Source organism: Mustela putorius, unplaced genomic scaffold (assembly GCF_011764305.1).
Source record: "Mustela putorius furo isolate JIRA1106 unplaced genomic scaffold, ASM1176430v1.1 tig00000127_pilon_pilon_pilon, whole genome shotgun sequence".
In the NCBI taxonomy this organism is placed as follows: Eukaryota; Metazoa; Chordata; class Mammalia; order Carnivora; family Mustelidae; genus Mustela; species Mustela putorius.
This window is the reverse complement of record NW_025421288.1, coordinates 12,396,192-12,951,071: the sequence shown is the minus strand read 5'-3', so window position 1 is coordinate 12,951,071 and position 554,880 is coordinate 12,396,192. Positions and strand designations below refer to the sequence as shown.

The 554,880-nt window shown below is 52.0% G+C and overlaps 8 protein-coding genes, 1 long non-coding RNA gene and 1 other non-coding gene across 42 annotated transcripts; 6 read left to right on the top strand and 4 right to left on the bottom strand.

The window, feature by feature from the left end:
- Positions 1–30,842: 30,842 nt before the first annotated feature.
- Positions 30,843–80,975, top strand: CPT1A (carnitine palmitoyltransferase 1A). 3 transcript variants are annotated; one of them, XM_045066147.1, is made up of 19 exons: positions 30,843–30,977; positions 46,405–46,558; positions 49,178–49,317; positions 52,985–53,153; positions 54,680–54,781; positions 57,234–57,371; positions 57,756–57,833; positions 58,517–58,624; positions 59,363–59,450; positions 62,221–62,416; positions 63,921–64,109; positions 64,686–64,791; positions 68,220–68,336; positions 69,720–69,884; positions 75,795–75,929; positions 76,444–76,596; positions 77,209–77,322; positions 77,574–77,666; positions 78,689–80,975. In XM_045066147.1, the coding sequence occupies exons 2-19, from the start codon at positions 46,418–46,420 to the stop codon at positions 78,773–78,775; spliced, it is 2,319 nt and encodes a 772-aa protein (XP_044922082.1). In that variant the 5' UTR covers positions 30,843–30,977; positions 46,405–46,417; the 3' UTR covers positions 78,776–80,975. The 3 variants fall into 3 exon arrangements, with proteins under 3 accessions (XP_044922082.1, XP_044922076.1, XP_004759632.1); XM_045066141.1 differs by having other exon boundaries at positions 30,844–30,977; positions 52,982–53,153; XM_004759575.3 differs by lacking the exon at positions 30,843–30,977 and adding an exon at positions 33,732–33,956 and having other exon boundaries at positions 52,982–53,153.
- A 1,231-nt stretch (positions 80,976–82,206) lies between these two features.
- On the top strand, positions 82,207–120,498 carry TESMIN (testis expressed metallothionein like protein). Of its 2 annotated transcripts, XM_045066128.1 has the most exons (11): positions 82,207–82,308; positions 82,921–83,583; positions 86,534–86,689; positions 88,715–88,835; positions 91,213–91,289; positions 95,054–95,145; positions 99,567–99,638; positions 114,947–115,049; positions 115,822–115,959; positions 117,667–117,842; positions 119,250–120,498. In XM_045066128.1, exons 2-11 carry the CDS (start codon positions 82,996–82,998, stop codon positions 119,440–119,442), a joined length of 1,716 nt encoding a protein of 571 aa, XP_044922063.1. In that variant the 5' UTR covers positions 82,207–82,308; positions 82,921–82,995; the 3' UTR covers positions 119,443–120,498. The 2 variants fall into 2 exon arrangements, with proteins under 2 accessions (XP_044922063.1, XP_044922069.1); XM_045066134.1 differs by lacking the exon at positions 99,567–99,638 and having other exon boundaries at positions 119,250–120,495.
- Positions 120,499–126,228: 5,730 nt separating this feature from the next.
- Positions 126,229–132,198, bottom strand: GAL (galanin and GMAP prepropeptide). The gene is made up of 6 exons (XM_045066124.1): positions 132,026–132,198; positions 131,677–131,760; positions 130,971–131,025; positions 128,149–128,235; positions 127,719–127,796; positions 126,229–126,502 (listed from the first exon to the last, which is right to left on the bottom strand). The coding sequence occupies exons 2-6, from the start codon at positions 131,758–131,760 to the stop codon at positions 126,426–126,428; spliced, it is 381 nt and encodes a 126-aa protein (XP_044922059.1). The 5' UTR covers positions 132,026–132,198; the 3' UTR covers positions 126,229–126,425.
- A 40,099-nt stretch (positions 132,199–172,297) lies between these two features.
- On the bottom strand, positions 172,298–312,302 carry PPP6R3 (protein phosphatase 6 regulatory subunit 3). Of its 18 annotated transcripts, none has more exons than XM_045066044.1 (25): positions 312,171–312,302; positions 267,178–267,329; positions 246,120–246,352; positions 241,601–241,787; positions 238,124–238,261; positions 235,375–235,440; positions 232,335–232,447; positions 228,208–228,321; positions 217,450–217,579; positions 215,422–215,574; positions 213,300–213,449; positions 212,192–212,256; positions 209,026–209,141; positions 207,121–207,206; positions 200,927–201,013; positions 196,040–196,137; positions 194,436–194,490; positions 193,185–193,315; positions 187,986–188,107; positions 185,538–185,691; positions 184,073–184,179; positions 182,502–182,652; positions 178,192–178,209; positions 177,807–177,926; positions 172,298–174,497 (listed from the first exon to the last, which is right to left on the bottom strand). In XM_045066044.1, exons 3-25 carry the CDS (start codon positions 246,344–246,346, stop codon positions 174,446–174,448), a joined length of 2,640 nt encoding a protein of 879 aa, XP_044921979.1. In that variant the 5' UTR covers positions 246,347–246,352; positions 267,178–267,329; positions 312,171–312,302; the 3' UTR covers positions 172,298–174,445. The 18 variants fall into 18 exon arrangements, with proteins under 18 accessions (XP_044921979.1, XP_044921991.1, XP_044922003.1 ...); XM_045066056.1 differs by having other exon boundaries at positions 196,040–196,119; XM_045066068.1 differs by having other exon boundaries at positions 196,040–196,086.
- A 417-nt stretch (positions 312,303–312,719) lies between these two features.
- TRNAA-AGC lies at positions 312,720–312,792 on the top strand. The gene has a single exon. It is a non-coding gene; the product is annotated as a tRNA-Ala (tRNA).
- Positions 312,793–318,868: 6,076 nt separating this feature from the next.
- Positions 318,869–325,099, top strand: LOC123387767. The gene is made up of 2 exons (XR_006602255.1): positions 318,869–319,246; positions 324,493–325,099. It is a non-coding gene; the product is annotated as an uncharacterized LOC123387767 (long non-coding RNA).
- Positions 319,769–416,733, bottom strand: LRP5 (LDL receptor related protein 5). 2 transcript variants are annotated; one of them, XM_045066029.1, is made up of 23 exons: positions 416,502–416,733; positions 389,725–390,121; positions 384,136–384,333; positions 380,639–380,835; positions 379,474–379,605; positions 363,182–363,578; positions 361,678–361,849; positions 352,502–352,718; positions 350,167–350,456; positions 348,322–348,548; positions 346,826–347,010; positions 344,461–344,784; positions 343,264–343,463; positions 338,721–338,929; positions 337,387–337,577; positions 336,685–336,894; positions 334,390–334,515; positions 331,245–331,481; positions 328,794–328,904; positions 326,798–327,034; positions 326,440–326,579; positions 322,001–322,098; positions 319,769–320,240 (listed from the first exon to the last, which is right to left on the bottom strand). In XM_045066029.1, exons 1-23 carry the CDS (start codon positions 416,563–416,565, stop codon positions 319,979–319,981), a joined length of 4,821 nt encoding a protein of 1,606 aa, XP_044921964.1. In that variant the 5' UTR covers positions 416,566–416,733; the 3' UTR covers positions 319,769–319,978. The 2 variants fall into 2 exon arrangements, with proteins under 2 accessions (XP_044921964.1, XP_044921972.1); XM_045066037.1 differs by lacking the exons at positions 361,678–361,849; positions 363,182–363,578; positions 379,474–379,605; ... (2 more) ...; positions 389,725–390,121; positions 416,502–416,733 and adding an exon at positions 353,917–354,191.
- A 22,989-nt stretch (positions 416,734–439,722) lies between these two features.
- On the bottom strand, positions 439,723–445,832 carry LOC123388307. Its single transcript, XM_045067783.1, has 4 exons — positions 445,809–445,832; positions 445,336–445,485; positions 441,041–441,535; positions 439,723–440,942 (listed from the first exon to the last, which is right to left on the bottom strand). Exons 1-4 carry the CDS (start codon positions 445,830–445,832, stop codon positions 440,907–440,909), a joined length of 705 nt encoding a protein of 234 aa, XP_044923718.1. The 3' UTR covers positions 439,723–440,906.
- Positions 441,381–451,255, top strand: CUNH11orf24 (chromosome unknown C11orf24 homolog). Of its 2 annotated transcripts, none has more exons than XM_004759558.3 (4): positions 441,381–441,548; positions 445,226–445,425; positions 448,946–449,119; positions 449,860–451,255. In XM_004759558.3, exons 3-4 carry the CDS (start codon positions 449,044–449,046, stop codon positions 450,972–450,974), a joined length of 1,191 nt encoding a protein of 396 aa, XP_004759615.1. In that variant the 5' UTR covers positions 441,381–441,548; positions 445,226–445,425; positions 448,946–449,043; the 3' UTR covers positions 450,975–451,255. The 2 variants fall into 2 exon arrangements, with proteins under 2 accessions (XP_004759615.1, XP_004759616.1); XM_004759559.3 differs by having other exon boundaries at positions 445,226–445,438.
- Positions 451,256–491,689: 40,434 nt separating this feature from the next.
- Positions 491,690–544,399, top strand: KMT5B (lysine methyltransferase 5B). 11 transcript variants are annotated; one of them, XM_004759555.3, is made up of 11 exons: positions 491,690–491,847; positions 510,487–510,722; positions 516,807–516,954; positions 520,258–520,326; positions 524,478–524,643; positions 524,852–524,961; positions 526,630–526,796; positions 527,088–527,107; positions 527,188–527,324; positions 533,332–533,528; positions 540,071–544,399. In XM_004759555.3, exons 2-11 carry the CDS (start codon positions 510,563–510,565, stop codon positions 541,552–541,554), a joined length of 2,658 nt encoding a protein of 885 aa, XP_004759612.1. In that variant the 5' UTR covers positions 491,690–491,847; positions 510,487–510,562; the 3' UTR covers positions 541,555–544,399. The 11 variants fall into 11 exon arrangements, with proteins under 11 accessions (XP_004759612.1, XP_044921929.1, XP_044921935.1 ...); XM_045065994.1 differs by lacking the exon at positions 491,690–491,847 and adding an exon at positions 492,198–492,519; XM_045066000.1 differs by lacking the exon at positions 491,690–491,847 and adding an exon at positions 492,198–492,625.
- The last annotated feature ends 10,481 nt before the right edge of the window (positions 544,400–554,880 follow it).

The following is a 554,880-nucleotide window of genomic DNA, read 5'->3' as shown; positions in this document are numbered from 1 at the left end:
GTGGGATCCCTTCACCAGCTCGGGACGGGCCGCCCTGTACGAGTTCCGGTTCTCACGGGTGAACACTTCATCCTCCTGAGCCATCAGTCTTAGTCTCCAGAAGGACCCGTGAGCCCTTCCCTGGCCATTCAGTCCACCTGGCCAGGACCTCAGGGCCCGTGCCCGGTGGTCACCTGGGCGAGCCTCTCCTCCTGGCTGGGGGAGCTGCAGCCTTCTGCCTTGTTTCATTTTATTTTATTTTATCTTCTTTTATTTTATTCCATTTGGCATATGGTTTACATCTTTTATAACTGATTTTGTTAAATTATGCATCACACTCTCCGGTAACAAGTCATGCAGAGTGGGATTCTACGGAATAAAAACCATTCTTCGGGGGGCGCCTGGGTGGCTCCGTGGGTTAAGCCGCTGCCTTCGGCTCAGGTCATGATCTCAGGGTCCTGGGATCGAGTCCCGCATCGGGCTCTCTGCTCAGCAGGGAGCCTGCTTCCCTCTCTCTCTCTGCCTGCCTCTCCGTCTACTTGTGATTTCTCTCTGTCAAATAAATAAATAAAATCTTTAAAAAAAAAAAAAAACAACCATTCTTCGAAGCGGTCTCTTCTCCGTCTTTAGTTGTGGGGCTTGTTCTGTCCGTCTTCAGGTCAGTTTCTGGGACATTCGGGATGATTTGATAATTACCTAGTCGTGCTCAAGGGACAAGGCAGGCCTGGGGCCCTCCTACGCTGCCGCCACCTCCCTCCCTTCCGCATCCCACGGTTTCCAAAGATAGAGCTCTTTTCTCTAAGATTTACTTATTTACCTCTCTATCTATTTAAGAGTGAGCCCAAGCAGGGGGGAGGGGCAGAGTTGGAGGGAGAAGCAGACTCCCCGCTGAGCAGGGGGCCTGGTGTAGAATTCGATCCCAGGACCCTGGGATCATGACGTGAGTCAAAGGCAGACGCTTCGCCAACGGAGCCCCCCCCGGATCCGTCACCAGCGAGGTACAGCGAGGCCGTCAGACCCGGAGTCTGCTGTCCTTGAAAAGACCGTGTGCTGATCACAGATCCCGAGCGGCAGGGGCGCGCTGCCACGGGGGGGGCACACGGGAAAGCACCAGGGGCGGTCAGGAGGCAGAGGGAGACGGGAGCTGTGCGCAGGAGCCTTCCCTGTGGTTTCTGCAGGACAAACAGGCGGGGGCAGAATGAACAGGCAGAGGCTTGGCTAGTCTGGATATTTTCAGGGGATCTGGGACCCAGGGGCTGTCCCTGGCTGTCTGGACCTGCCGTGGGCGCCTCAGGACGGGAGACAGAGGCCCCGAGCGGGAGAGCCCAGTAAGACAGGTGCGGGGGGTGAGGCTCTATGTGGGCTTCTTGGCACTGGAAAGTCGCCCTCTCGGGCTCGTTATTCACTGTCTCTAGGAATCGCTAACCCTAGAGGCGCCGTCCCCCCGGAGTCAGCGAGGCCCCCAGCGCCAGAGTTTCAGAAACACAGAAGATAAAAGACGCGGTTGACACACACGCAGGCCAATAGCACGGAAAATTTGTGAGCCTCTAGGGCCTGCACACGAATCAGAGCAAACAACCCCCTTGCCCACTGGGGCCAAGTCCAATACGGCCACGTGCGTGGTGACGCCCAGAACATGGCCAAGCCCTGTCCATGCTGCCTTTCTCCCAGGACAGCCGCCTAGTGCTCACACACATGCACACACCCACACATATGCACACGCACACATGTGCACACCCACATGCACCTATGTGCACACACCCATGCATGCACACCCACGTGTGTACACACGCACATACGTATGCACACACACAAACGCACACAGTAGCCGGGAGACTCGCTCCTCTCTCGAGTCCTCACTGAGACCCGGCGTCATGCAGGAGGCCCAGGCAGGGGACACTGCAGTCAGCTGGGCCACTGGCTGACCCTTCGACCGACAAGGTAGGAGCAGCGTGGGGCCAGGAGAGGACCCCTCAGCAGGACACTGACCATGATGCCACTCAGAGGAAATAAACAGCACCGAGTTCCCAGCGCCCTGGAGGAAGGAAAGAGCTCGAAGGTTCTGGGAATTGTCCATCAGGCGGTCACTACGGGGGAGGGGACCAAGAGGCCAAGAGACACCATTACGAAAAGCTGGACTGGAGAGAATAAATCCCTTTTGTGGCCACAGTAAACACGCGGGAGCACCTGGGTGGCCCAGCTGATTAAGCCTCTGCCTTTAGCTCTGGTCATGATCCCAGGGTGCTGGGATCGAGCCCCATGTCAGGCCCCAAAGGGAGTCTGCTTCGCCCTCTGCCTCTGCTGCTCTCTCTTCTGCTAACTCTCACTCTCTCTCTCTCAAATAGATAAAATCTTTTTTTTTTTTTTTTTTAAGAGTAACTATAGGCTTTGTTGCAAGCGCATTTCGATGTGTCTCATGCTCTTTCTCTGCTTCGGGAAGCAGCTGAGCCACATTCTGTGCCCCGTGTCAAACTAACTGCCACTTGGGGCCAGTTTCCCAGAGCGGAGCCCTGCCAGGGTGTCCAGGCGGCATGCAGAAGCCTCCGGCTCCGGGCGAAGTCTGCGCTGGCGCACAGCAGACCCTTGGTAAGTACAAGTACCTGTTGGGTAACTGGGCCTTGGGCATCAACAGAGATTAAAGGAACTCTGGCCTTTCTTGGCCACTCGTGGAGCAGGAGCGGCCGTGGCATGTCAGTCTCCTGCCGGAGTCTCCCGTTCTCTGCTCACAGCAAGGAGGGAGAAAGGCCACCTCCATGTACGCGGTTCTCGGACCACACTCTCTGCTTCTGCTCCTGGGGGACTCAGGCATCCTATCGTCACCCAGAACACAAGCCCAGGGCCTCTGGCCACTCAAGGGAAGCCCAAGTCCAAGCTCAAGCAGCCTCAGGGCAGCAAGACACATCACAGCCCAGCCCTGAGCGCACACAGGTGCATACTGCTGCCAGGGCCGACACGGAGAAGGGAGGCAGCCCCATTAGACGGTCGTGCTGCGTTGAATTGTGTTCCCTCAAAATTCTTATGTTGGATCCCTTACCCCTGGCATGGCAGAATGTGGCCTTATTTAGACAGTGTCATTGCAGATGTGACCTGTTCAGATGACGTCGCACTGGGCTAGGGTGGGTCCTGATCCCTTGAGACTGGGTGTCCTTAGGAAAGGGGAAACGTGAGCACGCACACCGGGAGGACATACTGTGACATCGGGAGCGACACAGCCACGGCCGCTTCAGGGGGTGAGGCCTGGGACTGCCCCTCCTGGCACTTGCCGCGGAGCCCGGCCCTGCCCACCCAGTGATCTCAGACTCCGGGCCTCCTGCACCATGCGACCACAGACAGACGCCCGCTGCGTGAGCCCCGGGGTCTGCAGGACCTTCATCCAGCAGCCCCAGGACACGAAGACAGTGGTGAAGATGGTGGTGGGGGGGTGGTGAACACATTCTTGAGCCCGGAACTCCGATGCCCACCGTCTGATGTCCCACCTGGCTCCCTGCGTCTAGCCCTGGGCTTGAGCCACACGTGCTCTTCATTTTCCTTCAAAAGCTGAGCCAGCTCACAGAGACCGGGCTCTTCCTCGCTCTGGTGGCCGGCGTCCCTCCAGGGACTGCCCAGCGTGAGCTGCCTAGAGTCACGGAGGAGCAAACCCATCAGTCCCAAAGACACACCCGCCGGCTTGTCCGCTCTTCACCTCGACAGGGTGTGGCCCCGACCAGCCCCCGCCGCTAAGACGTAACCCAAAGCACCTCGCGTCGGACCTCCCAGGGGCCGCTAGGAGCAAAGACTGCAGTCGCAGCAACTTTTCCTTCCCTCTAACTCCTATCCCTGCTGATCCCTTAACCCCGAAGGCAGCCACGGACCCCAGGGGTGTCCCGAACGGAACCCAGGCTGTGTGTGCTTGAATCCACTCTAGGTCACCCTTGGTAATGAAAGGTCACCTTTCAAATGTAGGGACCCGAGGCCAGGGCGAGGGGATGTGTAGAGAGATCGGGAGCTCTTTCAGAAATCTCTCTAGGACTATGGACCTGGCCCCCAGCCATGTACTTTTCCAGCAACCCTGCCAGGACCCGACACACCCCTCCTCCTCCTGCTTGGACCAGCGGGTCATGTGCCCTGCCACTCACTCGACCCTTCACAGCGGTGCTTGGATGGTTCCTCCTGGACCTGTTTCCTTTGGCAGCAGAGCGGCGAGCTGATGCCTGAGCACTGTGCGAGCCTCCGGCCCAGCCTTCCTGCCTCCGTGTTTGTCCTTCTCTGCAGACGCAGCCCCAGCCCACGCACTCGGTCTCCAAGCCTTGCTCTTTGTCCCCCGGGGAGGCCGAGACACCAGCAGACGAGGACAACATAATTATAGCTTCGGCGTCCTTCGGAAAGCCCGGCCGGGCGCCCCACCCTGGTGACAAACTGTTGGCCAACCCGGGCTGGTGAAGCCCGCTGCTGTCTGTCGCCACCGGCCACGGAGCCTACCTGCGGGGTCAGCCCCCAGCTCTGCCCTCGTAAGCCGTGGAAGCTGGGACAAAGTGGCTCAGCCTGTCTCTGGCTAGATGTTTGCTGCAAAATGGGCAAAATAACTGTGGGTAAACCAAGATTTTTTTCTTCCTTTTTTTTTTTTTTTTTTTTCAGTAGGCTCCACACACAATATGGGGCTGGAACCTATGTCCCTAAGATCAGAGTCTCATACTTTTTTTTTTTTTTAGATTTTATTTACTTATTTGGCAGAGTAAGAGATTACAAGCAGGCAGAGCCGCAGACGGAGGGAGAAGCAGGCTCCCTGCCGAGCAGAGAGCCCAATGCAGGACTCCATCCCAGGACCCCAAGATGGTGACCTAAGCCGGAGGCAGAGGCTTTAACCCACGGAGCCACCCAGGTGCCCCAGAACATCCAGCTCTTAATCTCAGGGTCCCGAGTTCAAGCCCCACATCGGGGATGGAGACTACTTAAAATAAAAAGTTAAAAATATATTCCTGTGAAGTCTGTGTAAATAAATGGCAGAATGAGCGACTGAACAACAGATACATCGTGCTGGGAGAGAGTCCTGGCCAGGTGATTTCTCAGTCCAGTTACGCTCATAGAAGATATTCCCACGCGGACGGGACCAGATTCCTGGGTAGGGCCCCCGCCGTGCCACTGTGGAGATGCAGGGAGCCAGGGCGGGGACGCCCTCTGAGAACAAAGCCAGTCGTGCTGGTTGGTCACTTTGTTTCTTGTTTTAACATTTTATTCATTTATTTTAGAGAGATGGAGAGAAAGAGAGAGTGCACCTACGCACGGGCTGGGTAGGGGAAGGCGGTAGGGAGACGGGGCAGTCAGAGAGGGAGAGAGAGAACCCCAAGCAGATTCCCCACTGAGCAAGGAGCCCCACAGGGGGCTCGATCTCATAACCCTGTGATCATGACCTGAGCCGAAATCAAGAGTCAGATGCTGGACCGACGGACGGAGACCCCCAGGGGCCTTGTTCTGATTGTTTTCGTTGCCACAGACAGACATGGGATAGTTGGGACCAAAGCCAAGCTTGAGGAGAGGGCCTGTCTTGATGTCTCTCATCATCGAAGACCGTGTCTGTGATGGGTTCGAACACACACTTACCCAGTTCCTGGCAGGGGAAGCTGCCCTGTTCACACTGCATTCAGGGTTGAGGGTCTTCAAATCACAACAGGACACTTTTCCTTGAGGGTCTCGCAATCCGGTCTGGCCCATGTCTCATCTAGTTATCAGGAAATGTTTGTTCACGACGAACGAGCTGTCCTAAGATACCATTTCACTTGGGCAAAAATTGCAGAAAAGCATGTGTGTGTCCAACTTCGGACTGTCTCTGGCGGACGGGAGCGCGTCTCTTCAGAGTGGGGAGCGGGGAGACCAGAGGGCGGGGACGCAGGCTTTTCATGTTCGCCGTTGTGCACCCTTGGGGTTTGAGCCATGGGCAAGTATGGGTAAGAATTTCCAGAACTGACTAAAGCCGCATTCACCAGAATTCGTAACATGGGACTAAATGAACTAAAAGATTATAGTGTTGTGTCTCTTAATGTTTTATCTTACTTTAAACATTGCTGGTTCTCTCTAATGTTTGCTCTTCCAGACTAGGGATACTTTTTCTTAAGTTATCTGTAACTTTACAGAGATGTAAAAGTGCTCATTTGTAAAAGTGCTCAAAGCATTCACCTTTTCTCTCTATCTGAACCCTCTGAAACCAAAAGGTCTTAGTTAAGTATTCTTTCTTCCATGGCAATCAGTCATTTGCATAAGTTCAATAAGAATCTGTTCTCCTTGTAACAGGACACCATTGGAAACTGGTTATTTTACCAAGGCTTTGACTGGGATGTCATATTTGAAAAGACTCAGATATGACCAGACAGTTTAAAGGAACTAAGGTTGACTTTATGAAACCTGGAGCCATAAAGCCCCTTGGGACTGTTGGCCTGATACCTTGCTTACAGAGTTCCCAGCAGCCCCACCAGGTGAGTAAAGAATGTCACTCCTTGGTAGGTGCGGAGACTCAGAAGAAGAACTCGCCCAAATCAACAGGTATTCCAGGCATGCCTGATGGCAAGTACAGGGCTTGGCTTCTGGCCCGGAGAGGCTACTAAAAGTTCAACCTAGAGATTCCTTATAAGAAGTTCCAGCAAAGCAGATTCTAAAAGATCTATTGATCACACTCAACTGTTCTTGCTGAGCTTATGTAAATAATGGGCCAAGTTTGTTAAAACTGGACCTGTTTCACAAGTGAATTAGTCCTGATTTGGCTATCTCTGTAAATGAGGGTTATTTTAGAGAGAAAAATTGCTTTAGTAACACACCTTTATGGGTGTTAAATTCTAGATTTGATTGTCTTTAAATGTTTGTTTACCTAAGCTAAACAATTTGAGGTAAACTTCAGAGAAGTTACACAATAGCTCATTTAGATGATCTTCTTGCTTTTTTATTTTGTGGGGATATTAGCAGACCCCACAGCACATGATTAAACAACTGGAATAATGAAATTGCCTAAAAGCCAGCATACTGCACTCCATAGGATTAACTATGGACTTGTGGAGATAATGGATGACCCCACATTCTTTATGATTGGATTGAATGATCCATGGGGGACTCCCCTTATCTCTTGACAAGTTTTCTCACTTGCCAGTGATCCTCTGTAATCAGGATATTGTTAAGGCTGGACCACTCAAAGGTCGTCTTATTGGTTTCATCCCTTAGTCATATTTATCCTAGAGGCCACCTCTGTTGAGGTGCGATTGCAAACAGATGCTTTAGCTAAGCATAGAACAGCCCTCATAAAAAGAGCCTCAAAGCTCACTATGGGACAGTCCCTGACTGTAAAGATGTCACATCAGGTCCAGACTTGTCTTAGAAGCCAAAGGCCACCAATGGATGATGGAGGCCGACTTATTAAATACTGGGCTACACTAACAGATATGCCAGAAATAATACTTAAAACTTGTCAGACTTTAAACCTAGTTACCTGTATGCCTGAACCTGACCTGTACTTCTTTCTCTATAGAGCAAAAAAGGTTATTGATCTTGCTTACTCTATTTGTCCAGATTTAAGATGCCCCGGTTAAAAATATGAATGACAGTTGGTTTTCTGATGAGAGTAGTGTTCATAGAAAGAATAAGAAAAGCTAGGTATACTGTAGTGCTCACTAGCACTTTTCAATTGCCAAAGCCTAAAAACATTAACACTGACTCCAAATATGCCTTCCTGGTATTACATGCCCATGGAGCTATTTGGAAGGAAAGGGGATTGCTGTCAAGCCATAACTCCCCAATCAAATATAGGTCTAAATTACAAGACCCTCCGTATGGCTATACTAAGGATGGCATATATCAAATCTAGGATACATATTTGTGTTTCATACCCACACCCATTGGACAGCTCACTCAGAAGGCAGTTTTATGCTGGGAACAAAAGAAATCATACAAGTGATACTTGGGCAAAGAACGCACGGTATCTGGGATGGCTATCACTAGAAATGTGTTCCCAAGTAATAGTACTCCAGGCTACTGACTGGTTTGCTACCGACTGGGCAAGGCGACCTGGCATTAGATGGCCAGCTCCAAATGGAACCCACTGGATATGTGGAACCAACCTGTGGCCCTGGCTTCCTCCAGGGTGGGATAGGTCGCTGTGCTTTAGGACTTGCCTGGATTCATGGGCACATTACTAAAACTTATCACCACTCCAGCTAATCTCTCTACTTAATACCGAAGTCTCACAGATACCAAGGCACTCCAGAAAATAGGATGGCCTTAGATGTCCTGACAGCAGCCCAGGGTGGCACATGTGCAATTATCAAGACAGAATGTTGTGTGTACATCCCAGACTATCACAAAAGTATCACAGGACTAATAAAGGATATGAATGGCCAGATTAAGGCTCTACAAGGTCTCTCTCTCTTTTAGTGATTAGTTAAGTTCCTGGCTTGAAGGAGGGCTATGGCCAAATCTCCTTTTCGGGCTTCTCATTCTTATCGCCTTATTAACTTTAATATGTTGCTTTGTTCCATGTTTTTCTACTTGGTGCCGAGACTCCATTGCTGCAATGACTTCACCACGACAGATGATCCTTACCGCGCGCAAAGACACTCCTTCACTGTCAGCGCTGGATTCGGCTGCCTCCGCCTTTCGTAACTCCCCTATACATTCCTCCACTGATCAATATTGACCCCAGTAGGTAGGGACAGCTCTACGCCCCTATTCAGCAGGAAGAAGGTACAGAAGATGTGACCTTCCACCTTCAACCACCTTAAAGATTTAAGGGTCAAAATTGTTCAGGGGGGAATGATGAGGGAGCAGGAGGCTGGCTGAGGACAAAGCAGGAGCTGGCGCCTTGCACCCCCTCTTCACCCTTTCCCCTCCATAAGTGTAGCATCCCTCAGGCAGCCCTGACTGCCATGAACAATAAGCAAATAGTTAACTTGCAGAGCTCAGAATCCTGCTAGACAGGAGTCTCCCTTCAATCGTCTTTGTTAGTCCTAAATCTCACTAACAAAGACGATTGATAGCAGGATTGTGACACCCCACCAAAAATCTCCCAACTATCTTAATGTTAATGGCTGCTCTGAAGACAACACTGATCCAGCAGCAAGGGCAAGGCCTCCGGCAGGCCTGGAACACCCTGGCACCTTGTAGGCCCTCTTTAGCATATGAAAACTCCACTGAAAGCTCCCTTCCCCTCACCTTCCCCCAACAGCAGGGTACATAACCTGCCATCCCTCACAACCCGGAGCAGCAGCTCTTCCTGCCCACGGGTCCGGTCCCCATGCTTAAATAAACCACCATTTTGCACCAAAGAGGTCTCAAGAATTCTTTCTTGGTCATCGGCTCCGGACCTCAGCCCACCAAACCTCACCCAGGTTCTAGAACTTCATCAAGTATCACTACCTGGTGCGACAGAATATGTTAAACTCATTCAGAACAGCCATCGTGTGACTCCAGCTTCACGACGCGGCACTCGCAGCCTCTCCGTGCAGAGGCACCAGGAGGTTCTGTGCACGTGCGCCGAAGAATCAAGAGCAAACTCTCACCGCCTCGCATCCAGAACGACCCACAGGCCCTTCCGTGAGTTCCACTCCATCCCCAAAGGGTCGCACCGTACGAGTCCAGGACTCCAGAGGAACAGCACCAACAGGATATACAGAGGTGCACGGACGGAGATGTGTTGTCCGAGACAGGCTCACACAGTTCCTGAGGCTGCGATGTCCCACCACCGGTGACACGCAAGCTGAAGACCCAGGAAAGCGTGATTCCAGGGGCCGAGGCCAAGTCCAGGGCAGAAGATGGCAGCCCCAGCCCAAGCAAAGAGGGCAAACTCACCCTCCCTCTGCTGGTGTGCTCCACCCAGCCCCCGAGGATGGGACCGGGCCAGCCCGCATCGCTGGGGACAAGGGCCACCCTTCTCTCTCTGAGCCCCTCCCATCAGAGGCTAATCTCTCTGGAAATACCTTCAAAGATGCCCAGAAATTACACTTTTCCAGCTCTCCGCACGCCCCTCAGCCCGGTCAGGCTGATGTAAAACCAACCATCACATCCATGAATTTCCCACAATCATCCTGCAAGGCAGGCTTCAGGATCCCTGCCTCGCCAGCGACAAGCCTGAAACCCGGAGTAGTTACGCACACACCCTGCCCGGCGTGGAGGCACCTGGATCGGAGACCTACCGGGGAGGTAACAAAACGCAGCAGAGCAAACCACCTGCCTAATCGGCTTGATTCAGTGATTTGTGAACCGGGCAGCAGCCCCTGTGGCAGGTAGAGGGGACTCCGGGGACCCGTAGGAACCGAAGGATTGATTTTGTAGGTGGAAACAGGACTGACAAGGAGGTTATTAGCAAAAGAAAGGAAAGGATTGTTTAAAGCAGGGTCTCCTCCCTTTGAGGGTGGGGCAAGGGGAGGGTCTTTCTAGGATGACCTCACTAGGCCTGGGAGGGGCTGCGACTCGGGTTAGGGTAGGTGTGAAATCCTGGTCGGGAGTCATGCCAGTGAGTGGAAGGGACTCCATTTTCGCTCTGTTGTTTCTGTTCTTTCTTTTTCTTTTCTTTTCTTCTTCTTCTTTTTTTTTTTTTTTTAAATAAGATTATATTTAGGGGCGCCTGGGTGGCTCACTGGGTTAAGCCTCTGCCTTCGGCTCAGGTCATGATCTCAGGGTCCTGGGATGGAGGCCCTCATCAGGCTCTCTGCTCGGCGGGGAGCCTGCTTCCTCCTCTCTCTCTGCCTGTCTCTCTGCCTACTTGTGATCTCTGTCTGTCAAATAAAAAATAAATAATCTTATATTTTATAAAAAATAAAAAATCTTTTTTTTTTAAAGATTTTATTTATTTATTTGACAGACAGAGATCACAAGTAGGCAGAGAGGCAGGCAGAGATCGAGAGAGAGAGAGAGAGAGAGAGAGAGAAGCAGGCTTCCTGCGGAGCAGAGAGCCCGATGCAGGGCTCGATCCCAGGACCCTGAGATCATGACCCGAGCCAAAGGCAGCAGCCCAAACCACTGAGCCACCCAGGCGCCCCTAAAAAATCTTTTTTTTTTAAAGATTTTATTTATTTGAGAGAGAAAGAACATGAAAGGGGGGCGGGGAACAGAGGAAGAAGCAGACCCCCCAACGTGGGGCTTGATCCCAGGACCCTGAGATCACAACCTGAGCCAACGTCAGACTCTGAACTCACGGAGACATCCAGGTGCCCCCTTTTTTTAAAAAACAAAGAAAGAAAGAAAGAAAGAGAAAAATTCCTTTTATTCCCATTACCCAAACGCTACATCCTTCTCAAGAAGTAATAGCTGATGGCAAAATCTTCCAGACTTATTTCAACCCATTTATCTCTATTAAGTGTTATATAATATAATATGCATTTTTAAAAAATATTTTATTTATTTATACTTATTTGAGAGAGAGAGAGCTAGCATGGAGGGGGCGGGGCAGAGGGCAAGAGAGAACCTTAAGCAGGCTCCAAACCCAGCCTGACCAGGGCTGGATCTCTCCACCCTTGAGATCATGACCTGAGCCAAAATCAAGAGTCAAACCCTCAACAAACTGAGACACCCAGGTGCCCCACATTTTTTTTTTTCCACAATGCCTGTAGGGGAGGAAAAAAGTCTTTTCCTCCACCCATTGTAGGTTGTGCAACTGGGGCGCTGGGAATGAGACTGGCAAAGACAGATGAAGGCAAGAAAATCAAACAAGTTTGCTAACAGGCACATCGAGTGTGGACGTAGGGAAGGGCAGCCCGTGTAGTGGCTGGAACTTGGGTTACACACACCATCTTCTCATAACCGTCAGAACCACCCAGGTTAAAACTAAGGGGAAGGGGATTGGGGCTGCAGGGTGCGGGACTGGTGCGGGGAGAGGGGGGTGAAGAATGGTAATCGAGGTTCAAGCTCCGAGGTTTTGGAGCAGCTCAGGGTCCCAGCCTCCCGCTGATTTGCCCCAGAGCCCTCCACTTCCTGTAAGAGAGCGGGAGACGGGAGATGCCTTACAAATGGAAATTACCTTTATAAATGTAAATTTCCTGTACTAGAAACCCCCTTGTGACCTGTTTTTAGAGCTTTCCCTGGTTTTCAATGGCAATTTTGAACTAATCTGACTCAAAATAACCCAAAGGCCTAAGAGGCCTATTTGGGGGTGGCTTGTGCTGGGGCCCCAAACCTGCTGGGCTGCCCCCACCTCCAGCATCCTGAGAACGGCTCCCAGAACTGTGCTCCAAGGACCCTGGGCCTAGAGAAGTCGACCCAAGGTGTTGATCTCACGATCCTTGATGCACAGTGTCCCGAATTCTGTAGGGTGTTGCATGGCTGAGGGAGGGCTGTTGGGGCCACTGCAGCCCGCTCTGGGCTGGATCCCCACAAAGCATAGGGTGCCTTAGGAGTCCAGGAAAAAGGCAGTCCCATCAGATGTTAATGTTTGTTTCCTTCCCAGCCACAAAACCTCTCCAAAAACAGCCAGTCCTCACTGCAAGCAGAAACAGTGGAACCACACTTGGAGAAATAGCTGTGTGTGTGTGTGTGTGTGTGTGTGTGTTAAAAACATTCAATTTTGGAAAGAAAATCAAATGCAAAGTGATTGTCATACTTCCCAAGCCTTATGGAGCAGATTTGGCAAATTGCTTCGAAAGTATTAGCATTCACAAACTCTGATCTGGTTTTATCAGTTCTAGGAATTTGTCTCAAGGGGCACGCCTGGGCACCTAGGTTGGTTAAGCCTCTGCCTTCAGCTCAGGTCATGATCCCAGTGTCCTGGGATCGAGCCCCACATCAGGCTCTGCTCCACGGTACGCCTGCTTCTCCCTCTCCCACTCCCTCTGCTTGTGGTCCCTCTCTTGCTGTGTCTCTGTCAAAAATAAATAAATAAATAAATAAATAAAGGAGCACCTGGATAGCTCAGTGGGTTAAAGCCTCTGCCTTGGCTCAGGTCATGATCGCAGGGTCCTGGGATCGAGTCCCCCATCGGGCTCTCTGCTCAGCAGGGAGCCTGCTTCCCTTCCTCTCTCTGCCTGCCTCTCCGCCTACTTGTCATCTCTGTTAAATAAATAAATAAAATCTTTAAATAAAGAAATAAACAGGGCGCCTGGGTGGCTCAGTGGGTTAAGCCGCTGCCTTCGGCTCAGGTCATGATCTCAGGGTCCTGGGATCGAGTCCCGCATCGGGCTCTCTGCTCAGCAGGGAGCCTGCTTCCTCCTCTCTCTCTCTGCCTGCCTCTCTGCCTACTTGTAATCTCTCTCTGTCAAATAAATAAATAAATCTTTAAAAAAAAAAAAAAGAAATAAACACATACATACATAAATAAAACCTTTCTAAAAAATAGTAAAATATAAAAGAGCCATTAAAAAAAGAAACATGTACTCATTAAAACAGGTTTCAAAAATATTTAGTTCAACGGCACATGTGATTGAAACAGCGAGATGAATGCGGGACGTAATTCTGTACAGCCTTTTTGAAGAGCCATTTGGTGATTTGCCAGAAAATGTGGAGTGCCCTAACCTAGGTCTCCTTTCTTGGCGTTATCTTACCAAATGGCTGGAATGATCTTCCCCCTGCAGCCGTCCAGTGCTGTCACACCCAAAACAACATCTCACTTCACAGTTACCTCCAAGGTACAAGGCCCTCTACGCCTTGAACAGCCGCCACCTGCAGCTACCCTGGTCTTGCTGTTCTCAGACTGGCTGAGCCCCTTCCACCCAGACCTCTGCCTCTGCAGCTCTCTTTGTGGGCAACGCTGGCTGCTATGGAGGGGGACCCTTTCCTTACACCATCCAGGGGTCTCCGTGCAACGGTCCTCTCCTCACGCTGGGCTGCCTGCTCAAAACTCCTCCCCACCAGGGTGCCAGGACCCAGCATGCTTCTGGAGAAAAGAAAGAAGTTGATGTATGTTTTGCGTCATTTACCGGAATAAGATCCAAATGGACCCAAGTTTTATTTATTTATTTTTAACGAGTTTGTGTATTTATTTGTCAGAGAGAGAGAGAGAGCACGCATGAGCAGGAGACCGGAAGGCAGAGGGAGAAGCAGACTCCCGGCTGGGAAGGGAGCCCGTTGTAGGACTTGATCCCAGGACCCTGGGATCATGACCTGAGCCGAAGGCAGACGCCCAACCAGCTGAGCCACCCAAGTGCCCCAAGCCAAGTTTCAAATGCAAAATCTGGAAGCCTACAAGTGCCGGAAGAGAGTGTAGGAAAATCTATTCGTATAATCCTAGCATGGGGACAGTTTTCTCCATGAGTCAATATGCAGAAGCCATAAAAGAAGTAGATTTAGGGGTGCCTGGGTGTCTCCGTCGTTAAACGTCTGCCTTCTGCCCAGGTCTTGATTAAAGGCTCCTGGGATCCAGCCCCGAATCAGGCTCCCTGCTTGGTATGGAGCCTGCTTCTCCCTCTCCCACTCCCTTGGCTTCTGTTGCCTCTCTCGCTGTGCCTCTGTCAAATAAAAAAATAAAATCTTTAATAAAAAACAAGAGAAAGATGGGGTGCCTGGGTGGCTCAGTGGGTTAAAGCCTCTGCCTTCGGCTCAGGTCATGATCTCAGGGTCCTGGGATCGAGTCCCGCATCGGGCTTGCTGCTCAGCAGGGAGCCTGCTTCCCCCTCTCTCTCTGCCTGCCTCTCTGCCTATTCGTGATCTCTCTCTCTGTCAAATAAATAAATGAAATCTTAAAAAAATAATAAGAGAAAGAAAGCAAAATTCAACAGAGTAGATTTGAAGATCTAATTAGCCTTGTCAAATGATTCCTGAATTAGGCAGCATCCCACCAAGCAAATAGAAAGGAGTTCTGGGAAGCTGTACCAATGGAAGTCTTTTGCAGGCAGAAGGGGGCAGAAAAAAGAAGTTTCTAGCAAAAAGTGGATTGCCTCGGGCAAGGTTACTTTCCTTTGGGAGAAGGCAGGGGCCTATCAAGCAGATGACCTCTCTAGTATTGATCAGGAAAGTCTAGATGGGTTGGTTCAAAATTCCCCTTCTGGGAGGGGCTGAAACTGGTGTTAGGAGTTAAGTCTTAGTTGTCTGGTGTGGAACTTAGCACGGGTGACTCCATTTTGGGAACTGTCATGTCTTTTTATTTATTTATTTATTTTTTATGTATTTATTCACTTTAGAGAGAGAGAGAGTGGGAGCGGGATGGGTCAGAGGGAGAAAGAGAGGGAAACTCCTCACTGAGCTTGGAGCCCCATGCAGGGCTCGATCTCACGACCCGGAGATCATGACCTGAGCCCAAACCGCAAGTCGGACACTCAAAGGGCTGTGCTACCCAGGGGTCCCATGGGGCCTTGTCATGCCTTTTTAAACAACGGTTATAATCAAAATTATAGGTCATAACTAGTGTTTCTGAGGATGTGAAGAAAGGGGAACCCTCGTGCATCGCTGTTGGGAATGCAGAATGGGGCTTAGCCAAAAAGAGGAAAGAAACTCAGTGTTTCTCAAGAGACAAATGCATAAAGAAAATGTGGGGACATTGTCATATCAAAGGTATTAAGAACTGACATGTTACGGCAGGGCACCGATGAACTTCTAAAACATGTTAAGTGGAAGAAGGCGGACACACAAGGCCACATAGTATCAGATCCCATTCGTACGAAATGTCCTGGGCTGGCAAATCCACACAGAGCACAAGGACGTTTGTGGTTGCTTACTTCTGGGAATGTTGGAGGAAAGTGACAGGTGACATTTGGGGTAATGAAATGTTTCTGAAATTGATGGTGGTGATTGTTGCACAATTCTAAAACCCATTTTGAAATGGTTTGAAATATGCACTTTCTTATTTTTTTTTTCAATGTATACGTTAGCCGGCTGAATTCTGTCATACAGAATTTGATTGATAATGCTCATTATAAAAAGACATGCTGGTTAAAAAGTTGTTTTTTTCAGCTCAACCTATGAAAAGGTCAAAAACCTAGCAGAAAAAATAGGCAAAACATATGAGCAGAACACGGGAAAGAAATACAAATATTCCCCCAAACTTGTGAAAAGATCCTCAGCCTTACTCATAATGAGTAAATGAAAAAAATGCAAATTAAAACTGCATGAAGACATCATTTTCACTTCTCCCGCTGGGGCACATCCAACATTTTGACCTCCAACATTTGGGGAGACCTGGAGAAACACCGCTCTCATCCCGAGCCGAGGGGAAGGCAAACCAGGAGAACTCCAAGGAGGGTATGAGGGCTAATTCTATTTGTCAACTTTACTAGGCCAAGGAGGGGCCCAGGTATTTTGTCAAACATGATTCTGGGTGTGTCTGTGAGGCTGCTTCTAGATTAACATTTGAGTCAGTGGATTAAGCAAAGCAGATTGCCCTCCCTAATGAGGGTGGGCCTCACCCAATCAGTTAAAGCTTGAAAGGATGACTTCCTCCTGAATAAGAGGGAACTCCTAACTGCCTAATAGAGAACTAGCTGCCTTGGAACTGGGACATTGATTTTTTTTTTCCCTCTGTCTTCAAGCACTCTTCCTAGGTCTTGAGTCTGGGGGCCTTCCCACTCTGGAAGTACACCCCCAGCTCTCCCGGGTTTCCATCTGGGCCTTCCTGCACAGCTTCGTACTTGACAGGCTCCCTAACTGAATGAGCAGATCCCTCACAATAAATCTCTATATCACATTAAGGCATATGTATAATATCCGGTTGGTTCAGGGTCTCCAAAGAACCCTAAGTCATACAGAAGGCAATTCAATGACGTACATCAACAGTCAGCACACATGACCTTGACCCAGCTGTCACAGTTCTGAGGATCCAAGCAAAAGTTAAACTTGCCGGTGGAAGGACTGACCTTTGTGCAGCTGTTCATTGCAGCAAGGTTTATAAAGCAAATGGCAGGAAACACTAAATGCCACAGGGCACAGATAAATCATAGTAAAGTATGCGATGGAACACTGAGTACCTTCAAACAATAAATAAACTTAAAAGAAGCTCTCTATGCAATTACAGGAAAATAACCCAAGACATTTTTTAAAAGGAACGGGGTGGGGCGCCTGGGTGGCTCAGTGGGTTAAAGTCTGCCTTCTGCTCAGGTCATGATCCCAGGGTCCTGGGATTGAGCCCCGCATCGGGCTCTCTGCTCGGCAGGGAACCTGCTTCCTCCTCTCTCTCTGCCTGACTCTCTGCCTACTTGTGATCTCTGTCTGTCAAATAAATAAATAAAATCTTTTTAAAAAATAAAATAAAATAAAAGGCAGAGGGGACATCTGGGCAGCTCAGTCATTAAGTGTCTGTCTTTGGCTCAGGTCATGATCCCAGAGTACTGGGGTGGAGCCCCCGCATACTGCGATAAGCCCAGCATTGGGCTCCCTGCTCAGCGGGGTGCCTACTTCTCCCTCTCCCTCTGCCTGCAGCTCTCCCTGCTTGTGCTCGCTCTCTCTGTGTCAAATAAAATCTTTTAAGGAAAGAAGGGAAATACACACACCTCCTCATTTTTTTGTTGTTGTTCATGATTTTTAAAAGTTTTTAGTTAAATCCCAAGTAGTTCACCTACAGTGTAATCATAGTCTCCGGTGTACAATATAGTGGTTCAATACATGCATACGTCACCTGGTACTCATCACAAGGGCGCTCCTTGATCCCCATCACCTGTTTCCGCCAACTACCCCCCCCCACCTCCCCTCTGGTAACCATCCGTGTGTTCTCGAAAGCTCAGAGTCTATTTCTTGGTTTGCCTTAGTATACTCTCTAGCTCCCTCCATGCTGTTGCAAATGGCAAGATTTCATTCCTTTTGATGGCTGAGTTATATTCCAGTGTGTGTGTGTGTGTGTATGTGTGTGTGTACCACATCTTCTTTTTCCATTCATCAGCCCACGGATACTTGGGCGGTTACCATAATTTGGCTGTTGTTGATAATGCTGCTATCCACGGGGGGTACATGTAGCCCTTCGAATCTGTATTTTTGTGTCCTTTGGGTAAATACCCAGCAGCACGATTGCTAGATCATAGGGCAGCTCTATTTTTAACTTTTTGAGGAACGTCCACACTGTTCTCCAGCGTGGCTGTACCAGTTTGCGCTCCCACCAACGGTGCAAGAAGGTTCCCCTTCCTCCGCATCCTCGCCAACACCTGTTGTTTCTTTTTCTTTTTCCCCCCACACCTGTTGTTTCTTGTGTTGTTGATTTGAGCCGTTCTGACAGGTGTGAGGTGTGAGCTCTTTGCACTTTTGATTTGCGTTACCCTGGTGATAAGTAACATACGTACTCGTTTTTGCTTGTTTTTTTCTCCCCTTATATTGTTATAAGGAAATACTGGAAGGATAATACGAGAGCCATAAGAGTGGTTACCTGTGTGTTAGATGGCGCAGGGGTGTGGCTTTTCTCTAGATATTTTAAAAAATATTGCTTTGATATTCAAATCATATTAGTGATTCGCGCATATTCCTTGTTCAAAAAAAATACAATATCCCGTCTTCACCCACATGCAATGTACCTGTTCACTGCGCTTCTGGATAGTGAGGCTGGGAAGGTGCAGCACACAGCGGTGCTTACGAAGCACGTTGGGGTCAGAGTGAGACTGGAAACAAAATGAGCACAAGGAACAACAGAGAAGCCTTGAAATGAATAAAGGTGCGCGCAGACTGTGGCGTATTGTTAAGCTAGAGGTAGGTCCAGACATGCTGATTTCCAAAATATACTGTTAAGGGGGAGAGTGGGAAGCAAGTTCTGGAACTATATACACAGCCAAGTCTGATCTCCCTAAAACAAAACCATGTATTTCTAGATACATATATGAGGTGTGATGTCAGAAGTGGAAAAGGGCTGGAAGAAGATACAGCCCACTCAATTTTGGTTAGGTCCGCAGAGGGGAGTGGGATGGGGGTGGGAGGGGCGGTGACAAGGGGGCTTCCGGACAGCTGTCATTTGTCCCCAAGAGAAGCCATCTATTGGGGAGAATGCAAGACGTCAAATCAAGAAAAACAGAATAGAAGCACTTCTATGCCCTACAAGTTGCATTTTGTAGACAAGCGGGGAAGGACAGGACAAAGATTCCTAGAAAGCAAGGCAGGAGGGTGCCTGGGGGGCTCCGTGCATTAAGCAACTTGGCTCTTGGTTTTCTCTCGGTTCATGGTTCTCAGGGTCCTGGGGTCCAAGCCCTGCCTCCCCTCTGGGCTCCCTGGGAGTCAGCCTGAGTTTCTCTCTCCCTCTGCCGCTCCAACTCCTGGGCGCGCTCTGTCTCTAATAAATAATAAATCTTAAAAACAAAATACACACAGAGAGAGGAACTGCCGCCCGGTGTTATGTAGTGAGATTCCAACCAAAGTCGCCAAGCTTTTTATGTGACCGTTCAGTGTTTCCTGTGCTTCCACGACGAACGCGCAGTCACCGTGTCGCTGGAAAGCGTAATGGACACGCACCTGAGCCACCTGGCGCGCCCGGCGGCGGGACCGGTCCGCTGCGCGGCCAGCGGCTCTGCGCGCGGGGTCCCCGCGCTCCGGTCCCCGCCAGACTCCGCGGGCGCTGCAGGCCTGGGCAGCCCCATCCCTCGCCCCCGGCCCGGGCCGCCTCTCCCGCCCACTCCACCCCCAGCGGGGCGCAGAGGAGCTGCCCGGCGGGGCCCTGGGACGCCAATGGGGCTGTGGGTGGGCCCCGAGGGGAGCCTCGGATGGCGGGGACCGAGGCGAGCGGGGGCGGGCGCCCCTCCCCGGCCTCCGGGACCCTTCCCCTCCCCCACCCCGGGCCACGCCGGGCGCCAGGGACGTTGACGGCGCCCTCGGCCCCCGCCGCTCCCTCCCAGGGCACCTCCGGGGCCCACCGCGTCAGGAGGACCCCCAGCTTCCTGCGCGAAAAGCACAAATTCCGGGGAACAGCGCGACTGGGCGTTTGGAACTGAAACTCCGTCCTGCAACTGCCGGCGACCTCCGGTCCGTGCCCCCGCCCCGTCTCCTCCGCGCGGTCATGTCCGCGTCCCCACCCCAGCCCACCCCGGATTTCCTGGCTCCTGTCTCCTGCCGTGGCCGCTCATCCAAAGCGAGTGATCTCAAGGAAATAGGGTATCTGGCGGCCGGTTAGCTAGTCCAGCCAATTTCCCTCTTTTCCATTCCACAAAGGCTCCGGCGAGCTGCCGGGGGATCCGGGCTGCGTTTGGGATCTGCAGTGGGGCGGGGAGGCGCCTCCAGTCTTAGGGAAGGCGGACTGTCCTGCAGCCGGGCCCTGCCGGAAGACCCAGAAGGGGGATTATCCGGCTCTTGGGGAGAAATCTGGAGCAGGGAAATCTTGGAGCAGGTGGTTTTGGAACTGGACTTTGAAGGCCAAGTGGAAATTTTCCAGGCAGGGAAGACCACCAGTTGTATTTCAGGGTCAAGGCCAGAGTGGTAGGGGGGCACCTGCAGCCTCCAGGCATGGGGAGCTGATGTGTGGGTGCTGTGGGCAGCCACCAAAATGAAGTCTGGACACACAATGGACTGTTAATCCAGCCATAAAAAGGAGAAGAGTCCTGAGACCTGCTACAACATGGCTGAGGGGTGAAAACATGGAAGGAGTCGGACACAAAAGGCCACATAGGGCTGGGTGCCATGCACGTGGAACACGGAAACACCGGGACAAGCCAATCTGTAGAGACAGGAAGTAAAGTGGTGCTTGCCAGGGGCTGCAGGTCTGGGAAGAGCATTGCTATCCAGAAGGGGGGTTCCTTAAGGAGAAATGTGTGGGGAATGTTCTGGAACTGCGTTGTGGTGATGAGTGCACGACCTCGTGTATATATTAAAAACCACTGAACTGTACACTTCCATTTTTTAAAAGATTTATCTATTTGTTTATTTGACAGACAGAGATCATAAGTAGGCAGAGAGGCAGGCAGAGAGAGAGGGAGAAGCAGGGTCCTGCTGAGCCGAGACCCTGATGCGGGGCTCGATCCCAGGACCCTGGGATCATGACCTGAGCCGAAGGCAGAGGTTTTAGCCCACTGAGCCACCCAGGCACCCCTGAACTATACCCTTTACAGGGATGAGTGTTATAGTACAGGGGAGTCATATCTTGGGTTTTTTTTGTTTTGTTTTGTTTTGTTTGTTTGTTTTTTAAGTGGGAGAACTCACAAGGGCTGGGGGGGGGCAGAGGGAGAGGGAGAAAGAGAATCTTAAGCAGACTCTGTGCTGAGCACAGAACCCAACACGGGGCTCAATCTCACAACCTTGAGGTCATGACTGAACCCAAATCAAAAGTCAGATGCTTAGCCGTCTGAGTCACCCAGGCAGCCTATATCTTAGATTTTTTTAAAAAGGAGGAGGGCTGTGAACAGAGCCCCATTTTGTAATAAGGAACAGGAACCTACTTGGGGCCCCACAGGTGGGCAGGGCCACAGCCGAATCAGAACTCAGATGCCCTCTGAGCGTTTTCTCTGGAGAGTCTGGACTAGGTCTGATTGACCCCATCTCCTTTCCTAACATCTAGCCCATGGCTGAGCACAAAGACAAGAGGTGGGTGGGGAAGGCATCCTGGGCAGCAGGAACAGTGGGAACAGTTGCCCAGAGGCAGGGAGTGGGGTGAAGTCTTGAGGGAAGGAGCACAGAAGTCAGTGAGGCTTTTAAACCCTGGCTGGATGGCCCTTCAAGTGCGTGTTTAGGAAGACCTTCAGGGCAAGCCCGGTTTCATGGGTGTGTCACCCACGCAGTCACAAGAGCCAATAATCTCTAGAAGGACCCTGTGGTTGGTTTAATGCTCAGTTGTCACCATCTTGAAATGCTTAATAATTTTTGAACAAGAGTCTCTGCATTTTCATTTTGCCTTGGACCCGACAAATTATGCAGCTAGCTCTGCCTGAGGCCACAGGGTGCATCAAAGGTATTGTGACTCAGAAGGTGATCTTAGGCACACCGTGAAGAAGAACAGGTAGGAGTGAAGTTCAGGGCGTCCTGAAGAAGGCTTTGTGATGGGTTGAGGGTCTACAAAGGAAGGGCCCGATGGGAGGGGCAAGAGGAAGCTAATCCTCCAGGGCCACTCACCCACCCATCCATCTCTCCATCCACTCACCTGTCCATCTGTCTACCCATCTACCCAAGCATCCATCCATCCATCTACCCATCCATCCATCCATCCATCTACCCAACCATCCATCCATCCATCTACCCAACCATCCATCCATCCATCTACCCAACCATCCATCCATCCATCTACCCAACCATCCATCCATCTATCTGCCCAATCATCCACTCACCCATCAATCAATCTTCCAGCTCACATTTCTGAGACACTATGATGGGGGAGGTGAGGTTACAAGGGTTTCCACCCTTAGGAACTCATGGTCTATTGAAAATACAAGCTAGCCTCGCCTACCTCGTGTTAGGCCATGCACCCTTAGTTCTACTCCCCATTTTGTTCTTCCTCCTTTGCCCTTTCTTTTCCCATGAAAGAGTATTTGCTGCTTGCCTGCCTCTCCTACCGGAATGTGGGCTTCTGAGGACAGGGCTTGGCCTGAGGCTCTAGCACTGTTGGGTTCCAGTACCTGGAACAATCCTGGCAGTCTGGAGGTGCTCAGAACATGTTTGTCCAATTAATGAATAAATGAACAAATGAATGAAAATGGGTAGGACTAGGGCTGGATTCAGATTGTTTTTAAGGGAAAGAGAACACATGCCCAAGTGGGGGAGGGAGAGGGAGAGGCAGAGGGAGAGGGAAAGAGAGAATCTTAAGCAGACTCCATGCCCAGCACAGAGCCTGACGCGGGGCTTGATCCCAGGACCCTGAGATCATCACTGGAGCCCAAAACAAGACCTGGCCACTTAACTGACTGAGCCATCCAGCCACCCCTAGATTCAGATCTTTTGAGAGCCTTATTTGCTAAAGGAATTAGGGTGACTTCCTCATATGTAATTTAAAAAATACATACTAGACTAAAATAAGCATAAATAATCCATCAAAGTTCTAATTTTCCCCTTGGTGACTATCTGCTGCTTTCTGCGACATAGAAAATATAACACACACACACACACACACACTTTTCTCTGTGGCCCTGCCCCACTGCACTTGAAGACAGCCTTCTCCTCCTGGTGGGCCACTCAGTCCCAGGAAGCAAGTGAGTCCATCATTGTCGCTCAGGAGGGCCCCCCGATCATGAGGATTTGGGAGGATCAGAATGGGGGTGCTCATGTGGCCTCGTGGGAGCTGCCAGGGGAGCAAGGCTGGCCACCGAGGCAGGGCCAAAGCAAGAAGCTTGGAGCCACATCTGGTGTGGGAAGGGCAGATGGAAGTGAGCCAGGGAAGGCGTCTGAGAACAGGTCCCAGGGGAGAGGGAGAACCTGGGGCCAGGGTGACTCACAGGTTACAAGAGGAGAAGGTCCCGGGAGGGGAAGATGAGGCAACTGTGAAATGCAGCACAGGGTTCCAACAGGATGGGTTCTAGGGAAAGAAACAAATGTGGCTTGCCAAATGGCCTCTGCTGGCCCAGGAGGCTCGTGGGTCACTGGGGTCACTGGTGAGCTTCGGGAGGACTCGTGCTGGAGGAGGAGGAGGGGGTTCTAGAGGAGATGGAGCAGGGCGGGAGGGGCCTCAGAGGATCTCACATTCTGCGGTCACGCTCTTGTTGGCTTGTTGCCTGGCATACAGCAGGTGCTCAATAGATGCTTGAAAGTTCTCCCACCTCCTGGAGACGTCTCCACTGATGAGTCATTGGACCCTCCTTTTCTATACAAGGAGGACCTGCTAGGGACAAGAAGGGACTAGCCCGGGGCAGAAGTCAGGGCAGTACTTGGAGCCCATTTTGGTCTGTGGACCGCGGGAACGCAGAAATGCGTGCTCTGACCTGAACCCAGAACCTGGAAGTTATTTCCTGCTTGGGATGAGAACCAAAGAAAGGTGGCACCAGGCTGGGTAGAGCCCGTGCTTTTCCTCAGGTCCTGAAAGTTCCAGTCACCCTAGGGCTTTTTTAGGGAAAAAGAAAATACAGAATGCATCGGAATCGAGAGGATAAGAGCCCGCGTGGGTGGAAAGGCGCTGTAGAAAGTGTGGGTCTTGCACACACGGTTCTGCGATTTACCAGGTGGCCTCTGCTGGTCCGGGGAGGCTCATGCGTGTGGGTGCCCCCGGCTCTTCCCCAGGAAGGTCTCCCCCAGGGTTGCACCACAGCAGAAGGATGCTATGGGCAAAAAGGGTGCCCCCACCCCAGCCCCCAGCAGCTGTCTCAGTGTCTTGCCCTCAGAGAGCTCGTCAACATCTTTGTCATACCCTCTAAGACATCAGTAAAGCTAAGTAAGTGTTTCCCCTGAGCTCTGAGAGCCACTTCAGCCAATTCGTCGGGCCCGAGGAGAGGTCTTTGGAACCTCCGTAGTGGGTTGGTCAGAACACAGGTGACCTGTCCCCTGTCATTTGAAGGGGTGAGGATAGGGGTGCATCTTGTGGGACCGAACCCTTAACCAGGAGGATCTGATGCTCTCTGGGCAGTGGCGGTTTGGTGACTGGAAGTATCAGAAGCAAAGAGCTCTGCTGGGCAGTAAGGGGATGCACGGGGAAAGTACACACTGTAGGGAGAATTGCATTTCCCCTACAGAGGAAGGCGGACACAAATCCGAGTTTTTCCTAAATAGGTCCCAAACCGCTTAACATCCTTTAGGGCAATGAACTCATAATTTGGGGGAATACTTTTTTCCCCCTACCAACAGAAATTCTTTACATTTCTGTTGGACAAAAGTCCACTGATTAACATGTAACTTCTTAGAGTCCAGGGCCCGGTCGAGATACGCTACCCCAGTTACATAATGAGCCCGTGAAGGAACGGTCAAGTATCCTTTGGCTTTATTTCTGAGTTTCAGACAATTTTTCTTCACCCGTCTGAGCTGGGCGTTTGTCAGTGGGCTTGGGAAGGTCGAAGACAAATTATTTCCCGCTGCTTGTGTGCGTGCACTTTTCTGGGGAAAGATTTGCAGCTGTGGGCAGATGTTCATTAGGAACCCTCCCCAGGGAGCATAAAAGCCATTGACGCAAGATGCTGGGGAAGGGGGTTTGCTTCTTGACACCAAAGTCTTCAGCCAGCGCTCCCAACCGGATGCTCAGGCAGCTGTTAACAGGTACTGTGGGATGTTCACCGCTTCGGCACCCTTGAGGTCCCGGTGTCCAGGCTGGCCCGGCTCCAGCTGGGGACGCGTCGAGCCGCCGACTCCCCAGAGTACCCTCTGAGCTGTCACCTGCTGTGTGCCCAGCACGCTGCTCTGGTCACACCTAGAAGCTCAGACCCCAGTCCCTCTAGTGCATACTCTCCGGGCAGGCTGGGCTAGCGGGGACCTCAGAGATGACTGGGAGCTGTCACAGGGGTGGCCCTTGAACTATTCTGACCTTTATAAAATGGTTTCCGGAGGGTCCATTTACCTGAAGAGGTTTCATTTATTTGAAATGAAACCGTGTGGTTCAAAAGGCCCAATTTTTTTTTTTTTTTTTGCTCATGGTTGGCGACGCATCAGGTGTTGGCAATCTGGACTTTGGAATAAACATCTGTTGAAAGTGTGGCCGGAACTCAGGTTGATGGCGAGCTCTGGCTGGCGATCGCATCTGCATTTCTGATTAATAAACCAGGAAATGAGTTATTCATTGATCACATTTTACTGTTTATAAACAAAGGCTTTTAAAACAGAGGCTCCACGGAGGGAAACTGATACTCATGGCTAACGCGTTCATGGCACCTACCAAGTTCTGGGGACGCTTAAGCCCTTCTCCCATCAGTTACTCGCGTCATTTTCACTAAGACTCTCCAAGGAGAGTAATCAACACTCTCCTCACTTTACAGATGAGGACACAGAGAGCTTAAGATCACTCAGCCAGGCGAGCGGCAGAGTCAGTGTTTGAACCCAGGCCATGTCTGGTTCTGGACTTCACCCCCCCTAAGCCATTAGAATTCCTGCTTCTCCAAGCCGTACTGAGAAGGGTGTGTGTTAGGGCCCGAGAGCCATGTCCTCGTGTAGGTGAGGGAACGGACACCCAGACCCAGGCTGGTGGCCAGCTGTGCCCACTCCCGCACCCCCGCTCTTCTTTACTGAGATGACTCCCCAGGAAGGCAAACTTTGGCCGGCCTTCCTGGTGCCCCCGACAGGCCCATCAGGGCATTGGCTCCTTCCAGGTGCAGAGGGAACAGGGTGCAGTCCTGGCCTTGGAGGGGAGGCCCAGGCAGCTGGAGCAGGAGGAGGAGTGGGGAGGGAGGCAAGGCCTGGGGTGTGCAGGCCTCCTTTGGCACTCCTGCACACAGCGCTGTCGCCTCCCGGGCTCTGGATGCTGTCCCCGGTGCTCTCCCCACTGCTCCCCTGCACCAGCAAGAGGCTGGCAGCCAGCCTCTCCTCCACTCCCCCCGAACGCTGTCTTCTCCCCGGGTGACGCAACTTCGTCAGTCCTCTTCATTTCACGACCCCGGGATAGCTTCACCCTTGCCAGCAAGGGCTAGTGCCCCATTGACCTTGAAAGCTTTTTAAATTTTTTTATTTAAAAAAAAGATTTTATTTAGTTATTTGAGAAAGAGAGAGTGAGAGGGAGAGAGAGAGCTGGTGCAGGGGTGGGGAAGTCCAGAGGGAGAGAGAGAAGAGGCTCCTCACCGAGCAGGAAGCCCCATATGGGACTCGATCTCAGGACCCCAGGATCATGCATGACCTCAGCCAAAGGCAGACACTTAACCAACTGAGCCACCCAGGCGCCCCGAGATTTTTAATTTTTTAAAAAAAGATTTTATTTATTTATTTGACAGAGAGAGAGAGAGAGATCACAAGTAGGCAGAGAGGCAGGCAGAGAGAGAGGGGGAAGCAGGCTCCCCGCTGAACAGAGAGTACGATGAGCAGAGAGCTCGATCTCAGGACCCTGAGACCATGACCTGAGCCGAAGACAGAGGCTTAACCCACTGAGCCATCCAGGTGCCCTGAGATTTTTAATTTTTAAAATTGAGGCCTAACACACAGATAGCAGGGGGGATCACGTGCTTAGGCATATGGAGCCTTGGCATTTCCCATTACCCCGGTGAGAGCCCCCTGTGAGCTCCTTCCTGTGTCTCTCAGTCAGGACCCATCATGGCAGTTAGGAGGCACCTCTTCTTACAGAAATCATACAGCACGAAAATGTCGTGTGTGCGTTTGGCTTGCTTTCCCACAACCTGAGATCTGTAGGATCAGTCCCCTAGGGCTGTTAGTGGCTTTCTCTTTTTTCTTGCCGCTTATAATCCTGCTCTATGGAAAAACCGCAAGGTATTTATCCGTTCGATGTTGATGGCCATTTGGGTTGTTTCTGGATTTTTGTCCCTTCGAGCGAATCTTCTGTAAACATTCCTGTACCAGGGTCTTTGCACAGACATAATGCTCTCATTTCTTCCCAGGGGATACTCAGGGACAGGATTACTGGGTCATAGGGCAAGCTATTGAATTAAGAGTACCCTTTGGCTGTTGCTAGGAGTTCCTATCGCTGGTGCATGGTCGAGCTACCTTGGCCCAGTTTGCTTGCATCTGCGTGACCTCATTCTGTTCTCATCAAGCCCCAGTGACGCTGGCTGAGCAAATATTGTCACCACTGGACACGGGACGCTGCTATTTGTCCCCGTACCTACAGCAGCTCAAGGTTCAAGTTCAGAGGGGTTCAAAGCTCTGGAGAGGAGCAAGAAGCACAGAACTCTGAGATTACAAAATTGCTTCCTATGGGAAGCGAGAGCTGAGTTCCAGGAGGTCTTACATGCTTTGAAATCAGAATCTGCTGGAAGCTGCCAGCAAGTGACGGGGCTGGCAAGAGAGTGGGACTCAGCTGTGCCCTTGGCAGCCCAAGAGGGCCTTACAAGTTCTGTATTGGAATTGTTCTGCTATTTTAGGTTGGACAATAGCATTGAGGGTATATTTTGTGTGTGTGTGGGGGGGGTTATTTTTTTAAAAGAAACCTTTAACTTTTAGACATCTTTACTCAAGAATGTGAGGACAGGGGTGCCTGGGTGGCTCAGTGGGTTAGGCCTCTGCCTTTGGCTCAGGTCATGGTTTCTGGGTCCTGGGATCAAGACCAGCATCAGGCTCTCTGCTCAGCAGGGAGCCTGCTTCCCCCTCTCTCTCTGCCTGCCTCTCAGCCTACTTGTGATCTCTCTCTCTCTGTCAAATAAATAAATAAATAATCTTAAAAAAAAAAGAAAATTTAAAAAAAATTGCAAGGACAGAACAGTAGGATTTCTGGATTTGCTTTAAAGAAATCCAGAGGCAGTGGCTCGGGTAGAAACAAACAAGTTTGATCCTCACTTGGTTATTGTTGAAGCTGTTTTATTCAAGTATCCAAGACTGCATGATACTGATCTCGTTAATATTTATATGCTTGCTTTTTTCCAAAAAAGGATATTTATAGAGTTTAAAAAAAAAAAGCAGGAGATTTCTTAATGATAATGAAGACAGTAGGTGCCTTTATTTTTTTTTAGATTTTATTTATTCATTGGAGAGAGAGTGAGTGAGAGAGAGCACATAAGCAGGGAGAGGCAGAGGGAGAGGGAGAAGTGGCCTCCCTGCTGAGCAGGGTGCCCTTTGTAGGGCTCCATGCCCCATCGGGGGATCATGACCTGAGCTGAAGGCAGACATTGAACTGGCTGAGCCCCCCAGGCGCCCCAACAGTAGGTGCATTAAAAAAAAAAAAAAGTTTCCCTATCGCCAGGCTAGGCAGCTGCTACACTATGTTCCATTCAAACTGGGGAAGAATTGAAACAAACAAACAAACAAACAAACAGAAACGGAGCTTGAGAAAGATTACTCCAGTTTCTGAGGCCAACTCTGGGATATTTTTGGCCCAAAGGGAACACAGGATCCGACAGGCCTGGAGCTCCCCAGAGGCCTAGTTCCTGGGGTTTTTATTAATAGCCACTGCTAAGCCGCCCTGGAGAGCTGCATGCCATGGGGAGCCGAGCCCGGGCAGGCGAATGAAGCCTCTAGGCTCCGGCTGGAAATAACTTGCTGCTGCCAGGCGAGGATGGGCTCGCCAGGTGATCCGGAGACCCGGTGGCCCCCAGGACCACGGTCCCGCCCTTGTCCCTGCCTCACCCGGCCTGCAGGTGGCACCGAGGCGGCGCGCGGGGAGGGGTGCACAGTCAAGGCCGCAGAGCCCTGGGAAACTACAGGGCGCGGGACTAATCCCAGAGGGGAGCACGGCGAGACTCCAGTGAGGAAGAGAGTGACCTTGGGCCGGGACCTGCAGGCTGATGGCCGGGGTTCCGGGGAAAGGAGGGAAGGGCATTTGAGGTGAGGGTGAGAGTCCAAGGCACAAGCCAGGAAGGCCTCCGTGTTAGGATCGCGAAGCGGAGGACGCAGGTGCAGGCTGCCGCGCGCTCTGAGCAGGTGGGCCCAGGCCCAGCCCACCTGCTTTCTTGGGCGGTGAAATCTGGAGAGGAGGGGAGGCCTGGGACCGCTGGGGGTCGGGGGTGGGGAACGGACCCAAGGCCGCCGCGGCAGGAAATCTCCAATTTCTAACTTCAAAGAAACGCAAGTTAAAATAAGGAGCGTTATCTCCCGCCCTCTCCTAGAAGATGGGCAGAGATGTAAGGAACTGAGAGCGACGGACAGCGCGGACCAACTCCCGGAGCCGGCTGCATTCCCACGCCTGCGTGGGAGTAGATGTTAGTTAGTAAGCTTTTCTGAGGGTGGCTCAGCAAGGGACACCAGTATGTCACCCAAATGTCACAGGAGCCTGCTCTCTGACTTGGTTGCGTCGCCTCTAGGGACCTACAGAGAGAAAGCAGAGCTCAGAAGGGCTCGCGACGATCCGGTGCCGCTTTATTGATACCTGCAAGGGTGAAACGGGGGGTTTAAGCGTCCACGGGGCGGGCTAAACCCTGCGAAAGAGGAAATCATCTCTGTCTCCACAGGGAACTCTGCACGACATAAGCCAAGTGAAAACAAGAGTGTTACAAACAGCACCTATCCTGAGACTTCATTTAGAACAGCCGGGACAGTGCACCAATAGTTAACCGTGGCCGTGGCAGTGAGGGGGGCGGGAACAAGAAAGAACTTTCATTTTCTCTTCTAAACCTTTCAGTGGTAGCCACTAAATAATGCAGACCGAAAGATGGAGGCAAGCTTGGGTTTTTAATAGCCAGAAGGAGTCACTGACCTTTAGGAAAGCCGGGTCTCTGTTCCTAAAACTGGTGCATTTATGGAGCGCCTGCTGTATGCAGGACCACCAGCTAGAGCCTGGGAACATTTCAGACAAATGGGGAGAGGGTGAGGTTGGAGGGGAAGCACCGCCGGCTCTTCTCTGAGCGCCATGTGGCCGGTGCCCCCGGCCTAGACTCCTGGGATCTGCCAGTGAGCAGTGTCCACTCCTGGCCCCTCTCCTGAGTTCAGTGTCGCATACAAGGGCCTCTCTGTCATTCTGTCCCCACCTTCAGGCATGTCTTTCCTCAGCAGGTAGAATGCTCCAGGCGCCTGAATAATTAATCTACCAAATCTTATCAAAGCCCTGGAGGGAGGTATTTTTCTCCCAGTTAGATGAGGAGGAGGCCCGGAACCGTCGGAATTCGCAGTGGCGTGTTGGCTCTGCCGGCCACGCGGCCTCGGGATCGCCTCAGTGGTCACTCCGGGGATCGGGTCCGATTTGCGGCGTGGGCTCTGGAGTCAGATCTGGCCCCAACGTTGGATCCATTTTCTTAGCTGTGTGGTCGTGCGCTAGCGCGGGCTGGGATCAACTTTTTATAGGGGGTGCTTTGAGGATTACAGGTGGCAATGGCTGTGAAGGGCTAGACGGATCCAGACACGGTGCTGAGCGCTTTTATGGGCTTGGCCCACATGAGTTGGCCCATTTTTCAGATGAGAAAAGAGAGTCTCCAGGGTGAGGAATCTCGCCCGGGGCCCCGTATTGGCAGGGGGCGGAGGTGGCTTGCTCCTCCGCAGCCTCAGTTTCCTCACCTGACAGGCTCCCCTAGGAGCCGCCGAGGCCCCGCCCCGCCCGGGTCCCGCCCCCCGCCCGCCCGCCCAGCGCCGGGAGTCGCAGCCCCGCCCGCACCGCGGCCCCGCACGCTCCAGCCAATCGGCGGCGACCGGCGTCGGGTGCACTCGGCCTCGCCCGCGGCCCTCCAGCCCCCGGCTCTCGCTCGCTGCGCGCTCAGTCCGCCGCAGCCTCCGCCGCCGGCGCCGCGCCTCCGCTCGCTGACTTGGTAAGGCTGGGCCGGGGCTGGCGGCGCGCGCGGGGAGGGCGGGCGAGCGGGCGCGGGCCTGCGGGCTGCGGCGGGCTCCCGGGTGGGACGGCCGGGGACTGCCAGGGCCCGGACCCAGGCGGGAGCGGGGGCCGCGGGCCGCGGCGCGGAGAGGGAACCCCTAGCATACCCCCCTCCCCGGACGGCTGGGTTCGTCAGGAGCCCGAAATGGGAGCGCGGCAGGAACTCCCCACCTTCCGCCGTGGATTGGGTCGTGGGGGGGGGTGGGGTCCGCCCGGGAGCCGATCTGCTCGCGGGCCTCCCGTGCGGGTCTGGTGCGGCAGCGGGAGGGATGCTCAGCTCTCCGGACTTGGCAGGATGCGCCAAGTTCGGGACTCCCCCTCCCCAGGAGTGGATTGGGTCTAGGGTACGTCCAAGGGTCGGTCGGCCCGCCCGCCGGCACAGTGCAGGAGCTGGAGGGATGCTTGGGTCCCTGGATTTGGCAGGATGCCTTCGGCCTGGGGCTACTAGGGACGCCGGCTCCCTTTTCCTCTCATCCCACCCCTGTCTTCGGAATGGATTGTGGCTGGGGGTCCGTCCAAGGGTCGCTGAGGCTGCAAGGGGGATGCTCGGCCTCCCGGACTTGGCGGGGCGCCACCAACCCCCTTTCGATCCCTCCGCATCCCTTCCCCCTCTGGGGTGGCTGGGGGCTGGGGGACCGTGCTGGGGTCGCGGACTGGTCCCAGGCGGGAGCCAGAGGGACTCTCGAGCCTCGGGACTGCCAGGTGCGCCGTCCACCCACTTCCCCGGGGCTGCCCCCGCATTGCAGCCGTCGGGACACGCCCTTGATGCGGGGCTCCCGGCGCGGTCCGAGAGCCCGCCGGGAACGAGGTAGGGGCGCCCGGCCGGAGTTTCCGCTTGCGAGCGCCCTCCCCGTCCCCTGGTCCGGCGCTGGGTGCGGGGCAGGTGGGCGCGGACACTCCGCCCAAGGTCGCGCCGGGCCCCCGAGCCGCCGCGCGGGGCTGGGGGAGGGGCGTCACGTGACCAGGCCTGGGCTACCTCTCTGCTCGCGAGCCCGGACGGCGCGGTCAGGGCGCCGGAGCGACCCGGGCTCCCCGGCTCCGACGGACGCAGCCCCTAGCCTCCACTCCCTCCGCGAGCCTACGGCCGGGCCACTTCCTTTCGTTTTGCTGGGAAAGGCCGTGGGTCAGCGTCTTTGTGATGTAAATTGGTGGTTGGCGTGCGTTCCGCTGCGGGAACGCAGGTGGGGGCCGGCCTTACTCCTTCCACGCCGAGCTGCGCCCCGAGGAATCGGCCGGGTTCCGTACGGAACAGCCTCGGCACCCCGGACTCTGCACCAGGCTCTCGGTCCCTCTCGTGCTCCCTGTGCTGGAAAACTATTTTAAGGGCAGATTGTTGTGGGAAACTGGTAACTTTGTAAGTTACCGGGCAAAATGAAAATCCGTTGAACCTTTTGAGACGTGTATCGTGTTACACCACCTTCGGGCACCGGCGTCCGGTTTCTGGTCATTCCAGATATTCAGGCGCGTTTCTTCTCTTCCGAACCTCCAACCCAGTGACTAAAACATGGCCGAGCTCCCCGGTCGTTTTGTGCCAGCAAGCATCTCACCCCCTCCCCGGAGCACTGAAGGTGACTCCGGGGAAGCGCGGCGTGCGGAGGGGGACGGTAATGCAGACCGGGAGGCGAGGCAGTGCGCGGTAGGAAGTCCTGTGGGGCCATCGTGTCTCTCCCGAGCTGGATGCAGCCCTCAGACCGCGGGTTTTGGGGGGGGTGTGCCTCCGCGCGCCTCGGGGCTCCTCTTCAGCCAGAAACGACCGGTTTCCTTCCGGTGATGCACGGTTGGACCTGACCTTGCGCGCTGAACTCCGTCTGTTGGAAACCCAGAAAAGGGCCATCTTTGGGCGTGCACACACTTTGGATCAGAGTGGCAGAACTGGCCTCACGCACAGGCCGAAATAACCTTTCGAGTTTGTACTGAAAACAAGTGGCCCAAGCCCGAGGCCAAGGGAATAAACCTGGCGTCCCTGCTGCTGCCGCCCTTGGCCTGACCCTGGACCCGTGGTGAACCGGCGGTCAAGCCTGGGCCTCCAGGGAGCCCCGGGGGAGGGCCCGCGCTTATGCAACCCCGGCCCCTCGTGCTCATTCATAGAAACACTGTTAATGTTTCCTTGGGCTTCCCTGCGAGTCCCTTCCGGACACGCTTGGGGAGCGCGGGGGGCGCGGTGCCGCGGTGCCTCCGTGGGACGGCCTCGGGCGCGCTCAGCCCTTCCTTGTCCCCAGGGTTGGCCGCGCGGGGCTCGGCCTTCCCACGGAGAGGCGCTGCGTGTCGCCGGGGGAGGAGGCCGGCAGCGCCGGCGATGCGCGCCAGCTCGCTCCGGAAGGTCTCTCCGAGCCGGGCGGGTGGAACAGGATCTGAGCGCCTGGGACGCGCCAGGCCGGGGGCGGGGCTCGCGGTAACCTTTCCCCTACTTTTCGCAGCCGTCACGTGACGCCCGCGGTGGGGGCGGGGCGGGGCGCGCCCGCCGCAGCTGCCGGCGGTGCCCTCGAGGACGCGTTCCAGGCGAGCAGTTAAAGACGCAGCCCGAGCTCCGGGGGCGGCCGGGGGGCGGAAGCGCGCGCGCGCGGCGGCCCGGGGCTGCTTCTGCACTTGGATCCGCGCGGTCTTTCCTTTGTCGGCCCAAAGCGCTCGTCGTTCTGCGTGCCTGGGGCTCCGGGCCGGCGTTGGGCTGCTGGTGGAATTCTTTTCCGAATGGCCTGAGCCTCCCCTGGGCTTCTGCGGCGGAGACTTGGCTGTTTTAAAAGAGGAGTAACACAAGGCCAGGTCCGAAGTGACATCAAGGCGCAGAGGTGGCCTCCCCGCCCCGGCCCCCGCTCGCCAAACTACCCCACCGCCCTGACAGCCCTTTTGATGCCCGTAGGACGACTCTAGGCTGTACAGGGCCGGGTGTTTGTTTTTCAAAGTCTGTTAATTAACGCAGGTGAGAGTATGTTCTGTTGATTTCAGACTTTCTGTTGCCTCTTCTGAACTTCACCTTTTACCCCCTGCAAATACTGGGAGGACCTTGGGTTCTCAGCAGACCCTGGGCGGAAGCCAACTGACCTTTTCGTGTGAAAGTGATTTGGACCCTCAGTGTTCCGGAATGTCCACCTTTAATGTTGTCTGGGTTGTTTTTCTGCTGAGGAATGTTTTTGGAAGTTAATCATTGAAAGAAATGTTGCTGCTGCAGTAGGCCAGGCTCTGGTGGTGTTTGCACGTGGGGGACTGGGGCTGGGATGTAGGGTGGCCGCTGCTCTCCCTGGGAGAGATTATCCAGTAGTTGTCAGACACCAGGTTACTTAGGTAAAAAAAGGACTCCACAGTCCCAGGATGGGGGTCCACCCACCCGTCCCAGGAACCCGAGTGTCACCCTCGATTCTTTCTGACTGTCCCCAAGTCCCACCTGTTACCTTTGCTTCCCATGTGGCTCTTAAACTCACCTTTGTCCTGATTCCTGGGAGCCAAAGTGGGTATTCAGATTTTATCTAAGGGAAGAAGGTGTGAGACCCTTTCTCAGAGGCATTGCTGCAGCGGTGGGGTCCTTCGGGCTGTTCAAGGGAAGCGAGGAACAGAGGAAGGAAGCCTTTGGGTTCTTCTACTCGGGACCCTTGCTCTACGGTGTTACCATGGCTGGGGGTTTCTTGGCGGAGGCCTGAAAGCTCGCTCCTTCCCACATCAAGGGACCAGTGACACCCTCCCACCCACCAGTATACTGGCTTCCTCTGGGGTTCGGGGTTCTTGATCTCCAGCGCACACACCTCTGCTCTGTTAGGATGTCCTGGTGGGAAATCAGTCCCATGAGGACCGGGGATATCCAGTTTCTGAGGAGTCAAGCTAGGGGTTAATTCCTTTAATATAGAAGTTCCTCCCTCCTGCTCCCACTGCCCCACTAAAAAGCAACACATGCTTATATTAAAAGCAAACACAGAATTGCCTTTAAGAAATTGTCTTAGGCTAGAACCCAAACTCTACTTTTTATGAAAGCCTTCCTCATTTATGAGATAATGCATCTGTCTCTAATTTTTCTAAATGTCAGCTCCTCTACTGCCCTTAAAAAGATTTAACATGAAGAGTTTTGGTTTCTTTCTGCTCTTTCAAAAGTGCCCTGTTGCATCATGGGAGGTACAATAAGGTATCCCAGAGATGAACCAGGAGCACTGCTACAAGCTGAATGCCAAAGTTAGATGCTCCGGGAGGTATCAGATCCGGAGGGCGTGGGGGGAGCCAGGAGAGTGAGCGGGGTGCGGGGGGGTGGTGTCTGGTGGAAAGGAGGGGGCAGATCCCCACGGAAACCCACGTTCCTGGAGCATGGGACTGCCTTTGGGAAGGTACAGTGTGTTCCTGCCTTAAAGGCCTCATGTGGCGTTGGGCCCATCACTTTACGAGGGGTGGGCATTCTGCATGCTTTATGTGCCAGGAAACAGTCTTACGATAAGGTGATGACATTTGCTCAAGGTCTCTCTCTCATACACACACAGGCCTGAGTAAGTGGCAGAGCTGGAATTTGCATCCAGATCTGCGTTCTCCCAAGCTTGTGCTCCGTCCCTCCACAGGCTTCCTCCCCAGACCCTGGTGCAGGCCAAGCCCTCACCCCCCCAGCCCCACCCTGGCCCTCAAGCAAGCTGGATGTGACACTGAATCAGCCATGTGTGTTTCTCGATTTTCAGTTCCTCATCTGTCCAGTGGTGCCTCTGACCCCGTCATTCTGTCTCACAGGAGGAAAGATCCGGTCGTGGGTTCTAGCATACAAAATGGTCGTGGGTTCTAGCAAATAATACTGTGGCCCCAGGCAGGTTTTAGGGACCCGACTGAGCCCAGCAGTCCCTGGACTGGACCTGGGGCTTGACAAGTTCAGCTGCACTTCTGGGTGCAGAGGTGAAGGGCACACATGGGCCATCCACCCTGCCCCTGGTTTTAGGAACATTTGTGGGAATGTTGTCCTCGTGCGAGGTGCGGTTCAGGGGTCTCTCCTGGCCGTGGGACGACAGCCACTGGTGTGGCTGGAGGCAGGTGTTTCTCCAGTATGCAACTGGAGAAAAAGATCTGAACATGTAGTGCAGGAAATGGGCCTGCCGAGACGTCCTGTATGTTCTTTATAAAAATGTACCCTTGGCAGGGCTCCTGGGTGGCTTGGTCGGTTGAGCATCTGCCTTTGTCTCCGGTCCTGATCTCAGGGTCCTAGGATCGAGCCACGTCGGGGCTTTGCGGGGAGTCTGCTTCTCCTTTTCCTCTGCCCCCCCATCTGTGTTTTCTCTCTCTCAAATAAAAATTAAAAAACTGTGACCTCCAGTAACATTTCATGAATACTTTGTTCTGGCTCAGCTCCTGTTTCTCAGTATTTATCTGATCAGCCCTGACTTACTGAAGTGGGGCAATAGCACATGAAAATTTGAACTTGCTGGGGGCGCCTGGGTGGCTCAGAGGGTTAAGCCTCTGCTTTCGGCTCAGGTCATGATCCCAGGGTCTTGGGATGGAGTCCCGCATCGGGCTCTCTGCTCTGCGGGGAGCCTGCTTCCTCCTCTCCCTCTCTCTCTCTGCCTGTTTCTCCGCCTACTTGTGATCTCTCTGTGTCAAATAAATTAAAAAAAAAAAAAAGAAAATTTGAACTTGCTGTATTTTTATAGTAGCTCAGTGGGCAGAAGCTGCGTTTTACCTGGAGCTGTAAAACGGAGTATAATGAATCAGAATTCCCTCTATAACCTGCCTTGACTCAGCATATTTGCCCCATAAACGTGAATGGTGTGTTATGATAGAGTTCACCGCAATGCATGAACTGTATGCCCAGTTAATTAATGCAAATATTGAATGCTCTGTCACATATTCAAGAGACAGCATTTCACAGGCACCTGGTAGCTCAGTCGTTAAGTGTCTGCCTTTAGCTCAGGTCATGATCCCAGGGACCTGGGATTGAGCCCCCGCATCGGGCTCCCTGCTCAGCAGGAAGCCTGCTTCTCCCTCTCCCACTCCCCCTGCTTGTGTTCTCTCTCAAATAAATAAGCAAAATCTTAAAAAATATATATAGAGAGAGACAGCATTTCCTTAAAGACCGTTCCTGTACCTTTCTTGTCCATGAAACCTTCCCAGAGACATCAAGTGAGTTTTGAGTCTCACATTCTTGGTTCTAAGATGCCTCCGTCAGGTTAGGGAAATGATGGGTATCTGTATAGCACTTACTGAGAAAACACAAGAGCACAGTTACAGAGAATCCCGTGTGGACACAGCTTAGGGCGTGTATATGCCCACATATAGGTGGAGAGGGCCTCTTTTTTTGTATCTTTCCGTTAGTGCTAATTTGTGCCTGTACCTAACTTCTCACCCTAACTGTGAACACGATAGCAGGAATGCTGAATACCAAAGGAGCAAGAAGGAACCTGAGCAAAGTCATGAGCCCTGTTCCACATGCAGGTCTGGGGAGACCCCTGGGCTCTGCGATAAGCTTCTAGAACCTTCCAGGTATTTCCCTTGAAGTGCCGTGGGGAACAACACTGAGGTTGGCGTGGGTGCCACCTCGGTAGCCTTACTTGGCAGGAACGTTAGCCATCCTGGAGGCAGAAGCGGCTCTGTGTGGTTGGGCAGAACCGTCCCAGGCCCCGGTTGCTGGACTGCCGAAGAATAGGGTGTTGAGGACAACGTCTCTGTCCTCCAGGAAGGACCTGGCTGCAGGCTCTGCCCGCGGTGTCTCCTCCCGAGAGTTCTTCCGGGGCCCGTGGCCTCAGCATCCTCCCGTCCAGCTTCCTCCCTGGCTGAGGGATCCAGGTTCTGCTCCGGGAGACCCTGCCTGGTGTTGATGCTGTGCTAAGCCGTTGCTTCCTGTGGGGAACCTTTCCTCAGCACAGTCCCCACGCGGCAGCTGCCGCCTGCTAGAGGAGATGGGCCGCTCTTCCCCGGGTTCTGGTAGCAGGCAGGGCCCACTCCCGCGTGCGAGTAAATTGTGCAATTCTCGTGGCGAGGCGGGTGCCTGTGAATAATTTTAGCATTGGCACCCGTCGTGTTTGTAGTTACTGTAGTTTTATTGCTGACTGCAGTCACATCGTGTCGGTTACAAGAGAGTGACCTAATTTTGTATTTGTGTAGCTTTCGGACTCCTGCGTGGAATTTTTACCAGAGTCCCTACCATTGAACTCGGCGGGTTGAGCACGTGGGGTTTAGAGCTGGACGCGGGTCCGATCCCCAGCTCGGCGGTGTGCCGACTACGACCTTGAGCAGGTGTTTGACACCCTCACGCTGGTCTGCTCCTTGGCTTCTAGCGGGAGTGACGTGGGTCACGGGGGTGAGACGCCTGTCACCTTGGTCACCTCGTCCAGCCTGTGCCAAACAGTTTGGTAGGAGGAGTGTATTTTTACCTTCCTGGTTCAAAGCACAGAACACCACCTGTGTGCCGTTATCCGTCTATCTGCCTGCCTACCTTCCTCTCTCCTTATCTGTTGGTTTTAAGGCCGGTTTGAAAGACCTGGGACTGCCCATAATTACATATTTCACTTGGGTGTCACATGCGGGTTTTATTGTTTGTTTATTACGGGGGTGATTTCCACATCTGAATTTTCCCCGGGCCTGTTCTAGAAGCTGGCTAAGCACTTCGCATCATGCCAACCTTTTACCCCATTCCTTAGCCTGCTGCCTGTGGCAGGATCCGAGGGGTGGGGGTGGCGCCGGGCCAGTCGTCTCCTGGAGGGGCAGGGGACCCGGCTCAGGGAAGGCTGGTGTTCCGACTGGCAGGCCACTGACCTCGTCGGCAAAGAGTCATGGTGAAAAAGAGTTGTTTGAGGAGGAGAACGGAAGGACGAAGCAGGCTCCTCTGGAAAACAGACCGATTTATTGGCCAAAGATCCTGTGAGTGGCATTGGTCAGAGTCCTCAAAATTCATCTTACTGAAATGCAACAAGGTGGTGTAACGTCGCCCCTTCCAGATCCTTCACACAGCAGCTGGTGTTGGAGACTGACTGTCCGTGCTCCTCACTGGATTCAGGGTGGAAGAAGGCGTCGTGTCCTGGAGACGCCCCCCACTTCCGCTGGGAGATTCAATGAAGGATGGATTGCAAGTCACCTGCCAGCCAGGGCCGGGAGAATCACCCCATGAAGCTGGTGGAAATCCATTCTCCGGGCACAGGGGCTCCAGCGGGAGAGGAGTTTGGAGCTAGGTGTGAAGCCGGGGGAGGGGGATGGAAAAAGAGCAGAAGGCATCCCTGCCCTGGGCTGGAGTTAGCAGGCCCTTGGGTCATGGTCAGGGTGGGGGAGGGGTGGGGTGTGGGGCTGGCCCAAGGCGGGGAATGGGCTTGGGAAGCCGTAGGAACAGCCACAGAATAGACCAGCCATGTGAATGCATGAAGCTTGCGATAAATAGGTCGTTGCTCTGAACCAGAGCGCCTTGTGCTGGATCTTGGTGTCTGTCCGAGAGCGGATTAGGGTAAGGTGCTTAAACCTTCTGGGGCAGACCTTGGGGAACCTCTCCCCTGTAGTGGCCTTCGTGATTCCTAGAGTCGCAAGATCACAGGTCGCTGTGCTCAGCCTGGGGGTGGGTCGCCCAGGGGTGTTGCCGGCAAGGAGATCTGTGGAGGCCCCCTTCGGCCGGGACTCCAGGGGGGCACGCAGCACCTGACGCGGCCCGAGGGGATGTCTGCAGGACCCCTGAAAAGCAGCAGGTTCACGGCCTGCCAGACCATGCAGACGGGGGGGTTTTTTGTCTTCTTCCCTACGTCCCGGCTTTGCTGCCTCAACCAGCCACTTCCAGTTTACCCCTCAGCGTGACTGGCAGGTGCAGAGTAAGCGGTGGCCTTCCATCCAGAAGTCCCCCAGGGGCCTTCCCCCAGCAGCCAGCCTGCGCTCCCGGAACGTGCTTCTGCCGGCAGTCTGTTCCCTCCCACTCAGATTTCTTGTCCGAAAGCCTCTGATGCAGCGATAGTTGCTCCTCGGTGATGATTCGAGGGAAGAAATGAGTGACCGAAAGGGGACTTAAGCTCCCCTTGCAAATGTTTTCTTTGCCGCCTCTGCCTCCCCCTTGTCTTCTCTGCTTCTCTTACCCATGTTCTCTGCAGCCGTCTGAGAACTCGGGGCACAGGTGGCTCCCAGCGGGGGTGCCGTGTACACTTGGTCCCCGGAGAAGCCGCTTCAGTCCGCCTAGGTAGCTGGGTGCTCTGCAGGGGTGGGGTGGTGCGGGGACAGCGTACCTTTCCAGATGACCGGGTTCTGCTGCTGCTTATGCCCAGCACGGGGGAGAGGCGTGGAGCGAGGACATTCCAGCCTGTGTGTGTCTGGGCCTGGCAGCTGGTGGCGGTGTCCCAGCAGGAGAAGCCGCGGCGGGGAGGGGTGTGAAGCAGGCAGGATTCAGCAGTCCGTTCGCTTTGGTGTCAGTGGAGACGCGCATGCCGTGTGTGTCGGTGGAGGTGAAAGCCCCAGCAGGGGCCTCTGGCGGGGGGCTGACTCCTGGGGTGCAGAGGGGCTGGAAGAGGAGCTGGCGACCCCCTGCTCAGAATCCTGAGAATCCCGGCGTGGGGGGAGCGGCCGGAGCCGAGAAACTATGAGACTCTATGTGCCGTGCCGGGTCACCTTATCCAGGAGGAAGAGGACAGAGACTAACGGTTCAGCTCTGCCCCGCAGGTGTCAGGTGGGACGTGGCCGAGCCCCCTGACAGCCCCAGGAGGCAGGGAGGGGGTGCTGCCTGCTCGCCAGGGCCCCCCCCCAGGGCACTGCTGTGCCATGGCCTTCGCTGTGTCCTGCAAGGTTGAAGGGTTACAGAGAAGAGGCCGTCCCGTGTAAGCGGCCTGCATCCAGACGCAGGCCGGCCTGCCAGCTGGCCCAGGGCCCTTCCTCTTCGTCCTCAGGGCGTTGGGTTTCCCAGCGGCGCTGACAGAATGGCGGGACAGCCGGGCCTGGCCAGGGACTCCACCCGGGAACAGAGAGCTGGAGACCAGGCAGCGTCCAGTCCGCGTGGCCTGTCCACAGGGGCGGTTCTGTACTTAGCTGTGTGCCCGACCCTCTTAGGATTTAGAACTTGTGGGACAGAAAACAGCCCGGCTCCGTAGTTCAGTAAGGTTCCCCGGGGGCTCTTTTGAGGTCCTCCTCATTCCTGGTTGTCTGGCCTGAATGAATGGCTTCCCTCCCTCCCCCCAGGGCAGGTGGCTTCTCTCCTCCCCCAGCCTCTGCGAGGTCAACCTGAGGGCAGCGACGGTCACTGTGTCTTCATCAGTTCCTCTGGCTGGCCTTTTGGGGAGACTCGGAGGTGGGGGAGGTGGCCCAGGTGTCAGGCTGCACCCACACCCACCTGGGTGCAAGGGGAGGGCGTGCCCAGCATCCGGGGCTGAGGCCGCCCGTCCCGCCAGGGTGCGTCCCGCCAGGGTGCGGTAGGTCAGCGGTGCTGTGATCCGACAGAGAGGCTCTGCTGTTGCTTTTCTGGGTGTCGTTGGGTGGGTCGGGTAGACGCTTCCGTGTGGCGGATGCCGAGGAATGCAAGGGCAGGCTGGTGGGCAGGCAGCGGCCCTGGAAACGGACCCCTCTCCTGATTTCACTTGGTCTCCGGGCGTGGGGCCCGGGGCCTCCCCTTGCTCTGTGGGGGCTGGCTTGTGGCTTGTGGGGCTCGCCGGGGGCAGATGTGCCCAGAAAGGCGGCCACTGCCAAGCCCTGGAAGGGTCTGGAAGCTTTGGAAGTGAGTCTCCGAGTGTCGGATGGAGCACTGAGCTACAGCGGACAGCTGTTTTATTTTGTTCAACATATTTTAAGAAATGATTATGAGGGGGGTACCTGGGTGGCTCAGTGGTTTAAGCCTCTGCCTTCGGCTCAGGTCATGATCCCAGGGTCCTGGAATCAAGCCCCGTAGGGGGCTCTCTGCTCAGCAGGGAGCCTGCTCCCCCCCCCCCCTTCTCTGCCTTCTTCTCTGCCTGCAAATGAATAAAAAATGTTAGAAAGAAATGATTATGAGAGGATCACAAACCTACAGAAGAAAAGAGACCAGCCTAACAGACAACCCTCCCCCATATGGCCACTGCCCGACTTCACCAGTTCCCACGCGTGGCCAGTCCGTGCCTCTGGCCCTCCACACCCAGGGGTTTGGAAGCAGACCCTGCACGGGACGAAGGATGAAATTGTGTTGATACGTATTTCGGTGTGCATTGCTAAAAGATGGTGGCTCTTTTATTTTATTAAATATTTTATTTACTTATTTGAGAGAGACTGAGCGAGCGAGACAGAGCGAGTGAGTGAGAGAGACCACGAGCAGGGGGCGGGCAGAGGGAGAGGGAGAAGCAGACTCCCGCTGAGCAGGGAGCCCGACACGACACACGACACACGGGGCTCGATCCCAAGACCCTGGGGTCATGACCTGAGCCGAAGGCAGACGCCCAACCGACTGAGACACCCAGGCGCCCCTTTATGTGCAGGTCTTTTAGCAAATAACCACCATATCCTACACCCCCTAAAAATTTTTTTTTTAAAAAAGATTTATTTATTTATTTATTTGACAGAGAGAAATCACAAGTAGGCAGAGAGGCAGGCAGAGAGAGAGAGAGGAGGAAGCAGGCTCCCTGCTGAGCAGAGAGCCCGATGCGGGACTCGATCCCAGGACCCTGAGATCATAACCTGAGCCGAAGGCAGCGGCTTAACCACTGAGCCACCCAGGCGCCCACACCCCCTAAAAATTTTTAACGTCTTCCTCGGACGCCGCGAGCTGACGGTGGCTGGGAGCAGGGAGTCCTCACTGCCTGGGACACCGGCGGCCCCGCCCACCTGCCTTATGTATTTGCAGAGAGAAGGTTAAGGTGTGTTACTGTTCAATAGACAATACTTCAGTTTCAGGAGGCAGCTTTCTTTTTTAGTAACAGCTCTTATGGCGATGCGACTTACCGGGCCGTCCGACGCCCATCTTAAGTGCACGCATGCGAGGTCGTGAGTCTGTTCTCAGACGGGCATCCAGCACTGTGGTCAGGAAAGAAGCCATCCCTCCCCTCAGCCATCTGTCCATCACGGTGCCCACACCCCTCCCCGCCCTGTGGGCCCCAGCCCCCCTGTTCTGGACACTACGTGTACATGGACGCGTGCAGCAGGCGGCCTGGCCGTACTAGAAGGTTCTTGAGGCTCAAGTCTCCTGTGACATGCTTCGTTCCTTAGTTACAGTCAAAGAACACTCTGTTGGTCTGTCCGGTGGATTGTTACATTTTATCAGCTGCTTGTCAGGGGAAGGACGTTTTGGCTGTCTGTGTTTTGGCTATTGTGTGTCATGGCATCTCATGGACCTCTGCATGCGGGATTTTGAGCGGATACGTGTTGGGCAGCCGGGAGTGGAAGCGCGGGGCTGTGTGCTAACAGAATCATTTGAGAAACTGCCAGACCAGTCTCCAGCGTGGCCGGCCCATCGCACATCCCCACCCATGGTGCGTGGGGGTTCCGGGTTCTCCGCGGCCTCGCCAGCACCTGTTACTCTCAGTCTCATGGGTTCTGGCCGTCCTGGTGGGCTAGTGGTGGCATTTGGCCTTGGTTTTGATTTGCATTTCTCCAACGGCTACAGGAGGGCGCATCATAAGCATAGATTGTTTCTTTTTTTTTTTTAAGTAGGCTCCATGCCCAGCACGGAGCCTGGCGTGGGGCGTGAAGGTGTGACCCTGAGATCTAGACCCCCGCTGAGATCAAGTGTCAGATGCTTAACCGGCTGAGCCATCCAGGTGCCCCTATAACCGCTAATGTTTTTAAACGTGGGCTGTGGATGCTGGGAAAGGGGTGGGATTTTCCCTCTGCTAGATTTGCAGGGGGAGTTTTTCAAACCTTTGTCAGCCGGTTCACTAGTGACTGCGATGGCTCGAAGCGGAGGCCGGCACAGGGCAGTGGCTTGCCTTCTGCAGAACTAGAGGAAGATTGTCCATCTAGGACTCTTATCTTTGGTTTTTACTGTGAACCAATCCAAACGAGCAAATCCTTAGTAAAGTCAGGGTTCTGATAAGGCCACTGACTCCCGGAAGGGAGGCTACACATCCCCCGCCCGCCCACGGTCCCCAGCAGAGCGTAGATTTGTGAGCGAGTACTGGACCCGTGAGCGAGTACCGGACCCGTGCCTTCGGATCGAATCGCTGCAGACGCTCTGTTTAAGTTCTCTCTCCTGCCGCTAATAATCCCTCGTGTCCATATAAAGCTCTTGCAAGATCTTACGGACCATCAAAAGGGTGGCCAGTCCGTAACTTTGCTCGGCTTCCTCTTCGGCAGAATCATCCCTGTGATGCCCAGCTCCTGCGGCATGTGGAGAGGGGTCCAGGGTGGACCTAGAGGCCCCGGCATGATCCTTGAGCCACTTGGGTAGCTTTTCGAGAAGAGGATTCAGAGCTGTTGGGGTGCCCTCTTCCACATCCTGAACTCTCCGCAGGAGGCATTTGCTTGGAGGTCTCGCGGCTTTCAGGCTTGGGATCCATTTCCGCGACACTCTCCGGGCTACAGCGACGGGCCCCACGTCTGCGGAATCACACCTGGGTCACCGGGGACACACTGCGGGTCCCGTTCAGCTGAGGTTATTCCCAGCGGATTGCGGTTTGGCTGACTTGCTTTTTCCCTTCGTAATGATCCAAGTGGATTCCTAGGTTTTTGTGCGGACGCTGCCCAGGGCTGCCCACCCCAGCCTCTCCTTCTGCCCCCAACAACGTCAGATGTGGTGGGTCCATGCGGTGCTTCTCTCCTCCCACCCCCCACCTGTCCTCCCCACGCAGCGACTCTCCTGTGTCGGGGAGGGGCTCCCCTGAGCGGACGGTTCGAGCCAGAAGCCCCAGGGTGCTGCTAAAGCCTGTCTGGTGTGGCTTTTCCTCCTCATGTCCTCACTCATGTCACTCTGGGCCACCGTCTCCTGGAGGACCGGCGGCCTCTGCTTCTTACTGTCTTGCTTCCCTGCCCTGCCATCAGCCGTGCTGCAGCCAGAGAGCTCTTCTCTTCTTAAAGATTTATCTATTTGAGAGAGAGAGAGAGAGCACGGGCAGGAGGGGCAGAGGGAAAGCGAGAGGGAGAATCCAGGCAGACTCCCTGCTGAGCACGGAGCCCGGCGCCTGATCTCACAGCCCCGCCACCAAGAGCGGGACGCGTCACCGACGGAGCCCCCCGGGCGCCCCCAGAGTGGACATGATGAGAGCAGAAATAGTAACTTAAAGCCCTTGGACATTTCTCCTTTACCTTTGGTGTAAAACCCAGCAGCCTCCCCGGCTGCCTCTGAGCTTTCGCTTGCGGAAGGAGCAAATGAATATAGGCTGTGTGCCCGTCGGGGCTCTGATGGGGCGTTTGTTCCAACGGCCGAAGCAGGTTTGGCTTTTTTACTGGGCGTGTCTGACCGCGGCACCTGCTGGTGTGGGGGGGGTCCTCCGCCTGCGCCCAGCAGGTGTCGGCAGGTGAGAACGGGAGGCATAGCTGGAGATCAGAACACACACACACGATGGTGGACTTTTGTTAGGGTTCTTGGAAGCTTCCACCCACTCTGCTCGCTTCCTTCGAATGGTGGGTCGCTCCGGCACAGTTTAGCAAGAGACGGCTCGGTCCCACGGCTCCAGAAGGCGGCAGAGGGGCCGGCTTCGCGGGAGGGAGGCCATGAGGTGTTCGGGAGTCCCCAAGGAAGAAGACGGGAGCCCTGAGGAGGGGCACGGGGATAGACCCGGCTCTGAAGCTGTTGAAAGGAAACGCGTTTCTAGTCGTTGGGGCGGGACAGGTAGCCCAAGTGGGCCTGCTTACAGGGGGTTAATGCCCCCCTAGTTAAGGTTCCACCCTATGGGTTGTTGACCCAAGTCCGTCACAGCCTCCGAGGAGGAGGAGGAGGAAGGGGACTTGGCTCCGTCCGGAGACACCCTTAAACACCTATTCCTGAGGATTCCACGTGTCTCCTTTCCATGGAGTCTTGTGGTGCCTGAGATGGTGTCCAGAGAGCCCCACACGCACCCCAGTGCTCCTGCCTGGAGATAAGGGGCTCAGAGCCATCGTGGACTCATCTGGGGACCCTCTGGGTTTCTTCGCCAGCCTCCAGATGGCTGGTGGGTGGGGTTGAGATTGGCCACCAGTGAAATGGCCACCAGCTCCCAGCGTCGGCTGGGTGTGGCCAGGGTTGCTGTCCTGGGGGGATCGTTCGGTAGGACGGCTGGGGCTGGGGATGGGGGTTTGCGTGGGCTTGGGGCCTGGAGCCCTGTGGTGGCGGTGGGGGGGGGGGTTCCACTCCTGGACTCTGCTGGCCACCCCCGGCCTCCCAGCAGAGGCGACAGTGGGCTGTGTAGTGCTGGACAGGACGGGGAGGGGGCGGCGGGGCCCATCGTACCGGACCTGGGTCTGTGAGTGGGAAACGGCAGGGAAAGACGTCACGCGGGACGAACCCCAGGTCCCGGCGAGGGGTTTCCTAGTGTCCCGTCATGTGCCGGCCCCGTCACACTCTCCGCCCCTCCTCTTCCTCCTAGGACGTTGCCGAAGATGGCGGAAGCCCACCAAGCCGTGGCCTTCCAGTTCACGGTCACCCCGGACGGGATCGACCTGCGGCTGAGCCACGAAGCCCTCAAGCAGATCTATCTGTCCGGACTGCATTCCTGGAAGAAGAAGTTCATCAGGTTCAAGGTGGGCCAGCGCTTGTCTCAGTCTGTGCGGGGGCTCACGGGGGCAGGCGCTGGCGCGGTGGGCGTGTTTCGGAGAGCCGGTCCTGCGGGCGATACTCCCAGGGCACTTAGGACACGCTTCCGCTTACATGCCTGTGGGCCAGTTCTGGAAGAAGTGCTGTAAGGCGGGCCGGGGCGTCGGCATGCTCTGGGGGTGAGTGAGGGCACAGAAAGGGCAAGTGACCTGCTCAGAGAAGCGCAGGAAGGACTAGAACCCATGACTCTGGGTCCAGAACTCTTGATGCCTTCTAGAAAGAGAACGGTCTCCCAGCCGGGGGAAGACGGACCTTATCTAACAGGTGCCTCGCTGATAACATGGCGAAATCCCGGCGTCCATCCAAGCAGAGGCAACTTCCCCTGTTCTCAGTTCTATTTCCCTGAAAGACTGAAAAGTCTTTCCCCTGTTCTCAGTTCTGTTTCCCTGAAAGACTGTTTTCACAGTTTTTAATCAAGCACGAGTCTCGTTTTTTCCACTTGTTCGTCGTTGAATTGACTTCGAAAATCGCAGAAGGAGGAAGAGGCGGGTTTAGAAGGAATTCAGTGGGGGAGAGAGTTCAGCGTTACCTGCCCGGGGAATGAGGAAAACAGCAAACGACAATTGTTCTCCAGTTTCCTCGTGGCTACGAGGAGGAGCCAGAATAGGTGGGAACAGTGAGTCAGAGAAGGGGGACAGGCCCTGGGCAACCGGCCCGGCTGGACAGGCGCTGCCCGTGCAGCTGGTGGCCCCCACAGCGGCCCCCGCGGTGGAGGAGTCGCCACCTACAGGAGGAAGCCCGCATTGCCACCTGACCTTGCCCAGAGCAAATCCTTTTTACCCTCCGATCCCGGAAAAGGGAGACTTGGGTACAGAGCTGTGGCGTCAATCCCTGTAAGCCACTGGAAATGCTCATTTAAAGATGTTGTCGTTGTGGGGCGCCTGGGTGGCTCAGTGGGTTAAGCCTCTGCCTTAGGCTCAGGTCATGATCCTTGGGTCCTGGGATCGAGCCCCACATCGGGCTCTCTGCTCAGCAGGGAACCTGCTTCCCCTTCCCTCTCTGCCTGCCTCTCTGCCTGCTTGTGATCTCTCTATCAAATACATAAATAAAATTAAAAAAAAATTTTTTTTTTAAATCTATACTCTTAGCAACTTTACTTTAAAAAGAAAAAAATCCGTTGGTAGGCTGAGGGGGCAAGACCAGTAGGCTGGAAGAGAAAAGATAAACCGTTCACAGCCACGCCTGACCGAGTGGTTACAGAGCACTGCGTGGCTCATAGCTCAGAGCGGCTGCAGGGGGAGGCTGGGGGGAGCGGGAGACCTTTTATCTGGGCCCTTCCTGCCTCCACTTTAACGTAACGTCACAGAGTAGGTGTATGTGTCTATCAGAGAAACCAGGAGAACTCCGACTTTTTAGAAGATGTCTTTCTTACACTTCTAGGCAATAGGAAATCCAGGGAAATGACACGTGAGGGTCCCCGTAGCTCCTAAAAGAATTCAAATAAACTTTGAGAGTTTTAAAATCCATTGTCTTGGTCAAATTGATTGCTTGTTAAGACGGCTTTAGTAAGATATATTTTGGGGGGGTGCCTGGGTGGCTCAGTCGATTAAGCGACTGCCTTTGGCTCAGATCATGGTCCTGGAGTCCTAGGATCGAGTCCCTCATTGGGTTCCCTGCTCAGCATCCCTGCTTCTGCCTCGGACCCTCCCCCTTCTCATGCTCTCTCTCTCTCAAATAAATAAAAATCTTTTTTAAAAAAAAGAACTTTTTTAAATGAGAGGTTTTAAAACACAGAAATGAAGAGAATAAGGAGCCCCAAGGCTCACCTGGGTTCCAGAATTTTGTTTCATGTCTGCCTTCTGTTCCTGCCACTTCTTCGTGGTTTTTAGGGTTGGGAAATAGGGGGGTTTGGCTGAGGGATCGTACAGCAAATTCTTTTTTCTTTTTCTTTTTTTAAAGATTTTATTTATTTACTTGACAGAGAGAGATCAAAAGTAGGCAGAGCAGGAGGTAGAGAGAGGGGGAAGCAGGCTTTCCGCTGAGCAGAGAGCCCGATGTGGGGCTCGATCCCAGAACCCTGAGATCATGACCTGAGCCGAAGGCAGAAGCTTAACCCACTGAGGCATCCAAGCACCCCCAAACAGCAAATTCTTAATGTGGAGAGCGGTCTCCTGAAAATACTTGGGTGTTGAGAAGCCTCTTGATTCAGGAGTGGCAGGAGGGGTATTTGGAGGCTGGGGGTCTTGGGGCTTCCCAAGTGTAGCTGACTGGGGAGAGGACTTCATGGTTGGTTTAGTGACATCCTTAACTCAAAGGTGTCATGAATTAGTCTGGGTGGAGCTCAGGAATCTATGTTAAACTCATACATCAGATGATTCAAATGTCCTGGGGTCACTCTCAGGGTATCTGCTTCAGGGAGGGATTTGGCTCAGAAGTAGAGGAAGAGAAGGGGCTGGAGGCTGTGGGGAAGACCTTCTACAGTGGTCACTTAGTCATGGTGAGCTACAAAGGCCTCCCAGCCACTGCCATCATGCCACTGCCCCCATCACCAGGGCCCGAGGACTTCATGGGTGGGACAGTACTCACAGTCCGTGTTCTGTTTCTAGAATGGCATCATCACTGGTGTGTACCCGGCGAGCCCCTCCAGCTGGCTTATCGTGGTGGTGGGGGTGATGTCAACCATGTATGTCAAGATCGACCCCTCGCTGGGGATAATTGCAAAAATCAATCGGACCCTGGACACGACGTAAGTACTCTTTTCAAATCTCCAATTGTCTAGGAAGTTAGCGATTTTTGTTGCTGGTAATTTTATGTCTTTTCAAATATAAGGACCGTTACTGTGCTGATTCCATTTGAAGCTTGCTTGGCTGTTCTCCTGTAGGCTTTCTTCTGTGTATAAGGCCCTCAGGGAGTTTGGGGTCCCTCCTGGCCCTTTCTCCGAAGATGGCCTTGGTCCTGGCTGCTCTGGGACGTCGTGTCAGGACCCACGGTTGTGGTCATTGCACTTTGCCTGGCTGGGGAATCCTCAAAAGGAATTTCTGCTCTAGGAGCTGGTCCTGGACATGATCAGCTCTTTGCACTGGCGTCTGTGACCCTGAGAACTGACTGCTCTGGGGGGACCTCAGCCCCTTAGTTCCCTGTCAGAGTGGCTGAGGACCCCAGTGGGAACCCCTGCGCTCCTGAGAATTTCCAGTCCGGCTGAGTCGCTCGTGGCCTCCATGCTGCCTTGAGAGCACTGGCTTGTGCCTTTATGAGCGTCTGCAAGGCCTCGAATAAAAATTCCATCATTGCAGGGGAAGCGTGTCTGGGCTGGACCCCTGCCAGATTCCCTGCTCTGCCTGGAGGCCAGGGAGGCCGAGGCAGGGACCCTGACACTCCGGGGAAACCCTGCTCCTCCTGTCCTTGTGACCCCCGCAGACAGCTGGGTGGCCGTGCGTTCGGTCGTGGTGTTTCTGCGTGCTTTCAGACTCTGGTGCATCTAACACAGTTTTAATTTACTGTCTACCTTGGGCTCTTAGCCCTGGATTATGCTTAGAAGTATTGGCTATTTAAAGCCCTTTATAATCTGGGTCTTTATACGATTTGTTTCTTTGTCCCTCTAAACCAACTGAGGTGAACTGGGCCATGCCTGGCCCAAATTTAGAAAGACCAGGTTAGGGGTCAGCGTCTTCCCAGGCTCAAGGGTCATTCTGGAACCGTCTCTCTGGAGAGCACCTGCCGACTACCCCAGGTGGCTGTTTTCATGAATGCAGATGTACTTGGCTGGGTTTGCTCTGCGTCCGTCCAGGCTCTGCAGCCTCAGAAGGAACGTGTTCTTTAAAAGAAAGCTTTTTCTTTTTCTTTTTCTTTTTTCTTTTTTGTGCTAATACTGTTCATTGATGCGCCCATGTGTCTATTACCAAAAAAAGTCACAACACGGGATTTGACAAGTAAGTTCTGGAGCAAAAGTATTTTACTTTGAAGACCATTTGTTTCAGTGTTACTTAACTATCGGAAGGTATTAACTTGGTGGTTTTTAAATATGGGAGGTATCTCTAGGCTACGTCTGTTGGTCGTTTTCATAATTTGAAGCACGCCAAAATAATTTTTAAAAACGAGCTGTAATTGACATACCACATTATATTAGTTTTAGGCATATAACATAATGATCTGGTAGATGTACGGAGCTCACACTGATTACCACAAGTAATTAAGTGATGTCACCACATGTACATACAGATTTATTTTTCTTGTGATGAGAACTTTTAGGATCTCCTCTCCTAGCAGTTTTATTTTTTTATTTTTATTTTTTAAGATTTTATTTATTTATTTGACAGACAGAGATCACAAGCAGGCAGAGGCAGGCAGAGAGAGAGAGGGAAGCAGGCTCCCTGCTGAGCAGAGAGCCTGATGTGGGGCTCGATCCCAGGACCCTGAGACCATGACCTGAGCCGAAGGCAGCGGCTTAACCCACTGAGCCACCCAGGCGCCCCTCTCCTAGCAGTTTTAAATATGCATTATGTTATTGCTAACTATAGTTAGCATGATCCCTAAATCTTTTTTTTTTTTTTGGTCTTATAATGGGAAGTTTATACCCTTTTATTTTTCTCAAGATTTTATGTTTTCAGTAATCACCCTGGGGCATGAACTCACAGCCCTGAGATCAAGTGTCGCGCACAGTCCTAACGGAGCCAGCCGGCCGGGCCTGGAAGTTTGTGCCTTTGGACCACCTGCCTTGTTTTGCCCATCCCCCACTCTCTGGATCTAGGAATTTAGATTTTTGTTTCAGATTTGACATATAAGTGAGATCCTACAGGATCCGTCTGTCTCCGTCGGACTTACTTCGCTTGGTGTAATGCCCTTTAGTCCGTGCGCCCATCAGTGGGCACGTAGGTGGTTTTCGTGTCTCAGCTGTTGTGGACGTTGCCAGATGGACTTGGGGATGCGGGTGTGTTTTCAAGGGACTGATTTCCTGGGGCACCTGGGTGGCTCAGTGTGGGGTAAAGCCTTTGCCTTCGGCTCAGGTCATGATCTCAGGGTCCTGGGATCGAGTCCCGCATTGGGCTCTCTACTCAGCAGGGAACCTGCTTCCCCCGAATCCTGCCTGCCTCTCTGCCTACTTGTGATCTCTCTCTGTCAAATAAATTAAACAAATCAATTTTCAAAAAAAAAAAGAAGAGAGAGACTGATTTCCGATAAATACTCAGAAGTAGAGTTGCTGGATCATAGGGCAGTTCTGTTTTTAGTTTTTTTGAGGAAGCTCTATCTTGTTCTCCACGGCGGCTGCCCCAGCGGTGCCTGAAGGTTCCCTATTTTGCCAACATTTGGTGTTTAAATCCCTTTTATTTTATAACTAGCTTGTGGTTTCTAAAATAACTGGAACGAAAAACAAGACCACAGAGCTTTGTACGGTCCCGTCTTTCCCATACGGCGTGTCTCTTTCCTTAGCAAGTGAAGGATTGTCTCTCTTGAAGTTTATTACTCACATGACCATTTTGCGGTTGGTGTCCGACTCTCGATTTCAGCTCAGGTTGTGATCTCAGGGTCCTGGGATCGAGCCCCAAATGGGGCTCTGCGTTGAGCAGGGGCCTGCTTGAGATTCTCTCTCTCTCTCTCCCTCTCCCCCAACCCCTGCTCACGCTCTCTCTCTCAATAAATCAATAAAATCTTTTTTTTAAAAAGATTTTATTTATTATTTATTTGACAGGCAGAGATCACAAGTAGGCATAGAGGCAGGCAGAGAGAGAGGGGGAAGCAGGTTCCCTGCTGAGCAGAGAGCCCGATGTGGGGCTCGATCCCAGGACCCTGGGATCATGACCTGAGCCGAAGGCAGAGGCTTTAACCCACTGAGCCACCCAGGCACCCCAAATCAATAAAATCTTGATTTTATTGATTTTTATTATAAAATAAATGGTCATTTTGTAGCATCAGTTTCTTTCCCACCTGGATCCAAATCAGGCTCTTTTGGTAGAAGCAGCCGCACTGGTTTTCCCGAGTGACCGGAGCATCTGTGAGTCCTGGCCATATCCGAAGTGATGTTGGAGGAAGGAGAGGCAGGAAGGGAACGGCCCAGAGGTGCGGTGGACACCCAGCTAAGGCAGTGTGCTGGTGGACCCGGGCCGTGCCGGTGGACCCGGGCTGTGGGATTCACCGTGGACAGCCCACCACCTCACACGTCCCCTGTCCCCGTCCCCGTCCCCAGACGCTGGAGGAAGTTGCGCGTTTCCCCCCGAGGATGCAGGATGCTTGGTTTGCCCCAAGGACGGGAGAGCAGTGCCTGAGCCTTTGAGAGCCGGGTTGGCACTCAGGGGTTGTGGCGTGCTGTCTTGGACTCGGAGCCCTCGGTCCCCCTCGTGTGGAGGGAAGGCTGCTCCGGTTGGCGGCGTGGGGTGGCCCCACTAACGTGGGCTCGGCTCGTGTTGTCTCCCCAGCAGCTGCATGTCCAGCCAGACGAAGAACGTGGTCAGTGGCCTCCTCTTCGGCACGGGCCTGTGGGTGGCCCTCATCGTCACCATGCGCTACTCCCTCAAGGTGCTGCTGTCCTACCACGGCTGGATGTTCGCCCAGCACGGCAAGATGAGCCGGGCCACCAAGATCTGGATGGTAAGGGATCCCCGCTGTGCTCGTGGCACCCAGCTGCTGTGGATGGTTTCTGAGTGCTTTTTTGGGGGTACGCCTGGTGCGCGCCAGGCCGCCCAGCTGGTAGCGGCGTGCATGGCGGGTTGGGCCTGGGGGTCAGTACGCACATGGGGAGCCACGGCCATTATCAGCGCTGCACACTTAGCTCCCCGCCCTCCCCCAGAGCTTCCTCGTGTCCCACCCCGCCTTTCCTTTGTGGTGAGAGCGCGTAAGTCAGATGTGCCATCTTAGCGGAGGCTTAAGTGCGCCAGAGCAGCCCCGTGCCCCCGACAGCCGCCAACCCCCTCGCCACCATATTCGCCCTTCCCGGTCTGGCTCGTCTCGCTCAGCACCGGCTCTTATGTGGGTGGCTTTTACTTTGAAAGGGGGATCCTCGGGGACTTTTCTCCCCTTCCACACGGGGTTGGTTGACCTGAGAGCTGGGGGGGGGGGGTGGGGTGTTGAGTCACCGTGACTGCAGGCCGAGGAGTGTTTTCCTTCCACGGCACTGGGGCGTTTTGAACGCGGCATATGGGAGCCTGCTGGGCTTGCTGTCCAGGTTCTCCATCGAAGGAAGGTGGCGCCACTCGTGCCGCAGCTTTTCTGACTGGCCCCAAGGCGGGGCTTCCGTGGTGTCCCTCGCTGTTCTGCGGGCTCGGCTCCACTGCAGCCTCAGGGTCCCTTGGTTGCCGTGTGCGTGGAGGCTTGTCCCACTGTCCCCCAGTGACCACTCCTCCTCCGGGCTGACCACCATTCCTGGGGGCTGCTTGTGAGAGGCACCCGCACGCCTGGGGCCCACACGCACCCGTGGGCTTCACTCACCCCCAGGCAGACTCTCCGCGCTCCTCTGGGTGTCAGACGGCTGGTTTCCAGAGAAGCAGAATCAGTCCCCAGGGGGGTCTGCGGGGGCGCCCAGACCCCTTCTATAGAATGTGCTAACACGTTCCCCTGGAGGGCATATTCCTGGCTGAGTCCCCCGCTGCCCCCTGCGAGCCCGGGGAATTTCCCGGAGGTCTGGTCAGCAAGAGATGACCCGTGGTTAGCACCAAGTCTCCATCCTTTGGGGTGAAAGCAAAGGCCGAGAGTAGACACATGTGCGCTGTCCCCTAGGCGGGATGGGCCCCACGGCTGCTGCTCCTGGGGTTGGCTTGAGGTGCAGCTTCCCAGCTCGGCCCCTGCGCTGCCCCCTGGCCAGGGCTTGGAGCCGGTCCTCAAACCCGGAGCCTGGCAGAGGCGCGGGGGGGATCTTGGCCCGAGTGCGGGCGCACAGTCAGCCAGCAACCTCTGGGGGCCCACCCTGGCCGGGGCATCTCAAAGCCTCCGCCAGCCTTGGGGTGGTTTTGGGTGGGGTCACCTGGTTGTTGGCAAAGGCCTGTGAGGTACGGGGTGGAGAGCGGACCGGAGAGGGAGACGCGAAGCACAGATAATCGGGAAAGAGTCAGCAGGTCGGGAACGGGCTCTACGTCTTTAACATGGTCTCTCCTTTTCAAATGTGCTTTTTTTTTTTTAAGAGTATGGTCAAGATCTTTTCGGGCCGAAAACCCATGTTGTACAGCTTCCAGACGTCGCTGCCACGCCTGCCGGTCCCAGCCGTCAAGGACACCGTGAGCAGGGTAGGTGTGGCCTCGAGCTCCCTGGGACGCCCCCTCCAAGCCACCAGGTGTCCGGGGTTTAGGGTTGCTGACCCGATGGCGGCCGGTTGTCCGTTGGCTGTGTTAGGTCTCAGCAGTGGACTCGTCTGGCCGTTGTTAGAGATCTCTTCCTTTCGGACATATCAGCACCCCTGAGCTGTTTTTTCTCTTTAAAAGCATCACATTTGATAGTTCTGCACAATTTTTTTACACAGCTTCATTGTAATATAATTCACGTATCATACAGTTCCTGGAAGCATCCGATTCAACAGTCTTTGGTATGTCACGTGACTAGTTTAAAATTGCGGTGTATACCTATGTAACACGAATATGACCGTTTTAACCACTTTAAATGGTGCCATTGTGTGGCACTGAATTCAGTCTCATAGTGCCATCTCCACCACCGTCTAGTTCTAGAACTTTCCATCACCCGAACCCCACCCCCGTCAGCATCACGCCCCACTTCACCCCCCCTCAGCCTCGGCACCCACAGCCTGCTCTCTGTCTCTGGGGGTTTGCCTCTCCTGGATGTTTCCAGTACCTGGAATCCCGCGACATGTGGCTCTTAGACTGTTTTGAGGCTGTGTCTCTGCCGTAGTGTCTGTCCGTGTATCTTGCCTTTTAACGACCGAGTGATACCCGACTGGGCGGTCGGACCCCACCGCATTCATGCAGTCACCTGTTGCTGGACACTGCAGTTGTTTCCACTCTCGGGCTGTTGCGAATGCTTTTGTTCAAGACCTGCTTGCCGTTGTGCTGGGTGTGAGCCTGGAACGCGCAGCCCTGGTGTCTGACGGGACCTGTGCTTCATGCGTGGGAGGACCCGCCAGGCTGAGCCCCACAGCACACACGTTCCACTGCAGCCGGCGAGGGCGGCCGTTTCTGCCTGTCCTGTGGCCCCATTTTAAAACCTAAGTGGGACATGTCTTGGCTTTTGAATCCCAGCCTTGTTATTTCCTCCCTCTTGACCTTTTCAAGTTCCCTCTCATGTCTGCTCTCCTGTGCCCTCCTCACCTGTGGCCCCACGGCCACGAGCCCCATCCCGCGGGAGGGCGGCCAAGCCACCTGCCGCTCTGCCTGCCGGAGCCCAGCGCCCGGCTTGACGTGCTTCGGAATGTGATGTCCAGTCCTACTCCTGTGCGTCTCACTTTGAGTCAACTTGAAAACCTGAGCAGTTGCTCTGTTTCAGGAATGGCGGCTACTTTTAAACATTCAGGGAGGGGTCCTGGAGAGCTCCCTGCCACCCCAAAGCTGTGTTCATAGCAGACAGACTTGGCTGTGTATGCATTTCCTGATAAGCCGGTGGCCTTACTTTCTAGATTGCTTGTGTGCGTGGCAGCAGTTGTTGACGATGGTCTCAAAAGCCCACCTCTCTATCTGTGACCTGCCACCTAGGCTCTCTGACTTCAGGGCAGGGCTGGTCAAAGTCAGGGGCCCCCCCAGCCCTGTCCCTGAAGACCTGGCCTTGACCCGGGGCTTGGCCTTCCCGGTCTCTGGCTCCTCATTCCTGCCCTGGTATCCCGGCCTCGCCCCACACACCTTCCCAGCCCTGTCTTGAGTCACTGTTGAGTAGGTGGGAACAGGGCTTTCATTAAGGGCCAAATGATGGGTAAAGCCGAGGGAGACATCCTTGCTGGACGAGCCGTGATCTTGTCACTCCGGGGATCCTGGGGATGCTTGTCTGGAGAGCTGGAAGGTCAGTGAGGGACAAAGGAGTGTGTTTGTGTCTTTGCTGCTGATGTAAAGCCGTCTGGTTAACTTAGTTTAAGGACCTGCAAAACCAGCTTGGTGGAGTTGTTCCTTTTTTTTTTTTTTTTTTTTTAAGACTTTATTTTTAAGGGGAGCCTGGGTGGCTCCGTCTGCTAAATGACTGACTCTCAGTTTTGGCTCAGAATCGTGAGATCAAGCCCCGTATCATGCTCCCCCCAAGCGTGGAGCCTGCTTGGCATTCTCTCTCTCCCTCTATGCAACCCTCCAATTACTCATCCTCTCTCTCTAAAATAAATAAATCAACCTTTAAAAAAAATTATTTTTAGGGGCGCCTGGGTGGCTCAGTCATTAAGCGGTTGCCTTTGGCTCAGATCAGGATTCCAGGTCCTGGGATCTAGCCCCTGCATCAGGCTCCCTGCTCAGGGGGAAGCCTGCTTCTCCCTCTCCCACTTCCCCTGCTGTGTTCCCTTTCTTGCTGTCTCTCTCTGTGTAAAATAAATCAAAAAAAATTTTTTTAAATTATTTTTGATTAATCTCCTTTCCCAATGTGGGACTTGAACTCACGACCCTGAGATCGAGAGTTGTGTGTTCCTCCGACTGAGCCGGCCAGGCATCCCTACTTGGGGAAGATCTTTAAATCTTGTAAAGATGTTTACATTCTTCCTAAGACACAGATAAGGGGCCTGTGTTTGAACTTGGCGGGGGTGCTCTGTGTCAACCCTAGTATCTGGAGTCCGTGAAGCCTCTGATGAAGGATTCCGACTTCAAACGGATGACGGTTCTGGCAGAAGAATTTGCGGTCACCCTTGGGCCCAAACTGCAGTGGTACCTGAAGTTAAAATCCTGGTGGGCCACTAACTACGTAAGTGCACCTGCTCGCCGTCCGTTGATGTGTTCGCATGCCAGTTTGTGCCACGAACCCGCCGGGCCTCTCCGCGTGGGGCGGGCGAGAGGAGCCCCTTGGTGGGCCGTAGGAGGTGGGGTGCAGGAGGAGGTGTTCAGTGTGACTAGAGGGAGCCAGAAGCCGGCGCTGGAGGTGGGCTGGTGCGCGTGCCGTTTAAATCCGGCGCCGGCTGCAGGGGTGTGCTGAGCTCGCACAGTTGACGGCTTCGGCTCCCACGTGGGCTGTGGCGCGTGTCGCACATACACACTCACACTTGCGAGCTGTCCTGCACCCCAGGGGCCCCGCCAGCCCGTGGGGCTCCCGCTGAGCTCGCCGGTGCTCTGTCCCCTGGGCCCCCTGCAGGTGAGCGACTGGTGGGAGGAGTACATCTACCTGCGAGGACGGGGGCCGCTGATGGTGAACAGCAACTACTATGCCATGGTGAGTGCCCCGGGCGGGCGTAGCGGGCGTCCCCACGGGCCCGCGGGCCACCCCGGAAGCTCCTGCCCTGGCTCCCGCTGACTCAGGCTTTCTGCCCGGGCCCAGCCCCTGCCTGCCGTGCCTGAAAGCCTGCCTGTGGCTGTCCCTTTGTGTTGGCCCCGAGCCACTGCCGAGAGATTAGGGCCACAGAAATACTCCCGAGGCCATCAGGGGTCTCTCCGCCTGTCATCACAGCTGGCCGCTGCGTTGTGATGCCGCGGTGACGTGTGGGCTGTGTCTGCGCCACTCCACAGAGCGTGGCGACAGGTGGCCGTGGCTCCCCCAGCCCTGGGACGCCAGGAGGTTCTTGTCTTCCGCGGCACTGATGGCCTGGGAGGGCTCTTCCTGTTGTCTCGTTGGAAGCCTCATGGCTGGGGTTCTGGTCACCGGCATTTACTAGCTTTAATAACGGGGCAGCCTCATTCTTTGTCCTGTTTCTTCTTGTTTGTCACTTTTATTTGCTTGTAAAGGACAAAACTGTCCAAGTGTAGGAAGTGCAGTTCCAATTTCTTTTCTGTCAGGGCGGGGGTGATCTCACACCGACGGAAACATTTTAGCAGTGCGGAAACGCCCTCCGGTGTATGTAAGTGACCGTGGCTTTGCCCACGGACGTCCTCTGTGCCGACACGGGTTTACCTTCTCAGGACTTGCTGTACATCCTGCCGACCCAGATCCAGGCCGCGAGAGCGGGCAACGCCATCCATGCCATCCTGCTCTACAGACGACGCCTGGACCGGGAGGAGATCAAGCCGGTACGCCAGCTCCCTGCTCTAGAAACTTCTTTTTTGATGGCTTTGTTGACGTCATGCACGTGCCCGAGGCCTCCTTCGATAGGTCCTGTCATATCTATATAACATACCCCCGACATTGTCTCCACGGTCCAGGGCATGAACACATCCGTCACCCCCAAAAGTTCGCGTGTGCCTTCTGTCTCTGGGTCACTTGTACTGTTCAAAGCTTTATGCAAATGAAACCGTGCAGTATGCGCGCGCGCTTTCTCTCTCGCTCTCTCTGGTCTCGCTTCTTTCACTCTCCGTAATGACCGTGAGATTTAATGCTCCTGGTGTGTTCTAAATTCCTGCTGTACGTCACCCCGTGATCTCAGCCGGAAGAAGCTCTCGTTTACCTTTGGAAGAAAACAATTGAGCTGGTGAATTAGTGAAGGAGAACAAGACATTTCTTTCTTTAGATAGCCCTTTGGTTGAAGCGTGGGTTTGGAAGAGGTCTGTGGTGTAAGCGTCAGGTGACAAATGATCCATTAGCAGGTGTGACCTCTGGGCAGGAGGGGGGGTTCAGAGCCCCGCCTGCGCCCCAAGCCCCAGCCGCGCCCGGCGGGTCTTAGCGGCCAAGGTCGGCGGCCCAGCAAGTTCAGTTCGGAGGAGACGCGTCAGGCACTGTGTGCTCCGAAGACAGATCAGTGTTTCTTTTGCTCCTCCCTCACCGCCCCCCTCAAGGAATATTTGTTTGTTTGAAATGCATTTTTGTTGTAGATCCTTCTGTTGGGATCCACGGTTCCGCTCTGCTCCGCTCAGTGGGAGCGAATGTTTAACACATCGCGGATCCCAGGCGAGGAGACGGGTGAGTGGGGACCCTTGGGGAAGCCCGTTCGCTCCGTACTCGCCGCCCACGGGGTCATGGACAGGCAGCACTCGGCTTCGTGCTGACCCCTCCTGAGAGTGAAGTTTGAGGCTCAGGAACGTTCCTTCTGTTGAATTTCCCTGGTGTTTCTTAGGCCCGGGCATGTGACCTATCTTCAGAATCAGTTTCTCTTTGGCCGAAGGCTGTCTCCTGGGGTGTTCCTCCCAGGTCTGGCCAGGAATATTCTTTTCTTCATCTGGCTCCCTTGGGAGTGTCGCTCTGGCCCACAGTCAGGGTTCTGGTGTAACACATGCTGGCCTGTGCTCAGGAGGCCGGGCCTGGCCTGGGGCAGCTGATTCCCACCCCCGGCGGTCGCTCGCCAGGAGGCCACGTAATCTGAGCCAGGACGCCCTGGAGAATGAGAGGGAGAGACATGTCACCGCCTGGGACTGTGCCGGGCCAGCCAGGGCTCAGGCTGAGCCACCTGTGAGCCTCCGGGTGGCCTTGCAGGTGGCAAACACCGGTCACTCGCCAAGAGACCAAACAGACGCCGTCTGAGCCCTTACGGTGGGCGTTAAAATGAACTCACAGCTGCTTTTTATTTTTTTATTTGTTTTAACCCACTGCCACTTTCAAAGCTGATTGTATAGAGTCCCAAGCTCATCTGGCTTTTGGGGGTTTCATTACAGTGGGTACCTCTGGACTATGAGCCCCAGGTGGGAACTTGTCCTGTGGTGGTAGGCGTGGGGGTCCTCAGACACCGGAACCGGCCTCTGGCTGAGCTTCTGGAAGCGAATTCAGCTTTCCTCGGATCTGGGACCCAGAGGCTTTCTGAAAACTCACTCCAGCCTGAGTGTTTCTGGCTCGAAAGTCAACCTTTGTCTCTCTCAGTCTGGGGTCTAGTGATCCGTGGCCAGATTTTTTGTGAAAAGCAAATGAGTTGGCAAAAAACAGCTCGGGGACAGTTGGGACCATAATAGCATGCTTAAAACTTTTTTTTTTTAAGTTTTTAAAAGTAGTTCAGAGAGAAGTACTTAGAGAGAGCAGGGGATGAGCAGAAGGGGTGAGAATCTCAAGCAGACATTTTTTTTTTTAAATTTAACTTTATTTGTTTGTCAGAGAGAGAGAGAGAAGGGAACCCAATGTGGGGCTCGATCCCAGGACCCTGATCATGACCTGAGCTGAAGGTTTCGTGTTCCGTGGTCTCAGTTACCCACCACCAGCCACGGCATGGGAGCCTGGTGATTCCCCATGACCTCAGCCTAACCCTGCATCATACCCGTGCGACTTGTCTCCCGTCATCACGAGAAGAAGGGCCAGGACAGGTGTTTTGAGAGAGAGACCACGTCCACATAAGCTCTGTCAGCACAGGATGTAATCGCTCTGGGTTTGCTGTTGTTAACATTGTACTGCACCTTGTTTGTAAGTCAGACGTGATCACAGGTCCGTAGACTGGAGAAAACAGGCGTGCGGCTGCGGGTCCATGTGCTCCCCGGCTTCCGGCATCTGCGGGGTCTCTGAACACCTCCCCTCGGATCACGGGGTGCTTCTGTACTTTTCTCTGTCCAGGTCTTGTGCCTCATCCGTTAGTTACTCCTAACTCCTTTTCTGTTTTTCTTGTTTCAAGTGTATTTTTGAGTTGTTGGCTCCTGAATATATTAGTTTTGGGGGCCGTTGTAACAAAACCTCGCAGCCTGCAGGGCTGAAAGACATTCGCTGTCCCCACATCCTGGAGGCCGAAGCCCGAGACGCAGATGCAGACAGGGAGTCCCCCGGGGCCTCTCACCTCGGGTGTGGACGGCCGTCCTCTCCCTGTGTCCTCACGGGGTCATCCCTCCGTGCCTCTCTGGGTCCTGATCATTTCCTACAAGTGCCCCAGTCATGTGGGATTAAGGTCCATCTTAATCACAATGTGTTAATAGAATTACCTCTTTAAAGGCCCTGTTTCCAAATACAGTTGCATCCAAGGCGGCGGGCTGGGGTTCCAAGCATGTGAGTGGGAGGGACTCAGCCAGGCCCAGAACTCTAGGGGAGAGGAAGGCAAATGAGGACCCCCAGTGGCTACCCAGCTGTGCTCTCAGTAATTTCAACAGCCGGTTGGGTTTTCTGGGGTTCATCGCGGCTGCAAGAGGCCTGTGTTCCCATCCCTGTATCTTTCCCTGATCAGAGGATCCCTGATTCTCCTTTCTTAGTTGACTGTGCGCTGGCCAGGACCTGGTGTAGCGTCTGAGTGGAAGTGATCCTAGTGTGCAGCTTCTTTTTTTTTTTTTTTTTTTTTTAAAGTTTTATTTATTTATTTGACAGAGAGAGATCACAAGTAGGCAGAGAGGCAGGCAGAGAGAGAGGAGGAAGCAGGCTCCCCGCCGAGCAGAGAGCCCGATGTGGGACTCGATCCCAGGACCCTGAGATCATGACCTGAGCCGAAGGCAGCGGCTTAACCCACTGAGCCACCCAGGCGCCCCGTGTGCAGCTTCTTATATCTGACTTTGAATGAAGGCTCTAAGGGCGTGTTTGCCGTAGTTTTCTGTAGAAAGCCTTGAGCAGACCGAAGTCATTGGCCCGAGATCATACGGGCAGTGAGTGGCTGAGCGGAGCTGAGACGGGGTCAAATCTCTCAGCTTTGATCTGTACCGAACCGTCTATAGACTCTTGAGGAATTGGATGGTCGAGGGACGCGGGGGGCGGGGTTGGGGCCGCAGGACGGTCGGGGGGCCAGGGCCATGCTCAGCTCTCCCTAACCCCCGCCTCTGGGTTCCGCGTCCCGCCGCAGACACCATCCAGCACGTCCGGGACAGCAAGCACATCGTGGTGTTCCACAAAGGGCGCTACTTCAAGGTCTGGCTGTACCACGACGGCAGGCTGCTGAAGCCCCGGGAGATCGAGCAGCAGATGCAGCGCATTTTGGACGACCCCTCTGAGCCTCAGCCGGGGGAGGCCAAGCTGGCGGCCCTCACGGCTGGAGAAAGGTGTGTGGCTCCTCCGTGACATGGGTCTGGCCAGAGGGGTGCGTGGGGGCGGGGCAGCGGTGCTGGGGGGTGGGGCTGGAGCGTGGAGTCCGAGTCCTGCCCCTGCTGGCCGGCTGCCCATCCAGGTGCCCGGGGTGCCAGGGCTCAAGACAGACAGGAGTGAGGCTCTGCGGCAGGGCTGCAGGCCTGTTGAGTTCAGGACACAGGCTCTGCCGCAGGGGTGTGGACCGCATGTTCCATGCTGGGAACGGCAGAGAGGGTCCCATGGGCCTGCCTACACTGGGGCTTGACTACCCGTTTAAAAGGCCCACCTGAGAGCCCCGAGCAGGTGTATGAGAATCTTCTGGTCCAGGGGCTCCTGGAGCAGTGCAGGCTGGAACAGGTAGCGTGAGCTGGAGGGGAGGCCCCGTCCCAGAAGTCCGGGGCTGTTAGGCCATCGCCGCGCCCTCACCAGGGCTGGAAGGAACCGCGGAGGGTAGTGTGTCTGGGGGACGAGCTCCCTCCCCGTGTGCTCACGAGTGTCAGGGGCCCAGGGGGCAGGTGGGCACAAATTGCAGCTGAGGAGTGGGCTTGCCTGGGATCCCCTGCCCCGAGGGGCTCCTTGGGCGGCCGGCCCTGAGGTTCCTCTTCCCATAGACGCTGAGCGTATGTGCTGGCCCCGTCACCTTCTTGTCCCTTCACACAGCACTAGTGACCGTCCTTGCTGTCACTGTGGCCCTGGCAGACAGTGGTCCCGGCTGGGTGGGTGTGGGGACCTGGTGTTTGTTGGGGATGTTGGTACCATAGGCTACCTTGGCGAGCACTCGGAGAGAGAAGAGGGCAGGAGACAGGCCAGATGACCCTGATCTGGAACGGTGGGTGGGTAAAGGACCAGAGGAGGGCCTGCGTGACGGTCCTAGCAGCCATCGAAGGAGCCGTGGCTGCGGTGACTCTCAGGAAGTGGGTGTCGTGTCAGCTCCTTGTATCCCACGAAAAGTGGGATGAAAAGAATCCCATTCCTGGGATTCCCAGGGGTGCCGCTTCTTCCCGAGGTGTCCTCTGGCTGTAGTAGCCTGGACTTGAGTAGGACAGCTTGGGTTGGAAGTTCTTCTTTGTACGAAGTAGCTGTGATCACGTCGGTGTGCCTCAGGTCCCCCCTCTGAAAGATGGGAATGTAGTGCTGGTCAGTGAGCTCATCCGTGGACAAGGGCTGGAGGGGAGCCGGGCAGGAGGGACGTGCTCACAGCACCTGCCACAACGTCGTCAGGACGGTCGCGGGCGTGGGGAGCCCTGGCTCGGTCGCTGAGCTCAGAGCCTGCATTCTCGTGGCCCATCCAGCGTCCAGTGAGTGGAGGTGCGCGCCAGGCTGGAGGCCTGCCGGCCGATGGTGCTGTCCGCTGCAGACAGAGTCATACACGTGCGGTTTCCCTTAAATTTCTACAAAACTGAAAACCGCCGTTTTGAACACCGCACGTAAGGAGATGTCCTCACGTTCCTGTAGGTTTGACTCTAAGCCTTGTTTCAGAGTACCCTGGGCCAAGTGTCGCCAGGCCTATTTTGGACGTGGGAAAAACAAACAGTCCCTCGATGCCGTGGAAAAGGCAGCGTTCTTCGTGACGCTCGACGAAAGCGAGCAGGGGTACAGGAAGGAAGACCCGGACGCGTCCATGGACAGCTACGCCAAGTCTCTCCTCCATGGCAAGTGCTCCGACAGGTAACGTGGCTGCCCCCAGCCTCAGGTGTCTCTGCCCTGAAGGAATGAGGCTCGCATAAGAGCACAGCTTTGGTTCTCTTTTTGCATGGCACACATGTGCACACATGCGCACACACACACAGGGGAAGACTTTCTTTCCTCTCTGTTCCCGCCGACCTCTGACTGGAGGTGCTGGCGAGGGGTGTCTGCGGATGCCTGGAACCCGGCAGGAGAAGGCGGTGGGCGGGGCTGGGCTGGGTGTGGGGTCGGCCTGCTCCCCGAGCTCAGGACTCCTGTGGCCTCCTTTTCCTCATCTGCGGATCTGTCCTGCCTGCCTTGCAGGTGGGGGTGAGGCTAGTCCCGGGGGGGGGGGGGGTGCTCACAAGGGCTTATCTTTGTCTCTGATAACAGAGAAGCCACTGACCTAAGTTCTCTGTGTGCCCCTCCCAGCACTCTGCCGAGATTTAAGAGTGTGGGCCAGCCTTTTGGGGGCTGGGGGCAGAGGAGCCCAACCCGAATAAAAGGAGTACGTGATTTACGGTTGCTTTCGGTCTTTTTGAAATAGTTAAGTCCCGGGAACCTTCCTTTCTCACGTAGGTGGTTCGATAAGTCTTTCACGTTCATTGTCTACAAGAACGGGAAGATGGGCATGAACGCCGAGCACTCCTGGGCCGATGCGCCCATTGTCGCGCACCTGTGGGAGGTGAGTGAGCAGAGCTGTCGCGCACCTGTGGGGGGTGAGTGCAGCTGTGACGCAGCTGTGGGAGGCGAGCGAGTGCAGCGTGACATGAGCATGGCACTCACTGTTGCCAGTCCCGACCCCAGACGACGTTTCATCGTGCGGTACCCGTCTGCTTACAGAAGACTTCGTAACACACATTGGCACTTCGTGTAACATGATTTAGCTAAACCAAAGGCCTTCGTGTCTTCATTTCCGACAACTAACTTTCCTTAAATAGAAGCACATTTAATGCCGTCTCTGGTGGAACCAAAGTGACGGGATGGTGGCTGGCTCTCGTGCAGGGACTCCAGGGCAGAGCTGAAGCAAAACCATCCCTTCTTTGCTGTGTTCTCGAGACTCTTTCCATGTGCCAGGTATTAGGCCGACTAGAAGCAAGTGCATTAAATCCTGGTTGATAAAAACGCAGCCGCATCATTTAATTCTTAAAATTACCAAGTTATTTAAAAACTGCCAAACCCCTGCCACCTGGTCCCTCTGCCCAGCTTGTTAAAATGTGGTGTTGGATTGGCCCTGCCACTGCTTTAAACTTAAAAAAAAATTCATTTCTCCCTGAAGCGCTGGAACCTTCTTTGCGTTTGGCACGAACCATTGAAGAAGGTTTTGCTTTCTTAACTTACCCTCCTCGGTTCTTGTTTGGAGAAATTTCTGAACTCCAGGATTGTCAACAGTGGACCTGATCCAGAAATTTCTGTATGATCCTGGTTTGATGAAGCTCAAGGTAGTTTTTTGTTAAGCAACAAGGCCCTTTGAAGTCACCCTGAAAGCCCAGCCTGTGCTCTGCAGTCTGCTGCGCTGGCAGGTGGAGCTGGACGACGGGACAGCGGGCCGAGGACCCCACCGTCCTTCATGGGCCGTGGCGCTCACTCGAGGACCGGACATGATGAAATCGTCATGAACTTGTGAAGATATCTTAATGCATGACCGCATTCTTTTCTTTTTTTAATTCCTCTGAAGGCTTTGAATCTCAATCTTTATTTTTAAAATATTTTATCTGTCCATATTTTCCCCAGAGTCACAAATCCTAGGCCATGTCGTGCTGTCTCTTGCAAGGCCTATGCACGTGCTCCCTCCTGTGCCCCGAGCACTCTTTCCCTGGCCCCTGGCTCCATCAGGCCTCAGCTTCACTGCACTCCCCCAAGGCCCCTCTGCCTTCTCCGGGGCCTGGGTTAGGAGCCCCGGATGCCCCCTCCAAAACTTCTCCTGACCGTCTTACCCCTGGCTGGGGTCTGGGCAAAACCTAACCCGCTCTTCCTTCAGCCAAGTGAGGTTCTCTGTGTGGGAAAGAAACAGTGTTACTGAACAGTCTCTCAGATAGTGGTCTGGCCCCAAGACTCGAACATACGATAAAAGCAGTCAAGTCTCAGAAGGGTCTTTGCCGCCGCCCGTCTACTGATGCCAACAAAAGCTTAGCGATCCTTTCAATTGAAACTGCACGAAGACTCAGCCATCTTCGGCCCCTGGACGGAGCAGCCGGACTCCAGAGGGGTCCGTCGACACAGCGGACTGTCCAGACCTGTGACCCCTGTTCCAGGGACGCCCCGAGTAGGGAGCGCGTGACAGCTGGTCTCCGTGAAGGAGACCGCGCTCGAGCCGCGGGCAGTCTGGATGGCACAGGGTGACTTAGCCAGGTGGAGAAACCTGCGTGTTGACAAGGCCATCTTCTATTTTAAGTGCTTTTGGAGGAGAGAAAGGTAAAGAGATTGCGTGGACAGCCCAAGGCAGTCATTCGGGTTCCTGCCAGCAGACGGAATGGCCTGGGCCTCCAGGGGCCAGATGTGGACCCCAGAAGCTCCCCGCAGGGGTGGGAACCGACGCACTCTCTTGTCCCGGAGGCCCGGGAACCGGTCTGCCCATGGTGAGGCGGTCAGGAGCAGATCTGGTCAGAGCTGGACCCTGCTTCCCAACCATATATTTCTAAAGCTAGTTGGGCTCTCTGGGGTCTCAGATGTGGAGCGGCTCAGGCACAAGTAGGCTGGCCCCTTCACTTGCTCAGATCTGCGTGGACGCTGACTACACGCACACACGTGGCCGCCTCCACACACCACCCCCCTGCTAGAGCCCCGACCCCTCACACCCAGCAGTGCCCCCAGCCAGACCTGGGTTGGGGGTTTTGGGGTATGTGTGTGTGTGTGTGTGTGTGTTTGTCTCCCCCACTAGGATGTAAGCTCCCCAAGTGCAGGGATTCCTTTTTTTACAAAATCTTTTTATTACTGTTTATGGAGACAAAATTGACCATAAAATTCATCTTCTTAAAGTACACAATTCTGCTGGGTTTCGGGTATTTACACGGTGGTCACACCACCAACCCCAGCATCTACTTTTTTTTTTTTTTTTTTTTAATTTATTTAACAGACAGAGATCACAAGTAGGCAGAGAGGCAGGCAGAGAGGAAGGGGGAAGCAGGCTCCCTGCTGAGCAGAGAGCCCGATGTGGGGCTCGATCCCAGGACCCTGGGATCATGACCTGAGCTGAAGGCAGAGTCTTAACCCCCTGAGCCACCAGGCGCCCCCCGGCATCTACTTTAAGATGTTTCCCCACAAAGGGAACTCCTGCTTCTCTCCGCGCCCCCGCCAGGCAGCCACAGATCTACTTTCTATCTCTTGGGCTGTCTTTTCTGGCCATTGCATGGGCTGTTTCCATGCTCCAACGACTGTAAGCACCGGCCCTGGGAAACGTTCACGCATACGTGTTAGGCGAATGCGTGTTTTCATTTGTCGTGCGTGCACCCTGGAGGAGACTGGGGAGGTCAGATGGCCAGGTTTAACGTCTTGAGGAAAAGCAGAAATTCTGGTCTGTTTTGTTCCCCATCCTCTCACTGGTGCTCAGAGGGTTGCTGGCTCATAGTAGCTGCTCAGTAAATACAACTGAACTCATCAATGTGCGTGTCCTCGCCAGGGGCAAGAGAAGGCCCCAGCTGGGCCCGGAGCCTAGCTCGTGGGGAGTGTGGACTGGGGTGCACGGCTTCCTCCCTGGGTGGCTCGGCCTCCTCATTTTTACGCCGTTGGGAATAATGGGGCCTGCCTTCCGGGCTTTCTGTAAAGATTCGGGGGATGGGGGGTGGCCCCCAGCGGGCACCTGGGACCTGGAAGCGAGCTCTGCATGTGCGGAGTCCTGGCTGAGCTGCTTGGCAGCCCACAAGCCGGGGAGCCTCCTCACGTCCATTTCTCTCCCCTCTGGAATGGAAATAGCTTTCCCGATGGGTGGCTGCGCGGAGGGGGTCGGGTGCATCCGCCGGCACACCCCGGGAGGCGCCCCTGCTGTCTTCATCACATCTCCGTGAAGGACGAGGGTCTGTCTCCCCTGGGGGTCGCCTCCAAGATGCTCTATGTAACAAGGTTCACCGGACTCCTCTCCCCTGACCGACGTGTCTGTCTTTTCGTTTGCGACAGTATGTCCTGGCCACGGACTGCTTTCAGCTGGGCTACGCAGAGGACGGGCACTGCAAGGGCGACACCAACCCGAACATTCCGTACCCCACCCGGCTGCAGTGGGACATCCCGGAGGAGGTGAGTCCCAGCGACCTGGGATGGGGATGAACGGAAGCGGCCACAGCCCGGGCCACCACCCCCCCCCGGCGTCCTTGCTGAGTGGGCACCGGCTCAGCTGGAGGCCACACACACAGACTTGTGTCCACACTCGGGCCGGAGGGCTGCTCGCCACAGCTCCTACTGCCTCCGGCCCCGGGAAGTGGTTCTGTTTCCCATTCTGGCAAAGATTGTCGGCGAGATTTCCAGCTCCCATTTGGCTGGACAGCGCAGTGAACAAGGAAAAAGCAAAGTCACTTCCTTTGGGGTAGAAATACTCTGAGATCACTAACTTAACTATTTCTGTTTCTCAAAGATTTTCATACAGAGGCCACTCGATAAAAGGAAGCGTTTTGGGGAAGGAAGTTTGGGGCAGTTCTGCCCATCCGATCCACGCAGGCATTCCTGGGGCCCGAGAAACACTTCTTGAAGTAGAAAATGCCACGCGTGAGGCTGCCGTCTCACCAGGCCTTCCGTCCTGCGTCCCCAGGGGCCGGCGTGAGCTCCTCAGAGCAGTGTCACCGCTGCCGAGGTGCAGGGGCTCGGGGTCCTTGTACCTGACCAAGTCGGTCCCCGTGTATTTAAAATGTTTCTGTAGGTTTAACTTTCTCGAGCAGTTTTAGTTTTCCCAGCACAGTGGATCAGGAAGTCCAGAGACATCCCTCCTGCCCACCTCCCCCGACCCAGCACACACACGCCCATCCCTGACACGGGGTCAGTGTCGGCCTAGTGCATTCTTGGCCTTTGCACGAATGTACGACGACCAGTGTCCGCGCACAGCCTCACGCTGAGCGGTTTCACGGCCCAGATGTGGGCACTGCCGTTCCTCCCTGTCCCCCGCCCCCCTGGCACCCAGAGGTCTTGTCACGGTCGCCACAGTTGGTCTCATCCACAGTGTCCCGTTTGTGGAATCCTGTTGAACTTGGCCTCTGCAGACGGCTTCTTTGCCTCGGTCTCGTGCATTTAGGGCTCCTCCTGCGTCCTTCCGTGGCCTGGGAGCTCATCTCCATGGCATGGTCGTACATGGCCCATTCGTTTTTTATAATTGGGAGCTGGGGCGCCACAGTGGATTTCACAAAACTAAACTCTGGACTGTGCGGAATGCCCTGTGGGGGCGTGTGCAGACCAGGAAGCCGCAGTCCCCCACGGGCCTTCCTCCTGCTCGGGTCCCCCCGGCACTCCTGGGCGAGCGGGGGGCCTGTCACTCCCGGACTGCAGCTCCAGGATGACGCTTCCGGGGAGGACCGGGAAGAGGATGGGACGTGTGTCTGTTCAAGCAACAGCTCTGTTGGCTGCGCAGACATCTCGTCTCTGCGAGGTACGCCAGCAGCCCGGGCTCACATCTCTTTCTCCTTTTTCCTCTAGTGTCAAGAGGTGATCGAGACTTCCCTGAACAGCGCCAGCATTCTGGCAAACGACGTGGATTTCCACTCGTTCCCGTTCCACACCTTTGGTAAAGGGTTGATCAAGAAATGCAAGACCAGCCCGGACGCCTTCGTCCAGCTCGCGCTGCAGCTGGCTCATTACAAGGTACGGGCTGGGGCTCCGTGGCGAGCACGCGGTCTGCGCACCTGCGGGGAGCCGCGGGCCCCGGGGGTGGGGAAGGCCGGACGCCTTGCAGGCGTGGTGGCATGCGGTGAGCAGGACCCCTCTCGGTGGGTGTGGGGGCAGGTCAAGAAGAGACGCAGATGCAGGACAGCAGAAGAGGTAACATTGAAATCAGAGAAACCGGGAGAAGGTAGGCCAGAGTCAGAGATCCAGCTGACTCTACGGTAGTTGTTCACAAAGACGATCAAGTCACGAAGCTTCCTTTCCCCGAGGGACACACTCACTTAAGTGTGTGCTCGCAGAGCCATCGGGCAGAAAGGGCCGTCGTGGAAGGGGCGCGTTGTCTGAAGGAGCGAGGGACTTACAGACCCAGTAGCCAGATAGAGGAGCTGAATCTTGGAATTAGCAAGCTTGACCTTAAAGACTGCTGAGCACAGAGAGGTACTGCGTTTGGGCAATAAAAGGAGGCGCTGCCTCAAACACAGAGTTTCGTAAGGGGACGCCAGGCTCCACGGTAATACGTGTGCAGATCTCGAAACGATTTTCTGCAGCGACAGAAGTTAGTGAAGCTGACCCGAGACAAGGTAAAAAGCCAGAAGGAGGTCAGTCCCCATGATGAAAGTCAGAAGTCGGAGACCTGCCCAGCAGCGGGACCCTGCTCCGAAGTGGCTTCGTTGCTTGGACGAGCGTAGGGTTCCGGAGGCTCCTGAAAGTGAGGGGCAGGCCGCTCGCAACCAGCTTCACCCTGGGCGTGATCCGGAGCTGGATAGAGCCGCCCAGTGGGTGCGGAGTGCCTCGGCGGGGGAGGGGGGGACTCGTTAATCCTCAGAGCCCCTGGGGAAGGCCTTGCTGATCTCTGCCTCTCTCAGGAGCAGGAGAACTCCCATGGCTGAGCTTGTATCCAGGCAGGCTGGTTCTGGAGCTCATGTCTTAATTGGAGGGATGGCGAGAAAGAGCTGTAGACCAGTTTTGCTCATGAACAAACGCGCAGAAAACCTAAGTAAGATACTAGCAACGAGAATCCAGCAGTGCAGTGCGGGAAACGTGTAAAAGCAGCAGCTTATGGAGCCAGCGGCCAGGGGAACGGTTTGGTATTAATAAACCTGGAGACAGATTAAACTATTATTTAGATCAGAGAAGAAAAAGGACAGTCCTCTCGACAAATGCTAGAAAGACATTAAAATCTTGGCGTGCATTCCCGATAACGGCTCTAAGTAAGCGGAGCTGTTACCCTAACATGATAAGTAGCGTCACAGATCAGTAGCCGACATGTGGCTTGAAGGGTGAATGGGTGAGTAGCCCCATTAAGGAGAGGATGAGGCTGCCTCCACTCCAGCAGGTCCAGCATCCTCAAAGGCTTTCCCATAAGTACAGTGAGCACAGCTCATTGGATGACTGGGCGGGAGAGGGATCAGTACATCTGGTGGGAATGGAGGCAGCAGAGAAGCTTTCGAGATGAAGGAGTGTGCTCAGGAAGGAGCCCGGTGCAGAATTCTACGAAGGCCAGTATCTTCCTTGTCCAGCGCTTGGCCAAGTAGAAAGTACAACAGGCCAGGGGAATGAGAACCAGGGACAGGAGTCTGGGGTCCAGGCTCACGTTGGTAAAACAGCTGGGACTTTGGGAAGGCAGAGACAGTCTCCAAAAGGAACAAGGCTGTGGTTTTGGCTGGAAAATCTCGACCCCGCAGAGGCGAGTGTGCCCAGTTCACACGTCCAGTGTCGACACAGTCTGAGGTCTGGAGGTGATTTTCCGAAGGGAGCTCGAGCGATTGATTTTCAAGTTCATTTAGGAGGTGTGACATCTGAGAATAACCAGTAACATTCTGAAAAATAAAAGTAACTAGGTGGACATTGTTTCTTTTAACATGTAGAAATCGGAAGAGTTTAGGAATGAGTAAGGTGTCTTCCTGGGCACTTCTCTGGGATAGGTGCAGGATTTAACACCGCTGGGAGGGCATGGGTTGGTGAGTGAATGGGCTTCGAAAAATGGGCCAAGTGGCTCCTTTTGGGAAGCAAATAAACAGCCCAGTAGGCAAACCGAGTCAGCAGAGGGTAGTGGTTCACGAGAGCAGAAAACTACAAGTTGTCGGGGAATGTACGTGGAAAATTTAGTCTTGCTAGGAAGCCCATAAATGCAGCGTAAGTAAGACTGCATGTTTGTGATTTTCAAAGGCCTTTCAAGTCCGTGCTTGTACTGGGGCAGTTTAGAGAGGGAAGCGTGCGTGCGGCAGGCTCTTCCAGCGTGAGGCTCTTCCAGAGGGAAACGTGTGTGACCCTGACCTGGCAAACTCTTCCTGGAGAACCGTACTCTCTAAGGCCCGGTTCGCAGAGATGAGCTGAAACAGGCCCCTCAGTAAAAAAGTTTGAATCCGTCAAAAAGGTTATCAGTGTGAAATGTTAGATTATCGTATTTTTGTACAACGGACGATTGTGTGTCCGTTAAATGTGTCTGTGGTGTGTTTTGTGAACACACTTGGCCATCGGCATCATGTGAAAGTTTTATTTCTTTACCATGGTGATCTGCAGACTGTGGCCCACGGCCCACTTCCCGGCCTCCACCTGTTTTCACGTGGCCCTTGAGCTAAGAATGGTGTTGTATTGTTAATAATTGAAAAAAAAACCCCAAAAAACAAAAAACAGAAGAATGCTGTCTCGTACATCTGTATATCACATGTCATTTCAGTGTTCACAGAGGCCGTTTGCTTAGTGTTCAGTCAGACGAATGGTCCACGGGTGTTTCGAGTGGACTGAGCAGATGCCACGTACAATGAATGAAAAATATAAGGCAGATCTTTCCATGCAGAGGTTCTTATGTGCAGGCCCTGTAGAGGACCAGCTGTGTTAGGGACACGACTCTGTGGAGCTGTGGTTCTGACCCTTCCTGGCTCAGCTCAGAGCTGCAGAGCCTTCCCTTGGCTCTGTGTAAATGCAGATGTCCTGTGTGTCCTGGGGGGTCTCCGTTCCAGGCTTCTGACCCTTCGCTGTGCCCTGGACCCTGCAGGAAGTTTGGGAAAGCCTTGGGGATCCCATCTCAGCATAATGTGTATAAAGCATGAAAGGAACTACGTGGGGTTACGGAGATAATCAGTTAATAAAAATGCACACCAGAATATTAAATGTAAATTTGTAGCACAGTGAGTGTAATTATGCACTAAACTTGGGGTGGCAGAGCTAATGACTACTGTAATTTTGAAGTCGTGATAAGCATAGATGGTATTTTGGGACATCTGCAGCAACCATAATTTGTTGTGCAAATAGCTATGATTTTCTCTTCAAAGTCACTGCACTGTTGGTAATTACTGTGGTTTGTTGGCTGTGCTTCTACATGCTGTATTTCAGTTTGAGGTTAGTAGAAATTAAAATGTATCTATTTTTCCCTTCCGAGTTAACATGTTCCAAAGGTTAGTGACCGTTGGTCTGATCCCTGTCTGCCCTTCCAAACTCCTCTCATAACACACCTGGTCTCATTCAGTCAGCTTTGGCCACACTGGCCTTTTCGCTGTGCTCAGATACGTCCAGCTCTTTTCTACCTCAGGATCTTTGCACTTGCTCTCCGTCAGTAGTTGCTGTGTCCCAGATTGAGGTGTGGTTGGTTAGGTCTCTGCTCAAGGCCCCCATCTCCTATTTAAAAGGGCTCCTGCCCCCTTGCTCTTCTGTCACCCTGCCTTGTTCCTGTTTGATGCCCCTGTCACTGTGTAATATCCTGTATCCCCACTTCTTCTGTTAGAACCTTTGCCCCTTGAGGGCAGAAACATGATCGGTCCCCAGTGCCAGGAATGTGCTAGCCACAGAGGGGTCGATAGGCATTGGTAAATAAGCCACGACCAATTGAATGAAGACACTTGGTAGAGGTCTTAATTTTAGTCCACAGCCATTCGCTTCCTGCTTTTGGGTCATGTTTGTTTTTCATTTAGAAGCTAGAGGTGAAAAACTCCCCAGGTACCATCAGCCTGAACCCCGAGCCCCGGGGCAGCCATCCCCGGGTGTGACAGGTTTGTGTTCTCACACCGTGCATGTCCGTATCCCCACCGACCGTGTCTTTTGATCCAGCTCGTTAGACACTGGAGGTGATCTCCGGATGGCGGCTGGTTGCAGCAGGTGGAGTGGGGCTGCTTGGCTCTCGGGGGGCCGAGCACCCTAACATGCAGTGCATTTGCCGAGAGGTTTCCAGACGATCGTTTACAAACCGTGGGTATCCTGCATGACCGTGCTGACCGCTGACACAAAGTTTGGTGTTGGAGAGTGGACCTCGCATAAACCAGTGCATCCGAGATCCCAAGCTAACGTTTACGGAATGCCTAAATGCCAGACTCCTCCTTCTTCCTGTAGCTCCTCCTCTCCCCTCCCTCCCGCCTTGTCACGAGCCCCTGTGACTCCTCCCAGGCATATTTGATGACCGACCTGGGCCCTTGCTTACCTGCTCTGTTCTTACTCTTACTCTGCTTAGAGCAGAATGGGGAGGTAGAGCCCCTCTTGGAGCCCACTCCAGGCAAAAGGAATGACTGGTGTGTGGAAGAAGTGCAGTGAGTCAGCGGCTCCTGCGCCTGGTGTCGGGGCAGCGTGGAGGCTCCCTCGGGGGCACCGCAGGTGGACGGCAGGGAGCGGCGGCTGGTCGCAGACCTCCTGGCCTGTGTTCCTCACCCCGTGGCCTGCTCGCCTCGTCACTTTACAGGCAGGACTGGGGGAGGGACAGAGCCCCGAAGGCCACTCACAGGCATGGCCCGCTCGCCAGGGACTTCAGCCTTGACTCTGGCGCTGGGTTTTGCTTCACGGTGTCCGCTGGTGGCAGGGTGTCCTCTGTCTCCTTGGGGTCAGTGGGGCCCGGACACCGAGAGGCACTGTCCACAGGAACGACTGGGGTCCACAGACTGCCGTGGCCACTTTCCCGTCCAGACGGGGAACCTGGCGTCTCGGGGTCGGCCTGGCGGCCAGGGGCGTCTGCAGGTGTTGCCTCTCACAGCGCATGCACGGGACGCCGTGTGCTTCTCGGACCCTGTCCTGCTCCTCCTGCTGCTTCTCCCTGGAGCCCCCGCTGACCTGTCACCTGCAGGGTCTCAGCTTCAGGTGCTGCCTCTTCTGTCCTCCTGTCCCCCTTCTAGTCAGTCCTAGACCCTACGGGGCCGCTGCGTGTCTGGTTCCCCACCCCTCACTGGGCATGGACTGCTCTGCCCCGTACCCGAGAGGCTGGAGTGGCTGGATTCAGACTGATTTCTCCACTTCAAAATACCGAGCTCTGGCTCGGGCAGCCCCCTCTGTGCCCCTCCATGCCGGTTCCCCACGCCTTCTCTCTGGCTTCTCTCCAGCTCCCGGCCCCTCCCCGCTTCTCCAGCCTCAGCAGGCCAAGCCGCCTTCTTGGTTCAGCGGGAATACGAGAGCATTCCAAAGAGACCTCCTGACCGCTCCCCCCATGGCTACCCCTTCTGTTTCATTTCCCTTCCTGTCCAGTGGGGCAGCTGGCCACCGGCCCTCCTGCCGGGGGACACTGCTCCTGACCTGTCTCTCCTCTCCCAGGCCATCCTCATTGTCATCCAAATACCGTGGAACATTTCCTGCCAACACCTTGTGTCTTTTAATAATTTCCAACTGTTGCATGGCCATCTCCTTGTCATGTCTTCCTTCCATAAGTGTGTCTGCACTCAGATAGGTGTGTGAAGCTCAGGAAATTGTGCCGTGGCATCTGTTGCATCTGGAAATGGACCCTGGGCTACCCAGAAACTGACCCCCCACCCCCGGGCCTTTCCAAAGCTAATGACGTCTCCATCTGCCTGCTGCACAACCCCGTGTGAAGACTGATAATGACTAAAAGCTAAAGCTGACCATAACCCATCCCATCTTGTGCGTTAGAGTCCATCAGCGGGCCGTGCCTTGTATTAAAGTATTTTTCCTCTACAGGACATGGGCAAATTCTGCCTCACATACGAGGCCTCCATGACCCGGCTCTTCCGAGAGGGGAGGACGGAGACTGTGCGTTCCTGTACCATGGAGTCATGCAACTTCGTGCTCGCCATGGTGGACCCCACCCAGACGGTAAGGAGGCGCCAGGCCGCGGAGACCTCGCGCATGCCTTCTCCGGGGGCGTCGTATTCAGCTTCTCTCCCTGCTGCCTTTCAGGGGAGCTGAACGTGGTCAGGACACGTGCAGAGAGGTTAGCGTTAATCCGCATGGACTCCCTAGGAGTCTAGAACCTCACAGAGCACAGGGAGGCATGGGAGTTGGTGCAGTGGGACAATCCAAGGAGCTGGGGTCTGGGTGAGAAGCCTGGAACCGTGCCATAGAACCTTCTACTTGGGGTCAGCGGAGCCCGCTGCCCATACCCACGATCCCCGCACAGGCTGGGGGCTCTGGGTTTCCCTCGGGTGGCCCCATCAGCAGCATGAATCTGGGGAGGGGGCAGCCCCTCAGGGGGGCTTCCGCTCTGGCACGTCCCTCCCGCTTGCTTTAATGGTGTCATTGGACCTCTGTGGAGAAGGGCCCCTCACGTGCGTGTCAGAGCCTGTGGGGTCCGTCCTGCATGGCATGACTGTCCCGCCCCTTTACTCAGGTTGAGCAGAGGCTCAAGTTGTTCAAGATCGCCTCCGAGAAGCACCAGCATCTGTACCGCCTGGCGATGACTGGCTCCGGGATCGACCGCCACCTCTTCTGTCTTTACGTGGTGTCCAAATACCTGGCCGTGGAGTCCCCTTTCCTGAAGGAGGTCAGTTGCCACGGCCGGCGGCAGCTCTCCCGGCTCGCTGGCTAAGCCGGGACGAAGTCGGGGCCACCGCTTCGCCAAATGGGTCCTGGGGCTCCGCGGTCATCACCGTGTCCCATCCGAGCTGTGGCCTTAGTGCCGCGTTCCTTCAGCCCCTGGGGAACGCCGTGCGTCACACATACCCTCCCGACCTCCAGCTCGGGCCATAGTAAGGTGCACGCTGGTGACTAGGACATGAGGAGCCGAGTATTGATCAGTCTTGTTTTTAATACAGTTTATTTACTTTTAAAGGTGTGAAATTTAACTTATAATAATGCTGTGTTGATCAAGCAGCTTGAAAAAATTCCTGAAAATTAGCTTCAGCCCAGCACGGTCCCCTTCCTGAGTCTTAGTTCGTATGTCTGCCCCCTTTGGGGGGTGTCAGCCCCCCTGGTCCAGATGCCCTCTCTGCACACGGACTGGCCTGAGTCAGCAAGAGGCCTTCCGGGACGCGTCTGAGACCACCCGAGTCCCGGCGAGACTTTCCCTGTTGCCCCCCGGGGCTGCTGTGCAGGGACAGAAGAGGTTGGTGCGGGGAAGGGTGTCATTAGAGAATGTCCGTGTTTGACGCCGCAGGTCTTATCTGAGCCGTGGAGGTTATCGACCAGCCAGACTCCGCAGCAGCAGGTGGAGCTGTTTGATTTGGAGAAGAACCCGGAGTATGTGTCCAGCGGAGGGGGCTTCGGGCCGGTAAGTGTCCGAGGGTAGGTGGGCACGGAGCTGCGTGCCCGGGGACCGGCCGTGCCCGCCCGCCTCCGCTTGGGGTCTTCCTGGACCCTGAGCCCTCCCTGGTACCTTGTGGGTCCCTCCCTGCCCCACCAGGAATTCTGCAGATGATTAGTGCAGGGGCTTTTGCTGTCTTGTATGTGGAATGTGAGACAGTCCTGTTTCCTCATCGGCTCCTTCCCCGAGGTTAAACATCGGCTTACCTGGTCCTGTAGGTCGCTGACGATGGTTATGGCGTGTCCTACATCCTCGTGGGAGAGAACCTCATCAATTTCCACATATCTTCCAAGTTCTCCAGCCCCGAGACCGTAAGTACAGAACCAAGTTGCCTTTCCTAAAGGTATATTTTTGCCATTTTCTTTTTAACTTGACAGACATGTTCTTCCTGAATTTGACAGGAAGTAGCAGATTAACAACATGCTTTTTTACTCGGTTTGGACATTTTGAGATCAAAGAATTTTTAAACTCTTTCACCTAATTTTATTTTATTATTATTATTTTTTTAAGATTTTATTTGAGAGAGAATGAGTGAGGCCGTGTGCATGCATGAATGGAGAGACAGCGGGAGAGGGGGGGAAGCAGGCTCCCCACTGAGCGGAGAGCCGGACATGGGGCTCGATCCCAGGACCCTGAGATCATGACCTGAGCTGAAGGCTGACACTTAACCACCGAGACACCCAGGCGCCCCTTTTTAATTTTAAAGAAATGATCTTCTTTGGTTGCAAATATTTCTTTGCCTATAGCGCTGGCTTTAAATCCTACTGTGGGAGTGCTCGCGTGACTCTGACCCTAATATCAGAGGGTAGATGGAGGTCAGCGTGCATGTATGAAGGAAGACAAGTACAAGATGATGGGGGGGGGCCTGGGGGGCTCAGTTGGTGAAGCGGCTGCCTTCCGCTCGGGTCATGACCCTGGGCTCCCGGGATCGGGTCCCACACCGGGCTCCCTGCTCGGTGCGGAACTTGCTTCTTCCTGCGTCCGTCCCCCTGCTTGAGCTCGCTCTCACTTGCTGTCTCTCTCTCTCAAGTAAATTAATGAAATCTTTAAAAAATAATAATAATAAGATGAAGCAGGGTCTGCGGTGTTCTGTGGGAGTGGAACGTGTGACCTCCTTCCCAGCGTGGCACACTGAATCCTGGTTTCTTTTCTGCCTTTCCGCATGGCGGATCCCCTGAGAGCACGGCCAAGTTTGCCGCTCGCAGAGAGGATTGGAATTCATTTATTTGTCGCACTTTGTGTAACGCGTTGTCCCCCGAGTCAGGTTCAAGGCCCCAGTGTAGGGATTTCAACATTGTAACGTGCGTTTTTGTTTTTTGTCTTTGCGCGGAAGGACTCGCATCGCTTTGGGAAGCACCTGAGACGGGCGATGACGGACATCATCGGTTTGTTTGGGTTGGGCACCAACTCCAAAAAGTAACTCCATTAGAGCCGCCGCGAAGCAGAACGAGCTCAGCCGCCAAAACCAAATGAAGAGTAGCTGTCCGATCCCGAGTGTAGCTCCGGATGCAGAATTGCCCCACGAAACTCAGTTTTCCTTCCGCCAAGGGTTTGGTGTTTTCCTTCTTATAGAACAGCAGGTCTCCACCACGTGAAGTCTGACTCCACTACTTCCTGGCAGGTCCCGACTTTGGGGATCTTTTCATCAAGTGTCCCTCTGCCCCCCGCCCCCAAAAAGCGTTTGCATCTGCCTGTGGTGACTGAGGGATGAGATTGTGGTTGAGCTATTGAAGGGACTGGTGGGCTTGTGACTTCATGCATTGGGAGCGCAAATGGCACGTTTCCTTGGTGGGGAGGGGGGCGACCGGGCACCTGGTACTCATGGGCGTTTACTCCTACCGGAGCTCGTTTTGTTCAGAGAGGAACGCGTTCGAGTTTTGGAGATGTTAACCGTTTGTAGCTGATGCGCGTGTAATGCACTAACGGAAACACTGTGCTTCTGGAAATAGCTCTTGTCACTGTGGGTTGCTCCGTCACCGTCCGTCATCTGGTAGCCCGTATTGGCCTCTCCGTGTTGGAAGCATGCCCTCCACCTCATCTCTACTTTTACTGACCGCGCGAGTCTTCAAAACCCAGTGCCTTAAAAGTGGAAGGCCCAGAGCGAGAGGGAGACCGCGGGAAAGATATCCTGGGTCGGGTCGGTCTTCAGGTGGGAATTGTGTCTTACTATTCTCAACTGAAACCCTAAGTGTTTCCTGTGGTTTCCCTGCCCCTAGAAAGACCAGTTCCCTCCTGTGGGCCGCTGGGCTGGATGCCCCCGCATCAGACGGCCTTCCTTGCATCATTAAGCAATGAAAGAAAGGATGTGTGTGTGTGTGTGTGTGTGTGTGTGTGAGAAAGAGAGAGAGAGAGAGAAATGGGGAGCAAGAGATGTCACGATCAAATGTGATGTGTCTGGAGAAGAAAGCGTGAGCTGGGCCTCTGGGTAGCTGCTCACCCAAGCTGACAACAAAGGCAGGGCGTGACATTTACCACTGACAAAGGAACAAAGCTTGAGAGACAGGAAGAATAACCTCGAAATGGTCAGGAGAGTGTAGGGCCAGTAGGCCCCAGGAGTGCTTTCCAGTCCCAGCTGGCAAGAGACAGAACCACTGTCCTTTCCAGGGGAGATGGAGGGCGATAGAGACCCGTAGGCCGCGTCATCTCCGTGACAGACGGAAGTGTCGCGGGTGCTGGGTCTGACACAGCCTGCACTTCCGGTGGGCGTGCCTTCATCTGGAAGCGTCCGATCCACCAAAAAGCAATTATGCACTGAGTCGTCTCCAGGATTTAATGTAAAAAATAAAGGATCATGGAATGGGAAAGCCCCACGGCCTCCACGGCCATAACGACCAGCTTAGCTGTCCATTTTTAAAACTGTATTTATTTTTCTGACCACTTTGTTCTGGTGGGGCTTGCCTCTGTAAGAGCCGTGCCCTGCCAGGATACGATGACCAGGCTGGACTGTCGGAGGAGACGGGCGCTCGCTACAGGGCGAATGCGTGTTTTGTTTATGTAGATGTGATGTCAAAATTCCACCTAAATGGGCCAAAGATTTTTTTTTCCTCTTAAAAGCAAAAATGAAAACACACACAAAAAAGCTAAAATGAAGACCAACATCTACAGTAACAAGCCCTACCCCCTCCTTCCTTCATGGTTCATAGTGAAGGAGGTGTGGGGGGCAATCACCCACTCTGCCTCCCCCCGGGGTAGGCAGGCGTGGCTTCCAGTCAAAGCTGGCATCCGTCGCCATCAGAGCCACCCCAACCCTGCAATACTGACCACTGACCTTAGCATTCCCATGTGAATTCCAGTGTCGCCGTGTAGCACTCAAACACATTTGGGCTCGTCTCTCAGGTTTAAATATTTCAAATGTAATTAATTATTGTTAACCAGTGCAGTTATCAATGCAATTTTATATTTCGTAAAGGAAGGAAGAGTGGATTTTATTGTACATGTTGAAAGGAGGAGGGAAGAGTATTATGTATTTAATTTAATGTGGAATAAGCCATAGTCTTAAAGGAGCTGTGGTGTGAATTTGTTATCTTGGACTGTCCATTACATGTAAATACAGATGCTCTTTTGGATGTAAATCTGAGAACTGCGGTATGAATGTTATCGTTAATAAAACATTAATCCCAGCCTTTGGTCCTGGCTCTTTTGTAATATGAATAAGGAGGTTAAAAGTCAGGGCTGGAAGTCCAGGAGCTGGAGACCTTTGGAGAGAGACCACAGGAGGCCCAGCCTGGGCAGGGTGGACCTCACAAGACTCACTGACCTGGCTGAGAAGGGCAGCTGCCGAGATGGGCTGTGGGTTTCCACTCTGTGTTTATGCATTCTCTCCCTGCTCCCACGCCCGGAACAGTGTCCGACACGTAGTAGGTTCTCAAGTATCTGCTAAGTGGGTGCGTGAATTCCGTTTTCTCGGTAGTCTTTGGAGCACTTACTGTGTGCTAAGCTCTGCTAGGTACAGCGGGGACCCCACGAGGTTCTGGCTGTGGTGGAGCTCAAATCCGGTGGGAGGAGGAGGACAGAACCAAGACAGCCGTTCTGAGGATCTCCAGTGTCCCAAGGCAGATGAGAGGATCACGTGTGGGCCGAGGTAGCTGGCCTCGAGGGGCGGCTGATTTGAGGGGAGGCCTCAGTCACGACACAGCTGGCGTCAGCTGATCCTGGCTGGAAGAGCATTTTGGAGTGTCCCAGAGGTCCTGAGCCACCGAGTCTGGCTAGGTTGTGACTCGCCCAGGTGAGGTGGCTGCGCGTCCGGGGGCATGGGAGCTGCCGCTTGAAAATGCGGGAATGCTGAGAGTCTTCCCGGGTGATGTTCTTGCTCCGGCTGCTCAAGCTGGTCAGACGTTTTTCCTGAGGGCCCTTCAGTGTGTGTGGGCTGCCTGCTCCATCCCTACAGTTCGGGGAGCCCAAACTGCTCGCTCAGCCCTGCCCTGAACTCAAGGGACTTCAACCCTGATGAGACTGTTTCAGCCATAAGCTTAAAGGCCGTCTGCGCGCGCATCTGTAGGTGAGGCCCTGCGAGGGCTGGGGTGATCACAGCTGACTGCAGTGTCCCCCTTGGCCGGCAGCACGACGGGGGACGGCCTGTTTCTTAAGGGAACTTTGGCTCTATCTGTAATGTTTAAATATTCCGCTATAGAGTTTATGAGCCAATGAAAGAAAAACATTATTCTAATTTTCATCGGAAGAAGCCAGGCTGGTCTGGGGGCCTCAGTTGCCCCATGTGACGCTGGAGCAGAAGACCCTGGGAGCGTCCTTCCTGGACCTTCTCCCCGCCGCAGCCCGCCCCCGCCCGGGTCACCTGGCTCTCCTCGAGCCCCGCCCCCGCCCCGCCCCAGACCGGCCCCGCCCACCGCCGCCCCGCCCCTAACCGCCAACGGCCGCGGGCACGTGAGGGGCCGCCTCGCTCCGCCCCCTGCTCCGCCTCCTGGCTCTGCGCTCCGGCAGCCGCGGCGGCCGCAGGTGTGTGCCCCTGAGGAGGCCTGACCCCGCGTCCGTCCGGCCGCCGTCGGGTCTCCCCGCGGTCTCCGGGCGCGGCCGAGGGATCTGCAGGCGGGGAGGGGGACAGTGGGTCCCCCGGTCGGACCCTCGGGAGTGGAGGGACCCCCGCCCCGGCACGCCCTCAGGAATGGAGGGACCCCGCCCTGGTCAGCCCCTCGAGGGCAGCGGGACCCCCCCTCCCTCCCTCCCCGGGTCAGCCTCTCGGGAATGGAGGGACCCCGGCCCCGGGAGACCCTCGGGAGTAGAGGGACCCCCGCCCCGGCACGCCCTCAGGAATGGAGGGACCCCCGCCCCGGTCAGGCCCTCAGGAATGGAGGGACCCCCGCCCCGGCACGCCCTCAGGAATGGAGGGACCCCGCCCCGGTCAGCCCCTCGAGGGCAGCGGGACCCCCCCTCCCTCCCCGGGTCAGCCTCTTGGGAAGGGAGGGACCCCGGCCCCGGGAGACCCTCGGGAGTGGAGGGACACGCCCCCCGCCCCCACCCCGGCTCGGGGGACCCCCCGTGGAGCGCGGGGGGGGGCGGGGCGGGGCCGGGGCGGGGCCGTGCCCGCCTCACCTGGCCGCGTCCTTGCAGGTGCTCGGCTCTGGGCCGGAATCCGCGTGGCGAGGGGTGCGTGGCGATGCCCGGCCCGAGGTCCCCTCAGCGGACATGGAAGAGGCGCCCCTGCTCGGAGGGATGTCCGGTCCCGAGGAGGAGATGGTGACCGACCTTTTCAGTGCAGAGAGTCCGTTCGTTTCGGAGAACCTTGCCCTGAAGACCCCGGTGGTGGTGAAGCACGAGGAGGACGAGTTCCACGTGTTTAAAGACGCGTATCTGAGCTCCGCGGACCCCAAGGAGCCCCTCCTGCACGCGTTCAACCCCCCGCTTCACGTGGACTGTGACAGCCAAGTGAAAGTGGAGCTCGCGGTGGACGGCAGCGACGCCGAGGAGATGCTCCCGGAGTACCCCAGTCTCCCCGAGCTCAGCCCCCTGGAGGACGCCGCGCTGCCGGTGGTGGCCCCGCAGCCGCAGGCCTACAACGTGCACTTCCTGTCCTCGCTGCTGGCCCCGCACCGGAGTCCTGCTGTCGTGCCCCTGGGCGCCTGGGCCAGGGAAGGAGGTGCCCACCCGGGGGTCCGGGTGATTCCAGTAAGATCCATGTGGGAGACAGGCGCCGGACCTCGGTCACCCGGTGCGGAGCAGAGAAGTGAGACCGCTGGCCCGGGCCAAGATTTCCCTCACAAGCCTTTTCCCGGGGTCAGTAGCATCCTGGGTTGGAGTCACTCATTCCAACTGCGCACCTCCCTTTGGAAGCCCCCTGCGCCCACCCAGCCAGGCCATTCTCCCTGCAGGAGAATTAGGTCCTGGGGGGCTGACAGCAGAAGAGGGAAAGAGCGAGGAAGTGTGTGGCCCTCGCCTGTTGCTATCACTGGCTTTAGGAGAGTCCCCCGCCCCCTTTATGTTAGAGTCGCTAATGTAATGGGGGGGGGGGAATGCAGTGTGATTGTTTTCACATAGTCCTGAAATCAAGACGCGGGAGCTTCTCGCTGGTAGTTAGGGCGTGTTCCTCCAGCATAAGCAACATAACTCAGTCTCCATAAATTCCTGCTGATTCTGGACTAACGGCCCTCTTCTGCTGTCGCCACTGGTGATTTTTCTGCTTTGTTCTTGCCGGAATGAAACAAATCAATTTTTAAAGGAAACGGGATCCCAAGGAAATGGGTACTGGCCCAAGAGGATCGAGTTTGAAAAGCTAGAGCACTCAGCCCTTAAATCACTGTAGTAAGTTGTTAAGCGTCTGAGGAGCACTTTGGAGCTGGTATTGGGATGAGGGTGGCCTGACTTCGTGTGTCAGGAGTCATAGCTCCAGAGCTTGGATTTCCGCCTTTCTGGTTTCCCTTCGGCGCAGCTGCTGCTCCTTAGTGTAAAGGAAAGATGGGGAGGAGAGGCTGAGCCTCCACCGCCCTCTCGCTTACACGCAGGAGCCCTAGAGCTCACCCGGTCCTACCAGCCATCACCCGCAGTAGAGGTCTTCCTTGACTCTTCTTCGGATGGCTTGCAGTGTCAGCCACTCCATTTGGCTTCCAGGCCAGACTGGGGTTCCTGGCACCTTTTGCCTGTTGGGCGTCTTAGGACGACTGCTTTACAAAGTGGACTCAGTGAGAATTCACCAGAACAGGAACAGAACTGGCTCGTCTCAAAATCATAACATTCTCTCTCTCAATCTCTTTTAAGATTTTATTTATTTATTTGAGAGATCAGGTAAAAACATGAGAAGGTAGGAGGTCAGAGGGAGGAGCAGACTCCCTGTGGAGCTGGGAGCCTGATGCGGGGCTCGATTCCAGGACTCCGGGATCGTGACCTAGCTGAAGGCAGCAGTTTAACCGACTGAGTCACCCAGGCGCCCAACATTCTTTTCCAATGTAATCCAATTTTAACAAAATGTAGGTTGGACAAAATAAAGGAGAGGCTATTTGGATGATATTTTTTTGCTTTTAGAAAATGTTATTGCCTATTTCCTAGTTAACTAGTAAAATGAAAAAGATCCAGCATGGACATGTTTATCGTTTAAACAGAATGGGATTATTTTAAAGTAAATATTGAGGATGAATTGCTACTTTCCTTTTTCTAGAAATTCATTCCCACATTGACCTCTGTTCATATCTCTTCTGTAAAAATGGGAATTCACTGAGTATAAGTAGTTCAGATCATAGTCGCTTGCAGCACTTGCTGTGCAAGTACGTGTTAATCATAGGGTGGGAAATTCAATCTAAACTCTGACGGCACCTGCCTGGCAAGTTCCTCAAAGCAGAAAGCAGAAGAAAATTTTAAATTTTCTCTTTCTTTAAAATGTGAATTATTGAAATAAAGCCAAACTTGAAACACAGCTAAACCTTCTTCTTTTTAAAGATTGATACCTTCATGACAGTCTGCTGTGCTAATAAGGAAACTGCCAGTAATTATTATCTGTGCAGGTCGCTGATTTCACTATTTGTTGGACATCTCCAAGTTTGCGTCCACAGCCACACCTAGAAAGATCATGATCTGTGCTGTGATTTTATTGTTTTTATTATTTTTTGAAGATTTTATTTATTTATTTGATAGAGGTCACAAGTAGGCAGAGAGGCAGGCAGAGAGAGGAGGAAGCAGGCTCCCTGCTGAGCAGAGAGCCGATGTGGGGCTCGATCCCAGGACCCTGAGATCATGACCAGAGCTGAAGGCAGAAGCTTAACCCACTGAGCCAGCCAGGCGCCCCCATGCTGTGATTTTAAATGAGGTCTTCAGGTTGTTACCCTAGAATCACCGTCTTCTTGGAAGGACCTGCCTCCTGGCCTCTGGCAAGCGCCCCTGCACTCTGCAGTGGGCATTCTAGGGCCGATGGAGGCTCAGGAGGGGTCGGCCGATGCCATCCCAATCCTCCTTGCATTCTTAGCAAATGTAGAAAGAATCCTCACAATTTTGGAACCCTCAAGTCTGATGGTATTTTTTTAACCATCGAGTCTTTAGTTTTTAAATTTCACCAGTTTTCAGCAGCATCACTGGCATTTTGCCCTCTTGCTGGTGACCTTGCCGTGTGTCGGTGAGTTGGCAGCTGTTGCAGAAGATGGCTCAGAGACAAAGCTGGCTGTTCCCCATGCCCTTAGCACTTGTTACAGTCCTGCCGTCCAGTCAGGACACCGCTGTTCTGTAATGGTGAGCTCTGCTGTAAATACACGATCAATATTAAATCTGATATGTCGGCAAGGATCGGAGGCTTCTTGAAAGAAAACAAATCAACATTAAGTTTCATACAACTTAATGAGCACACTAAGAACGGTGAGAAAGGGCCAGCTTGGAGGCCAGGTTAAGGAAGATCCCTCCAGTCTGCCGGGTCCTAGAGAAGGGAGGGCTGTTGGGCCCCTTGAGGGGCACGCGGCCAGCTGGGGCATCTCCTCAGGTCCTTATGCCGTGTGCTGGAAGCAGCATGAGCACCGCGTGGAAGGTTCACCTGCATATTTCGTGGGCAGAGGGGTTTGGTCCTCAGGGTCCTTCCTTCCCTGTGAGGCTGGTCAGATAACTGCTCACTCCTCGTTGCTCCCACATAGGGAGAACGAGAGGGAGAGAAGTAAAGCTAAGGGGGCTCTTCCCTTTGCAAACAGTATGCATCCGTGAAAACCGGTGTCCACAATGTGGTTTCTAAAATAACAATTCCTTTTTTGTTTTTAAGGTGGAAATAAAGGAAGCAGGTGGTAATATAAGTAACAATCCTGAGGAAGCAACTTTTCAGAACCCTCTTGGTCCAGAATCCTGTTGCAAGTTCCCCTCGTCGCAAGAAGCCGAGGACGCCTCTGGCTGCTCTCAAAAGAAGGACTCTAACCCAATGGTAATGATGCCAAAGAAAATGTGTCTTGACTGACATTATCTTAAATGTTTGATTCTGATCATTGCTAATTCAATAGGACTCGTCGATTTCGGTCACTGGTTTTCCGTTCTGTTTCCTTGTTGAGTCTGCAGTGCTGAGTGCCTCATCTATCAAAAGAGGAACATAATTAAAACCGTAATGCTCCACTCACCTCTGGAATTCCCAGTTCCTGGGTCTTAGCAAACCAAACAAAGATTAGGACATTGCGGTCCTTGCTAAGGAGGGTAGCCCCAAGTCCCCTTGGGCTGAGGCAGCCTTTAGAACGATGTGGTTTGGCAGGTGGGCAGGTAGAGGGAGCTGGGGTTCTGTGGCTGTTTCCCTGCCTGCCTGCCTCCAAATTCCTAATAATACCAAGTGACACTCGCGTGACATAGTCTGTAACCTGTGTGGTTCATTTAATCCTCCTGTCAACGCTGTAGGCTAGCCATTATTTTTATCTACATTTCATGGATAAGAAAAGAGAGATGTTACATGGTCTGCTTGTAGGTGGTGCATCTGGGACCCCAGGTCTGAGTGTGGTGAGTGAGGACTAGGGAGGAGGCGAGCCGGAGAAGCAGCCCTGACTCTTCCTCTAGCGAACAGTCCAAAGAACCAGAGGCCGCCTTTTCCCTGGCAGCTCTTTATCCCAAGAAGGGTGACCTAAGCTCTAAGGCACATCCTTTAACTAGGAGTTAACTTAAAAATGAGCTCATCACAAACTTCAGCTTAGCTGTGGCGTGTACCAGTACTGCCTGTCTGTCTGTGCTTCTGCTTGGGTGTGTGGGTTGGGAGAGCAGAGCTTGTCCGTGACGCCTGGAGCAGGTGAGCAGGATAATTCCTGTAGTTACACCAGGCTACTGAGTAGCGTGCACACGCTCCTGCCGGAGAGGGCATGGCAGAGCCCAGGAGAACCCATTCTTTCTCCCAGTTTTGTGTACCTCTGTGTGTGTGTGTGTGACTATAACTTTATCCTCGGACTTCAAATAAAATGCCAACCAAACATGAATACTAGCCTCTTATCCAACATCAGGGTGATGTGAAGGTTTGAGCCAGTGACTTTGTTAATACAGGTTCTACAGGTGTCATTCTGCTAACATCGATCCTGGGTGCTTACTTGGGGTTTCCTGTCTGGGAAACCCAAAGGCAACCTAGAGTTGGAAACCGCAGTTTCTCTGGGTATCCGTGGTTTGACCATCAGAATTAGAAGCTGTCTGGGCAGAAACTCTGATTTCTCTTGCCTTCACATGCATGCTGCGTGGCCTGGGACAGGACTGCACCCCGGGAAGGTTCCATCTGTGCTTTGCTTGACTTGTGTCTTTGACTCACAGACCCACCTGGCTCACTGAGGAATCGTTTATGGTCAGAATCCAATGAGGTGATCTGAGAGTGCCAGTCAGGCCCAGGATGACAGACATGGCTTCCTAGAACCTTCCAGTTCTTGGATTAACCTTTCTAAACTGTACTTGTAGGAAATATAATAAATGGACGTTTAATAAGAACCCCACGTGTAAAATAATAATGTGTGGGAGCAGGAAAAATACCTCATAAAATATAAGACTATTCTAAGAATGTGACCAGCTCCAGAGGTGGAGTCGGGGACGGAGCCTTTTCCTCCAGTTGACCGGATCTAGTGGGGCTGGGGGCCAGGTCCCCGCACTCTTCATTGAGGCAGACAGTGGAGCGTAAGGATGGTGAAGACAGCCCAGTGCAAGGTTGCCGAGGCCTAAACCTCCACGGGCTGACACCGGTAGAGGAAGGCACGAGCAGGAACTTGCATCCACACACAGAACACCTCTCACAAAACAATTCCTGGGGGGGGTTTGCCCTGTGGTTCCTCCAGAGAACATATTACTGTGGAGTAAGAAATGGAGGACAGATTTTAGCTTGCCGTTTTGCGTTAAAACTGAAATTCTAGATTAAAGTTACTTTCTCAGATTTAAGTTCATCTAGATTCGTATTACTGGATATCTTTTAAAAATGAAACCTGATCATTATTTTTCATTTTAGGTGATATGTCAGTTGAAAGGGGGTACACAAATGCTGTGTATAGACAATTCTGGCACAAGAGAACTAAAAGCACTTCATTTGGTTCCTCAGTATCAAGACCAAAATAATTATCTACAGTCAGGTACAGAGTACATTAATAAAAACTTATGTCATATATCATATGTAAGCTGATAAGTGATTATGTTTGGCTTTGTATAAAGAGTAAAAGTAAAGTAGGTGGTTAGGTTGTTAACTAGGCAACTTGCTAAATCTGTTTGCCCTTATAAGTGAACTAAGAATAGAAATAAAAATCTTTATAGACTAATTTACGTACATTGTGTTGTTGGATAGTTGTCCTCTACTTGGCTAGCTGCAGAGAGCGTGTGACCGCAACAGGTGACTGCTGTTACGACATGTGCATGTGTCGAAAGGAGACTGGGTTGGGCCGTCAGCCTTTCCTAGGCTGGGCAGGGGGTTGGCGGTTCAGGTGTGGTCACACTGTATACAGTTTAATATACAGTCTTAATTATTAATTAATATATTATTAATTAACTATTAATTTATATATTAATTATATTAATATACAATATATACGAGATTTTCATGTAATCAGCGAGAACTGTGAGTACACTTTAATCATCACTGAGTTTTAAAATGTATCAAGTGCTGGTTTTTCTCTGCCATTCTCTCAGAAACATCTTTAAACTGACATAATAATAATATATGGCCTAGAAGTCCTTAGTTATTTTCAACTTACTTTTATTTTTTTATTTTTTTATTTTTTTAAAGATTTATTTATTTATTTGACAGAGAGAGAGATCACAAGTTAGGCAGAGAGGCAGGCAGAGAGAGAGGAGGAAGCAGGCTCCCTGCTGAGCAGAGAGCCCGATGTGGGACTCGATCCCAGGACTCTGAGATCATGACCTGAGCCGAAGGCAGCGGCTTAACCCACTGAGCCACCCAGGCGCCCCTTCAACTTACTTTTAAATGACTAAAGAAAGAATAAGTAACAGAGCCTTAGGATTGTATTTACAAAAGTTAGACCCTAATTCTTGAAAACTAGGTATCTCTGTGTGTTAATCTCTTTAGATTAACATAATCATGTTAATCTAAATCTCGAGTTAATCAGAATATTTAAATTATCAGATGTTTTATTGATCTTATCAATGGTTTATTTATTTTTGTTTTTGTTGTTGTTGAAGTGTAATCTACCTACCACATTGTATTAGTTTCGTTTGTACAACAGTGATTTGAAGTTTGTGTACACGGGAACCGATCAGCACAGTAAGTCTAGTTACCATCTGCTGCTACATGAAGTTGATGTGATATTACTGACTGGGTTCCCCATGCTGTACTTGCCAGTAATTTAAATCAATATTAAATACAGATGTCATTTCAGTGGCACTACAGAGTTCAGGGCTAGAGGAAATACTGTAACTCCTGTTCCAAACTGATAGTCTCTTTATTTAGGGACAGATAAAATGCCTTCAAGACATTTGCTTTTCTGTGGTACGGAATCAGGGTTGGAGTTTAGTCTTCCAGAAGCCCTCTGTCCATGCCCACCACGGTCTTCTGGCTCCATCTCCTGTAAGTCAGAGCGACCTCTGATCCTCTGCACAAGCAGGGAAGGCTTCTTTCCTATTTCCCCTCCTTCTGGAACATGACCCGATCCTAATGCCTTTAGATCCACAGAAGGAAAGGCTTTATATGGTGTTCTTCAAACATACTTCCTTGTCATAGAATCATAACCCTGTCACCATGGATGTATGAAATACCAGTATGAGATGAACACATCCTGGTTACCGAAGTGTCAAGGTATCATCGCTCAAAGGATGCGTGAGCCGGGAGCAGGGAATGTGTTCAGCTGATCAGTGACTAAAGACGCTAAGACACGTTTCTCCCTCTGCCTCTGCTCACCGGCACTGAGGTTTGCAGAGCCTTCCCTGTGTCAGGAATGTTTTCCACGGCACACTTACACCAAAGATATACAAATCCCTTCCATTAGTTAAATAGTTTGGTCCAAAGAGCCCAATAAGTATTTACATCCTAGCAAGTTAGTAACCATTTGAAAAAAAGAACACACATAAATTGAAAGTAGTTCACCCGATGTCCGACAGATGTCGCTGTGCCTTCCTTGAAAGTGGGACGGATCTAGGGCCTCCCTGGCGAGTTGGCTGGGGCTCCCAGGGGCCCCTGCACGGAGCCACAGCGTGGGAACTTGGCCACTAGCCACAGTTTTGTTTCGCTTCGTTTTGTTTTTAGCATAGTAGACTAACCCTGGAAGCTTAAATTAAGCAGCTTTAAGACCAAGAAAAAGATGTAATATGTAATAATAATAATAATAATAATAATATTGACTCAAAAGTTTTTACAGAATAAAAAAAATAGGATCAAGGTAAGTTTAAATGATTTTGCACATGATAAATCATGACACATGATCATTTTTGTACTTTCTTCCATGTGCAGGTAGAAAAGGAACAATATATGGTATCGATTAATTTTAATTGTCTTCCTTACAGATGTCGCTAAACCAATGACTACTTTAGTAGGAAGATTTTTGCCAGTACCAGCAAAATTAAATCTCATTACACAACAAGTGAGTCATTGTTTTAATAAAAAATTACAGTTGGGCACTATTTTCTCTTAAAATTTCAATTGTTGAAGTTGGAATTACTCAGGAAATATAATTTATCCTCTTTTAAAATCTACAGTGAAACCTTTACCATGTGTTCCATACCTTCACTACTGGGTCAGACACTGGGGGTTGGGAGGCAGTGGCACAGGTTCAAGGCAATTCTGGGCCAACCCTTTGGGCTTTCTTGCACTTTCCTACAGCCGTCAGACCAACCAACCTTCCGAAACCCCATTTGTTGAGCTCGTTTTTTGCAGTCCTGCTGTCCATCTAGCAGGACACACCACCCGTTTGGTGTAGAACATTCCTTACCTTCCTCGGTAGAATGGAAATGCTTTTTTAGAGTTTAAAATGCTTTTATGATTGTACCACAATATGCACATACTAAATATAAGACAAATGTGTTATTTTCCCTAAGTCTTGATATGAAGGGTCACTACCCCAGAAGAGACTTCCGTGACTCCCCAGTGTGGACAGCCAGTCGCTGTCACTGCACCTGTCTGCTTCTCTGCCCAGCACTGTCACGGTCTTGCGTTTTCCTGGTTTGTCTATTTGTCTGCATCTCTCCACGGGTGTGCCGGGTCCGCAGGAGTAGAGATCTTGTGAGCCTAGTTTGTCGCTGTAAACTGAGACCTGGAACGAAGCCTGGCACGTACAGGGCGCTCACACAGAGTGACTTTCTGTAGGGCCGGTGCCGGTCTGAGCACTCGGACCACATCAGGGAGCCAATGCTAAGTGATGTCCCCAAACAAAACTAAAGAAAACATGTGATTCTGCCCCCTGCAGCCACATTTTAGTGTGGGAGACACACAACTTGGGCAAATGTAGTAATTACATTGTGTGCCAGGAGAGCAGAGGACAGGCATCGGGCACAGAGCTTCCACGGGGGCAAGGCAGGAAGCCAGCCACGGGTCGCGCCACTGAGAAGGTGACGGTTGAGCAAAATCTTGAGAGGAGAGGGTGAGCTGCGTGACCATCACAGGGGAGAACATTCCAGGCAAGCAGAAGAGCACAATACAGGGTCAACCTGCTGTAGAGACAGTGAGGAGGCGGCCAGGGGGCGGGGATGGAGGGAGCAAGAGGAAGGTAGCAGAAGGGGGTGGCAGAGGAGCAGGCATGGGGCTGGGGAAGGGTGGGGCCGAGTGGGTGTGGGGGCCCTGCCACCGGGAGAGTCCCGTAATGCGGGGGGCGGGGGGGCAGGGCCGAGATGACAGCAGCTCCGACCAAGCGGGGCCAGCGGAGCAGAAACAGCTTGTCCAGATCCCCTACAGGCTGGCAGGGCTTGTGACGGACTGGGTGTGGGGAGAGAGAGAGATTGGGAGGAAGCATGGATGCCCCCACAGTTTCAGCCAGAACGAACAGAAAGATGGTGCTTCCATCCAGAGAGCTGAGGGTAGTACACGTCTTATGAGGGAGACTAGGAGTTCACTGGCCTTGACGTGTTACGTTTGAGACATCTGAGTGACAGTGGCCCGCAGGAGTGGGACATGTGGGCCCGGAGATCAGTGTGAGGAAGGTCCGGGCTGGAGGGAAGAAGTCACCAGGGCGTAGATGGCATTTAAGGCCTTGAGACCAGAGGAGACCCGTGAGGCAGCAGGTGTAAGCAGAGTCGGATGTTTGTCGAGTGCGTCAGTAACTGTTTCTCAATATTGCATCGGTCAGTGCGGGAGATCCCGAGCTGTGACCCTGCGGGTGCCCGAGGCAGACTCTTGCGGGTCCTGCACACAAGCCTCCGGCCTCCTGGCCGCCTCCACTCCTCCCCGCTTCCTTCCCCACCGTGTCAGCCCCAACCAGGCAGGCGCACACTGGACTCGCTCTTCCGCTAAGGCCGTGCCCTCGAAGTGCTGTTTCGGACCGCAGCTTCCTTGCTTTCCACCTGCTCCCCGTCTTGTCTTGGCTGTGTTGTTCTTGTCCCGGTGTTGGCTGCCCCGACCTCTACCCGGTGTGACCTTGAGGCAATCCCTTTAGCCATATGTTTGCTGCTTCCTTGCCAAACTCCCAATTCTGTATATTTTTAAAGATTTTATTTTTAAGTAATCTCTACGCCCAATATGGGGCTTGAACTCACAGCTGTGAGATCAAGAGTCGCACTTTGCAACTCACAGTGTGGCGCACGGACTAGGAGCCTGGGCGTTATCTGGGACCATGGCAGGAAGGCAGGATCTCAGGTCCTGCCCCAGACTCACCGACCCAGAATCTTCGTTTTAGCAAGAGCCCCGGTGATGTGACTGAGAGTCTCCGCCCCTGCTCCTAAGAGGCCAGGCTTGCTGAAGAAGGTCATGGGTTCCAGCATAAAGTCACTCTAGATTAACTACCTATGCCGTCCTGAGGTCCTCCCTTTTTCTCGGCTTTACTTTGGGACTAAATAAGCAAAGGGGAAAGGAGAAATTGTACCCTGGTTTATGTGAAGGATTGCCTCAATCCTGAGAGCTGTAAAATCCTTTCTCAAAAGGAATCCCAAACTCCGGACCGCCTCTGGGAACATGGGCCCCACTGATGTCTGGGTGATGGGGAAGAGACGGTTTCGAGTAACTTGTGGACACTGGCCTCCTTACATTGAGTGAGGAGGACAGAGCCCCCAGCAGAAGAGAGGGGCTCCTGGGTGAGGCTCCCCAGAGGGATGGGGATCCCTGGAGGGATGGGGCCTAGTGCTCAAGGACGTGGACCCAGGGTGGCTTCTCAGGGTCTTCAAGTCCCACAGGCAGTGATGACACACAGTAAGAGGCAGAAGAGAGAGAATAAATAGAATGAATAAAATGTTTGTTTTTCTAAAACTGTAGTTTTTTTTTTTTTAAGTTTTTCTTATTTAAGTAATCTCTACGCCCAACGTGGGGCTCAAACTCATGACTCTGAGAGAGTCACGTGCCCTTCCGGCTCAGCAGGCCAGACGTCCCCCAAGACCATACTTTCTATATAAAACGGACTGAAATTTCAAGTGTTCGGGGGAGGGAGGGCCAAGGATAGGGAACTGAAGTGTGGTATCGGCAAATCATCTCCCAGCCTGAAGCTATGCGACTCTTGACATGTCTCCAGGCTTCCCCTCAGAAGAGCAGTAGGTCGTTGCTGACTGTGCTGCACTTTCCTTTTCTTGGGACGATCATCTGTGAGCCAAGCTAACGAGTAATAGAAAGATAAATGAGAGCCCGGAAAGCAAAGGACACGGAGGGGACAGAGGTCGTGACATGGCTTTTGGACTTGTTGAAACTGGCGACAAATTTTTTTCTTTTTTTTGACTAGATGAGACACCAATGGTTGACAAGACTTGAGATGTCCAGGGCTCTTACGTTATACCAGGAATGTCATCATAATCAAAGAACAGTTTCAGTGTACAGAAGTTTGTGATTTAATTTAACTCACAATTTGTAGTCATAAAATGGAAAAAACTGTCCATTCCAGTGTCCACGGCCAGTGCCCAACAGCTGTGTGTGGCCAGCTGGGCCCCGAGTCCTTACCCCTCTACCCCTGGTCCACACAGGCAGGACTCTCCCCTCCCCGGGCCGGAGTGGCCAGGTGATTCTGGGACACACTGGGCTGGGCTCGCCCACTGCTGCAGAGAAGCCTGGGCCAGAGCCCACTCCAGGACAAGGGGAACCGTCGTGGTGACAAGGCCATTGTGATATAAACCTCCAGAAGAAAACCAGTCATTTCTGTCTGGACCTAGATGTTGAGTGGACAGAACTTACGAAACACGTTCTAATGACAAATATGTTTGCTTTGACTTTCCACAGCTTGAAAACGGAGCCTTACCATCCCTAGTCAACGGGTCTGCTTTCCCTTCGGGATCTGCTCTTCCAGGACCCCCGAAGCTAACCTTGGCTGGGTAAGGATTAACAGCAATCAGTTGTCACTTACTTTAGTAGAAGAGTTTAAGAGGCTTTTGGGTACTATGGTGGTTTTTTTCTAAGTTCTAAAATCAGCTTTACCAGTAAACCTTCGTGACCTCTAAAAACTGCATTTTATATGAAGCAGTGGTACCAGCCGTGTCGCTGTGTGTGTCTGGTTTGTGGCTGGAAGGGCTTCCACACTGTCCGCTGTCCGCGCCGGTGGAAGGCTCACTGCCATCCAGAGCTCTGTCTTGGTCTCACATCAGTTTAAACAGAAACGCTCTGATTCTTTCTCACGATCATCAACATGAGTAATGATGTGGCAGCCACTTAACCTTGACCGTGGTCTGAGTGTGCCTTTACGGGCCGCCGCGCCCTGCTGGGTCAGCCCGCATTCGGAGGCTCGCGGTCTCCACGAGGATGTGGGCTGCCCTTAGCTGGGGCCTTGTCTTAACATTTGAAAGTCGTATCTATAATTGTAACTAATTAAACTAACCAAGCTGGTTGGAACTCCTTGTTGAGTTGACTTTCACGTGCGAACGGTGGACGGGGCAGCCCTTTCCGCTCGTGGGTCCTTGAGGTGGTTATGGAGATCGGTCCACTCCCGCCTCCGTGAGTTTGCGGCACGCAGTGGTCGGACGTCCCCCTCGGCTCCAGCCGTCTGTGAAACGTCCACTGTGGGCTCTGGGCGCGCCAGGCCCCCGTGGTGCTGGTTGTGGCGTCGGTGAGGGGGAGGAGGGCTGTCCGGGGGCCGCGCGAAAGGCCCCGAGGACCACTTGGCAGGCATTGATGCCTCCCCGCTGCATGGCCGCGGGGTGCGCCGTGGGGCTCGCGTGGGTTGCGGCTGCTGCGGTTTTATCAGTCCGTCTTTCGGCGGTTGTCGCCCGGAGGCTCAGCAGGCGACTTTCGGTTCGTTTAACGGGATCCTGCCCACTCTCTTGGGCACGGATCAGGGAGGGCAGGTCGTTGCTGGTACTGGACTCGGTCCTGCCGTCGTGGCTCTTCCCACTTCTGGACCAAACAGACGCCACATAAGTCGCTGCTAGATCCTGCTGGCAGGTCCTCCCCCGACCCCGTCTTTGGTTACACTGTGCGACCGAAGATGTCACCATCCAGAAGACACCCCTTTTTCTTCCGTGGGATCTGGGAGCATCGGGCCAGCAGTGCGGGATCGCTGTGTGCGTGAGCGTCCGGAGCAGCCGCGGGAATCTGGCGCTTCTCACGCTTCATTCCGAGTGTGCGCTCTCTCGGAGCCCCGGCGCGACCTGCGGCTTCTCCGTGGCACGGCTGACCCGGGTCCTCCTGGGCGAGCAGTAGGAAGGATTGCCGTGTCGTGTCACTCCGCCTTGAACCCAGGCCCGCCTCGGTTTTCTCGGTCACATAGTTTTCTTTATTTTGGTGTAATTACGCGGGTCTTAAAAAACATTTTTCTCTTCTAAATGAAGCGCCAGGAACAACATGAGCCTTGTGTTTGTGGGGTTTTGCTGCAAAGAATCACTTGAGTTGATGTCACTGCCTTGAGTCAGCCGCGTGAGTTTGATCTCGGCACCGCAGCACTGACGGTGAACGGACTCTGGCAGCGTGTGCCTCGTGGCAAGGGCGCATGCAGAAGCCCGTTCGCTCTTGTGTCGTCCTGTGTGACCTCCCACTGCGACTGATTGGCCGCCCCCGTCACCTCCCTCGGTGCTCCATTAGCTGTCTTGTTGACTGCCACGAGATAACAAGGTCAGATTAGGTCTGTAGACCTCAGAAAGGAAGCTCTGTCGGCTCAGTATGGCTCAAAGGTTTCTAACCGCGCGGGTGACACAGAAGCGGAGTGACGGGGCGCCTGGGTGGCTCAGTGGGTTAAGCTGTTGCCTTCGGCTCAGGTCATGATCTCAGGGTCCTGGGATTGAGTCCCACATCGGGATCTCTGCTCAGCAGGGAGCCTGCTTCCTCCTCTCTCTCTCTCTGCCTGCCTCTCTGCCTGCTTGTGATCTCTGTCTGTCAAATAAATAAATACAATCTTTAAAAAAAAAAGAAGCGCAGTGACGGTCAGCGGAGCCTCGGGGCCCGTAGTCCTCAGGTGCCACTCACCGTGTCCTCGCTCTCCAGAGCTGGGTGGGGAACCGGCTAACTTATTAACTAGCTTATCATACTCCTGAAAATGCCCTTTCAGTAAAAATTTGTGTCCTGTCACTCCGTCCATATGGCTTTCGTCATCCTGTCCTCAGTCAGGTGTTAATGTGAGTTCTGACACAGCGCTGACGCTATGACTTTTGTAGCGCAATGAACGTCGTAATAAAGGACACTCACGAGCCTGCTTCTCTGAACATTTTTTTTCGTAAAGATGAGGTCATACCTCGTGCGGTGGAGTTTATTTCTCGTGCTTTCCTGAGGCGGAATTGTGAGGATCTCTCCCGAGCCCTTAGTTTTCGGACTGGCATAGGAGGGTGGACAGTGTCCGCAGAGCCGTGGGACTGTCCCCGGTTCAGTTCCCGTCTCTTCCCGCCCTGGTGCCCTGTGCTCGCCCCTATGGCGCCTTAGCTCATGCGGCTACCTCAGCTGAAACCGCCTTGGGGTGGACAGCGAGTCTCACAGCCCTAACCGGTGGTGGCGAGTTCTAGCTCCTTCGAAAGTAGTCTAGCTTCTTCCATCCAGATGAAACTACCATTTCTGGATTTTATATCATTACCAATCAGTATCAAATAACCTGACAGCTGATTTTACCGTATCTTCTGTCCTCCAATTTTTCAATCTCATTCATATTTATATATTTATATATCTCATTCCCAAGTTCTTTGCGGGATTCCTCCTGGACTGACTATAAATTTTTATATGTGTATTTTTTGATTTTCCCCTGAAGCTCTTATCACTGTCCTGACCACTTGAGGATCTCTCAGGAAATGCCGATTGGTATCTTCCTGACACAGGACATTCATTAAACTGTCCTCTGCCCTCCCACAGTCGCGGCAGGTCACGCCTGGAATGTCTCCACGCACCCCACCCCCATTTTTTAGAGGAAAGAATTTTGGTTCCTCTGGATAGTCAGTGCCAGGCCACCCTGTGTCCCACTGTAGGGGGAGGTCTGAGAGGCCAAGGACAAGAGCAGAGAAGTAGGTGAGACGCGCCCTCCTCTGAAAGCCCACGTCTGCTCCAAGGCGCACCTCTGGGCACCTGAGGGGACATAAAGCTGTCACTCTGCTAGGTACAAAGGGGAAAAGTAGACTAGACGAATAATAAATTAATACAGCATTCAGTGACATAGTTTGGGGACATTATCTTAAAATGAGAGAATCTCCAAAAGTAAGAGTCAGCAGCTCGTGCATGAGTCAGGTGCCAAGTGTGTTTGGGGGCGGGGGTGGAGATGTCGCTAAACAGAAGCGCAGACAGTGGGGCTGGGCTGGAGGCTGCTAAGGCAAGCACGCCCACGCAAGAGGAACCCACCGTCCACGTACAGAGGACGACGGGCCGAGCTGGGACTTAGGGTTCCCCCAGTCTGGACTCCAGGGAGCTGAATGTGTGAGTGTGCAGTGCACAGGCAAAGGGGCCCGCCTGGCACACTGTCTTCGGGGCATTTGTATCAGAACCACAGGACAGGTGGCACGCAGTGCTTCCGCGCTCTGTGCGGCGACAGGAGACTGTTGGCAAACGTTACCTGTGTGCCAAGGTCCCCTGCAGTTTCTGTAGGGACCCCCCAGACCAAGCGGCATCCCTGGGGCCCAGCAGAGCCCTGTCACCGTCCCGTCATTGTCTTTGGGCACTTGTCCCCTCCTTTCACCGTAGCGTCGTAAACGTCTCACAAAACTCCGCAAGCAGTACTGGAAAGCGGCGCTTGGGAGCCTTCCCCGACTTTAATCCCCAGCTGCCCCTCATGTCCAGCCTCTATGACTTGCTCATCTGTCCCCCTCTGATGCCCCCATGATGGCTCCTGGGCTAATCCCAAGAGCAATTAGGCCTCCACTGGAAACTTGCTTTGACGTTGCTGGTAGCTCTGCAGCGTGGACAGCTCTGACACTGCCCGAACGATATAAGACGACGATTGGTCGATTTAAGTTCCATTATCCGTTAGTGTTCAGATTGGGGAAAATGCAAAAAGGTTGAACTAAAGGAGCTATTTGGCATGAGGGTCCCCACATAATAGGGGTTTAAACAGATCAAGGGAAGAACGTCCAGAAGGCTTCCTGGGGAGGGGACAGCAGTCGGGTCCTGTTGCGCACCCTGTGGGGACTGTGGGCGTGCTAGCTGGGCTCGGCCGGGCGCCTCCCACCGGGTGGTAATACACACAGCAAGTTCGTTTCATGATTGGGCGCCGATAAGTAGTACCTATGAGCGCCTGGTGCTGAGATTTTCAGTATTTGTTCAAAACACCAGATGCTTAGCTAATTCCCCTTTTAAAGAGTAACGATCTGAATATTTTCTTTTTTAATCTTTATAGAGTAACTCTTAGTTCATGGGACACAAAGTCTAAAAAGCCATGTAACTGTACCAAATCCCAGTGTCTGAAATTGTAAGTAATCACAAATCCTTCATTATTAAATAGAAATAAGGTTGTTTAGAAGTCAGTAAGTGGTACACAGTTGAGATGAGCATCAGCGGCTAGCAGCGCGGGGCCACAGCTGAGACCCGCCGGCCAGAGCAGCGAGACGCTGCGCCCTCTGCCCAAGCCTGGTTCGGGTCTCCTGGGATTCTCTTGACCGACTAATTTAGCAAAGGACCCTGCCTGCCCCTCGCGTGGTGTGACTTTCTTGGGTTTGGGTTTGCATCTCCGCCCCTGGGATGGGTGCTAACCGCGGCACCCTTCCAGGGCGTTCACTGGGACATTGCCGCATCCTAGTTTGTACCAGTTCGGTGGACTGGTAATATTCACTCAGCAGTGAATTTTCTCAGAAAAGTTCTCCCCCAGGGATGCCAGCTCGCAGGAGGCTCGGTGGGGGGACGGTGGGGCTGGCCTTGTGGCAGAGCTGTGGGCGGGGGTGTGGGCGGTGTGGCAGACGCAGGAGGTGGCCCCCGTACCCCTCCGGACCTGCCACATGGGGGCGCTGTTTGTGTCGTCTGCCCGGCTCTCCGCTTTGCCAGGTGTCTGCCCTGAGGGCCTGCCTAGCTTTAGAGGGACAGTTGGAGGGGGCACACATCCCCGTCCTGATGGCTAACACTGTCTCCACGTGGTTTTTCCCTTGCAGAGTCCTGCTGAAGTCACTGAGGGCTCCACTGATGGGACAGGGACTTGGGGGTACACAAGTGGGTCCAAATCCAGAAACCTGAGAAACTCGGTTCACTGTAAAGACACATTCATTTTTTAAAAAGCAATGCTGGAAACTAGGCTTGGCTGTGTGAAAGCATTTGAGCGGTCGCTGGCTTAGTGTGTGAGTGCGAGCTGCACGCCTCTCTGAACGCCGGGCGCGCCTGCTCCGCTAACACGCGGCTCCGGTGAGGAGGAAGGAAGACAGAGGGCGAAGCCTGGACCGCGTGACCTTGCCGAGGCCGAGTGGCCCGCCCAGCTGGGGACGACCGATGCGGCGGAGGACAAGGTGGTTGCGTGTCGGGAGGACGGAGCCAGGAGGGGACCAGGTCCTGTCCAACGGGGCTGCCGAGGTGCAGCTGTGTTTTGGGACTGGGGAGACCAGAAGACCGGTGAGGCCTAGAGCAGGGTATAGACAGTCACTGGGGGGTGGAGAGAGGTCCCCAAGGACTCAGAAGTAAGGTGGGGCTCCAAGAAGGGTCTCACTTATTGATGACCCCACAATGGAAGGCCACGGAGATCGCTACTGGCCTAGGAGCCGCTTTCCAGGTGAGCAGGTGCCTGACGCACTCTTCAGTCATCCCAGGCGGGCGTGGTCAGCGTTGGAACAAAGGAAAAGGAGGTGCGGAGTGTGGCCCGCGCTGTCCGGAGGAAGGAGGCGCCGTCTCTGTGGGCCACGGGCTCCGCCTCAAGAGAAGCGCCCGGGCCGCAGTAGAGGCTTAGTGCCCTTGCGGCAGACCTGGGGACCCGCACCTCCGACTGCACGCTCAGCGCCGCACCATCGGGCCAGAGTTCTAGCTTCCTCGGTAGCTCTGTGCTGGGAAGCCAGGGGCCTGGAGCGCTGTGGGCACTGGAAGGATGTGAGTGTCCCCAGAAAGTCCCCCGGGGCGTCCCGATCAGCCTGTCGGGGTTTGTTGGCATCAGCCAACCACTGAGGACCCAGTGATCTCCGGAAAGTTGTTTGCGGAAAAGCTGAGGAGGGGGTGATGTCACCCCACCCCACCCCCGCCCAAGCAGAGCCTGCCGCGAGGTCTCTAGGTGGCAGTGTGCTGGCGACAACACGGCCGTCTGTGTGCGAGTGCCTGGGAGCTTTGGCGGGGAGCAGGTGTCGGGAGTGGACTGTCCATCGCTTGCTCCGTGAGCACGTGCGTGATGACCAGGAGGAGCCTTCGGATTTCTTTACTCTTCATCTCCCCAGAACTAAATTGTGTTCTTAAAGTGATGGAATATAGTTTTCTTAGGGTTAATTGTCCTGCTTTATTGGGAGAATCTATAGGATAAAGGTGAAGAGGGGTGACTATTAATTGACCATCGACGGAGAGAGAAACTCATTATTGTGACACGTGCACACGGGTAACACCAATGATGCAGCCACATTGAGTGGGACGTCCGAGCGCTGGCCCCTGCCTCCCATTCTCTGGACTCCTCCCTCGAAGCGACAGTTTTAATGACGTCTGTCTTCAGGCTTTCGGGGGGTCATCTCCCAGCTTGTCACTGCCGTAGAGAGAGTGTTCGCTCTGACCCGTGTCCCTCCCTCCCTCTCCAGGCAGAGCTGGAGCCGCCCCCCCACCCCCGTCCCACTAAAGCATTAGATAACGGACTGCAGCTTTTCTGGTGGTGTCTTGAGTCAGCAGAAGCTGGGAATTATTTTGAAGCAATGAAATTAGTCTGTGTAATGAAAATGGTATTGATGTAAACTTAATAAAAAAGTAGATAAGCATTTGTTATCTTTTATTGAAAACTTAGTATTTAAAAAGTTTTTTTTTTTTAAAGATTTTATTTATTTATTTGAGATTAGGCAGAGAGGCAGGCAGAGAGAGAGAGAGAGGAGGAAGCAGGCTCCTGCTGAGCAGAGAGCCCGATGCGGGACTCGGTCCCAGGACCCCGAGATCATGACCTGAGCTGAAGGCAGCGGCTTAACCCACTGAGCCACCCAGGCGCCCAGTATTTAAAAAATTTTTAAAGATTTTTCAAGCAGTTCTCTTCTGTCTTTCCGCTGCCACTACATAGGACTTTCTTAACATTTATTTTTTAAGATTTTGTTTATTTATTTGACAGAGATCACAAGTAGGCAGAGAGGCAGGCAGAGAGAGAGAGTCTTAACATTTTTTATACACTTTAAACATGGATTTGCTTCGTAATTAGTTTATGAAAGCACTGATTGTGACAGCCACTTTCGTAACAGGATTTTCTTGTACAGGCCGTGACAGGTATGGTTCGCCAGACCTCTGGGCATAACTTCGCAGCGTGCGGAGGAGTGCTCTAGGGCCGGAGGGAGGTCTCTTCCCGTGCCATGGGCACACGCTGGGAGACTCTGGGAGGAGGCACCGGCTCTACGAGTGCGATGTTTCCCAGGACAGTTTCAATTGATTCTGAAATATGTTAGCAAATCCAAGCAAAGTTCTTTAAGTATTCGTTCCAATTCCGTTTTTGCTGAGATACTGGGCGGGACTTGTCAGGAGGCTTATATTACCCACAGTGTCTTCACTCTGATCAAGTCTAAATCAAGATTTTAATCATAGACCGGGCAGTCTCTAATACTGGTTTTTCAAATGGCCTTTTGTCTCTGATTAAACAGGTTAATTAACCAGAATCCTGGGGCTAGAAGGTCAAAGCTGGGTGATCATTTTGTCTAGTCTCTTGATTCTTACTTCTGCTTTCGATTCCTTCTTTGATGTTTAAAAATATTAAATACTTAATTCATACCCAGTAGCGTGTAATTCTAATATTTAAAGTCTTTGCTTGTCTGATTCTGGTGTTTTCTTCTCTTGATTTTTCACTCATTATGTTTGTTTGTTACCTCATGTATTTTGTGAATTTTTAAAAATTGTAAGTTATAGTCACTGGGGCTTGCTATGCGGGAATTCCCAGGCTGACCCGAGGGTGCGTTCCTGCAGAGAAACTGTGTTTGCCACTGCTTGGCCTTGATGGCACTTCCAATCTGGACAACTCAAAAGTTTCCCTAAGGTATTTTTTTAGGACCCACAGCATGAATTCAGATCTCTCAAACCCAAATGGGCCCCCTCCTCCCAGCCAGTGCCCAGATGGATGCATTTGCTTGCCTAGGACAGGTTTTCCTAGAGCACTTACCATCGGGTAAGGACCTTCCACTGTTCTTCCTGACGGGCAGCTCTTGGAGCCGAGCCCCTGCCTGGGCGGGCTCCAGGCTTCGGGTGGGTACACGGAAAGCACTTAGAGCAATGGCTGGCACAGTCTACTTGTTAGAAGGGTTTGCCATCCCTGTGGGTGTCGCTCCCTCCACCGCCCCCGTGCAGCCGCTAAAAGCAAAGCCGACGGTCGCTGGGGTCAGCAGATGCCGAAGACGGCTGTCGGCCTCAGCTTCGATGTGGCTCACTCCTCTGATCTTCTGTTTCTCTTTTATTTCTTGGCCTTGAAGGGGTTTCCTTAAATATTTTACAGGCTCAAATATGCATCTCGAAAGGTCTTAAATATTTAATACCCATGTTTTAAAGCGTTTTAAAGAAGTTGTCATGATGGCCAATGAGTTAAGACTAAGATTAGAACACACGTCGTCGTAGGTCTTTTCAAACACAGTAAGACTTAATTGTAGGACACAGCGTGCCTGGGCCCACGGCATACGCGTGGACAGTGGACAGTACATTCACCTTCCTGCTGAGCCCCGGAGTGCGATTACCCAGAGGTTGGAATGCTGCCAGCTTGCCAGCCCTGAAATGTGCTCTACCTCGAGGACAGCACCTTTAGCAGAGTCATGCTGCTTCAGTGTGTTTCCAGACAAAAGAGGGGCCACCAGACCTCATGTGGTGGCAGTGGCAGTGGTCTCCTAGGCAATGGCAGGAGTGGACTGCGGAAGGGGACAGTGCACGTCCCTTGAGCAAGAACACGTAGACTGCGTACAGTGGATCTAACAAAGCGTGGACTGTGGAGTGTTCCCAGACGTCACCATCCACGCTGATCCCTCAGCTCGTTGGTAGTCAGACTTTCTGCCACCAGAGACCTGGAACCCTGAGGTCTGTGTCCACCGAGTCCGTGGAGTATGGGAGCCCGAGACCACAGAGGACGGTGCTCCGCGAGCTCTCTTGCTGCTGCCAACATGAACAGAGCAGTTTGGGCCTTTTCGGAGAGGAAGGCCATTTTACAGAGCGGGGCAAGTCCACAGTAGTGGTAAGAAAGGGAGTGGGAGTTCGCTCAGGGACCACGCTGTATGTCCTGCCCCAGCACAGGGGTTTTCGACTTAGACAGCGCTCTGCCCCCCAGGAAAGGGCACAGACAGCTGGAATTGTCACGGAGATGAGGACCGCGCCCAAGATCTGATGTCTGCTGGGCACCCAGTACACACGGCTGACGGGGAGCGTGACTCTCGGTGGACAGAAGTTTCAAATTTAATGCAGCCAGAATGGTCACTTGTCTTCACTATTGCTGCTTCTCGCTCAGGAAATCCAGCCACTTCCCGGGTCCGAACGGTCGTGCTGTTCGAGTTTGTTCCGAAGTCTTAGAGTTTGCTTTTCTCCTTTGCGGCCTCTGTGCACCTGGGGTTGATTTCTATGAATGGCGTCAGGGAGGCATCGAATTTCATTTTCTCCCCCATATACACAACTAATTTCCCGGCACGGTTGATCGCAGAACACCAGTATCGTCGCAGCGATGTGCAGCGCGTTCCCTGTCGGCTCTCAGGGTCTGATGTCTGGGTGGGTCTGGTTCTGGGGTCCTGACGCTGTTCCACGATGGACCCCACTTCTCAGTGGTTCGTGTGTGGACGTCCTGCACCATCGTATTTGACAACCTGACTGCGAAGGGGGCCAGGACTTCTTTCCGCATCTCTGTCCTCTTTTCCTGGTCGTGAGAGTGACGGCCCCTCCCGCAGCCTCTGCCATGCTGGGCGCTCGCCAGGCTGCTCCTGGTTTTCCTGGTAATACTTCTAACCTTCCCTTGCCCTGCCCGAAGTGAGAAATTTGCAGTAGGTTTTTGAGAGACCCTCTGTGCTTAATGCTTTTAGAGGCTGTTGGACAAAGACTGTGACCGACAGTCATCTCCTTCGTGTGTCGGTCCCGTCGGCTGCTCTGCCGTCCCCCACCGCCCCCGGGGGGACGATGCTTCCCCAGCCCCCGCCCTCGCCTCCGTTCCAGCCACGGAGGAAGAGAAAAGAGGGTGCAGGCCTGCGTCTCCCCTTCCAGGGCATAACCAGAACCTGCCCGAATCACTTCCACTCACACTGCCCGGGCCAGAACCTCATGCTGTGCTCAGACCAGGCTGGGTGGGAGGCTGGGGAATGTCCCCGAGTGGAGCCTCCCACGTGCTCGGCTGGAGTCCGGGGAGAGTAGCTCCTGCCGAAGGGCTGCTTCTCCGCCACACACCTGCCTCCCGCTGAGGAGGCTTCCGTCCACGTCCTTCTGTTCCTAATCAGGCATTCTGCTTTATCCTTATGTAAGTGAGTGGTCAGTTTTATCAAAGTCTTTTTCCTGCGTTTATGGAAATGATCGCTGTTATTTTCCTTTTAATCCTATAATATGTTCTATTACAATAAATATACCAATGCTAATCCACCCTGTAGCCTAGGGATTGAACCCAAATTGATCACGATGTACCAATTTTACCTGTAAACACTGCAAGATCTGGTTCCAGATTTCTAATATTCTGCCTAGGACTTTGCAACTTTTCTGGAGTCGGGTAGAGCTACGATTTCCCTTTCTCACATGTCGAGAATGTGGTTGTGGTATCGATACCAGCGTTTTGTGTTGCCCAATCCAGTGCGCTGTCAGGCTTCCCTCCTCCCACCCCAGCCTCTTCTGTGGCGCTTCCGAGAAAGTCTGGGCAGGGGAGCCCGTGTTTGTTCTTTGAAGGGTGATCGCCCACTGCCTGTAAAACCACCAGGGCCGGGTGTCTTTGTGGGCTGGAGAAGACGGGGATGAGCTACCCAGTCACTTTCTCTCTTTGCTGTTGCTTTTTCTAAGTTTTTATTTATTCTGGAGTCCATGTTGGTATATTTTTTTAAGATTCTCCTTATTTATTTGAGAGAGAGCGAGCACAAGCAGGGTTAGGAGCAGAGGGAGAAGCAGACTCGAGCAGGGCAAGAGGCAAAGGGAGAGGGAGAAACAAACAGCTGAGCCGGGAGCCCAACGCGGGGCTCGATCCGGGGACCCTGAGATCATGACAAGAGCCGAAGGCACACGCTTAACTGGCTAAGCCACCCAGGTGCACCCCATGTTGATATTTTGCATTTCTCTTGAAGATTGTTGAATTCTCTTAAGTTTTTAAATCTACTTGTATATTCCTGTTATATATTCGTATGTTGCTTTAAAAAATCGTCTCTCTCAGCGATTACAGCCGTGCACGCTTTCCAAGCTTCTGTTGTCATTGCTTCTCTCTTTCCTCTCTCTTGATCTTCTCCATGGGATTTCTGTCTGTTCTGTCAGTCTGTTCAGGGCATCTGCTTTTGGTTTTCTGGATTTCTTGCTTAAGATTTCTGGTTCCCATTTCAGAGGTATATTAAGGTTTGCCCTTCACTGTTTCCCCAGCACACCTGTTTTATTTTACTCTATTGTCTTGCTCGCTTTTTGTGCTAATGCTTATTTATTCTCTTTTTTATTTTTTAGGAAATTCCTGTAAAGCTTTAGATTAGCCCCATGCACTGCTTTAATGCATCTACAAGTGTTGGTATGAGACACTTTTGCTGTCACTCAGTCTTCACCCACGGGTTGCTCAGGTCACACTTCCCAGTATCAGATATGTATGTAGATATATGTTTGAAATGACATTTTAATTGTTAATTTTTTACTTTGATTACATCGTGATTAGACAATATGGTCTATAGGATATGGATGCTTCGAAATTAATGAAGTCTTCTTTTTTATGACTTAATGTTCAATAGATTTTTAAGATATATTAACTTAAACATGTATATTCTCTATGTCTTGGATGTATTTACTGTGCATTAGGTCAGATTTGTTCATTTTGTTTCTTAAATCTCATAAATGCTCTTTAGATGTTGTGTGATTTATCTGTTTTTGACAAAAGTGTGTTCAGACCACTGACTCATTGGGATTTGCCTGTGTCTCCCTATACTTCTGTTTTGGTTCACATGTATCGGGTCTGTGGTGCAGGGCACGCAGACCCATGCTTGTTGTGTCTTGGTGGTGAACGCTTCCATCAGCCGTGACACACCTGTGTCTCCTGTTGCTTTTGGCCTCGAGTTCTTCCCTGGCTGATACTCGCGCTGCCGCCGTGTTTTCTCGGGCTGGGGTTAGCAGGCGCGCTCCCTCTCGCCTCTTTCTGCACACACGTTCTGTGTGCTGCTTTTAGTTCCCGTATGTCCTCCGTAAGCTGACTGTGGGGGGCTTTTTAAAAAGCAAAGCTAATAATCCAGGTCTTTTAATAGACTTCTTTCATCCATTTTGCATACCTTTTGTCATTATTGATATATGTGGACTTGTTTGTACCACCTTATCTTTTTGAGGTTTTAAAATTTATTTAAGTTAATAAATAACTTAATAACTTTTTTTTCAGTCAGATGGTGGCATTCTGTACATACTTTGTACACCTCATGTTTGGTTTGTTTTTGGTTTTTTTGTAACATGTACATAACAAAAAATTTACCGTTGTAACAGTTTTTAAATGTACAATTCAGGGCATTAATTACACCCACCAGGCTGCGCAGCCATCACCACCGTTCCCAGGACTTCCTCACCATCCCAGTTAGAAACTCTGTACCCAGGAAGTAGCGATTGTCCTCTCTCCGATCCCTGGCAACCTCTGTCCTACTTTCTGTCTCTGAATTTGCCTACTCTAGGGACGTGATATGAGAAAACCTGTACAACATGTGTCCTTTCTTGTCTGGCATCTTTCACCCAGCATCCTGGTTGCTCCTTGCTGTAGCAAAATGTGTCAAAATATCATTCCTTTTCAAGCCTGAATATACGCCATGGTACATACAGGCCACATTTTATTTAGCCCTTTCTCTGGTAATGGACTTGTGGGTTGCTTCCACCTTTTGGTTCCTGTGACTAATGCTGCTATGAGCACTGGTGGACAAGCATCTCTTCGAGTCCCTGCTTTCAATCCTTTTGGTTAGAGATGCCCAGAAATGGAATCCCTGGATCATATAGTGAGTTCGTGTTTTTTTGTTTTGTTTTGTTTTGTTTTTTTTATAAAATTTTTAAAAGATTTTATTTATTTTATTTGACAGACAGAGAGATCACACGCAGATAGAAAGTCAGGCAGAGAGAGAAGGGGAAGCAGGCTCCCTGCCGAGCAGAGAGCCCGATGTGGGGCTTGATCCCAGGACCCTGAGATCCTGACCTGAGCCGAAGGCAGAGCCCAACACACCGAGCCACCCAGGCGCCCCTCGTGTTTTAACTTTTAGGGGAACTTCCACTCTGTTTTCTATGGCAGCTATACCATTTTTCATTCTCACCAGGAATGCACAGTCTTATTTTGTGTTTTCCTTTTTTTTTTTTTCAAATTTTTTTAAAAAAGATTATTTATTTACTTACTTGACAGAGAAAGGGATCACAAGTAGACAGAGAGGCAGGTGGGGGTCGGGGGTGGGAAGCAGGCTCCCTACTGAGCAGAGAGCCCAATGCAGGGCTCAATCCCAGGACCCTGTGACCATGACCTGAGCCAAAGGCAGACACTTAACTCACTGAGCCACCCAGGAATCACTATTTTGTGTTTTCTGTTTCTAGTTTTTTCTTTGCTTCTTTTTGCTAATATATGTTTTAGCAATGATGGCAAGGTAGAGGAAGTTGAAAGTGAGGTGAATTAGGAGGCTATCACAAGAGTATAGAAGAGGCGAGAAAGACCTGAACTGAGGCAGGGATGGTAGACCAAAACAGAGACTTAAGATTATTTCAGATATACATTTACTCATTCATTCCACAAATATTTCTTAATTTCTGTGATTTCAGGAATGAGAAAGACTGAGATGAACAAGATAGTCATGGTCTCTGCCTTCTTGGCACTCACAGTCTAAGTGGGACATGGACATGAATAAAACAATCATATAGGTAAAGGTCAGAGTGGAGATATGGAAAATGTGGTAAAGGAGTGATAGTGGGTGTCGGGGAGGGGGAGGGGTAGAGGACCAAGTCTGAAAGCCAGGGAAGACCTTCCTAAGGAGGAGTGTTTGGATGCAGAGAGTTAATCAGGTGGAGGTAGATTGAAAGTGGGTGGCTAATGATGTTCTAGACAGGGGAAACGGCCCATGCAAAGGCCCTGTGGCAAGAGAGGGAAGGTACAGGCTTCTGGGAACAGAAAGGAGGCCCATGTCACTGGCGTAATATTGTTTACATTCCAAAATATATAAAATAATCTAAATGTTCAGTGTGAAGAGAATTATTAACTGAATTATGCTGCTTCTGTAAAAGGGGACACTGTGCAGTCACTGAAACAGTGTCTGCATCTATGTACATGGGAAACACTCATAATAGTGATAAGTAATAAAAATCAGTTGTTAGAGTGATTACTAATACTGACAAGTAATAAAAACACGTTGAAACAATGTTTAGAATATGATCTTGTTTTTGTTTGTATATAATATATAATCAAACAACATATGTTTATTTCAGTATGTATAGTTTTAGAGAAAAAATCTGAAGTACGTTCACCAAATGATCATTTCTAGGGAGTGGAATTCTGAGTGATTGTAATTTTTTTTTCTTTTTGCTAATTTATATCTAAAACTTTTATTCAACAAATGTGATTTACTTATATAAAGCTAAAATTGAAAAAAAAAAAAAAAGACATTTCTGAGCCAGAATTGGTAAACTTGATAGCTCCTCAGGTATGGGGGAAGAGAGAATGGTGGTAACAGTCAGAAGGGACTTGGGATTCTGTTAGTGGTGGACGGCACCACGGACGCAGAGAGGGAGCCCGGCTTGAGCAGAGTGGAGTGGGAGATCACAAGTTAAGGCCAGACATGCTGAGTTGGGGGTAGAAATGTCTGACGGGAAGCTGGGACTGTGGTTCTGGAACAGGAGAGAGTCACAGCTGCTGAGACAGACGTGCAGTGAGGAGGTCCTTGCATCTCCAGCAAGGAGGTCATTGGTCGCCTCTGAGAGCCGGTGGGGCAGAGAAGAAGGTCGGGGTGCAGTAGGAGGAAGGGTGATGGGTGACGAGGAAGGATAAGCAGCCGATGTAGATCATCTTTCCCGGCGTTGGTGGAAGAAGAAAATGTGCATTTTAGGGTAGAAGACAGACTAGGTTTGGCAAATGCAATTTAAAAATTTTCAACATAAAATTTAAAAAAGTAGAGGGGCAAGTGTGAATCAATCAAGCCAATCACCAAAGTATGTAGAACAAGAGAAGAAATGTGTCTGGAGTGAACCTCGGTAAATAAGCATAGTTTGGGTATAAAATTCTAGATTGTTGGTTTTCCTCTCAGAGCTTTGAAGATACTGTTTTTACTATATCCCTTTCTTTCTTTCTCTTTTTCTTTCTTTCTTTCCTTTCTTCCTTTATTTCTCTTTCTTTCTTTTTAAAAAGATCTTATTTATTTATTTGTCAGAGAGAGAGGGAGAGAAAGAGCACAAGCAGGAAGAGAGGCAGGCAGAGTTAGAAGCAGGCTCCCCACTGAGCTAGGAGTCCAATGCAGGGCTCGATCCCAGGACTCTGGGATCATGACAAAGCCAAAGGCAGACACTTAACAACTGAGCCACCCAGGCATCCCTCCCATTATTTCTAGCAGGAAGTAAGCTGTCAGTCTAGATAAGCTATCTTTCCTCTCTGGGGCTTTTAAGATTTTCCTTCTGTCTTTTTTCCTTGTATTTATCTTTTTGGGGCTCATTATGCTTCTGAAGTCAGAGGGCCCACAACTTTCAACACTCACAGGTATCTTCATTCCACAGCCTCTTCCCTTTTCTCTCTTCTGTCCTGTAATGCTGATCTGCCGTGTGCTAGCCCCTCCAGCTGTGCACCGCTCCTCTTAACCTCTTTTCTGTGTTTTTAATCTCTTCATCTTTTTATGATGTGCCTTGATCTGATTTCTCTGTCTTTCAGTTTATCCTTTCTCACTTTTAATTTAGTTATTCTTATCCAGATAATACACACAAAGAGTTTTTTTAATTTTTATCTTTTTAAAAGAATTTAGTATTAAATAATCTCTACGCCCAACGTGGGACTCAAATTTCAATCCCAAGGTCAAGAGTCACATGCATCACCAGCTGAGCCAGCCACACGCCTCCTCACACAGTTTTAAAAGCCAAGGAATTATATAAGACTTGTCACAAAGAATGGTAGCTCCCTGACAACTGCCCCTTATTTTCTGATCTCCAGGAATTTTCAACTCTTTAAACAGACTCTTTTAATATTTGTCTCCACATATGTAAATAACAAGCCTGCTTTGCTACCTTCTTGACTTTTCAGTGGGGGCATCTTCTCTTGGTTTCGTACCGTGGGAGACGCGGGCTTTGCTGTCCCTTCCCCACGCATCTCCCACCCCAGACATCAGACACATGTGGTTAGATCAGTAGTAAGTGTTTCTGTTTCACAACTGGGAAAATCACAACTGGGAAAACGCTACTTCCTGCTGGACCGTTCCTGCTGGACCGTGATTCATTTCCTTTCCTGCACTTCTTCATCGTTTCCCTGGAGGTCATAGTTGATACTGGGTTTCCTTTGTGCACGACGCTAATTTAACCCTAAACTGCCCTCTGGGTAGACAGCTGTTTTTCTATCACGCTCAGACCTGCTACATACTCAGTTGTATTGATGGAGGAAGTGTTTCTCAGAGCTGCGCGCCTGTCCCCGTCTAGACGCTGTCACACCAGCCCCGACCATGGACTCTCCCTCTGCCACCACACCAAGGGCTTCCTTTGCTTCCTTCCCAAGTTCGATTGCCTGGTGCCTGGATCCCATTTGTTTTGGATTGCATAGTTGGATTTCCAATTTCAGTTCAGCTTTGAATGCTGAATTTTTCTTCAGAAATTTGAAGAGTTTGCTAGTTTCCAGTGCTGCTATTGAATTTTTTTTAAAAAGATTTTATTTATTTATTTATTTGAGGGGAGGAGGAAGCAGGCTCCCCGCTGAGCAGAGAGCCCGATGTGGGGCTCGATCCCAGGACCCCGGGATCATGACCTGAGCCGAAGGCAGAGGCTTTAACCCACTGAGCCACCCAGTCGCCCCTGCTATTGAAATTTTGACATAATTCTTGTTCTTGCTCCTTGTGTGAAGCAGGTTTTATTCTATCTGGAACCTATAGGAGGAGCCTGTCTTGGTTCCCCGTGCTCTGAAACTGGACAGTAGTATCTTGCTTTGGGACTCTCTCGCCGCTTGGCAGTCCTTTTTCTCTGCAAACTCATGCCCTTTAGTTCTGAGAAATGTTCCTCAATCATCTTCTGCCCTTACTTCTCAAAATTGTATCTTTCTGGACCTCCTTCTTTCCTCCAGTTTTCACATCCTCTGTTAAGATAATCCTTTCTGTGATTACTTTTTTATTTTCCAGAACATCGTTTTTATACTCTGTTTTGTAAAGTACCATTTTCTTGTTTCTTAATCTGTCCAGCAGTTTCCTTTCTCTGGACAGTCTGTTTCTTTAGGCCTCTGTCTTTTATGTCAGGTTTCCCGAAATGTCTGTGGATCTCTGGCTGTCACTCCGCTCACATTTAAGAACGAGACTTAAGCTTCCCACGGACTCTTGGTGGTAAGACTAAGCCATCTGTTGGGAAACCTCACTGTGGGACTCCTCTCTCTATTCGCTCTTGGGCTGGTCGGCATCCCCAGAGAAGGCTTTTGCAATGCAGCCTTAGGATTCCAGGGGCCAAGTAGAAGAAAGCTGTGGGTCTCAACAGTCACCTTTCCTCCTGGGGCTCCTTGTGATAGCGCCGCCCTCAGTCCTCTTGCCCCAGAGAGTCATTTCAGTCTCTTGCCGCAGGGGCTGGTGGAGAGGAGTGTGCTGGCAAGGGGAGGACCTGGGGGCTTGCTCCCTCCTCATTAGAATTTCAACCAGTTCTCTTCTCCCACCCTCCCCCACTCCACTCCAGAGCAGCCTGGAACCACCGAGTCCAGAGTCTTCCGAGCTGCTTCCTTGCTCTCTCCCACTAGCCCAGGATTCGGGGCACTTCAGTCTGCTGTCCATAACTCTCCCCTCTGCTTTCCAGCCTCTGAACCTCTGTCGTCTCTTCCCGCTTCTGCCCATCCCACTGTCCATCCTACTGCTCCGGAAGCCCTCTGAGCTGCTCTCCTGTTTCCCCCTGTGCCTGGGAGGGGCATGTATCCCCAGTGCTTCTACAAAGGGGATTTGTGGGGAAGTTGTCTTTTGAGGATCCTTGCTTTATGTGGTGCAGCTCTCACCTTCGGTAGCCCAGACTTGGTCTTCTGCTCCCGCAGGAGCGGGCTCTGGTCACCGGGAACGGCGGGCGCCCCAGGATGACACTGGCAGCTACAGAACTCTCCCCTTTGGATTCACGGTTTCTTCTTTATTTCATCTCTGACAATCTCCTTTGCTTTCCTCTTGGCTTGACATGTATTTTACTCTATTATTTAAAAGAATTCAGACAATAAATATTGAAAGAAAAATGTTTAGGAATTCTGTAACAGTGAGGTTTCTACAAACGTGCAGTCTACCGTGTTGCCAGCCATGGGCCCTCCTGGCGTCACACGACACTTGTACCGGAGACACATCCGTGTGATGTCCCGAGCTCCCCTGGGCGACCCTTGAGACGGGCAGGTTAGATGCCACGACTTCCATGTTCCAGCTCAGGACGCTGACACATCGCCTCTGTCAGGTAACATGGGGGCCTGGTTTGAAGCTCCCTTCAGGGACTCATGCCCTCCCGAGAGAGCGGCGCAGGTCTTGTCCTGTCACAAGCGGGAGTGCGGAGTGGCCGATGAACTCCGGAAGCCTCTCTGGGGTGCAGGTTATAGGGAAAGTACTGGGAGTCCTTGTCTCAACGTTGAAGTTACACGTGAGTTGAGGAAAGTGTCTTATCCTCGCCCATGCTGAACCCGCGTAAGCCACAGGTCTCCACGCACCCCTCCTGGACAGTCCAAGGGCAGGTGTCGTAGCCACAGACTCTGACAGGTCTTCCGGGAAAACCCATTCTGTGCCTTTAGGACCTCCGGAATCCCAGGGCACAGTGGACATGTCTGGGGAGAGATTGGGCTAAAAGCTGTTCTGTAGACTCCGAATTCACAAACAACCCTTTCACGATGAGAGAGTCGGAGAGCAGTGGCCTCGCACGCGGTTTCTCCCCATTCGTCTCCTCCTCCGCAGGCCGACAGGGAGTGGAAGGAAGATCGAACCCAAGCCAGGTTCGGCCTCCAGGCCCCATTCGTTTCCATGGACAGTCACGGTCTGGCCAAGAAGAGGGCTCGGCTGGGCGTGTGTGGGTGGCCAGGGCCGGCGGGGCGCTCTGGGGAGAGTGTCCGTGGGCACGAGGCGCAGGGGACAGTGGACGGCCGCGGCTGGGGCTTGAACTGGTTTCTCATTCTCCCCGCCAGTCCCAGGACAGCATCTACCCAGGTGCTCTAGCTTTCACACGAAAGGAGTCAGAGTCTCTAAATAAGAGTTGCGGCGGCCTCCAGCGCACTGGCCGGCTGAGTCCCCACGCGTGCTGCTGTCCCCACGCGCCGCGCCTCTGACACGCTGTGCTGTCGTTTCCCAGGTACTGTGACTGCTTCGCCAGCGGGGACTTCTGCAACAACTGCAACTGTAACAATTGTTGCAACAACCTACGTCATGAAATCCAGCGGTTCAAGGCCATTAAGGTAATATTTTTTCCACTAAATACATGCATTCTAAAAGTGTCTAAATGTGCTTGAGATACAGGGTGCCTGGGAGCTCGGTTGGCTAAGTGTCCAAGTCTTGGTTTCGGCTCAGGTCACAGTCTGAGGGTCGAGAGATCGAGCCCCACCTCAGGCTCTGTGCTCAGTGGGGAGTCTGCTACAGTTTCTCCCCCCTCATGCTTTCTCTCTCTCTTTTTGCTTTCCCTCTGTTTCTTTAATCAACAAATAATATATTACTAGTTTCAGAGGTGGAGGTCAGGGATTTGCCAGTTGCGTATAGTAGCCAGTGCTCATCTGGGTGCTCTGTGACATCTCGTGTCCTCCCTCGTGCCTGTCACCCAGTGACCCCAGCCCCCACCCGCCTCCCCTCCAGCAGCGCTCAGTCGCTCTCCTAGGGCTCAGAGTCTCTTAGGGTTTGCCTCCTCCTCTGATTTTATTTTATTTTATTTTATTTTTCCCTCTCTTCCCCTATGCACCTCTGTTCTATTTCTTAAATTCCACATAGGAGTGAGATCATATGATCATTGCATTTGACTTATTTCGCTTGCATAACACCCTCTCTTTCCATCCAAATGGTTGCAGAAGGTGAGATGTCGTCCTTTTCGATGGCTGAGTATTAGTCCTTTGTGTCCTGTGACGAATCCTAAAGCTACAGATGGATTAACGTAGCAGACAACGGAGATACCTTTCACTGAGCAAGATTTTTACATAATAAAGTACATTTTGATGGAGTTTTGTGTTTTCTGTCTCATAGGCATGTCTTGATAGGAATCCAGAAGCTTTCCAACCAAAAATCGGGAAAGGGAGGTTGGGAGACGTGAAGCCTCGGCACAACAAGGGCTGTAACTGCCGGCGTTCCGGCTGCCTGAAGAACTACTGTGAGTGCTACGAGGTGAGATGCCCCGGCCCGGGCGCAGGGGCACCTGCTGATAACTCCGGGGCCCCTTCAGGAGCCCGTTGCTTGCCTCAAGCCCACCATGAGCGCCCAGCAGAGGCTCCTGCCCCGTGGCCCGGCCCGCTCCGTGGCAGCAGGTCGGGGGCTCCCAGAGGTGGGCCTTGCCTCCTCCGTGTGGAGCCTCATCCCCAGGCTGGTGCTCCGAGACCACAGTGGACCGCAGGGCCTCCAGGCTGAGCACACAGCAGGGCAGGGCAGTTCCCAGGCCGGAGTTTCCCGGACACTCACTGGCCATGCAGGGGCTCACTCTCTCCCTTCAGCTTCCCTCTCCATTCCTGGTGTTGGAGGAGAGGGACGGACAGAGAAAAGAGCCCGCAGGCCCCAGCAGTGAGGGGCCGGGAGGGCCCTTCCTTGAAAGGCTCTCCCTTGGTGTGCTTGCGGTCTTCGAGGGCGATCTGTGAATTTTATTTGGACAAGGTTGTCCCAGACGGTCAGGCTTGAGAAGAGTCCTCGTGGTTCTGGGGACATGTGCTGGAAGCTCTGAGTGAGCAGGCCCAGCCTCCCCCCAGCTAGGGTTTTGGAAATGCGGCCCAAGTCATGCCAAGATACAGGATTCAAGCTGTGAGTGCCACCCCCCCCCCCACCACGGAGCAGGCTTCGGATGGTCTTGCAGCGTCTCTGCCTGATCTTCACCCACTTTCCGGAGGCTGAGCCTCTGCCAGGCAGCAGCCCACATGAGGGGTGGGTGTCCTGTGCTCTTGAGAGTCCACTGGAAATCCTGAAGGGCCTCTTGCTCAAAAAATCCAGGGGGCAGAGTAAAACACAAGAGATACCCTTTGATGTGCATCCCTGAGGGACCCCTCCCCCAGCAGCTGAGCCAGGGGGAGGCCCTAGCTTCCAGACACGCTGCCTTGTGCCAAGAAGCCGAGTTCCCCCCACAAGCAAGTGGCCAGGGCCTCCCTTAGGACAGCCACGCAAGGCAGGCCCTCGGTGGGTCTCAGACTCTCCCCAGCCACACATCCCCTGCAACAGCAGAGCCAGCAGGACACAGGCCCCCCTTGGGACATGACATGGGCTCGGGTCCAGGGCACCGCAAGAAAGCAAACACTGCATTCAAGCCGGTCCAGTGCAGGTGTGTGGACGCTGGACTCCGCTGGGCGTGCAGTGGCACAAAGTCTAAGAGACAAGACACGTTCCCTCATCAGAAATACTGAGCGTCCTCTGATGACCTTAGTTGCCGTCGCTGGGCACAGATCTTAGAACAAACATAAGAGTGACGAAAAGTTTGAAATATTGAGAGCGATACCAAAATGAGACACAGAGCCACGAAGTGAGCAAAGACCATTGGAAAACCTGTGCCAACGGGCTTATTGGATGCGGCAGGGGGGGCACAAGCCCCCCATGTGTGGAAACACAGTATCTGCGAAACGCGGTAAAGGGGGTGAGCTGAGAGCTGTCTGCTGGGATCCTAGGACCCGTGTTCCAGTCCAGGCAGCGCGCTGACCCCCCTCTGCTCGGGACTCACGCCCACACTCGCACGCCAGCCTTCCAAACCCCCTCCCCACATCTGTATGAAAACTGCAGATTAAACACACACACACACGCACACACACACACAGAGTTTTTTAAGGTCCAAATAGAATGTGTTGTTTTTTAGTGACTTATAGGGCAGTCTAATTTTATTGAAGCATTTTATGTTACCAGGCCAAAATTATGTGTTCTTCTATTTGCAAATGCATTGGTTGCAAAAATTATGAAGAAAGCCCAGAACGGAAAACCCTAATGAACATGCCCAACTCTATGGAGGTTGGAGGGTCTGAAGGCAGCCATCAGTTGTCACCAGCTGAATTCTCAGGACCAGCAAAATTCAGACAAGATAGGTAGGTACTGTGAACCCACCCTCCGAAGAGGGGAAACAGAGGTTAATTTGAGAAAGTCAGTCTATATACTGGAAAGAGCGTGTGTGTGTGTGTGTGTGTCTGTCTGTCTGTCTGTCTGCCTGTCTGTGAGGGGAGGAGCGGTGGGGACGAGGTGACAACTCCCCTGCTGGACCAGCCTGAGATTCTATTCGCTGTTTCCACGGGGGCCCCCACCACGGAGACCGCTCTGTGCTGTCTGTCCTCACGGACAGATCTACCCACGTTGTGGACAAGCAGAGGGGCCCTGTGGGGATCGCCGATGGGCCAGCGCTCCCGGGCAGCGAGGGCATGATCTCTGGACCGCAGGCACCTGACCGGCTGCCGGCCGTGTGGGGAGACAGCCTGCCCGCCGCGCTCCTTCCCACGGGGGCGGTGAAGTGCCTCACACTGGGTGGGTAGCGCCCCACTGAGTTGGGCTGAGGCCACGTTATAAGCCCAGCGGATCTCAAAGCTTGGGCGATAATTTTACTATGTATTAGATTTGGTTTATCCACTTGAAAAAGTTCCTTTCAATTCAATGCCTTGAGTGCTCTCATGATAAAGTACCAGATGTCTCGAATTCATATCATTTTGCCAAGCCGAGTTCGTGCTTATTTGGTCAGAGACACCAGAGGTACTCGTCCCTGGGCGTGCAGGGGTCTTCACCAGTAAAAGTCCACCGGACACGGCCTCACTGTCTGTGAACGGGCGAGCGGACATGTTCTCTCGTGTCTGCACAGAGAGGTTCTAACCCATCCCGACCCCCGTGTCTGTTCTCGTCCTCCAACACTTGCCAGCACTTGGGGAAGTTTTCCTGAATTCCTGCAGTCTGAGCGCGATGTGGGCAGCCGTGGAGCGAAGCCACGTTGCCCCTCGAGCTCAGAGGGGCCTCGGCCAGTCCTGCACGACAGAGTCCTGCTGTTCAGGGCTCCCGGGGGGGCCTTCGGGGGGGGCGGGACTGTGCCGACAGCACCCCTCCACGGGGACGAGTCCTCAGGGCGGTTGGCCTCTGAGGGCTCAGGTGCCCCCGGGGCCGGAGCTGGGAGCAGGCTGCCCGGCGCTTCTCTAGGACCTTGTCTTACCCAAGAGACCTGCCTCTACCCCTGCCCGGACCCCGAGCTGGATACTGTCACCCCGGAGCCCCTGCAGGTTGCAAGTGATCTCCTCCGGACCGTCCTCAGACCCTGCGGTGACGGGGGAGTCGAGAGATGGACGGGTCACTCCTAAAGGCAAAATGCTGCGTATGGTCAAGGTTTCCGGTACGAGGAAGCTGGCATTAGACTTCACCGGTGACCCGCTGTAAATCCCGTGACCAGGACGTCCCCTTACCCATCAGGTACTTAAGGCGTGGCACGGGGGCCCGGCCTGTAACTGCTCTGTTCCCGCCAGGCGCTCGTCCTCGTGCATCTCCTGGGAGGTGGTGGAGGCCGCGTGCGCCTGCCTGCTGGCCCAGGGCGAAGAGGCGGAGAAGGCGCGCTGCCCCGATGGCCTGGCGGAGCAGATGATCCTGGAGGAGTTCGGGAGGTGCCTGTCGCAGATTCTCCGCATCGAGTTCAAGTCCAAAGGCCTGAAGCTTGAGTAGAGTTAGTGTGGGGACGGTGGAATGCGCGCAGGTCTTGTTTCAATGTTCTGAGAGAAAGGGATGCGTAGTTTAGAAAGGTTGTTGGAGGGACACGAGGCCGGGCCAGGTCAGCAGCTGTGTCACTAAGGTCAGGCTTTCCCTCTGCATCCGGGGGCCGGGGGGATCTACTCAGAGGTCTCGGTGAGGGTCTCGGTGAGGGTCTCAGCGATCACAGACCCACTTTTGGAGGAAGTGCGGGACGCAGCTTACGGTGGCCGTCTGGCCCTGGGGACAGAGCGGCTCCCGGCGACTCTGGGAGCACTGTCCACACTGCCCGTGCCGGCAGGCTCTGGGGAAGAAGCGGCCCGTTCCCTCGCCTTCACCATGTCTTGGAAATTTTCCTCTGGAGGCTTCTCCTCCTAAAAAGCATAATGATTTTTCACTAAAAGAATTTTGAAATAAATTCTCCAGATGGGCTGCTAAGATACAACTTAAAATCTCCAGAAAAGTACAGAAAACCTTGAGGAATTCCCAAGTGCGGACGTTTTCCCAGAGTCACACAAATTCTCCGCTCCCCTCAGGCCACCCTGAAACACGGGCAGCGGGCTCATGCTTGTGCCTGCCAGTGACCTCGGTTCTTATGTGTTTTCATTTGAGTGTGGGAAAGCTCTACTGTCCAATTAATTTCTCCCTAATTACTGTTCTAATATTATTATTGTTTGTTAAAATATGGTTAAAATAACGAGTTTGCAGAAACCAGCAGGTAAGATTAGTTATTAAGTTGGCTCTCTTTTGGTTCTATTGGAAAAGCAAAGAGGATTAAAAGCTTCAAATGTCTTCCATTGTTGTAATTAACTTAGTAGCTGAAACGTATCGGTCATGTTTCCGTGTTTATGAATCGCCCCCGCCCCTTAGAGCCCATTTAGAACGCTCACTCAGGAGCATAGCGGGGTCAGCACGGAGCCCCGCGGCCACTGGCATTTCCTAGAGCTGTGTTTGGAACAGCAAATTCTGACGGGGAACCACGGAGGGGAAGAAAAACACTTAATTCTCCACCATTTCAATCCCCCTTTGGCTCCTTTGGATAGAGATTCGTGGCGGCAAGCCGGAGGCAGAGCCCTGCACTGGATGGGGAGGGGGGGTCTGCCAGGCTGTGCTTTGGGACCCACGTGCACCTGCCAGAGGAGCCGCGTCCACATCACCCCTGGGGTGGGGGGTGGGGGTCCTGAAACAGGGCTTCGTGACCCTTTCCTGGGAGGCGGCTTTCCCTCTGCGTCTGTCCTGAGAGCTGCCAGCGGCAATGTCTGCAGACCATGCCGGAAATTTAACATTTTCTGGGAGCCACATTTTAAAAAGTGAGAAGGAGTTGGCAAAATTTATTTTGATTATCCTTTAGCTACTGTCATTTCAACATGCAATCAAATAAGCACGATGGATCGTCTGCGTTCTTTGGTATGCACCAAATTTTTGGAAACCAGCACGCGTTTTACACCCACATCCCAGCACACACCGGGAGCTGCAGGGCGCAGGTGTGGAGGGAGCAAAGGAAATGCTGTTCTCCGGAACTATTAGGATCCACGCGCAGAATGTCCCGGCCAGGATTCTCCGGAACTATTCGGATCCACGGGCAGAATGTCCCGGCCAGGAGGAAGGTGAGCATCTGCTTGGGGTCGGGACCGGCATGACCCCGGAGCTGCCTGGAGCCCAGGCTCACGTGGGGCGAGGGACCTGCACGGCTGGGCCAGGAGACTCTGGCTGCAGCCAGGGATACTGAGCCGAAGCCTGAAAATTAGGGAAAGGGCACGACCCCTGGAGAGTCTCTCGCCAGCCCATACAGCTTGGAGGAAATTCAGTATGAGAAGGGAAGGCCAAGTAGGGCTGTGTATCAAGCCAGTGTGTATTGCCCAGAGGTGACAGCTACATAGACGACTAAAAAGAGAGAAAACAGCTCTTCTGTTGCTGGTGAAGAGCCAATGCCATTTGAAAACTACATAAAACTAAACACAGCGTGTCCCCACCTCGGGCTGTAGCTGTGCAAAGTGACTCTCTCTCTCTCTGTGCTCGACCACCTCTGTGATCGGGGCGAGACGGTTGGGTTTTTGGGGCTGGGGTTTGGTTTGGTTTTTCCCCAAACACAGCTTAGCCTAAACCTTGCCCTTTTAAGAATCTGAGAGAAAGTCCTAACACATGACGTGCTGAAAGAAAACTGCTTGTTCCCTCCGGACACTTTGACATCACATGTGGCAGTTCCCTTCCGCCCAGCATTCTCCGTTTCTCAGACACCGGCAGGATGTCCTGTTACTCCTTCCGTCAGTCCCGACACCGAATGTCTGGAGTCAGTGTCGGAGTCCCCAGGGGAGGGCTCAGTCCCCCCAGACCACCCCCAACCTCGCACACCAGTTGCCAGTACTGGGCCCCCGGGGGAACCCACACACTTCCGTCTGACTTGGCTGCCACTGGAGGTCCCCAGGACCCGCCTTCGAGTCTGCCGCTTTGCTCTAACCGCTCACAGAGCTCAGGGGGACACTTGGCCTACTATTACCGACGGATCGTAAAGGCTGTTAGGGGATGAGAGGAAGAGCGGGGTGCAGAAGGCTACAGGGCAAGGATCGGGAGCGCGCTCTGTCCCTGGGAAGCTGGGGTGCCACCGTCCTGGCAGGTGGTCGTCGCCAGCCCGGAGACTCGGAGCCCTGTGTTGTCGGGCTGTGCACGGTCGTCGCTTCACGCCAGAGGCACAAACAAGTACCAGCTCGATCTCCAGCCCCTTTCCCCTCCCCAGAGCAGGTGCCTCGGTCTTTCTGGTGACCAGCCCCCAGCCAGGAGCCCACCCAGAGTCCCCTCATTAGAACAAAAGACACTCTGGCCACCCAAGAAATTACAAGTGTTTTAGGGGCCCCATCAGGAACCAGTGCGGAGACCAAATCCGTATTTCTATGTTACACAAGCTGCAAGTGTTCTCCTCGGTTAACCACGAGCTTGGAAACAATGCAGAAAACTGGGAACCTGTGAATCATCCTGAAGACAGAACCTTCTGCCGCCCGGCAAACATCAGCAGGAGCCTGTCTGTGGTCCTCCTCTTGGCGCCGAAGCTCTTCCTCCCTCACACAGCCCTGCGCTAGTCACCTCAAGTCCTGCCCAGCCCCAGTGGGGATACGGCTGAAGATCGCAACAGACAAGCATGGTTTAGGGAACGGAAGATGGAAGTTTCTTCGAAGATGAAGATGGTGCGGGGGCTTCAGTTTGGGGAAAAGAAGAACCCCTGGAGGAAGGGGCGGCGCCTTCTGCAGACACTCTCCCTACAAAGGCCCGTGGGCGGAGTTGAGTGGGACACCAGCGTGACGCTGTCCGCTGTCCGTGGGCTGAAGCTTGGCCCTTCCCTGACGGCGTACGACGTCATTTTCAGGTGGTGGCTCGCCTTCTGTGCACCCTTCCTAGTGAGGGTCTGTCCAGGCCTTCGCCCATCTTTAACTGGGTTGTTCACTTTCCCGTGGCTGAGCTTTAGGAGTCCTTTGTGTCTTTTGGATAACTGTCCTTTATCAGATCTGTATTTTGCAAATATTTTCTCTTAGGACCTTTTCTTCTCATCCTCTCCATAGTGGTTTCGCGGAGCAGAAGTCTCACATTTTAATGACGTCATCCGTCATCCTCTTACGGATCGTGACTTTGGTATATCTAAAAAGTCACTGCCGTGCTCAGTTGTCTAGATTTTCTATGTTATAGGAGTTTTATAGTGTTGGATTTTACATTTGTGTAGATGGTCTATTTTGAGTTAATTTTTGTGAAGTGTGTAAGGTCTGTGTCGGGATTCCTTTTTTTTTTTTTTTTTTTTTTTTTGGTCATATGTGGATGTCCAGCTGTTCTAGTAGCTTTTCTTGGAAAAAACTATTTTTGCTCCATTGTGGTGCCTTTGTTCCTTTGTCATATGTAGGTCTGTTTCTGGGCTCTGTGTTTCATTCCATTGATCTGTTCATCTTTTCTTTTGCCAAGACCACGCTGCCCTGATTAGAGCTTTACGGTAAGTCTTAAACTCAGGTAGCTGTCGGTCCCTCAGCTTTGTTCTTTTTTTTGCAATATTGTGTTGGATATTCTAAGTCTTTTGCCTCTCCATATAAGCCTTGGAAACTGTTTCACCCACAAAATAACTCTTAGAGGCTTTAATTGGGGTTGCATTGATTCTATAGATCAAGCTGGGAAGAATGGACATTTTGAAAATACTGAGTTTTCATATCCATGAACATGGGATATTTCTATTTTTAGCTCTTCTTTGATTTCTTTCATCAGAGTTTGTGGTTTTCCCATGTGGATCTTATATAGATTTTGTATGTATTTCACTTTTTGGGGTGCTAACATAAATGATATATTTTTAATTTCAAATGTCACTTGTCCTTGGTGTTGTATAGGAACTCAATCAACTTTTGGGTTTTTCTTAAAATATTGACTTATTATTTGAGAGAGAGAGAGCAGGGGGGGAAGGGCTGCGATGGGCGTGGGGAGAGACTCTCAAGCAGGCTCCCCACTGAGCAGGGAGCCCATCCCAGGGCTTCATCCCAGGACACTTGAGATCATGACCTGAGCTGAAACCAAGAGTCGGTCACCCAGGGCGTCTGGGTAGCTCAGTGGGTTAAAGCCTCTGCCTTTGGCTCAGGTCATGGTCTCAGGGTCCTGGGATCGAGCCCTGCAGCATCTAGCATCTAGCATCTGGCTCAGTGGGGAGCCTGCTTCCCTCTCTCTCTCTCTCTCTCTGCCTGACTCTCTGCCTACTTGTGATCTCTCTCTGTCAAATAAATAAATAAGATCTTAAAAAAAAAAAGTGGGGGGTCGGTCACCCAACCAACTGAGCCACCCAGGCTCCATAAAGCAATTAGCTTTTGTATATGGACCTTCCATCCTGCAGCCTCACTATGATTGCTTTTTGGTTCCAGGAGTTTTTATTGTTGTTGTTATTAGGGTTTTTTTTGTTTTTTGTTTTTTTAAAGATTTTATTTATCTATTTGACAGTCAGAGATCACAAGTAGGCAAAGAGGCAGGCAGAGGGGGCAGGAAAGCAGGCTCCCTGCCTGGCAGAGACCCCCCCAATGCAGGACTCGATCCCAGGACCCTTAGATCATGACCCGAGCCGAGCCAAAGGCAGAGGCTTTAACCCACTGAGCCTCCCAGGCGCACTGTTGTTATTGTTGATTTTCTGTTTCCTTACAGACAGTCATGTCATCTGCAAACAAAAACAGTTTTATTTCTTCCTTCCCAATTCATACACCTTTTTTTCCCTTGTCTTCTGGCATTAGCTAGGACTTCAACTACAAGGTCCCCAAGGACGAGAGAAGACATCCTTGCTTTGTTCCTGATCTTAGCAGGAAAGCTTTTGTTTTTGTATTATTAAGTATGATGTTAGCTGTAGGGTTTGTTGGTAGATGTTCCATTTCAAGCTGAGGAAGCTGCCCTCTACCCCTGGTTTGCTGAAAATTACCATCAATGTTCGATTTTGCCAGATGCTTTTTCTGGATACAGAAAGAGCTCAGTTAGATACACTGACTCATATGATTATGTGATTTTTCCTCTTTAGCCTGTTGATGTGATGATTACATTAAATGATTTTTGAATGTTGAACCAGACTTGCATACCTGGGTTAAATTCCACTTGGTCATGGTGTGTAATTCTTTTTATATGCTATTGGATTTGATTTGCTAATATTTTATGTCTATGTTTATGAGAGATATTGGTCTGTGATTTTCTTATAATGTCTCTGGTTTTGGTATTAGGATAATGCTAGCCTCCTAGAATGAGTTAGTATGTCCCCCCTGCTTCTATCTTTGGGAAGGGATTGTAGAGTTGGAATAATGTTTTCCTTAAATATTTGGTAGAATTCACTTGTGTACATATCAAAGCCCTAAAATATATTTTAATAGCTTAAATAACTAAACTTTTCATTTTGAGATAATTGTAGATTCACGAGTACTTGTAATCAATGATACAGAGGGACGCTGCGTACCCTTCATCCGGTTCCCCCGAACGGTAACATCTTGCAAAACTTTAGCACAGTATCGCGACCAGGATCCTGACATTGATATGGTCAAGAGGCAGAGCAGTTCTATCCCTTCGAGGAACCCCGAGCCGCACGCATTGTCCTCCTCGCCCTATTCCTTTCTAGCCTTGGGAGCCACTGTCCTCGTCTCCATTTCTGTACTCCGTCATTCCCGGAATGCTGTGTAAATGGATTCATAGTATGCAACCTTCTAGGATTTTGTACACTCAGAAGAATTCTCCAGCCATTCACCTGGGTTGGTGCACGTCTCAGGAGTCCGGCACTCTTTCTTGCTGGGTGGTGGGTGCGTGGTGTGGATGTGTGGCCGCTTAGCCATTCCCCCACTGAAGGGCATCTGGCTGTTTCCAGTGTTTTGCTTTTATAAAGCTTCTGTGAACATTCATGCGCAGGATGTTGTGTGAAGGTGAGTTTTCATTCACCTGGGTTAGATGCCCAGGAGTGTAATTGCTGGGTTGAATGGTAGCTACATGTTTCATTTTTAAAGAAACCGCCGGTCAAACACCGCCACGACAGGGGGAGTCCGTCACCAACACAAGCAAAACAGAGATCACACCCAAAGACCCAGAGAGGAAACAGGCCCGTGGCTGCGTCCGACTCCCTGAGGACTGAGTTACGCCCACAGACAGTGGCTGGGACCTGCTCTGGAGGATGGCATGCGGGTTGAAGACTTCCGGCTGCTGCACAGGATTTTAATCAAGCTGCACCTGCTAACTCGCACTGAGGACAGTGGGGACAGACAGACACATGGAAGGAAAGGACAACCGAAAGCCATTGCTATTTTTTATTCTGCTGCTCAAAAGAATGACCAAAGGGGGAGAAAGTCTTAACAACAAAACCCTAACAACACAGCATCAGAGCAGAAGGGACAGGACTGGTCACTCTACGTAAGTTGGCACAAGATTTTCCATCAGGTCCAAGTTTGACCGTAGGCGCCGGGGAACAGAGGAGCCAGCCGAGAGCGTCGTCAGGGCTGCTCGTCCTCTGCAGAAGCCGTGGGCAGCAGCTCGGGCAGGTCGGGCAGGTACTCCAGGGCTCCGGCCTCTGCAACGGAGGAATGCTCTTAGCAGAGCCCTGACGTTTGCACCAGCAACGGTGACAGCCCCCGGCACACACGCCGGAGCCCCTGAGCTCGCCCCCCTGAGGGTCTCCCCGAGGATCAGCCCCGAAATCGAGAGCAGCCCTTCCTGTGTCTCACTCCTGATGACTCAAGTCTCCCACTTACGACGCGTTTGAAACTACCAGAAGTGTAATTCCTGCTGGAGTGATAGAAATCAGAATCTCCGAGTGAAAGAAGCTCCGTGTTACAAAGTAGAACACCGAGCTAACCAAAGAGCAGGAACCGGGGGAGTCGGTCTGCCCGTCGCGGGAAGCGTCCGCAGTGGATCTCCCCAGCAGGGAGCTCGCCGCAGGCTGGGCAGGGCTCGGGCCCAGGGAACCTGCGTATGGGTTCGGAGATCTCTCCGGCCTCCCCCCTCCCAACCACCCGCAGCTCCTTTCCCCAAGGCGGCAGGTCCAGCCAGCAGAGCGCGGGGATCAAAACCGAACCCGGGAATTAGTCTCGGCTCTGCCAAAGTCACACAAAAATTGTAAAGTGCAAAACTTGTCGAACAGAGGTCTCTCCTGGAGAATCCCAGCGCCCCTCCCCCGCCGTCCCCGGTCCCCGTCTCCCCGTGCTCCGTTCCCAGGGTTCCCAGGCACTGCGGCCTCCGTCCGACCTCTCTCCCTCCGTGGCCCAGACGACAAGCACCGCGCAGAGGTGCTGGGTGGCAACGGGCCGCGGGTGGCCTCGCCCGTCTGCGTGTCCACGGAAGACACCAGGTCTAGGACAGAGGCTGTGGAACAGGCGTGCGGCCCGCTCTCCAGGAGGGCTCCAGCGACCCGTCTGTAGTACGGGCTAGCGGACGTGCTTTCGAGTCACGGCGTACGAGGACCTACGGGGAGCGGTGGCCCGAAAACCCCCGCACATGTTACCCTGCCAGGAGGAAGGGCTCCAGCGGACGGAGTGGGACGGAGGCCCTCTCTCTCCCCGGTTCCCCTGCGGCTCTGAAGACCCTTTCCAGGGCCAGTGCTGGGGCCCGCTACGACCGCCGCCCCTCGGCCGCTCCCCACCCAGCAGTGGTGACTGGAGGAATTGGAGTGGAAGGCTGGTTACTTCCCAGGAGAATCCGGAGAATTCTACGGAATCCTTCTTCGACAGGCTTTTTACGTGGGCAGGGTTCTCAGAAGTGGAATTGAAAATTGGTAACATGTCACGTACCTTTGAGATGCAGGAAAGTCAGAAACTCTATGATGGTGCGCATGGCAGCGCTCTCCGCCGGCGACCCGGCCAAGCCTCCTAGGAAACAGAATCGGTGTCTGTCGCCTGCCGCACCGCGCTCTGGGTCTCAGCCTCATCCGCGGCCGGGGCATCCGGAAGCCAGGGGACTGGCCAGGACCCCTCCCCAGGGCCCTGCTTAGCACAGCGGGGGCTGGGGGGTACCTGGTCAGACCAGACTCTTCTGAGGCCTTGAGCCTAGTGACTCTACCTCTGTGGCCGCCCTGGGCCCCGACGCTGGGCCCTCCAGCAGACGGCGGACGTGGCCGGGCCCGGCTCAGGCCGGGAGGTGGGAGGTGTGCAGGGGCCTGATACTCCACCACCGTGTGTGCCCTGAAGGTGACGGGCAGGGAGGTGACCCAGGCACGCTCACCTGGCCTTGTCTCGTCTTCAGGAGGGAGTTCCCGCTTGCCGGCGAGGCCGGGCTTCTCGTGCAGCGATCTGTGGTTGTCAATGGCATCTGTTTGCAGAAGGAATGAGAGGGAAGCACCTGAGTGTCCTCCTCCTCCTACTGGGACACCCTCCCTCTCCCAAAGAGAGACACCCTGGCTGGTGATAAACAGAGCGCACGCACGATTGGACTGTAAGAATAATAATTACTATTATTATATTATTAATATAATAAGGATAAGAATAAGAGTTTCACCACAGGGAAACCAGAGAAGCAGATCGTTCTTCGTGGAACCACGAACTGGTGTCAGGGCCAGAGGCGTGGATCCCCACAGCTGCTGGGCCTCCGCCAGAGGAAGGAGGCGAGCGAGAGGGAGCGCGGCGCTCAGCAGAGCAGCCCGGGCCCCGGGGACTGAGGTCCCAGAGGTGCTGGCGTCTGAGCGGGGCCTCTCCCGGAGACCACAGGGGTTAGGGTTAATCAGACGTCCTCTTCCAAGACCCCTCTGGCAGCCGTGTGGGAGATGGCCTGGAGCCAGCCGGAGACAGACCAAGACAGCGGGACGGCGGGGGACAGGGAGGAAGGCAAGCAGGGGGCTAAGTGCGTGTGCACCTACCTGCGCGTGCGTGTGCTCGTGCGCGTGTCAGCTGGCGCGAAAGCAGGGAATCGTGACTGCTAGCCGAGCGGTCCCTTGAGAAACCCAGCCTGAAGGCATGAGGCCCTAACCCAGGGGCCCGGCAGGGAGAGAAGCAGCCAATCTGGGGTGTTTCGGGGATGAAGCAGATGAGGCCACAGGACGGGGTCAGGGTGACTCGGGGCTCGTGGCCGCTCGCCTGGGGAACTGGCATCTGCAAGGCTAAGCCAAAGAACACTGATCCCTCTCCCCAGAGCCGGAGTTCGGGGGGACGCACGGCCCCCGGGGAGAACCGCGGTCCTTGCCATGGCTCGAGTGCAGTCACACTCCCGCAGCCGCCGTCGGACCGCATCCCGCACCGACGGACCCCGGCACCTCGCAAAGTGCACCATGAGCTCGTCTACACGTACAGCCTCTGCTGACCCAGCCTGACGGACGGAAGGCTGAGACTAAACGAGAGCCTGTTTTCTAACTCGGGTCCCTGTCTTCCCGAGGACTGTGTGTGCCTTCAGTATTCCGAAGTCACAGAAGTGTCTCTGCTAAAGGTTCCTTCTTTCTTTGGGGTCAGAAGCAGAGAGGAGACGCCTTCCGAGGGACAGAGCTCAGGGTTCCAAGGCTTCGGGAAAACGTGTGCCTTTGGAGCACATCTGTCCCTCCTGCAGGCGAGGCCACTCCACTCACAGTGACAGCCTGCGTGGGGCCCGCCTTGCCTTTGACCTGAGACCAGAGCCCCCGACGCCCTGCTAGTGGGAAGGGAACATGCCTCCTTTCCTGGTGCAGGAGGCAGTAAATACACAGGGGAGGGTTTGTTGTGTTTCCTTTTAGGGTGGATGACTGTCCCCAAACCTGCCATGCCTGCAAGCTTGAAAGCTGCGAGTGTGAAAGCAATTGGAAGGGAAAGTAAATGGTCCCCCTCCCCCCCCCAGTGGTCTCCTTTAGGACAATTAAACACAATTAAACTCTACAGGTGCCAGGACAGAGCGAACAGGAAGCCGAGTGCCGGCAAGGAGCGTGGAGGGGGAGGCGCCCACACACAGCCCATGGGGCCCCCGACTGTCCCCTTCAGGGCCTGGGCCACCTGGAGGCGTAACCTGTCTGCACACACCGTCTCCCTAATTCCTGCTGCCTCCTGCCCTTACTAAGAATTGCAGCTGGTCTCCAGGCCGCCGCCAGCCTGGGGATCGCTCGGCCCACGGGGTTCTCCGCGCCGTGAAAGCCCTAAAGTCACACTGTGTCCGGACAGTGTCACATCAAGGACAGGGCGCCAAGTCCCAGTCCACCCACAGGCTGGCAAGGTCTGGGAACTGACGGCAGCGGTGAAACCCCACACTCCGGTTCTGCACGCTGGCACACACGCACGTGCACACGCACCCCCCCCCCACCAGCTATACTTCCCAGCTGGTAGATTCATGGCACAGAGGTAAGGCCCAGGGGGGTCTGGGACCCCGTGGGACTATGACAAGTCAGCGACAGTGTCCTCCCATTCCACACCGCCCACATCTGAACTTCTGAAGCAGAGAAAGTGCTAATGAGGCTGACAGTGGCACACAGGTCCCTTCTGGAAACATCCCAGGACTCAGGCCATCTGACCCGTGTCCGCATAAGGCCCTGGTGAGGGGTGTGGGCTCCTCCTGATGCTCCGCGGGGTCAGATGCGAGTCCCTGCCCCTAGCCCCGGACCCAGGCTCAGTCCTGCCCAGTGGGACTGTCCCATGTTCGTCACCTGACCCCACTGATCCACGTCCCGCAGACCTTTCCCTCTCGCTGCTCTCCTCCTGCCCTGGGCATTTGGGTCCTGCTCTCTGCCACACAGATCCCTGAGCAAGAAGGAGCAAGTCTGGGAGGGACAGATGGCGGGGGGGGGGGGGGACCCAGGAATCTGCCCATTTGCTGCGAGTGAGGGGTAAGGGCTCAGGGGAGGCTGGGGGCAGGGCACGGGAAAGGGCGCCACCAACCGATGTGGCAAGGCTTTGAATTCACTGATCCCCAACTTCCATGGAAATCCATCCTGCCTGAGTCTCATGCCCCCCACCCCATCGCCCTTGACCTAACTGAACCCGGACTATCAGCGTGTCCGCGTGGGGACTGGCGGCGCAGATGTCGTAAGAGCAGGATTCACACACACGCTCAGCGCAACGAGCAGGGGCGGCTCTGAGGGCCCGTGTGTCACTCACGTGGACCGAGAAGGTAGCCGGCACTGTTCAGGGTCCAGCCTCTCTTCTCCTTCACCTTAAAGGGGAGAAAAGGGTCATTTCCCGGGGCTCCAAGAAGCCTCGAAGACTGCCTCTGCATAGCCCACCCCGGTGGTCTGGGAAGCTGCTGCCCAGCTCAGATCCTCACAGAATTTACATCACAGAGTTTTAATACTCTTGTCACATAATGGGCAAGTGACGTAAACCCCGAGAGCAAGACGGACAGGACTGGCTGCTCACCAGGCTTCCCAGGCATGACACGGGCATTCCATGCCCCGGCCCACTTGAATTTCAGCTTTGCCCCCAGATAAGCTATATTCCACAGGAAAACAGGACCGCTTGCTTTCCCAAAGAATTCACACTAGACTCAACCCCCAAACACGTGGGGCGCCCACTTGCTTCTGAGCCCTGGTGAGGACGCTGGGGCGTTCAGGGCACCGGCGGGTACCGGGGCTCCCTCCCGGGGTCACGGACCCGCTGCGGATGCGTCTGGTTTTCCTGGTTTAGATCCGGAGCCGGTCACGGGCCGGCAGAGGGGCCAGGCCAGGAGGATCCGGGAGCGTCTAAGGGCGACCCACCCCCGGGGCTGCAGGACCCCGGCCCCCCGCGTCCCCCCCCCCCCCGTCCCCGCACCCGGGCCCCCGCGTTCGCGCCCCCCCCCCAGCGGGGACACGCGCCGCGCACTCACCGGTGACCCGAGCCCGGGGGAGGCCGAAAGGGCCGCGGCGAGGAGCAGCAGCCCGGCGAGCAGGAGGGCGCCGCCGCCGGACATCTGCGGGGGAAGGCGGGGCGCGGCCGTGGGGCGGCGGCGGCGTCCCCGGGGCGCGCTCGGGCGGGGGCTCGGACGCCGGCGCTGCCCGGGGCTGGAGCGGCGGCAGGGGCCGGGGCGACGCCGACCGAGCGCCGTGCGACGCCCCCGCGACCGAGCCGGGACGGGGGTGAGGGACCCCCGGGAACGTCCCGGGGCGGGCGAGGCGCGGAGCGGCGGGAGGAAGGGGTCCGCCGCCCGCCGGGGGCCCCCCCGGGGCGCGCCGTACCTTGAGCGGCGGCGGGGGTCGCGGGGCGGCGGGGGGTCCCGAGGTGGCGGCGGGTCCGGGCGTCCGGTCGGGTCCGTCGGGTCTGGCGGGGCCGGGGCGCTCACCGCATGGCGCGGCCGCAGGACCACGGGGAGGAAGCGGGGCGGCGGGGCTCCCTCGACGTGTCCGCGGCCCGGAGCTGCCGCCGCTATTTATGCGGCTCGCGGGGAGCGCGCGCCGCGTCACCGTCCCCGGGCTCAGCGCCCGCCCCCCGCGCCCCCGCCGAGCAGAGCCCCGAGAGGGACCGTAGCGCGGCTCCGGCGGGGGCGGCTGCGCGGTGGTCGTGAGCACCGGGGGAGGGGCGGGGGCGGCGGAGAGACCCCAAACCCCGCGGGGGAGCCCCCCGGCACCCCTGCAGAGAGTTCTCATCACCCCTGCAGATAGCCCCCCACCACCCCACAGAGAGCGCCTGTCACCCCACAGAACCCCCATCACCGCTGCAGAGTGCTCGTCACCCCTGTGGAGAATTCTCATCACGCCTGCAGGTAGGGCCCCGCCCCCATCACCCCGCAGATGGCCTCCATCACCCCTACACTGAATAGGGAGCCCCCATCGGCCCACACAGGGAAATGCCAAAAGCTGGGGGGGGGGTTCAATGGCCCAAGTCATTACTAAGTCAGTGAACCCCAGGCCCATCACCCCCAACCCAGGTCCTGGCCAGGGAGAGGCCCCCACCCACACTGCATTCTCTTGCTGCAAAAGCTGAGAGCAGGGTCCTCCCCTGCCACACCGCCCTGGAGCATGAGCCCCCTGGGGTGGTCCTGGGGGGAGGGGTATGGAGCAGGCGCCCCCTGCCCTCACAGGTGCGCCCTGGCTGGAGCGTGGGTTCAGCCTCGGAAGCCATTCAGGCCTCGCTTCCCTGCCTCCGGGGCCCAGTGGCCTGCCCTGTTTTGCCAAGAAGCGGCAAACCAGCCAGGGCCGATGGGCTGTCTCCTGGGGGGGCTGACTGACTTCCAGCCTGGGAATGGAGGGTGTCCCCCTCCCCGACATGCCATCTCAGAAACAGTCCCTGGCGATGTTCCCCGTGTCTCCCTGGTCCTGGACACAGAGCTGTTTTGAGCAGGGTCGGGTAGTGGTGGAGCCCTTGTTTGGGGGGCGGGGTGTTGGTCTGGGGAACAAGCCCCAGCCCCTAGAGGCAGCGGAGGGGCGGGCGGGTGGCAGAGCAGCCGGAGGAGACTGTCCTGTGGCAGGGGGCACAGAAAGCACGCAGGAGCCAGGACCTTCGAGGCGTAGTCCGTGAATCTTTCCTTAGCTTGCGCCAGGCCCAGACTGTCCTTTCCCTGCTCACAGACATCAAGGGGCGCACACACGAGAGAGGAACCTCCAGGCTCCCAAGGAAGGATGACGCCACCTGCTGAAAACCAGCCGGAGCTCCTCCTGCCACCCGGCAGGACCTCACTGGCCACTGAAATCCTGGGCAGTGGCCGACCCGGGGGGGCCCCCTGCCTGTAGGTGCCTGGAGGCCCCCGTTACTTACCAGGGAGCCGCAACCCTCTCCCCACGCACCAAGCAGGACATTAGGTTGGTTGACGTCACTGGGGACCCTGGAGTGAACAACACACAGGACAGATGACCGTGAGGATCCCACCCGGCGGGTGTCCTACTTTTAGTCTTAGAACCTTCCTACACACAGCGGGAGGGCCATTTGCCTCTGCCTGGACGGGGAAGGACGCAGGGGCGTTGGAGGACGGGGGTCAAGGCCAGCTGGCTGGGAAGGAAGGACCAGGGCCCTAACCTGGGGTGCTCAGTGCCCGCCCTGGTTGACCGGAGGGCGAGGAGGGGCGCTGTCTCGGAGACCTGACTTGGCGAGGGGTCCCCTGTCAGACCCCTGGCTGTGATGGGGGTCTTAGGGGGGTCTCAAGGGCACACCTGACTTCCTGTCAGTCCTATTTCAGCAGACTGGGGTGAGAAGAAGATTAAGGGGCAGGAGGCCTGACCCGGGGAGGGGCGAGGGGGTGCCGGCTGCCGCCCTGGCTGCTTGGGTCAGTGGTCGTCAGACACCCTCATGCACCCTGTGCGCTCGGAAGTTGAGGGCTTGGGGAGTGGGCACATGCCAGGCCACGGGTGTGCCTGGGTACCTGAGAGGTGCCACCACCTTCGGACGACTGCTGGAGAGACCCCTTTCCTTCTGGAACGCTCCCTCTGCTTCGGAGGAGCGCGTCCCGGCGCATGGTACATCTTGGCTGATTCCCGCCTTCCCGCATCTTCCTTTGGTGACGAGAGCTCGAGGGCCCTTCTGTTCTCAACTTGCTTTGTCTGTCTGAAGAAGCAGAAATTATAAACCAAAGTCCTGGGCCCTAATTAAAAAACAGACCCCAAGCCCATCCCCCCACGGGCTGGCAGGTGAGGCCTGTTTGGTTCAGCTTCCCACTGCTTTCCTTTGGGCTGGTGTGCTCTTTTTGTCCCTTTTTTACTTAATTTTTAAAAAGATTTTATCTATTTGACAGAGAGAGAGAGAGAGAAATCACAAGCAGCGGGAGCAGCAGGCAGAGGGAGAGGAAGGAGCAGGCGTCCGCTGAGCAGGAAGCCTGACGGGGGACTTGATCCCAGGACCCTGGGGTCCTGACCTGAGCTAAAGGCAGACGATTCACCCACTGAGCCACCCAGGCCCCCCACTGCTTTTACTTTGAAAGCAACTTTCCAGTAGTTTTCCCGACAAGAAAGCCTTCATTAATAAGACATTTCGTCTCTAAGTCATCATTCTCGCAACTCCCCGGCACGCGACTCGTACGTCTGCCCAGACCCTAAAGGAAACGTGGCCACCGGCGAATTGGGGACCAAAACACCCCGGCCAGGGAGCCAGCACTCAGGTCGCAAAGCGGGGAGAAGGCGGCCCTGCAGGCACATGGGACACCCGTGTCACCCTTGTGAAGCCATGTGCCCGGGGGGCCGTCAGAATGTGCATCCACGTAACAGCCCCCGGACCTTCCTGGAGGCGGAAGCCCGGGGCTGCAGCGGGGATGCCGGGCCCCCACCCAAGGGGGTGCTGACCGGATCATTGATTGAGAACACGAACATTCAAAAAAAAAAAAAAAATCTGTCCTTTGGCCACTTTTCCTGGATCTCTTGGAAAACTCAGCAGGGAACGTAAGCAGGCTTCACCAACGGCTCATTTGGAGACGTGAGCTCAGAGCAAATGAGCTTCCTCGAAGCCGGTCAGGACTTTGACCAGAGGGCCCATGGGAGGACACCCCCCTGTCGCTGCTCCTCCCTTACCCCTCCTGGGGGAGGGGATTCTGCCCCCATCCTGGCAGGGGGCCGGGGACCCTGGCCCGGGAGACCTCGGTGCGCCCAGGGAGGCTGCGGGCAGAGCAGGGCCGTGGCGTGAAGATGCTGTGGCTTCCCGAGGCCGAGGCCGGCGGATGCGTTCAGACGGAGACACAGCACCCCTGAGAGGACAGGTGCCTGCTCGCCGGCACAGGCTGTGCTGGAACCCACAGCCAGCGATGTAATGGGCTCCGTGTGCTCAGCAGTGACCCAGTGGGAGTCGTTGTCAACCTGTCATCTTGAGGACGGCCCAGTGTGTGGCAGACAAAATGGATCACCATTAGGGTAATGGAAATCCAGCCGAAAGCATAATTTTACCCCCGCCTTGTGAGCGGGCCCATCCTCCCCCAGAAGCCCTGCTCACCACCACCACCAAAAACCGGCCCAAGTCTGACAAGCAAAAAGAGCAAGGGTCCAGAAAAACCTCGGCCGTGGCCTGCACCGGAGCCCCGCTTGCACCCCCAGGAAGGGAAGCTGCCTACCCGGGGGCCCGGCCTGCCCGCCTGGAGATCACAGTCCAGTGGAGACCCGCGCGCAAAACAGTCCTATATGTGACCACCCCATTATCGTGAGAAGGAAGAGGTCTGTGGGCTCAGGGAGCCTGACCTGACGGGCTGGCAGGATTGTCCAGGGAGGGCGCAGCCCATTCCAGGTGGAGGGGTCCCGGGGTCAGCCCACATTCAGGTCCTTTTCCCTTGGTCCTTCTGTTGCCTGGAATGTGGACGCAAGGGCTAACGTCAAGCAGCCGTTCTGTACCATGAGGTGATGACCTTGGACAGCAGCGAGGCTGGAGGAGCACAGGTCCTCAGGCCACTGTCCTTCATGCCCACTGCACAACAAGGAGAAATGAACATCTCTCCTATTTAAGCCAACGTTATTTGGGGGTTTTCTCTTATAGGCAGCTGGAATGACTCCTCACTAACCCAGTGTCTTACACGAAGCAGTCAACAGATGTTTGATGAATAAATTAATGAGCGCAAAACAATGAAGGGCTGTGCCCCCTCCAGTGCTGGTAGGGAGCAAACACTGGCAAGAGGGACTCCTGAAAAGGACGGGCTTGGAAGACAAGATGGCAAAAGGACACAGGGTGTCACCACCTACAGACACCACCACGACCTTGCCGCTGGGGGTTGGTCTGGATGGTCCCGCATCTCTCAAGTCCTGGGCTCTTTGGCCGGAGCCACCCTTGGCTCCCCACGCAGAGACTTCCTCTCCCCTAATCCCCCCCGGCATCTCCCGGCCTCCACCTCCCCTCCTGTGGCCGGTTCCACCACTGCCCTGGACGCGCAGGCCCTTGCTCCCCTGGCCGGTCCCCCCTCTCCAGGCTTGGGGGCCCCCGCCTGGCCTCGGCCACCTGGTGGCTCGTCCACGGCCAGCCCATCTGGGGAGATTCTGGTACCCAGGATGTAGCTGCTGGTCAGAGGCTCGGCTCCGAGAATCCATCTGGGCCCCGGAGTGACTCACTCCCTCGGGTGCTCACCCTGGAGGAAGGGGAGAGCTGGTTTTCTGCCCTCGGGGGGCTGGAGCCTGGTGACTCAGCCCCAGGCAGCTGCACCTGTTTCCTGGTCCTTCGGCCCCCGGGCAGCACCCCTAGGGCCATGTGGGAGCCCATCTGGCTCACAGGACGGGGATGCCGAGGGAGACGGCAGGCAGCTGGGGGCCAAAGGGAGGCCGGCCTCGGAAGCGAGGAGGCATCTCCCCCCGGGGGCCTGAGCTACGCAGATAAGCAGCCTCGGGACCCCAAATACTGTAAGAGACTTCGAAGCGGTAACTATTTTTAAAACCTTAGTTGTAAACCACCTACAAAAAGAGACGCAAATGAGTATCCAGCTGGCTGAGGGTCAGCCCAAACCCGCAGCGTCACAGCCCCCAGCTGAGGGGGAACAAGCCCAGGTCCCCGGCCGCCCAGCCCCTGCTGCCGCCGCCCGCCGCCCGCCACCCTCCTCCCCGGGGTCCCCCGCCAGACTCCCAGCGGCAGGGACTCCCTGGATGACCGTGGACTCCGCGGGCTCTACCTCCTCCCCCCGCCTGTCTGTGGGCTCTTGCCCTGTGCTGCTTCGTGTCCCGGAAAACCCCAAATCAGGGGCGTGAGGCAGCCGCTGCCCTGAGCCGGTCAGGGGGTGACAGAGTCCAGTTGGTGGCCAGCTCATAGGTGGATAGGAGTCCACTCGGTCGCTTGAAAGGCACTGGGCCCTGAGAGTCACTATCGAAGTATGTCCCTGGGAGAGCGGGCTGTCGGCAGCATCGCCTCGTCACCGCCTTCATTCAGTCACTCAGGGCTGGACGGCGCCCTCCCCGAGGGCGGGTCCCTGTCGCGGGCGGCGTCAGCTGCCCCCACCCTGGGGAGGCTCACTGGCCCAAGTGGTTTGAGGCTGGGGTGCTGGGAACACTTCCAGTCACCCGGTGGCAGCCGGGTTCAAATCCTTCCTCAACATTCGCGAGTGCTGGTGGCTCTGACTCTGTCACCAGCCATCCCGGTGCCCCCGGTCCCTCACCTGTAACCATTTTGATTTCTTTTTTTTTTTTTTAAAGAGAAAGCAAAATGGAATTTCCCGATGTTAATTTTTTTCAGAGCGCTGGCCAGCCCGGCAAGAGGGAGCCGTTTGCTGCCGCTGCTGGGAAAAGCTGGCGGCCCGAGGGCGAGGTGCTGGGGGGGCTGCTTCCTTCTGAGAGCCGAGAGGGGAGACCGTCCCGTGTGCCTGGTCTGCACGTATCACGCTGCCGTGATGCACGGCCTTGTCGGTCTGTCCGTCTGTCTTCTTTCACTGACAGAATGTAAGTTTCCTCCACGGGGCAGCAGGTGTCAGCGTCCCGGGCCCTTCACGGCCAGGTGTTCTCTCATCCCACGGCGAGCCCACATTTTCAGCCACTCGTCCGTGGATGGACGCTGGGTCGTTCCCACCTTTTTGGCAATTGCCAGTAACGCGGCCGTGAACACTGGCGGGTCATACGGTAATTCATTATTGAAGTTTTTTGAGGAACTTTATTTGAATGTTTGATATTTTGTTCATCGTGGGTGTTTTGACACTTACTTTGTGTTTAAGTTTTGCGTGGAAATATGTATTCCAGGGCGCCTGGGGGACTCAGTGTTAGGCCTCTGCCTTCGGCTCAGGTCATGATCTCAGGGTCCTGGGATCGAGCCCCGCATTGGGCTCTCTGCTCAGCGGGGAGCCTGCTTCCCCCTCTCTCTCTACCTGCCTCTCTGCCTACTTGTGATCTCTGTCAAGTAAATAAATAAAATCTTAAAAAAGAAATAAATATCTTGGCCGTTGTGTTAGTGGTGTCCCTGCCATTTTGTCCCCACGGCTCGCCTTGTCCCCGTGCTGGCCCTGCAGGGTGGGGGCAGACGGGGGAAGAGGGTGGACAGAAGCCATTGACGGGAGGCAAACCCACCTCCATGATTTTGCAAGTCCTGCTTCCTTGGTCTAGGACGTGCGTCCTGCTGAGAGCGAACAACCGTCCCACTTTGCATGACCCTGAAGGGCTTCTGGGGAGTCCTGGGCCAAGGGGGACCACTGGCCGCCCGATCCCCACATTTCTCGGCTTCCTCTCCCTCCTTGAAAATCGGGCTTGGCTGGCCGGGATTCCGCGCGTCTTCCGTCACGCCTCCCCTCCCCCGTCCCGGCTCCCGCCAGCCACACTGAGCCCCCGGCCTCTGTACTGGGGCCCCTCACTGACTCACGTGTGACCAACAGATACAAACCCAGGACCCACAGCTGAGCTTGAATTTTAGATGAGCAACGAATATATTTTGTGTGTTAGCCCGACCTATGTGCTATGTGGAACACGTTAGGCTAAAAAGTTACTTGCTGTTGTCTGAAATTCAAATTTTACCAGGCTTCCCTAGCGGCTGGGGTTAGTCCTTCAGAACGGAGACCCTCGGTCACCGGGACGAGCTGTTCAAGACTGACAGCTCCCTCATTTCCACGGACAAGTAGTTTGGGGTCACGTTTGGCTCTGAGGAAAACAAAAAGGCCTCTGCGAATTCTGTATTTTTTTAAAAAGACATAGATCGGATAGGATAGCAGGCATGAACAGTAATTAAGAGGAAATCAGGTTGACAGGTCCTTCGTGGGAAGAGCTTTCCTCCCCTGCCATGCCCTGAAAATGGAACAGATCATGAGCACGGGGAAAAAATTGAATTCTGAAACCCTGTTATTATATTTCAAGAGTCAGGCTGACTTACCAAAGGAAGGACATTGCCAATTACCGTCACCAGGGCCATCGTTTTCCGGGGAGCACAGCTGTCCTGCCAGGTGCCCAGAGAGCAGCCCCCCTGCCTGACAGCTGACCCCCCAGCCTGCTGGCGGCATTGCCAGGAAGACCACGGACTGCTGGCTCTGGGGTGAGGCCGGGGAGGGGGTGGCTGTGATCTTCCCGGGAAACGACTCTCGGGAGCAGTTGTAGAACCTGCCCCAGGCTTTTGCTGCCTACTGCACTGGTCCCAGCCAAGTCCCACCAAGCGTCCATCCATGGAGTCCAGCCAAGCCCTTCATCCCAGCCTCCCAGTGGCCCGTGTTTCAGCTATTCCTGACCGTGTACCAAACTGCCTCCAAAGCTTGGGGTCTAAAACACTCATCCGGTCGCTGCCTTGCGGTCGGGGCAGGATCTGGCGGGAACAGTTCATTTCTGGTGCGAACAGCGAACAGCACCACCTAGTGGCTTCCCTGGGGCTGCGCACCCACGGTTGGAGCCCGGAGCCCGGCCACGTGGCTACTTGGGCTCCCCGACACTGTGGCAGCTGAGCTCCCACAGGCAGGAGAGGCCTGGACCTTCTGCCGCGTCCCAGGGGTCAGAGAAGTCACAGCATCGGCCCAGATGCAAGAGTGGGGCGGGACGCAGACCGCCGTTCCGTGGGCCAAGGGTCCGGGTGTCTACGGCTGGTCCCAGTGCACTGCCCACCGCCACGTGTGCCCTTCCCTGTCCCGGCCGCTCTGTGGCCGCCCCTGGGAGCTTCGATCCGACCACAGCTCTCTCCTTCAGGGGCACCTGATGGCCCTTTCCTGACGGAGGAGTCAGGTTCCAACATTCTGTTCTGCACCTGGGGCTCTCCCACGTCTGACCTGCACCGTCTCTGCATCCCTCCCCAAACATCCGGTGCACACGCCCAAGTCCGATGTTTTCCAGGATTACGTTGTCCTTTGTTCTGGGAACCTGACATTTTAGACACTCAGGATGCGTTCTTGCTGGGCTCAGCTCCTTAAGGCTAGCAGTGCTGGGTCGTAAGAACCACGTTCTGTTTTCAGGTTTTGGTCAAAAATAACCTCCTGGCCTCTCCCCCCGGCCCCAGCCAGCTCTCCGGTGTACGTCCGGGAAATGACATGCCGGTGTTTGTGGGCTCCCCCACTCTAGTTTTGTTTGTCTGTTTTTAGTTCTCGGCCTACGCACAGTCTGAACGCACACACGGAAAGAGGACTGTGTATTTGTGAGCAAAAACGAAAGGAAACCCTGTCTACGTTGGTCTGTGCGCTGCCGTCTGTCCCCATCCGGAGGACCGGGGCATTCGCGGTGAGCGGAGGGCGGCTCGTCCATCCCTCGCTCTGGCCGTGTCGGGAGGACCCGGCCCGCCCCCAGCGGACGGCATCCGTCTCGGGTCTGGCCCGTGGTCGCCACACACCCCTGCGGAATTTGTAGAAGATTCTCAGGAATGGAGTGGCAGGGTCCACGGGTGAGGACCCTTGGCATTTTGATAGATTTTGCTAAAATACCCTCCTCCGGGCCGCACCATCTGCTCCCGCCCAGTTTCCCCGGGGGAGTGCGGTCAAGCCAGTGCCCAGCGAGAGGCCGAACTCAGGACAGGCTTGGGGTGCGCTTGCTTTCTGGCTGGCTTGCTTTCCTTCCTTCCTTCTGAAAGATTTTATTTTATTTAAGATTTATTTACTTATTGGAGAGGGAGAGAGCAGGAGGAGGGGCAGACGGAGAGGAAGAGAAACTCACGCAGCCGCCCGCTGAGTGCAGAGCCCTCACGGGGCTCGATCCCGCGACCCTGAGATCACGACCTGAGCCGAAACCAAGAGTCGGGCGCTTAACCGACTGTGCCACCCAAGCGCCCCTTTAAACATTTTGAAATAATCTCTGCCCTCAATGTGGGGCTTGATCCCGGGACCCCAGATCGAGAGTCTCCCGCTCCAGCCGAGCCAGCCGGGCGCCCCGAGCGTTCCTTCACTGTGAGCGAGGAAGGGCGTCTGCACGCGCTCGGGCCGCTCCCACTCTGCTCTGTCCTTCGCCCGCCTGTTTCCCTCTTGCTTTAATGCTGGTATTTTTCTCCCTCGGGAAATTCTTTCTGTAGGAGGAAGGGGAGTCTGGCCCGTGCTGTGAGTGACGATGGTTTCTGTTTTCCGGCTGTCTTCGGACTCTGCTGATGGAAGCTTCCTCTTGTCTGTTTTGCATGCAGAGACTTGGTTTTCTTCCATGTGGTAGAATTTATCAATCTTTCATGACTTTCAGATTCCGAATCCATTAGAAAGTCCTTTCTCGCCCCAGGGCTGTTAAGGAGACTTTCCGTGTTTTCCTCTAAAAACGTTTTGTGCTTTCTTTTTTTTTTTTTTTTTATAGTTGACTGTATCTAATAGTGGTCTCCCTCTTTCTGACAAGGTCAGATTATCCCGACCATCTGAGATGCACCTGCCGCATCCACTAGCTCTCTGTGTGTACCTGGGCTTTTTTCTAGACGCTCAGTCCTGTGCTACAGGCTGGCCGGCTGCTCGTGGACCAGTAACCGCGCTCTTATTATTGAGGCTAATAATGTGTTTTTCAAAGTTTTGTATTATGGAAAATTTCCAAATATTGCAAAAAGCAGTGCGTGAGTTTCCCATGGCTGCCGTCCACTTCCTGAGACTGAGCCGTTTACCGCGGAGGGACAGTCCCACGGCTCCAGAGGCCGGGGCTCTGGAGGCCAGTGGTCGGCAGGCCTGGGTCCTTCTGGAGGCCCTAGGGGAGGATCGGTTGCTCGCCTTTTCCAGCCCCTACAGGCGTGCCTTCTGCACGTCACTCGCACCTTTGCCTCCGCGGCCACACTCCCTGCCTCCGTCTTGCAGGACCCTTGTGCTGTCCAGGCCCACCTGGACACGCCAGGACCATCTCTTCCTTCAGGGTCCGTGACTTTATCATATCAGCAAAGTCCGACTGCTCAGGCAACACAGCGTATTCCTGGGTTGGGGCATTAGGCCCTTGGGCATCTTTGGAGGCCACTCTACCCGGCCACGGCGGAGAAAACTGTCCAATGAGCCCTGAAGTCCCCAACACCCAACTTCCATCACTGTCCACGCCCAGCCCCTCTGCCCCTCCCCCTCCCCACCAAGACATTCTGAAGAACATTTTGAAGAGAATTCCAGACATCGTGTCATTTCCCGCTCACTTCTGTAGACGCGGTACAAGCCTCGGTAAGGCCCGGACTCTGGTTCCGAGCCTGGCCGCGAGGCTGCCGCACGCCGTCACGTCTTCTGCGAACTGCCCCGAGTTCTGCTCATTTCTCCCGCTCCCTTTAGAGTTTTCACAGTTTATTTGTTCGTATAAACTTTTAACTTAGCTTTTCCAGGAGAAAACCTTTTGGTATTTTACCGGGATTTCACACACACGTAAATTAACCCAGGCACGTGGCCGACGTCTTCTTGACACGGATCCCGCCACTCTGGGTCGTGGCGGGAACTTCCCTGTGGACGTGCACGCTCTCCCCACGCGGCTTTTACCCATTTCTTGCTGCGTGTAATCCCGATTGTTCCGCCTCCTCTGCTCCATCAGTGACGGGGTCTTCTCCTGTAAACTTTTCCACCTGGTTGTTGTTTAAAGGCGTGAAGTCTTACGGTTTTACACGTTAATAAATACCGCATCCCCTGCTGAAGAGTCTTGCTGTGCGGCATTTGGTTTTGTCCTGGTTTATGTTGTTGACTGTGTTTGTTTCCATCTGTTGGTTCAGGGAAGGAACCATGCTTTGCCTTGAGGCCCCGGCGGGGGGGGGGGGAGATGCCCTTATCTGTAAGTGCAGAAACGCCCAGGGCTTTCCCCGGGTCTCTTCCCGTGGTCCGTCGTGTGCCATCTGTTTAGGAATCACCACACAAGCTCCCGAATTTGCGAGTGTATCTGGACTGTCGCTGAAGGTGCACCTTCAGCGAAATCCCCCGTCATCCCCAACCCCCCAACACACACGTACAGGGCTGATCCCATGGAGCCATGTGGACAGGGCAGGGGTGACATGTCACGCTCTCAGCCCTGAGCAGGTCAGAAGGCTGGTGTGGGTCAAGGCATGGCAAGGGGACCAGGCTTGCTCCTAACTCCCTTTGACCCCACTCCCATGGGGCTGGTGCTGCTGGACCCCTCCGGATGCCTGGCAAGGTGACGCCACCCCCAGTGCAGCGAGTGACCTCTTGAGGCTCAGCACCTGCTGTGGGAGAAAGCCAACAGTGCCAGCAGTCACACAGATCAGGGCCACTGAGGGTGGAACAGGAGGGACCGCGCAGCCAGGCCTGGCCATGGCGGGCCCCGGGCGTGGCGGGGCCCCCGGAAGCCCCCAGCCCCAGCCGGCTCCGGAGCGCCCATCTGGTCCAAACGTGGCGAGGTTCACGGGACGGGGGGTCGTTACGCTCACCTCGCTGTTACAGTGTTGATCAGTGGAAGGACATGTCTTAAGGATGGTGATTGATTTGGTTAACGAAGACAGTCACCAAGTCTCCTACTGTGACAAGGGAGAAAGCAGCTTTATTCTTTCCTTTCGAAACTCGTTCCTCCGGGAAAATGACTGTTTGTGTTACAGGCAGTTCGCTGAGAAGGTATTTGGAAACTGTTTTAAAATGTTCCCTTCCCAAGGAACAGTATAGAGAAATAAAGACGTACTTTCACCAAGAATAAAATGTCCAGAAAGGAAAGTTCTTAAAAGCAGAACGAATGACAATGAAACTTGCCTCCCAGGGCAGCCAGCAGCCTCCGAGGGGTGGGAGCAGGGGTGGGGGTGGCGGTGGGGACAGGAGGGGAGGGGGGCCTGCAGGGGCCCATTAGGAGAGCAGCAGTCCCCAGGCGAACAGTTGAGCCTGGGGACAGATGAAAGCCACTGTCCCGCTTGAAGTGGGAAGGGCTGACCCACTTCCCGCTCGGGGGCTGTTCCCCGGTCGCATTAGAGGCCGCTTCTCGCCTGTGTCTGTGTCTGTGTCTGAAATACAGTAATTTGCTTCCTTTGGTCACTTTCCCCGCCTCCGTGGAGCATGACAGGGTCCATTACAGGGACTTTCATCTGGGGCTCGCTTGCTGGTTCTGAGCCCCCCTCCATGGCCCCGCTGGCTGGCCCTGCCCCGTGGAGTGGGGCTGGGGGGCCGGGTGCCCCGCGGAGGACACGGAGGCTGGGAGCCTGCAGGCCGGGAGGGAGCTTTTGTGGGCTGGGGCTGCCTCCCCCTTCCCGGTCCCAGGGGACGTGAGCATGCGGATCTTCAAGAAATGCGGGAAGTGTTTCTTCCTGGCACAGAGAGGGGTTCCCATTTGTAGTGCTTTGGAGAAATGTTTCTTCTCAGTTGACAGAGTGCCTCCAGGTCGGGAGAGAGGGTGGGCAGGCCTCTTCCGGGATGCGGGGGGCTCCAGGTCAGAGAGGGGTGCTGGGAGTTGGGGGTCCATGAAGACGAGCCCCTAGGGAGGAGTTCAGAGCAGATGGCTGGGCTATGACCCCCCGCTGCGGGGCACAGCCGTGGGGGGAGGGGAAGATGGGGGGGGGGGGGGGAGCCGGGAGGGGCGCAAGCACAGGGTGGGGCTCCCCGAATCTGACTGTTGCCGCCCCATATGGCTTTCACCCTCCCCTCTTCTCCCTCAGGCTTATCGGTTTTAGCTGATGCTTTTCTCTTACTCGATTTACAGAGGTCAGATTAGGAAAGATCTAAATCATATCATTACAGACACAGTGGGGAGGAAACTGAATCCACCCTCCAGCTTGGTTTGCAGAGAAGAAATTCTTTTTGTCTCTTAACTAATGTCCCTAGCACCTCTGCTGGCGATAAGCTCCGAGCCGCCTCTCGGAGTCTCTCCTGATTCTCCCGGCACAAATTCCCAACAGAATTACCATCAAACAGTCTGAGTATTGTTAAGACTCTCGAAAGCTGTGACTCGTGTCCTCACTCCTGTGGGGCTTCATCTCATGGTGCAAAGCTCCGCGAAGCCTCTGCCTCTTCCTGGGGCTCCGCCTGGAGACACAGGCTGAGCCATTGTAGGGGCAAGCCCCCCCGCCGACTTCATTCTAGTACGTTCTATTGCCAAAATGAGCGGGTGTGTGCACTTGTGTCCACAGCAGGAGTACTCACAAGAGGCAATGTACGTGTCCACCAGTGGATGAGAGGGTGAGCAGCTGCAGCCTGTCCGTGCCGCGGGATACCCTCCAGCCTTAGAAAGAGAGAACGTTCCAACACCTGCAGCCACGTGTGTGGCCTTGAGGACACGAGGCCGAGGGAAAGGCGCCCGTCGCAAAAGCACAAATACTGCGCAATTCCACGCAGGTGGGTCGGATCCACTGATGCAGAAAGCGGGTCTGAGGCCACCGGGGGCCGGGGGAAGGGCAGGGAGTTGGTGTTTAACAGCGGATGGAGCTTCTGTTTGGGAAGAGGAAAAACTTCTAGAAATGCGCCGTGGCGATGGTTGCCCAGCACATAGGGAATGCCGATGACTTGCACCCCGAACGTAGAAAACGGCAAATGTTATGTCACGTACGTTTTACCACTGTCTTGAAAATGTGAAAAAAATAATGGCCAGAGACCATGATTATCCTCAAAGTAATGTAATTCCTTACAAACTCCCCCGAGAAGGAATAATCTGGGAGACGCGTTTTCAGCCGCTAGCTTCCCGACTGGGCTGTGTTCCCGGGGAGGCTGGAGGCCTCGTTGACAAGGTGACAGGCTGGCGGGCGTGACTAATGGTACGGTCGGCCGAGACGTCTGCGGCTGGGCTGCTGGGCCCCTTAATGTCGAAAACGCTTTCTGATTATTATATAAATTTGTGTCTGTCAAGAGAACCATGAGGGCGGCGTGACCCCTTGGATGGCATTATCCCCACTTCTGGGGGACGCATTTCTGGGTCATCGTGACAGAATGGAAGGGCTCGTGAATGCGGACCACAGTTGAGATCAGAACGCGTGCCTCTCGCGCGTCGGAAATCCGGCGGGATACGGACGGCGCATGGCGTGGGGTGTGGGTCGTGGTTTTCTGGGGGTGGTTTGCCCTTGTGGGCTCGGTTACGAGCCATTCCCCCGGGATGGCTCTCCCTAGGGATTTGGGGAGCAGGTGGAATTGGGGGGCAGGCAGACATGAGTGCGGGGGACCCCTCCCCTCTTCTCGCCTTCCTGCTCCGGCACCGACCCATCCATCTGTGGTCCCTGACCACACTCGGGCCCTTGCCCATCAGCCACTGTCTGCGGCACCCAGATCGGGGAGCAGAGCGAGCGTAGTGGCTATCCTTGTGCTGTGCCCAGAGCCCCCTGGGCATCCCAAGCCCTTCCAAGTGCTCAGGGTTCCCCACTGCCCCCATCCTGCCGGATTGCCCTCTGCCCTGGGACCTGCCCAGCTCAGGCCAGAAGTGCCCCGGGGCTCCCACAGGACCAGGCTGGCACTCTCCTCGCTCCCTCTCTGGCCTTGCCCTGCTTCCCTCCCTTCCTTAAAGGCCTCTCCTGGGGTCGCTCCCTCAATAATCCACTTACAGAACAACCCCGTCTCAGGCTCTGCTGACGGGAACCCAACCTAGGGCAGGAGTTTAAAACCAAGGGCTTAGAGTTACTGAGACCTGGGCTCAAGTCCTGAATCTTACCATTTGTGTGAGCCACCCACCAGCTCACAGCAACCATATCCTCCCTCCTTATCTGTCTGGGCCGGTTCCTGGCAGCCTTTTTGTACCAGGAGGTCCCCCCGCAAGAACTATGGGAACAGTCTGGGTATCTCGGGCACCTGACTCAGATTGGGTCAGTCAGACCTCCTCCCTCAGAATGTGGGACAAAGCAAGAGTCCTCTCAAGGGCTGAAGAATGAAAGCTTCCTACTAGGAATGTCCCTTCCTGCCCTTCAGGAGGCCAGGAGGAGAGACAGAAACGGAGCCACAAGGCGGGGGAAAGCAAGAGGCCAGGGGCAGCGCGAGGGCAGCTAGTCCTCGGGCCCACGCAGCAGGGCTGCCTGACGCCCAGCGGCTCTCTTGCCCCTGAATGGATTCTCCTTTGTCGTTCATCTCAAGCTGATTTCCGTTACATTCACCAAAAACTCCTGAGTAACTCAGAGCTGAAATCGTTAACCTCCTTCAGCTGGGGGGAAAGAGAGCCTCAGAGAAGGGTAAGTCCTCCAGCCAGGAAGGGAAGAGCCTGGACCGAAGCCGGGTCCACCGGACTCCAGAGCTGGGCCCTCAAGTGCGAGGACAGCTGGGCCCCCGTGAACAGACCAGGGTGACCGCCCCATAGCATTCTCTCCCGGCTCTCACCGTCAGGGGTCGGCCTCCCGCCGGAGCCCTGCTCTTCCCCTCCTCTTGGCCCAGGGACGAGGCTGACCCCCCACCTGTCCGGAGCCACTGCTTTAGCCCCGGCCGCCTGCCTCCCCCACCCCGCGCCCGCCCCAGAAGCCAGAGCCACAGGGGAAGTGACAGTCCCTGCAGACTCTGTTCCGCCTGGGAACAGCCACTGATTTGGACCAGACACTCCCAGAACCGATGTCAGACAATTCACCGACATGGGGCACCGTAGCCCCCAGTGTGGGAGGAACATCTGCTCCAACTTCTAGACTGTTCCAGGCTGTAGGGCCCTGGGAGCCTGCTAGAGGCCGCGTGACAGGTGGGGAAGCTGAGGCCGGCCCCACCCCTGGCCCGGAGACACAGAGGTCTGAAGCAGCCCCGACTGGGGGTCACCGGACTCCGCGCGCACCTGCCTCTCCCTCAGACCAATCCCCCACCCCTACCTCCTCACCGGGAGCTCCCAGGAGTCCTCCCCCCGCCGAGTCCCAGGCCGCCTCCAGGCCGACCTCGGGGAGGAGCAGTTCCTGTTGTTTCTGGGAACGTGTGTGTGTTTGAAGCCCCAGCAGCTCCCCGCCCAGTAAAACCCGGCGACAGGGGCAAGGCGTCTGCTCAGCGAGCAGGTCATTTCAGACGAACCAGCACGTGCCTGCTCTGTGTGCAAGTGTGCACACACACACACACTGTTGCACCGACGGCTACGGACGCGTGTGTGAGCGTCCACACCCGTGAGTGTGCACACACGCGTGCACCAGTGTCCAAGTGTGCAGGCATGTCTGTGAGAGTGTGCACACGTCTCTGAGCATGACCTGAGCTCTGGGTCACGGTTGCCTCCCCCTGGCTGTCGGACGTCCCTCTGCTGCCTCTGGGTGACAGACCCTGGTTGTCCTCACGGCAAAGGAAGCAGGTGCCGCCGGCCGCGCTGTCCGCCTCCTGAGCTCCAGCCCCGGAGCAGGGACCTGCCGAGGGAGGGACGAGGCTGCCGTCTTGAGTGGCTCTTGTCCTCAGCCCAGCTGGTGACACAGGGCCCACCTCTCCTGTTCCTGCCCGGCCTAGGGGCATCTGCCCACCCTGCCGGGAGTCCTGTTCCCGCCTCAGCCTCATGCCCCTGCTCCAGGCCCTCGGGGACGCCCCGCCCCGCCTTTCTGTCCCTGCTCCTGCTGTCAGCCGCGCCGGCGTCCACTCTGGCAATCATACAGTCCCGTTCGCCGATCCAGTTTGACTTGATTGGGTTATTTTTGGTGTTTCTAAAAAACCTCAACGAGCCTGGCAGTTTCCTAATTGAATAATGTATAGTAAATGAACTTTTCTTTGAAAGCCAACCAACCCCATGCAAGTGTTCTGAGGTGGAGAGCCTCCTGCTGCCTTCTCCTCTGGCTGGTCAAGCCCCTTCCTTAGCGGGGAAGACCGCCCCGGCACTCAGGGCCCGGCTGCTCCCTGGTCACGGTCTTGGTCACTCAGAGCAGCAGGACCGTCTGTGGCTAGAGGCACATTGGCTGCGAAGGGCCAGCTCTCCTGACAGAAGGGGCCCCGCTCACCCCCGACGCAAGGCCGGACGCATCTGGGGCGTTTCTGGGCCGCAGTGGCCGGCGGGGCTGCTGGTCGGGGACAGCCCCTGCAGCGAGCGAGGGGAGAAGCTGATGAGAACCTCTCCCCGTCAGCTCAGATCCCAGCTCCTTCCCAGCCGCCCGCCCTGAACCCCAGCTTGGGAAACAGGGGAAGGGGATCGGAGGCGGAACCACAGGGCAGCCACGCGGCCGGACGCCTCCTCCCGGCAGCCCACAGCCAGCGCCTCTGCAGGCACACACAGACACACATGCACACGCGCGCACACACACGCACATCCACGCACGCATACGCGGGAGGGCTGGGCATGGTCTGGCCACCTGGGAACCCTCGATGGGCCAGGTGGGCTCTCGGGACAGTCCCCGGTTGGCAGCTGTCCCCGACTCGGTCTCCGGGAGCTCTAGCCTCTGTCTCCTGGTGGCCAAAGTGGGCCTCGGACTCTGGGCTCTTCCCCGGGGCGGCCAGCGGATGCCCTCACCCCATTCGCCCAACACGGCTGTCTAAGCGGGTGAGCAGGGTCCCCAGCTCCCCGGGCTGTCGTGGAGAGGGTGAGCCGATCTCCATCAAGCGGGGACCAGAAGCGGCCCCCACGTTCGCCGGGCTGTGGTTGGGCAGCCTGCCCAGCGAGCGGGGGTGCTCAGGGGGTGTACCTGCCGCTGACATGCCAGACGCGGGTGGGAAACTGTGGGGAGAGGCAGGCGGCGAGAACGGATCCACGCGGCGCTGGAATCCGTTGCTACAGCACCGCCAGCCCCTGCATGTTTCCTCCAAAAATGGCTCGGTGCTGGCCACCACCCAGAAACTAAAAGCTGAGCCCCTTAGCCTGGGCTTCAGGTCCCCGCGACCCCCACCCCCCCACCGGGGCCGCCTCCACACCCGGGCTTCCCACGTCCTGCCGCGCGTTCCTTCCCGGCGATGCCCTTCCCGTGGTTGGCCTGAGGCTCGGTGCCCAGGTCAGCCGGGGCAGCCGCAATGACAGTTATGTCCCTGTGTCCCCGAGGCTGGAAGTCCCCGAGAAAGGGGGCGGCAGGACACGTCCAGCCAGAGCCCTCTTCTCCCGCTATGTGTTCGCCCGAGGCCAGCCCGCAGAGAGCGCCGGCAAGCTACGGGGGGTCCCTTCCCCCAAGGACACGGATCTCAGCCCAGCCCCAACCCCACGACCCCGACTGACCCTAACCACCTCCCAGAGACCCGCCTCCGAACACTGTCACGTGGTTGTGGGGGGGGTTAGGGCTTTGACACATGTTTTGGGGGACACTCAGATTCGGCCTGTGGCACCCTCGCCCTTCCTGCCCCTGTGTTGTGCCCCCAGAAGCCCAGGCAGCCCGAGCGGATGCCTCATCTGTGTGTTGGGGCCGGCACTCCAGAGGCCCCTACAGGACAGGGGCCCCGCCACGGGCTCCACCCGTCCTGTCGGGGCTCAGGGCCTCTCTCCAGTTGCTCTGTCGTCCCTCGAAGGCGTCTTGGAACTGGCCCCTGGGGCCCACGGGGGGTGTCGGCCCAGGGTCTCACCAGGGCAAGAAGGAGCCGGGGGGCCCCGGCCAGGGACACCCCCTCCCCAGCCCACGCCCCTCATGCCTGGAAAGGAGAGTAAGACTCAGCCCTCACTTTTCATCAGCAGGGAAGAGAACAGTTGGGGCAGCACGTAATGGCCTAATTTATGCTGAAATTATCAGCAATTTGGGCCATCGAAGCTCATGGGCAGATGACTTCTTTTCCTGAACACTGACTAAAGATGAGCTCTTCCGAGGAGCTGCTTCCGTGGTGATATTTTGGATTTTTCCTCCTTTAATGTGTTCGCAGACGAGATGCGAGCTCCTTCGGGCAGAGCCGGGACGCTTCCCCTCGGACCCGGTGAACCGGCTGCCGCGGGGGCCAGACTCCGGGGAAGGGCCCCCCCCCCCGCCACCGCCTGGGAGCGAGTCTCTCGCGTTCGTTTGCATTTTTATTCCTTTACTTGCCACTCTGTTGGTGACTTTAATATCTGAAAACATTTAAGGCAAATGGAGATTTATATTTGAATTTGCTTTGACGTCACCTAACAAGATCTGAGCTTCATCTGAAGCTATCAGAAACACATTTCAAGACCATTTGCCAGAATTAAGAACTTGAGCTGAGAATGTTCTAGAGAACTGATCCTTCGGAGCGAGGGCTAGCTCGCGGGAGGCCCTGACGCAGTTCTGTGCACAGAGGGGCTCAGGGCACTGAGGGGTCACAGGCTCCAATCCCGGGGAGACCGGCCGGGGGCGCACCGCAAGCCAAGCCCAGCACCCGCCAGCTCTTCCGTCGGGGTCAGGGAGGGTCTGTTTCCGGGGTCGTGGGGCGCCCGGGGTCAGCCGCAATCGCGCAAGCCTGACGCCAGTGTGCCCGGAGAGGTGCCGCCGTGTGCCAGTAAAACTTTATGGAACTCTGGCCCGAGGGCCACGATCAAAATGCAGGCTCAGCCCCGACGGGCAGCGGCCGCACATTCACTCAGGCCGCGGGCAGGACTCAGCTCTGTGAGGCTGTGGGCTTGAACCTCTCCATGGGGGGACATGGTCATGCAAACGCACCGTGGCTGTCCCTGTGCCCACCGCCGTCACCATGCAGGAGCGACTCGGCAGCCGCAGCCCAGCCGAGATGGGGTGATGGGGTCCCTGGCCCCAGAGCCGTGGGGGGCACACGGGAGCAGGGCAGAAGCGTGGAGCCCGAAGCCAGTGCGCAGGACCAGCGCTCACACGGCAGGCTCGCTGGTCCCTTGCGGGGACGTGAGGCGGTCACGGCACCTGCTGCCAGGCCTGGAGACGGGAGGGGCTGCCACACGGCTCTGCACCCTCGGCAGAGACCACATGCCCTGGAGGGTGGATGGACCAGCTACCCTCGGGGCCCAGCGTGGGGACTTCCTCCCAGGAGAGGGATCAATGTCGCCTGCTCCTGCCTTGGGGGACACACACTTCAGACCAGGTCAGAGGTCGGTGGGCAGAGGCCCCTCAGTGACCAGGGCTGCCAAGGTCCTGGGTAGCTCTGGTTTGGGGTCCGCAGGCACAGGGTGCAGACCTGCTGAGTCCGCCCCAGCAGCAGGGGCAGGGACTGTCCCCCAAAATCCCTCCCAGTGCCTCCCCACTAAGCCTTGTTTCCAGAGCAGCCTCTCCAGAGGTCGGGCCGCGACATGAGGCAGCAGAAGGAACAGAGCAAGTTGTTCTGGGACTCGGTGTCCCCAGCAGGCACAAGGCAGGAGACCACAAAACTCCTGTATAGCACGACGACATTTACTTGATAAAAATTGTGTCTGGGCCTTCACATGTCACCTCGCAGGATAAGTGCTACTGGGGAAGACAGTCAGTGTGCCCAGGGGGCCGTGTCTCCCGCGTCCCCGCTTGCAGGGCACCCCCCACCCGACCAAGCAGCCGGCCTGGGACATGGGACCCTAGCAGGGAGCCGGAGGGAGGCGTGGAGATCTGCTGAGCAGGGGGGAGGGAGAGCTCTGTGGGCTGTGACTCTGGCTGGGGCTCTCAAATCAAGGGGGTCTTCCTTGGGGACCCTTACATCAGACCGCAGCATCCTGAAGCAGGCTAAATACGTGGTATGAAAGCGGCAATTTTTTTGTTTCTGTGACACAAATAACCATCAAACGCCACATACATTGTGGTCCTGCATTCACGGAATACTGCAGGGGCACGGAAACCCGCGAATGAGAACCACACGCAGCCGCGGGGGTGGCGGATGAGCCCGAGGGGAGTGAGCAGGCCGCACCCCTTCCCATCTTCCCTGCCTCAGTTTACCCTCCGGAGGGCTGTGGGCTGGAAGGGAACCTGAGGCGCTCTGGGTGTGGCCCTGTGGGGGCGCGGGAGTGTGGAGGGTGTTCTTACAAAATACAGCCTCGTTGTTTCTAGGTTATGCTGCAAATATCCGGGTCTGTGCTTCCAAGCCGATGACAAGCCCACCGCGTTTCATGCTGACTTCCGTGTGTTCCAACCCATCACCCCGTGCACGGTCATCTGTGCAGGGACTCAAGGGGTCCCCGGGGCCTGCTGCGAGAGCCCTGCCGGACCACAGCTGGGGTGTGAGGCCAAAGGTCGCCAGGCACTGCCAACCCCATGTTTATCCACGAGGCCACTCCCAAGAGAAGTGCCAGGAGGAAATGCAGGATCCAGCTGTGGGGCTCCTGCCTCGGTGGGCAGGCACGTGGCGACGGAGCCGGGTCCACGCCTGGGGCCCAGAAATGGCCCCTAATGCGCCCTGGTGGGAGATGGGAAATGGGCCCGAGTGAGCAAGGGGGGTTCAGGGTCGAGCTTCGCTGCGCAGGGGCGGGGGGGGGGGGCAGGAGCCTGCTCCCTGCGCGGCAGGCCGTCTGAGTCAACCCTGTTCAGCAGGGCACTCTGGGCCCCCAGCAGCTCCCTGGGGAGGACCCGGCTCTCTCCCCTCTGGGCTCCAGGGGAGGGTCAGGGGGTGTGTGAGCCCCTGCCGTTCCCCTCCAGCTCTCCGGCAGGGACCCCCATCCACACCGGGGAGGCCTGGGGACCGGTCCCTGGAGCCTCGGAGCTCTCAGGCAGGGAGCCCCACGGGGAAGCGCTGGCCCAGGGCCCCAGGGGCAGGTCGGGCGGGCTGGCCCCTCTCCTGATCTCCGGAGACGAGCCGCACTGGCTCCCTAATGGACTTAATGTCTTGGCTGAATTCTAATGTGAGTAATCTTGCCTCCCACTCACAGATTTCAGGGGGAAAAAATCATACAATGGTCCTCTTCGGACTGAGTGGAGAAAACAAAACAGAAAAATAACCGTGAAAATCACAGTGCAACATTCATCGCCCTTATGTTTTTCTCTGCTTGCTTATGGGTTTTTTTGCCCCGTTTTCCTAAATTTCTCACAATGTATAGGTTAGGATTCAGTTCCGGATAGTGTAACATTTTGGAAACTCCACCCCCTTTGCAAATGTACAGCTGCTGGCAGGCCTGACGGCAAGGCCATCCTGTGCCACCACCACCCCCCGCCACCACCACCCCCCGCCACCCCCCATCCGGCTAATCAGGCTAATTGACAACAGCCAGCACCAGCCGTGATTAGTCACAGGCATCTAATAGCATCACTGGTGCCTGTCATTTTCTCCATGAAAGGGGTTTTTACATCTCTTTTCAGTCTGTCTGCTTTCAGGATTTGGACTCCAGGCTGTCCATTTCTCTCCAAAGGATCCCCTATTTGCCTGATATTCAATAACCACGTTCTCTTTTCAAAGGTGGAGAACAGAGGGTTGGGCTCGAATAGTCCATTTGGCTAGTTTTTTAAAATAAAGAGTGTCAGCGCCAAAGTCACCAGCACATTCTAAGATTTGGAGATTATGAACACGGACATTCTCTAATGTCGGGGTGAGTCAGCTGCTCTAAACTTGGAGGCAAGATTTACCCAAGAAATATGATAGAAAAATATCCTAAAATCTAATTTTTAAAAAAGATTTTATTTATTTATTTGACAGAAAGAGATCACAAGTAGGCAGAGAGGCAGATGTAGGGCTCAATCCCAGGACCCTGGGATCATGACCTGAGCCGAAGGCAGAGGCTTTAACCCACTGAGCCACCCAGATGCCCCCTAAAATCTAATTTTTTAAAAAAAGATTTTATTTATTTGAGAGAGAGAGAGCGAGCGCACAAGCAGGGGGAGGGGCAGAGGGAGAGGGAGAAGCAGACTCCCCACTGAGCAGGGAGCCCGACACGGGACTCGATCCCAGGACCCCGAGATCATGACCTGAGCCAAAGGCAGACACTTAAGGGACTGAGCCACCCAGGCGCCCCTCTAGTATGTGTTTTAAAGAAAGCAAAACAATCAATATATATTTTTATACCATCAGAAATTCTATGAAAGCCAAATCTTTAAAATCCCCTTCAAGGAAGCCTTGCCCGGGGCTATTCCCCCGCACCCCCACCCTGCAGGGAGGAGACCTGGGGACAGTGCGAGGCTCTGGCTGGCTCCTGCGGAACAAGAGCTTGGCACTTGGTTTCCTTCCTGAGAAAGGACGTAGGTAGACACTGGGGACAGATGAGGCTGGCAGGTCAGAGCCTCCGTAATAAATCTTCCCATGGCGGTCCTTGCCGCTCGGGCGCCTGAAATCCCAGGAGCATTTGCAGAGAGAAATCATGGGCTCGCTCCGGGGTTAAGAAGAATTTGTTGAGAGAGAAGCAGAAAGGAAGGCGATGGGGCGTGCAGAGCAGGGCTTCTTTGGAGCAATCGAATCCCTGGAAGACCGGCCCCAACCCATCTCCCAGGCAGAGGGAGAACGCAGCCTCTCTCGTGGGTGCTGGCCCGACGTGCCCAGCGCGCATGCCCTCTCCTAGGCTGGTGGCCCCAGCGGCTGGTGGCTCACCTCTTGCCGAGGCCCCTTTCCTGGAGAAGTGCCCTCAGCTGGTGGAAACAGACTGGTACGGGCATAAAAGCCCGACCCCGGACTTGGGACTCCCCCCAGCCCCACAGCTACAGTGCTGGAAAGCCTCCATCTGCCCACCTCAGGGCAGGCAGAGTCCAGAGCCCAGCGTCAGCAGAGGACCGGGAAGTGTGGGGAGAGAAATTCTGGAAACAAGATCGCTGCAGGAGGAGTGCAGAGTCTGGATGGAAGCTTGGCCCGAATTCCCGGGTGGTCAACCAAACGGCACGCATCGGCAGGAGCCCAGGGGCAGGCGGGTAGGAGAGAGGAGCCTGCCCTTCAAGGACACAGCGGTGCTCGGCGCTGTGTGTGGGTTTTCTACTCTTTGGGGTCTACGCATTCTCCCAACACGTGCACAGTCTGGGTGGCAGAGGACCAAAGCCTTGAGGCTTGGGGTGTTGGGGGGACGGAGTACGGGACAGGCAGAGCAGCTGGGAAATGAGGCATCGACCTTCCCAACAAGGGAGCTGCAGGGGGTGAGCCTCTGCTCAGATCTTTGGAGAAGGGTTAGAGGAACAGCATCACCAACCAAAAACAGGGGAGACAAAAGGAATAACGTTAGTAAATCTAATCCTACCGGTAATGACGTTCAACATAAATGGACGAAACCAAAGGTCCCCCAGCTGTGGCCAGGAGGCCACATACTGCCTGCTGCCCATCTTTATAAATAAAGCATTATGGGAGCGCGGCCACACACATTTATTCGCTTACTGTCTGTGGCTGATTTCATGTCCCAGAGGCAACGTTAAGTGGTTATGATAGAAACTGGCCCAACGATCCCGAAATGTTAACCAATACAGGAAATTAGCCAGCTCCTGGACTAAATGCTCTAATCAAAAGGCAGACATTGCCGGATGAGATTTTTTTAAAAAACAACAATAGGGTGCCTGGGTGGTCCAGTTGGTTAAGCGTCTGCCTTCGGTTCAGGTCATGATCCCAGGGTTCTGGGATTGAGTCCCACATGGGACTCTCAGCTCAGTGTGGGGGGGTCTCCTTCTCCCTCTGCCCCTCTCCCTCTGTGTGCACTCTCTCTCTCTCCCAAAAGCAAAATCCTTAAAAAAATAATTAAAGAATAAGAAGCGACAATACTCTACATACAAAAGATGTATTTCAAATATAAAGACACAAATAGATTGAAAACAATGGTGGAAATTCATGCATATCCAGTCAACAAATATTTGACAAGGCAACCAAGAACACTCATGAACTATGTTGGGAAACCTGGATATTCACATGTAAAACAACAGAGTTGGGTCCCTACCTCACGCTGCTCACAGACATTAACTTGACATGCACATGACAACTTAGATGCAAGTTACATGGTCTTACCTTTCACCAAAGGGCTAGAAATGCTGGGCGTGGGGGGAACACATGAACATTCAGAGAGTCTTAAGTGTTTCTGCCACACCTAGAAATAAAGATTTAAATGTTAGACTCTAGTGTTAAAGAGAACAGAAAAAAAGTGTTAAGAGAACAGAAAAAAAAGCTCCTTGACATTGGTTTCAGCAAGGATTTTTTGATAGGACACCAGAAGCATCAATGACCAAAGCAAATACAAAAAATGGGCTACATACAACTAAAAAGCTTCTGTCCAGCCAAGGAAACAACCAACAAAATGAAAAGACAACTGACAAATGGGAGAAAATATTTGAAAACCCATATATCTGAGAAGGGGTTCTCCCCAGCACATTTAAGGATCTCCTATAACTCAGTAGCAAAAATAAAATAAAATAATTAAATCCCACTTAGACAGTGGGCAAAGGACTTGAACAGATGTTTCTCCAAAGACATACAAATGGCCAAGAAGGATGCAAAAATGTGTTCTGCATGACTCATCATCAGGGAAATGCAAACCAAATCCACAGTGAGAGGTCACCTTGCACCTGTTCTGATGGCTGTCGCCAAGCAGACAAGAGATCGTCAAGTGTTGGTGAGCAGGCAGAGGAAGGGGAGCCCTCTTGCACCATTGGTGGGAATGCACACTGGTGCACCACTCTGGAGAACAGTATGGAGGATTCTCAAAAATTAAAAACAAAACTACCCTATGATCTAGTAATCCCACTTCTGGGTGAATTAATCCAAAGGAAATGAAAACCCTATCTTGTCATAGATGGCCATTATTATGTTAGGGTACATTCCTCCTATGACCAATTTATTGAGAGTTTTGAGGTTTGGGTTTTTGGTGGTTTTTTTTTTTTTTTTTTTTTTTAGAGAGACAGAGACAGAGATGGGGGAATGGGAGATTCAGAGGGAGAGGGAGATCAAGAATCTCAAGCAGGCTCCACATCCAGCACAGATCCCAATGCAGGGCTTGATCCCACAATCCTGAAATCATGACCTGAGCTGAAATCAAGAATTGGACACTTCACTGACTGAGCCACCCAGACGCCCCTATTGAGAGGCATGAAAAATGTTGAGTTTTATCAAATGTTTTTTCTGCATCTATGATCATATGATTTTTACCCTTTGTTCTCTTAATGTGGTAAATCATATCTGGTGTGGCTCCCCCATGCTCACACAGCCATATAATCATTGCATATATGCTTTTCTTTGGTCATTCATATTTTCTTTCATGAGGCCATATTTTGTATACTTTCTAGAAAATACCATTTTGTCTCAAAGAGATCCTGTAGGCATCCCTTCGAGTCAACCGAGCAAGGGCAGTGGGATGTCCTTTATACTGTGTAGCCTCCAAAACACAATCAATCAGAGGAATCGTGTCTTTTCTAACCCTGGGAAATTGCCAGTGGGTGTTTGCTAATATTTCTTCAGGTACCACTTCTCCGCAGCCTTCTAGAACTCTCCGTAGACTGCGCTACAGCCTGATGGGGCATCCTCCGAGCCTCAAAGCTCTCAAAGTGCTTTTCTCTTCATGCAAGGCGCTGGCTGAGTTTCTTGGTACCATCTTTCAATTCATCAGCGCTCTCCCTCCCTAGAGTCTGCTGTTTATCCTATCGAGGGTTTTTAAAATGTCAAAGAACATGGTTTTCATTTCCACCATTTCTAATGAGCTCCTTATCTGCCTCCTCTTCTGCTGATTTTGTTTGTAAATCAGTTTCTTTGGGGGGGAGGAGTATGTTTGTTTCTGTCCTTGAGTCTCCTAAGCATACTTACCTCAGTCTTTCCAGGCAGCTCTACAAAATCAGTTTCATCTGAAATGGATTCTAAACATTGAGTTGGATAACTCTGTGTTAACATGAGAATTCTGCATGTCTTTTGAAATTTGGTTTGTAAGTGGCATGGTTTTTTCTTCCTCCTGACTGTGTTCCCTGTCCGACAGTTTTGTGGTTGTCTCTCCTAGCTCCCACCAACTCCTATGATGGTGTTAGTGCCTGCCCTGTCTAGGGGACCCTAGAAGATTCTGGATGTCACCCCCAGGGGTGGATCAGGTTGGTCTCCAGCATATGCCTTCTGGTCTCTGATGGCAGCTGCTCTGTGAAAGCCAGAGCCCTAATCAGAGGCTGGCGTCCCTCTCCCGCTTGGTTCATGAGTGAGTGAGTCTGCTCCAGCTCTGGCGTCAGCCTCCCCCTGCACGGAGCGCTGCCAGTAGCAGCTCTGGACATCCTGGGGCCACTGCCCCTCTGTCCAATTCCCATTTGCTTTGTTTCTGGTCTTGGGAGACATTTGCCTTCCTTTTGGGCCCAGCAATGCCTTTTCAGTGTCTCAACTCTGTCTGGGGTACTGAGTTTATCTTGTGTCAAATGTACTCTTTAACTTGACTAGATGTTCCAATAATTTTTTAAAGCTACCTAAAACACCGTAGCATCCAGTGCTCTCCAGGTGTCCTTGTAAGTAGCATTGCAATTGAATTTAGTATTTTTTATCCAACCAAACAATATTTGTTTTTTCACTGGGGGCACTGGGTCCATTAAATTAAATTAAGCATGTTTGGATTTAAATCCGCCAACCACTGTGCCTCCTTTGTTCTTTACTTGTTCTCTGTTTTTTGTTCTTGTTTTCACTCTCCAGTGCATCAGTTCTCTTTGATAAGAAGCAGAGGGCTGCAGTGAAGTTACAGTGACAGAGGTTTGTCGGACTAACTCTGTGAGAGGAACAGGGCCAGTGGACCGTGATTCAGATCTGATAAAATCCCCCCACCCAGCCCAACTAGGCATTTCAGAGCAAAGATTGCCCAATATTACAAATATTGAATTACTCCTCTGCATACCTGAAACTAAATATAACATATCAATCATACCTCAATAAAAAAAAGTTAACATTGCCCCATAGAACGGTTTCACATTGGACTGAAGTGGCTGAGCTCACACACCACTGTCTCATCATCACTGAGGGTAAAGGAGCACACAAAAACATGACCCTTGCTCAGTCATTGGCCCCATTGTAAGCTGAGGGCTGCCACCCACTCCACCCCATTTCCCACCGCTGGTCAGCAGATCATACTTTCTTAAAGAGGGAGATGACTCAGCTCTGTTTCTGGTCTTGGGAGATGTTTGCCTTCCAAGGTCAGGAGCCTGACCACTCCTTGTGCTGCATGGATCCACTTTTTCATACATGGGTAGGAAGCAACCCCTTGAGGGCCTCTTTGTGGGGGGAAACTTACAAGAGGGAAGTTAGTAGGTTGAATTATAGACCAATCATTGCAGTGGTCTTGGAGCCACCTGGTTCCTAGCCTCTCCCTCCTCCACTCTCCATTCTAAATTCCCTACACTCAGCTACCACCTGTTGGCCTCAAGCTTCTTTGGTGGCCTGATCTAAACCCTGTTTCCTGAGGACTGTGAGTCCCTGATAGCCAAGCCCTTCTTGGGCTAGGGTTGCTGTGAACACCATTCACAGCCCGAATAGGAAGAGGAAGCCCTGAGAAGAGCTCTCATGGTGTACTGGAATCCCACACATATTTCTCCCACTCACCTTGACAACAGTGGCCCCATCTCCTCCTGTTAGTCAGAGTGATTTATCCATCTCGGTGGTGACTGCCTTTATAGCCCGCTGGCCCTGGGTCAGAAGCACAGAAACAGTAGCTTGTCATTTAGAGGGACACATAGTCTATCCCCTGGCAAGCAAACACCACCCTTTGGGGCCTAGAACCTTTAAAGCTATAGAGCCAAGAGTTGTGAAGATGAAAAGCACAAAGTCGCCTGTGGGTCACTGGGAATGATGCGGATGAGCCACTCCTGCTTCCACCATCTTGGTTCCCAGACAAACCTGTATCCTAATATTAAGATCTTTGATTCAATGTGTATGCCATGTCCTGGGTGGTAGTATCGCATCCTGATGGGCTTCTGCCTCCAAGTTTGTGCTTTGGTTGTCCATTCAGAAGGCTAGTCCAATATTCTACCCATTTGATAGCTCCTGGATGGAAGATACAACTGGTGGGTCTCATGGACAAGGGTCCATTAACACATCTCCTTCATTATAAAACAGGTTCCCTGGTCAGAAGCTATGTTGTGAGAATTTATGTCTCTAGGTCAGACACGCCACAAGCCTTTGGAGAGGGGCTCTGGCTGAGGCTCTGATGCCAAGAAAGTCAAACCCAGAAGAGGTATCTATTTTTGTGCACACCACTGGCCCAATGTTGTCAACTTGTCACGCAGTGGCTGGTTGGTCTCCTTGAGGAACAGTGTCACACTGTTGGTTCAGTGGCAGTCTCTAGTTATTGGAAGGTTGGACATGCAAATGGAGTAGTAGCTAGGTCAGCCTTGGAACATAGGAGTCCACGCTGTTGGGTCCATGCATGTCCCCATCCCTGCTGCTGTGGCCTCTTCATTCCTGTGTTTGGTGTTGTTGGGACTGCTGACGGCTAACATCTACTGGTTGAGTTATTGTGTCCATTTGGTTGTTCAGTACATCTCCTGAAGATGCTGGGCAGTACCAAGCCGTCCGGAGATCTTCACTCTTTGTGTGAAGAAAAGCCTATATCCCAAAAGCCTATATCACATGCCTCTACTCCACACCTTCTTCTCTCTGATCATTCAATTTTCCTCCTTCTAGGTCCTGAACCAGACAGCCAGGCCATTTGGCATTGACCGTGAGTGCATGCATCTTCTAACCCCAGGCCATGTCTTCCACACAAAGTAAATGAGCAGCACCACCCCGCTGGGAAGATTTCCCTTGCTGTTGTCTTCCGAGGCCATCCCTTGACCTTCCCAGTTGCTGTTGTAATTGCAATCCCCTGGCTTCCGGTGGTTCAGTGCTGCCACTGGCCTCCATCCCTTTGGGGCCATCACAACTCACAGCCATTGTGGAGCCAAGTTACCATCATCAGCCACTACCTTCCTGGCCGTGCTGAATGGTGGGATCTCTGGGCCTTCCTGGAACCACGTAGGTGCCAGCATGCCCTTGTCTGCAAGCCTCTCTCTGCCATGTGTGGCAACTCAGGCATTCCAATTCAAGCCCGTTTCTGAGCATGGGTCCTTGCTTCCGACAGACTTCTAAAAAGCTTACACCCTCTGCAGGGGTTTGAAATTCACACCCCTTGACAGGTTGTGAAATTTTGGATCCCAAAGGAATGCCCTTAGGTCAAGAAATGCTCCCTTCTCTAGCATCCTGTCCTGATTCCCTCACATGACCCCCAGCATCCAGTCTCAGGGACAGTCCCTGTCTCTGTTGGGCTCCTGGACCATCAGGCCCAGCGCAGCCCTGAGTGGGTTATGCTGCACCCTAACCCAAGCTGGAGCCTTGGCAACCAGGAGAGGAAATGTGGCCAGGTCACTTCTACAGACTTAGAAAAGTTTGCGGGGTCAGATTCTCCATAGGGATCCACCAAGGTGTCCCATTCATGCATCAGGATTTCAGATTTTCCCAACCAGGGCCCTGATGTTGGCCCGAAAGATCTGCCTCCACCAACATTCAACCATCTCAAGTGTAGCTGTTCTGAACATGGCTTTGGCTGACCTCCCGCTGAGTAAGCCACTAAAAAGACCTTCTGGCTCTCAAGCTTACCTAGTTCAGGGTCCCCACTTCTCATGACCTAGCCGAGGGGTTACAGTGCAGCTTCATAACATCCGCCTTTTTCTGCGGTCCTTAGAGCTGCCATTCCCACCGCCCTGCTCATTTCCAGCGCCGACATCACTCTGCGAGCGCATTCCCCGCACCCGCTCATTTCTTCAAGGCCCCACTGGTCCATGCTCTGCCCCAGTCAGGCCAGGGGTGAGCCAGTCCCTAAACTCCATCTCACCACCTGCGCTCCTGGACCACGTGTGCTGCTGACTGTCGGGTTCTCCAGGAAGCGGACACCGAGGCGGAGGTAGGAACACCAAGGGCCTACTGACCAGGAAAGGAAGAAGGGCAGAGTGAGGTCAGATGGGCTCTCTTCCTGCCCAGTGGGAGCCGGAGCCCTGGGACAAGGACTGTTGTTCAGAGAGGTCCCACCTTCGGCAGAGAAGGCTAGGATCTGGTGCCACCACGGGGCTGAGGGCCAGTAGAGCAGGGCTGAGGAGAGGAGGTGAGGCCGGCCGTGAGGGATCTGTTTGCCGCAGGCTGTCATCCAGTCCTGTTCCCTAAAGATGAACATCAAGTCCTTTCAGAGGGGAGCCAAGTAGAGTGTCTCTACGCCTGCCATAGTCCAGTGTAATTCTGTTTTACTCTAGTAACTTTTAAAAACAAGATTTTAGTCATTTTTTTGAGCGAGAATGCACAAGCAGGGGGAGAGGGAGGAGAAGTAGACTCCCCACCGAGCAGGGGGCCTGACTCGGGGCTCGATCCCGGGACCTAGAGATCATGACCTGAGTCAAAGGCTGATGCTTAACCGACTGAGCCACCCAGGAGCCCCTCCTCTAGTAACTTCTAGTTATAGACACCTGTTGGTTTTTAAGATTTTATTTATTTATTTGAGAGAGAGAGAGAGAGAGAAAGAGGGGAGAGGGTCAGAGGGAGAAGCAGACCCCATGGAGCTGGGAGCCCGATGCAGGACTGGATCCCGGGACTCTAGGATCATGACCCGAGCCGAAGGCAGTCGCCCAACCAACTGAACTGCCCAGGCACCCTAGACATTTGTTTTTGTCTTGGTTTGGCTTTGGGGGTTTTTTGTTTGGTTTTGTTTGGTGGTGACCCTAGAGAGTACAGCCTGCATCTTTATCAGAGGATAATGAGTATTTTCAACACTCAACAGAGAATGCCAGGACGTTGAAAGCGAACTGTGTACCTTCTTCTGCCTTCGGGGTCGTAGTCATCCATCTCTTTTTTTAAAAAATGTGACGTTCTTTACTAGTGAAATTAGACACTGACTTGCTTGAAATCAGTTTTAGACGTGCAGCAAGAACACTTACTCTCCTGACACACCTTCATGAGCAGAGCACTCCTGTGGCCCGAAGGCACAGTGCTGCACAGACCTCTAGAGCTTGTCTGTCTTGCTCAACAGAAACACACCCATTGGCAAGTACCTCCTGCAGCCCCCGGCAACCATCCCACGCTTTGCTCCCATAAATCCGACAATTTTCAACACTTTCTCTGAGAGCATCAGCCGATAGGTAACTTCATGGGACCTCATTTAGTGTGATGTCCTCGAGGTTCCTCCACGCTGTCCTAGATGGCAGAATCTCCTTGGTTTAAGAGGTTGGATTGTAGCCATGGTATGCATATGCCATAGCTTCTTTATCCAATCACCTGTCAAGGGACTTTTTTTTTTTTTTAAATTTTCTTTTTTTAAATTTATTTGACAGACCGAGATCACAAGTAGACAGAGAAGCAGGCAGAGAGAGAGGAGGAAGCAGGCTCCCTGCTGAGCAGAGAGCCCAATGCGGGGCTCGATCCCAGGACCCTGGGATCATGACCTGAGCCGAAAGCAGAGGCTTTAACCCACTGAGCCACCCAGGCGCCCCCAAGGGACATTTTTTACTTCCACATACTGGCCACTGTGAGTAATGCTGCCATGAACAGAACAGCGCTAGTATCACTGTGAGGTCCTGATTTCAATTTTTTTTTTTTTTTTAAATAAATACCCTGACGTGGCTTTGCTGGATGATGTGATAGCTCTAGTTTTTTGTTTTTTGAACAAGCTCCATCTGGTTTTCTATAGGGGCTGCACCATTTTGCAGTCCCACAGCAGTGTGGGAGGAGGGTTCCAATTTCTCCACAACTTCTCCAACAGTCGTCCTTTGATTAAGTTGTTTTTTTTTTTTTTTTAAAGAGTCATCTTGACAGTATGAGGTGGTATCTCATTGTGGTTTTGATTGGCATTTCCCTGAAAATGAGTGATGGTCAGTTTTTTTTTCTTTTTAATCATAAACCGATTGGCACGTCATCCTTGGGGAAATGTTTAAAGTTCCTTGCCTATGTCTTAATCAGGTTATTAGCTCTCTTTATTGAGTTGTAGGAGTTCCTTATACATTTTGGAGAGTAACACCTTGTCAGACACATGGTTTGCAACCGCTTCCTTCCATTCATAGATGCCTTTTCATTTGTTTCTTTGCAGAAGCTTTTCAGTCTGATGTAATCCCCTTGTGATCATGTCCTCACTGCCTGTACTTCTGATGTCCTATCCATAAAAATCATTGCCAAAACCAGTGTCACCAACTCTACCCTGTGTTTTCTTCTAGGACTTAAGTGTTTGCAGTCTTACATTTAAATCTTCCATCTATTTTCGAGTTCATTTTTGTGCATGATGTAAAGCGATGGTCCAATTTCGTTCTTGCCGGTGGATATCCGCTTGTCCCAACACCGTATTAACCCGAGAGTATTTTCAACTGCAGAGACGCAGGCACATTCATTTCTTTTTACCACTTACGTCCCTTCCTGATGTTCTCACTTCCCCCTGGGAGGGAACCCTCCTTTGAATGCAGCTCTGCTGTTGCTGAAGTGTCTTAATTTTGTTTTTCTAAAAATGTTTTTACTTTGCTTTCATTTTGGGGGGTAATTTGCAAAGCACAGAGTTCCAGGTCGGCGCCCCTCTCAACGTACAATGTCACTCCACGCCTTCTTGCTTTGCTTCTATTAAAAATCAATGTTTCCACTGAAGGCGATGTCTCATTCTGGGGTTTTGTAGTGTCGCCATGGCGTTGCTGGTTGTGGTTCTCTCTGCATTTATCTTTCTTGACATCCGGGGAGTTTATTGAATGTAAAGCTTTACGTTAATTTTGGAAAATTCTTGTTGGTGTTTCTTCCATCCTACTCTCTTCTCCTCTGCTTTCTGGGACTCCAAAAACACGTGTTACATTTTTGCTCTGTTCTGTTTCTCTTAGGTGCTTTTCTGTGTTTCTTACCCTTTTCCTCTCCACACTTGTCTCCATGTTTTCTACAGACCTACCGTAAATCCCTAAATCTTATCTTCTGCTTTGTCCGATCTGCGTTTAAATTCATTTATGCGGTTCTAATTCCAATTACTATACCTAGAATTTCCATTTGATTTTTTTTTTTTTGGTAATAATTTCTTTGGTAAAATTCTCCAACTGGACCCCTATTATCTTGAATATATTAATAGTTTAAAATCTAAAATCTCCAAGATCTGGCTCACCTTTCTCCAATTTTCAGTCCTTTGACACATGCTGCCATGCAGCACATACAAGTTTTCGTTCGATGCCGACGCTGTATGGAAAATGGTCGCGGCTCTTTGGATGGTTCGGTCGTCCTTGGGAGGAGATCGCCTCCTCCCAGTAGATGAGACTGCTCTGTCTCTGCTGTCCCTTTCCTCTTCGAGGGTTGTTCTCCAGTGGTTTCAACACGCGTGTGGGTCCCCCTTCCCTTGAAGTCCCTATACTCTGGTTCCTGCCTCCCCAACACCGAGCTGCCTAGACTCTTCTTAGCCACCTCGTTTCTCAGCTGCTGTTTTCTAATTGGCTTTTTAGCATCTCTCCCTGCACAGCTTAGGAATCACCGAAGGCCTTGAGAGGTAAATAATGAATGTCAGGCTCCCTTAGGTTTCTTTTCTCCAATCTTGTGCCTTCAGTCGTGGCCTCCTCTGGAGCTCTTCCCAGCTCTCCAAGGGCTGACGGCTCCGAGCCTCTGCTCTCTGCTGTGCCTCGTGCTGCTTCATCAGCAAACTCGGAAGGAGGAAAGTGGCCCGAATGTCGGGTTTACTTAGACGTGGTTCTCTCTTCTCTAGGACCCTGGCCCTCGAGGCACATGCAGCCTATCTGCTCTCCACTCACTGCCTTCAAACAGCGAGATTTGTAGAGGTTTTGTTGTGTCTACAGGACATTTAAACTGATAAAAGTCACTCCTAAAGCTGAAAACCGAAGTCCCTTTCCTTGTATTTCTAATGATTGTTTAGCTGCTGTATTTATGGTTGGATGCTCCGTTCCTCAGCCCTACCCGACAGTTTTAACTTTAAATTCCACTTTCCTTGATACGGTCTTTTGTTTGCATTTCCCTCTCCTTTGTTTTCAGCGTTTGCCACTTTGATGACTTTCATATAAACAACATATTGCTGGTTTTATTTTCAACCCGAGTCCAACCATCTGTCTTTTAAAAAGAGAATCTAGATTTGATGTAGCAACTTATACCCTTTTCTTAATTTTGTTCGGGAGGACGACTAGGGGAAGCGATCCCTCTCTGCCTGCAAGTTCAGAAATCGGGGAGAATTAACCTGGAAGAACACCTGGTTAGAAAGTTCAGTTTGAGGGGCGCCTGGTGGCTGTCCGTTAAACAGCTGCCTCGGACTCAGGTCCTGATCCCAGGGTCCTGGGATCGAGCCCCGCATCGGGCTCTCTGCTCAGCAGGGAGTCTTCTTCCTCCTCACTTTCAGCCTGCCTCTCTGCCTACTTGTGATCTGTCAAAAATAAATTAAATCTTAAAAAAAGAAAAAAGAAAAAGTCCAGCTTAAGACTTGCGGCCATGTGGGTGTAAATACTTCAGTCCTGACGTAGAAACGCTTTGCTGACGGTTTGCAGAGCAGGACAACCCCAGGTCTGGTCCAGAGGGACAGCTGACGCACGGCCACACAGACTAGAATGGACTCCTCGGTGGCCCGGCAACTGTGAGAAACTGCACTGAGCCAAAAATGCGTCTCTTTCCCGAATGAAATGAATCAGTCCCTCCTCCCCTGAGAGTGAGATTAGTTAGAGAGAGGCCAGGAGTGTCAGTGTGGCCGGAAGATCCCACAAAGAAATACAAGGTCAGGAGAAACAGTAACTACCCCGAATATTGCCTGCTTGTTGGTCCTTTTAACCCCGTAAACTGGGCCACGGAGCTCGGGTCCGCCACAGGTGTGGCTGTCCCCCAGGGAGGGGAAGCCGAGAAGGCAAGTCTGGCCCCACCTCCAAGCCCACCCTCCCTGCAAACTGCTGCTCCCCGGTTCTTCCTGTGCCTGGAACTGGGCCGTGCAGTTTTAGTGAAGGTAATCAATCCTGCCCGGCCCCTCGAACCTCGAGGTTACCAGTACCCAGTACCCCTCTGGAGAGAAGACACAGCAAACACGGAGATTCAAAACATTCGTTTTATTAATGAACCTGTTTTGAGGGACACGGTTTCCCAACACTTGACCCTTGGGCTAGACACATTTAGCCGCCTGGCACCAGGCAGGCCAGGAACAAAGGCAAACCTCTCCCTGCGCAAGGACAGAGGCCAAGCGCATGGAGGGGAGCAGTCTAGAACATTCCATGGCAGGCTTCCGGAGAACGATAACCCAAGCCAGCCCTCAGGTCCCTTCCCAAATCCCCCGAGATCTGGCCTCTCCTCCTCGGCTGGGGAGGAAAGGCAATTCTCTGGTCACCTTGTGACACGGGCCACGAGTCCTCCTGGACAACCTTGTGTTTGCTTTACCTTCTGTTCCTCTTCCGTATCTTGGAAGTCGTTCAAGGTATAAATGACAGGGACTAAAGTGCACAGGCTTTAGGTGCTGAGTTCAGGGAGTTTGGACAAATGCCTGCACTCCTGCAATCTCCCTGGCACGAGGTGCTGATTTCCATCATCCGGAAAGTCTCCCCGGGCCGCTTTACAGCCAACCCCTTCCTCCCCCTTCAGGAGCAAATGGAGCTCTGACTTTGGGCGCTGTCCGTCAGTCGGACCGGCTCTGGAGCTCCGAGAAGGAACTACCCTGGCTTAGATGGCTCACTCCTTTCCCGCGGCATATTCCAGATTGATAACGAGATGTTGCATTTATCGGAGTTCATTCTCATTACTGCCGAGTGATCTTCTGTTCTATTGATACGCCGTAACCTGCTTATTCATTTTCCTGGTTTTTCTAATCTTCGGTCATTATGAATAAAGGAACAACAAACACGTTTGCGTATCTTCTGTGGACATAGACTTCTCCTGCGTGAATGTCTAGAATTGCAGTGCCCTAAGGCAGAGTATCCCCAGTTTAAAAAATTGGACACTTGCCCAACACATTGCCACACTGGGTGCGTTATTTTAGACAGCAGTGAGGCCTAGTGCCTCCACATTCTTATCACACTTGCTATTATCAGGTTTGTTGTGTTTGGGTTTTTTCTTTTAAATCTTGGCCATTCTCTCAGAGGGGACATGGTGGCTTTTTGTGGTTTTCACTTGCATTCCTGGATGAGCAGTGACCCTGAACAACCTTCCATGTTCTTTTTGGCCACTTGTGTACGGTCTTTGTGATGATCTGTTCGGGTCTCTTGACCATTTGTTAAACTGGGTTTTCCATCTTATTTTGGGTTTGCATTTCTCTGTCTTCAGGGCAGGAGTCCCCTGTCAGGGCACACTCTCCTCACGGCCGTCCAGGGCCGACCTGTTCACTCTGAGGAGCGGGAAAACTGCACTGTGGTGAAGCCCACTGAGTTTCCTTCCGTGACTTGTGCTTCTGTGTCCCAAGAAAACCTTGTCCGTTCCGAAGTGGTTTAGCTCTTAGTTTTTAGAAGCTGAAGGGCTCCTGTTTAGGTCTGTAACCTATTTTAGATTAGTGTTTGTGTAAGGTGGGCAGGAGCCAACATTTGTTCCTTCCACACAAATACCGTCTTTAGTTCCGGGCTGACCAGACTGTCCTCCCGTCGCTGCTGTGGCAGAGCTGCTGAGAGCCAACGGACTGTGCATTTGCAGATTCTGTTCCATCTCCTTGATCTGTTCCAGGGCCCGGAAACCTTTCTCCGTGAAGGGCCAACAGTCAGTGTCCCGGGCTTTGCAGGCCGCATGGTCTCTGTTGCAACAACTCCACTCTGCCAGTGGATCCCAGCCGGAAGCGAGTGGGTACAGTCCTAGCAGTCGCCCACAAGTCTCTACTCCTGTGGGCGGAGTCCAAGTTAGTGGTCTCCGCAGGCCCAGCTGCATCGGAACTGTTCTGAGCGCTACTCCTCAGCTTCTGTCAACGGACGTTCCTACGTTCAACTGGCTACCGAACGTTCCATGCAGCCCGTTTCCACTCGCGCTACTCTGACGTTCAACTGTCAAGTTCTAAAGGGAAAAAAGCACACTGGAGTGTACTGTGGTGACAGCTACCATCAGGCACGCGTGCGCGGTCAGGCTGTATTCTACGCTGAAACACATCACACTTAGTCTTTATGATGGTCACTTGCCGGCTAGGCGACCTTGGAAGAAATCAGTCCCCCACAAGCCCACCTTGTGCGTGAATACGGCAACGGCCGCCATCTAGCTCATAAAACCGGCATGAAGTGAAGCGAACACGTATAAAGCGCTTAGAACAGAGCCCGGCAGAGTAAGAACCATTTCTGTGAACAAGTAGAGAACCGTACAGGGGAACCCAAACCACAGCACACCAGGCGCCTCACCTAAGGCGGCGAGCGCGTGGCCCTGCTGGGCACGGCAGTCCTCACCTTCCACGCGCGCGAACACACGGTGCGGGAGGGGCAAGCGCCAAGCGGCACCTGCCGCCTGCCGGGGGGTTAAGCACCGAGAACCGGTGGAGACGGCGAGGACCAACGCGGCGAGCACCCGCTGAATCCTGCAAACGAGTGACTGAAAGGGGATGAACACGGGTGGGAGAAGGATCCGGAGAAGAAAGCGCATCAAAGGGAAGAAGCACCTCGGGGCGGGCAAGGAGTCAAGCAGTGGGACTTGCCAGCTCTGCCTGTTGCATGGAAGCGGCCATGCACAGTGCGCGCACACACGCACGTGCACACACACACACAGCACAGCTCGTGAACATGGTGGGGGGGGAACCCGGCGGGCACGAGGCATGGAGCAGACCTTAGAGCCGTCTGTTGGACAGCAGCTGCTGGAGTTTTCAGGAGGCGGCGGTTCTAGATCAAACAGGCTCGAAGCCAGAATTCGGAATGTTCACCCATGATGTTATGGAGCCGAGAAGTGAGTTCTATCATTTATAAAGCACTGAGCACAGGCGAGAACTGTCCTATCTACTTTTAGGCCTAAAAATCTGTTCTTATCAAGTCCCCTCGGGCAGGAAAAGCAGCTGAGACAGAGAGAAGTTAGCCCTGACGAGAGGGCGAGGTGGGATGTGAACTCGGCCCTGGCCCCGGAGCCCTGCCCTCCAACACCCAGTGCGAGGCGTGCGGCGCCGGGGTGCGGAGGCAGGTGCCCACAGCTGCACAGGTGGCCCTGTTGACGGGGGGAGCAATGGGGAGCGGGCACCACACTCACGTATGTGAACGAGGGAAGGAGCGGGAAAACTCAGCAGCTGTGAAGTAGCACCTCCCGTGAAACACCATTCTGGAACACCTGAGAAATCGTACCACCAAAGAGTCACTGGGAGGCCGAGAAACGTGGCCTGGAGAAGAGCAACCAAGGAGCAGGTGAGCAGCCAGAGGACAGACCGACCGTCGGGAGACACGCGCGAGCGACAGCTGCCAGTCAGAAGCGAACTCACGGAGCACCTGGGTGTCTGACCCGGACCAGTTCTGGGTGATTGGATAACAGCAGCTGTGGGCAAGAGGAGTCCTTGCCCCTAAGGAGGGCATCCCCCTGGGCGCCTGCGTGGCTCAGTGGGTTAAGCCGCTGCCTTCGGCTCAGGTCATGATCTCAGGGTCCTGGGATCGAGTCCTGCATCGGGCTCTCTGCTCAGCAGGGAGCCTGCTTCCCTCTCTCTCTCTCTGCCTGCCTCTCCATCTACTTGTGATTTCTCTGTCAAATAAATAAATAAAATCTTTAAAAAAAAAAAAAAAAAAAACGGAGGGCATCCCCTGAAAGCATCTGGTAGACAGCCCAACAGCTTCTGTCAGGAAGCCTTGACCCCTAAGGACAGCGCACGGCAGCACCAACGCCCACCACAGGCAACCACAGAAACAAGCCAGCAGGTCCACCAACAGAGGACTGTGAAGATGTGGCACGTGTGTCCCACGGATACTGCTTGGTCATCACCGTGCAGGGAACCAGAGGGTGTTATGCTACATGCAGTAAGTCCAGTAGGTCAGAGAAAGACAAAGGATTGTATGGTCTCATTCGTATGTGGAATTTAAGAAACAAAACAGGGGAGAAGAGAGGGGAAAAATAAAGCAAGACAAAATCAGAGACAAACCACAAGAGACTCAACTCTAGGAAACAAACTGAGGGCCACTGGAGGGGAGTCGGGTGGGGCTGGCTTGACTGGGTGACGGGCAGGAAGGCGGGCACGTGAGGTCATGAGCCTGGATGTTGTATGCTAGCGATGAGTCACTGAGCTCTATTTCCAGAATTAGTAATATACTGAAGGTTTATTATATTGAATTTAAATGTAAAAAAAAAAAAAAAGAAAGAAAATCAGTGGTGCCCCCACATACCTTGTCTGGTCATGAAAGCCCACGCAAGGTACAAGAGGAGATTTCTAGAAACAAAGAATTAGGCTTTATTTTCGCTGTAGTTACTTTTAATACAGGTGCTGCACTGTAGACACGGGTCAGTCTCGCGGTTCTGTATGGCCAACACACGGAAACAGAAGTCGAGACTAAATGAGCGCGTACTTGCTCCTGGCCCCTGGCTGGACACCCACCGCCGACTTTCTTCTTTGCACCCTTGAGTCCTTTCCCCGCCCCAGAAGACGAGCTAAATGAAACACGACTCCAAAGACAGACTTCAGGTGCCCGGCACCAGCAGTGGGTGGTTTCACACAGGACGCGGTGTTACCTTGGAGGGGGATGGAGAAGCCCAAGAAATCCGACCAGCGCCGAGCTAGTGGGTGCCATCCCCGGCGGGGGCCAGCAAGGCTCTCCAGCAGGCGAGACAAGAGCGTATCTGCCGCTGGCGGTCCCCGAGGTCCCGTGTCACAGAGTCAGCATCCTTGAGGCCAGCGAAAGGAGCCCTGTCCCCAGTGTGGCACTAGGTTCCAGAGGACGCATGAGGACAGTCTCTTCTGGGAGGAGCTCCCAACAGAAAGGGTTCCTGAGGAGGCGCGCAAAGGCCAAGTGAGGCGCCCGTGCCGTCCGTCCCAGGGCGCACCGCTGACTCCACTGTCCTGGAGGGCTAGGTCAGCCTCGGGAGGCCTCACACAACTTCTACACCATTTACAATGGAAAAGTAAATGAGAAATAAGGCATTAAACATTTGATTCTTTTTTTATTTCCATATGCAATGTAATGTTTAGGCACGCTGCTTGGGATGCTAGTTCTAAAAAAATCGTTGGCCATTATTCAGAATATCCTTTTGGTTTTAAATACTGGTCAGGACAAACAAATGATGTAAAAATACGTGAATAGTCTTCTATTACAGAAATGAAAACCTGATCTGCATCTAAAAGTGCAAGAGGTGAAGAAATTGAACCCTTTCCCAGGACAATATGGCAATATACGATATATTGCTTCGGCTGTTTGGGAAGGCGGTGATGTATTTTTATATTGACATAGAAAATTATAAATTACATTGAATTAGTATCCATAATCACTATATATATACACAAACCAGTTCTAAAAAAATACACTGGTTTAGGGTTTACGCATGGAAACCTCACAAGGTACAGGAGAACAATCCCATGCTTGGGTGCCAGGTTCGGATTTCGAGGTGGAAACGTGCGTCCGCAGCATGAGCGTCCCTCCACTGGCCTGCCTGATGGGTCTAGGGTGTTAAATATGCAAACTGCTCAGAAATGTTCATTGGTGATGCTTGTTAACAAGGTAAATTTTGGTGAATGGGTTAAAAGGCAGAGGAACTACCCAAACAAAACAAAAAACAAAAACGAAAAACGAAAAACAAAATAACTCAAACCACCAGCCATGTACACTCCAATAGTCTAGTGTTTCACCTGCAGGAATAACCATTTCAAGCAAACAAGACTTTAACAGAACATATGGCTTCACAAGAACATCACTTTATCAACTAAGTTGTAGCAATAAATACTTAATCTCTACCAACAGACTTACATTTTTTTGATCCGTTTAAAACAATACAGAAAACAGTTACCAATCAAAAACTGGTTATAAAAAGAACACCAAATATTTCTTATTCAAAATCACGTTTGTAAGTTAGAACAACCAAAATAACACTTAGAGGGCATTTCAACCCTATAACTCCTTGCCGGCCTGGAAGAGAAATGAATTCAGAATTTTGTACAAGGTGAAAAATGTATGAAAACTGCCTAATACTTTGGTCACACTAATAATTGTCAAATAGTTATGTTTCAAATACAATAGATCTGTGTATTCACTTTTATAAAACTATTCTTACAGCCATTTTAACTCTAGTATCACTACTATTATTACATGGGCGGCACGTTCTTATTTCACAGGCTACCCATTATTTAGAACAATACAATATAAACATACGCAAAAATTCTTGGTATTTGTCAATGTGCAATATTTTTACACTTCTGGATTTCTCTGTACAATGTCCTAGAATCTAGAATATAAAGGTTGCTGGTCCTGATCCCTTGCAGAGTGAGTGCAGCAGTGTCGGCCTGGCGGACTCCAGGGGAGGTCTCCAGAGGCCCCGAGCGGTGGTGGCCTGCGGTCCTCAGTCAGCAGCAAGCAGGGGTCACTCATCATACAGGGCCGTTGACGGACGTGTCACCTGGCACGCTTGGCTGGTCAGTCCTGCGGAGGAAGAGACACACATCTGACGTGCTTAAAGGAAAAAAGAACGTGATTTAGCTCCCTGAGGGCAGGAACATTCATTTTAATATTGTTCTCCAAAGTCAAGCCCAAAGCCTGGCACTCAGGAGCCACTTCCTGGGAGGCCTCACAAATGCAAGGACCGGAAACTCCAGGAGCTCTACCGGCTTCCGAGCTTCAGCCGGCTGGGGCGCGCAGGCGCTCAGCGAGCTAGCGAAGCTGCGGCAGGGCGGGACTCTGGGAAACTACCCCTCTGGCGCCTTAGAAGCACGGACGCAGGCAGGTCAGCAGTTTTTAGACGGCTGCTCCCAGACCTGCCACACGCCACGTGCTCAATCCTTCCTTCAAAGAGCTTTTTATTTGTTCCATGTATTGGAATCCACATAAAAATTCACTTGAATAAGCAGGATTCTTCGACTGTAGAGGACAAAAGGCTTATGAACAGGGCCAGCTCCTGAAACCAGGTGTTAACTTAAACAGCGTGCTCCCACCAGGCAAGTGTTATTAGGGCTGACACTGGGAGCACAGAGGAGGGCACAGTAGGGGTGCCTGGGGGGCTCCGCTGGTTAAGCCTTCGACTCCCAATTTTGACTCAGGTCATGATGTCAGGGTCCTGAGATCGAGCCCCATGTCAGGAGCCAGCTTAAGATTCTCTCTCCCCCTCTCCCTCTGCCCCCACCCCAGGTATGCTCTCCCTCCCTCCCTCCCCCTCGAAAGAAAAAGGGAACGTTAGGTGAACAGTATGGTGGGAGATAAACAAATTCGACCTTCAAGCCTAAGCACGGAAGTCAGTCTTGGCAGCTTTTCCATAGTTCCACAGTCAAAGCAGGCTCGGGAAAGGGCATTTAGAGATGCTTCTGGACCAGCTCGCAACTCACAAGCCCGAGGCTTCAGACACCTGCCAGGAAGCTGGCTCCACGGGCAACACACTCTGCTTCCAATCACGGTGTCCGAGAGCCAGGGGGACCGGGGCTCTGCCAGCATACATACTGGGTACAGATCCCACCATCACTGCCCACAAGCTGCCGGTCCCAAGAGCTCTTTCTCCCCTCCCCCAGCGCAGCTCTTCCCCCTGTGCAGGGGGGACAACAAGCCCCACTGAAAGTGGCTGAGTGCGTGACAGGTGCCGAGGGCCCAGCACACTGGCCAGCACAGGTATCGCACGTGCTCGGTGCATGGTAGTAAAATATTAAATTCCGTGGCCGTGAGAGTCACTCAGTACAGCACTGAGCATCTGTCACAACTCAGTGACAAGGGCTCACGACAGCCTGGCTGTGACGGGAACCATGTGGGGAAGAGTGCATCTGTTAAGTCCCAATGGCTCTCTCTGCTCCCGAACATCGGTCTTAGGACGGACGGGACGTGGCAGACCACACATCGGTCTTAGGACACGTCTTAGGACACGGCAGACCACTTACCTTCTCCCTGCCATCCCAGCAGCTCAGGGCCACCGTCCGAGCGGCCCTCCACCGCCGCCCCAGGCGGGATTCCTGATCGCCCGTGAGGCTCTCCAGACTCCTCAGCAGGACCTTTCCACGTGCCCTCCAATGTCTGAGGGTGTTAGCAACTGCTCCCCACCCCCAGGCCTCCACCACCGGCCGCCACACTCCCGTGCGTCGGGCGGAGGAAGGACAGACGGAGCAATGCGTGGACACAAGCGATGCCCTCGTCCTCGTCCCCAGCCGTCCCGGGTCCTCCCCCAAACCCCTCAGTCCGGCAGACCGAGAGGCAGGGCTCTTCGCGCCAGCGTCTCCAGACGGGCAGAAAAGCAAGCAGGCTGCCCTAAACTGCGGAATTCTGCCCTCCAGAGAGCCAAGGAAATGGCCCCAGAGCCTCCTGGATGACTCACGCCCGAGAAACAGACTCCTGCAGCAACTCCAACTTGGAACAGACCTGACGGTCCTACCTTCAAAGCAGTTCCCAATATAAAGGGAATTTGTAGGCAGAAATTAGGGAGAGGACATAGCTGGAAATAAGATCCTACAGGATACCTTTGAAAAAACATCCACTGACAACCCTGGGCAAAAAGGTGACTTGCCCAAAACACTTCGAAGCACAGCCGGGGCTGGAGCCCTCAAGGCTGGGGTGTCCCCATGCCTCCTCCTCCCGGAGCCCTCACCAGAGCCAACATGATCAAACAGCTCTTATCATTAATTTGCTTTACACACCAAGAAGGCTTTTTTTATTTTTAAATCACAGAAGCAAACCCTTTATTCTGGCTGTAATTGCCACAAGAGAAACAAAAGCGGGGTTTGCATCACCAAAGAGGTCTGCCGACCAGTGAACAGAGGGCGCCCCCTGCTGGTTCCCTCTGGTTACGTCGTCGCCCCCCAAAGGGAAAGATTTGGGGGTGGGGGTCTGGTGAGAGGGAAAGTGTAACTTCTCTGAAATGGCTTTAAAGTTTACTTTATTCCTTATGGAAGGAATGCACAAACTTAGATATATACAGAACAAAAAAGGGAACTCTGGGAAGTGCTGAGCACAGTTCCTTGCCGTCAAGGGCATCCTCATCTTCAGGCACGAGCTCCAGAGCGATGAAGGCCGCCCTTGCTCTACCTGCGAGTCCGTGCGCACAGGTCGGGGCGCCAGCCCTCAGCGGCAGTGGAGGCTCTGGCTTGGCCTATCCCTTCGGACCACTGGCTCAGTCTAAGCAATAGACTTGGGCGACCAGAGAGGAAACACACGTTCCCAATCACTCGGCTCTGGCAGTGCAATTTTCACACTTAACCAAGACAAACTCTGCAAGCACGAAACCACAGGGGAACCGTCTGCGAGTTGAGACCACTCAGCTCCATCTATAAAAGGGTCTCGAGGAAGGCTCTCCCCGTGTGTCACACGCGCATGATTATGGGAAAAGGGGTACCAAGCGCTGCTTGTGGCTGGCGGCTGGTGACCTCGGGGGCCCCGTGAGACGGTGGCTGCTGCAGGCTGGGGGCCCCCATCCTGGGCGGCTCAATACCAGCCTCAACTTAGCCCCTCTTCAGAGCCCCTGTGTGTGGGCAGGTGTGCCAGCGCCACAGGGCCTTCCCCCCAATTCTGAGTAGCTTCTTAAAGAGCCAGCAATGTTGTCAAATCTCCAAAGCCCAGTTTTTGGCTTTGGGGTAAGGAGGTGTGAGCTCTTGGCTCAGGCACCTTGCCCAGCGTGGCCTGTGCTGAGGAAGTGCCTGAACGCCGAGGACACGGGGGATGACCCAGCTCCCCTGCTCCCCCGCCCGGTGCAGACTTCCCTCCCAGCTCCCCGGAGACAACAGCCATAGGTGGAGTAGGGCCTGGGCAGATCTGGGGAGTTACCTCTGCTCTGGGGTACTGCTGGGGGGCCGGGGGCCCACAGACTTCGCCTCTGCTGTCTCAGGGCTCTCCTCGACATCTTTACAAGCAGCATCTTGAGAGGTAGACAGTTTTCCTTCCTCACTGCAGTAAAGAGGGGGACAGGGAGCATTAGACATCTTGGGGGGCGGCACCCGTGGAGGATGAAGGCGCATGCAAATGACCCTGGAAGTCATGACGGCCATGGAGTAAAGCCCTGGGGCTGAGCATGCGCAGGGGAGGGGCCACAGGGACCACAGACAGTGACTGGGAAATCACGAAAGGCAAGGGTCACACACGAGAGGGAACCAGAGGGACGATGTAATGCAGCTGGTGTCTGATGAAGAACGGCCCGCATTACTGTACATACCGATAAGATTTCAACACTCTGAAGCCAAGTGTGCAAAACAGAAAAAGAAATGTACAAGAGTTTCAGAATACTCCTACAAATGAGGGATGTGGGGGCTACTATGCCCGCGACTGCGCATAAGCAGAACTGCAGACTCGGAGGAGGTGGCAAAGGAACCTGTTTGAAGGAACGAGTCTTTAGTCACGGCTTCTTGCCCTCGGGCCCAGCCCAGCATCCAAAGTCTGCAGGAGTGACCCCATCAGGCTTGCTGCTCCTGCCACAGGGGCAAGGAACCAGGGGCCTGCACCAAGACCGGGCTCCTCCCCGAGCTGCCCTCTGACAGCAGTGGGAAGTACAGCACGAGCAGGAAGAGCCGAGAACGGTGGCCGGAACAGGTGCAGGCAGGATCCCAGGGCGGGCAAGCAAGGTGTAGGAAGGGTTATCTGCCCTCTGATGGCCCCCGGCAGAGAAAGACAAGCAGCAAACATTTCGGATTGTTGGCTGTGGGCTGTAAGGGCAGACTGCCATCTATCCTGTCTGCATTTCTCATTCTGACACTATCAAGGCAGCACAAGAACCAGCTCAAGGGCAGCTGGAGGTTCCCTCTGGGAAGGGCCATCCTTTTGAGAGCGGAGCCCTGTCCTGGATTTGCTTATGAAAAACCTAACTTCGGGATGATTTCTGGGTGGCTTTCGGACGGGTCTAGGCAATTTATAAGGAGAAAAAGATCTGCTGACAACCCAAGTCATCGGCTTCCTGACTCTTTATCCCCTCTCCACGCCCTCCCCACGAAAGCAACTACGTGCTTCCTACGTGTTACTTTCATTCTTAGAAAATGAACATGGATAGTCATGATGTATGTGTATTCTGAGGGACAGAAACGGCTCTGAATTGCATATATCGCAGGATTTATCTCTGGAAGTCAGATCCATGCTCCTGGTGTCGATGGCACAGTGCCCCATGTTGTGAGCCTCCCAACTCCACCTTACGACGGCCCTCTGCACAGAGCTGCCACGCCTGCCACTATGGCCTCCATGGGACTTCTCTTAAAAATTTTTTTATTTATTTGACAGAGAAGAGAGAGCACGAACAGGGAGCGGCAGGCAGAGGGAGAGGGACAAGCAACAGGGAGCCCGACACAGGACTCGATCCCAGGACCTCTGGGATCATGACCCAAGCCATAGGCAGACGCCTCACTGAGCTGCCCAGGCGCCCGTGACTACTCTTCCTCTGGGACTGCTTTGATTAGCACTTTCAAGTTTTCTCTCTAGATACGTGGGTTTAATTATTTAGGAATTATCTTAAGTTTGATGTCCTTCACGACTGGTACTTTGCCTTTCGTTATACATCCTAGTTGCTTATGACCAACGAAGAGAAAGGCTACTGATGTTTAAAATGGATCTGTCACCCAGCAGCAATGCTGAACTCTTATTAACAGAAGTTTGCAACTGACTTGGTGGTAGGTATCATTATTACCCCTTCCTCTCGGATCTTTACCTGTCCTGTTCTTCCCTCCTCAGACACTGTCCAGGACTACACAGGAAGAGCGACAATGGACCATCTTATTTGCTCCTTACCTGAACATGCCAGCGCCTGCAACTTCCTCATTAAGTAGAAGTTCTGTTTTAGTATTTTCGTATTTAACTTTCGCCAAGTTAAGGAAATTCATTTCTGTTCCTGTTTCACTCAGCTTTGTGTGTGCGTGTGTGTTTAAGATTTTAATTATCTGAGAGAGATCATGACCTGAGCCGAAACCAAGAAATGGACCCTTAACTCACTGAGCCACCCAGGCGCCCCTGTTTTGCTCTGTTTCAATCATATATGGGTACGGAACATTATCAAAAGCGTCTTCAAAAACCTCGTAGGATTTCTCCTCAGTCTGTTAACACATCATAAATGACGTTTTTCCTGACAGTCCAGGGAAAACCCTAACTTGTTGTGGATTATTTTTAATATGCTACTTGCACTTGGTGAGCAAATATTTTCTACAGGATTTCTTCATTTAGTTTGTTTGTACATGATACGAGCTGACCGTTTTCCGTAATCATCCTTATCTGGTTTTGGAATCGAGACTGCATGCCATCATAAAAAGATCCAGCAGGTTTTGCACTTTTTCTACCTTTTCCAACAGCAGAGATAGGAATGAGCAGACTGAGCACAGACTCATTACCGCGACCAGCACACCCCGTTCACTTACAGGGCCGGCCCGCTCTGGAGCAGGTCTGCTCCTTGTTTTCTGCAACATATAACGGCTTGTGTCCTTTGTCCATTTAAAACTTATTATTAGCTTGTCTTTTTCTTCTTGATACTGGGTTTTTCCTATATTCTGTTCCTGAATCTTCCTTTGAAGGCAATGGTGGGTCTTTCCATTTTTTCATTTGGAAGACCAGGAATTAAAGAAAATTCATCAAACATTCCCTTTACGGTTTGGCTTTTTCATGGTTAAAAAATCCCTCCAGCCCCTAAGTTATACAGATACGCTCTCATGTTTTCTTCTCAAAGTAGTAGTTTTGCCTTTCCCATTTACGCTGAGACAGATGTCGTTTTGTTTTGCTCTGATGCGGTACTACGACTTCTCAGTCTGCCCTTCCCTTACTGTAACCCCATTCTGGCACCAAGTTCCTGTAAATGCAGGGTCTGCCGCACAGCAGGCCCATGAGATCGCACCTGGTGATGCCTCCCTCCCTGCCTTCTTCAGAAGGACCCTGGCTATGTCTGGCTCTGTGGTCTTCTTTATGAATATCGCCATCAGCCTCTTCATTATGAAAAGCCCCCCTGGGATTCTAATTGCAAATGCGCTCATGTTATCATTAGTTTGTTTAAAAAATGGCAAAGTGGGACGCCTGGGGGGGCTCAGTGGGTTAAGCCTCTGCCTCGGCTCAGGTCATGATCCCAGGGTCCTGGGATTGAGCCCGAATCAGGCTCTCTGCTCAGTGGGGGGCCTGCTTCCCCACCACCCCCGTTCTGCCCCTCTGCCTACTTGCGATCTCTATTAAGTAAATAAATAAAACCTTATCTTAAAAAAAAAAAATGCCACAGGTATCTTCTCATTAACAAAGATGGCATATTTCTCTACTTATTTAGGTCTTTATTATGCTTTTCAATTTTACAGATGAGGCTTAACATTTTAGTTTGGGGCGGGGTGCCGCATCTAGCACATGTCGTATCGGTTTATACTCCTAAACCTCCCTAGTAATTTGGATACTTGTTCATGAATCTGTTTGAATTCTTTGTGCAGAAAATCCTAATCTACACACAAGCAAGAACCATTTTAGCCTTTTTAATCGTTATGCCTCTGGTTCAGTTTCACTGAGGCAGCGTGGGCTAGAACCGCCGCCAGGGCCTGTAGGCCCGCCTCACTGTCCGGGCCGCGTCTCGGAGGGGCGTAATTCTCGTGCTTCACCGAGAAGAAATCAAGTCAACTACAGGTTTTCAGAACACACCCTGAGCAGTTTCAAAGAGCTCCTTTCTATTCCTCGACTGCCAAAAAATTGCACATGGCTTTCATTTTCATCAAATATTCCTCTACCAAAATATTCCATCAACCCAAGGTCCAAATGTTATTTTTCCTGCCAGGTCTGTGACTCACCCTCGGCACGTTTCCCCAGGTCACCTAACCCTCACCTGCACCGCGCTCATCCTCCGCGCGGCTCGAGAGTACCCTGCTGGACTCGGTTTGCTAGCTTTTAACTCTGGAGTCTCGTGCCTCTGCGCCCCCCATGGGGAATCCGTGCTCCCCTTCTGTGCTGGCTGTGTTTCTCCGGGGACTCCCCTCAGGCCGGGCCACGGACTCTCCTGCCCCGCAGGGCTCTGCCGACCTCGCCGTAGCCCCAGCTCCGCCAGAAGTGCTGTCGCTGCTCCTTCGGGGCCATGCTCCTAGTTGCCAGCGGTAATCCTTCTTCGATCCATGAATTTATAAGTGAGGTTAACTTCCCAACGGACTGTTCAGGCTCTCTTTCTGCTGCTGAGCTCTACTGACTGTATCACGTCTAGGGAAGACGGTGTGCGGGGCAGTGACCCTGGTTTCAACGGGCCAGTTTTCACTCAGCTGCAGACGTGTCCATTTTTAATTCTCCTGCACTTTGAACTCACTAGACTTAATCTACAGTGTGAGTACTAACTAGAAAGAGGGGAAAGGCACTCGGGAACCCCAAACTCTCCCTTTCTACATTCAGATTCATGGGGCTGAACAGAGACGCTAAATGATGTCAGGCTAATGCCTGAACCCACATCTGAGTCCAATGAAAGACGTTAACACTCGAGGCTCCCTTCCCCCCATGCCCGCCCCCAGCAAACACCTGAAACCGCCCGCAGGCTCTGGCCCTGGTTACCTTTTGAAGACTGCGGTTTCTGTCTTGGCATCGACAGTGAGGCTGAGAGTTTCCTTCATGCCGCCATTCATCACTGTCTCAGTTACCTTGTCTGTGCTCTCGGCATCCTCCTCGCCGTCAGAGCTGGCTTCCATGGCCACACTGGCTGGCGCTGCAACAGGACACAGGGCGGACGGTCACGTGGACCAGAACCGACAAGACGCGCGCCTCCCCTTCCGCGCGGACCTATCCACCCCGCATTCCACCTCCTGCTGCCTCGGCCACTTCTTAACGGGCACGGGCTTCTTAAAAATGCCCACTTGCCATAGGTTTTCTTCCGCAGAGGACCAGGGGCCCCTCCTGCCTTCCCAGCTCAGAGTCTACCCACACGCCGACTGCTCCCAGCCGGTCTTCCCATTCTGGGGGTTCCAGGCCCCAGCCTGGGGCGCAGCGGGCAGGCGGGTATGTTCTAGCCCCCCCACTTCACCCCGCAAGTACTGAGCTTACAGTTTATTCGGGGTCCTATTCTCATTTGTCCTTTTTCCTTTCAGTTGGGTCCCACTTGGGTCCTTTTTTTAAAAATTATTTTCTTATGGGTCCTTGTGGATTATTTCTTTGTTCTGTAATAGGGAGCCATATGCTGTACTGGTTAGATGCCTGGGCTCTGAAGTCACACACCCAGAATGCAGACCCCAGCCTACCACTCAATGGCTGTTCCACTCTAGGGCAAGTTTTCTTATCCATAAAATGAAGCTATTTAAACCCACCTAAAGAACTGAGAGATCAAATGGGCTCATCTCCATAAAATGCTTAGAAGAACAACAAATAAACCAATGTTAGTTACTGGTTTTATTACCTTTCCTGCCCCTTGGTTCTTGTCCTGGCCCCCGTACCCCAGCCCTTGCCCCATTTCTTCTTCTACGGATTTCCTTCTTTCCCCCTCCACATACTGACTCCTCACCCCCTTCACCAGCATCCCTCTCCTTCCCTGCCCCCACCTCCCAAGCCCCATTCATCAGGCTAAAAAGAGCTCAGGGCCTCTGCAAGGAACAGCGTGTGCAGTTTAACATGACGACCCTCGTCACGGATACCCTCAACCATCTCAACTGTTCACAGAGGTGAGAAGAAAATAAACAGTCTTCCATCCTAAAACAAGCCGAGACATACATGTGTGTTCCAGCAAAGCAAACTCCAAGTGACAGAAGAACTGGGCACCAGACGGGCTTCAAAACACACACATCTAATTCTGATTTCAGTCACACTGGGCACACAGGCCAAGACAAGTCTTCTTTTCTGCACTGACAGGACTGGACGAGTAACAGATCCCTTATGCCTTCTAGAATCACCACGTCTGGTTCTGGAACCAATACACAATTTCTTTTCAACAGCCGCCCTGCGGACATAGGTCTACCATCTCAACTCCCTAATCCTTCGAGCCCTTGGACCTGCGAGTCGAGACTGGCTGAGTGAACTGTTATGTGGAGACAACAAATCTTTAGATCTAGAAAACCACGCAGACAGTCCCAGCATGAGCAGCCTCAGCAGAGCAGCCAGCAGGCCGGGTCAGCCGGTGCCCCACACGCCACACCCACCTTCCGGCTGCGCGGCCAGCGTGGCGACACTGGGAGTCAGAGGGCCCATCGGCTCAGTGCTGGTTTCCATTTCCACCGGAGAATTACTCCTTAAAGAATCTTTTGTACTTTTAAGAAAGAGAAAATTCAGATGTTAGCAATGGCAAACAGCCCTCAGTTACCATGATTCACAAAAACCATTTGAGAAGCAGCTCTGGTCCCCCTGGGGCGGCACAGGCAGTCGGCCAGAGAGGCACAGACAGATCGAGGTGCCCGTGAGCGCGGGTAAATCTCCTGCTAACTCAGTAGGACAGGAGCACGGGGATCTCACAGAGGTTTGCAGAAGGTTCCAAAGGCAGCAGTCTCGCATCCTCCCCCTTGTCACCAGGCTCCCGGGACTGGGACAACAGGAGCTGACAACCTGTGCCATCAACCGTATTTGCAGTGACGACTTTAGGAAAATCCCTACTTATGTGGAGCCAAACTGCCCAAGGGCCTGAATGATACTTAACGAGGAAACGTGACCCGTGCACAAAGGAAAAGGGACGTGAGCTGCTTCAACAACATTCCTAGGAACCAAGGGCTCGCACCCCCCGGTTAAAAAAAGACAGCAGAGAGCGAGAGGTGGAAACTCGACCGTCTGGTGCCACAGCCAAGTCCGTGAGATAATCTTTGATTGTTGGGAGGCATTTCCCACGAAGCTCACTTCTGCCCCTGACCCGTCGCTCCGCGCTCTCCGTAGAGCTGCCGCAGAGCCAGCTCTCTGGTCTGCTGGAGACGGCAACCACAGGCCCGTCACAGTCTGTGCCCCTGGCTGGCCTACTACCGGTGAGGAGTTAAAAGCACTGCTTTGTCAGAGCAGGGAAAGCAACACACTCTCCCAAATGGGGTGGTGGAGACAAACAAACAATGTTTAGCAAGTCGAACTGAACCTAGTAAGACCTCAAATCCACGGTTACTACTCAAATGGTGGCAATATTATTCGGGAAAATTATGAAATGCCAGGTTGTTGTTATCAAGAATACTACAAGTAACAGCACTCACAGCCACCCCCGTCAGGCCCCTTAACTTATGGCACCAGACTAGTTCCCAGTGAAATACAAGTTCACGTTATCTGATAAGTTCACGAAACGCTCCGCATTTTCAACGCCCCACAGAGAGGTGCCTGGCCGGAGTTCGTGGCTCCACCTCATTCCTATCCCCCTCAGTCCTGTTTCCTGAGAGCTCGGTGGGGCTGGAGAAGCCCCAGGAGTCAGCACGGGCTCCCCCGGCCATCTGTGCAGAGCCCAGTGCCTACCCCAGCTCATCTCGGATGCAAGGAAGGACAGAAACCGGTTTCCTTGTAATCCGTAGCTGGGTTGCGAGCTCCCCCGTGCCGACATGGGATCTTGTGTGGCGCCACCTTCGCGTCGGGAGTAAATCAAGGCGACACCCCAGCCCCGGTTCTCCGGGGGAAGGCCGAGGGAGCTGGCACACGTGTACTCACCTCAGGGAAGACGTGAACTCTGAGAAAGCGGCCCAGCCTGTCTCCTTAGCCGGCATGGGCTCCTCCGTGCTCCAGACATCAGACCCCACAGAGTCTAAGGGAGCACCGTGGGTTGTCTCCATGGGGACATCAAAGTTGGCTGACCAGTTGGGTGCTAAAACGAGGGGAGAAATCTCCTTTTGAGAATACTTCAGAAGTTCAGGGCACTCCAAGATATTTTTCAGAAACAGACTCGAAATGACAAAGGTCAGAGTGGGGGTGCGGGGGAGGACAGGGCACCCTAACACACCGCTGGCAGAAACAAACAGCACAAGCGCGTGCGAGGATAGCGTGGTGAGGTAACTTCTATCGCCTTCTAAAACTGTACGTTTCCTTTAATTCCTTAATTTCCATTTCTAAGATTTTTTCCCCCAGTAGATACATCACACAAGGATGCAAAGCTACATATAAAAGAACACGCGGATGGCAAATGTACCAAGATTCTACTAACATGGGGAGGAAGAGCCACTCCCTAGACAATCAACGTCCGCAACTTTTCTGTAAATCCAAAGTTATTTCTAAATAAAAAGTTAAAAAGAAAAAGCAGAATGTTGGATATCCAACTGCAATCAACTAGAAACTTTAATGCTTCCCGATCCAGTCACGGCCCCATTTCATACTTAGTGGCCTCCCAGCAGCCCAGGGTAGTTAATTAGCACAACATGAAGGCTTCTGGTGATGTGAGAAGAAATAACACATTCGAGGCCCGAGCACCACCACACCCAAACCCCCGGAGCCTCCGAGGTATGAGTAGTGCGCCGAAGAGATGACTGGTGGCCTCAGGACGGGGTGCAGGATGGAGCTGGTGGCCAGGGGAACCAGCCTGTGGTCAGAGGGCTGGAACCTTCAGCCCAACCGCACAGCCCACCCTCCTAGGAGGAAGAGGCAGGAAGTGAAGGGAATCACAGACGGCCCCCGACTTAATCAAACATGCCTACCAACAAAGACTCCGTAAGCAACTCCAACCTCAGACGCCTAGAGCTTCTGGGCTGGTGAACGGCGGGGACATCCCAAGCTCCGTGGGCACGAGAGATCCTGGGCTTGGGACCCTTCCCGCCCATGTCTCTACCTCTCCCTTCATCTGGCTGCTCACTTCTAGCCTTAAAGCCTCACTGCCCTGGCCGCCAGCTGAGGCTGGATCTAACCCGCGGGTCTGTTTAAGCGTCACCTCCTCAGAGATGTGTCCCTCCAGGTGAACTCAGGTGTCTGCTCATGTGCTCTCACCACACACCATGCTGGGCTGCACAGAGATGAGCTTCCCACAGGAGCACCCCAGAGGCTACTGCAATCTCTCCGTTTCCTTAAGGAAACTCTAGAGCCCCAGACACAGGGTCTGTGCGCCACACCCGTACACAGCCCGTGCGTGACAAAGGCATGTAGACGTGAACTGAATTACAGCGAGAAGAGCCCATTTCCTCCTCCTGAAGACAGAGGGCTGGGGAAGCAATGAGAGAAGAGAGGCCAAACCTCTTTCCCCCATGGCTCTCACTTTCCCGTCTGCCCCGTGGGGCTGTGTGGGTTACTGCTGCGGTCCCGGCCAGCTCTGGGGTGGTGAGGCCCACCTGGCGCCCAGAGCTGGATTTTAGCCTCCAGGACGGAGTCCAATAAAGGCCTTCCTGGGGAGCAGGAAGCACCGTCAGCCCTAAGAAAGCCCCAATATCAACCCACAGGAAAATGTATTTGAATTTTCAGGAGTTAACAGGTATTTTTTAAAGGCCAGCAAATGCAAGTCTTCTTAGGGAGTAGCAGGACACAAGCAAGCACTGAAGCCAGACACGTTTCAGGGTTAGGGGCTTTATAACCCACTCTAAGGACCTGCTTCACATGGTTTCAGCTGGAAGCGGTTTCCTCTGGTTCAGTGCATTCCCGATTCCACAAGCACAGCCCTTCCTTGTCTTCCGTATCTCCGGTCTCTACCCTGCTGCCAGGCACCCAGGCCCTGCAGCCAGAGGCTAGACAGTCCCCACGCCCGTCCCCCACGCCCATCCCCCCCAGCCCCGTGTGCAGTGCATCTAGCCAGACCCACACTGGGGGGTGTCCACACTGCCAGAGACTCCCCATCCTCAGAGGGACAACTTGCTCCTTCCCTCAGGCTCCGTGCTAACACTTACACCTCCAGGGGGTCTCAGAAGACCGTGTTTCAACCTAACTCCCATCCTGCAGACCCGAGTGCCTCGTTTAAAAACACATTCTTCATTGGGGAGGGTATGTGCTTTGGTGAGTGCTGTGAAGTGTGTAAACCTGGTGATTCACAGACCTGTACCCCTGGGGATAAAAATATATGCTTATAAAAAATTAAAAAAATAAAAAAATAAATAAATAAAAATAAAAAATATATATAAAAAATAAAAACAATAAAAACACATTCCTAACGCGGCCACTGCTACAGACGAAGAGAAGATGACTTACGTTCATTCAAGTCTACCTCCATTTTATCCTCCGCACTGGTACTACTGGGTTCAAACAAGTCTTGTTTCGCTCCATCTTCTTCTTCAGAGTCTGTACTTTCTTCACTGTCTGTGCTCCCTGAGCTGGGGGCGGGAGAGGAAATCAAAATAGTTAATGCTGCCTATCTGTCACCAGCTAAATCCATGACACTCGAAGGTGATCCAATAAGAGAAACTCATATGCAGGTCAAGTGGCTCATTCCCGCCTTTTGTGCCGCCTAACTCTGCCCTCGGCTCTCGCCACCAGCCCCTGGCTTTGCGCGAACACGTGGGATGCGTCCACAAACGTCCCAGGCCTTCGAACAAAGTCTGGAGGTGTCTCACTGTGGTGCTCAGTGGCAATCCCCTCACGGCCAAGATGCTGAGCTGCTTCTCAGTTCTGACCGACCACCCACACGTCTCTCCTGAAGGCTCTCTTCTCATCTCTAGCACTGGTCAAATAACAGGTTCCTGGTTTAATTCTTTCAGAGCCCTGAGAGGCCTTCATGCACCTTCCAGAGGAGCCCTGTGTCAGGCACGGGATCTGCAAATGTCCTCCGTGAGTCTGTGCGCTGTCCCTCCCTTCTGACTAGCGTCACTAGCTGAGTAGAAGTGCTTCATTTTGACAAAGCTGAGCTTATGAAAAGTTCCTTTCATACACAGCACTTCTGGCGTCCCAGCTCAGAAATCTCTCCCTAACCCAAGGTCACAAGGATTTTCTAGTGAAGCTTTATAGTCTGACACTTGAAGATCCATTTGAAATCCATGTGTATACATGGTAAGAAGTAGGGACTGAGCTCACTGATTTTCATACTGATGTTCACCTGTTCTAGAAGGGTCTGTTCAAAAGCCTATCCTTTCTTCATAGAACTGCCTTTGCACCTCCATCACAAGTCAGCTGTCTCTACATCTACTAGTTTATACTCTTTCCCGTGCCCGGAACTACTGTGTCTTACTCATCACACGGTCTCAATTACTGTATTTTGAAATCAGGGACTGTTGTCTTCTGACTCCATTCTCCACGAAAGCTGTTTTGGCTCTTCTAGCTCCTCTGCATTTTCATCTCCATTTAAGTGCCAGCTTGTCGACAGTTACTAAAAAAACCTATTATCATTTTACTTGTGATCCCACCAATTCTGGATCAATCTGGGGAGAACTGGCATGTTAACAATATTGAGTTCCAAATCATAAACATTTATCAATTCTTGATTTTTCTCAGCTGCCTTATAATTTTCAGCATCCAAGTCTTACACATCTTGCCAGATCTATCCTTACATATTTAATATTTTGATGCTCCTATGAACAGGGTTACTTGGTAACTTCAATTCCAACAGTTTGCTGGAACTGGAGAGAACTACATGTCTACAGACCTAGTCCCATGCAGTCATGCCAAACCTACTTAATTGTTCTAATGATCTTTTCGTAGATTTCAACAAATTTTCTACATTGACAATAACTACTGTCTGTGAATAAAGATAATTTTTACCCTTTCCTTTCCAATCTAGATGGCTTCTCTTTTTCTTGGCTTACTGCACTGGTGAGAAGCCCTAGCAGCAATCCTGAAAAGCCGTGGTAAGAGCACACATCTCTGTCTCGTTCCAGATCTTGGGGGACATCATCCTGTTTCTCCCGCGCTGCCAGCTGTAGGCTTACTGCAGCAGCTGTAATCAGATTAAAGAAGTTCTCTTCCGTCTCCATTTTGTTAAAAACTCTTAACAGGGTTAGATGTTGGATTCAGCCACATGCTTACTGCTTCATCTCCCCAAAGGTCAAACCAACTCAGTATTTCTGTCATGATGTATTATTATTACATTTATTTGCTAAAACCACATTATGAGAGTTTCTGCGTCCATATTATGAGAATAACTGAGTCACTTTTCTTGTCATGTCAGCGTTGGTTATCAGGTCACAGCGATGTGGCCTTGTAGAATGACATGCGCACTATTCCCTCCTTTTCCATTTTCTAGAGGCTTTTATAACGCTGGTCTAATTCCTGAAACATTTGGTAGAATTCACCCGAGAAGCCATCTGACCTTGAAGTTTTTGTGTGTATGTGGGGCGTTTTAAGCTAAAAGTTCAACTTACTTAGCGGATACAGGACTATCTGGGTTAGCTTTTGGGGGGAGGGGCACCTGAGCTTTGGTAGCCTGTGTGCCTTTCAAAGATTGTCTTAAGTTGTCAGCGTTACTGGCACAGAGTTGTTCACAATATTCCCTTTTTATTCCGTTAGTACCAGCAGCGATGCTGCCTGGCTCATTGCCGGTCCGAGCCATTCCCTCTGCTCCTGACCATTCCGCCCAGGAGTGCACCAACTTCCTCAATCTTCTCAAAGAACAGCTTCTGACTGCCAACCATTTCCTTCCCCTGCTTTTCCGTTTGCCCTACATTCTGGTTTCTCGAGGTGGAAGCTAAGGTCATTGGTTGGAGAGATTTCTACTTTTTAAATATAAGCAGTTAAAAAAAATTATCTTCTGAATATCCTCTCTGATTTCTTTTGTAACTCACAGGCTATTTAGTTTCCGCGTACTTGGAGGTTTTCTAGAGGTCTGTTACTGATTTCTAATTTAATTCCATCGGGGTCAGAGAACATGATGGACTTGAACTTTTGGAGTTTACTGAGATTGGCTTTATGGCCCAAACACGATCTCTCCTGGCATGAGGAGCTCGCGTGCGTTTGGAAACAGGGCCTGCCTTGCTGCTGTTGGGTGCAGTGTTTTGCAAACGTCCAGCAGCACCACGACAGCTGACAGTGTTACGTGTTCTATGTGTCTGCTGATTCCTGCCCACTGTCTGTCACCGGAGAAGCAGCGTGGGATCACGGGCCCAGAACTGTGATTTGTCTGCTGCTTCTGCAGTTTCCTCAGCTTCTGCTCCGTGAATTTATTTTGAAGCTCTGTTATTAGGTACGTAGACATTCTGAAGCGTTACGTCTTCCTGAAGACCTGACCCTGTTTATGACCCTTCCTTCACCCCTTTCCTCAGAAATCCGCCTTATTATTAAGTATGTAGACGCTTTCTTTACCTTTTCTTCTAACCAATTTTTGTCTTTATATTTCGGTTCTTGTAGGCAGCTATGTTAGACCTGGTTTCTTATCCAATCTGACAATCTTTTCATTTTAACTGGGGTTTGGGGATCACTTACTTAGCAGTATCAATGAGTCCTGATGGGGCTTCCTAGGTTTAATGCTCTCACACTGCTGGTCGTGTCCCAGCCGCCTTTTAATTTTTTGCCCTCTTTTAGATACTTTTTATAATTTTATTTCCTCTGCTGGCTTATTCACTATAATTTCTTGTTTTGTTGCTGAGTGGTCCGTTGCTTTAAGGTGCACAACATACATCCCTAACTTACCACAGTCTATTCTCAAGTGAATCACACCCCAAAACTAGAAACCCAAATGTCCATCGGCAGGCAAACGAATAAACAAATTCACCCATTCGGTGGGTAGTACATCCACTCAACAGAACACTGCTCAACCATAAAAAAGATACATGACCCAACACGAATGACTCTCAAAATAATGTTGAGTGGAAGAGGCAACATTAGGTAGGTAATGTGCAATTTATATATGACTTTAGAAAACACTAATCATTCTAAGGAACAAAAAGCAGATGGGGGAAAGGCAATATAAAAGGGCAGGAGGAAACTTCTGCGTGTGATGGGCAAGTTCATGATCTTGACTGAGAGGATGGTTTCATGGATGTATTCGTGGGTGTACTAATAGGTCCAAACTTAACGCACTATGTAAATGAAATTCATTATAGTCAATTATCCCTCAGCAGAGCTGTTAAAAAATAATAAAAAGTTGCCTTTTCTCATCATCCTGTGTTCCTTCCGCACGTCCTCCAGATACGGTCTTCACCGCCACACTTCACACTCCACCACAGTGCCGCACCACCAGAACAGAACAACGTGTGCGGACGGTCTGCCCCCAGAGCCTGGATGGCAGTAGGCAATGGCCGTTTATTGAATTCACTCACATGAGGACCAGTATTTCACAGCAAATGGGGACAAACAAGTTTGACAAGGGCTCTGTCTTTAAAAAAAAAAAAAGTTCACCACGAAGATTTGTCTCTTGCTTCCTGGTCCGGAGCTGCAGCGCCTTGTGATTACAAAGTAAGGAGCCAACGTGGAGAAGACAGGAAAGTGGGCGTGAGGAAAGCAGCTAGCGCTCATGACCTCCAACAGCTGTGGATCACGAGACAAAGTTTCTCTGGTGTGAACCACAGCTGGGGCTCCTGTAACCCACAGCGGCAGCCTTCCTGACACACGATGTAAGTGCTGGTCACACGGAGAACAGGCGGGGGTGGCGCCGTGCTCTGTTCAGCAAGGAGAATAAACGGCCAGGGGACAGGGGCTGGGAGGCGGTTTGACTTCTCCCTGTATATCCTGTTTTTTCCGAACTGTATGCCATGTGGAAACATTATTTATTAAAGATAAATGAAATAAAAATGAAGGTGCAGCTGCTATTCGCCCGAGCATGAAGAACGTGGGGACGGACACTGACAGAACAAGAACTCGTGTGCACCGCAGCACATGTCCGTAGGCTCCGGCCGGAGTCGCTTCAACAAATCAGAGAGGAAAAACACCCAACCGGACTAACCCCAAAGGATCCCATGGGTAGGACGCTGTCTCCCCAAGTTAGAGTAACTTTTCTCTTTCCCGGGGAAGCTTTTAGTCAGGAAACCACACATGACGCAGCTGCTGCCGCTGCTCCCGGAAAGGGACTATCTACTCAGAGCACTGTACGCAACCCCGCTCAGCAGTGCCTCCCACTCGGAAGAGGCTGTGTCATGTCGCTTTAGGACTATGTCTTAACACCTCCAGGATTCTCAAGTTCATCACCTTGACTCATCCACACTGTCACACTGCAGACAGGAGTACTGGTACCACCTCTCATCAGCTAACAAGAGCATTTCTTTCTCTCTTTTTAAGTCGGCTCCACACCCAGTGCAGAGCCCAATGCGGGGCTTGAACTCACAACCGTGGGATCAAGACCTGAGCTGAGATCAAGAGCGCACAACTGACTGAGCCACCCAGGTGACCCAACAAGGCCATGTTTGACCATGACAAAAGCACTGGTCCCTAGATCATGTAGGTACACTTGCACAAGTACGGTGTTATGTCTCCTCGCCGTCACCTACTGTAAGTGCTGGCTATTACTGCTACTGTCAGTAGACTCACCTGGACCGTCTCTGGGATTCTGGCGTAAAGGCGATGTGCTTTTCCTCCCAGATGTCCTCCTCATCAGAGCCACCATCATCAAACTGCTGTATTCTCTCCTTACAACATGCTTCAAACAAGGCAATATTTCCCTAAATAAAAACGAGAGAAAAAGAACAAAACACACTTAAAAATCAGGTTATTTTTTCCAAAAGTTACCAATATAAATTGCATTTTTCATTTCTTTTTAAAGATTTATTTGAGAGAAAGAGAGAGCGCGCACGTGCTCATGCATGAGTGGGGAAGAAGGAGAGGCAGAGACTCTCCAGCCGGCTCGCCACTGAGCACGGGGCCCAGTGCAGGGCTGGATCTCGTAACTACCTCAGATCAGGACCTGAGCTGAAATCATCAAGTCAGATGCTTAACTGACCAAGTCCCCCAAGTGCCCCCTTCATTTCCTTCCAAAGACAGCGCCTACCACATACACCAAAATAAAAACGTAAAAGCATCTAACGTCAGCTTCTGTGGAACAACAGACAGCTCTCCCAAAAAGAACGGATTCAAAACTTTGGTGAAGTTCCCCCGAAAGATTGGATTCAAGAGGCCCATAGGAGCCTACACTGTCCTCACAGACTCCTTCTCAACCAGCGAAGCACCAGGCGGCTTCCAAGAGCTCCCCTGCCCCACCACCAGAGATGCGGTCCTGCACCAGCGCTAACAGGAGAGCAACCCTGGCTTCCTCTGCTTTCACCAGTCCAGCTCAGCAGTGAGGAGCGCCACGAGTCCGAGCAGGACTCCCACCTTTGCACCTAGGCCGATAAACCGGGGTCTCTCACGCTAATCGGCATAAACATCAAGACTGTGCCCACTCAAACGACACTAATCCCACGTCACCTGCTCATAGGGCTGACCTGCTATCCGAGCCCTGCCTGGGCACGCCAAGCCGGGCCTGATCCGGCCCAAGTTTCTCTCTAGCTCACATACAGCTGAAGGAAAAGGCGGCTGGCTAGACCCAAACAGGGATCTTTAGAAGCTACACTGCAATCACAAGGGACCCCGGCATTCTCAGCCCCGCCACATCTTAAACCACGGCTGCACAGGAAGTAGACAGGCGATGTGAGTGGGTGAAGTAACTTCAGCCTCCCTGGAGCGGAGAGGGGCCCGGCACGTGCAGCATCCATGCACACCCTGCCATGCACACCCTGCCAGATCCCAACTTCCCCCGGGCCACCCCTTAGACACCTCGGCTCAAGATGAAACATAAATACTTACACTTTCATTTGTATTCAGAGTAAAGTTGATGTCTGATACCCGATCGAAAGAAACACTGTAAACAAAACAGAAGTAAATGAATAATTAATTACTTGTAAACTGACAGCAACTATTCAGGAAACTTTTCAAATTTGAAATGTTTGCACTATCATTAAAATTACCACAGGCAAAACAAAAACCAAAACCTGCTTGCATTAAATGATGCCTTTTCCTTTGGTATTAAGGAACTCATACAGGGTGGAAAAGCAGGCGGGGAGGCCTTGTAAGAGAATAAACACACCCCCAAAGCCTACCCATAAAAGATTTTCAACATCCACAGCAACAACCAAGGTTCTCTGGGCCTTACTTACTTGACCATGAAATAGGCTATTTGTAAAGAAGAAACAAGTCAAAACATTGAAAAGTACCCAAGAGCTGTCAGTCAAAGCTTTCTCCAGGGATGCCCATATTCAAACACAGAACAGACATGCCCCCAATCCTGTAAGATGGCATAATCAGGGAGAAAGGAGGGGTAAAAACTCCTAGCCCAGGAAACGTAACTTTCTGAGTAAGAATTCTTACAAGATCTGTTCCAGTCAATCATTATTACAAGCACCCAATATAAATTTTAAAGAGATGGATTCTTAACTAGTAACATTTACTGAGAATGGAGACAGGGGAGGCCTGGGGGCTCTGGGGTGAGCGCCACTGGGTACAGACACAAACGGCACGTGGACAGCTCTTGCTCTTTTTGGATCGAAACAAGCGGATTCTTAGGGCAGCTGACAGCCTTTAACCCAGTGAAGCCTCCATCCACGGCAGTCACACAGCATGTCGCACAGTACCATCAGAGCTTCTCACATGCTAGAAACTGCCACTGGTGACAGCAGACAGCACCGCCAGCCGGCATCAACCCACGAGGACCCAACCGTGAGCAAGGAGCCACGCAGACGCCGGGAGCAGACGTGCGCCACCAGGCAGTGCCCCGGGAGGGAAGCGGTCTGACAGTCGGCTCTGTTCTCAATGCGCTAGAATACCCCCTCGCGGAAATACTTCATTTATAAATACCTCTCCTCTCCTGGGGCCAGCTGCTAGGCCACTTGTTTTCATTTGTGTGGGTTTCCCACACATTTCTTACTCACTGGGTCCAGCAGCGCTCAGTCCCGTCTCCCTGCTCCTCATCCCCTGCCCCAGAACAAGCGCTCTGCCTGCCTTCCCAGCACCCAAGCACCCCTTACGGTGAGTCAACCAGGGCAAGCACACACAGTGAGCTGCTCCCGCCACAACAGGATGCCTGCTGCAGACGTGTAGGGACTGTGCCCGCTCCAACCCGCCGAATACGGCAGGGACTCGCTCTCCCAGCGCGACAGCGGAAAGGGGATGAACCGCAACTCTGACTGTGACCAAGCTTCTGTGAGAGAGGCCGGCCCCGTGGCAGCCCCTCTCGGCGGGAGGGACACTCTCATCTCTGCTTGTCCTTGGGTGCTTCAGTGCCTGCCAGGCCGAACAACAGGGACGCTCGGGAGGACAGGCTCCTCTAACACAAGGATGTGGAAGAGTCCCCAGGGCCCAGGAGAATGACAATGAGGAGTGCACGAGACAGGGAAACAGGAAAATATACTCACTTGCCAATGTCATCTTGATCTGCAAACTTCTCATCGTTGAAGCCAAACTGGTCAATAAAATTGGACGTCATTTGTTGCATCTGATAATCAGAAAAGGCCTGGCAACCCCAGGACCAGTGACAGTGATATAATGATTCTAATGACATTCTACATACTATTTGCCCATTTGTGTTCCAGAAACCATCTTACTTATTACAGCCTTAGGGCTTAAAAAGTTGGTGTGTTTTTCTAAGGGAAAAAAAAAATCAAATAATTTCAGACACACAATTTTCCCAAAAAAGGCAATGTTTGGAATTTGGCCCACAAGTCATTCTAATGCACACGTCACTATAAGAAATGTTAAGTGACCACTCTGTCCTCTACTGCGAATTATCTTCAGAGAGAGGTCTGGGTTAAGTCTTGTTGGAAGAGGTGATCCAGTGACATGCTACAGTCTGAAATTATAAGATGATCATCACCTCTGGACACAACCAACCTTAAGCTAAGATGCAGTAAGTGGTGACCACCCAACCTCCCTCCGCACCTCCCACCCCTGATCCGCTAGACGAACATCGCGCCAGCGGCCGAACAGCTAGTAATCACAATCAGCACCCTACAACACAACGCTCAGAGACACTTCATTTTCTTAAAAGAAGACTTCCGTCTCAGAGGCTGGGAAAGTATGAACGTAGCTTCTACCCTACCTACCTTAGAGAGAGAGGACAAAGTTTTAACACCGATCGGACATCACTGAAAAGCCTACCACTGTTAAGATCCACAGAGGAACCCGTTCTGTCTCCTACACCATTTCTAGAGAGCGCCAGGCGCACTTGGCTTTTCTTGGGTGAGAAATGGGGGAATGTTAGAATGGACTTCGCAAAAATGTTGAGCTTCTGATTTAAAACAAGCAGGCCCAACAGAGCAAGAGAAATCTCCGAGTGTGTTGTACAGTGTCGCACAGTCAGGAGCGAAGGACAGTGAAGACAAACAGGTGCCACTCCTCATTCGACCTCAAGCACTAAATACGGAGGCAAATAAATACCAGTGTGCGTGCTGTCTTGTGGAGAAAGCTCTGGACAGACGGGAAAGCTCTCTCCTGCATGCGAGCCCCACACAAGGGGTAAGAGCAGTAGCTGCAGCTGAACTAAAGACATCACACCCGAGGCCACTTGCTGGGACAGAGGCAGCTACAACTGAGTGAAACCGAAGCCCCCCTGGTTCTCCTTTGGAGCAGAGCCCACAGACCCCACCCCGCACACGTCTGCTGTAAATATGCCTCTACCATTCGTTCCTGATGACTCACTCTGGTGGCAGGGAATTATGGCATGGATAATCCAAACTGAAGATGATTAAAAAATAAACCTTATATTTGGCTTTGGAAGGCATCTCTCCTCCTCAGGTCTGAAAAAAGCAGCATCTAGTTTACCAAGAACCGAGAACCTCACAGTTTTCTAACGCAAGAGCCCCACCGCCCTACCTGCTCACTCGCACACTTCCATGCCATCCCCTTTCCTGCCCACAGAGGTGATACTGTCTGCACATGGGGGCCGGGGGCCACCCTCACAGGAGGGAACTCGGTAAGGCGCATGTGCACCAAGGCTGCGCCACGGGAGTATGGCTGAATGGAGAAGGGCAGGGACAAGTTCTGCCAGGCAGGGCTGGCAGGGCTAAGTCTTGGACGTATGAATGAAAAATCGGACATGTAGCACTCATATTCATAAAAACCAACAAGAAAGAAGCCAATTCAATAAAATAAAATTAAATTAAATAAAGGGAAGCCAATACCCCTGAATTGCATTTTTTTCTCTTATAAGGTAAAGTGGGATGTGTGCTGCCTTCGAAGACATGGTCAAGAACGAGAAAATCCTTCTTCTGAGCAAGCGGCGTAAGCCGGACTCTGAGTTTATTTACAGATTAGAAACGGTCACACAAGGGAACAGGTCCCTCCCCAAGTGTTCTGTCTGATTCTCTTTTTTTCCCTTTTAATTTTTTTGTCACACTGGTGTTTGTATTATGAATCTTTGGGTACAAGAGGAAAGAAATGTTCCCAAAAGTGTTTCTTTAAATGCTCCATAAAGAGCATGCAAATACTAAATACATTACAAATGTCTATGTGAGCACACATACGTACGTACAAATATCCATACATATGTACACACATACTTACACTGTCTGTCTGTCTCCCTATCTACTCAGTCATCCACCCGGGGAGATATACAGCCACTGGCAGACCCAAGTAACTTCCATGCAGTAACACAGGCAAAAGAAAACCAACAAACTGTATTCCTCATAAGTCTATTATGGCTTCTAGGAAGATACAAGCCAGCAAAGAACTGAATTCAGGTTTCAAAACACAATTTTTACTAATAAAGCAATCAGACCTTCCAAGAGCCACATTCATGAAGACTGTTACTGTATTGTACTTAAAGCTATAGAAAAACTACTCTGGACATGGAGAAATCTAAGTCTGGAAAGTACTATATGGCTGTGTAATTATTAAAAACTTATTAAGAAAAAAAAACCCCAAGCCCACACTTCCTAGAGCCACTGTCCTGGCCAAAGCCAAGGACTGTTCAAGTCACTGACAAGTGACCCTACCGCTTTATTAAGCAAATCTTTTTGGAAGTGCCACTCAAGCAACAGCAAGTCCTGGTGTGCCCCATCTCTGTGACCGCCTGTGAACAAGCCTGCTTGGATTGGGGGGAGGGGGAGGGGAGGAGAGCAAGGAGGAGGGAGGCAGGGGAGTCGGGCCTCTAGAGCCCACCTGCAGCAGTCAGCCCTAACTCTCCAGACCCAGGAAGAGGAACACTCTTCACCCACCACAACTCTTTCAAAGTGAATCAGAGGGAAGGAAGAGTCAAACACTCGAGGTGAGGACACCAGAAGGGACAGAAGACAGAACCAAATGGGCTGGGGCGGGGGGCACAAGAGCCATGAGGCACTCCCAGAGCCAAGTACAGCCCCACAGGTGACACGGTCAGGTGTCCTTGTTAAATGTCCTGCCCTAAGTCTCCACACTCAGGTTTTTACCCACATGAGACCTAACCAAATGTTAATGAGAAACTGTAATGGATATATATAAACTAATATTCTAATTATAATGGAGAGCATAAAATTCTTAAGTTAACTTAAAATTTGTCCTCTCAAATTAAAAACAGAAGTGGTTTGGAAACACATTTCTTATTTGCAGAATGATCCATGACGGATTTACTCTAGCTTTACTAGAGGCCTGTCCAACAGAAAGGACTGACTTTTCCTACTTCGGAGTGTCCCACAAAGAGATGACCGCCACGAGACGGCAGGTTGCCGAGGGGACTTCTGGGACGGGGACAGCCACAAGTACATGTCAGCAGCAGCCAACCCCTCAAAAAGCCAGAAAAGTGTCTCTCCGCAACAGCCATGGAATCAGATTTCATGAGAAGGGAACCCACTCTCCAGGTAACTAAAAGTAACTATTCCCAGATGAAATCAGCCGCCCAGGGTTCCAAGGTTTTGGCTTATTTACAAAGGGGTGCCAGGGCATTCTTTTTCTTAAAGCTGTGTCCTCAGGTTCAGGATCACCTTGATAACTGACAGCTCAAACCCCCGAGCTTCAGCCCAGAGACGGGGCAGCGGCAGCGCTGGAGTTCCTGCCAGGCCAGGCCAGGGGCTTCAGTGGGGGAGAAAGGTTAGGGTCCAAGGGCTTTCCAGGCTAAACCCCAAGAACTCTGGGGTCAAGAAAGAGGTGCGGGTGGGTACAATGACCCACAATGAGCCCGTGGGCACCCCAGTGGCCAGGGCTGGCTGACGGCAAGCCAAGGCAAGAGGGCGGCAGCGAGGGGCTGCAGTGCTCCACGGCTCCCTCTCCGGGCTCAGTGCCCCCTGCCCCGAGCCACTGGCTTCCAACGGGCAGCAGCGTCAAGAATCAATGGAGAAGCCAGCGGCGTGCTGAGACACCACTTCAGACCCGGCCTGAATACGTGAGTGGGAAAACTAAGCAGCCGCTTAGCACAAGCTTTACCAGACCCCACAGCCTACTTGGATGCCACGAGATAGGGTCGGCAGAGTGGGCCGCAGCTTCACCCCGGCCCTGGTTAGAGACGGGCCTTAGAGACTGAGAAAAAAAGAGGTCAAGCAAACGCTCGGAGCCTGGTGGGCAGGAGACTCTATCGGGGACACTGCCACACCCGAGCACGTGACATGCCGAGGCCTGGTCCTGACTTAGGACGACTTCTCCACATGACAAGCAGGTAACCTGAACGAGGGGCTTTTCTACCATAGAAGTCCAAAGCCGATCTGCAGCCAGGACAGCGAAATCACTGGTCGCCTCCCCAAGAACCACCAGTGAGTGACGGATCAATCAGTGCATGTATTTTTGTATCTTGTTTTCTCCTCCACGAAGAGTGTAAATGTCTGATAGATGAATGTGAGCAGGAGGGTAAGGTGGCAATGAACTACTTCAAGGAAAACTCAATTTGGGAGTCCCCTAAAAAGACCTCAAAGATACTCGAAACAAGTAAGCCACTTCGTTTTAGAGATTTTTTTGGCAGTTACTTCTACTGACGTTAAGAGCGTGACTCCCACTGCTCTCCCCCACTGGCCTCTACTCCTGGGGCGACAACACGACCCCGCACAGGTCTGCAACAGGAGCGTGTCCGAGACACTCGCGAAGCCGCTCAGTTCATTCAAATCTGAGAATTTACCCGACTTGGCATTGTTGTTATCAGGCACAAAACATTTCCTGGAAATATAATCAGTGCAAACCCTCTTCTCACACACCCAACACCTGCTATTTTAAACGCTTTTGCCTAATTAGTAAGGAACCCCAAATCACATCCTAGCACATAATCTGCCTCTGGAGCCCAGAGACGGCAACTAGACCAAGCATTTACAATAAAAACAAAAAGCAAAGCTTTAGGCATGACTCACTTGCTGCAAAGAAGAGTCCTGTGAGAAACCCGTTTCTTTAAAGTCAATTTCATCATCACTGGATGAATGAATATGGCAGGTTGTAACCTATATGCATAAAAATGTAAAAAACTATTTAATAGAGAAAAGTTTTGGACATTTGTATCAGCATTTAAAAGGAAAAATCACATTTAGTTTGTCTCTCAGTGCGTAACAACAGCAAGAACAAGAGGAACAGTTAAGTTGTAAAACCCACCCCAACAATTTAAAGGCCCACCTCACTCCGTCAGGTGGTCAGGTCACCTGTCCTTTCGCTGCCCATCTGTATTTTAATTTGTCTCATTACTGGTATCACCAGAAAACAGGCAAGAGGTTAGTTACTCCATTTAAATGATTTTAACAATTATCTCCAATTATTAATGTTTATAAAGGTAAGGTAGAAGGAATGGCTCCGATAAAACATAATTTGTTAAGCGCCCAGCTTGAAGAGTAAAACTGCAGTCCGGGGGTGTTAAATAAGCCACCAGGAAAGTCAGGTTAAATACAGCATTTCACTTTACCTTCTCACGATGCCTGTCCACTCTTAAGAAAAACACTGTCCATAAGCACTAAATGTGACTCTGAACCAGTATTAACCTGCTCATAAGACCCCAAATCTTCCGGCCCTTAAAATGTAGCCCTGCCCTCAAGATTACAACCAATGCACAGTAATTAAACACGGATGCAAACGTGAGCTGCTCAACAATTCACGGGGGTGATTTTTTATTAATTCATAGATGACACCCAGTGTTGGGGAAATGTATTACCGATTAGAAAGGAAGGAGAAAACAAGTAATAGCCATTGCTGTATCGCCAACGACAAAGAGGAACAGTCGGTAAAATTCTAAAACAAGCAACTGCGTGCCTGAGGGTAACTTATACTGTTTATTTCCTGAGTGATTCACCCTTCGCTTTTCACAGAAGTGTCAACTGGCAGAGAGCACAGTCATGGGGGTAGATGTGAGTGGCCGGGACCTGCCAACTCTTGGAGCTGTGCCTAAGAGCCTGCAGCTACAGAACTTTGGCCTGGTTTGCTCTGTGATGTTCCAGCATTGGTTCAAGAAACCCAGAGGCAAATCCAAATAGGCCTGTATGTGGTATGGCTGATGAAATTCTGAATACATCACCGCCTGAATAAAATCAACCTCTTTTTCCTTTGACCATCCTTGGTAAAGATACTATGCCAAAGGATTAACCCTCTGTTTCCAGTTAATTCCTTCTCCTTCCGCCCTGAGGCAGAGAGAGCTTCGACTCTGATTCTGAAACTGGCCAACGAAGTCAAAGGCAGAATCTGTGATCAACGAAGGGAGACTTCTCGGCTCAGCCATAGCTTTAGCGAGTTGGCGGGGAAAGCTGTGCGCACGGGGTGGGGGCGGGACGTTCCAGGAGAGCCCGGCCAGAGCGCGCAGGGGAGGAGGACGAGCGCTGCTTGGTCATGGCAGCTGGCACCGCACAGGAGGATGCAGTCAAGAGCAGGTCAAATCCACTTCTACTACAGTGGATTCAGAGGAACTCCGGGCTCCTCAGGGGGCAAGTTAGTGCAGGAATCGTATTACCCAGTGTATGTTTTAGGAGTGCAAACTTCATGGTAGGGTGCAGAATTACAGAACAACTCAAAGAGCAAGCTAGATCAACTGAACAAGAGGGAACAACGGAGACTTGGCTACTCCCAGCATGTCCTGTTGTCCAAGTTCAAACAGGCTGCATGTTTCCTCATTGATCGTTTTACTCTTTTGCTACAGAATGAGGAAGTTCATTAAAGAAAGGTGAGAAAGAAACTAGTTTTTGTTGAGCAAGTACTATGTGCCAGACATTTTGACCTCTTTTTACATATTCTCCGTAACTTGTATCCTCAAAGCAATTCTGAGAGATATTTAAAATAATTCTTTCTCCAAAAAGAAAGTTTTAGAAAGTTATTAATACCACAATGCATGCACTTTTGCATTCATGTACTGAAAGCTGCAGCGATTCTGCTTCTACCCACACCACACCTGGTCTGAAACTGTTATTAATAAAACAGGCCACAAAGTTGACTGAATCCACCACACCCTCTGGGGGGGGGGGTGGGCCTTGCTAACTGGAACCCCAATTAGTCCATCACACACATGCAGCCACCAGAGTCCCCGGCCACAACTTTCAGACACACCCCTTCCGAGGCATCTTCATCTCGGCAGATGCCCTCTGTTCTCTCTTCTTCCTCACCTAAAATCTGGGCCTTCTGTCCCACGGGCATCTAGTCACCCCACTGTCGAAACAGCACCTAAAAGCCCATGACTTCTCACCACTCTTCTCACCTCCCTCCCGTGCAAGCCGCCACCGTCTCTGGTCTGGATTATCACGGTCACTGGCAGCCACCCGGTCTCCCTGCTGCGACCTCCTGCCCCACCACCGTCTATTTTCAACCCAGCAGCCATAACAACCTTCTAAAATGTCCATCAAATTATGTCCCTTCTTAATTCCGTACCTAATGGCTTTTCATCTCCCTAAGGTCACAACCCAGGGGCCCGTGTGGATTAAAAGCAGGAGGAGATCTGGCCTGCAGGAGAGCCCCTGGGACCTCACATCCCGTTCTCCCCCTCTGGACACCCCCCCAAGCTTCTGCCCTAGCTCTTCCCCACTCCCTTCCCTCAAGCTTCTACACAAACGTGAACTTCTCAATGAGGTTTTCCTGGACTACCTAATCCTAAATTGCACTTCTACCCAAAACCAACCCCAGCTCCCGCCCCTGGAGTCTATCCAGCCATCTGTTCGGCCATTTCCCTGAGGCAGGGTTTTCATCCATCAAGTGTACTACAACCGCTTCAGTGCATGGCACACAGCAGCCACTCAAATATTTAGGGAATTAATGAATACCAAGGCACCACTGAATGAGAACAGAGTCATAACTTTCAAAAAAGTAACAAGTACAGTAGGAACACTCTGACCAAGTCAGATGTGTTCTAAGTATACTCTTGATGCTTCAGTGAGTAGAAGTTTTTGAGATGTTCCCTTCTTTCATAATAAAATTTCAGTTTTATTAACTGTTGTTACAGGAAAAGCAAGTGTTTTCTTCATCTCGGTTGATCAGCTTTACTAAGAAGACCAGAAGCATGACTGGAACGTGCAGCTCAGTGAAATGTGGATGTTGGACTCTTCCTCCTGGCTCCGGTGGGTCCTGCTGTGGACCCCTGGCACCCCCACGACCAGAGCTGGCTAGAAACACAATCTCTGGGCCATTCCATCCCAACCTGCTTGATCTGTAGGCAATTCACAACTGCACACGTGTATCATTCTCCACAACCTCCCTAGAGGAGCTCATCAGTGATGAGAAAGAAGCACCCACACTTTAAAAGAAAACACATTCTCTCCCTCAGAGAGGAAGGCGGAGAACAGAGCAAACTGAGCCTTCCAACGTCAGTACCAACACATCTCCTATGGTTACCTAGACTTACTGTCTAAATCTTCACCAACTTTTACCAACGGACCCACAGAGAGGTCTCTGGATGGAAGTAACACACACCGAATTCCATTCATAATAAAACTCCCAACATAAAAATGCAACAATCTAGGAGCTACTGCTGACACGAAGAGCTCAACGGACTAAAGGGCTTCGAAGACCTCCGAGAGGGGGGGTCACTAAAATGCTGTCCCAGAAGTGGTAAGAGCGTGGGACTGGCACAGCTTTTCCTCCCTCGGTGAGCAGACCTCAGGCCCACAGCCCGCAGCACAGGTGAGCATCCGGGGCATTAATGAACGCATCCTTGCTGCGGCCAGAACATAAGACCAGGACAAGCCCATGTGACAAGGCAAAACCCAAGCATTTGGTGCTAACTGCAGGCCGACTCAAGTCCTACAAGTATACTGGAAGAGCGGTATCGCAGCCATGATAAAACCAACTGGTAAATCAAGGCATCAAGACAGGGATCTATCTGATCTGTTTGGGGAGGGGGTGGGGACCAAGCAGTCTATTACTCAACTGCCAGTTTTAGAAACGAATGTGTCTGAAACGCTTTTATTTAGACTTTCTGCTCTGTTACGTGGACAAGGACCCTTTCTACAGCACATTTTTGCAACGGCAAGACCCACTGCATTTACCAACCTGGGTTTATGATAACATTCCCTGGAACACGGCACCCAGCCCAGGATATAACCTGAAACGATCTGGGCACCACAACGGACAATCTCCCTCGTGGCCTAGGATGTGTAAGCACCCACAAAAACCTGGAACCTGTGTACCCCTGAAAATACGGACCAGAGCAAATTCCCTCCTAGCAGGCCTTTAAACTAAAGGGAAGTGGTATTTAAGTACTTGGCACCAGGACTGAGGAACTGAACAGGTCTTGAGACATCAACCTGGTCCTGACAGACAGTAAAATTAGAGTGGGGCTACTCAACATGCGACATGAGCGGTGTCAACAGGGCTCAAGAAGTCGGACAACTTTTCGCAAAAGAGAACTAAGCTGCTACTAGTGACAGGCGGGCCCAGGATAACCTTCCCTTCAACACACGCACAGCAGTCCCGAAGGCAGACGTGTCTGCTGCATGCTAACTCTGTACCGCGCGCTCCCGTTCCGTGACGCAGGCGCGCATCACGTTCACAGTCACAGCCAGATCACCGACAGCATCATGCAAACTAGCTGAGTGTTAGCTGAATTGCAATGAGGTCTCGCTTTACACAGAAGTGCTCACAAGAGAAATGAGTTGGAATTACCCAAGATAAATTTTTGAAAACTTCTGATACCAAGTTTAACTGTACATTTTTGAAGTCTACCTCTGAAGTCAGTCCTTTGAAGGACAATTTTTAAAGGAGTTTCCAAAACAAAATCAGAATTAATATTCCTAAATAGTCCTTTACAAATAAGAAATAAGACAAAAATCCCTTAAAGGAGACCACGCTGCCTGCATCCTTAACAGGATCAATATGTGGCTTCTAAATTAAATGGTTCAATTTAACAGTATAAGAGAACAATTTCACCTTACAATAAGACCGTGATTATCCAGATTTTTAACCAATTTGATTGGGGAAAAAAGCAATCCACTGTGGATAACACGTTCATCAAAAATTACTTAACTCTTCCTTGATGACTCAGGGCTGTGAAAGCGGATGCCAGCCGCTCTGCTGGGCTACAGTACGCGGAGACACAGAGGGCCATCAGACGTATTTTAATTAAATGGCCTCGAGCAGCTCCCCTTATAGTCACCTCTTAACTTTGTAATTCGTCCAATTCCCCCGGAGTCTATCTTTACCCCCATCCTTACCAAGCCATTGCCAAACCAATCTGTGAAGAGTCTGGAAAAAGATAACCAAATTTGTTAATCTATCGAGTAGGAGGCAACAGCCCTCTGGGGGTGTGACACAGGCAGACCTGGTGACCCCTGTAGCCCTCAGAGCCTTTCTGTTTCTAAACTCTGCACTGAACTGATAAGGCTGCCAAACACCTAAGTGTCTACCCAGCAGGCATCCATGGGTATTAGCAACTCAGATCTTGGCTGCTGCGTTTTAAATCACAGAAGTAAATGCCTGACACACCTACTTCCACAGAGAGTTACTGTCACTAATCAGCTAAATCAGCTGGTATGCGCTGATGAAAGGAAATGCTTTTCCCTATCTTTAAAAGCAAAGGCAAAAGCAATACTTACCTTAAATCTTAGTGTGTTTAAAAAAAACAAAGAATACATTCCAAAGTCCAATATAATTTTAAAAATATTATCAATGCCATTATTCCCTGGCTAAAAGTACTAATCTGTTAAAGATGGGGTTTCAAAGTCACCTACAAAATCCCACCCCACGCCCCCACCCTGGGAACAATCTAAAATGCGGGTAAACTTAACTGACTAACGTTAGAAAACATCCAAAGGAATCCTGCGGTTTCTAACGGCCCAGGCTTAGCTGAGGCATAGGCAAGAAACACAAGAACAGAGGTGCTAAGGGAAGGGGCGCTGAGGGAAAGAGTGGGGCGGGGAGTGTAGAATTCAGTGGCTTCTCTGTACCCTCCGATCATCCCAGGCAGAAATTAGGAGCTGACTAGACAAGTTATCGACAACAGGGAGAACACTGACCTCTATTCCTGGTAAAGAAACATAAACTTATTCTTGGCCCCAAATTACCAAGACAAACGAAAGACCCCGTATCTCTGAATAAACAGGCAAAGGCTGAGAGCACTGGGCTCACAGAAATGTGACCTGGTAAAACCTACTAGATCTACCGTGTTCCTCTTGTTAGTTTCTCCCAAGGAGCTTGTGCAGAACGCCTCCCATCGCTCCCTGACCGCGTCTGGAAGGTCTGCAGAAGGAGAAAGAGAAAAAGGCATCATCACTCCAGTGACCTCCAGTAAGAAACAGACATGTAAGAAATAATAACAGACACGTAAGAAAAATGGGACATCCAGGACAGTGCCGCCCACTCGGTCCATCAAAGGCAAATGTGTCCCATCATCTGAGCACCCTTGGAGAAATAGAGTTTATAATGCTCTATAGCCTAAGCCCCAGGAATTTCAGAAACCAGAACCACCCCCAAAATGGCCCATGCTTGATGCCAAGGGCGTTAAGCAGGTCTGCAAATTTAATAAGCTTTTAAAAATCTTTTGATAAAAACTAACCCTGGAAAATGTGTTTCCAGCAAACTTCTGAGGAACCAACAGGTGTTTAGGGTGGGAGGGAAAGCTGTCTTTTCCATGAACATTCAAGTTCAGGAAATGCTGCCAGTGCAAGGTCCTGCACACTCGTCAGATGCTGTGACTGGCATCTGGCCAGTGAATGCTCCAGGGAACCCAGTCTGGCTGTTTCCTAAATGTCTGTGCCCACAGGCCAACATGTAGATACATATGCAATAGTGAAATTCTATCCACTATGAAAACTTTATTTATTTTTAAAGATTTTATTTATTGACAGAGAGACAGAGAGAGAAGCAGACTCCCTGCCCAGCAGGGAGCCTGACGTGGGCATGACAACTGAGACTCAGAGATGGCCATTTGAGCCAAAGGCAGACGCTTCAACGACTGGGCTACCAGGCACCCCTCCAGAGAAGTTAAAAAGAAAAAAGAAAAAAAAAAAAAAGATACACAAATCCTTTTTCTGAGAAAAAGGAACGGCTATAATCTTGAAGGCCTTGGGAGAGTGGCCTTCTGACGAGTGTGGTTTCCACGTGCACGCCTGTGTCCCTCCCGCGCCATCTGCAGAGCAACTTTGGGAAAACAAAGGCCAATCTAACGCATGGGACCATTTCTCCATGGAAAGAACATCCGTTGTGATGGTCTGGCTTGTCCCGCTCTCAAGAAGCCAAATTACAGTGGGGCAAGCCCCAGCTTCCCCCTCCTGGGAGCAACTCTTTCAGCTCATGCTCCACAGGCAAAAGCCTCTCAAACACACACACATACTTTAAAGACAAAGAGAAGGCCAGACCGGGGAAACAACGTCCAGTTTTAGCAGGTCGAGTCGGACGAGTGCGGCAGCACATGGGTTAAAGGCCTTCACAGGCCTGGCCTGTGAAGTCACAGGACTGGCCCACGTCCTGGAGTCCACGGAGCTCTCAGGGCTCTCGGTTTAGAAAGACTCACAGCCTGGGCACACACGTGAGAGGCACCTGCAATTTCTTCCCAGGAACCTCGGGCTGATGACATGTCAACGCTGGGACAGAAGCCATCCTTCAGTGCCCACCATCCCTCGCCTCAATGGGAGAGAGCCGGCAGACATGCGGATCTGTGTGTTCACATCCCAGCTAAAGGCACTCAATGCACAGGCTACGTAGGGCCTTTCAGAAGAAAATAAAAAGTGTGCATGATCACAGCTCAAGTGAGTCAACGGCCAGGCCGCAGGGACCCTGTGCACACCCGAGCAGCGCACAGAGCAGGCTCCTCGAGCGCGAGAGGGTAGCGCGGCCAAGCCTGCCGATACCCGCTAAAAGGACTGCAGGCATGAGACAGCAAAGACCTACACTGTTCAAACACACTCTCAAGAACTTCATTCAGACCTTCAGATAATTTGCAAAGTATAAAGAAACTCCACAGACTGCTATTAAAAACATCATAAATACTTCCACTTTACCCTTAAATTCTTAACCCAATCCAACAGAAATACAACAAACTTTCATGACGCACACACACCTTTGAGCAGCTGCTGGACTAACGCACTGTTGGGGCCCTTCTCAGTGCTGTGCACGATGCAGTTGGCTATCCTCGTCAGGTGGCCCATGTAGCCGTGCCGGCGACCTCCCTCGGCCCTGGTGTGGGAGAGGACAGAGTTAGACTCCTGATCACACGGGTCATGAAGCAGCTTAGTAAATACAGTGGGCGGCAGCAATCATTCTAAAAACGGAGGCCCTAAAGATGAGAATGGAGGGAAAAGGAGGAGCCGGAGTCACCTGGTCGGGCAGGGCTGGGAGCGGCAGAAATGCTCTGCTCCAGCATGACATGGTGGCCACGCTGGGCGAGGTTTATTCCACATACAAACCCATCATTAATCTTCAATTTTATCTTACCTTTAAAAAACAGCCCAAGCATTCACTGATGCCTAATGTTTTTGTGACTTTCCTTTGTATCTTTTTTTTTTTTAATAAGATTTTATTTATTTGACAGACAGAGATCACAAGTAGGCAGGACGGGGGGAAAGCCAGCTTTCTGCTGAGCAAAGAGCCTGATTCGGGGCTCGATCCCAGGACCCTGAGATCATGACCTGAGCCAAAGGCAGAGGCTTAACCCACTGAGCCACCCAGGCGCCCCGATTTCCTTTGTATCTTTTTATGAAACTATTTTTCAGAATTTAAAAAGACTGCAGGAATGTAAGGTGAGAATTTTGCTAAAAAATATCAAATCTTCATAATCTCAGCTCAATTAATAGACATAATTGCCTACCAGTGGCATTTCTCAAGTTAAAACAATGGCTGGTTTTGAGATTTGGCCAAGGTGAGGCAAGGGGTACTTAGCTGGTGTTGGGCCTGCACCGCACCTGGAACATCTGTACATCAATTACTCCCACCCCTTTCCCCTGATTTAGGGTTTACGCTTCCTGACCAGGACCCATCTTTACTAAATCCACCCACCAATGTCTCTCCCTCTCTTTCTCTTTATTAGGGGGGAGGGAACAGCGGGAGAGAAAGAATCTCAAACAGGCTCCACACCTAGCACGGAGACCTGATTTCCCAGCCCCAAGATCATGACCTGAACTGGAACCAAGAGCAGTACATTTAACTGACTGAGCCACTCAAGTGCCCCAAGTCTACCCATTCATTTTATTTTCTTAAGATTTATTTATTGGGGGGGGGGGCATGGAGGAGAGATGGGAGGAGAAGGAGAGCCCAATGCAGACTCTGCACTGACTGTGGAGTCTGACCGAGGGTTCGATCCCATGATGCCGAGATCATGACCTGAGCGGAAACGGAGTCAGATGCTCAATGAGCTGCGCCCCAGGCACCCTCCAAACCCACCTATTTAGACAACCGTTCACATTGCTGTGAATTCTCTACTTGACCCAAAAAGACTTTGCTTAGCAGACAGAAGGGAACAAACTGAAGAGATTTCTGTTTAAAGGGACAATCTTTCAGGAGCCGCTAAAAAAGCTGTACTATGCTTGAAGGCTTGCCTTCATGCCTACTCCGTTTTTCTGAAAAATAGAATATCTACTAATAATCTTACAAGGTCTGGGGACAGCTAAGGATCAGAGACACAGAACTGATCTCAACAGAGCTGCTAAGAACCTCCTCTGGTTTCACAAGAAGGTCTCAGGCCCCTGCATTACTGGCAGGCAATTTCTCGGTCAGATGCTGCACCCATGCTCCCACAAGTGAAAACGAAGGCCCACCTGCCAGGGTTTTGCCCCAAGGCTCTTGTCGTCCTTTAGGTTTCTGGGATAAGGAAACCTTAGAAAAACTCTTTCAGGACCCTCCCCCTCCCAACCCGCGGGTCTGTTAATAGTCAAGCCTCCGGAGGACGGAGCTGAGGGGAAACAGAGCACACGGAGAGCAAGGGAGGTCAGGCCATGCACGAGGGGGCGAACATGGGGTCAAACACAAAACCAGAGACGTTGATCTGGCCACACACAGCACCCCCAAGGGAGCTTCATTTGGAAGAATGTATCCGAAGTCCTCTGAGACGAGCCCCCGGCCACACTCGAACTAAACGCAGGTGTCCCAGAGTCAGGGGAGAATCTCGTCGGTGCCAGCAGGCACTCTTTAAAGACCAAACCTAACACAGGCTAATAAAGCTGACACCTCCCTTTAGCTCCTAGACCTTCCAGCCGCCACAAGAGAAGTCTGAACAAGAAAACTCCTGGCACAGGTTCAATTATGAAGGCACACGAGATGAGCTTTTGGGCCGAAGAGATGCTCTGAGCCGCACCACAGTGCTTACACTAAGTGCACGCATTCACCCGAGCGCCTAGAAACGTGTACAGAAGGGTGAGCTTCCACCTCGAGAACTGCACCTCAGTAAACCCGACTTACAAAACAAACGCAAGAAGCATGTCCTCAGGGTAGTCCCCAAACACACACTGTGCCCGCCTCAGAGTCTACGGGCTGCTATAAAGGCCCCCAGGGCACAGGAGAGGAAAAGATCCATGTGGAAAACTAATTACCCGTATCAATGCTCAAGTAATCTTGCCAATCAGCTAATGGCAATTTTCTCCCCACCGCCTTTTTTTAAAAAGATTTTATTTATTTATTTGAGACAGAGCCGGAGAGAGAGAGAAAGCACAAGCAGGGGAACAACAGAGGCAGAGGGAGAAGCAGGCTTCCTGCTGAGCAGGAATCCTGATGTGGGGCTTGATCCCAGGACCCCGGCAACATGACCTGAGCTGAGGGCAGACGCTTCACCGACTGAGCCACCCAGGTGTCCTAGCGAACGGAAATTTTCTAAACAAAAATTACTAGGCCAACTTCCCACCCCCTCCTCCCATGCATGAAGTGACTCTGTCTACAGTGAGTCCATGGGGTAAGCAGGACGAACCTGCTAAGTTAAAGCATCCACACAGAGGACTTGGCTTTATGACTCTTGCCTTTAGCCTCTGTAGTATTCCTGCCAGAAAAACAGCTATTCAAAAAGGGCCAGAAGTTTCAAAGGCAGCCAGCCCCTGGATTCCCCTGTAGAGAGGCAGAAAGACAGGGCACTCTCAAAATAATCAGAAAAAGATCTGCTATGATAAATAATCTGGAAGTCCCAAGACAACCATTTGTAACTATAAAGTGGGCTGGTACCACGTTAATTATTTTCTCTGGCAGATCTTTTCTTCAAATTAAAAAATCACACTGGATTTTCTATGGAAGAACAATTTACTTACTGTTTCTTCTCATTCATTTCCCAGGCATCCAGTATCCGTTCTATTAGCTGACATTTTTGAAAAAGCTGAATAAAAAGGAATATTCCAGTTAACTCATATACAAGTGTCAAAGTGGCAAAATTGTAAAGTACGACAGAACGCTATTCGAATAGAACAGTGGCGTGCATTACCCAGCAAGCTAAATCTAGCTGCAAATTGCTGGTTTTAGCATACGCAGTGCACTAATAAATATACTCAAGGCCGCCGGGACACTACAGGGACCCGAGACCAGACCCGCACCTCCCGCAGCATGGCCTGGGAAGCAATACTGCAAACACCGCCCCAGGTGAGCAGCGGACCTAAAGCGAAGCCAGGTTTTATTAGCCGTGAAAAGCGAGCTCAGAAATACAGAGCCTGAACAAAATGCAAAAGGAATCAAGAGGATGAGGCCCTGGCCAGTCTGGCCGGTCTCTGTCTAGGAATCTGAGCAACCCTCGTCCTTCGGGACTGGCGGCGCCTGCTCCGGCAAACCCCAGCGCCGCGCAATGCCCTGGGGATGTGCACAGCGTCAGTGCTCTTTCCCTTCCGCCTGCTACTCCAGGGACTAGCCTCTCCCGGCTCCCAGGTTTGGCAGGAAGCCAGCGTGAGCTAGGGAAGCGCACACAATCACACAACTTGGGAGCAAGGAGAAATGAGAAGGCTGACTCAGTGAAAACCTCTCGTGTTTAACAAAAGGAAACAGACCCACAGAAGAGGCTCAGCGCGGCACGAAGCCCGCCTCTGCCACGCTCCTGTCCTGTGCTCAGCCCACAAACTAAAACTGGCACGCCGAACAACTCTTTAAACGCTTTCTGTAGTCGCTCAATTTCTACGGTTCTTTCAATCTCCAGAAGATTTCTAAATCTTCAAGTTGACTGTTTTTAGCAAATAAGTAGACCACTTAGACGTTTTTCCTGAAAGTTCATCTAATGGCTGTTTGTCCAGGAGATGACTCACAGAATCAGGGGCCAACAGTGAGACGAATACAGGAGTTAAATGCCCTGACCTTGAACTCTGATTCATTCCACACCACTCGAGTGGGAAAACGCTATAACCAGGAGCAGCAGCAAAGAGACCCCGGGAAGCTTACGTGTTTCAGTAACAAATTGTCACCAGTGGAGTCCTGGTCAGTAATTGTGCTATTTTCTGTATTTTCAAAAGGGCTTGCAAGGATCAGTGCGATACAGATTTCCACTTGTGTGTGTAAGAAGTTATTCCACGTGTACTTGAAGAACATGTCCTACAAAAAAGAAAAACGCTTTCTTTTATTCAGTTACTTCAATGTTTAAAGCCATTATTCTAATACCTTTCCCAAACAGTGGTTTAATAAAATAAACATGGTATGTTGTTAGTCCAATAGGACTCATTAAAAGGAACACAAGTTTACTTTAAAGGGGGTCTGGAAAGCTACTACACAGACTAAATAGCACATCTGCTCTTTCCACATGCCAGCATTTGCACAGAATCCAGGAGAAAACAACAATGAACAAGGGAAGACAACAGTTAGTTCCTCAAAGAGATAGTATTTTTCTACATTTTCCATAATAAAAGGTATTAAGTTTAGTTAACTTCCAAAACTTTTTGAAGAAATTTCCGAGTTTTGTTTGGACTCAACAAACGTGTGCAAGACATGGGGTTAGGTGCAATGTGGGAGACAGACAGACAGAAAGTCTCCAATTTCAAGGAACGCACAGCCTGAGTGTGAATAAGCACTTGGTTCTAACCACTCAGGCCTTTGGAACTCCTGGAACTATCAGTGAACGGAGCAAGAGAAGACAGGTCTGAGAAGGGTGACATGTGGACCTCCTCCAAGTACATGGGTTTCCAGATTGCTCGAAAAGCTGACAGTACCACAAAAAGGAAAGACAATTTCGAACAGCACAAACTGCATCAAGTATATATTCAGGACATTCTTTGAGTCTGCTTATCTAAACTCAAAAGAAAAAGGAAATGATTAATGACCCATTTAGCAGTTTTGTCAAATTTGCTGTCACTCAAAAGTAGTTCTAAAGATTAACAACAGAATGAGTTAACAATAGTTGCACACTTACTATCAGCAAGATTAGAGGCTACTAACTGACGACTTCAGGGACAGGGGAAGAAAGTTATGTGCCTCGAGTTTTATACACCAGTCAGAGGGCAGGGCAAAAACTATGTCCCCAGGGGTAGCAGTTAAGTTCACCAAAGAGACTGTGTCCTTAAATGTTTTGTCTCGCTCCAACACATTCCTGTTCTCTATCCCTATACTGCCATCACTTAACCCAAAGCTGAAATATAACTAAAAGCATCTAATGATAGCCAGTGGCACACGGTCTGGTTGATAAAACAAGCACTCGTTGGAAACTGACTGTGAATTCAAATCTTGGCTCCACCACTTACCGGCCACAGAGTATGTCCCCTCTGTGGCCATGATCTGCAAAAAACAGATCATCTCTCTCACAAAGGCATCTACAGCCCGCATCAGCCAAGAGAGGTGTATAAATGCACATTACCATGTCTTCTGTGTAGGGTGCAAACAGCCCAAACTCCCCCCAATGTACGCTGTGGCCAGCTGTCTCACGACACCTGCTAAGCGTTAGCCCTTGTGCCTTCTGCGCTGGCAGGTGGCAGGACAGACAAAGCAAGCGCAGCTACCAGGGCTAAGTCTGTGGATTCTAAGCACACACCTGGGAACTGGGAAACTCAAGGGTGAGGGAAATCCAGGTAATTCCTGAGCTCTCCGTTTCTGCCTCCACTAACAAGCAGTCTAATAGCTGTGTGTGTTAAGGAAGAATCTGAACTCCAATCGAAAGACCACATACTGATACGTTATACAGATCTGTGTCAGTACAAAGACGATAAACACTTGTCCCTTTGCTAATTAGGACAAGAGAACGATGCTGTCACCAGCAGCCATTTATCGCTGACACAATCCCCTGGGGAAGGGGACTACACTCAATCACCAGAGCCAGGCGGCGCTGCTTGGGAGAGAAGTCTACATCTGAGTCATCTCTGAAATTTTCTGTTGCACTTCTTTACACAAAGCGCTTACAAATACTGAAAACTCAAGAGCATTAGAAACTGACCATGTACTCCAGACAAGAACCGTATAAAAGAGCATTCATGCTCAGAACAAGAAGAGTCTCGGACAAACAGTGCCAATTTGTGAGGTTTTAACGCGCTGTATATCCATAAACCATCATGGGCAAATTATCTCTCGGGGGCAATCTTACCAATATGACCCCAATGCTGTTCAGCTCCATGAGGTCCTCGTTGATGCTGCTGGTGTTTGTCTGAAGGAGGCTGGAGATCAACCTGATCACATTCAACCGGGTGTTCCCCACCGGAGGGTCCAGCACACCCCACGTGGTCTTCATCACGCTTTTCTGAGGAAGAAGCAGCTTTCTGATTAAATCCAGTTCGGTAAACAAACAAGAGGGGGAGGAGGGTGTGCTAATTCGAAACACTAGGCACACGGACCCTGCAGACCGCGTGGCCTGAGGTTCACATCTGAAGGAAAAGCCAAAGCTGATTTTGAGATCTTCAAAACATGACGCAATAACCAAGAGGGGAATCAAGTAATTCCCCTGGACGAGGAATTCCACAGGAAATCCGGTGTCCCCGCTTCAACATTCCAAACGCCACAGGAAAAAAGCAAAAAGCTGCAGAAGTTTGTGGGGATGAAAGTGCAATCAATACTCCAAACCCGACCAGAAACTGCATCTGACAAGTTAAAGTGGTTCGGGAACGCGGTCTGCAATCTTCGCACAATCTGTGAGAAAAATGCAAACTCAGAAGTTGCTTCTGGATCACAGCGCTGACGCTTGATCAACTTCCAACCTGTTACTGGCCATAAAAGGGAATCTCTATACTTTGGTCGCAGAAGACAGACCCAGGACACTTGAGAATCTCACAGGTGTGAGAGGAAAGGGTGGGGAATTCTAACCCAGCATCGAGGCTGCCTTTTTCCCGATTCCTCTGCCCGCTCCTCTCAAGGCCGAATGGAGTCGGAAGGTTCTCACTTGGACTCCTGCAAGGCAGCTCCGACCAAGAGACGCGTGAGAAAGCTTCAGGAATCTACTCGTACATGCCACGTAGCAAAACCACACACAGAACTGAACTCACGGACTCCGCTTCTCCTAAATAAATCCTTTTCTTTCCTCACTCTCCCACGCTGCTTCTCACGTCTGCCAGGAAGGACACCACTGACCACAACCATTACCCACCGGCAGAGGCACCGTCCCGGAGCGTGAACGCCAAGCGCTCTGGCCCGCACCCAGCACCGGCTGAACACAGACAAGACAACAGGACACTGGTGGCATCAGCCGTCTGAAGAGATCAACTGAAGCTGAACTCGACTCTCTGCATCAAGGACACAAATGATTCTGTGTTCCCCCTCCACAAACGCTAAACTCCATCGAAAGCACCTCACGTAGAAGGGAAAAACTACGATCTTCAATTCCCAACACCCTGCAGAGGAGATGCCTCAGAGACACGTACTACAGCAGTTAGGCCACTGCTGGCGATGACCGAGGGCAGGAGGAAAAAGGGAAATGTCAGAACTGGTGCCAGCAGGGGACCCCTCACAGACCTGCGTCTTCCACAGAGTCTAACAGGAAGAGCTCCTGACCCTGACCTTAATCTCCGCACCGCGCCCGAGGGCTGGGAAGCAGCAGCGGTTAGCACTTGGGGTCTGTGGACAGCGCTGCCTCATGGGGCCTGCCACCCGTGCTCTCGGCAGGCTCCCTGAGTAAAGTCGCTGCGGATTAGCAAGCTGGTGCTCCCCAAGGAAACACTAGCACTCCGAGTCACGCTCCGCCGACTAGTCCTTCAACAAGGTATCTGTCCATCAGACTGACCCACCCTCCAACTCTGAATAAGGCAACTCAGTCTCAAGGATCAGTTCCTAAAAGATTAACTTAAACTCAAAAGTGAAAACAACACAGTGTGAGGACTGTTTATTTTACCGGCGTAAAAGTACCCAGAATTTATAGAAAGAAAGAAAAGCTTTGTTTCCGAAATAGATAAATATTTTGCTTATTTTTAATTCTACTCCATTCATCAATACGGACACTACATCAGATAAAAGCCAATTAAAAACCAGCTCGAAAGCAGTAACAGCTGGAAGGGCTGGTCTGTACATGCTGGAGGTCATCACCAGTTCCATTCCCCACAAGGTCATCTACTTTCTAACAAGTGTGTGAACCAAATTACTGACCTGGCCAGCCATGACCCGGCCATGCTTAAGGTAGCTGCCCTACCTTGGGTGGCTCAAGCAGGAGTTCGTGAAAAGATCCAAGTCTTCCTCGGATAGCTTCCAGAACACTCTTGTTGACTGAACAAGCCGAATGACTCATGCCTGGTGGACAGATCTCTATATGGCCTTCAAATCTTAAAACAAAGCAAGTTAATTTTAATATAATTTCATAACAAATTAAGGTGTTCCCTATCAGCATGTAGGTAGATCCATACAAGCTACATAAATATGATTAGATCAACATTTCTGGAGCGATAGGAAGAGGGTCTAACACAAGCTTGCTGGGGAGCAGCCACAGGGCCTGCGACCCACAGGCCTACAGAGTCGAGAAGTTACATGTGATTCCTTCCCATCCTCCCAAACCTTCTACGCCCTTTATACCTGATACCAACAGCAGGTCTCTACCAGGAGGCGTGGAAAGAGAAAGGGATCAGATCCCTGAACTGGAGGGCACACCGCACTGTGTGCTATTTGGGATGCTGATAGTCAACAAGCCTGTATCTGTTCCATACAGTTTTCCTTGGGTAACCAACACTGTTTCCTATTTAAAAAGCATAAGTCACTCTGCCCCATAAAGCTCACTCTGCACTCATTTTAATCTACTGCTGACAGGAGAACCCATTACGAGTAAAATGAGGCGTGCAATCCCAATGGGCCTTAATGACCACATGCGCCACAGGGTCTCGAAGTGGGAGGAGGAAGGACCTAAGGGGGGGGGGGGGTCCTAAGAATGTAGGTGTGGCTTGTCAGCTGGGAATCAGGGCAAACCAGTAGTCCAGGACGCAGCGGCAGAGCCCCGGCCCTGGATCCCTACGCACTAGCTGTGTGTTCCCCTACGGACACCGGGTGCGTCTACACGGTCTCTCCGGGGCCCACCGCGGAGGGGTGCACTCACGCAAAGCTGGAGAGCGGCTATTAGGACACTTTCTGAAAGCACTCCACACGTGTAGACCGTTTCTAATTCAGAGCCGCACATAACGGCATTGGGAAATTCGATGGAGGGAAAGGGGAATGGGAAGAACTTTTGCTCTGGTGCTTTTCATGTTTAGGGGTTTAGAAAATAACTGATATGGCCCAATACAGCTTTTATCACAGTTTCTATCCATGGAGCCATGCTCAGAAGTTCCTTACAAGCCCATAATTCTAAGAGTATGTATACACTTCTCCTCTAGTATTTTAATTCATCTGGAACTTATTTTTCACACAAAACAGGTACAGATACGGTACTTCTCAAATGGTGAGACACCTTCTAAACCGCATTCATAAAAAATCCACATTTCCCGCCTTACGTGAAAAAGCATACAAAACCATATACTAGAATTCCTTAAGCACTCATATAAACCTTATTTGTTCATTTAATAAATACTTCGTGAGCATCATTTTCTACACCAGCTCTGACTCAGGCGCTAGCCCGTATCCGCAGTGTGGAACGAACTGCTGCCTCACCGCCACGGTCATTCAACCAGTGATGCGCGTGTGACGCACAGGAGGCCGCTTCATCACTGGTACGCTCGGCATCTCCCGGCTGCTCTCACACTTTCACTCCTCCAGATGTGTGTAAGAATTCACCAACTCCAAAACAAAAACCACGCTGATGTTTCCAAGCAGAACTATGTTCAATCCAGACTGCGTTACATGTGGAAAGGCACGAGAAGTGCTGAATGTTTTCCGTATGAGAGTGCGTTCCTTCTCGCGGCTGAAGGTGCCACAGCCTCTTCATCCGGTTACCAGTTTAAGGACACTCTGGACTGTTTACAGTTTTGTGTGATTATGGAAAAGGCAACATAAACATTCACTCACAGTCTTGAGGGATACGTTTTCCTTGTGACAATACCTAAGAGACCGCTGGGTAATACAATGAACAGCTACGGAACTCGGTACGAACCGTGGACCGCTTTGAGAAAGCGGTCCTAGGACTCTCCGTCCCCAACAGGAACGTGCGGGACCTCCAGCCGTTCTCCGCGGTCGCTAGCACTGAGGACTCCCTGTCTGGCTTGTTTGGCTTGGTTGTGCAGTGGGCAGAACAGTGCCCCCGCCCCGCCAAAGAGGTCTACACTAATCCCTACAGCTTGTGAATGTTACCTTGACTAAAGAAGTAATTAATTAAGGATCTTGCGATGAGATTATCCCGGATTATCCAGATGGCCCCTAAATGACATCCCAAATGTCCTCCAAAGAGAGGAGACACAGACACATAGACAGAAGGTGATGTAAAGAAGGAGAGAGGTGGCCACAAGTCAAAAAAGGCCAACAGCCACTGAAGCTGGAAGAGGCAGAGGATGAACGCCCACTAGTGTCCCCGGACGCAGGTGGCACTGCTCACAGCCTGATCCTGGACCCTCAGCATTCAGAGAGAGAGAGGAACTTCTGCTGCTTTAAGCCACGGTCTGTGGTAATTTGTTACAGCAGCCACAGGAAAGAAATACAAGTTCAAAAGGTGCAGCACAGCATTTCAATGGGGTTTTAACTTGAACTTCAGTGATGACAAATGACAGCCATTTGTCATGTGTGTATCTGCTACACAAATACATTTTACTTATTAAGTGCTCAAATCTTTTGACCTTAAAAACTGGGCTGTCTTCCTTGTTATTAAAGTTTTGAGTGTTCTTAAGTCCTTTCCCAGACACATGATTTGGAAATATTCTGACAGTCTGTGGCTCTTTTTCCTTTCACAAGTTTTTTGTTTTTTGTTTTTTTTTTAAAGATTTATTTATTTTAGAAAGTGTATGTGTGAGAGTGAACAAGAGAGTTCCAGCAGGAGGAGGGGCAGAGGGAGAGAAATCTTCAAGCAGACTCCGCACTGAGCACAGAGCTGGAGGACATAGGGCTTAATCCCTGGATCCTGAGACCACAGCCAAAGCCGAAATCAAGAGCCGGATGTTCAACCGAGCCGCCCAGGCGCCCCACAACAGAGTCTCTCAAAGAGCATTTGATGGGGATGCCTGGGTGGCTCAGTCAGTTAAGCCGCTGCCTTCAGCTCAGGTCATGATCCTAAGGTCCTGGGATGGAGTCCCGCGTCGGGCTCCTTGCTCAGTCGGGAGCCTGCTTCTCTCTCTGCCTCTGCCTGCAGCTCTGTGTGCACACGCTTGCTCGAGCACTTTCTCTCTCTCTCATTCTGAGATAAATAAATAATTTTTTTTTTAAAGAGCATTTTATGAAATCCGCGTTATCAGCTTTTGTTTTATGGGTCGGGCTTTGGTGATAAACATCTACAAAATCTCTGCCTAACATAGCCCATGGACCTCCTTCTACCTTCTCCTAGAACATCATAGTTCTGGGATTTACATTTAGCCCTAGGATTCATTTTGAGGTAGCTTCTGCGTAATGGGCAAGGCACACACTGAGGCCCCTCACCCTTTTTCTGCAGATGGATGTACTAGCACCATGTGTGGAAAAGGCAGCTCTACACTGAACTGCCTCCACATCTCTGTCGAAAACCAGCTGACCACATACCGCGAGGGCCTGCTCCTGGACTGTTTTGTTCAGTGATCTGTGTGTCTATCCTTTCGTTTGGTCCCGACTACCGCAGCCTTAGATCAGAGAGTGCCAGCACTCCAATTCTGCTTTTCTCTTTCAAAACTATTCTGGCTACTGTATTTCCTTTGAATTTCCATGTAAGTTTTAGAATGAGCTTGCTAATTTCTATAGAAATTAGCAGACTCCTGCTCTGATTTGGACTGGAATTATACAGACACTCCAGATCAGCCTGGGGAGAAGTGGCCTCCCACCAACACTGAACTTTCTAAACCATGAACGCAGCAGCTCTCTCCATTTACCAGGCACTCTTCCAGCCCGTCAATACTGAGCAGTGTATCTGTAAACAGATGTATATCCAGCTGTTTTGTTTTCCCTGTGCTACAGTAAACAGTATTTCATAAAAATTCCAAATTCCAGTTGTTTGTTGCTATTATAAAGAAATACAACTCATTTTGGAATACTGACCTTATTACATCTTATAATTTTGCTATATTTACTTGTTAGTTCTACGAAGTTATTTTGTGTATTTTTTTAGGATTTTCTATGAAGACAATCCTGACCTCTGCAAACAGATTCAGTTTTCTGTCTTCCTCTCCTGCCTTACTATGCGGGCTGGGACTGGCAATGGTGAAGATCCTTGCAATGTTTCTTGATTTTATCATTTCAGTCTCCGATCATTAAGAACGCTATCAACTATGGACTTGTTTTTAACGGAAGCCTTATCAATTTCTAAGATCCCATCCATTACTAATTTACTAAGAGGTTTTCATTATAAAGGAATTTACTGAAATGACTGGTCTTTCCTCTTTAATCTGTTAGTATGAGTTACATAGACTGATTTTTTTCACTGAGACTTTATTTTTACAGAGCAGTTTTAAGTTCACAGTAAAGTGGAGGGGAAGGTACAGAGATTGTCCCCACATGCGCACAGCCGCCCCCATTACCAACACCCCCTACCTCACCCCCACAGCGGTCTGTTTCAATCACTGAACCCACCAACGACGCAACATAATCACCCAAAGTCTACAGTCAACCATCACAGTTCATTCTCGGTGTTGAACATTCCAGGGATTTACACAAACGTATGCCAACACGTACCCATCACTGTGGCATCATGCTATTTTCACGGTCCTAAAAGTCCTCTATGCTCTGCCTTTTCATCTCCCCACTGCGAACCCCTCATCTTTTCATGGTCCCCCCAGTTCTCCGTTATCCTGAAAGTCATGTATTTGGAATCATATAGTTTGTAGTCTTTGCACTGGCTTCTTTCCCTTAGTAATCTACATTCAAGGTTCTTTGGTGTCTTTTGAAGGCCTGACAGCTCATTCTTTTTGGCACTGAGTAATATTTGTTTGGATATACCATGATTTATTTACCTACTCACCTACTGAAGGACACCTTGGTTGTTTCCAAGTTTTGACAAGTGTGAATAAAACTGCCATAAATACCCATGTGCAGGTTTTTGTGTGAAATCAGTTTTCAACTCCTTTCGGTGAATACCAAGGAGCTGGATTATATTTAGTTTTGTGAAAAGCTGTCAAACTGTCTTCTATAGTGGCTGTACCATTCTGCGTCCCCACGAGCCACAAATAAGAGTTCCTGTTAATCCACAATCTCACCTGCCCCTGGTGGTGTCCATCTTCTGGATTTTGGCCATTCTCACTAACTGATCTGGGAAGGGTGAACGAGCCTCGCATTCCCAAGATAAACCACAGCTGGTCATGATATATTGTCTTTTTAATACACTGCCGCGTCTAATTTGCTAATACTTTCTTGAGGAATTCTGCATCTAGGCTCCTGCGTAATTGTGGTGGTTTTCTTCCCTGTAATATTTTGGTCTAGTTTCCAAGTAATGATGGCCTCCTAAGAGGAGCTGGAAAACGTCCTCTTTTCCATGTTCTTGAAGTTCCTTAGATCTTCGGAGGAATTCACCAATGAAGCCAATCTGGGCCAAGAGTTTCCTTTGTTGGAAGCTTGTAAATGGGAATTCAATTTTGCTACGGCTGTTTACCTATTACTTTCTGCAGTGAGCTTTGGCAGTACTCCTCCTTTAAGGAAGCTACCCATCCCCTCTAACTCACTGAAACTGTCACCTGAGTTATTTAGAGTATCCTCTTACTATTAATGTCTGTGTGAATGCAGTTATGCCCTCTCCTCCACTCCTGCAATTTGTAATGAGGATCTTTTCTACATTTTCTTCATTAATCTGGCTAGAGATTAACTGATTTTATTGATCCTTTCAAAGAAAGAACATTTAGGTCTCACTGATTTTCTGCATTATTTTTCCCTTCTCAATCTCTCTGATTGTTTTCTGCTCTTATCTTTATTAATTCCTCCCTTCTGCTCGCTATGGGTTCTTCTGCTCTTTCTTCACCAGTTTCTTAAGGTGGGAACTTAGATCCCAGACACAAAACTTTGTCTTCCTTAAACTCTGTCTTCCTTTCTTAACATTTAATGGGGTGCCTGGATGGCTCAGTGGGGTAAGCCTCTGGCTTTGGCTCGGGTCGTGATCACGGGGTCCTGGGATGGAGGCCCGCATCGGCCTCTCTGCTCAGCGGGGAGCCTGTTTCCCCCTCTCTCTGTCTGCCTCTCTGCCTACTTGTGATTTCTCTCTCTTAAATAAATAAAAATATTTAAACTATATATATACAAACATTTAATGCTAGAACTTTCCTCCTTCTACTCTCACTTCATTCCACAAATCCTAATGTGCCCCATTTCCATTATCAGTTAGTTCAAAATGTTTTCTCATTTCTCTTAATTTCCTCTTCGACCCTGGGGTTATTTATTAAAGTGTGTTGCTTCATTCCAGCAATCTTTTTCTATTGATTTCTAGTTTAAACCCATTATGGTCTGAATTAATACTGTGTATATTATTTTAACTCATTATGGTTTGTTTCATGGCTGAGACTCTGGTCTACCCTGATAAAAGTCCCATGTGCATTTGAAAAGACTGTGCACTGTGATGTGGCCACGGCAAGGCTCTGCAAGGGTCACTCGGGCAGCCCAGTTGCCACTGCTGCTCCAGCTTCTGCATTCCCACCGGCCTTCTCTCCAGATGCTCTCTTCATTTCTATCAGAACCGTTCCCGACTGACAGAAAACTTGCAAAGGTGGTACACAGTATTCCCACATAACCCACACCCGGTTTCCCGTTATTATTATTGTACACTAGTATGACACAAGTCCCAATAAACCATGGGTGATACATAGAATCCACACTTTATTCAGATTTCCTCAGTTTCCACCTGCAGGCCTTTCTTCATTTTGGAGCCCACCTAAGACATTGCATTATATTTAGTTGTCATGTCTCCTTCACTCCTCTTGGCTGTGACAGTTACTCAGGCTTCACTGGTTAGGTATTTTGCAGAATGTCCCTTCACTGGAATCCGTCTTATGTTTTCCTCATGATCACAGGGTCTCTGAGACAGAGACCACAGGTAAGATGTCATTGTTACTACCCCGTGAAAAAAAGTGCAAACTGTCAACAGCACTTAGCGCTGGCTCATCACTTTGATTATCCAGCTGAGGAAGTGTCTGCCAGAGTCACTGACAAGTTGCTCTTTTTGTTACCTTTCCACAAAGAACTCTTTGGAAGGAGTCACAGCGCATGGTCTACACTGAGAAGAGGGCAGTTTAGTTCTTCCCCTTTGAGGAGGAAGCATTTACATGAACCATTTGAAATTCTTCTCCAGGGGACATCTGTCCCATCTCCTCCATTTATTTCTAACAGTACGAACCAGTGCAGATTCTGTACTTCGGGTACTAAGACAACACAGCTTTACTTTATTGTACCAATTATTATGCTGTTGTCACTGATTGTGTGAATCAGCTTTGGCCAATGAAAGCTCTTTCAGCCGGCTCCTGCGTTCCTCTGACATAACCCCTGCCACTTACACTGCAAAGTTTTGTAGTTTTAATACTTCCTTATTTCTGTACTACGCGATGCTCTAGGCTCCTCTTGCCCCCATCACAGGAATGGCCATTTCTCCAAGGAGCTCTGGTTCCTCTCTCTGGAGAATGGTGTGAGAAACCAAGATCTGGGCACTCACCCTCTTTTCCAGTGGCGTATCGCTACTTATAGACCCTTGTAGCTCACAAACCAAGTGTTTTTGGTTTAACTCTTCATGGTCCAATGTAGATAATTTCTAATGTCCCATTACTGATTCCTTCCTCAAGTCAGTCCAAGTTCACCAATAAGCTCACAGGCACTGTCCATTTCTGCTGTGGTTTCTAGTTCTGGCATTTCCTATGCTCTTCCCTCACTCTGCTGAAAGCCCCCACCTGTTTACATACTGTTCCTTTTCCCCCATAATCTTTTAACATATTTATCGGTTATTTTAAATTCCACTGTCAGACAGTTCCAGCATTTTAAAATCTTTTTCTACTGACTACTCGTACTCATAGTTTTTTGAGATTCCTTTTATCTTGTTTATCTTTTTGGTTGTTTTTGATTGAAAGGTGGGCAAGTTGTGTAGGGCAGTATAAGCCAATGTAAACATTATTTCTGGAACCAACACATCTCTTTCTCTCTAGACCTTCAGCATAGGGTTTAAATCAATCTGAGGTCAACAGCTGAGCTAGGTTTGCTAGGACTGATTCCCCTCAGCGTATTACAGACTTCAAATGCGTCTCAAGTTACTCTGTATTTATAGTTAAGGCTGGTTTGCCAAGTTTCTCTCCACATCACACTTTAGCTTACTCTTAGCTGAAGCTAAGCCCTTTAGGCTTGTTCCTGAGCCTGACAAAGACACCCCCCCCCAGCCTTACCTCCATCAGCTGACTGTTGCTGTTACTGGAGGCCTGATGGAATGGGGGCAGCAGGGAAAGGTGTCGTTTTGGGTTAGCCTGTCTTAGGCAGCTAAAGGGTCCCTAACTCTCACTGACCCTCCTTCAGTGGGGATCTCTAATCATTAGAGCCCAGAATGTATCCCTGCCTCTCTCATGGCCTAGAAGATTTTTTCCTGATCCCTTCTTCCCACTGCAAATGGTCTTCACCAGTGTCTTCACCTGTGTCTTTATGACCACAGGATTTTTGCTTTGTGGCCCAAGAGCTTCGTACCATACGAGACAGGGGAAGGATTATAGTGGGGACATGTGCATTTCCCCTGAAGACTGCTGCTGTTTCCTGAGGCCCATTTTGCAAGGACACTTTCTCTGGTATTCTCAGCCTGCCCCCCCACCACCGCTTCCCCGAGAACAGCTTACAGGTTTGTGCAAACTCCCCTGGCATCTAGAACTCTCAGGTGTCTCTGACCTCCTTGTCCCCTAGGGAGCTCCAGGAGTGGCCTAGCCTACTACTGTTCTGCATTTATAGAAAACGTACCTGAACCCTTAATTTCACTAAGATGAAAAATGAAACTATGAAAGTACCCCAGCTCCTTGGTGTAAGGCCAAGAGCTAATACCATCTCCTTATTTCTTGAGTTTTATTAAAATAATCTAAAATGTATTGTTTTATTCCAACACGTAACTTATTCAATTATTCATTCTGAATATTTAATCTTCACATTCATACGAGTAATTTTCAAACCCTATTCACTTCATTTATCACCACTTTTGTAAGTATTATTCCCTTAAGTTCTTTAATATTTTGTTTGGTTTTGGTCGAGTCCAGCTTCAGGTACTTCTTGCCAGGACAGAAGCCAGATGGAATGCTGAGGTCGCTGAGGTCACAGAGGTCGGGGCAGGCCTGCTCTGCCCGCACGTGTCCCACAGTCAGCAGCAGTACGCCGGGGCACAGTCCTGCCCTCTGCTTTCCGTCTTTATTTAGCTTCACATACGAGAGGCCTGGTAATCTGATTTGCTTTGTGGTTAACCCATTTTTTCTTATCCAGATACTTCAAAGATCTGTCCTTTCTTCTTGGGACTCATAAATCTCATCGGGAAAAACCTAAAATCTGAGTGCCTCCCCCCCCATTCCGTTTAAATTTAATCTTGCTTGTAGCATTTTGTCACTTTCTGATCTGAAGACAAGTTCCTTCTGGTCAGAAATGTCCTTCTACTGTTTTTCTTACTGTTTTATCTTCTCTGCTCTAGATTGTACAACTGATTCTGTGTTTCCTTTCTTCCATTTGCGAAGATGTACCTTTTTTCTCAGATTTATTCCCTTCTCAAGTCAGGGGAGTTGACAGAAGCCTCACAGCACCATTTCAGGTGCATTCAAACCATCCAAGGAGACGGCACAACGGCCGTGAAGCACGAGGAGCAGGATGACAGGCCCGCACCACCTGATGAAGACCTTAAAAGTCACCGGTAACATTCTTTACAACAGAGTGTGCAGGAGAAGATGTAGACATGGTCATAACCGCAGAAACAATCCCCAAAGTACAAGATCTTCGAAGCACTGCTCCCAAACTGCCTTCCATTGCCGCTGACCAAACACTAACCAAACCGGGAACAGAGGTCAGGAATTTGGGAAACGGAATGACTATGTTCACTACTTTGCCTGAACCCGATACGACACCATGAAAAGTACATCCAGAAACCTTGGATGGCCGGGATTTTCCTATGCTGACAGCAGCCTCCTCTGTCCTCTTCACGCCCTCTGGTTCGCTGGACAAATCTAACAGTGAGTGAGAAAATACAAACTCTAATCTCTAAACCACATATTCTCGGAGCGCTCACATATACCCACCTCTTCAAACCCTCATGCTCCAGGGAACAAATAAGAAAATTCTGACAATCTGTAAGTGAATTAGCACCGAACATAAATTGCCAAGAGTAACATGACCAACATCATCTGGCTGGTCCAGGGCACATACATGGGAAGAGCAGACTGTATTTCTGATTCTGAAACACTTGGCCCCAATTTTTCCTTCAAGGTCGCAAGCCCTCTGCCCACCCATTTGAAAGCAGCCTCACGAACCGCAGGGCCCTTACATGTGAAATCCCTGAAGAGCCCATCGGAAGACTCAAGTCAGCATGTGCAGAAAAGAATCACAAGACAGGAAGCATTCCTGAACTGCCATCTGAACGGGACAGCACAATTCTCTTGTGTTACACATTTTGTTCACGACACCTCTTATTGTAGCTACTTCTCGTAACAACTGCAAATACCCAAACACTGCCAGTGCCCAGTGCTCACCAAACACTATCTTCAACCACATCCCTACAGCCCACCTCGGCTGAAACTAAGTCAGAGTTCTTACGGTGGAGACATGCTCAGCACCTGCAGTTTAAGGGCAAGAGACCAAAGCTTATCAACCAACAACTTTTATCAGTTTCTAGGAAATCTAAAAGCAAAACAAAATGGCTCAGCGTTTGTAAGACAAAAGGAAAGCTTACGTGGGCCGTCGCGTCTCCAGCAAAGTCAGCAGTATCTGGATTGCACTGACTATGGCTGATTCATTTTTCTCCTTGTGGAAAATATTTGATAGAAGCTGCTCTATAATTTCTTGCCTAGGGAAACAAATCAACAGTCAGGTGCTAATTGTAACATTAACAGTAATGTCAGATTAATTAACAGTAATGTCAGAGAAAAAGAGCATGGTAGCAGTAAGGCAAGTACTCTCTAAAAGGTTCAACCCCACTTGGGCATATCTGTTTCCTGTAACAACATTTTACTTTTAATACATTTATGAAACCAGACAAGTGATCCTGCTTATTCCAAAACCGAACTCTCCCACAGGTACTCTCCTACTCCCTCCCCTCAGCAGAGTCACCTGGGCCCTGCTTGCCTCCGATCTTGTCGAGAGCCAACAAGTATTTCCAGACTGGAAGTCACCTCCCACTCCAATCAGGGTGCTGGTGGTGGCGGCTGTGGGTGGTAAGAAAATCTGGAGCTCCTCACCCCACAAAATGAGGGGACTTTTTCAAAAAGGCTAATTATAACCCATAAATGTCTTCCCACAAAAGCATTAATGTATAATTAACTAAGATCTAAAACATGTAAAAGATCAATTGTTGCATTTCACCCTACAATTAAAATTGGTCAATCAAAATAACATGGAGGCAAGAAGCAGATCTGCCTGAACTAGAGCCAAAACGTTCTCTACAGGCTCTTCCCATTACACACTCAAGGCCACGATGAATGTAAAACACAAGGGTAACTTGTCAGGTAATTTATATGGACGTTCTCAAGGAAGGTCTCAGTGTCTTAGGATCTTGGTAATTTTCAGAATCCGAGTGGTTGGAAACCTGGGACCACCCTCACCCTCACAACGGGACACACAGCTGGGCTGCCCCTGCCGCTCACCCAGCAGAGACACCAGCCACCCCGCAGTACAGTTCAGTTCACTGCGACCCAACACCAGTCCCCTTGCCAGGCTAAGGCAGCAAGTAGGACAGAATCTCCTTTGTATTTGGGGGAAGCAAATAAAACTGGTATCTAAGCTAACTTCAGAGGATCCCTCCCCCCGCCCCCTGCCTTGCTGGAAGAAGCTTTCAACTACCAGACCGGCACTAAAATGGTGAGACCTTCACCCAAAACAGCACTATAAAAATCACTCAACACACAGTAAGTCTACAGAACGAATACTAGGCCTGAGACTGGCCTCTAGAAAACAGGCAGCTTTTTCACGGGAAATACATCTGTTTTTCAAAGAGCAGCCTCACGCCACAGGAGAGTATGGACCCAGCGTCCAAGCGCAGCCTCACGCCACAGGAGAGTATGGACCCAGCGTCCAGGCGCAGATGTCCACCTTCTCGTTCCAGAGGAATGTTCTTCCTTATCACAAGTGCGTCACAGGCTCACAGACACTGACGCCTGAGGGAGTGGCTCCCAGAGAGGCCCTCCCTAGCTCATGGCTTCATCAGTCGCCTACAACCATGAAAGCGTCCCACTAATGGACAAAATGATATGATAACCAGCAAAACTCGGATGGTCAAGATGTTAACATACAGCTGAACTGTATTATGAGTCTTATCTAAACACAAGAATATCAGCCGCTACAGAAGGAATCACGAACCAAAGGACCGAGCTGCTCAGACAGGGTAAAACGAGCGCTTTCGTATTCCTTCAACAGTAAAAGCATTTATTTACACGTCAGAGAAATGGATTTTTTTTTTCACATTTAAAAAAACCCAAGTTCTCGGATCAGCATTAGTAAACTCCCCACAGGAGCTGCTCTACACACGAAGCCCTGCAAGGACTTTACCAGGTCTTGAGACTCCGGCGCACTTTTGTTTTGACTGCTTTGTACACGGGTAGTCAGAGGAACGCAACCTGGCCCGACTGAGATCAAACTCCAACTCATTCTAAGCTCCTTTGTATCAAGAATCAATGCGGCACAGTCCAACCTTCTCTAACACAACTGGTTTTAAAGGAATTTTAGACTTTTGAAGAATTCCAGAGCCACTAAACTGCATATACTCAATTTAAGCCCTGACTGCTACCCAAGCTAATCGCTGCCTAACACTCGCATCCATTTTCCCAGGGACCTGTTGGTACGTCTGCCCATCTTGACCATCCTCTCTAACCTGAGCTCGTTTCGAACTTTTGTTTACGTGCTACAGCACACATACACTTAAGTGTTTATACATACTGTGGCACCCCAACTGTGGGCTGTTAGGCCATATAAAGAGCTGGGTCATCTGAATACTATGTACGGCCAGCAGATTGGCCTAATAATACAATATTGCTCTATTTCTCAGTTTATCAAATATTGTACATTATCACCTAGTAATACATCAGCCATACACAAATGCTATTATGATTAATAAGTTTACCAAACCCGTAGAAGCCTTTGGTCACTGTGTATTTTCTTTATCAATAGCTACTGAAAGAATCACCGTAACACGGAAGCATGTCTGATTATACTACAGGGGGATGGTTCTCATTCTCAAGAAGGATGCAGGAGGCACTGCTGTACAGTAAGTTTCCCCACTGCCAACTCCGGTGATATCCTCAGACCCCTAACTCATCGTGACCATGATTCTGAAGACATTTACTCCAACGAATATTCAATAATCCCAATTCTTGCCATGTATGGTTCCGTTTAGAGCTGCCTGATCACTGGGACTAAAGACACAGTCTGAACTGTACAACTGGGCCCTACCCAGGCTCCAGGGCCACACTCCCCAGGAAAGAGGCTCCGGGAGTGCTGAAACTCAGCACGAACTGCTGCCCGGTCCTGCATCTGGGGGAAACCTGCGGTCCCAGATGGCCGCTGCACTTGAACTGTAACGAGTGTGAACTGACCTGTCCTAAGTGTAAAATACACGTTGGCTTTCCAAAACTCTGGCAAAGAAAAGAATGTATAATACCTCAGTGATTTTTTTTTTTTAAATAAGCATCTGTTCAAATATTTTTAACAATTTAATATATTATTAAAATTAATTTCACCTATTTTTTACTTGAATGTGGCCACTACATCATTTAAAATGACATCTGAGGGGCGCCGGGGTGGCTCAGTGGGTTAAAATGACATCTGACTTTTCTTTCTATTAGACAATGCTGTCATGAACCATGAGACTGATGGTGTTCAACCTTTTTTTTTAACCTACTCAAAGGGCAATTTTATATGGTTGAACCTTACACTACTATAATTACTAGTATTTGAATGTGGAATGTCTTATATTTACAAAAAGAGTATATATGCCCTAGTGCCAAGAATAACAGAAGTGGAGAAGGAAACTGACGTTTTACCTAGAAGCTGATAATTTAAGTTTCGCTTACTTCAGAGAATCAGTCAAATCCTTTCCTGGGAAAATACAACTCTACTTCTCAGATGACAGACTTTAAAAATGATACCACGTCTCTAATTTGCTCCTCGCTCTTCTCACTGGGGGCACGCAGACCCAATGTGTGCCCGTGTGCAACGGCAGGTATTCCTTCCGAAAATGCGCGAATCTAGAGAAGCTAGTATCCATGGGCTGGCCATGCACAAATTTCAAAACAGCACACCATCCTCCTCCTATTTTCCACCCAAACATGAGATGGCTGCTCACAAGGAATCGTCTCAAAATAAGAACAGAGCAGTACACAGACAAAAAACACACAAGGCTTGTAACCCTTCGAATCAGGTCTGGTCAGGTCGCCCCCAGTCAGCTGCAAAGGCACAGTAAATCCTAAGAAGAACTTCTGGTAAAATCCTTGACCATGATGGGTCAAATCAGTTTGCGTATGAAATTATTCTTCACCAAAGACCTGCGGAGCAGTAACCCACACTCAGCACGCACTACCCCATCTTACGACAGCTTAACGGAATTCTAGTTTATAGCTATTTCAAAAGCTCCAAGTCTACGCATAAATGTCATTTCTTTACATTCTTACCCTGCGGGTGTCCACTGGGCATCACAAATGGCTGAGATCGGATAAGCCGGTCCTCCCCCCACCCAAGGGTATCTTGCAGGGTCATGATTCCCACAGATGGAGGACTTACCAACCACTCACACTGGTAACACAACAAATAGCATCAATTAAAAAAAAAAAAAAAGATAAGAAAAAAGAACAAGAACAATTTTAAACATACTTTTCTAGAGTGGCAAGCAGGGGATCTGGTTCTGTACTGTTCTGAATTTGTAACATCTGGTCTCTGCTCAGGCGAACAATTTCACAAAGTGACTGTGAAGCATTTGAATGCCGCTAAGGGAAAAAAGTACAATTTTAACTATAAAACACGTCAAATGTCAAGTTTATAACAAAACGTTATCGAGTAAATTGCTTAAGAAATAACACAAATTAACACTGGCCATTAAGAAGCTGCGGTGAGTAAAACGTCAAGCTCAGAAGAAGGAATGTAGGTTAAAAAAAGAAGAAGAAGAAGGAACACAGGTAGACACAAGACTACCTGATCCTGCCAGGCCAACGAGCTTCACTAACAATACTGCACAGAAGAGATCACTATGTGTAGGGACATGGCATCAAAGTTCTGGCAAGGAGGGGCGCCTGGGTGGCTCAGTGGCTTAAAGCCTCTGCCTTCAGCTTGGGTCATGATCCCAGGGTCCTGGGATTGAGCCCCAGATGGAGCTCTCTGCTCAGCAGGGAGCCTGCTTCCTCCTCTCTCTCTGCCTGCCTCTCTGCCTGCTTGTGATCTCCAATAAATAAATAAAATCTTTAAAAAAAAAACAAAAAACAAAGTTCTGGCAAGGAAAAATTTCTACAACTGAGAACTTGAAAACAATACATCCCCCCAAAACACAGCTGACCTTTGAACAACATGGGTTTGAACCACACAAGTTCACTTCCACAAAGATTTTCTTAATACGTACAGTACTTATTTAAACGTATTTTCTCTTGGGATTTTCTTAGTAACATTTTTTCTCTAACTTGCTTTACTGTAAGAACATGGGATGTAATACATACACAAAATATGTGTTAACTGATGGGCTGCCTTATTGGTAAGGCTTATGGCCAACAGCAGTCTATTATCAGTTAAGTTTTATGGAGTCGAAAGCTTTACATGGATTTTCGATTTCATGGGGGGTTGGCACCCCAACCCCTATGTTGTTCAAAGGTCAACTCTTTCTATTTTTATCAGCATGGAAGCTGATAAATCACCTTTTAAATCAGCACTGATTTAAATTTAAAAAAAAAAAAAAAAAGCAAATATAGCTTTCTGGAATATACCAAAGGGCAAGAAATACTGTATCGTCTCCCAGTGTACAGTGTGTTTACCTCACAGGAAAATCTAAGATCTTAGCACCCAAATGCATTCTGCTCTGTGGCACGTGGCACTGGGCACCGCCCACAGACAGAGCAGTTGGAGCCCAAGACAGGCAGGGAGTGATGTCCAGCAGAGATGACAACACACACCAGGGTAGCAAGTCCACTGACTAGAATTAGAGGAGTCAAATCGTTCCTTAGTAAGTATCAACTGGTCCGTATGACTTCAGCATGTGACTTATCACTTAATAAAAAACAGAAGTTATCAACGGGACTGTCCAGAGGCAAAATTAACTTTCTTACAAGTCAGGCAAAGAAGCTGTTAATGCTCCAAATGCTTTGTCCTTTAGAAAAGAAAAAGAAGAAGAGCTGCACACGGGCTTCCCCTGAGCCCTGCAGACTGGCATGATTTCCTATTGAGCAATCAGCTCTTCTGTCTGAGAATGTGCAAACCTAGCAACAGGCAAGCCTTGCCCATGGACGTGTATGCCCTGTGAAGGGGACAGGCCACGCTCCCATCATCACTCTCCACAGCCTGCACCGGCCACACCTGAATCACACGGGAGCAGCACTCTGGAAGCATCCAACGCCCGCCCTGGGCACAGGAGGCGCTACCAGCCCCACCAGCTCGCAGGCCCCTGCTGCGCAGGGCTGCTCCCACCGCAGCAGCCGACGCAGGCGCACACCGGGCTGTGTTCTGAATGTTAACAGAACAAACCACAGATGCACTATCCCAAAGGGAACCAACAGCACCTTTAGTGGTTAACTTTTTATGAATTTTAAATATAAATTCCAGGTATCAAAGTATCTGAATACACCCAAGGAGGAGGGGCTAAATCAAGCTTTATACGCAGGAATATCCTCTGAGTACCTTTGCCCCTTTGTCGTCCTCCTCCACCGTCTTACTCTTCAATCTAACTGGCAACTTAAGGCACACGGGAAGGTCCCCTGACCTCCCCACAACACAGCCCGCACATCTACTACAATCACTTCCTTCCCAGAGAGGAGGCTGAGCCGCAGAGCTGTCATGTCTGTAGGCAGAAAGGGCTAAACACGGGCAATCGCACGGGGCTCGGGCTGCGACAGAAGGTGGCAGCAGGAGCAGTGGCAGGGGGTGCCTGAGTGGCTCAGTGGGTTAAGCGACTGCCTTTGGCTCAGGTCATGATCCCAGGAGTCCCAGCTCCATGGGGAGTGTGCTTCTCCCTCTGACTTTCTCTCTCATGCTCTCTCTCTCTCTCTCTTCCTCAAATAAATAAAATCTTTTTTTTTTTTTTTTTTTTTTTTAAGGAGCAGCAGAGCTGGGGCCCTCCTCCACTGGGGCCAATGGCTAGTCCAGGAGACCCCGGGCATCCCCTCAGCACAGAGATCAGTCTGCAAACTGCAGAGCAGCCTCAATCCTATTGCCAAGTCAACCCTCAGCTCCTGGGACAAAGACAAACCTGTCAGTGCCTATGGCCAAGAATGGCCAAGAAGTACGAGTGCCAGGGGCTCAACACTCCACAGCTACAACAGTGGCAAAGATTCTTATGTGCTGCTGCACGGCGCAGCCAGAACAGAAAACAAAGTGCAGATGCGGCCACACCATTTGGGCTAACGATGTGTAGAGAAGGAAAAAGAAGTAGGACAGAGGAGGTCTGTAACAAAAGCAAGCAGATTCAGCTCCAAGCTCCAGAAGATGGTGCTAGAACCAGGGCCTGCTGCTGTCCATGTTTCTGAAAAATATTCTGGCATCAGCAAAATCTAATATTTTTTAAAGCCTTTAGTGATTAGAAAATTGTCAACTTAAAGAATGCCAGATTTTACCTGTCCTCTACCTTCATGCCTCCTACAATTATGCTCTATGCCCAAATAAACACAGTTCCACTTTTTCAAAAAAATCAAGTTTACAGTCACACAAGAGAACTTACATCTTCTTCTTGCGATGGATGAACTATTTCCACAAGTCTCTGGATAATTTGCTCCTCATTTAACCACTGTAAAACACATTGTAGAGGTAATCATAGCAATGCGTGGCTCTTGTTCAAACCCCAATGAAGATTAACATACTTGGAAATATCCATCACATTTTAAGTAGAATGTTACAGGTTTCTCTGGACTTTGAACACTACAGGAAATTAAAAGTCCCCCAAGGAAAATGCCAGTGAATATATTATTTAAACTACAGCCAACACTACCAACTATGCCCCAAATTACAATTCCCACATAAAAAATTCTAACATCAACTTCTTAGACACAGAGTAGTTCTCAAATACTAAGCACTAAAAAGGTCTGTATTTTGTTTGGGGTGTGTGTGTGTGTGTGTGTGTGTAATTCATACATTTTCTGTAAGACAGTATTCACCCTCAGCGTCAGAGGGGCACCTGGGTGGCTCAGTCAGTTAGGAGCCTAGATCAGAGCGCTGGTTGGGATCTCAGGGTCAGTCTCTGTCCTCAGAAGAGTCTGCCTGAGATCCTCTCTCCCCCTCTGCCCCTCCCCACTCCCATGCCTGTGCACGCTCTCAAGTAAACAAATCAATCTAAAAAAAGGAGGGGGGCAGCTTCAGAAAGACTAAGAAAAGCAGTATTTAGTATCAAGCCTCTGGGTTAAAACATATGATGAACTTTCAGACTCCAAAACCAAAACAGCCACAGGAAGCATGGGGGCAGGGCACCACAGCAGTCGAGTTCATGCGCCCCATCAGGAGTTAGTAAAGAGCCAGTATCCTGCTCAGGACAATCTCTTTCTCATCTACAAGTGAAGTACCGCCGTGAATGAAAATAAGAAGAGAAGAAGAACAGGGAGAATAAATTAAATATCAGCTAGCAGAATGTTAGGCAGGAAGAGAAGCAACGTAACAAGGCACTTACAGTCAAGAAAGGACCCCCCCCCAAAAAAAAAAAAAAAACAACTCAGAAACCACCTCAAAACAAAACCCAAAGGTTAAAGGGAAACTAGGGGAAACGGAGGCACGGGGCTGGGTGGCAAGAAATCAAACACAATTTGCTAAGGGCACAGCTGCCTGCTCCTTAAAGAGAACGGTGCCCAAGGAAGATGAAAACAAAGCTACGAGAGGGTACAAAGCTAGAGGTCCAACTTTGTATTTTTAGATCGGTTTCAAAATGGGCATATCAGTCACCCTCCTGGGGATCTTGCCAAAACGCACACTCTGATTCAGTAGGGCAGAGGTGAGACCTGAGTCCCCACGTGACACCTGGGGCCACACTTTAGCCACAGTGTGGTGGAGGGTGGAGAGGGGCCTGACCACCAGGGGAGAAGGAAGGAAACTTTGTGCACTATGAAAGGATCAGCCCCACACTCCTATTGCCTCCACAGCCATTAGTAAGAACCTACGTCGCCATGGCGGGCACCCAAATCTAAGTTTCTAACCACCCTTCCCCTAACCTAACTAAGTCTTTATTAACTGCCTATCACCATATCGCTCCAGAAGAAATGGCGCTAAAATTCAACTCAGAAGTGACAAAAGAATTCTAAAAAACTATACTTAATCACTACTCCCTAGAGCAATCCAAAGGTGACCCCTCCCCTTGCCCTCAACAATCTTTCCTGGAATCTTCAACATCTTCTGAGAAAAGATAGCCACAAAACACACCTAAAAAGAACCAACAACCTTCCTACAGGCAACTCCAGGACATTCACTAGATACCCTCAGCTGGTGTCTTCATGATGACCACGGTTCTCAGGACATCTCTGCCTGGTTCTACAGAGCTAGCCCTGACCGCATTCCCCTCACACAAACACGTGCCTAAGCATGCCTGCTCACCTCAGCAGAACATGCCTTTCCTGGAATACCACCTGATAGGCCCTCCTGCCTCTCCTTCTGGTTCTTCCAGTCTTTAATTAAAATCACCATTTCCAATAAAACTAATTTCAAAGAAATGAGTAGGTGCTAGGGTTGGGGATGGAACGGGATGGGGAAGGTTCTGGAAAAAGGGAGTGAAGAGAATCAGAGAGGAGAAGACAGAAGACAAGAAGAAGAGGCAAAGATGAGAGCCTGTGAGGAATCTCATGTTCAGTTACTCACACTCTCCCTCTTCCCACCCAAATTCCACTTAAGACAGCTCTTCAAGAGGCACACGTATCCTAAAATAACCATCCACCAAAATTTTAAAATCCGTGTGCTTTTGGAAGTAAGCCCCATTCTGCTCTTCTCCTATGATCCTAAGTACCACAAGAGGAACGCTACCCTGACGGCTCCCTTCCTGGAACACGCGTCCTCGCGGCCCTGACCCTGCGGTGCGGTCTCGATCTCAAGAGTGGTGCCTCATGGAATCCCCAGACCAGACTTGCAGCTCCGCATCTCCTGCTCTTTCCACGAGACAAGCTTTAAATGCATTTTCAACCCGTTCCACTGCCCCACTCCCACTGAAAACCAAACGAGCAGGGAGTAAAGGACCGCTCACAAAGAAACACCGCAGGCCCCTCCAGATGCGCACATCTGGGACATGAACCCTGCAAAACCCTGCAAAATCGTAATCTCTTCGTACCTTGGAACCTCCTTCCTTCCCCACCCTGCCCGCCCCACTGAAAGTCCCACCCCCGCCCCGTTTCCCAGACAACCTTCCTCTCCAAGCCCCTGGAATCCCTCCCAGCACCCAGCAGCCCTGCGGGCTCCGGGGCCGCACCCCGCGCCAGTGCAGGGGTCCTGATTCTACTCACGTTCAGCACATCTTGCCTGGGCTGAGGAGGCTCAATGCACGTCAGGAGCCTGAGCAACAAGTCCATGATGGCCGAAGTTCCTATGTGCTTTATGATAAGGTCTACGAAATCACGTTTCTTCTTCAAGAATTCCACAATCTAGAGGAGAACAAACCAAAACTGAAAGACACATAACCGGGGAACCACCACCTTTCCGGCGTAGTCCATCCTGACCCCTCGAACTGCCCCTCTCGAAACCCACCGCTGCCCTGCGTGGAGGACTGGCAGACGCTGAGCTGGAACCAGACGGGAGACCGGGCAGCCGTCTAACTGTGAGCGTACGCAAAACCCCTTGGGAAAAAACCTCAAATTATCACACGTTTCCTCACACAAATACACCATAACAAAGTCTTTTATTTCTGTTCACTTTCATTATTAACTGTCAGAGAGTAAGGATAAATAATTTAATGCCCTAGAGAGAGCCCAAGAACATACCATTCAGCAGCTTATGGACATAAAGCAAGTCCCTCAGACTACACTAAAATGCAGAGTAAATACTCAAAATCCTCATCAGCCCCTAGCAAGTAGGAAAAAACAATTCAAAAACAAGTGTTTTTAAGTCCGTCCTGGCGGCAAGCTCAGCTGCTACACAACATCACGTGTGGCCCGACGTCAACTGCTCGCTAACGAGATGGACACCAGGAGGGTGAGCGTGGAGGAGACGGGAAGCTACACAGGGACCCGAGATGTTACCACTGCCACCTGGGTCTCTCTTCTCTGCAAGAAGAGGCAGAGAGTTCTGTCCTGCACACCCCTGTGGGCCTTCTGCCCATCTGCACCCAGTATCTCTTCAAATATCACGGAAGCAATGTGGCCAGTGTGGCAGCAGCTAAGTCTCAGAGAACCCTCTCGATGCCCTCGAGGAGGGGCTGCCCCACTCGGAGTGCCAGATAGGAAAACCAAGGCACAGGCCAGTGAAGTGTCTTGCCAGAGCCCAACGGTGGCTGGGCTGAAGTTTCAACTTAGATCGGCGTGCCACAAAAGCCACAAACCCTGCCGCCATCCCAGGGATGAAGTCTATGAGCCAGAGATGACAAAAATCGCTTCACGCCCGCCGGCGCAAACAGAGCAGCACCTGTGACCTGCCGCTCCTCTGAACAGGGAGGTAAAATGTGGCAACAAGAGCCTTCGAGAAGTGAGACACAATTAATCCATCACAACTGAGTCACACAGTAGTTGTTACAAGCACAGCGGAGGAGAAAAGAGGAAAAAGCCAGAGATACAGCGTGGTTCTGTGGCGAAAGCACCAGCTCAGGAGGCCAAAGGCACGAACTGTGGCCAGGGCTGCGGACAGTACCACAAGGACAGAGAGGGGTCCCGGAGGGAAGATGACACCGCAGAGATGCTACCGCTTCTGACACCGAAGGAACCCCGCGGCCGGCCGTCCTGGCCTGTGAGCTGAACGACTGCATCAGGGGAGCCAGGCCGGGCCCCCGGTGTCCTCGGTCCCCGCAGCCATACACGGCCTCGCTCACATCTCACGGGACAGAAACCATTTCCGCCCTTAGTCCTCCAACCGAGAAAGGCGCTAGAAGAGCGACGGTGACCGAATCCTCTCATTCTCCTTCCGAGAGCCCTAAGCCAAGAAGCACGCGGAGCCGCCGAGTGACAGGCCCCCCTCTGAGCCCTCCATCGGCAAACGCCAGCGCCCGGGCGCGACACATGGGACCCACAAGGGCAGCGCCAACCCTCAGAGTCCCAGGAGGCTTCGCGTGTTCTCGCTTGTATCAAAGGTACAGTGAAAAGCAGAGCCCCTGAATTTGGGCTCCCCTAGCACAGAGCAAAGAGAAAAACCATGATGCCAGCGGAAGGCCTGTGTCCGTCACAGCTGCAGCCACCTGAAAGGACCAGGACTCGGGCTGGGGACGGTGTGCAAAATCCGCCAGGACGCTCAGCAGCCCCGTCCGTTCTCGCCAGAAGGCAGAAGAGGAAAAGACAGCCTGTACAACAGGAATCGGGATTCGGGGGTTACCCTCTAAGAAAAACGAACCTCGATTCCAATACATCTCGGGGCATAATCCCGCCTAATTAAGAACATAAGTCCAATCTTGTCTAAAATAAAACACGCATCCACTCTGCGTTGGCAAAGGATGGACATGATGGGCCTAAAATAGTTCCATCCCTCCATGTCGGCTGACAGCAAAGGACGGGTCACGGAGCCTGTTTCCCATCGGGGAGGAGCCAGGCCCGGCCGGTTCAACCAACCGCAGCCCTGGCATCGCACTCCGGCGCGTCTATGCGTGCCTGAGCGTTGGAGGCTCTTGCTGTTCCTCGGGTGCCTGTTTCCAAGAGTGGAGCAGAATCTCCCCGTAAGCACACCCTTCTTCACACCAGTGTGCACTAGAGCTGTGACTCTCAAGTCTCAGTGTGCATCAGAGCCATCTAGAAGACTTACTGGAACTCCCAGATGGCCTGGGCGCCCCCCTCAGACAGTCTGACTCATGAGGTGTGAGGTGAGGCTTGCATTTCTGTCAGATTCTCAGGTGGTTCTCACGCTGCTGGTCACGAAACCGTGCTCTGAGAACCACTACACATACGGCAGATCTTTGGAAAATCAATTTCCCAAGTGTGTCTGAGCTGTTCAGGAACAAAACACATGTGAGGGGTCGCGGGGGAGACGGGGAGGAGAGAGTGGGACAGTTCCCTCTACAGTGAAGTAGGGTTTTCTGCCCAGCACTACTGGATGGGAAAGGCAGTCTAAACAGAGACATCTCGAGGCGCCGGGGTGGCTCAGCCAGTGGAGCGTCTGACTCTGGCTCTGGTCATGATCTCAGGGTCGTTGGGATCGAGCCCTACTTGGGCTCTGTGCTCAGCAGGGTGTCTGCCTCTCCCTCTGCCCCTCCCCCGGCTCATGTGCTCGCGCTCTCTCTCTCTCTCTCCCTCGCTCCCTAAAATAAATAAATAAAACCTTAAAATAATAATAATAAAATAAACAGAGACATCTCAAGCTAAACACTTAAGATTTTGAGTGGAATCAAAACAAAATTGTCATCATTTGTATAAACTAATCAATTACATTTACGGAAAAGCTTTTTGATTTACAGCCTCATTTGTGTTGTGCTCATCATTACTGGAAAGAAAAAAAAAACACAAAACAACTGTCGCTTCCCCAGTCACTACAATGCCACTCGCATCTTCGGCCACTCAGTATGAGGCACAGCGCTGCCTTCGCCAGCGGACAGCCCACGCGCTCGTGCTTGCAGCTACTGGTCAAGAGAGGAGACCAAAGTACACTGCTGTGCTGGGCCGTGAGGCGATCCAAAGAGAACACATCAAGCTAGAACATGGTCGTGGATGTGGAGGGCAGTGTTAAGTCTGTGTATTTAAGTACACTCCGCTGCAGAACCTGGACTGAAGGACACTCAGAACACAATTACAGGGGATCGTCTCAGGAGGACAATCAGCCCTAATACTTACCTTCTGGAAAATGGTATTTACCTGTTCTGGTTTTCTGCTGATAAGAATACTGAGCACCTTGCTGAAGAAGCTGGCAAGTAGCGGGTTCAAGGGGGAGTCGTTTAGGAGGAAGCTATATAACCTCACGAGCAGGGACTCGTCTTCCCCCAGCCTATCGTTCATCTGGGAGACATCGGAAGTGAGCAACTCACAAGATATATTTGGGTACCTAGAAGAACAGGACACTCGTGTCATCATCCACGTTAACAGTTCCATTACATAAAGTAGAACACAAATCAGAAATGTTTCCTAAAATTTTGTGAAAAATAACAAAATCACCTCTGGGAATTAGAAAATCATTTCAATCCATTCTGTCCAACCTCTAGATTATAGTGAATTTTCTACGGTATCTAAAAACTTACTTCTAAAGCAAGCTTCTACAGGATACACTTTCCCTAACAAAACTAGAGCACACCTAGGGCTCAGGAGCACGGGGAGGCCGCACCTCTGGCCACAGCCGTCAGCAGCAGAGCTTGCAACACAACCAGCGCCTACAGGACAACGGTGGGGGATGCTGGTTTCCAGGAAACTGCACTACGTACGGCACCCTGTAAGTTCTCCAGACACATTCTGGTTCCAAGACCCGCCACCTCTGTCTTCACAAGGCTGCGAGTCTGGGAGGGCCTGTACTACTGCACCTAAGAGAATCACTGCTGTGACGTAGGAAGCAGAGAACAAGACATCAGCCTGAGTCACCAAGGAGGAGAGCGGCGCGCCAAACACCAGCTCGGCACGCCTGCCTTCCTGGGTCTCCCAGGGATCCGCCCGGCGTCAGGTCTCACTGCTGTGGACACGGAGCTCTTCCGCAGACCGCACAGCCCTGGGAACAGCTGCAGCCCTGAAGGCCTGCTTGCCGCTGACCACCAGAGCACTCTTCTCTGACATCAGACAGCGAATCCGCCTCCTCCGCTCACTCCTCTTGTCACATTTTCTCTTCTGTTTTCAACAGCAACAAGTGCAGACTCCAAGGCCGGTCCAACGATGCTCTCCGCCACCCCCAAGTTCACGTCTCTGCTCTTAATTCCTCCCCGTCAAGCAGCCAGGATCCAGGACCAACTAGTCCTCTGCAGTGGCAAGTCAAGGCTGGCCGGACAGGGACGTGACAAAACAGCGACAAGTTGCTATCGGACAGGCGAGGGCTGTTGCCTGGAACCCAGACAACAGCCCTCGAGGCATCCAAGACAAACAAGGCGGCCTGCCGTGAGGCCCCTGGCTCAAGAGGCCACCAGCCACAAACCAGAAGGCCGCAGCCGCCGAGGGGGTCTGCCATGAGGTCGGAAGATAGAGCAGTACGTACGTCCCCACGTGAACCTCGGCAGGGAGGAAGAGGACGGAAAAGAACAAACCGATGTGGCAGGTCTATGTGCACGAAGAACGTATTATCTAAGAGCTTTCTTCTGAGGCTCAAATTAAAGTCCGTCTTTCTTTCTTTATGGCACACGTGGGCTCGAGGAGGCTGTAACACAGAGGCACCACGATGCCAGCGGCGGGCTAACGCAGCAGCTGCAGGTGTGGCTTCTGGGCGGTCACCACCTAGGTCCAGACCGTCTCTTCCACTTACAAGCCACATCACCTTGAACAAGTTACTTAACCTCCCTGGCCTCCGTTTCCAAGTCTGTAAAATTAACACAGTAGCCTTTACCTCGTGGGGAAGGATAATACAAAATACTGAGAAGGAGGCCCGAGAAGAAGGAAAGCTCGCTGTTTTTATTCCTCTTTATTTTCCACTTCATAAAACTTCCAAGATGCTGGTTTGGGGGCTGGGGGTGCACTGTCTCAACTGCCCCATCGGAAACTGCTGGCAAATAAAGCGCCGGTAAACCACGTTGCGTACGGTATCGTCTCCAAATCCTGACACACAAGGTCCGGAACAGGACATGGGCATTTAGAACATCTTTTTCACGGGTTTTTCAGGTATTTTTCCAGTGACTGAGACACATGATCTAGATAATGCAGCATGCATATGGGGCCTGGGTACTATACGTAGGGCTCAAAGTCCCGGTTCCGAACAGGCTGGCATTCCTCTCTCCTTAAACTTAGAGAAGCTTCTAACACACCCAGAGACCCCCTCCCCATTTCACTCTGCCTCTCCCGCTGCATGCTCTGACCTCGCCTCCTTTGTGGTGACAACCTGGAAGCAATCAGAAGAGACTACCCCACAACGTGCATCTAGGCGCCTCCCTCCTCCCTCCCCACAGAGCCCACTGCTCCCAAAGCCGCCCTCCACCGTCCTTTGGATCGCCGGCTTCCCACCTGCTCTGGCGCACCACATCCCCGGAGGGCCCTCCCTCTGGCCAGCAGCTCCCGCCACACTGCATGGCTCTCGGCAGCACACAAACGTGCCGCCAGTTGCCCCACCAGGGATAAAAACGCCACTGTACCTCTCCCGACTCGATCTGCCTACAGCACACTTTCTCTCTCTGCTGCTTTCCCGGGAGACTCTAGAAAGAACGGTCTCTGCTCGGTGGCCAGTACTTCCTCAGAGGCATTCCGGCCAGGCTCTTGCCTCCAGCACTCCAGAGAACTACAGTGATGGGCCACATGCTCTGTCAAGAGCGCCCCCGACCTGCCTGTCCCGGCTCTCCTTCCCGAGGCCTGGCTCCCTTCGGCTTTCGGGGCGGCAGTCCCCTGCAGTCCCTCTATAGGAACCTCAACCCAACCAACAGCATCTTAGCTTTAGGACTGATTATACTACAAGGACCTATTCTCAAAGTTCCGTTAGTTCAATTTAGAACTGAGATATCTGTCATTAAGATTAAAAAGGTGGGTGCAAAATGACAAATGTTTAATACCTTGTATATGATCACTTAGGACAGTGATGAATTCAGCCCACGTGTAATTAATATAAAGTTATGAGACACAAAACACAGCAATCACTCTATCCCCAGACTAGAAGCACTAGTCTACATTTCCTGAGGTGATCACAGATCAATCTCAGCCCCGGAAAGCTTTCAGATCCCACCTGCTGGCACCCTCCATGGATCCAGCCGGGGGTCTCTAACCTGGCCAGAAGTGCAGCAGAGCTCATCTGCCCAGTGCAAGTCACGGACCCTCAAAATGGGGCCACCCACAAGGCTGTGTGTCCAGGGAGGCCCGCCTGCTCTCGCAGCCTCAAAGGGAGCACAAAAATAGCACGGGCCAAGGCAATACTACAAAAGACATGACCACTTTTTGGTGAAATAAGCACCATCCCTAAGGTGTGATGTGCCTATTCTTCTTAAAGAGGTATTAGCTTCACTCAGCTGCTGAGGAAACCAACCGTGGAAGGGTAACCCCTTTGGCTCAAATTCTCTAAGAGGGGACCGTGACCCCCCTTCAGGTGGGCTGGACACAGAGCCCACAGCATCCCGACTCCCACCAGGATAAACCCCGCGACAAGCCGCACCCACACGTCCTGGGTCACTGGGAAGGGACTCCTAGAGCAGCCCGGTGTGGGTCTTCCGGGGCATGGGAGGATGCTGGTCTCCCCGCTGCCGCATTCCTTTCCTCCTCTGGTTTAGGGCACTTTTGAGTGGAGGCTGTCGCTAATGCTCGCTGTCCATCTTAATGGCCAGCAGAGGACACAACCTCGCCTATCTGAAAGCCCAAGCTACCAGTAGCCTGAAAGCATTAGTAAGTTTTACTTCCCGGACAGCAAAATTCTCCCATAAAGAAAGAAAAAGATACCTGAAAAAGGGAAGAGGCTAGGGGAGAAAGGGCAAAGAAAAATCCACCAAAAGCTTTAATTCTTCCGATTCCATTAAGTTTTTATTTAACGCTTGATATTAATGACTTTCTGTTCCTGCATCTCTCCCATTTTCTGGGGAGGAGGAAAAGAGCCCAGCGCAGAGGGAGACGGTCCACTGCACCCGCAGTACCTGACACGCGCGTCGAGTGCTCACAACGGGTTTCCAACCATGGCCGGTCCGAGGGTCGTAAGAGACGGTGATGAAGCCCCTAACCACCTGCCTCCCCCACCCCCGCACGACTGCTCAGCGGTGAGCAGGAGAGACCAGTGAGGAGGACATAAACGCTCTGTGGTGACCCCAGGTGCTAGCCACTTAAATTTACCTCCACTGACGTTCACCAAGACCCACTCCCTTATCTTAACAAAAGCCCGAATTTCTTGTAGCAGTGACGGTCTTCATAACCCTGGCTCTGGCTTAGATTTGCCAGGTGATCTGGGGCAGGAACATCATCTCTATCTTCCTACTTGCAAAGAAGAGAAAATACTTACTTGAATCGTCTTACTATTTTCAGAAACTTCATCACTGTTTATAAAGCACTTTGCCCTTCCACAAAGCCTTCTAACTGCAATTTAGAATGCTCATTTTAAAAACCCTATGATTTCACTGGACTCGGTTCTAGAAGGGATTAAATGCTGCACTGAGTCTGTCACTCAGGACCATCTTAACACTCTACACAGTCTACAACAGCCCTGGGGAATTGCCAAAAGACAAGCGTAATATTCTACCCCCACTTCACTTCACCCCACCCTAAAGAGAAGATTGAATTTTCTTACTTGTATCTGATCTTTTCATCCATGTCTTGAGGTGGTTCTTCTATAATGAATGAGACTAAATCTTCGAGACATTCTGCTTTTAACAGAAACTCTATAAGTTTGCGGTTCTGAGCTTTACATTCCTGTAAAACATCTTCCTCATCCATTAATTCCTTCAGTGTTACATCTTCTCTTTCTAGAAGTGTGTCTATGTGGGATGATGAATGAAGATCAAATTTCCAAAACATGCTGGTCTAAACAAAATGCAGAGAGTATTTCAAATAAAATTTCACATATTAATTTTTCAAATTTCAGTTGAGTTTTACAATCTAAAATGCCAACTTGAGTCATATAAGTAAAATAAGTGTCATATTGAACCTATAAAATACTTTCTAAATAAGTAAAATCAGCAGGATTTTTCTTTCTCAGAAAATAGTTTTATTGATTAAAAAAAAATTCTGACTTAAATGCTTAAACTTGGGATGATTTTAACCTAAAAAATTAACCCATCCACACTCTGTTGAGAATTCATCACTGGCAGGGGCGCCTGGGTGGCTCAGTCGGAGAAGTGTCTGACTCTTGATCTCCGCTCAGGTCTTGATCTCATGACTTCATGAGTTTGAGCCCCATACTTTAAAAAAAAAAAAAAAAAGAATTTAATGCTGGAAAAGCAAGAAAGTAAACCCTTTCCTACAGTTGAAGAACACATTCTTACACATAAGTAATATCTTCAAGCAACAAATGACAAGCACTGTGACCTAAGTACCTAGTATTCGTCAGAATACTTAAGAATTAAATAAATCACCACCACAAACTAGCACTTTCAGCCACTAAGAGCACTTTCACAGGTCAAAGTCTGAAAACCATAAAATGATAAAATCTGTGCCATTCTTAAAAAAGAAACTAAACTAAAACCCCACTGTCGACGACTGAGGGAAACCAGCACCCTCAGTTGTCAGGAGGACCGCTGGACGTACACTGGACGGTAAGGGGCCACAGACACACTCTTCTTCCTCTCCCTCCCACCTTCCTCAGCAGCGAAAACAGGAAGTTTGCTTTCTTCAAGTTACAGAGTTAGGAGGGTCCTGACCGGTCACAACAAGAAACAGGAAGCACAGGAGTCACGACGTCATCTGCAGCTGCCATGACGAGACACGCTCAAACGCCACTTCTGAGCAGCACAGGGCAAGGCGACAGCATCAAACAGAAGTCCTGATGAGGGACAGGACTACTCACAAGTCACTCCTATCTGCCAAAGATGCGCACCGCAGAACACCAACTCAGGGTCTGGAAACACACATTCTCACTTCATGTAACGCCCAAACCCACGGGTCAACGGCAGCCCTACTGTCCACGCAGCAGACCGGCTCCTGGTACCATCACCACCAAAACACGTGTGACAAGCTACACACGTCCAGGTGAAATGCTGTGTTGGGAGAGCCTAGGTGGAAGGAAGGAAGCTGCACAGGTCATAACCTATGGAGAGCACACATACATTTTGAGAAATACTCATTTTTGCTAAATCAACCATACTAGGAGATCAGGTATGAATATACCCTGATTTAGTATTTTCATGAACATCTGTTCAAAAATTTTTTTTAAAAAATTGGAGATTGTGGAGGGCAAACTTTATGTATAGAGCCAGTCATACTGACCGATCCAGGAACAGAAGACAGACGCGCGCCACGGCAGGTGACTCAAGGGCGTGCAGAAGTGTATGCACTTCGCGTGACTTCACTACTGCATACACAATCGCAGAGTTTAAAATATAAGCCAAGTTTTAAGGGATCTTAAAAAAAAAAAGAGGACCCCTTAAGGGAAAAAGTTTCAGGTAAGATTATGAAATGTGGTGTTATAAAAGTTGTCCCTGCTCCAAAAAAAGAAAAAAGAAAAAAAAAAAAAACTTCAAATGTTTCAAAAGACACACAAAGCAACATGCTCACATCAAGTCTGCAGCGACAGGAAGACACAGTAAGCAGTGAGCAGCTGCTTCGACAGCTCACCTAGCCCAGAGCGGCAGTGCCGCACTCCAGGGGAACCTGCGCACAGACAGGCTTGCCACAAAGCTCAGCAAATGACACGAGTACACAGCACAGCCACCTCTCTCCTCTTAATGATCAGGCCATTAATTATGTACCAAAGACATCACAGAACACGCTAAAAAAGCAGGGTCACAGGTTCTCACACGGTGAGCAACCGCCCACATGCGAGGTCTCTCACCTTCAAGACCAGGAGCAGGCGGAGAGCTCCCTGGGAGCATAACACTTTGGTTAGTGAAGGACAAACACAAGTTCAAACACAAGAGCAACCTACTCCTACTTCTGAGGCAATTACCAAGGCCAGAAGAGCAGGGGTGGTGTATTCCTGACAAGAATGCAACTTTAGGGAAGAAGATGGTGGAAAAACCATAAATGCTATTTTGGTTTTCAGATTGCGGAAAATGGCCAACACACGAAAGAGACGTTATTATGCCATTTTAACCTCATCAAACAGGGAGGGAAAAAAGGCACAAAGCTAGCAAAGGTAACTCCAAAGGAGGAAAGAAAGCAGCTTTCCAGAGTGACACTGTCAGCACAGCCTCCAATGCTTCCGCTGGAGCAACGTGGCTCATTTATCTGGGAGTTTGAAACTGCAAACCCTAAAAGCAGCACGGTCTACCCCTCTGCCTCCTCCTCGCTACCGAAGCGTATGAGGACGCAGACAGCTGTGTTCACGCAAAAACACAGGCCACATTTGGACTCCACACGCATACTAATCTGCACTATTTATAAGGGGAGATGTGGGCACCTGGGCAGGGAGTGGAGCTCCAGTGCAGCTCGAGGAGCAAAAGTTCCTTAGAGAACCCCAAAAACCTCATCGTCCATGTCTGCACACCTTGTCTTCAAGGTCAATCATGGAAATTTTGACCTTGGGATGTCTACAAATTGACAGAAGAGTTCCTTTTACTTATTTTTTTTTAAATTTTTAAAAAGATTTTATTTATCCACCAGAGAAAGAGATACAGCAGAAGCAGTGGGAGCGGCAGAGGGAGATGCAGGCTCCTCACTGAGCAAGGAGCCTGGTGTGGCACTGGATCCCAGGACCCTGGGATCATGACCTGAGCCGAAGGCACACACTTAAACGACTGAGCCACACAAGATGTCCCGATCGCACTTACTTTCCCATGCTCCACTGACATCAGGTCAGACTGTGCTTATTCCGGCCTGTAAATCAAATTTCTAATCATCTAACGGAAGTCTCTCCACCTGAATTCAGAAAACTGGACACAGTTAATAATTCAGCCTGAAGTATTTTTTTAAAAATAGTCACCAAAAAAGCAGTACGCTTTTTTTAAGGGCACCTGGGTGGCGCAGTTGGTTACATGTCTCTTAGTTTCGGATCAGGTCATGATCTCAGGAATCTGAGATCCAGCTGGGCGTCCTGGTTCTGCTCAGCGCCAGTTGGCTTGTCCCTCTCCTCATCCCCCACCCCCGCTGCACCCTCCCCCTGCACCCACATGTACGCTCTCTAAAATAAATAAATCTTTAATAAATAAATAACGTGGTATGCCTTTTTGGGGCACCTGAGTGGCTCAGTTGTTGAGTGGCTGTCTCTTGATTTAGTCTCAGGTCATGACCTTGGGGTCCTAGGATTGAGCCCCCCTTTCAGCATCAGGCTCCGTGCTCAGCTGGGAGTCTGCTTCTCTCTTTCTCCCTATGCTCCCCCTACTCATGTGCACACACTCTCTCTAAAATCAATAAATACATCCTAAAACATAAAGTAGTATGCCTTTTTTATTTTTGTAATCCCATACAGAAAGGCAAAGTATAATGAAAAACACTAAGAAATCAATTACACAAAAGCCAAGTTGATTATCAAGCCCTTAACAATAAACAAGATAAACACTCACATCCATCAAGTGGAAACTATAACTGCCCACAAACTAGATAAATCCTCAATTACAGATCAGAATATAATCACATCAATGTAGTACAAGTAAAAACTGACTCCCCGAATTTCAACCTTATAAAAGTAACTCATTAAATACCGGATTTATAAGAAGACTGATAATTAGCCATGATGACTTAAGAGCAGGAGTCGGCAAACTGCAGCCCACAGACCAGATCCCGCCCGCAGCCTGCACACTAAGAATGGTTTAGATATTTTTAAAGGGTTGTTTTAGGAAAAGAGAAGAGAAGAATGTGTGACAGAGACCGAATGTGGCCCGCAGAGCCTGAAATATTTACTACCTGGTCCTTTACAGAAGTTGAGTGTCCCTGGCTCAGAGGGCAATCAGGTTTCCACTGACTCTAACTTTCTTCCCTCCCGGCTATCTCTGAGACGACATGGGTGTCCACCCAGCGCCTTCGCAGCCCACCCGGTAGGGTGCGGTCACAGGTTGCTGGCCCAGATATCTACAGACCCATTTTCCTTTCCCTAGGAGCTTACAAAGACCACGCTCCCAACTTCTTGGGCAAGTAGGTACTGCCACATGACGATGTCTTCCCACTGTGCCATAAACCATAAAAACCTCCATGCACTCTCCTCTGCATCTGGCTGGATGTCCAAGACAAAAAAGGCTCTAAGTGATGGCAGAGCCAAAAAATGGAAGGTGCTTCCACATCTCCAAATCACCACCAGGAAGCAAGCTGCCAGCCAGCCTCAGGGCCTACTGTGTTACCATGAGCCGCCATGTAGCTGGTCTGTGCGCTCCGGCAGTTTGCAGCATGTCCTACCTGACCAGCCAGCTCCTCTGAACCCCAAGCCTGTGACTTCCTGTTTTATTATACTTATTTAAGCATGAGAGCAGGAATTTTTCAGCAACTATTTAAAAATGCCTAAGTCCTTTCATTTTTCACCATCCTGAATTAGAATAGCATTTTTAAAAATCAGAACACTTTGAAATACGCATTTCCACTGCATTTTCTTTAAACTGGGTACGTTACAAACTTAAAAATAAAATAAAACCACAGTAGACTCCTTAAGCAAACATGTATTTTATCTTTTGGCCAAAAAGCAAACTGACCGGAAATGAATAGCACCAGAATATTAAGTTACTCTAGCTTCTACTCATGTCCTTTGAAGTAAACAAGCTAGGTATGAACTAACAGTTACAAAGTTCAACCAGGGCCCTGTGGTAAAATGGAGTCCTTTAAAATATACAACTAAGATACTCAGAAAAACTGAAAAGGGCCAGCACTTCAACCACTAGTTTTTACTTAATATAAATACACTGTGAAGTTCATACCCTAGCTATACCTCAATAGGATTTAGGGATAAAAAGGCATAGAATTTTTTACAGTAAACCAAATCACCAGCTTTTCTATTAACAAGACCAAGAGGGAAATGGTAAATAAAACCAAACCATCTTTCTTCAAAATCCCTGAGTTGTTTTGTTTCTTTGGGTTTGGGGTTTTGTTTGTTGCTGTTGTTTTTAGATTTTTACTTATCTATTTGAATCTTTTTCTTTTTAAGATTTTATTTACTTGACACAGAGAGCACAAGCAGCGGGAGCGGGAGAAAGAGACTCCCCAGTGAGCAGAGAGGCCGACATAGACTCGATCCCAGGACCCCGGAATCATGACCCCAGCCAAAGGCAGAAACTCAACCAACTGAGCCACCCAGGTGTTCCTACTTATTTCTTTAAGACAGAAAGAGTGAGCGAGCAAGCTGGCGCTCACATGCACAGTGGGGTGGGAGAGAGAGTCTTAAGTAGACTCCGCACTGAGTGTGGGCTTGATCTCACGACCCTGAAATCCAGACCTGAGCCAAAACCGAGAGTCAGATGCGCAACCAACTGAGGCACCCAGGCGCCCCCTCAGAGTTGTTTTGTAAATTGGATTAAGTGGCTTGCAAGCAGGGTTTTCTCTAAAAGAGCTGAAGGTCAGGCAGGTGGGTCACTGGGGAGTGACCTGTCAGCTTGCCACAGAAGGCCTCCACTGTGCTCTGCACGCCCCAGAACTCAAGACACAGGTGAAAACGACCATCCAACATGCACAAAACAGGACCAAAGGATCCATAAACCTATTTAGTTCAGACCTGCCATTTAATTAACGGTCTTCTAAGATTACTGAAATACTTTCCCTCTTGGAAGCAAAATCTGGGCCATGGTACCTTTAATTCAAAGCAGTGAGGCAGTAACACTGTTTCTGGGGGAAACGGTGCCATCCTATCTGTGACACAGGAACTAGTACAGTCAGGCGGTTAAATTCTCTGTAAAGGTATGAGAACATCAGACCCTCCGATTAATTTTCCAGGGTGCCGCCTACACAGAATATTCAAAAAGGTCCCAAATGTGGTACATATGTACACCACCTACAACCACTTGTTTTCATCAAATAAACATCACTTCCTCCCCAGCCCTGTGAGGACTGTTAAGCATCTACACGGACCCAGATTCCCATGCTGGCTCCACTACTGGCTGGCCCTGAAGTCTTGCGAAAGGTAATCTCAGTATCCTCACCAAGCAAACTGGTCGTGAGTCGTCGCTGAGAAAGGCCTGGCACGGGAACTGAAAGGCAGAGGTACCACGACAACAGGAAGTGCCCATTTGTGCAACAAGCATGCCCCCCCCCACAAGCGTGCAACGTTTAAACCAGTGCCCCCACCAAACGTTCACAGGCACAGGGAGCACATAGGGTCTCGTGATAAAAAAGTCACAGCTTCAGACATAGTAAACTCGGGATCAGGCCCAAGATTCTTGTCTCTAGCAAATCCCCAGACACTGCTGTTCCTGCTGCCCTGGGTTTAAACTATTGCTGATCATCTGCAACAAATTGCAATAAGCACATTCAAACTAATTACACAGCCGTGAGACACAGAGAAAAGCATATGATGCAAATATGTGACTATGTTATTTATTTCAGAAACTCCCTGTGGACAAGCTGATACCACAGGGCTTTCTTTGGACATGACAGATGTAGAATGCAACATACTGTATCACTTTCTAACAGGAGCCCAGAAAGAATGATAGGACAAATGCAGTGGAAGATAAACCAGCAGCTCTCTGAGGGGAGATGCTGCTGATCGCCTGCCTACAAATGACAGAAGCAAGCTGAGGGAACGACAAGGAAGAGCGTTAATGAATTTAAAACTCAAACTCTTCTATTCCTAAGAACTGTGCTTGAAGTTAGCAAAGTTCTCTCCCACAAGAAGCTGTACTCCCTGAAACCTCCACCGCACACTACTGTTCACCGTGGAACATCTGGATGCAGGGCTGGTTGGGCCCAAGGCAAAACATTCAAAGATTCAAAAGAAGATTCCAAGATTATTAAGAATTTCTGAGCTTATGAGGAACAGCTGAGCATGAAAGCAAACACTTCTGATCCTGGGGCCCTGAGACCACATGGGCGGCACATGCATGAAGACGGCCTGTCCACGCCATGTCACCACCGACCCCGCTGGAACAGCCAAGATCCCATGTCCTAAGTGAGTATCCGCGAGTGTCAACTCCTCCTGTTTCACAGCTGCAGTCCCTCCAACACGCGGAGTACAAGCCACAATGGGAGAAGGAGCAGCTGCTTATGTCCAAAACAACACAAAAGGGAAGACTTAATCTCTAAGATTAATCTCTATAGATTAATATTTTTTCTACTTATGTATGCGATGAAGGGAGTATCTGTAATAGATTTCTCATGATCTCAAACAAAGGTGTACAAGCATGTACTGTCAGAGTTCAGAACCCTGTGCCCTGGGGTACACTCCTCCCCAGGCCCCTGGCTCCCGGCTGCTGGAACAGAGCGGGCGCCACCTACCGGCTTGCCTGGCCCTGCCCGACAGAAACAGCACCACACGCACCGCATGCGCCCGTGATGAGAGCTATGTGTAGGTTTCAAGCCACATCAAAAAAGTAAAGGAAATGCTACATTAATGTTAATAGTATACTTTATTTAACCTCACACATCCAAACATTATTATTTCATTTCAACATGTAATTCTTCTGGTAAGTCTTCAAAATCTGGGTGTATCTTCCACTTACAGCTCATCTCCACTTGGACCAGCCACACTCTATGCACAAGAGTCATACGGGGCCAGCAGCTGCTGTCCTGAGCAAGAGAGTTCTACTTACAGATTACTACAATTATGATTCAGAGTTTCTCTCCTGGTACTAAAATAACCACCCTCCCCCCAATCTCCTTCCACAGCCAAAGTCAACAGTTAACCACCTTTTCCACACAGGGCTAATGTGGGGTTGGTGAGGAGAGATTATGGGCCAAGTTTTTCCTTTCTTCTAATGTAAACATACATGAGAAATCGTGTTTATTCTTACACATATAAAGCAATTTATATAGTCTTCAACTTAAAAAAGTAGGTCACAAGAAAACTAGAACTGCTTTTGGCCTCTAATATCCAGAAATATTTGTAGGAATTAAAAGGGCTCGAATCAGGAGGGCCATAGGCAGCTCACTACTGGTTTCAATACACACCACCAAACTGTAAAATAGGGGCAGGTCTCTGGGAATTTCATTTTCTTTTTTTTTTTTTTTTAAAGATTTTATTTATTTTGACAGAGAGAGAGAGAGAAATCACAAGTAGGGAGAGAGGCAGGCAGAGAGAGAGAGAGAGAGAGAGAGAGGAGGAAGCAGGCTCTCCTCGGAGCAGAGAGCCTGACGTGGGGCTCGATCCCAGGATCCTGGGATCATGACCTGAGCCGAAGGCACAGGCTTTAACCCACTGAGCCACCCAGGTGCCCCACGGGAATTTCATTTTCTAAACTAACTCAAAAATACTATAGGGGCACCTGGGTAGCTCAGTCGGATGGGGGTCTAACTTGCTTTTAAGCTCTCATAGGCCATGGGACTGAACCTCACACTGGGCTCTGCGCTCAGCCAGGAGTCTACTTGAAGATTCCCTCTCCCCCCACTTTGCCCATCCCCCTCTCTAAAATAAATAAAAATGAATTTTAAAAAATGCCTAGAACACTCAAATACATTGGGAAACAATGTTTCATCAATGTAAAAAAAAAAAAAAAAGACACTAGACTCCCCATCATCTTGGAGTAAACTGAACCTTCACGGTCCCCATTTAGATTGAAAACAACTTACTTATTCCAGAAGCAGCAGGCATAGTTACTCCAGCCTCTGGTCAAGTTTACAAGCAAGCCGGGAACAGGACGTACTGGACAAATCGAGCTGCTGAAAGGCGGCGCACACTGGCTCCCGTCCTCCCGCCAGCATCCAGATACCTGTTATATCAGGACACCCTGGGCCTGGATGCAGGTATTGGGGAACTCAGCTGGGCAGCATCTGACAAGACCCAAAGGGGGAAGTGCCGGGCTCGGAGGGTGGGGGGCTGCTCGCTGGGCACACCGGAAGCCGCCTGCCACAAGAAGGGGGCGGGGGCAAAGCACCGCTACCGGGAGCGCGCAGTGCCACTGTGAAGGGAGGTCACTTCCGCACTGTTCACGAACATAAACCTCCTCCTCTCAGCAAAGCTGAACGCCGACGCAGAGGTTCTAACTCTCCCACGAAGAGGCAGAGACATGGAACACAAAGAGTAACAGAGGGACTCTGAGGGCAGCTCTGGCTCAGCACCACGGGAGAAGATGACAGAGGACGGGCAAGGGCAAGTCCACCCGTGGCTGCTTCTGCATTTCCTACTGGTGCCCTCCTCCAGCCCCTCCCAAAGGCTGGACTCATTAAATCCAAGATCACAGTGCCTATTAGAGATACATATTTCTCTAGAGGAAAGGCAACTCTGAGCCACTTTCATTGTATTTGCTTTGTAACTTTGTAAAGAAGCACTGTAACTGCTTCTTCCAAAGAATATGTCAAAGGCAATGACATTTCTACCACCCAGATATTCCAGAATCATTTTTACTTTGTAATTCTTTGATATGTCAGACTTTCTTTGAGAGTAATAAACAAAGGAGTCAATTCCATTTATTATGTGTTATATTAACCAGCAGGTACTCTGAATGCAGGAATACTACGATAAACGATCCCTACCCCTTGAAAATGACAATAAAACGGAGAAAAGAAAACAACGAAGAGAAAAGAACAAGAAGAAGAACAGGAGAATGAAAGGTATCAACTCCAAGCCTATTCCGTAGGAAGGGAGCTCCAGAGAGGGGAGCCTGACAAGAAAGACTTCCTTATACACAAGGCCCTGAAGACAGGCAGGGTTCAGTAGGTGATGCTACAGCAAAAAGTGATCCGGGTCAGCAGATACAGGTCTGCAAGCACAGAGAACAGGAGAGAGGTTTCCAGGAGCTTCAGGAAATTCATGGCAGGGGGAAGGCCCTGGTAACAGGAAGAGCTGTTCAGAAGGTGCAAGGATAAGCTTAGGCATCAAGCCCTGGTCTCGAAGGGCCCTGCAGGGATACAGTGCAGAGCAGCACGGGCTCACTGCAGAAGCAGAGACAGAACCAGTGGGTCTTAACAGAGATAAACATACTTTAAAATATCTACAGTAATGGTGAGGCAACATATTTTAATAACATATGGAAAGAAACAATTCTGGGCAGAAGCAGAGGAAAACGACAGAGGAGATGACATGTAAGCGTGGCAGGTCATCTTCAACAGAGGCTGGCCTCCTACAAAGGCCAAGGGAGGGAGAGGTCTGACCTGCTCCGGGTATAACCAAGTGTTTGGGTGTAACTGAAATATGGGGCCAGGGAGGGGGTGCTGAAGACAAAGAAAGGGCTAATAAGCAGAAGGTCAGTGCGTACCGCGCATACAGAACTGCCTGCAATGCAACAGACCAGAGAGAGAAGTCTAAAAAGGGAGCAACCCATCCAGAAGCCTGTGTGAGAACGCACAGAAAGTGGGGAGCCCTGCACAGCCTCCACTCTGAAAATCCCGGTACCCCGAGAGCTTTCCCACTAAACTACCACTCCTCCCACAGCACCAACCACAGTTCTGTCTCTTCAAAGCCCAACTTTCATTTTTCTTCAGTCTTGGCTATACTATGTGGTATCAGATGACAAAAATTTATGGCTTGCCACTGCCTAGGAAATACACAAGCTTCAGAAAGCAAGCATCACCACCACACTGGAGTGTCTCCGAACCCGGCACTCAGATGCTAAGGGCTGGGAGCAAGCTGCAATCTGACCACCCAGGTCCCCTTTGCATAAAAAAAGCCAACTGCCCGGGCGCCTGGGTGGCTCAGTGGGTTAAAGCCTCTGCCTTCAGCTCAGGTCATGATCCCAGGGTCCTGGGATCGAGCCCTGCATCAGGCTCTCTGCTTGGCAGGGACCCTGCTTCCTTCTCTCTCTGCCTGCCTCTCTGCCTACTTGTGATCTCTGTCAAATAAAATAAAATCTCAAAATAAAACCCAAAACCTGCCAACCTGGGAAAACCCAGTCTTACTTCTGTCTCCTGGTCCACATTAAAGCAAGTACTGTGCATATCTATACACACGGTCATCACGAAAACACAAATGTGTAGGAATTTCTATACATAATTTCCGCAATTTCAAAAACTTCAGTCCAGTATATGTAAAGCATAATATTTTACTAAGAACAAGTTTTGTGGGTCTTTTCAAAGTGAGACTGAGGGGTTGGGGAGAAAAAAGACAAGTAATGAGGGGGACACAATGGTAACCAAGTTCTTCCCAGAAGCCTTGTTAGAGATCAAAGAATAAAGGCAAGGAAAACCCAGCTGCATCCAGGTGGGGTGTGTGGTGTGTGTGTGTGTGTGTGTGTGTGTGCGCGCGCGCGCGCGTAAGAAAGAGAGGAATAGGGATGGGGGAGAGAGTGCACACACAAACAAGCCAAAGGTAAGAGATACAATCAAAGTCACATCAGAGAATTCTTATGGGATCTAACAGTGGATTTTCCATCTGAAGCCCCAGGATTCTCTGAAACTCTGAAGCCAGACAGAAGAGTCAGCAAATCCGAGTCAAACATTAGAGAGCAGCAAGGGCGTGGATGCTCTCTTCCCCGATGCTGACCTCCAACTTCTGGGGAAGCCTAAGAACATTAAAAGGAAGACCAGTAAGTTCACTCAGCACCAGTCAGACTGCTGTCTCAAAATTAAGTGTAACTGGCAGAAAACCAGAGGCACTGACAGGGTGCACGGAGAGTCACAGCTTTTCATGCCCAACACTGGAGCAACAAGAAGACGAAGCACATGCAGCCCAGCAGCTTCCAGAAGTTCCTAGTCCACAACGTCAGCGAGTTGGAAGCACTGCTGACACGCACCCAGCCTCACCTCGCAGAGACTGCTCACGACGTCCCCTCTGAAACCACAGAGCCACTGTACGAGCAGCAGCTCGGCTGGCCCTCAAAGTCACTTGTCCCAGTGCCAGGCTGCGCAGTGAAGAAAAGGAACGGGCAGCTCCTGTTCAAGCTGCATTTGTGTTCATAAAACCAGAAAACTACAGAAAACAAACAAAGGGATAAAGAGGGGCAGCAGTGAGCTCGCTGGGCACAGAACAGCGGTGGCCATGTGACCATGTGACCGCGTGACCATGTGATGGGGTGACCGTGTGACCATGCTGAGGAGAGCCATGGCCGACTGCGGCCTGAGCCCAAACGAGCTGCTACAGCATAGAGAGAAGCAGGTCCAGAGATGCAGGAGACTGTAGTAAGCGCCACATGAAGTCACGTTACTGTGGGACCAATAAGCAAAGCCACCTCAGAATAAAGTCCGAGATGAATCCGGTCTAGGACCTCGGGAGAGCTAATCCTGCTGCAGTCGTCTGGGGCAGATACCCCTTTGCCAAGTACTGCCACACCTTGCCCTGGGGACGAAGAGACTGCCAGCCACACGGCTCCTAAAGAGATGACCAGGTAAAAGTCCTCGTCACTTGGGGGATAAAATAACCAGCTTTGCTGGTTTTAAAGCTCTTCTGTAATATCACCAAACATAAAATGAGAGCCAGTGAGTGAAAAACACAGATGATGTGCGAGCAGGAGAAGCACGAACTCATTAAAGATCGAGCTAAAGGTTACGGCCATGAATACACTCGAAGCCCTGAGGCAAGAGGAACTCTGGCCAAAGTCCGGATGACCCTGCCCGAGAGGACCCACCCAGGAAAGGAAGGCGATACTAAGTGGCGGCTGTGCTGCTCCATACATCTCAAGTCCGTCCGATAGAAAACGCGTGGCTTCATCTGGGCTGACATGGAGCCTCAACAGGAAAACGGAAGGATTACACAACCTTCCAGATGTTTACTGGATAAACAGAATTCTCCACTCCTCTGGCAACTCCAGCAAGACGCAATAAAGGACAAAGAAAAAGAAGAATGCCAACAAATGTACGAAAAGAGAGAAAACAGAGAAATAATTCAGTAAGTCCAGCATCCAAGTTACATAAGTTTTAGAACATATCACAATCCACAACCACCGGCCTCATCAAAAATACCCTTTTTCCCTCCGAGTGTACAGAACAGGACTCTCACCTGCTAGGACCTCCACATCCTATCACAGTGAATGGTGGAGCTGACCTTCACGGCGCACTGTGGTATTCCACAGTATCAGGGATAAAAGCATTATATTTTATCTCAACTTTTCTTGTGAGAAAAAATACTCAAATAAGGACTGAAAATCAGAATGGTATCAGCTTCCTCAACAGCAATTCTAGAAAAGAGCACTTTCAGACATGGAAGGTTGGAAAGATTTATTCACACTTTCTCAAAAAGCTACCAGAAGACGGGCCGCACTGAGGCACGGCAGTAAGCGGGCAGGGGCGCCTGGGTGGCTCAGTCAGTTGAGCGTGTGACTCTCGATGTCGGGGTTGTGGGGTCAAGCCCATGTCGGTAGTAGAAAGTACTCAAAAATGAAATCTTTAAAAAAAAAAAAAAAAGCATGGGACTAGGCCATGAGAGGAAGACATGGAACACATGGAACCGGGGATCCTACACATCGAGAAGCAGAGCCAACTGTCAGAAGAAAAGCTGGGGGGCGGGGGAGTGGAGGGCAGGGGACACCGGCCACTACAGAGGAATCCGCCCGGAGGGAGGCATGCCTGACGCAGAGGGCTCTGAAAAGGATGTGTCCACACAGGCGATCTATGCACCAGACACATGTGACCACGCTGAGAAGAATTTTACTAATTAAGTCAGAGACCTAGGGAATAATTCACCAAACTACCCATACTTCCACACTGATTTTATCCAAAGTTGAGCTTTAACTATGTTGGAAGAGGGAGGAAGGAAAGAAGCTAATCCGTCACCTTCACTGTTAGGTCAGCCAGGTTAGGAACAGCTACCTGCAGAATGCAAGCCAAACATCAAGGGTTTGCAGGAAACAAACAAACATGAGAAAACACTAGGAGATAAAGGTCCTGGCCCCTAGTAAGTAACTAAGGGATGAGGACGAGAAAGGGTCAGAAAGATGCAGATGACAGTTATTTTTTGCTGGAAACCTTGTGGTGCTGTTGGGCTTTTGCCACCACGCACCTGTATACACTGTGCACCCAAGCACGGGAAGACACTGCGGGGAAGGAGAGCCGACAAGAGCGCTGAGCACGATCCCTGGCACACTTGATAAGGCTCAGTCTGAAATCAAGATACCACGAAAAATGAGCTAACCTGACCGTCATGTGGAAAGACGGGCAACAGCTACGTATACATAAGAGTCTGTGTGCAAAAAAGCAGCAAAGAAAAAAAGAAGCCAACCAACCAGCCGGCAGCAAATCCCACAATGGTACCTCTTCACCCGTAGGTTCCTTTTCTCACCCTGTTCTTTCTACCACCAGCATGTGAGCCAACTCCAGAGCCCGGGGACACCCAGGGAACAGGAATGAAGTTGCCAAATCTGGCCTGCCACCCATTTTTATCCAGCCCCTGAATAAAGACTGATCTTCCTATTTTTAACTGAGGGGGGTCAGAAGAACAGTATTCCATGACTTGTGAAAATTCTTTGAATTTCACAAAGTTTTCCTGAAACCTAGCCACACCATGCATTTACATCCAGTCCCTGGCGGCTGTCACACGACGAAGGCAGAGTTGAGGGTGACAAGAGACCACATGCGACACACCCATCACTCCGCACCGCAGCTCCACCAGACGCCTTCCGGATCACAGTGACACCCTCAGAACTCCATGGTGCCTTGAGGGCCACTTGCTGCAGTGCGACATTTTGTTATCATCCTCGCATCCCCAACATGTCAAAACAAGAAAAGAACCACTGGACTTGGACTGCTGTGCCTGTCAGAAACGTGGGGTGGGGATTCCCGGGTCACGGAATCAGACGACGCATCTGCCGCGCAGGAGCACCGAGCAGGGCCAGGGCGGGGAGCCCCCTTGCACACGCCGCCACCCGCAGCATGTCCCCACATAAACACCCAAACATCTCCACTGGAGTAGCTCTTAACAGGACAACTTCACAGAAACAGAAGAAGATGATGAAACTTCAAGCGAAGCTGGTCTCCCAGTGGCCTGAAAGCCAAGCGCGGGGCAGCCAGGGACAGTTTTCCTTCGAGTTTGTGCGCCCGATGCAGCCCCACTGAGGAGTCTGAAATGGTGACAGACGAGGCTTCATGCACAGCCCGCATGACAGAGCCACAGGCTGAGCGTTGAAAGAGAAGCGGAGGGAAGACAACGTTGCTACAGCGTGCAGAGGAGTCTGCTGTGACGGGCGACAGCGGACAGGGGGAAAATTATGCGTAGAGCAAAAAAACGGCTTAATCGGACAAATTTACAAAACTTGTGAAAATGTACTGTTTAAAGCTCATAGTTCTTTGTATTTTCATCAACAGCTCCTTCGAGAGGTTTTTTAAATTTCCTCACCTGTTACTGAACCGGTAACGTCAACAGTGAACTTCATTTACTCTGGCAGACTCTAGCACCTGCAAGCTGTGTAATGGCTTCTCAAGGGATCATGTTTTTTGCAACTTTTTGAGCCCAGGGCCAAGACTGAAATTTTGCTGAATAAGCAGAACAACGCTCAACCGCTATCACTAAATGCTGAGTGGCTCTGGAAATTGGCCTTGCCTGACATCTTGATGTTTCTTGGTGAATTCAACCTAAAACTGCACGGCTGACCAGCACCCATCTGCCAAAACCTTCTGCTGTGGTGAGGTCATTTCAGTACTGACTTTGTTAGGATCATAAATTCAAGCTGCTTCATACACTTCCCACGCTGTCAGAACTTCAAATTGAATGACATCTCTGTCCCCATACAGATTTGCGATGGTGACATTTTCTGAGCTCAAACTACAGTTAAAAAGCATTTTTCAGAACTTAATGCAAATGTAAAGGAAAGTTTCCTATTCCAAAGTTCATACAGCTATACAAATGAGGATTTTCCTAACCGTTCTCTGGAAGTAATTAACCTACGATGTGACAACCTGCTAAAAGGCAAACAGCAAGAGGAGAATCTAAAAGAATTCTATAAATGCCTTCCAAGTGATGAATATACATGCTTGGAGACTGATACCAGAATGTGGGAGCACCTATTTGTGTAAAAAGACATTTTCAAAGATGAAATATGTAAAATCGCATTATAGGTCACCATTAGTAGATTAGATGAACATCTGTAGTAGAATTTGAGAGGGGGAGCTCTGGCTACGAACACCATTTAGGTGAAATGTTATCCCCCTAGAAAAAGAATTCCATTCTTCTCCTTAGTTGATCTGTATTACAAAATATTGAACTCTAGTATTTTTTATATTTTTAATTTCATCAATAAAATCTGTAAAAATTTGCTCTCATTTTATATATTTTTTTAAAGATCTTATTTATTTATTTATTTAAAGATTTATTTATTTATTTGACAGAGAGAGAGAGAGAGAGAGAGGAGGAAGCAGGCTCTCTGCCAAGCAGAGAACCCGATGTGGGACTCGATCCCAGGACCCTGAGATCATGACCTGAGCCAAAGGCAGAGGCTTAACCCACTGAGCCACCCAGGCGCCCCTAAGATCTTATTTATTTATTTAAGAGAGAAACAGTGAGAGAGAGCATGAGAGTGGAGAAGGTTAGGGGGAGAAGCAGACTCCCCGTGGAGCTGGGAGCCCACTGTGGGACTCGATCCCAGGACTCCAGGATCATGACCTGAGCCAAAGGCAGCTGCTTAACCAACTGAGCCACCCAGGTACCTTGCTCTCTTATTTTATAAATACCTATATAATATCCTCTCTTTTGCCTCTTGCTCTCAAAACCTAAAATATTTCCTATCTGGGCTATGACAACCTCTGGTCTAAAGGACCCTATATTTAAAATGCTGCTCCTCTCTGGGAATCCTTCTCTACTGGTTTTAGGACTCCTCGAGACTATTGGGTAACTTCTTTTTTTTTTTTTTTTTTTAAGATTTTGTTTATTTATTTGACAGATCTCACAAGTAGGCAGAGAGGCAGGCAGAGAGAGAGGAGGAAGCAGGCTCCCCGAGGCAGGGAGCCTGATGTGGGGCTTGATCCCAGGCCCCTGGGATCATGACCCAAGCCGAAGGCAGAGGCTTAACCCACTTAGCCACCCAGCCTCCCCAACAGGTAACTTCTTAACAAAAGAGTTCACTTGGCATCAGACAGCATCTGACGAGCAGAGGAAAAGGGGGGGGACAGGAAAAATATAGCTAATTGTAAGGAACTGTTCCACAGTTTGCCACGGCTAAGAGTCTTTGTCAGCAAAGAAAAACAAAATAAAATTTAAAAAGAGAGAGAAAGAAAGGGAGAAAGTCCTAACTATAACTGTTATCCTGAGAAATGTTTCTGAAATTTTAGCCCTACCACTAAGCAATTAATGATACCTATTATGTAAAAAATAATAAAGATATAAAGTAGGGGGCGCCTGGGTGGCTCAGTCAGTAAAGCATCTGCCTTTAGCTCAGGTCATGACCCCAGGGTCCTGAGATCAAGTCCCGGGTTGGCTCAACAGGGAGCCAGCTTCTCCCTCCTCCCTCTGCCTGCCATTCCCCTTGTTTGTGCTCGCGCACGCTCTCTCTCTCTGTCAAATAAAGAAATAAAATCTTGGGCAGGGGGAGATAGAAAGTAGAAGTCAAAACTCCTTGTTCCTGGAATACTTAAATCTACTCAAAGAGAAAAAATAATCCTAAAATAATTTAATGAGATATGCTAAGAGTTCACAAAAGAGTGGCCACAGAGGAACTGGAACAATACAGAAAGATTTGACAAAATAAGTAGAAAGAGAGCAGAGGCCTAGTAAAAGAGGAATCAAATGCACATAACAATAATAAAATCCTGCGGCGCCTGGGTGGCTCAGTGGGTTAAAGCCTCTGCCTTCAGCTCGGGTCACGAGACCCTGGGATCGAGCCCCGCATCCCCCGCATCCGGCTCTCTGCTCAGCAGGGAGCCTGCTTCCTTCCCCCTCTCTCTCTGCCTGCCTCTCTGCCCAACTTGTGATCTCTGGCTGTCAAATAAATAAATAAAATCTTAACAAAACAAACAAACAAACAAATAATAATAATAAAATCCTAAGATGGGGGAGCAAACAAAATGGGTGAAGGGGTAAAAAGGTAGACTTCAAGTCATAAAATAAGGCATGAAATGTAATGTCTGGGGGCACCTGGGTGGCTCAGTCGCTTAAGTGTCTGCCTTTAGCTCAGGTCAGATCCCGGGGTCCTGGGACTGAGCTCCACGCCAGGCTCCCTGCTCCGCATGGAGCCACTTCTGCTTCAGCTATTGCAGAAAACTAGACTCCTTTCCTTGAGCCACTATCTCAAATAAATAAACCCCTCTATCTCAAATAAATAAATAAATAAAATCTTTTAAAAAGAGAAAAAGAAAGAATGCAATGTACAGCACTGTGACTGTGGTTAATAATATTGAATTATATATTTGAAAGCTGCTACAAGAGATCTTAAAAGTTCCCATTACAGGGGTGCCTGGGTGGCTCAGTCAGGTAAGCACCTGACTCTTGATTTTGTTTTTTGTTTTATTTTTTAAGATTTTATTTATTTATTTGAGAGCAAGCGTATGTGCTGACATGCGCATGAGCAGGGTGGTAGGGGCGGGACAGAGGGAGAAGGAGAATCCCAAGCAGACCTCCCGCTGAGCACAGAGCCCCATACAGGGTTTGACCCCGCAACCCCCCAAGATCATGACCCAAGCTGAAACCAAGAGTTGGATGCCAAACTAACTGACCCACCTGGGTGCCCCTGCTTCTTGATTTTGGCTCAGGTCATGATCTCAGGTTTATGACATCAAGCCCTCCTGTTAGGCTCCACAATGGGCATGGAGCCTGCTTAAGATTCTCTCTCTCCCTCTTTGCCTCTTCCCAGAGCCCTCTTAAAAAAAAAGTTCTCTTTACAAGAAAAAAAAAGTAACTATGTGATGCTGAATATCGACTTGACCTACTGTGGTGATCATTTCAAAATATATACAAATATCGAATCACTATGCTGTCTGCCTAAAACTCACATGTAATATGTTAACTATATCTCAATTTTTACAAGCTATGTGTTGTATTATAGAAAGAGCTTTCAAAATCATTCTTTGAGGGTCAGCTGGGTGGCTGGTGGGTCAGCCACGCAGCATCTGCCTTTGGCTCAGGTCATGATCCCAGTGTCCTGAGATCAAGCCCCACACTGGGTTCCTTGTTCAGCGGGAAGCCTGCTGCTCCCTCTGCTGCTCCCTCTGCTTGTGCTCTCGCACTCTTTCTCTCTCTCTCTGACAAATAAATAAATAAAAATCTTTAAAAATAAAAATAGGGGCGCTTGGGTGGCTCAATTAACTCAGAGGTTAAAACCTCTGCCTTCGGCTCGGGCTATGGTCCCAGGGTCCTGGGATCGAGCCCCGTATCAGGCTCTCTGCTCGGCGGGGGGCCTGCTTCCCCCTCTCTCTCTGCCTGCCTCTCTGCCTACTTGTGATCTATCAAATAAATACATAAAATCTTTAAAAAATAAAAAACAATTCTTTGAACTCTAAGGTCACAATAGAAAAGTGGGTAACTTACAATTTACAGAGAACAGTTTAAAAAAACGTAAAAAAGATGTCCAACCTGTAACATAACCAGCTGAATTCAAGCTCGAGGTCTCTGTGGGCCCTGAAACTAGTGCCTCCTCCTCCCATCACCGCCGGCTCTGAAGCCGCTGATGAAAAAGGCAAAGCGCATCACAAACCGCCTTGTTTGTGGTTAGTGGTCCTGATGGTCTGACCACAGTTCTAAGTACATGGTCCTGACCTTCTCCAACCTAAACCCTCAGCTTGGGCTGAATTCTCCACACAGCCAGGCAGGTGGGAAACAGAAGAGGCTTTACCCACAGGGCTGGAAGGGAGCCCTGAGAGAGAAAGAGAAGGAACAACAGCAGGACCAAAACCAAAACAACAACAGAGTCTCACCAGACACGGTGCCAAGAGATGAATGAATACTTGGGGAAGAATCTTCTCCCTCTTTTTACAGAATAATACAGAGAAAAGGCTGGAGAAGTCAGATGTGTCAAAGAATCTTGACTCCCTGGCCCAGGAGGTGCAGCTTGGCCGGAAGCCCAAAGGGAGGCGGGGAGGGGAGGCGAGGAGGGGGAGGCGGGGAGGGGGAGGCCGTGGGGGGAGAAGCAGGGCCTGCCGCAGCGCGGAACGAGTGTCTCCCGAGAGAAGGAAGCCTGAAGCGCAGGCCAGTACGCGGTTTATGCCCACGGTCTCCTCAAGACACATGGAGCAAATGAAGACGGACGAACGTGTCCCGTTCGCCTACTGAGACGCCGTACTGAGCACTTCACTGAGAGCCCCGGCACCATGGCCGCTTTCTGCGGGGCCAACTGTCAAGTACACAAAGTCAACCTCTGGTCTCTAACAGGAAGTTTCAGTGACGAGGTCTCAGATGAGAGCGGTGAGGACCTGAGAGGAGTCAGAAGGCTGGCCAAATGCCGGAGATGGCCCGCGGCCCGGGAACCACCGAAACAAGCCACCCGGGCTCGAGCCCGCCCACGCGCTCTTGCAGGCGCCTAGAAGCAGCAGCGGAGTCTCCACCAGCAGTCTCTGTCCGCGGGCTCCCTCCGCTTGCCAGGCCAGGCTTATCCTTAGCACCCAGATCAAGCCCTCCAAGGAAAAGAGGAATCCCACGGATCGGGTGCTGCAGATTCCAAAACGAGCCAGAGCAAACTGCGGAGGCTGCTACTGAACTTCCTAAAAATACCATAGGGCCTCGGAACCACACGCTGCCTGGTCTAGCCCTGGTCGACCTCGACTCCAGGGTCTCCAACAGAACGCTGCTTTCCTTGAGCAACTATGAAGGAAACTCCTGATCATCTTAATGGTCTCACCTTTCAACCAAGTTTAAAAATTAAAAGAAATGTTTTCTTCTCTGTGGCTCCTTGCCCATTACAGGTTATCCTGGTACCCGGTGTCTTCCAGTTCACTGCATTAGCAGATTAGCCGGAGTGAAGCGCGATGTGGAAGCGGAACAGAAGCTCTCCTGTAAGGAAAAAAGAGCATATGTTCACAGCGTGTTCTGTTTTGGTCTGATGACAGCTGCCGTTAAAGAGGACCCTGGTTGAGGGTCCTGATTTCACATAGAACTGCACCTCAGAAAATTGGAAAGTTCTAGTTAGCTGAAATTTTTTCTATGTGAAAACAGGAAAGAAAAGCACTGTCATCCCTCTACCTCAGCTTTCATTCTACACGAAACAATAGCCCAGAAATAGAGACATTATAATAGCATTATCACTGAACAAGTAAGGAAAACATATATATTCTTATCTTTATCTTATAAAAACATGAATGATATTTTTTTAGAAGATTTTATTTATTTATTTGACAGAGAGAGGTCACAAGTAGGCAGAGAGGCAGGCAGAGAGAGAAGGGAAAGCAGGCTCCCCGCTGAGCAGAGAGCGATGCGGGGCTCAATCCCAGGACCCCAGGATCATGGCCTGAGCGGAAGGCAGTGGCTTCACGCACTGAGCCACCCAGGCGCCCCGTCAATGATATTCTTAATCAACATAGGGCTGACTGTAACGGCACCACACTTTAAAATGCTAAACCAAATTTTAAAAGTAGCTGAGTTAGTCCCCATATAATACCTCTAAACACCATAAATTTCACCAGGAAATGTAAGCAGAATATTGAGGTCACTGAAGTACTAACGACAGCCAAACTCTGTCTTTAGGGACACCTGTGTGGCTCACTGGGTTAAGCGGCTGCCTTCGGCTGTTCGGCTGGGGTCATGATCCCAGGGTCCTGGGACTGAGCCTCCTCTAGAGCTTCCTGCTCAGTGGGCAGTCTGCTTCTCCCTCTCCTTCTGCCCCTCCCCCTGCTATGGGCTTTCGCTTGCTCTCTATAAAATAAAATAAATAAAATAAATTGTCTCTACTGTTAATTAATCAAACGCTGCACATGAAAGGATTATAAGCCATCTTCAAGGCACTTCACTGATAACACTGCACTGAAAACAACAAAATCCTAAACTACAGACAATATGCTAATTAAAAATCCTAGAAGAATGCAGTCTACATGACATCTCAAAACATATGCTGTATATTGCTGCGTTTCTTCCATAAACTCACTACACTCAAGTCAATGTTTTCCAACAAATAAGGTAATAAACAGAAACAATGCTGACTGCTGACTACTTGTTAAAACAATAAAATGAACCAACCAAAACAGTAACAAACCCAGGTCAAGAAAAGATTATTTAATTCTAAACACTTTGCCAGTCAAATGCTTTCTGAACATACACTTGAAAAAATGTAATTGATCATCTGAATTTTTGCTTTAAATTATGAGAGACCATGTGCCACCACCGTGATACTACAATCCTCATACAAGACCAGGTTAACATGTCATTGTAAAAAGTATATCACTAAATGTTGGAGGTATCTTGAGCCCCATCCCAACTGTTCTGAGTGCTCAGGGTTCCAGATCCTTTTAAGAATCTGATGACTTTACATGCTCCACAAAAAACACATTTACGGCGCGCACAACACACAAAGTTTAGCATTTAAATTTGAGTGGTTGTAGGATCATCAAAGACAATCTGCAATTGTTTCTTCTAATAGCCAAGACCACCCACTGCCCCCACTTGTAGGTGGGACTCAGGCTCCCAGCAGAGTTGCAGCGACCTGCTGGCCTCACCAAGTGGCACGCTCCCATCTGGGGAAGCCAAAAGACAAAAGTTATCAAATGTGCTCACAGTTTATGAATATGGGCGCTCATTACATAGTAATAAGTGTGCCGAGACTTAATCTACTTTTCTGGAGTAGGGACTCTGTGTAATTGCTCATACTTTATCCATTTAGACTACTTAAGGAAAAGTGAGGCCTATAATACTGATTGTAAAAAATATGGTAATTCTAAAGTGTGAGAATATAAGAAACAAGACCAAACAAAGGAAAATAGATTGCAATGGTGTCCGAGTGCAGTAGTGGGACTCCGGAGTCGCGAGTGTATACTGAATACCCCCTGAAAACCTCCAGGTCTACAGTGAAAAGACTACTCGGGGTGCTTTGACTTGTTTTTTAAAGACACAATACACAAGGACCAGGAGAAGGCAACAAAACTGGACGTGCTACAATGGAGCAAAAGGAGTACTGGCTGAAAAAGTTACTCAAGTTACTCACCGAACACGCAGCTCCCTGATATCCCCACCCTCTTGCCCCGAGCCGGCCCAGCCCATGCCAGGCCCCTCGCGGTGAAGCACACTGGGAGGGCCCAGGTCAGCACAGCTGGGGACAGCCTGCCACCTCAACGGACGGGCTGTGCGAACTGCAGGGTAAGCGCTGAGACAGGCACACCCCACTGCTGGCTCAGCTCCAGCCGGACTCTCCTCCCAGGCTGACGATCCCAGCCAGGCCTAAGACAGGAATGTCTCCTGTCTTCAGAGTGAGCTAAATAACCTTTTGAAAAAAGAACCTGAAAATACTGATATCGGGGACTTCCCAACCAAAGAAGCACTGCTAGTCACTGTGCTGGAAAATTCAGAGCCAATGAGCCCCTCCCATGATGGGAGCCTCCAATCTACCACTCTGAAAAACTAGTATTTAAAAAAAAAAAAAACAACTTTTCATCACAACTTTGCTCAACAGCTACAAGAGCAATACAAGAAGCTCGCACTAAGCCTGCCCCTCAGCTCACAACAGATCGCTGTGTCACTTTTGCTCGGGTAACCCCCCTCTCCACCAACACCCCCTTCACAAAGACCCCAAACGTGAGAGCTACTGCAGATGACTGACCTTTCTGCCAAATGGTTCAGCACGTATTTCCTAAAAACAAGGACACTAATTCACACAGCCACAGTACACCTATCAAAGGAATTTAACACAGTACTTGTTGGATTAAATACTTCATATTCCAATTCTGCCAAATGTTCTGTAATGTCCTTCGTGGCAAACCTCCCTCACCGTCATTCAGGATCCTGTGCCCCATCTCCTTTATTTCCTTCTATCCAAAAAAGTTCTGCATCATTTCTTTGTCTTTCCTTGCACTGACATTTTTGAGGAATACTGGGTATGCATTTCTGGTAGGAATAAATGAGGTTTCGCTGTTCCTAGACTGTAACATTAAGAGGACAGCATGTGTCCTATTACTGGTAAGCGTTCTGACCACTGGGTTAAGATGGTATGTGCTGTATTTCTCCACCATAAAATAACCATTTTTCCCTGAGTAATCAATGAGTAAATAACCTGTGGCAAGATATTTTGAGATTATGTTTCTTAAAACATTCACTCAGTAGTTTTACTACCCACTGACAATCTCTGTCTGAATCAACTGTTCTCTGATGGTTATTAAGTGATTTTTTGTGTGTGTAAGTCTACAGTTCCTTCCTCCATTAGATGACATTCTAATTTTAGTAAGGTATGCCCCTTTCTTCCCACTCATCCTTTAATTCCTTAACATATGGACTCACAGATTCTTATTAATACCATTATCGACTGATGCTCAAGCGGTCCCACATTCGGCCAGCGACAGTCCCTTCAAGCAGACTCCCATGTGCTTTTCATACTTTTTGAGCACTTCCCTATTTCCTGGCATAAAAACATGTTCCAGATTCATCCTGAACATTCTCTGCCCCAGCTCTGAAATCATCCATTTCTCCAAGGAGCCTCACTTCTTTCAGTGGAGAATGTGATGTAGAAATGAAGATCTAAGAGCCAAGGAGGTCCACGGACAGCAGAGAAAGCTGGGAGAGATGATAATTTCATACAAATCAACTGTATGTACTGTGGGTACATATCCCTGACTTTTATATATGAAGGAAAACCCAAGATCACCCGATATCTTAGGAAAGCCACTATCATCAAAAGTCAAGGGCAAAACAAACAGAAAAGTACAAGCTGGAGGAAAGATTTACCTCCTACACAACTGATTCAGAGAAGACGCAGAGGAGAGGCTGTGCTGCACTGCCACAGAGGCAGAACTGCAAAGAACACAAAAGAGAACAAGGGACCAGGAGAGAGGCAAGAAGAACCCCTGGGATCCAAGGAGACAACCGTGTCCCACCAGGGAAGGAGAACCAGCCAGACTGGAGCAGGAAAGAACTCTTCAGAAAGATAAGGCTGAGAGAATACCAGAATACCTAAACATCGAACTGGCTAAAAGTCTGAGGCTAAAGTGGTTAATGTTTTTTTTTAAAGCCATGGGGCAGGCACATAGCTGGCTCAGTCAGGGGAGCATGTGACGCTTGATCTCAGGGTCAGAGTTCGAGCCCCACGCTGGGTCTAGAGAGGACTCCAACAAATACATAAAATTTTTGTGAAAAGTAATATACTTCCAGGGAAAACCAAGTTATTTAGGAAAAGTATCTGTAATTCACCACTTAACATATAAATAGCATACAGCGTCATAATGATTAAACTAAATACTGATTTAACCCCAACTGCGGTGAAATTATCTTGGAAAGATGGGGAAGTGAGAACGGGAGAGGGGAGAACAGAGAGCTAATCCCGACCTTCTACAGCTTTTCACAACAGGAAATCAGTAGGTACGCTTGAAACTTCAAATAAATAAACAAACAGATAAATAAATAATGAGCATACAAGCACGCAAGCATGAACTTTCAAACATGCTCTTCAGGGACGCCTGGGTGGCTCAGTTGGTGAGGCAGCTCAGGTCATGATCCTGGAGTCCTGGGATCCAGTCCCGCATTGGGCTCCCTGCTCGACGGAGAATCTGCTTCTCCCTCTGACCCTCCCACTTCTCATGCTCGCTCTCTCTCTCTCAAATAAATAAATAAAATCTTTAAAAAAAAAAAAATGCCCGGGGCACCTGGGTGGCTCACTGGGTTAAGCCTCTGCCGTCGGCTCAGGTCATGATCTCGGGATTCTGGGATCGAGTCCCACATCGGGCTCTCTGCTCAGCAGGGAGCCTGCTTCCTCCTCTCTCTATGCCTGCCTCTCTGCCTACTTCTGATCTCTATCTGTCAAATAAATAAATAAAATCTTTTTAAAAAATTAAAAAATAAAAAATAAAAATAATAAAAAAAAATTAAAAATGCTCTTCAGATACAGGGAGGTAAATATATGTATTTTTTAGTGGGCTAAAAATGGAGTTCAAAGAATTACAGGAGCCTTTGGGAAAAGAGGACAGGGAGGCTACAGGAGGCTGCTTCTCCCAGCCTACGGCTCGAACTCGCTGACTCTTAAGTATAGACGTGAAACACTCCGACAAAATGATTTCTTTAAGAATGCTAAACTGGGAAAAGGAATGACGCGTTGAGACCAGGCAGCCGTAACAGCAAGGCGCCAGCTCGGGCCGGACTCTTCTAGCCTGCGCGTCCAGCCATCTCCTCATCTATGAAATCGAGAGTTGGGCTACTTCATTCACTCTAGAGTCTTCCTGTCTCAGTAATTTATGACTCTAACATAAAAACAAAGTAATCTAGGCCTTAAATACGGTGCCAGTGGCTACGGGCATGAGTTGATTAAATTCCAGAAAGCAGGACTGGGTGAAAAAATAAATGGGGAGACGAGTAAAATGGGGGGGGGGCTTAAAGCCCCGGGGTACGGAGCGGCTGCTGACGGTGAGGGAGGCGTGAGACCTGCCCGCACTGTTTAGGGAATGAAGACAAAAGAGTTCCTGATCCCAGCCTGGAAAGAATATCAACAGCATCCAAACAAGCGACGACACGAGACCATGGCGGGGAAAGCTAAGTACGCCAAAGAGAGGTGTTTCCTTTGCAAGTTAAAACGTACAGATGATGGCGGAACCCATGAGGATGAGGAAAGGTGGTTTCCTCAAAAGAGAGGAGCCTCCCCAGGTAGTTAACTTGTAGGAAACCCTGAGTTTCACATAATAAGAAAAGGGCCTGGCCAGAGACATGAGTGGGAGCACCACCACAGTGTGTGGAGCTAAAGGAGGAAAAGCAGGGATTTGCTAGTAAATAATGTAACGGGAACTCGAGCAGGTGATGTCCCAGTCCATTCAGGCCACTGTCACAGAATACCGTGCTGGCGGCTTATAAACAAGAGAAATTTCTCACAGTTCTAGAGACCGGGAAAGTCCAAGATCACAGCATTTGCAGATTCAGTGTGTGGCAAGGACCTGCTTCCTAGTTCACTGACAACTGTCTTTTTGTTGTGTACTCATGTGAAAGGAAGGGGACAGCAAATCTCTAGGGTCTCTTGTATATCGCATTCACAAAGGTGCCAGCCTCATGGTCTAATAATCACCTCCCAAAGGTCGTCCCCCACCAACACCGTCACACTGATGAAGTGTGAAGATTCGTTTTCAACATGCAAATCTTGAGGGACACACACACTCAGTAAGAGCTGGCGTCATTACATTCATTATTCCCTCCGAGGAGATGGATCCTCTGGGACCCCTTCTAAAAGGGAAATCAAGATTTTAAAAAGAGCTTTTTTTTAAAATTTTTTTTAAGATTTTATTTTTATTTATTTGACAGAGAGAGATCACAAGCAGGCAGAGAGGCAGGCAGAGAGAGAGAGGAGGAAGCAGGCTCCCTGCTGAGCAGAGAGCCCGATGCGGGGCTCGATCCCAGGACCCTGAGATCATGACCTGAGCCGAAGGCAGCGGCTTAACCCACTGAGCCACCCAGGCACCTATTTGATTTTTTATACATTTTTATGTTTTATATTTTTACACACTTTTATATTTATTTTTGCCAACAGTTCCTTAGAGGAGTTGCATTTTCTTCAATAGCCATACAATCCAATCCTACCACCAAACATCTCCACTTTCAATACTCTGACCAAGGCCAATAAGGAAAAAGCAAGAACAATGTAACTATAAAAATATCAGTCAGAAATGAGGACTGGTTTAGTCTAAAACAGTGAAAAAACAGATTCTCAACTCAACAGTATCTAAATATGTACTTGCTTAGTCACAGAATTTGAGAACAGCACGAGTGAACATCTACCCTTACAAATCCTGTGCTGTTATACAAGAGCTTTCGATCCTCGCAGGTATTAATTCCTATTTTATAGTTGAGGATAATAAGAAAGAACTTACTCCACATAAACCTTATGTAAACCTTATGTGGTGGTAGTGTTGTTTTTAACTCATCTTGGGAAAAAAGGCAAAGAAAATCTCTCTGTGCTGTCATGTTGATTCCAAGATATTTATTCCTCACTGAGGCAAATTCACAAGAGGAAGCCATAGCTCTTACAGAACATGCAAGAAAGCATGTTCTCCTGTATCACACACCAAGCACGAACAATAAACATCCTCTCAATTACAAACAGGTGATACACCCTAAAGCCTGAACACATAAAAGCAAGGAACTCTACTTCTGCCTAACGTCAGGAAGCCCGCAGGTAGAGCCCTCAATGAGAGCAGCATTTAACACGGATCCTGACCCCGTTTCTGCAAGTGCGCTCGTTCATGTTCTCCCAAACATCCACGTCCAAAGAGATTGACTATAAAGAGATGGGAAATCAATCCACCTCTCTGAGGTCTTATTCACCATTTTATCCTCATCGCCCAGCACACTATGAATAATTTATAAAGTCCACAAAAATTTGAATATAAAAATCATCCAAAATGAGCACATAACTCATAATTGGGAGGAAAAAAAACCTAAATAAATACTTTGGATGACTTCAAGGCATCTTTCAACAAAAATTTAAACATATATTTGCATGTAAATATTTATATTTAAATACATATATCCACACACATAACTCAGCTGATTTCAGAAACACTAATGATTTTAATACAAGCCATGGCAAGAACGCCAAGACTTCTAAAACATTAATCAAAAATCACTATCGTGGGGGAAAAAAAATCACTATACCGGACACCTGGTTCAGTTGGTGAAGCATCTGCCTCAGCTCAGGTCCTGATCCCAGGGTCCTGGGATCAAGTATATCAGGGTCCTTGAGCAGCAGGGAGACTGCTACTCCCTTCCCCTACTTGTGTGTGCGCTCTTGGGCCTGCGCACGCACACTCGCGCTCGCTCTCTCTCGCTCTCTCTCTCTCTCAGACAAATAATCTTTAAAAAGAAAACTATACCAAGAATGCAAAAAAAAAAAAAAAGACTTTATTAAAGTATAAAGCATCCAAGGTAAATCCATAGTACCACTTTTTAAAAACAAAAATCACATGTGAAAAGTACTTTAGGTAAAAATTCTGGCCCCTGACTGGATCACACCACAGTCTGGCTACGCACCCTCATGGGCACCCACATCTCTGCAGTCATGCATGAAGCCAACCCAATCTAACTTGCTATTAAAATGATGCCAAGTCAATAAAATTAGCACCCAAAGTACAGCCCAGAGAACCAACTTGGCCTGTTACAACAGTGCGGAGATGCAGAGCCATGGTATAGAAGAGCACACAATCCCAACTGGCCAGCTGTATTTAACTGGCTCAGCCATGATAAACGATCAAGTTATATTTGATGCAAAAGTTGAAATTTCGGGGCACCTGGGTGGCTCAGAGGGTTAAGCCTCTGCTTTCAGCTCGGATCATAATCCCAGGCTCCTGGGATAGAGCCCCACATCAGGCCCTATGCTCCACAGGGACCCTGCTTCCCTTCCTCTCTCTCTGCTGCCTCTCTGCCTACTTGTGATCTCTGTCTGCCAAATAAATAAATAAAATCTTAAAAAAAAAAAAAAAGGCGGAAATTTCCATAATCCAGATTATAACTGCAAGAAATACATCAAAACTTTTTATAGGGAACCCTGGTAACCAAGTGATTAGTAAGTGAAAGAAAAGTTCAGAGACTGAAAAGTGGGCTAAACACCCTGAAAGTGAAAGAATTTGTCCACTGAAAACTCAACCCAAGAATGGGATTTTCACTGGCAAAACAAGAAACAGAAAAAGAAATAATAAAGAAAAGATCTTCAAAAAGATTCTTGATTACTTTCCTAAAGAACAGACTTAGTATGAACCAAGAAAAGGCCACAACCAGCTATAACCAGCTATAACCCCATCAAAAGCTCCAAGAGAACATTTCTCCTCCTAGCTTTGAACAAAAGCCTAATTTCTAGTTGGCCATTCTAATCCTACTCATAAGCCTTGGTTTCTACCACAATGCTTCTGCAGTTCTCGAAACAATTGTTTTTAAAAAGGTTACGAGCAAGGCGCCTGGGTGGCTCAGTCCAGTTAAGCATCTGACGCTTAATCTCAGCTCAGTCTTGATCTCAGGGTCCTGAGTTCAAGTTCCATTCTGGGCTCCAGGCTGGGTATGGAGCCTACTGTAAAAAAAAGGTAAGTGCCCCAGAACTGTGCTGTCCAATACAGTAACTACCAGTCACACATAGCTATTAAGTACCTGGAATGTGGCTTGTAAGACTAAGAAACCAAATCTTCAATTTTGTTTTAATTTAAATAGCCACACTGAGGATGGATAACGAATATTATTATACAAAGCTCTACCGGACATCACTGCTCTGACTCACCTTAGAATCAAAGTACAGAATAACTCTTTATGGTCTATAATCTTGCATGAGTAAGTTCTCATCTCCAGGCAACTTTCTCAACAACAAAATAAATGTTAAGGGGGAAAAAAAAAAAGAAGTTCAGCTAGATTATCTCTGTGACTGTAAATAATTTAGGGCTGCATGTGAACTATCTTCATTAGAAATGTGGCAACGTAATGACAACCACACCTCCCTCAAAATCACAGCAGGTTACTCCCACTGGAAGAGGCACACTGCCACACCGCCCCCTACACACCACCAAACTTGAGGGCGAAGACTTCAAGAGAAGACAGATTCAGTTCAGTGAACTTCTGAGCAAGTAATTCATCCCTCTAAACTTATTCTCTTATCTGTAAAAGGAGAGGATTAGACTAAATTATCACTTAACATGCTTTAAATCCTAAATTTCTTGAAATACAAAATACAAGTGAAACCAGGAGATGAAGAAAAAGAAATCGATGAATAACCACAGTCTCAAACGCTTAAGAAATTAAGTAAATTTAACCAAGGTCTTAAAGTATAGAGTCCTGTGTATCCATGTATTCTGCTAGGAAACTGATTTGTCTCTTCAGGTGTGCCTGGTTTTCCATTTTGCTTTTTTTTTTTTTTTTTAAAGATTTTATTTATTTATTTGACAGAGAGAGAGAGACAGTGATAGAAGGAACACAAGCAGGGGAAGCCGGAAAAGCAGGCTTCCCGCTGCAGGGAGCCCGATGTGGGGGGCAATCCCAAGACCCCAGGATCATGATAAGCCAAAGGCAGATGCTTAACAACTGAGCCTCCCAGGCGCCCTCTGTTTTGCTTTAAGTCTGCACGTGAACACAATCTGCGAAGAATGCCAGAGTGCAGAGAGGTCAATGGAACACAGAGCTCGCAAAGGTTTGTACTATCTCTTTCCCCCATAAAAAGTGGACCAAGAAAGCCTTCTTCCTACATCGGACTGTGTAATCCCCATGGCTACATTCAGGGCTTTCCAACATTACCATATGCTTGCTTTGTCAGTGACCCACACCAAGTACAAGTACAATGTAATGCCCTTTGACAGCAGCTGTGGTTATTTTCAGGTGCTGTAAACTGGAGTGTGAATTCATCCCCAAAGCTTGTGACAGACACCACACCCACCTTTCCTGGGGGTACATACATAAAACAGGACAGGGTCCTTGGAAAAGAATCCTAACAGGTATCCAGAGAACAGAATTTAGATTAACAACTTATGTGAAATGTGTTAAGAGGCAGAAGATCAAGGGAGAATGAAAAGCTTAACATAGTTATTCAAAGACACATTTACAAATACCTTCTGTGGCCCATACCAGACCTAACATTTTTGTCTGTCTTTCAACACAGAGAAAATCACTTTCAGAGAGTTTGATTTATTTACAGCATGGAAGGAAAAAAACAAAAATAAATTCAGCTTTCTTGCAGAAAAAAATGTTTTACCCGACACAGACTTTCCTTTGCATTACAGCTGATTTAACTAGGCCACCACTGATGACCAGTTCGTTTTCATTTTTTACTATTACAAACAAATGCCAGATTTCTTTAGAGTGGAACTGTCGGGTCAAGTGTGCATTTCTAATTAGAACATACTGGCAGGGGGCACCTGGAGGGCTCAGTGGTTTAAGCCTCTGCCTTTGGCTCAGGTCATGATCCCAGGGTCCTGGGATGGAGCCCAGCAGCAGGCTCTCTGCTCAGTGGGGAGCCTGCTTCCCTTCCTCTCTCTGCCTACCTACTTGTGATCTCTGTCAAATAAATAAAATCTTAAAAAAAAAAAAAAAAAAAGAAGAAGAAGAAGAAGACCATACTGGCAGGCAAATGGCTCTCCAAGGAGGTCATACCTACCCAGACTCCCACAAGCAACGAGGGAACGCCGTTACTCCACACCCGTGTCCTTAATGGTTTTCTCTTCTGAGCACTGTTCAGGTGTTTGAGAGCCATTTAACACTTCACTTTTCTGCCAACTAGCTGTTTATATCCTTTGTCCATTTTTCTATTGGGCTGGTCTTCTCAATGATTTGTAGTGGTTATTTCAAAGTAAGAAAATGAGCCCTTTGTCTGAAAGCGTTCCCCCGTCAACTCACTCCAGTCTGGTGTCTATCTGCACCACTCAACCGAAACTGCTCTTTCGAGTTACCAGTGACCTCCAGTTGGGGCCAAAGCCAGATGGAACTCCTTCTGTCCTCATCTTACCCTCACACGCAGCAGCTCTCGATACAGCTGACCAGCAGACCCTCCTGATTAGAACATTCTTTTCACTTGGCTTCTTTGGTATCATAGGCCCCTGTTTCCTCACTGGCTCTTTTGTCTCCTCCACTGGAGGTTTCCTCCTCTCCTTTCTCCCCTACTGCACCCCTACTAAGGTAGAGGCTGATGCAGGGCTCAGACAGTGGGCACTACCTAGTACAATCTCCAGAGCTGACCACATTAGCTGGGGTGTCAACTCACACTTGTTCCATTCACGCTGTTGCCCAAGCAACAGAAACAAAACCCAGGAGACTTAAATAAAAGAAACTTCTGTTGAATAAATGGAGCCATTTTAGTGGGTTTTAAAAATAGCTCAAGGGGCAACTGGGTGGCTCAGTGGGTTAGAGCCTCTGCCTTTGGCTCAGGTCATGATCCCGGGGTCCTGGGATCGAGCCAGGCTCTCTGCTCAGCAGGGAGCCGGTCCGCCCCCCACCCCGCCGCTTGCCTCTCTGCCTACTTGTGATCTCTGTCTGTTAAATAAATAAGTAAAATCTTTAAAAAAAAAAAAAAAAAAAAAAAAAAAAAAAAAGCTCTATAGGGGCGCTCAGGTGGCTCAGTGGGTTAAGCCTCTGCCTTCAGCTTGGGTCATGATCTCAGGGTCCTGGGATCAAGCCCCAAATCGGGCTCTCTGCTCAGTGGGGAGCCTGCTTCTCTCTCTCTCTCTCTCTCTCTCTGCCTGCTGCTCTGCCTACTTATGATCTCTCTGTGTCAAATAAATAAATAAAATCTTTTTTAAAAATTTCTCTATAAATACAGTTGAGATACAAATTTATAAAACCAAAAGACCATCTCTGCCCTTCAAAGATAGGCACCCAACTGCTAGCAGACCTTTCCCCTTGAATGTGCCACAAGCGCTTCAAATGGAGAATCTCCAAAACAAAGCTTTTCTTCGTCCATCATACAGCAACACTGACCACCAAGCGACTGCTCCGGGTCTCGGAAAAGGCACACCCCAGTTGTGGCAGATGGAGCTTAGAAACTGCCCTGGCTCCTCCTTTCCCTCCCAATGCAATTCGTCCAGTTCCACCTTCTGAGTGTCCCCCTTCTCCGTTTTCTGCCACCACCCAGAGAGCAGAAACACCTTCTGAGCCCATCTCTGTGTGTCTCCTCTTGCCCTCTATGTCACTGTTTACTTGGGTTCCTAGTCAGTGTCCCCTGCTACTCTATGTGAGCTATGACCATAATAATTCTGATTGATCTGGTCCACTGCAGCAGCCACATAAGGTTTCTGAGCACTTGAAACGTAGAGTGTGCTGTAAGTGGAAAATACACACTTGATTTCAAAAGTTTAGTACAAAAAAACAGAAGCGAAAATAACATAAGTGAAAAACTCACTAAAATTTGTATACAGCACCTGAGTGGCTCACCAGCTGGGCGTCTGACTCTTGACTTTGGATCAGGTCATGATCTCAGGTTGACAGGATCAAACCCCACATCGGGATCTACGCTTGGCAGGAATGCAGCTTGATTCTCTCCCTAGGCCTGCCACCCCCACAAACCCACTTGCACGTATCCGCTCTCTATTAAATGGTCTTTTCAAAAAGTAATAATTTTTATATTGATTACCTGTAGAAAAATTTAAGATTACATATGTAGCTTGATTATATCCCTTATTGAGACATTGTCCTGGGCGTTTCACCAAAAGCACCAGCACCATGGCCTTTTTTTTTTTTTTTTTTTTTTTAAGTAGTCTCCACACCCAACATGGGCTTGAGATCTCATTCAGGATGTCCTGAGCTGAGATCAAGAGTCAGAGGCTTAACCAACTGAACCACCCAGGTGCCCCTTTGGCCATCTTTTTAAACCAAATATGACTAAAGCATGAAAAGTGCTGGGCCTGGCCTGGGGCTGGCACCGACATATTTACTGAATGAATTATGGTCAAGAATCAGTATCATCAGGGACGCCTGGGTGGCTCAGTGGGTTAAGCCGCTGCCTTCGGCTCAGGTCATGATCCTGGCGTCCTGGGATCGAGTCCCACATTGGGCTCCTTGCTCGGCAGGGAGCCTGCTTCTCCCTCTGCCTCTGCCTGCCATTCTGTCTGCCTGTGCTCGCTCTCTCTCCTGCTCTCTCTGATAAATAAATAAAATCTTTAAAAAAAAAAAAAAAAGAATCAGTATCATCAGTGTGTGCTCACTTAAAAACAAAACACTAAAAATGTAATTACATTTTTCTCGAAGTTGGATGACAATTTTAAAATACATCTGGTATGAAGAAAATTTTCTACATTTAAACTGTAGACACACATGCATCTTAAATAACCTACTTCTTTAATGTTCATTCTAATCACATTGTCGTTAATTTCTTTAATTTCTCATGGCTAAAATTTCTGTCAGAAGAGAAAGACAGAGACTGGGGAAGACTGGAAATTCAAATTTGCCTAAAAATAACTTAAGATTCTGACTCATCAACTCTTAAAACACTGGTCATTACAACTCAAAAAAATTAGTCACAAGAGAAGGAAAGTTAGTGGACAGTACAAAGAGAAAAAAGCAAGTAGAGGATAAACACGGAAAGTCTAAGTAATGAGAGTTGGACCTCGTTTTGGTACGCCCCGCAACATTATTAAATAACCAGAGAGGGTGTGATATACACTCAAGATGACAAGGCGTACAGTCAACATGTTGTCATTCCACAGCAAACCCAGAAAATGCACTCTCACATGACCTCACGAACACAGAAACTGAAGGAACACAATGCACAGTCCAAAATAATCCTTACATTTTAAGTATAAAACAGCTCTAACCTGAATGAATTTCAATATGATTTAGGCTGGAAGCCCTTTAAGAATTTCAATACACGTCTTCATTCAGCCTCCAGACACCCATCCTAACCAAAGCAGCACGAGCAGTGAGAGTCCGACACAGTTTACCCCTCCCACAGAGAAATTTACAGCTACCTGCTAACAGCACAGAGAAAACAGTGGGACACCACGGAACAACCCAGCTCTTCCACACACAGAATGCAGGAAGGAAAAAGAGTGGTGAGTGGGGAATCGATCGATTCTTTGAACGTGGTAGACTGGATCTGCCTTCAGCTCGGGTCACGATCCCAGAGTCCGGGCAGGAAGCCACTGCTTCTCCCTCTCGCTCTGCCCCTCCTCCCCTGCTCTTTCGCTGTCTCTCTCTCTCTCAAATAAATAAATAGACAAAATCTTTAAGAAAAATAAACTGGCAGACCCTTTTTGGATCCTGATTTGCCAAAATTAGAAAACTGTACAAAAAAATTGTAATATTTCAGAGAGTTGGAATTTTCACTCTAATTGGGTACTGGATAATACTAAGCAATTGCTGTGTGGGTTTTGTTGTTTTTAAGATACAAGAGTTTTGTGGTTACCTCATGCTTAAACAAAAAAAGTTAATCTCTGAAAAAACTGTGTGTGTGTGTATACTGACATTCGTACAGAAAAAAATTATTATTTTGGGGATTTCCTTGGAAGTAATATGGGAAGAGCTAACCAGAAAGGGAAAAGTAATACAGTAGATGCATTCCTAACGACTTCTCTTCAAACACCACAATGCAGGTGGAGACATTCAGCAAACTTAGAGCTCCTGAAAACCTCATATCCAAAATGAAAGAAATCTTACCAAGCATCATGTATGAAAATACGTCCTGAGAAGAGGACGTGGAGGATCCCCAACAAAGGCCCACAGGAAAAGGAACTGTGGCCTGCCACCAACAGCCAGGACGAAGCTGCCATGTGTGTGAGTGAGCCTCCTTGGGAAGGGTCCCCCCACTGCAGTCAAGCCTTCAGAGAAGGCCTCCCACAGAAGCTGCGATAGAAAAGGGTTTTTGCTGTTATGAGCCACTACAAGTTTAGGGATAATTTATTATGCAACAACACAGAGCTAACAGGATAAGAAAAACAAATAACGCTACAGAAAAAAGAACAGAAGACTTTAAAATATATTCTTCTTAATAAAGGGGGAAAAGGGCACCCAAATGACAAATAAAAAAGAAAAGGGGGCATCTGGGTGACTCAGTTAAGCGTCGCCTTTGGCTCTGGTCATGATCCCGGCATCCTGGGATCGAGCCCCACATCGGGCTCCCTGCTCAGCGGGAAGCCTGCTTCCCCCTCCCACTCCCCCTGCTTGTGTTCTCTCACTGCAGCTCTGTCAAATAAATAAACAAAATCTTTAAAAAAATAAAAATAAAAATAAAAAAGCCTGAAATGGTGCTTGACTTCACTAGCGCAAATTAAAACCGCCATAAGGTACCGCGGCGCAGCTGGGACTGTGGCTACAACGAGAAGCACGGGAAACGCAAGCTACTGCAGACGACCAGGAGGGAGCGAAGTCCGACACACTCGGCTGGTGGAACTCCTTGAGGGCATACCAAAGCCAAATGAGTGCCTGCCTCTAGGAGCTAGCGATTTTACTCCCAGATATATTCCCAACAGCAATACATATGTATGTCCACCAAAAACCCACATTTCAAATGTTCGGAGCAGCCCTATTGGTGACAGCCCTTTTCCACCCCCAACAGAGGAATCTCATACAACGAAATTTCATACGGCAACAGGAACAGACAACTGCACTCGAGGACAGATAATCCCACGCATGATGCGGAGAGAAAGAACTCACACAAGCTAACATCCTCTAAGAGCCCACCTATTTAAGGAACAAAACTGGGCGAACTCAGCAGTTCACGGAGATGTTCAGGATACTGGGAGGGTATGAAACGGAAGCAGATGAAGGGGGGTATCCGGGTGGATTTCAGCTCGGGAAACTTTTTACAGTCTGAGTCTACTCTGTACTTCTGTTACAACTCAACAGAGCCAAGACAAACAGGCTGGTCACAAAAGACGATATATTCTATGATTCCATTTATGTGAAATGTCCAGAGTAGACCAACCCGTAGAGACCAAAGTACATCAGTGGTCGCAGAGACTAGGGGATGGGAGATTATGGGAGTGAGTGCTGACAAGCACGGGGTCTCTTTGCCGATCAACATGGTCATCTCAAGCTCCCCCTAAGCCACGTCAGATGAGGGATTAATATTTATTTTTATAAATAAATAATACTTACTTTTCAAAATGGTATCATCATTTATTTACTTGACAGAGAGCAATCACAAGCAGGCAGAGAGACAGGTGAAGGTGGGAAGCAGGCTCTCTGCTGAGCAGAGCCTGATGCAGGGCTTGACCCCAGGACCCTGAGACCATGACCCGAGTTGAAGGCAGAGGTTTAACCCACTGAACCACCCTGGGATTAATATTTCTTAAATAAAAAGTATGGGGTTTCTTCTTCCAGTAATGAAAATAATCGGGACAGGACTGTAGTGATGATATAGCTATACACACTGTGATATACTTAAAAAAAAAAAAAAAAAAAAATCAACAGTATCCTTAAGCGTGTGAACTGTGTATGTGTGTTATGTCTCAATAAAGTGGTTGTTAAGATACAATATGTATCTGCAAAGAAAGGTGAAAGGAAAGTTTGTTTTTAAAAAAACACAGCACAATCTCCACTTTACCAAATGTATTCCCGTGCGTTCTCATCTGAACCTAACAACCTTCCATGAGAAGCTGCATCACTGTCTACAAGCAGGTGATGTGAGGTGTGAGCCAGTGAGTGGCTGACTGAGGCTACAGACTGAGGAAGCGGCTAGGCCAGGGACTTGGAAACACCCGCGGTTCCCCCATCGTGCCGCCTCCCGGACTGCTGCTGGTGAAGCTTAGACCACACGGGAACTACCGCCCTTGCGGACGGTCTAACGGGATCCAAGTGGTTCTTAAACTCGAGCAGGGCACTTCGCAGGCACACCAAAACTTTGGTGAATAAATCATATTCGTTTCTCGAAACTCCATTTATAATGGAAAGTACTAACACGAAGAAATTAAGTAACCCAACCATGATTACACTATAGTAAACTCACCGGATATGAATGTGTTTGGGGCCTATGATAAGCGTATTTCTCAACGACAGAGGTGGGACACCCACAGCACAGAGCCTAGAGAGCAACAATGACGGAAAGCACAGGAATTAAAAAGAAACAGGAAGTCCTTCCAAAATGTGGATGGGAGTAAACTGAAAACGTCAGAAGATAATTTTTAAGCTTATACAATGCCTAGCAGGGAACCAAGAAATCCAAACCTAATGGTCAAAAGATATGAACAGAGGACTCGTTCACCCAAAAATAAATAAATAAATAAAATGAAATAAAAACATAAACCAACATGTGAAAAACATTTAGCATGGCTAATTTTTGAAAGAAAAAATTCCATGAGGTATTCTTTTATATCCCATGGATCACCAAACAAAAAATAATCAGAACTAATTAAAATTGGTGGGAGAATATGGGGAAACAGGGATATTCGTCTATCACTAATATACTGTAAATAGGTACAAGCTTTTTAAAGAATTAGTATGATGACATACAAGATGAATAAGAATGACAGTACTAGGGGAGCCTGGGTGGCTCAGTGGAGGGTCTGCTTCTCCCTCTGTCCCTTCCTCCCCACCCCAACCCCGACCACTTATGCTCACTTGAGCTCTCTCTCAAATAAATAAATAAAATCTTGGGTGCCTGGGTGGCTCAGTGGGTTAAGCCGCTGCCTTTGGCTCAGGTCATGATCTCAGGGTCCTGGGATCGAGTCCCGCATCGGGCTCTCTGCTCGGCAGGGAGCCTGCTTCCTCCTCTCTCTCTCTGTCTGCCTCTCTGCCTACTTGTGATCTCTCTCTGTCAAGTAAATAAATTTTAAAAAAACTTTAAAAAAGATAATAATAAATAAATAAGTAAATAAATAAAATCTTTTAAAAATAAAAACGGCAGTACCTTTTAATTAGGTAATGTCATGAGAATTTAAAAAGTTTATCAAAAAGGGGAGAGAATTATTTGTACAAAGGATAACAGTAACTACGGTTATACTTACTATCTACAACTCATGTGTGCTGTAATGTGGATATTACATGAACTACCATTTAATCTTCATAAACGTATCACTGCTATCGTATAATCAGAATTGTACTGGTTACGTGTGAGCTCAGAGCTCACACAACAAGGATGTGGCAGTAACGGGACTCAAGTTCCTACGACTTAATCCCTAGCCTACGAGGTTTACAACTGAGTTCGAGACAGAAAGATTAGGAATGAGAATGCTCTATAGGCAGCTGGAACCCACCAGAAAATCAGGGCTGGAGACAGATCTGAGCACCATTAGCACATACATGATCAATTTAGCCGTGAAAGCGGAGACTGGCAAGGTAGAGTATGGAAAATACAGGCTGAAGAACAAAATGTGAAACTAGCATGGAAGAAAATTGAAAAGGGGGCCAAGCATGGTTAAGAAGAAAACCAAGAAATACAGTGTCAGAGAACTTGTAAATTCTACAGAGAAAACTCTTCCCTGGCTTTTGCTGCCAGTAAGATTTAAACAGCAAATAGTGTTTTAAATACCTTTCTATAGCTCATAGATAAGCACTTAAAAAGATGTGCTTACAGGGAAAAAACTGGACCTCTTGTGCACTGTTGCTGGGAATGTAAAGATTTCATGGAAAACCATAGGGAAGTTTTGCAAAATAAAACAAAAAAAACAGTAAAAAGAATTAGCTTATGTTCCAGCAGTTCCACTTCCGGGTACATACCCCAGAACTGAAAGCGCCCAGACCAGAGTGGTATTTGAGACCCACATCTGTAGTATGTAACTCTCAACAGTGAAAAGGTGGAGGCAAGTGTCCACTGACACACCATGCACAACCGTACGCAGACACAACGCAACCGAACTCAGCCTCAGAAGCGCAGGAAATTCTCATACATGTTACCACACAGCCAGACCCTGAAGACTTTATGCTTGAGGTCACTCAACAAAAGGACAAATCCCATCTGGCTGCACGTCTATGAAGTACTCAAGGACAGTCAAATTCGCAGAGATACAAAGTAGAACGCTGGCTGCCAGAGGCTGCGGGAGGAAGGAACGGAGAGTCTTTTAGCTAATGGGTCCGGAGTTTCCGTCTGAAGATGGAGAGAGGTGAAGGTTACACAACACTGGGAACGTGCTCGATGCCAACAAGCTGGACACGTACATGGACTTCCAGTTTCTTGTCCAGCATGTAAGGAGCTTCGAAGCTGCCACTCTGTCCCAGCAAACCCTAAAAGTTGAACTAAAGAATCAAGAGGTCTTTTTAGATTCATCAGCGAAATGAGGTCATAAAGCAAACTGCTGCCCCCAAAATTGTGGAGAAAGAAAAGCAAATACAGAGAATCACAACTGACCACAGCAGAAACCTTTGAACTACTGCCAGGGCAGGAAAACTTGAACTGAAACTAACGGACTGCTACCCAGGAGGATTTGTTTTACCCTCAGGAGTTCAACCAGGCCCTAAGAGTGAATATAGGAGAAAAATCTCCTGCTTCTTGGGGGTGGTGGGCAGAGAACAATTCTAAAACATGCCAGAGCTTTCTGTACTTAACAAGGCCTGCCCTCACCAGACACCATTTTACCAGCGCCTAACCTCACAGGTTTTACGAGAGCCTACCCCATCTGGAGGAAGGGAAATGCGCAAGTCCAGGCCCCTCTAACCATCCTGTCCCATCTAGGGAGAGATGCACTCCAGCTCAGTCGAGGGGTATGGGCTCACCAAAAGACTGAGACGTAACCTCGGGACTGCACCATGGCCTCCCCTTCCAGACGCTTCCCCACTTTCAACACAGTTCCTTCTACCCAGTGCATCACGTCCCCCTTTCAAAAGATTACAAAGCATACTGAAAGGCCAAAAACAGTCTGAAGAGACCAAACGAGCATCAGAACCAGAGTCAGAAATGACACGGACCTCGGAATTATCAGACAGGAATTTTAAAAAGCTAGGACTGACATGCTGAGAGCTTTAATGGAAAGGCAGACATCATGCAATAATAGGTGGATGATGTAAGCAGAGACAGAAACTTTGACAAAGAATCAAAATGAAATGCAAGAGATCAAAAATATTGTAATAAAGGTGCCTTTGAGGGGCTCATTAGCAGCCCAGACATGGATGGGGGAAAAAAATCTCTGAGCTTGAAGATATGACACAAAAAACCCAAAATAGAAAAGCACAGAAAAAAGATTGGGGGCAAAAATAGAACAGAATCTCTAAGAACTGTGGGACAATAACAAAAGATGTAACACACATGTAATAGGGACACCGGAAGGAAAAGAGGAAAGGAACATAGGTGATACGTGAAGCAATGATGACTGAGAATTTCCCCCAATTAACATCAGACACCCAACCACAGATAAGGCATCTCACAGCACACCAAGCAGGATAAATGTGAAATACAAACAAAGAAAACAAAAGCCCCAAAACATGACACCAATATATTATCATAGGTCGCCTACCATTTTTTTAAGATTTTATTTGAGAGAGAGAGAGAGCATGAAAGGGGCGAGGGGCAGAGGGAGAAGCCGGCTCCCTGATGAGCAGAGGGCCTGATGTGGGACTTGATCCTGGGACTCCAGGATCATGACCTGAGCTGAAGGCAGTTGCTTAACCAACTGAGCCACCCAGGTGCCCGGTCGCCTACCATTTTAAATACAAAGACACATACGAACGAAAATGGAGAGATATATAAGCTAGCTACCTGAAACAAAGTGAGAGTAGCTATTTTAATTACAGACAGAGCAGACTTCAGAAAAGGAAAGTTATCAGGGATAAAGAGGGGCATGAAAAAGTGGTCAATACTCTAAGGAAAAAAAAAACCTCTAAGAAGACATAACAATCCTTAACATTACACACCTAAAAATAGAGCATCAAGATACATGAACCAAAAACAGAGCTGCAAAGTGAAAGAGATGAATCCCCCGCTGTAGCAGGGGACGTCAACACCACTCCGTTAGAAACTGACAAATCCAGCGGGCAGAAAATAGGGAAGGTATAACTGAACTCAACACAGCACCACCAACCAACTGTGTACAGTTGACACGTAGTGACTACATCCAACAACAGCAATTACTTTTTTTTTTTAAACTCAAATGGAACACTCACAAGACAGACCACACATAAAACATACCTTAACAAATTTAAAAGAAGAGGAATCATATGATGTCTATTCTCCAACCACAACGCAATTAAACTAGAAATCAGTAACAGAGATCTGAAAAATCCCCCAAAGTACTTGAAAATTAAACAACACACCTGTAAAGAACACATGAATCAAAAAAAAAACAAAAATCTCAAGAGAATTTTAAAAAATTTTTGAATATGAAAATGAAGATATACAATTTCTCAAAACCTGGGGGATGCAGCAGAAGCTGTACTTAGAGGGAAATTTATAGCACTGAAAACATGTATTAAAAAAGAAAGATTTTAAAAGTCAATAACCTAAACTTTCACCTTAAGAATGTAGGTAAAGAGCAAATTAATTCCAAAGCAAGCAGAAAAAGGAAATAATGAAAATTAGAGAATCTGGTGAACTGAAAACAAGAAATCAATAGAGAAAATTAACAAATCCAAAGCTGGTTCTTTCAAAGGGGAAAAAAATATATCAATAAAAAGTATAACCCTTCCTCAAAGATAAAGAAAAAGACCTGTGGTACCTGCATCTGCCTTCAGATCAAGTCATGACCTCAGGGTCCTGAGATATTAGGCTCCCTCCTCGGCGAGGAGACTGCTTCTCCCTCTCCCTCTGCCTCTCCCCCAACCTGTGCTCACTGTCTCTAACAGATAAAATCTTAAAAAAAAAAGAAAAAAGACCCAAATTGCTAGTATCAGAAATGAGAGGGGATATCCCTCCAGACTTCATGGAGAATAAAAGGATAACAGAAGCACCTGAATGGCTGAATCAGAGGAGTATGCAACTCCCGATTTTGGGATTTGGAATTCAAGCCACAAATTGAGTGTAGAGATTGCTTAAAAATAAAATTTATCTTTAAAAAAAAAAAAAAAAAGAAGAAGGATGAACAACTCTATGGCCACTAATTTGATAACCAAGATGAAATGAACCAATTCCTTGAAAGATACCATCTGTCAAAAAAAAAAAGATACCATCCATTACAACTCACACAAGAAGAAACAGATAATCTGACTAGGTCTGAATCTATTAAAGATGTATCGGTGATTAATAACCTGCCAAAAACAAAACATACAATGCCCGGATGGGTTTACTCATAAATTCTACCAAACATTTAAGGAAGAAATGATACCAATTCTCTACAATCCCTTCCAGAAAACAGAAGCAGAAGAATACTTCCTAATTCATTCTCTGAGACAAGCATTATGCTAGTAACCAAACCAGACAAAGGCCTTACAAGAAAACTACAGCTCAGTATCTCTCTTAAGAGAGATGCAAAAATCCTCCAACAGAAATGCAAATCAAATCCAATAACATATAGAAAGAATTATAAACCAAATAGGATTTATCCCAGGTATGCAAGACTGGTTTAACATTCAAAAATCGATTAAAATTCAAGTCAACTGGCTAAAGGGGGAAAAAAAAAAGATCATATGCAGAAAAAGCATTTCACAAAATCCAACACTCATTTGTTACTAAAAACTCCCAGCAAACTAGGAATATTGGGGAGCTTCTCAAACTTATAAAGAACATCCACAAAAAACCTACACCACACATCATACTTAAAGGTGAGAAATTCAAAGCTTTCCAACTGAGATCAGGAACAATTCCAATTAAATACAATCAAAATCCCAGCAAGTTATTTTGTGGATACTGACAAACTGATTTCAGTTTACATGGAGTGTCAGAAGACCCAAAAACAGTGAAATCCATGAAAAGAACAAAGCTGGAGAACTAGCACTACTCAACTTCAAGACTTCTACAAAGCTGCAGTAATCAAGACAGTGCGGTGCTGACAAAGGGCAGACAAACAGATCAATGGAACAGGACAAACTGCCCAGGAACAGATGCACATACATCAGTCAACTGATCTATGACAATGGAGCAAAGACAGTCTTTCCAATGGAGCAAAAGTGCTCGAATATCACATGCAAAAAATTAATCTAGACACAGACCTTGTACTCTTCACAAAAATTAACCCCAAACAGATCATAGCCCTAAGCGTAAAATGCAATACCTCCCAGAAGTTAACATAGTATAAAACCTAGATGACCTTGGGTAATAAACTCGGTATTTTTGTCCCCTCAATATCCATATGTAGAAATCCTAACCCACAAGGTGACAATATTAGGAGGTGAGGCCTTTGGAAGATCAGCAGATCATGAGGGTGCAGCCCTCACAAACAGGATTAGTACCATTATAAAAGGGACCCCAGAGAGGTCCCTTGCCCTCGTTTGGCCATATAAAGATACAATGAGAAAAAGCCTATCTGCAACTATAAATTAGAGTCCTCACTAGAATCTGATTGTACTTGTGCCCTGATCTCAGCCATCTAGCCTCCAGAACTGTGCCAAATAAATTTCGGTTGCTGATGAGCCACCCAGTCTTGGAATTCTGTTATACCAGTCCAAACTAAGAAACCTTGGGCTATGGAGATACGACACCAAAACCCTAAACAGAGACCTCACTAAAGAAGATACACATGGACTCCTGAGTGGCTCAGTTGACTGTCTATCTGCCTCTTAATCTAAGCTTAGGTCTAAGCTTAGTTCTTATCTCAGGGTCATGTGTTTAGGCCCCACACTGGGCTCCACCCTGGGCAAGGAGTCTACTTAAAAAAAAAAAAAAAAAAAAAAAAAAAAACACAGATGGCAAATAAGTGTATGAGTAGATGCTTAATATCCTATGTCATTAGGGAACTGCAATTTAAAACAATGAGATACAGGGGCGCCTGGGTAGCTTAAGCATCTTGCCTTCAGCTGAGGTCATAATCCCACGGTCCGGCGATCAAGCCCTCACATCGGGCTCCCTGCTTGGCAGTAAGCCTGCTTCTCCCTCTCCCACTCCCCATTTGTGTTCCCTATCTCATTGTGTCTCTCTACCTCAAATAAATAAATAAAATCATAAAATAAAACGGTAAGATACAAAAAGGGGGGGGCACGCCAGGGTGGCTCAACTGCCTAGGTCATGATCCCAGGGATGTGAGACTGAGCCCTGCGTCAGGCTCCACATTGAGCAGGGCGTGTGCTGAAATTCTCTCTCCCTCTCCTCCCCCTACATGTGTGTGTCTCTCTCATGCACTGAAATGAAATTAAATGACTAAATAAACAAATAAACCACTACATACCCATCAGAATGCCCCAAATCCAAAACACTGACACCACCAAATGCCGGCAAGATCATGGAGCAAAAGGAACTCTCATTCACTGCTGCTGGGAATGCAAGATGACACGGCCACTTTGTAAGATAGCTGGCTGTTTCTTACAAAGGAAAACATACCCTCACCATGCAATCCAGTAACTGCTTTCTTTGTTATCTCCTCAAATGACGTGAAAACATGTTCACACAAAAACCTGTACACAGATGTTTACAGCCAACTTTTTTTTCTAACTGCCAAAATTCAGAGGCAACAAAGATGTCATTGAGTAAGTGAATGTATAAGCAAACTGTGGTACATGCCGAATACAGAGTATTTATTCAGCACTAAAAGGAAAGGAGTTCTCCAGCCACGAGAAAATATGAAGGCACCTTAAATGTGTATTACTAAGTGAAGGAAACCAGTCCAAAAATGGTATATGCCATCACATGCAAAAAAATTAATCTAGATACAGACCTATAGTGCTTCCAACTATATGACATTTTAGAGAAGGCAAAACCATGAAGACAATAAAAAGATTAGTGTTGCTGGGGGTTAAGGTGGGAGGCAGGACCGAATAGGCAGAGCACAGAGAACTTCAAAGGCAGTGAAACTATTCTGTAGGCTCGTATAATGGTGACATATGTTATTACACATTTGTGAAAATCCACAGGACAGACATTAAGAGTGAACCCTAAAGTCAACTGTGGATCTGGAGAGGATAATGACACGCCAGTGAAGGTTCACGGACTGTAACGGATGTACCACTCTGGTGCTGATGTGCACGGGGCGGATAATGGGGAAGGGAGTATACGGGAACTTCTTCCCTTTGGCCTCAATTTTGCTGTGAACCTAAAACTGCTCCATGAAATAAGATTTGTTTTTTTAAAAATTAAAAAAAATTAACAACCTTTATTTGTATTTGACAATTAAAAAGATTTGATAATTGTTCATTTTTAATGGAGCTTAAAAACGTCGTATGTTATACACCGTTTGAAATGGAGATAAAAGTTTTCTGAAAGAAGGTATTTTTCACTGCTTAGTAATTGTACTTTACATACAAAAAGAACAAAGAACAGAAGAATTCAGCTTATAATAGAGCATTTACCTATTTCTGCAGCAAACACTATAAAACCTTCTAAGAACAAAGTACGTTATTACACCAAACTAAGCAAGCTGAATTACTAGCGATTAAAACTGGTGATTAAAACAAAAAACAAAACAAAAAAACATCTCAAAAGCCCACCAATGTGGGTAACGGCTGCAGAGGACACTCTCCACGTAGCAACCGAAGAGAAGAGAGCTCTCCGTGCCAGCGGGACACACGAGAAGTGATGAATGGTGAAAATGTGTACATTCTCAACACTGCAGAGCTTCCGTAAGCATGTATGTAAGTACACAAATACACAGGAAAAAATGGAGGTGGCAGATGCAAAACTATTAACAGCAGAACGTAGAAAGGATCGGGAGGTGATCAGAAGAGAGTTGGTATTATCTGTGACTTCACTTTTTTTCAAAACAAATATGGTATTATCTGTGACTTCACTTTTTTTCAAAACAAATATAATCACCTGAGTAATTAAAAAAACTTAGGAGTTTTCATTCCAAACAGAAAACTGACAACAGAATAAAAAGGAAAAATTCACAATATCCCACCCCTCTAGACAAAATTTCAAAACCAAAGCAAGTAAAAGTTCATCAAATAAGCTATTAATCATTAAGAAAGTCAGTTTGGCCTGAACCACTTGTGCTGTGAAAGTCTAGGACTTCTACATGAGACTACTTGCAAAAAATAAACAATAAACACCCATAAATTCAAATTGCCTAAAGTTATTTTCTATGGAAAAGGGAAGAGAGCATTAACATCTTCATTTCACATGTGAAGAAACAGGCTCAGAAATGTGAAACAACGTGCCCGGCAGACAACTATCTGGTCCGACCAAGGATTCAACCCAGTTCTTGTGAACTTAAATCCCCCTTCCTCTAAACCGCTCTGGCCAGACCGCCTCCCTCCCTCCCAAGAGCCTCCTTCTTGATATGAAAGATGAACATCCCGCACTCACCTTGAGGGAAAAAAGTTAAAAATCATGCATGTAATGAATCAAATACAAGTGCTAACTATAGTAACAGGCACAGGGAAACCAACCAGGAAGAGACACAATTTACGCCCACCAGGGTAGGGTGCGTAGGCGCACAGACCTGTAATTTCCCAGGTCTTCTGAATACTGACTGACACTTACGTGAAACATCTATCCAGTACCCGGTTATTCAGAGGTAACAAGACACAAAGAGTAATCCCAAACAGCAGATAATGCCACCAGGCTGCTGAAGGTTTACACTCATCAGGAGGCAGTGCAGTAGTAACTGATGCCAAGAACTGAAAACCCGCTGGGCAATACGGACAATGGCAGGAATGGATGTCCTCTACATTTTCTGGAGAAAACATACAAACATGCCCAGTAATGTTTATTTTTAATCCTCACAATTCTGCTAAACCAGCTCTCTCTTCACCCCACAACCCCTACAATTCTTTCTCATTCTTTCCTCAGTGCCCCCAGGATTATCCAGCTTTATTTTTTGAAGTTTGATGGAAACAAGTTACACATTGTCTATGCATTACAAACTCTTTGTCCTCATTGAAAAACCACTGGGGGTGGGGGGACTAGAAGCAACTATTAAGTCTTTGCTCCCCACATAAACAGTGCTGGCACCACACCCAACCCTCTCCAAGGAGGCTGTGGCAGAAGCAGGACGACAAGGCCACAAAGTGAAGTTCCAGCCCTACCCCCGCCCACATACCCTTAGGTCTCCTGGATGCCTCTTTTGTTTCTAATTGTCCCTCCTTCATTTTTTAGTCAATGTAAGGAAAGATTTAATATCAAGAAGTTAAGTAGAGAACAGCCCCTCCTCTCCTCGGAACAGGCCACGTGTTCTAAATGCTCAACTGCGCTCCCTCCCTTTCCTCTTGGCTCAAAATCTGTTTTGATCCACATCCCCTTTCCTGACTGTCTTTGGTCTTCTGTACTTGGCTACTCACATGTGAGGTCCACATAAACATTTTCTAGCAATCAAATGATCACATTTTTAAAAGGTAACTAACTATCTTTGAGCTCCTTCCTATTTCTGGATATAAAAATGAGCTAACTAATGTAAAGAAGTAGGAAATCTCTAAGAAATTCCTTACTGACACAGGACCACTCCACAACAACAGAGAAAAAAAATTCATAGTTGCCAGTTCTTAACAAAATGCTCACCCTCTATCACTTGTAACTTCTCTCGTCCTTTGAGTACAGATTGACACTTACGCAAAACAGATCTGGTAGGTGATCTGGTAAGTATGTGGTTATTCAGAGGTAACAAGACACAAAGCATAATCCAAAATAACAGATAATGCCACCAACCTAAAAATAAAAGAGACTAAACATATCTGCTGGACTGACCAATGTAACAAGTGCTTTCCATACAGAACACCTCCCATTTCTGGGTAAGGAACAGCTGACAGCTAACTTCTAACTAATCACAATAGCAACAATTGGGGAAAAAAACAGGAAATACTGTCAAAGTGCTAAGGGAAAATAATCATCAACCTAGAATTGGGTACTAGACAAAAAACTGTCTTTCAAGATTTACAATATAGAGGGGCGCCTGAGTGGCTTAGTCATTAAACATCTGCCTTCAGCTCAGGTCATGATCCCAGGGTCCTGAGATCAAACCCCACATTGGGTTCCCTGCTCAGCACAAAGCCTTTTGCTCCCTCTCCCACTCCCCCTGGTTGTATTCCCTCTCTCGCTGTCTCTGTCAAATAAATAAATTAAATTTTTAAAAAAGAGTAACAATAGATAGAAAATGTAATGTCCCATCTGTAGGATTTTAATAGCAGCAAAATGAAAACCAGGTAAAGGCAACATATAAATTGGGAAGGGGTGAAGATTAGAACTTTGGGAGGCTCTCATGAGGGTAAAGAGATTAACTACAGGCTGGAAGTTAAATATGAAATGTCTTAAGAGTACCAAGGAGAACAGCGTCTAATCTTTGTATTACTGGGTATGGGCACAAGGGGGGAACACGAGGGAAAGAAAAAAAACCCCACAACATGTAAGGCAAGAAAAGCAAACAACAAAAAGCTAAGTTAAAAAGCAGAAAATAAGATAGCAGAAATAAACCAAAGATTTTTTTTTTTTTTTAAGATTTTATTTATTTGCCAGAGAGAGAAAGTACACACAAGCAGGCAGAGAGGCAGGCAGAGGCAGGGAGAGAAGCAGGCTCCCCGCCGAGCAAGGAGCCCGATGCGGAACTCAATCCCAGGACCCCAGGATCATGACCTGAGCCGGAGGCAGTGGCTTAACCAACTGAGCCACCCAGGCGTCCCTAAACCAAAGATTTTAATCACAATTAACATAAATGGACTTACTCATCAGTTTAAAGTCAAACTGTAAGGAAGGCACATACTGGATGAGCAGTGGGTGTTATACACAACTAATGAATCGTTAAACTCTACATCAAAACTAATAATGTATTATATGCTGGCTAACTGAACATAATAAAATAAATAAATAAAAATTAAAAATAACATCAAGAGCATCTGGGTGGCTCAGTTGGTTAAGCAACTGATTTTGGCTTGGGTCATGATGCTAGAGTCCCAGAATCGAGTCCCACATCAGGCTCCCCGCTCAGTGGGAAGTCTGCTTCTCCCTCTGACCTTCTCCACTCTCATGCTCTCTCTCACTCTTTCGAATAAAATCTTAAAAAAATAATAATAAAGTCAAATTATAAAAATGCAATCTAGGGGCAGTTGGTGGCTCAGTCAGGCATTCAACTCTTGATCTCAGCTCAGGTCTTCATCTTGGGATCGTGAATTCAAGCCCCAACCTTGACTCCACACTAGGTATGGAGCCTACTTTAAAAAAAAAAAAAAAAAAGGAAAATTTAGGGGCACCTGAGTGGCACAGTGGGTTTACCCTCTGACTTTCACTCAGGCCATGATCTCAGGGTCCTGGGATAGAGCCCCACATTGGGCTCTCTGTTCAGCGGGGAGCCTGCTTCTTTCTCTCACTATCTGCCTCTCTGCCTGCTTGTGATCTCTCTCTGTGTGTCAAATAAATAAATGAATTTTTTTTAAATCTTTTTTAAAAATTGCAATCTCACTAGTGCTGCTTTCAAAAGGCACATGTACAACATTAAAGCCACAAAAAACTTGTTAGTGAAAGGGCAGAAAATAGTATCAGGCAAACATTAACCAAAAGTCACTTGGTACAGCTTCACAAATTTCTGACAAAATATACTTTAATGGAAAAGTATTCCCAGAGAGACAGAACTACTCTAAACTTACAGGCACAAAGCAAAACCTGAGAGCACCAGAGAGATGCGACAGGTTTCCCAACATGAGGTCAACAACACCCCCACGTAACGTAACAGCAGACAAACTAATAAGGATACTAGTTTGAGTGTGAATTCAATTAATGCATTTCATCTAATACACATGGAAAAACCTCACCTTAAAACCAGAAACACACTGGCTTTTTTAAGCACAGACACTCTGAATACGGATAAAAATTTGCCACAAAGCAGACATCATTAAAACGGCCTCAACAAAATTTTTAAAAAAATCAAAATCACACTGGACCACATTTTATTAACAAAATATATGTTAGCAATCAAATGTTCTATTAGATTACAATAACCTTGATGATAAAATTAATCAAGGTAAATACATAAAAAGGAAAATCATAGACCAATCTTACCAATTAACACAGATCCGTAAATCCTAAGATAGTAAATCCTAAGCAAGTCAAAAACATTTAAAAAAAAATTTTTAATACAGTATTCTTTTAAAAATATGTCATGGGGCGCCTCGGTGGCTCAGTGGGTTAAAGCCTCTGCCTTTGGCTCGGGTCATGATCCCAGGGTCCTGGGATCGAGCCCCATATCGGGCTCTCTGCTCGGCAGAGATTCTGCCTCCTCCTCTCTCTCTGCCTGCCTCTCTGCCTACTTGTGATCTCTGTCAAATAAATAAATAAAATATTTTAAAAATAATAATAAAAAAATAAAAATATATCATGATCAAGATGGATTTATCCCAGAAATGTAAGGTTAATGTATTACCTTAATTTCAAAACTACCTTAATTTTTTCACATCACCAGATTAATGTTGAAAAATCGTATTATCATTATCTCAGTAGATGCAAAAAAAAGCATTCAACTGAGTTTAATACCTACTTGTGATTTTTTTTTCTAAATCTCCATCAACTAATACTGAAGGAATCTTCCTCAACCTGTTAAAGGGGGAAAAAGTACCATACATTTAATGGTGAAAGATAAAAGCATTTCCTTTAAAACCAGGAATACAACAAGAAAGTCTGCCATTACCAGTTACAGTCCCCAATGCAATGGTTGTCCTGAAGCAGTGCAGTAAGACTAAAGTAGGATATAAAAAGTAAAAGTACTGGAAAGAAATGAACTGCCATTATTCAAAGATGAGGTGATTATCTATATAAAAACCTCAGGAGTCCGCAGGCAAATTATTAAGTTAGAGAAGTTCCCACAAAGAAGAGTTGCATACAGGGGCGCTCAGGCAGCTCAGTTAGTTAAGCATCTACCTTTGGCTCTGGTCATGATCCTGGGGTCCTGGGATCAAGACCCATATTGGACTCCCTGCTCACCAAGAAGCCTGCCTCTCCTTCTCCCTGTGCCCATACCCCCACTCATGTGTTCTCTCTCTCTCTGTCTCAATAAAGAAATAAGATCTTTTAAAAATTTTATTTAAAAAAAAAAAAAAAGGAAGAGGTCCATATAAAGGTACCTGCACTGCCATTTAGCAGCCAATAGAAACCTAAAAAAAAAAAAACAATCATTACCAACAGCACCCAAAACTAATAAGTACCCAAAGAATAAATCTAACAAAAGACGTGTAAGACTTGTAAAGAGAAAAACCATCAAACGCCTGGGTGGCTCAGTTGGTTAAGCAGCTGCCTTAGGCTCAGGTCATGATCCCAGCGTCCTGGGATCGAGTCCCACATCGGGCTCCTTGCTCGGCAGGGAGCCTGCTTCTCCCTCTGACTCTGCCTGCCACTCTGTCTGCCTGTGCTTGCTCTCCCTCTCTCTCTCTCTCTGTCAAATAAATAAATAAAATCTTTTAAATAAATAAATAAATAAATGACAACTTCCTATAAACCAAGAGTCGCTTTCCTCTTCTACCTGGCCAGTTTGGCCAGATGATCAGGTCAGGGGACACGAAGACCCACTTATGCCCTTTTATTCCACGCTTTCAATAAACACTTTTTTAAAAGTCCCATAAACGCAGTAAAAATAGACAAGTCATGTATTAGGAAAAAGTATTTTTTGCACAAATAATTAATAAAAGATTACTAATCAGAATATACAAGAATTCCTACAAGGATACCTGGCTGGCTCAGTGCATGAAACATGCGACTCTTGATTTCAAGGTCATGAGTTCAACCCCCAAATTGGGAATAAAGTTTAAAGAAAAAAAAATTGGGAAAATAACTCCGAATTCCTTTGTACAAATAAGAAAAACCAAACAACTCCATGGGGGCAGGAGAGGAGGTGCTACAAGGCAGCATTTCAGAGAAGCTGAAATCTAAGTAGCCAGAAAGATGCTTAACTTCATTAGTAATTAGAGAAAAGAACTTTATAACTATGCAAAAATAAATAAATTAATAAAAATGGGCAAAGAATTTGAACAGGCTTCCTCTAAAGACATACAAACAGCCAATGAGCACATGAAAAGATGTCCAACAGCACTAGCCATTAAGAAAATGCAAAGAAAGCCACAATGAGACACCACACTTCACACCCACTAGATGGCAATTAATTTTTTCAAATAATAAATAATAAATGTTGCTAAGGCCATGGAGAAACTGGAACCCTGATACAGTGCTGATAAGAATGTGATATGGTGCAGACACTTTGGAAACCAGTTTGATAATTCCTCAAAATATTAAACATGGAGCTACCACAATACCCAACAATTCCATTCCTGAGCATACACCAAGAAAATAAAAACGTATGTCCACCCAAGACTTGTATACAAATGCTCATAGCAGTATTACTCATAAAAGTCAAAAGTAGAAGCAATTCACATGTCCATCACCTGACAAAGCAGGAACATGTGGCATGTCCGTTCAACGGAACGTTCGTCATTCAACAATAAGACGCCATGAGGTACGATCCCGACACCTGCTGCAACGTGGAGCAGCGCTGAAAGCCTGATGCTAAGTGAAAGAAGCCAGACATGTGTATGATTCGGTCATACGAAATGGGCAAATCGACAGAAGCAGACAGTCTGTACGGGGCTGCCTAAAGGTTAGGTAGAAATGGGGAATGACTGCTAAAGGGGACAAGGTTTCTTCTGCGGGTGATGAAAATGTTACAAAATTAGACTGTGGTGTTCATTACACAGTTCTGTGAATATACTAAAGCCCATTAAATGCTACACTTTATTTTTTGTGGGGTTTTTTTGTTAAGATTTTTTATTTATTTGAGAGAGAGAGAGCAAGCGTGGAGGGGCAGAGGGAGACAGAGAAAGAATCTGAAGCAGACTTCACACTGAGCGAGGAGGAGGATGCAGGGTCCAATCCCATGGCCGTGAGCCAAAACCAAGAGTCAGATGTTTAACCCAAGCCAAAACCAAGAGTCAGATGTTTAACCAACTGAGCCACCAAAGCAGCCCTAAACTCTTTATTATTTAAAAAAATAATAATAAAAAATAAAGTATATTTATATATGTTTTTAAAAATATGATTATATATATATAATAAAATATAAAATATGAAAAAATTAAAAACTATTGGCAAATTGGCAAATACAAAAAAAAAAAATCTAACAACATCATTATTGGCAAGGATGTGGAACAACAGTGCTGGCAGGAAGGTAAGCAGGTACAACCAGCCTAGAATACAATTTGCATCATTTACAAAAGTTGAAAATGTACTGGTCCCACTACCCTGCAATTCTCTCCAAGGTCTATACCTCGGAGAAGTGTTTCTGCCTTTGCTTTTGCTGTTGTTGCTTGAAATACTTTACTTATTTGACTGGCAAAGACCAGAAGTAAGCAGAGCAGAGAGGCTGGAACCCAGGACCCTGAGATCATGACCTGAGCCAAAGGCAGAGGTTTAACTCACTGAGCCACCCAGGCGCCCCGTCTGCATCTGCTCAGAGCAGCACTGTTTCCTCACTGGACAAGCGTATCCCCCAATGACTGAACAAGATCGAGGAAGACCCACGCAGTCTGAAACAGACAGGGCGGTGCAGAGGAGCAAGCACAGCTCCGTGCACCCGCCCGGTCACACCTCCCCCATCTACAAGCCGTCACTTCCCTCCCTCCCCAGCGGCAATTCCATGCCCGCTCCCCATTACAATCTCTCCTGACTTTGCCTGGCTTTGCCCCTTGGGCGGCAGGAAAGCCACAAGCCCAACACCGCGGCAGCACTGCCTGCTCTGCTCCCGGTAAAACGAAGGCGGGCGAGCGCCGTTAGTTGGACTCCGAACTCGGGAGCGCTCCCGCAGGTCGGCCTCTCCGCGGGGCCGACCCATTCAGGGCTACTTTCCCCCAGACTTCCGGGCCTGCCCTCTCCTCTTCACTCCCGACTCGCGGCGACTGCTGAGAACGTCTCCCTGTTTCCCCCGGGGAAAAAGAGTTAAGAGAGGACACGGCGCACACGGACTCGCGCTGCTCCAGCGGCCCGACCCCCTCTCCCGCCGCTCAGAGCCCACCAGCCGTCCCCTGCGGCCTCCCCACACCCCTCTGGTGAGTGTCCGCCTCCCGCCTCCCTGGGTGGCTCACTCTGGAAAGAACCAACTCCCAGCACAGTTGCCAAAACGCACCTCCACAAACCCTGCCCGGGTCCCGCACCTCCCCGCACAGGCGGGCGACGGAACTTCACCTGCCACCTCTTCTCGCGTCCTCCATGAACCTCCCTCCCAGGCTTGCCCCGGCGGCCGGCGGGAAGGGCTCTGGTCAAGGCTGCCAGCAGCTTCTCCGCTGCCAAAGCCGCCGGGGGAGCGCTGGCCCTCTTTCTACTTGAACTGTCGGCAGCGGGCCCAGGTCCTCCCTCCCTCCTCGGTGACACTCTCCTTGGCTTCACACACGTGAGCCCGGTCGTCCTCCACCTCAGAGGAGGCCCTTCCCAGTCGCCCCTGCTCAGTCCTCACTCCTCAGTGCCCCCATCCCACCTCAGGGCGCTCTGAAGCCACTCTTCTGGCTTCAGCCCAGACCTCTCCCCTCAACTCCAGACCCCTCACCCTGCAAGTGTCTCGACTGGTCTCCAAAAGCTCCACGAACTTCCCATGTCCAAGCTTGACCCAACTCGGGACGCGACGTCCACGACCCGCCCCCGCCCCGCAGTCACCCCTCTCTTCACAGTTAACGACTCCCAGTGCGAGCGAAGCCCCCAGCACCACCCTCCACTCGGCTCCCACGCCCACATTCCATCTGTCCCCGGGCCCTGTCCGCTCCACCTTCGAGATGCATCCAGAACCCAACCACGGCTCAGGGCCACCCGGTGCCCCCTCAGCCTGAGCCGCCATCGCTGCTCGCTGGCTCGGGGGCAGCACGGGGACAGCTACCCTGACAGCTTCAGGGGGTCCTTCTGAAAACGCAAGTCAGGTCTCATGTCACACTTCTGATCAACAGTGACTTCCCATCTCACAGGGAGAGGACGAGAACATCCTAACACTGGCCTGTGTGACTGGCCCCCCAGGACCACTGCTCCCCGCCGCCCCCCCCACCCTGCACATGACCTCCTGCCACTCTCCCTCGGGCTCTCCCCCTCCAGCCAGCGGCCCCTCCAGGTCCCTTCAACACGGCGGCGGGCACAGTCCCTGGCATCTCCCGCAGGGCTGGGCCAGCCCGGCTCCTCCCACACTTCCCACCCCACCCCCACCCGCAGCCACAGGCTCCCTCCTCCTCCTCCTTCTGTCCAAAGGCCCCTTCTCGGGAGGCCCACCCTGACCACCTTCCCTCCACACAGCCTCCGTCCGCCCACATCCCCGCTACACTTTTCTCCCCGCTCGTCACCCACGCTGTGACGGCTTCACCTTCCACCGACCTGTTAGCGGCCTTCCCCCACCGCAATGTCAGCCCCAGGAGGGCTCCTGCTGACATACCCAGCACCAATAAGTATCTTAGTGCCTAAGACCTACTAAGGACCCAAACATTTGAATAAAGAATTTCAAAAACAATGTGAGGGAGGGTGTAAGTCATGGAGTAAAATGATTCTACCTGCAGTTTAAAGACTTGCAGGGAATTAAGTTACATCATAAAAGGACACAATCACATATGGCAAAACCAGAAAGCAAGAAAACAGGTGCAGGGCAGTGCTTGCCTTCGGGAGATGGAGGCGGAAGAAGAGGCAGTCAGGGCAAGACCTGCAGCCAGAGGCAGGGGCAGCATTCGCGTGCTAGTTCTCAGGCTGGTTTGGGGCGCAGAGCTGCTGGTTTTAACATTACTACTTACGCATGCAGCTATACACTCTCTGAATACAGGATCTCATTAAAAATTAAAATAGAAAACTAGATTAGAGAAAAACGGACCAAATCCAGCGCACTACCTGCGTGTGGGGGGGGGGGGGTCTTGTTTTTCAGAAGTTTTAGTATTTTTCCACTGACTTAGAATTGACAATTTCATATTCATTTGAAATGTACAATTTGGTTATTTGATATTTGTATGCTCCGCCCTGTTTTTGTAAATAAAATTTTACTAGAAGGCAACCACCTTCTTCTTCTTCTTTTTTTTTTTTTAATTTCTGTATTGTGGGTTGCTTATTTCTTCTGGAAAGGGGGAGAGAGAAAGGTGTGGTGTGGGGGGAGAGAGGGAGAGAGGGAGAGAATCTTAAGTAGACTCCAGGCAGTGCGGAGCCTGAGGCGGAGCTTGATCTCACAACCCTGAGATCATGACCTGAATCGAAGGCAAGAGTCAGTCGCTTAACCCACTGAGATACCCAGAGCCCCAACAGCCACCTTCATCTGTTCATATGTCGTCTATAACTGCTTTCATATCCAGATTACAGGGATGAGTAGTTATAGAGATCACACAGCCTGCAAAGCCTAACGTATTTACTAACTGGCCCTCTACAGAAAAGCGTGGTCCAGGGGCACACCTGGGTGGCTCAGTCGGTTGAGTGTCTGTCTTTGGCTCAGATCATAATTTCGGGAACCTGGGATCAAGCCCCGTGTCAGGCTCCCTGCTTCTCCCTCTCCCACCTGCCAGCTCATACTTACTCTCTCTTAAATAAATAAATAAATATCTTTTAAAGAAAAAAGTGCTGTCTGGGTATATGTGGAATCTATAAAGAAATTAAATGCAAAATAAAAAAAGACCCAATCATTTGTTAAAATGCTTTGATTCCTTCAAGGCATACGTAATTTTCTTCAAGAACACAGCACACTGAAAACTATGGTTCTATGTAACATAGGATACTCTAGAGCAAATGGAGTTACTTTTAAAACATCATAAGTGCCAGAGAGAGAGATTTTAAAGACTGTTTTAGAAAGCAAAATGCAAAATCTCCAATTTATTATCTCTACTCTCATCAAAGTAAGAAACTATAATCACATTTCCCTCAGTAAAGCAAGTATAATATGATCCACATAGGGAACGAAACCACCTGCATACAAACACTAATTCCATAACCTCTCTTAACCTGCATCACCATCACCCAGGACCCCTCAGAGCAACTAGTCAGACCTCAACGTTCTCCAGGTGCCCTCAACTTGCCACTTCACTTCTTTAGGACTGTCACTGTGTCTTACATTGGAGTCATTTCTGAACCTACTTCTATAGTTATTAGGAAGAAGACTGGTAACAGCAATAATAGTAATAAAAACACCGCCCTATGCTAGGCACTGTGCTCATCAGGTTACATTTAATACTGATGTCATAGGAACAAAGATGTCATCCAGTATTAGGATTACACAGCTGGAAGAGTGTGAGAACCAAAACTCAAGGCCAGTTATTTTAGATCCTTATGTACTCTTGACCTCTACAATATACTCTGAACTGGGGAAAGAAAACAGTATTAATCTGTGAAAACTCCCTTAGTTTAAAATACTATGTCTTGGGGCTCCTGGGGGGCTCAGTGGGTTAGGCCTCTGCCTTTGACTCAGGTCATGATCTCAGGGTCCTGGGATCAAGCCCCGCAACGGGCTCTATGCTCAGCGGGGAGCCTGCTTCTCTCTCTCTCTCTCTCTCTCTCTCTGCCTCTCTGCCTACTTGTGATCTCTGTCAAATAAATAAATAAAATTTTTTTAAAAATAATAAAATACAATACTATGTCTACGATAGGTGCCAAATGCACAGTTGCTGAACCCACGTAAGGGTGTAATAAATTGAGGTTGAGAGGTCCACAGCAGAAAGAGCACTCTGTGATCAGAAGGGGCAGGGTCTTGCTTGCAGGCAACAAAGGCGGATGTGTCGAGCCCACCGTCCAGAGGCAACAGAAACCTTGTGTTTCTTCAGGTCAACAAAAGAAAACTGGAGACCCTATCCCCTTGTCTACTACAATGACAGAAAACTCAGAAATACTACCACCAAAAAGAAACAATTCAGAAGTTAAGCATTTAATCTCAACTCTCGTGAGATCCAGGTGTGATGTCACTCTTGAAATAAATGGTACTGGAAATTGATCAAGGTCTAGTAGGGCCACCAAGACCCTACGGAATCAGCCAGGAAACCGAGATTGTTAGCTTCTCCAGCATGGCCTATATTTTTCTCTAAGAATCAATGACCTCTGGGGCGCCTGGGTGGCTCTGTCATTAGTCATCTGCCTTGGGCTCAGGTCAGGATCCCAGGGTTCTGGGATCGAGTCCCGCATCCGGCTCCCTGCTCAGTGGGGAGTCTGCTTCTCCCTCTCCCACTCCCCCAGCGTGTCAAATAAATAAATAAATAAATAAATAAATAAATAAATAAAAGAATCAATGACCTCTCAGGTCCATTCCAGCCCCAAAACCATGACTCTCAAAAAGGAAGCCCCGAGGGGCACCTGGGTGGCTCAGTGGGTTAAGCCTCTGCCTTCGGCTCAGGTCATGATCTCAGGGTCCTGGGATGGAGCCCCGCATCGGGCTCTATGCTCCGCGGGGAGCCTGCTTCCCCCTCTCTACCTACTTGTGATCTCTGTCAATTAAATAAATAAAACCTTAAAAAAAAAAAAAAAAAGAGGAAGCCCCGAACAGCCAAACAACTCAGTACTTTTCAGTGTTCTTCCTGCCACTGCCCCCACCTATGGACCACGAGCCCAGACCTCACCAAGGCCCAGCCAACCTCTATGAACCATACCTGGCCACCACGGAGCATGGCTTAGTGGACAGGTCACATACCTGCTTTCCTTGCCCAGATTAGGGTTTCAGGGAGCCTCGCCTTCTCACATAATCTTTCCCTTCTCTTCTTGCCAAAGTGGGTCTCTGACACCAGCACTGCTGTTCAGATTTATATTCCAGTATAGGAACTCAAGACTCCAACCAGCAATCCAAACAGCCTTCTCCAAATCTAACACTCAGTCAGACTCCTATTTCTGCAGCCTTTTTGTTCTTCTCTTTAATGTCCCAAAATAACAATCTTTAATCCATCCTTCCTTTAGGTCATCAGATTTCATGGCAATCAACCTCTGGGGCACACAACCCATTCCAAGTCAATATACAGTCAAACTGTAAGAAATTTTGGAAGAAGTACAACCCTAGTTTTCTCCAGAGTCACCAAGAAGTACAAAATCAGAGCTTCTTCCCATCAGTAAAAAGATGTTCAGAACGTATCAAACTTTGTTTGCATAAATTCACAGTCGACTATGCAGTCTTCACTAATACTTACAAAACAGGTCAACACTAACCAGCTGTTAAGTGACAAGTAGTAAAACACCTCTGCTAAGAGTAAACTCAGATCTCTGCCAAGTCCATGACATGAAAATGTCCCTGTTAAGGTGAGAAGCCTTTGAACTACTGCCAAGGTTCCCTTTCCTTATACTTGCTTCTTCACTAGCTGATCTACCTGGTATCCAGAAGTCAGTGCACCATCATTCAAACTCTGAAACAAACTGGGTATTGATCCAACTAGTAACTATCTCCCTTCTCCAAGTAAAAAAATAAATACGGAGGGAGAGAGGAAGAAAAGGGGCTTCTGTGGCAACTAAATCTAAGCAAAGTCATGGCCAACAAAACCCAAATCTCCAGTCCATCCCCACCAGTGGCACAATCAATTTCAAGGATGTCAAGACATCCGACACAAACTTCTATCGAGCCTCTGATAGTATAGAACCCGTCAGTGTTCCCAGTCTGACTGACTGACAACCAACATCTACAGAGCAAGGAACACTACAGGCCCATCCCATTTGTCATTGACAACACAGCTTCACCAGCATAGGAGCAATGACACTGCTTTCTAAAACACACCAAACCAAGGGGGCAAGTCAAAGCAACCGCTTAATACACACAAGAAACAAACTCGTGTGTATTAAGAAACTACTTAATTAAGTAACTACTTTATTGTTTGGCAAGAGACTTCTGGCAAATTCAACCAGCAAAGGAGCAAACCTAAACTCTTTCCTCCCAGGCCTGGAGAGCCTCCCTAAGGAGCCTACTTACACCATATACAATTCTAACAAGCTTTGGTACCTGGCCTCCCAGCCAAAACTGCACCCCTTTTATAACTGCTACCTCTCCCTCTAGACTGCAAGTCCTTAAGTGCTGTTCATGGGTGAGTCCCTAATACAGCTCCTGGCAGAGTAAGGATTCAATTACTATATTTGAGGATCAAATAAATGAAGATTAGAAGAAGCTGGGGCGGGGGGGGGGGTCACTTGTCATTCTCAACAACAGCCATAAGCTGATTTTCAGGATGAAAGATTAGAAAGTGCCTCCACAATCTTCTCCTTCTATATATCCAGAGCCTAACATTCAGTTGCTGGAAATGTGTATCATTTTTAAACTAATATTCCTTCATTCAGTAAACTAGATGATCTAAATTGTAGGTATGTGTGAGAAAAGGACCTCTGCCCTTCTGTTACTGGACCTCATCCTCCCTCCCCCAGGGAAGAAAAAACACTCACCCATTTGGGCCAGAGTCCAGGGCCCAGAGGAACCCCCTTTTACTAGCAGGCAAGGGTCACTGTGTGACATGTGAAGCATGGAGTACGCCTGTCTCGCCTTCAAAAGGCAGAACTTGCAAACGGATCCAAGGCTAACTCTCTGGAAATAGGTCTTCATTACAAAGGGAAAAAAAGATGATGACGCTGGCATTGAAAACGATAACTGACCGCTGACTCACTCACGGGATGACAGCAAAGGATATAAAACTCAAAAATAACAGTATAAAGTTATTAAACGTAGGAGCTACCAACCCTAAACACCCAAGAGTGCGAAGTTTCAGCACACTATGGTAATGTGTTTTACGAGGTAAAGGCAAAAAAAGTTTCTAAATTATATTATAAAATCAATTCATTTAAAACTTCTTTTAAAGTTCAGTCTTCAGGAACCTTAGAATAATGTATGTACAAGTCTCTCCCCACTACACAGAGACAGAGCTCACAACACCTAAAGGATTCCTCGACCCACAGGAAGTCACTAATAACCATGGTCTTGAAGAGGGGTTCCAAAACCTGGCTGCACTTCAGTATCACCTGGGTAGCTTTCTAAAAATATATTCTCAATACTACCACAGATTTCCAGAGGTGAGGGTCTATCATCCATGGTCTTAAAAGATGTCCTGAACGTTTCTAATGCATGCCAGTGTAGCATCCATCTAGAACGGGGTTTCTCAATTTCTGCCCTATTAGTATTTGGGACTGGATAATTTTACGACGCTGTCCTGTGCATTCCAGGATGCTCAGCAGCATCCCTGGTCTCCACTCTCTCTAGAAGCCAGGGTACGCATTCCCACCCTTACACAGCTATGACAAGCAAAAATGTCTCCACACATTGCCAAATGTTTCTTCGAAGGCAAATCACCCCCCAACTGAGAAACATTTACCTAGAGTAAATTAAAAAAAATTTTTTTTAAATTACTTGAGGTTCTCTTGAGGGAAAAAAAAAAGTAAGAAAGCTGCTTAAAGCCAAGAGCCCAGGGACTCCTGGGTGGTTCAGTCGATTAATCAGCTGCCTTGGACTCTGGTCATGATCCCAGCGACCTGGAATAGAGCCCCATGTCAGGCTCCCTGCTCAGCAGAGAGCCTGCTTCTCCCTCTCCCTCTGCTGCTCCCCCTGCTTTTGCGCTCTTTCTCTCCCTCTGTCAAATAAATAAATAAAATCTTAAAAAAAAAAAAAAAAAAGAGGGCGCCTGGGTGGCTCAGTGGGTTAAAGCCTCTGCCTTCAGCTCAGGTCATGATCCCAGGGTCCTGGGATCCAGCCCTGCATTGGGCTCTCTGCCCCCCGCCCCCCCCCTGCCTGCCTCTCTGCCTACTTGTGATTTCTGTCTGTCAAATAAATGAACAAAAGCTTTAAAAAGAAAAAGAAAAGAAAAAAAAGCCAAGAGCCCAGGCCTATTTTTTTTTCAGTCCAACTCACCTAAGAAAAATAGCTAATAAGCTACTCAGCCCACACAGGGGCTCAGATCTTGACTTATGAGGACCAAACCATAGCTTCTTGTGCTTTTTATGAAACAGACTCAATGCTGAGTTTCAGGTGAGCAGATGATTAGAAGAACTTCACTACCATGCACTCACAGGGGTATTAAAACACTGTAGAACTTTAGACCAATATACACTCATGCTGCCTCTCAAATACACAAAATATAAAACTGCAAGACACAAGTTCATGATAGAAATAAACTAATCACCCATCCTGACAAATGCTGTGTTAAGGAAGAGATTCTTACATGGTAACTGACTGGAATTTAAATGCAAACTGGGGGCGGGGTGGTTTTTGCCTGTGATAAGCACATTACCTTTGTACCAAATCCATACTAAAATTATCCTGAAGTGCACCGCACCCTGTCAAATCTTCATTTTACTACCATTGATTTTCCATCCAGCTATGGTCTGATTCTCAAGCAGTTAATTCAAACTAGCAAGTTTTCGTTTTGTCCTGCTATATACAAAAGCTCAAGTTTTCTTATCCCAATCTTCTTCCTCTCCCTAAGTTACACCGCAAGACGCTCCCCTCTACTTAAAACTGTGTAAAAACATTTCCCCAGTGCGATTAAAGCCAGGCAGGTCCCAAGCAGTAATACCAAGGGGCAGGCAAGCACGGTTTCCAGTACCAGGGAAAAGAGCACAGGGCAGGAATCAAGACTGTGTGTGACGGAGCGGACGGCATTTTGCATTTTGTTAGACACTCTAGACTCCCCAGTCAGACCCGCGGAAAGGCAACAGCTTCCGAAGCGTCCCAGCAGGGCAACAGCTGTCTCCCAAGCTGCGTTCACCGAAGTGCGTCTCAATACCACAACCTTTCAGACCTCAGGAACCCTGACCCGGGAGTAGCGGAGAAACCTCAGAGCTGCTCCCAGCACCAATCACCCCAGCAGCCCAAGGGAGTAGGAACAGGATCCGACCCCAGCTCTTCAGGAGCTTTTCTTCATTCAACCGCCTCTTAGAGGAACATTCTGAGGTACCACCACTAAGGCCCTGCTCCCCGAAATGTGTGAAATTCAACGAATCTTCAACCACCCCTCTCCTGAAAAACTTAAAATAACTTCCAGTGCATTTTCTCAGCAGAACTGTTAAGCACACGGAGCCTTCTAAAGACGGCCACCAAGTCACCTCAACGCTCCTTTGACTTCCAAACAGTAATCTAGACGTTTAGAACTCAATTTTTGAAATTAGTAATAAGAGCCACCAATTGCACTGAGCGGACCCTACGTGCCAGACACGGCTCCCAGCCCATTCCCTCCCGACACACTTCCGAGGCAGTCCCGGCTCTCAGCGTCCCACTACAGGGAAGGCAGGGAAGTGTAGTAACTTGCGCAAGGTCACGGAGCTGGAGTGCTGAAGCCGAGACCTGAACCCAGGCAGGCGGACTGCGCAGAGAGCGGAAACTGCACCGCCGCGTAGGAGCCGTCCACGCCGGTGGCTGGACACCCGGAGTCCCTTCCCCACTCGCTGCCCCCTGCCCCATGACCTTGAGGGCGCGATCCAAGTAAACTTCACATTGCCACACGGTGGGACAGTACCCACAGTAACAAGTGCGGCGGCTCGGAAGGGGAACGGTCGCCAAGCGCCCCTCCCACAAAGGCAGAACATAAACAAAGCTCCGGCGGACCCGCGGAGGAAGCGCGAAGCACCGGGCGCACCGCACGGAGCCCGAGGCGGAAACGTCGGGACACACGGACACGGCCGGGGACTCGGTCCGCGCCTCCCCAACCGCACGCCCCGGCTGCGACGAGGGCGCGCAGGACCGAGCAGGAGACCCCTCCAGCTTGGCCGCCAACGGGCTTCTTTCCGGGGGAGGCCCTCCCCGCCGCGGCAGGGACCGCCCCCCTGCTCAGGGTCGCCGGGGCGGCGTTCGCGGCCCAGCCCCGCAGCTCAGGCGCCGCTCGCACGGCCATTTAAACCCCCCGAGCCGGGCTCCGCGCTCGCCGACGACTCCGCGGCCGCGAGCACAAACCCACAGAACTTGTTTCCGCAGCCGGGGTCCCAACAATGGCCTTCGCCAGTCCACGGCGAGCGGCCGCCCCAACTTGACACGCTCCCCGGCCCGCGCCCGGGGGAAGTTCTCCCCGGCGGGCGGGCGGGCGGGCGGGCGGCGCGGCCGCGGCGGAGCGGGGCCGGTCCGGGATCGGGGCGCGCCCCGCCCGCCCGCCGCCGCCGCCGCCGCGCAAGGCCGCGGACGTCCACCCGGGCGCAAAGTTCGCCGCCGGCCCGCGGCCCGCTCCGGCGCCCGGCCCGGCGAAGCCCCCCGCGACCCGCGGCGCGCGGGCAGGCGGCTGACAGGCGCGGGCGGGGACGGCCCGGGGAGCCCCGGCGCCGCGCCTCCCCGGCCGCCGAGCGGCGAATTCCGGGGGGGAGGGGAGGGGGCCGGGACGCTCCCTCCCCGCGCCGCCGCGGCCGGGCGGAGGGGCCTGGCCGCCGCCGCCCGCGCGCCGCGCGCCCCGCGCGCCCCGCGCCGCGGCCCGCTCGGCCGCCCCCCCCACCCCCATTACCTGGAGGCGCCCGCGACCCGCCGCTAGTTGCGCTCAGGCGGGAAACGCGCTCACCGACACCATCAGCGAAGCGCCCAAAATGGCGGACGTATCAAGCAAGCCTTGAGTTCCCCCCGCCCTCCCTCCGGACGCCTCGCTGCCAATCGCGGCTCTATCTCCGCCCCCAGGCCCGAGCTCATTGGCCTTCCTCTCCCGCCCCCTGCAACCTATTGGATCGCCCAGCGGTCAGATTGCGCCCACTCCGATTGGCTCACAGGCCCCGTCAGTCAAGCGCGAGGAGAGCGTTCTTTTCCCATGGACTAGACGGATCCGGAACCTCTAGGACCCCGGAGTCTGGAGAAACAAATCAGAAACCCGGAGAAACCTGGCTGGCTCCCCCTACGCCGTAGCAACAGCAGGGCCTCCGTTTGACGGACGCTTGGGACCACCAATCCGAAAGCCAATGCTCTTAAAACCAAAGGGAGCCAAGCCAATCCTGGCGGGGGAGCGGAGGAGACCCGCGATGACGTGAGCCACAGTACATTCCGGCTGCCGAGGGCGGCCGCAGCTGGGGAATTAGCTCAAGTGGTAGAGCGCTCGCTTAGCATGTGAGAGGTAGCGGGATCGATGCCCGCATTCTCCACAGCCGCATTTTGTAGGGGGGCCGGGGTCGCCTGAGCCGGTTCCTTCACCCGCAGGTGGTAGCTGTGCCAGAAGTTGGGGGTCGAGGTGGGGACCCGTGTGTGTGCGGAGTGGGTGCCGGGGCCGGGGGCGGCGCCGCGGGCTGCGCGTCCGTCCCCGCGGGGGCGGGGTGGGGGGGCAGAGTGCGCGGCCCTCGGCGTCCCTTTTGTGTTCCAGAAGCACTTACGCCCGAGCCTCTTCCGGAATGCGCGCCCAGGGCCCCCCATGCCCTGCCGGCCTCCCCGGGAGGGCCGGGCCGGGACCCGGAGGAGGAGCCCCCCGTGGCCCATCCCGGGCACTTACTCTCCAGGAACCCGTCTGGCCTCTGAGTTGAAGCGAAGCGCCGTCGCGAGTCCCGAGGGCGGAAGTTGGCCGCGAGGCCGAGGCGCGGGCGGGTGCGGGTCGCGTGGCACCAGCCCGAGCCCGGCGGGACGCGGCCCGCGAGTGCGTGTGCGCTCGGGGAGGCTGGGCGCTGCGGGTGCCCCGGGGTGCCGGCCGCTCGTGGGCCGCGCTGCGCTCAGCGCTTGGTCTGTGCGCGCCCGCGCGGGTGCGTGGGGAGCAGAGTCCGGGCTCGGACGGTCTGCGGGGTGTCTGCGGGGGCGGTCAGACACCCCTGGAGGTAACGCAGGCCGCAGAGTTGGGGGGGGGGGCCCTCCTGGGCAGGCGGCATTTCGACCACGAACAGGGAGGACAGAGCCGTGGCTGCTGGGTCCGGGTGGCGGGGAGAGAGACCAGAGACGCCAAGACCGAGCTTTGGAGCACTGGGGAGGTAGGGGTGGCTGGGTTGTGGCGAGAGACGGACAGGTCAGGGAGTGGCGATGGCTGCCTGGTGCGGGGCTTTGGGGACGGTGCCGCCATGCCCAGGAGAAACCAACACCCTCAAGGCCCAGAGGATTGCCCTTGGCCTCCAGGCCTGGAGTCCTCGTGGGGGCTCCGTGCAGGGAGGTTGGTGGTGTCTTGACCTCTCTAGGGCAGCTCCCTCCAGGGGCTGGCGTGGTCAGAGATGGCCACTCCAGCTCCAGGAAGGCAGGGCATGGTTGCCTTGCAGCTTCCCCAAGCTGCTTCCTGAGAAAAGTGACCGAGCTTGGGTCCTGGGGGTAGGCAGAGCAGGACCCGGGGAGCTGGCCACCTGCTTGCCTCCCCGGTGCTCAGCATCTTTCTGTACCCGCACCTCCGTTCTCTGTACGAGCCCCAGCGGGCCTGAGCTCCCTCCATCTCACCGGCTCAGCCTCTCTGAGTCCCCAGGCCAAACAGCAGGGAGACTGAGACCTCATGGAGCTGGGTCTACCCCAGGGCGTTGGAAGCTGGGCCTCTGGAGCGGACGTGCCCCTCCCCCAGCTCACCGCTGCAGCAAAGCCTGAGGCACTCTCTAGAAAGACTGTGGCTGGTATTCCAGACAGTAAAGTATTATCATCCCCATTTCACAGATTAGTTCACACAGACCCAGGCACCGTTCAGACACCAGGTGTGGCCCATATTCGCTGAGTAAGCTTGGCTGGGTGATCTAACCAGCCAGACTCACCGGGTCTTATCTGCAAAGTGCTGATAATACCTCCTGACCTGTGTCTGAGCCCCGAAGGGTGCTGGACCTCTCAGGAGGTAGCACCCAAGAACAGATGCTATTTGCATCCATCCTGCGGCTCAGAGCAGCTAGGGGCCTTGCCCAAGGCCGCCCAGCAAGTGAGGGACACAGTCAAGACTGAAACCAGGTCCGGAGGTGTGCTGATGCGGAGGGTTAAGGGAAGGACAAATACACAGACGTCCCCGGGTAGGGAGAAAGTGGGCCTGGCAGAAAGAAATGAGGAAGGCTGGTGCAGAATGCACATTTGTCAGAGGATCAGGTCGGGGTGATCAGCGTATAGGGGAGGAGAGTGGGAGGGGCCCATGGAGGCACTGGAGCAGGAGGGCCAGGAAGAACCTCTGAGTAAGACAGGGGCGTGTTCAGGGCTGGCCAGGGTTTGGAAAAGAGAGATTAGAGCAAGGGCCACGAGGCACAGGGCAGAGGGGCAGAACCCAAGAGCTAGACCAAGGAGCAGGGGAGAGGCTGCAGAAAACCCTTGGGGTGGGGGCGTGCCTGACAGGGAGGCTGGGTGAGGCCTGGGAGCTGCCCTCCTGGGAGCTTGGGGAGAGCCCAGCCACACACAGTGATCCCTTTACTCCTTCATCATCAGAGAACTTGCCAGTACACGCTTCAGGCTCTTCCATCCCAGACTCTGAGGACGGTCACAGGGACGTGTGCACTATAATTAAATGAAATAATGCAGTACCTCGCCCAATATAAGTGGGCCCCCAAAGTCTCCAATTATGATGAGCTAACCTAACTGGAAGGGTTGAAGTCAGGGAGGACTTCCTGGGGGAAGAGGAGGTATCGGAGCTCAGCCTATCTCCCCGGGAGCTGTAGAGAATCATTGACAGGCTTTAAGCAGGAGAGTGCCTTTGGACCTTGGCATTGGCCTCAGCATCCTGAAACTTCCAGAGTTCATGCAACTCTGCCTTCCCCTTTTCCCCCTGATCCTTTTATGGGTTAATTTTTTGTTTTAATTAAAGACTTTTATTTATTTTTTGACAGAGAGAGAGAGAGATCACAAGTAGGCAGAGAGGGAAGGAGAAGCAGGCTCCCCACCGAGCAGAAAGCCTGATATGGGGCTCGATCCCAGGACTCTGGGATCATGACCGGAGCCGAATGCAGAGGCTTAAGCCACTGAGCCACCCAGGCGCCCCTATGGGTTAATTTTTAATGTTTAATATTTCAGGGGCGCCTGGGTGGTTCAGTTAAGTGTCTGCCTTTGGCTTAGCTCATGATCCCAGAGTCCTGGGATCGAGTCCTGCGGCAGGTTCCCTGCTCAGCGGGGACCCTGCTTCTCCCTCTCCTTTTGCTTCTCCTCCTGCTTGTGTGCTCTCTCTTGCTCTCTGTCAAATAAATAAAATCTCTTTAAAAAGCAAAATAAGGGTGCCTGGGTGGCTCAGTGGGTTAAAGCCTCTGCCTTCAGCTCAGGTCATGATCCCAGAGTCCTGGGATCGAGTCCCACAACCGGCTCTCTGCTCAGCAGGGAGCCTGCTTCCTCTTCTCTCTCTGCCTGCCTCTCTGCCTGCTTGTCATCTCTGTCTGTTAAATAAATAAAATCTTTTTTAAACAAATAAATAAAAAGCAAAATAAACTAAATTTTCAATCCATCTAGACTTAAGAAAATCATATGAATACTTTCACATCTAATCAACAGTAGAGGGAAAAGTTTAATGAATGCCCGCGTACCCCTCACCCACCTCTCACCCCTTAACTTTTGGGAACAGACACAGAGCTGCCAAATTTTAATTCTATCAAGTAATGACTTTTTAAAAAAAATGTTAAGGCATGCTTTTTTTTCCAAAAAAAACACCTTGTGCTATTACCATCATTTCATAAAAGAAAGGACATTTTAACACATCCATACACCCAGATAGAAAAAGGCTTTAAATCGAATAAGCTCAGCTTGGAGAAATCAGCCACCCATTATCATTCCTGCTGTCCTGTTCTGGGACTCAGACCCAGTCTGAGGGCTAGAGTGAGGCCACCCTGGCGGAGGTGGGCAGGTCCTGGGCCAAGTCGCCTGTGAGCTGAGGGTCAGGTCCCATGAGGGGGGGCCCAGTGAGGTGAAGAGTCAGTCAGGTGATTGTCAAGAAAGAACACTGCAGGAGCCACATCCCACCCAACGCCCCCAGCCCCCAGGTTTCTCAGGGACAGAACTTTCCACACCTGCCACATCCCTGTTCCCCAGCATCCTGCCTGGCAGCGGACATGACCAAGACCTGGCCATGTGGGTTTTGTTCAACCGTGCAGGGCAGCGGAAGACCCAAGGGTGCTGCTGGGCCCGGGACAAGGAGGAGCTCCACACACATTCTGGAAGACGGCTGGAGGGCTGAGCCGAGCAACTGATCGGGCCCGTGGGGAGTGAGACCTCGCAGGACTCCAGAGACCTGCGACAGAGACTTGGGGAGTAGTGGGTGTCACTGCAGAGGGGAGGCGGTTCGGAGGGAAGGGGGAAAGGTTTGAGCAGTGCCCAGATGTCGGCACTATTCCTTGTGTAGAGGAGTGGTTGAACACATGAGTGAAAAAATTTCTGGTTTAATTATTTTCCCCCAGACCATGATCTCCTCAACTACGAACTGGGGACACAATCCACTTAGCTGGGCTGTTGTGAAGTTTAAATGAAATAAGCCAAGTTAACTTCACCCCCTCATTTAAGACACAGCTTAGGGGCGCCTGGGTAGCTCAGTCGGTTAAGCATGTGCCTTCAGCTCAGGTCAGATCCCAGGGTCCTGGGATGGAGTCCTGCATCTGGCTCCCTGCTCAGCAGAAAGTCTGCTTCTCCCTCTCCCACTCCCTCTGCTTGTGTTCCCTCTCTTGCTGTGTCTCTCTCTGTGTCAAATAAAAATCTTAAAAAAAAAGAAGAAGAAGAAGACACGGCTCAGATAGCGCCTCCTCCAGGAAGCCCTCCCTGCCCTCCCATCTGAGGAGGATATTCTCTCTGGGTCCCCATATATCTCAACACGGTGCTCCGGCCCTCAGCTTTGGAAACTGTCTGCAGCACCCTCAAGAGAGGAGCCCCCATCTGACTCATCTCTGGGTCCCCCAGCATGGGATTTACGTGCAGGGATCCGCACAGAGTGGGCGCCGACAGATTCACTTGGAAGAGAGCAGGCAGAGCAGGTCGGCGCCCATTCCTCACAGCTGACCTCATGGCAGGAAAGGGTCCAGCAGCGTTGCTTCTGGAGATAGGCCTGGGATGCTGGGGGCAGGGAGAGGAAGGCTGCAGAGCGTGTCTCCACCGGCCCCTCAGCCCATGCTGGCTGTCGCCAGGGGTCAGCAGCACAGCCCACTCCTTCTTCACCCCTGGCCTGATCCCTGGCGGGCCCTAGGGGAACAGAGGGAACCCCCGCCACGCATGAGGGAGAGAGGAAGGGCAGGAGAGTGGACCCCCATGACACAGTTCCTGCTTTGGCATCAGCCACGTCCCCCAGCCCTTCTGCCCCCGGTGGCACGAGTGCTGTCATTCCCACCTCAGGGCTCGTGGCCCGACCTGGAAGAACAGGGAACCCCCCCAGCCCCTACAAGCAGCTCCTGGCCCCGAGGGCCCCACCACGGGCCTGAGCGCTCAGGATGCTTCCTTGAGGTCTGTGGGTCCTTAGCTGTGTGACCTTGGGCAAGCCTGTCACCTCTCTGGGCTTTAATAAGTCATAGCTTTCATTTACCAAGGGGGTACTACCTGCCCAGCGCTCACTGGGCAAGGCTTCTCTCCCGATAGGCTTATCTCATGGAAGTCCTAGGGCACGGGTGACGCTGCTCTTCCGTAACGGGTGGATGAGGCCAGCAGGGTAAGACGATAAGAGGCGAAGCTGGCCTGCCTTCCAGGCAAACCCAGGCCCTCCTGTCTGCCAAGGGTCCTTCAGTGTAGGTCCCCACCAGGTGGCACAGCAGCCCTGGGGCAGCACTCAGGCCTGGCCCTCCTGTGCTAGCTCTTGGCTTGCCGTAACGGCGGGGGCGGGTCACCTCACCCTCTTGTCTCCAGTGTCTGGTCTTGGTCCCAGGGGTTTCACCAGCCATGCTAACTGTGACCTCAGGAAACTCCTGGGCAATCGGAGTGGGGGAGGGGCAGCTCCCCAGAAGTCTAAGGAAACCAGACTTGCGTGCCCCTGCTCTGTCCCCTGTTCCGGCAGTCTTGGGAGCACCAAGGGACACCACCTTTCCCAGGCTGCCTCCGCAGCACTGGGGCCCCAGCATCTCACTGTCCTGGGATTTCCCCATCCCAGAGGCTGTCACCTTCACATTCCAGGCCCTGGGGGTTGGCCCAGGGTTTGATCCCCAGTCCTGCTGGGAAGCCCTTCTTCTAGATCTTTGTGTTGATTCGTAAGTGCAACGTGTGCCCAGGACTCCCAGTGGTGATTCTTCTCTGACCTCCCTGTGACATTCCGATCGTGGGTAGGCGTGGGTAGGCCCTTCCTGCCTGGCACGGCCCTGGCGGGGGGAGGGGGGGAGGGGGGGAGGGTAGGGCAGCCAGGCCTCCTCATGACTCATGACTTTGTGACTTCTCAATCTCCTGCAGCCTGGAGACCACCCCCCCAGCCCCAGGCCCCGTCTCTCGGTCTCCTCCCCAGTGGGTAGCAGGACAGGCCTGGGGCTGTGTTTATTGACTGTCTCTGTGACGACCAGGCTCTCTGGGGCCTGTCTGCTGGGAAGGACAGGGCGGCAACCAGGGAAGGCAGGAGAGCTGCGAGGTTCCCACCCGACCCTGGGCCAGAGCGGCTGGGCAGCCCCAACCACTGGGGTCCACATGGAAGGGTGGGGCCGGGAGGGATCCCCCAGCCGGCAGAAGCCAGGGCGGCCACACACAGAGATCAGATGGACGCAGAGACTGGCCAAGAAGTAGCCCAAAACCCAGGTACGTAATCTGCAGAGCCCAGTGCAAAATGAAAATGCAGGACCTCTTAAAAACTATTCCAAGGGGCGCCTGGGTGGCTCAGTGGGGTAAAGCCTCTGCCTTCAGCTCAGGTCATGGTCTCAGGGTCCTGGGATCGAGCCCCGCATCGGGCTCTCTGCTCAGCAGGGAGCCTGCTTCCTCCTCTCTCTCTGCCTGCCTCTCTGCCGACTTGTGATCTCTCTGTCACACAAATAAATAAATAAAATCTTAAAAAAAAAATTTTTCAAAAACGATTCCAAATTTCAGCATGGGCAACAGCGGAGCACATAAGAAACAGAGGCCCTTCATGATGCCACAAATCAGGTCTCCTGCCTGCACGCCTCCACCCCGGGGTTCTGCCTACCTTGTGGGGGCCTGATAGAGACACGGTGCTCAGGAGGATGAGTGCACAACTCTGACAGCTGTCCAGGGGAGGGCAGAGGCTGAGATCGCCTCTGTGAGGACACTCGATTCAAAAACACACAAGGCACAAAAGAATGGCAGTGACGTTTTAAAAAAATTAAGTTTATAAATATTTTCTCCACTGTACAAAGTCCCCAGCCCTACCACCCCCATCACTGTTCACATTCCTCGTGTTTTTAAAATCCCCACTATATTTATTTTTTTAAATCATAAAATATATTTTTTTCTTTGTTCATATTTAAAACTATTTACAAGGGGGCAGAGAGGCCGGGGGGGGGGGGCTCGCGGAGGTCAGGAGGAGTCCGTGCAGGGGGACGGAGGGGGCGGGAAGAGGTGGAAGTAGCTCCTCTCGGTGGCGGGCGAAGGGGGGCAGCTGTCCTCCGCCGACAGGTACTGGCTGTGGGGCGTGGGCGGCGGCGGGTAGGGGTCTGAGTCCGAGTTCAAGTCCAGGTAGTACTTGCTGGCCTTCCAGCGGCTGGCGCTGTAGTCGCTGTCACAGACGTCCGTGCTGCAGGGCGTCGTCGGGGGGGCCATGCCTCGGATAATGTAGGGCCTAAAGGGGACACAGCGGAGTGGGCTCAGGGAAGAGACACAGGGGCCCCTCCTTTGGGTGTGGTCTCTCTGAGCCAGAGTCCCCACCTCTGAAGTGGGCGGGCCTGCACCGAGTGTTGTGGGGGAGGCCCTGGTAAGGACTGTCCCCCTGGGCCAAGGTTGCCTTTATGGAGAAGGGCTTCCAGAGCCTGCCTGGTGGGCCTTGGTTGAGTTAACTCCTCTGGGCTTCAGTTTCACCTTCGTGAAATACGAGTGAAACAGTACCTGGTTCCAAAGGGGCTTGTGAAGGGTCAATGAGATTCTGCATGCAAAGTGCATGGAAAGTGCTAGAAACAGTGCTGGACACCAGGGAGTGCTTGACAACCGTTGCCCATTGTAGCATTCCTATAAATATCAGAGACCACCGGGCCTGCAAGGGGCCCGCGTTGAGTTAAGGCACCCTGCCCCAGGAGGCGGCTCCCAGACATCTCCTGCACCCTCAGGTTCTAGCTGGGGCAGCTGCAGGGCCCGAGCTGGGGATGGGGACTGGGGTGTGTTTCAGAGCCCCAGGGGGCTCATGGGGGCAAGAAGGTGCAGCCAGCACCTCGGGGCCTGCGCAGGACATGTGGTTCCGAGAAGGTGCAGCGGGAGGACCCTGGAGGGGCCGGAAGGGACCCGGACAGGCAGGGGCGGGGAAGAAGCGGCACAAAAATCAATGTAAGGAATAAAGCCGGGGGTGGGCCAGGGACTGAGGGGTCTGGCGAGTGTGTATGTGGCGGCCTGGGGACACACGAGGGCATTGAGGCACTGGGGGGGGGGATGGAACCACTGCAGGTCCCCAACTCGGGCAATGACCCAGTAACAAGGGGCCCCACTCCTCTTCGGGCCCCCGAGTTCCTGAAACGGCCACCAGATGGCAGGCAAAGCCGCGCTCTGGGTCTCCGCACCAGCCTCTCCAGCGGGGAGGAGGAGGGGGAGAGGGGGGAGAGGGGAGGGGGGGAGGGGTCTCCACTCCCAAGCCTCTGCCTCCACCTGCCCCTTCAGGTAGCTCCCGTGGGGTGAGGGGTCCAGGACACCCGTGTAGAAGGCCACCTCAGGCACGCAGGCCAGCAGCACAACCCAGATCCCTCTTCTCAGCATTCTCAAGTGTCCCCCCAACCCAGGGAGGTGGGGAATGCAACCCCAGCTGGACAACCTGGGGGGCGAGCCGACCTGCGGGGTTCCGGGCAGTGGGTCGCAAGAGAGGATCGTCCCGCTGAGGGCCCGCAGTGGTGGGGGCCACGACAGTAGTTACGTGACTTGGATCTGATCCTTCGGGGACAGTGGCAGCAGGTGGTGGCCCTGCAGCTGGCTTCGGACACAGGCAAACCTTCGCCCCTGGGTACTGGCCTCCACGGGTAGTGGGGGCCCGGCCAGGCCACAGTGGGAAGTCCCTGGTGGCATCATTCAAGGCCTCACCTATCTGGGCGTGTCCCCACTGAACAGAATACCCCCAGAGCTACTTCTGGATTCCAGAGCCTGGTCCAAACATGGGATTTGGTTGGTTTCTGGAACTCCACAGGCAAGCCCAGTTCACTCCAGATGGCAGGCAAAGCCGCGCTCTGGGTCTCCGCACCAGAGACCGGGGATGGTCTGAGGGCCCAGGAGAGCCCACCAGCACCCTGGACCTCTCTGCCAGGTTTTTTCACCCAGGAAATGGGGACAAGGGCCCTCCTGTGTCCTTGGCTTGTCGGGAGGCCCAGCCGGCCAGTGGGGTGCAGGGTGGCGGCAGGGACCTCGTACCTGTAGGGTCTCGCGGTGGTGGGAATGTTTGAAGAGTAGAACATGTCCACGTTGTACAAAGAGGGGTCCGTGGCGGGGGACGGCGGCGGGTTCAGGATCTGAGAAGAGCCAGGCAAGGGTTACGGGCTTCTGGTGGTGGCCCCCTCCCCCCAGCGGGTCTGCACGGGGCCTACTTGGCATGAGCCTCACGCTATGGGGAATCAGCAGCTGTCCCCTCAGCCCTGAAGGCCGTCACAGCAGTGCCTGTGGCCCAAATGCCGCCTGAAGACCCCATGACCCCAGGCCCACGCCCAGCCACAGATGTCCCCGCAGGCCCTGGGGTGTCCCCCGGTGCCAGCAGGTGCCTCGCGAGGCTCCTCTGGGACTTCTCCCCCTCCCCTTTTGGACTCTGACTTCCCCTCCTCTCTCCACATGGTGCGAAGACGAATTCCTACGAGGACTTCCTTATTCCTATTGCCGAGGTGGCTCCGATTTCCGGCTGAAACCCTGACCCGGTACAGGGGTCGCCCTGCTGAGGGACGGGCCCTGGCCCCACATGGCCCCACCACGCAAATCAGGGAAAGGTGCCCCTTTCTTGGGATGTATTGCCCCAAACTGTGATGATGAACACGATGTACCCTCCAGAGCCGGGCAGCCCATGACTGGCCCCACAGAGGGACAGAGGGACCTGAGGCCCCCGGTGACACACACCATCTGTGTCTTCCCCAGCAGCCGCCACCGGTAACACCCCACCCATCACACGGCCCTTCTGAGCACACAGGCTTTTATGGGGTCACAGCCAGACCCGGCTTCTGGGGCTCCCACAGCTGAATGGGAACATGGCTGTCATCACGTGTCCTGAAGGACTGGAGGGCAGCAGAAAGGCCTTTCCCGACAGGCAGATGGGTATGGGCCCTGATCAACCACTTCCCAGCTGCGGCGTGGCCCCTGGTGACATGTGGTAACCCGTAAGAAGTGCCCTTTGTGGGATGCCTGCCTGGATGGCTCAGTTAGTTAAGCATCTGCCTTTGCCTCGGATCATGATCCCAGGGTTCTGGGATCGAGTCCCACGTCAGGTTCCTTGCTCGGCAGGGAGCCTAATTCTCCATCTGCCTGACGCTCCCCCCGCGTGTGCTCTATCTCACTCTTTGACTAAAAAAAAAAAAAAAAAAGTGCCCTTTGGGGAGTAGCAAGAGCCCCCCCACTCCTTATTCTGGGGGAAGGTCCTCCCTGGGCCAAAGAGCCAGCCTGGGGATTCCTCAGGATTTGTCCCCAGAGTTGGGAGCACACGATACTGAGGGGATGTCATTCAGAGCAGGGAGCAGGCACCCGGCAGGGAAGCCCAGCAGAAAGGGTCTCCTAGATCCGCCCCTGCCCCCTGCGCCCTTGGGGTTCTGCTTCCTCTTCTGCCCATGAATCTGACTGGATCTGGTTTCCCCTCCCCTCCCGGGCCGAGGTGAGCTTTGGGATTCTGCCCACCTCCCTTCCTCTGCGGGGGGTGGGGTGGGGTGGGGGGTGGTGCTGCCTCCCTCAGCACTGTCCTGGGGGCTCTTCCCAAGTTCCAGGGGTGGCCCCTCTGCCACGCGGGCTCAGGAGAGCGCCCCCTTCAGGTCGGGCCGACGGAGCGCACAGAGCGCGGTGGTTCTGGGGAGCGGCAGACCAGCGGCTGAAGCCAGCTCTGAGCAGCTATCCTTGGCTTCAGATGCTGTCGTGTGGGTTCCAGAGGACACGTGTGAACCTACTCTGTGATCCTGGAACGGCACACCCATGTCCCCGCACGCCAGTCCGAGCCCACAGAACACACCCCACCAAGAGTGAGCTGTCCTGCTGGCGGCGGCCTTGGTGTGATTCTGATGTGTCCATGCGGGTTTGCCCGTTAGTATGTCACTCTGGCGCAGGACGGTGACAACGAGGGAAGCCGTCCCCGTGGGGGGCAGGAGGCATGTGGGGAATTTCTGCACCTTCCTATGCATTTGGCTATGAACCTAAACTGCCCTTAAGAAACAGCATTTTTTTTTTTTTTAATCAGAGAGAGAGAGCACACAAGCAGGGGGAGCAGCGGGCCCAGGGAGAAGCAGGCCCCCCGCAGAGCCGGAAGCCCAACGTGGGACGGGATCCCAGGACCTTAGGATCATGATCTGAACCGAAGGCAGCCGCCCAACCGGCTGAGCCACCTGGGCGTCCCAAGGAAGAGTCTTAAAAACAAAAAAAGCGCATTTGTAAAACTGGCAAAATCTGAACAGAGCCAAAAATATCCTATCAGGAGCGCTTGGGTGGCTCAGTGGGTTAAAGCCTCTGCTTTCGGATTGGGTCATGACCCCAGGGTCCTGGGATCGAGCCCCGCATCAGGCACTCTGCTCAGTGGGGAGCCTGCTTCCTCTTCTCTCTCTGCCTACTTGTGATCTCTGTCAAATAAATAAATAAATAAAATCTTTAAAAAATATATATCCTATCAGTGCCCTACCACTTATGTTGTGCTACTGCCCTAGACTGAATACTTGTGTCCCCCCCAGAGTCCTGTGCTGAATCCTAACCCCCAATGCGAGGGCATCAGGAGGCGGGCCCGGATAACAGACCCCGTGTGTCCCGTCAGGAGGATGAGGCCGCCTTCTGTGAACCAGGAACGGGGCCCCCATAAGACCCCAAATCTGTCAGCGCCTTGATCTTGGACTTCGCAACCTCCCAAACTGTGAAAACCAGCTGTAAAGCAACCCCCGCCCCCCACCGTCCGTGATAACTTCGTCAGAGCGACCCAGGAGGACCAAGACGCTGGTGATGTGGCAGGTTGCTTTTGAGGGGATCTGGGCGAAGCGTACGTGAGCTCTCTCTATGTTCGTGACAACCTGTGTGAGTTGACAATGATCTCAAAATACAAAGTAAAAATAGTTACTCTCTCGGCTGGGAAAAGAAAGACCGGCCGCCAGCGTACTTGCTGTGTACAGATGCCCTGGAAGGACATTTGAGACACTCGCCATAGGATGTGGCTCTGGGGGGCAGGGTTCTTGCTCGGGGTGAGGGGGTGATCGACCCTCTTTCTGCTGTGCATTCTGTTGTACCTTTTGAATTTTGTACCACGAGCCTCTATTACTGATATGAAAGAATGCAGTTAATTTGAAAACAGCTGGCTTCACAGGGGTTTCTTTCTGGCAAGACGGAAATGTTCTAGAATGGCGGCGACGGTCGCACACACCTGTGACTGTACTAACCACCGCTGAATTCCACCCCTTAAGTGGGTGAACTGTACGGAACGCTAAGCTGCTTATTACCAGCTGGGCTGGTAATAGTATCATCTCTTGCTGCTAATAAGAATCCCCCTGCCCCGCCTCAGCTCCCAGCGGAGCCAGGGGACAGGGAAGCCAGGACACCAAACCTCCTGGGGTCTGCATGGGCAGGCACAGGGGGTGGTCCCGGGGTGAGCTCGTATTTCTAGCGGGTCCCTTGGCGCACTGAGAGTCATGGGATGGGGGCGGCAGAGAGGATCAGAAGGGTGGTGGGGAGTGTTCTAAACTCCAGGCTTGCGGCAAAGAGCCAGAGGCTGCCCCTAGACACAGCCCCGGCCGACGCCAGGAAGGTAGAAACACCTAGCCCGGGCGGGTGGGGCTCCCTGGAGCCTCCTCCAGAGAAAGCTCAGAGACAGTGTGCAGCTCAGAAGAGCATTCTGTTGCAGGAAGTTGGGTTTTTAAGGATTAAAAAGTGTAGAACAGGGTAACGCCAGATTGTCTGTGATTGTCTACACAGACTGAGCTCGTGCGTCGAGCTCACCCAGGTCCCTGGGGCGGTGCTCTTGGAAGAGTCCCCCCCGGCCCCCTTCCCAGCCAGCCTCGGGAGAGGTCCCCTGGTAGGAATCTTCAGTGTTCTGCCCTCTGTACGGTCATTTCTCTGTAGTGTGTGGCTTGGTGAGGACCCGGCCCTCAGCCCATGCGGCCTCCACAGACCGTTTCTGCCACAAAAGTCGCCTGTGAGTGCCAGGCCTTTGGAAAACAATCCAGCTGTTTTCTGGGACCCAGCAGGGCCTTGGGAGGGAACATAGGGTGCTCTCAGCAGGGGCGCTAAGGAGAGGGTCGCACAGGCACCGTTGGGAGCACCCCGTCCAGACTGGCCCTACAGGAGGCGGTCATAGACGGGCGGGCCTATGAGGAGCAAAGCTGGTCACAAGGACACTGAAATGTCCAGCAGCAACGCTAGGAGGTGGGGTGATGGGGAGACTCTGCCCTGGCTCTCCGGGGAGGGGAGGGTTTCCAGGTGAGCCACAGTGAATGAGGGTACCCCTCCTAAGCAGAAAACGCCCCGAGAAAACGGCGAGATGCGCGCAGGGAAGAAGGCAAACCGTCCGCTCTTCTCCGTGCCGGCAGGACAGCTAATAGTTCAGGGAATCCTGAGGTCACACCAAGTATCCCCCGGCCAGCCACAGATGGTGGAGGGTCCCCGGACGGGCAGGCCTGCCCCCACCCCCCACTCACCGGCGGGTACAGAGTGGCCTTGGTGCTAGACGAGCTGCTGGACGAGGCCCCGGTGACGTGGTTCCGGTCATAGAGGGGCACTCCACCCCGGCCCCCCATCAGGCTCACGGAGCTCATCATGGACTTGCCACATGAGATGCCTGCCACGGGGAGGGGGACGAGGTGAGTCAGGGGCCAGCCCCCCGCCAAGACATAGCACATGCTCCTCGGCTCCTGCTGCCCCCTACATGCAGGTTTGGGTGGGTGAGCCCTGTCCTGTCCCTGCCCCCGATGGCCCCTCTGCTCACACCCCCGGTGTAAGTCTCAGTCACTCGCCCCACCTCTGCCCAGGGCCTTGCACACAGCGCCAACATCTTACCTGTGAAGGGACCATGCTGGGAGCTGCCGGGGGCTATGAAATTGAGGGGAACGTGGGGGGTCCCACTGACGTACTCATGCGGGAAGGGCCCACTGGCCCCGGCGTAGCGCTGGCACAGCACACGCTGGCACACGAAGTAGACCCCGCCCATGACAAACAGGGACAGGATGATGCCGATGACAGGCCCGATGGCGCTGCTATGGGCCGGGCTGTCGTCGGACGGTGGCTTGGTGATCTCTGCGGGAGAATGGACAGGGAGAGATGGCGGTGTTGTGCGAAGGCACAGGCTCCCCTGTGGGGGTGGACCCTGCGGGGCCCAGAGGGGCTGGTTCAGGCCCAGCACCCGTGGGTGGTGGTGGGGGGGGAGAGGGAGATGCCAGGCTGCTGGGGTGCCGCTGACACACTGCCCCCCGCCAACCCGGTCTGCCCGGAACACCCTCCTCCCTCCTCCTCACCCGCCCCCTTACCCCCTCATCCCCCGTCCCCTCCTGGCTGGCTGAGCTTTACCTACTTCCCAACAACCCCTCAAAAGCGACTCCCCGACGGCAGCCTTGGATTCAGCCCCGGATCTCGGGGCTCCCTGAGTCACGGCCCCCAGAGAGCTGGGCCTGGAGGCACCTGGAGCCGGGCACTGGAGCCCGATTCAGGTGGGGGGCAGGTAGGCAGCTCCCGGGGCTGCAAGCAGGTCTAGCAGGGGACGTCACCCACGGGCAGGGGCCGGCTGGACTGACGGCGCACCCAGGCCAGGAGGCCTGCCCTATGCCCCACGCACCTGCCCGCACAGAGGCCCAACGTGAGGGCAGCATGAAGGGCACCATGAGACAGAGCCTGGGCCTGGGGGTTCCGCCAAACCTGCAAAGCCGGAGCCCACTCAGGGCTGCGAGGAGCCCAGGAGTCCTTCTGGGGGCCCCACCAGTGCGAGGGCCAGGTGCGGGGACTCCCTCGGGCTGGCTCCCCGGTCAAAGCCTCGGGGGATGGGGAGGGAGCCCCAAGGCTCGAAACTCAACTTTCACAAAAGGACAGTGGGTTTCGCATCAGGCTGGCCCGAGGAGCTCAAGGGCTTTCCACTATGTCTCCTCCTGTCTACCAAAACCCAGGGGGAAGGAGGAACATGCTGGCTCGGGGTGACAGCACCAGACTACAGATAAATGTCACCCCTGACACCGGAAACACCGTCAGACTGGCACCGGCCCAGCAAAGGGGCGGAGGCTCAGACCCCGGGGGGCAGCCATCTCTGTCCTCTGGCCCCAGGTTACTACTCACTTGCTTGAGATGGTAACTGAGGTGCCTCACCTGGCTTCGCATGAAGGTACAAAACTGTTTGGGCCCCCCCCTTCCCCACTCACAAGACCTCTCTCAGCCCAGGTACCTCGACAGTAAACGGAGAGCCCACGGTCCCCAAACACATGTGTACATTCCCACTTCCTATCTGGGGCTCTAGCTCCCTTCCTGTCTGAAATGAAGACAGACTTTTGAGAGCCACCACCTCCAGGAAGCCTTCCCTGACTGCCCTGGCCTCATGTCCTGTGGCCCCCATCTCTGACTATACAGGCCGCGTCACTCAAGAGGTACAGAGCACGTGTGTGCATGTGGACGTGCACGTCCTCATCCGGAGAACAGGCTGACAGGGAAAGGACCACCCCGACCCCATCAGAGCAGTCTCACTGCCCAACAGATGCCCCGGTGTGAGGTCCTAGAGGGCAGAAGCATGTCCCCTCAGGCACAGTCAGCTGCAGCCCCCCCCCATCTACCCCACAGGGGGCCTGTCACTGTCACAGCCAGAAACACCCCAGGGCCAAACCCCCCCGCCCTAGCTCAGCCTCACCACTGCCTCTCCTTCCCGGAAGGCTTCCGTGCCAGCCTCCCTCCCCTACCCCCGGCCTCCAAGGCCGAGTACTCCCAACCTTCTAGCCTCTTGGTTCAGCCCCCAGCCTATTTCCTCCCTCTCGGACCCCGCACTCGTGCGGGGCGACCCCTCCGTGGGAAGCTGGCTCACCGCACATGAGCTCATCGGAGCCGTCGATGCAGTCGGGGAAGGAGTCGCACTGCTGCTTGATCAGGACGCACTGGCCGCTGGCGCAGCGGAACTGGTTGGGCAGGCAGATGGCTGCAAGGGGGAGTCGCGCGTTCAGAGGGGACATGGGCCGTGATGCGGCCAGGTGCGCTACGTGGAGAGCCAAAAGCCAGTGCTCCCCGCCACAAAGACCCAGCAAGAAGGTCAGGTTCCAGATGCAGAGCAGACCAACGGGACCCTTTCTAGGATGGGGTCAGGGAGCGGTCACAGCAAACCTGGTCTCTACCCTCCCCACAATGTCCCCCGGTTCCAAGGCCTGTGTGATGCTGGGGTAGGGCTGAGAGACCTCAGTGACCCCTGGGAGGTATTTATCAGGCTCCTACCACAGGTCAGGCCCAGACAGGGCCAGGACTAACACCCTCCGCCCCAGGGCTCGCCTGCGTGATGGGGAGGCAAGAGCCAACAGGAGGAATGACCTAGAATGGGTGGGGCAGGGGACAGGTGCTTTCCCAGCGGAGTTCCCAGGGCAGAGGAGCAGGAAGGTGGAGCAGATCTCAGCCAGGAAGGCCAAGGCAGCTCACAGCCTCCTGGACCAGGAGGAAGAATTCTGCCTGTGTACTGCCTGCTGTCTCTCTCCCTCCGTGCCCCAGAAAGCAGACCGGGGAGGAGCCACCACTCTCCAAGGAAGACACTGCGGGGGAGAGTGGTGAGCTCATTGGAGCCGTGGATGCCATCGGGGAAGGAGTGGGGGGGGGGCTGCTCAGCCATCGCCCTCCCCAGAGTCTGCTATTTAATCTCCCCACTGGCCCTGCCCCGAGGGCCCCTCCTTGGGAACCAGAGATGAGGGGACCCTGTCCTTGCAGCGGGTGGGACAATCTGCTGGCAACAAAGCTGGGAGGGGGCTTCCGAAAGACAAGGGAAAGCCCAGAGCCCGAACAGGGCTCACTGTCAGGGCTGAACTTTGCACCAGGATCAACATTCACGGGGAAAGAAGCAGGGCATGGCTCCTGCCATCCTCGGAGACTGTCACCAAAACACTTGTGCTAGGGCAAGGGTGTACAGTGGCACTCCGCAAACTCTCCCGTAAGGCGCCAGGTAATAGGTGTTCAAGCTTTGAGGGCTGCAGGTCTCTGTCCTAAGGACGGAACTCTGCTGTTTCATGGCAAGATCAGTATGTAAATGTACATGCATATGTATGTGAGCGTATGTAAATGTACATGCATATGTATGATGAACATATGTAAATAGACAACGTGTACACAAAGGAACCTGGCAGGTCAGGATGTGGGGCATCTGGGGATCTGGCACTCGCTCAGGTGGCAGTCGGGGTCTGGCGCTGGGGCTGAGTCTGCCAATCCCTAGTCTGCCACCGCCCTCAAATTCTCAAAGGGTCCCTAAGCAGGCAAGACTCCCCGCCTGCAGCTTTCTATAGAAGCAGCTGAGGAAGCAGCACCCCACCCTCAGGCCCTCATCTCCCACAGGATGGCTGCTCATCATGCCGGGGACAGTGGACGGTGACCAATGAGCACGTGAGTTATCTAAGAACACACCTGGGCGCCTGGGTGGCTCAGTGGGTTAAGCCGCTGCCTTCGGCTCAGGTCATGATCTCAGGGTTCTGGGATCGAGGCCCGCATTGGGCTCTCGGCTCAGCAGGGAGCCTGCTTCCCTCTCTCTCTGCTTTCCTCTCTAAGAACACACCTGCCAGCTGTGAGGGAGACAGTGCAGCACCCCCCCAAGCTCAGTCGTGGGGCCATGGTGCTGACGGTGTGCAGCAGTAAACTACAGGAAACTCAGAGGAGGCACACAGATGGGATCCTGCTGGTCAGAGTGGACTGGGGGTGACTAAAGAAACCTTTGTCCCTTGGGCTCAGTGGGGTGCTAGAACCAGCCAGGCGCCAGCGTTACCCCGTACACCCCTCCGTGGAAGACAGCAATGCCTGCGGGCCCGGGATTGATCAGAGCGTGCACCACGGAAGTCCCCCTGACTCCAGGATCTGCCTTGGGCTCTGGCGAAACTCGACCCAGTGAGGGAAGGCTCTTTCAGTGTGTCTTCAAGCCAAATCGCCTGACCGGACGGGGCGGGGTGGATGACATGGTTTTCCTCAGTGGGCCTAAAAGTAACCTTTTCCTCTCCTAAACCGAGGAGCGCCTGGCAATTTGACCCTGGCAAAGGTTCTATGGCAAACCTGCTCTTACGTGGCCAGACTGAGCCCGAGCTCTAGGAGGCATCTGGGGAGGGGCAGGGGTCCGGGGAGGTGGGGAAGGGCCAGGGCCGCCATGGGAGGGGGTGGGCAGAGGTGGGCACAGGTTCTGGGAGGATCTAGCGGGGGGGGGGGGGTGAGGGCGGGGCCGGGAGGGGGCGGAGCCGGGAGGGGTAGGACCAGAGGCGGGGCCGGGAGGGGGCGGGGCCAGCAGGGAGCCCTCCGGCCTCACCATCGCAGTCAGCCTCGTCAGAGCGGTCCTGGCAGTCGGCTTCACCGTCGCATCGCAGGCGCAGGTCCACGCACTGGCCCCGCGCACAGGGGAACTGGGCGGCTGAGCACACAGGGCAGCCCTCCTCGTCGCTCTGGTCGTCACACTCGGGGAAGCCGTCGCAGCGCCAGGCCCCAGGGATGCAGTCAATCTCCCCAGTGGCACAGGCGAACTGGTCGGGGGAGCAGGTGGGAGGCTCTGCGGGGGAACACGGCGAACACCATCACCCACCGCACCCCCCCCCCACCCAGGCCAGGCGCTGCTGGGCTTCCAAGCGGGAGATAGTTCAGCTCCATCAGGGTGCTGTACGGCCCTGTCTCCAGGGCAGTGTGACCGGTCACAGTCCTGCCTCTAGCCCCAGTGTAAGATGAAGGTGGGGGTCATAAACGTTTGCTGAAGGGAGACACGAATCCCCTTTGTTGCTTTTTGTAACTGTAGGGAAAGGGTGCTGAATGGAAACCTGAGCTTTAAGCAGCAGGTGAACACCAAGGTGAGCAGAAAATGCTCTTAGCTAGAAACTCCACTCTGACCACTGAGAAGCCAGGGCAGACCCACCTTCCTGTGGCTCTCCTCGTCACACGCACCTCAGGCACTGGGCCAGGTCTCTGGGGATGCCCACCGGAGCCCCAACTGGGGCCCTGCCTTTGCCTGCCTGGGGTCCCCAGCTGGGCTGTCCGTCTAGTGTAGAGTCTGTACGCATGTCCGCCTGGCCACATACACACACACACAACGCACACAGCCCCCAGGAGATGGGGGGTCACAAAGCAGGTGCTCGGGGCCTGCACCTGTCACAGGTCTGGAGCAGCTGGAGCCGTGGGCTGGGGCTCTGCGGGTGGTCAGCACACCCCCGATACAGCTCGGGGTGCGGAGCAGGCTAAGGAGAGGCAGGAGAGCGAGGAGGCCATGGGAGGAGGGTGCACGGGGGAGGAGTTAGGCTCCCAGTGGAGGGAGTCCCTCAAAAGTGGGGGACTGGGTGGGCAGGAGACAGGAGCCCTGGGGCCGGGCCACCTCCTCCCGGGTGACCATTCCTCACATCCACCTTCCTCAGCACAGGCCAGGTACCGGCCAGGACGCAGCTGGGGAGCAGGACGGGACAGGCGGGGAGTAGGACAGGGCTGGGGGTGAACCTCGGTGCCCTTCGGCAAATCTGTACAACCAGACGAGCGCCCCAACCTCGCAGAGCCTCCGTTTCCTCATCCCAAAACAGAAGCAGCCACGCTGCGTCCCACGTCCCTCACAGGATGGCAAGGCGAGCATGGCTGTGTGTGGCTGCCTCTGGCTCAGGAAGGGCGCAACCGGCTTTAGTGGCAGCGCCCGAGAAAGCTGAAGCACGTGGCTGGCTGCCCCTTCTGCCGTCCGGCTCCTGCCACCTCGGGAGGCACAAGGGCCCTTGTCACCCCCGAGAACCCCTCCAAGCTCTTATGCTTCTGTGCTCCCCCCAGAGAAGCAGCCAGGCATCCACAAGTCTGAAGGACCAAACCGAGGGCTGGGAGAGGGGCCGAGGGGGCACCTCGTTCAAGTAGAAGCCCAGGGTTGGGCTCCAAGGGACAGCTGAGCACTCTGGGCAGTCCCCTCTTTCCCAGAGCAGCCCGGACATCTGCGGGGGTCAGAGCCACTCAGACCACAAAACCATGTGAGCCCTGAGGCTGGAACTTGGAAAAAAGCCGTAAAGAAGCTCAGGAGGGTCAAGGTGGCCCCCATCAGGGACAGACACAAAGTGTCCCCTCTGCTCTAGGCAAAGATCTCTGAGGTTCACAGTGTAAGGCAAGGCAGGAGAAAGTTCCAGAAGGACAGGCCCTGGGGTCCTACCCCCTGAGCTCCAGGGGCAAGGCGAGCTGAGAACGGGCATCTTCTGTGTGTAGGACACAGTGTGGGAGCCCTCAGGGGTGAGGATAAGCAGAAAAGGGACGGAATTAAAACCAGCCTGAGTTCTGGGGGCAGGAGAGAGGAAGCCCTGGGATGTGGGCTTCATCGCAGGAAGGGTAACAACGGTCACTTATCACTGGGACCGCCCAGCGCCCACCACCAAGAGCAAGCTGGCACTCGTGTGGGCCACGTGCTGGGGACCATGCTAAGTGCTCGTGACCGAACACCACACAGCTCCGAGGCAGGTGCTCTCGACCTCTCTTTTCCAGGGAAGAGAAAGCGAGGGCTCAGAGAGGGCAGGTGATCAGGCCAGGACGGCTCAGCTGGGAAGTGGCAGAGCCGGGGTCTGCGCCAGGTGCGCCTGACCCTAAGCTTCCTTACATTCTTGACCACTCCCCGCTCAGCTTTAGGGGAAAAAGAGGGTCCGGGGTGGGAGGAGGGAGAACAGACAAAATTACAAAGAGAAACAGGCAAGGAGAGCTCGCAGGCGGCCTGAACACCACTACCCATCCACTGCTCTAACGGACTTCGACAGAATACTTCCCCCGACACGAGCAGATGACCTGTCCTCCTCAAGCGGACATGGAACACTCACCAAGAAAGACCACATGCTGGGTCATCATATACACCTGAACAAAGCTCGACAGTAGTCAGACAAAGTATGTTCTCTGACCACAGTGGAATTGAAGGAGAAATCTGGGGCTCCTGGGTGGCTCAGCTGGTTAAGCATCCAACTCATGCTTTTGGCTCAGGTCATGATCTCAGAGTCCTGGGATCCAGCTCTGCATCAGGCTCTGCACTCAGGAGGGAGTCTGCTTGAGATTCTTTCTCTCCCTCTCTGTCTCCCCCGACTCGCACTCTCTCTCTCTCTCAAATAAAACTAAACAGATCTTTAAACTAGAAACAAGTCACAGACAGAGAGCTAGGAAATCCCCAGTTATTTCGATATTAAAACAACACACTTCTAAATAACTCAGGAGCCAAAGAGAAGATCTTAGGAGAACTTCTAAAACAACTGAAACTAAAGGAAGAAAATAGAACTTATCAAAATTTGTAGGATGCAGCAAAAGCAGTACTGTGAGGGAAATTCGCAGCCCCAAATGCATACATTGGAAGAGGAGGAACAGTTGGCTCTGGAGGCTGGATGCCACAGTGACTGTGATTTTAAAAGGCTGTGAAGCGGGGACCTGGCAGGCGGGGAACCCAGGGTCCCAGTAGTAACCGTTGAAGTCACACCTACCGCCACAGGTCAGCAGGTTCTGCAGGAGCACAAGGTGGACTGGGCAGGAGCACCGTGGGGTCCCGTCGCCCTTGGCAATGCAGATGTGGGAGCAGCCGCCGTTGTCCCGGGCGCACGGGTGGGCCGCTGTGGAGACACAAAGAGGGAGCGGGTCGGGCTCTGGCTCTCACCTCAGGACTGCAGCCTGGAGGGTGCTGGTAACCAAGGCGAGGCCAGAACTCACAAGAATGGGTGTTCCTGTGGGCTACACATCGCCCCACTTAGTTCCCAGGGCAGCTTACACTGCCAGTCTCTCACAGTGTAGCGGATTGGGCAGAGGCCCCCACACACCCACGTCCTAATGCCTAGAATCTGTGAATGGGACTTTATTGGGGAAAAGGGTCTTCACAGATGTAATCAAGTTAAGGATCCGGGGAGATCATTCTGGATTTGGGGGGGGCCATAAATCCAACGACACGTGTCCCTGTAAGAGACTCCAGGGGAGGCAGAGATGCAGACACAGGGGCAAAGTCTGTGCAATGAGAGAGGCGGAGACTGGAGCCCGGGAGACGCGAGGAACACCGGCCACCACCACAGACCAGAAGGGGCAAAGAGCCGTCCCCACCCACAGCCCCCAGAAGGGACGCAGGCCCCACTGCCCCCTTGACCTCAAACATCTGGCCTCCAGCCTGTAGGAGAACACGCTGCCATTGCATTGGGTCACTTGGGGGCGGTTTGGTACGGCAGCCCCAGGAAGCTGACCCACGCGGGGATAAAGGGCAGGACAGTGAATGCCCAGGGAACTCACAGGTTTCAGCTGTCACACAAAGGGGGCTGTGTGTGGCACAGAAAACGGGCGTGGCCGTGTGCCAATAAAACTTTATTTACAAAATCCCAGATGGGGCCCAGGGGCCGGAGAGCGCCACCTGTGGTTTAGAGCCGAGCTGCAGAATTTCCCGAGTAAGGAGGTTGGGTGCCCCACATCCCAAATCAACACGGGAGAGCTCACTCAAGGAGCTCCCACTCTCCCCCAAACGAGGAGCCCCTCCGTGTCACCCCAGACATTGCACGTTTGCACTCACAGGGACGCCCCCGTTTCCAGCCTCAGCCCGGTTTGTTAAACCCTCAGGTCCAAGGATCTGCCCTTTGGCGTGCTGGGCTTCGTGCCAACACCCGCAGGACTGGACACTCGTGGGCTCAAAGTTCACCATGCTGACCACAGGCCAGCAGTTCTCTAGGCTGTGATGCCCAGGAATCTGTGGTTTGGCTGAGAATGGAAACTCGGGCCCTCGGACCCCCGTCCAAAAGGCACCCAAGTGACTTGGAAGCCGCTTACCCGGCAACTTCACTATCCCGGACCCGGACAAGAACCCACCAGGCCAGAAACCAGCCACCCAGCAGTCAACACAGAAGCCACCGTTCAGTTCATCGGGGTGACGTCCCCAGTTCAAGAGAGAAGCTTATCCACTAAGAGCAGGACACCTGAGTCAAGAGGGAGCCAAGGAATTAGCAGGAGTCCCTCCGAGCAGGACAGGAAAGGCAATCCGAGACGGGGACTCTAGGGAGACGTGAGCCAGCGGGAGGGTGAGGGGCCGTGGGGGAGGCGGGGCGGCCCCCAGGGCCCGGAAGATGGGCAGCTTAAAGGTAGCTGGACAGGACAGGGACAGTGACGGCCCTGCTCACCGCTCTGTCCCAGCAGCAAGCATCCAGCCGGCAGCCGTGGTCTAGTTACTGAATACAGACTGGGCAGACAGACAGACAGACAGACACACACACACACACACACACAAGCTCCTATACCCATCTCTAGCCATATACGGAGGGGGTGGAGGAACAAGAGGTCCCCAGGGGAGGGGTCCCTCCCTCCCAGCCTTTGGGCACAGCCCGGACTGTTGCAGGTAGAATCCTAAATTCTGCCTCCCAGCCTGCTCGCCTGCACGGTGGCGGTGACGAGCCGTCATGCTTGTGGTCTGGTCACCGAACACGACAAAGGGGCTTCGCAGATGGCAGTAAGGCTACTGATCAGTTAAGTGGGAATTCTTCAAAGGGGGCACTAGTTCAAAGGTGGGTGACTCTCACCACAGGACCCCCGAAAAGCAGAGCAGGTTGTCCAGCTGGTAGTAGAGGGGGTCGGCGTCGGACGGAGGGGCGGCGGATGGAGGGCCCAAGAGCGACCCTGGCCAACGGCGCGTCCCGCAGCCCCTCACCCCGGCCAGTCTCCTACTCGCTCCGAGGGGTCGGTTCAGAGCTCGGCACCGATGCCCACCCTCCCGGCAGGCTCCTGCCCACAACACCCCCCCACCCCCCAACACGTACAGAACTCCTCCAGGCTGATCTCCTCCACGGCGTGGATGCCAGTCAGGTGGGCGACGCGGCCCTGGACCCGCGTCCGCTTGTCGCCGGTGGTCTTCTCCACACGCTCAATCATCTGCTGCTGCCGGTCGATCCAGTAGAGGTGTCTGCCCAGCACGGTCAGGCCTGCCGGCTGCACGATGTTGGCGTCCTCCAGGGTCAGGCGGTTGGCCCCTGCGAGTGGGACAAGGACCGACCCCCAGAGCTCAGTCCAGGCATGGCTCCGAACAGACGGCTGCCAGAAACCCCGGGGGGAGTCGCTGCTCTGGCCCGGGGCAGGGAGCTCATGCAGCTTCCCTGGAAGCAGCCTCGCTTGGAAGATAAGCGCCTCGGGGGTGGCTGTAAGTGCGGTGCAGAGGCGGAGGGGTCCGACTCCAGGTCCTGCCTGCACTGGGGGACCCTGAGCAGGCCACCCACCCTCTCTGAGACTCCTCTTCTGCCTTAGCAGGTGGGGATCGTTCAGGACCTACGTCTGGAACACTCGGCCAGGACCGTCTGTGGTAGACACCAAGCCCCAGCACGAGGCCCACCCGAAACGGAGCCCTGACGAGCGCGGCGGCTGGTACCCCATGACGGATGATGAGGGGGGCGGGCGGGCTGTCCCGGGAAGGTCAGACCTAGGGGTTGCTGAGGGACCCAAGCCCCGGGTGGCCCCCGGGCACATACCTGACAGGTCACAGCTCTCGATGCGCTTCAGGTCCGCGTCCACCCAGAAGAGCTTGCCGAGCCTGTTGTCCACCACGAGGGCCACGGGCCGGATGAGGCCCGTGGTGAACAGGACCTCACGCTCGGTGCCATCCAAGGCCGCTCGCTCGATCTTGGCCGCGCGGTCCTGCATGTTGGTGAAGTACAGGTACCTGTGGGGGGTGCGGGGTGCGGGTGAAGGACGGGGGTTGCGACCCGCCACCTCCGCAGCCAGGATCGAGCACGCCAAGCACCACACAGGCCAGCCCTGGACCTGGCAGGGCTGGCCCCCAAGGCTGTGCAGGACTGAATGGTGTCCCCCAAGAAGTCCTATCTACCCAGAGCTCAGAACGGGACCTTAATTAGAAAATGAGTCTTTGTAGATGCCATTAAGAATCAAGGTGAGGCCACCTGGTCGACACCTGGAGCCCCCCCAACCCCGAAGCTGGAAGAGAGACAAGGAAGGGTCCCCGCAGAGCCTCCTGCGAGGGAAAGCCCAGCTGACTTCAGACTTCTGGCCCCTGGCACGGTGAAAGACCAGCATCTGTTCCTGTAACCCCCTGCTGAAAGTCACTTGCTGTGACGGCCTTGAGGACTAGCACGCGCTCTGGCTGAGAAGTCCCTGCCTCTACGGAGGCCAGCCTCAAGGGAGACCCATTAGGTTGCTAGAGAGCCCCCCGAAATAACTAGGCGTGGGTCCCCTGCGCCCTCGTGTGCTGCAGGGGCTGACATCACCACCACCCTCGGATTCCCGGATGGAGACACCGAGGCCCTGAGCTGACGTCCCCTGCCTGGGGTCCCACCGACAGCAAGTGATGGGGTCAGGTTTCGACTATGGGTCTGCCCGGCCCACCGGGCAGGGTTCACACGGGTCATCCCCAGGCCTGAGCCCCATCAAGCGGTCCCTCCACAAGTCTGAGCACCACCTGGTGGCAGCCCTGTAGGTACCTGAAGTACCTACCTGCCGCCCACCCGCAGACTTTCACGTGCCTAGCTTTACTCCTGAGCTTTAAGTCACGCAGCTTTCAGTGCCCCCCCACCGCGGTTATTCCCGTTCGGACCCTTCCGAGTCTGCCTGCCCCTTCATGGAAGGAAGAAGCTCCGTGGAGTTGAGAGAGTGAGCTCCCCGTGATGGAACATATGCAAGTGAATGAACAGCCCTCAGCTGGGATGCTCTGGAAGGGATTTTTGTTTTGGGTTCAGATTTGAGGGGGACGGTGTAAAATCTAGGAACCAAAACTTCTACCCTCCCCATGTCTCCCCGCTGGGATGCAGAACCCCACATTGCGGTGCCCGCCCGCCCCTCGGCCTCGCACCCCCGCTCGGCGTTGACGACGATGGCCCGTGGCTTGTCGCGGTCCCCACGGAGCACCACACCCATGGCGTCTCCATTCAGCCGGTGGACGTTGATGGTGTTGGTGGCCTCACACGTCCAGAAGAGCATCCGGCTGTAGACGTCGATGCTGAGGTCGTGGGGCTGCCTATCCGGGTTCTGGCTCGGGCTCGGCGAGGTCAAAACGAAGGGCTGTAACAAGGGAGAGACGAGCCTTGGCTACGGACATCGCCGGAGGGCGGAAGCCTCGGTGCCTGCATGCAGACTGCAAAGTGGGACTCCAACCCAATCTGGGGTCCCCTCTTGTCGGGTCAGCGCGCACCGCACGCCGACTTGAGCGGGAAACTGAGCAAGCAGCAGCTCGCGGCCGGGCTCTCGGCCAGTAGCTCGGGTCTCCAGCCCATCCACCCACAAATTCGCAGTGGGCCGTCAGCTCCCAGGCCCTCTGCGTCCTGTTCCTGCCCCACAGAAGGGCCGCCTGGTGGCTCCACAATGAGCCCAGGCTCACAGCTGCCTTCTCGAAACATCTGCTCTCTCTTTGCTTTAGTGTCTTGGACTCGTGCTTTAGGAAGGAGACTTTCCAACCTTGTTATTTTTTTCAAATTTAGGGCACCAGGACGACAGGTGCATAGAACAGAAGTCTAGCCCTCGCAGCCCTCTTCCCTAAGGGGAGCCCGGCAGTGTGGCCACCCTGCGCCTCTGCCCCGGGAGGCCCTCTGCGGAGCTCTGCCTGACTCTGCCCATGGCATCTCAGGGTCGAGCTCTGGCTTACGGAGCTACCGGCAGAGAACGCTGTTTCACGAAATGCTGCGGGAGGAGGGGAGAGCCCAACGTCACCCTTACCTCCCTTACGGCCCGAAGCCTGACTCCTGGGGGGTCTGGGCCCCCTGGGTTACCCAGAAAGACCACGTTCGGGTTCTCAGGTGATATGACCTGGGGCCAAGTGGGCTTCCCAGAGCTACCACCAACGGTTTGGATGAAAAGTCACTTCCTCTGAGAGGGCATCATTAGCACGATGCTCGGCTAAGAGGTCATTGTAAACTTTGCCATCTCCTGCTAGCAGTCAGCACGAAGTCTCCGGGTGCAAGATGGGGCCTGCGGCAGAAAGGAAGCCCCTTCGCCACACCCAGCCTCTGGAACCCAGCTAGAAAGGAACACCACCCTCCCCCCACCACAGCAGCCCCTGGTCCAGAAACACTGGGCAGCTAGAAGTGTGTGACACATCTGAATGCAAAGCACCACTTTAAAGGACTGTGTCTCCACAGGTACCAACATCTACATCCCCAAGAGCTGGGGGCTCCGGGAGCCAAGCCTCAGCTCCAACTGGTCACATTCCTTTCCTCAAACCCATAGACTCTGGCCAAAGACCAGAGCCCAGAGCACCTGCCAGGCTGGGAGTGCAGCACGATTCCAGTCGGCCCCAGTAGGAATCAGGTTCCCCAGGGAGGGTGGATCTTCGAGGCCGGGTGTAAAACCAGCTGTTGGGGCACAAGTTCTGGGAACAACCAGCTGCGAAATGCGTGGGGCAGCCACACCTCTCCTCTGGCCAATGGGCGGTTACGACCAGCCCGTTAGAAAACCCGAACTCCAGCTTCAGTGTCCGTAACGATACTGACACAAATGCAAAATTCCTTAATAGAATCCTATGGGACACCACAATCAACACCCCTCCCTCTCGCCAGCCCTGGACAGCAGGGCATGTCCAGGACTATGTCCTAGCCATGTGGCAATGTCCACGGCAGGGCAGTCACGACAGCCCGAAGACCCAGCGTCAGTCGTCTGCACCGTGGGGTATCCTCCGCCTTAAGAGGAAGGACATTCTGACACCTGCTATGATGCAGATGAACCCTGAGGCCATCATGGTGAGTGGAAGAGGCCAGACACAAAGAGACGAGTACTGCGGGATCCCGCCTGCATGACGTACTTGGAGAAATCAAAGTCACAGAGACAGGAAGTAGAAGGGAGGTTGCCAAGGGCTGGCAGAGGGGGTGGGGGAGCAAGTGTTTAGTGGAGACAGACTTTTAGTTTGGGAAGGTGACAGAGTTCTGGAGACGGTCAGTGGTGACAGTGGCATGACAATGGGAGTGTCCTTCGAAAGGCTGAGCTGCATACTTGAAAATGGTTAAAATGGTAAGTTTGGGGCATCTGGGTGGCTCTCAGTGTGCTGAGCCTCTGCTTTCAGCTCAGGTCATGATCCCAGGGTCCTGGGATCGAGCCCCACATCGGCCTCTCTGCTCAGCAGGCAGCCTGCTTCCTCCTCTCTCTCTGTCTGCCTCTCTGCCTACTTGTGATCTCTCTGTCAAATAAATAAATGAAATCTTTAAAAAATAAAATAAAATGGTAAATTTGATGTTATGTATACTTATTAAAGATTTTTTTAAAATTTTACTTGTTTGCCAGAGAAAGAAGAGAGAGCTCGCATACAAGCAGGGGCAGCAGCAGGCAGAGGGGGAAGCAGGCTCCCTGCCGAGCAGAGAGCCTGATGCAGGACTCGATCCCAGGACCCTGGGGTCATGACCTGAGCCGAAGGCAGAGGCTCAACCTACTGCACCACCAGATATATGTTACATATATCTAGGAAAACAGTTCAGTCAAGTAGATGATTTAAAACATCACCCTTGGGGGATGGGAGGCGCACCTGGGTAACTCGGTCCGTTAAGTGTCTGCCTTCAGCTTGCTCAGGTCATGCTCTCAGGGTCCCGGGATCGAGCCCCGAGCCCCCATGTCCTGTTGGGCTCACCGCCCAGTGGGTAGCCTGCTTCTCTCTCTCCCTCTGCGCCTCCCCCTGCTTGTGCTCTCACACACCCTCTCTCTCAAATAAATAAAAATCTTTGAAAATAAATACGTAAATAAAATAAAACATCATCCTTGGGGGCAAAGGGCGCCCCCGACAAAGAATCAGAGCCACCAAAGGGTGAAGCCAGGCAAGACTCCAGGGAGGGAAACAGATGTTACCCAAATCAAGCAGAAACCCAGAAGGTGTCCCTGAAGGACTTTTCCTCCAAAGTCCCTCACTGCTTTTGTCAGACACCAGGCGAGAACACCTCCTGATGCGACGTTAAGGCAATCTGTGCCCAGTACCTTCCTCTGCAGGGAAGCCACGGGCCATCAATTCACACTTCCCATCCTGCAAAGGACTGCTTGTGGCTGTCACCTGCACGGGACGGATGAAAGGGACACATTCCCACCATTCTGCCAGGCTCCACCAACCGCAGAGGTGACACCACGGCTGCCCGGGCTCAGCTGCAACTTTTATCACCAACCAGGGACACAGAACGCGGGGGACAGTTCATCAGCACCGTGCTGTCCACGGGGCACTCTGTCCAGAGTGAGGCCCAGCCCGGACGCACAGCGCTGGGACCCAGGTCAGGGCGGAGAACAGCCAAGGGACCTTCACAGAGACAGATATCGTCTGGAAGTTTCCACCAGCAGCATTTCTCTGCGTTACCTTGTAACAGCACCCAGACTTCACTGTGAGGACAGGAAGTCCAGCCCTGACTGCGCCGCAGAGACAGGGAGCGCTGGGACCGGCAGCTCCTGGATGCCGGCAGGATGAGCCGGGCATGTCGGTGAGCGCCACCCCAGCAGAAGGTCAGCGCCGCCGGGCACAGGGAGACCCTGTGAGGGCCCCAAAGCCGCTGGGGGACTGTCCTTCATGGAACAGGCCCCCGATAGCTAACACGAGAGCCACCAGTTCCGCTACGAGAAGTACTTTGAAAATGCGTGCGGGCTCTGATCTAGCGATTCACCGGGGCCTGTCTGAGCCTCGCACAGAGTTCACATTTGCCAAAGCACAATTTCAGCTGTAAGAAAACGCTGGGTGACCTCGAGGATGGCCGCGGTCCCGAGCGAGCCACATGCACAAGCACAAGCACACGCCAGCAGAGCCCTCCACCCCCCATGGGCTGTGAGCCACGCCTGGGCACGCTGGTGGTTCAACTTCCTGCCCCATCTCGGAGGGGCCACCTCCCGTGGGTCCATGCAAACCCTCCGGCCCCAAGTCCCTAGCCAACTTCAGGTGTCTTCAAGGTCATTAGGAGGTGTGCCTTGAATCATTTAACGTAGGCAAAAAGGTGCACCTGTACTTATGAGGTCCCTATCCTCTTGTCCCTGGCAAGAGCTTCGAGGGCCGTGCACCTCGCCCTTCTCCCACAGCCCTGTGGCTTTGCTGTGTGATTCTGCACAGCGTCGTGAGGTTTGGGAACGCACGCGTTGCATTACAGCGAAACGGACTCTACGGGTCCTATGAACTAAGAATAAATCCAGAATAACCAATACCAACCACCCTGGCACAAAATCCCTGCGGAAAGAAAAAAAATCCCATTTCTACATATAATCATAATTGGAGGGTTTCTCGCTGCTCAGGATATACCCCGGATGACATAATTAGAGCGCAGATGGTTGTTGGCACAAGCTGTGCTCTCTTGGCACCCCTCTGTTAACCAAAATGGTGTGGCAGCCTGGAAACGGTCCTGGGGAGCTCCTTGCAGAAGTGACCCCCGTGTCCCCCCAACAGGTACACTTGCCTGGGTCCCGTCGTCCTTGGCTCGCTTGATGTTCTGGCGTCCGTCCACCCAATAGATGAACTTGTCCAGGGGGTCATAGTCGATGGCCTTGACGTTCCTCAGCCCGTGCAGGGGCAGGATGAGGTCTGGGCTGTGCTGGTCGTCGGGGATCATGCGGCTGATGGCACATTTCTGGCTGAACAGCAAGAAGGTGGTGGGCGCTAGAACGGGGCGAACAGACCAGGGGCTGCACGTCAGCGTCCGGAGCCGAAGACGGGACAGGGAGGGACGGCGCTCCGCTCCCCCGTGAGAGGCGCGTTTGCACATGCACCTACTAGAAGCCGCAGGGAGAGCACTGGAAGGACATAAAGTGGCTTCCGGGGGACGGACTATGGCAATTCTCCTTTCCATGTTATGTGTGTCTCTGCTGTTGCAGTATTTTCTAAATGCATGAGCTATTTTGAAATGGAGAGCATTTTTAAATGATCAAGACTCGAGAGAGAAGAAAGATAACGATAGTAAATATCAAACGCCCCCCCCATAAATGTACTTAATGCTTGGATAGCTCTATCATTTGCCTCGTGCCTACATGTGCTCATGGGAACCGCTGAAACTGTACGCAGGGACCTTGACACGGGAAGGGACTCTTTAGGGGCGTGCCAGTGAGTCAAACAGACTATGTGCAGGAATGGCACAGCCGAGCATGTGTAAGAGGCTGACAGTTCAAGCCACTGTCTGAGAATTACAGTTGGGTGATTTGAAACTAAATCATGGCCCCAGGTCTGCCAGCCCCAAGGGCAGAGACTCAAGTCATAGGCATCCCCACCAGTGGGTTACCTGCAGCTTTCTTGGACTCTTCAAGGTGATGGCCCCCAGGGGACAGGGACTGTAGGACCAAAGAGAGCACAAAAGTAGGGAGGCCCCAGCTGAGCAGAGGACCTGTTGCCTCATCAAGACACGAGTGCACGGGCCAAGCCCTCAGCTGCGACAGCCCACAGAGGGATCTCTGGATATAAAATCCAGTCAATGGGGAGAGCACTCCCTCACAGAACCGGGCCTAGGCCTCCAGATACCACGCGGCTTATGCAGTGCACAGCCCACTCAACCATCCATGGACGCCAAGGTACCTCCAGAGAAGAGGCTCCTTTGCGCCTCCACCCCCAGAGCCAGCCTGACCTACCACAGGGTGGGGGTGCGGGGGCCCAGCGAGGCACTCACGGCTGCAGTTGCGGCTGCTGGGGTCCAGGGTGTAGTGTGAGGCACAGCCACAGCGGTGGCCGCCGGGGACGGCGAGGCACAGCTGCCCGCACTGCCCGTTGTTGTGCATGCAGTCGTTGAGGCCATCCTGGCGGGAGGAGTGGAACACCAGGATGTCCATCACGAAGTCCAGGTGGCCCTGGATGAGGGTGCGGTTCCGGCCGCTGGTCTTGTCGGCCCTCTCGATGCTGTGCAGGTTCCAGTCGGTCCAGTAGATGTAATCGCTGTACTGCGTCAGGCCGAAGGGGTGCGGAAGGTCGTCCGCGATCACAACGCGCTCCTGACCTGCGTGGACACACGCCTGCGGCATCAGCGACACACGGCCGGGCCTCCACGCAGGGTCGACCGGTTCAAGGCTGCCCGGGAACCTGCATTCCCCTACTTTGGAAAGATGCAGGGGTGACGGCAGCTGGAGGCCACCTACCCTGGGCCCAGGCACATCCCCCCTCACCGCAGCGGAAACGCACGTGCTGTCACTCCAGTGACACAGACTACAACGTGTGCAGAGCCACAACTGGGAGACAACCCGGGCGCCCATCACTAGTAGAGCGGACAGGGCACCTGGGGGCTCAGTCGGTGGAGTGTCTGCCTTCAGCTCAGGTCATAATCCTGGAGTCCTGGGATCAAGCCCTGTGTCGGGCTCCCTGCTCAGCAGGAGGTCTGCTTGAGAATCTCCCGGTCCCTCTGCCCCTTCCCAGGCTCGAGCACATGCATTCTCTCGCTCTCAAATAAATCAATAAATCTTTTAAAAAACTTTTTCAAAAAATTAATTAAATGGGGGGGCCCTGCAAATAGCTTTGTCCTTGGAGCATGCAACTCTTGAAGGTCATGAGTTTGAGTCCCCTACTGGGGGTAGAGATTTAAAACCTTAAAAAAAAAAAAAAAAAGAAAGAAATGAAAATTTTTGAGATTAGGGGAAAAAATGCTGATACAGCAATATTGATTATCATGGGGTGGTGAAAATTATAAATAATTACTTTCTCTCCCTGTATTTCTGTGTTTTCAGAAATGCCCTATGTCAATTATTTTGCCATCAAAAACAAGCCCGTTATTACATATAGACGCTCCCGAGTGCTTCCATGAAACACAGGCTCGCGCACGCGCCCCTGGGCCCCGCACTCCCGCCGGCCACCCTCGGTGAGACATGCTTTCACCCAGGTCTCCCCATGGCAGCTGCGTGAGGCGGTGCTATCCATGTTGGGGAACCGAGTGCCCAGGAGGGTTAAGGACCGTGGCTGAGGCCACACCGTCAGAGGGAGGCCCCCGGTGTGTAAATGTCTGCGGCATAAAACGGAGAGCGTGCTAGGGCAGAGTGACAGCCAGGCCCACGGCATGTGGCCACCTGCACGCAGCAGGGCCGTGGAAGTTTCTGGCACTGATTTCCCCGCAGTGCATCTTCCCTCTGGGGCCGTCAGTGAGCATCATTACTTCCCACAACCACCGCCGTTCAGGGATGGCTTCCTCCTGAGGCATCGGCCTCTCGTAAATCACTACTAGGGGCTGGTGTGGCTCACTCAAAGACACATTCCAACCTCGCCAGCGGACTCAGAAACCCAGACAGGCAGCGTGCAGGGCGGGTACGGCCTGTCCCGAGCAGAAGCCAGGACACTGGAGTTCCAGCCTGGCTCTGCTCACACAGTACCTGGGACAAGCCATCCAGCCGGCCCATCACAGGGGCAGCGGCGATCAGAAAATCAAATTCTCCCCATCGCATGGGGCCACCTTATCACTTGGGTATGTAAGAGAGCTAAGCTAACATAGCCGCTCCCTCCGGTGGTACAGCCTAGATTTGCATGTCCTGCCCCCAATGGTGGGGTACCTGGAATGAGGTGTTTTTTTTTTCACCTGATCCCAGGATGTGGAGTCCATGAGTGGCCTCTCGTATGTGACCTATGAGTGAATCCGAGAGTAATGGCCTGCACAGAGTAGGTGCCCCGGGTCAGACGGTGACGGAATCTGGGCAGCACTCTGCGACCTCAGGGAAATCCTGGCACCTCCCTGGGCCTCAGTTTCCCCATCAGTGAAAACCTACACCATGTTAGAGTCCCGGCACAAAGCTTCGCAGGGCCCTGGTTCTTAGTAGGTGTGCAGGAAACGGCTGTCCCCAGGGCCTCTGCAGACATGCCTACAGCAATGGCACCAGGAGGAAAGGGACAAGCCCCAGAAGAAGACAAAGCTGGAGGAGCAGCCGGGGCTGGGTCCACATCTCCGGTGGGGCTTAGCGGCTCGCAGGCCAGAAGGAATAGTGCAGTGGGGGTGGAGAGGGAGTTGCCCCCCCCCCCACCCAGGGATGGCCCCTCCCAGCAGGACCCCACCTGGCCCTCACCCAGCATGTCGGATGACTCGATCATGTTGGTGTCCAGGTCGGTCCAGTAGAGACGCTGGTCAGCGTAGTCGATGGTGAGGTCGTTGGCCCGACCCACCTTGTCCACCAGCGTCATGCAGTTGGTCCCGTCCATGAAGGCCCGCACAATCCTGGGTTTCCCCCCCCACTCAGTCCAGTAGATGTAGCTGGAAGACACAGGGAGGCCAGGGCGGGCTCGGGCGCGTCCACCCTCACGGCAAGGCAGGGGGACACAACCACCACCGTCCCCTCGGCGTGGCCCTCTCCATCCTGGAGAAAGCCACATCGGGGACATCCCTCCAGGAAGCGTGAGAAGGGCAACACCCTGGGAGCCGCCTACGACCCCACTGTCCCCCCAGGTGCCGTCACCGGGCTGCCTCCTGCCTCCTGAACCCCCACAGCGCTCACCTGCAGGGTAAGGGCAAACACATCCGTTTACAGACCCAGACTGGGGGCACAGATGGGGTGACCTTGTACTAGAACTCCGGGGAGACACTCTTGTCAGAGACAAACGCTAATTAAGCTGGACAGGACACCAGGGTGACCGGGGAAGCCAGGCTGAATGTGGGCGAGTCAGGACACACTGTCCCCTTACTCAAAAGGGGGACAGAGGTCAGAGGACGAATCGGAGCCCAGCAGGCACTATGGGGCCAGGATCCAAACACGGCTTTTCCTGCCTCCAAAGGGTCCCCCTCCCTCCTTCTTCAGCAGCTCTACAGAAGGAGCCCCCGTCCAGAACCGGGTGCGTCTTACTCGCCCTTCGGCTACAACTAGGCCCTTCTCTCTGCTCGGCCATCCTGCAGTCTCTCCTTCCCTAACCGCGTGCGACAGGCAGCGCTTGGGGTATGGCGGACACAGCTCTGATGCACTGGGGGGCGAGCCCGGGTCTGCAGCACGGAAGACTGTGGCGCACAGGGAGGCTCAACCCTGGCCCCCGCGGCCCCCGTGCCCAGGGCCTCCAGGCTCCTGCCAGGTCAAAAAGAGCAGGTGCCTGGTGAGGCAGGTGGGACCCTGCCTGGGGGGTCCAGCAAGGAGCCCCTTCTGAGCTCGCCAGGGTCCAGGGCCTTCAGAGCCAGCAACACGGGGCAAGGGAAGGAGCCCAGCTCTACCCTCCCTGCTTACAGGACGCTCAGTGAGTCACTCAGCTTCTCTGCAGCTCCGTTTCCCCCTCTGGAAATTCAGGGACAGAGACACTTGCCCCCTGGAGGCCCTCCACCCCCCAGATGCTGCACTGAGACAAGCATCCCCCCTTCCTCCCTGCTGCTCTGGGCCTCAGTTTCCCCTCTGTGAAATAAACTAGAGACCTCCACGGGTCCTGCTGGCCCCAGCCGCCTCAAAGCCAGCGACGCTTGGGACTGCCGTCACGCGAGGGCCCGCTGGGCAGCCACCGCCCCCGGGCTATGGTCATCACGCGCGGGCTGATGTACGGAAGCGGCGGGGCGAGGCGGACATCCATGGTGGGCAAAAATGGCTCTTACCCTTTGGTGGGGTCCAGGGCCAGTGACCTCGGGTTGTCCAGGTCCCTCCACACGAGGACCTGCCGGAACTGTCCGTCCAACCGGGCCACTTCGATCCTGTTGGTCCCAGTGTCCGCCCAGTAGAGGTTCTTGCCCACCCAGTCGACGGCCATGCCTTCCGGGTAGTCGAGGCCGAACTCGATCACGTGCTCCACGGAGCTCCCGTTCATGAACGCTCGGCTGATGGTCTGTAGCAGGGGAGGAGGCAAGGGCCGCGGGTTAGGATCCGGCCTTCCCCCAGACCTCGGACCGCGGGTTAGGATCCGGCCTTCCCCCAGACCTCGGACCACGGGTTAGGAACCGGCCTTCCCCCAGACCTCGGACCACGAGATGGACCCCCCGCCACCCAGAGCAGCTACTGACCGTGTCGCGCACCCGATCACCAACGTGCAAGGGTTTTTCAATAAACGCTTGAAATGTAGCAAAATACTACGTTTTTAGGGGGAAAAAAGATTTGATAGTATTTAAATTTCATGAAGTTTTGTCCCAGGAAACTAATTAAAAATGCAAAAGATGAGGAGTCATGGAAACCACAGAGAGGCTGGAAGCTAACATGTTTAAAAGAAGGAAACCAGTTACGTAAAATAGGGAGTATCTGTGGAGACTACGTCCCTCATCTAAAGAGTTCCTAGCAGCAGATCAGTTACCTCGTACATATTTTTTTTAAAAATTTTATTTATTTGACAGAGAGAGAGAGAGACAGCGAGAGAGGGAACACAAGCAGGGGGAAAGGGAGAGGGAGAAGCAGGCTTCCCACTGAGAAGGGAGCCCGATGTGGGGCTTGATCACAGGACACGGGGATCATGACCTGAGCCCACGGCAGACATTCAACGACTGAGCCACCGAGGCGGCCCGAGCTCTTAAGCTGTTAAGTGAAAGACACCAGGATACAGAACCCTCTAGCGCTCCTGACGAGGACCGTGAGCAGCACTAACATGGGGAGCTCCCTGGAAACGTCAGCTGTGGGGAGATGAGGGATTTTTATTATATTTTTATTTTTACTTTCTTCATTATCCTTTTCTCTCTCCTGCCCTCTTTCTTCAGTGAGCTTCTGACTTTCAGAATCAGAAAAATCTCAAAGAGATGTGCAACACCATCGGGAGAATAAGATCACGGAGTTCGGCTGTCCGGGACAGAACAGGGCCTGGCACACTTCTCCATAAAGGGGCACACAGGAAATATGCAGGCTCCGAGGGCCACACGGCTCTGGGGCCACTATACAAGTGCAGGCACGGACAAGCCATAGACAAATGGGCATCACTATGTTCCAATAAAACTTTATTTACTCAACCAGGGGGTCAGCCAGCGAGCTGGTTTGCAGAACCCTGCTTTACAAGAAGAAAGGGCCCTTCTGTGTATCCCCGTGTATTCGCGCCATGCATAGAGACAGCATTTGCTAAGCAGGTGGGCACTGCTGAGGGAGCAAAGCCAAAGACAATGTCAACTTACAACAAAACGACTCACAGATCCACAATCGCTCCAGAAAAGCCCATCTGTGTCTAGGGGATCTGCTTGTGATAATCGTTTGTGCTCATTTATTAAAACAGTTTGCTCAGACTTTATGGTCGTAGGTCATGTTACCGTAAATATTACAGCTTTTTTTTTTTTTTCAAGTAGGCTCCACGCCCAGCACGGAGCCCAACACGGGGCTTGAACTCACGACCCCAAGATCAAGACCTGGGCTGAGATCGAGAGTCGGACCGCTGACTGACTGAGCCACAGGCGCCCCTAAATATTACAGCTCTTCCGAAAAGACCATGAAAGGCTCCAAGACAGCGCCGACGGAGGCCACCTCGCGGACCATACCTTCAGGCTGACGTCCGTCCAGTAGATGTGATTGTTGGACACGTCGAAGTCCAGCGCCGAGGCCTCCTTGACGCCCGTCAGCGGGATGGCCACGTCGTTGTTGTTGGTCTCCAGGGAGATCCTGTGGATGGCGGCTCGGCTGGTGAACACCAGGAAGGCCTCGGGGACGATGCAGGTCTTCAGGTCGCTCAGCAGCTCCAGGCCGATGGGGCAGCCGCACTTGGCGGCGTGAGGCGTGAAGAAGCACAGGTGGCTGCAGCCCCCGTTCCCGTCCGCACACGCGTTGGTTCCTGGAACGAGCACAGCGGCTCTGGACCCGGCAGCCCCGCACACAGAGGCGTGCGTGGCTCCGTGGTCACACGGGGCTGTGCCCCAGCCAGATCGCACGTGGGGACACCGGAAACGGAGGTCCTCCCCTGCTACAGGGAAGGGACGCTAACGATGTCAGCGTGGCTGGCTCTGCGCCCGGGTGACCCAGTGCCTCTGAACTCGTCCGTCCGTCCGTCCGCCCAGCAGCCGGGGAGGCGGGAGCCACTCCCACTCATTTTCTAGTCATGGAAAGTGAAGCCCAGGGAGGCTGGTGAAGGTGACACGGGCAGGAAGGGGCACAGGTGTGAGACCGCCACGTGAGGGGGTAACTCATATGCACACACGCGCGCGCACGCACGCACACACACGCACACACGCATGCACCCGGGCCTGGACTCCGGGCCTGCTGGTCGGACTGACTGCCCCGGTAGCCCCCCGGACGCCGACACCTCACACACTCAGACAGACTCGCCCAGGAGCGCCAAAGGGGTCTTCTCACTGAAGCAGAAAACTCAGGCTGTTCGTTTGTTTTGGCCCCCGTTCCTCTCCGTTAGCTACTGAGGCGCTGTTGAAAGTGGCTTTAACGTAGAGTTAAGTATTTTAGCTAAAAGAAGAATCCTTCTCCCCATCTCTCTCAGAAAGTTCTAAGAGGAGACAGAGAGATGAACCCAGTCTCTCAACTTGAAAGCACGCCCGATGGACGCATCTTTTTTCTGACCCGCTGGGTTCTCTTTCGTGTATCGCTGAGCTCGCACAGGGGCTCACCTTCCACGGTAGATAATCCGCGGGTTCTAAAGGGTGACGGCGAAACGGAGCTTACCGGTCCCATCGCCTCTCTGTCAGGAACCCGGGTCACTGGACGGCTAAGGCCTCCCCTCCGGGCCTTTGCACAGCTGCCCCTCGGCCTGGCCCACCCTGCCCCCACCTGCTCCCTCAATTCCAAGTTCAAGTGACCTCCCCTGTGTGTTAAAGCCAGGCATCCCCACCACCCCAGCTACAGCCGCTGCCTGGAGTAGCGCTACGGAGGGTCTCAGCTGCTGGACAGGGAGGCTGGGAGCTACCGGAGGCCAAGCCCAGGATCTCCTCTGCCCGTTCATTCATTCATCCATTCGTTCGTTCCTCCAGCAGAGGTCCATAGAGCCCCTCCGATGTGCAGGTGCTGCAGCAGGGGCAGAGGTCCCCCGCTGGGCACAGCCCGCCCCCACCACACCTGGATCCTACTCTCTCTCCTGTGTAGCCTAATGACCCGCATTTGGAATCGTTTTCAGAAGGAGACAAATCACCTCCAGGCCTTTGCACAGCTTTTTAAGTGTTAAGTGAGTTTTTTGCAGATCCTGGTTTTCAGATAAAAGCTGTGTGTTTGGGTGCCTGGGTGGCCCTGTCAGTTAAGGATCTGACTTCAGCTCTGGTCATGATCTGGGGGTCCTGGGATCAAGCCCCGACCCTGCTCAGCAGGGAGTCTGCCGGTCCCTCTCTCCCTTTCTCTGCCCCCAACCCCGCCTCATGCTCTCTCAAATGAATAAATAAAATCTTAAAAAAAAAAAAAAAAAAAACAAGGTGTGCATCTGAAGGTCCAGCCTGGCCACACTGGACAGCCATCACAGCCCACCCCAGTGACAAGGTTGAGGCAGACCCAGAGTGAGTCCCGAGCTTGGCCACACCAGCAACGTGGCCATACGTCCCTCCTCCTTAACAGGGCAAATGGAGCAACACTGGCATTAGTGTATGGGGTGGCTCCGGGCATTGCGGCACTCAGCCAGAGCCCAGCGCACAGCAGACACCTGGCACACATCAGCCGTGACTGCAACAACTGCGCCAACAGCGCCCATCCACAACCACGACCTAGTCAATACCCCTGGCGGAGACACCACGCCCCTTCCCAGCTGTCCTCCACCAGATCTCACATACCCTGCCCTGCCCATCCCCGGGTGGGCGCCCGTGGACCGAAGGGCAGCCGCGAGCCCACTGCTTCTTCCTGGTGCCGCCCAGCTTGGCTCACTCGCGGCTGGAGGCTGAGCAGACTCACCGACAGCCTTGGCCACGTTCACGGCCTTCAGCCCCATCAGGTCGGGCAGCTGGTCGATGATGACGTCCCGGCTGGCCTTGACCTTGTGCACGCGCTCGATGCTGCGACGCTGCCAGTCGGTCCAGTAGATGAAGTCCCCCAGCAGCGTGAACCCGAAAATGTGGGGGAGCTTGTCTTCCAGGAGTGTCCGCCTCTTTGTCCCATCAACGTTGATCACCTGCGGGACGGCAGACACAGGTATGAACCAGCCTCGGGCCTGAGCGGGGACAGGCCCAATGCCTAGGAGGCTCCGTTCTGCCTGCACCCCGCGAGGCCATGCTATGACGCCAGGGGCCGTGGCTCCCGGCAGAGCTGGACGAATGACATTTTCAGTGGTGGGGCTGGCTCAGGGCTCTCCCCGCAGCCTCCCCTGCCTGGGTACGGACACGGCACTGAGAGGGCCAGGCGAGGCAGACAGCTGTGCTCAGCAGGGCTCAGACCGGGCCAGGCTCTGATTGCAACAGTCTGCCGGCCGGGAAGGTGTCAGATCACAGGCTCGACGAGGACCTGAGCTTCCAGGGGCTGCATTACTAACACGCCCGGGGCGCTGGGCAAGACGGCGCACTGGTCTATGGACCCATGTCTTGCTTGGTCAGGCCCAGATGACCTCGGAGGACCCTTCTGGCCCTGAGTCTGAGCCCGTAACTCTCAGATGCTTTTCAACCCCCCCCCCCACACGACTGGCCCTTTACTCTGAGCTGTGAAAGCTAGCTCTTTCTCTTGAAGAACCAGTGCTGATAAAAAGCATTAACCACAAAAGCCACAAAGGAAAAAACTGCTGTCAGACATAAAAACGCCTTAACCGACGGAAACACACAAATGGGGTAAGATGAGACTCCGGTGACAGATGATCCTGTAGCCGCTGATGTTGAAAGCAAGACTCGATAAAACACAACATCAAGCTTCTCCGGCTCTTGGGCCAGGATGAAAGCGACACAACAAGTCCCAGCAGACACCCTGCAGCCAGATCGTGTTTCCAGCTCCGCAGAAAAGTGACAAACACTCTGTTTTGCAGGTGGTGAGAACAGAAGACAGATCAGATTTACGCTGAACAGAAGAGACTTGGGTCCGTCTGCCATAGGACAACACGGGACAAAACTGCCAGGTCACCCAGGAGGGGCCCAGCAAGCCCCCACGCCCCGGGGGCCTCAGTTTCTCCACCTGCAACTGAGGGGAGCAGCTGACATCATCCAGACAACTTAAACAAAGACAAGGCCCAGGCCCCCAACCTGGGGCAATTCACACAGAAGTGGGAGGTGCCGGCCCCCTATGGATCCTGAAAGCGGCTCCCCGCTGGAGTTCCAAGGCGCCCCCAGGACAGAATACGAGATTGGGGGACACCCTTGTACCCGAAGCAGGGGTGCTGCCCGCCTCACCTGGAAGGAGGAGCTCAGGTTGTACCAACTGCTGTGCTCATCTCCAGGGCACCAGGCTGGCCCCGCGGGTTAGCAGCAAGTGGCAGGTGGGGGACTAAGCCTTCCAAACGGTTTGGGCACCGGCCCTCAGAGAACGCTCTGCACAAAACTTGCCCGCGGGTGGGGTCTCATCCTGGGCTCGTGGCTGAAGTGGTGAGGTGGGGAGAAGGGGAAGATGGTACCCTCAGGAACACATCCCGTCGGAGAGCGTGTGAGTGAGTGAGCAAGGCTGTGTGTGCGCCAACACAGCATCGTGCACGCAAGAAAGAGAAACAACTCTGTGGACACTGAAATTTGAATTTCCTGTCATTTTCACGCATCACGAAATACTGTTTTTCTTTTGATTCTTCCCCCTGATCATTTAAAAGTGTGAAAACCGGGACGCCTGGGTGGCTCAGTGGGTTAAAGCCTCTGCCTTCAGCTCAGGTCATGATCTCAGGGCCCTGGGATAGAGCCCCACATCGGGCTCTCTGCTCAGTGGGGAGCCTGCTTCCCTTCTTCTCTCTCTGCCTGCCTCTCTGCCTGCTTGTGATCTCTGTCTGTCAAATAAATAAATGAAATCTTTAAAAAAAAAAAAAAAACAAGTGTGAAAACCGCCCTGCGTGTGAGAGCGGCTCAGACACGGTCAATCCGGCCCTTGGGCTGTAGAGTCTAAGCCCTGGTCTACAGCTGAGCACCTGTGCCCTTGATCTTCAGGAAAGGAAACTAGACATTTCACCAAGACGTTGTGTCAAGAATGTTCATGCCGGACGCCAAGGGTGCCCAGGGCCAGCGCTGCCCTCTCTGAACTCTGGCTTCTGTCCTCTTGAGCAGGGCCAACTCCATGATTCATGCCCGGGTCTAGGCAGGAGGGCCACAGAGAGGTGGGACAAGTAGATCCCAAGGAAGCGCACCCTCAGCTGTGCTCTGAGGGGCAGCACCTGCGGAGGGTCTACAGGGAGGCCCACAAAGTGGTGGGCTAAGAAAGCCACCTGCTGAGAGTCAGGAGGTCAAGACCAACCCTTTGAAAGTGTACGTTTCAAGGGAAAAAGACTCCTGTTTTCTGATGGAGTCTCCATCACAGTCAGACGTAACCTCCCAAATTAGAACCATCCTGGTTATTTTTTTTTTAATATTCTACTTATTCATTTGACAGAGAGATCACAAGTAGGCAGAGAGGCAGGCAGAGAGAGAGGAGGAAGCAGAGTCCCCGCTGAACAGAGACCCTGATTCTGGGCTCCATCCCAGGACCCTGGGATCATGACCTGAGCTGAAGGCAGAGGCTTAACCCACTGAGCCACCCAGGTGCCCCGCCCTGGTTATTTTGTTCCACGTAATAAACAAGATCTTAAACTCGCACTTGGGGGCACACACACACACAGCTCAGTTGCCCGGAAGCCCCATGTTCTACCTTCTTCCCGGGGGCACGAAGGACACCCAGCCACCCGGCCTGGCAGCTGTCACTCCCCCGCCCCGAGTATTTACCTTGGCTGTGCCAGAAGTCCCCTCCGCCAACCCAGTCCGTGTCCGGGGGGCAGGGAGACAGATGTATGCATAACTGCTCAGCCATGACTTCTTCTCAGCCCACCTGCCAGCCTGCCCCACAGGCGGTGTGGACCAGGTGCTCTGGCACAGAGCTGGCCCCGACAGCAGGTGTCAGGGGCAGGACCCACCAGCTCCCACTGCCCTGGCCAGGGTGAGACAGCAGGGGGCCCCAGAGAGCCCAGATTTTGGGGTGTGGGGCAGCAAGTCTGCGGCAAGCCACATGCAGGTGACACCCCCTGCTACAGAGACAGGCTAAAGAGCCCGGGTTGGCCTGAGATTTCGGCTTGGTCCATCCACGAGTCCAAGCACCCCAGAGGGAAACAGCCGAGGACGAAGCTTCACAAAGACCGCTCGGGGCTTCAAAGGGGCAGGACCGGTCCCCGCTTCAACTCAGCATCGGCTAAAACCACCCTCCGGGGACAGGCATCACGGTGTGTGCCCAGCCGTCTGAACACTTTGTCCCTGTCAGCACTGCTAAGGGGCAGAATTCCTCCCCCTAGTCCGGAAGCAGAAGACAACAGGATTTGCACAACACGTCCGCGAAGGCAGGGCTTCGGGACACACACGGCTAGAAAATCAGCTCAGGCGCTGTCCAGGGACCCAGGACGCCGTCCCACCCCCGCGCCCATCCCCTCTCAATGTCCCTCCGACGTGCCGCTGCTGTCCCGTCCCCCTGTGTCTATCTTCCCACCTGAACGTCCGCCCCGTCGGGCCACAGGTCTGTCCCTTGCTGCTCTTCCCAGTGGGGCGGCGTCCCTGGACGCCTGGAAGGGACAGGTGCTCGCCAGGGGGTGCAGAGGGGGCGGGGGGGATGTGATGGCAGCTCTGTCCAGGGACCTGCTGAGCAGCCGTGGGAAAGGGGCCAGTGGGAGCCACGGCAAGAGTGTGGGAGCAGGCACTCTCCGTGCAGACCCGGTGCGTCCAGACTCCCCGCCCACCGGCCCCACGGAGACGGCCGACCCCAAGCTGGGCCCGAGAGAGAGCTCCTATCTGCTTTGGGAGATGAGACCGACTGACAAACAAGTGAGGTGGTGACGATGATGGTGCTGGGGACCCGGCAGCCAATCCGGAGCACGAGCACTGGCCCGGTCTCGAAGGTGCTGTGGCTTCCGGCCGGGAGACGTGGCCTTCAGGTGGGAACCGGGATGTCAGCATTCTGGAGAAGGCGAGTCTTCCCCATGCAGGAGACTGGGGCATGTGGCAGGGGGAACTCTCGGCTTCCGAGGGAGGGGGCTGGGGGCGGCTGGGCACGTGGACTCGGAGGGCACTCGGGAGGGAAGGAGCTGCCCGGGGTTGGGGGGAAGGGGGGCCCACGCTGGGCCGTCACGAGCCTGGTGTCTGCCAAGCAGCAGGGACAGAGGCAGGAAGAGCCCAGCGTCTGCCAAGAGCGGACAGAGAAGTGCAGGGCCGCGGCAGCCACTGGTTAGAGAAGCTCAGGCAGACAGCAAGTCCGAGGGGCTTTTATGAATCCGGCTGACCCCTGTGACACGAGACCTAAGGCCTATGGTCGGAGGAGCAGGGCAAGTGTTTTCAGGGTGGGGAGCCCCGCAGGGTGGGGGGGAGTACAGGAGGCCGGTCCTGAGGGCGTGGCTGGGGTCGTGGGAGGGCTGGGCCCCAGGGCTCTAGACTCCGGAAGATGGGTTAGGAGGTGTCCCAGGGAATTCCTAGCCCAGGAGGGTGCGACACGCAGCAGAGGCAGCTGGGGGAGGGGTAAGGGTGGGGGCTGAGGTCCGTGGACACGGCCCCCCGATTCCCCTCTGTGTCCACGGACCTCAGCCCCCACCCACCCCACATGGTTCCAGCCTGCAGGAGGGAAGTCCGGCGCCTCCCAGAGTGAGCAGCCTGAGCCAGCCCCACCGGGGGGAGCCACCCTGCAACTCCCAAAGGTCACGATGGCAGCTAGCCGGCCAGCCGAGGGGCTGGCCTGGACCTGATGTGCAGGACAGCTGTCACAGACAAGGCCGACAGGAGGGCCCACCTGCAGGGCAGCCCAGACATGCCCGCAATTCGGCCTGTCCCCTAAGTCGCATCCATGCCACTAATGCCATCCAGATGAATCCCCGCGTCACCAGCCCGGCCCTTCCAGACCTTTGTTCTCCTCCTGGTTCATCCAGGGTTTAGCCGCAGCTGCCCTAGAAAGTCCTTCTCGGGGGCCTGGTGGGTGGGACACGGGAGCCCGATTACCTCTTCAAAGGGACAGCCCGTTTGTCACTGTCTGCAGCTCCTTTCTTTTCTTTTCTTTTTTTTTTTTTTAAAGATTTTATTTATTTATTTGACAGACAGAGATCACAAGTAGGCAGAGAGGCAGGCAGAGAGAGAGAGAGAGAGAGGGAAGCAGGCTTCCTGCGGAGCAGAGAGCCCGATGCGGGGCTCGATCCCAGGACCCTGAGATCATGACCCAAGCCGAAGGCAGCAGCCCAAACCACTGAGCCACCCAGGCGCCCCTGCAGCTCCTTTCTTCCAGAGCCTTCCCTCTGCGTTCAGAGCCAGGCCAAGCACACAGCCAGGCTGCACAAAATCCATCCTCCCCATCAAAGGCAACTGGGCGAGGTAGGCCCGAGGCCAGCACTCCGGCTCCTTAGCACCTGGCCCGGCCGTTCCATTGTCATTGGGCGTCACTTCTGGGAAACGTCACCACGGCTAGAAGCATGTCCTGTTGCTGCCCTAGCCTGGTTTATTCCTCCCCAGACCATCCCTCCCACCTGGAAACTGGAAAGTAAACACAGCCCCTGGTCCCTCAGCAGTTCCCCCTGGAAGCCCCGGGGAACCTCCATGACCGTCAGCATGAAGCCTGTGGCCTGATCCAAAGCATGGTCCCGAGGGGCACAGCAGAGGAACAGCTGTTGGGCACACATACCGAGCCGGCCCAGGAACCTGGAACAGAGCTGGCACTCCGCAGGGGCTCGGCAGCAAACTCCGGGGCCCGAGAGCGAGGGCCGAGAGGCCACAGCAGGGACGTGGAGGCAAGGCCCCTAGCACGCTTGGGCCACCTCCAAAATGTTCACACCTGTGTCTGGGGTATGTCCCCACTGAAAGAATGCTAGAGTCCGAGAAGCCAGCACAACACTCGCCTGGGGCATCCCCACTGCGGGGAGAAGACAGGCTGCTTACGTGGAGGACGGTCTCCACGTCCATGCATGTGAGCAGCGCCCCCCCACCGCCCCCGGGGCAGGGGTGGAGGGGTGCCCGGCACAAACCCCGCAGCTAGGGTCAGCCCTGGATGTGTGCGAAGTGGCAGCGACGGGCTCCGCCGGGGTCGGCATTCCCAAAGTGTGTGCCACCAGAGCCAAGGCGGGGAAAGAAAGGGAAAGGGACCCTCAGGCATGTAGTTTGAGAACACCGACACACCTGCATTTCCCAAGTCGGCCTGATCAAAGATTCCCCAATTCTAATTCTGTAGCGTCTCTCTTCACACTCTCCGGGGATTAGCTCCAAACAGATAACACGCTCTGCGCAGGCGTTCCTGGTCTGCCTGCGTGGCCCCGTGCAGGTGAAGACTCCGTCCCTGACTCCGGGCCCTCCCTCTCCTCACGCTACCGTGACAGACCGTCTTCCTTGGTCGGTTACCCTCGAAACCGCGCTCCTACCTGTCCCCAGCCTCGCGCCTCCTGACTTCTGTCCCTTCTACTTAGCGGTTACCAAGAGGATAACGTTTAGATTCTGTCTGGAAACCTGACGCTGTCTTAGGGCTTTGTCTGAGGATTGGTTCTAAACGTGGAAAACCAAAACCCACCCACTTGCCACGTGACCTTGAGCAAGGTACCGTCCTCCTGGACCTCAGCTTCTCATCCACGAGTGGGAACCACGCCACACACCTCCAAGTACGCTTGGGGGACAAACAACCTTTCGCCCGTCATCGGGAAAATGCCCGTCAAAGCCAGGGACACCCCCGAGCGCCCAGCAGGATAAAGGGTGTGGAATATTCCAGCGGCCAAGGCTGTGCAGAGAGAACACGCGCTGCCGAGGACAGAGAGCGTGGAGGGAGCACACCGCAGAGCACTCTGACGGCGCGTCCGTGAACCACGCGTGAAACCCCACGTGGCCCAGCAGTTCGGCGCCTCCGGGTGCTCCCCGGAGAAGTAACAGGCGCGCAGACAAAACTAGCACGCGGTGCCCTTGACAGCCTCGCTCACGGCAGCCACGGAGGTGGGGGGAGAACGCAAATGCCCGTCAACAGACGCTGCACAGCACGGTCCGTCCAGGTGCCCAGGGTCATAGGCCGTAAAAACGAAACGAGGACAGATGCCGCCGTGAGGATAAACTCCAGAAACAACGCGCGGCGCGAGGAAGCCCGGCACGGAAGGCTGCGCGCCGAAGGACCACACGCGCATGAAACCTCTGGGACAGCCAGCCACGGGGACCACAGGAGATCCGTGGGTGCTGGGGGCTGCTGCGGGGAGCGGAGACCAGGCCTGGCTGCTTAGTGGGCACGGGGTCTCGGGTGACGAAACGTTCTGGAACGGGGCAGCGGCTGTGGCTGCTGGGGTTCAGCTGTGACTGCGGGAGAGGCCGCTGAACGGCACACTTTAAAATGGTTAAAACGGCCATCATTGGTCACGTGTGTTCCCACAGTAAAGGGCCCCAGCACCCCACCGCGGGAGTACACGGAGCCACGCCTGTTACGTGTCCGGCAGCGTCAGCCGACACACACGTCCCCAGCCCCCCAGCTGCTCCCGGGGGCGGGTGGGGTCCCGGGGCGAAGCCTTCTTGGCTGACCACAAGGGAGACAAGGGTCGTGCCTTCAGGCTCAGAGGCTCGAGGGAAACTCCCTTTAGCAACAGGGTCGTCTGTAGGGAATCCAGCAGGAACTGGCCACTTGGACAGCGACTTGGGCGGAAGAGGCACCTACTCAGCCCAGAGCCCCTGTCCAGGAGCGTGGCATGAAACCCTGCGACCCAGACGCACGTCCGTCTCCCTGCTCCCGCCCTCCCCTGGCAAGCTGCCTGGTGGGTGGCTCCCCCCGAAGCCAAGAGAGGAGCGAAGTTTACCCCCAGGTGAGTGGTCCGTAAGCAGTGATGTGACCAGCCCTGAGGGGAGGCGTCCACACCGAGGACAGGCACATACGTCGGGGACTTCCCTGCTGTGGGGACGAATCGAACGACTGTCTCCGGAGCACCTCCAAAAAGTACACCCACGAGCAAAGAGCAAGTTGCCAAAGAACACATCTGCACATCGCTTAAATTAATCACACGGAATCACACAGAACAGGATGACGCTCCGTTCCGGGACACATCCACCTGGCAAGAGAAAACGCCTTGGGAACGCGTCACCAGATTCAGAATGGTGGTCACCTGGCTGCCACCACGTTGGTAAGATTTTTTTGTCTTACGCTGCATGGTGGGCACATGTGTGTGAGTTTTCACTAAGATTTTGTGTTACGAGGGACACCTGGGTTAAGCAACCGACACTCTTGATTTTGGCTCAGGTCATGATCTCAGGGTCGTAAGATCGAGCCCTACATCGGCCTCCATGCTCAGCAGGGAGTCTGCTTGGGATTCCCTCTCTCCCCTTCCCTGACCCTTCCCCCACCCCTGCTAGCTGGCGAGCACGCACATTCTCTCAAATAAAGAAGTAAATTTAAAGACGGAGATTTTGTTTTTGAAATAGTTGAAGTCACACAAGAAGTCACTCAAGGAGCTCCCGTGTGTCCTTCACCCAGCTCCCTCCGAAAACCTCTCACACAAGCGCAGTGCCCTGCGACGGGGTTCACTCGGCCACACGGCTCCTTACAGGCCTCCTGCATGTTGGAAAAGTATCCTAATAGACTATTTTTTCGAGGATCCTATTTGGCCAAAATGCAGAGCACAGGGGCTCAGTGGGTCAAGCGACCGACTCCTGATTTTGGCTCAGGTCACGATCTCAGGGTCATGAGACCGAGCCCCGCGTCGGGCTCTGCGCTCAGTGTGGGGACTGTTGGGATTCTCTCTCCCTCTGCCCACCCCCTGGCTCGCGCGCGCGCGCGCGCGCGCACACACACACACACACACACACACACACACACAGGAGAGCATGCGCTCTCTCTCTCTCTAAAAAAATAAAATCTTAAAAAAAAACCCAGCAGAGCACAGGCATCCATCCGCTGCCCGCCTGGTACAGGTCATGGGCTCCAGGGCCTCCAGGCCTGCTGGGCTGTGCCAGGCAGCACGACCTTCGTTAAACAGCTTCGGGAACCAGCGTCCACCGGCGGGGAGGACTCACCTCGATTTTGTCCGTCTTGGCATCTCCCCAGTACAGTTTTCCCTCCTGCAGGTCCAGGGCCAAGCCGTTGGGCCACCCGAGGGACGTGTTCACCAGGATGTGCCGCTCCTGTCCATCCAGGTTAGCGCGCTCGATTTTGGGGTTCTCCCCCCAGTCTGTCCAGTACATGAGGCTGGAGGGGAAGCACATGTCCTTGACGCTGTCCGGCCCGTCCCCAGGGCCGAGGACAACACCCTCCCCATGCTGAAGGGTGCACACGCAGTGCTGGCTCCCTGCCCACATGAGCGCCAAGCCCCCCACACGCGGGACCAGGGGCTCCACAGGAAACGGGGGTGCCCACAGCATGGGCTTCACAACCCGGCATCCTGGAACTCGAAGGGAGCAGGTGGGACCCTTCTCCTGTCCTGCAGGTGGGTGGACAGCAGATGTGCTGGGAGACCCATGGCCGGAGGGCCGAGCACCAGGCAGGGGGCCCACGTGGAGTGGAACCTTCCTCAAAGAGCCGAAGGGCTCCTGTGCACAAAGCGCAGGCTCCACGGGCAGACGGGCCACGAGGCCCAGCTCTGCCAGCAGGCACCTTGAGTGGGTGTCCGTGGTTTTGCACCTCTGAGCAGCACCTGACAGCCCCCGCCAGGGACCATGGTTACAACCGCTGCGGCTCTGCTAGTCCCCACAAGGCACAGCTCCCAGGTCCCCCTCCTGTCTTTCCAGCTCCTCCTCCAGGCTGTCTCCGGGATACCACGCGGCACCGGGCACAGAGGGCCAGAGGCTCCCCCTGCAGCCCTGGCTCCACCGCCAGGAGCTCCAACTCTTCCTCCTCCCCCCACCACTTTCCCGTTGTTGGTCATGAGCCCCAGGAAGGGGCTCTGAGCTGCAAAGTTTCTCCGAAAGGCTCCTACATCGACAGACGAGCTGTTTTCACAGAATCCCAAAATGGAAAGTTGGAGCCACACTGCCTGGTCCAATCTCAGCATCCTGCTGTGTGACCTTAGGTGAGTCCCCTAACCTCTCTGGGATTCAGTGTCCTCTACTCTACGACTGTACCCACCTCCGGGGGAGAGAGGAGGAGGTAAAGCTTCCCCGTGTGCAATGCTCAGGAAAGGCCGTTAAGTACATCCCATCATCAGCCTAGAAACCACCCTGGTGAAGCATTCCGCTTCACAGGTGAGAAGGGTGAGGCCCCTGGAAAGACTCCCCCCAGCTCTCCAGGCCTGGTACCCACGTACACGACATCATAGCATTGCAAAGTCTGGGCCCTGGACCAGCAGCAGCATCCCCGGGGGGAGCTTATGAGAAATTCAGGTTCCCAGGCCCTGCCCCAGACCTCCTGAATCAGAATTCCGGGAAGGGGCCCCGCCACCTGCATCTTAACAAGCCTCCTCTGGGGGCATTCTGATGCCGGCAAAAGTTCCAGAGATGCTAGTATCTCTCACTTCTGGTGGCCTGGTTCCCAGCCCCCACCACCAGGTTGGAGGTCCAACCCCCCCCACCCCACCCCGCTTACCCCATCACAGGGTGCAGCACAATGGCCCGGGGCTCGTCCAGGTCCTCGGACACCAGGATCTTGCGGGAGGTGCCATTGAGACGTGTCACCTCGATGCGGTCGGTGCCTGTGTCCGTCCAGTAGAGGTTGCGGGCCACCCAGTCAACCGCGATGCCGTCGGGGTCATTGATCTCGGTGTTGACCAGCGTCTGTGCGCCTGACCCATCCAGGTACGCCCTGCGGATGGCCCGCACCTCGTCGTCCGTCCAGTAGACATAGCCCTCCAGCGGGTCGTAGTCGATGGCAATGGCATGTCGGATGTCATCAACCTGCAGCACGATGTCGGTGAAGTCCGGTGTGTCCAGCGAGATCCTCCGCAGATCCGTCCGCCGGGCCAGCAGCAGCACCTCCTCAGCTCCTGAGGGAGCACATGCGGTGGGGTCAGAGGCCGGCAGCAGGACAGTGGACCAGGCCTGCGCTGGGCATGGCAGGGAGGGGCTCTGCCAGCCCCCAGGGTCAGAGCTTCCGCGCAGCCACCGGTGACCGTAGGTAACACTCGCTGTGACCCTCCTCTGTGGTCACTAGCTCATCCCCCTGAGGGCTCTAGGAGGCCAGCACTGTTTGTATCGTCATAGTATCGAGGAGACCATGTAGGCACAGAGAGGTCAAGCAACCAGCCGAAAGCCACACAGCCACCTGACCTCCACCACCATGGAAGAGCTGCTTCATACTCAGTGTCCCTTCGCCCCTGCAAGCTCCTCTCCTGGCCACAAACCAGTGCCAGATGCAGGTCCCACGGAAACACTGGGCTCCAGACCACCACTGGCAGCCACACTTCTCAAAGCCCCCACTGGGCCGCACCTTCCACGTGCTCCCCCTTCACGGCTCAGCTCAGATGCCATTTCCTCATGAGCCCCCCCCAACCCCGCTCACCCCTCCAAGGCAGCTTCATGCCACCTTCACTGCACGGTCTGATTCCTTCCCACGTGACTCTCTCACTGACGAGGGCAAGCACCGGGGGGCAGGTGCCCCGGGCTCCCTCTGCCACCCCAGCAGGGTTAACATCTCAACCCCATCCTGGACCCTCCCTGCTGGGATTTGTTGGAACTTCCAGGACAAACAGCACAGGGAGCCTCATGGCACTCCCCAACCCTGACCAGGACACCCCTGGAGGCTGTGTGCCCTCCCGCAGAGCTGGGTCCTTGTCCCCTCATTCACTCTGGCCTCTTCTGGTCTCAAGGACTTGCAGAGCCAAGTTTAGGCCCAGAGACCCCTTCCGGAACTTTGGGACCACTTGCCTGGTCTGAGGAAAGGCCCAGAATGGGGAAGGACCTGCCTCAAGTTATGTAGCAACGCAGGATGGGGACAGGGACAGAACCAGCCAGGCACATCCGTCAACCTCAGGCCCCCAGACCCAGCTCTGCAGGCAGCTGCCTGGTCAAGCCACAGCCCTCAGACAGCAGACCCTCTCCGGCGCCTGGTGCCAACTTCTTGCCCCAGTGGCAGAGCCCTCGGAGCCCAGTGCCTCGCAGAGTCCACCTGGGGTCCCCTGACCTGCATTTCAAGTAAGGGTGGGACGGGGAATCCTCGCTCCGAGGTGCACAGCTCATCACCCAATTCCTCCACTAGAGGGCGACACATGACAGCACTAGTTCTCTGAGCCCAGGCCTGGGAAACTGAGGCAGGCTGTGCCCAGAAGGCACCCCAAGTGCCTGACTGCTTTGGAAACTCCGAGACCCAAATTCAGATTTGGCCTTGATATGGTGTGCACTGGAAGGAGGGGAGGGGAACTCTGAATTTTAACAAATTGTCTTCCTTGGGGCTCTCTTCCCAAAATGTTCTGTTATCTGACCTGTCCTTCAAGGCCCAGGTCCCACACCTCCCCCTCCTCCTCCAGGAAGCCTTCCTACCACCCTTACCCCAGTGGATGGGCTGGCCGCACACACACACACACACACTGCATGGGCACCACACTTAATGTTTCACTGGGATTTGTGCACATGCCTCCTCGGCTCTCTGCAGACCCCGGGCCGCACCCAGGGCAGGTGCTGACGTCCTTAGACAAGCCAGGAGAACGCAGGGCCGAAATCTCTGTGTGACTCTGCACAGGTCTCTAACCTTCTCCAGGCTCTGGTCTCCCCATTTACACTGAAGAATCAGCCCAACCTGCTGGTGTGTGAGTTTCTTTCTGGCTCTGACATCAAGGGAACCATAAAACCAAACTCCGGGAAAGGCTCTGGCTTCATCTCCCATGATGGAGGGACAGGGGATGCCCCTGCAGGGCACGTCCAGGAAGAGCCCCGTCCCAAGAGGGTGTCTACAAGACCCATCCGAAGAGGCTGTCGTCGGGCTCCCGAGTGGAGGCCAGGGCAGCTCACCGTGCAAGGCGGAAGGGTGTGTGTCAAACCGCACGTGACCTCAAGCGGGACTTCCTCCCCAGAGAAAACACTGGTCCCTGAGAGGAACCAATGCTCTGTCCCAAAATACATTTTTTTTTAAGATCTTTTTTTTTTTTTTTTTTTTTAATTCGAGAAAGAGCACGCGCGGGAGGAAGGGGCAGAGGGAGAGGGAATACCAAGCAGACTGCTTGCTGAGCACAGAGCCGGACACAGGGCTCACTCTCACGACCCTGAGATCATGACCTGAGCCAAAATCAAGAGTCGGACGTCTGACTGACCGAGCCACCCGGGTGCCCCACAAAACACCTGTAGCACCTGTTTCCCCATCCCCGTTCCTGGGGTCCTCCAGACACAATCACCTAAAATAGTGTGAGCCTCACGCCATCTCAGAGGTACAACTACATCCCATTTTACTGATGAGGAACTCAAGGCACAGAGAGGTTAAGCTCCCCGCGCAAGGGTCTACAGGAGCAAGTGGGAAAAAAAGGCCCCGCAAACACTTGACTTTCACCAGATGGCACACGCAGGAAGCCCGGTGCTGGTGCGCCACTGGGCGGCTGGCTCGGCCCCCCCAACCAGGTCTCTCTCTGCGGCAGCTACTTTAGACCAGGAACTGGGGGCGGAGGTGGACAGGCACAGGATCCCCCGGGCCCCGCCGGTGCTCCTAGGGTCACACACACAGGGCAGAGCCCTTCGGGGAGGAAGAACGTCCGTGAACGGGTGCTAGGAAGCAGAGCGGGAGTTACAGGTGGGCCTGTAAGGGACCAGCTGAGACGGGGGAATCCTGGCCTCCGGCTCCAAGAACCTCAGATTCGTGCAGCTGTGACCGTGTACTAGACTCCAGCAGAGTGTCCCCGAGGGGCACAGAGCCATCATGGACCCCAGCCCTCCATCAACCAGGTCAAAACAAAGCCTCCAGCACACCCCACGGCCAAGGAACCCCATTATCAGCCGTCTCTTAAGTCTCTGTGACTAAGGCAGTAATTAAATGCCAGGATAAATCTGTAGGTGATAATTGACTCTGGGGGGGAATGTCTGACACCCCTTGGGCTGCAGAGCCTTTGAAGTTTTTATTTGAGCTTGGCCTGGAAGACGGGGACCCGCGGGTGAGAGCCCCAGCCCAGCCCAGCTCTCTGTCCAGGACCAGGCCCGCGGCGGGGTGGGGGCGGGGGGGGGGCAGCTGCAGAGAGAGATCTCCCTGCCTGGGCTCCGTGGGCCACTCGCCGAGGCTCCCGCTCCCAGGGGACCTCCAGGGCTGTCTGCAGCCAGGTCTGAGCGGCAGCCCTGGCCTCGGGCTCCCTGGGTGGGTGTCGGGCACTGGGCCGGGCCAGGAGGAGGGGAGGCCACCCCCTTCCCTGGGACCAGACACGGATTCTGGGTAGGGGTTTGTTTAAACACCAAGGAAGTAAATTGGTTAGAAACTAACAGTTGGCCAAATGGCTTTCTTTGGGGTTGTTCAAACAAACAGCCTGCCCCACGGGGCTGCCTAGGAAAGTGAAACCTTCCCCTCGCCGGCGGGGCAGCCGTCCCTGGAGCCTCCTTCAGGCGGACTCCTGACCTCTCCCCTTCCTCCCTGCACGCACAAGCGCAGGAAAGAAGGGCAGCGCCCCTGTCCCGAGGCCAAGCGCAGGGCACGGACCCCAGGCCAGGCCAGGGCACAGCCTTCCTGGCAGCGGGTGTTCTCAGAACACAAAAGCAGACCCGAGGGATGGCCCAGAGTCACAGGCGCGGCAAGTTCAACACCATCCCTGCCCGCCAACGTCCCTCCGGACCAAGCTGGCTTCCATCGCAGGGCACCGTCCCGTGGGTTACACGGAGCAGGCGCGATGCAGGAGAAAGCTGCCGTAACCCATCAGCGCAGACGGGGGGAGGGGCGCCTCGTAACGGCGGAAACGGACTCCACGGTTCTGAGGCCAGAAGTAAATGCCCCAGGTGCTGGCAGGCCCATGCTCCCCCTGAAGGCTCTGGAGACGTCCTTGGCTCTTTCAGCTTCTGGTGGTTACCAGCAAGACCCAGATGTTTCTTGGCCTGTGTTTTCACCACTCCAACCCCTGTCTGTCTTCACATGGCCTCCTCTCTGGCGTCTCTGGGTCTCCATTTCCTTCTTATAAAGGTCACTAGTCATTGGACTCAGGGCCCACCCGACTCCAGGAGGACCTTATCATAACTCGGTTCTACCTGCAGAGACCCTGTTTCCGAGTCAGGGCCCATTCACAGGTTCCGGGAACTCAACACGTCTTTTTGGGGGACACGATACACCCCACAAGCGGTGGGGAGCAGAGGTGAGAGGAAAGGTTCTGTGGAAGGACAGGCAGGTCCAAGGGCCGGGGGGACCTCCAGAGCGCACAGGGTCACTGCTGCAGCCGGGATGGACGGGAACCGGGCTGGCCCACATGCGCCGTGCACGCTGGACGCTGGGACAGCACTGCGCCCGTTGCAGTCTTCAGGGCAGCCTCGTGCAAACCACGCTCTCCGTGCAGCAGGGGCCCAGCCACAAGACAAACAAGAGCCTCCTCCCTGGCAGGAAACACACGCAGATGTCCCCAGTGACTATCTTTGGTCCATTCCCGGTCTTCCTTCTGGTCTCCGGCGGGGTCTGCACACGTGTGCTGTAAGGGACCCGCCTCTGTGGGCCGGGCTTCATGGAGGGACACCAAAATTCGAATGCCCTATCCTTTTCCATGTCACAAAACATTCTTCTTGTGAGTCTCTTTTCAACCCTGCAAAAATAGTCGCACAAAAGCAGGTGGGGAGCCATGTGGCCCTCCGGCCGAGCGAGGCTGTGGGTCCCCGGCCCTCATGTGTGCCTTTCACAACAGGCGACGGCCCGTCCTAATCACAGTGGAAGCCATGTCAGGAGGGCGAGCAGGGTCACAGGAACTCTCGGGAGCCCCTGCTCGATTTTCCTGAAACCTAAAACAGCCATACAAGGCAAAGTCTATGCCTCATTTAAGTTCACTGAAAGGCGTCCAAGTCGAGAGAAAAAACCACCCAGACCTCAGCAACAACCAGAAGAGACGGGTGACCTGAAGAGGATTCCAGAGGGGAAAAGGCCAGCCGCTCAGCACGGCTGCAGCAGGGCCCCCGCCTCCCGGAGGACTGTGCCCGGCCCACGCTTCCTGGACGGCAGTGTGGCTCGGGGACCCCGTGACCCTCCAGTTTCCCCTCTGCAAGCCCAGCCTGAAGCAGCCGCTGGACACACAAGCAGATTCCTGGCTGGGGAGGGTCCCCGAGGCCTCTCGATCACAGCAAAACCCAAACCCGCAGGAAAGGGCCTGTGGCACCGTTCATACCCCACAACCTGGGAACAGCGAAAAGAGCCCACGAGAGCACCGGGCTCGGGGACAGGGCTGGGGGAGGAAACGCCCGGCAGGCGGTGGAGGAGGTCGGGCACGGCGGGGCCCCCACACGATGAGGGACTCGTGCCAACCCAGATCTGAACGCAAGCAGAGGGGACAGGAGAGTGTCACATCTGGGCGGCCACATTGCGGGTGCTTTTATTTTCTGTTATTTTGTGGGATGTCCTCCTTTCAAGAGTGATCACGAATGTTACTTTTCAACCAGAAAACATCAAGACTTTAAAACATGGTGCCTGGGTTGATGCGGAGAGGCCTCGCGGTTCGGCGATGGGGGGAGGGGCTGGGCTCGGCACGACAAGGCTGTCTGACCAGGCGACCAGCGGGAATGGAGTGGCCACGCAGGGCTGACCTATTTGGCCTGAGCCAAACAGGAGGGAAGAACCAAGAGGAGGGATGGGGCGGGGTGGGGGGGCAGTGGAGCCGCAGTCCCTCCCCCGTAGCCCAGGAGGAGGAGAGGCCCCTGCCGGGTGGTCCAGCAGGGAATCCTGGAAGATCTTACGGTTTATCCCCTCTGCTCCCCAACATGGGAAAGGATTTTTCACGATGAGCAAAACCACACGTTCCAGGATGTGGACTGACCAAATCAACAGAGGAGAGAGGCGGCGGCCCCAAGGCCCGCGTTCCCCCCACCCCGGCACCTAGCATCGGGGCCCAGCCTTTCCAGCAGGCAGAGCGGACGTCACAACTGTCCCCACTGAACCAGCTGCGTCTCCAAGAGAGGACGGGCCCCCACCCGAAGGCTCGCACCACCCCAGTCGGTCCTTCCACCGGCTTCCTCGTGCTGGACTCAGGATGAGGAGCCTCCCGCCCCCATTTGGCCCCAACCCCGCTCCCTACCCGCCCCCACCCCGGACCTCGCACGGGCAGAGCCAGGTCCCAGCGCAGCCCGCCCTCCGCGCTACCGTCTCTGAGGCCATAAACAGCTTCACAGCTGGTCCGCAGCCAACTTATTTTTGTTTTTCAGCAATTGATTAAATTTCCCCATGGCCCCCTGGGGTAAGCTGTTGGACAGGCGCTGAGACCACAGCCCGGCGCCCTGGCCCAGAAGGCCGTGCCGAGTGACCACAGGGGAAGTGGCTGGGCCAGGCACTGGCTCCACTGGAAACCAGAGGCCCGAGCAGCTGTCTGTCTGCGGGACCCACCCCGGGCCTCCCGTGAGTCCGTGGCAGGCTATCGCCTCGGCCCAGAGTCTGGGCCTCCATCTGCACAGCAATAAAATGGGGGAGTCACTCCTCTGCCTTGAGACCTGGAGCAGCCAGGGCAGCGAGGTCAGTGTCAGCCTCCCGACCCCCTTGTTCCCCCGCAGCCAGGGGTCAGCCATGGTCCTCTGCCACCTGCCCTTCCCCCTGCCCCTCAGGGACTGCTCGCCACCCAGCCCGAAGGTCACACCCAACTGCAGCCCCCAGCCATAGTTCCTCACTGAGCCACCTGGGGTGAGCAACTTGACCTCTGTGTCCTCACAGGTAAGAATCAGGAGTGGCGAAGGCTCCCCAGGGAGCCCGGGAGGTCGTGTGACAGTCAGTGAGTCTCTGAGCCCAAGGCCACAGCCCTCGCACAGGTCCCCCTCCCAGCGGCCCAGAGCCCGCCCCGGGGACCGGCCTCAGGCCACATTCTCTTTGAGCTACAGCCGCAGAGATGCACCCTGAAGGCTCATGACCCAGCCCAGAGGGCCTTGAGAGACTCGTGAACAAAGGACAGCTGATTGGACCAATTAAAGGTGGGCGACTGGGAGCCTGAAACAGGGGGACGCGGGGTCGGATGACATGAAACAGTCGGAGACCCACAGGGAGAAAGCCCGACCCCACCTCTCTGGGCATGTGGCTCAGGTCTTTCAAAACAATCACACAGAGCGCGCCCGGCTAGCTCGGCAGGTTAAGTGCCTGCCTTTGGCTCCGGTGTGCGCCCAGAGGCCTGGGACCGAGCCCCGCATTAGGGCCTTCTCCCCCTTTCCCCTTGCTCACGCTCTCCCTCACTCTCTCAAATAATTAAAATCTTACAAAAAAAAGAAGGAAAAAAAAAGCACACAGAGTGCCTTCCCGAGCCCAGGCACACTGCCCGCGTCCCATAGTCTTCCTCTGATGACATCCTGTCCTGCAGCTCCTGGAGGTGGTGGCAGCCACGCCCCCCTCTGCACTGCCCAGGAAAGCTCCCTTGGGGCAGGCTGCTTGGTCCAAATCCTGCCTCCATCCCTTCCTCTGGGGCCTTGCTTAAGCTCTGGCTGCCTAAACCTCCAAAGCAGCCGGCCCCAGCCCCTCGGACCAGCTCCTGTGAGGCCCTGGTGTTACCGGGCACCGTAACCCGGCAGTGAGGCCAAAACCACGGAGGAGGCTGGGGGTGAAGGGGGGTACCAGGGTTCACATGGTTTACCCTAACTCAAGGGCACTGCACCATACAGCGTTTTGTCTGGTTTGGTTGTTTTAAAATAGGCTCCATGCCTTGTATATTGCCTGACGTGGGGCTTGAACTCACAACCCTGAGATCAAGACCTGAGGTGAGAGGTCGTGTTCGGATGCTTAGCCGACAGAGCCAGCCAGCCTGGTGCCCAAGCACCTCAGGGTTTATAAGGTTCATTAGGAGACATGAGCCTGTTTGACACTCCCAGGTCAGTGAGACGGGAAGACCCTGCATGTCACCAGGTCACAGCCAATCAGATCCCAATTCCCACCTAACCAGGAGTAGCAAAAAGGGGACAAGGGTGCAGTCAGCCAAGTCCTGGGGCCAGGACGACCAAAAAACCTCAGCGCTTGCCATAGCAGATGCTCTGGAAGTCACCGTGTCCACACTCCCAGCATTCTTCCTGGGCCTGACACTGGTCCCGTGGGAAGCCAGGATCCCTCCTGTGCGGGGGACAAGGGAGCGCATCATAACGCATCTCCTGGAGGGGTGGCAGGCGTCTGAGGACATGCCAGAGGCCCGGGCGTCGGCCTAGCACACGAGCCACCAGCTCACTGCTTCCAGGGCTCTGCAAACTGGAGAGGGTAAACGTGCCGGGCCACGGTCCATGGAACCAAGACAGAGGACCTGCAGCCGTCCCCAAAGCCAGAGCGGGCACGAGGGGCACGTGGCCGACAGGGCTGGGCCAGGTGAGGCCTTTCTCCTGCAGCCGATGGCTTCACCAAGGGCCTGGACCTCGGGCCCAGAACCTGACTCCGCAGACGACAGAAGCCGCCTGAGCTCTGGGGCCGGGCTGGAGCTGGACCCGGCTGGGCCAGCAAGGGAACACTGCACAGGCTGCGGGGGGGGGGGGGGGGGTGGCTGGGGCCAGCGCAGGGAGCGACTGCGGCGTCGCTCTCCATCGGGGGACGCGGGGCACCCGGGAGGCGCCACCCGGTCTCGCCGGGCCCTGGGATGACAGTTTTCTCTTTCTAAGAATAGGGCATGCTCCCCTCTCCTCTTTTATTAGATTTAGAAGTTAGTCTTCGGGCTCAGACACAAAGGAGCACACGCCGTGCGGTTCCGTTTCTGGGGCGCTGCAGAACAGCCAAGCTAATCCATGGTGACGGAAGTCAGGCGGGGGCTGCCCCGGCGGGGTGGGGGGGTCTGCCGCGGGCCCCCGGGAACGTTCTGGGAGCTGGAAGCATTCTGCATCCGGACGGGGGTGGGAGCGAGGCAGACGTGCGTGACTGTCAAAGCGAATCACAGTGGACACTTAGACTCTGCATTTTACTGTCTGCAAGTTACACCTCCGTTTCCCGAAGAAAACGAAAAAAAAAAAGTTAGTGCCTGGACTTGTGACACCATTTCCTGGGACTGTGCAATCTGATTTCCTTGCTATTAAAAACTCACGGTCCGTGGCTGAGAACAGCAGCTGCCTTCTGTTTGCAGAGTCACCGCCAATCACGGCCCGGGCGGCGGCGGCCCCGGCCACAAGGGCCTCCTTTCTTTTCCCTTTGACCTACTTCCCTGATAAGTGACAAGACAGCCAGACTGGGAACAAACGCGCCCCTTATTCCTCGGCCCCGAGCCTCGGCTAATCCACCCAGAGAGACGGATGGACGTGAGGGGCTGTGAGACATCGGCCCGGTTGTCAGTCTGCCCGTCAGACCCGACAGTGACGCCTCTGTTCCTCCACCCCCTACCCCCCACCTCGGCCCCCACATCCCCTCGTCCTTCTGTTTCCTGTCCCTGCAAACATCTGTTAAAACTACTTCTTGGCGAGGTGCGGCAGGCAGACCCGTAAATCACGAAGTCCGAGCCTCCCACCCGCCCCAACAAGCAGCCACGGTGGAGGGCACAAAACAGGGTGGCAGCCTGCCCCGTCCCCTCCCCGCGGGGCAGTGAAGCCACGTGCCCTGGACATAGCCCCAGCAAGTCACCTGCCCAGGTCACTCAGCCCCGAGCAGGGCACACACCGCCCAGAAGCCCCTGGCGGGGAGGAATGCCCAGGAACAAAAGTCACAACAGGGGCTTGTCCCACAAGGAGCCGCCCCCGGAGCGAGGGGGGCCATGGGCTTGCTCGGGTGACGGTGGGAACTCCCAAATAAGGCCCCGCTACTGCTGTTTTTAGCCCATCCCACATAATTGGAAAAACCTGGGGAAAACCAAAGCCAGCTGGGCGCCTCCATTGGCCAGGCCGCTGGGGAGGGCTGGGGGAGGCCGGCGCTGGAGGTCGCGTGGTGCGTGGGATCGCAGCCTGGCCCAGGCACCCTCCCCCACTGGCTCTGGGGACAAGAGTCACTCAGGCTCCCAGGGTCTCACCAAGTCCCCCGGCCAACCCCCACAGCTGGGGCCCAGGAGGGGGCCACTTGCTCTGCCATTCTTCCCAGTCTCAGAGCCTACAGGACCCCCAGGGGGCCACATCATGAGGGTCTGGGGGACCGTGAGACACTGTACCCTGCAGCGAGTGGCTGTCCCCCGCCCACGGGGCCAGAGAACACAAGACACTGCTGATTCAAAGGAAGAGAGTCCATATCTGCTGTCCTGTCTGTGTGGCCCCCACCCAGGCACTGGAAAGCAGGCTCTCATCTGACTCCCCAGCCGCGGGGAAGGAAGTCTTCCTGCTCGTGCATCTCACAGGTGAGAAGGCCACACTCTGCGCCGGCGCAATCCTCTGCTTCTACCGGGCAGTGTGCAGGCCCTGGGCTATCACACCCCCGTTCACTGGGGTCTGAGCATCACAGCCACCACAGCCCCCTCCTTGGGGGAAGGCACCTGCTCCCTGCACAGGGCAGGCTTTCATCTGCTCAAAAGCAGGGCATAATAGGGCCCGTGCATATCACGAAAATTCTTCCGATTTAACTCCACAGCACAAATGCTCAGACGCCCAGAGTGAAAGCCCCAGGAACCCACAAGTCATGCCTGAGGCCACGGCTTCGGGTCCTGAGATGCTACCCACCGTGCGGAGGGTTCCCCCAATGGCAACACATCAGCCTGCCTTGGGCAGGTGTCAAGGGCAGACCCAGCCCTTCACCTTCCATGCCTGCCCCTTGTCCTGGACGCTCTGATTTGCTGGGGCTGGGCCACCTGGATGTGACGTCTGTCAGGCTCCGAGGGATTCTGACACATCCAGACCCCCGCCTCAGACCCCAGTCCCGCCCGGCCCGATGCTGGCCTTCACCCCTGGAAAGGAGCCACGTGTCCAGTGCACTCAGGACACCCACTTCACTCTTCTGCCCGCTTCCCACCGGCTGTGTGAGGAGGCCCCTACCCCGCCTACGCCCCCTCAAACCTCCTCTTGCCACCACCCAGCCTCATCAGCTGCTTCTGATCTTAAGCACTCAGGGAAGAATTCCTCTTCTGACGCCAAATCACACTGCCTGCCTGGCTCCAAGTTCAAGTTCAAATTGAAGCACGGCTCCTACTTGCTGGCCAGCCAGGCCATCCTCCCAAGAATCAGGTACTTTTTCCAAGTGAAGCAACTGGAAGCACAGAGAGGCTGGGTTATTTTCCCAAGACCACACAGCCAGGATGTGAGTGCCGGTATCATAAAACAGTAACTAGACATACAAAGCCATCACCTGACTGGACATTGCTCTAAATTCTGGGTCTCCCTGGGACTGAATTCCTCACCACCCCCAAAATTCTCCAACGGACTCAGCTACAGGTCAAAGCCATGTTTGATGCCACGAAGGTCACCTCTGACACCTCCCCTTTCAGAGCAGTGGAAGTTGGGACCCTCCATTTCTCTTTTCCAAAGGCCTTTCCTCTAGACCAGGACCTCCTGGCCCTCAGTGTGCGGCATCAGTATTCACCCCTCAAGGCCCAGACCACACCCATTCCGTGGCCCCGGAGAGGTCCTCCTGGGCTGACGCTGCATCCCATCCTCCCCGTGGCCACCAGGAAGCCCCTCCCCATTGCCGGCAGCGTCCACACGTTCTGCTCAGTGCCGGCCAGCAAGGGGCCCTGCACCACGTTCCCGCACGCTGAGACCTCTGAGCTCTGCTCAGCGTGGGCAATCCGCAGAACTCAGTGTCTGCTTCCTCTGTCTTACCCTTGTGTTGCCAGCTATGCTCTCCAGGCCACTTTCACATTAGCCTGCACAACGTCAGCGGTCAAAATCCACACTCCGTGTGTAATGTACACCCGCCGACAGGCACAACTACACATGCCCATGCACGCGGGGCGGCCTGGAGGGCCAGGCGAGGAAAGTAAAACACCCACAGTGTCTTCATCAAACATTTTGCTTTAATGTGACATTCTGAGGCCAGGAATAAAACCTGGAGGGCAGGAGATCTGCACCCTAAAACCCGTCTACAGGCGGAGTTGTCACGTGTTGTAAAATCCCAATACCTAAGCCCCCACTCGCGGCCATCTCTGTAATTATCGCCCCAACAGAAGGAAAGCCCCTGAAGGAGAACGCATTCCTCGCTCATGCCCCAATCCTTCTGGATTAAGAAACATGCACAGATATCCCCCACATTTCCACCCCAAATTTCCAGAAAGCCACCTTGGTGGCAAACCCTTGCAATGTTCTCAGAAGCTCCTGGATTTCTTCTCAACTCAACCCAAAACTTCTAGGAAACTGTCCCTTCTCACCCCAACTTCTAGTGGCTCCGGGGAAGGAAGCCACAGAAGCCCCACGCAGGCCCCAGAACCAGCCAGTCAATGAGCAGGAAGCACGTGGGGTGGGAACCGCTCTTGGAGAAACACGGAACCCGACGGTCACCCTCGCACACAGAGCAAGAGCCCAGCCCATCCCTTCTGTGTCCTCTGGAAGCTTCCTGCTCCCGGCAGACTGCTGCTGTTTTTAGCCCGTCCCACATAATTGGGAAAACCAGGTGTACACACAGGACACCTGAGCAAAAGCAGGACACAATCTCAGCCCCTGGGTCCCCTGAGCTGCTCCGTGTGCCTGACTCCTGGACCACTACCCACCTGAGCCACAAGGATGGCTTTCTTCTCACGCGTGGCATTCTCCAACTGAGCGACTTATGAAAGTGCCCTTTCCAGCTGGGAGACGAGACAGCTCTCACAAGACCAGGGATGGTGGCCCTGTGCCGCTGAGTGCCAGGGGACTCTGCACGCTGGCCAGGAGTTTGCGGACCGGCCCCCTGCCAGCAGCTTCCCACTGGGACAGGCTGTGCTGCTAATCCACCAGGTCCAGCCCACGGGGGCCGGTGTCAGCTCTTCGCCATAGCTTCCAGCCCCCTCCCCGCAGGACAGCCGCCTCTGGGAAGCCCTCTTACCCCAGGGCATCTCCTCTCCGCCACCCTCTGTCGACCCTGCTCTGTGGATGTTTGCAGGAGGAACAGAATGTCCTCCAAAGGGACCGTAGGCAGTGGTGCCCAGAGACCAGAGGCCCCAAGAGGGAGTCAGAATGTCAATGCTCCTCTGCCTGGCAAAGAAATCAGCCCTCCCCCAGGGGGTGGGAGGACCGGCAGACGGTGGGGGGGTAGGGGAGGCAAACTTAGGATGACCCGCCCTACTCCCTCTGGCCCAGCGTGTAGACAGATGGACGCCAAGGGTGTGAACGGTGGAAGGGGCTACCACGTTGTGCCCCGATCACACACCCGGTGCCCCGCACAGGGCTTCTGCGTGCCATCAATATGCCGTGTCCTTCCCCGGCCTCCCTGAGGAGGGTGTGGCCGTGACCCCCATCGCACGGATGAGGAAGACGGGCGCACAGAAACCAGGCCCCAGACATCATCCACCCCCGGTGATCAAAGGCGGCCCCGGGCAAGCTCCCCAATAAGGTGGGTACTTCTGTGTGTCCTACCTTGCCAGGGGGTGGGGGGAAGTTGTGCCCACCCCTCACTCTTTCCCTAAATGTCACGTGCACCCGGATCCAGACACCCCATGCGGGCAGAGACGGCAGCCACGCCTGCATTCGCCACGCCTGCCCTCCTCCCAGAGCCAACCTCGCCTCCCCAGCCAGCACCCCGGCTCGGCAGGGCTTGCCCACAGACGGCAGCGATAGACACCAGATTGTGCTCCTCCACCCCGGAGGCCAGGCCCCAGGCCGGCACCGAAACTCGTGTTTTGGAAGCATATACACCTCCTGTAATTACAAATAATGTCCAGTAAAATGCACAGATGCACGTGGAAAAGCAACAGAAAAAGACCCACAAAAATATGAAGACGGCCTCCAGACTGCCCTTGGGTTTCTCCTACACACAAAGCAGGGCTGGCTGCAAAATCTGCAAGGCCGCCCCCAAGCAAATCTGTGGGGCCCCCTGTCCAAAAGTGATTAAGCATTTCAAGTCAGCAACAACAGAGCCTTAAACCAAGCACAGGGCTCTTGTGAACTCGGGGCCCCGAGTGATGGTGCAGACCGCACCCCTGTGAGGTCAGTCTGACACCGCCTGGCCCTTGCCTCAGGGCCGCCGCACTCGCTGTTCCTTCTCACCATTCCTTGCCCTTCCTCCCTGATAATCCTCCAGTCTCAGCCTGAGCGGTGTCTCCAGGGAAGACCCTTCTCTGAACTTTCATCCCACTGCCCCCACCCCCATCTGAGTCCCTCCTTTGTGCGGTTCTCACCCTGACCCAGTCTGAATGGGCTTTATTCATTTTCATTCCTGCGCCTGCCGGCTTCCTGTCAGCCCCACCCCCACAGCACATTTGCTCTAGGAAGGGCTGTGGGGGGAGGTGGGGGGGAGGAGGAGGGGGATAGGGCAGCCACAGGCCAGTGTCGCCGACTGCTTTACTCTCCACACCCAGCCCCTGCCCAGCCCCTAACCCGGCCGCCGTCATTCCCCGCGGATTTATTTATGTGAGAGAGAGAGAGAGACTGAGAGGGTGAGCACAATTGGCAGGGAGGCGAGAGAGAGAGAGAGAGAGAGAGAGAGAGAGAATGAATCTCGAGGAGATACCACAGTGAGCGCAGAGCCCGACATGGGGCTCGATCCCACGACTCTGAGATCCTGACCTGAGCCGAAACCAAGAGCTGGGGGCTCCACCCACTGAGCCACCGGTGCCCCCAAACATCCTGTTTTAGACCCGCGCTCACGGGGCCCCTGGAAGGCTCAATCCACTGGACGGCTGCCTTCCACTGGGGTCGTGATCCCAGGATCCTGGGACGGAGCCTGCCCTGGGCTCCTTGCTCAGCCCGCTGCTCCTTCACCACTGTCTATGCGCTCTCGCGTGCTCTCTCTCTCAAATAAATAAATAAAATCTTAAAAAAAAAAAAAAAAAAAAAAAGTAAAAATAAATAATTAAAAAAAAAAGTAAGTAAATAAATAAACGTGTGCTCGAGTTCTGGTAACACTCCCCCCCCCCCCGCCGCCCCAAGGTCCCCAGGGAAGCCCTGGCCTCCCTTTCCTTCCCTTCCCACAACGGCGGCCGGCCCAGGGGTGGCCGCTCCCTGACGCCTCACTGACACCTCTCACTAGCCCTTGCCAGCCGGTCCGGGGCCCTCGGGGCCAGCCAGCTGCCCTGGGCCCGGGACATCCCCAGCGACGGCTGCGTCCTAGCCGCAGTCCTTTCCGGACGGGCACGCTCGGAAGCCGACCCCCGGCAAGGAGAGCCCCAGACAGCGCCCCAGACGAGGGGGTGACGCTTCACGAAAACAGAATGGAGCGCGCGTCCTCGAAGAGCCGGTGCTGCGACCTCGGGAGGGGAACAAAGAGGCGACGAGCTCGTGAAACAAAGGAAAACCCGGTGCGTGGGGCGGGCCGGCGGCTGCGCGAGGCTTTCTCCCATCGAGCCTGTGCCTCCGGCCCCAACTTCCAGGGGGCGGGCTATGGGGCGTGAAGACCCCATCGGGATGGGATGCAAGAATAAACACGAATCGTAAATCCCGTATCAATGCGGACGAGACCGCAGTGCCCCGCGCCGGATTGTGGGGCGCCTCCCAGCTCACGGGGTCCTCCCGCACAGACGTCATTCTTCCAGTCCCCACGGTTTCCGTGTGGCAGTTCGCGACAGTGAGCATCTGGGCCACCCTCACGGCGTGCAGGCAGCCCCCTGCAAGCTCACCCGATGGACCAGAACCAGAGTCCCCGAGCCTGGTGACAGGCCCGCCGGGCAGCAGAACCCAGATCAGACCCCGGTCCCAGCGGGTGGGAGCCCAGATGATCGCGTGAAACCCTCGCTGTGGGCAGGACGGGGCGCTGCCCCGGGGCTCACTCCCGACACCCGCCCCCCACCAGGCCAGCCCCCAGCCGGCGCCCCATCTCACCTGCCTTGCACGTCTTGCCGTTGTCATGGAGCTGCACACCGGTGGGGCAGGCGCACGTGTAGAAAGGCTCCCTCGGGGACAGCAGGCACAGGTGGGAGCAGCCGCCGTTGTCCTCTGCACACCGCGTGTGGACTGGGGAAGACGGGGCAGAGTGAGGGAAGGCTCGAGCCGCAGGGCCCTTGACCCCACTCCCGCCCCACGCACCGTCCTGGTGGGGGCTTCCTCCCTGCTCTGCCCCTCCCCCCACTTCTACAGTCAAAAACCCACTCTTCCTCAGGGCCCCTCAGACAACACCTCCTCCATGAAGGCCACCCTTGGCCTTCCCCAACAGGACCTGCCCGTGCAGTATGGACTGGAGGCTCCTGGACCAGAGGCCTGTCTAATCTCGGTGATGAGCTTGGACCCCACGGGATCGGCACAAGCACTTGGTGGCCAGGCCCAGACGCTGCCGGTGCTGCCGGCAACCCTTTGCAGTCTCCCAAGCCCGTCTACATCCAACACCAACAGACCCAAACACTGCTGGCATTTCACTCTGCCCGGGGCAGGCTGGGGGGGCGGTACCCCAAAATGTAGACTATGAACCACCCCCATCAACTGGAGATTTCTGGGGTGGTGTCTCTCCTCTCCCTCATGCTGCCTTCCGGGTGTGGGCCGCCCCAAGCGTGGAGCTAAGGACCAAGATGTTCTCAACAAAACACAATTGCCAAGAACCCGCCCTTGCCTTTGGCACTGACAACGGTTGCCCCCTTTGGGCCCCTCACTGGTAAGTTCAAAGCAAGAAACTTCTACAGCACCCTGGTGCCCAAGGACCCTGCTGGCTGCCTGTCACCGGAGCCCTGAGCCCACTCGTCACCAACAAGGACCCCAGCCACCACCCTCTGGAGACCCCAGGCTGAGAGCCTCGATTCGCAGCAGATCATTCCTCGCTGACTATGCATCTTCTGGAACAAAGCGACCTTCCTCGGGAGTCCCTCTGCTGCCTGCACAGAGCGGACGGCGCAGTGGGGGTCCCCACCCGCCGCTGCCCCCCAGCCTAGCCCTGCACTCTGAAAACCCCTCCCGCCCGTCTACCAGCACCTCCTCTCTGCCGCTGCTGCGGTCGGCGCCCCCAGCCTGGGGGCCTCAGCCAAGGGAAGCCGCCAGCCACCCCCAGCGCCGCGCTTACAGTAAGGCTGCCGCTCCGGGCTGAGCACTTGAATGTCCATGGGCGAGTAGAGGGCGCTGAGGATCTCCTTCCTCTTCTCTCCGGTCCTCTTGTTACAGGCGTGGATGGAGCGGGTCTGCCAGTCCGTCCAGTACAGAGTGTCCCCAGAGAGCGTCAGCGCAAAGGGGTGCGTCAGGCTGCCCTCCACGACCTTCTGCCTGCAGGGGCAGGGGCGTGAGGGCAGGGCAGGGAGCCGTCAGCAGATTCCCCAGCGCCCTGCGCACTCCCGGCTTCGAAACACCCTCCCCGGTCCCTGTGGACCCACTCACATCACACAGGACAGTAGGACACCACATCACACAGGACAGTAGGACACAGCGGGGCAGGCATCCTGGGAACCGTCCCGGTGCGTGGGGGGCACTTCCCAGATGCCGCCAGCCCCCTGCCGTCCCTCCCAGAGCCACGGGCCTCCCCTCCGGACCTGTTTCGAGAACACTGGCTGGTGGCAAAGTGCTCCCCAGGGGAAAAAGGAGGAAGAAAAATGGCAGGCGGGAAGCCGCGGCTGACATCGCAAGGAACTGGAGACCAGCGCGCCTGCTCTGCCCTGATGTTTCGACAGCTTACAGACTGGACCAAATGCGCCTGCTCCTTGCTGTCATTTATAGGATCAGGCTACACTGAATTTGACAACAATGCAAGGGAAAGCAGCTCTTTTCTATGTATTTATAATGTTCAGCAAACCGAGAACTAGTTTTTAATTCGATTATGGATGCTGGTTCTGAGTCAGAATTTGACACCTGGTGGGGGGGGTGATTATCCAGTTTAATGACCCTCCCTGCCTCCAGGCTCCTTGATGGGGGACGGCTGCAGGGGGCTGGTCCCCAGCACCACCCCCCCCCCCCGCCCCAGCACGACACCACACCGTGGAGACAGCAACACGTACAAGGGGTTACTAAACAACTTAAAGCCACATGCCCTGCTCTTCCCAGACCTGACCCAATGCTGCCCCCTTTTTGTCTTCTTGACATCACCTTTTAAGATCTTTTTTTTTTTCAAGATTTTATTTATTTGAGAGAGAGACGGTGAGAGAAAGCACAAGCGGGGAGAAGGTGAGAGGGAGAAGCAGACTCTGCACAGAGCCGGGGGCCCGATGTGGGACTTGATCCCAGGACTCCAGGACCATGACCTGAGCCGAAAGCAGCCACCCAACCAACTGCCACCCAGCCGCCCACCTTTAAAGATTCTTACATATTTGTCAGAGAGACAGCACAAGCAGGAGGAGCAGTAGGCAGAGGGAGAAGCAGGCTCCCCGCTGAGCAGGGAGCCCCTCGTGGGACTCCATTCTGGGCCTCTAGGACCATGACCTGAGCCAAAGGCAGACACTTAACTGACTAAACCACCCAGGCATTCCCTTGATGTTACTTTTTAAAATAAACTATTGAGAGAAATGCATGGAACACAGAATGAACCATTATGTTAAGTGAATAATTCCGTGCTATGCAGCACGCTTAGAATGTTATTCAACTACAGCCTTCATCTCTTTCCCAACCATTCCCATTATCCTCAGGAGAACCCCGAGCCCCTCAGCCCCTCAGCTGTTACCCCTCAAATCCCCTCCGTCCCACTATCACTATCACCATCACCACCGTCACCATCATTGTCACCATAATCATCACCATCACCAACATTGTCACCACCACCACCCTCGCCATCAACACCATCATCACCATCATTGTTACCATAATCATCACCACCATCACCACTATCATCACCATCACTCCCACCATCGTCACCATAATCATCACCGTCACCACCATCACTGTCACCATAGTCACCATCATCATCACCATCACCACCATCGTCACCATCATCACCACCACTGTCACCACCGTCACTATCATCACAATCACATCACCATCACTGCATCACCACCATCACCATCATTACCATCATCACGACCATCGTCACCATCATTACCACCATCACCATCATCGCCTTCGCCATCATCACCACCATCACCTCCATCATCATCACCACCATCACCATCATCGTCTTCACCACCATCACAGCCATCACCACCATCACCATTTTCATGTCGTAAGTGCCACCACCATCCCTGCTGGCTGTCACGATCCCTCCACCAGGCACCCACAGACTGCAGCCTTTCCAGCCTCCAACACTCCCTTCACAACAGCCAGGGTCACTCAGCTTCCCAAGGACCACAACTCCCCAGGCTGCCACACTTTCCAAGTCTCCACCCAAGCCCCAGGCCAGTCTGTGCTCACAGAGACAATGGGCTAGAATGTTTCAAACAAGCTGGACATGGTCAGCAGAGGTCAAGGAGGAACTGAGGCCTCCTACTAACAGCCGTCAGAGTGGTCCTCCAGCGTCGGTCAAGCCTTCGGATGACCACAGCCCCTGCCAGGAGCTTGACTATAACCACAGGGCACACTCTGAGCTAAGTCAGCTAAACCACGCCTAATTCCTGACACTCTTTCCCCACAAGAAAAAACCCTATTTGCTGATTTAGGTGGCCAGGCTTGGGGGTATTTTGGTACACAGCAACAGATAAACTAGTACGCAGGCCTGGATAAAACGTGGCAAACCTGCTAACACCCTCAGATCTGTCAGCCTCGTCATCTGCCTGTGTGTGCAGAGATCCAGCCGAGTCCTCCCCATGCCGCGTGACCGCAGCCCACGACACCGGCACCCACTACCTCCCCGCCTGGTTCAGGAGCTCCACCGAGCAGAAGCAGGGTCTGTCCTCCAGGAGGATTGCCCAAGACCCGGCACAAATTCAGTACATGAAAATAAACAAAGCCCTGTGCACAGAAGGCACGTCCCTGTGGTTACAGCATGACGACGTAGAGGGCTGTTAAGCTAAGCCGACCAGAAAGCTCTACAAGCAATTACCTAACGAGTGAAAAACCCTTCATAGCTCACTCATTTAACTCATTTTACTGAGCAAGTATTAGGTGTGAGGTCCTCTGGCAAGACTTCGGAATGCAGTGAACCCCAAGACCAGCCCTACTCCTGTCCTCAGGACGCGTACTTGGTGATGAGAGGAAGGGGGTATGGTCTACTCTTTACAACCCTGCTGGACCCCTGGGTTTGAGGTCCACAATCCCTTCTCCACCATTCTGAAACCCAAAACAACTTTGAAAATGGCAAGACTTCTGTGACTCCTTTGGTGCAAAAACCGTGTGCGGATGTGGGGCTGTTTTTCGTCTTCCGACGCCGCTCGGAATGACTATTCTGTGTTTTGCCACGGACATAGTCACATGGCGGATGGCAGGTGCCCTCCCAGACCTCGCTCGGGGTGGAGTCTGACGCCCTGTGTGCACTCACCACTGTGTTAAGTTCTGAAGAGCCCAGAACTCCTCAGGCCCCCAGGGTTTCAGATACAAGACCCCGGGTCTGAGTTAAGAAGGGTCACCTGCCAACATCCAGCCTGGACCTTAGCGGGGGGCTGGGGAGCACAGGGAAAGGTGGGGACCCCCGCGCGGGCAGGCACTTACCGGAACGAGCCATCCAGGTTGGCACGGTGGATGAAGCTGAGCTTGGCGTCGGCCCAGTAGAGCTTCTGCTCCTCCAAGTCGATGGTCAGCCCGTTGGGCCAGTAGATGTCGGAGTCCACGATGATTTTCCGGGTACTGCCGTCCATGCCTGCTCGCTCGATTCGAGGTGTCTCGCCCCAGTCTGTCCAGTACATGTACCTAACGAGGGGGCAGAGCACAAGCAGGGAAGGCTAGCCCGGGGATGCTTTGTGTCTGTCTTCTGTCTACACGAATGCAAACGTGTTAGACGGAGACCGAGAAATCGTCCCCAAATCTCGCCCACTAGAGGTAACCAGTGCTTAGGGGCTGGGCTAGTCTCGCTTCCGATTGGTCCCCTAAGCAGTTAGGAACATATTAATTCTTAAACCACGTTGGCGAACCAAAATATGCTATTCCAACTTGTCCCCGGCGATCCCCTCTGAGTATCCCCTCTTTCTACTAATAGAAAACCTCTTTGTTCTCTTAATGGCGATAGGATATCGTAAATTAGTTACATGCCGCTAGTTCGACGTTTGAGTTCTTTCTGATTTTTTTGCTCCTACGAAAATGCTGCAAATGAACTGCTAAAGCCAATTAAAAATATGTAGGGAGGGACAGTGTTCGGCACATTATAAAAAAATGAGGCATTAAGCCAAGGAGGAATCTTAGATGTTTATTAGAGAAAGAGCCAGTCTGGAAGGGTTAGGTACGGTGTGACTCCAACCACAGGACATTCTGGAAAAGGAAGAACTACAGAGACTAGGAAAAGATGAGGGGCTGCCCAGGGGTTTTGTTTAACAAAAACAAAAAATAGAGTCTATTAAAAAAAACCCACACAGGTGGGCGTGACTGTAGTTCCGGCCGGAGGGGCTTGTGGGTGATTCACCCCTGCCCTTCCCCACCCTCCAGCGGCTAGGAAGGGGCAGGCCCCTCACACCCTGAAGCCCCTCCTGAAAGGCTTCCTTATGTGATAGCCCACCAAGTAGGTGGACACGATGTGCAGTGACACCAGGCATCTGGGGTGACAGGTTCAAACCCTGCCGGCACCCAGAGAACACGTCTAGCTCCCCGGGGAGGCGAAAACCCAGCGTGCTCCTCGAAGCCGGGCCTGGGTTCCCGGGGGCAGCTCAGAGGCACACCTGCCTGGAGGACACAGGCCCCTCAGGTTTCGGTCGGACGTGGATGAGCCATGGGACACGCGGGTGGCAGACCTGCTTTATTTGGTCCGCCCGTGCCTCCCTGCTGACAAGGAGGACAGTGTCCAGTTTCCCTTGGAGAAGCCCCACTCCCACGAGTGGTCTTTCCCCACGGTGCAGTCTTACCCCCCCCACCAGGGCGGGTGGGCACGGGTGGGTCGTGGCTAATCAGCAAATCCCATAACCCTTGGCCTCAGGGACTGCTTTAAAGGCTCGTCCACTCCCCATGCCAGGCCACAGGGAGTCTGCCTGGAACTGTGACCTGGGAAGGCAGGGAGCTCCCTGCCCCACCTGTGCCACGCTAGGAGGCCCGCGGGTAGTGCAAATCCAGTGGGGGTAGACCGTGCACTGTCCCTTCTCGGGCATCCTAGTTCCCGGTCCACAGACCGCTCTCTTCACTTCGAGCTGCTTCTCTCCAACTTGGTAAGTCGCCCACTGCTCTGGGCTCTATTTCTTCCCAGGTGGGATCTCCTCCCTCTCAGCAAATTCTGAGCCGCTGATGTGGGCCAGGGGCCGGCACACTCGCCAGGGGCATGGGGACAACAAGCCCCACCCTGCCTCTCACGGGTGCTCGTCCAGAGAGCCCCCTGCGACCATGGGAGGTGTGGGTGCCGGAGGCGCCACCCCACGGGTGAAGCCATACAGCCTTCCTGGGGGGGTGTCATTCTGAGCCGATGCCAGGACGATCTGCAGGAGGAGCTGGGACAGGTCCCTAAGCCACGCCAAAGGCAGCCTCCTGCCCACGTGGCAGCGAGGTTCCTGTCACCGAGCCCCCCTGCTTTCCCACCCAAGTGGGGACCGACAGGAGAAGAAAGCACCCGCACGCAGAGGCCTCTCCTTCACTCTCTCCTCCGCAGCTGGTGAGCACTTGGCAGACACAGGCGGAGCAGGAATCTCTCTTCCCACTGGACAGATGGGGAAACTGAGGCTCTGGGAGGCGGACCTGCCCCAGGCACGTGCCAGCAGCTCAGGGAGCACTCCATGGCTCTCTGGGTGAGGCCAGGGCCAGGCCGTCGGGGGACTGTCCCCTGGGCCAGCAGCCCCGGGCGGATAGGTGCTGTCCGCCAGCTCAGCAAAGGCTCCCGCCGGCCTGCTGGGACACCCTCCTTCCCAGTGCCCGTCCCGCCCCCCAGCAGCCCGGAAGGAGCCAGCCCTCCCGCCATCCCCCGAGAAGATATCAGGAGAATCGATCTCAGAGCCATCCGCTCGTAACCTCCCTCGATGCTGTCCCGCGGCCGGCGAGAAAGGCCGGGAAATGTGAAGGCTCTGGACCTCTGCAAGGAGCATAATTCAAATTCCTTCCCCAGGGTTTCATAACAGAGGCCTGCTGGTTTCCTTAAATGGGGAGTTTGCGAGCCACGCCGTTCCCAGAGACTCGCTGGCGTGGATGTGCTTTTGTAAAATCCTGAATGCTGCTGCAGGCCCAGCCATGTTCCACGGGGGGAATCCACTTCCGAAGGAAAGCACAGGAAAGCAGGGCTGCCTGGTCTTTGTGCGGTCGTGGGTCTGGCTGTGTGTTATTTTAGGGAAGGACCATTTTGCATTTTAAAGAAGGGGTTGGGTTTCAGCCTGGCTTTAGCTTTAGACTGGGAGTGACTGCAGCCCCTTGCTGGCTAATGCCGGCCTGGGCCTCCCCTCAAGCACTGGGCTGGTGTCTCTCCAGCTCCTGGTACTGGGCTCCCGGTACTTGGGGCCAGAGGGCCCTCCCCAGGACTGGTTCTGCCCCACCCAGGGGCCCTTGACCCTGGGGAGGGTGGTGGCTTCCCTTAACCCTGTCTGGATGCTTACTTTGCTACCTGTGCCCAATGGGACGGAATGGGCATCCCAAACCTTCACCACAGGGGACGCGTGGCGGGAGCCAGTTCGGAAGCCCTTCCCAGGGCATCAACACCAAAGTCAACTTTGCCCTAGGGGCTGGGGGTGTTGGAAAGAATTCAGAGGCAAGATCAGAAAAGATTTCAAACATTTAGTAAGAAAAGCCCGAGCTAGAGAATGACTGACTCCCAGTGATGGTACAAGCAAGACCAGCCTGGACATGAACATGGAGAAGATCGCTCCCCACCAAGCGCCAAGCACCTCCCACCGAGCACCGAGCACCTCTCCACCAAGTGCCAAGCACCTCCCCAACCAAGAACCCAGAGCCTCCCCGCTGAGCACAAACCCCTCCCAACCAACCAATGGTTTGTCACAAGGGAGAGATCATGAGGAAGAAAGGTCATGAGGAAGAAAGAAGACGCATGGGCACAGACACAGAGACTGTATTTGAGGTAGTGCACGAGGAGTATCTTTGGTGTTTCAACAACTAAGACTCACTGAAGCTGCTAAGTGTTCTTGGCATTTTCTGCATGACATGGGACATGGTCCCACCCTGTACAGATGGGGACACTGAGGCACAGGACAGCAGTGCATGGCCCTTGCTTCTTGCCTTTGTCTCTAACCCACATGCAAAGAACCAGCAAACCTGTGTGGTTCTGATCCCGAATCTGGCCACTTCTCACCCAGAGCCCATTAGCTTCCTGATCCATGCCCCCACCTTCTATCACCAGACCATGGTGACAGCCGCAAAAGACCCCCGGCTCCCACTCCAAAGTCCACCCTCACTCCAACGGTCAGAGGAAGCCCCCACCCCGCAACTCTTCCACTCTAAACAGGACCTACCCTTTCCCCTGCTCTGTGTCCTCCATTCTCCCCTTCACTTCATTACAGCCCCACCAACAGGCCAAGCCTCCTCCTACCCCAGGGCCTTTGCACTGGCCACTTGCACTGCCTGGAATATTCATCCCCCGGATGGCCACATGGCTCTCACTCTCATCGGCTTAGGTCTCTGCTCAAATATCATCCACTTGTTCTTAGTCTCCTAACCTACGACAGGAAGCCCCTCGCCTCACCCTCTTTGTCCTCAGGCCCCATGTTATTCTCCTCCGTGGCACACGTCCCTCTGGGACATACTATCTGCTTATGGTCCCTCCAGTGCATTGCAAGGGCCTCGAGGCAGCGCCCCTTAGCCTCTCCCAACACTGACAATGTCCCCTCTAAGCTGGGGAGACTCAGCCCATGCCAGCCACCACCTCCTGAAGGGTGGTCGGATTCCAGGAGTCCTGGGGTCACGCCGCAGTATGGGAGAGGTCAGAAATAGGGAACATCCTGGAAGGTCAGCCTGGCCCCTGGCAGCTCAGCCTGCTTGGAAGGGGGGCGCAAGCGGGGCCTGAGGGAAGTCACTGTTGAGTTTGGCCCCCCAGGAGGCTTGGGCTGGGGGGGCTCCGCCGGGGTAGATGCATCAGGCCTCTCTGGTCTGACTCCTGGACGATAAACCCCAGACCATCCCTGACCCCGTGTGTGTGTGCATGGAGGACACGAGAGCCGGGGGTGGGGGCGTTTGCTAAGTCAGCACACTGTCAGGCGGGGTACTCGCCCACCACAGCACCCCTTCGCCCTGTTCCCCAGCTATCCAAACACCAGCCTCGGTGAGACAGGCCTCCACCTCCTGGCCCCTGCTCCACCCACCTGGGGCGGGCTGACCAGCAAGAGAAGGCACCGCCGGGACCAGGGCAAGCAGGCGGCATCAGGAGCAGAACCCAGGGGTCCTACTGTGTTCCTGTTCAAGATGTCCGGGAGCCATCCACCTCTGACCACCGAAGCAACAGAGAACCAGACACACACAGCCGTGGGTCGGCTGCCGCCACCAGGTAGCTGGACACCTGCCACCCAGGTAAGGCTGTGTCACTCCCAGGCTGTGGGAAGAGGGGACCAAGTGCGGAGGGGTGACAGAGCGAACTGCTCCCACTCGGAAAAGCCTAGAATGGGCCCGGCCAGGCTGGGCCGTGCCATCGGCCACCTCCCCATGATCGGTCCCTCCCACCCAGCCTTCAGACCCCAGGATGTGCCTAGCTTCACTGCCGCTCCCACAGTCCCACCTGGAACTCAGGGCTGGGCCCTGAGCCTTCATGGGTCACGGTGAGCTCAGCTAGATGGAGAGCAGAGGGCTTCCAGAAGAGGCCAGAGAGACAATCCGCCCGGCCAGTTCCACTTCCGGACAAGGACCTCCACCTTTTATAACCGTTTTCAGCAAATGTCGTTAGAAAGGTGTGGAAGGCACAGATTCAGCCTGCGGGAGGGTCTGACCGCCTCGGACACCATCACACACACAACAGAGGCCTCGTGATTCACCTCGGGAGCCTTGGACGCAGCCGGTTTCAAACAGAAACCGAAGCACGGCCTTTCAAGGGGGAACGGTTCCCAACACCAGGTTCCAAAGGGCAAACTCCTTTCAAGATGGCCAGGTTTGCTCTGAAAAAGCTGCTTGGGCTTAAGTCAATTCAAGAGGGAAACCAGGGACCCCCGGACCCCCGCCAAGGAGAAAGGCAGCTGGGCTTACCCGTGAGCGGGGTCCAAGGCGATGGCCCGTGGCTGGTCGAGGTCCTGCCAGAAGAGGACCTTCCGCGACGTCCCGTTGAGGTCGGCCACCTCGATGCGGTTGGTCTCCGAGTCCGTCCAGTACAGCTTCTTGCCGACCCAGTCGCAGGCCAGGCCGTCGGGGGACACCAGGCCGGAGATGACCACGTTCTGCACGGCGACCCCCGTCTGGTTCAGGTAGGTCTGCTTGATGGCTTCCTCGCTCACGTCCGTCCAGTACACGGCTCCCTTGGAGAACTGGAAGTCCACGGCGGCCGCATCCTCCAGCCCGCTGACCACGATGGTGGACTCCAGCTTGACTCCGCCGGCGTCCACCAGCCGCACGTCCCGGCGGTTGGCGAACAGCAGGAGAGGGGAGGCTGCGGGGGGCGGGGGGAAGCGATAGGTGAGGACCGGCCCTGAGTCGGGGGTCCCACGGCGCGGCATAGGGGGCCACGGGCCTCGAGAGCTCCTGGCCCCCACCCCCGCACCCCGGCCCCTCTGCTCCTTCCTCCTGCTCCCCTGGGCGTGGCAGGCATTACCCCAGGGGACTCCTCCTGCCACGCCTGCCCCCTCACACCAGGATGCCGCCGCCAGGCCACCCGGCGCCTCTAGGGGCTACAGAGAAGTCACATCAGCCTGATGCAAGAGAAGGGGACGTCAGGGCACAGTCCTGGCTGGGCCTTAAGATTCCCTTACAGTTCCCGGACCCGTTGTCCCAACCCAGGCCCCTTCCTGGCACTGTGGCCTCGGTTTCCCACTCCGGAGTGCCACCCCTCAGCTCATACCCCTTCGACAGCACCATGTGCCGCGGCGGGGCTGAGAGGCTACCACAGCCAGTGCCGGGCTCCAACCCGGGCCATGCCCCTGAGGACATGGGAGACACCAGGAGAGCTGGAGGTCAGGACCCCCTTGGGGCTCCACCCCTGCCGCCAGCACCTGGCATCACGACGTCACAAGGCAGGGAGGGACGCTTGTAAAAATCGGACAGGGGCAGTGCAGCTACACGCGAGCCAGGCATCCCGACCTCCTGTGCGGAGACGGCCACAAAAGACCTCTGTCCCCAGACCTCCCTGCCCTTCCCTGCCCCAAGCAGACGCAGACAGAGAGGAAAGAACCTTCATCGTCACAGGCCACCAGGTCTCTGCAGGTCACCCACGACATGCAGAGCCGTGTAGGCTCCCCTGCAAGTGTCCTGGGGAGCCCGTGAGGGGCCTGGGCTATGGAGAGCATTGCACCCGGTCTGCGGATGGGGAAGAGGAGACCCGGAGGGGTGCCCACACAGCCAAGTTCAAGAGCAGCCTCGAGGCCTCTGCACACTGGACCACTTGTGCGCTGGGCGCGTGGGTGTGTTTGGTCCGCAAACATACATTACTTTTCTGTGTATATTTACTTCACTAATAAGTTTTTAATCATTAAGAAATGGGACTTTTCCTGTTTTCCCAGCTTCTCACCGGACGCGCTCCCAGCACGCCGCGGGTCCACCTGCCCGGCTCAGAGCCCTCCTGGCCCTTGCCGGGGCCGGCACACAGCAGGGGTCCTGCACATCCGGTTCCGGCACCCCACCCGCCTCCCGCACCCCAGCGTTAAGGAGGTCTGTTACCTCTGCCCCGGGAGAAGGGGAAGGAAAAGGGGGACTGTCCCGAAGGGTGTCGGTCCCCATCCCCACCTAGAGGCCCCAGGGAGCGAAGAGGGACACCCCCCGCCAACGGCCCGGCCAGAAGCTGGGCATCATCTGAGACTCGAGAGCCGGCCAGCTCTAGAGCACAGTGAGGGCAGGAGAGGATGCCCAGACTGGGGAGGGTCCAGAACCTTCAGAGGAAGAATCCATGAGGACCAGAGGCGGGGGGGCCTTCACTGCAAACAGGGTCATATGCGGGGTCTGGAGGACACAGCGACACAGGCAGGCAAAGCCACCACCAACAGAGACACCCCACAGCACACCCAGGGTGACAGGCAGGAGCACATTCCCATTCATCATTGCCATGCTGTTCCCGGTCACCCAGAGCAAGGATCACCAGCCATCCCGTTCCGCCAGTGAGGTTTACGGAGCCCAGACTGCTGAGGCGCCCAGACCGCTGAGGTTCCCCGCGGCCAGGTCCCCTGGCTCGTCCCCACTCACCCAGCCAAGGCATGACCGGCCCGAGTAGGCGGAGCTGAAATTCCACACTGTGATTCTCTACCTTTTGAGGACCCCAGGGCTCTCTGATAAATGGATCCTCTCCCCAGACACAGACCCCACGCAGCTGTGCACACAGTGCTCTCACCAAGACCTCATGACGTCCTCCTACCGGGGAGGACCCAGCTCCGGCCCGACGACCCCTTGCTAAAGCAAGCAGAGGCCAGGGGTAGCTGCTGACTTCTAGAAGTTAGCATCTATCTCAGGAGGGAGCAAGCTCCCTGTGGCCACAGCTATTCAAGCACTAGTAGGGCACTACAGGGGAGGGGCTTCTGGGGAGACGGACCAGGCGTGAGCATCATCAGGGGGCCGGCCCCACAGACAAGCAGTCTCCCATTGGCAGCGGGCAGGGGAAGCCCTATGGAAGAGGTACCCCAGGGGTGGGCGGTGAGTGGCCAGAAACCCAAAACACCCTGCCCCGCAGGAGAGGAGGCCGGGGAGCAGGAGGGGGAGCGAGGAAGGGAGCTCCTGGAAGCTGCCCCAGGCACAAAAAATCCTAGCTCTGCTCTGTACTTTCTCCCCAAACTGGAAAGACCACATTTTCACCAAGGTTTACACTCTGGGCAGTTCAGGTGCACCCTTCAAAGGCCACAGATGGGGGGTGTTCAATTTCTTGTGCTTTTCCTAAAGTGAGGCTCTCGGGCAGGGGAGCCACCCTGGAGAGCCAGGGGTGGGTGGGTGGGCGGCGGGCAAGGTTCCTGCAGCCCGGGCGGGCGTGGCCCCACCAGGCAGGCCTTTTCCAGAAGGAGCCGCTCCTGCTTCTGGGATGTTTGGAAAGCATGGCACGCTCCACTCCTGAGTCCCCAGAGGCACTCGCCTCACCCTAGTCCCCCCGGGAACTCACAGCAAGGGGGGCTTCCCCAGCTGACACAGGCACACCCACTCTCCTGGTGGCCGGCGCAGGGCCTGGGGAACCTTGGCCACCATGGCCCTCCCACTGGGAGACACGGCGTCCTGGGGGCCGTTCTATCCCACCGGTGGAGAGACTCCTGGGCAGAACAGCCAGGATCCAGCCTGCCATGCGGACGACGGTGGGAGCAGGGCCAGACAGAAGAGAAGAGCAGAAAGGAGAGAAAGCTCTCAAGACAGCAGTCAGGACGGGTGGCGCGCTGCACTGAGCCTGGACAGAGCCGGCCAGGAGAGTGGGGGCAGAGGGCCGTGACGCACCATCGGCGACACGCGGAAATCACCTCCATGTCCTACGTCACGACGGGGAAACAGACAATAAGCAACAAATACAGTAGATTGGCCAGGTTAGCTCCTTGAAACATCAACGGGTGGTTTGGAAAAACAGAGCGGGGTATGAGGTCTGGGAGTGGGGGCTGTCACTTCACGTGGTCAGGACAGTCGCCTTAAGAAAGTGACAATGGGGCAAAGACGTGAAAGGTTGAGGGAAGGAGGAAGGGAAGGCACCACCAGCAGAGGGAATGGCCAGTGCAAAGGTCCTGGGGTGAAGCACGTGGGAGGAACACATGCTGGTCCTATGTGCTCCTTCCCTGTGCACCCATATGCCCAAGACCCTCTCATCTCGCTGGGATGAGGTTAACTACAGCTCTGGGAAAGGGAACCTGACCTACCCCAGGTCACTCCGCCCGAGGACAATTTGTTGACTCAGAACCTGAACTTCTGGGCAGTGAGAAGGAATCGCGGGAAGAAAGAGTGCAACGCAAGAGGGAAGAATGGGGGCGTGGGGTGGACAAGAGCAGGAGCCACTGGGCCAGGCCACCTCCCAGCTCCGGAACCCACACGGGTCACTGGGAAAAAACACACCGTCCCTGGGAGGCCACAGACGCCAGGAAAACCCTTTCGGAAAACACGGTAGCAACTAGTATCAAGGACCACAAAAATCCTAACCCTCCCCCTGGGGGGCACCCTCGCAGGGATCACCCCTGGGAGCACCCGAGGGAGGACAATCCCAACTGCAGTACCGGCTGCTGCCCTATTTGTAACCAAAAACGAACAAAATAACTCCAAAGTCGGGGGTTACCAGACTGTCCTCTCAGCTTAACATCACACCCGCAGAACCATAGGAAAGTGGCTGCAGTGACATCGGAGAAGGGGCACGAAAACATGCTGGGTCCCAACACGCCCACCAGCCTGACTTCAAGCCGCGATCTGTCCCGGCACAGTTAATGCCAGCGCGCCGGGCGGGAACGGAGGCGGAACGGGACGCCAGGGAAGGCGACCTTGCCGGGTCTCTGGGTGGACAGACTTGTCCTGTGTTCACCCTGAATTCCGTTTATGTTGCTACATAAATATGTTATCTGCGCCAATATATTTTTCAGGACCCAAAACAGAAGGACCATCAGACCGGGTCTGTGCTCCGAGTGTGAGCCCCGGAGACAGCCCAGGGCGACGGCCCAGACCTGCCCTCTTAGACGGCAACGTCTGGTCTCAAATGGGGGTGATCGTGGTACCTCCACTTCGGAGACTATGGGGTGTGACCCGGGCAATTCACCCCAAGGTCCAGCCCAGAAGCGGCACATCTGAAATGTTCAGCGGAGGGACGCCTGGGTGGCTCAGTTGGTTAAGCAGCTGCCTTCGGCTCAGGTCATGATCCCAGCGTCGTGGGATCGAGTCCCACATCGGGCTCCTTGCTCGGCAGGGAGCCTGCTTCTCCCTCTGCCTCTGACTGCCATTATGTCTGCCTGTGCTCGCTCTCTCCCCCTCTCTCTCTCTGATAAATAAATAAAATCTTTAAAAAATAAATAAATAAAATAAAAAATAAAAAAAAAAATGAAATGTTCAGCGGAGAGCAGCCAGGGCGGGTAGTAATTCCTTCCTCCGTCCAGCCCCGGGCCGGAGGACCGGACTCCGTGGGACCTGCGTGGACGCAGACTCCGGGGGCCTGGCCTCTCGCCATGAGACCGGGGGCAAAACTTCAGAGGCAGGAAATGAGAGCCACTCTTAAAAGGCACCCCCGGCGCCGAGCAGACTGAATCCCCCTGCGAAATTCTCCCTTGGTTTAACCAGGCACAGATGACCCTTTCCATGACCCTGGATGTCCACGGCCCCTTCTTGCCACAACCCTCAGGATACCCCAAAGAGTCCTGTGGGTTCTCTGCACCTCCCTGGTGGGGGACTGGGAGCAGGCCCTCCCACCTGTCTGCAGGCGGTCGGATGTTCCCGGCCCCCCTCGGCGGAGCAGCGTCGGACAGAGGCCATCTCCTTCTCCCTCCTCCCTTGGGGACCAGGACCTGTGACCAATTCCCAGTCCCCACCGCAGTAGGATAGGGAGTCTGAAAACCCAGCGCCGGCCACTGCACGCGACCCCATGTAAGCATATCCAGCATTTATATATAGAATTCATAGCAGATGTCTGGCCGTCATTCCAATGGCTGTATTTTACACCGTTTACATGGTTACACCGAACACAGCCCGCTCAAGGTAACCCAATCCTCTGCGACTCCACCAAAGAAGCCACAGTTTTGGTCCCTGCCTTCCTGATACCCGGCGAGCAACATATCACTCACCGGAGCAGCGAGGCCTGGGCGCCAGCTGTGGCAGGGGCGGGGGGCTTTCGTCGCACACCAGCCCTCAAGGGAGGGAAAGCTACGTGGGGCCACATTCAGGGAGCCTGTGTCAGTTGGGCAAGACACGTGCTGCGCGCATAGTTAACTTAAACAAGAAGAAATGGCAGGTGAGTGCCCCAGATGGGAAGTACCCGGAGCCTGAAGGACAGCGAACCTCCGGCTGGACATGGTGGGCTTCCTGGAGGAAGTGAGACCAGACCCCTAAAGGATGAGTAAGACTGTGAATGCCGAACGTGCCCAGGCTCAAGACCAAGATGCATCTTTGCACTCAAGGTAATTGTACTCATGACGGCTTACAGGCAACTCGCCCAGCACCTGACAGCTCTGGGGGTTTGAAGCAGTTTCTCGAAGTGGGTACGGACACGACCGGCCTGCACACCCCATCCCCAGCGGCGAGAGCTCCGGCACACCTCTCCTGCTTGGGCCACACCTCCAGCGACACCTGGGCCCGCTCCCGCCTTCCCTCTGCTCTGTTCTCACCCTCCTGTCCAGCCCTGAACCGGCCCACACACCCCACTCGGGGCAGAGCCACCCCTCCGGATTCCTCCCCAGCACGTCCTGCTGTCTCGGGCCTACTGCGGTCCGCTACGCGCTTTCACAACCGGCCCCCTGAGTTGCACGGGCTCTGCTGGGAGGTTTTATGAAATCTTACAGGGTTCCCAGTATGAAAAGGCCAGAGAAGTCACCGCGCAGCCGGTGGGAAGGAAGACACACAAGGATGCTTACTGCGCTGCTGTCTCGGAGCGAAGGCCTGGCTTCGGGAGCGCATCGACGTCGCCGTGGGAGGCGGGTGCAGGGGACGCTCGCATGACTGCGTGACCGTACTCCATGCCACGGGGCTGGATGCTTTTACGCAGTGAGGACGCTAAATCTTATGTGCTGTGTGTTTTAACACAACAACGTAAACCAAAATGGATGGTGCAGTAACATTACAGAACGTTACCAGCTACTGAAGAGAAAGACTTGGAACTCCCCATAGAGCCTGCATTCAGGGTCTGTTTTAAACACCGAGCTCTCATTAAACCATGTCACGATGTGCTCCTTTTCCGTGTATTTGAGCCAGTGTAGACTCACTATTCCTAGCTCATTAAACAGGTTACGATCCAATGTTCCCGTTAGCTCTGATGTCCATTCCTCCCTGCACTTGGACAGCGAGACTCCCTGCGCGCTGGCCCTGGTGTCCTCTTGGCACCTCCCCACGGCCCCCCAAGGATTTCTTTACTTTCTGGCCCAATGATGCGCTCCTGACACAGGTGCCCCTTTCCCTCCCCAGGCCTGGCACCGGCCTCTCCTCTGACGAGCTCTGGCTCATCTCTGGGGAAAGTGAGCTGTGGAAGCCTGGACCTGGCCACGGGCTGTGCTCGCTGTCCCTGGGAAGTCACCGTCTCTGGGACTGTCGGGAGACAGAGCTAGGGAACACAAGCACAGGCCACCCGCATCATCTGCACACATCCAGTGTCTGGGCGGGCCACTCACCATGTTTGATCAGAGCCCCCAAGTCACTGGTGGAGCGTCTGTGGTCGTCCCTGGACACACACGTGCACGCACAGGCAGAAAGAGCCATCGCCCGACCAGCGTGTCCCACTGAGAGGGACAGAGACAACACTCTTGCCACAGCGTTTCCACTCACACGGCAAGCCGGTGTCCTTTCTGCGGCATTGGGAGCGCTGTGATGCTCACATTCCTGTGCCTGTGGGCGTGGTGTCACCCTTCCAAACGGTCCCCAGGCTGCAGTGCCCAGCGGCGTGGGTTCGCGTGGGAGGGATTTCCTTCGGGCACGACCCCCAGCACAGCGGCCTTGCGTTCAGGGCTCCTGACTCAGCCACGCATGCGATACGAGGGCTCTTTCAACGAAAGCCCGTGGGAAACTAGATTCCACGCAGCTCGCTGGTCGGTGGCCGAAGCTGTGTGACCAGAGGCTCCCGGGAAGCCAGCCCTGCATTTCCCCACCTTCGCTGATTCACATTGGCAGCGAGTTTCCAGAACGCACGACTATAGATAAGGAGAGATGGTCTGGTATACACACGCTTTTACACACGTGTGCTCCTAGAGCTAGTTCTGCGTCTCCTTCTGCGTGGGTCTGTGTGCACACGCAGTAAAAACCCCCCAGCACGCGTGGCACATTTCCCGGGGGCGCTTTCTAATTCTCCCCCTCGCTGGGCAGGTCAGCAGCTTCTCCGAACCAGACACGGGCCGTTGTGACCAGCGAGTCACTTATTTGCTCAGTATAACTGACTTCCCAGGCGCTCCGGCCTCTGCCGCTCACCGCACCCCTCCTAGCTTCTCGGTGGCCCGGTGCCACAGGCCATGTCACTACCAGCACCTCCATGCCGCACCCCGTCACCACCTAGTATCCTCAGGTGCCAGGGGCCAGCATCTGGGCTGGGGGAAGGCAGGACACTTTGGACTCGTGCTGAATCCACAGACCAACGTGGAAGAAAGTTGCCTCTCCAGGATAGTGTGTTCCTATCCATGCACATTGATTTTAATCTTGTTTAGGATCCTTCTATAAAATTATATCATTTTTCCAGACAGTCTTGTACATTATTACTTAGAATCCTCGTCCAAACCATCATTAAAAAAAAAAAGTCGCAGGACTCCAACAGAGAGAAACTGCAGAATTCCCGCCACGGCTCTGATAAAGCAGACCTCAAAGGCACGTGGGCTGGCGCAGGGGCTCGTTGAAGGAGCTGTGGAAGCCTCTTCCCACCCCTGGGGCAGGAAAGTTCTATTTCCCCTTTGAGAGGAAATGCAGGAAAGGCGCTGATCTGGCTAAAAGGAGAGGGATCGAGGAGAAATCGGTGTGGCTTCCAAAGTGCGAGTGAACTCGGCTCCAAGTACAAGAATCCTAACCTTGACTGCTTAGCGCTGAAGTCAGGGATGTTAAAATGGCTGGAAATGCCTGTGGCTTGACTGTGAGCACCGATCTCAGCAAAACCCCAGGGCAGCTTCTCATGGCAGCTTCCAGACTACGGTCATATTAAACGCCCAGACAACCTTTTATGTGGGCAGTTCCTCAAAGTCGGGAACCTCCCCAATGCGGGCCTCTGCACCCCGGGGCCCAGAGCAAGGGGGGCACCCTGTCACTGGGGCCAGAGGCCGCGGTGACCGTTATCCCAGCGACAGAGTCTCCCCTTCCATCTGGGGCTTCCCGCTCAACTAAGAGAGGCCCCTCCATGACACGTCCTGCAGTTCCACAACGTTCCAAAGGCGCGACTTGACATTTACAACAATAATAAATGTTGGGTTTCCTTTAACTGAACAGATGTTCTGCCTTTTATGGAAAGCTCAGGAAAGTCCAACTGGTCAGACTGAATGGGCCGAGCCGGAGCGGAAACCTTGAGAACCTCTCCCAAAGCCCAGGGAAGACACCGCTCCCCCAGCACCCCCCCGCACCTGCCCTGTCACAGCCCCCAGAGCCTCCCCGACCCAGCTGTTCATCCCGGACCCAGTCCCCGAGGATCTGCCCAAACGCCTCTCCCACCCTCAACCTGGTCCCAGCCCCCAGGCTTCCCGCAGGACCCCACTCCCCCCAGAGAAGACCAAGGAGACCGGGCCCTCCCTGGTCCCACAGCCAACCCAGGTGAAAGCGGGGTCCTCCATGAGACTGCCCAGCTGGCGCCGTCTCCTTGGGACAGGGATGGCCGCTGCCACCCATGGGCCCAGGCACAGCCCAGCCCAGCTGCCTGGGGGTGGGGGGGACGCACCTCCAAGGCTGGGCCTGGCACCTGGGGCTTCTGGCAGAGTGCTCTCCTGCTGCCCTTCCTGTTCCAGGCGCTAGCCCGGGAACCACCCAGCCATCGATCAGGTATGCTGACGGTTGCACAAGAATTACAAATAAATCTCCTATTTTGCTTCAAACCCAAAGCAGATACAGCCAAGGCTGGCATAAGACGATAACCCATTACAGAGGACCTGCTTATCTATCCACTCCCACACCAAGGCCGCTTGGGATCAAAAGAAAGAGCTTTCATGACAAGTGTGGGGAGTTCAGAACAGACAAAACTTGAGTGGTGCCTCCTGGGACAAGGCGGGCAGGGAACAGTTAGAAAAAAGCTCGAGGAATCTTCCGGAACACCAGAAGGTCTACTCTCGACCTGGACTATGATGCCAAGCTGTGGACATTCATTGGCGAACGTCTCTGCTAAGGTCTACGCCCATTGCTGGGTACAGAAGCAAGATCACACCCTCCCGTGTCCCAGCCAGTCACAGAGGTTGGTGCCAGCCCTCAGGCTTGCCTCACACCTGCCGGGCTCCCAGAGTCTGCCCACCTGCTCCACCGTCCACAGGCTTGCCAGCCTGGGCTCACAGCGCCGCTCAGAGCCACCCGCTTCCTCTGGCTTGGTGACCCCATTTCTGCTGTCCCCAATGGCCATGCTAGGCTTCCTAACCCTAGTGCACACGCGCATGTGCACAGACACACACACACACACACGGTAATTAACTCTGAGGCCCAGGCAAGTTTCCAGAGCAGGGACCACATTGCAAAGGTCAGGGACACAGACAGACAGGAAAAGACAGGGGCAGGTTTAGGGGGTGGAGCAGGAAAGAAGAAATCAGTGGCAAAAGATACAAAGAAAATGAAGTTTCAGACACCTCAGAGCACAAAGAAGCTTAGAGGAAAGCCCTTAATTAGGGTTTTCATTAAATAGGGAAAAGGGCTGGTGGGGGGTCCCCGCTCACCCCCTGCGTGTGGGGGAGCTGTGCCCTGGGGCAGGCACGAGGACACTCCGGCGCGTGCTGAGGAAGAGCCTGGTCTCGGGTACTCCGCAAAGTCCTGGGAGACCAGCAAAGGCCCAGGACCTGGCACGGACCCCGAGACCTGCCAGAGGGACCCCTGAGTATCAGTCTGGAGTAGCCCACTACCGCCAGGGGCCACTGTGAGGTTCCCAACCCTGGCCCGAGTGACATGGGCCCCTTCCAGGGGTGACTGTGTGGCCCTAATTCCCACCCAGCATAGGCTCAGCCCTAACCCAGGACATGCCCAGGGATGACCATCAGATGGTCAGCAAGCCGCCCACCGTGCAAGTCCCGGAAACCACTTCTCAACTGAAGCCAGCGCCCCAGCACCAAGCCCCCACCCCAAGTCCCACACAGGTCAGCGGACCCCAGAGGGATGCGCAGGGAGGGGAAGGGACTGGCATCTGCCGTGGGCCTCCAGCTCATCACCCTCCACCCTAACCCAACTCGATCTCAAAACACACTCCACGCCGGCCTGACAGAGGAACAGGCTCATTTTTATTTTAATTTTTGGAGATGATGAATCTCTCCAGCTGCTCACTGAGGTCACACGGCAGGCAATGGGGGCGGGGGGGGGGCCTGAGGGGTGGAGTCCCCGATCCTAACCTGGCTCTTTTCTCCACCGCCTCCGACCATGCCCCCCATCCCACCCAAGTCTATTTGAGGGGACAAATCCCAAAAGCAACCAACAAACAACCTCACGGAATGTCAAAGTTGACGAGTCTCACCCAGTCTCTGGATGGGAGTAGGTAGGAACTTCCTCTGACCTTGGACTCAGACATGAAGCTGGGCCACTCCCAACAGTCAGCAGAGTGAGACCACTGCCCAGAGGGGACAAGTGTGAAGAACCACACCAAAGCAGGTGACAGGAAGGAACAATGCCGGTGACATCCCCTGTCAGTCTGGGCACAGCCCAGCTCGCACACTGGTAACCACCCACCTGTAAAGTGAGTCTAGGGAGAGGGGACATAGTCTAGCATGAAATTGCCATTTTTTTTTTTTTTTTTTTTTTTTAAAGATTTTATTTATTCATTTGACAGACAGAGAACACAAGTTGGCAGAGAGGCAGGCAGAGAGAGACGAGGAAGCAGGCTCCCCACGGAACAGAGAGCCCGATGCGGGACTCGATCCCAGGACCCTGGGATCACGACCTGAGCCGAAGGCAGAGGCTCTAACCCACTGAGCCACCCAGGCACCCGAAATTGCCATTTTAAAGGCTCTGAGAAGGGCACCTGGGTGGCTCAGTGGGTTAAAGCCGCTGCCTTCGGCTCAGGTCATGGTCTCAGGGTCCTGGGATCGAGTCCCACATCGGGCTCTCTGCTCAGCAGGAGCCTGCTTCCCCCCCGCCCCCCCCCTCTCTGCCTGCCTCTCCATCTACTTGTGATCTCTCTCTGTCAAATAAATAAATAAAATCTTTTAAAAATATATATATATAAAATTTAAAAAAAATAAAGGCTCTGAGAAGTCCTGCAGTGAGGAAACGTATTTCATGTCCTACACCCAGGACTTCCAGAGTGTATCTGATGAAAGAGCACCATGTAGTTTTAACCAAGGGGACACATTTTGAAAAATACTGGCCTCAAGGTGAAGTGAAACAGAAAACACAAAGCAAAACTGAACAGGAGCCATCAGGAGAGACTGGCCAGAAGCACCACAAATCTGAGAGTGCCGGCCATATCCAGCTCGGCACACTCGCTTCCCAACCCCCAGCGACCTCCTCCCCTCCGCATGAACAGGAAGAATGATGTCCAAGGCTGGGGGCTTTCTGGGGCCACATGGTCTTCTGACCAGAGGATGTCAGTCCTATCAAAGAGGCTTTCTGCATCTGGCTACTGAGAAATCACCTACAACAAACCACCCCAGACACACGTGACCCAACGAGCTCCATGACACTGGTCCTCACGGGCAAGAAAGCATCGTACCCACCAACACAGCACAGAACCAGAAATGACCCCAACTGCCTGGGACCCCAAGGCCACGTCCTTGAACGCAGCCCCAGAAGTGCACAGGGCCCCCAGAGCTGGTCCCAGTGCCAGGGACGGAGGACACGGCCCACACCAGGGCCGGTTCCCAGAGACGAGTTGCCCTTCCTGAAAAGGAGCCCATGAACAGAGCCCACTGGTGGTGGATGTCAGGGTCTGGTTACAAGCACTGCAGAGATTTCCCTGGGAGGGAAAGTGCTTCTCCTGGAAGCCACCTCCACTACCAACTAACTATGTTTTAATTGGGCGGATATATCCATTTTGCTGCAGTGACCGTGCAGGTGCTGACAGCTGCCGGGGCCGGAGCACAGGCCCGAGCACCTTCGAGGGAAGGAAGCGGGCGGCCAGGGCTCACCCACAGGCAGCCCAGGGTCCCCCTCCCGCCCCCTTGCTCTCTCGCACACGCGCACAGGCACTCTGCAAGCTCTAATTTAGCCCCTGTGGAATGCTACCAACTCAGGGATACCTAGGACAAGTTGGTAGGAAAGATGACATTTGATTTATGTTTGCAAATGTGCGTTTTTCACTAATTAGAAGGTTTAGGGCAGAGCAGGGGAAAATATGTATTTCAGAGTCCCAGTTTGACTTGCCAGAAACCAGCCAGTTACTAACATTCTTATTTTCGACAAAATATAGCATTCTGATTACATACCATTTCGGTTCAACAGCTCCCTGCTCCCGGAAGTGGCCCAAGGCCACGGCAGAGACTGACTCGGGGGCCCTGGGGGCCTGACCTGCTGGCCCAGTCCAGCAAAGGGGTTGGGGGCAGTGGCTTCCACCCGGCATCCTGCCCCATGCAAACAGGCACCACAGGGCCGCTCGGGTTCCCACTGAAGGTGGGGCCACCCAGGAGCAACCTCTGGCCTCAGTACCCTTCCCACCCCCCCATAATGAAAGCCGCTTGTTGTACTGGGGGCCTGGCAGCCTATTTCCTTTAGAGATGAAAGAAAACACTTTTATGATTCAAATGGCAGCGAAGGGGTAGGCAGTGGGGCCTCAGCTGGCCAATTTGTAGGCTCTAACCTTGGTCTACTCCTGTGGTTCCCCAGAGTGACTGCAGGGATTAATGAGTCCACTGGACACCCCTTACGACCTGCTCGGAACCCCATAAACGTGCAGGGACTAGAGCTGTGTTGCGGGTATTCTAAGGCAGGAGGCATCGACCAAAAAGTAAAGATCTCATGAGATGCACACCCTGTAGAGAACGTTCTTGATGGAGACCAGTATCAAAACCATCCTGAGTGCAAGCTGTTACGGGTCTCTTCACCGTCCGTGGAAACCACCCAAGAAGCTTCTAAGGGTACTGCAGGTGGGTGCACGCGTGTGTGGATCATGGGGGAGCACGGGCAGAGTGTGCGGTTCACAGCTCCCAAGGAGCACACGCACCCCTCGTCTCAAGTGGCAAAGGGGGCAGGTCCACCAGCCGGGGAAGGCCTGAGGCTCTGCTGACCCTGGTAACGCCCACCCAGTTCTACCTGGCTTTCCAGCCAGCTCGGGCTCTGCGCTGGGTCCTGGATCCCTGCCCTTTGGCCAGGGACCAGTATCAGATGCAAGAAAGAAGGGGCCAGATCAGCTCCAGGGAGCCCAGACAGTCCCACATCCCAGGGAGCACGGAGGCAGTGCACATCCAAGAATTTAGTACAAGGCCACACAGCAAACTCAAGATTCGGGAACAAAGGTGCAGAGCGCCCCGAGCCTCTAAGTGCCTCCCCCACCCCACACAAGCTCCCGCCACGGCTGCCAAATCCGCAACAGTCAGCGGGGGTCTCTCTCCGGGCTGGCACCGACCGGTCGTTTCCACTGAAGAGAGAAGGTGGGAGCACTGGGGCCCTCCCCCCAGCCCCACTGGCGAGGAAGACGGCGCTTTCCCCGTGTGGTCACAGAGATCTCATTGTTCTCGGCAGAGAGGAAATAACTGAGCTCGGAACGCATTTTGGAATTGGCAGAAAAGAACATCTGGGAGAGGAAACGCATTTCAGAAACAAACATACCTTTGTACCAGCTTTTATGTTCTTTCAGTGGTGCAAAAATAATAATAATAATAATAAAGGTGTGCCAAATTTACCATCCCTCTACAAAATCTCCTTTTTATGGGGCAAAACGGGGAGGCTCTGCTTTCAGATGATCTGCTGTTCCTGAACAAAGCAGCCCGCAGGGCACGGAGGCCCCGAGGCTGCGGCCGGGAGCTGAACAGAAGACCTCAGGCTCACGATGCCTCTGTCCCAGGCAGGGCAAGGTGGACAGACAAACCATCCTCCCCGTGGTCGGCTTCAACCTCTCGCCTCTTGGTCCCCACTACAGCCTCTCTGAGCACTAACATGCCTTGAAGGGCGGGATCTTCTGGGTCCCGAACGCAGGGCTGGGGGCTGCCTATAGAGCCCAGCACTGGGGACCAGCTCTGATCACCCTGGGAACAAGCCAGGGGTCGAGTCTGGAGTTTCATGAGAATGTGGAGAAGCCGAGCTCTGTCGGTGTGTGGGTGCAGGTATGCGGACCAGGGGACTGAGGCACGACGGGACCAGGTATCCTGCCCAAGGTCACCCTCGCTAGTCAGCAACACACGAGAGCAAAGAGTGCGGCTTCTTGCCCAAGTACTTGAAGCTCATTCATTCTGCCTAATGGGACAATGAAATGACCCCGAGATCTCTCTGCAGAAGGGTCAGAGAGACAAGAGAGACAAGGTCCCTCATAGGGACCCCCAAGGCATGGCAGTGACCCTGCCACACTCTAAGGAGGAGGGCCCATCCCTCAGCCTCTGTCCCTCGGGACAGTGGCCTCCCACCACCTGACCACATATCCGGGTCCCAGTTTCCAGGACAAGCCCTGCGTCCCCAGAGAGAAGAGGAAACAGAACAGAGAGGGGCCCCTGCAGCCTGGGGCTCCACACAGCTCCTCCTCAGGCAGAGCGAGCAGGTCCCAGAAGATTGTGGCTTCCGAGGGGGGACCCCAGGTCAGACGGGGGGAGCAGCAGCCCCTCTGGTCATCCTGAGGGTCCTACCCCAGCCCTCACCCACCACCCCCCGGCGTCCTGGCACAACCCTGTACAGGGTCCAGGTTCTCCTGAGTCACCATTCCCATCTGTAGGAAGTGGGTAGGGACACGCAGAGTGCGCGGTTAGAACCACACAGCAACCCAGGAGTGGGAATCCACACTCCCTGAGGACCCCTCACGGGGACCCGTGGGTCCTAAGCGTGGAGTGCCACATCTCCCTCACGACAGGGCCCAACACTCCTGTTGCAGACGGAGCGGGCAGTGCCGGGGTGGGGGGAGGGAGCTCCTGTCTCCCCACCCTCCACACACAGGCTCACTCTCCCAACCCAGGTCAGCACCCTGAGCCTCTTCAGGGACCATGGAGACGTAGCCAGCCCCCCTGCCTGCAGGGCTACTGTGAAGGTCGCAGCCATGGAAAACCAGCCCGCCAGGCAGCAGACGGCAAACACCGCAGGAAGGGAGGCGTGAGCCTTGCCGAGGAAGCCAGGGTCCCGACGGCACAGGGTGGGGGTGCCCTCCCCTCACGGCCTCTCCTCCAGGGCAGTCCCTGCTGGCCGAGGTTCAGAGCGTTCTAGTCCCGTGCCTGGCCCGGCCTGGGCTGACCATGAGGACAGGGCCATGGCCTGCCTGTGTTCATCCTGTTCCAGGGGCCTAGTTCTGGGCCAGGCACACAGGAGCACCTGCTAGGGGCTTAGATTACTCTCGGGCTAGAGGCAACAGGAAGTCAGGAAAGCCAGCCCCGGCTGCAGAGGGGACAGGCAGGTCCCACCTGGGCTCGCAGCCAGAGGGCAAGTGCAGAGGGAGGGGCAGGAGCTCAGGGCCTCGGGGCCTGAACTCCTCCTGTGGGCTGTGGCAGTGGGAGACCCGGTCTGGCACACGGGTTGGAAAGCAGCCTTTCTCACCAACTACGGAGTGCTTACTGAGCACAGGGCCCCCGTCTGCCACCCAGAGCAAAGGCACTGACCATCCACATCCCAGGGCGGGGAAGTCGGATGGAGCAGAGAGCTCGCCCGAGGGTGAAGACGTGGTGCCCGGGCTCCCTCCTCTGCCTCCAGCGGGGAACTGAAGGGGCAGGAACACTGACCAAGACGAGAGGGCCAGGGACAACTGCTGGCCAGCCAGGTGGCCGAGCCACTGCAGAAGACACCCTGCCCCCAGCCCAGGACGAACACAGACAACACGGCAAAGAAAGCGGGGTCCCTAACAATTTCCTTCGAGGAGGGACAGGCAGGGGACATGCTGGCAACACCCTAAAAATCGATGCCAACAAATCCAGATGATGGAATGAAACCCAAAGCACCCTCAGCCATGCCTCTGACAGAGCAAAGATCCCAGGAAGCATCCCTATCCCCGAGGGACACGCACTGGCTCCCCCAGGCCTGGGGCTTCCAGAGCCCAGGCCCGCCGGGCTGCTCCAAGACGAGGAAGCAAATTCAGTGCCGAGGGACCAGGCTGGATGCGGCCGTTCACGCGGCCCAGCGCCCCGACTTCCCGTGAGTCTAAGCTCAGCTCACCACTCCGCTGGAGTTGAACCTGACTCCCAAATCCCCGAGGGCCCTCTCCCCAGAGAACAACAATTATGACTGTAATAATAACCCTAATAGCTAATAATTATTGAGCACTCACCGGGAGCCAGCCCCGTGTCAAGCACTCTGCAGCCTCGCCGCATCCTCGGGCGACGATTACCAGCCCCCGACACGTGAGGAAACTGAGGCCCAGAGGAGCAGGTCCTTCTGGATCCTCCCAGGCAAGGGGACTGCTGGGGCCCAGCGCCCACCTCGTGGCCAGACCTGCCTGGATCCTGGAATGTTCCACTTCACCCACCAAATCGCTTACTCCCGGCCCAGGTCTACGGCCCAAGGGACCACTTCTGGTACAGAAAACGCTGAACAAAGACCCTCTGTGAGGGCAAAGGAACCCGAGACTGTTTCCGGCACCCGAGCTTCCAGACCTTGCGGAGCTCCGACCGGCTACACGGGCCACGTGCATGGCCAAATCAATAAGCAGAAAAGGTTAATACTTAGCAAGGGCCCTTTCCCTGAAAGGAGACAATCTTTCCACACCAAGGGAAAATGTTTTTGAGACTAGAAATGGTAGCCCAGCAGACGAAAACTGCTCTTTTGCTTTAAGGGGTCCCCCACATGCCCCCCGGAAGAAGGTAGGGACTACAGGAAAATGACCAGAGCCTCCGGGGGCCCTTCCGCTCCCTCTGCTGCAGCCACCTGGGGGCAACAAAGGCAGGGGCCCCCCGAGCCGCAGAGGGCCCACACTGCATCCTCCCCGGGGACGGGGCCCTCTGTGCCCAGCCTGGCAGGTTGGGGGCCCGGGCAAAGAGTGACACGCTTCGGGGCTGTTCTGCTCAACAGAGGCAAGGCCAGGTGGCCACCTGCTGTGTGGGGAAAGGCAAGGCCGGGGCCACAGTCAGCACCGAGACGACCAGGCCCACGCTCCTCTTGGGCCGGTGGTGCCCACACAGGTCCCTGGTGCCGGGGCTGCTCCCTGGCAGGGCTGGGGAACCAGCCCCGCGGCCCTCGTGAACCAATACTTAACCCGCCCATGGGACAGGAGAACTCTGGGCAAACACAGATGACACGGGGACAGCCAGCACGACCCCCCCCACAGTGGGTAGTAGTTCATGGACACGGGACTCCATGATGAAGTGTGTCCAGGACGCAGCAGGTTTCTTGAAGTAAAACAGCTGATTTGTAGTGGGTCCTCTCAGAGGCCATGCCTCAGGGATACGGGTTTCTGGGGCGCCTGGGGGGCTCAGGGTGGTTAAGCCTCTGCCTTCACCTCAGGTCACGATCTCAGGGTCCTGGGATCGAGCCCCGCATCGGGCTCTCTGCTCAGCAGGGAGCCTGCTTCCCTCTCTTTCTCTGCCTGCCTCTCTGCCTACTCCTGATCTCTGATTGTCAACTAAATAAATAAAATCTTGGGGAAAAAAAAAAAAGGAATACAGGTTTCTGGTGGCAGACTGGGTCCCACACTCAGCCCCACGCGGCCCCACAAGGCTTCTGCTATGTAGGACCGGTGTTCTATAATCCGGGGACACAGCAGCACTGGATGCTACGATGGGGGTGGGAGTTCACCACGCTGTCGATCTAAGGATGTGTAAGATTTGCTCCCTGGACAGAGGAGGCCTTAGGAAGCGTCAGGACAGCCACCGAGCATCTCCCCCATGCCAGACGGCAGGGGGAAGGCCAAGCATGAAGGCAGCCTCTGTCCCCAAGGTCCTCTCAGCGTGGGTGGGCCACGGAAGGTTCTAGACTCTAGAGGAGATGGACCTGTCCGGAGAAGTGCTCAGCCCAGGGAGCACAGGAGAGGGCTAACGCCAAACTAGGGGCCGCACGGAATACCAGGCCCAAAAGTTCCCACTTCAGATGTTGGGAAACTGGTGTCATTTTCTGAGAAGGGGAAGGACATGATGAAACGAGTTTTGGGAAAACGTAATCTGGCCAGAGTGAAAGGGAAACGGGCGGGGGTGGGGGGACAGTTCTAGAAGACCAGCTGGTGGAGTCTCCCACTCCAAGGGTGAGAACTGAGGGGACCGGCAGGTGAGGCCTCGGAGCCGGAGAAGTGGGGGGACGGGGTGGGAAGGAAAGGAGAAGCCGGGCTTTCCAACGTGCAGGAGGGAACAGAGCCCAGGCCCGCCTCGCAGGGCAGAGGGAGAGCGGGTGTCAGGGTCGGCCCCGCGCTCCGGCCTCAGTAAGGGGGAATCTGGAGGAGGAGCGGAGACAGTTCTTTCGGAACTGATGTTCTGGAGAAAGTTCAGAGAAACGGCCTTCCCCCCAAAAAGCAACTTGCAAACACAGCTTGCTCTGGGGCCACCCCCATGCTCCCACCGTGGAGAAGGCCAGCTCCTCTCAGGGACGGCAGCTGCTGCCCGCGGACAGGCTGGAAAGCACCCAGGCCCCCGGCTGACATGTTCTGGCCAGGGCCACGCGCTCGGGCGGCCTTTAATGCCCGGTTGAGCAATTCCCTAAGACTTCTACTCTAGGCGGGTACCACCTCCCCACTGGGCTAATAAGGGGGTGCGAGCCAGGTAAGAAATTAAAGTCAGTCACATTTTGTTCTGGAATGAACTCGGGGAGGGGGGCGGTAATTTACATAATTATATTCGCCTTCGGGCTCACGCCGGAATTAGCTGCAGCAGAGCTGGTTGCCTGAGCAAACGCTGGTGTGAGCCCCGGAATGGGGGTGCAGTGGGAGATCCAGCACACATGTCACCTCTAAACCACTCCGCGCAAGAGGAAGCAAAAATATGAAGACTGGCTCCTTTGTGGCGGAAGATGAATCTACTTCCAGAGCCAGAGGCCAGCTTGCTTGCCAGAGAACACGTCTGAAGTCCAGCCCTCTGACACCTGTTGAATGCGGCCATTTACGGTCTCCGGATCAGGAGATCAGGAGATCAAAGGATGCAACCTGATCGGCTCACTGTGAAGTTTATCACGAAGGAATAAATGTTCAAGAACAGTCGACGCAGTTTTTTGAAGACAACGAAGGGGGAGTGTTACACTCAGTCTCAAAATTCACCACGACGCTACCGAGGCTCTAACCGCGTACTGGGAAAGACAGACACCCACAGGTCCACGGAGCAGAACGGAAGGCGCCAGGACACGGAGCCACGCCATCCGTGAACACTGCACATGGAATAGTGAGTGGTAGTTTACCTGAATGGGGGGTAGGATGGGCCTTTCCATCAAGGTGCTGGGACAATTCCCTATCTCGTGATGGTGGGGGGTCGGGGGAGCAACACACATCAGGGACAGATCAGATCCCTACCTCACACCGTAGACCTCCCCCAAATCAGTGAAAATAAAGTCTGAATATAGAGCACAAAACACTAACCGCCCTGGAAGAAAATAAAGGAAGCAATGTTTAGAACCTGGCGGGAGAGAAATTAAGCACAAAACCCAGAAACCGCAAGGTTTAATGCCTTTATCATAATGAATTGCCAGAAAGAAGGATGAAAGACTAACTTCAGATCAGAAGAAGAATGTGGAACACATTTTACAGAGTCCCTGTCCATGCCAAAGAAACAGCTCCTACAAATCAATAAGGAAAAGATAATCAACTCGACAGAGGTATGGGCTCGGGACAACAGTAGGCAATTTACAGAAAAATACATACAAATGGTTAAATGGCCAAGAAGCGAGTCATGAGGGATGCACCAATCAAAATATGTTATAGTTTTTAAGCAAATCGATTTAAAAAAAATGGAATCTGTTAGGCACAGGACAGCACATACCTTCACAGATGCCCAGCAGGGTTTGAACCACTGTGGCCTCTTTGGAGGAATTGGTCAGTATTGTTACCAGCTTCCAAGTGGATATACTCCGGGGCAAGGAACATATCCTACAGATGTGCCCGTGCACAAATGCACAGATATGACTGAACAAGGGGGTCACTGCCGCATGCCATGATTGTAATAGCACTTAAGCATTTAAGTATTTCTACCTATTCTACCTATTCGTAGAAGCAAATGGACAACAAGTACATGCCAAAAAAAAAAAAAAAAAGGCAAAGCAAAGCAAAGAGGTGTTGAGCAGGGTGTGGAGAGACTGGAACTCCCCAGCCACTGGCGCCTTACACAGGGCAGCCGCTGAACAGCACAGACTGATGGATCCTCCAAAATCCAACACAGAACTACCATGTGGTCCAGCAGTCCCCCTCCCAGGCACGTGCCCCAAAGTGAAGGCAGGGACCCAGAGAGATGTTCGCACACCCAGGTTCTCAGCAGCAGCCAGAGGGGTAAGAGCCCTGGGGGCCACCAGCAGGTGCGTGGGCGAACAGAACGTGCGATGTCCATGCGGGGAGACAGGATTCGGCCACAAGAGGAATGAGGTTCTGCCACACGCTACGGCTCGGATGGACCGGAAACACCGGGCTAGATGAGATCAGCCACCGAAAGACAAACGCCGGACGAGTCCACGAAGAGGAGGCAGGGAGTACGGGCAGGTTCACAGCCACGGGAAAGCAGGAGGGGGCTGAGCGGGAGCTGCGGAGAGTGAAGACCGGGCCATGACGGCTCAGGGACACAGTTTCTGTTTCAGGCAATAAAAAAAAATTGTGGAAGTAGGGAAGCTTGGGTGGCTCAGTCAGCTAAGCGTCCCCCTTCAGCTCAGGGCATGATCCCGGGGTCCTGGGATCCAGCCCTGCTGTGGGGGGGCGTGGGGACCCTCTCAGCGGGGAGTCTGCTTCTCCCTCTGTCCCTCCCCTCTGCCTGCCATTCCCCCCTGCTAGTGCTCCCTCTCATTCTCTCTGTCAAATAAATTAATCAAATCTTAAAAAAAAAAAAAAAAGAAGAAGAAGAAGGAAACTGAGGTTCTTGGAAGAGAAGTGCACCCCGGACCCCACAGGGAGGCCGTCATGGGCCCAGGGTGCATGCGCAGCTCCGCTGGCTCCTTCCAACCGGAGGAGCCTTACCAGATGCTCAGGGGGCGCAGGAGACCCCAAAAAGGCTAAAAACTACTTTCCTCCCTGAGCGAATCTTGCTTACCTTTAAGCACTAGAAAACAGAAATGAGGCAAACTGAAAGCGCTGAATTAAATACCAACCAATAAAGCAAATAAGAAAATACCCAGAAAGCACAGTATGCCCCACCCCTGCACTATGCCCCACGCCTGCACCAGGTTATCACCACGATAACCTCCCCCCGGGAGGGGGCGGTCCACAGCAAGAGGGACCCCAAGCAAGAAGGACACAGTGGACATGACTCTGGGCACAAACTCCATCTGGACCTGAGGTTCCAGCACACATAGCCGCCGTGAGGGGGGCACTCCCCTGGCAGGCCAAGGGTGGGGCCTGTAGAGGGTTAACCAGCCCCACCAGGTGGGCAAGGCTGGCCTGGGAGCCGCACAGGAGTTGGGGAGGGGCGGAATGGATGTGCACGAGGGTGCCGCGTGGCTGGGGGAGTGGGACACCCTTCCTCACCAGGGAAGGGTCAGCAGCCAGGTCTGCTCCCGGTTGGAGCTCTAGACAGGTTCAGGGCTACCAGGCACCCCTCGCGGACAAGCCAGCGCCAAACCCAGGCTCCCAACAGGTCTCAGCACTCCTGGCCCCACACTGGGGAAGACGTTCTCCAACTTGACTCTGACCGTGCCCTCCAGCACACTGAAAAGACAACCTGGACACCTAGGGCAGGACCCCTTGGGTGTCCCTCCCACTGAACCCGGTCTTGGGGGAAGAGCCTCCTGGTCCCTCCTCCTGGACACTGGCTCACTGAACCCCACAAGCCAGACCCCACGCCCCACTTTTGCAGATGACGAACCTGAGGCCAGGGGCTAGCAAACCGCTCCCCCGAGAAAGCAGAGACCAGATCGAAGCCACAGGCGGGACCTGGGGGCTCGGCTCCTGGCCAGACGGGCAGCTGTCTCAACAGGTCAGCGCTGGGACCCACGCTGTCCCCAGGACAGCCCCCCGGCAGGCCTAAGTATGTTGGCGAACCAGGGACACAGCGTCTTAAGCAACGGTCCAAGAGACGGCATGAGCCACAACTGTGCAGTGTCTCTTGGGGCTGCGGCAATACTGAACACGGAACGAAGCCCACCTCCTGGCATCCCTCCTCCTGGAGGCCAGCACTGGCCCTCGGCTTGTCCCTAGCCTCGGCCCCCAGCTCTCAAGTCTCCGAACCCAGATGCAGATCTAAGGACAAATCTGTTTGCTCCTGGCCCAGCTTCCAACAGCTCCACCGTTGCAGACCTCACTCGGACAGCAGGGCCCGCAGCTCATGCCTGCAGAGCAGGCCCCAACCGAGGCCAATCCACGGGCGGGTGAGCGGATCAGCGAAAGGCACTCTGACCGGATGACGAGTACTGCTCAGCACACAACGGAGCAGGGACATATGCTATAGCATGGATGAACCTCGAAAACACGGAGGCTCAGAGACACAAGTGACAGAAGTGACAGAAGCCACCAGACACCAACGGCCTATGTCTCATGTGACTCCATGTATAGAAATGTCCAGAACAGCAAACCCCATTGAGCCAGAAAGCGGGCTGCTGGCAGGGGAACGGGAAGCTCTTGTTCAATGGGTGTGGGGTTTTATTTTGGGGAGACAGAAATGTCTGTCACTAGACTGAGTGGCGACACAGTACGGTGAAAGCACTCAACGCCGGCAAACTGTATCCTTTCGAAAGGTTCATTTTAGATTATGTGATTTTCGCCTCAATTAAAAAAAAAAAAAATCAATTCAACACCTTTCACCTAGGATGGGCCTGACAACTCCGGCCTACATTTCCTATCCTGTTTCCTAGTCCTGACTTAATTCTTCCAGAAGCTTCCATTGCCTTCCCGAGCACATCACGACTCTGCATGGCGATCTGGCCCCTTTAAGTGGCAGAGACCACCCGGTCGTTGAGGCCAGGACTCTAGGACTGTGAGGGAGAAGACCCCAGAACCTACTGCTCCCACAGCTGCACGAGCGGCTTCCATGTGCCTGTCTTCGCATCGACACAGAGCGCCCCGACAGCCTCCTCGGCCACCGCCATTCTGTCCCCGCGCTTCATACGGAATCGGAGGCCAAAGAGTCACAGCAGCAAGGACAAGAGCTGACGGAGTGCCAGGCAGGCGTTAACGCACCGAGTGAGCCGTAGGAAGTACTATTAACCCATTTCGCAGAAGAGAAAACTGAAGCCCACAGGGTGAAAGCTTGGCCGGCCGAGCTCCTCCACGCGGCAAGCACCCCGGCTGACGTCAGCCCCTGGTACTCGGGCTCTGTCCCCGCTGCTCATGACCTCAGGAGCCCCCACCAGGGTGGCAGCAATCCGTGAGTCAGGCCACTGGACTAGATATCCAAGGTCACGTGCGGAAGAAAAATCCAGATTGTGTAAAAAGCACTTTTGGACCTCAAAGCACTGGACACGGAACAGCTAAGTCAGTCAGCCAAAGTCAAATAGCTCCCGAGTAGGGAAACCCAGGCTGGGCTGACCCCAGAGTCGCCATCCTCAGCCCAGGCTGTGGGGGCAAGCAGCCATGCTGAGTCCTCCTCACCTGACTGCACCCCTCACCCCCCACCCCTCCCGCCACAGCAGTGTGCAAATTCTGCTAAATGCCTGAGCGGTGATACAGTGCGGCTGAAATTAAATGGGTTCCAAATGCGACAGGATCTCCACAGCAAATGTGGGATCATAGGGGCTGACGGGGTAAATTCTTGGATTTGAACAGGGAGGGTTAAAAGCACGTGGGTCCCGCTTTGAGAAACGGTGGGGGGGGGGGACCTCTCTCAGGGGACGCCACACAGCATTCAGTCCTGAACTCGGCACCCACCTGCTGGGCCCTTCCGGTGGGCATCTGCAGGAACCGCCCTCGGCCGGGGGGCTGGGGGGGTGGTCCTGGACAGGTGGTCCCGTAGCAAGTGCTGTGGGGCCAGAGAGAGGGGAGAGGCCTGTGCCTGAGGAGCCGGGAAAGGCCATTCCCAGCACCGGGACCACTAAAACAAAGGCATTTCCGTGGGCTCACAGCTTTAAATTGCAACAGGAAGCAATCAGGAAAAATAATTAGCTACCAGCTTACTGGCTCCACTCCGGACCAAGGCGTAAATCTGACACAGAAATCAGGGGCACCCGCAAGCACCGTGGAAGCAGTTGTGCAGAAGGAATCCTCCTTCTCCTTCCATTTTAGGACTGGGTTGCCACATTGGCCCGTGCCGCTGACATGCTTCCTAATGTTAAAATAATCAGCTCTATTTTTGCCTCCTCCACGACTGAACTCCACAGATGGGATTCCTTCTCCTTAGGGCCTCGAACCACGAAACGACAGGCATTCGACTCCAGCAACGTCACCCCAAAAGGTACAGGAAATCCAAAACAGCAGCAAAGTGAAAAGCAACACAGCCCGCTGAGAAACCCCACCTTTAAAACAAACATCTTCCAAAAAAAAAAAAAACCTTTGCCTCCGTGATCCAGGCATTTCCGGAAAGAAAAGAAGCAGCGTTGGCCTGAACTACCCAGATACCGTTTTGTCGTCACCTTGTTTTGCTAGTATCAGACATGGCCGAGAAATGTAAACACACTCCCCAGGGAGATAAATTTGGGGTGAACCCGCCAGCATTCTGGAGGCTTGGACTGGGAGGCAAACAGACCTCGGGAAACTCTCCCCTCCAGCCCCCCCCCAACCTCAATGAAGAGGCCGCAGCACTGGGAATGTGACCACAGCGCCTGGCCGGGACACCTCCCGGCAATGTCCCACACTGGAAATATTCAGGGAGACAGCTGTTTGCCTTAAAGAGGCCCAGACAAAGGGACCTGAGCCACCAGCGCCGTCACCACCAGCACCACCTCCAAAAATCTGCTCTCAGCAGCAGAACAGCAGCCCGGGGAGCCCAGGGCTCTGTGGCCCTGTCCGGTTTGGCCAGCCACACTCCAGAAAAACAAAACACTCACGTCCGAAGAGAATGATTTAGGTAGCAAGAGATTTGCTTCAAAACCACATGGCAATCTCCAAATTAAAAGAACATGTGTAGCGTTTCACAGCGCGCTTAGGTTTCCTGAGTCCTCCTGACCTCAACTCCACCCCTTGGGACACACCAAAAGTTGGAGAGGAAGGTCCCCAGCCCTCGATCTCGCGAAGGGTGTGCACAAGGGAGGGCACCAGCGCGCCTCTCGACCACGCCGGGCTCTGCGACCACGTCACCCCGCGCGGCGGCCCCACGAGGCCCCCCCTGGCGTGGACACCGGCCCGGTGCCACCGCGGGGTGCTGGGTGGGGGCGGGGGGCCCGGCGGCGAGACGGGTCCTCCGGGCACCTGGCAGGTGTCGGTCCGCTCGGAAGCCGACAGCCTCGCAGACGGCAGGGGGCCGCGCAACAGGCCAGGCCGCCCGGCGCCCGATCTGAGAACTTTCTCGGCAACTTAAATCAGTTCTCGGGGCTGGCAGGCCGGTCGCGCGGCCATCGGAAACGGGCTCGAGGGGCAGTCCCCGACGCAGGGCGGCGAGGCCTGTCTCCGGGCCGAAAGTCCCCGCGCTGCGCCGGCCCGCGGCCCGGGGTCCCCACGGTCCCCGCGCGGCCTCTCCCGGCCGGCCACACGCGGCCGCACTCCGGAGCGCGCCCCGGGCCGCGGGCAGGTGAGGACCCGCCCGCGCCGCACCTGGCGGGGTCGGCGCCGCCCGCGCGCTCTCCTCGCCGGCCCGGGGCGCGGGACGGGGCCCGGCCTTCCCGGGAGGGGCCCGGGCGGGCGAGACAAAGGGCCCGCGCGCGGTCACCACCACCCCCACCCCCCGGGACGGCGGCGGGCACCCGCGGCGCGCGCCCCAACTCGCCCCCAACTTGCAAAGTCGCTTCCGCGCGCCGCGCACTTGGCCGCCGGGCCATTGTCCCCGCGGCCGGCGCCCACCTACCCGCGGCGGGGGCCAGGCTGCAGCAGAGCGCGAGCAGCAGCAGCCGCGGCGGCGCCGCCTCCATGTTGTCCGGGGCCGGGCGGGCCCGCGCGCGCTCACTCGGGCTCCATGGCGCGGCGGCGGCGGCTCCTCGCGCGGCTCCCGGCGCCTGCCGCCTCCCCTCCTCGGGCGCCGCGGACCAGGACGGCGGGGGAGGAGGGAGGAGGCGCGGGAGCGGAAGCCGCGCCGCGTCTCCGCCCCCCGCGCCGCCGCGCCCTCCCGCGGGCGCCCCCCGGAGCCGGCCCGCGGCCCTCCCCGCGCCCCCGCCTCCCTGGGGGGCGCCCCGCGGGAGGCGGGGGCGCGGGGTCCCAGCTGGCTTGACGGCCCGCGGGGGACGGGGGCTCCGGGGCCGATCGAGTCCCGGAAGCAGGTGTGTCACCTGTAGAGCGGCAAGGACCCGGCTTTTGCCGGCGGGGAAACTGAGGCACAGGGGGCGGGGCGTGGGAAGGGGGGGCACACCGCGGGGCAATTCCTCGGTGGGAAGCCCGGAGCCAGGTGTGTGCACTTTCCCGCGACCGCAGCCACCCTGGCAGGGTCCCGTCGCCCGAGGCGGCCCCAAGACACCTGCTCTCACCGGTGAGGGCGCCCGGGAGGGCCGATGAGGGTGACCGCGAGCCGGTCAGGGGCAGGGACAGAAGCGGATGATGAGCAGAGGCGGGAGCTGCCCGGCTGACAGTGGGGGTGAGCTTGAGGTTAAATTTTTTTTAACTAAATACATACCTTCTATGCTAGTTAGAGTACACGAGCCCTGAGCAGTAGACACGCTGTTCTTCCAAATGCGCTTCTAGACCCGCTGAGGCAGAGAGCCCCTCCCTCGAGGATGTCAGACCTCACCTCTGGCTCATAAAGCAAGCATGGAACCGAGCACCCCCCCCCCCTTCCTCCCGGCTCTGGGCCAAACGGAGCAGGCAGCCCCGCTCTGAACCCTCAGGACCCAGGAGGACCCAGGACCCAGGAGCAAACCCTGGCTCTGCTGCTTCCTAGAACCGGGTGTGCTCTTGGGCAGATCTAAATATAACCTCTGGGGTAGTCTTTCCTCTCTTATAAAATAGGTATACGGATGCCTGCCTCGCAGGTGTCAGAGAGCCAGCTGTAACTCACACGAGCAAACCCATACTCCAGGATACGCACTTGACGCCCGCTTGACTCTTCGTGTATTTGGGACAGCTTTACAAAGCCAGTGGTCAGGCAGAAAGTCTCTGTCCTCCTGGGGCTTATGTTCTAGAGAGGGAGACAAAAGTAATAAAATAAAATACAAGAGACAGATTAAGACAGAAAAAACAAAAACACCATGAACAGACTACAAGAGAGGCCACGAAAAACAGATGGTGTTAGGTGCAAAGTCTTGGGACATTGTGACTTAGGGAGGTGGGACATGCTGGCCACAACTCAGGACCAGGCACGCTGTGGGGAGAGCAGTTCAAGCAGAGACAGCATCAAGGGTGAAGGCCTGGGCAGGGGCCCGCCTGGATGCTGGACTCCTGGGAGGAAGCCCAAAGGCCAAGGCCGCAGAAGCTGAGGGTCAGGGTGGAAGGGGGCAGTGCTGCAGTAGGAGAAGTGGATGGGCCTGGAAAACACGTCCAGAACTTATCACAAGAGCAACAGGAAACCATTATATGGGTTTAAGTAGCAAAACCTGTTTCCTTGCTGTTCCTCACGCAGGCCCCAGGCACGGGTCCAGGAGCCCGTCGTGCTGCCTCTCCTGGGGCCAGATGCAGAATCCCAGTGCTTGTAGCCTCTCCACTACCAACACCTCTCCACCCTGATGGGTGTCCCACTTCCTGCCATGACCCCCCTCATCCTCCTCTCCCAGCATCCAGAGTGAGCCTGTTGAAACAAGATAGATCACGTTCCCTCTTCTGCTCAAGAATCTATTATGACTCCCATCTCAGAAGAGAGCCGAAGGCCTTATGGCACCTACGGGCCTCATCTGGCCACATCTGTCCCTTTTTCACTCCGACTTCCTAATGCACTGTCCTTCCTCTTCCTCACCCTGCTCCAGCCACAGAGGTCCCCTTACTGGTCCTCAAACACACCAGACACACTCCTGCCCCAGGTCCTTTGCACTTGCTCTTCTCTCTGCTGGTACTTTTACCCCAGTTTTCCACCTGATTTTTACCCTTACCTCTTCGTCTCCTCATCCAGGCCTCCCCTGACTCTCTTTTGAAAATAGTAAACCGCACCCCCTCCCTCACCCAGCCTGGCAGATACTTCCTGCTCCTTTTTTTTGTTTGTTTTACTTTTCTCCTGGCTCTTACCAACATCTGACATACTGTTGACTCACTTTTCTGCCCTCCACTAGAATAGAATCTCTAGAGAACAGAGATTTTCATTTGTTTTGTTCTCTGTGTATCCCGAGTCTAGACCGGGAGACAGTTGGTGCTCAATAAATGTTTGTTGAATGACAAAATGAAGCAAAAAGCTCTGACTTATGTTCATAGAAGGAGCACTCTAGCTGCTGAGTGGGGACAGGACAGGAGAGAAGAGGCGATATGGGAGACCGGTCAGCATATGGGTCCCATGGCAGCAGCCAGGAGAGATGGTGGCTAGGGCGGACAGGGTTGGGGGGCAGGAGGCTCCCGAATGGCAAAAAGGAACTGGGTTGGACATGCTTTAGGAAAAGCTCATGAGACTGGCTAAAGGCGCTGGGGAAGAGCCCCAGGGCCTCTGCTAAGAGGACGCCTCCAACAGCAGCTGGTCCGAAGTTCGAATCAAGGTTCTAGGTCTGAGAAGGAACAGAGGGGAATAGAGTACCCAGTTATACGAATGATTAAAAGGAAAATGAACCAGAGTTAAAAGGACACACAGACAGACATTGAGATTCTTGGTTCTCAAAGAGGGAGATGGAAAGCTTGACTCTCCAAATGGGAGAATTCTGTCAACACAGAAGACGCCGTGCTGGGGAGGGGATGGTGGGGCTGGGGCTGCGGGCGCGCCGCTCGGTTTCCTGTGCTGACCCTGAGATGTGGAAGGTGAGGAGCCAGCAGAGGCCACCCCCAAGAAGGGAAGAACCGAGCCCCGGGTCTCAAAGCATCAGAGCAAGATCCTAGGTTGCCTGACTCCTATCAGAACTTCAGAAAAGTCATTTGCAGAGAACACAGGAGAATGAATCCCTATGTGATTCTGTAGGATTCCATCGTCACGAGGGCAGTAATTTTTAGACGCCTCGCTCACGTAAGAAGCAACCGGAGAACGTGCTAAGCTCCCACTTCCCCCGAAGACTGCCTGTCACAGCTCGCCACCCCGCCGACCTTCCCTCAGGCCTCCCGCGTGGAAGCGTCGGCTCTCAGTTCGTCCCTCAGATGCAAGTTCCGTCCCGGTGAGGTAACGGGCTTGGCACCTGTTGGATCTCATCGTTTCCGGGGACAGGGGCTCAACTGGGGTCCATGTAGAGCCCATCAGAGGATGATATCTCAGCCCCGGGACACTTGGGGGAAAGTGCCTTTTAGGTTTTCCTCCCAAGCTCTGACTCTAGGGAGATTTATTCTGGGCACGAGCGCCCTCCTGACTGGTGGGCCTGGCTACTGTGATCAGAGGCATGCCCTGGGGTCCCAGTGTTCCCGGGCTTTCCCGGCCACAGTCATCCTCCCGAGGGCCGCTCGCTAGAGTTGCGCGGCGGGCATGTCGCTGAGCCCGACAGCCTTTCCCCTGCACTGCTGACTCCCAGCCACCTGCGCGGGGGCAGACGAGGGATGGTGGCCACTGCTGAGTGGGGGTGGGCAGTGGAAGGCTTAGGTGGCAGCGGGCATGATGGCATGGAAACAGCTGAACTTCACCTCTCTGAGGCTCTGTACCGCATTCGCACAATGGGATTGGTGCTGTCTGATCGACTTCTTATCTGCTGGTGCTGGCGTGAACCTTGAGTAAGAGGACACACGGAGAAAATGCTAGATTTAGGCTTAAAAACCCAGCCCAGATGTGGATTGTGATCAACATGGGCCTCAGACAGGGCAGGACAGTGGACGTGCTGGCAAGCACTCAGTGTCACCTCCCCGCCTCGCCTGCTCCCTCGGATAGTTGTCACCAGCCCTGACCTTCTGCAGCCCCGAGCTCCAGCCCTCCTGATGGCTCGGCAGCCGTGTGAGCTGCGTCCTTGGGGACCGTGTTCTCGAACGAGGGGCACCGGGTTCTGGTCGTCCATCTCCTTTTCTTTTCACTGCAGATTAAGAAGCTGTCGTTCCGGTTTTGTTTTCCTTTTAAGGCACTTTAAAGATACCTGTAGTGGGTTGAATGGTGGCTCCCCCCTTCCCCCCAAAAAAAGACATATCCCACATCCTAATCCCAGGAGCCTGGGCACGTTCGCTTACGTGCACAAAAGGTCTTCGCAGGTATCGTTAAGGATCACAAAATGAGGAGATCATTCTGGATTATCTGGGTGGACCCTAAGCCCAGTGACAGTCATCCTTATGCCAGAAAGACAGAGGGTGACTTGAGATAGAAGAAGAGGAAAAAGAGAAGGAGCAGCCTGTGTGACCACAGAGGCACAGAGGCAGAGGTGGGAGGGATGCGGCCACGAGCCCAGGAGCACCTGGAGCCCCCAGAAGGCAGAAGAGGCAGAAACGATCCTCCCCCAGAGCCTCAGAAGGGAACGCAGCCTGCTAACACCTGCGTCTCAGACTTCTGGCCTCCAGGGTGCGAGACAATACATTTCTGCTGTTTTAAGACCTCCAGCCTATGGTTTGCTACAGCAGACACAGGCCAGTAGTACGGATCCTAATTTTCTCAAACCCATTTTACAGGGAAGGGAACTGAGGTCAGAAAGGTAAGGGTTTGTCCAGGGTACCGTCCCCGAACTGTCTTCAGACCATCAGGGTAAGGTCAAGGAGTTGCAACAGAGATGCCTGCAAAGCCTAAGCTGCTTGCTGTCCGCTCGCTTACAGACACATTTCCCACCCGTGCTCTGGGGAGTCATATGGTAATGCCTGTTCTGGAAAAATAAAGCCACGTTAAGAGGATCAAGGGATACCAAAGGCAACATCCGTTGGCAACATCTGTGGACTGGGAGAAGGGAGGGAGGGAGCCTTGCAGCCAGCGGGGAAGGCCAGTGCAAAGGCCCAGAGGGACAGTGAGGGGCCAGAGGAGCCAAGCAGGGAGAGCCAAGGTCAGAGAGGAGTGGGCCAGCTCTGCGGGGTCTTGGAGGCCTTCACCTCTCCGAGGGCGAGGGCTCCCCAGAGGGCCAGGAGCAGAGGGAGCATAGGGTCTGATTTCTGTGTTAGGTTACGGAATCTCTCCGCTACTGTGTGGGAAATAGGCAGCGGGGCAGGAGAGCAAGTGGAGGGGCCCCTGCAGGGTCCGAGTTCAAGGTGGTGGGGACTAGGATGGCAGCAGCGGAGACAGTGAGAAGTCGTTGGATTCTGGGTCTCTCTGGGGGAGACCCAGAGAGGACATGCAGAGCAGTATCAGGGCTGAGAGCAGGAGTCAAGGATGTGGTGTGGCGTCCGGCCGGCCGTGAACTCTAGCTATTGACTTCCCGGAGGAGAAGTAGAAGGTGGGGGTCTGGGATTCAGGGAGGGGCTGGGGTGGGCATCGCAACGCGGGGATCGTCGGTGTTAAGGCCAGGATCCTGGAGAAGCATCCAAGCCGAAAAGGGGCCAAGATGGCTCCTGGGGGCCTCCAAGCTCAGAGGTGTGGGGACCAGGACAGAGGGGCTCCCAGAAGCCAGGGGAGAAAGTGAGTGGAGGGCCGGGGCCAAGTCTGGTTGCTGCCCGGATGAGCAGCCTGGGGCTGGAGACTCGCACCCCGGACTCAGCAGCTGGGTGGTTGTCTGTGACCTTGAGGAGCCATTCGGAAACGCACAGCGGCTCACATGCACCTGGCTTTTCCCCAGCACCAGGCATGCAGCGCACAGTTAGTTGAACACAGAGGACTCCCCGGTGGGGGCAGAAAGCACCTGGGCCCAAGCACCTCTGTGGAAACTGAGGCAGCTGCCACACCTCTCTGGTCACTCTCAGGTGCAGTAAGGTCCTTGGGTCATTTCTGGTCCCCAAAACAGCTTTGGTTAGCAGCTGCAATCCAGTGGTGGCTTAAGGATCAAAACTAAAGTTTATTCAAAGTCATTTCTTCTCCCTTCCTCCAGCTGGACTGGGCTGGGGGCAGGGGAGCCCCAGCGTGAGAGGGCCAGCTGGCCTCTGCTCCCCTTCTCAAGGCTGGAGCAGGGGAGGGAGGGACATGGGGGAGGGCAGGGTGGGGGCGGGAGTGGGGGGAGGGGGAAGCGAGGGACCCGCAGGCTTCCCTGTGACCCAGCTGGGCACCCGTAGGTTTGGGGATTTCAAATGTCGATTCTTTCCCTCTTGGGGTCTTTGTGGACACCTTGGCTATTTCTCAGATGCTGTCTGACCCCTGGACACACGACTGCCCAGTTCCGTGGCTGACCAGGAAGGTATAGCTACCTTGACCTTTAATTCATCAGGCACAGAGCAAGACCATGGGGACCCGGGGCAAAAGCACAAAGCAGGTCCGGCACTGTGCCTACCACCTAAAGGTTGAAAATCCCTCTTGAACACATCGATGTTGGATTTTTTTTTTTTTAAGATTATTTATTTATTTGACAGACAGAGATCACAAGTAGGCAGAGAGAGAGAGAGGAGGAAGCAGGCTCCCTGCTGAGCAGACAGCCCAATGTGGGGCTCGATCCAAAGACCCCGGGATCATGACCTGAGCCAAAGGCAGAGGCTTTAACCCACTGAGCCACCCAGGTGCCCTGATTTTATTTTTTTTTAAACAGAGGGATTTTCCTAAATAAAAAGAGACAAAAAAGATATCCCGGCTGGTATATCCTGCTTAAAAAAATAATTTTGATGATATTAAAAATTATGAGCATCTTTTAAAGATTTTATTTACATAATTGAGAGACAGAGTAAGCAAGAGAGAGAGAGAGTGCATGAGCAGGGGGAGGGGCAGAGGGAGAAGCAGACTCCCCGCTGAGCGGGCAGCCCTATGTGAGCGGAACCAAGAGTGGGACGCATGACCAACGGAGGCACCCAGGCACCCCCTAAACATTTTTTTAGTTGTGACAAACTGTGTTTGTAGGAGAATTTTCCTAGGAGATCTCTTCCAAACTATTCAGTGGAGAAACACCCTATGTCCTCGATATTTATATTTTCAGCAAATGTGGCAACAAAACCTTAGCAAATTTAGAATCTGGGTGGTGAGATTCTGGGTGGTCACTGAAAAAAGAAGTTATAAATGAGACTATGGAACACGGAATGTTCTGTCCCCCCGGACATCAGTTCTGTCCTTCCTAACATCAGGAAGCCAGTGCCGTGTAGAATAGCGTAGAATCGTCTGGATTCTCGGGAGTTCTGCGTTGGAATCTGGTAGCAAGAATCAGGTGAGCTCACCTGACCTCTGCCCCAAGGTGACATCGGCAGGTGGGAGGGTGGGTCCGAGGGAGCCCAGCACACAGCCCGGACTCCGAGCTCTGTGTTGCTGGAGCAGGGATCCAGGGTCCGAGGGGGGGTGGGGGCACTCCTCCTGCCAGGCTAATCCCCTTCCTTTCTCAGACCACCTCTCCTTCCCCAGGAACTCAGCTCCCGCCAGGACCCCTCCTGACACTGCTGTCCCAGCTCTACCCGCTCAGCTTCAACCCAGAGCCCTGGCTCTCTGGGTCTAGTGGCTGTCCTTCTGTCGGTGTGATGGTCACTGGGTGAGGCCAACGAATGTGCTCAGACAGGGATGGGGGAGGGGCAAAGAGAAAGTAGATTCTGCAGAAGCTCCGCGTGGGGGAGGCCCCCATTCAGCCATCACTGAGGGTGAACCGGGTGAACTTTGCCCTCACTGAGGGTCAGCTGGGACAGGCAGCCCTGGAGAGGCTGGGTGCCCCTGGTAGGAGACAGGGTGTGTGCTTGGAATGCTGACTCTCAGATCTGGGGCCAGGCGCAGCTGATTTCTGGGGTGCAGAGGGGAAGGGGGTCTATAGGTAGGCAGGCTGTAGGGGCAGGGACCCAGACAGGGGATCCCCCTGATGAGGGCTTTGCATCGCTGGAATACTGTGCATTGTCCCCTCGGGGCGCTCCAGGAACCCAGTCAGGGCCTCAGCCCCGTCCTTCCTGGAGGACACACTCCCTCCCAGTAGAATCCTGGGATGTGGACCCCTGGGAGCCGTGACAAGGGGAGTCATGGAAGGCACTCAGGGCAGGAGGTTTGGCCTGGACCAGGTGGAGGAGGGCGTGAGTCTCAGGCTGAGGGCACACCCAGGGGGTCTTGTGTGTCCCTACTAGTCCCAGAAAGTCCCCTCCGTCCCCTTGCTGAGGTCTCAGAACAGCAGCCCCTAGGCTCTGGTCGGAGTGGCCTCAGCAGGTCAGCAGGAGAGCCGGGCCTGGCACTGCTGGAGCGTCGGGGCGGCCAGGAGGTGGAACCCTCACGAAACTGGTGAGGGAGACCCTGGGCTTGACTGCTCCTCCCTGAGCCTTGGCCCTCAGCCCTTCTCGGGTGCAGGAGGTGACGCTGAGAGCCTGAGTTTGGGGATACCTGGCCATGGGGGACGTGCCTCCCGCCAGTGTCCTCTCCCAGGCCAGGATCACATGTCCCTCCTGTTTTCCTGTGATTCTCTGACCAAAGATCACAGCGGGCAGTGGACAAGGGCACCAAGCGCCTTTGATGGGCGGCCCCTGGCTTTCAGTCAACAAAACTCTGCAGACTTTGTATGGTCCTGTTTTGTCCCTGCGAGGAGGAAGCGGACCTCAAGCCTTCTCCATGATCTCCCTGTGCCAGAGGCTGCAGGGCGAGCTATCCAGGAGCCCCGCGGAGCAAGGAAGGTCTCACTTATTTATGCCCATTTTGCAGAGGGGGAGACTGAGGCCAGGGCCAAGGTGGGTGACTTGACTGAGGTTCCTCAGTGACCAAGGGATGGGGCTGCAGACTCCGTTATTTCTCCTCTCCACAAGGCTCTGCGTCCTTTCTGCAGAGAAGCAGCCGGGGCCAGGGAGGGCTGACCAAGGAATCCCCGGGGCTCTGGGCGCTCCGGGTCCCCTGGCCTGCAGTCAGCCATGCGGCCAGGAGGGGGCAGCAGCCTCCTGCCCGGCCTGGCTCTTCCGGCCGCTGGGGGAACCAGCGGAACCGCTCTTGCGAAGGCGGATCCCCCGCCCCCACCCCCCCACCCCCACCCCCGCCGAAGAAACCACAGCACACCAGATGCTGTCATGATAAGAGGAAAGAACGCGGGCTCGCTGATCGGTGGACACTGATGGAATGCCTGCTTGGGCAGGCTGTTGAACCCTCCTCCCTGGGGTCCTCAGTTTTCTAGTCTGTGCTAATGGAGGTAATCGTATCGCTGGCTGGGCTGTGTTGGGGACTGAGATCACCAGGTAGCCAGACCTGGAAAAGTCTTGCCTGAAAGCCTAAGGTTCCCATTAGTTACTAAAGGGGTGTGGCAGAAAGAATGCTCCAGAAAAAAAAAAAAAGAGAGAGACAGAGAGAGAGCAGAGAAGGACAAAAAAACCACCACCACCACCAACACACATAAAATACTACCTGTTGGCTGGGCTTCCAGCATGTGCTGGGAGGAGAGGTCCTGGGCACCTAGGCTGGATGGAGTCTCCTAACACCTGGGTAGGTGCCCTTCAGGACAGAGCCACTCCAAGTCTCCCTGGTCTGCCCATAACCTTCACAAGCAGGGCACCTTGTTCCTCAGCCCACGCTGGGGACCGACACATCTGGAGACCCATAACAGCCACTGAGCCTCCATATCACCACCCCCCCAGGTGGACTCTGGTATCTCCATCTTGTGATAAGACAACAGGCTCAGAGAGGCTGAGCACCCCGTCTGGAGCCCAGCCAGCCTTACCAAGGATCCCAGGAGAGGGGATTTATGGGGGTGGGGCAGTGCCTCCCAAGTCCCAAAACTTTCACTAAAGGCTGTTCAAGTGACCTCTGCAGGGCCAGGGAGGTTGATATCCTTCCAAATCCCCTCAACCAAGGTGAGCAGCTGCCATGGACACTTTGAGGGTTGTCCTTCCTCATGCCTGCCCTGGGCACGTTTGCCAGATGTCTGAGGAAAAACTCTAGGCAGCTCCACTGTTAGCCTGCCCTGCCCCCTCCCTGCTGGCTCAGGACCCTCAGCCAAGGGCAAGACAATGGGCAGGTGGGGGAGGGATGCAGTTGGGATTCCCCCCCAATCCCTTTGTAGCCCCAGTAGACTGAGGAACATACAAATGGCCTGGGGCAGCCCTGTGATCATTACAGTAAGGCTAGTGTCCATGAGGCTAAAAGTCAGAGAGAGAGGAGCCCAGCTTCGGAGGCAGGCCTATGGCTTCCATTAGGTTAATGGGATTTATTCTGTATTCTGCTTATAGAATTCATTCATGCTCACTGCAGATGGGAAGGGATAAAGAGGATAACAAAAATCCTACAGAATCTTCAGACAGAGCTCTCAGCACTGTTACCATTGTTCTTTATTTCCTTCCAGTCTTTTTGTTTCTAAGCATATATGTGGAGATGACTTTTTTTTTAAAGATTCTTATTAATGTATTTGAGAGAGAGAGAAAACATGGTGGGGGGGTCCAGAGGGAGAAGGAGACTCCCTGCTGAGCAAGGAGCCCAATGCAGGACTCCATCCTGGGATCCCAGGATCACGACCCGAGCCAAAGTCTGTCGCCCAACCAACCAAGCCATCCCGGTACCTCAGAGATGACTTTTTTTTTTTTTTAAGTTCATTTTTACATGATCTCTACACCCAACATGGGGTTCCAACTTAAGAGTCACAGGCTCATCCAACTGAGCCAGCCTGGTGCCCCTGCGATGACATTTTTACTGCAAAATTGTGGTCAGAAGCTTCTGTTTCTGGCAGAATGACAGGCTGTATCCAGAGGGCACCTCTTGATACAGAACATGTAAAAATACTGAAATGATATTAATTTTTGAAAACTTTTTTTAAGGCATGGTGGAGTTGGTAGGACAGTAGGGGACATCTTCCTGGCCAGATGTAAAAAGAAAAGCCATATTCATATTTTTGAGACAACGGGCAAGTTGAGCCCTGATTATAGCAGGAATGTAAACACTGATGATACTAGGGAATTATTATTCAAAATTTTTGGTATGTGAATACAGATGTTGCAGCTCTATTTTTTAAAGAGCGATCATTGTTTGGAGACTCGTACCCAAGTATTCAGATGAAAGAACCTAGTGTCTAGAATTTGCTTCAAAACCATACGGAGAAGGGCGCCTGGGTGGCTCAGTGGGTTAAGCCTCTGCCTTCGGCTCAGGTCATGATCTCAGGGTCCTGGGATCAAGTCCCACATCAGGCTCTCTGCTCAGCAGGGAGCCTGCTTCTGCTTCTCTCTCTGCCTGCCTCTCTGCCTACTACTGATCTCTGCCTGTCAAATAAAGAAATAAAATCTTTTAAAAATAAATAAATAAATAAATAAATAAATAAATAAATAAATCGGTCCCCATTGGTACTGCTCCACAGAGCCTGACAAAGCAAAGGAACTCAGGAGCAAATGCGTTTCAGACCAAACCCACAGAGGCTTCCCGCCAATGAAGCAAAGGAGTGCACGGAGCACGTCGGGGAAATGAGCAACCATGAGCAAGTGCCAGCAAGAAGAGCAAACTGTGGTCCAGAGCTGTGAGGGCTGCAGACCCTCAAGTTCCAGAGGAAGTTTGGTCGCGAACCATAAAGAAAAAAAATCCTCTTTGATTGTTTGAAAAAATAAAATAGGGGAGGGGTGCCTGGGTGGTCAGTCAGTTAAGCATCTGTCTCTTGATTTTGGCTCAGGTCATGATCTCAGGGTCGTGAGATCGAGCCTCACGTAGGGCTCTGTGCTGAGTGGGGAGCCTGCTTCAGATTTTCTCTCTCCCTCTGCCCCTCCCCCTGCTCACGGGCTCTTGTCTCTCAATAAATAAATAAAATCTTTAAAAAAAAGAAAACAGGGGGCGCCTGGGTGGTTCAGTGGGTTAAAGCCTCTGCCTTCGGCTCAGGTCATGATCCCAGGGTCCTGGGATCGAGTCCCGCATCAGGCTCTCTGCTCAGCAGGGAGCCTGCTTCCCTCTCTCTCTCTCTGCCTGCCTCTCCATCTACTTGTGATTTCTCTCTGTCAAATATAAATAAATAAAATCTTTAAAAAAATAAAAATAAAATAAAATAAATAAAATCCTTAAAAAAAAAAGAAATCAGGATATTGAAAGTATGACAAAGAAGCAAGAAACCATCATATTTTCAGAGAAATTACAGAAAAGGACTAAATAAGGACTAGGATTCTAGGATTTAATATTTAATATTTAATTAATATTAATATTTAATATTAAAAGGACTAGGATTCCAGAAATAAAAATGATTATTGCAGCTGGGAACCGAGGGGCCAGGTTAAGGATGTGACAGGAGTGGTGAGTGATGTGGAGACAGATGGGAGAGATTGCCTGGAGTGAAGTCAGAGAGACAAACAGGTAAAAAGGAAGTTAGCTCCATGTTTCTGGTGGGAACGTGCAATGGTGTGTTCTATGCTGTTTCTACCGGAAAACACTCTGGAAGATCCTCCAGAGGTTATACCCAGCACTACCACGTTCCCAGGCATCTACTCAAGAGAAATGAAGGGAAAAATCTACATGAAATCGTGCACATGAAATTTTGCAGCGGGGTTATTCCTGATAGCCCCAAAGTAGAAGCGACCCAAATGATTATGTATCAATATTGTATCTTTAAATCCAGAATGCCATTTATCGATACAAGGGGATATTATTTGGCAATAAGACAGGGAGGAATCTCGAAACTGTTATGCTGAAGGAAAGAAGGCAGGCACAAAAGACCACATGTTGCATGATTCCGTTTATTTGAAACAGCCGGGAGAGGCAAATCCGCAGACACAAAGCAGGTTAAAGGTTGCCAAGAGTGGGGGGATGGGAGGATGGAGAGCGGCTGCTGATGGCCGTGGGGTTTCTTCTCAGGGTGATGAAATGTTCTAGCGTCAGTTGAAGGGATGGTTGCACAACCCTGTGAACGTATGAAAAACTATCGTATTCTTTGCTTGAAATAGGTGACCTGTGTTGTATGTGAATTACAGCTCAACAAAGATTTTTGTAAACGAGAGGAAGGGACACAGGGCTGGGGGGCAGGTAAGAAGACCTCGCAGAGCACCAGCCTGAAGAAGGAAAAGCCACAGAGGGGCAGAGGCTCTACTCATTGGGCTAATGGTTCAGAGTTTGCAGAAGTTTAAAGGAGTGATCGCGGACCCGAAGTCCTCAGAGTCAGAAAACCCAGGGAATCCCAAGCAGGAATTTTATTTCTTTTATTTTATTTTTTCAGATTTTATTTACTTATTTGTCGGGGGTGGGGAGGAAGGGAGAGCACATGCAGGGGGAGAAGCAGGCAGAAGGAGAAGGAGGTTCCCCACTGGGCAAGGAGCCTGAAGTGGGGCTTGATCCCAGAGCCCTAGGATCATGGCCTGAGCTGAAGGCAGACACTTAACCGACTGAGCCACCCAGGCATCCTTATTTTATTATTTTTATATTATTTATATATTTTATATAATTTTATTAAAATATTTTATATTTATATTTTTATATATTATTTTTTAATAATAAATGTGTTCCCTACATGTTTATTTTTAGATGTTATTAATTTATGATTGGTTTATGTGAGAGAGAATGAGCGGGGAGAGAAGCAGATGGGGAAGCAGTCTCCCCGCTGAGGAGGGAGCCTAATGCAGGGCTCGATCCCAGGACCCCAGGATCATGACCTGAACCAAAGGCAGATGCTTAACTGACTGAGCCACCAGGTGCCCAGCAAACAGGATTTTTTTTTAAAAAGAAAGGAAAAGAAAAAAAGAAATCCACACCTAGACACATTCAGGCCCAGTCAAGAGACAGAAATCACATAGTCATTGAACAAGGAAAGTTTATGCTAAAGAAAAAATAACGGGGAGGGGAGTGAGGGGGATGGGGGAGCAAGAGGTTCCAAAGAACACAGGAGCAGCAGATACAAGGACTGAGACAAAGGGCCCAGCAAAGATGATCCCCAGGCAGAGACCAGGCAGAGATCCAGCCCTCCTCACCCAAGAGGGCAGAAGATGCTGGAGAGGTCACCGAGGTGTGGTGCCAGCAGCACTTCCTGGAAACCCACCCTCGAGTGCCAGGGAAGCCTATCGTGGCAAGGTGTCCGGCTGGTGGCCCTCCTGGAGGAAGCTGCCCAGGAGAGCGGGGCAGGAACACACAGAAGCAGGACAAGCAATGGGTCCTCTGCCCCCTGCCCAACAGCGAGACCTCAGGACAGAAGAAAGAGCTCCCAAAGGTGGCCAGAGGGAAGGGAGAATGCACATGGGCCAGTGCCCACCAGCCCGGCAGTGGGGTGGGGGGCAGCATCGGGGGAGGGCCTCAGAGCGGAAACACCTGCATGGTGCATCCCAGACCCAGCACAACCATCTTAGAGCTTGGAGGCAAGGAAAACCGTTTTCAGACATTACGAAGAGAGTTCGCCAGTGCACCCTCAGAAAAGACGGTGCTTAAACACGTTCTTAGGGGAAAGGGAGGCAACAAAAGTGGGAAACATTTGGTTAAAACAAAATAAATGTACGCAGTAGTGGTAACGTCCGCTGTGTGTGTGGGAGGAAGCCACGTGAGCCTGAGAAACCGTAGGACAGCGTTGTGGGTTTCTTCGTTTTTCTCACTTGTGTAGATGAGTGTGGACCCACGGGTATCGGGTTTATTCTTTGGGTCCTAATCACATACTGCCCTTCTTTATTTTGTGAGCCCAGCTGTTGCAGTGCTGGTCATGGGAGCTCTGTACTTGGCTCCTGTCCCTGTAACGAATGTGAGCCGCCCCCCCGTGCTTCCCTAATGTCTGGCCCCATAAACATTCCGGGACCATCTTCAATTTTCCCTGCCCCAGAGCTAAAATCATCGGTTCTCCCAGAAGTCCTGGCTCCTTGGATGAGAGAACGGTATTTAGAAACCAAGATCTGAGTACTAAGTCTGTTTCATCTTATTTTTTATTTTAATTTTTAAATTTATTTACTTATTTATTTATATAGAGAGAAGATGCACACCTGCAGGGTGGGAAGGGGCAGAGAGAATCCCAAGCAGACTCCACGCCCAGCATGGAGCCCGACAGGGGGCTGGATCTCATGACCTTGAGATCGTGACCTGAGTCAAAATCAGGAGTCAGATGCTTAACCAGCTGAACCACCTAGGCGCCCCTGTATTGTAATTACTTTATTTTTTTTAAAAGATTATTTATTTATTTATTTGACAGACAGAGACCACAAGCAGGCAGAGAGGGAGGCAGAGAGAGGGAGAAGCAGGCTCCCTGCCGAGCAGAGAGCCCGATGCAGGACTCTATCCCAGGACCCTGGGATCATGACCCGAGCAGAAGGCAGAGGCTTTAACCCACTGAGCCACCCACTGAGCCTGATTTTAAAATTTTTCTACCTTGGGCTTTCTATTTAATCATATTGCTACCAAAGAGAGAGAGTTTTACTCTTTCTTTTCCAATATGTCTGTGTATGACTTCCTAAGCATCTGCCTTCGGCTCAGGTCATGACCCCAAGTAACCGGGATCAAGTCCTCCCTTTATTGGGCTCCTTGCTCAGTGAGGAGCCTGCTTCTCCCTCTGCCTGCCGCTCCCCCTACTTGTGTGCTCTCTCTCTCTCTCCCTCTCTCTCTCTGACAAATAAATAAAATCTTTAAAAAAAAGTCTGATACCTAACCGACTGAGCCACCCAGGCATCCCCAGATTTCCGTAGTTCTACCTGTTCTTTTTCCGTTCCAGGAGCCCCTGTGGGATGTCACCTCACATCTAATCCTCTCTTCATAGGCTTATCTGGGCTGGAACAGTCTCTCAGACTGTCCTTGCTTTGGCTCACCTGGACATTTTCCAGGAGCACTGGTCACAAGTCTGTACGTAGAATATCTCTCCTTTGTAGTCTTTCCCCTCATGATTAGACAGGGTTTAGGGGCTTGGAGGAGGAAGGTCACAGAGGTTCATCAGGTCACAGAGGTTCATCACATCACACGAAGGAAACGTCAATATGACTGGCTTACCACCGTTCATGATGACCTTGACAGCCTGAGGTGTGTGTGAGATTTCCTCATGGCAAAGTTACTCACTTCGTTTCCACACTGTGCTTTTTGGAAGGAAATCCCTCGGGGCAGCCCACAGAGAAGGAAGGACGAGGTTCTCCACCTCCCCAACAGTGGCCATCTATATATGTTATTTACAATTCTGTGGGGCGCCGGGGTGGCTCAATGGGTTAAGCCTCTGCCTTCAGCTCTGGCCATGATCTCAGGGTCCTGGGATCGAGCCCCATATCAGGCTCTCTGCTCAGCGGGAAACCTACCCACCCCCACCGCCTGCCTCTCTGCCTACTTGTGATCTCTGTCTGTCAATAAATAAATAAATAATCTTAATTAAAAAAAAAAAAAAAACAATTCTTCTGCATAGGACACTGAACTCCTGCCCCCCATGACCCGCTCCTATGTACGTACCAGACATTTATTTATATCACTTGTGGGTATTTATTTTATACTTAGGCCTTAGTTCAATACTATTTTATTTGTTTTCTTGCTCAAATTTCTTCAGCTGCAGTCACTGGAAACCCCTTCAGTGGGCTCCTGTGCTCCTTTGACAAACACCCTCCATTAGGGGCACTGTATAATTATTTGTATTCTTTTTTTATTTTTAAAGATTTTATTTATTAATTTGACAGACAGAGATCACAAGTAGGCAGAGAAGCAGGCAGAGAGAGAGGGAGAAGCAGGCTCCCCGCTGAGCAGAGAGCCTGATGCGGGGCTCGATCCCAGGACCCTGGGATCATGACCTGAGCCAAAGGCAGAGGCTTTAACCCACTGAGCCACCCAGGCACCCCAATTATTTGTATTCTTTTCAGCATTTCCCTACTTGTTGACTCTAAAGGTCCTTTGGGATTATCTGGCATATTCCCTGCCCAGCCCTAGAGTCAATCACTTCACCAGTTCTCCAGGGAACCTTGTTCCTTTTACAAAGAGTGGTTTTTAGGGGCACCTGGGTGGCTCAATGGGTTAAGCATCTGACTCTTGATCTCAACTCTGGTCTTGATCTCAGAGTCATGAGTTCAAACTCTGTGTTGGGCTCCATGCTACATGTGGAGCCTACTTAAAAGAAAAAAAAAAAAAAGAAGGGTATTTAGAAACCAAGATCAAGGGGGGCGCCTGGGTGGCTCAGTGGTTTAAGCTCTGCTCAGCAGGGAGCCTGCTTCCCTATCTCTCTCTCTCTCTCTCTCTGGCTGCCTCTCCGTCTACTTGTGATTTCTCTCTGTCAAATTAATAAATTCAAAAAAAAAGCTTTTAAAAAATTAAAAAAAAAAAAAACCAAGATCAAGGGCAAGGTGCATCTTTTTTTTTTTATTATTATTATGTTGATTGTCTTGGGATTTCTAGCTGTTTAATCATTTCAGCTAAAAAGAGAGAGAGGGAGAGAGAGAGAAAGAGGATGATTTAACCACTTTCCCCCTACATTTATACATATTTTTACATTCTTCTTTTAACTGCATCTTTTATTTTGTTCTTTACATTTTTTTTTAAAGATTTTATTTATTTACTTGACAGAGATCACAAGTAGGCAGAGAGGCAGGAAGAGAGAGAGGACGAAGCAGGCTCCCTGCTGAACAGAGAGCCCGATGCGGGGCTCGGTCCCAGGACCCTGGGATCATGACCTAAGCTGAAGGCAGAGGCTTTAACCCACTGAGCCACCCAGGCGCCCCTGTTCTTTACATTTTTAAACTGGAAATACAGTCACATGGAATTCATGAAATACAAAAGAGTAATTGCATTTTATATGCAGTTTTTATCTTTTTTTTTTTTTTTCCACCTGATACTATGTCCTGGGCACCTCCCCATATTCTTCGCAGGCTGGTGGGGCCAGCGCTGTTACTCCTGTCATCCCTACCCCATTACTAACCCCCTTTCCCTTCTGGAAGTTTCATCCTTCGCAGCAGAGGCCTTCTAGATCTGACTTGCAGATCTCTGCTCTCTTCGTGTCAATTTCCATTTTCACTATAATTTTGCTTTCTGCTCTCAGCTTTCCATCTGATCTTTCAGAAGGTTCTCACCTGTGACTATTGTTTTTTCATATTTCCTCTTTTGAATTGTTAATGTTGGAAATGATGTCTTTTTGGTTTGGGGAAACTGTATATGGCCTATGTGCGCCCACTGTGAGGCTCCTATTAGACTCTCCCAGGCTCTTCTGTGAGCTCTGACTCCGTGGGAGCCCCCTTGTTTGGCTTGCCCTCACTCTCTGGAGGCACTGAAGTCCACAAGCCGACTGCCATTGATTTCTTCGCCAGTGCAAATATGCAGGTTCCTCTGGCTTCTGATAGGGCAGGCTCTAGGGTTCTGCAGTGTACCCTGACAGACCCCACCCACCCACCCTTCCTCCCCTGGGACTGAAGCACTTGTTCCCTGGTGGCTTGGATCGAGGGCAGCCAGCTGCTCTCAGTGGAGTCCCTCTCCTGAACTTGATCTTGGACAATGGAAGCTGCCTGTCCCAAGGTCACGGCCCCTTCCTGGGGCAGCTTCGTTCAATGACTGGCTGATGTCGGGGCATAAAGACTCAGGCCCAGCCCCTCGTCCCCCTGCAGAGAGCCCTGTAGAATGACCTGAGGCTCTGCTCTGGCCCCATCTCAGTCCAGAGCCTTCTTTGGTCTATTTCTGCATCCTGCACTTCCCCATGGGTGTCTGTCCCAAAAACCTGCGTGATAAACTCTTGCACTCGAACCCCAGGCATCTCCGAGTCTGACTTCCAGGAACCTAACTGCAAATGTGTCTCTTGGGCAGCAGAAAGTCCACACGTAGTGGACGAAAAGGGAGCCTTTGTTCGAGGGACCTGGCTGCAAAGCACTCAGCAAGCCAGGCCCTCCGCAGAGCTGTGCTGGGCAGGACACTGTCCTTTCCCAGCTGCAAACTGAGGGGCCCATGTGGTGGACAGGAACACTCTGCAGCCCCCAAAGAGGGTCACTTCTGCTGTAGGGAAAGAGTTGAACAGTAAGCGTGGAAGTAAACGAAGACCGCCCAAACGAAACAAGCTGAGGCTACTGAGTCAAGCTTGCTACAGCAAAGAAGTGAACCACCATTGCTCATGGTTAGCAGAAACTCAGGTAGGCTGAAGGGCGGGACGGTTCTATTGTGGGGAAGGGAAGGCTCCACGTGTGCCCTGATTGGAGGCTGTTGGCCTGGGAAGTTGTAGGCAGACTGCCTAGAAGTGGGTAGTCCTATGTGACTGGCAAGGGGAGCATACTTGGCTTCCCGTGGTTGGCCTTCAGTGAAAGCAGGGACAAAAATTATGGAGATGGGCAGTTGTTAATAAAATCCTGGCCATACCGGGCTGGTTGTTGCGAGAGTGATGTTTACCTTCCTGCATTGTTGCTAGAGATCTCAGTGTGGCTGCCTGCAAGTCTGACTTAGAGCAGGCTCCTTTCCTGGGTCATGATCTTACTGTCAACGGTTTGAGCCCTGCACTGGGTTCCGGCTTGGTATGGAATCACCTGTAGAGTCTTCCTCCCTCCCCTTCTGCCCCTTCTCCTGCTCATGCTTTCTCCCTCTCAAATAAATAAATAAATAAATACAGACTTGAAAATAAACTGATATGCACCTAATAACACAGCCTTTTAGTAAGTAAAGCAAAAATGGATAGAACACCAAAGAGAAATGGAAAAGCTGTAATTCACAGGCTAGGTTAGCCCTTCTCTCTCACTAATTGACAGAACAAGTAGACAAAGAATTAGTAAGGATATAGATTTGGAAAACATAAATAGCGAACAGCTTGATTTATGGGTATAGAGCAATGAAGATCACACATTTTTTTTCAGGCACACTCAGAACATTTGTGCAAAGTGACCATATCCTGGCCCATAAAGCAGTTCCAGAAAATCTCAAGGGATGATATACTACAGCACATTCTCTCTGACCGCAGCACAACTAATTAGAAACCAAAATGAAACAAAAAGTTGGAAAATCCCTATTTGCTGGGAAATAAAGACACACATATTCAAGTAACAAATGAATACAAGGAATAATTCAGACAGGAATTGAGAAAAACTTTGAATGAGAAAAATAATAAGAATACTATATCCCCAAACTGTGGGGTACAGAGAAGGCATTTTTAGTCTCATACACATATCTTAGAAAAAAAAGACAGGATGGAGCATTAACGGAATAAATATCCAACTCACAAGTTAGATGAGAACCCAAGTGTTAGAGTGTTAATGGGAAGATGCCAGTAGAGAGGGACAAGTACATCAGATGGAAGGGGAATTGTTGGCTGGCAGTCCTGAGTTCTACAAAAAACACTGGATATCAGGTGAGGAGATCATCTTCCACAGGAGGGAACTCCTCTTCCATCTTAATAGGAAGGGAGAAGGAAAGGGTGGCTGTGGGCCAGGCCTGCCTGTGTGCCAGTGGAGAGGGGGAGTATGGGGCTTTGAAGAGGGTGGAAGGAAGTAGAAGCAAAGGGCCTCCGAGGAAAGTGTGGGAGTTCTGGCAGCCCAGAGGGCCCTGCCAAGGCTGGACACCACGGGTCTTCTTCAGCACCCAGGTGTAGGCAGGAAAGAGGTAGACTGCTGGACTCATCCAGGGACATGGTGTTGCCATATGGGCAAGCTGAAGAACACAGAAGTTGAAGTTGTTGCATTAGAGTGACTTGCTTGTTGGATCGCAGAATCCCAGCTGGAGGATGGCAGGGCAAAGGGCAAGAAAGCAGAGAGGGGAACGGGCTACAGGTAGGGGGAGGCTCATGGGCAGGTGCAGTGGGAGTAATGAGGTTGGATAGCTGGAAGGATGGCTCAAGAGTGGGGAGCCTCTGCACATGAATGATGACAGGGTCCTGAAATTGTGGTTCAAGTAACAAATGGACCCGTGCAATAATTCAGATAGGACTCTGAATCAGAGCGCACAAACCATGGAAGCCCCCTTGATGATATCAAAGGAGGGATGGGGGATGACAGTGGCCTGATGCCATCAGAGGTGGGATGCGGAGGTTGGTAGAAGGCAGTGCCCAGGAGCGGTAGAGGGTGGTTCGTCTGAGGAACAGAAGCAACTTCATGTGCATTTTTCAAGGCATGGGGCCTTTTTAGGTAGCATCTACGCCCAACATGGGGCTTGAACTCATGACCCTGACATCTAGAGTCACGTGCTCTACTGACTGAGCCAGCAGGCTGTCCAAACGTTAGAATTATTTTCTCAAGTTCCAAAAGAAAACAAAATGAGGATTTGGATTTTTTTTTTTTTTTTTTTTTTTTAAGAATTGCTTTAAACCTGGGCACCTGAGTGGCTCAGTGGGTTAAGCCCCTTCTTTCAGCTCAGGTCATGGTCTCAGGGTCCTGGGATCAAGCCCCGCATCGGGCTCTCTGGGAGAGCCTGCTTTCCCCTCTCCCTCTGCCTGCCTCTCTGCCTACTTGTGACCTCTATTTCTCTGGCAAATGAATAAATAAATAATCTTTTAAAAATTGCATTAAACCTGTGGATTAACTTGGGAAAATTGACATCTTATGAGATTTCATTTTTCAGTCCAGAAACGTGATGCACCTCTTTGCTTACTCAAGTTTAAGTTCTCCGTATAAAGCAAATCAGAAAGCCTGTGTAAGTCCTGAATGTTTCTACTAATGTATCCCTAGGTATTTTATAATTTTGTTATCAGAGTAACAGATGTTAAAATTTTTTTAAGGGTGCCTGGCTGGCTCAGTAGGTAAAGCATATGACTCTTGATTTTGGCATCATTAGTTCAAGCCCCACCATTGAGTGTGGAGCCTACTTTTAATTAATTAATTAATTATAAAAAATTTTTAGCTTGTTACTGTTGGTATACAAGAAATCTACTGTTGTGTATTTATTTTGCATCCAGACAGATGATTGACTTGCTCTTACAAAATTTTTTTTGTTCTTATAGCTTTTAACTGACTTTTTTTTTTTTTTTTAAAGATTTTACTTATTTATCTGACAGAGATCACAAGTAGGCAGAGAGAGGAAGGGAAGCAGGCTCCCCGCTGAGCAGAGAGCCCGATGTGGGGCTCAATTCCAGGACCCTGAGATCATGACCCAAGCCGAAGGCAGAGGTTGTACCCCACTGAGCCACCCAGGCGCCCCTTTTAATTGACTTTTAAGTCGACTCTTTTAGACATTTGAGGTAATTATATCTCAGGTTCAGGACCATAAACGTGCAGGTATTCTCAACATCACGTCACTATCTCAAGCCTATATCCTTGCAGCAGCCGCTGGGAGAGGGAAAGGCAAGCAGAACCCACATTCCAGGGACAGAAGCTGAGTAGCCTCTGAGTGCCGGGCTCCAGCTCACAGTTCAACCGAAGCTCACGTCCTCTCAATGACCTTCCTCAACAATAGTTTCTTTTGTCTCGTTGGTTTCTCTTAGCATAATGCTTTTGAGATTCTTCAGTGTTGGTGACTACTAACAGTAATTCTGCCTTCTATGGCTGAGTAGTAGTCCATTATATAGATGTACTGATTGTTATATCCTCTCACCCACTGATTGACATTTGAGTGTTTCGGCTTTTGGCAATTGTGAATAAAGTTGCTGTAGACATTTTCATGCAGGTGTTTGTGGGTGCATATGTTTTCATTTCCTTTGGGTAATTAGCTAGGAGACTGTCAAACTTAGTATTTTTTTTTTAAAGATTTTATTTATTTATTTGACAGAAAGAGAGAGATCACAGGCAGACAGAGAGGCAGGCAGAGAGAGGGAGAAGCAGGCTCCCCACCAAGCAGAGAGCCCGATGTGGGGCTTGATCCCAGGACCCTGAGATCATGACCTGAGCTGAAGGCAGAGGCTTAACCCACTGAGCCCCCAAACTTAATATTTCTGAACACTATAAGTGATGGGTCAGGAACATCAGCCCAATAATGCATACAGAATTATATTTCTATCCTCATCATTACCAGTCTTTTTCGTCTACAAATTCTCATAATTTTTATGTCCTTAATTTTCTGTTTATGGAGTAAAAAGGAAGCTTCAATTAATAATGACAATGAAGGGCTGAGCATGAAGGGAAATTTTTGCCCATGTTTTTTCCTCCAGGAGTGATGGTTCAGAATTCACTAATTCGGTCTTCATGGAAACCTGGCTGAACTGGACTACCCTGAGTAACGATAAAACTGAGGCACAGAAAGACCAAACCTCTCGCTCACTGTCCCCAAGCTAAAAAGTGGAGCTGGAGTTTGAAGCCAGGCAGGGTTACTCCAGAGCATGGAGTATATTCAAATAATAACGCAATTCAACAACTAAGAACACTGGGCTCTGAGTTTATTATTAGCTCTTTTGCATAGAAAGCACTGGAGATCATCTGTACCCTGAGAGAAAAGCCTTCACTTAACGGAATCCACTACCACCAACAGCAGCGCAGAGCCCTGCTCTCTACTCTTCATAATACTCTGCAGAAGCAGCTATGCAGTTCCCAGAGCTATGCTTGACACCAGGCTCCAGGTAAGCCCAATTCACTGGAAAGGTGCAAGATTCCTCTACAAGAGAATGAACTTCCCTGTCTTCTGGACCATCATGGCAACATAGTGCCACTGTCATCTGAAAACCATTTTCTAGTAACACCTTGGGCTGGGGGCTTGCAAATATTTTCTGTAAAGGACCAGGCAGTACGTATTTCAGGTGTCGTGGGTCATACACAGTTTTTACTGCAATTATTCAACTCTGTCCTTGCGGTGCAAAAGCCTAGACGATACCTAAAAGGTGTAACCGTGTCCCAATAAAACTTGACTTGCAAGAGCAGACAGAGGCCCAACAGACCGTTCCCTAGACTAGGAGGTCTTCAGGGAGGCGCGTGTCTTTACCTTTTTAATTTCAGCCTCAGCAGTAAAAATCGTCCTGATTTTGCCGAAGAGGAAAACAGCCGCAGAAACCGATTTCTGAGGAAGTCCGGCGCAGAACTACAACCGGCCAGTGGGGATATCTTCTCCTGAACACAGACGCTGCCCTTGCTGGAAGCGAGCGAGCTGGGGAGATCAGAGCAAACTCAAAGCAAAAGCATCTTGTCCTCGCGACGCCCCGCACCTGGCCTGGGTCGCGGCGAACTCGCGTGCGCAGCGCAGTTCTACGCCACTCGAAAGGAGGAGGTCGAACTGGGGCTGGCGGCTCTCGACTGCCTTTCAGGCGCTCCCCGCGCTCCGAGCAGGGAGGTGACCTCCTCTCCGCACACCGCCTGGCTTCGTCTCTCAGCCAGGACCCCAGGACCCCAGGACCCCAGGGCAGGCTACACGGCGGCCTGAAAATAAAGCCTTCGGAGACCAGCCTTCGCAGACAGGCTTCCTTCGCACGTGGGGGTCCCGAGGGAGCTTTACACAGAGCGGGGTTCGGTCACACAACCAGCCATTCGCACAGCCTCCGTCTAGGTCAGGTGCTACGCACGTTCCCTCGCGCTCCACGCGGCCCCGTCGTTCCCCGGCGTCTCACAGCGGCCGGACACGGGGTCTCCGCTTCTGCATCTGTGAAAGAGGCACGAAGCCCCCACAGAGCTGTGGCACTGAACCTGCAGGTCAGACACGGAACCCCGCGCGGGGCCACCACCCCCACGACTCCTTACCGACTGGACCCCCCCGGGGCTGGGCTGAGTGGGAGGGAGGAGGGCGGCACTGAGGGCCACCCCAGGGCGCGGGCCCCTGCGCGCTGTCGGGGCTCGTCCGAGCTCCCACAGGCCAGCTGCTGAGGCGCAGCACCACCACTTCCGCCGCACGCCAGTCCGAAACCGCGGCTCCCGGCCGCTTCCGGCCACGAGCTCGACGGAGTCCGAGCCGCCCCGCGGTGGGCGGAGCCTGAGGACAACCACGCCCCTCGCTTCCGGCACCCTTTCGGCGGCTCCTGGCACCGCGGGCCCCTCCCTGCTCCGGGCGGGGCTGCCCCGCCCACTCGAGCCCGCCTCCGGTGACGTCAGTTCCGGGGCGGTCCGGGCGGGGCCCGAGCTGGGGCGGCTGCCTTGAGCAGTCTTGGCTCCGGTGCTCTGCTCCGCTGCCGGCCACGTCTCCACGCCGGGCCGCGGGTACTTCCCCCGCCGTCCGACGGCCGCCCGGCCGCCGCAGGCCTGCCGCGCCCGGGTAAGGGGCCCGCGCCGCCGGCCGGGGAGCTGTTGTCACGGCTCCCTGAACCGGCTTGCGAGCGAAGGAGGGAGGTGGGGGCAGGAGGAAGCTTGAATGGGGGCACAAGAGGCAAAGATCAGTGGGGGCACAGGTGCAAGACGAGGAGGCCAGGAGGGAGGAAGGAACGGAGGGAGTCAGGTGGGGCACCGATGGGGGACCGAGAGGCCGGAGCGGGGGGAGGAGGGCTGCAGGGGGTATCCCTAACCCGGGGAGAGGCCGGCTCGTTGGAGTTTGGGAGCGGAGGGTGGGAGAGTCGGGACACTCCCAAATGCGCGGGGAACTGAAAGGTTTTCCCGGGGCAAGGCTGGGCCCCAGAGTGCTGCCCTCCAAGAAAGAATTGGCTTTTTAGGTGACCCAGGCCTTCCCCAGGCCCTCCACCTGGGAGGGGTTGTGCCTTTCCATCCGCCTGCCTCCCTCCCCCGTGGGAGCCCGGTGGCTGCTTACTGTGTGCAGCTCACGATCGGGCTGAGAGGCGGAATCAGCATCCACATGGTTTGCCATAAGACATAAACATCATGCTTAGAAACCTGCCTATCCCAACATGCAGTTATTTTTACCACCCGGAGGAAGCATCTTTAAAAATTTCCCTGAAATCGGTGAGGAAAATATTTAAAATACGAATTTTCCACCTATAGTCAGGACTTGCTTCATGGACAAAGGAGTGCCAGATTTGCCCACAGTGCCAGCGAAAACTAGCCTTTGATCAGCATTTAGCTGTGATACAAAAAGGTGCAGAAACTTACAGAACTTAAACTTACAGAAGCAAGCAGGGTAATTAGGATGATATCCACTTCAGTTCCCATCTGCCACGAAGACACGTCCTTTAGACCACAGGGCAATGTCTGTATACGCAAAACCACACACCTGTGTTCCTTGGGTTCTGCTGCCAAAGTTCAGCCAGGTGAGGTGCTGGGATTAGGTATCTAGGGTTTGCCCTGTATTTGTTTTCTGCACTTCCTGCTCCTTGCTGTATAAAGCTTGTCCAGCTTGGGGTAGGGGCCCAGGCCATGCTGCTGCTGATTTAGATCTTACTGGACTGATAGAATGTGGGGGTGACACCTATAATCCCTTACCAAGCCTAAGGGTTACTTGTATAAGCTCCTGGGAACAATCTAGGCCAGGAGAAGGAAGCCAGCCATTCAGAGTCTGCGGCCATGTAATCAGCATGTAACAGGTTCCTAAAAGAGTTTTTGTAAAACTGAAGCCAAGGGGTAACTGGGTGGCTCAATTCGTTGAGCATCTGCTTTCCGCTTGAGTAGTGATCTCAGGGTCCTGGGATCAAGCCCCATGTTGGGCTCCCTGGCTCAGTGGGGAGCCTGCTTCCTCCATCTCCCTCTGCAGCTCCCCCTGCTCTTGCTCTCTCTTTCTCTCAAATAAATTTTAAAAATCTTTAAAAAAAATCAAGCCAAGGTTGGGAACATAATAATGCAGAGACAAGGGGTATTGGAAGGTATCATGAGATCATGGACCAGATAAGGATCAGGAAGTTGACACCTAGGGCCACAGTCCGGGGATGCCTTTCTAATGGAGGGTCACCTGGCTCGGGGTGCTCCCCCCCAGCGGAACTTGTGGGGAGCTGACCGCTGAAAAAGAGGGGATCCCAGAAGCAGCCCCGCCCCTGTCTCTCCACCTGTGGGTCTTCCATTTAACAGTAACTTCATTCTTTCTTGTTTATTCCCTTCTTGCACCAGTGGTCTCTTTTCTTTCCATCTATTATAGTCTGAGGCCTCGAGCTACCTAGTCTCCCTGCACCCTAATAATGAGAATGACTGGCCGGCCCCTCGCTTAAAGCTTTGGGAAGCCTTTGCAGGACGGAGTATCATTTAAATCTTGCTCATGGTTTGTCCATTGTGAGTCAGCTTACAAAGATCAGTGCAGGTCCTCACACGTGAATCTTGACATTTAGAATGTGCTTTTGGAAAGTGAAGGCAGAACCTTCCAGACAGATGAAGTCACGGCCCAATGAGGGGCCTGTTCTGGACTCTATGGGTGGCCAATTCCCATCTCTGTAGGAGTGACCACCAGCGCCAGGGGCTGGGAGTACATAAGCAGTGATGGTGTCCGGTAGAAGTTTCTAGAGAAACTTGTGGAGTTTCTTTGACATAGTCTTAGAAACATGCTCCGTCTGTGCACCCACATGTGTTTGTAACTGTGTGTGCAATTGCACACATGTGTGTGTGCGTGTGTGTGCCTGTGTGTACACCTGTGGGAGTTTGTATTAGAGAGTAAGCCCATGGGGGTCCTCACCATCCCCACCTCCTAAGGAGGTGAGGCGCTATTTCTTAATCTCCCAAGTTTCCATTAAATAGTCACCAGGGAGAGAAACATTTGTGCTGGTTACTGTCTTTGCATTACAACTGTCCTCCTGATTCCTCTGAAGTTGTGGCTAGCTCCTAGAAGAATGAAGTTCCTGATACATAAATTATGGAGTTTCTCTAAATCATTAAAATCTACATGTGAAAAACTATATCCAGCAGGGTTACTCTGTGCCTCTCTGCCCCTGCAGCTCAAATACCTGAAGAAAATCAGACATCGTTTTCCTTCATGGGTCGAAATGTTTTCCAAAATGCTTGTGCAAGAAAAAAAAAAATGATGGAAAATGAAAATCACCAGTAAATTTGTTCCCCAGGCATAACTATCACTAACGCTCTGGTGTAAATCTCTCCAGATCCCTTAACCAATGTCTATTTATTTATTTTTTTAAAGATTTTCTTTATTTAACTGACAGTGAGAGGGACAACGAGAGAGGGAACACAAGCAGGGGAAGTGGGAGAGGGAGAAGCAGGCTCTCCGCGGAGCAGGGAGCCCGACATGGGGCTCAATCCCAGGACCCCGGGACCATGACCTGAGCCAAAGGCAGACGCTTAACTGACTGAGCCACCCAGGTGCCCCAACAAATGTCTGCTTAAATAAAAAGAGAATCCTGGTGCATATACTGTTGTATGACCTGCTTTTTTTCATCTATTGGTACATGTGGCCCATGTCAATAAAGAGAAAGCTATATATTTTTTTAAGACTTTATTTTTAAGCAATCCTTGTATCCAGTGTGGGGCTCGAACTCACAATCTGGGACCAAGAGCCACACATTCCACCGACCGAGCCACCCCGGCACCCGGAAGTTGTATATTTTTTGAACAGCTGCCATAGTATTTGATATGTGGGTGGGGCCATATCTTCTAAAACTACACCAGTTGTTTTGCTGTTATAAATAACACCATGATGAACATCTTTTTAGACCTCCATCTTTAGACATCCATCCACTTGCTTCCCTGGAAGAAATTCCAGCAGTAGAAAGCGCTCCATTGCCAAGTCTTGGCATTGAAAGTTTTTTTTTTTTAAGATTTTTATTTATTTATTTGAGATCACAAGTAAGCAGAGAGGCAGGCAGGGGTGGGGAGAGAAGGGAGCCCAATGTGGGGCTCGATCCCAGGACCCTGAGATCATGACCTGAGCCAAAGGCAGAGGCTTTAACCCCCTGAGCCACCCAGATGCCCAACATTGAAAGTTCTAATAGACATTGTCAGTCTCCCAGCACAACGGTCTATTTAAGGCTGTTCTGCCAGTGAATCCCTCCTCCCCAGGCTTTGCCCCCCTCTGCTTTACCTAAGGAGTATTTACTCTTTTTTGAACCGTAGATGCGTCTGTTCCCAGAGCGGGGCATCTGCCCATGTCCCACGTGGCCACAAAGCATGCCGTGGCCTGCAAGTGCTCCTCGAGGCTGCTCTCACCTCTTGCAAAGCCAGACCTCGCCCCGCAAGCACACGGTGCCAAGCCCGCCACTCTCCAGGGAGGACAAGGGCCCAGCGTGGGAGCTTGCCCGGAGCAGCTGCGTCTGGTGAGTGTCCACGGTGAGTGTCCACTTGCTCACCATTGAGAGGGCCCCTCGAGGGCTTCGCTGCAAAGTGGGGGAAAAGGACAGACAGCAGAGCCCAGAGTGGCCTGTTCTGTGGCATTTCATGGACAGCGGTTTTCCCTTCCCAGGTAGACCAGGAGGGCGGGGCTAGGAGCAGGGACAGATAGGAGGGGCTCGGAGCACATGGTCCTCTGTGGCCCTCTGCTGTTCTGGTGACACAGGCTCCCAAACCGCAGCAGCTTTCCTCTGGGCCTGGTGTTGAGATCTCGCAATGCTTGCCCCTCACCGATGCTGGGGCTGGGGGGTGAGGAGCCGCCTAGCAGCAGTCATCCTGGGAGGAGAGAGGCCAGAGTCTATCCCCTGACCGCCAGCGAGACAGTCCAGTCCATGTCTGTTCCGCATGAGGAGCTGAAAGAAAAGGAGGAAATCCATTCGGCACTGTGACTCAGTGCCTCTCTCCCTAAGCTCGATTATCCGCTCTGGAGTTCCTTCCAGTGCTAGAACAGGGTTGGCAAACTATGGCCGGGGGGCCGAGTCCCGCCTCCTGCCTGTTTTTGTAAATAAAGTTTTATTGGGACACAGCCACACCCATCGTTCACAAGTGTAGCTGAGACAGAGACGGCATGGCCCATGAAATCTAAAATATTTGCTGTCTAGCTCTTTACAGAAAAAGTTTGCTGACTCTGGCCTGGAGATTTGTAGCGAGGGGGGCAGCAGATGGCACTGGTGCCCGGGGTGCATGCAGGAAGCCTGGTCAGGTCATCCTCCCCACCCCCGGCGGAGCCCAGAGCCGTGCAGGGAGCATGTTGGGCCCGGCAGTGCTAGCATTTTAAATACATTCAGTAGATGTGAGCGGCCAAAGAAAGAGCCATTTAAATACATTTATTCACTGAGCGCCAGCTGCGTGGCCTCAGTTCATGGGGAGTGTGGCTTCTTTGTTCCCGAAACCTTCCAGTTTCAGTTCTTTCGTCTGTGGCATTGGTCTGTGTCTTCTCTCCCCACCCTGCCCCCTACTTGTTTCTGTCAGAACAAAGAATGTCTTTTGCACTCAAGAAAACAGATGCGGGGGCGCCTGGGCGGCTCAGTCGGTTGGGCGTCTGCTTTCAGCTCGGGTCATGATCCCCGGGTCCTGGGATCGAGTCCCGCTGGGCTCTCTGCTCAGCAGAGAGAACTGCTTCTCCCTCTTCCTACACCCCTCCCCCGCTTGTCCTCTCTGGCTCTATCTCTCTGTCAAATAAATAAACTAAACCTAGAAGAAGAAAAGAAAAGATGCAGATTGGTAGCTTCTGGCCGAGTCCTCTAGACCTCTAAGCTCCCAGGAGCCCTTACGGACCGTTTTCCTGTCGTGGGGCTACTTTCCCACAGTCCCCTCTGATCACAGGAGCCAGAAAGCCACCGGGCGGCCACTCTCTACATGTCCCTCTCTGCCACGCAGGGGCTGCTTGGTGGAGCTCCTAGCAGGGCCAGATGGGCTTGTTGGGGCACACTGGTGGCTAAGCCTGGGGCAGGGCTAGAAACTTCAGGAATTCCACATGCCCCATGGGGCCGGGCCTGGGGGGCAGAGGTAGCTGGGCCAGATTTTGAAGGCCTCCTTGGCCGTGTTAATGAGTTTTGGGGTTATCCTGGGATAGTGTGGGGTCTGAGTGGAGGCAGTGGAGGCAGAATCATCTTTGTGGGTTCCAAGGATCTTTCTGGAAGCTGTGGGGTGGCATGCGGATCAGGGCCAGGATGGGGATGCATGAAGGTGATTCATTCATGACTCAGGGCTTGTGGAAAGACGGTGAGCCTGGCCCGATCACCAGGGGCCGCCTAGGTGTGGGGCCACTGAGGGTAGTGGGGAGTCCTCATGCCAGCTGAGGAGCCGATCAGGACATTTTCACTTAGTGTGACTCGAGTGCTGCCTTCCATGACGTCCTGTGCAACTCAAGAGCTTCATGGTAAGGGCCACTGGAAAGACCAAAGGCCTTGGGTGTCTGCGGGCCGGTGCCCTCGGGAGCCCCTGGGCCATTGCCTGCCCTCCTCCCAACAGGCTTGTTTTCAAATGAGGTGTTTAGTCATGGGACCAAGCATGACTGCGTGTGACTGCATCATTGTCTGGAGAGGACCTGGACCTTGCTGACAGCCACGCGGGTCTCAGGACAGGATTAGGGGCCACCCAGGACCAGGAGGGCGTGAAGTGATGGGACTCTTAAGGCTAGTGGGCCCCTCTGCTTCCCAGTGCACCCCTACAGTGAGGGACACCAGCCGACCAGCACACTGGAGGGCCCCGGGGTGAGGGTGGAGAGACCCCTGTGTGCTCGAGAAGCCAGGTCTAGCTGGGCCCAGTCCTCCTCTTGGTGAGGCTCAAGCTGTTGTGGCATTTCTGGAAGTTTCTGCAGATAGCTAGGTGACCAGGTCGTCGCTACTACCTCTGTCTCTTGCAGTGGCACCCCCTGGTCTAGTCCTTCAGGCTCCTGCGGCCTTGTCCCCTTCTGCCCGTGCTGCTACCCCTGCCGCCTCCTCACTGGGCTCCTGTCACGCCTGCCCCTCATCTGTCCCTCCTGCCCAAGCATCTTCCCGTGCTGGTGACACACCGGCCTCGGTGCCCCCGCAAACCCCAGCTGTGCCGTGGTGGTCCTCCAATCTCCGGTCTGATCCCAGGTCTCAGCACGCTGTCTCCCCGCCTCTGGCCCCGGTGCTGTCACCTGTTGTGCTCTCCCCCACCTCCCCCCACACCTTCCCCACCAGGCGGATCCCACCCATCCTTCAGAACATGGCCCACCTGTCGCCTTCCCAGGAAGCCTTCCCTGGCCACGCCTCTCCACCCACCAGAATTCAGTGGCTCCCCTAGGCCCCACAGCACCCTGCCTCCCCCACTCACCTCTGGGGCCTCCACACAGAGGACCAGCCTCCGACTGACATGTCAAGGCCTTCCCGTGCACCATCCCCTGCCTGCTCCAGGCACGGAGTCACGCCTCTCCTCTATGCTTGCAGAAGCTTGCAGTGACCTCTTTTCTGTGTTTCCTCCTGGATGGCAGGCTGCCTAGAGGACAGAGTTGTGTGGCTTTCGTCTTTTTGTTCTACATGCATTGCCCGGCCCATGAGCAGGCACTCGGGGAATATTGGATGGATGGTGGGTGGGTAATGGGTGAATGGGTGACACACGATGGACGGGGGCTAGTTGGCTGGCTAGCTAAAGGATATCTCCCATGTGAAAGGTGAGGTCAGCTCTTCTGCTCTTTCACACTAGGAACTCTGGGTGGGAAAGTGGGTGCTTACAAAGGTTGAGACACAGAATGAAAGTGGGTCGAGGAGTCTCTAAACCCATCAAATACAGGTGTGGGACAGGTCACTAGATTGCCGTGGATGAGAGGTATCACACTGTTCTGGGTGCCAGGCCCTGGTCAAAATACTCAGCTCGGTTTGCAGCCTGGACCTTCTAGAAGCCTCCGTGGCAGGCACCCCACCATGCCCCATGGCCCAGGTGAGGCTGTGCATTACTGACCAGACCTTTCTTGACCAGATCCTTCAGCCAAGCAGCAGGGAGTCACCAACAGCCGGAGGAGCGGCCAGCTGGGAGCCCCAGGGACTGCCCAGCCTGGCTCCTAGCTCACCCACAAGATGTGGACAGCCCTTGTGCTCGTTTGGATTTCCTCCTTGTCCTTATCCGAGAGCCAAGTGCCATCCCAGGATGCACGTAAGTGAGAAAACCCTGTGACTGCTGGTCAGGCCAACAGTGATCCCGAAGCATCCTGAGCCCACGGGACATGTGCAGGCCTAGTCCAGCGAGTTGCGAGCCCCAGAGCCGCCAAGGGCCAGCTTGGGGAGAAAGCTCCCAGGGGACTGGGCCTCTGAGCTCTGAGTCCTGACAAGGCCACTTGCTTGGCCCTGCACAATTTCTCCTATAAAACCCATCTTCACTGGGGGATTCGTCCGCTCACACATCATATATCTCATTACACTCCACACACTGACCATCCCCGGAATTCCTGCCACAAATCCTTCCAGAAAGCCAAGAATTGTTTTACGATGTGACTGTCTGTTGAGGATGTATCTGGTTTCTAAAGCGCATGTGGTGTGATGGGTTTTGTTAATGGTGAATCACACCTCTGAGGTGAGACTTTCCCTCTGACTGATGTTTTGGGAATTGGACCCAAGAGAGAAGTTCTTGAGCCTTCAACGGGCTCGGGTTCAGAGGACGAGGGAGTTCTTACGTCCAAGTGCCGAGTGCCCCTCTGCGGGGCAGCAGGCTGCGTGTGCTCACGCAGGAGGATAGGAGGGAAGCGTGTTCACGATTCACCTCCGTCGTTCTCACGGGGTTGAGGCCAAAAGGCCACCCGGGCCAGACTGACAGGCCACAAACTAAGACACTCTGAGCCATCTCCCTGCACAGGACAGAAAGTGACGGTATCTTTTTCTCCCTTTTCTGACTTTAAGGGCACTTAGTCCTCAACCAGACAGATAATCCAGCCAAGAAAAGTGTATCTGTGTTGACAGTTACCAGAGTCCTTAATGGAATATCCGGAATAATGACCGCAGTGACCCCTTCTCCTGTCCCATTGGCCATAGGGACCCCGGTGGCCAACGCCAGCTCTCCTGCAGTCACAGCAGGTAGAACACTCAGGACAGATGAGGGGACGGAAGGTTCCCCTGAACAAGTAGCCTCCAGGGCACCCCAGCCCCCTGCCCCGGCGGCATCACAGCGGACCCCATCCTCCACCGCCGTCCGTGTCCCCCACACACAGGTGCCAAGTGGCAGCCCACTGCCAGGGACAGCAGCTCTGACGACACTGGCCACCAGTGCTCAGCCCACCACTGGGCCTGTCATGACTGCCCACGCCCCGATGGGCACACACAGCCCTTCCCAGCATACCCCCGGCAACTCCACAGCCAGTCCCACGGCCACCTCGGGTTCCCAAGTGCTTAACGTGTCCACACAAGCCCCCGCCGTCCAGGCATCAACAGGCTGGCCCACGGCTGACACAGCAAGAGGGCCCACACCCACCCTCTCCAGCACAGCCTCGGAGCCCACCCGCCCATCCGTGACTCCCGTGGCCACCACAGCAGGGACCACCACCACAGCCCATGCCCAGGAGCCGACCACCAGCTCAGCGCCATCACCTGTACCCCCCACCAGCCCGACCCCCAAGGGGGAGGCCACGTCCCCCACGACCCGGCTGAGCCCTGCTCCATCAACACCTGGGGCTGCGGGGCCAGGGACAGCCCGGACACCCGAGCACGTGCCGCCTGAAACCCCTCCTGGCACGGCGTCCTCCGCCCCGACGCCGGGGGCTCCCGGGAGCACGAAGATGTCAGCCACAGACCTGTGCCCGCTCAGCACCCAAGGCCAGTACGTGGTGGTCACCACCAGGCCCCTCAGCCCGTCTCTGGTGAACAAGGGTTTCCTGCTGGCAGCGCTCTTCCTCGGGGTGGCCCTCTTCGTCGTCGTCGTGGTTCTGCTCGCCCTGCAGGCCTACGAGAGCTACAGGAAGAAGGAGTACACGCAGGTGGACTATCTCATCAACGGGATGTACGCGGACTCGGAAATGTGAGTGGCAGGGCGCGCCCAGCCCGCCCCTCCTGCCTGTTGCCTCTGAGACCAAACCAAGTGCTTCCAGATCCTTTTGGTGCAATTAGGAGGTAGGCTGGACGTCTCTGCACATTTCCTCGCGGTCGGATTAAGCTCACGATCACTCGAGAGTGGCTGCTTTTTCGTATTTATTTTTGTAAACAATCATGTCCAGGCGACGGGCAGCGATCGCGCCGTGGGCGGGGCTGCAGGGCCCCCGTGTGGATCCTGACCCGAATTAAAGCAATGACCACCTTCCATTCAGACCCGTGTCCCCCCATTTGTGAAGGTCGTGTCCTGTCCGCCATCGCGCCTGGGGGGCCTTCCTGGGACGCGCGTGATGGGGTTCATGTTCATCAGCATTTACGGTTAACACCGGGGTCTGGGGTCTGCTGTGTCTGCGCCCTTCCTGGGGCCTCACTGTTAATTCCGAACGTGCCTGTGCTCAGTGGGTGGGGGGAGGGGCGCCACAGGCCCTGGGCATGTCTGGCACCCCCTGGAGACAGGGCCTTCCCACAGATGTCCCTTTTCTGAATTGTTCACTGGTGCAAGCTTGGAGCCGGATTTGGGCACGAGAGAGCTGAGTCCCACGCGCTAAGCCGGTGAGCTGCCTGTTGTGGCGGCTCAGCCCAGACCTGCTGGGACGGATTCTCAGTGAACCCGCCCAGCTCACACTGTGCACTCGCCTCGTGGAAACCCAGTCAGCCAGTGTGGTGGGACTGTCCCTATTAGCACCTTGCCCCACGTCACCCCAGAAGGCAGGGGAGCCCCAGGCCTGAGTGCACCCAGGGCCCTCTCTCCCGAGCAGGATGATATCCCTGGGTTCCGATTCCAGCCCTCAGAGTTGACACAGAGTGCCTGTCCAGTACCGGCTGCTGTCCTCGTGCCTAACGCACTAACCTAACCCCCTGCTCAGCCCCAGCACAGAAGTACTAGATCCCCATCCTAAAGGTGGGGGCACTGAGGCACAGGAGGGGGAGACGCAGTCACCCACTGAGGGCCAGCATCGGGGTTAAACCCATTCTGGAGTCCTGTGTCTTTGGCAACTCACCTGCCCCTAGGGCATGGCCTTGGCTCTGCCTACCTGCCCCAGGCTGCGGGAGCTGGTGGGCAGCCCCTAAAGCTGTGTTCCCAGACCAAGGGTGACTTGGAGCGAGTGTGGCATGTTCTGGAACTCCGCTTCTTCATCTGTGGAATGGGGAGACCTGGAATCCCCTAGAAATGCCAGAGGAGCCGAGGATGGAGAAGCAGAGCAGGGAGCAGGGCATCAGAAAACCCCCAGAGCTTGAAAATGCCTGGGCGGCCGCCAGCCTACACCACTGTCCCCGGACAGCAGCTTTGCATGTCAGCGTGGGGATCGGGGCTTTGGAGGGTGCCCTTTCCTCCACCGGCTGCCCCCTCGCAGCCCGGGTTGGGACCTACCCACCTACAAAGGCGGGTTTCACACCCTGGCTGGTTGAGTCTCCCACGAGACCCAGAGCTTGGAGGCTGTCCCACAAGCTGGGTGCTTTGTTCCCTTCTGGGGAGATAGGATGGGGGCGACCCACAGGGATGACTTTCATCTTCAGCTTGCGACCAGGGGCCTCTGCCCGACACGCTACTCACAAGGACTGGAGACTTGGGGTGTCAGGGCCTGCCTGCGTCCCCTGCCCCAGCCCGGGACTTCCTGCCCTTTTATCCCCTGAGAACTGGTTGCAGTGTCCATCCCTCCCTCGTTGGGGGTTCATGTTCCCGATCATCTAGTCGTTTTGGCTCCCCGTGCGGGCCACAGGTGCCTCAACTCATGGTGTCCAAGGCCAAGCTCAGCACCGGCCCGTGGAGTGTGTTGGGCCTTTGGAATTCTTCCTAAACCTAAAGGCGTTGGTGTTTACCTGAGCTAGAGACTTGGCCTTCAGCCCAGGGTCCCACCAACCACCCTACATGCTTTTTTTTTTTTTTTTTTTAAGAGATTTTAAAGTAATCTCTGCATTCAGCGTGGGACTCAAACTTAACAACCCTGAGACCAGGGGTCGCCTGCTCTCCCGAGGGAGGCGGGCAGGCACCCCTTCCCCGTGTTCTTAGGAACAGGCCCCTGCCACAGCTGCTGGGGCTGCCTGGGGCCCCGCCACCAACGGCCAGCCCCAGCGCAGCCATCCTCCCCTGGAAGCCAGAGGCCCTTCAAAACACACACGTGACCCCACCATTCCCTGCTAATACTTCCTCCTAAAAGAAAAGCCAAGCTGCTCTGCCTGGCACTCCAGACTGAGACGAACCCCATTAGTGGGTCCCGGCCAAGCACAGCACAAGGGAAAGAGCCAGGCTCTAGAGAGATCTCAGGTGCCAGAGGCCAGGGATGTCCAAATCCACGGGGGCCACAGGTTTGAGTCCCGACGACTCCCCTGCCTTGGAGGCCCCGAGACTGCGGTGAGCAGGCAGCCATTCCTGGCCTGCTCGGAAGACCCATTCAGCGTGAGCTTATCGCGGACTTACAGAGCACCGGCGGTTTGCCAACCCGTCGGGGGTTCAGGGAGGAACCCACCTGCCTAACCCACAGGAGCTCGCATGGGCCGGTGAGATGTGAGGAAGGAGGCAAGAGGTGGTCGGTTCACAGAGGAGGCGCCTGACCCTCCTGGGAAGGTCAGGGAAGGCTGCCTGGCAGAGGGGGCTCAGAGCTCTCTTCCTAGGGTTTTGTTGCGGAGGCAAGGGGCTCTGGCTGGGTCAGTGCCGGGAGAAGCATGGTCCCTGTTCGAGAGTCTGAATGGAAGGCCAACGTGCAGGGAAAACCAGATTTGGGGCTCGGCCCCCAAAGGGTCTCTCTTCCCTCCAGTGAGTTAGACCAAGGTGTGGGGAGGCCAAGGAGCTTGCCCAAGACCACCCATCCCGCAAACGGCAGGACAGGATCTAGGGACACCCAAGGAACAGAGCCCCGACCTATTTCCCCTGGGGGCAGCCCCCCCCCCCGCCCCCGCCCCGTCCCCAAGCCAGGGAAGTCCAAGGGCTCCCCCTGGTGGCCAAGCCTCCCTCCCTCACCCCGCGTGCTCGGCCGGGCGGCGCGGGGCCCCCGACTCTCCCACCCCAGGGGCATCCCTCCAGCTTAGCTCCCCTGGAATTCCTGGCAGGCCCACCCTAAAGAACGCTCGCCCCTGCGTGCCCCCAGACTGGCTTGTCTTCCTGTGGGACGACTGTTCTCCGTGGAATTCTGTCACCTGCGCTTCTGCAGAAGGACAGCAGTTCAGGTAGAACGAAGCACCCTCCCCCGCGCACCCCTGCGCTTCCTCCCAGAAGCAACCCGCTGGGTTGTGCGGAGCGAGCCACCCGCGTCCACGCTCAGCCGCATCATACCCCACCCCCCACTGGGTCCCCCGGTGGCTTCTGACTGCAGGCGGAGGCCCAGGAGGGTGCTCTGCAGAAGCATGTCATCTGATTTGGGGTTTAGACATTATTTTGTTGCACTGAAGTCTCTACAGGTGGAGCGGTGGGGTTCACCGTTTTTTTTTTTTTTTTTTTTTTTTTTTTTTTTTTAGTAGGCTCCATGCCTAGCGACTGTGGGGCTTGAACTCACGATTTGAAATTCAGAGTCCCATGAGGATCCAGCCAGACGCCCTGGGATTCACCTCAGCATGAGAGGCAGGTGATGGGGGGAAGATGCCACAAGACAGCAAGCCACTCCATCCCATAGGGTCGGTGGGCGTGGCAGCGTCCACTACCTGCTCCCTCTCTGTGCACATCTAGAAATTCCGGGATGACAAGTTGAAAGAAGAGAAAGGGAGGGAGAGGCTGAGTTGCCACTTAAATCTCTCAAGTAAATGATGGCCCTGGTGGTGACAGGGAGGGCAGGCTGGGGGCTGCGCGCAAGGGCTGGTTCGGGAAGGGGGGCTGCTCCATTGTCCCAGGCGGCAGTGACGGTGACGCGACTTGGACTGGGGCGTGCTCCGGGGAAGACATGCACGTGAAGGTGGGGACATGTTTTGGAATCGAAGTCAACCGGACTTCCACTGGTTCTTTCCACACCGCCCCCCAGCCCTCCACCCACACCAGAAGCCAGGAGGGTTTGAAGAACTGGGACGGTCGTGATGTCATTTCCAGGAGGTGGGAAGCAGGGCGCCCCTGTTCTCAGCACTTTGCGCATGAATTCACTGTGACAACCCTATGAGACTGAAATATCATTATCATCATCACCGCCAGCCCACAGAGGGGAGACTGAGGCTGGAGAATTACTGAGCTTGCCTGACATTATCCAGAAGTAGGGGACAGAGCCCAGAGTCACGCCCTAGGACCACGCCCCAGCTTCCCTGCTTCTGCCAGAGGCTCTGCTGCCTCCTGCTGGGGGGTTGCGGGGTGGTGGGCGGGGAATCCAGAGACTGGGGAGGTGTTAAGGCTGAGATGTCCCTTAGGTGTCAGTAGGATGTGGGATACGCATCTCTGGGCCCAGAAGGCCCCCCCACGGAGAGAGCCTTCGGGAAGTCCAGGGGGAGGATGAGGAAGGAAGGCAGGTGAGCAAGAGGGCAGTGACCTTGGGCAATGATCTGGAGAGGTTTTGCCATGTGTGGGGGTGGGGTCGGGGGACAGGACAGCAGGTGGTGGTGGATAGAATATTTTCAGGGAACCAGGAAGGATATTTTCAAATTTCAGTATAGTTAACGTACAGTGTTGTATTAGTTTCGGGTCTACAATCTAGTGATTTAATACCTCAGTACGTTTCTCAGTGCTCATCGTGGTAAGTGTGCTCTTCATGCCCAAGAAGGATTTTTTTTTTTTTTAAGAGAGCACGCACATGAACGGGGGTGGGGGATGATGGTGGGGAAGGAGAGGTAGAGGGAGACAGAGAATTTTTTAATTTAAATTCTATTGATTAACATATAGTGTGTTATTAGTTTCAGAGGTGGAATCAGTGATTCATCAGTTGCAAGTAACACTCCGTGCTCGTGACATCACGTGACCTCCTTCATGCCCGTCACCCAGTACCCCAGCCCCTTCCCTCCAGCAACCCTCAGTTTGTTTCCTGTGATTGAGAGTCTCTATGGTTTGTCTCCTCTAATCTCATCTTGTTTTATTTTTCCCTCCCTTCCCCTATGCTCCTCTGTTTTGTTTCTTAAATTGCACATATGAGTGAAATCATGTAATTGTCTTTCTCTGACTTATTTCGCTTAGCCTAACACCCTCTAGTTCCATCCACGTCGTTGCAAAGAGCAAGATTTCATTTTCTGATGGCTGAGTAATATTCCATTGCATATATGTACGACATCTTCTTTAACCATTCGTCTGTTGATGGACATCTGGGCTCTTTCCATAGTTAGACCATAGTGGTCATCGCTGCTATAAACATTGGGGTGCACGTGCCCCTTTGGATCATTCCATTTTTATCTTTGGGGTTAATACCCAGCAGTGCAATTGCTGGGTTGTGGGGTAGCTCTATTTTCAACTTTCTGAGAAACTGTTTTCTAGAGTGGCTGCACCAGCTTGCATTCCCACCAACAGTGCAGGAGGGTTCCCCTTTCTCCGCATCCTCACCAGCATCTGTCGTTTCCTGACTTGTTCATTTTAGCCATTTGCACAGGTGTGAGGTGGTATCTCCTTGTGGTTTTGATTTGTATTTCCCTGATGCCGAGTGATGTGGAGCATTTTTCATGTATCTGTTGGCCATCTGGATGTCTTCTTTGGAGAAATGTCTGTTCCTGTCCTCTGCCCCTTTCTTGATTGGATTATTTGTTCTTTGGGTGTTGAGTTTGATAAGTTCTTTATAGATCTTGGATTCTGGCCCTTTATCTGATAAGACACTTTCAAAATATCTTTTCTCATTCTGTAGGCTGTCTTTTGGTTTTGTTGACTGTTTTGTTTGCTGTGCAAAAACTTTTTATCTTGGGGTGCCTGGGTGTCGCAGTCGGTTAAGCATCTGCCTTGAGCTCAGGTCATGATCCCAGGTTCCTGGGATCCAGCCCCGCTTTGGGCTCCCTGCTCAGCGGGGAGCCTGCTTCTCCCTCTCCTCTTCTCCCTGCTTGTGTCCCCTCTCTTGCTGTGTGTCTATCTCTGTCAAAAAATAAATAAAATCTTTAAAAAAACTTACCTTGATGAAATCCCGATAGTTCATTTTTGCATTTGTTTCCCTTGCCTTTGAAGACGTGTCCAGCAAAAAGTTGCTGTGGCCAAGGTCAAAGAGGTTGCTGCCTGTGTTCTCCTCTAGGACTGGGATGGATTCCTGTCTCACATTTAGGTCTTTCATCCATTTTGAGTCTATTTGTGTGTGGTGTAAGAAAATGGTCCGGTTTCGTTCTTCTGCATGTGGCTGTCCAATTTCCCCAGCACCATTTGTTGAAGAGAATGTCTTTTTTTCCATTAGATATTCTTTCCTGCTTTGTTGAAGGTTAGTTGACCATAGAGCTGAGGGTCCATTTCTGGGCCCAGCACGGAGCCCAGGTGGGGCTTGACTTCATGACCCTGAGATCATGACCCAAGCTGAAATCAAGAGCCAGGCATCCAACCAACTGAGCCATCCAGCCACCCCCGCAAGAAGGATTTTTTTCAAGAACAAATATCCTAGAGCACCAAACAGTGAGTGCTTCACTGCCTCCCAACACGGGAGGAAACATTATTTTGTCCATTTCCAGATGGGAAAACTGAGGGCAGAAGGTTAGAGGACTAGCCCAAGGCCAAAGGCAAGGGCTGAGCCAGGCGCTGTGTTGGGTCCATCTAACTCCAGGTCACACGTTCGCTCTGCCGAATCGACTAGAGCACCAGGTTTCCTCCGTCGGGGCTGCCACAGCCTGTTGGCCAGTTTGGTATTCTCAGTGAGCAAGCTTGCCAGGTCCTGCGAGCAGGGCACACGACCAGGGCTTGGCCTCACCTTGCCGACCGTGGAGTCACCCGGTGTTCAGGGCCCTGCTCCAGGGAAGCCGGTAGAAAGGAATCCAGGTAAGCAGAGAAGAAGCACAAGGGGCTCCAAGATGGGTAGGTCCTGGGGCGCTGGAAATGGAAGGGCGTGAAAGAGGAAGACCCCCTGCTCCCCTCAGCGTTTCTCCTGAACCTTGGGGGGACCGCCAGTGGAGCATCTTGAGAGCCCCAGAGAACAAGTCCATTTTATCCCATAAGCCCTGAGCAGCTCTTTGTCTCAGACCACCTCGGGTAGCAAGGAACAGAAACCTTGGGCCTTCCCAAAGGGAGAGGGGTTTGTCACAAAGATGGAAGAAGAGCCAGGACTCCTGGGAGCTGCGCTGTCTCTCCTCTCTGTGTATCTCCGTCCTCCTTTGGGCAGAGCCCCTGCCTTTGTAAGTCTTAGGGTCTGCTTTCCCCCAAGGGGCTCTGGTTGTAATCTTGGCACCAGCAGTGGCCCATTTAAGCTGCATTGTCCAGGCCCAGGGTCACCTGTTGTCTGTCCACCGTGGCCAGGAGGCTGTCCCTAGCAGACTGAAGGTGCAGCCCAGATGTTAAGAAGAGAGTGTGGAGGGCGCCTGGGTGGCTCAGTTGGTTGGGCGACAGCCTTCGGCTCAGGTCATGATCCCAGAGTCCTGGGATCGAGTCCCGCATCAGGCTCCGGCTCCACGGGGAGTCTGCTTCTCCCTCTGACCTTCTCCCCTCTCACGCTCTCTCTCACTCTCTCTCTCTCAAATAAATAAATAAAATCTTTAAAAAAAAAAAAGAAGAAGAAGAAGGGAGTGCGGACAGAGAAGAAAGGATACCCACATCTTGGTGGCTTTCTGTGCCATGTGCCAGGCCCCTGGCCTGAGCTCTGGGGCACAACGACTCAAAGGATGAGCTTCCTGCTCTCAAAGAGTTGCAGGGCGGTGGGCATTCAGATTGGAGGGTGAGGCCCAAACAAGGCTTGTGGGAGGCATGGAGGACCCTGGGCTCTGCTTCAGAGCGCAGCGCCGCACAGGCCCTTTGTAGGGCAAATGATGGGGGCAATAACACACAGATGTAATCCCATGCCTCGGTTCCTGCCCTACAGAAGCACAGAGGAGGCTCAGATTAGAGCATCGTTGACTGCCTTCCTTGTAAGCACAAAAATTGCAAACGCTCTAAGTAGTCTTCAGGAGGACCGCAAAACGTGGACGGCGGTTTAGAAGAAAGCGCTAGGGGGCGCCTGGGTGGCTCAGTGGGTTAAAGCCTCTGCCTTCGGCTCTGGTCATCATCCTGGGATCCAGTGGGGCATCCCATCGGGCTCTCTGCTCAGCAGGGAGCCTGCTTCCTCCTCTCTCTGCCTGCTTCTCTGCCTACTTGTGATCTCTCTCTGTCAAACAAGTAAATAAAATCTTAGAAAAAGAAAAAGAAGAAGAAGAAGAAGAAAGCGCTAGAACTATCTGTGACAGAATCCATAGTTTCCCAAGACATATTTTTGAGCAGAAAAGGAAAAGTTACTGATAGGACAGTTACCATACTACTTGCATTTCCCAATTACCTATTTCTCCACAAATTTAGGAGTTTCCCAGTTTTTTGTGAGTCAGGAATCGGGCATGGCTTTGCTGAGTCTTGTCCCTCAGGGACTCACAGAGATTGACTCAAGGAGTCGGCCTGAGCTGCGTTCTCATCTGAAGCTCACCGGGGAAGGAGCCACTTGCACGCGCACAGGGCACCGGCAGGACTCTGCTCCTGGCCAGTCTCCAGACCGAGGGCCTGGGTTCCTCACTGACCGGATGCTGGAGACCTCCCACACCTCACCACTTACTCCGTAGGCTGCTAGCAACTTGGCAAGCTGCTTCTTCAAAGCCCACGAGGGAGTCTCCAAGCAAGACAGACATAGAGTCTTTTACTTTACCTAATGCAATTCTTTTACGTAACGTAAAATTTGCTATTTAAGTCATCTAAAAGTGTACAAGTTCAGGGGCATCAGGCATATTCACAGGGTTGTGTAACCATCACCACTATCTGTTTCCAGAACTTTTTCATCATCCCAAACAGAAACTCTGTACTCATTAAGCAACAAGGCTCCGCTCCCCTCCCCCAGCCGGGGGAATCTCTACCCGACTCCGTCTCTATGAACTATGACTGTTCCAGGTACAGCAGGATCATAAGGAGAACCTATTTGCCTTTCCCTTACTGAGTTTAGTCCTTTGAGTGTTCTTTCTTTTTTTCTTTCCTTCTTTCTTCCTTCCTTTCTTTCTTTGCCTTAGTTAATCTAGTCAAAGGTTTGTGAATTCTGTAGAGCTTTTCAAAGAACCTACTTTTGGTGTCATTGATTTTCTTGATTGTTCTTTCTCCTCCATCATGTTTGCCTCTACTCTAACCCTTACTGTTTTCCTTCCTTCTCCTGGCTTTGGACTTGGTTTGCTCTTCTTTTTCTAGTTCTTTAAGATATATGGTTAGGTTATTGATTTGAGATCTTTCCTCCTGTTTAATACAGACATTCACAGCTCCAGATGCCCTGAGTGTGACTTTGTCTGCACCCCGTCAGTTTTGGCGTGCTCTGTCTTTATCTTCAGCCATCCCAAGGCGTCATCTGATCTCGCTTGGTTTTTTTAAGATTTTATTTACTTATTTCACAGACAGAAATCACAAGTAGGCAAAGAGGCAGGCAGAGAGAGAGGAGGAAGCAGACTCCCTGTGGAGCAGAGAGCCCGATGCCGGCCTTGATCCCAGGATTCTGGGATCATGACCTGAGCCAAAGGCAGAGGCTTTAACCCGCTGAGCCACCCAGGCGCCCCCTGATCTCACTTGTGATTGCTTCTTTGACTGGTTGTTTAAGAATGTGTTGTTTGATGAAATACTGGGACCTCATTAAGATAAAAAAAAAAAATTAACTTCTCTGCACCGTGAAGGAAAGAATCAACAAAATTAAAAGGGAGCCTACAGAATGGGAGAGGATATTTGTAAATGACATATCTGATAAAGGGTTAGTGTCCAAAGTCTACAGAGGAGTGATCAGGGGCACTGGGTGGCTCAGTCGGTTAAGCGTCTGCCTTCAGCTCAGGTCCTGGTCTCAGGGTCCTGGGATTGAGCCCTACATCAGGCTCCCTGCTCAGCATGGAACCTGCTTCTCCCTCTCTCTCTGCCCTCCCCCTGCTTGTGCTCTCTCATTCTCTCTCCCTGTCAAATAAATAAATAAATAAAATCTTAAAAAAAAAAAAAACAAACCCTGAGGGTTGATGGAAGGAGGTGGGTAGGGAATGGGCTCGATGGGTGATGGGTGTTAAGGAGAGCACCTGTTGTGTGGAGCCCGGGGTGTTGTATGCAAGTGATAGTCACTAAATTCTTCTCCAGAAATCACGATTACACTGTATGTTATCTAAAGAGAATTTAAATAAAAATTTGAAAAAGAAAAAAAAAAAGAGTGTGTTGCTTGAATTCTGCATATTTATGAACTTCCTTCTGTCCTTGAATTTCAGTTTCATTCCCTTGTGATCAGAAAAGATACTTAGTATCATTTCAATCTCTTATGACTTCTTAAGACTTGTTTTGTGATCTGTTCTGGAGAACATTCCATGTGTACTTGAGAAGAATGTGTATTCACCTGTTTTTAGGCAGTGTTCTGTATATCTCTGCTAGTTCCAACCAATTTATAATACTGTTTAAGTCTTCTATTTTTGTTCTCTTTTTTAAAAAAGTTTTATTTATGGGTGCCTGGGTGACTCAGTCAGTTAAGCATCTGCCTTCAGCTCAGGTCATGATCCCAGGGTCCTAGAATCAAGTCCTGTATCCAGCTCCCTGCTCAGCGGGGAAACTGTTTCTCCCTCTCCCTCTGCCTCTGCCTCTCTCTCTCTTTCATGAATATATATACAAACCTTTAAAAAATCAATTAAAAAAATTAAAAAGTTCTATTTATTTAAGTAACCTCTACACCCAACATGGGGCTTGAACTCACAACTCCAAGATCAAGAATCATACATCCTAAAAAAAAAAAAATCTTAAAAAAAAAGGAATCATGCATTCTTCCAACTGAGCCAACCAGGTCCCCCAAGTGCTCTATTTTCTTATTAGTCTTCTGTTTCATAGTTCTACCCCTTACTGAAAGTGATATTGGGGTGCCTGGGTGGCTCAGTTGTTAGGCATCTGCTTTCAGCTCAGGTCATAATCCCAGGGTCCTGGGATCAGGCTCTACATGGGGCTCCCTGCTCAGTAGGAAGCCTGTTTCTCCCCTTCCCTCTGCTGCTCCCCCTGCTTTGTTCCCATTCTCACTCTGTCCCTGTCCCAAAAAATGGGTAAAATTTAAAAAAAAAAAAAAAAAGGTGAGGTATTGATATCTCCAACTGTTATGGTAGAAATGTCTCTTTCTCCTTTTAGTTCTCTAACTTCTTGCCTCATATGTATTTTAGGTTGCCTTTGTTAGGTAGGTATAGATTTACAACTGTTATATTTTCTTGCTGGATTACATCTTTTATCAATGTGTTCAATATATAATGTCCTTTTTATCTCTTGTAACCTTTTTGGCCTAAAATCTATTTTGTCTGAAAATAATGCGGTCATCTCTCTTTTGGTTACTATTTAGTTGAATATCTTTTTTAAAAATTTTATTTATGTATTTGACAGAGAGAGCACAGCAAGAGAGGGAACACAAGCAGGGGGAGTGGGAGAGGGACAATGTGGGGCTCGATCCCAGGACCCTGGGATCATGACCTGAGCTGAAGGTAGACACTTACCGACTGAGCCACCCAGGTGCCCTTGTGTTGAATATCTTTTTCCATCCTTTTACTTTGACTTCTCTGTGTCTTTGTATCTGAAGTGAGTCTCTTATAGATAGCATATAGCTAGATCATGCTTTTATGCCCAGTCTTCCCATCTCTGTCATTTAATTGGAGAATTTAAGCCTTTACATTTAAAGTAATTACTGATAAAGAAGGATTTACTGTGCCATTTAGCGATTTGTTTTCTGTTTTGTATTTTTCTGATCTTCAATTTCCTCCATTACTGCCTCTTTTTGTATTTGATTATAGTTGATTTTTTTTTTTTTGGTAGAAATCTATTTTGATTTCCTTCTTCTGTTCTTTTCTTTTTTCTTTCCCTTTCTTTACTTTTATTTTTGAGAGAGAAATAGAGAGCATGTGCATGCACAAGCAGGGGAGAGAGGAGGGACAGAGAGAAAGGGAAAGAGAGAATCCTAAGCAGCTTCAATGCCCAGAACCCAGCATGGGGCTTGATCTCACAACTCTGAGATCATGACCTTTGCTGAAATCAAGAGTAAGAGTAAATCAAGAGTAAGCCACCCAGGTGTGCCCCCCACCTTTTCTCAATATTTTTTAGTTATTTTCTTAGTGGTTACTTTGGGCATTACAATTAACCTCTTAGCCTTGTAGCAACCTGGTTTGAGTAATACCAACTTTGTTTCAATAGTATAGCAACGCTCCGCCCCTGTAAATCCCTGTCCCTTCCCCTTTATGTTGTTTTTGCGCAGATTACATATTTACTGCCCATTAACATAGATTTATAATTATTGTGTTATGCACTTATCTTTTAAATCATATCTGAAAAGAAGATCCATTATGAATCAGAACTACAATAATACTGGCCTCTATATTTACTTATGTGGTCACATTTACCAATGTTCTTTATGGCTTTAAGTTACAGTCCTGTGTCCTTTCAACTAAACCTGAAGGACTCCTTTTAGCATATCTTGTAGGGAAGGTCTACTGGTAATAAACTCTGTCAGATTTTGTTTATCTGGAAATATCTTAATTTTGCCTTCAGTCTTGGAGGACAGTTTTGCTGGATATAAAATCCTTGGTTGAGTTCCCCCCCCTCCCCAGGACTTCACATATCTCACCCCACTGCTTTCTGGATTCCATGGTTTCTGAGGAAAAATCAGGTAACTATCTTTTTTTTTTAAATTTATTTATTTCTTTGACAGATCACAAGTAGGCAGAGAGGCAGGCAGAGAGAGAGAGGAGGAAGCAGACTCCCTGCTGAGCAGAGAGCCCGATGCGGGGCTCAATCCCAGGACCCTGGGATCATGACCTGAGCCGAAGGCAGAGGCTTTAACCCACTGAGCCACCCAGGTGCCCCATATCTTTTGAGGATTCCTTGTATGTGATAAGTTGCTGCACTCTTGCTACTTTCAAAATTCCCTCTGTCTTTGGATTTTGACTGTTTCACTGTAATGTGTCTCAGTGTGGATCTCTTTGAGTTCATCCTGCTTGAGATCTGTTGAGCTTCTTAGATATGTATATTCATGGTTTAGTTAGTTAGTTTGTTTTTTTGATTGGGGAAGTTTTCAGCCTTTGTATCTTCAAATACTTTTCTGCCCCTTCCCCTCTCTCTCTTCTCCTCAGACTCCTATAATGCATTTGTCAATATGCTTGGTCATGTCTTACAGGACCCTTATGTTCTGCTCATTTTTATTTATTCTTTTTTCTTTCTGCCCATCAGATTGTATAATTTCAATCACCTTATCTTTAAGTTTACTGACCCTTTCTTCTGCCTGCTCAAATCTGATGTTGAACCTCTCTAGTGGATTTTTCATTTCAGTTATACTTTTCAGCTCCAGAATTTTTATTTAGCTCCTTTTTGTGTCTCTGTATTTTATCTGATATTCTCATTTTCATCAAGCATCATTTTCCTGATTTCTTTTAGTTCTCTGTCCCTGGTTCCCTTTAGCTCATTGAGCATATTTAAGAATTGATTTCATGTGTTTGACCAGCAATTCCAATGTCTAGGCATCCTCAAGGATGTATCCTGTCAAGTTTGGGGTTTTTTTTCCTGTGAATGGGCCATTCCTTCCATTTTATTTGTGTGTCATGTCATCTTAGTTGAGAACCGGATGTTATAAATTTCATAATGAAGTCACTCTGTCAATCTGATGCTCCCATTCCTCAAGGATTGCTGGTATTTGCTTGTTGAGGGCTGCAACTGTCCATTTGTGACTTTGCCAAACTGTTCTTGCAATGTGTATGTTCCTTGTTGTGCATGGCCAAGGAAGTGTCTGTCCCATTTAATCTGTGGTCATCCAGTGACCTGACAAAGATTTCCTTAAATGTCTGGGGGGAAAATTGTCTCTTTTTGTCTCTTTAAATTCCCCATAGATCCTTCCAGGGGATCTCAGCTGCTGCTGCCAAGGAGTCTGAAACCAAGACAAGCATCTTCACTGACTCCTCAAAAACACTGCCAGACCAACCCAGCAAAATATACAACTCCAAAATACTTGAAGAACAAGGAACCCTACTGCCAACCCTGGCACAAGCCAGTCACATCAGCAACATGGGCTCCCTACCCCCACAGCTGTGGCAAGATTGAGGAAAGGGGGTAGTAGATGGTTATTACACACTTCTCTCTTACCGAAGAATAGCAGCTTCTCCCTTCATTAAACATTCTTCTGAGTGTCGTAAGTATCCAGTCAGGTTTCAGAGTTCCAAAGTGGCTGGTTCCAGTCCCTCTTTCCTACTGCATCATCGCTTCAGGGGTCAACTCCTAGAGCTTCCTACAATACCCTTTTGTGTGACCTTGTATGTAATATAACCACTTACCTGTAATCACAGACATTCTGTCACCTTTGCTGCATTCTACTGGTTACAAGAAGCAAGTCGCAGGTCCTTCCCACACTCAAGGAGAGGGGCTTACACAAGGTTATGAATACCAGGAGGCTGGGACCATTGAGGCTACCTCAGTCCATCCTTCGTAATGCTTTTCTGTTCCGTTATTTCTAAATAAACAAATATACACAAGTATATGAAAGAATGGGGAAAGTTCTGGAAAAAGATGCACTGAATTCTTACATAAGAGAAGTCAAGGGACAAGGATGGTTAGCAGAGCATGCAGGAAAGTAAGGAGGTCAAGTTTTGCTTTTTTGAAAGAAAATATATTTAAATATTATCCAAAAAATGGCTAAAGGATTGTAAATATCTCCTTCGGAGAAGAGATAAACATTAGTATTTGAGCTGAGTCTGGAGTTCTTCAAGAAGAAAGAAACATCTATTAATTTAAGAATGTCCACTGATTCCCTTTGCCCCAAACATTTGCAGGGTCTGGTCTAAGAATAAAAATGGGAGCCCTGAAAATGTGCTAAATACTTAGATGTTAGGAGTCTCTTCCAGTTTCTCTCTTTTTTTTTCTCTTACTATTCTGAACAATTCAGCCCATAAGCCGTTAGGGAGGGCAGACTATGGAAGGCATTCTTGTAGGTGGAGGCAGTTTGATCTCCTAGAGTGAGGTGAAGGGGCAGGGCCAGGACTAGGGTAAGGAGAAGGAGGAACTCACGTTGGCTGAAAATGTTAAAAGCGTGTTCAAAAATGCATTAATTAAGACAAATCACATTTTAATGTACTACTTTATAAAGACAAGATAAATATTAAAAAATCCAGAATGAGCAAAATATCAAAAATATTAAACAAAGGATCAGTATTACTGAATTATTCTTTTGCTTCAAGCTCCAATATGACTCAGCACAGCACCCTTCTTTCAAGAAGGCATTCATGAGTGGGTATGGCCCGATGTGGGGTGTTAGAACCTGACCAGAGTCCATGAGGTGTCCACATGCGTGACAGCTCAGCTTGGGGTTTCAGAGCCCGAGTGAGGACGGTGTCTGCATAGGAGGTATCTTGGTGCAGTGTCAGAGCCTTGGCTGGGTGTAGAGGACACCCACAGAGTAGTGGCCAGGTGCAAGGGGTTGGACTCCAAGAACAGTGAAGAGAATGTTCATGAAGGTGGGACAACTAGTGCAGATTTCTAGAACCCAGGGATGTTGAGAAGAGCTTCCAAGTGGCTATGTGCATCCTGGCCTAAGTCGTCAGAGTCTGAGTGTTGTTGAGGGGGGTGTTGGCATCAGGGAACGTCAGAGGCAGATTTGGTTACATTGAAAGATTGATTAGGTAAAGAGATCAAGGATTTATATTTTTTTAAAGATTTTATTTATTTGTTTATTTGACAGACAGAGATCACAAGTAGACAGAGAGGCAGGCAGAGAGAGAGGAAGACACAGTCTCCCTGCTGAGCAGAGAGCCTGATGCTGGGCTCGATCCCAGGACCCCAGGATCATGACCCAAGCCGAAGGCAGAGGCTTTAACCCACTGAGCCACCCAGGCACCCAAGAGATTAAGGATTTAGAGACATGTTTCTCACAGCTGGAGAAGGGAGAAATGTAGAACAGAACCTATGGTGTTGGATGGGTATTGGACACACTGGTATGATATCACAATTTTCTTTTTTTTTTTTTTAAGATTTTTATATATTTATTTGTGAGAGAGGGAGAGAGGGAGAAGCAGACTCATCTCTGAGCAGGGAGTGCAATGCAGGGCTCGATTCCAGAACCTGGAGATCATGACCTGAACTGAAGGCAGGTGCCACCCAGGCGCCCTAACATCACAATTTTCAATAAACTTCCAATTACTGCATTTCATCCTTTGTGCTAAATTTTTGTCACACAGCTTACTTTTACATATTCTATAAATTACACATTGTTGGGGCATCTGGGTGGCTCAGTTGGTTAAGTGTCTGGCTCTTGGTTTTGGCTCAAGCCGTGATCTCAGGGTTGGGAGACGAAGCCCAGCGTCAGGCTCCGTGTTCAGCGAGGAGTTGACTAGGGATTCTCTCCTTCTTCCCTCTCTACCCCTCCCCCCACGCCCTCGGTCTCTCTCGCTCTCTAAAGTAAATAAATAAATCTTCAAAAAGTTATACATTGTTCCCTGGGGATAAAAATATATGTTTATAAAAAATTAAAAAATTTTAAAAAATTATACATTGTTACTATTTTCACTTTAGATGGTTATGTTTTAGAGAGAACAGGAGAAATGTTTGAGTCTTTTAATATTCACCATCAATGTAACCATTTCCACAGCTCATTTTTGTATGTTGGCCCAAGTTTCTGTTTGGCACCCTATTCCTTATATCAGGTTTCTTCCCAAAGAACTTCCTTAACAGTTTTTGCAGCATAGGTCTGCAAGCAATGAATTTTCTCAGATTTTAGGTTTTTCTTTAGATGTCTTTACTTCATCCTCATTTTTAAAAAAAAAATTTAAGATTGTATTTTATTTATTTGTCAGAGAGAGAGAGCGAGCAGAAGCAGGGGGAGTGAACAGGCAGAGGGAGAATAAGGCTCCCCACTGAGCAAGGAGCCTAACGTGCCACAAGTGAGGCTTGCTCTCAGGACCCCAAATTCATGATCTGAGCCAAAGGCAGATGCTTCACTGACTGAGCCACCCAGGGGTCCCTTCACCCTCATTTTTTTTTTAAGATTTTATTTATTTATTTGACAGACAGAGATCACAAGTAGGCAGAGGCAGGCAGAGAGAGAGGAGGAAGCAGGCTCCCTGCTGAACAGAGAGCCCAATGCGGGACTCGATCCCAGGACCCTGAGATCATGACCCGAGCTGAAGGCAGCGGCTTAACCCACTGAGCCACCCAGGCGCCCCTTCACCCTCATTTTTAAAAGACATTCTCCCTGTACAAAGAATTCTGGATTGACATATTTTTCTTTCAGTGTTTTAAAGCTGTCACTCTATTTTCAGTTTGCATATTTTCTGATGGGAACTTGGCTATAAGTCTCATCTATGCTCTTCTGTAAGCAACGTACTTCCCCCTTAGCTCTGTTCATTATTTTCTCTTCTATTGGCTTGTCAGTGGTTTGAATATGATGCATCTAGGGGTGTGTGTGTGTGTGTGTGTGTGTGTGTTTATCGAGCTTAGGGTTCTCTGAGATCCTTGAAACTGGAGTTTGTGAACTTCCATTGTTTTTATAAAATTCTTAGAGACATTCCTTAAATATTTGTTTTACTCCGTTCTTTCTTCTTTTGGGACTCCAATAACATTATTTTAAAATTTTGTTATTATCCCACAGTTTTTTGAGGCTCCATTCAGTTTTTTTTTCCTACTCTTTCACTTCGTATTTCAGTTTGGGCACTTCCTATGTCATAATTGAGGTTTACTGATTGATCCCTTGGCCATATCGAGTCTTCTGATGAACCTGTTGAAGGATATCTTCATAACTGAGACTTTTTAAAAATTTTAACATGTCTCTCTTTAGTGCTTTCTTTTGGTTTCCATCCTCTGTTGGAATTCCTGAACTGTTCCTTCATGTTGTCCATTTTTCCACTCAATTACCTTCTGCAATTATTGATTAGTTCGGATTTTATAAAGCTTTATATACATGGAACAGTATAGTATGTGTTTTCTTTTTGTGTGGCTCCTTTCACTAGTATATCGAGTGTGTCAACACTTCATTCCTTTTTATTTATGAGTCGTATTACATAGTACGAATCTACCACAGTTTCTTTGTTCCTTCCTCTATCAGTAGGTATTGTGTTTTTCCCAGCGGCAGCTCTATCAATGTTTGCGTACAAGTCTTTGTATGGGCATTTGCTTTTGTTTCTCTAAGGTAAATAACTAGGAATACAGTGGCTGGATCCTATGGTTGATGTCTAACTTGTTTTTAAAGATCTATTCATTTGAGAGAGTGAGCGAGAGGGAGAGGAAGAGAGAAAGCATGAGCACGAGTGGAGGCAGGTGGAGAAGGGCAGAGGGAGAGGGAGAAGCAGACCCCCTGCTGAGGAGGGAGCCCAACAACTCAAGGCTCAAACCCAAGACCCTGAGATCATGACCTGAGCCGAAGACAGATGCTTAACCAACAGAGCCACCCAGATGGCCCTGTCTTGAACCTTTTAGTAAGCTGCCAAACTATTTTCTAGGCTGTTTGTACCATTTTATTTTTTTTTTTAAGAGTTCATTTATTTATTTGAGGGAGAGAAAGAGAGAGAGAAAAAGAGCACAAGCAGTGGGTAGGGCAGAGGGAGAGGGAGAAGCAAGCTCCCCGCTGATCAGGGAGCACATGAGCATCTTGATCAATGGATCCTGGGATCAAGACCTGAGCAGGAACATGACCTGAGCCACCCAGGCGCCCACGTTTGTACCATTTTAAATTCTCACCATCAGTGTATGAGCATTCTAGTCGTTCCAGTGCCCGTCAACATTTGATACTTTCAGTCTTTTTACTTTTAGCCATTTTAATAGGTTTGAGAGGTATCTCATTGTGGTTTTAATTTGCATTTATCTAAAGTCTAATGCTTTAAGCATACTTTCCTGCTTATCTGTTATGCATGTATCTTCTTTGGTGAATTGTCTATTCAAATCTTTTGACTATTTTTAATTGGCTTATTCTCTAATTGCTGAGTTTCAAGACATATATATATATTTTTTTTCACATATAAACTCTCAATGCAATTCCTTTATCAGATATGATTTGCAAAGATCCCCCCCCCGCCCAGTACATAGCTAATGTTTTCATCCTCCTAATGATCTCTTTTGAGTAGCACAGGTTTTTTTATTTTGGTGAAGTCAAATTTATTTATTTATTTATTTATTTAAAGATTTTCTTTTCTTTTTTTTTTTATTTTTTATTTTAGAGAGAGATAGAGTGCAAATGGGGTAGGGGCAGAGGAAGAGGGAGAGAGAATCTCAAGCAGACTGTGCCCTGAGTGCAGAGCTCCACTCAGGCCTCGATCCCACGACCCCAGAATCATGACTTGAACTGAGATCAAGAGTTGGGTGCTCAACCAACTGAGCGACCCAGGTGCCCCAGTGAAGTCAAATTTATAAATTAATAGATCATGTGTTTGGTGTTATATCTAAGAAAGCTCTGCCTAACCCAAGGTCACAAAGACTTTCTCCTATTTTTCTCTAGAAGTTTGTTATTTTACATGTAGGTCTATGATCTATTTTGAGAGAATTTTTGTATATGTTGAGAAGTATGGATTGAAATTTGCTCTTGGATGCACACGTGCAACTGTTTCAACTCTGTTTATTGAAAAGAATATCCTTTCCTCACTGATTTGCTTTTGTTCATTTGTCAAAATGAGGTGTAGATATATTTACAGACTTCTGAAATCTCTATTCTGTCCTATTGCTTTGTTTGTCTGTCTTCATGTTCATGCTATTTTTTACTGAGGCTTTATATTAAGTCTTGAAATCAGGCAATGTTAGTCCTCCCAACTCTGTTGTTCTTATGAAAGCTACTTTAGCCATTCTAGGCCTTTGAATTGCCATGCAAATTTTAGAATCAGCTTGTCCATTTCTTACAAAAAAGTCTACTAAGATTTTGATTGAAATCGTGTTGAGCCTATAGATCAATAGGGGGAAATTGACATCTGAGCAATATTAAAATTTCCACTAACCAGTTATGCATCTCTACTTATATAGTTTTTCTTATTTGGCTTGTTAATATGGTGAATTGCATTAATCTTCTTTTTTAACATTTTATTTATTTGTAGTTTTTGATATGTAAGTCTTACACATCTTTTGCCTCTTTTTTCCTCAATGTTTTCTTTTTTGATGCTATTATACATAACATTATTTCTTTACTAATAGGTAAAAACACTATCAGTTTTTGTATCTTGCAATCTTGCTAGACACTTTTATTAATAGCTTTTTTGTAGATCTCACTGGATTCTTAACATGTTATCTGCGAATAAAGATAGTTTTATTGCTTCCTCTCCAATCTGGTATCATTAATTCCTTTTTCTTGCCTGATTACACTCACCTGTAATTCCAGGGCAATTTTGAATCGATACAATTAGAGTGGACTGTTACGTATAATGTTAGCTGTAGGATTTTCATAGATGTCCTTATCAGGTTGAGGAAGTTCCCTTGTGTTCATAATTTGCTTACTGTTTTTATCAGGATGGATGGAAGTTGGATTTTTTAAAAGATTTTATTTGTTTATTTGAGAGAGAGAGAGAGAGAACATGAGCAGGGGCAGAGGGAGAGGGAGAAACAGACTCCCTGCTGAGGAGGGAACCCAGCTTGGGGCTCAATCCCAGGACCCCGGGATCATGACCTGAGCCGAAGGCTCAGAGCCACCCAGGCACCTCTGGATGTTGGACTTTATATAGTTTTTCTTATTTGGCTTGTTAATATGGTGAATTGCATTAATCTTCTTTTTTAACATTTTATTTATTTATTTGACAGAGAGAGAATGATGGCAAGAGAGGAAATACAAGCAAGGAGAGTGGAAGAGGGAGAAGCAGGCTTCCTACTGAGTAAGGAGCCTGATGCAGAACTCAGTTCCAGATCCCTGGGATCATGACCTGAGCTGAAGGCAGACGCTTAACAACTAAGCCACCCAGGTACCCCTAAATTACATTGATTTTCTTGTAGTTCTTACTGTTAAACAAATCTTGCTTTCTTACAGTAACAAAACTTGGTTGTGATATGTTATCTTTTCAATATTTCACTGGATTTGCTTTGCTGAAAATGTGTTAAGAATGTTTGTGTCTATGTTCACAAAGATAGTGGTCTGCGGGGTTTTTTATCATTGTTTTCCCCTGTGATGTCTTTGTTTCAGGATCAGAATAATTCTGGCCTCAAAGAATGAGTTAAGAAATATTTTCACCCCTTCAATTTTCTGGAAGATTTTGCATAAAAGTGGTGTCTTTTAAATCTCCCTAAATGTTTGTTAAAATTCACTAGTGAAGGCATCTGGGCCTAGAATTTAATTTTTGGGAAGAATTTTAAGTGCAAATTAAATTTATCTAATAGCTATATGGCTACTTGGGTGGTCTATTTTTTCTTGAGTGAGTTTTAGTAACTTGTCATTCAAGGATTTTGTCTGCTTCATCTAGTTGTTGAATTTTTAGGATGTTGTTTGTAATTCTTGCTTATTACTCTTTTAATATATATGAATCCTGTAATGAGTTACCACTTTCAGGCCCGAGACTGGTCATTTGTTTCTCTCCTTTATTTTTGATCCATATAGCTAGAGATTTATAAATCTGATCGATCTCCTAGAACCACTTTTGGATTAGTTGGTTTTTCTCTATTGTTTCTGTCCTCTATTTCATTGATTTCCAGTTTTATCTTCATTGTTTCCTCTCTTTTGCTTACTTTGGGTTTAATTTAATCTTCTTTTACTGGTTTCTTAAAGTGGAAGCTGAAGTCTCTGAGACCTTTCTTCTTTTCTAATATACATATTTAGTGCTTATTATCTCCTCCTAGATACTTCTTTAAGAACACAGTTTGATATGTTGTGCTTCATTTTCATTGAGTTAAAAACAGTTTCTAATTTCTGTTCTGAGTTTTTGATCCATTTATTATGTATACGTGTGTTGTTCAGTTTCCAAATATTCAGAGAATTTCCAAAGCTATTTCTGTTATTCATTTCTAATTCAATTCCATTGTAATCAGAGAGCATACTTTGTATAAATTGAATCTTTTCTAATTTATTGAGACTTGTTTTATGGCTCAGAAGTTGGTTTCAAGCATGTGAGCTTGAAAAGAACGTATTCTGCTGTTATTGGATGGTGTGTTCTATAAATGTCAATAGAGTCAAGCTGTGTGATAATATTGCCTTTCCATTGACATGTTCTATCAACTACTGTGAATGAGGTATTAAATCTCCAGCTAAAATTGTGGATTTGTGCATTCCTTCTTTTTTTTGTTTTTAAAAGATTTTATTTTTTTGACAAGCAGAGATCACAAGTAGGCAGAGAGGCAGAGAGGCAGAGAGAGAGGGAGAAGCAGTCTCCCCGCTGAGCAGAGAGCCCAATGCGATGCTCGATCCCAGGACCCTGGGATATGACCTGAGCCAAAGGCAGAGGCTTTAATCCACTGAGCCACCCAGGCACCCCTTGTGCATTCCTTCTTATATTTCTTTCACTTCTTGCTTCATGTATTTTGAAGTTCTGTTATTAGATGCATAAACATTTAGGATTGTTGTGTCCCCTCAATGAATTGACCTACTTTTCACAATGAAATAAAATTATTGATATCTAGTAATATTCTTTACCCTAAAACCTATTTATTAAAAAAGATTTTATTTATTTATTTCAGGGGATAGAGAGAGAGAATGAGAGGGGTAGCAGGAGAGGAATAAGCAGACTCCCCGCCGAGCACAGAACCCCTCAGGGGCTCTATCCCAGGACCCTGTGATCATGACCTGAGCCAAAGTCAGACGCTTAACTGTCTGAGCCACCCAGACACCCCAAAAATCCACTTTGATTCTTATATAACCTCCCTAGACTTCTTCTTACTGGTGCTAACCTGATACATCTTTCCCTCTCTCCCTCCCTCTTACTCTTTCTCTCTCTCTCTTTTTGCCTTTAACTTAGTTGTGCCTTTATATTTAAAATTGATTTCTTGGAGGTGGTATATAGGAGGGTATCTTTTTAAAATATAATTTGACTATCTCTGCCTTTTAATTGTGAAGTTTAGATAATTTAAATATAATGTGGTTATGGATATGGTTAGGCTTAAATCTATCATCTTGTTATTTGTGTTTTATTTGTCTCATCTCCTCTTTGTTCCCTTTTCACACCCGTTCTGCCTTCTTTTGTACTAGTTGTATATTTTTTAGAATTCCATTTTACCTTTTATCTCCTCTGTTGGCTTATTAGCTTAAACTTTTTGGTTTTGTATTTTAGTGGTGGCTTTGTAGTATGTATCTTTAACTTATCACGGTTCTACCTTCAGGTGCTCTACATTACTTCACACATATTTTAAGAAACTTAAAACAGTGTGCTTCCATTTCTTCCCTCATAGTCTTTTGATGTTGTTACCGTACAGTTTACTTTTATGTAAACCCCACTACAGATTGTTAATATTTTTGTATAAACCGTCGGTCACCTCCTAATGAGATCTAAATAGTAAGAAAACATCTTGTGCTTGGTTACCATTTCCAAAGCTCTTCATTCCACTCTGCTTTCCCTAAGGTATCATTTTCCTTCTGCCTGAAGGACTTCCTTTGCTTCTGCCTAATCTGCTGTGAATCCTATCTAATGTATGTTTTTGTCTCAGCCATTGTAGTTTTTTTTTTTTAAAGATTTTACTTATTTGACAGAGAGAGATCACAAGTAGGCAGAGAGGCAGGCAGAGAGAGAGGAAGGGAAGCAGGCTCCCTGCTGAGCAGAGAGCCCGATGCGGGACTCGATCCCAGGACCCTGAGATCATGACCTGAGCCGAAGGCAGCGGCTTACCCCACTGAGCCACCCAGGCACCCTCAGCCATTGTAGTTTTAATATCTGCAAGTTTATGGGTATTTTAACAAATGTTTTCCATGTCTCTACTGAACATTCGCAATCTTTGCTTTAGTTTCCAGCATATGGGACACAGTTATAATAACTACTTTAATGTCATTCTGTGCGCATTCTATCCTCGTGTTATTTCTGGTTCAGTTCAATTAATTGAATTTTCTTCTTATTATGGCTCATAGTTTCTTGCTTCTTTGCATACCTGGCAACTTTCTTTTGGATGCCATATACCATTTACACTAGTTTTAAAAATAATGTTACTTTGTTTTGTGCTATCTTATGTTCACATAAATATTCTTGAACTTGGTTCTGGGACACAGTTATGATCCTCAGACAGAGCTTGATTCTGCCTAATCTTGTTTTTTGCAGCAAGATCAAAGCAGTGTTTAGTCTAGGGCTAATTTCCCCCACTACACAGGCTGCAACTTTTTGAGTACTCTACCTACCCAAAGCTCTGTATTTTTCCCCTCTGATTAGTGGGAGCAGGGAATCTACTCCTGGCCCTACTTAAGCTATTCTGATTGTTCCCGCTGATCCTTTTGAGTGTTTCTTTCCCTGTCCTGAGCATTTCTCTCATGTGCGTTCTTGATTGCAGAGTCTTGAGTTCAAGCCCCATGTTGGGCATAGAGCTTACTTAAAAAACAAAACAAAACAAAACAAGAGAATGAGATGTAAAACACAGACTGAGGGCATCTGGGTGGTGCAGTTGGTTAAACTGAGTCTTGGTTTCAGCTCAGTTCTGATCTGAGTGGTGAATTTGAGTCCCACCTCAGCTCTGTGCTCAACGGAGAGTTTGCTTGTGTTTCTCTCTTCTTCTTCTTCTGCCCCTCCCCCTTCTCTCTCTCTCTCTCTCACTGAAATAAATAAATCGTCTTAAAAGAGAAAAAGACGTAGACCAGAAGAATATTTACAAATCACCTATCCAAAAAGGACTTATATTCATGGTATATTATAAAGAACTCTCAAAATTAAGCAATAAGAGGGGTGCCTAGGTAGTGCAGCTGGTTAAACATCCGATTCTTGATTTCAACTCCCAGGGTCCCGGGATCAAGCCCCGCATTGGGCTGTCTGCTCAGCAGAGAGCCTGCTTCCTCTCTCTTCCTACCTGCCTCTCTGCGTACTTGTGATCTCTGTCAAATAAATAAATAAAATCTTTAAAAAAAAAAGAAAGATTCTCTCTCTTTCCCTCTTCCTCTGACCCTCCCCTCCTCCCTCTCTTAAAAAAAATAAAATAAATAAACAATAAGAAAACAAATAATCCATTTTTTAAAATATTTATTCATTTATTTATGTCAGTAATCTCAACCCCCAATATGGGGCTCAGACTCATGATCCCAAGATCGAGTCCCATGTTCTGATGACTGACCCAGTCACATGTCTCACAAAGAACCCAATCTAAAAATCAGTAAAATGTTTGCGCAGACACTTCATCAAAGGAGACACAAGCATGGCAAATAAGCCTTAAAAAATGCTCACCCCCATTAGTCCCTAGGAAAATTCAAAATTAAACCCACATGATGCTGCACTCCAGACTTAGTAAAAATGGATTAAAAAAAAAAAAAAAACGACTGAACCAAGTGTGGACAAGGAGTTGGGGAGCTAGACCTCACACCTGGCTGGGGTGCCACATGGCGCAGCTTCTGGAAAATGGTCGGGCAGTTTCTTATAAAATAAAACATACACTGTTGGGCCCAGCAATGCTGTTTCTGGTTGCTTACCCGAGGGGAACAAAAACTTCCATTCACACCAAAACCTGTCCATGAATGTTTATAGCAGCGTTATTCGTGGTCGTGAAAAATCAGAAACAACCCAAATGACCTTGACCAGAGAGCAGACAGGCAAACAGATAAACAGCCACACACTGGAATACTAGTTTACAGCCTAAAAGAACCAACTCTTGGTGCATTGACATCATGAAAACCTCTCAAAGCACTATGAAACAAGCCAGTCTCAAAAGGTTACTTACTGAAGAACTCAATTTCCGGGATGTTCTAGAGAAGGATGGGGAACAGAGCAGGGGCTGCCAGGGTTTAGAGGATGGATTGACTACAAAGGCCAATGGGGAGTTTGGGGGTGATGGAGCTGTTCCAACCCTCACTGTGGTGGTGGTGGTGTTTGCCGAGATCTACACAACTATGCAAAGATTTCCGTGAAATCTCACAGAAGCATATACCAAAACCAAACCAGATAAAATGGCGTCTAAGTAAGCAATCAATCAATTAAAAAATCTCAGTGGTACATTAGAAATGATTTTGAGTATGTTTTATTCAGCATTTCTGGGCGTTTGTGAGCAGATGAGTTTTCAGGTTATCTTAAGCCACCTTCTCGCCAGAGCTGGGCAGCTTCCTGATACTTTGACCCGTTTATCTCTTGGGGCCTCTTCCTGCCGCCATCGGCACCACCCACTCCCATGGCCCCACCCAGGCCTTCCTGCCACCGGGAATTACTCTGCCCCCAAATTAGCTCATAACTCAAAACAACCACTCTCTAAACCAGTGGCTCTTCACTGGGAGTGACCTCGTCCCCAGAGGGCATTTTTTGGGCCATGCCTGGAGACATTTTTGTCCTGACTGGGCCTGGAGTGGATAGGACACACATTAACGTCTGACAATATACAGAACAGCTTCTGCGACAAAGAATCATTTGGCCTCAGATGTCAAGAGCGCCAGATCGAGAGCCCCCTCCTCAAGCTTGCCAAGACCCCAGCTGAACCCATTTCAGCCTGACCCAGACCCCGTCCCCCCCGAGCTCTTTCCTCTTTCTCCAGCTTGCAGCCCGTGGCCACCACCAACTCCACCACTCCTTGGTGAATATTCTCATCTTACCCAAGACTCTCTTAATTATAAGAAATTAAAAAAAAGTCAAAACAGGTAGGGCCCAAGGCAGGACCTTATTAGAAGAACTTGAAGGTGAAACATTGACCATTGAGTGAGAGCTGACATTCACTGAGCCCCTACACGAATGCCCCCAACCTCCACTGTCATTCTTTGAGGTAGATACCATACTGTCCCATTTTGGGGATGTCATAGGGAACCCACAGGTGGAAGGGGCTGCTAGCCTGCCCCAGAGCTGGGAACAGGAAACTAGACAGACAAAGCAACAAAAGAGGCTGTTCTTCAAGGTCTGTCTGGGACAACCCCTTCCCCAGTCTCGACTTTCTGCCTTTCCTTACAGAGCTGCTCTCTTCTCTTGGGAGACCAGCTAGTTCTCTGAGCCCTGGGGCACAGCGTGAGGGAGCCAGCTGAAGACTGCCGAGCTTACGTGACCCTTAATTCAGGAGACCAGTTGGGTACAAAGGACATTTCTGATCTGTAAATTCAAATCCCTTGTTCAGTTGGTTTTTTAAATTAATCGACTCTTTCTCTCTCTCTTTCTTTTTCTTTCTTTCTTTCCTTCACTTTCTTCCTTCCTTCCTTCCTAGAGATTTATTTATTTATTTAAGGGGGAGGGGCAGAGGGACAGGGAGAGAGAAACCCAAGCAGACTCCCCGCTGAGCGTGGGGCCTGACGTTGGGCTCCATCCTACAACCCCGAGATCACGACCTGAGCTGAAACCAAGAGTCAGAAGCTTAATCAACTAAGCCACCCAGGTGCCCAGTCGAATTTATTTCTTTTAGAACGGCTTTAGAGCTACAGAAAAATTGAGGAGAACACCGAAAGTTCCAGTATACCCCCCATCTCACCCCACCCCAGTGTGTCCCCTGTTACCAACATCCTGTATTAGTGTGGCACATTTTTTGCATTCAATCAACCGACATTGATACATTATTATTAACTGAAGCCTATACTTTACATGAAGGTTCCCCCTTGTGTAACCGTCCGTCAGAACAATGTACTGACCAAACAGGCTTGAACACGTACCAGTCACAGGCCTCTGTTGATGCGAGAGGATGATACACATCCCTGAAGCGAGGCGCTGGGAAGGCCCGCCGGCTCAGGGTGGACAGCCGCCTGCTTCTGTTTTCTGTTATCTCCCCTCCTCCAGAGATCACCTGTAGTTAATTAGATTAGATGATTCCTTTAAATGTGTTTACTCAACCACAAATCCTATACTGCTTGATCAGACTTATCTTGCTTATCTATAATCTCCTTCAACTCCTTTGTTGATTGTTATCTGTATCTAATAAATACGGAACTGAGGAGCTGTTCTGGGCAACGGTCTTCTCAACTGCTGACCCCTGCCCCCTCTTGAAGTTGACTTGTTTGTGGCTCATTCTTCTCCCGTGCACCGTTGGAAAGCAGCAAGTGGCCTTTGGAAAGCGGCACTCGGTGTTGTGCGTTCTCTGTATCCACAGTCTCAGTGATACACAGAGCAGTTGCACACTCTCAGAGTTCTCTTGCTGCCCCTACCTCCTTCCCCACTCCCCCAAATCCCTGGAAACCACAGATCTTATTCCTGTGTTTAGAGTTTAATCTTTTCTAGAATGTCTTACAGTTGAAATCACACAGTATGTGGCCTTTTTCCATTGGCTTCTTTCACTAGCAGTATGCACTTAAGGTTCTTCCATGACTTTTGTAACATAATAGCTCATTTCTTTTGATCACTGAATGACACTCCATTGTATGGACCTACCACAGTCTCTTCCTCCTTAACACCTGTTGCATGACATCTTGGTTGTTTCTGATTTTGGAGATTGAATAAAGCTGCATTCCTGTACAGGTTTTTGTGTGGACGTAAGTTTTCAACTCAATCCGGTAAATACCAAGGCATGTTACTGCTGGATTGTATGATAAAACGATGTTTGGTTTTGGGTTTGTTTTTTTTTTTTTTTTTTTTTTTACATTTTATTTGTTTATTTGACAGAGAGAGAGATCACAAGTAGACAGAGAGGCAGGCAAAGAGAGGGGGAAGCAGGCTCCCCGCTGAGCAGAGAGCCAGATTCAGGGCTCGATCCCAGGACCCTGAGATCATGACCTGAGCCAAAGGCAGAGGCTTAACCCACTGAGCCACCCAGGTATCCCTGATGTTTGGTTTTGTAAGAAACTACCAAGCATCTAGCAAAGTGGCGGTATCACTCTTTACTCTTGCCGGCAATGACTCAGAGTTCCTGTTGCTCCACATCCTTGTCAACATTCATTATTGTCAACTTTTTGGATTTTAGCCATTCTAAGAGGTGGGTAGCAGTTACTCATTGTTGTTTCAGTGTACAGTTCCCAAAAGACACATTATGTTAACCAGATTTCCAAATGCTGATTTGCCATCTGTATATGTGCTTCGGTGAGGTATCTGTTCAGATCCGTTGCCCATTTCTTAAAATGGTTCTCCTCCATTATGATATGATATCTCTCTCCATTTCCTTAGACTCTCTTTCATTTCTCTCAGATATGTTTGGAAATTTCCGATATACAGGTCTAGTGTACCATTTGTTAAACTTAGCCCAAACTATTTAATGTTATTGTAAATGAAATTTTTTAAAAATTTCTTTTTCCAATTTGTAGTCAGTTTAGAGAAATACGCTTGATTTTTTTACATCAACCTGGTATTCTGTGACTTCCCTAAATTCGTATATCAGTTCTACTAATGCGTTGTTGTTATGTGATATTCTGTGTAAACAATCATGCGTTGTTGTTATGTGATATTCTGTGTAAACAATCATGCTATCTACCAGTTGGGACAGCTTTGCTTCTGATCTAGAGAGAGAACCTAATGCTTTTTAACCATGAAGTGTGATGTCAGCTGTGGGTTTTTTGAGGACGGCCTTTTTAAGATTGAACAAGTTCTCTTCTAGTCCTAATTTGCTGACGGTTTTCTTTCCCCTCCTTCTCCTTTTAAATCATCAAAGTACTGAAATCTGCAAAATGCTTATTAAATATATCTATTAAAATGTCACGTGGGTTTTCCCTTTAATTTTAATTAATTGACATATGTTTCAGTATGTAAATACAGTGAATTATATTGATTTTTGTCAGTATTAAATTAATCTTGCATTCATGGACTAAACCCTACTTTGTCATTCTGTATTTTTATCTTTCATATGTATTGATGGGTTTATTTTGCTAATATATTAGTAAGGATCCTTGCATGGAGGATCTTTCTCTCCCGGCCATAAGATGAGCTTGCTCTGCCTCCCAGCAGCCCTTCTTGTCTGCTGAGCACTCTGGCAGCCAGAACCGAGGGGAAGGAAGCCAGTCCCTCTTCCTAACACCTGCCTCCTGCCTTCTGCCTGGAGCCTCCTTTCCCTGGTCCCTGCAGGGCTCTGTTAACCAGGTGTTTCTTCGACACAAGCTCTGGACTCTGGGAAAGGGAAGGAGAACCGCTTCTTGGAGGAGGAGGAGGAGGCCAGCACCTGCAGGGCGAACAGCCAGGACTGGCCAGGGAGGGCCTGGCAGCTGTGCTCACTGAGGTCCCAGGAGTCCCATATAGGGCTGTGGCTGCCTCTGAAACAGGTCAGCCTCGGCAACTCCACCCTGCCTTGTCCCTTCTCCAGATGGGTCAGTTTGCTTTGGCTCTGTCTCATCCAAGAGCCTGGAAGCACCATGATAGCAAGAATTAGACACCTTTGTTCTTTTATCCCTAGCACTTAGCATGGGTTTTTAGCAGAAAGGAGACAGTCCATAAATATTTGTGGAATGAACAAGTGAATGCACAGGCTCATCTCTTACCTACTGGAGTGACTGGAGGGCGACAGGTTTGAAGTCAGGACGCTTTCCCCATCCTCATCCACACTGTGTCCTCACCTCCGTTCCCCACCATCACTGAGCTGGGGGAGGGGGACCACGGCGGTGCAGTTGCTGGCATCTGGCTCCAAGCGTCAGTGATGGCTGGGTTATTTCCTAAAGGACCCCCGCCCTCCTCGCCAAGTATGTTACACATTTTCCTGTCTATGGCTTCAAACTCTTTGGTTTTATATTGCAATAAATTCATTTTCTAATTTGAAAAAAAAATTAAAAAAGAGTATTTACATGTGTGTCGTGAGAGATGTTGTTTTGCGACTTTATTTTTTTGGAATGGCTTTTCCAGCTATGGCCCTGGACTTGAGCTAGCTTTATAGAATGAGTTGGAAAGTGTTCCTTTCTCTTCTTTTTCTGAAGGGGTTTGTGTAAGACTTACATTATTTCTTCCTTAAATAAAACTAGAATTCGGGACGCCTGGGTGGCTCAGTTGGTTAAGCAGCTGCCTTTGGCTCAGGTCATGATCCCAGCATCCTGGGATCGAGTCCCACATCGGGCTCCTTGCTCCGCAGGGAGCCTGCTTCTCCCTCTGACTCTGCCTTCCACTCTGTCTGCCTGTGCTCGCTCTCGCTCGCTCTCTCTCTGACAAATAAATAAATAAAATCTTTAAAAAAACTAGAATTGACCAGTGAAGACATCTAGGCCTGGACTCTGTGTGTGTGTGTGTGCATGTGCGCGTGAGAAAGTGAGAAAAAGAGAGAGAGAAAGTTTTTCATAATGAATTCAATTACTTTGATAGATATAGGTATAGGGTTATTTAGATTTTCATATTTCTTCTTTGGTTATTCATAGTATTTTTTTGTCTTCGAGAAATATGCCCATTTTTTTTTGAAATATGCCCATCTTATCTAACTTGTCAAATTTATTAGAATAAAGTGGTATATATTGGTTATATATATCATACACATACATATATATATACATATATATATAAAACACATATCATCCTGTATCCAAATAAAGAATGTTTATAACTCACCCAACAAGACAAAAAGTCCAATTAAAAAAGTTGGCCAAAGATCTGAACAGAGGCTTTGCCAAAGAAAGATACACAATGGACAATGAGCTCGTCAAAAAAACAAAACGAAACAAAACAAAAACGCTCAACATCCTTAGTCATCGGAGAAATGCAAATTACATCCACCACCTTCTGTGTATTTTAGACTTGACCAAATAAGAACCTCTATTGAGGTTAGTGGGAGTCGGGTCTCTCCCTGGTGGGGAAGGGAGTTAAGAACATAGAACTGAACTCCTTGTTTTTGACGGACGGACGACATAGAGACAGTAACAGTTGTATTCGAGATATGTGTGTGTAGGTGTATGAGCTGCCTCGATGGCACACGCTGTCAGCCGCGTCTGCTAGCACAGCCGAGGAGCTACGATCGGCGGGTGGAAACATGCTCGGTTGGCATCAGAATCCTGCTTTCAAATCTATTCTCCACTAACAGGAAACGACCCTTCCTAGAGAAATGACTGGTTCAGAGCTGGGGCGGGGAGAGTACAAGTTGATTCTAGGATTTCTTGTGACTTCACAAAGTAAGGAAGTATTCTAAGAATGACAGGAACATGTCCAAGGGGACAGGGGCCAGCTTGAAGGGGATTCCACTGGCCAAGCCTGGGGCAATCAGAGTAAGTAATGGTAGCCCCATTGGCCAAATGTTTGTGTCTCCCCAAAATTCATGTACAGAAACCTAATTCCCAGTGTGTGTCCGTACTGGGGGCAGGGCTTTGGGGAGGCGATTAGGACACAGGGGAGGAGCCCTCATGAATGGAATCAGTGTCCTCACAAAGGAGAGAGCAGAGAGCTCCCTCGTCCCTTCTGCCACGTGAGGCCACAGCAAGAAGAGGGCAGGACAGGACGTCTGTGAACTAGGAAGCAGGTCCTCACCAGACACACAATCTGCGGGGACCTCGATTTGGGCTTCCCAGCCTCTGGAATCCAGTCTGTTGTGTAAGCCACCCAGTCGGTGGTATTGTAACAGCTCAAACAAAGATCTTAGTCATGGGTTCTGAGTGTTGGTGAAGGGAGAATATGAAAATGAACCAGGAATGCTGTGTTGCAATTAGGCTGAAATCGGTGTTTATGCGTCTTTATTTGTTTACTTATTTTCTTATTTTGATGGTTATTTTTTAAGTGGAGCCCAGCACAGGGATTGAACTCACAACCCTCACATCAAGACCTGAGATCGAGTCGGATACTTAACCAAATGCATCCCCCAAATACCTTCTATACACCTAGACGTAGAAATATACATGTAGATGGGGCGCCCAGGTGGCTCAGTCGGTTAAGCGTCTGTTTTGGCTTAGGGGTCCTGGGGTGGAGCCCCATGACGCGCTCCCCGCTCATCGGGGAGTCTGCCTCTCCCTCTCCCTCGGCCCCTCCCCCACCCATGCTCTCACTCTCTCTCTCTCAAATACATAAATAAAATCTTTTAAAAAAATGAAATATAAGTGTAGAGGCACCTGGGTGTGACTCATTTGGTTAAGCGTGCGGCTCTTGATTTCAAGCTCAGGTCATGATCTCAGGGTTGTGAGATCCAGCCCCGGGTTGGGCTCCTTGCTCAGCCTGGAGTCTGCTCATGATTCTCTCTCCCTGTCCCTCCCTCCCTCCCCCTCACTCATGCACACACACACGCTCTCTCCCTTTCTTTCTGTCTAAAATAAATAAATAAAATATTTAAAAAAATAAATAGGTATAAATGTGTGCATAAATATATATATTTTTACACACACAAATGTTTGCATATCATATATGTGTGTGCATGTAGACTCGTAGACATACACATTCTCTTGGTCCACTGAGAGACCAGAGAGCAGCAGCACGACGATGGCCCTGGGAAATGCCTGGAACCCACAGCTTGGCTGCCCAGACAGGAGCCAGAGCTCCTTGGAGAAATGCCTGTTCCTGGGGCTGAGGGCCAGAGAACCATGGAGGCATGGAAAAGGGACAGAAGCCAGTGTGAATCCAGGACAATGTGCACATCAAAATGAACAGCGCTGGAGTGCGATGAATGGGGTGCCCCCCCCCCAAAAAAAGGTGTGTCCATGTCCTTGTCCTCAGAACCTGCAAATGTGTCCTAATTTGGAATTTTAAGTTACGGCTCTCCAGACGAGACCATTCTGGATTCTCCTGGTGGGCCCAGAATCCAACGACACGTGTCATTAAAAAAAGGTCAGGGGACGCCTGGGTGGCTCAGTTGGTTGGGCAGCTGCCTTCGGCTCAGGTCATGATCCCAGCATCCTGGGATCCAGTCCCACATCGGCATCGGGCTCCTTGCTCGGCGGGGAGCCTGCTTCTCCCTCTGCCTCTGCCTGCCACTCTGTCTGCCTGTGCTCGCTCTCGCTCTCTCTTTGACAAATAAATAAATAAATAAAATCTTAAAAAAGAAAAAAAAAAAAGAAAACAAAAGGTCAGGGGGATTTGACACAGAGAGCCTCACAGAGGACGGGCCACGTGAAGACAGAGGCAGAGTCCAGAGGGACGCCTCGGTGAGCCCCGAAGCGCCCGGCGGCCCCCAGCAGCCGGAAGAGGCGGGAGGGATCCTCCCCGAAGCTTCTGGAGGAAGCACCTGTCAACACCTTGCTTTGGGACTTGGGGCCTCCAGAGCTGTGAGAGAATCATCTGTTGTTTGAAGCCACGGGAAACTACAAACCAGGAGCCCGTCCACTCCCTCTGAGCCGGGCCCTGTGCGGATGGGAGCATTCTCCTCCGCTCGGGTCAAAGCCCGCGGTGCAGAGATCTACCCTGCGCGGGCCTGGGATCCCGCTGGAACGCGATCCTGTACAACCAGTTCTGCCTTCAGAGCCTCAGCGGCAGGATGCCAGGGGCTTGGACGGCCGGTGGCCGCAGCCGCCTGTGGCGCTGCGGGTGTGGGAGGGACCTGTGCGGCCCGACCCGACGCTGCTCCCACACCCCGGGAACTCGTTCGACCCCCGCCCACCTGCCCGGTGGACCAGCCTGTCGGCCCCGCCTTCCATCTCTCCCGCAAGTTCTCCCTCCCTCCCGCAGCTGGCTCAGCGGCAACTTGCAGCCCCCAACCGAGCTCTAGTCTGGGCCGCGGCTGCCGAGGGTCTAGTCTCCTGAGGGTCCCTGCCAGGGCCTGGGCACGGCAGCGGGCAACGCCTGAGGCCTGGGGGAGGGATTTGGTGCCTGTGGACGGAGAGGACAAACAAAGATTCTGATTCTCTGTTGCTTATCCTTTCTGTGGGCTCCAGGGAAGGGGGTGCTGTCCCGTTTCTTTGACTCTTTGATTGAAGAGCAAGAATGATCTCACAGAGGTGCCTCCGTGGAAAGAACGTGTGACTCTTGATCTCAGGGTTGTGAGTTCGAGTCCCACGTTAGGTGTCGAGATTACTTAAAGGGGGGGAAAAAAAAGCTAAATTAAAAATGTTCTCAAGGAGAGATAGCCCAAACCCCTCCTTTCCCCTTTGGTGAACTAGTTCCCTCTCCAACCCTACGCCTTCTGGAACTGACCCCTAAGCCCCCCAACTCTGAAGCTAGGGCCTTCGCACCAGTTGCCAGAGCCTTGGCCCTGTATCACCTTCTCTCGGGGCCATCTCTACTTTTGACTCAGGAAACACCACCCCTAGGAATTTACGAGGGAACAAGCCAATAGCCTACAGTGTATCCGTGAGGTACGACAAGGGATTTAAGGGTAATGAAACAGGGCAAACCCTGATGACACAAGATCTCCCGGCCAGAGACAGTCAAGGTCAACTGAAAATTGGCTGGAGGATTCCAGTCCAGACAGGCAGCTAGGAGGGGCCCCAAAGGCTTGCAGGTTGGGGATGTGGGGGCACAGGGAGGCTCACCTGCTGGGAGAAGCTTCTATCACGTCCATCAGAGGCAGGAGCACTTTTTCCTTCCCTTTCCCTATCACTCAGCCACAGCCCGCTCTGACAGCGCAGGGAAGGGAGGAGCAAGCATCTTCCTCTCCCTCACCCGGGCTTTGGACCCTGAGCCTCCCGTTGAACCTGGGTCATTCCCAGGAGCAGTGTCTGAGAAACACGCAAAAAAAAAAAAAAAAAAAAAAAAAAAAAAGCGATTTTGCAAAATGTACTCAGTCGAGAGACAAGTCACATTAAAAACCGGAGAGCATTCTCACAGTCACCTGGTTCCATTCTCTTTTTCCCTTGAGATTTCCCTCCTCCTGTCTTTTTTTTTTTCCTTAAGATTTTATTTATTTGAGAGAGAGAAAGAGAGCATGAGCAGGGGGAGCAGTAGAGGGAAAGGGAGAAGCAGACCCCCGCTGAGCAGAAAGACTGATGAGGATCCTGGAATCACGACCTGAGCCAAAGGCAGAGGCTTAAGGGACCTGTAGACAGGTGTGAGCCACCTTGGTGCTCCCTCCCTCCTCTTTGGAGTGTATAATTCACATGAAGTAATTGGTGCAGAACTCAGACATCTGGCCCAAAAGTCTTCCCAAGCTCACAATCCTCAGGTAAGCACCCTCCAAAACAGAATGCTGCCATTGTACCGGAAGTTTCTCCCACCTGCCCGGAGGCAAATGACCCCAGATTTCTATCCCTAGAGGTTTGTTTTTTCTGTTCTAGGACACTACATATTTGTTTTTGGTTTTGTTTTGTTTTAAGATTTTATTTATTTATTTGACAGAAAGAGATCACAAGTAGGCAGAGAGGCAGGCGGGGGGGGGGGGGAGAGCAGGCTCCCTGCTGAGCAGAGAGCCCGATGGGGAACTCAATCCCAGGACCCCAAGACCATACATAACCCGAGCCGAAGGCAGTGGCTCAACCCATTGAGCCACCCAGGCGCCCTAGGACACCACATATTTGAAATCAGTCTGTACTCTATGGTTTCTGGCATCTCTTCCCTCAACATAATGCTTTTGAAATTCGCCCGGGTTCCAACTCATTTGTCCTTATTTCTGTAGGATTTCAGTGCAGGGAGGGACCCCACTTTGTCTACCCATTCGTTTGCTGGAGGGCATTTGCGTTGTGATCAGTTTCGGGCTACTATAAGTGAAGCTGCCCCCCAAAATCTGTAGAAATACATTGCAGGTTTGATGAGGAATATGGTGTTTGCATCCCCTTACACACCTTTCCACAGAGTCCAAAGGGAGAACTAGTGACTCCCCAGCAGAGAGACTTGGCGGACATCCCTTCGTCAGGTGACCCAAGTGAACATCATCATTTATGGGGCAAACTGAAATCCTCCGCCAACCCGATAGGATGCGATGAGATCTCAGCCTCGCTCCCGCGACATTCCTCTCAACAATCCTTGACCTTAATCGAACCATAAGGAGCATCTGAAAAACTGCAGTGGAAGGACGTACTACAAAATGACTGGTCTGTAACCTTCAGGAGTGCCAAGGGCATGTAAGTCAAAGAAAGAGGGAGGAATGCTCCAGAAGGAAGTTGAGGAGACTTGACAACCAAGGAAACTCAGATTCTGGATGGGTTCCCTTGCTATAAAGGACATTATTATTGTCACTAGGAAGATCTGAATGGGATCCCAAGATCAAATGCCAACCACCTGTGGATGTGATTTTTTTTTAAAGATTTTTAATTTACTTATGACACAGATACTGAGAAAGGGAACACAAGCCATGGGGGAACTGGAGAAGGAGAAGCAGACTCCCCGCTGAGCAGGGAGCCCCATGTGGGGCTCGATACCAGGACCCTGGAATCATGACCTGAGCCAGAGGCAGACACTTAACCACTGAGCCACCGAGGCGCCCCTGGATGTGATTTCTTGACATTGATCCCTGGGGTCTGGTTTCCTGGAAGGATATCTCAGCTGGAAGGAAATACACCCTAACGTGCTCTCGAGTCATGGAGCATCCGGGTCGCGACCTACAGGCAGATCGCTCGGGACGGATACATCTTTGTATTATATGTGGAAACTTCCTGTAAATTCGAAATTATTAAAAAAATAATATGATTAAGCTTTTCCTGCCTTTAAGGAAACCCGTTTTGCAGCTGCCATTGGTCCTTTCTGTGTTCACTTCTAAGCGTGTGTGAGGACAGGGGTCACCAGAGTTGGGCTTCTTTTTGGCGGTGTTGGGGACCAGGTCAACTAACTGCTAAAGGTTAGCGTCGCCCTTCATGTTTTGAGCCTGGCAGGTCAGCAACCCGAGGCACTATTCTGGGTGCTGGAGATGCAGCCCAGCATGAACAAGGCAGACAAGGGCTCCTGCCCTCAAGGTGCGTCTAACAGCCTGGGAGGGACAGACGGCCAGTAGGCAGGATGAATAAGTAAGATGTGTGCTACGGAGAGAAAGCCACAAAGGCTGGTGATGGAGAATGAAAATTAGCTACTGGCCCTGAGCAACGGGAAGGAGGTCTGAGAGCTGTGAGTGTGCACACGTGCACGCGTGCGTGTGTGTGTGTGTGTGTGTGTTTTAGCCACGCCATCTATGAGATGTCTGTTAAGTACCTAAGGGGTGGAGTCAGAGTTCAGAGGAGGGGGCCAGGCTAGAGATCAGAATTTGGGCGTCAACTAGATGAACGACTGGAAAGACATGAATGAGTTCTGGGCAGATCCGAGGACCGCCACGTTTCACAGTGGAAGGGGTGGTGTGTAGACAGGCCGTGTCACTGGCCCCAGATCACATGGCTGGGAGGTCGTGGAGCTGGGATTCAAACCCGGGGCAGACCGGTGTCCCTGCTGGAAGTGGCCATAAAGTCTTTGCTGCTGTTGACTCTGTGGCCTTGGGCAGGCCACCGGACCTTCCAGAGGCCGGGTGTCCTCATCTATCAAAGGAGAGGGGAGCAGTGTGAGAGCAGGGAAGGCAAGGTTGGTGCAGGGAGCCTCGTGGTGCTCAGGCAGCTGGCGCAGACAGGTCACTGGCCTGGGCCTGGGTCTGCCCTCTACCCTTCTCCCAGTAGTCTTGGACACCTGTCTTCTGGGCAGGGGTGGGGGCCAGTGAGACACATGGGCGGAGTCCACAAGTCAAGATAGCAATTTACAAGAAGCCACTGCCACCCAGCCTGGAATTCTGGGGTCAGGGTGACCTGCGGGCCCTCCCTGTGGGAACGAGATTCCACCAAGCAAATCCCCTCCAGCCAGTCACTGGATGAACCTGGCATTTGAAGAAGGGAAATTAGAGAGTGACGCAGGGTCAGTGGGACCAGGCTGGGTCTCTGTGGTGTGCCCCTGGGTCCTGCTGGGAGGACCGGAACAGGCTGGGTAGCCTCAGCCAGTGCCCCGGCAAGGGTGCGGCTCCCAGGTCGGCTCCAGGCTGGCCAGGCCCCTTCCGCCAACTTAGTCTTTCTTTAGCCTCTTTAATATCTTTCCATCTGTCCAGGCCTGGTGGGGGCCCCACTGCCTCTGTGGCTTAGCACTTCCACTTTGGGGCATCCAGAGGCTTCACAGTGTAAATGCCAATGGCTCCTGTCACATGGGGGCTGGGCAGGTGCCTGGCCACAGGACTTCCTGTCCTCCATCCACCCCTCCCCTGCCAGTTGCCAGCAGGAGGCCTCCAGCTGGCCAGCCTCACAGTGGGGAAGTCAAATTTCCAGACCCCCCCCAGGAGGATGGCTCTGGGCTGTGCCCTCTGCCCAGCTTAGCCCTAGCCACCCTTGATCTGGGCTCCATCAACGTCCTGAGCCCTGACTCAGCTGTGCCAAGAGCTCCGGCCCACCCTGAGTAGGCAGCAGTGCAGGGGGCTGGGGGAGAGGCAGATCTGGAACTGGGGAGCCTGACAGGATGCTGTGCTGGGATCTACTCTCTCTTCCCTGCTGGGCTGTAGGCCTGGCCTCCTCCCTTGCAAGTCACTGCCCAGAACACCTGGCCTGACCCCGAGCCATGAATAAGTGGAGTGTGCCAGCATCTGGGGAGTCTGGGGGCTTTATAGGAGTCGGGACTTGGGTGTCAGTCCCAGGGATCTGTGTTGGGGTGAACTCTGGAAAGCTTGGCATGGGGAGCACACTGGTGCCCGGGGCTGTGAAGGGCGGCTCAGGCATGGTTGGGCTTGAGGCCTGGGCATCAAGACCAACACAAGGCTGAGGCTGCCCATCGCAAGCAGGTGGGTTCCCCTCATTTTCCTTTGCGGTTCCCATTGCATGTCCCCTGTGGACAGCCGGTGGGGGCGGGGGTGGCAAAGGCAATTTCAGTGTTTCTGGGATGTAACTGGAGTATGTGGAGCCAAGTGCTATAAAAATCTGGGAAAGAACGTTTAGTGATAAATCAGAAACTAACAAAACCAAAGCAATCATTTGCTAGTTCTGTCTGCAAGAGGGACAGGGCAAGGGGAATTCAGATCCAGACCCAGCCTGTGTGCCTGGGTCTGCTTTATTTGGGGAGTGGTGAGACTCCAACCCCAACTGGCTTCCAGAGGGGGAGGTGGGGAAAGCAGGTGCCCACAGCGGGAGGAGCTTTGGTTTGGAAGATCTAAACCCCGTCTGCCTGTTACACACACACATGCTCCTGGCAAATCACTGTGCCTCAGTTTCCCATATGTGGAAGGAATAAGCACCATGCCTCCTACCCAAGGTCAAGGAGGGCAAATGAGGTAAGCACGTGTGTCGGGTTTAGTCAGACCCCAGTCCTTGCTATCATCCACAATCTCCCCATCTCCCCTGAATCATCCTTTATGGTGTGCCTATTCTGTGCCAGGCCCTGGGGATAAGGAGAAACCAAGGCAGAAGCAGGGCTCTTCCTGGAATCCATCTATCCACGGGGCCCTCTAGCCCGCAGGAGCCTTTTCCCAGCCCTCCTCACCCCTTCCCTCCCCTTCCCACCAACACTTTGCACTTACTGGTTCCACATTTCCTAACCTCCCCTTTCCCCTAACATACTGCAACCTACCCTTCCTGTCCCCACTGCCCAAGGGGACACCTTCAGGCACCATCTCGGGGCCAACTTAACTTCCGCAGGTCTTCATTTCTCACCCGGGGAACTGGATGAGGGCTCTGGCTCAAGTCCCGACTCGCTGTCCTAGGGGTCACCTAACCTGCCTCAGTTTCCCTACGTGTGAGGAAGAACCACAACGGTCCTCACCTCCTGGGGGTGGTGGTGAAGAGTCGATGAGATCCGGCACCAAACCGCTGAGAACGGTGCCCACGGTCCAATCCAGACTGTCTACACGTTACTCTCATTACTGATACTTTGTAGCCATTGTTATCAGGCTGCAGGACCCAAAGGGCGGCGCTTCGCACGCTTCGCCCTCTTCCCACAGCTCAGCGCCTGGAGCGTGCCAGACCCTGGGCATCTTCCGCACCTGCCCCAGGTCCGGGACGGGGGTGCGGCCGCAGCTCGGGCGCGGGCACTGCCCAGCGAGGGAGGGAAGCGGAAGTAGCCCTGGTTCTCGGAGAGGCCGGCAGGCACACAGTAGGTGCTCAGGGGACGGCCGGCTGACAGCGCGGAGCCGGCGGCCCGGTGAGTGCACGCTCCCTGCCCCCTCTCCCCCCACTCCGGGCGGCGGCCACACCGTGAGGGTGGGTCGGCGCCCGACGACACCCACTCCCGCAACAAAGACGCTCGCCTCCGTGGGGGCCGCCTCCCCTCGGGGCCGCCGGCACACGCAGCGGCCGAGGGGCCCGCGCGTCCCCCGGCGCTGCCCCTAGCCCGGGGTCGGGAGCCGTCCCCCGCGGGTGCAACTGCGCCCAGGAGCCGCCCGGAGCCGGGGAGGCGCCCGAGGGGCGCGCAGCGACGCCGCCTCCAGCCGCGATTTAAAGGGCAGCGAGGGGCGGAGGGATCCCTGCCGATCCTCAGCACGGATCCCTCCGCCGCGGGCGACGCGAGGCGACGGCCGCTCACGGCTCTTCTCGGCTCTCCCCAAATTCGCTTTTTGTCCCTCCGCCGCCGCGAGCACCCAGCGAGGAACTCGTTTCTTTCCCGTGTTTCTCCGCCTCCCCCGCCCCCCCCCCCAACCGCGCGTCCCGTAAAAGCAACAGAGGCGGCAGGGGTGGCGCGAGCCGCCGGTGTCCCTCCGCCCGGCCGAGGGCACTCCTTTTCGTGTCCTTCCACCGTTCCCGGGCGGCGTCCGGACGGCTCACCGGGGGCGGCGACGCGTCTGCGGCGCGGGAGGCGAGGCTCCGGGGCTATGAGGTGAGGGCGCTCGGACATCGGAGGCGGCGCGCGCGGCGCCAGGACCCGGGACGCGGACCCCCGGCGAAGGCGGCCTTGGGGACGCCGCGGCCGCGCGAGAGGCGAGGTGAGGCCGGGCGCGGGGACGCGGGGGCGCGGGGGCGCGGCGCGGTGGGGGCGGGGGGCTCCGGCCGCGGCTGGGACTTATTTCCCGACAGCGGATGGAGCGGGCGGTGCTGCGGCAGGCGCCGCCATCTTGGATTTTACTCTCCATTTTTCTCGGGAATTATTTTTTGGTGATTAATTTTTTGGGGGGCCGGGGAAGTGCCGCCCGGCAGCGCGGACCCCCCCAGCGCAGCGGCCGGGCCGCGGGGCCGCGTTGCGCCCCGAGGAGCAGCGGGCGGCGCCCGGCGGTGAGCGGGGGGGCGGGCGCGGCGCGGGCGTGCGGGGGCGCCGGGCGGCGGCGGCGGCGGGCTGGGGGCGGGCCGGCGGGAGCGGGGGCGCCGGGCCGGGCGGGGGCCGGGGCCGGGGCGCGGGGGGGGGCGGCGGCAGCCGGGGGAGGGGCGCGGCGCGGCGGCGGCGGGCGGCGGCGGACGACGGTGGCGGCGGCGGCGGGGGCGCGGGCCTTGCAGTGGGCGCCGCCGCCGGAAGGGAGCGGTAGCGGCCACCGGGCAGCGCGGGGCCGGGAAGCGCCGGGGCGGCCCGCGGCCGCACGAGGGGAGCAGCCCCGCCGCTCGCGATTGGGGGACTCTGTTTTCCCTCTTCTCCAATGGGCAGCCGTGATGGGGCTCGCCCAATCTGCTACCTCTGCCGCGCTCCGCTTCGGCTTGTTTTTGTTTGGGCTCGAGCCTCGTTCCAGGTCTCCTCCGGGGCCCGTCCCCCACCCTCCCCGTCCCTCCCCTGCCAGCGGCGCCGGCCTCGGGCCGCGGCTCGCCTCCCGCGCCCCGCGTCCCCTCGGTCCCCGGCCGTCCCGCAGAGTGGCGGTCGTCCGTCTGCACGCCCGGAGGTGATGGGGATCGGCGTCGCTCCCACCTGTGGCGGGTGGGGACCGTGTTTTCGTGGCGACCGCGGGATCCGGCTTGTGAGATTGGTGTGGAAGCGCGTTCACCGGAGGAAGCGGCTCTCTTTCTGTCGCCGGGCTCCTCTGACCCGGTTCAGGAGCTGTGGCTCCCGATCCCGCGAGTGGGGAAACTAGGGTTACTAAGGAGGTGAACGTGTGCTCCTTAAAGAGGATTTTTAGAAAAGTGGAATTCGGCCTCGCGGGGAGGTCTTAGGTAGCGTAGCGGGCGGATGAACTGGTCGGGCGTGATTGGGACTTTGCATCAGGTCCGTTTTACACTTAAGCTACTTTAAACTTTCTCAAAGTGTGACTAAACGTGGTCGGAAGACGGCCGTAGGATCGTCAGAGGAAGCAGTTGCCCCGCTGGAGCTTTTTCCTGTCGTTTTTGACACGGAGAACACGGCTGTCACTTCTGATGATTAGTTGTAAAAGCGCGAGTGTTTCGGAGAGGGCGGGGAGAAATCATTTTTGTCTGAAATAATCGCGGGTAACTTGTATATATTGAAAATGACACGTACGTAAAGAGTTACTTGCTGTGGATACAAGTTTACTTTGTAGCCGAACGTTTGGCAACTTGAAACACAGGTGTGGCCCCGTCCCTGTCGGAGCTCCCCGTATTCGCAGAGTAAAGTCCACAGACGCTTTAATCCCAGCGTGTGGGGAAACTCCCGGCCCATTTTCCAGTTCGTTCTCTTTAAGCATTACACGTTCGACTCTCCCTTTCCCAGGCTGTAATGCAACGAGCTTCCCATGCCTGGCGCCGTTTGGTCCGCATTCCTAGCCCGGCTCTGCCCCCTGCCCGCCCCCCCACCCCATCCGTCAGAAAGGTCCAGTGAGAAAGTTCTCTGCAAAGACTGGCCCACTCTGGAGGACCACACTTCTTCTGCGTTCCCTGAACAGTGGTTACTTGGCATTTTATTTGGTTATTTGCCTGTCCCTTCAGGTTTTTTGTGAACTAACGGTTGGGTTATTACTTACTTCCTCTGCCTTGCGCAGGTGCCAAGTAGGTGCTTAGTAGGCATTTGATGAAAGTGAATTTGTTAATCTCCAGGTTACAGAGCTTCAAAGCTTGTATTTAGTTTTTTGAAATATGCCCTTTCTGATGTTATTTTAAAACATTGTTGTTATTCACAAAGCAACTTAGTTTGAGAGTAAAAGGATTATTATGGATACTTAGTCTTCCAGAGAGGAGGGCTCAATTTTGTACCCATGAACTTTGAAACCAGACTCTTTCAAAGTCATTTCCAAGTGCTCTCTTGCTGTTCATCATTGTTCATCTGTCTTATCAGACGCACACTGAACTAACTGCTTTCTGTCCTTGAACCAGATACCAGTGGGCTTACTGGGGGGGGGGGGAGGGCGGGGGTGCGGGGAGGAAGGTTGGGGTTTATAGCAGAATAGGATGTGAAGGAAGTGGTCACAGGTTGTTCGTGTTTTCGAGCATAGTGTTTTGTGGGTGGAGATGTTAATGTGTTAACTTTTCCTTTGTGTCATATAAATCTGGGATCGATTCTGACTTTTCTCTATGTAGGACATGAGTATGTGGCCCAGTTGTGTTGCAAAGACATGTGTGCCATCTGAACAGCTCCTTGTCCCCAGGAATGTCCTTCCCATGGCTTGGGAGAGCAAATCCTTTCCAATAAACCATGTGGATTCCATTGTTTTATACTCTTGCCCGCCATATATTAGCTTTACTTTTTCTGCACTCACCGGAATCCTTCTCCGTGGCAGAGGAGTTGCAGGACTCTGTTATATGTTAGCCTTAGAACACTGTAATTGTTGAGTTTTCCACACTGGGATCCTATGTCCTTGCTCTACCGTGACCCAGTCCTGGTTACACAGACACACTGAGTAAATGGTGTAGTTCTAGCTCAGATACAGCTGTATGCAGTAGAAAGATGTTTTCTATATAGGATGGAACTGAATTTTTTAGTCTGATTTTTAGTTACTTTTTATTTTGGGAGCAAAAACTTATTTAACTGACATGTCTTGGTTTGGGAAATGGGTTTAATTGCTATAAGAAGCACAAGCTCAAATTATTACAAAATAAAATTAAAACTAGCTAATGCACTTTAAATTGTAATCATTAGGGTGTCCTAAGCATTAGAACACAATGATTTGAAAAGTAATTTCTTGCATAGACTGCCAACTTTGAACTCATAAAACTACTTTCTGTTTGGAGCTCTTAAGTTTGAAATATGAGTTAAGCCGTGAAGTTTTAATGGCTGAGTTCCATTGAACATGTTGTATGAGGAAGGGGTCCTAGCGAACAGTAGGGAGTGAGTATCTTAGGTCTTTGTCTAAAGGGTTTTTTTTTTTTTAAGATTTTATTCATTTATTTGACAGAGAGAGAGAGAGATCACAAGTAGGCAGAGAGAGGATGAAGCAGGCTCACTGCTAAGCAGAGAGCCCGATGCAGGGCTCGATCCCAGGACCCTGAGATCATGACCTGAGCCGAAGGCAGAGGCTTAACCCACTGAGCCACCCAGGCGCCCCTAAAGGATTTTTAATGAGGGAAAAGTTAGCAGCTTTCTTTAAATTCTTTCTACTAAGTCTACATCATCCCCCACTCCCAATCTCTACAAATCTGTTTTTACTTTGGTTATTACTGTAGACCCTTTTTCCCTCCATAATTTGTTGTTTCCTAGAAGGGTTGGCTGAGAGGAAAGGTCATGCCTGAGTGGTGTCTATCCCAGAATTTATTAATGGATCTGAGTTTCTTTTTGTCCTACTCAAATAAAAGAAAGCATTTGTCATTTACAAACACATTTTGATTCAACAGATGTATTCCTAAAATTTAGTCTTGCATATCTTAATTTATTTGCATTATAGGATTTTACTATTTTAAAGGAATGCCATGGTAAGAATCCATCTGTATAGGAAAGACCCATAATCTTACTTTTGTAAAGCCATATTAATGCCTAATGTTAGGTTTAAAAAACAAAACAAAATAAAACGCTTTTTCTTTTGACACCCCGTATTGGAGACAGTTAGAGTGGATGTATTTAGTATCTTTATAGAGCTGGTGATGGAACCAGGAACAATTTGCATTCTAAAATATTCTCATGGGCGCCTGGGTGGCTCAGTGGGTTGGAGCCTCTCCCTTCGGCTCAGGTCATGATCCCAGAGTCCTGGGATCAAGTCCGACATCGGGCTCTCTGTTCCTCGGGGAGCCTGCTTCCTCCTCTCTCTCTGCCTCTCTGCCTACTTGTGATCTCTGTCTGTCAAATAAATAAAATCTTAAAAAAAATAAAATAAAATACTCTTACAAAAGAAAGAAGTCACTGATTTCCATAGCCATCGAAGCTCAAAATTACGTTTTGCATCCATCACGCCAAAGGGTTCCTGGGACCAGTTCAGTCACTCACTGCCTCTGGCTCCCACCTCTGACAGCCAGATCTGGGGCTGTCTGATGTCTGTGTGAGACAAACTTAAACTACACAGGGTGTATGCAATTATGACTACTTAACCTATAATTCTGGAGTTTGATGAAGGACCATTGGAGTAAGAATCAATACCTGGGTTTCAGTCCGCTCTGTCATTATTTATATAAGACTGGGGCCAAGCCTCAGCTTCTACAACTGAACTTTAATCTCTGAGATCATTTCCAATTCTGAATTCTGTTTTATCATTTACACTTAATCGCCACCCTGTTTTCTTATTTCTAAGAACTATTTTAATATTTTGATATCCTTCTATATACATGATTCATCTGTGTATCTTAGGTAGGTTTTCCTCCCTTTTTCTGAGTTGATGCTATAGCTTATAGTCAGTTGGGTTTTAGAATCGAGAGGCCAGAGTATATTCATGGCCCCAAAGCTCCAGGGCTCCTGCTTCTGGATGGCTCCTGTTCATGACTTGCTTCTCTACTAGATGTCTCTGTTTTCTGTATTAATAAAGGTGCGCTAAGGAGAAAGTAGATAAACCTAGGGAGCATTCCCTGGTGAGAAGCTTTTTTATTTAGGGGTGATGCACGTATCAAGTGGCTCAGGTGTTGGAGTAAACCCCAGACTTGAGTTTGAACACTGGGTTTTAGACCCGGCCTTACCACTGAATAGCAGTTTGACTTCAGGAAAGCAACTTTATTCCTGAGCCATAGCCATCTCACGTGTAGTGATCATGCCTGTCTCCCTGACCTCGTAGGGTTGCCAAGCAGATGGACCCTCAGGGGTGTGTCGGGGTGAAACAAACACCTGTGTTTTCAACTTGAACATCTTTATCAGAACTCCTGCCGGGCAGATCTCTGACGGCACCGGCATTGCCTCTCAGGTCTCAGGCCGAAGGTCCCTTCCCTGAAGGGTCATCCTGCTTTCTACTCTGCATCCTTCTGCCCTCGTCTTCAGATAGCCAGTCTTCACAGGCTTCCCTTTGGACACGCACGATCTCCCACTCTAGTAGCCATGCCCGGTTTCCCTGAAAGCTGAAGCTCATCCGCGCCCTCTAGCGTTCCCTGGACGCAATAGTATTCCAGCACCACGAACAGTGCCCAGGGGCCCCGAGTAGGTTCTTGAGGAATGTTGGATTCTAGGTCTGCAGAATGATTCATTTCGTCTGTCCGATTTGTGGAACAAGGTGGCAGTAGCTGATACAGTGTAACGCTCTCTGGGGAGTATTTTTTTTTTAAAGATTTTATTTATTTATTTGACAGAGAGAGATCACAAGTAGACGGAGAGGCAGGCAGAGAGAGAGGAGGAAGCAGGCTCCCCGCTGAGCAGAGAGCCGGATGCGGGACTCGATCCCAGGACCCTGAGATCATGACCTGAGCCGAAGGCAGTGACTTAACCCACTGAGCCACCCAGGTGCCCCTCTGGGGAGTATTTTTATTTTCAAGGAAATGCCTGTGTTGCATGACATGGAGGGATGTATGTTCTTAGCAAGAAAGCCAACCTGCTGTTAGAAGATGGAGTTCCCCGCACTGAGGAGTGAAGGGGGGCCTGAGCCTTCCGCCAGGGAACCAGTGGAATCTGCGGCTGGAGAGGCCATATGGAAACCTTCTCTTTTCTCCTTCAAAAGAGAAACCCTCAGTCAGGGTCCAAGAGGATTTAGACAAAGCCAGTTGCCTCAGAAAATATTTGTTTGATATAGATGCCAAGAGTGTTTTTGACCCCACCCCACCCCCCCGTGCAAAAAAAGAGAGGGGTAGGGGGGTTTTTTGTTTGTTTGTTTGTTTTTTCTATATTTGTGCTTTTATTTCTTTTCCCTGGTCATCTGGTGTAAAGTCTGTTCCCACCTGGTTCTCTCTAACATTCTATTTGTTTCCTTTAAAGTTCTTATCAGAATTTGCAGTTTCATACCTATTGGGCTCTTTCTTTTCCCACACTCTCCTCTGAGACCCAAGAAATTAGGAACCAAGCAACTTCTGTTCTAGGGCCTTACTCTTCAAATATGGGCCAAAGTATGTTTAAAATTTTGTTTGTGTCGCTTTCTTCAGCGTGTCAGGAGTGGACGGGCTCTCCACTCAGCCTCGGCTTAATTTGTTTCTAATTCTCTAAGGCTTGCTCTCGTTTGTAAAATGGGGGTGTTATCGTGTATATTACTGTACACGTGAGAGAACTCAGTATTTTTGTTTCATGTTAAGACATAGTTGAGGGTGCAGTGTATGATTAAGGGGCTGTGACAGGGGTAAATGGCCGGGTGCACGTACAGGTGTTGGCGCAGTTCTGGGATGCTGGCGAGAGCCATAGCTTGGAAATGGTGCCTGGGACCCGGAGCTCAGAGCTTTTCTCTGTCGTGCCCGGGACTGCCAGGCCGCCCCCGCCGCACCCACTCCCGCCTTGAGCAGACGTTTCCTCAGCTGTGTGTTGGACTTCACGGCACTTACCCTCTGCAGGACCTCCGCCTCTCCGCGTGCCTGCCTCTTGCCCGACGTAGTTCCTTCTCTCTTCCCTCTCCCCTTTTCCTTCCACTAACTGCCTGTGAGAAAGCCCATTTTTTCCCTTTGGGTTCGTGTCTTGGTAGCCTGTGATCTTGTCAGGAGGAGTGAATTACTTTGGGCAGGCCAGGGATTCCTGAGCCTGGTTTTTGTTTTGTTGTGTTTTTTTTTTAATCTAAGGTTTTTTGCTCTGCCGTTCGGTGATTCTCTGGATTGAGATGATGTGGAAACGCTTGGTAAACTGTAAAGTCCTTTTGTTAGTGTTGCTCTCTTCATGGCTCCCACTTTTTTCCCGAGTTCTGAGGTCTTCACCTGGGTTGTGAACCCCCCCCCCCCCAGTTCAGCACATTGAACCTTTCTCATCTTTCCTGGAAACCTGTTCTTTCTGTAGCTCAGTTTGTGGCATTGTAGTCTGCCCAGCTAGAGGCTTCTGGCCCCTCTGAATTAAATTCCTTTCTGTCCCTCACCACCTGTGTCTAATGTGTTACCAAGTGGCGCCGGCCTTCGGCCTTCTCTTCGGACCCCAGCTTCCCTCCCTCCCCCAGCCCTCCGCCCGCCGCTGCTGTTGCATTTGAGCTGCTCTCCGCCTCCGGCCGCATGCTGCTTCACCAGCAGGATCCTTTCTAGAGTACAAGTGAGCAAATTCTGCCTCCTTCCGTCTGTATAATCGAGAGAAAAAAGTAGGTACTTTACAGGATTTGAGAATTAAAGGGTAAATGAATGGAGGAACTATTATGTGTTGTTGCTTTATAAGTGAAGTTACAGTGGGGCACCCAGCTGGTGCAGTCAGTGGAGACTCTTGATCTCAGGGTTGTGAGTTCGAGCTTGATGCTGAGTGCAGAGATTCCTTAAAAAAAAAAAAAAAAAAAAAAAAAGTGAAGTTGCACTAAGAAAAAATATGTCTTACCAGAAATACAATAGGCTAACTTCCACTGTAACAAAATCTGTAATCTCCCTGGATGTTGGTATGTGAGGTTTGGTAGTTTGGTAGGATTTTAAATTCTATATTGACATTTTAAATTCTGCATTCTACCTTGTTGCCCAAAGCCACATCCCTTCTCGTCAGGAGCAGTCAGAAAAGCAAAGCTGGTCTCGGGTCTCTCTCATAAAATGGCACCCCAGTCCTTTTATTCTCTTGAAACTCTTTTTGGTGGAAATGGTGATGTGGTTGTTTTCTTGGGGGAGTTATGGTAGGATAAGGAATGGAGGGGAAGTTTCTACTTGATTTAAGTTTTGTGAACAATGTGTCCGCATATCTGACCTTCTGTTTCTACCTTCATCGCTTGAAAAGGGGCCAGTTGGAGATCTTTATGAGCTCTTTCTGCTCGTTTGATCCGTGTGCCAAACCGAGGAGGTAGGCTGTATTTTCCTTTTACTTAGGAGGCATTTGTGAGGTTAAGTGACTTGTCCCTGGCTGCCGTGCTAGAGAGTAATGAATGGGGTCGGAGTGGAACCTAGGTGCGTGGACTCCATCCCGAGCCCCATCCTGAACCCCATGTGCCCTGCCTCCTGCCAGACTTAGTCTTGGCCTCTAAGACCCAGCCCAAGAATTAACCTTTTGGAAATTTTTCCTCACCCAGGTCTTTGCCCAGTAAGAATGGATTTTTCTTTGTTCTGCTTACCTAGCGGCTTCTGAGGAACTGTAGGCTGTCCTTACAGACTTTTGACACTAGGTGGCATCTGTTTATAGAAAAGTAAAATGTGTGGGTCTGGGGGAGGAGTAACAAAAGAAGCATCCTTGATTTTATTTATAGGCACTACTAGGTGGACACATGGATCAAATGTGGCGAGATGGGGACGCAGGTGGTTTTGTCTTGTTTTTGCAAATTTGTCCCCAAAACCACATCAACTAGAACCTTTAGTTTGGAAATGCCTACCAAGACAATTGAAAACGCAAATCTTTCTTATATCAAATCTTTTGTTGTGATACATATTGGATGAAAATTGGATATTACTGGATAAATAAGGAACTGTGAATCAGTAGTTTCTGCCCTGAGGCAATTGGGAGTGGGGAGTCGATTATATGCCCAGTTGTGGATGAGCAGGCCTGTGTGTTGTAATGTCTCTTCGAGGACTTACCCGTAGTACATGTTTTGCTGTTTCAGATGTTTTGCTAAGTGAAAAATCCTAACTAAGAGTTTTAGTTTTCATTCTTACTGTAAAATTTGTATGTTAATATAAAAATGTACAAGCATGATACTTCTACAGAAGGTCTTTGTTATCTGGGGTTAAAGTAGTTAAATGTGTGATTGAGATGCTGGTTTTACCTTCAGAATCCATATAGCTCTCTCTGTAGCTGTGGTTCACACGTGCAGGTGAAGGGGGAAAATGATCTTTTTAAAAAGTATATTTAAAACAACTTTTCAGAGGTGTTTAAGAGTTTTTCCTGTGATATGTTGGAGTTTTAATGTATTTGGGGGATCTGGGGACTGTAGAGCATTTTCACTTTGGTTTACTTTGTCATGGTCTCTGTATTAGTTGCCTGTTGCTGCTCTGACAAGCTACCACGAAGTTGGTGGCTCGCACAGCAGAGATGGATTCTGAGTTGGGCAGGCTCTAGGGTCACCACCTTTTGCGCTTGGCTAAAGTCAAGGTGTGGTAGGGCTCCCCCTGGAGGCCGTAGGAGAGAATCCATTCCTTGCCTCTGCCAGCTTCTGCTGTGGCTGTCTTTTGCCGGTGACTGTGTCACTGCAGTCCTCCCCCTCTCCTCTGGGGTAAAGTTCCCTCTGCGCTCTCGCTCTCGTAAGGCCTCTTGTGATAACATTTAGAGTCCACTCAGATAAACTGTGTCATCTCAAAATCCGTAATTTAAATCACCTCCGCAAAGACCTTTTTCCTTACAAGCTGATAGTCGCAGATTCCAGATTAGGACCTGATATCCTTGAGGAGTGATTTTCAGCCCATGGCATTCTCCTTGGGGGCAGTGAGCACGCCCAGCACAGCGTGACTAGCAGCACTGGACGGGGGGAGCTGCTCTGAACCAGGTGCCGGCTGTGCTGGGTCAGGTGGGGCCTTACCACCTGCGGCAGCCTGGGGAGGCTGTCAGATTGGCTGAAGCAAAGCGCTTGCTGAGTTTGACTCTATCAAAGCTGGAAAAGAAAGCAGAAACGATAGACGTCTAACTTCTCGAATAACACTTACTTCTGACAGTACTTATAGGAGCAGAGTGTCAGGTCACAGGTGTGACCATGGATTCATGGTCGTCTCTGACAGAGGGCAAGTGCAGAGCTGTCCTGTTGGAGGGCATCACAGCCTTACTATGTTGTGATGTGGGATGTTGATCACAGGTGTTTCTGGTAGCTTCGAGGGCTGCTCGTCTTGACCTGATAGCATGAATTCCTGTTTCAGGGTCCCATGGAGCCTTGGATATGTGTTGATCACAGATGAGTTTGGAATAGCCATTGGTAAAGACTGATCTGTAATTCCCTGATAAGTTATTGTAGAACCCTTTTGTAACTTCAGATTTACGAGAAAGACCTAGTCCCCAGTTGGGTGTACATGTAGCGGCTTGGTTTGCCATCAGAAGGGGGATGGATACGGATGCACCTGCGCTGTGTTGGGCCTTGTGCTAAGTTCCAGTGATCCAGAAGTGTGCCTTAGCCAGCACACACGGCAGTGGGGAAGCCAAGTATTACCACGTAATCACATGAAGAAGTACCATTGTAATAAGCACCGTGAAAGAGCATGTAACAAGGCAGTCTGTGGGATGAAGGACTGGGGTCCGGGGAGAGGGGGCCGCACGCGAGGGCAGCTTGCCGGCATCCCAACACAAAGGCCCCGTGTAGGGAACACGCCTAGCACACTCGCAGGACCGGGCTGGGTCTGGAGTCGGAGCTGGAGCGAGGGGGCGGGTCGGGGCTGGGTCCCGCAGGCCCCTTCTAGGCACCGGCAAGGTAAGTTCTGTTAATGCTAGTTGGTAACAATTTCCAAATACTTTTGTTTTCGCTATTGCATGTAGGCCAGGAGTGTGAGCCTAGAATGGAAACTGGATTTTCACTTCGCAGGTGGGACACCGTTGGCACCGACCCTAGCGTGTGTGCTCACTGCTGGACCAGTGTGGGGGCTTCTCTTCCTCTGCGGCGTCTGTGTTTGTCTTTTGTCTCCTCTTTGGATAGTGCTGGCTTTCATGTTCTGTTCTTGTGTTTGCTTCCTTGCGTTTATTTTAAATACAGCGCTCCGGGGGGTCTGGGACTGCGGCCCTTGAGCATCCGCGTCCGTCCACAAGCATCAGAAATGTGGGGACTTAGTTCAGTGACATGTGACTTCCCTGATGTTTGAATTAGTGTATCTAAGGTTGTAGAAATTAGCTTTAACTTATATACATAAGAATGATGTGGAAGGGTTTTTGTTCTGTTTTATTTTTCTTTAATACAGGCTCATTTTGAAAAGTTGAACCTTGTGAAAAAAAATTACTCATGATCTCATTCTCTAGAGATAATACTGTTACCCATTTGGTGTTCTGAATCGTTTTCTCAGCATATTGTAGCCGAATCACTTGCAAAGTGTTTGCTCTGCTTTTTCTTAGTGAAGTTTTTCCAAGTCCTCCAGCAAGCTAAAGCCTGCTTTAGTTAACAGCATGTGTTACCTTCTCAACCCCTTGGGACTTATTTCTTTGCTGCTGGATAACTTCTCTAAGATAAACTGAGACAAGTTCAACTTGTAAGCCATTAGAAAATTCTTGGTTATATCACAGGAATTATATATATTAAATTCTTGATTCTTTTAGAATCCATGTTTTCATTTTTTTGGATACAGTTTTAAAAGCCTGGTTTGTGTTTAAGACATTCAGCAGGAAATGTCCAAAAGCTACAACTAGGAAAGGACTGGAACCAGAGTTTTCGAATTGGGCATGAGCAGTTAAATCAAAAGTCACTGAGCAGTTGAGAATCCCCCATGTGTCACAAAGGGGCAGTGGAAGGAGAGAAGTTAGTTGACGTTTGTCGAGGATCTGTCACTGCTGGAAACAGTGCGGGCACTTGACAGGAACCAAGCACAGTTTCTATGAAACAACTCTGTGCTTGCCTTTGAGAAAATTTCAAGTGTCAGCAGGTTTTTGTTTGGTGGTTTTTGTTTTGTTTTGTTTTTTTCCTAATTTACAAATAGTAAATTTGGGGGGGTGGGAATTTTAAAAAATATTAATCCTGTTCCCCCAAAGACAAGGAATGCTGTTGGTGATTTGGAATGGATGGTGGTGGGGGGGTGTGTGCGCGTGCATCTCCTACCTTAGTGGCATTATTATAGAAAAAGTTTCCTTTTTTTTTAAGTAATCTCTACACCTGGTGTGGGGTTCGAACTCATGCTCCACTGGTTGAACCAGCCAGGTGCCCCCAAAAAGTTTCCTCTTTAAATACAACTCTGAATCTTTAAATACTTTCTTCTTTAAGTGCAACTCTTAGTTTAGAGGTTTTCTTTTTTTCTTTTTTTTTTAAGATTTTATTTATTTATTTGACAGAGGGAGACAAAACAACAGCAAGAGAGGGAACACGCAAGGGGAGTGGGAAAGGGAGAAGCAGGCTTCCCACCGAGCAGACAGCCCGATGCGGGGCTCGATCCCAGGACTCTGGGAGCATGACCTGAGCTGAAGGCAGCCGCTCAACAACTGAACCACCAGGCGCCGCAGTTTAGTGGTTTTCAAGTACGTTTTGTGTTATCACAAATTGCCTGCCTTTTAAAATTTATATTTGAAAGTAGAATCTGAAGTAGGTGCTTCCTTTCCCACCTGTTGGTCTGGTGAAGCCCTGTGAGGTGAACCTCCTTTCCTGCTGACTTCAGAGTGGGGGGGCCTCGGGGGACTGGCACGGCCGGACGCGGGGCACTAGTGCAGCCGGCCAGGCGCCCTGAAAACTATACTTTTAAAAACTTTTTTTAAAGATTTTATTTTATTTGAGAAAAAAACCTTTTTTTTTTCCTTTTTTAAAAGAAAGATCCTTATAGGGACACCTGACCTAGAACTTAACTCTTTCTTTCTTTCTTTCTTTTTAAGATTTCATTTATTTATTTGAAGATTTATTTATTTGTTTGTTTGACAGAGATCACAAGTAGGCAGAGAGGCAGGGGGAGAGAGAGGAGGAAGCAGGCTCCCTGCTGAGCAAAGAGCCTGACACGGGGCTTGATCCCAGGACCCTGGGATCATGACCTGAGCCCAAGGCAGAGGCTTTGACCCACTGAGCCACCCAGGCGCCCCTCATTTATTTATTTGAGAGAGAACATGAGAGGGGAGAAGATCAGAGGGAGAAGCAGACTCCCTGTGTAGCTGGGAGCCTAATGCGGGACTCAATCCCAGGGCTTTAGGATCATGACCTGAGCCGGAGGCAGTTGCTTAACCAAGTGAGCCGCCCAGGCGCCCCTTAAGACCCTTTCTACTCGTTATTCCTTACATTCCCCTCTGCCATCTGACTCTTCACCAAAAGCCCATGTTTCAAGACATCACGCCCATTTTAGAAGTTCTCAGTCGTTTCAGAGCGGGGCTCATCTTGTCCCTGAGCTTCAGCTCTTGCAAGAGAGTTGGGCCTTGCGAGCATCTGCAGCCGTGCCCGAGGGGGTCACTCCCTTCTGAAGCTCTGATTCCTCATTTGCTCTTGCTTCTCCCCCTCCCTCCCTAGCTGCCCCTTCCAGTATCCTTTGCTGCTGGTTCCTCGTCTGGAGGGCTACCCCCTCTGTCCTTAGACTTCTGTCATCTGTCTCGTCCCTTGAGTGCTCCAACCAGCCTGACCGGTACTCCAGGCCCTTGTATCCCGCGGCCCATTCGCCATCTCTGCTGGGTCTCTGCTGGGCATCTCACACGTGACCGAAGCCAAACTCCTGCACCCCAACCCCTCCCAAAACCCAAGCTTCCTGTAGTCTTTGCCACCTCTGTGGAAAGCGTCCTTCAATTCGGAAGCATATTAGACTCTTTCTTTCACAGATCTTGTCTGTCTTTGAACCTACCCTCGAACCTTCAGAAGAGATCTCCAACCCAGCTGCTTCCCGCCACCTTCCTGTGCTGCTCCCAGCTCCCAGTATCCTCTGGTTCATGGCAGTAGCCTCTTAACTGGTGCTTTCTCTTATGTTCCCCAGTTACTAGTAGCAGCATTAGAGCTGCTTTTTTTTTTTTCTTTTTTCTTTTCTTTTATTTATTTATTTTTATTAAACATTGATTTGTGAGGTTTTCTCCAAATAGTGAGTAGCTAGCATGGGCCTTTAAAATAGTAACTCGGACCGCATCATTCCTGCTTTCCGTCTTCCTGAGTGTTCATGCCCGCGTCTCAGCAGTGGCTTGGAGGCCCTCTGTTACACGTTCTAGCCATCCGTCTGACCCTCGCTCATGCCCCTGCCCCGCTTACCCACCACAGCCACACTGGGCACCGGGCTGGTCCTCCGCACACCCACTGCTGCTCCCCCTCCCCGACTTTGTGCTTGCCCTTTGCTGGGGCATGTTATGTTCTCCCGTTGCTGCCTCGCTTCCCCTCCCCCACACTACCTGGAACACTCCCCGCTGCTGAGAAACTGCTCTATTTTCTCCAAGGTGCTTGCAGTGACTTGTTATTTCCTAGAGATTTCTTCATTAGAATCTAAGCACATACGAGGGCAGAAACCTGTTTCTGTTCTTTGCTGTATCCTCAGGGCTTGGAACCAGAATATAGTAGACATCTAATAATTTTCCTAATGCTTTTACACACATGACCCTTGAACGCCCCCATGCAGTCAGAATTCCACATACAACTTTTGACTTCTTAAAAACTCGGCTACTAACAGCCTCAGGTTGACCAGGAGCCTTATAGACAAAGTAAATGGTTAACACAAATTTTGTATGTTGCATGTGTCACATACTGCACTCTTACAGTAATGTAAAGCTGCAGAAGATGTTATTAAGAAAATCGGGCGCCTGGGCGACTCAGTGGGTTAAAGCCTCTGCCTTCGGCTCAGGTCATGATCCCAGGGTCCTGGGATCGAGCCCCACATCGGGCTCTCTGCTCTGCGGGGAGCCTGCTTCCCTCCTCTCTCTCTGCCTGCCTCTCTGCCTACTTGTGATTTCTGTCTGTCAAATAAATAAATAAAATCTTTTAAAAAAAAAACCATAAGAAAGAGAAAATAAATGTATAGTGCTGTACTGTGTTTATTTTAAAAAACTGGACAAAGAAGTGGACCCACAGAGTTCAAAACCAAGTTGTTAAGGGTCAGTTGTACTGGGACATCAGAACAGAGAGAGATTTGTAGTTAATGCCATTTAAAGAGTGGCCAGTACTCCTTTCTTGAAATTTTTTTCTGCCTATTTTGGGATAAATTCCAGGTTATTTTTGCTCGTAAATAGTTAGTGGCCGCTTAGCTCAGACACTATCAGCCAAGTCAAGACCAAGGTGGTGTTTCTCTGTGAGCGGTCTGGTCCTGGCCAGAGAGACTGGGCCCTGGTTTCTGTTGGGAGCGGGACCTCCGTGGGCATCGGGAAGCCTTTCGGCCTTGCTCGCCACCCAGTGTCCTCAGCTTCTATTCGCCGCGGTCTGTTCCAGCGTGGGCTGTGGCAGTGTTTGAAACTCCATCTCCAGCTTCAGTGTGGACGCGTCCTTTTGGTGGGCGCGCTTGCCGGAGAGCCATGCCGCCAGCAGCCGCCACACTCGGCGGGCAGTTAGTAGGATCTGTGTTCATTTTGAGCTAGAAATTTTTTTTTAAGATTTTATTTATTTGAGAGAGAGAACACGAGCTGGAAGAGGGGCAGAGAGAGAGAGAGAAGCGGACTCCCCACTGAACACGAGAAGGGGCTTGATCCGAGATCACGACCTGAGCCGAAGGCAGACACTTAACCGATTGAGCCACCCAGGCCCCCCCTTGAGCTAGAAGTGTATAAGCTGCTCCCAACTTTCCAACAGTTTCACTAGAACTGGTTTTACAGCAAAATTCATTTGTGAATGTAAGTCACGTTTTTTGCCTTAATGACAGCCGCTGTTACCTGAGCAAGTGGGGAGTGTGGAGCTGCTGCTGAGGTGAATGTGGCCCTGCACGGCGCGCTCGTCCAGTGAAATTCAGTCGTGTGCTCTGATGGCCGGGCTGACACCTGAGTATTGAAGTTCCAGCACAGTAGTGTCAGTTGACTGAGACGAAAGGTGATGAGTTTGCTCCGATTTGGGTAGATCATTAATCCTCAGTTTAGTTGAAACTCTGTGTAAATTAGAGTGATCTCAGGCTCTGTTGCATGAACTGGGCTGAAGTGCGCTGATTTATTGGCAAACTTTTCCTAATTCTCAGGGAAAAAAATTAGGGCACTAGGTATAATTTCCTCAGCTTAAAATTTTGGCGTCTGCCCTTTACCCTAACGGATGATGGAGTGGACGAGTAAGCAACTGAGAGCAGTCGCTCTGCGACGGGAGCTGACGTCAGGACAAGCTGCTGGGCTTCGTCCGGGTTTTCTGCTTTTGATCTCTGAGCGGGGGTTGTGGTTGGGTAAGTGTCTGCTCTTGGTTTCAGCTCAGATCATGAGGTCAGGGTCATGGGAATGAGCCCCGAGTTGAGCCCTGTGCTCAGCAGGGAGTCTGCTTTGGACCCCCTCTCTCTCGTCCCTCCCGCCACTTGTACACGTGCACATGCTTTCTAAAATAAAGGAAGATTTTTAAAAAATGAATGTTTTGTATTTTTGTTTGGTATCATTAAAGGTATGACCAGGTGTACATTTCTAGAAGTACTTCAAGATAATGTATCATTTGTGTTGTTTGTGGCTGAAAAAAATAAGGGAAATTGGCCTTTGGGGTAGGAAGAGATCCTGAGGCAGCAGTGCTGGGTTCTCCTTACTCTGCCACGGCCAGTGGTGTGGCCGGGGCGTGGGACCTCTCCGCCTCTCTGGTGTCCGAGCCGCCTGCAAATCGGAGGAGTTGTACTGGGATCTTAAAGCCCCTTTAGCTCTGAAGTTCTGTGTGTTTGCACTTTCTTATCCTGGAGCTCTTTTTTAGTTTGATTTACAATAAAACATGATCCATAATGAGGCTGTGCCACGGACCTCCCTGTTCTCATTCCATGGCCAGCAAAATGTAACCTGTCGCACCCTTACTTCCACAGGTTCTTACAAATTACAGGCATCCCTCACTGCCGAAGTCATGGAGTTCCCAATTTCAGCTAATTAAAATTCAGATGGTGAAGGATATCTCTGTTTTAGCAAATACCGTTTCTCAATTTCTCTTGCTGTTGTAAAGGCAAACATTTCATGACGGGCAGTGTTTTGCTATTTGAGTGTCAGTCCCTGAAACACCTTGATGGTTAGTTTCACATTAACAGCGAAAGACAAAGCTGTTGTGGACAAAACTGAACTTAGATACTTTTTCTTAAGCTCTCGGAACAGAAGAGAGAACAGTAGTTCTCGCACAGTTAACATACCGTTACCAAAGCATGTCAGTTGGGCAGATTGCTGGACTGTACCTAAGTCCCAGCATAACAAGGTGCAAAACGAACCTTCCTGGTGGCTGCGAGGGAATACTTGGAGCGTTTTCTATTCACCGGGCTCTGAGCACAGCGCAGGCGACATGCAGGCAGTGAGCTCCCTGCCCACGGAGTCGGGGTGCTGGAGGCCTCAGCACGGCACTGGATGGCTTGGGGCGCCAAGTGGTCTTTAAAGAGTGGAAACTTTAGTTACTAAATTACCTCCCCTCCCCCAAAAGGCTTTATTCTACACAGAGAGGTATGGGGTTCGGCCCTTGGCTGCCCCCCGCGCCTGTGGGCTCCTCTCTCTTTCTTCCTCTTGGCACTGTTGTGTGTCCCCACCCGTTCCTCAGTGAACTCTAGGGGGCGCTTGTTCTTGGAGACCTCGAGCGGCCCGGCCCCGTGGCACGCCTTGGATCATGTCCACGCGGACTCGGGGTGCCCGGTGGGGCGCCCGCGGTGGCTGAGGCTCGGCTGCTCCTGGCCTTCCGTCCTCGCCGCCCCAGCGGAGCACCCCCCCACCCTCAAGGCCGCGGGCGGGCGGGGTCGGCTGCTGCTCCTCCGGGGCTCCCAGCACCGAAGCCGTCATGCCTTGGAGCTTTCTCAAGGGTCCGGGTAGTGGGGGCATCTGTGTACTTACCTCCCGGTTCTGTTTTCCACATTTTGTCTCTGTCAGGAGAGAACGTTGGAATTACTCTCTGAGCTACCTGAAGAGAGCGACTCAATGCACCTGGGTCAGGCGGTCTGTGGGCATGAAGTGGTTGGGAGAATCCAAGAACATGGTGGTGAATGGCAGGAGGAGTGGAGGCAAGTTGTCTAATGACCACCAGCAGAGTCCGTCGAAGTCGCAGCACCCGGGCAAGGAGGCTACGAAGGCCGGCAGACACGCGGTTGAGCGGCGGCCAAGCAGATGTATGTACACAGCTCAGCCGCCTCCTTTTCACGGTCGCCTGGGCGGGCATTCCCGGCAGCGTGGGATGTGTGTGCTGACTTTCCCGGGCCCTTGTCCGTGGTCTCACAGTTCAAGTGCGTGTTTGTACCCTTTCAGAGTTAAAACGGTTCTTAGCACCTGATGTGCGTACCTCTCGGGTAACGCTTAATACGGTCGCTGTAGTTACGCTCTTAGATCCCTGACCCAAGTTCTGTTTTGTAGAATGTGTACCTAAGTGCTCAGTCCATTCTGTAAAAAAAATATTCAAGTGCTGCCACTGGATTTCCTGCGAGTTCAAACTGTATTTTTTACATCTGATGTAAGTATGTCTTTCTTTGAAAGCTTAGCAATATGTCATCAAGTCCGCTGTGCAGGGGAAGTGGACTTTAGGGCACTGTCCCAAACTGTCGCCGTTGTTTCCATTTATACGGGCTGAACAGTCATTTATCCTGACACGGGAGCACGGGTGATGACGAGCGGCTTCTGTACCTTGCTACCTCCTAGCTTACTGCCGAGAGTTCTGAGAGCAGGGGAGTGCCCCAGCATAAGTGTGCACCTAAGTAGGCAGCTGGCTGAAGATATCCGAGGGGGTACAGCCATGGTGAGGAGGACAGCTTCCTCCGTTCCGGCTGCTCCCGAGGCTACGTTAGCCGCCTTCTGGGAGAGCCTAGTTTGCGTTGCCGCGGGCCTGTCCGGAGGCGAGCTGGGTTGGCCGGGGACCTGAAGCAGGTTCGGATACATCGCACCGGCTCTGACGGTGCCCTCCCTGCTGTCCGGACACTCACGCACTTCACTGGGCCTGGGCCGCCCCCAGTGCTTCCGTCGCAGTGCAGGTCACTGCGGCTGTGAAAACGAGGCAGAAAGCCCCGCTTGGGATAGGAATTAGAGGGAGAGCCCCAAACTGAATACATGGACACCTGCTCACCCCGGAGCACGTGATGGGAACCTGAAGGAAGTGAGAGGTGTCGTGGCCCTGGCTAGTGGTATTGCCTCTGGTCAGTGGATGAGGCAACTTTTTTGGGTTACTTTTCTTTGTTTTGCTTTTTCAAATGGCTGTTGGCCTCATTAGTTTCATTGTTGGCTGTACACAATGACACAGAGAATGATCGTTACATATGCTGCACTCTGCCAAGTGCAGACCGGTTCTGAGGACGGGCTGGGAAACCTCAGCGAGTGTGGAGATGGACAGCGTCATGCTGAATGTGACTGCACAAGAGTGGTACAACGTGAGAGCCTAGAGTGAAGCAGAACGGGGTTGTGCTCCATCCTCAGTAGCTACAGCGACTTCACCTGACAGCAGAACTGCAAGGTACGTGACGCAGCAGCAGACAAAACTGAAGGGAGAAATAGAGAATTCAGCAGTAATATGACTTCAGCTTTCACTAATGAATTGAACAACCAGGCCAAAGACCAACGGGGAAGGAAGACTGAAACAGTACCCTCCACGAGTTCTTCCCGACAGACAGCTGTGTCACGGACCACACGGTGAGCAGAGCACCCGTCCTTCGGTGCACATGGAATGTTCTTCAGAGTCGGCCGTAGGTTGGGCCATGCAACAAGCCTCACTAAATGTTGGAGGATTGGAACCATACAGTGTATGTTCTCTGATTACAGTGGAGTAAAGTTAGAAACAAATAACAGAAATTTGAGAAAATTACAACAATTTGGGAAATTAAACAACACACTCCTAAATAACCAATGAATTAAAGGGGAAATCCAAGAGAAATGAGAAAGTACTTCAAGATGATTGAAAACGAAGATACAACATACTAAAACTTACAGGATGCAGCTAAGGCAGTGTCTAGAAGGAAATTTATAGTTGTGAACACCTGTATTAAAAAAGAAGAAAGATCACTCTTCATCGGTAACCTAACTACTTACTTAAAACAGCAGAAAAAGGAGAGAATACTAAACCCAAAGCAAGCAGGAGGAAGGGGATAATAGAGTAGAAATTTACAAAGTAGGGAAATAGACAGCAGAAAATCAGCAAAGCTAAAAGTTGAGTCTTTGAAAAGAGAAGAGGATCACCAAAATGAGCAAACCTTTACCCAAGACTAACCAAGAAAAAGAGAAGACTCGAGAAAGAAAGCGGTGACATTACTACTGGCTCACAGGAATAAAAAAAGGTTACAACTCAATATTCTGAACACCTGGATACCAACACATGAGATAACTTAGATGAAATGAACATAGAAAGTAATAAACTACCAATACTGATTGAAGAAGAAATACAAAATCTGAATAAACCTGTAGCAAGTAAAGAGGTTGAATCCTTAATTTGTTAAAAAAAACAATACTAAGAAAATGGTGGGCCTGGATGGCTCTGTTGGTGAATACTGGCAGATATTTAAAGAAGAATTAACCCCAGTTCTTCACACACTGATCCTAAATACAGAAGGGAAGTGAGCACTTCCTCATTCAATGAGACCACTATTATTCTACTGCCAAGACCAAAGATATCACAAGAAAAAATACCAGAAAAACAACAGACCAATTGATTTCTAATAAATGTGGGTACAAAATCCTCACTAAAATAGTAACAAACCGGGACGCCTGGGTGGCTCAGTTGGTTAAGCAGCTGCCTTCAGCTCAGGTCATGATCCCAGCGTCCTGGGATCGAGTCCCACATCGGGCTCCTTGCTCAGCAGGGAGCCTGCTTCTCCCTCTGCCTCTGCCTGCCATTCTGTCTGCCTGTGCTCGCTCTCTCCCCCTCTCTCTGATAAATAAATTAAAAAATCTTTAAAAAAAAAAAATAAATAAAATAAAATAGTAACAAACCAAATCCAGCAAGAAGTGGGAAGGGTTCTATAGCACAAGCAAGTGGGAATTATCCCAGGAATGCAAAGTTGACTTAATATCTGAAAATTAATGTAATACTACCATATCAGTAATATGAAGGACAAAAACCATATGATCATTCCAGTAGATGCAGAAAAAGCATTTGACAGAATTCAGCAACACCCTTCCAGGGTAAAAACACTCGACAAACCAGGGATAGAATAAGTAATTCTTCAACCCGGTAAAGAATGTCTACAAAAACCCACAGCTGATGTCCTGTTTAATGGTGAAAGATTAAATGCTTTTCCCCTTAAGGTCAGGGCTAAGACAAGAGTATCTGTTCTCGTCACTTCTGTTCAGCATTGTGCTAGAGGTTCTAACCACAGCACTTAGGCAAGAAAATTAAAAGGCATCCAGATTGGAAAGGAAGAAGTAAAATAATCTGTTTGCAGATGACATGACTGTGTGTATAAAAAATTCTAAGGAATCCACTTAAAACTATTGGAACTGATAAATGAGTTTAGCAGGATAGAATCAGGATGCAGACAATAAAAGTATAAAATTTATATTCTGAAAACTACAAGTCATTGTTGAAATTTAAAAAGATCTAACTAAATGGAAAGACATCCCATGTTCATTGATTAGAAAACTTGGTATTGTTACGATGGCAGTACTCCAGATTGAACACAGTCCCTGTCAAAATCTCAGTTGGCTCCTTTGCAGAGAAATTGGCAAGCCAATCCTGAAATCCTTGTGGAAATTCAGGGGACCCAGAGTAGCCAGAACATCTTGAAAAAGAACAAAGATGGCACACCTGCACTTCTCATTTTCAAAACTTCCTGCAGAACTGCAGTGTTACTATATTGGTATGTGGTTAGACACATATCCATGGAATAGAATCCAGAATCTGGAAATAAACCCTCACATTTACAATCAGTTGATTTTCAACAAGCATACCAAGAAAAACTGGGTATCTACATGCAAAAGGAGGAAGCTGGACCCGACTTCACACTGTGTGTGAGAAATTAATCAAAATGCACCAAAGACCTGAAGTATAAAATTCCTAGAGAACATAAGCACATATTTTCATGACTTCAGATTAGGCAGTGGTTTTTTAGGACACTAAAAGCACAAGGAACAAAAGGAAAAATAAAGATAAATGGAAATGCATTAAAGTTACGGGCTTTTGTGCTCTAAGGGAGAACCTCAAGACCATGAGAAGACACTCACAGGATGGGAGGGAAAGAAATTTTCTTTTCATATCCTGTGTCTGATAAAGGACTGGCATTTAGAATATGCAAAGAACTCGTACAAGTCAGCAGGAAAAGACAAACTCCAATTCAGAATGAGCAAGGGAATCTGCATAGATATTTCTCCAAAGATACACAAATGGCCAGTAGGTGAAAAGATGCTTGAAATCATTAGTCATCCGAGAAATGCAAATCAAAACCACAAGATACCTCTTCACAGCTGCCAGAATGTGTCAAACTAAAAGGACAGATAGTAGCGGATGTTGGTGATGATGTGGAGAATTTAGGAACCGTCATACACTGCTGGTGGAATGTAAAATTGTGCAGCCACTTAGGAAAAGTCTGGCAGTTTCTCAGAAGGTTAAACACGGAGTTACCATATGACCTAGCGCTTCCACTCCTAGGTGTGTGCCTGAGAGAATGGAAAATATAGGTCTACACAGAGACTTTTACATGAATGTTCATAGGAGCATTATTCATAACAGCCTGAAAGTAGCAGCAGCCCAGTGTCCGTCAGCTGATGAATGAACTAACAAAAGACGATCCGTCCACACAATGGAAAATTATTTGGCCTATAATAAGGAGCAAAGTACTGCTGTGTGGTACCACATGGATGAACCCTAAAAACGTTATGCTAATTGAAAGAAGTCAATCACAGAAGACCTCATATTGGATGATTTCATCGATAGGCAATTTGCAGACCAGGCAAATCTGTAGAGACAGAGAGTAGATCAGTGGTTGCCGGGGCTGAGGGGAGGGAAAGTCAAGTGACTGCCGCTCGAGGGTATGGGGTTTGTTTTGGGAATAATGAAAATGTAGTAGAATTTACTGTGGTGACGGCTGCACAGTTCTGTGAATACATTAAAAACCATTACACTGGGTGGGATTGTGGACATTGGGGAGGGTATGTGATCTGGTGAGTGCTGTGAAGTGTGTAAGCCTGGTGATTCACAGACCTGTACCCCTGGGGATAAAAATATATGTTTATAAAAAATAAAAAATTTAAAAAAAAAAAAAAAAAAAAAAAAAAAAAAACCATTACACTGTGTGCTTTAAATGGGTGAATCCTATGGTATGTGAGTTACATTTCAATAAAGTAGAAAATACACCAACTTGGATACCTTTTAAATACCTACATGCAAATGGTTTGATTCCAAAACATACACCTGCCTTTCCATAGGGGCTTCCGTATGTTTCGTGTTCAATTTGTTTTTTTGAGAGAGTGAAGAAGAGGTTACCTCTCACTGGGTCCTTCATTCTTCCATGCCTTACTTGTGAGAGGCTTAGAGCTACGCTGAAGAGACCGTCCCTGACCTACAGAGCCAACGCCAGTCAGCACTGATGAACTTCACCCAGCCGAGGGTGGCCTTCCCGTTCCCGGTCTGCGCTGTTTCTTCCGCCCGAGGCCCCACTTAGTTCCGGTAGTTATCTGGGGCACTTCCCGGCTGGTATCCATCCGTTCACAGTCTGTTTCAAGTAGGTCGGAATCGGCCTGCTCCCCTCGCTCCTGCCACCGAACTCCTTCAGTCGCAGGCGAGCTGCCTAACCGTGGGCCTCCGCCGTCGCCAAGTGGGGATCGTTCTCCACTACCGCCCCAAAGCGGGAAGGTGAAGTAGTGTCCTCCGGACTCCTTTTGCCCCTGGGGAGCCCGTCCTGTGCTCTTCCCGGGTCCTCGCCCCTCCCCCCAGCCGCAGTGGCCTTGACGCGGTCTCGCTGTGGTGGTGGGCATCCGCTCCTCCCTGTTCCTGTCTCCCGGGAAGGGCCCACGTGGCATGTGAGCCCAAGGTGCTCTCACCTGGTCAGACCCTGTTCTGGGGAAACCTGACCCTGTCATCTCCTAACGACAGGACTCTCTGTGATTTCCCGTGTTTGGTTCCCTGTTTATGCAAAAGGTACTCAGTCCTCAATTAAACAGATTGAAACAAGTGGTTTCAATTCTTAGTTGCTGGCTTGAGAGGGCAGTGAAGCTAAAGGTTTTACGGGTAAATAGAAGTCGTTGTCCATTTGAGTTAACTTTTCTTTCTCTCCTTTTCATAGGTAATGGTAATTCGGGATTTGAAGGGCAGAGCCGATATGTACCGTCTTCGGGAATGTCTGCCAAGGAGCTCTGTGAGAATGACGACCTGGCGACCAGCTTGGTTCTTGATCCTTATTTAGGTTTTCAAACACACAAAATGAATACTAGGTAATTGTGAGTCTTTATCCTGAAGTGGAGCAGATGATGATGTCGAATTTAAGAAAAGAGATGCTAATTTTACTTCTAGTCAGAATTTAAAATGACATTAAAGGAGATTTTCTATATGTGAGCCAAGAAAAGCAACAAAAGCTTCTAAGGGTCTTGTCAGTTTTAATTCCGTGTTCTTATTTTATCTCAGGCTGTTTCTATTAAAATATAAAGCCGGAGGAGCATCTCATATTCTGTTTTACATGTTAATGATAATTATCTCAGCTGAAAGAAAAATCTTGTGAAACCTTGAAAAATGTGATTTTTTTTTTCTGCTCAAAGTAGGTTACATCAGGGTTTTTTCCCCCCATGATTTTATCATAAACTTTTCTTCTTTTAAATAATTGCAACTGTATATAGGAAATTTTGCCATCATGCTTAATCTTTGAGGTTCAGCTAATCATTGTAGAAGTGAATATTTTTAAATACATGCTTCTGTTCAGGAAGCAGATGAGAGATGCGTAAGTGCTTTATTGAGTATCACATGCCCTGTGTATGAGGTGTTTGAGGAGATGTAACAGTGAAATCTGTTATATTGTCTTAAACATCATCTTTCCCCCAAAAAAGACCATTAGAAAATTTCATAACTGCCACCACACACGAAGTTCGAACTTCACAACTGTTCTTTACCTCTTGACTTGAGTTGGCAAAGGGTTCTCAAGGCTGGTGCAAGAGTGTTAACAGCAGGGACTGGACGTCAGGCCGGTTCTCGGCCCTGAGCCCTCCCGTCCTCCTCACACTTGCGCTGATCTTTGTAGCTCAAGGGCCAGTGACAGCCGTAGAGGGACCTGATCACCAAGTGACTAGTCGCTGCTAGTGGGGTGAGGGAGGAGCTGGTGAGTAGAGGTGACGAGAGGAAGTCTTGCGCCATTTTCCGTTTCAGCTCTGTTCCTTGCTCGAATTTAAAACAAGAGACCATATGATTCATTTATCAATTACATCCTAAATCAAGAAAGAAGTAATTCAGATAAAAATGAGCCTTTGGTATTTTCTTTTTTTCCTTTTTTCTTTTTTTTTTTTTTTTAAGATTTTATGTGAGAGAGAGAGGGAATGAACAGGGGGAGAGGGAGAGGCAGACGCTCCGCTGAGCAGAGAGCCTGACGTGGGGCTCAGCCCCAGGACCCCAGGATCATGACCTGAGCTGAAGGCAGATGCTTCACCGACTGAGCCCCCCAGAGGCCCCCGAGCCTTTGGTGTTTCCCCGTGATTTCCCTTCATCTTTCCTTTCCTTGCTAAAATGAAGTGACAAGTTGCCGTGGATTGAAGACTTACTGAAACAGCCCCAGCCGTCAGAGGGGCAGAGACCTAGATTTTCTCAGTAAGCAGGTGGATGGCTGTTGTCTAGAAAGTCAGCAGGACCGGATACCCTAGATCCAGTTAGAATCCGATTTGGATTGTTTTGAGTCCATTTCCCTTCTTTCCCCAGTGAGGCCGGCGCCCGTTCTCCTAGAAGGGCCTGATAATACTTCAGAAACGGGACTCACTTTCACATAGAAGTCTGAGAGATACTCTGGGTATGACTGCAAAGGCCCATAATTATGACCCAGAGTCATCCAGAACGAGAAGAAAGAATGAACATGACATTCATCATGCCTTGTATACTGAAACACGGGAACACGTAAGCTGTCTTAGAAAGCATCGCACCAGAATTCAGTTACTTTCTTGGTGGAGGACAGATTTCCTGTGTATTCACTTCCTCTCCCAAGCCATTTGTTCCAAAGATGAGCTTCTGCAATAGGAGATGATTCCGATTTTTAAGTAAAAGTCCTCCTTGACGACTGCTTCCCACACTTAGTTTACACGTGAGTCACTTGGGGAGTCTTGTGCAGGCGCAGTTTCTGATTCAGGAGCTGTGGGCTGGGGCCTGAGGCGCTCCGCTTGTAACCAGCTTCCACCTGTGCTTGGAATAGCAAGGTCCTAGGCCATCTGACCTACTGAGCTTTGTCATGGTGTCATCAGTGTTAAAAAGTTCCTTATCGGTAGTTTCCTATGCTCACGTAAAAACGTGTGGTCTGGGGCACCTGGGTGGCATAGTGAGTTGAGTGTCCGACTCTTGGTTTCAGCTCAGGCTGTGATCTCGGGGTCGTGGGATTGAGCCCCGCTTCGGTCTCCGCACTCAGCCAGGAGTCAGCTTGAGACTCTCTCCCTCTCCGGTTGCTTCTCCCTCTCTCTCTGCCAGCCTCTCTGCCTACTTGTGCTCTCTCTCTGTCTGTCAAATAAGTAAATAAAATCTTAAAAAAATTCCCTAGCTGGCTCCCTTATGAATGTTTATGTTTTAATCTTGATAGATCCCTACATTTATGGACAAGTAAGTCACGGTTATACCATGATTATTTAGAAATGGTATAAATAAAGTGGTAATTCCAATTTATTAGGAAATATTTAGATTTAGTTGACTTCTGTTAATTATGAACATGAAATTCTTCCTTTCAACCAGAGAGCAGAGTTGCTAGTCATGCCTCTGATTTTTTTTTTTTTTTTTTATTTGTCTCTGATTTTTTAAAAAGCGTATGGAGAGGGACACCTGAGTGGCTCAGTGGGTTAAGCATCTGCCTTCGGCTCAGGTCACAATCCCGGGTCCTGGGATCAAGTCCCACATCAGGCTCCTCTGCTTATGCTCTGTCTCTGTCTCTCTCTCTCACTCTGAAAAATTAATAAAGAAATAAAATCTTAAAAAAAAAAAAAGGCACATGGAGAGGTGATAGTTTAAAGCAGGGGTGAATGCCTTGCTAATACCTTGTTGTAGGCGGCATGACCTGGAGGTTCCCATCTCCTGGGGAGTGGGGCACGCTGGGCAAGAAACAACACAATGAAGGAATGGGGAGAACCTTGCCAGGAATTCTGGAACTTTTCTCTATTTTCTAATCCAGTTTATACTTCGGCCTGTCTTACCCTTTGACTGCTGTGACCATCTAATTTTGTTTATTTATGAATTTGGCTTTAATATCCATTGTGGGGTGAGAATTTATAAATCACTTTAAATGTGACTTTAAAATCAAGTGCTTGATTAGAAAACATAAAGACATTCTTAGGCGTTCTAACTTAATGTGATCGAGGGAGAGAGGCTGTCGCGTGGGAAGGAGAATTTGGGCATCTTGGCCTTTGTCACTGTGCTGAGTCTGCCCACAGCTTCCCAGAGCTCTTGGGTGTCACAGTGTGGTTAGGACTTGTGGGATGGCGACTATTGAAAGTCTGTTTAGAAGTTATAAGAACAACTTATACAAATAGTTTTTATCATTGTTGTTTGTTTTTGCATTTATATAGCGCCTTTCCTTCGAGGAGCTCAAGGCATTTTTCAAAATCTGACAGTTTTCCTCACAACAACCCTGTGAGGTAGGTAGAGCGCATTATGAACAGTAAGAAGATACCAACTAACCTGTGTCAGTCCGTGCCGCGTTCCTTTGTGTTAAGTAATTGGAGGTGTCCGCATAAACACGATTTTTAGAGCATTTTGTAAACCGTTTAAAAGAGTCTGATGTTAGTAATAGCTGCATTTAAAAAACCACTTGTACTCCACAACAGGGTAATTTTAAGAGAAAGCATTCATCAAAAGATCAGGAGTCAGCCCCTGGGATTAGCTGAGCACTGAGTGCAGGACTCAGCCAGGTATGTCTGGTGGTCGTTTCCTTTCAGGTCCAGAAGGAATGAGGAGCTGTGGTTCTAGCATGATTCCTCAGCGTCTGCCAACTGTCCGTGTGCGGTCGAACTTTCTTCAAAGGGGAAATGTGTTCGCAGTGTTGCCTCACGGTCTTCTTATTTCGTATCTTAAATATTTGAGCATTTGTCTCTCTTCTCCCTCCTTCCCTTGCCTTCTTCTCTGTCCCCCCCCCCCCCCGTCAGCTCTTGGGTGTACATGCTAACGGAAGGGCGCGGTAGTGCAGCTAACACACACCTGCCGCTTCCCTTCATTGCCACAGTGGTCCCTTGGGTTTGGAAACAGAAAAACCAAATAGCAAGAAAGCCTGGGAAGTCAGTCTCTGGAAAGAGTGGGGAACAGGTGTGTGGGAGTGTGAATTCATGTTTCTTTCTGCCCTTTTTAATAATAAATGAATTAAGTGACATATTTTTGTATTTCTTATACCAGCCGTTGATCAGACATGTGGGAAGAGAAAAACATTTGGTTCATTTCAAGTTGTAAAGTCTGTGTTAAGAGAGGGAAGAGGGACATACTGATGTGGAAATGCCAGCGACCTGTCTCTTGTCTGCCCTACGATGCCATTCGCCACCCCCCAGACACCGAATTCAAAAGTAGATATTTGAGTCCAGTCTCGGTCTCTGGCTGGGCTCTGCTGTGCTCAGTGGCGAACGCGGGTCAGATCCTCTTCTGATCATGAGACAGCAGAGGGCCCTCAGCGTCCGCGTCAGAGTGGGACCGGGCACATGGCCTTGGTAGTAATGGTCCCTCCGTTAACAGTCCTCATGAGGCCCTGTCCCCTCACGGATGGAACGAGCTTTGTTTCGCCTAAGCTAAATATTCTTCCAGCTCCAAGAACCGTGGTGTGAGGGTCGTTTTGTACACTTTGCGTGGTAGGTTTAGAACGATTGTGGTTAAGGTGAGGACAAAGGGTATTTTTCTCCTCAGGAATAGAAAAAATAGTTCACTTTTCCCTAGGGTTTTCAGTGCCTTTTGCTCTGGCCCTATTAGTTGTAACAGTTACGTGACCCCGTAATCTATCTCCCCGCTTATCTGTTGTGACGGGCTTTGACTTGAACCGCCATCCAGGGGGTTTTGATGCGCCCCTATAGGGTCATCGAAAACCTGTCCGTCCCCTTCTGTCTGCACCTGGAACCGTCTCTTCCTCCTTTGCCTCACTGTCATTTCACGCCTGGGGCAGCCAGCTGCGACAGTGCGTTTGGACAGGAAATGCCATCTAAAGTGAAATGGGGGTCCTCACCAGTGGGTAGCAGCAGGGGACAGTTGCAGGGGTTTTGTTTGTGCTCGAAGCAGTCGAAGTGGGGAACGCAGAAAGGAAGTGGGCGCGGGAGACCCCAGACATACTGCCCCCGGACCGACGGCCGGTTGTCTCGGGTCGGTTTCAGCGCGTGGGTTACTTGGCATCGTGAGCAAAGAGGAAGCGGACCCAAGGCGAGCCGGCAGGTGTTCTCCGAGACGGGGGGCGGGTGTCCCGCGGCAGAGCGCGCACAGAACGCCTGTCGGGAGGAGCCGGCCTCCGTTTCTCCGTTTCAGGGCTGTAGCTTACATCTGACGCGTTCTTAGGAGCTTTAGGTGGATGTCGCCCTGACTTGGGCTTGCTTTCTAAGGCATCGAGTCGTCAGGTCAGTTTAAAGCGTGAAACATGGGGAGACGGCTCGGTTCCCCGCCGCCGACATCGCAGGTGACTGCTCGCATCTGCTCTAAGTGAACGATTGCTTTTCTGCTTCCTTCTCAAAACGTGGGTCCTCTCTTTCCCGCCATTTCATAGTCTGGCGTGCTCGAGGAGCTGTGCCGGAGCCGACAGCTGCCGGGGCGTTTTGTGTGTCCTTTCTCTGCAGGGAGCTTCCCAGTGCAGCGCTGGGGCGAGGAGGCTTCAGGTCTTCTAAGAAAGCCAGTCTCAACGAGGTCTCTTCTGGTGGCTGCGAGTGAGTGGTTTAATATTCTGTCGGTGTGGTAGTGTGGATGTTCCCACAACTCTGCAGGGGATTTTGTAGATCCTTTTAGCAGTGTTCCCCGAAACCCTTTCCCGACAGCCTAGAGACCTTCTGAATTGTTTAAAGGACTTGCACTCGTCTGCCTGTGAGAGCTGGTGTGCTGATTGATTGAAATGGAAAATCATACAGGGCATTGTCCCCATGGTCGTATGATCTCTCCGGGATGCGCCTGGAGTCTCAGTTCCGCTCACTAGCTGTGGGAGGCTTACTGACACCTGAGGCTGTGCTTGTTGGTTCCCGGCGAGGGTCAGCTTGCATTTCTAGAGTGGAGATCCTCTAGGGGTCCTGTCCAGTAAACAGCACTCCCCCCACTCGGGGGCTCACGTCTACCCTTTTCCTTGATCTAGCACTTTGCCTCAGTGTTGCTGGCCAAGCAGAATCCCTCAGCCCCTATTCAACTCTTTGAATTCACCCGCGTTAAGATCCTCTGCTTCAACTTCCCTCACTCTGCCGCCACCACTCTCCTCACTGCTCAGTCACTGTCACCGCCAGAAGCCCTTCCCAAACAGACCTTACCCTTGGTTACAGTCGCCACACTTAGAAGCGCTGTCAGCTGTGGTTTGTACCCTGTTCCCTTGCAGTAGCGGAGCTGTGCCCCTGCTTAGCGGCTGGGTGCAGGTGTGTGTCTCTTAGTCCCAGAGGGGTTTTCCATTCAAGAGCAGCGGTCGTGTCTTCTCTTCTATTTTTTTCCACACCAGCTGTGTACGCAGCACCTAGTAAAGAATGCTTGGTGAGGTGCTGTGGCTTGAAATCTCGCTGACATGTGATGAGGGCCTGTGTGATGGCTTACCTGGAAAAAAGTTCTGCTTGGATTCTCCCCATGCTGGAGTTAGTGCCAGATCTTACTTCCACATTCGTGCGCACAGCGTTCACAAGACGTGCAGTTTTAATTGTTGGAGTAAGATGCATAGTTCAAATACATTTTCTTCTCCACCACTAATACTTTCTTCTTAACAGTTTTTTTGAATATCGGTCTAGCTCCTATTTTATTGTTGGACATTCCAAAAACAAAAAAACTTTATTTGGGAAAATAAATCAAAGGAAATTGACACGAGAAGAAATTTTGAAATTAAGATGCAAGTACACGTTTTACTGAGAGAACACAGCTTTAGAATAAGGGGCTTTACAGAATCTTTCTCGGGCCATGATGGTGCAGTATTCTGAAGGCATGGCTGGTTTTACGTAGAGGCCCTTCAGGATTCTACCCCAGCAGTTTTTCCCTTTGAGATCACCAGTCCAGCAGTATCCCCGCTAGAGTTGTGCTTTTTGCAAAATTCTCCTTCGCTCTTTGAATGCACTTATCAAAGCTTGATTTCACGTGGGTGTTAGAATGTTAAGACATGTTTTGGGAGCTCCTGGGATACTAGTTGGTTTGGGATTTTCTAACTGTGCACATGGAGAATGTTGTTGATGGCGTGGCGTGGTTTGCTTCATTCCTCTGAAGCTCATTGCCTTGACTCTGCTGGTTTGGTTCTGCATGTTTTAAAAAAATCTTATCATTCTAACTCTCAGACGCATTCTGTTCTAGATATTTTGTACCATCCAAAGTAGCTGGCTCGCATGAGCCCAAATCAGATGGCTTTCATCTGAGTCCTCTGGTCATTTCTCAGTTAAATGAGGTAACAGTAAATAAAAATATTAACATACAGTTTGAAGAAAGAGAAGTTCTAGTTCCTAGTGAGCACTATTACTTGAGCAGTAGTTATCAGGATTATCGATTATTGTCTTTTTTAAGTCTGGCTGTTTTTAGGTTATTATTTCTTATCTCAGGAGCTCACAGCAGTGTCCCAGGGATGATGACAGATAACTAAAGTGAATGTTTTGATTTTGTTCAGATTTCGGCCTATTAAGGGAAGGCAAGAGGAACTAAAGGAAGTCATTGAACGTTTTAAGAAAGATGAACACTTGGAGAAAGCCTTCAAATGTTTGACTTCAGGCGAATGGGCACGGCATTATTTTCTCAACAAGAACAAAATGCAGGAGAAATTATTCAAGGAACATGTAGGTTTATTGAAAAGATTAATGTTGTTTTTCTGTTTGGATAAAAGGAAACTGAAGCTTAAATTTTAGTGAATACTGAAACAGAGTTTGTTACTTAATTATCTTAAATGTTTTACATTGTTGGTGATGGTTTGCTTTTATAACTGAGCAAGTCTAATAGGATAAACAATTTGATACAAAGTTAATACCTTTTTTTTTTCTGTTTTAGGTATTTATTTACTTGCGAATGTTTGCAACTGACAGTGGATTTGAAATATTACCTTGTAATAGATACTCATCCGAACAAAATGGAGCCAAAATAGTTGCAACAAAAGAGTGGTAACTATTATACTAGTATAAACCCATAGCTTCGTTTTAATTAAAGGGCTCTCTTCAGTAACTGCGGAAGTGCCGAGAAACTTCTAGGAAGGAGTGAAGCCAGAGCTCACCGTACAGAAGTCAGGGCAGTGCCAGGGCCTTGGCCCAGTGACCTGGGTCAGGACAACAAAATTAGAAATTTCACTTGAACCAGACCCTGTCCCTAAGCCACCGTACTGCTTGTCTTCCTTTTACTGAGCCTGAGTGCAGCTCGGCGATGAGGCTACCGAAAGCCTGTAGGCACCAGGGCTGGAGCCCCTGGCTTCAAGAGTCCATCTCCTGCTGGCCTAGAGGAAGGTGGGGTGTGAAGTCTTAATGATCCTAGGACTTTCACAGATGGGAATGTTCTGCTGCATTGCCTGCCTCAATGTCCACACAGACATATGTGCCCGTGTAAGTCAGGTGGTGAAGTTGAGCCCAGGTAGGAGGGAGGAAAGTCATTTAGGAGAGAGAGAGTATGGGATTATGTGTTTCCTCTGATGCCTATTCTTATGTTATCTCCCAGGACAAGGAACGTGTTGCCCCTCTCATAAGCTGCCTTCAATCCCTTCATTATTTTTTATAGCAAAAAGGTTAGAATCAGGTACCCGAGAATGGGATGGCCAAAGAGCAGCACGCCCAGGCCTCTGGATAGGCGTGTGCACGTGAGCGTACGTGGGAGCATCTCGAGCCCGGTCCCCTGCTCCGCAGGCTCCCTGTGTTGTAGGCGGATGTTGAGCTTTGAGGTCTTGTCTTCTAGAACTGCGCCGTCCAGTGCAGTGGGCACCAGCCACTTGTGGCTCAGTGTGAGCTGTCTCTGTGCTTTATGTGCCAGATGTTACATTAAACTGTAGTTCTCATTAATATTTCTTCTATTGATGACCTGCTGGAATAGGATTGGGGGTATATTAGACTAAAATACACAAAAAGTAATTCCACCTGGTCTTTCTTTTCTTTTTTTTTTTTTTAAGATTTTAGTTATTTAGTTGACAGATCACAAGCAGGCAGAGAGGCAGGCAGAGAGAGAGGGGAAGCAGGCTCCCTGCTGAGCAGAGAGCCCGATGCGGGGCTCGATCCCAGGACCCTGGGATCATGACCTGAGCCGAAGGCAGAGGCTTAACCACTGAGCCACCCAGGCACCCTGGTCTTTCCTTTCTTAACGTGGCTGCTAGAACGCAGAGGAGTCCGTGTTCGGCTCCTGTCATATTTCTCTTGGATGGTGCTGCTCTAGAGGGTGGCATTCCAGTCCTGGGTCCCCGAGGCGTTTCCTCCTGCTTGTCTCTGTCTCCCTCATCCACTGTCAGCAGGCTGTGTTCAGGGCCACGGGTACCGGAGTCCTTCCCGCCTACAGAACACGACAGTGCGTGCTGCAGGGGACGCAGACAGGGGGGTGGCGCAGCTTCCGGCCTGGAGTGCCTCCCAGGCTCTCAGAGCAACCAAGCAGCTGCACAGGCAGCCGGGGCACAAGGCAAGAGAGGGCGGCAGGGGTGGGCGAGGACGGAGCCTGGTGGAGGTCCCAGGGGCTCAGCTGGTAGACACACAACTAGGCATTCTCAATTTCTACTGTTGATTGGACAGGCTTATTTTATTAAAAAGAAGCCTTGTTATTTATAATTACTAGTAATTTTTAACATGACATATTTTAAATAGGAAACGAAATGACAAAATAGAATTACTGGTGGGTTGTATTGCCGAACTTTCAGAAATTGAGGAGAACATGCTACTTAGACATGGAGAGAACGACTTCAGTGTCATGTATTCCACAAGGAAAAACTGTGCTCAGCTCTGGCTTGGCCCCGCCGCCTTTATAAACCATGGTAAGCTGTGCTTGTCGGGCGGGTGCGAGTGGCGGGCAGGACTGCTAAGACTTGGCATGGCCTCGTCAGACCGCCTAAAACCTCGTCTCCCTGCAGAGGAGGTGGGCGATGGGACATCTTTATCTTTCCCCACCAGCTTAGTAAATAAATAATGATGTGGTTGAACTTGAGACATAAACTTCTATCGAAAGTTGTAAAATTATGTGGAAAGCTTATTTCAGATTTCTGTAATTGTTCGTGTTTCAGATCTTATCTACAGTTAATTGACTTTATCTTTTGGACATTTTTCAGATTGCAGACCTAACTGCAAGGTAAGCAGAGACCTTTTTTATTTCCTGTGTTTTGTTTCTGCCTCACCTATGAGTTTCTTAATGAGCCGTTTGTATTTCAGTTTGTGTCAACCGGGCGAGATACGGCGTGTGTGAAGGCCCTGAGAGACATTGAGCCTGGAGAAGAGATTTCTTGTTATTACGGAGACGGGTTTTTTGGAGAAAATAATGAGTTCTGCGAGTGTTACACTTGCGAAAGGTAGCGTATCAAGTAAGGCGGTTGTGGGCACGAGCTGATGTTACTTCCTCCATGCACGGTGGTCTTCTGTGTTCCGTAGCCTGGCACAGCGCGCATGCGCAGCCAAAGATGCAGAGCTCTTCAGGGACGTTGGCACTTCAGCCTGTGAAATGTTATTACCAGCTGCTGCTGCTTCTGAGTAGCCCAGGATGCCAGTGTGCCTAAAGAGAGAATGGGAAATAACACACGTGTGCGCGCGCGCGCACACACACACACACACACACACAGTGCAGAGTGGGTTTGCCCAAAAAATGGCAGGTGACATTCACCACTGATAATTTGGTAAAAAGCCTGAAGTTGTCTTGGGTATTACCAAACTGTGGCTTCTGGAATTTTTATGGTTTGTTTGTTTTAATTTTTTTATCCGCGTGTATCTAACACATCACAGTACGTCAGTTTCAGGTGTGCAGCGTAGTGATTCGACCTGTGTTCACGTTCTGCTGTGCTCACCACGGGAATTTTTATGTTTTGATGTCCATGCTTTTCATAATTCCTGAGTTCTGTCTCTTCCTTAATAAGGAACCTCTTGTGACCCATCAGGATTCTAGAGTGCATGTAGAAATCCCCCAGATCGGACGTGGTGGGTCTGCTGGTTCCCACTCACTCATTGCACTGGCTTCTGTATGGAAGAGCTCCCAGAGGTGACCTCACGGGCTTGTCTGGCTTAGTGCTGCGGGAAGTACTGTCACAAGACAGTGCACATTGGCACAGGCCACACAGCGGAGCAAACCTGGATTTCTTGGGTCCGTTTTTCTTACCTTGTGCTGTGCTAGGTGCTTTACGAACCCTGACTCGTTCGGCCTTCACGGCCATCCTGAGAGAGAGTACCAGTGACAAGTCCACATGGCAAGGACAAAAACGGGAGTGTCTGAACCCCGGGCAGCCAAACTTAGAGCCCTCAGCCTGTACAGTTCATACTGCTTTTGCTGCTTCTCCCGCTAGAAGCACCCAGCCTGCAGCCAGCCAGCAGCCAGCCAGCCTGCAGAGAGCGAGGGAAGCCCCGGAGGCCTCCCTCCCCTCTTTCCAGGTAGCTTGAGGTATCGCCCTGTGTCCCGAGAGAGCAGAAGCCTAGAGCCCTGGTGCTTCCCCGGCCGTTTCTCTCCCGTCACCGTGGTCCTTGCCACAAGGAATGGCAGAAAACCTGTGCCGCTGAGTTTTTGCCCCCTCCCTTTTTTGGGGGGGGTGGGGAGTGGGTGTAAAAAATGTATTTTCTACATAAATAGTGGTTTGAACGTTGGTTAAATCTTAGAGCAGCTCACAAAAAGCTCTAGTCCACGGAGTGGTTTAATTATACTTGAATAATGCCTCACGACGTGCCTGAGCCGAGTGCCGTCTGCCGGAGCTAAGACACTGGCCATACTTCGTCAGCTGTGAGAGCTTGAGCAGCTTAGGTGCTTTCTGTGCCTCACTTACGCCATCTGTAAAGTGGGGATAACACTAGAAGCGAGCTCACGGGGTCACTGTGAGGGTTAAATTTGTTATTTCCCATGAAGAACACAAAACAGCACAGTCAGTTCTCAGATGTTAGCTGTCAGGTTACTTTATGGCTTCTGGTCATTTGCCCATTGGAATGGAAGCTCTATGGAGGCAGAGATTTCTCAGCCTTTTCACTCGCTGCTGTATCCCCAGCCTCTGGAACAGTGCCTGGCACTAACTAGTGGGTTCTTGATAAATATTCAGTCACTGAATGAATGAACGCAGCAAGTGGCGTGCCGAATCAGCTTTCGGAGACGGCTGGGGGAAATGTAACCGTGTACTCGGGATTCCGAACCCGGCCTAAAGCTGCTCTCTTCCTGGAATCGTGTGTGTCCTGCTCCTCAGGCACTTCTGTGCTCTGCGAGCCTCGGTTTTTCACTGGCCAGGTGGGGGTAAGCCCACCTCCCCCACAGGGTTAGTGTGAGGAGTAAGCAGACACATGAGCAGATCCGTTCACGGTGGAAAGGCTCACTCCCGGCAGGAGCCAAGGCTCTTTTCACACTGTTTGAGCACATCGATTCAAAGGTTGATCGCAAATATTCTTGAAAGTCTTAGGAACACCCAAGAGGGTGAGAGGATTCGGACTCACCCAGTTACTAGTCAGCGGTTACCTGAGTAGTTGACTTAGGTAAGGTCTGGTACATGCTGGGTGGACAGGCCTAGTGCGATGCCAGCTGTGAGGGCAGCAGTGACAGGGACATGCACACGTGCGCTCTGCCGGGGGCTGCAGGATGAGAGAGGCGGGCGAGCGGAAGGCTTACGATGGCTCCGAGCTCATCAGTAAGCGTCCAGGATGCATTTGATGCTCCTTTCTGGCTGTCACCATCCTGATGATCGCTGTTGGGAATGGAATGGGTTCCTGAGTAAGTGCTGTGGATTTTACTGCAGAAAATGTGAGAAATAAATTCTAACGAGGGACCAAAAAATATGAAGGATTAGATTATTTTTTAAGTTTATATCGGAATATGTCTGATGATAGCCAAGAAACAATTTCTAAAGTAGAGTTAGAGGAGATTTGCATTAGTGGGTATCAAAAGTAGCCAGGAAACTGTTGTGATCAACGCTGGATGCTGTTGGCCCAGAAGTGGACAGGTGGATAAAAGGACACGAACAGAGAGGCCTGAAACAGAGGTGAATGTGTGTGAGATCTGATAGCCCACACGGGGAGGTGATTTGTCTGATGAATGATGTTAGTATCATTCGTTCTGCATCTGGAAGAAGACCAAGCTGAGTTCAAGATGGGTTAAAGATTAAAATTTTAAAATACAATACAAAATTGTTAGAAAAAAATAGGAGAATAGCTCTCTAATCTTGGTGTAGTAGAGATGTTTTGAAAGAAGTAAGGTAAAAAAACAGTGAATACAAAAATGTTTCAAATGTCAAAAATAACATCAAAGACAACTGATGATGAAACGAAGGGAAAACAGTACGCAGATGGTAAAACGTTAATAATCCGAATAACAGAAAGCTCCTGGAAGCTCCAAAGACAGACTCTAGAAGAGAAAGGTAAGGAGGGTGCCGCACGGAAAATCATGGCCATAAACAAGGCAGTTAGAACAGTAATCAGGTGTTCGTTGTCGCTGTCCATTTGGCGAAACGTGAGAGAGAGAGTCTGTCGTGGCGGTGAGGGTGCGGAGGAACAGGCACTCACCCCCTGTTAGTAGGGCCGTGCGTTGTCTGACAGCATCGTTCAGAGTAAGTGCGCCTTCTGCCTGGGGTCGGTCCCCCATGGACGAGTCTCTCCTGTGGAAATAGCCCTCGCTAGTCAGGAGTTGGTTTGCAAGCAGTACAAGGACAGTGTTCACGGTGGCAGACAAAGACAAACATCTGCACGTTTCACTGACCACCGATGTGGAATGATTGACCACATCATGGAGTGTTTGTTCATTCAGTGTGAAAAATACAGTTTCCAAAACCCGTGTGCAGTTTAGATGTGTTCGTCCGTCGCATGACGATAAAGCGGATTGTGGAGTGTTACCATACATTTTGGTTGTGTTTTTGGTTTTGTTTGCTTAAAAAGGACTAACCGCATAGACGGGTGCGTGGACCGTGGCAGAGGAGCAGGGGATGACACACGGGCGGGCGGTTAGCGCTGGTGCCGCGGCTCCGGGCGTGCAGGCGGCTGACTGGCCTCTTGGGCTTCCTGGCTTAGATCTGGGATTGTTCTGCTTGTTGCACAAGCTGGAGCACGTCTCCCTTGCATACATTAGAAAGAGAAAAGCAGGGAAGTAGAGAAGCAGAGGAATAGTAGAGTTTTACTTAAAACAAAAAAAACCTCTAATTTCCAGAAAAAATAATTCCACCATGATTATTTGTATTTAAGCATAATTTAAGTATGGCCCATTTTTCGAGACATGAACCAGAAATATTGTAGGTTATGGGGGAAAGATCTGGAATATCTCAAAATACTGTATTCCTCTCTTGATCCCTGTAAGATAAAATCGCCTTTGACATTTCTGCATTTTCTCTGCACACGTTTTTGTGTGGAGTAGAGTGGGAACTGCTTGTCTGTCTGGGTCGCAATTACCTGGATGTTTTACCATGACTTTCTTTTCTTTTAGATTTTATTTATTTATTTGACAGGCAGAGATCACAAGTAAGCAGAGAGGCAGGCAGAGAGAGAGGAAGGGAAGCAGGCTCCCTGCTGAGCAGAGAGCCGGATTGGACTCGATCCCAGGACCCTGAGATCATGACCTGAGCTGAAGGCAGACGCTTTAACCCACCGAGCTACCCAGGTGCCCCTACTGTGGCTCTTTTTACTTTTTTTTTTTTTTTTAAGATTTTATTTATTTATTTGACAAGCAGAGATCACAGGTAGGCAGAGAGGCAGAAAGAGAGAGAGAGGAGGAAGCAGGCTCCCTGCTAAGCAGAGTGCCTGATGCGGGACTCGATCCCAGAACCCTGGGATCATGACCCAAGCCGAAGGCAGAGACTTTAACCCACTGAGCCAGGCACCCCCCTCCACCATGACTTCTAACACACTTCCCAAGATCAGAACTGAGGCAGCCACACAGTAAGTTTGTTGTGATTTTTTTTTTTTTTTAAGATTTTTTTATTTGAGAGAGAAGCGCACATACGAGCTTGGGAGGGGCAGAGGCCAAGGGGGAAGCAGGCTCCCCACTGAGCAGGGAGCCCGATGCGAGACTCTATCGTAGGACCCTGAGATCGTGACCTGGGCAGAAAGCAGACGCTTAGCCAGCTGAGCCACCCAGGCTCCCAGTTTGTTGTGATTTTTTTTTGCAGAAATGGTAATAAAAGTGGAATACCAGATCTGTTCTGGAAACGTATAGAAAGCAAGAATGCTCACCCTACTTATCAGAGATGGTTTTGGTGATGGGTTTAGATGTGTGCCCCCTAAGCTATAAGAGGTAAGGTGGTAGGAAGGGGAATTGAACGTTTTGTTATCCCTTAGCTGAAAGTGGAGCACTGTGGTCACTTTGGGGAGGAGTTGCTGTGTCTTCAGCCACATCCTCAAAGGAGGGAACCACATGCGGAGGCCGGGCCTGCCCCCAGACTAGAGGGCGCCCTCAGCCTTACTGTGTGTGACAAGCTGAAGACAGAAGCAAGTCAGTGAAGGCAATTTTGACCAAAGGGATTTTTCATTTTTTAATTGTAATATGTAGCACCTTTTTTTTTTTTTAACCTCACTAATTTACATTCTCGAATTGAGCTGAGTAGGAATTCACCAGTACTCACTGAATAAAGTTCATGTCTGCAGAGCTATGTGCCGTAAGGTCAATGAGAGCCTTTCCTGAGCACTTTCATATCAGAAGAATTTACATAAAAATAGAAATTATTTTAAAATCTAGAAACTATTAGAGTAAGCTACAAATGATTCTTGTCCTGTGATAAAAGCAAGTCTTTTAATGCCCTTTATTAAGTAACATTGTGTTAATTATGGTCATTCATGTTTATCTTGGTAACATGAAAGAAATTAAAGATTTTATTGTTCTAGAAGTCAGATTTTCACTGATACAGTGTAGCCACCTTGCATAGATTTTTAGTTAATATTTGTCTATATCTAACATCAAGTTCTAAGTAATGAATTAATTTATGGAAATTCTCTGATTCCTTTTTAATTTGTTAATTCTTAATATGCAGTGTTGTAGAGGTAAGTTGTGTAGAGCAGAGCTGGAATACAATTAACAGATGGGTTAATTCAGCCACAATGTAGGCCTGACTCTGGACTCACCAGCTTTGAAATGGAAAAATTAGTTATTTCCATCTACACCTGGACTTCAGGGTCTAGGAGTGAATAATCAGTTGATAATAGTCACAGTAATTTGTTGTTTAAAGTTTAGAGGGTTTTCTGCATTAGTTTTCTATACATTTTTTAATTTCTTTTGCGAGTCCTAGACTTGACAGATTTCCAGTGATTATTGAGGCCTCATCAGCGCGCCGCATCTGTTGACATGATGCGGTCGTGAGCCCTCAGCACCTGACCTTAGAGTAAGGACACTGTCTGTTTAACCTGTGCTGTTTTCTCTTTCAGACGGGGAACCGGTGCTTTTAAATCCAGAGTGGGACTGCCTGCGCCTGCTCCTGTTATCAATAGCAAATACGGACTCAGAGAGACAGATAAACGCTTAAATAGGCTTAAAAAGTTAGGTGACAGCAGCAAAAACTCAGACAGTCAATCTGTCAGCTCTAACACTGATGCAGATACCACTCAGGAAAAAAACAATGCAAGTAAGTAAGGGAGATTGATAAGCATCTGTCTTCTTTTATTATTATTATTATTTTTTTAAGTATTTTCATACAGTTGCCTTTCTAAAGTGTGCTTCACTTCAGTAGTTTCGATCTTTTAAATATTGAGAGAAGCTCTGGGACTCCCATGCTTCAGCAGCACCGCAAGGTTCTAGAAACGATCCGAGCATAAAAGCAGTCTGTATCCCGCCTCCAGATTCAGTCCTGTCCTCTAGACTGAACTGTCTGCTTTTCTTGAATTCCTGGTAACTGGATACTACATTCTTCATCATGTGTTCCAGGGTCGTCCTGTGTTTGAGAGAAACATATTCAAGGTGTTAGTTTGACTGTGGCGATGGTGGTAGGTCCTACAGGAAGACGAAGGACTGGTAGAGGTGTGGAGGCACGTCCGTGTCCCCACGCCGAGCCAGTCCCTTAGCACACGTGACGCCAGCCTGGGCAGTTCATAGCTCTGGCCTCAAGGCTTCCACCTTTTTGTCGCTTTCTTGCCCTTTCCAACCGAACTGAGCCCGTTCACCAGACCACCAGCTCCCAGGCTCAGAGTTGCGATAGAGGAGCGTTCGGAAGGTCGCTGTTACTCTGACGTGGTGCCCTAGCCACCACGGAAAGCCGCAAGAGAGGTGCCACGAAGAAGCCAGCCCTTAAGATACCGGTTGTGCGTGGGGGCAAGACAGTATGGAAACTGGAAACAGAACGGAGCATAAAGAGGAAAGAAAGCGGAGCCAACCTAGCCGGGCAAAAGGAAGTGCGTCCTGTTTGTGGAACTTTGAAGTCCTGGGACCATGCTGGTGGCGGCCGGTTTCCTCTGGGTAACACCAGTTTCCTCTCGTTGCCACTAAAGCTGTAGGCGCGTTAGTCTGACTTGTTTCTGACAGGAATCCAGTTTCCACGTTTTGACTCAGTGATCCCTAGGGACACCTGTTTTGCCCTGCCAGGTGGCCATAGGTCCTTGGTAGCGCCTTGGTGCCTCTGGAAGTCGCGTTGCTTGAGGCTCCCCCCATCCCGTCTTCAGCCGTTTGCAACCCAGCGCGGTGCACCCCTCCCCTGCAGAAAACCCAGGCGAGAGGGGAAGGCCTCTCCCGCGATGGGTAACGTCATGCCGTGAGTTCCTGCTTCCACCTACTGCTGGAGGTCAGGGGCCAGGTGTCACCCCGTAGCGGAAGAGCAGTACCGTGTTCCTAGTCCAATGTCCCTGCCCCCAAGTGAGCAGAAAGAGCGCAGTTAGCCCGCCACTCGCTGTTGACTGTTGGTTCTCACAATAAATGGAACATAATCAACGTTTTGTTTTCGGAGTCTGGTTCCTTGGCGAAACTGGAGACTTGTGAAGCCCGGTTTAGAAATACATGCATGAAACACTACAGAGCGCGGACACGGCCACCATGCTGCGCACGCCGGACGGCGCTGTGACACGGGGGGCATTAACTCTATTCCTACTGTATGCATACTGAACTCAGTACACCACGGAGTCAAAAAGAGCGTAACATAGGCAGCCACTGAAAGTGTGCCGACTACCATGTGGCCCTCTGGGGAGTATTTCTTAGTAAGCCAAATCCTCAGAAGCCTCCTAGTTGCTGGAGAGCTGTGGAGATGTCTGAGACTCAGGCCCATCCCCCGGGGTGCAGGAAGCACCCGGGTCGTCACGCCAAGCAGGCTGCAAGCGCAGAGCAAGCCGGGGTCCCTTTGACCCGGGGTCTCAACCTCACCAAGGGGCGATGCTGCGCTCCCCAGTGATTGCCGATGGGGGGGGGAGCTGACGGTTCAGATCACCTTTCTGCAGGATTACAGTGGTGAGGACTGGGAGGGTGGTGGCACTTCCGTGGAGGGCCGGGCGCTGGAGTGGACAGACGCGGCCCCCACTCTGGAGGAGCTGGAGGCTTACCACCAGCAGCCCTCGCAGCCCGCCCTCCGCTGGGCCGTCACCGCAGTGTCCTGTCAGGTCCCCACGGGTTTTCTTTCAGAAGGGATTGCTTTTGGTGTCTGTGTCTCGACCATAACCTCCTATCTGGTTGAAAGAAGGACTTTTTGAGATCGCAGCTGGGAGCAAAGCCCAGGCTGTCCGAGCCTCTCCCAAAGGACGTGCTGAACAGCTTGTGTGTTCTTTTTTAGAGAAACATTTCTGCCTAGTCGGGAGAAAACTTCTTCCTTCTGCGCAGATCTCTTTTTGAAAGGTGTCTCTAGAGCCACGAGTTTGACTGTGGGCTTTAGCATCTGGAAAGAGGAGACAACAAGAAATCCATTTTCACAAGTTCAGTCCACAAGCCTGAATTTTAAGGCCATTATTAGAAGAGCGTGGTATCTTTGGCCTCTTGTGGCTCGATGGCTAGGCCACACACCCCCCATAGTGCCGCGAACCAGGGTGTGAGTCGTGCCAGTGCCACAGGTTACTGTGAGGCCTGGAAGCCAAGGCGGGTGGAATAAGTTTATCTTAACTCTGGAGCGCCTGTCCTAGAGAGAGTGGACTGGGCCACCCTCTTCTCACTGTCAGCGGTCACAGACCTCGCTGTCGATCTGAACCCTCCTTGAAGCTGAGCCGGTAGGATACTGCTCGGTCCATTTCCGACAGCCGTTGCAGGCTGCTCCTGCCGGCCTGGGCTGGTCGTGTCCGATGGAAGGTGCTTGTTGAGCCTGACATACTTGAACTGAACTCTACAGTCTCACTCAGGGTTTTCTGAATCTTCAAGTTCTGAAGATGCCAGGCTCTGGCCGGCCCTCATGTTCCCTTGGTTTATGGGCAGAGTGTGCGTTTTGGGGCCTTGCCAGTACCGAAGCCAGCCCAGGCGCACAGGAAGCTTTGATGTCATTTCGCTGCTCGTGTCGGCTGTCATTCTCGATGCGCACACAGGGCTGCCTTGTGCTTTGGAGGGCACTGTGAGGTGGCGGTGAGGGCCGTGCCGTGTGGGTCCTGTCCCTGGGAGCTAGGGACCGCCACTTAACTCTGTGGCATACTTAGTACGGTAGCTCTTGAGTCACAGATGCCGCTCAGTCCAGATGCCAGCTCTCCCCCCTTGCCGGTGGGCGGCCTGAGGCACGCTCAGCCGGACGCGTTCGGTTGCCCCGTGGACTTAATAGCACTACGAAGAAGGCATGTTAGGATTGAGAGCATACTGATTGGGCCATTCGCACAGCATCAGTATATAATAATTGTTAAGAATGTGTCTCTGCACCTAGAATGACTGTTTTTGATTTGTGCACTGGAGATCTGTCCCCGCCGCCAGGCCGTAGAGTCGCCCCATGGTGTGGCTGCACTGAGGCCAGAGGAGCTGCAGGGGTGCCTGATCTCTGCTGAGTCAGAGTCCTCAGTCCTTGGACAGACTCCCATTCATTGGCAGCATGGCTGCTGTCTTCCTCTTCTAGCCTACCATCACTGTCCTCCCGAACCAGGACAGTGTAGACCCGTCCAGGAGGACCCTTGGCGCCCGCAGGGCTCCCATCTTCATCACATGGCTCACGTTGGCCTTGCCCAGATTCTCTGGGTCTCTTCTGACCTTGGACTTGATGATCATACCTCTGCTGGGTTTTGTTGAGAAACTTTTTAAAACGAAAGTCTAGACTGACCAGTACACGAACACGTGTAAGTGAGATCTCCGTATCAACAAATCCATAGCATCCAACACAGTCCGTTCTGTGTGCTTTAGAACACAAATGCGAGCGCCCTGTGGGTGGGTCTCGCAGTTGGCTAGCCAGGGAGTCCTTCGGAAGCAGGGGTGAATTCAGAATCACCAGAAAATGAGACTCACCTAATGGATTAAGATATAAGCCAGACTAAGGAGGATCTCAGGTGCTTTGAAAACAGAAAGGGTCATTTGTAGAAAGTCCTGAAGGTCTCCCTGAGCAAAGCATTTCTTAAGTGGAGTCTTAAAGGGGGGAGGGGACTGGCTTAGGAAAGCGTCTTCAGGGTGGAGGGAATTCATAAATGAAGACCCAGGATGTGTGTAGGACCCGAATCAGGAAAGTAGATCGTGGCTGGAGTAGGGGGTAGGAAGGAGGAATATGACCGTTGTTGAAATTTTTGGATTTATTCTGAGGGCATTCAGTTACTGAAAGTCTTAAAGCCCGGCAGTGACGTGTTATACTAGGAAAGTCACCAGCCACAGGGTGGAGAACAGGCTGTTGGGGAAGCGATGGGAGAGACGGGGGGGGGGGGCTCCACGGGACCTGGTGGCTGACTGGGGGAGGCGGGTAGGGAAAGCAGGAGGGCGGGGTGACCTCTCGCCGCCTGCTTGGGCAGCTGTCTGTGCGGATGGTGGTGTTCCTGCGCGGGATGGAGAATTTAGAGGGAGAGCAGCCGTGAAGCTTGATGCTGAGTTCAGTTCGGGGGGCATGTTGGCTGTGATGAGGGGTCCATCCTCGGGACGGTCTAGATGCCGGCAGGTGTGTGGTGGTACCGACCTGTAATCTAGGAGGGAGGCTAGAGAAGGTGGCTTGGGAGCTGCCGGTGCCTCAGTGGTAAGAGCCGTGCGGGGGGCCAGGGTGGGTGCTTGTCACCCAGAGAAGGCGTGTAGTTTCCAGAGGATCTAGGACAGCAGAGACCTGAGGCATGCAGTTGCGGGGGGCAGAGGGCAGGGCACGCGAGAGTGTGGCCCTGTGGGCAGCCAGGGGGATGGGAGTTTTCAGGAAGAAAAGCGGTGAGCAGCGTCCCATTCTGCAGAGAAAGGAAGAGGAGGACAGGGCTGGAGAGTGGCCGCTGGACGGCACGACAAGGTCTTCCAGGGCTGCCAGAGGCTGTCTCACTAGAGGGACGAGCTGGATCCAGGTCGCAGCGGGCTTGCGGTCCAGCGCGTGGGGTGCGTGTGGGTTGAAGGGGTGGTGCGGGCACGGCGCGGGAGCGGGCAGCAAAAGGAACAGTGAGGCTGACAGCCACCAAGTTTGGTCCTGGAGTGGTCCTTGAGTCTGAGCCGAGCCGGGACTTCACAGTGGAGTTTGAGAAGGCCAAAGTGCCGGACGCCGGCGTGCGTTCACATCGGCAAGCACATGTCTTCAGGGGACCTCATAGGAAGCCTCATGAGCATAAAGAAATTCTATAACCAAAGAAGGCCCTGTATAGGCTCGTGTTTTAAAAAATCATTTCCAGCGAGTTTGTATGATTCCGGTTCATGCGACGTCAGTTCTCCGGTCGAATGGCACCCAAACCACGACTCCCATTGTTCTAAGGACGAGTGAGTGGCTGCCTTGGGGTGGGTAGCCCATATGGAGAAGCGCCTTCTGGGTCCAGTCCAGGTGCTCGCTCCTGGGAGCTGTGCTGGTCTGGGTACCCCAGATCCTCTTATGAGACACTCTTGAGTATAGAGCCTTCTCTTCTTGCTGGTTTGCTTTGTTGGGAATGCTTGTAGCGCATTCTTGTTCTCCCTCAATAGAAGCTAACTAGTGCTAACTTATTTGCTTAGCCATGCAGAAGGAACAGCCATCGCCCTGGCAACCCTTGGCCAAGTCCACAGCGACAGTCTCTGCCGGGCAGTGTGCTCGGTTTACCCATAGTCACTTTTTACTCGCCCTGTTTTCTGCTGAGAAGTGCGGATTCTTAACTTCTGTCATCTCAGCTTCCTTAGTGGATGACTCTGGGGTAGTTTGATGAGGAAGGGATTTCAGGTGGGGGCTGCGGGGGGGCGATAAGGAATTGAGAAATGGACTCCTGTAAAACACTGTGCATACAGGTCCAAACAACAGAGAGAAAAACGTAAAGACAGCAGAAAGTCCCTGGTAAGGTCAAGCTCACTGCAGAAGCAGCTTAAACTTGAGTCACCCATAAGCCTTTTTGCGAATCTGATCGGGGTCCTCGGGTTGGCAATTCCCAGGAGGGTCCTCGCAGCCTTTCCATACACTTGTCCAGAGGAAGTTGGATCCCCCTTTGTCCCACGAGTGTAACTCTAGTCGCAGGCTTCTTCCTACCTCGGTTGGTGGTTGGTAGCCGGCGGTCCCTGAAGGGGAGAACGCTCTGCCGCCCCTGGAAGTCTGCTGGTCCTCGCGGAGTGGGAGCAAGAACTTTGTGTAGTGCAGCTCGTTGTGGGATTGACAGTATATAGTTCTTAGGGTCTCTCTCGCTTGTTTGAAACCACTGTGGTAGAGTGTCTGTTAGAGCTCAGCGATGACGTATTTCTGTGCTGTATTACCAATCAAGTAATCTCCTTCCTTTGAGTCCATGAGTCACGGGTTTTAGAAACCTATCTTGAATGATGTTGAGAATTTGTGAAAGAAAATCTGATTTTTCCTCAAGTTTACAAAGACTTGAGGAAAAGAAATACTTACATGTCAGACAAGTATCACAATGGGTTATGGACGAGCTCTGGGTGGAGTGCAGGTCCGTGCTGCAGGAGGTGCCGAGGTGCTCCGTAAACTGGAGGCAGCGGTTGGGAAGTTACAGGAAGGCGGCATGGGGGTGCCCATGTGCCGGCGGAGACCAGCAGGGTCCCCTCACACGCTGCTCTGATCCAACCCTCGCGTAGCCAGCAGGTTTGGGTGGTGTGTTGAGTGCGCCTGTGTTCCCCGGACTGGTTTTCATCCTTTTTTTTCTTCTTCTTAACTCGCAGCTCCCAACCGAAAATCTTCCGTCGGTGTGAAAAAGAACAGCAAGAACAGAACATTAACGAGGCAGTCTCTGTCAAGGATTCCAGCTTCCTCCAACTCTACCTCATCTAAGCTAACTCATGTAAACAGTTCCAGGGTACCAAAGAAACTGAAAAAGCCTACAAAGCCTTTACTTTCAAAGATAAAATTAAGAAATCATTGCAAACGTCTGGAGCAAAAGAGCACTTCTAGAAAACTCGAGATGGGAAACTTAGTACTCAAAGAGCCCAAAGTAGTTCTGTATAAAAACTTACCCATTAAGAAAGAGAAGGAGCCCGAGGGACCGGCTCCGGCCGCGGCAGCCGGCGGGTGCTTAACTAGACACGCGGCGCGGGAGCACCGGGCGGGCTCCGGGCGAGGTGCCCCGCCGCTGGGGCATGGCACCCCCTGCGCCTATACCACCAGGAGGTCCGCGCGGACGAGGACGACCCCGAAGGAGCCCTCTGACCTCCCACTGGATCCCAGCCCGTCGGACAGCTATAAGAGCGGCTCGCCAGCAGCGGGCCCGGACGGCAGTGGTGGCGAACAGCCGGCTGCCCCGGCACAGGAGGGGGACCTGACTCCCGGGGCAGCGCCCAGCGGGGAAGCCAAGTGTCCGAGGAGTGACAGCAGCCTGTTGAAGAAGAAATCACGGCAAGGGAAACTTGGGAAACCATTGGCGAAAGCCGAGGAACCTGCCGAGGGGCCGGACTCCCCTGGAGAAGCTGGCGTGGCGCCCGAGGTGCTGGGGGCCCCCTGCGAGCCGGCCGAGCACGGCGCCCCGGAACCCGCGTCCGGGGCCTACCCGGACTGGGCGCCTTCGCCCGACGGCGGGCCGGTCGTCACGTCCGACAGCTTCAAGGCGAAGGACGGCTTCAGAACTGCAAAAAGTAAAAAGAAGAGGCGAATCACCAGGTATGACGCACAGCTGATCCTGGAGAACAGCTCTGGGATCCCCAAATTGACTCTTCGGAGACGCCACGACAGCAGCAGCAAGACCAACGACCCGGAGAGCGACGGCATGAATTCCTCAAAGATAAGCATCAAGCTAAGCAAAGACCACGAGAGCGAGAACAACCTGTACGTAGCCAAGCTCAACAACGGCTTTAACTCAGGGGCGGGCGGCAGCGCCACCAAACTGAAGATCCAGCTGAAGCGCGACGAGGAGGGGCGGGGGCCGCACCCCGAGGGGCTCCACGAGAACGGGCTGTGCTGCGGCGACCCTCTCTCGCTGCTGGAGTCCCGCATGGAGGTGGACGACTACGGCCGCTACGGGGAGGAGAGCACGGACGAGCCGTCGTCCTCCGACGGCGGCGAGGAGGACGAGGACTACGAGGAGGACTTCGAGGACGACTTCATCCCCCTCCCTCCGGCCAAGCGCCTGCGGCTGATCGTGGGCAAGGACTCCATCGACATCGACATCTCCTCCCGGAGGAGAGAAGACCAGTCTCTGCGGCTCAACGCCTGAGCGCCGTCTCCGTTTGGCCCGGGGAACATCCTTTAAAGAAGTAAAAACAAGTTTCCGTCAGTAAGTCCTCGCCCGAGACCGCTGTAGCCGCGCTTCCCTCGCCTCCACTGAGCAGCGTCCTGCTGTAGAACGCGTGCAGCCCGCTGACTCTCCCGACGCCCGATTTGTGCACATTTTTATTGTACTTTCTAAATAGCCTTCCTACGTGCAATTCTGAGTTAGAGGGAAAGCCCAGTTGTAAAAATCAAGGCTCCAGCGAAATTGTACAGTGACAGCGACTTTCCACACGGGACGTTGAAAACAATAATGTGGCTACACAGTTTTCTTTTCCCTTTTTTTTTTCCTCTTCCCTTTTTTTTTTTTTTTTTTTTTAACCAAGAGCATCAACTGGCTCTTTAATATATGACTAAACAATAATTTAAAACAAATCATAGTAGCAGCATATTAAGGTTTTCTAGTATATGCTAATATCACCAGCAATGATCTTTGGCTTTTTGATTTATTTGCTAGATGTCCCCCCCACCTCGGAGTTTTGTCCCTTTCACACTGTCCGCTGGCCCAGGTGTACTGTGCGTGGCCTTGCTCAAAAGAGCAAACCATCCGTCGGGAGGAGTCGAATTGGTTTCTTTAAAAAAAAAAAAAAAAAGTACAATGATGACACGCGTGACCGCTCACTTTCCAGTACATTGTCTGTACGAGAGCGGCGGTGTGGAGGACGAGTTCCGAGTCCGTGTATTTATTGCTTGTCATGTAAATTAAAGACCTTGTATTTAACACTTTTCAATCCTTTTAGATAAAATTGTTCTTTGCAAGAATGATTGGTGCTTATTTTTTCAAAACTTTGCTGTGAACAATGTGATGACAACAGGCAACATTTATCTAATGAACTACAGCTCTCTTAATTAATTTGGGTCTTCAAGGTTTCTGTTGCACTTGTAAAATGCTACAAGGAATATTAAAAACTCTATTCACTTTAACTTATAATAGTTTATGAAATAAAAACATGAGTCACAGCTTTTGTTCTGTGGTAACCTATAAAAATGTTTGTCTTTGAAATTCAATGTAAAGAACTGAGAACAATGTATATGTTGTAAATATTTGTGTGTTGTGAGAAATTTTTGTCATAAGAAATTAAAAGAACTTACCAGGAAGGTTTTTAAGTTTAGAAATATTCATGCCAATAAAATAGGAGATTATAAAATATATAGTTTTAAGCACTGCATCAGTGGGAGTTCTTGGCTTATGTTAGTTTATGTATGAAAATATCAAAGATTTTTTGACTATATTATCAGTTAAACGAAAAGAGGAGTCAGATTTAATTTGTTTTTTTTTTTTTGAAGCACTTTGAGAAGAGAAATTAATTTTAAGTAACTTAATGAGCAAATTCTTGATTACTACTTTATGTTCAATACCAACCTTTCATTTCTCTGGATTATTTTACAAATCATTGGACAAAGAATTTGGGAATATAAAGCTGTAGCAGGTGTTTGACGCCAGTGGGTCTCCTTATTTCTGGGAAATGTGTACGTGTACTTTCAGATATACAGTGTTCCTGAGTAAGATCGATTTAGGGGATTCGTGTAGTGTCCATAGAAAAGTAGCCCATGTCTTAAGATATTAAAAGGAATCTGCCCGTAACAAAAAGTCCAGTGGAGAAAACCTCAATGCTTACTCTTACTTTTGGTGATTCCTGCTGGTTGCCAGGTTCTGGGGAACATCCTTTAAACTGAGTCCCATAAAACAATTGCCAATAGGGGTTCCATGTAGAAATTAATATTCATAAAAGTGTTTGCAATGTAGAGTTTTTGTTTCTCCTCACGTTCTTTTAAGGAGTTACTTGTATGGTCTTAACGTCGCCTCATTCCCGTCTGTCCCATGCAGGTCACCCCTCAGGTAGCGTGGAGGGCAGGTGCAGACCCGCTTCCCTGCCACACCCCCCGCCCCCCGCCCCCGCCCCTGCTCCGCGTGTGGTCCGTCCCCCGCTGCGAAGCAGAACAGTTCCCCCGGGTTCTGTCCCGAGGCCCTCAGAGCGCGTTGTGGACCACATCTGTCCTCACATTGTCCCTCAGGGGAGAAGTGTGAGTCTCCAGCCACTGAGGAAGGTCGAGCATAGACTCCGTGTCTGGAAAGTACCAGAAAGCTGTGGGCCACCCCTTTCACTCCCGCCTTAGTGTGGAGCATGTCGAAGAGGTTCAGAGACTTAAGTCTCAGACCGTCTCCCGGAATACCAACGACAGCCATTTCAGGACTTTCCCCCTAAAGGAAAAAGTCACAAAATACCACATTTCTCCATTTCGAAGCTTGATTTTAGTAACTTAATTACGTTTTTCGAAGCTGACCTTCCCCAGGGGCCCCAGCAGCGGAGCCCTGGGGTCGGGGTGCACAAACCTTTCAGGGAAACCTGATTTCCGTTTTTCCAGGTGGGGGCCTCGGAGCTGCTCGGGCTCCGCCGTGGAACTTCCCTGTGTGGGATGGCGAGAGCCACACACGGGTGACACGGTGACCACTTGGAAGAGGCTGCGTTCCATACAACTTCAAGCTTGAGCTTGCGCAATGATTCGTAAAGATTTTGGCATTGTAAGAATTAGGAGATGATCATAAAAATACATGTAAAGTGTTCGATTTTCAATCATTTTTCAAATTACTGTTTTAAATTGTTTTGCTGAGTTGTAATACCTTTGAGATATAATGTATTCCTTGTACTGAAAGAATGAAAAAAAAGGACTTTTTCAGCATTTGAGGTAAGTTCTTTAACGTTTCATTAAAAACATTTTTTACAAATATTTTGTACATGCACTTGCAGTATTGAGGTTAATCATTTTAATAAATTCGGAAATTGAAACAATCTGGCCAGTGTTCGCTGTGTCTGAGAAGAAAGGATCTAAGGGGTGCCTTTCAGCACAAGGCTTCCATTTCAAGTAGGATTTGTCAAGTGGAAGGTCTACAAGCTTTCCAGCATCTGCGAGTTAGAGTTAGCCGAACTGAGCCGCTGCCTATGTCCCAAATGCCTCCCATTTGCTTCCAGTGCCGCTCCTTTTGTTGAAAAGACGGGAAAGCAGTCCTTGTCTCCTGGGGAGGCTCCCCTCCAACCCCCCCGCTCTCCGACCCCACACTGCGCAACTCCCAAGGGCTGGGTTTCTGCCCTCTGAATGGACAAAACCGGCCTATCGGGTGGCGTGGGTCCTCTGTCCTCCTAGTTACTGTAGCAAGACCCGATTGAGAGGAGACGTGGGCCTGGTTTAGGAGTCGGGGAGCAGGAGTTGGTCCAGCCCTGCTGCATCTGAGGGGCCCTGGGCGAGCTGCCAGCCCCCCCCCCCAAAAAAAACCTCTCTGCAGCACCGTGAAGTCCCCATGGATGCCGGAGTCAGGCAGGGTGGGTGACGCAGCATGGACGGGGGAGCGCTGATGTCCCCATTGAAACTGCCGCCTCAGCCGGCTTCATTCCCACCCACTACCCGGTGGCAGCTAGCTTGCAGCATGCTGCCCGGAGCCCTGTGTGGTTTCGTCCCTCAAGGGCCAGCTCTGGTACTGGCACACACCCAGTCATGCTTGCTTCCAAGCCCAGAGGCGCTTTGGTAACCCCAGGGTTCCAGTAAGCGAGGCCTTGGCCTGCGAGGGTGACGCAGTCTCCAGCGACTCCCTCCCCGAGGTCAAGAGCGTGGGCACTGCTTGCATTCACTAGTGGGCAGGCCCTTTGGAAAAGCGATTTTGAGTCCTTCGGAAGCGGCAGGGCGTGTGGATGGGCAGGGTTGAGAACGGGGCCTCCCGCCAGGGCCACCCCCGCCCCCCGTTACTGCACCTCCCAGGGCATCAGGTTTATGTTCACGGAAACTGTTGGCAAAGCTTCCGATCTGGGGGCCCCAAGATGGCCTGCAGCCTCCTGTGGTGACTTGGGTCACAGTCTTTGAAAGAAAATCTGTCCGTTCCCAGATCCTGTTTTCTCCTTGTCAAATGCGTGAGTTTTTCTGCTAAGTTCAATCGATCAAGACTTCTCTCTTTTGGGAGTACCCCTCCCCCCAACTGAGTCTGCGCCACCGTGGGGCCGCTCACACACCAGAAGGCTGGCAGGGGATGTGCACGTGGCTGGCCAGTCTGAGACCCTGGCCGGCGCCATCCCAAGTGACCTAGAGTAAGGCTGCATTTCTTTAATACTCCTTGAGCACCTAGTCTGTATTAGTGCGGGGGAGGCAAGAGGTGTAATTAATTAAAACCCTGGGAGCAGGTGACAGTGACCTAGGAGAGGGGACCAGAGCGCCCGGCCCCTCCCCCACCAGGGCAACAGGGGCTTCCCGGAGGAGGGGCCGGTGGGGAGAGCGGAAGCAGCTGGGAGGGCAGGTGGCCTTAAGGCGGGGCTTTGTGTGGTTAATGAGGGACAAACAGTGAGATGAGAAACTTCCACGGGGGATGAGTTCACAAAAAGGAAGGTGGGGGAGTTATTCAGAGTCTGGGGGAGGCGGGCTGGCCTTAGTCTGGGTCAGTCTTCCTTGGTAACAAGAGGAACGAGGCGGAGCTGTGGGGGGGCCAGTTCCGGCAATGAAAGTTTCTGTTTTGTCTGAAAACAGGAGGTGAGGGCCCTCAGAGCTTCAGGAGCAAGAAGTAGATCCAAAGTCGAGAAAGGAAAAGCAAGCCAACTCTCCAAACGCAGCTCAATTCATTATGGAAACATTTACCAATTACTTTCTAGGTACTGGACTGTGTTCTAGACACCCCTGGAGCCAAGGCAGAGGAGCACAGCACTTTTCAGCCCTGGTGCGAGACTCACCCAGGTGGCGGTGGGGTGGGGGTGGGGGTCGGGGGCAGACCACGGCAGGATAGAGGGCTGGGGCGGGGGGCAGGAGAGGGCTTGAATGAAGACTCCCGGAGAGTGTACCAGTTAAGGAAGAGAAGAAGAGTCTATGGCCTGAGTGGGCCCCTAGTCAGGGACAGTACAGTCACCCGAGGCCTGGAGATGCACCTGTGGCCAGAGAACGGACAAGCTAGTGGGAGGGGAGGAGGTTGTGTCCAGAGCAGGCCCTCAGAGCTTCGGAGGGACTGCCTTTAACTGATGGCAAAGACGCTGATGGGGCCTGAGAGAGAGTGTCCTGGTTCTGGGAGACCAAGACATTGGGCAGAACCAAGGTCACTCAAGATGACAGCTGACACCCTTTCCTGTGAGTCCTGGGAACCACTAGCTGGAAGCAGCCTGCAGGGGATAAACACGGGGAGGTCCCCTACTCAGGGACGGGGGCGCCTTGCCGAAAGGGAGGTGAGCAAATGCTCAGAAATTTTGTTTCAGTGAATGAGTCAGCCTGCTTGAGGCCACAGGTCGCAGGGCCAGACCTGCCCAGACCTGGCCAGGTCGCAGGGCCAGACCCAGCTCCAAGGTCCTGGGTGCTTTTGGATGCATGCCTGGAGAGCACTAGCAAGAGTTCCAGAGCCAAGGGTCACTGGGCCAGCCCATGTCGCAAGGCCCCGGCTTCCCAGGTTAACTCTGGAAAGTTCCGCGGATGACAAATGGTAATCACTGTCTTTTGCCCTCCTTACCACGCAGTTATACGGGGCCAGGGGAACTTTGCCCGGAGGTTATCATGCAGATCAGCACGGTGGCCTAACCCCACGAGTCGAATAGACTCCCGACGCTTGAGAAGTGTGTAAGGTGCTTCATGGACTGGCCTTGAGCTGAGTGAGTCGAGCCAGAGGAGGCCCGAAGACCTCCAGGAAAAAGTCCAAGGTTTCTTCCAGCCTGGTGAGCGGCTGACTCCATCTCGACAATGACCTCCCGCAAACGTAGCCAGGCACATAGGAGGAGGGGGACACACTTTGGAAGCTAGAGTGACGAGTCCAGGGAGCGAGAACACTCCTGCACCGCTAACCGCCCAGCCCCCACCTCCGCGCCTGTTGTGATTTCTTACACCTGCAGGTGGGGCGGGGAGTCAGATGCGGATGGGGAGCGACCTCTAATCTCTTCCCCAGCCTCTGGCAGGTTGGAGGTCACACTCCCACAAACCAAACAGAAAGACATTTATTTCCTCCTCTTGCCAGTGAAACCGCATTTTTCCTGGGGTAGGAAGGGGGAGTGACGGACAGCCTGAGCAGCCTCCAAGTGGCCCAGACCCGCTCCAGGCAGTGCTCAGCCCCGGTCCCTGGGGGCCCAGTGCTGTGGGTCCTGCTGCCCTTCCCTGCGGTTCCTCTCTGGTCTCTGTTTTCTCACCTCGAGGTAAGCAGGGCTTACCTCGCACTGACTATGCAGTTGTTCAGGAGTGACAGGAGCCGTGAGCCTCTGCCTGGGGCCCCATCCCCTTGTCGCCAGGGCCAGGGCTGAGTGCGCTCTTGGGCTTCCTCCGGGCCTCTGACCTTTACCCTCTCCGGTTAACCCCTGCACCACCAGCCTCCAATCACAGCCTTTTCCATCCCAGCTTCAAATCGCTGGGCCCCTGGAACCAGGCTCCACTGGGACATGGCGGACGAACATCAAGGTTTCCAGTTCTTTCTTCCTCTGGCCAATGCCTCTGTCCGCCACGCTGGGCCTCCTCCGTTCCCAGAGCACACTCCTCCTTCCCCATGCCTCCCCTCCTTCCGCAGGGGCCTTTCGGGAGGTGTCTGCTCCCTTGTCTTCCGGGATGTGTCTCACTCAGGGCTCTCAAAAGGCACGGGGTTCCGGGACTGGCTCTCCCGGAGCCACGAGTGGCAGGTGCATACATTGGCAGAAAGTGGGACACAGGCCTGGATGGGAGGAAGTGAGAAACCCTGAGGGGGTGCCCAGGAGGCGCCACTGCTGCTGGGGAATCGAGGCAGGCAGGGTCCAACGCAGAGCGGGGAGAGGAGAGACGAAGAAGTGTCCAGAGACCCTGGTATGAATAGTTCGTAAGCCCAGGGGGCGGAGAGGCGGCAGACCGGAGGAGTCCTGGAGACAAGGAAGGACAGGATGTGCTCTGGAAGGATGCCGAGAAGTTCAGAGTGGCCAGTCCAGAAGATTCAAAGGGCCTGGAGGGGCCAGGTGGCCCTGAGGACATTGGGAGGGAGACGGGGACTCACTGGGTTAGGAGGAAGGGCCAGGCACCCTCAGGGGAAGCTCAGTCCACACCACTTCCTAACTGGGCAGCCTTGGCTCCCTGTTCTGTGAAATGGAAACAACCGTGCGTGCCCACCTCACTGAGGAGCAGATGAAACAGCAAAAGGGTGTCCGGGCACGGTGTGGCCCACGGTGGGTGGTCAGCCATCATGGGTCGCTTTCAGTTTCTGGGATCTAATTCCAGAGGCTGTGCGTGCTGTTTCTCTGGCTTCGCCCAGTGAGCCCCACCTGGGCTCCCCAACCCTCCTCCCGGCCCCAACAGTGGCCCAGGCACCCCAGGCCAGAGGCCAGAGGGACAGAGAGGGGTCAGAACCCCTGGCAGCAGGGACAGCCTGAGCCCCCCTGCTGGCAGTGGAAGGCATCCCGCCTGGATTCCAACACAGGCAGGTGCTGCTCAGGCCTCTTCTTAGCAACCTCCGAAACCTCCTCCCGGGAGAGCCAGGCCGCGGGGGGAGGATGGAGCCAAAGCACAACGGCCGAAGCAGGAGAGAAGAACCGGGGAGCAGGAAGGCCGCTGGCGGCTGCGCCACGGAAGCTGCAGAGCGGAGGCAAGGCAGGCCGGGCCGGGGGACCCACGGACGAGGCGGCGTCCGATGACGTGCCTCCTGCCTGGACTTCATCCAGTGGGTCTCAAACACCCATCACCATCTGACCTCAGCCACTGCCTCTGAGAGACCAGCCCTGCTCATCCCGGAGCTGTCGCCTTTGGTCCTTTGCCCTGGATCCGAGACAGGTACGAGTTCCGTTCTCAGGCGTGGCTGGAGCTCGCCCACACCCAGGACATTCTCGACAGTCTGGCCGAAGGACAAAATAAAAACAAACACAGGTACTTGACCATGTTACTGTGCCCTGCACAGTTCATTTTTAAAGTAGAGCTTTGCGGGGTACCTGGCTGGCTCAGTGGGTTAAGCCTCTGCCTTCGGCTCAAGTCATGATCTCAGGGTCCCGGGGTCCAGCCCCCGTGGGGCTCTCTGCTCATCGGGGAGCCCGCTTCCTCCTCTCTCTCTGCCTGCCTCTCTGCCTACTTGTGATCTCTCTCTCTGTGTCAAATAAATAAAATCTTTTAAAAATAAATAAATAAAGTAGAGCATTGCTACATATGCTTTTAGTCCAAGAAAAGCGCAGACGGAAGCAATATATAAATACGTATATATTTTTTGCCTTTGGGGAGGATCCTGCAAGTTAGTTCATCTTAAAGTGCAACACTGTTTCATCTTAAAACTGGGGCAGCTCTGCGGGAGGACCTCTGTACAGAGGCTTCAGTGATTGTTACTTTGACTTGCTTATGATTTCCAAAAATATAAATTAATACATTAATTGCCTGGCAGCCAGGCCCAGGAGGTTGCTGCCCTTTGACCACTGGAGGCCCTCACCAAAGCGGTTCATGTTCAACTCCCTTCAGCCCCTGGAGCTGCTGGCAGGGAGCCAGCAATAAGAAAGACCCTGGCCAGGGCGGGGCCACCACCTGTCTGCCCTTCCTCCCCCCAGAGAGGGACCAGTCCATCCTTGCCCTGGAGGCGCCAGGGGAAGGCGGTGAGTGTGTCTCTTGCATCTTTGGGAACACCGAAGCCTGGCAGGCTGGGATCCTCACTGCTGTTCCTGGGAGGGAGGAGGAGCCCGAGGCCCGAAGCCGGACAGTGTCACCAACGTCACAGAGTCAGTGCCCAGGACTCCACCACCCTGGGCTAGTTCCTAGGGACCCCTGCGAGGGTCTGGTGGGTTATGGCTTCACGGTGGGAGGTAAGGCTGGTGGGTACCCTGGGGCTCACCTGGGTTAGGAAGTCTTTCCTGTTCCCTCCGTCTGGACCCTCACTCGGTCCCACCTTCACCTGAGCGGCAACTTCTGAGCCCTGGGACCTCTGGCAGATGTCAGCTCCAGGATCCTCCCGGAGGCCCCACTGCTCTCCGATCTCCTCTCGGCTCAGTTCTGATTCCTCAGTCCTGGGGGCCTGACAGTGTCAGCCCAGGAAGGCCCGGGCAAGCCACAGGCTGATGGGGAAGGGGCTTCCTCCTTGGAGAAAGAAACCCAAATGCGCTCCAGCCTCTTGTCCCCTTTGGTCAGCTGGGCAGGGTTCAGGTCATCCCCAAAAGCCAGAGCCTTAGGCTGCCACCAGCCATGGGGGTGCCTGGGCCACCCTCTCCTCCCCCCAGTGACTTGGGGAGCTCAGGAGGCCACACTAGGCAAAATGGCTGTGCCAACCTGAGCCCCAGGACCCCTTCATCCTGTCCCAGGACTCCCAGCAGAGAAAGGGCCAGGAGGCGGGAGCAGAACTTTTGCTCCACATTGGATCCCTGGGACATGGCCCAAGGTCTGAGATGGGGCGGGCTGGTGGCCAAGGGACACGTGGCTGTGGGCAACTGCCGCTGTCATAGCCTTCATGCCAGGCAAGGGTGGTGGACCAGCCAGGAAGGAACGCCCTGTCCCCAGGCTGGCCCCGCCAGCCTACCTGGCGGGACAGATACTGCTGCTTCCAGGGGTTCCCATGCAGCCTCAAGAGGGGGGGGGGGTCCTTCAGGTCCAGCCAGGGTGTGTGCTGGGCAGGTGCAGAGCAGGCACAGCCCTAAATGTCTCCTTGAGGCTGACCATTTTCCCTGTGGACGAGGAGGGAAGGCATGTTCTGACAGGGACCAAAGCTGGAGGCACGAGTGTTAATGCCGCACGGCGAGAAGGAACGAGACAGAGTGGGGGTGGAGGGGAGATTGCAGGGTGCCCAGTTGGAGCCAAGGGACCCAGGGCGGCAGCCCTACCCCCACATGCCGGCCTACCTGCCCAAGGAAGGCTCGAGCCCAGTGCTCCCCCGTTCTGAAGCTGCGCCCCCTCGCCTCCCAGTGCGGTCGGGGCTTCCACGCACTCGTTCATTTCCTCACTCATTCATTCGACGGCTGTTTGCTGAGCACCCACTCTGTGCCATGATCTATACTGGGCACACACTGGCCACCAGGGAATTCCTGCTTCCCACCCTGTGGGAGGGGGGGTCCATAGTCTGACAGGGAGACGCACTTCAGTTGGGGAACACGGAGGAGGGGACACGGGGGAGGCCTCCTGGAAGGCTGGCCAGCACAGCAGGGAAGGCTTCCCGGAGGAAGTGTCGTGGAACTTGGTTTGGGGCCCTGCCCTTCTCAGAGCTTCTGTCAACAGTAGCCTTTGGCCCCTGCCTTGCAATGCACCCCGGCTGGCAGGGCCCCTCACTGTTCCACGTGGCAGCCTCAGGAAAGTGAAGACACGTTGGCGCCCCCTCCCCTTCATCCTGCTGCCCTGTCCCTCGGGACCGGGGGCCACAGCAGACTTGTTTCAGGGCCTGAGGCTCAGCGAGAGCTGAGTGAGCAGCCGGGCCCTCTCCCTCCTGTGTTTGGACCCACGCCCTGCCACCTCCTGGCTGGGTCACCCACCGAAACGCCGCCAGCACCTCGAGCTCACTCTTCTCATCTGCCAAGTGGGGAGGAGGATGGTTACAGCAACTAACTGCCAGCTGTCCCCCAAGTGCAGGCACTGCGTGGGCTCGGATTTTCCACGTGTTGTCCTGATTTCTCCTGGCAAGGCCTGAGGCAGACCTCACCACTCGATGTTAGAGACTAAGACTCGTCTCAAAACCACAACCTGGGGGGCCTGAGTGGCTCAGTCAGTTAAGCGTCTGCCTTCGGCTCAGGTCATGACCTGAGCCCCGTCCTCAGGGTCCTGGGATCGAGTCCCGTGCCACGCTCTCTGCTCAGCGGGGAGTCTACTCCTTCTTGCCACACTGCCCCTCCCCCTGCTTGTGCTCACTCTCTCTCAAACAAATAGAGTCTTTAAAAAGCCACAAACCCCACAGACCCACAAAACTGGCTTAGGACCCTTTTCTTCTGTTCAAAATCGAGAGACCCCAACCACTTCCTTGAACATCATTCTTACCAGGCCCTGTCTCAAGCCAGAGTCCTGCAGAGAGACACGGAAGGTGGGCACCGGGGCTTCCGTCTGCAGGAGCTGGGAGAGCCACAGGCGGGCAGTCCCCCTGCCCCAGGGTGTTTGGAAATCAGGACATGCTGGAATCGCCTGACCCTGGGCCTGAGGGGGTGAGGTACAGGAAGACCCCCCAGAAATCACTGGCCAAGGGTCACAGCTGGCAAAACCTCTACCACCACCATTGCTTCCCCGGGAGCTCTTTCTGGTGGCTGTGGCTGCAGGATCCCACAGTGACACTGTCCCTGGTGTCATCAGTGGTGGCCACAGTGGCTCCTAGACCTGCCTGTTCTGGAAGCTTCTCTTTCTTTCCAAAGCAGGTTTCCTCCCCTTCCCAGGGGGATCCGGGAAGGGCTTCTTTCCTTGAGAGTCTCCCAATAAATGATTTCCCTTCTTCTTCTTCTTTTTTATTTTTTGTAAGTAATCTCTAAATCCAATGTGTGGCTCGAACTCACGACCTCGAGATCAAGACTTGGCATGCTCTGCAGACTGAGCCAGCCAGGCTGCCCGAATTACTTTCCTTTTGAAGGTGACCTGCAGTGGTGCCTGTTCTTTGCAGTCAACAGCGGGAGCAGTCGGCGGCTTGGGGGCTGTGGCTCCCGTGTCAGTTCTGAGCGCAGACTCGAGCGCAGTGAGTGAGGGTGGATGGGTCTCCTCCGCAGCTGGGAACATGCAGCCACTGCCAGTGGAGTCTTTAAAGAACATTTCAAAGGACTCGGGAAAAGGCTCGTGATAGATGCTGCAGTTGAAGAACAATTTACACAAAGTCCACATGTTGCTTTGTTTGTTTTTAAGATTTTAGTTACTTATTTGAGAGAGAAAGAGCCAAAGAGAGAGTGAGCACAAGCAGGGGGCGGGCAGAGGGAGAGGGAGAAGTGGACTCCCCCCTGAGCAGGGACCCCAACACGGAAATCGATCCCAGGACCCTGGAATCACGACCCGAGCCAAAGACAGAGGCACAACGGAGACACCCAGGCGCCCCAAGTCCACAGGTTTTAATATACAACTTCATTATTTTGGACATGATACACACACACCTGTGTAACTAGCACTCAGCTCAAGATATAGGACATTTCCAGCCCTTGGAAGGCTCCCAAAGGCTCCAGGTGCCCCTTCCCAACAACACTGCCTACAAGGAGACCATTACCCTGACTTCTGACTCCATGGACTGCGTCTGCTGTTCTAGAACTTCATATAAATGGGATCCGTGGGTCCCCTTTTGTCTATCTTTCTGTGCTCTCCATCATGTCCATGAAATTCCTTCAGGGTATGGCATGTGCTCTTTTTTTCTTTTTCTTTTTTAAAAGAGCTTATTTATTTGAGTGAGAGCACAAGAGTGGGGTTGGGGGCAGAGGGAGAGGCTGACTCCCCTCGGAGCAGGGAGCCCAACGCGGGGCTCAATCCCAGAACCTTGAGATCACGACCTTGAGATCATGAAGGCAGACGGTTAACCCACTGGGCCACCCAGACGCCCCATGGCGTGTGCCCTTCATCACTGTCGCCCTCAACTGCGGGAATATACCACGATTTGTTTATACATTCTACCCCTGCTGGGCATTCCTGTGGCTTCCTCTATGGGGGCTATTACGAGTGGTGCTGTGGGCATCCTTCACGCACACCTGTTGCTGGACATAAGCAGTGATTTCTATCAGGTACGGACCTATATCCAGGAGTGCACTTACTGGTTCTCACTTCGTTATGAAAAATGTCAAACCTACAGAAAATGTGAAAGACTTGTTCGGTGAACTCTACAAGCTCTTCACCTAGACGCCGTAACTAACGGTCTACTGCAGGGGTCGCGTTGTATCTCTGTCCGTCTGCCTGTTCCTCTGTCCATCCATTGATCCATCTACTGTTCCTGAGGCAGCAATACAATTTTTTTTTTAACAATACAATTTTAAGGGGGAAAAAAAGGGCAGGACACAAAATTATCCCAAAGCCATAGACTCAGAGAGATTGGGAAGATACTCAGCAAACCCCCAGTGGCCACGGTGATCTCTGCCTGGTAGGATGGGGTTAAGGTCCCCTGGAGGAAGCAAAGGTAGGAGGGACCAGGGAGAAGAACAGAAGCAACCCGCCCCCACCCAACCCCCCACCTCCCAATCCTGAGAGGTGTGATTGAAGGGCTCAGAGGGCCCCACACCGAGTTGAGAGCCTGATGTGGGGCTCAATCCCAGGACCCTAGGTTCATGACCCGAGCCAAAGGCAGAGGCTTTACCCCACTCAGTCATCCAGGTGCCCCAGCAGAAGGTTCTGGAGGAAGAGACCAGGATGGTGTATTCAGTATCAGTGTTTATTTCTTTTTCTTTTCTTTTTTAAAAAGATTTTATTTATTTAT

What these genes read in the sequence shown, in the direction of transcription:
- CPT1A (XM_045066141.1), top strand. Translation starts at nt 46,418, where the DNA reads ATGGCGGAAGCCCACCAAGCCGTGGCCTTCCAGTTCACGGTCACCCCG. An exon ending in TGCAGCTGGCTCATTACAAG is followed by an intron (nt 69,885 to 75,794) that starts GTACGGGCTGGG and finishes TTTCCTCTACAG; the next exon opens with GACATGGGCAAATTCTGCCT. An exon ending in GCGGAGGGGGCTTCGGGCCG is followed by an intron (nt 77,323 to 77,573) that starts GTAAGTGTCCGA and finishes CTGGTCCTGTAG; the next exon opens with GTCGCTGACGATGGTTATGG.
- CUNH11orf24 (XM_004759558.3), top strand. Translation starts at nt 449,044, where the DNA reads ATGTGGACAGCCCTTGTGCTCGTTTGGATTTCCTCCTTGTCCTTATCC. An exon ending in AGTGCCATCCCAGGATGCAC is followed by an intron (nt 449,120 to 449,859) that starts GTAAGTGAGAAA and finishes TCTGACTTTAAG; the next exon opens with GGCACTTAGTCCTCAACCAG.
- PPP6R3 (XM_045066044.1), bottom strand. Translation starts at nt 246,346, where the DNA reads ATGTTTTGGAAATTTGATCTTCATTCATCATCCCACATAGACACACTT. An exon ending in TCCTGCTTGAGCCACCCAAG is followed by an intron (nt 215,575 to 217,449) that starts GTAGGGCAGCTA and finishes CTTCTTCCTCAG; the next exon opens with AAAAGCGTGATGAAGACCAC. An exon ending in AGTCCAGCAGCTGCTCAAAG is followed by an intron (nt 207,207 to 209,025) that starts GTGTGTGTGCGT and finishes CTCCTTCTGCAG; the next exon opens with ACCTTCCAGACGCGGTCAGG.
- LOC123388307 (XM_045067783.1), bottom strand. Translation starts at nt 445,832, where the DNA reads ATGGACTGGACTGTCTCGCTGGCG. An exon ending in ACTGGACTGTCTCGCTGGCG is followed by an intron (nt 445,486 to 445,808) that starts GTCAGGGGATAG and finishes CCCACTTTGCAG; the next exon opens with CGAAGCCCTCGAGGGGCCCT. An exon ending in GCCCCGGGGGGGTCCAGTCG is followed by an intron (nt 440,943 to 441,040) that starts GTAAGGAGTCGT and finishes CCTCTTTCACAG; the next exon opens with ATGCAGAAGCGGAGACCCCG.
- GAL (XM_045066124.1), bottom strand. Translation starts at nt 131,760, where the DNA reads ATGTCCGGCGGCGGCGCCCTCCTGCTCGCCGGGCTGCTGCTCCTCGCC. An exon ending in CCCCCGGGCTCGGGTCACCG is followed by an intron (nt 131,026 to 131,676) that starts GTGAGTGCGCGG and finishes CTCCCCTTTAAG; the next exon opens with GTGAAGGAGAAGAGAGGCTG. An exon ending in TGAAGACGAGACAAGGCCAG is followed by an intron (nt 127,797 to 128,148) that starts GTGAGCGTGCCT and finishes TCTGTTTCCTAG; the next exon opens with GAGGCTTGGCCGGGTCGCCG.
- LRP5 (XM_045066029.1), bottom strand. Translation starts at nt 416,565, where the DNA reads ATGGAGGCGGCGCCGCCGCGGCTGCTGCTGCTCGCGCTCTGCTGCAGC. An exon ending in CCCGGAGCGGCAGCCTTACT is followed by an intron (nt 379,606 to 380,638) that starts GTAAGCGCGGCG and finishes CGTCTTCCCCAG; the next exon opens with TCCACACGCGGTGTGCAGAG. An exon ending in CCAGCATGGTCCCTTCACAG is followed by an intron (nt 326,580 to 326,797) that starts GTAAGATGTTGG and finishes TCCCCGTGGCAG; the next exon opens with GCATCTCATGTGGCAAGTCC.
- TESMIN (XM_045066128.1), top strand. Translation starts at nt 82,996, where the DNA reads ATGGAAGAGGCGCCCCTGCTCGGAGGGATGTCCGGTCCCGAGGAGGAG. An exon ending in AGAAGGACTCTAACCCAATG is followed by an intron (nt 86,690 to 88,714) that starts GTAATGATGCCA and finishes TTTTCATTTTAG; the next exon opens with GTGATATGTCAGTTGAAAGG. An exon ending in ACTACTGTGAGTGCTACGAG is followed by an intron (nt 115,960 to 117,666) that starts GTGAGATGCCCC and finishes TTATGTTACCAG; the next exon opens with GCCAAAATTATGTGTTCTTC.
- KMT5B (XM_045065994.1), top strand. An exon ending in CCTCACAACAACCCTGTGAG is followed by an intron (nt 520,327 to 524,477) that starts GTAGGTAGAGCG and finishes GATTTTGTTCAG; the next exon opens with ATTTCGGCCTATTAAGGGAA. An exon ending in ATTGCAGACCTAACTGCAAG is followed by an intron (nt 527,108 to 527,187) that starts GTAAGCAGAGAC and finishes TTTGTATTTCAG; the next exon opens with TTTGTGTCAACCGGGCGAGA.